General features: G+C 37.5%; 6 protein-coding genes across 10 annotated transcripts; 4 read left to right on the forward strand and 2 right to left on the reverse strand.

The window, feature by feature from the left end:
- The first annotated feature begins 175,882 nt into the window (after nt 1–175,882).
- CNKSR2 (connector enhancer of kinase suppressor of Ras 2) lies at nt 175,883–338,818 on the forward strand. 4 transcript variants are annotated; one of them, XM_063305167.1, is made up of 22 exons: nt 175,883–176,334; nt 204,376–204,539; nt 207,455–207,657; nt 211,922–212,009; nt 226,069–226,110; nt 231,381–231,500; nt 240,596–240,655; nt 248,358–248,426; nt 260,575–260,721; nt 271,477–271,610; nt 273,632–273,843; nt 278,167–278,256; nt 284,829–285,043; nt 289,278–289,326; nt 290,063–290,235; nt 301,313–301,386; nt 302,302–302,373; nt 304,154–304,221; nt 307,578–307,678; nt 310,003–310,534; nt 336,722–336,918; nt 338,268–338,818. In XM_063305167.1, exons 1-22 carry the CDS (start codon nt 176,271–176,273, stop codon nt 338,481–338,483), a joined length of 3,090 nt encoding a protein of 1,029 aa, XP_063161237.1. In that variant the 5' UTR covers nt 175,883–176,270; the 3' UTR covers nt 338,484–338,818. The 4 variants fall into 4 exon arrangements, with proteins under 4 accessions (XP_063161237.1, XP_063161238.1, XP_063161239.1 ...); XM_063305168.1 differs by lacking the exon at nt 278,167–278,256; XM_063305169.1 differs by lacking the exon at nt 260,575–260,721.
- A 4,831-nt stretch (nt 338,819–343,649) lies between these two features.
- Nucleotides 343,650–345,723, reverse strand: KLHL34 (kelch like family member 34). Its single transcript, XM_063304386.1, has one exon. It carries the CDS (start codon nt 345,481–345,483, stop codon nt 343,693–343,695), a length of 1,791 nt encoding a protein of 596 aa, XP_063160456.1. The 5' UTR covers nt 345,484–345,723; the 3' UTR covers nt 343,650–343,692.
- Nucleotides 345,724–369,942: 24,219 nt separating this feature from the next.
- Nucleotides 369,943–395,082, reverse strand: SMPX (small muscle protein X-linked). Of its 2 annotated transcripts, XM_063305171.1 has the most exons (4): nt 394,844–395,082; nt 391,594–391,653; nt 383,304–383,387; nt 369,944–370,637 (listed from the first exon to the last, which is right to left on the reverse strand). In XM_063305171.1, exons 2-4 carry the CDS (start codon nt 391,630–391,632, stop codon nt 370,503–370,505), a joined length of 258 nt encoding a protein of 85 aa, XP_063161241.1. In that variant the 5' UTR covers nt 391,633–391,653; nt 394,844–395,082; the 3' UTR covers nt 369,944–370,502. The 2 variants fall into 2 exon arrangements, with proteins under 2 accessions (XP_063161242.1, XP_063161241.1); XM_063305172.1 differs by lacking the exon at nt 394,844–395,082 and having other exon boundaries at nt 369,943–370,637; nt 391,594–391,650.
- An 8,677-nt stretch (nt 395,083–403,759) lies between these two features.
- Nucleotides 403,760–426,015, forward strand: MBTPS2 (membrane bound transcription factor peptidase, site 2). Its single transcript, XM_063305175.1, has 11 exons — nt 403,760–403,999; nt 406,038–406,186; nt 406,484–406,622; nt 409,204–409,307; nt 411,911–412,038; nt 414,384–414,502; nt 415,367–415,547; nt 416,948–417,042; nt 419,621–419,822; nt 423,330–423,405; nt 424,695–426,015. The coding sequence occupies exons 1-11, from the start codon at nt 403,925–403,927 to the stop codon at nt 424,915–424,917; spliced, it is 1,491 nt and encodes a 496-aa protein (XP_063161245.1). The 5' UTR covers nt 403,760–403,924; the 3' UTR covers nt 424,918–426,015.
- Nucleotides 426,016–439,873: 13,858 nt separating this feature from the next.
- SMS (spermine synthase) lies at nt 439,874–463,598 on the forward strand. The gene is made up of 11 exons (XM_063305174.1): nt 439,874–440,033; nt 444,767–444,887; nt 447,985–448,078; nt 449,871–449,935; nt 451,653–451,828; nt 452,585–452,739; nt 453,372–453,461; nt 454,414–454,528; nt 455,403–455,482; nt 461,180–461,295; nt 461,856–463,598. The coding sequence occupies exons 1-11, from the start codon at nt 439,985–439,987 to the stop codon at nt 461,893–461,895; spliced, it is 1,101 nt and encodes a 366-aa protein (XP_063161244.1). The 5' UTR covers nt 439,874–439,984; the 3' UTR covers nt 461,896–463,598.
- Nucleotides 463,599–473,082: 9,484 nt separating this feature from the next.
- On the forward strand, nt 473,083–569,608 carry PHEX (phosphate regulating endopeptidase X-linked). The gene is made up of 22 exons (XM_063305176.1): nt 473,083–473,597; nt 476,305–476,373; nt 479,607–479,768; nt 499,759–499,845; nt 502,212–502,438; nt 504,015–504,083; nt 505,117–505,233; nt 508,259–508,342; nt 508,613–508,758; nt 516,270–516,363; nt 518,563–518,691; nt 520,740–520,841; nt 542,423–542,500; nt 545,224–545,327; nt 550,373–550,431; nt 554,675–554,729; nt 560,225–560,292; nt 560,646–560,776; nt 562,111–562,176; nt 562,310–562,414; nt 562,940–563,016; nt 567,432–569,608. The coding sequence occupies exons 1-22, from the start codon at nt 473,474–473,476 to the stop codon at nt 567,532–567,534; spliced, it is 2,256 nt and encodes a 751-aa protein (XP_063161246.1). The 5' UTR covers nt 473,083–473,473; the 3' UTR covers nt 567,535–569,608.
- The last annotated feature ends 7,108 nt before the right edge of the window (nt 569,609–576,716 follow it).

The raw sequence follows: 576,716 nt of genomic DNA on the forward strand, positions 1-576,716 counted from the left end.
TTAACATATACTGAAAGAAAATTCTGATTGCAAGAAATCCATGGTCATCATCGTGTTCCCCTGATGACTCATTAAAGCAAAAAGGCAAAGGCAGCATTAGTCACTGGATTTCTGGATGGGAAAAAAGAACTGTTGTCATCCTTTACAGCCCACTGCATGCATCATTTAGAAGATAGTTGAATCAGGACTCCACGGTTACTGAGGACAAAGGAACATCCTGCAGCTAAATAAGCTTTTACTCAGCTTTGATCTTGGCATTCAGTTTAATAACGGAGTATTTGTAGATATCCGTTTCACTTTTTTCATCTTTAACAATGGTGCAGGTTTTTACAGAAATAAAACAATTCTGAGTAAGGAGCTAGCAAAGGGGTCTCATTGGATAACTGCAGATTTCTTGTTTTAAAGCTGGAAAGTAACAACTTTACATTTCACTGCAGTCTTTTGCAGTAAAAGCAGCCAAGAATCCTATTATACCTTGAAAATAAACAAATATATTAGGGCATATGTGTTTGTTCTCTAAGTGCATTCACTTTACCGAAGAGAACACTTCAAAGGACATGTAGAGTATATGAAACAGTACCACAGGACTGTCGTTGTTTTTAGTTTTGTTTCAGTAAAAACATTATTACTGCAGATAATTAAAACTATTTCAGGATCTTCAAAAATTCTGTTGCACATCTTGCTATAGTTTTTTTTTAAAAAATAAGGCTGTTTTTTTCTGCTGATTTCTAGCTCAGTAGGATCTAATTCAAGTGTGGGAAGCTATTCTGTGCTGATGTCACCCATGATCTTTATAACCCCACTGTCAAGTAGGCTTCCAATTAGTATCAATTTGCACAGATGGGTTCAGTGCTGAGGAAAAATCATTAATTAATTAATTAATTCATTCATTCATTTTCTGCAGAACCTGCCCTGCTAGTTCTCTGCAGATTTCCTTGTGAGAACATTTCACAGTATTTTGTTCTAATTAGAAAGGTATTTGGAGGATCACCTGAACTATGTGCATCCTGCAATCTTGCACAAGCATCATAATATAATTAAAATACCATCATGATATTTTATCCCAGACAGGGCTTCATTAGATATTAATAACCACAAAAGATAATGTAATAATAATATGAAATTACAGCCTCTCTCTTGACAAATGAGTAAACAGGGAGAACAAACAGCTTAGCTGAAGACTTCACCTGAAGACAGAGAGTAGGAAGTAGAACCAAAAAGGTGGAGAGATTGCTGAATAATTGCAAGTGCTGACTATAGCCTGAGTTCTGCTGACTGATGCTGATTGCCCAATGTGTGTGATTGGAGCTGTGCTCGTTAAGGAAGCTTCAGAGGACATAAATAGAAGCCAGAACCCCAACGAGTGAATGAACAAGAGGAAGAAACAGGAGTTTGGCAGAGGAGGCATTGTTGTTTATTCATTCAGAGAACATGAAGTTGGGAAAAACTTCTCTTATGACTTAAGGAGATCTGCTGTTTGTTTCCTCCTTGAAGAAAACAAGAACATGCTAATGTGCAAGCTGATTGCCCTCGTGGAAGACAAGGTAACAGGGCTAGATGTAAAACTGTCTATCCCAAACCTGTCAGAGAAGATAGGGAATTTCTGAATTGGGAATAGGGAATAATTGAGGACAACACACCAAGAAGCTTTCCAGAAAATAGCAGAAAGCCAAGCAAAGGAGGTGGAGAAATGGAGGAATATGACATAAAGTTTCAAGACTGTCACACTCTGGAGTTTCAGAATAGATTCCACGGCCTCACTGTTGATTATTCTTCTTGACCTCTGGATGAACAGCAGCTGCCACAAGCCTCAGGAACTGAGGAAGAGGACTCACCACATTCTGCAGAGGAAAGGTCCTGCCTATGTCTCAAAAAGGAGGAAGAGACAGGTAGTGGTGACTGGAGATCACCTGTCTCTGTTGACTGGGACTGAAGCAGCAAACCATCCACCAAGTGTACTGTTTTCCTGGGGCACACATTCCTTATTCTGATGGAATACTTTTTGAAATGATTCCAGTTGGTACCTTCTATGGAAGATAAAATACCTGAATACTCTTTAACCATTTATCTTATTGACCAGAAGGATATTAGGAGTGGAGATAACTATCAATGGGCTTCCTCTTTGTTACTCTCTTTGACTTTGATTGGAATGTCTAATACTCTTACACTCTCACCTTCGGACTGCTTTCTATAAGAAGAAAAGAGTACTTCCTTCTCCTTTCTCCAGTCTGAGAACAGAAAATTCAGCAACCAAGGCTTTGTAGCAGAATTAGGGGTGTCTGTGAGGAGAATTAATAAGATCAAAATGACACAACACTGCAATGGAAGTTCTGCCCTTTTTATGCATGTGCACCTCACCATGCCTGCCATTTTGATATCATTGACTGCCCTCTCACAGATGCTCCTGATCAGAGATTGTAAATTCCTTAATAATTTTTATTTATCTTTATTTATAAAAATGACAAAACTTTTTGATTTTACACCCACACCCACCTACATACATATAGGAAAAAGGCAATCATGTGTAACAATACTTCAAAAAACAATACTTCAAAATAATTCAAGGGGGACTGGAAACCCCACATTTGATTATTTTTAAATTTTATCTGTGGTGGTATTGAATGACTGCCTTTTATTTTATATTTTATATTATTTTATTTACTTCCAACCCAAAAATTACAACACCAGCTAGCAGACAATTGACCAAATTGGAAATGTTAATATTAGAAACTTCAGATAGTCTAACAGTCTGATTTTCTAAGTCTACAATATTTGACTGGATTCATGCTGACATGGGAAAATAAGGCACTGATGAAAGACACTGGAATAAAACAAAATGGAATAAAATAAAGGGATGGAAACCAGTGTTTTCTTTCTCAGAATTGAGGAAAAATTTTCAAAAGCCCTTTAGAGATTATATATGGCACCCTCCAAGTTAGCACATATAAAGAAGGGCAGCAACCCTCTCTGTTGGAATGGATTGAGGGCTGAGAGAAATGTATTTCCACTTATGGTGTTTTTTTTATATAAGTAGCATAACTGAATTTTTAATACAAATAAAATTATGACTGATGCTTGTTTATGCATTTTTGAAAAGGACAGAGGGTTTTGTTGATATTTTTTTGATATGTTACAGTCCTTTTTAACAGCAAATTAAAGGCTGAATACGATTTAAGAATTTTCTTTATGCTTTGCTATTGTTGCTTTTGTGATATGTTTCAAGTTCGGACTTACTGTGTAAAATTTTAAATATGAATTGAAAAATTAAAAAGCATCTTAAATACTTTAAGCATCTGTCTCTAGATACTTTTCATGGGCGTGGTTCTACTCATGGTTTATGCTTGCTAAATATGAACAGAAATAATCCAACCAGGGTTACTTAAAAATTTACTGGATATATCTGGAGTTGTTACTATATTCCAAAGTCACCACCTTAGTCACCACCTTTAGTTAAAAGTAGGTTATTTGAGACTGGACTAAGATTATCCAGTTCTCCCAAATCAAAAGAATGTTTCCTAAATATCTTCTAAAAGCTTTCTTTAAGCAGGAGGGAAAACATCTGTCCCATAAAGAGTTATTAACTACTTCCATTAATCATGCAGCTAGTCTCAGCTCACTGAATTTAATATATCTGGAAGTCAAGAGCTGAGCAAATAGTGATTCTGTGCACATAAGCTCAAGAACTATATGCTGAAAAGAATATTAAACAATTGGAGAAGGGAAATCCAATACAAATATGATCTATTCCAATATAAAAGCTCAAATTGAGATGGATCACACTGATTTTATTAATCAAGAATGATTCCAGAATACTTCAAACTATGCTTCATGACTCCTTAGGAAGTTGCAGGCGACTTAGATTGGGGATAGGAGTGGGAATTGCAATTTTTTTTTAAAAAAAAGCCTTTTTTGGTTTTCTGTCTGCTTCTTTTTCCTAAGAGAGGCACAAGGATTATGTATTCTTTAAATTATTACTTATAGAATATTATTTTGCTCAGTTTTGTTCAGAAATTTCCATGTATCTCTGGCATTTGCACCAGTATGGTGCATAGTAATATATCCATAGTCTTTGGACAGTAGAAGCGTATGGGCTAGAGAAGTTCAGTTTGTTTATTTACTTATCCAATTTATAGCTGGTGCAATCAAAGAAGACTTGGCAGTTTACCAAGATTCAGAGCATCTATGAAACAAAAACAGCAAAAGCAACAATTAAACAGCTATGGTCAGACTAAAAATAAAACCATAACATGTAAAGATAAACATCAATCAATTTAGAGCATCCTGTCATTTATTATAAGTCCTCTGAAACTAACACTGTAGGATTCAGCCAGATTTTATTTATTTTTTGGCTATTCATTCACTGCTAAATAGATCTAGAAGTGCATTCTACTCTGTGCTTGGTCTGAATTTTCTTCTATTAGTGTTCAAGCTGCTCTCCCTTCAGTTTTATTGCCCTTAGTTCTTTCTTTAACCAGAAGGCTGACTCAGTTCTACTGATGGACACCAAGGGACAATATTATCAGTAGCCTGAATCATGTCCAGGTCAGTTGGAATCACTGATAGACTAGATAGGAATTCCAATCACATCCAGTACATCATTTAGAACCACTTGGACATTCTAAGTGTTCTGATATCCCCACAAACTTAGTGACTGGCAATCAGTCTAAACCTAATTACACTGGTGGCACTCTACCAAACTTTCTTTTTTTCCTTGTGGAACCATTGTGACGGCTAATACTCTAATGATCAGACCAATAGGGAACAGCTTCTATATTCTTCTGCAGGTCTGCGGAAACTTGTAGCAAGGAAGAAGCTAAATTGTAACTTTAAGATTTTTTAAAAAAAAGTATAAAGGGAAGGGAAGGGAAGCTTTGCAATACTGTGTGCAGGAAGTAGGAAAGCATGGGAAGCATGCTTTACCCAGTTTGGGCAGAAATAGACAGGCTGCCCACTGGGAGATGTAAGGGTTGAATGGCACATGAGCTTCTAGGATTGAAGACAAGTTATTGTCTGAAAGGGCCTTCATTGGATCAATTGCAAGAACAGCAACTGCCAGTCAGTAGGGAATATAGCAGCCCAGGACTCCACTGATCACTGGAGGGAAGTGGGCATGCCAGACACTGCAGCCAATATGGTTTGTAGTGTCCACGTGTTGATGAAGTTTTTAAATGGTTGTTTCTATGTGGTAACAGCAGAGGGTGTTCTACCTTCCTCTGTTCTGAACTCTCTTTCAATGTTGAATTGCTTTAAACAGCATGGAATTAGTTTTATGGTCAACTTTTTTTTGGATTTGTTCTATTTACAACATAATTTTCCCATTTCTTTTTCTCTTCTTTTATTATGATTATTAACCTTGAGTTCAGCAAAAGATCATTACCTTGTCGTGGTGCTGGAGCTTGAGCACCTCAATGATGCCATGAGCTAAACTGTGAACGACCACCCAAGATGGGAAGGTCATGACAGAGAGGTCAGACTAACTGTGATCCCTGGGGAAGGAAATGAGAACCCACCCCAGTATTCTTGCCATGAAAACTAAATGGATCAGTACAACCAGAGATATGTCGGTATACCATTGGAAGATGAGACTCCCAGGTCGAAAGATGGTCAAAATGCTACGGGGGAGGAACAGAGGATGAGTTCAACTAGCCCCAGACGTGATGACGCAGCTAGCTCAAAGCCGAAAGGACGGCTAGCGGCTGACGGTGCTGGTGGTGAACGGCGAATCCGATGTTCTAAGGATCAACACACCATTGGAACCTGGAATATAAGATCTATGAGCCAGGGCAAATTGGATGTGGTTATTGGTGAGATGTCAAGATTAAAGATAGACATTTTGGGTGTCAGTGAACTGAAATGGACTGGAATGGGCCACTTCACATCAAATGACCACAAGATCTACTACTGTGGACAAGAGGACCACAGAAGAAATGGAGTAGCCTTCATAATTAATAGTCAAGTGGCTAAAGCAGTGCTTGGATACAATCCAAAAAATGATAGAATGATCTCAATTCGAATTCAGGGCAAGCCATCTAACATCACAGTGATCCAAATATACACCCCAACCACAGATGCTGAAGAAGCTGAAGTAGAGCAGTTCTATGAGGATCTGCAGCACCTACTGGACAACATGCCGAAAAGAGATGTTATTTTCATCACAGGAGACTGGAATGCTAAGGTGGGAAGTCAAATGACACCTGGAATTACAGGTAAGCATAGCCTGGGAGAACAAAACAAAGCAGGACATAGGCTGATAGAATTTTGCCAAGACAACTCACTCTGCATAACAAACACTCTCTTCCAACAACCTAAGAGACAGCTTTATACATGGACTTCACCAGATGGACAACACCGAACTCAGATTGACTACATGCTTTGCAGCCAAAGGTGGTGGACATCTATACAGTCGGTAAAAACAAGACCTGGAGCTGACTGTAGTTCAGATCACGAACTTCTTCTTGCACAATTTGGGATCAGACTAAAGAGATTAGGGAAGACCCACAGATCAGCTAGATATGAGCTCACTAATATTCCTAAGGAATATGCAGTGGAGGTGAAGAATAGATTTAAGGGACTGGACTTAGTAGATAGGGTCCCGGAAGAACTCTGGACAGAAGTTCGCAACATTGTTCAGGAGGCAGCAACAAAATACATCCCAAAGAAAGAGAAAACCAAGAAGGCAAAATGGCTGTCTGCTGAGATACTAGAAGTAGCCCAGGAAAGAAGGAAAGCAAAAGGCAACAGCGATAGGGGGAGATATGTCCAATTAAATGCAAAATTCCAGAGGTTAGCTAGAAGAGACAGGGAATTGTTTTTAAACAAGCAATGCGCAGAAGTGGAAGAAGACAATAGAATAGGAAGGACAAGAGACCTCTTCCAGAAAATTAGAAACATCAGAGGTAAATTCCAGGCAAAAATGGGTATGATCAGAAACAAAGATGGCAAGGACCTAACAGAAGAAGAAGAGATCAAGAAAAGGTGGCAAGAATATACAGAAGACCTGTATAGGAAGGATAACAATATCGGGGATAGCTTTGACGGTGTGGTCAGTGAGCTAGAGCCAGACATCCTGAAGAGTGAGGTTGAATGGGCCTTAAGAAGCATTGCTAACAACAAGGCAGCAGGAGACGATGGTATCACAGCTGAATTGTTCAAAATCTTGCAAGATGATGCTGTCAAGGTAATGCATGCTATATGCCAGCAAATTTGGAAAACACAAGAATGGCCATCAGACTGGAAAAAATCAACTTATATCCCCATACCAAAAAAGGGAAACACTAAAGAATGTTCAAACTATTGAACAGTGGCACTTATTTCACATGCCAGTAAGGTAATGCTCAAGATCCTACAAGGTAGACTTCAGCAATTCATGGAGCGAGAATTGCCAGATGTACAAGCTGGCTTTAGAAAAGGCAGAGGAACTAGGGACCAAATTGCCAATATCTGCTGGAAAATGGAAAAAGCCAGGGAGTTTCAGAAAAACATCTATTTCTGTTTTATTGACTATTCTAAAGCCTTTGACTGTGTGGACCGTAACAAACTGTGGCAAGTTCTTAGCACTTTGGGGATACCAAGTCATCTTGTATGCCTCCTGAGGAATATGTATAACGACCAAGTAGCAATGGTAAGAACAGACCACGGAACAACGGACTGGTTTAAGATTGGGAAAGGAGTATGGCAGGGTTGTATACTCTCACCCTACCTATTCAACTTGTATGCAGAACACATCATGTGACGTACTGGGCTTGAGGAATCCAAGGCTGGAGTTAAAATTGCTGGAAGAAACATTAACAATCTCAGATATGCAGATGATACCACTTTGATGGCTGAAAGCGAAGAGGAACTGAGGAGCCTTATGATGAAGGTGAAAGAAGAAAGTGCAAAAGCTGGCTTGCAGCTAAACCTCAAAAAAAACCAAGATTATGGCAACCAGCTTGATTGAGAACTGGCAAATAGAGGGAGAAAACGTAGAAGCAGTGAAAGACTTTGTATTTCTAGGTGCAAAGATTACTTCAGATGCTGACTGCAGTCAGGAAATCAGAAGACGTTTAATCCTTGGAAGAAGAGCAATGACAAATCTCAATAAAATAGTTAAGAGCAGAGACATCACGCTGACAACAAAGGTCCGCATAGTTAAAGCAATGGTATTCCCCATAGTAACATATGGCTGTGAGAGCTGGACCATAAGGAAGGCTGAGAGAAGGAAGATCGATGCTTTTGAACTGTGGTGTTGGAGGAAAATTCTGAGAGTGCCTTGGACTGCAAGAAGATCAAACCAGTCCATGTTGCTTGCTGGTGAGGAGGTGTTCTGGTCTTTTGGCTTTTCTATTGTCTCTATGTGTCTGTTGATGGCTGCTTTGTCTGAGTGCCAGGCTTTCAGGAATTCTCTGGCATTTTTGGATTTGGCTTGCTTTAGGATGCTCACAGTTTCCCAGTTGAAAGTATGGTTGAGTCTGTCCATGTGTTGTGAGATTAAGGAGTTTTTATCATGTCTTCTGACTGCTAGTCGGTGTTCATGGATGTGCTGTGCTAGTCTTCTGCCTGTAGGCCTACACAGTGGCTGTTACAGTCCTTACACTGTATATTGTAGATAACTCCTGTTGCCTAGTCTGGCAATAAAACGTCTGCAAGAAAACAACAAGGCTCAGAGAGCACCAAGGACTCCATGGTGATTATGTCTTAGTAATGACAGTCAGTGACTTGCAAGAAGATCTGTATGAAAATCAGGCTGGTGATAGAATCTTTTATTTTGACCTCAGATGGCACAGAGTCATTTAATGGGCCAATTATACCCTCTTTCTCCCTTTCCAACCGTAACTCTCTCTTTTATCTTCATTTCACATTCCACATAATTACCCAGTTTGAACAACATAAACTTATTAGTAGGGCGAGGATTTCTATGACATGTCATATTTTTTCTGGAACCTTTATTTGAATTAATAAGTAAGTTAAAACATGTTTTAGAGTAATCTGGTGAGAATTAGATTTTTTTATTTTGCCTGAAAAGTCATATTTTGACTTTATAAAGGTGTTACATCATATTTCTGCTTAATTTTGTAAAAAACATCATATTTTGGTCATATTTTGGTCATTGGCAACCCTCCTGTTAAGCCAGAAAGTTCAAGCCAGCAAAGAAACTGAGAATTTGCCTGTTTTTTTTCTTTTTCTTATTCTTATTCACTCCCCAACTCAGGGAGGGGTGTGTATGTGTCTGTGTGTGTGAGAGAGAGGTGGGAACAAAGGCTTCTCCCCTGACCAGGCCTGAAAAAAAAAGTGTGAATTTGCCCGTTTTGTTTTTCTCATTTGCTCCCCAACTCAGGTGTGTGTGTGTGAGGGAGGGAGGGAAAGGGAAAAGGCTTCTCCCCTGACCAGGCCTGCAAAAAAGGTGAGAATTTACCTGTTTTTTCTTTTTCTTATCTGCTCCCTGACTCAGGGCTGTGTGTGTGTGTGTGTGTGTGTAAGAGAGGGACAGCAACTTTTTTTAAAATGACTTCAGCAGGCAAAGGCTTCTCCCCTGACCAGGCCTGAAAAAAAGAGTGAGAATTTTATTGTAAATTGCCCAGAGTCCCCCCATGTGAGGGAGATGGGCAGTGATAAAGTTTGATAAAATAAATAAATTAATAATAAAAAAAATTGCCTATTTTTTTTTCTTTTTCTCATTTGCTCCCCAACTCAGGTATGTGTATGTTCAAGGTGGTGGAGTCATGTGAGAGCTGAAATCTGATTTCAACATGCCTAAAAGTAGATGTTCAGTGAGTGTGAAATTATGGTATCTTGTTCAAGAATTTGGGGAGCAGATTTTCAGTAGCGATGGTGATATTTTGTTTTGTAAATTGTGTGAAGTTAAGGTATCAGCCCAAAAGCATTTTTAATATTCAACAACTTTGTGACACTGTGAAACACAAGAGTTGTTTAGCAAGATTTACCTTCACTGAGAACAGGCAACGCCTCCTTTTTGAGAGAGCTTCTTCTTCAACTGCAGGTTCATCAAATACCCAGTCAGAATTTTGTAAGGATCTCTGTACAGTGATGGTTACTTCAAATATTCCGTTAAGGAAGTTAGGTAGTGGTAGCCTCAGGCATTTTTTGGAGGAGTACACTAGTCACCCAATTCTAAATGAATCAACTGTAAGGAAAAATTACATCTCTGCCTGCTATGAAGATGTGTTAGAAAAGATAAGATCTGCTGTTGACAACTATAAGATATGGGTTTCAATAGATGAAACAAGTAATGCAAACAGAAGATATGTAGCCAATGTTATCTTTGGCACTCTGAAATGTGACAAGCCTGGTAAAGTATTTCTTCTAACATGTGAAACTCTACAAAAAGTAAACAGTTCCACTATTGCTATGCTCTTTGATGATTTTATGAAACTACTCTGGCCGGATGGTGTAAAAAGGGGAAATATCCTTCTCTGTGTAACAGATGCCACTCCATACAGGACTAAAGCAGCCAAGGGACTTGAACTTCTTTATCCAAAAATGATCCATATCACATTGTACATGGTTTACACAGAGTGGCCGAAGAGATTCGAAGCAACTACTCTGATGTAGATAAGATAATTTTGAATGGGAAAAAATGTTCATTAAAGCTCCACTTTGAGTACAAAAGTTCAAAGAAATTGCTCCTACATTGGCTTTCCCTCCCCAACCTGTCATGACACATTGGGGGACTTGGCTGGATGCAGCTATGTATTATTTCACAAATTATGCTTCCTTGCAGTGGATAGTTAAAGAATTTGTTGTGAATCTTCCTCCATCAAGATTGTGCAAGATTCCTTTTCTGAAGGAAAAAAATTGGGTGCTAATTTCAGAAAAATTGTAAAGTCATATTTTTGCTTTAAATGTCATATTTTTGGTTTAATTGGTCATATTTAAATGGTTTCAAGGTCATAAATGCTTGCATATTTCTAACATTTTTAGGTCATAGAAAGCCTCGCCCTACTTATTAGGCATCAGTAATCCATCTTAATTTATTTGTCAGCTCCTTGGTGTTCAGAAGCTCATTGATCTTTCTTTGGAATGTTTGGATAAGATCTGAAGTTCTGGGTCTGTTTTTTTTAAAATTTAGTTTGCTACTTTTTGTTGTTTGACTTGAAAAAGAGGGAGATGGGGTAAATGCAGATGTACTGTATAAATAAAATGGGGAGCTTGAGCAAGACTTTTATTTTTAAATTTTATCAGGCTACTCTCAGCAGTCTAATCCATTGTGTAGGGCTTGTATTTCTTTTTATCCTTTTTTGCAACTATTTTCACAGGACTATTATGTTTCTCTGAAAAGGTCAGAGAAAAGGACAAAGCACTGGGTCTATGAAACATTTACTTTTGCTTGGTGCAGAACACTACAAGATCTGGGTTGCAAAGATCTGGACAGTCGCTAGATGGTAGGAAAGAGATACAGAAAATTTGTACCTCGGTGATGCTGTCTAAAAATTTTCAGCCCAGATCTGGTAGCTGTACTGGAAGATCACCTGGACAGAAGATGTACATAAATGCTAGTCTTGAAGGACTGAAGTTAGAAACTAAGAACAAAGGCTGGAGCAATTCATGGTTGGCTTCAGCTATCTAAACAAAGGTTATAATGTGGGGAAAGTGGGGAGGAGGAGAATTTTTCAAAAGTTATTTACTGTATGAGATTGGCCCATCAGCTGAGAAACTCACTGTTGATTATTAGCATATCAATTTGAGTATTTATGAGGCTAATCCGATATGGCTGGGTGTCTCCGTAGAGGTATGCTCGTCATGCCCAGTTATTCAACCAAGCTTCATGTTCATTCCTCATTTTCTAAAAAGCAGCACTTTAAATTTCATTCAGAAATAAGATTAATAAGATGAGTGTCTTTACTCAAAACAATCTCTTATCACCTAACATTCAGAATGACTTTTTCACTTTTGTCTGCCCATTTCCAGAGTCAGTATGGTGGACATGACTTTTTCAAAATCCTAGCCTCACACATATACAGTATGCAGGATTATAATCAGAAAGGTGTCTGTTACATCAATGTTAATGATAGATTAGAGTGGACTGGGAGCTGGAAAAATACAGAGTGACAGTCCTTTAAGCCTGTTTAGAAAACAGAACCGTCTGTTTTCATAACAAATTGTTTTAAATAAATCTGCGTGTTGAATACATCTACGTGTTGAATAAATCCGATGTGTAACAGACATCAAGCAGATTTATTCATAAGGAATAGGCTTATTCCTATCGGTAATGTACTGGAATGTACTCCCTGCTCTTTGTATGAGCAACTAATCATACTTTTTCCCCTCTACCTTTCAGACTACAGATAAAGTTAAATTTTGTATCTTCCATTTTTGCTTTAGAATCAGTAAGGTTTTATGTTATTCCTCTTGGTTCCCTTCCTAATCTTTTTCAGTGTTTTAAGAAGAATTATTATATGAGAATGCTGAGTCAGTAGTAGTACTGCTCTACAAAATATATTTTAAGCTTCAGGTTGACAAATTTTCCTAAGGTCGTAATAAAAATAGAATACTCAAGAGGACAAGTCATTGGAAATTCTATTTTAAATATTCAAATGTGGGAAAAGAGGGCATCACAACAACACATTTTAGAATCACACGGCCTTTTTTCATTCACCTGAGAGAACTTCTTTGTAAACTTAGAGTGAATATGAACTCTGTAGGAGAGCATTTCAGTGGACACATTATTGTATGACTGCAAAGGCTTCTAGTGCTTAAATGTAGGGAGAACTGTAAATCATGGGTGGCATGATTTGGCTAGCAATAGCGGAGACAGGAGGTGGGGCTCCACTGTCTTCCCCCTTTCTAATTATTGAAGCACCGAATGTTCCAGATCTGGCTGGGAAGTGTCTATCAGCAAAACTTATACCACTTATAGTGGTCAGACTGCTCCATGAGATCCTCATACTCATACAACCTCTACTACAGTTTGGGGTATCTGGATATGGCTATCTGCCCACGTGATAGAGTTCCATCTGAGCAGGTACATGTACTTTAACAAGCACCCCCCCCCTCATTTCTGAATGGTATAGAAATCCCACTTTCCAGGAATGCACTTTTAAATGTTTTTCCTTTTTACCTTTTGGTATACAAGGTGATAGATTACAAACATAGCACTACAGCAATCAAAGGAAAAGGATTTTTTTTAAATAAAGCAATAAAAGAAGGATTTGAGAGAATAGTTTAAATGCAACGAATTGAGATTGACATACCAAAACTAGCACTAAATAGTCTATAAACAAACTGACTGAACAAGTGATAGGCAGAGAATTGGAGCTAATATACAACTATCCCAAACTGAGCCAACAGTAATTAAAAGAAATAAAAGATCCTCCATGCAAATAATGAACATTTCCTGTCAGTTTTACCTTACTGGTTCTGATTCTTCCAGGGCTTTGGTTCTGAATTTAACCACAGTTGTCTAACATTATTTTTTCCCTCCAGATCATCACTTCCTACAGGACCCTTCTGCCAAGACTTGCCAAGAACTTTCTGAATTCCCTCTACCCCATATTCTATCACATTGCCTCTCACTGGACAGGACAATGGCTATGTTTTGAGACTGCAGCTAGTCAGCTGGCCACTCAAAAGTAAGAGTTCTTTTTTATCCTATAGTGGATCATTAGGGATATAAGTCATGAAATACTGGGATCCTGAAATGTTTTTGTAAAAGTTCCTTTCATTTTCAGGACTGATCTAAATTTTCTCCTGAGTGAGTGAGGTCTATGAGTTTTGGATCCTGTAGATTCAGAGCTTCTTAGCATCTACCTATGCCACAGTCTCTACCTACCCTCTTTTAATCTCCTCCCAAATCCAAATAGTTAATAATAACAACAACAACTTATTAAACTTGTATGCCGACCGACTCTCAATGACTCTAAAGAATCTGGGCATGTTTAGAAAAGATTGAAAGGAGATATGCTAGCAGTCTATAAATATCTAAAAGGCTGTCACACTGGAGAAGAAAAAAGAATGATAATGGGAAGAGTTGTTGGAGATAGTGAGTCAAAGCTCCATCTCAGTGACCTGGTCAAATCCTGGGTTTCCTTAGCAGGAGGAAGTGATTTTCAAGCAGGGACAGAATCCCACAGATTTCTCCTTCCTTCAAGTTGCATTGCTCAAAAATAATTGAGAATGAAGAACACACACACACACTCACACACACACTTGTGTTATGTGTACAAGGTATTAAAGTATAGGCACATCACTTTTATATTAATGACTGCACAGATACAGACATATATGTGGTATTCAACACTATCTACAAAACATAGACCTTTATTTATGATCAGAAATCAAACACAAATTTGTAAAACACTGTTCAATTCTAAATGAGAGCTTGTACCATCCAAGGCATTATGTTGAATGATCTGTTGTCATGTTTTCATAACAACTACATGGAAGTTAACTATCCTGAGAGTTAGGTGATACTTTACATCCGAAAGGAGTAGAATGGTATACAATTCTTCCTTTCTGCCCAGGTAATCTTGCATTATGGGACTAATGCATTTTAAACACTAGTCCTTGTAGGGTAGTATAATATAGCATGATCTATCATTCTGAGTCTTCACATGGGTATGTTGTCCAGGGGAATTTCAGAATACTTACCTTTTAAAAATGCAGATGGGAGAAAATTATATCTTGCCCTAAAGGAGTCTCTTCATAGCTTTGGAAAAGTAAGAATGTTTAAATAGGTTGATGGGATTTTTATCCAAACCTAGTTATTCTGTGATATACTGTATATTCAGTGTATTTTAATGTTTGATCTCTTTCATTCTTTGCAGAAAAATCTGATTAGCCTAGCCATGTCCTAGGGAGGTAATGAACTCTGCCAAAAGTCTGTATGACAGCAGCTTCTTATCAATTTCAGCCTTCCACCTTGATAAATGTTTATCTACCAAAAATAATGGGACTAAAGCTGAAGGAAAAGACTGAATCTTAAGCCAATAATTAATAGTCTTTTTCCAATTCTATTTTAGGCAGCCCACTATCTGCAATATACATGGCCCCTGCCTTAGCTTTTTTAAAATTTGGAAATAGGAGAGCAACAGATTCAGATTGAGAAAACAGGCTTAAAACCTACCAGCTAATTCAGTCACTCTGTGATGTGGCGGAGGTGCAACCAATCTTTAAAGGGAGGATAGAACCTAGTCAATCAGTCTACTCCACAAGTCTGATGAAACCACATGGCTTCCAGAGGGCACTGGAGGCATTCCAATGATGGACAGTTCTGTTAATCGCTTGCTGGAATAGACAGCTAAGAACAACAAATCAGAAGATGAAGACTGAATCAGAACACACATGGGTAAGAGCTCATATTCAAACTTTCACTGTGGCAATAAGAGTGATGATACTTTTTATTGCATTTGTAGAATGCCAGACAGCAACCAGTTTTAAAATGATTCAGACCTTATTAGAGAAGAATGGGTTGGAAGATCCTCTACTGGACTACTTTGAGAAATTCTTTAGGCTTCTGGTAGACAAAATTACTCAGAATGAAAAAAATAATCACTCAGATTTGATTGGACTTAGATGCTAATTGGGGAATTACTATTAAGGTGAATGAGGCCACATCTTACCTGGTTATTTGGGATGAGTTTAAACCAATAAGTCCCAAGGGTTCTCTGTGATATTGACTTTACCATCTGCTGTCTAGATCCCTGCTCTTCTGTACTGGGAAAACTTCAAGAACATGATGAGGGGCTGGGTTGAGACAGTGATAAATGCATCCCTGAGAGAAGGGCTGGCAGCATTTGCCTTGAAAGATGCAGTGGTATGCTGCCTCCTTAAGAAGCCATTCCTTAATCCAGGAATTATGGATAATTATTGATCAGATCCCATCCTTCCCTTCCTTGGGAAGATTGTTGAGATGGCGGTAGAGATGAAGTTACAGAGAGTCTGGAGAAAACAAATTATTTGGATACTTTTCAGTTTGGTTTCAGGCTTGGGTATTACACAAGAGGATATTGATCATGCTTGTGGATGACCTCTTGCAGGACCTGGATAGAGAAAGTGCAACCTGCCTGGTGCTGCTTGATATCTCAATGATCGTCAATACCTTTTAGAATGCCTCTGAGGATTGGGAGTTGGGACACTGTTTTATAGTAGTTCTCCTTCCTAAAAGTGCAGTACTAATTATGGAAGAGAAAGATTGAATTCAATGATTCTCAGCTGTGGGATGCCTCATGGCTCAATGATCTCCCTGTTCCTATTTAACATTTCAATAAAGCTGCTGAGTAAGGTTATTTATTGACAAGGGGCCAGGTATCACTGGTATGCTGATGATAACTCATCTTTATATCTCGTTTCTGGGCCAAACACATAATGTTATCATGGTGTTGTCCCAATCACTATAGGCTGTTAGGAAGGAATAGGAATAGGGAGGAGAGGCTTAGGGTCAATCCCAGTAAGATGGAGAGGCTGTGGGTTCAGAAGCCATTCAATTATAGGGAAGCATCATCTTTAGTTTTAGAAGGGTAGAGCTTCCCTGTATGGTACAGGCTTATAACTTGGGAGACCTTCTGGATTCACAGCTCTTGTTCAGTGAGCAGGTGGCTGCTGTGTCTAGGAGCATCTTTGCATGGTTCCATCTTATTCACCAGTTATGACTGCTTCTGGACTGGAAGGCTTTGTTCACAGTCTTAACCTGACTATTGAAATGTGTTCTATGTGGGGTTATCCTTGATAAATACCTTACACCAGAATAATGCAGTTTGAGTAGTTATGGGCACCTCTTGAATTGCCTATACAGTATAGTATCATTTGAGAGTTACACTGGTGGCCAGTTGACTTCTGTGTGCAATTTAAGGTGCTGGTGGTCACCTTTAAAGCCTTTCATGCTGAGGATCTGGGTGTTTGTTCAACTGTTTGCTCCCAGTACTATTTGCTCATCCAGTAAGATCTGGTGCAGTGAGCTCCCTTTGTGTTCCCTTGCTCAGAAATATTTACAGGTGCAACAGAAATGAGCCTTCTCCATTGCCATCCCCCCACCCCTGACTCTTGGGACAGCATTTCCCCAGGAATCCAATGGCTCCTACCTTTCTGGTTGCTAAAAGCTGGCTATATCAGCAGGGCTTGGGCGTTAGATTGTTGTAATGTTGTTGTCACTGATATTGGCTTTTGTCTTTTTGTATATTAAGTGATGGTCCTGGTATTTATTTATGCATGTTTACTTATGCTGAGATTTCTTGGTCTGATTTGATATGCTTACATTTTGAACCTGATTTATGAATGTTGGAATGTGCACTTCTTAGAGTCATTAATGATTGGAGTGGCATACAAGCTCAAGAAATAAATAAATAATTTATTAACAATATATGCACTCCACATTTTTAAAAGGTTATAGAAAGATAAGTATACACATGTAAATAATGCCTAACATAGTACTTTTAATAATAATTTTAATAATAGTTGATGTGCTTTTCCCCATATTCACTAGTCATCCTGCAGTGGTGATAAACACAAATAATGTATTAGAAGGAACTACATGATTCTACATGAATCTGAATAGTTTTCTAAACCTAGACCTTGAGTATAGTTGTGCTGGAACAGAAAATACACTATTTCAGGAATGGTTAAAGGAATTGGATATGTTTAGCTTGTAGATGAGAAAACTGAAAGGTGATAGAATAACAATTTTCAGATATTTAAAAGGATGCCATTTCCTGACAGTAAGAATGGTCAGTCAGTGGAGTAATTTACCTCATGAAGTGGTAAGTTTTTCTTCACTAGACGGCTTCAAAGAGCGTCTCCAAAATCCATTGGCAGATCCTGAATGAGCTGGGGGTTAGATGGGATCAGGTATCTTTCAAGTCCATGGTTCCATGTTCTGATGAATGCTCTCTTTTGCTGATCAATAGTAGGGTGCAAAAATCACATAATTATTCAGTAACCCACCCGAGTTAAGGCAACTTCTGGGATAACAAAAATACCCTCACATACTTTCAGAATGTGCTCTCCCTATTTTGCTGGCCTGCAAAGCAATCTGCAGTATGGTATGAGAGGAAAGGTCCTTGGCTGTCAAGAACATCATCTTTCCCATCTATAAATTGCCATTAGAAGTTGCATACACACACAACACTTTTGCAGTCAGGTACTTTTGCAAACTATAACCAGGGTTGTAATTTGCATGGTACAGCCTTTATGTGGGTGGGATGGGGTAGGTAAAGAGTAATGGCTCATGTGGACCTGAAGGCGAGGAAGGCAAGAATTCACTGCATACAGGGAAAATCAAATGAGGCCGTTCTTTACACATATTATGAAACTAACTAGAAAGATTAAAATCCTTCTGGTCAGTTTGTTGGCTTCAGCATCACAAAGCCATACAAATTCATGGTCAGTTTTTGGCTCCAGGCAAAGATGTTTTCATTCTCTCAGACCTTTTATATGTCGACCGTAAGTGTGTATGACACAGAGGGGCTTTTAACTACTCTGGCTACAGTTTATTTACTGGATGTTTAAATTATATGTTTCCTTGTAGTTTAATTCAACATATTTATTAGTGATATTAATATATTATAAGCTGTGCTGGAAAAAATAGTTTTGAAAAACAGCACTCAACGTTTAAAAATAGAGTGCATGAATAAATATGAGAAACGAATCTATGTAGATATAAACTCTACTTGCTGAAGTTGAAGTGATTTACATTCAGTCCTTCTTCTTCTTCTCCTCACCAGAGGGCACTCTCAACTAAAAGATAGCAACTACTTTTGTAAACCTACAAAAGCTTTGTAGAGATTAAAGGAAACCATGGTTTTTAAAAACCTTTGTATGTGATTATTTTAGGTAGGAGCCTTGAAAGCATTTCACTTTCTCCACCAGATGAGGAGATTTTTTCCTGTTGCCTGGGACTGAAATGTGACTAGAGGAGCCGTTCTAAGGAGAATTGGTACAAGACTGTTTTCTTCCCCAGAGCAACCAAGTAAGTTGGGTATTCATCAGGCCTTTCCAAACTGATCGCATAGTCTTGTCAAGGCTCCACTATTACGCTTTCCTGTTAACTCAGAACAAATGTTGGATTTCTGATTGTATCCTTCCCAAAAATGCAAGCATTTGAGTCCTGTTTCCTGAGCCAGTGGTATTTTCCCATGAATCATGGTTTCCTTTCCCAGGTTGTCTTTTGGGTACAACCGTAACAGTGGTGTGTTTCCAGCCAAAGAGTTTGATTTGGTGATTGTCTGCTGCTGCAGGTGCTTTAGCATTACTTATTTCAGTCCTCTTGCCTTAATGCTTCCACCTGCCACAGTCCTCTACCTTGCTTCATCTTGGGCTTGTACAGTATGAATTGCATCCATTTGTGATAGGTTTAGCTGTACTTTTTTTCAGTCTGTTATTTAAAAGTTTGAGTTTTTTTGCCCAGAATGGCTTGTGTGAAGATGCCAACATATAATGACAGGAATATCAAATGAGATTATGTCATCTTGTAAGAAAGTAGCCTGCACTTCTTGCAAATGAATTCACTCTGTGTTGATAAAATCCTGTCCAAAACAAAACAGAACAAAAAAATCCATACAGTTTAATAGAATTATAATGAAAAATCCTCCTGAAATGGCTCTATAGATGTTTCTGCTGCTGTAGGGACCCAGCATGTTACCAGCCCACTCATAAAATGAGGCATAATAACAGTGTGAAGATTGTACATCTGAGCAAGTACTAGGTAGTTGAATTGAAATAAAGCCTTAAATAGGCTCTGTCTTGCTAAAACAATAGAAATTCTCTCTCTCTCTCTCTGTAAGAGACAAAGAAAGGGAGGAGATTTTAAGTCTCAAAATCACGAACAATCTTTGCTTCTTTTAAAATTTCTAACAGAATTATCTCTTTAAAAGTGAAGGACACATTTGCCTACAGAAAATAGAAACTCATGCCCAGGCATAGACAGATTAATCTATTTTCAGCATGTCAGTTTGACACACATTCAGTCCTAAGTATTTCTTCCAATTTATGCTATAGGTTGTGATTCTTAAAAAACTGCAAAAAGCTTCACATTTTCAGACACAATTTTCCAAAACATTCATATTATATACACAGCGTTCTCTTATACAATCATTTTAGTATGCAACTTTGTAAGATACCTTTGGGTCAATTTTAAAGATAAGAATGATTTGCAAAATTTAGAGCACCATCTAAAAGCTAGCTGCATTCCATTTCTCATGTTATTCCAAGAAGTAAAAATTAGGTTTGTTTCAATTAAAAAAAAAATTGCCCCATTTCTATTGATATGTTTCAGCAATTTTACACAGCAACAAGTAATAAAAACTTATTGTCCTATCAATATTAAAGTGTCAGTTGATTAGAAAAGCTGACTGTAGTCCAGAAATAAGATAGTTGCATATATTTCAAAGAATGGGCTATCCTATATGAATATTTACTACTGGGCCCATCCCTTTATGGGCTATCCTATCAGAATATTTACTACTGGGAGGTAATAGGATACTAAGGGATTACCTTGTCAGAGGAAAAGAAAAGCTCTTAGATTTAATCTCATTGCTCTGTCTATTGATTTTTCCTCACTCAGTAGAATTTTAATGTCAGACCAGGTAACAGTACAATTTCCCTCAGGGGTAAACTAAATAAAATATACATTTTATGTTATCTTGCTCCAAATACTAATTGTATTTATTCAACTATCAACTCTGTAGGCTAAACTGGACTGAGTAAACAGATGCAAGTAACTTGAAATATGGAGTTTTCCAACACCATGAATGTTTTTAAAGACTATCCTCCATGTACAAGTATAGTTGTGTGTTTTAAGAATCCCAGTAGCACCAATGGAAAGTGATTTTAAAAAATGAACTGTAGGGACCAATCAGCCCTTCCTTTCTGTGGGTAATGGATCCAGTATGGATCAGGTTATAGTTTGCTACAATTAAGCCAAAATCAGAAACTGGAGTAAGTCAGCACCCTTTTCTCATACATGACTTGTTTATAGATCAGGACACCAGCCTGATGTGTGTAACAAAGCCTTGGCCAGGGAGCCCTAGAAGACAAGTTTCTTTGGGATTTGATTTCTTGAATATTTAGTTCAACAACATGATAGACTAGAGAAGAGATGTATTTTGCTGTATTAATAGGAATTTTGCCTTTCCATGTTTTCTGTCAACTGATTGCTAGTCTAAAAGGTTTAGATATGATGTATTATCTTGTGACAGCCACCAAAATCAAATATTTTCTTGGTATACCACCAAATCTACTGACTGCTGTCTCTCTCCATCTGACCTGAGAAAGATGGCCAGAATGGGGTTATGGGGGCCTTGGTGGCTCTGACATATAACCCAAGAGTCACTTTCTGGATTTGGTTTTCTAGCTGTACAAGAAAGCCTGTAATGGGGCATGACATATCTATCCATCTGTGTATTTATAGCTCACATTTATAGGACACCCAACTCAAGCAGCACTGAGCAGTGTGTATTTAAAAACACATCCATTAGAGTATAAAAACACTAGAAGGCAATAATATAAACTAAAATAGCACACACCTAAGTAAAGATTCCTAAAGGCACATGCTTCTAATCAAGTGTCTGAGGAAAGAGCCATGGATTTAAGGCCTGTTTGAAGGATGGCATGGTTTGGGCATCTCAAACCCCAGGGGGAGGGGGTGGATGCTGCATCAGAGAAGACACATTGTCTAGGTCCCATCAGATGGCATTGTTTTAAGGATGGACCTGGAGCATACCAACTCTGCCAAATTTTACTGAACAGGCAAAAGAGATGGGAGAAAGTTGGTTGCTCAGATAGCCAGGCTCTGTGCCATGACAGCTATCTGTTACTCTATCTAACTATGATAATTTTAAATCTGCGATTTGATTTGATTTTATGGGAGTTCTTCCTTCTGTAAGGATGGACAGGATTATCAGAATGATCTTCAATTAGAGGCAAATAGTTTTGAATGGATTTCAGAGTCCTCTTCAGATATGTAGAGCTAGTATCAGTAAGTAGAATGGGTACTCCTGTTAAATTCTTCGTTCTCTGGAATATGGAGATGGGTACTTGGCTTGAATTCTTCTGAGTATCTCCTCCTGAAATACAAAGTTTATTAATTAGCTTAGTATGCAACAGATCAGAGATAAATGAATCAAGCTGAAATATAATTGGAGTGAAGGTGAAGCAAACTTTATATTGAATGCATTTGATAATAAGTAAGACAGATACACAAACTTTGGCCCTAGGTCTGCATAAGATCCTCCAAATCCTTGTACAAGAGTTAAGCATTTGACTGTTTTTTTAAAAATTATTATTTTAATGTAACAGAAAGGGAAAATAATGAAACAGATAAGGATATTTACTATTAAAATTCTTGGACCAGAAGACATGGACATATCACTTGATAAAATTTGGGCAATCAGTGATTTATTTAATACTGAATCTTCATGGATGATCGTACGTAATATGGAGGGAATGACATCTACATAGGATTATATACATCCCAGTTTCATTACAGGAGGTGGTAATGAATGATCCCATGCCATCTGAAGCATCTTTCCCCCTTTGAAGTATTGGGCAGCTCTATTAGACTATGTCTAAGTATAGTAATGAAGTGGATAAGGATAAAAAATTGAAGCCTGTCTAGACAAGATGGAAATGTAGTTAATGGAAAGTTTGACTGTATGAATTCAACCTATTCTATGTCTTCCTAATGGAACAGTTTCATCTTTATTATAACTTTGTGATTTTTACCAATTTAGTTATAATACCAATAACAGTATGTGTTCAATTATCCATGTACTGATAACTACCAGTTTAGATTACTACAGTGCTTCATACATGGAATACCCTTGAAGATGCTCAGGAGATTTAGATTAATACAAAACATGGCAACTAGAATACTGATTGGAATTGATTATGTAAGGGTAGTGTTGCACAATCATTGGGTCCCAGTTTTTTTAAAAAACAAGATCATCTTTGTTTAGGGATGCTGATTCTAAAGGAAGAGCTCCTGTTCATTCCTATGTGAACCATGAGAAGGCATTCAGAGCTGACCTACAGCAGGTGGTTGCCTGAGTACAGCAACAGCCTCATAGTTATGGCGTAAGCCATCCAGAGCATTCTGCCTGCTGCTTACTCCCTTCTTCAAGCCTTAAGCAAAAGCATTTTCATACTGTCAGATCTTTAATTTCCTTGTCCTTTTGCTACTATGGGCCCTGTAAGTAGTGTTATCTCTGTGATATATTGCAGGCTTTGGGGCTTTGGGGATATTTGACAATGCTTTAATATGGCTTTATATTATTTGTATTTCTTTTTCATGCTTCAGGTTATTGGAAAATAAATAAATAAATAAATAAATAAATAAATAATAAGTGCTGGAGAGTATGAATTTTTCAACTGAAAACGTACAGATATAATGGTTAATTCTCAGATGGTAAATATTTGAGCTGTACTAGGTTGAGATTCACAATTTGAAATGGCTTTCTGTATAAAAATTCCCTTTAAAAAACTAGGTACTATATAAAAGGCATGTAGCCTAGCTTTCTCTCTCTCTGTCTTTCTCTCTCTCTCGGTGTACTAGTTTATATGTGAATCATGAGATCCTTTCGTTCTATTCTACCAGGGGTTCATTTTTGTGCATTTAATGTTAGGGTAGTATAATCAGGACTATTCTCTTTCCAGCCTAAGTGATTCATTGAAGGATGTTGGGACATTTTGTTTGTATGAAAATTTATATCATATTGAAATCTGAACAGCCAAAATAAGAGCTATTGTCTTGGTGAAAACTAGGTCATCTTTTTGCCATTTTTCTCATTTGCAGCTTATTCTTGCTTTCCTTCCCTTGGACTTTGAAGATGAGCAACAGCTTTAAAATGGTTATATTGCTATTTATAGAATCAGAGTGGAGAGTTTTTCTGTGTTCTGCTAGGTTTGGATTATCACCTCCTCAGATCATGTCTCCCTTCAGTATAAAATCAAGGACATTCTATTTTACCCCTGTGACATTCCCCAAAGTTATGCTACAAACTTATAGACTCAAGGTAGTATCCTGGGGTCAAGGATCGTTAAGATGGTAGACACAGGAGGAAGAAACTGAACTTTGATTCTACTGTTTTGCTAGCCTCTGTGGCCTGCTTTCCTAAAGAGGAGAGATGATTGACTGATTATATGCCATCAAGTTGTTGTCGACTCTTAGTAACCACATAGATAGATTTTCTCCATGACAATCTGTTCCTAACCTGGTCTTTCGGGTCTTCCAACATTGTACCCATTGTCACTGTAGCTGAAGCCATCTACCTTGCTGCTCATTGTCCTCTTCTTCTCTTTTCTTCCACCTTTCCCAGCATTACACCCTTCTTCAGAGAGCTAGGTCTTCACAGAATGTGTCGAAAGAAGGATAATTTAAACCTGGTCATTTGTGCCTCACGTGAGAACTCTGAGTTGATTTGTTTGATAATCCATTTGTTTGTTTTCTTGGCTGTCCACAGTTTTCTCAGGAGTCTTCTCCAACACCAGCATTCAGAAGCGTCAATACTCTTGCTGTTCTGCTTCTTCAAAGTCCAACTTTCACTTCCATAGAGTGTCACAGGGAATACCATGGCTTGCATGATTCCAATATTTGTAGATATAGACACATCACGGCATTTGAATATCTTTTCCAAGGCCTTCATGGCTGCTGTACTGAGTGCTAGTCTGCAGTGTATTTCTTGACTGCTTGATGGTTGATCCTAAAAGGCAGAAGCTATCCACCACTTCGATATCTTCATTGTCAGTTCTAAGGCTGGTTGTTCTACCTGTTGTCATTAGTTTGGTCTTCTTTATCTTCAATTTTAGTCCCATTTTTTTACTTTGCTTCTTGACTTTTATAACTAGAGCCTGCAGATCCTTCACATCTTCGGCTATCAGGGTAGTGTCATCAGCATAGCACAGGTTATTGATGGTTGTTCCTCAACTTTTAAAACCATGTTAATCTTCCAATCCAGCTTCGCTTAATGGGGAATGTGGTTGATGTAAATTCTGCATTTTCATTCCTCTGCCACCCCACCTCCTCAAAATGGGTCTAAATGTCATCCCTCCCACTGTAAAAAATGAGAGGATTTTTTCTTAACAAAAGAATAAACAAAACAAAAAAGGAGTAGTGAATGCTGGTAGTCCCTTGCCTATACTGCTGGAAGGCTCCAAGAAAATAACAGGATGGGTCTGGCAGTACTATTGTATTTTCTATTTCTTGGAGAAATTCTTTTTTTTAATAATAACTTTATTGCATTTTCAAAGTAAAGATAAAGCATGAAAAGATAGAAAGAGATTGAAAGAAAACTAAAGGAAAAAGGGACAAACTAAATAGTGCAGAAATAAATAGAAAAAGATATAAAAAGAATGACTTCCGACTCTTTACAACAAAGATATAATAAAGAATACATCAATCTCTTACTCCAATTTTAACTATAATAAATATTATTTCTATGATCCATTTCAACCTAATAATCAAAATTCCAAAATAAAACTTCATTTTTTTCAGTTATAAACAAAAAGTCCAAAAGCAATTCTCTACCAGAAACAATTTAAACTAAATATTATCTCTCATTCATATAGTCAGTTTCGCCGTCTCTGCCAAATCCATTAAATTTATCTTCCATTGTTCTGCTACAGGAATTTATAATACCTTCCACCACTGTACCTAAAAAAATCTTACTCTTATTATAAAAGAAACAAAGTCCAAAGTGTTATTTCAGACTGAATATTCATCAAACTTACAAGGGATAAATTCTATTATACATTCAGCTTTAAAACTTTTAAAATTACAATACATATCTTTTCCTAGTAATTTTAACATTCTTAAAAGACAAAAAATGCCTTCACTTTATATATCTTAAAAATATATCTTTAATACTACCCCAATAATACTTCCACTATCAATTATCAATTCTACTATTGTCTAGAATCAAAAGAATATCCTGGACATTCTTAATCACCAAAATCCATACCAACTATAATAATAAGAATTTATCCCACCTCAAAGAGAAAACCTCCCCAAACATCTCTTTGTCTCTTATTCAGTTAAAAATTCTCAACATTAAACTACACATCTAATCCCAGTATTTCTTAACATTCTTATAAATCCACTGTAGATGACAAAAAGTATCTTCATCTTATATATCAAATATAAAAATATTTTGTTACTAATACTTAAAGAAAGGATATTTCCATTATTAATATCAATATAACTTAAAGTGAGAATAACATCCTGGAGAAAGCACTCAGTGACCAAAAATGATCCAAGCAAACATAATTAGAATTTATCCCACCTCAAAATAAACAAAACATCTCTTAATCTCTTATTCATTGTTACATATCTTAAATGTATACAGAGAACTTTTTTCATGTCCTCCTCCATCTTTTCTTTTTTCCATCCTAGTAGCCCCAGTTTATATTATTTAATCCTTATCCTACTTCAAAATAAACCAGGGCATTTACATATCCCCACAATGTGGACAGAGCTTGTTTCTTAAAAAAAAATCGAACAGCCCAACTGCCCCCTCAAAAACTCCTACTTCTCTTCAGGAGACCTCCCATATATAATAATGCCTTCTTTTCCATGGCATTCCACCAGAAAATCAATTTCAGCTATAGCGTGGCTTGGAAAATGGTGACTTCCCAGCCTCCCAGCTAGCTCTTACAGTCGAACGCGAAACACTGTTTATGATCTTCTGGTTGCAACTTGCTCTCTCCCTTAAATTTCTTCAACTTGACTATATGATCTTCATCCAGCATTTCAATAGAAATCCCATCTCACTCTTAGAAGAGACATTTCTGTCACTGTTAAATTCCTCAGTTTCATCCACGACATCCCCAGACAGATGACACATTTTAGACCTCATATTTTCCACAATGTCCTGAATGTCTTGCATAAAAACTTGGTAGGAGTCAGAAAGAACATGTTTAAAATCTTGGTGGAAATCAGAGAGAGTCTGTTTAAAATCCTCCATATCTCATGCAATAGATTATGGCTCCCTCTAGGAGCTTAACCAGCAAAAGTCGAAGATATGAAAGAATTCCAAAATGTGTTTACTCAAGGAAAAGTGAGATATGCAGATAATCCCAAGAGAAAATAGAAAGAGAAAGCTGAAAATTCAAATCAGCTGATTCAACATGTAGGAAAATGCTAATATTTTCAAATTTAGTACAAAAATAGTAGCAGGGAGATAATTATTTACTCTGAATCCTCCTTAATATTTGGAGGGAAAACGAAGTCCAAAACTTAAAAAGATTTTTAAAAAATTAATCCCCAAAATAACGATGAGCACCAAGAAAATCTGCTTCTCCTTGCTGTAGAAAGCCTCCCTTAGGATACGTGTACTTAAAAGAAATATAAATTGGGTGATTTAGAAATGGGGTGGCCAGTCTTAGTGTCCCTTTAGGGCTACAGCATGGCTTGTAGCGATGTCCCAGCCTCCCAGCTAGCTTTTACCAGTCAAATGCAAAACGCTGTTTGCAATCTTCTGGCTGCAAGCAGCCATCTGGAGGTCAGATGGGGTGACTCCAGGTGTTTTCCTTTTTCTGTAAAAACATTCCTGGGCTTCAGGAAAAACCTGCCTGAGCCTGAAAAACTGCAGTGTTGTCAGTTCTGCCCGCTAAGCCCTCGGGCACAGCTGTTCAGTCTGCCATGTCCCCACCGGAAGTCTGCACTATATTGTTGTATCAGTAGAATTTGTAGGCAGAAAGAAAGTTGAGACAGGGATGGAATTGTTACCTGGAGGTAAAGAAAGAGGTCAACATCAAGAGAATAGTGAAAAATAACAATTCAAACAACCAGAAACAAAATATTGGTCACATAGTACTAGAATATATTTAAACACACATGTCTACACATTTCTGAATTTTCTGATGAACTATGTAAGTAAAAATATAGATATGAAAGAAAAGTCTGCATGCAAATGTCTAGGTCATGGAAAAATGCACAAAAATGTATAATAGGTAAAAACCAGTTACAAAAATGTGTATGCTAGGAATGAATATTTAAAATGTGTAAGTTATGGATAACATTATTGTAAACCGCCCAGAGTTCCTTTTGGGAGATGGGTGGTGATAAATTTGATTAATAAATAAAAAAATAATGTATAATGAATTTTAAAAGCCACTTTCCAAACTTTTGTGAGAATGGGACAGAACAAGCTTAATGCTGAGAGAAAAAAAAAAGATAGACCAAAATTAAAACCAAATCATGAATTAGCAAGGCCTCTTCAGCAACTTAAAAAAAAATTCTGGAACTTCTGAACCTTTTCCAAATGTCCTTATTTTACAGTAGCATTTGTCTCTCTGATTTTTATGTAACACTTGAAAATTGAGACGTGAGGTCTCAGATCCAGGTGCTGAACACCTAAATGTAATGATTCCCCGAGGAACATAAAGTCTGTTATGAAAATATGGGACTCATTTCTCTTGACATTTTGATATAATGCTGCAGCTGCTAATCTCATGGAGACATTATGCCTTGCTGTGCAATTGATCTAATTAGCATCTAAAATGTGGGTTTTAACTTGGGGTTTAAAACTGATAAGTTGAAATTCAGCATGAAGAAGAAAACCATTGTTTCTAAGCTAAATGTCTTTAACTGCAGGCAAGAAATTAAGGTGGAGTATCTATTGTAGAACAACTTGTTCACCTTTGTGAATATTTGGAGTAGATTGCATACTGGGCCACTTGTTTCTCTAATGTTCAACCCCACTTACTATGTATTTTAACTTTTGTGTATCATTATAGAAGACATTTGCCAGAATACAGTATTCTTAGAGTTCGGTAGTGGATCTAGTGGTTAAGGTAACAGGGTAAGAAACCCGGAGACCGTGAGTACGTGTCCCGCCTTAGGCATGAAAGCCACTGGGTGACCTTAGGCCAGTCACTCTCTCTCAGCCCAGCTCACCTCACAGGGTTGTTGTTTTGGGGAAAATAGGAGGAGGAAGGGGTATTTGGTATGTTCGCCACCTTGAGTTATTTATAAAAATAACAAAGGTGGGATAGAAAATAAATAAATAAATAAATAAAAATAATATTTTGTGGCTGTTCAAGAAAACTTAAAAATATAATTCCTTTCCTTTGAACACAGTGCATACATATTTGCATAATTATATTTAACTGTCAGAGCTTCACCCAGGGCCTACTATCTGCCTCTAGATGATTTCTGACATTGAATCAACATCAGCCAGTTTTTCATGGTGGCTTTGGCCTTCTTCATTCTTAGAGATTTATATGATTATTTGATGTTAAGGAGGGCCATCTAGTGTATCATTGCAGGCTGCTGTTTATAACCTAAGTGAACTTCCCTGAATGCCTTTTAGTCTGTACACATTCATAACCACATAGACAATTTATTGCCTGATCCACCTGTGTCTTTTCTCTGCCCCCAGATCAAAGTTCACTAGAGTCATTAACTGTTTAAACATTTCTGTACATCTTATGTGGGACTCGGTGGTGATTAAGCTAGTGTGGATTTCTATGGCAGGTAGCTCTTGCACACTTACCATCCCACCAGATACATACTCCATTATTACACTTCTGTAAATGAGGGGAGTGGGTTCAGTTCAGCTTGTTGAACTAACTCTTTATTGAATACCGTTTTAAGTATTACTGGGAAGTGGTTGCTTTCTAAGCATGGCTTTATTTCCAAACTGAGCAATGAATGTGCTGTATTGTGGGATGCCAGCCAACAGTTGCAGCTGTGCATGTGTAACTTCCAGTGGCAATGGCTGCAAAGTGAAGTGGTTAATAAGCAAGCTATGACTACTCCAGGGCTGGTCATATTTGACAAGGTTATCAGTGCCTCAGTTACATTCTGTAAGAATTCAGTTGACAGCTAGACTTGCTTGGGGCAGATATGCCAGTTAGGTCAATAACCAAGAGTCACCCAGCTTCATGGGTAAAATGCTCAAGACAAAAAGACTGTTGAACATGGGAAGGATTGGAAAATGAAGTGCCAGAATTAAATAACAATGGCTATTAGTACGATTACATCTTCACATTGACAAAGCATAATCAACAGAGGGTTAAAGTTACTTCTTTATACTATGAAACAAAAATTCCTATCTAGCCATGAAGTATCTTGTGTCTGTAGCTGAGTTTCACCCTAAGAACATTGTAAACCATTACCATATTGAATGTCATGTTCTTGTCAGTAAACCTGAAACTTGCCATTGTCAGTATTGCAACAGGCTGAATGGGACTACTCTTGAAATATGTATTGAAGCTACAATTTGCCTGCAGTGAAAGATCTACACTGGTTGTCAACTGTTTATCAAACACAGTTAAGGAGTTTGAATGTAAACACCTTGAATGTCTTAGGACCTTTCTACCTAAAACATTGTCTCCTCTCCCATTAGAAATTTTTTCATCATTAAGATCTATAGGAGAGATCTCCTGGAGACATAGGGAAGGACCTTCTCCTGCATTGTTCCTAGACTGTGAATGCATTCCCTAGGAAATTGTGTTTGGTTCCCATCTTCTCTTTAGAAAAACAGTCAAAATGCATCTTTTTCAGTGGGCTTTTAATTGTTCATGTTTAATGTTAAGTTTTAAAATTTTTGTATATTGTCTAGACCAGTGTTTTTCAACCTTGGCAACTTGAAGATGTGTAGACTTCAACTCCCAGATTTCCCCAGCATGCTGGCTGGGGAATTCTGGGAGTTGAAGTCCACACATCTTCAAGTTGCCAAAGTTGAGAAACACTGGTCTAGAAAGATGGGGTATAAATTAAATAAATAAATTACACGCATTCATCTAAACAGATGTATATGTTTTCTTTAAAAATGCAGTTCTACAAGTGTGGCCATTCCTGGACTGTATGACAGATAGGATTGTGTTTCCAAAGAAGATGAAAGCCAGAGAGTGGGAAAGGCAAAAGTACGTGCATGATGGCTGGAAAACAAGGATTGTATTTTACCATGGAGTAAATTGTAACCAAACACGCTGAATCCATCTGAGGCTAATCATTCTAAAACAGAATTTCATTAGTGGGCTCAGACCACTGAAAGCCATTTGTATGCAGGCAGCATTGCAGTCTAGGTATTTTTCAGATATAAAGTACACATTCTCCCAGAGCTGACCATTAAAAAATCCATGCATTTTGATTTTATGTTCTTGGCTTTCAACTATGCATGCTATTTATTTCTTCACTGTCCCTTATTTTCTTCCAATCCAATTCTACATCTCTTTTATGTTCAGGAAAAGACACATTCAAAAATAGCTTAAAAAATAAAATAAAACGCCTAGCCAGTTTTTTGATTCTACATTTCAAATTACTTTAGTAGAAATCTATTTAAACCACAGACACCATATTTTCTTATTTTTTGGTTCAAAAGTATAAAAACGGTGTATTTCTTTTTAATTATTGAAATGATATTGTTACAGTGTTCTTCAATTAGATTTTATATATTTGTCTCCAGGTATTTGTGTGCTTGCATTTGAAAATTTTTTGATGTGTTATATTCCAAATCTTATTCTAATTTCTTTGGATCTACACCTTGATCCATACTATGACTTAGCATCTTCAAGGTTAACATATTTATTACCGATAACTTTCATGGATCACAGTAAGTCTAATGCAAGAAATATTGTTATCTATAAATTATAATATACTGTTGTCTTGTTGGAGGCTGGGAAGAGAAGGAAAAGAAGGGGATGATGGGAAGAAGGGTGAAACACAGAATTTTCAGAAGTAATAGAGGGTGTTTTTGCATTGAAGCTAATTAACACATACAATGTAGCAAAAACAGCAGAGTTTAGTAGCACCTAAAATATAACATAGATTAAGTAATAGGAATATCTGTGTCTCACTGAATTGCTATTTTATTTTACATGGAATTACTTTATGTAATCTGAAGTCTCACATTTTTCCTCTTTGCTTTCTCTCTGTTCCCCCAAACTTGTGCCATAATATATAATACTTCAGTAAAATGAATGTTAGCCATGAAATCGTATGCAATGAAACATGTATTAATATTTAATGTGCCAGAGGTCTCTTAGGTGTTTTTGAATTTTAAATAAATCACTCTGAACTGAACTCTGTTGCAGTACTACAGATGCTTTCAAAAGGTTAATCATGATAAACTTTTTTTCTGCTCATGGACAGTATAGTATGGAATGCCCTTAAATGATTATACGATATATATTAAATATGTGGGAAATAATCAGTATCATGCCCTGTTGCAGACCCTAAACTTTGCAGTTCAGCTGAATTATTTGAAAAGAATTCATGAACAATCTTATGTTCATGTGAATATGTGGGAGCAGAGCAGGTGATATAAAGCCCTCCTACCATGCTCTCATGTATGCAAAATTATCAGCTGAGTAGTGGCGCTGCGGGTTAAACCGCTGAGCTGTCGATCGGAAGGTCGGCGGTTCGAAACCGCGCGGCGGGGTGAGCTCCCGTTGCTCGTCCCAGCTCCTGCTCACCTAGCAGTTCGAAAACATGCAAATGTGAGTAGATCAATAGGTACCGCTTCGGCGGGAAGGTAACGGCATTCCGAGTCATCATGCTGGCCACATGACCCGGAAGTGTCTATGACAACGCCGGCTCCAAGGCTTAGAAACGGAGATGAGCACCGCCCCCTAGAGTCGGATTCGACTGGACTTTACGTCAAGGGAAACCTTTACCTTTACCTTTAGGACTGAAAACCACAAGTGAAGAAATGGCTGCTAAAGAATATGGAAGGGCTTGTTTGTTGTTTATTCGTTTAGTCGCTTCCGACTCTTCGTGACTTCATGGACCAGCCCACGCCAGAGCTTCCTGTCGGTCGTCAACACCCCCAGCTCCCCCAGGGGCGTGTCCGTCACCTCTAGAACATCATCCATCCACCTTGCCCTTGGTTGGCCCCTCTTCCTTTTGCCTTCCACTCTCCCTAGCATCAGCACCTTCTCCAGGGTGTCCTGTCTTCTCATTATGTGGCCAAAGTATTTCAGTTTTGCCTTTAATATCGTTCCCTCAAGTGAGCAGTCTGGCTTTATTTCCTGGAGGATGGACTGGTTTGATCTTCTTGCAGTCCAAGGCACTCTCAGAATTTTCCTCCAACACCACAGTTCCAAAGCATCTATCTTCCTTCTCTCAGCCTTCCTTATGGTCCACTCTCACAGCCATATGTTACTACAGGGAACACCACTGCTTTAACTATGTGGACCTTTGTTGTCAGTGTGATGTCTCTGCTCTTAACTATTTTATTGAGATTTGTCATTGCTCTTCTCCCAAGGATTAAGCGTCTTCTGATTTCCTGACTGCAGTCAGCATCTGCAGTAATCTTTGCACCTAGAAATACAAAGTCTTTCACTGCTTCTACATTTTCTCCCTCTATTTGCCAGTTATCAATCAAGCTGGTTGCCATAATCTTGTTTTTTTTGAGGTTTAGCTGCAAGCCAGCTTTTGCACTTTCTTCTTTCACCTTCATCATAAGGCTCCTCAGTTCCTCTTCGCTTTCAGCCATCAAAGTGGTATCATCTGCATATCTGGGATTGTTAATGTTTCTTCCAGCAATTTTAACTCCAGCCTTGGATTCCTCAAGCCCAGCACATTGCATGATGTGTTCTGCGTACAAATTGAATAGGTAGGGTGAGAGTATACAGCCCTGCTGTACTCCTTTCCCAATCTTAAACCAGTCTGTTGTTCCATGGTCTGTTCTTACTGTTGCTACTTGGTCGTTATACAGATTCTTCAGGAGGCAGACAAGATGACTTGGTATCCCCATACCACTAAGAACTTGCCACAATTTGTTATGGTCCACACAGTCAAAGGCTTTAGAATAGTCAATAAAACAGAAATAGATGTTTTTCTGAAACTCCCTGGCTTTTTCCATGATCCAGCGGATATTGGCAATTTGGTCCCTAGTTCCTCCGCTTTTCTAAACCCAGCTTGTACATCTGGCAATTCTCGCTCCATAAATTGCTGAAGTCTACCTTGTAGGATCTTGAGCATTTCCTTACTGGCATGTGAAATGAGTGCCACTGTTCGATAGTTTGAACATTCTTTAGTGTTCCCCTTTTTTGGTATGGGGATATAAGTTGATTTTTTCCAATCTGATGGCCATTCCTGTGTTTTCCAAATTTGCTGGCATATAGCATGCATCACCTTGACAACATCATCTTGCAAGATTTTGAACAGTTCAGCTGGGATGCCATCATCTCCTGCTGCCTTGTTATTAGCAATGCTTCTTAAGGCCCATTCAACCTCACTCTTCAGGATGTCTGGCTCTAGCTCACTGACCACACCGTCAAAGCTATCCCCGATATTGTTATCCTTCCTATACAGGTCTTCTGTATATTCTTGCCACCTTTTCTTGATCTCTTCTTCTTCTTTTAGGTCCTTGCCATCTTTGTTTTTGATCATACCCATTTTTGCCTGGAATTTACCTCCGATGTTTCTAATTTTCTGGAAGAGGTCTCTTGTCCTTCCTATTCTATTGTCTTCTTCCACTTCTGCGCATTGCTTGTTTAAAAATAATTCCTTATCTCTTCTAGCTAACCTCTGGAATTTTGCATTTACTTGGGCATATCTCCACCTATCGCTGCTGCCTTTTGCTTTCCTTCTTTCTTGGGCTACTTCTAGTGTCTCAGCAGACAGCCATTTTGCCTTCTTGGTTTTCTCTTTCTTTGGGATGTATTTTGTTGCTGCCTCCTGAACAATGTTGCGAACTTCTGTCCAGAGTTCTTCCGGGACCCTATCTACTAAGTCCAGTCCCTTAAATCGATTCTTCACCTCCACTGCATATTCCTTAGGAATATTAGTGAGCTCATATCTAGCTGATCTGTGGGTCTTCCCTAATCTCTTTAGTCTGATCCTAAATTGTGCAAGAAGAAGTTCGTGATCTGAACTACAGTCAGCTCCAGGTCTTGTTTTTACCGACTGTATAGATGTCCACCACCTTTGGCTGCAAAGGATGTAGTCAATCTGATTTCGGTGTTGTCCATCTGGTGAAGTCCATGTATAAAGCCGTCTCTTAGGTTGTTAGAAGAGAGTGTTTGTTATGCAGAGTGAATTCTCTTGGCAAAATTCTATCAGCCTATGTCCTGCTTTGTTTTGTTTTCCTAGGCCATGCTTACCTGTAATTCCAGGTGTCATTTGACTGCCCACCTTAGCATTCCAGTCTCCTGTGATGAAAATAACATCTCTTTTAGGCGTGTTGTCCAGTAGGTGCTGCAGATCCTCACAGAACTGCTCTACTTCAGCTTTTTCAGCATCTGTGGTTGGGGCGTATATTTGGATCACTGTGATGTTAGATGGCTTGCCCTGAATTCGAATTGAGATCCTTCTATTGTTTTTTGGATTGTATCCAAGCACTGCTTTAGCCACTTAACTATTAATTATGAAGGCTACTCCATTTCTTCTGTGGTCCTCTTGTCCACAGTAGTAGATCTGGTGGTCATTTGATGTGAAGTGGCCTATTCCAGTCCATTTCAGTTCACTGACGAAAATGTCTATCTTTAATCTTGACATCTCACCAATAACCACATCCAATTTGCCCTGTCTCATAGATCTTACATTCCAGGTTCCAATGGTGTGTTTATCCCTAGAACATCGGATTCACCGTTCACCACCAGCACTGTCAGCTGCTAGCCTTCCGTTTGGCTTTGAGCTAGCTGCGTCATCACGTCTGGGGCTAGTTGAACTCATCCTTTGTTCCTCCCCAGTAGCATTTTGACCATCTTCCAACCTGGGGGTCTCATCTTCCAATGGTATACCGACATATCTCTGGTTGTACTGATCCATTTAGTTTTCACGGCAAGAATACTGGGGTGGGTTGCCATTACCTATGGAAGGGCTTAAGATGGCTATATAGATTGGATAGTGACTTGACCGCCTGGTGCAAAGATTAGACATGCTGTCCAAATAAGGTGTTGGATTATGCTGGGTAGGAGGCAGCAGCAATGATCCACACTGGCAGTGATGACATTGGGAAATGTAGTTGGACAATCCTGGAAGCCAAATTTAGATTATTAAACAGCATATGGAAGTTAAAGACTGTTAAGGTAGTGTCTCAGAAAAGCTACCTGTTCCATGTGCAGTGCCTAGGGATCTCAATGCATGGATGAGAAGGTTGTGCCAGGTGGAGAAGTTTAACTGGCACTGGACACCTTTTGGGACCAACTGAAACTCTACAAGATTGCCTTCATTTGAGCCCAATGGCTGATGTATGACATCAGATGACGTGCCTTCTTTGGTGCAGTCCCTGCCGTATGGAATGTCATTCCCCCATAATGATATTTATATCAGTTATTCAGATTGTTCTGACCTCCTGTTCTTCCACAAGGCTCTAAAGACCTGGCTCCTCTCCCAAGCATTGGGCCAGATCACAGAATGAGCCCAGAAAGAAAGACCCTTGAATGAGATATGTGTTGGATGGCCTTGACTGCTTCTGTTATTATTATTATTACTGTTATTCTGGTTTATTCATTTTAATTCTGTGAAGGTACATTTTATTTTATTTTCCTTCTTTTTAAGTTTCTTCAGAGTACAAGGTGCTCAGACTTCCTCTTGCAAATTGATATAAAATTAACAAATAAATAAGTAAATACTATAAAAAAAGGTGGCAGAGCCTGACAGATTTTACATACATTGACTGCCCTTGAACTGTGTTGAAATGTGGGAAAATACTTTAACGACAGTATAGCTCTGAATAGCTTCATGTCGGTTATCATAGGGACATAGCAGTAAAAAGATATTGACATGGTATTTTTCTCCTCTAGTTAGAGGCAACTCAGGACACATCCTAGGAGTCAATGAAAGGAAGAGAACAGGAATTCTTTTCTCGCTTGTTAGTAGCTACAGTCATTTTCGCTGGTTAGTAGCTACAGTCACTGGATTCTCATTCTTCAGCTACCATATTTAGGCTTTTATATAAGCATAAGCAGGAGCTAGATTCATGGTTTGTATTATTTCAATGTGTAGTAAACCAAAACTGGGATCCTGGATTTAAAAACAACAGCAACAAACTTAAAAAGGTTGAAAGATTTGGCTCTAAGTCTTACTGGTTTGAATGACACATTTGCAAAGTAACAAATGTTTGTAGAAACAGCCTTCTAGTTCTACCTATAATTTTTTATTTGCTTTTTTATGCTGTTTTAAAATTGTTTGTAGAGTGTAAAATTACAGGAAACTACATTTAGGTGAACTAAGTAGCTAAGTAGAAGTAGCAGAGAGTACCAGCTCTATTCAAATAGTGAGAATTTTGTCATTGACTTTAGTAGAATGTGGATTACACCAATTATTCTGGAGCTTCATTTACATCTAGCAATTATGCAAGGTTTTTAAAGTTGTCTTCCAAAATGAGAGCCAAAAAATAGAAGGTTTTGACAAAATATTACTGCTCCAGTTTATTTCCCATAATTGTTATTAATTTTAAATAACAGTTTAAAAATAAAGTTTTTGTGGATCTTTGTTATTTAGATACAAATTTTAAAGAATCAGTTATTCCTTGTGTCAGAGAGAAATAAAATCACTGAACAGCTATGGAAGAGATATTCCTTGGAAAGTTATAATTCACACTTTTATGCATTGAGAAGGAAGAGAGCAGTAATTTTGTCTGTTTTGCAGTTATATATCTTGCCAGGCAATATCTCAGTGCAGTATCTTGGTGTTACTAGTTCTGGGAAATATCTAGAATAGATGGGTAAAGTGCAAGTACCAACTCCTTTCAGCAGGGCTGATTTTATGATGGAAGAAGTAAATAAAACACTATTCTACCCTAAGCTCATGAAATGGGAAGGGAGAACTGTCAGTGCCCTGTTGCTGTGGATCATATGGGTTTGGGATTATTTCCTAATTGTCTAAATTAAGAAAAGCCATATTTAAACCATATATGCACCTTTCATATCTGATATCTCTTCCTAAGTTCAACATATGAACGAGAAGTTAATTTATGCCATTTCTGTCTATAAAGTACTATTACTTATATGTGGCTAGCTTTCTCTAACTTCTAGGTTTAAGGATGCTGGAAGGCACTGTGTTCGGTGGTTCTCCTCTTTTCCCCAAGGCTGATTCTAGTCAGTGTTGATGGGGTGAGGAGAGAGAGCAACCCAAACCTCTTGCTTTGCCGGGGTGGGGGGTGTTCCCAGGGCCTTATCCCCTCCCCTCTGTTTATCCCCAGGGTCAGCCCTGGAGAGGTCATTGGTGGAGACAGGACAAGGTATCATTAGCATGCTGATGATACCCAATTATACATCTTGTCCCAGACCAGCCAAGTGATGCTGTTGGGGTGCTTCTCCAATGTCTGGAAGCCTTGGGAGTATGGATGGTGAAGACTCCCATTGCTTCAGCTCAGCCTGGCAAGACCCAGCCCTGGCAAGCCCTGGCAAGACCAAATGGCTGGGGGTTTTGTGGCCATCCGGAAGAGTCACTTTCCATTGTTCCCAGCTCTGATTGGGGTGGCACTCCCTCAGGCAGAAGCAGTGCACAGTTTGGGGGTCTTCTTGGATTCATGGGTCCTACTTGAAAAGCAGGGGAAGCTGTGGTTAGGGGAGCCTTTGCATAGGGTTGTCTTGTGTGCCAATTGCACCCATTTCCAGATTAGGAGACTGTATCCATGGTAATTTATGCCTTAGTCAGCTCACAGTTGGATTATTGTAATGTACCGAACATAGGGCTACTCTTGTAGAGCATTTGGAAGCTGTAATCAGTCCAGCATCAGTACGATGCACCAGTACGGGCAGGGCATTTCACAATACACTCAAGTAATGCCACTGTTCCACTAACTGCACTGGCTTCCAGTAGGCTTCTAGGTGCACTTCAAGTGCTGATTATCAGCTATAAAGCCATATGTGACACAGGGCCAGGGCCAGGTTATTTGGGTGACCACCTGCCTCCAATCATCTCTGTGCACCTCACCAGAACTGGCAGGGCTGTTATGCTCCAGGTCCCCTCTGTTAGACAGTGTCATCTCTGGGACCTTTAACCTGGGAAGTTAAATGAGTCTTGTTTCCTGATTTGTTGAATTCTGGCTCTGGATTAGAAGTGGAACAATTTTTAGAATTTAGATGTCATATTTAGAATGTACATGTCATATTACTTTTAGAATGTACATGTCATATTACTTGGTTTTGGATGTGTTTGTGTTTGTGTACATTTTATTTATTTATTTATTATTTATTTGATTTCTTTATTTGATTTATTCGATTTCTATAGCCGCCCATCTCAGCAAGTGACTCTGGGCAGCTTACAACAATAAAACTATAAAACAATTATATAGTACAGTGTACGTATACTGTACAGTATATGTACAGTATATGTGTATGTATATACATATGTATAGTTTTGGTTGTAACCCTCTGTGCGCCACCTGAAATCACTGCTGTGAGATTGGTAACTATTTAAATTGTAGAAACACACACACACACACACACATACATGGCTTTGGACTTTTTCCTTCTGATTTCTTTCTTTGACTTTTTGCTTAGTCGTTCATCATATTTCATTCCACCTTCCCCTAGTTATACTCATGTCATCTTCCAAGTATTGAGTTTCCTTTTTTCCTTTTTCCCTTCCTCCCTCTTACTCACCTTCCAGTCTTGCCATTTTTTCCTACTTTACCAAGTTTGTGCTTTGCTTTTGGACCATCCACAAGGTGGGTCCCAGGCAAATCTTTCTAGGAAGTGCATTCTCCGTCCAGAGGGCTTCTACTAAATAAGCCCCAGCAGCATTTTTATTTTATTTTTCAAATAAACTGGCATTAAGCATCTAGGGTACTTTTTTCATAGTTTATACCAGGTTTTTGAACTGGACCCAAAAACTGTGACAATGCAAATCTTGGTTAATATCCTGTCCTCCAGTCCTTGGGTGGACAGGAATTTCTGTTCTTCTACATGAAAAATAGAAGAAGAAACAAAGGAAAAGCGGCAGGATGATAGGTCAGAAAGAGAGGAAATAATTTGATTTGCCATTTTTAGTGAGTAATCTTAGCTGCACCATGTTAAATTCTTCCCCTTCTTAATATAGCAAATAATTACTCCTTGAAGTTCAGGCTATTCATCCATGGTCTATTTAAAGTACCTAATAAGCTGCCTTGGACGGCTTTGTGACTGGGATTCTATAGATTTGAATGTAAAGGATATGGGATTTCCTGGACACCACTGGACATTTATTTCATATACAGAATAGTGCCATTTATCTTGGTGTTGAGGTAAGGTTTTGGGATTGGATTTATTTTAAAATTTAACTTGTACTAAAGAAGTTTTGTTAGACTATGGACCAAATATTGCACCTCTAGCTGCAGAAATTTGATGTTTCTTTTAAAGAATGGTGTGAATTTATTTACAAGGAATGATACTCAGAACAGGTTTTATTTATTCTTGCTTGATTACTTCTACTAATATCAGCAGCTAAAACATGTATGTGCAGGGTTGTTCTTGTAATTCTTAATAATATCATTTATGTGATTTTGAGTGAATTACTAGGAGAGGAGCACAATACCATCCACCGATGATGCCTGGATGTCAATGTAATGAAGCATGTTTAAGCCTATTTATGAGAAAGGCCTTTAAGTGCACATTACAAGATGTAGTGTGAACAGGAATCTTGAGCCAATCTAGATGTCTTGGACCCAAAATGGGCCCATTATTATTATAGGAATAAGAATAATGTTATTTTCATTTTGATTGTCACAATAAATAGCTTAAAGATTAGGCAGTAAATCAAACATGAAAGACCTGAATTCTCTGAAAAATCAATAAGAGAGCGTCTCTTTTTTGTTCTCCTTTTGTGACATTTGTAGAGATATTAGAGATTCACATATATACATTAGGTGATGACAATTTCATAAAAACCTGTCCAGCTACAGCCTGAAGGGAATCAGAACCTTTTAGAAGGCCTCTGATGTCAGGACAACTAAGACAAAATACCAGCCTGGTACTAAGCATGTTTAACCATAACAGTTCTTCTGTTTTGGGCTGTAGATTATTCCAAGTTCAAATGGCTTTATTAGCTACTTCTGTGGTTCAAAGGGTACTTTGGGGTTGTAGTTACTCAACAAGATTTAGAAAAGCAGTTCAGTACCTGGTGTCAATGGGGATAGTTCATCATTCTGTAAATTCCATTAGGTCAACTAAGTTTAAATTAGTGTTAAAAAACTCTTTGGATTTTACACTATGCCTGCATTTAGAGAGTTATGTCTTACATTAAAATGGAATATAAGCAAGTCCTTGAATGCACATGCAGTCCCTTTGCTCTTTTTGACATGCCTTGATAATCCATAATTTTCTGTTCCACCTGAATGAAGAAACTATAGCTACCAGCTTCGGAACAATTGGGAAGCTGAAGTTGTTTCTGGCCTCTAGCCACAGTTTCTCAGTTCAGATAGGAGGAAAATCCATACTTAATTGAGGGCTGCCTGGCCACAAAGAATGTCTGTACATGGGCAAATAATTTATGCTAAGTTACAATTATTTAGACTGGGTTTGTATCACACATTGGACAGCTCCCCATGGGATAGGCCAAAGGCTAAGCAACTGGTGGAACTCCAGAAGTACTGAATTGTAACTTCCAGCATCCCTAAAAGAATGGCTGATGGTGAGGATCCTGGGAGTTGCAAATTGTGTCTGTCTTGGAAGAGTGAGCGAGGATATCTATAATGAAAGGAACTCCCAGTTTTTACTTTGTTCTGCATATCATTTTGCATGATGCCATCTTTTTCACTTTGTAAATGTTTTTTCATATTTAGAAAATAGAATATGTTGCTAACCATCAGAAAATATATTTATAAATATATGAAAAATATATTTATAACAAACAAAACAAACAAAATAAAACAAAGTCCCATCACCCCAGAAATCAATCTTTACAGCACCTATTTTCATGTATGCTGGCAAAATTCTAAAATTAAGTTTTAACTGAAGAGATAACTTCTGGTTGGAGAAAAGGAAGAGTTTTCTTTTACAGACTGGAATAATTACCCTAAGCTATAATATGGTTTGTTTAACCATCATTTGCTACAGAACAATAAGCCATAATTTAAAACTATTGCTTGGTTTTGACCTACTACTCGCAACTGTATGATATGTGAACAGAAATACATGATTTATGTATTGTTTCCTGGATCATTCCTGGATTGTTTTGTATGCTGTTTACACCTCTAACCAATCAATTAAGGCAATGCAAGGACACTTAGAAAGGGAATAAAAATTTACCAGGAATAGGCCAGATGAACCGTAATTAACTTTGTTCATCTGCAAGATTGTTGTTTATTCGTTTAGTCGCTTCCGACTCTTCGTGACTTCATGGACCAGCCCACGCCAGAGCTTCCTGTCGGTCGTCAACACCCCCAGCTCCCTCAGGGACAAGTCTGTCACCTCTAGAATATCATCCATCCGTCCTGCCCTTGGTCGGCCCCTCTTCCTTTTGCCTTCCACTCTCCCTAGCATCAACATCTTCTCCAGGCTGTCCTGTCTTCTCAATCTGCAAGATTGCTTCTGTTTTATTTCTAGCCTGTCCAATAACTTATCCTGATTTTATTTATACATGCATACGTACATACATACATATACTGTGTGTGTATATGTATTACTGTGTGTATATTATCTCTATATATACATGCATACACACGCACTCCCACACCTGAAAAAGAACCAACTGCTAAGGGTAGGTCTACTGTTTGAATGATCCTATTGTGACAGCAGAATCTTCATATACTCCCACATCTGTAAATCTGTGCTACAGCAGGTTTGGAATAAACAGGGGTAGAGTAATAGAAGCACAAGAAAAGGATGTTTTTTTGCATGGGCAAAAGCCTAACCATCTGTTGTTGGATAAAGCTTATGAAATCTTTCTTGGACTCTATTTCTTGCCTCTATCCTTATCTGATTAACAGCCTGGATTTGTGACCCTGAAAACCTAGCCTTTAGAAGATCCTCACAGTCACATCACTGACTGTGAGGATCACACTGACCTGACCTGAACGGACAGACATCAGGCCATGGCCTAAAAGAGACTAAGCTACATAACCTTTTAAACAAATTATTGCTGTTAGAATGGTCCATTAAAATGTATGGGTTAACACATCCCTTTACTGACTCAGATCCTAATCTGTCTATCCTAATTGGCAGAGTTTCCAGGGAGGGGTCTTTCTTACTATACATTTAGCTGGTGATTGAATGGAGACCTTTACATCTGCTGAGCACATATTCTGACACAGACCTATACCAGCATGCATAATTTGATTAGGGAGTTTTCATATTATTCATTCAATACCTGTCCTACTGCAGTAGTGTCATATCAGCATAGCATAGCACAGCATGGGATAGCATGGCGTTCATTCAAAACCTATCCTACCAAGAGTGTTTCTTGGTGACTTACATGACTTAGAATCATTAAAGCATCCATGGTAAGTGAATACGTAAACAATTTAAAATACATAAACTATACAGTCCAAGTAAGACAAGTAAAACAAGTTAAAATTATAGTAAGAAACAATAAGGCAATAATAAAGATAAAAGATGGCTAAAACTTTCCAGCTACTTAGAATGCCCACCAGAACAGTTTTCAGCCTCCTCCTGAATGCCATCAAGGAAGATGCTAGTCTAATCTCTCCTGAAGGACTATTCCAAAGGGCTGGTGGTACCACTAAAAGTAGCCCTTCCTAGTTTCAGTTTCCTTCACTTCCCAGAAGTGGAAAACCATGAGCAGTTTCTCCCTGGATGATCTAACTGATGTGACCAGTTCACATGGAGTAAGCAGTCCTACAGGTACCCAGGTGCTAAGTCATAATATGCAATAGAATATGGTGGTTGCAGTAGAAGTAAATACAGATTTAAAGTAATAAGAGGTTCCACAGGTCGTCATTATTGTGGAAATCAGGGGAAATAGGTTCTCAGAGATGGGGAATAGTTTTTTTTAATTACAGTTAGAGAAATGGCAGATAGATTGGTGGTTAAGGACTCCAAGTCAGCTGGTACATGTGCAGACAGAAACATGGAGCAGGAAGAAATAATAAAAAAGACTATAACAGAAGGGCTATTTTCCACAAGGAGTAAAAATGTAAAAATAAGGTAAATTGAAACAAACTTGAGGAAAGAGATTATTAAAGGAGCATGTGTTGTATGATTGCAGGGGGTGGGGGGCAAAGATTTAACCATGAAGGGAAATGAGTCACAGCAAGAAAAAGAGAAGTAAAAGAATGGGAGCTTAGAAGAAGTACTTTAAAGGAAATAAAACAAGTAATTTAAATGAAAGCAGTAGCACTGAGGCAAACAGCTGGGAGCTTTTTCTCTCTCTGCACTGGGAGAGAAGGACAAGTGACTCAGGAGTAAACAAAGAGGTAGAAGGAAGAAAACAGGGAGCTCCTTCTTTGCAGCAAACTGTAACAAAAAATCCTTTTCTACTGAAGTTGTGAGGAGGGATAACTTGGAAGTGCAAGGAAGTAAGAAGTTTTTGTTTGCAACCTTTGACCAGCAAAAGAGGAGAACGGCTGGTACAGGGTAGGGTGGGGATTGTGGCCAGAGAAGCCAAGATGAGCAGCAGCAAATGGAGGAATGGACTGACTGAGATGGGCCAGGAAGGAGGAAGTGGGAGAAATGAATCCAAATTGCGCCAACCTAGAAAGAGGGATGAAGCAGCAACATCACGGAGAGTAAGAAAACTGCTATACCAGACTTTGCAGATCCAACTCTTATTTGGGGAGAGGGGCAAAAGCTCAAACTGTGTAGCATGTATTGTGCCTTTAAGAGTGTCCGACTTGTAGGAGAAAGTTCTGAATGCAAATCTGAAAGAGAAAATGTGGAGTGTGTGTGTTTGTGCATGTGTGAGAGTGTGTGAGCTGCTTATTCTACAACTTTACTCATGCCTTTAGAGACAAAAGGGGATTTTCCCCACTAAGAGTACCATAGTGCTATTTAAAGTTATTTTCATTCTGACTCGAAAGACAGAGATAGTATCAGGGGCCTACCATTCTGTAAGGCTGTTAAATTAATATTAGAAGTGAATCTGTTCATCTATTCACAACCCCCAAAAGGTAGCTCTTATTTTTATTGGATTACCCAGGGAGAGGACTGGAAATTGATCCTGTTGGGGGACAGGATCACATTTGGGACAACTATTTTAAGAAAAAAAAATTAGGAGAGACTCAGTGGGATTCTTGAGAATCTAGTTCCTAAAGGTAAGTCTAGACAGGGGGTATTTACATTAATGACATACTGTAGTAAACTTCCTGCATTTCACATGAAACAAGTTGCCCCAGCCTTCCTTTCTCATCTCTTTTAACCTTAAAGAAGTTATATGTGGCTAGTCATAGCTTCTTTCTGAAGCTTTTGGTGTTTTCATAAGGGAAGAGCTTCATCAGAAGACCTGAGGGAAACCTTCTGTACCATTCGAATTCTCCATGACTGATACATGATATACACCTATCTGCAATGCTATTCCACTTCTGAATAGTCAACAGGAAAGCCGGCGGGGTGACCTTGGGCCAGTCACACACTCTCAGCCCAGCCCACCTCACAGGGTGGTTGTTGTGGGGAAAATAGGAGGAAGGAGTATTAGGTATGTTCGCTACCTTCAGTTATTTATAAAAATAATAAAGGCGGGATAGAAAATAAACAAACATGAAAAATGGGAATAAGATACAGTACTGTGGTACAGTACTATCATGCACTGAAGGAAAGTCCTCTTTTATCTGTCTTCTGGGCAGAGTGCTCTACTAGGGGTCCCATGTTTATTCCCTTTAGCCATAATTTCTGGGATCAACTGACCACTTTTTTCAGTACTTTTCACTCCACATACCCAGGTCAAATATACCAGGCTACAGACCTTATATGGTCAGAGATGAACACTGTGGAAAGCAGTGGGGGAGTTTTGGAATAAAATCCCAACCCCCCAGGAACAGGAGAACTTTATTTCTGACTGAAGAGCATCCACTGAATATGCTGTCACTAAAGCTGGGATTTTGACTCCTTTAAGAGGCTTAGAGAAATGTACTGTAGTGAGAGTCTTATCTTCAGAAAACAGTCTAGCTAAAAATGTCCCCTTTTGAGTAACTGCTTTGAATTTCAGACGCATTCCCAATTTCAGCAGACTTGTCTCTGGATTTAGTGACCAACAGGAAAAACAAACACACCCCTCCAACTATCTGTGCTGTTGTTCAATAAATCAAGCGAATGCAAAGCAAGCAGTGACAGAGAAACCTAGGCAAAGCACTTGTGCTAAAGGTATTTGGAGCAGGTGTTCTCAGTCTTAAAAAATCTTTACTCAGCTGCTGTGGGTTCTAACTGGATGACCAATCTAGTGAAAAACCCAAGGATAGGATAGGATAGGATAGGATAGGATACTTTATTGGCCAAGTATGATTAGACATAGAAGATGGAAGAGCTCAAAAAATATTTACATAACATCAAAAATAAACAATAGTAAAGTAATAATGATATTTACTAAAACTATACAATCAAGAAAGAAAAAAAATTGAAGGAAAGTACTACAGCTATTAACTAACACACATTCATATTTAAAGGGAGAATTAAGGGACAATATACTGCATCTGTTGTCTAACATACGTTCACATGTAACAAAGATCACAGAAACAGATAAGGGGTGAGAGGAATAAAAACCCGGTTCACCAGTGGAGGTACTCTAAAGACCTAGGAGAAATTGACCAACCATCAGCCAGGGACAACGTAATGGAAGTGTACCTTAAACCGCTGACCAATCAGAAATGGGTAGGCAGGAGTTGCTAGAGCTTTGAAAATGAATAAAAAAATCCAACACAGTAACATTTCTTCCAGATAACATTTTTTTCAAAATGCTTCATAAATTTTCCTCAAACTAAAAACTAGTTATTCATTACATATCATTGTTCACTGGAGTGCAACTATCACTAATCTAGAGATTCCTACTTTCATATACACCAACAACAATCTAAGTGACTTTAATATGCTCTAGTTTTATTTTTAAATTATTTTAATTTTCCTGGGGTTCCAAAAAGCCCTTAAGACCTGGCTCTCTTCTCAGGCCTGAGGTTAATGTGTGTGTTAATGCATTTGTGGGAGCCCTGTTGTATTTGTACTGTTTATTCTGGTTATTTTAGTCCAGACTGCCAGCTTATGTGTGTTTTAACTGTTTGTTTATTTTTATTGGTATTTTGGAGTTTGTAAGCTACCCAGAGTTTAATGGAGTGGCTGGCCATAACAAATTTAATAAATGAGATTAAATTAATGTAATCAATTCTTTGTATGCTGTCTAGAGTCACTTCTGTGGGGTGGGCAGCTATATAAATTATTTAAATAAATTCATATTTTCTGACATAGTTTAGCCTGTTCATATTCATATTTATTCATTTGATTGGGTCCCTGTATGTATTCATCAATTCTAGTCCACAAGTTCAAACCACCTTTATTTAGATCTATTACATCCTTCCTCTTTCTCTTAGTCTCACAGATGTATTTATATTTCTTTCATTTTATTCATTCATTTGTAGTCTTTAGCATTTCTTCCTTCTACTTTCCAAGTTGCAGTCTTTCATATTTCTTAGTTATCACCAGATAGACTCATACCTCCTAACTTCTGTTGCTCATCTGGATTTGGTCTATGGAGACCTTCACCTGATGCTTTTTAGTAAGAGAAGATGCAGACTAGGTTACCAGCCTTTATCATAACTGTGGGAGATTGGGGTGGAGGTTGGGAAAGGAATGAATGGAAGTTGACAGCTAATCTCATGAACAAGTGCTTAGCCCAGATGGAACAAAATCTGGAATGAAGCTCATCAAGTCACTCGAAGAGACTATCTGTAAATGAGGATAGGAATTCCTTTTACAGTTTACAAGAATCAGACTAGCATTAAAGACACCTTGCTAAAATCTGTGTAGTTCTTTCTTCTTTGATCTTGCCCAGGTGGTTGGGGCTTAACAGTACTTGTGATTCTTACAGGTTTCCCTGTTTATGGGAAGATCAGTACTGGTCAGTTTTAACACATTTTGACTAATATACCAAAGGCACAAGGAAAGTCCAATTTTATCCCAAGTGTATTCTCGGCATGTTAGGAACTTTAATCTAGAGACTGCTTTGCAAGCCAACATACAGTACAGTTATCCATATCCCACTGATGTGGAGGTGCATGCAGTGTACTAACAAATGTTCATAATGAAATTTATTTTTCCATAAAGAAAAAGGCCTTTCAACCATGCTTGTGTTTTTGTTTGTTTCTATGAAAAGGTGCATATACTTGCAGAATACTTTCAATCAAGACAAAATTACCATAATTTACAAATGCAATTATTGATAACCTATTTATTGCTTTTTTTAAAATATTGAATTATAGTGGTGCATTAAACCCTTTTTTGCATTATAAATGATTAGTCATTAAATTGTGAAAGCAGTGGGATAGTTCTAAAGTTCGCATGTTAGATTTTTAAAAAGTTAAAATAGCTGCATTTCAAATTTTCAGCTTTGATTTTCACATTTAAGGCTGCAAAACCTTTTTCCTGGAAATAAAGTTTGAGTCATAAGACTCTAGAAATAGATAATACTTTATACTAGGCTGGCAGCATTGAGCTGATTATTTGGCAAAGTGTTGTTACAAGTGTGAATTATTTTTTGAAAACAATGCTATTCAGAACAGTGGTAAAATTCACACTTATTTTGAAAAATAAGGCCATGAAACTATATATCTGTTGGCAAACATATCAGGATTTTAAAAAGTATATATAAACTGCATCCTGAAGCCCTAACTTCAGCTAAAGGAAATTCCTTTTAGACTTTATTTCTGGGCCTCCATGCTTAAAATGTCTTTGTACAAATGTAAAATATACTGAGAATCATCACCTCCTAATTCCAGGGCATCTTTCCAAAGCTGATGGGAAAAAGGAAAGCTGTATCTTATTGCTTTGTTGAATCCTTACTCACAAGCACAGAGTGATTCCAGGTGGACTTAAGGGAAAACCATGGTTCCATCTTAAATTCAGTGCTTTATATACTCTAGGATTTAGCAATACAAACAGAAGCTACTGATACTCAAAACATATAATGTGACAGTTTGCAGAGTCTATTGTGCACACAGTAAAATAAATCTTCACCAAAGAAACCAAAAACAGAATCAGAAATCTACCCCTGTTGCAATGCCTGTTCAGCACAAACTGTCCTTGGGTCTTAAGCATCTTTTATTGGGGCCTAGCTCATATCTGCAACATTGTCCAGACCCACCATAAAATAAAACCTTTTACTCTGGAATTATCGTTGAAAGGATTATACTTCACAAGTCTTCTTTGGTAACCAGTACATAAACCCCTACCTTTTTTCAGATTCAGTGGGAAATTTACAGATTATCCAGCCTAAAAGAGTCCTACTATTTGGTAACTTTGGTCCTAAAAAGTGCTATTCTGTTGATTTTTTAAAAAAACAATCCAGCAGCATATTTTATATAAATAGATCAATTCCTTTTTGAGTTTTAGTTTGGTGGTGGTTCTCCTGGCGTTTTATGAATTCTTTCCTGAAGATCAAAATCTCTTGAAAGTTCACAAGAGCTATTTTTGCATCTTGGTGAAAGTCTTTGAGAACTTCTGCATTTCTTCAAATATCAAGACATAGGACAAAACTGTCTTGACTGTGATGGTAGTACTTCTGTTAGCCCTTCTGGGTAGACCAGACCATGATATCAACTCCACAGGATAGCTCAAACTACTTTTATTGAGAGTGGCTATAATACCAGAATCTTGCAAGTCTGATTGTGCTGTTCCTCCTCCTCCTCCTCCTTCTCCTCCTTATAGTTCAGTGAATTAGGGGACTGTCTGTCTGAGCTGCTTCCAAACATTATCTGGATGTTCTGGACTTAAAAAATGCTTTAACCCTTTTTGCCTAGGCAACCACACCTGTGTATGCCAATCAAGATAAGCTTCCTTACTGTCTACAACTTCTGAAACTATTTTTTAAAAATAAAAATTAGTTTAAAAATGCATTTCACTACTAGCTTAAGTTTCAACAAAAATTTGCCAGACACTTTCAATGGGTGGATTCAGGCATGGCTGTGATAGAGATGACCCATTTAATGGGGCATAAGTCAGTCTAATTCATCAATTTGCTTTCAGTATTTCCTTTTTAATTAATGCATTCCTAAAACAGACAGCTGAAAGGTTTTATCCTGTTCAAAAACTTGAAGGAATTAGTTGATAATTTGTCACCAATATGTGACTAACACATAGTTCTGTTCTTTTTTCTATCTGTAAAGAGAAAACATAATTGCTCCAGAATGTATTATAATTCTCCAGAGATATTAGACTACAATTTCCATCATCCCTCCCAACTGGAGTAATTACAATTGTAGTGCTGCAACTTTGTGTGGCTATAGATCTTCATTCTTGTTCTACAGGAATTCTATGTTTTAAGAAATAAGAACCCATTAGCAATATTACCTAAGAGAGCATATTGTTGTTGTTTATTCGTTTAGTCGCTTCCGACTCTTCGTGACTTCATGGACCAGCCCACGCCAGAGCTTCCTGTCGGTCGTCAACACCCCCAGCTCCCCCAGGGACGAGTCCGTCACCTCTAGAATATCTTCCATCCATCTTGCCCTTGGTCGGCCCCTCTTCCTTTTGCCTTTCACTCTCCCTAGCATCAGCATCTTCTCCAGGGTGTCCTGTCTTCTCATTATGTGGCCAAAGTATTTCAGTTTGGCCTTTAATATCATTCCCTCAAGTGAGCAGTCTGGCTTTATTTCCTGGAGGATGGACTGGTTTGATCTTCTTGCAGTCCAAGGCACTCTCAGAATTTTCCTCCAACACCACAGTTCAAAAGCATCGATCTTCTTCGCTCAGCCTTCCTTATGGTCCAGCTCTCGCAGCCATATGTTACTACAGGGAACACCATTGCTTTAACTATGTGGGCCTTTGTTGTCAGTGTGATGTCTCTGCTCTTAACTATTTTATCGAGATTTGTCATTGCTCTTCTCCCAAGGATTAAGCGTCTTCTGATTTCCTGACTGCAGTCAGCATCTGCAGTAATCTTTGCACCTAGGAATACAAAGTCTTTCACTGCTTCTACATTTTCTCCCTCTATTTGCCAGTTATCAATCAAGCTGGTTGCCATAATCTTGGTTTTTTTGAGGTTTAGCTGCAAACCAGCTTTTGCACTTTCTTCTTTCACCTTCATCATAAGGCTCCTCAGTTCCTCTTCGCTTTCAGCCATCAAAGTGGTATCATCTGCATATCTGAGATTGTTAATGTTTCTTCCAGAGATTTTAACTCCAGCCTTGGATTCCTCAAGGCCAGCTTGTCGCATGCATACAAGTTGAATAGGTAGGGTGAGAGTATACAGCCCTGCTGTACTCCTTTCCCAATCTTAAACCAGTCCGTTGTTCCGTGGTCTGTTCTTACTGTTGCTACTTGGTCGTTATACAGATTCTTCAGGAGGCATACAAGATGACTTGGTATCCCCATACTACTAAGAACTTGCCACAATTTGTTATGGTCCACACAGTCAAAGGCTTTAGAATAGTCAATAAAACAGAAATAGATGTTTTTCTGAAACTCCCTGGCTTTTTCCATTATCCAGCGGATATTGGCAATTTGGTCTCTAGTTCCTCTGCCTTTTCTAAAGCCAGCTTATACATCTGGCAATTCTCGCTCCATGAACTGCTGAAGTCTACCTTGCAGGATCTTGAGCATTACCTTACTGGCGTGTGAAATGAGTGCCACTGTTCGATAGTTTGAACATTCTTTAGTGTTCCCCTTTTTTGGTATGGGGATATAAGTTGATTTTTTCCAATCTGATGGCCATTCTTGTGTTTTCCAAATTTGCTGGCATATAGCATGCATTACCTTGACAGCATCATCTTGCAAGATTTTGAACAGTTCAGCTGGGATGCCGTCATCTCCTGCTGCCTTGTTATTAGCAATGCTTCTTAAGGCCCACTCAACCTCACTCTTCAGGATGTCTGGCTCTAGCTCACTGACCACACCGTCAAAGCTATCCCTGATATTGTTATCCTTCCTATACAGGTCTTCTGTATATTCTTGCCACCTTTTCTTGATCTCTTCTTCTTCTGTTAGGTCCTTGCCATCTTTGTTTTTGATCATGCCCATTTTTGCCTGGAATTTACCTCTGATGTTTCTAATTTTCTGGAAGAGGTCTCTTGTCCTTCCTATTCTATTGTCTTCTTCCACTTCCGCGCATTGCTTGTTTAAAAATAATTCCTTATCTCTTCTGGCTAACCTCTGGAATTTTGCATTTAATTGGGCATATCTCCCCCTATCGCTGCTGCCTTTTGCTTTCCTTCTTTCTTGGGCTACTTCTAGTGTCTCAGCAGACAGCCATTTTGCCTTCTTGGTTTTCTCTTTCTTTGGGATGTATTTTGTTGCCGCCTCCTGAACAATGTTGCAAACTTCTGTCCAGAGTTCTTCCGGGACCCTATCTACTAAGTCCAGTCCCTTAAATCTATTCTTCACCTCCACTGCATATTCCTTAGGAATATTAGTGAGCTCATATCTAGCTGATCTGTGGGTCTTCCCTAATCTCTTTAGTCTGATCCTAAATTGTGCAAGAAGAAGTTCGTGATCTGAACTACAGTCAGCTCCAGGCCTTGTTTTTACCGACTGTACAGATGTCCGCCACCTTTGGCTGCAAAGGATGTAATCAATCTGATTTCGGTGTTGTCCATCTGGTGAAGTCCATGTATAAAGCCGTCTCTTAGGTTGTTGGAAGAGAGTGTTTGTTATGCAGAATGAATTGTCTTGGCAAAATTCTATCAGCCTATGTCCTGCTTTGTTTTGTTCTCCCAGGCCATAAAAAAGGTAAAGGTTTCCCTTGACGTAAAGTCCAGTCGAGTCCGACTCTAGGGGGCGGTGCTCATCTCCGTTTCTAAGCCTTGGAGCCGCCGTTGTCATAGACACTTCCGGGTCATGTGGCCAGCATGACTCACGGAACGCCGTTACCTTCCCGCCGAAGCGGTACCTATTAATCTACTCACATTTGCATGTTTTCGAACTGCTAGGTGGGCAGGAGCTGGGATTAACAACGGGAGCTCACCCCGCTGCGCGGTTTCGAACCGCCGACCTTCCGATCAACAGCTCAGCGGTTTAACCCGCAGCGCCACCGCGTCCCTCTCCCAGGCCATACTTACCTGTAATTCGAGGTGTCATTTGACTGCCCACCTTAGCATTCAAGTCTCCTGTGATGAAAATAACATCTCTTTTAGGCGTGTTGTCCAGTAGGTGCTGCAGATCCTCATAGAACTGCTCTACTTCAGCTTCTTCAGCATTTGTGGTTGGGGCATATATTTGGATCACTGTGATGTTAGATGGCTTGCCCTGAATTCGAATTGAGATCATTCTGTCGTTTTTTGGATTGTATCCAAGCACTGCGTTAGAGAGCATATTAAAGTAACCAATATCATAAGGCACTTTATTTATTTATTTGTTTATTTATCTATCTATCAAACTTTATCACTGCCCATCTCCCCCACACGGGGGGACTCTGGGCGGTTACACTTTTCCTCACTTCCTGCTTGGCCCATCACCAGTACAGGCCACCTACCACTGTTTTGGTACAGGAATTGGTTGATATCCTTTCTACTCACCAACCCATTACAAATGCATTTCCTACCCCATTTTTTTAAAAAAACGAAATCTGCTTTAAAAGCGCTGGGTCCCATCCTAAATTGTCTAAAGACCTTCTGAGTGGATGGTCTGCTTCCCTCTGATCTATTTACAGTCCTAGCTCCAGTTGGCTACATACCCTGGCATGATCTGGATTCTGCCCTGTGCAGCCATTTCATCTTGCCTCTTATATTGTCCATTGGTCCCAAACTGCCATTTTTTAATTATCTTGTGGTCGATCCAGCAATGGCCCAGAAAGTCCATGAACATTCCTTGTCCTCTGTTTTCCCACACCTCCTCCATTTAAGCCTTGTATCTCTCAGTGGACTCTCTTTCAGTTTCTCCCCAGGCTGGATGTAGCATGCTCCCTTTGCTTTCCCATCTGCTGCCCATCGTATTGCAAAGCTTCCTCCCCCCTGCCTTTGTTTTTCTCCTAAATTTTTAAGTTACACTTTAGGAACTCTGGAATGAAGCTGCAAAGTTTCAGTGACTGCTACTTTGCTTCTCTGATGTTAAGCCGTCAATTTTTCCTTGTTACAAAGCTTTGATGGACCTACAGTAGAACAAAGAGGTTACGGAACAATCTATTCCCTTTGTCCTAACAGCCAGGAAACACGCTGAGACAAGGAACTGGTCTCTAATATTTATTGCTAGTACTTAACAGGAATCCTAACAAACTGAAGAAGCGTGGGAAAACCCAGACATATAAACCCCAAAGGTTAAGGCGGTCCCGATCTGTGTCTCTTTGAATGGCTGACCAATTCCTCAGTGCTACGCATGCGCTTGACAGTCTGGATGGGAGCCCCCTGCTCGCCATCCTTACTCATGACATCACCCTCCCCTCCAGATTCACATTCCATTTCAGCCCCCTCCGCTCCAGAGTCTTGATAAGATGTGCCGTCTGCTTCTAAAGTCCCATGGGAACTGGGCAACGATGGAAAGTCTTCAAAGGAAAACTCCTCCAAGGACGAAGCAGTGCTGCTCTCCAAGTCAGATAATGCCTCTGGGCCAGGTGGCTGCTGCTGGAAAACATCTAGAGAGTTAGAAAGGTCAGCCCCCCTCCCCCCTGGGAAATGCAAGCCCGAGGTGGAGGGCTGCGGTTCCCCCGCCTCCTCTGTAACTGGAGTGAAGGCTTCAGGTGGGGGGGGGGGAATACACACTCACGAACTCTTCTGCTTGGGCTTCTTCGGCCTGCTCAGCCAAAAGAGGAATCTCAGGTAGAGTGCGAGGCTTGGGTTTGTGAGGGAAAAGCTGATGAAAACGATGAACCAGTGCTGGTGCATGCACATCTCTGGCATTCTCCCATGTGTGCTCTTCCTCAGGTACCCTTTCCAGTGTATGAAATATTGGATGCCCTTTCCCCTCCTCCTAGAGTCCAGAATTTCCTCAACTTCGTATTCCTCCTCCCCCTCCACAATTACTGGAAGTGTGGGGGGGGGGGCAGTTGCGATCGCAAGGCACTTGGGGGAGGGTCTTTGGCTAGCAAGGCTCTGTGAAACTGGATGGACTTTCATGGATGGTGGGAGCTGTAAACGATAAGCCACTGAATTTATCTGCTGCGCCACAGTGAAAGGGCCGACAAACTTAGAGTCCAACTTCTTGGAGGGTCTGGTAGAGATCAAAAATTTGGTAGAGAGCCACACCTTGTCTCCTACCGCAGTAGCTGGCCCCTCCTGTCTGTGAGCATCTGCCGCCCTCTTGTAAGCACTCTTTGCCCTGTTCAGCTGCTCCTTTAACAACTCCTGTGCGGCTTGTTGCTCTTTAAGAAAATCAGCCGCGGCTGGGACAGTTCCCTGCTGGGAGGAGGTGGGCAACACCTGAGGGTTAACCCCGTAGAGTGCTTGGAACGGAGACATCTGGGTAGATGACTGCACAGAGTTGTTATAAGTAAATTCTGCCATGGGCAGCAGGGCTGGCCAATTGTCTTGCCGATAAGTGGTGTAACACCTGAGATACTGCTGTAACCACTGGTTAATTTTCTCAGCTTGCCCATTACTGGCAGGATGATGCGCTGATGACAGGTGGATCTGGACCCCTAATGACTGGAAAAGGGCCCTCCAGAACCTGGAAGTGAACTGTGGGCCTCTGTCACTCACCAAGTGATTCACCATGCCTCTATACCTAAAAACGTGGTCCATGAACAACTGCGCTGTGGCTGGTGCAGATGGGAGGCCCTTGCAAGGAATAAAATGTGCCATCTTTGTGAAAAGGTCCACCACCACCAGTATGGACGTCAGCCCCTGGACCGGGGGTAAATCAGTGATGAAATCCATGGAGATAGTATCCCAAGGCCTACTGGGGGTGGGTAGCGGTTGCAAGAGTCCTGTGGGCTTCCCTGGGAGAGGCTTGGCTCATCTGCAGGTGTGACAAGAAGCAACGTAACCCTTAATGTCTGCAACCATCTTAGGCCACCAGTAGTCTCTCAGAGCTCTATGGAGAGTTTTGAAAACGCCTCCGTTGTTGAGGTTTTCCTACTAATAGATTATTGTGCCTAGTCATTTTGGCTGAGTGAAAAAGGTTGCATTTGATTGTCTCCTCTCACGTGCTTCATGCAAAATAGCCTGGGGGGAGGACCTGCCCGGACTTGTTCTTCACTTCCTCTTTTTCTCTCTGCTGGAAATGTAGCTCAGCAAGGCTTGCTCCAAACGGAGCTAAGTACTTTAAATGTTTTGCTTTTGTTTTTGCTTTCTGTAAATAAATTATTTTTATAGAAATGCTTGGTGTGTGACTTTTTTTGACCTCTCCTGGGCTAAAGGCTTTCCCAGCATTCTGCAACAGGTTATGTGCCCAGTAAACAACGCAGTAAAACCCAGAGAGAAAAGAGAGGTCAGCTCCACACCTCGTGCACAATTTAAAGGCAGGTAGCAAAGACCTGTGAAGATTTTCTTTGGAGCCACCTGGAGATTTTCCAGCAACTGCCGGTCTGCAGGACTTAGAAGCTAGCTGAGGTGACTTGCAAAAGAAGGAAGAAGCCATGGCTACCTCCCAGCCCTCAGCGATGCCTCTGGAGCGCCTATCAGAGACCAACTATTTGAATTGGGCCCTGAAGATGGAAATGTATCTTCGCAGAGAGGATCTTTGGCTGCCAATTGGTGAGCAAACCCCCCAAAATCCCAGTGCTGAATGGCTGAGACAGGATGAGCGGGCTAGAGCCACCATTATCTTGGGAGTTGAGGACAATCAGCTAGTCCACGTGCGAGGCATGCAGTCTGCAAAGCAACTTTGGGACGCTTTGAGAGACTTATATGTAAAGGCAACAGCAGGGAGTAAAGTTACTCTGACGAAAAAGCTGTACAGAGCCTACCTTGCAGAAGGAGAAAGCCTTCCTGAGCACCTGCATTATATTCAGCAGCTGTTTGTTGAGTTGCAGGAGAGAGGAATGGAATTTACACCTCTCACAAAATCCTATATCCTCCTGTCCTCACTAAATGAAACGTGGGACACGCTGATTTGTACCCTGGAGGCTATGCCTGAAGCAGACCTCACCCCATCGTATGTTACACAGCGCTTACTCGCTGAATGGGAGAAGAGAGAGGAAAGATCCCCCCCCCATCTCTTCTGGAAAGCTGCAAGACCAGAAAATGAGGGAAAAGAAGGGAAAGGAACCTGAGGCCACAGCGCTAGCAAGCCAGCGATGCTTACTTGTGGTTCAGCTGGACATTTGCAAAGAGACTGTGCCATGAGACCCAAGAGTAGAAAGACAGAGCAGAAGAACACAAGGGCAACACAGAAGAAGGCTCTTCAGACAACCCAAATTGCACAGGTTGCTGAGAAGGGTAATTCTGATGTATGGGTGTTAGATTCTGGGGCCAGTTGTCATTTATGTAATTGTAAAAGCTCTTTTGTGTCACTGTCTAAAACTGAAAGACAAAGTGTATCTTTGGCTGATGGGTCTGTGACCAAAATTATGGGACAAGGTGACTTGTATTTATCCTGCTTAGGAGAAACTGTAAAAGGTGTGTTGTATGTGCCAAATTTACAATCAAACCTTTTATCTGTGGCACAATTGGCTGCAACAGGGTATATCATAACATTTAAGAAAAATGGTTGTGAGATACGAAAAAATGGGAAATTGTGTGCTACTGGTATGTTAAAAGACTCCTTGTACATTGTGCAAAATGCAAGGAAGCCAAGCTGCAAGGCTGCAGTTGGCAACACACCATATCATGACCAATGTGTACACCTGATGCACAGGAGACTTGGTCATGCTAATTACAAGTATATAGCACAAATGCCACAGCTGTGTGCTGACCTAAAGATAAAACCCTGTGATAAATACTTAGATTGTGTAGTTTGCAAAGAATGCAAAACACTGAAAGCTCCTGTGAGTAAGCACAGTGACAGAGTTACAACTAGACCTTTGGAAATTGTACACTCTGATATTATTGGTCCTTTTGCTCCAAGTCTTGGACAAGCAAGGTATGCAATGACCATCATTGATGATTTCTCAAGATACACATTTATCTACATCTTAAAACATAAAGATGAGGCATTTGAGAAATTTAAAAGTTTTGTGACATGGGCAAATGGAAAATTCCCTAGGCCTGTATCTGCACTCCAATGTGATAGAGGAGGAGAATACCTTTCTCACAAATTCAGAAGGTTCCTAGTGGAAAAAGGGATAGAACAAATTCTTTCTAACCCGTACACCCCACAGCAAAATGGTGTTGCTGAAAGAAAGGGCAGAACCTTGCAAAATGCGATGGAATGCATGTTAAAAGATTCACGATTATGTTTTAAGTTCTGGGGAGAAGCTATATCGACTGCTTGTTATGTTCAGAACAGGTTGTATAACTCTATGATTCAGGACACTCCATTCCATTTGTTTTATGGTGTGAAACCAAAAGTAAGCCATCTTAGAGTGTTTGGTAGCACTGCATGGGTTCACATTCCAAAACAGCAGAGAAGGAAAGGAGGCCCCACAACAAAGAAAGCCATCTTTGTTGGCTATGAACAAAGCCAGAGGAGCTACAGGTTCATAATGGGAGAGAAATTAATAATTAGCAAAAGCGCTTCTTTTGCTGAACAAAACTGGGGGAGATTAAATTCTAGCTCTCCAGTTGAACTGACCACCACAAGAGAACAGCAAGGACTTGCTGATGGTGATCTTTTGCCTGATGAGGACATTAAACCAGAAAAGCAAACTGAAGATCTGTCTGATGAGATAGATGCTTCTCAGGAAAGTGATAGGAGTCAAAATTTAAGCCCTGTATTACCTCGCAGATCTCAGAGGAGTAATAAAGGCGTTCCTCCATCACGTTTTCAGGCTGAAACAGTAAAGGCTTTTCACATATTCACAGAACCTGAGTCTTTAGAACAAGTGAATGCTTTACCACCTGAGATTGCACAAAATTGGCATTCTGCCATGCAACAGGAATTAGCATCCTTGAAAGAAAATAAAACATGGAAACTGGTAAATCTACCTCCCAATGAACGCTGTCTGGGTTGTAGGTGGGTTTTCAAACTGAAAAGGGATGCTGATGGCAAAATCCAAAAATATAAAGCAAGGTTGGTTGCAAAAGGGTTCACTCAAAGGAAAGATTTAGACTTTGACAAGACTTTTGCACCAGTTACTAAAGGTGAATCAATTAGATTACTGTTAAAAGTTGCTGCACTCAAGGGAATGTCAGTTAACCACTATGACATTCAAACTGCATTTCTCTATGGTGATTTAGACCACAGATTATACATGCAGCAACCCCCTGGCTATGAAAAAGGGGAGAATCTAGTCTGTGAACTGCAGAAGTCAATCTATGGGTTAAAACAAGCTGCTAGATCCTGGAACCAAAAAGTAGATGAAAAACTGCAGAATTTTGGTTTTGAAAAAGGACAAGCAGATCCATGTGTATATATGAAGAAGGACAAACAAGGCTGTATGTATCTGTGCATTTATGTTGATGATTTGCTGCTATTCACATCAACAGAAAAACAAAGGCTTGATTTTGAAGCCTGCATGAAAAGCCATTTCATATTAAAAAGCCTTGGAGTTGTGACCAATTACCTAGGTTTGGAAGTACACAGAGACAAGGATGGTAGCTTTCTGTTAAACCAACGTAGTAAAATTCAAAAGCTCCTAGAAGATTTTAATATGCAAGACTGTAAACCAGTCTCTACTCCGATGATAATAGATTTTCAGAAAGATACAGGAGAAACTCAATTAACTGAGGCAGAGAACTATAGATCTGCAATTGGAAGTTTACTGTACATTGCAAATCATTCTCGCCCAGATATCTCAAATTCTGTGGCCATTTTAAGTAGACAGGTAGAGAAGCCTACATCTACTGGAAAAGCAGCATTGAAGAGGTTAATGAGGTATTTGCAAGGAACAAAGAATTATTGCCTGATGCTAAATGCCTCTGGAACTGAGAAATTGCAGGCTTTTGCCGATTCTGATTGGGGAGCAGATGTCAGTGACAGAAAATCCACTTCTGGGATTTTAATTCAATTTGCTGGATCTAGCTTAGGCTGGCATTCTAGAAAACAAACACTTGTTGCTCTTTCCACTGCAGAAGCAGAGTTTTATTCTCTAACACAAACCTGTAATGAGGTTACATGGTTTAAACATTTGTTAAAAGACATAGGCATGGAAGTGAACCAGCCTATAACTGTTTATGAGGATAATCAAGCTTGCATTGCTATGGCAAAATCTGAAGCCTGCAGAAGTAGAACAAAACATATCGATATTAGATATCAATATATCAAAGATATGATAAGCAAAGGAGAAATAATGTTAAAATATTGTGAATCAAAAGACATGATTGCTGATATTTTAACCAAACCTCTTCCTGTACCAAGACACAAAGAGTTGTCAGAGAAGATTGGTTTGCAACTTAATCTATAGTGTAAAAAGGGGAGTGTTGAGGTTTTCCTACTAATAGATTATTGTGCCTAGTCATTTTGGCTGAGTGAAAAAGGTTGCATTTGATTGTCTCCTCTCACGTGCTTCATGCAAAATAGCCTGGGGGGAGGACCTGCCCGGACTTGTTCTTCACTTCCTCTTTTTCTCTCTGCTGGAAATGTAGCTCAGCAAGGCTTGCTCCAAACGGAGCTAAGTACTTTAAATGTTTTGCTTTTGTTTTTGCTTTCTGTAAATAAATTATTTTTATAGAAATGCTTGGTGTGTGACTTTTTTTGACCTCTCCTGGGCTAAAGGCTTTCCCAGCATTCTGCAACATCCGTGGCCTGCCGTTTGGTGGTCATGACACAGTCTCAGTACTTCTTCCCTCAATGAAGGGGGAATATACAATCGCCCACTATGCCAGAGGATTCCTGCCTCCACATTGAATGGGGAGGCAGTGTCTTGCGGGGCCCTCTGGAGGTCATCCATCCTGGCCCTGGCATATGGGTCCTGTTGCTGCTGAGCTCTGACTCTTGTAAATAGGTCATCTGCTTGTCTGCCTGCTGCTAAAGTCTCTGTCTGGCTCCCCCTCATAGACTGATCAAAGTTGTGAGGTTGTAATATAGCAGCCTGTACCTCCTGGTGAGTGGCGGGGTTTGCCTGAAAGGATCGAGACAGGGCGTCTGCCAAGCAGTTTTGCGCCCCGGGCACATAAGAAATAACAAAATTGAAACGGGAGAAAAACTGGCTCCATCTGATCTGGCGTGGGGTGAGGGATCTGGTGTTCTGTAGAAGCTGTAAATTCTTGTGATCGGTACAAACTTTCACAGGAAAGGGCGCCCCTTCTAGCCAGTGCCTCCACTCTTGGAATGCTGCTTTAATTGCCAGCAACTCCTTGTTAAAAACATCATAGTTTCTCTCTGCTGGTGAGAGCAGGCATGAAAAAAAGGCACAAGGAAGCAATGTACTCTTGGTTTTGTTTGTATATTGCAATAACACTGCCCCAATGGCAATATCTGAAGCATCTGAATGCATGAGGAATTGCTTCGTGGGATCAGGGTGTCTTAACAGCGGCTGGGATGCAAAGAGCTGCTTAAATTCTTGGAAGGCTGCTTGCTGTCTCTCCCCCCAAATGAATTTTGCTCCTTTCTTCAAAAGCTGTGTGAGGGGTCTAGCGAGATCACTATGGCCCTTTATGAAATGCCTATAAAAATTATAAAATCCTAACAATCTTTGGACCTCCTTAACATTTCGGGGAGGTGGCCAAGAGAGAATTGCCTGGACCTTAGAAGGATCCATGGATATGCCTTCTGTTGAGACTTTATAGCCCAGAAAATGTAATTCAGTTAAATCAAAGGCACACTTCTCTAGCTTGGCGAACAGCCTGTTCTCTCTCAGTCTTTGCAAGACATTACGTACATGGGTTACATGAGTTGTAGCATCCTCAAAGAAAATTAATATGTCATCTAGATAAATGACCAGATACTTATCTAGTAAATCAGCAAAAACTTGATTCATAAATCTGGAAAATATGGCTCCTGCATTAGACAAGCCAAAGGGCATAACAAGGTACTCAAATTTTCCAAACCTGGTGTCGAAAGCAGTCAGGTATTCGTGCCCCTCTTTCACCCGGATCAGATTGTACGCACTCCTGAGATCCAACCTTGTAAAAATGCGTGCCTTCTGTAAGTGATCTAGCAGATCCGAGATTAAGGGCAGAGGATAGGATTCCCTTTTTGTTTGTTTATTTAAAAAACTGAAGTCGTGGACTACTCTCATGGGTGTCTCCTGTGTTGCAGGTGCCAACGGGTCAGGCTTCTTTGGTACGAAGAAGGTAGGAGCAGACACTGGGGAAGTAGACGGTCGGATGAAACCCCTTTTGGAGATTGGAGTCCAAGTAATCCTTTAAGGTGGCTAGTTCCTTGGGGGACATGGGATATTGTTTCCTTGCTGGAATCTTGGCTCCTGGTATCAACTCAATGGTGCAGTCACAGTCCCTATGGGGGGGTAGTGCTGTGGCCTCTTGTTCGCTGAAAACATCTGCAAAATCTGAATACTTGGCTGGCAAGTGGACTCCCCCTGCTACTGTGACTGCGTTGGTTGCTGGAGAGCGTGGAGCGGCTTGAATCTTGTGGTGCTGGCATTCCTTAGCTGGGAAGGAGATTGCTCCTGTAGTCCAGTTCAGCAACGGGTTGTGGATCCTCAGCCAAGGCGTGCCTAGGATTACCGGCACATTTAGCGATGCAGTAACATAAAGCTGGATCCACTCAGTGTTGTCTCCCATTGTCAGTTGCACCGGTTCTATGAGCCTTCTAATCGGCCCTGCCTTGAGTGGCTGGCCGTCAATGGTCTCCACTTCTATGGGGGATGGCAATTCTCTGGTCGGGATGTTGAAGTCCTGTACGGTCTGCACATCAATAAAATTGGTTGAAGCTCCGGAATCCACGATGGCCTCTAGCTTGACCTGGTGCTCTGGGTTGACGTGTATGAGTACGGGTAAGTAGTAAAAGGCTTGCCTGGAATCTTCGGAATGAACCCTCCTTAATTGATTGATGGTCTCTCTGCTGAGCTCTGTGGAGGGAGACCGCTGGAGTTTCCCTGGTTGGAAACAGAGGCGGAGCTGGTTCCTGTTTCAGCTGCTTGCCTTGGGGCTCTTACTGGAGTTGCTTGGCCTCTCGCTGGGCAAGCTCTCACCATGTGCCCCTGGGCTCCGCAGTAGAAACACAGGTCTCTCTCTCTCCTTCTCTGCCTCTCAGTCTCGGAAATCAGTCTCCTGCTTGCCCCAATCTGCATTGGCTCCTCTTGTGCTGAGTGAGAGGATGCTACGGAGAGAGCTGGAAATCCTGAAAACGCTCTGAGGGTCCTGTTTCTCCCCGGTTGCATCTGCCTGAGCTCTTCTAGCCTGGCATCTATGACCACCGATAACTGATATAAGGCTTCTAGGGTAGCTGGTGTTCCCTGGCGCACTAATTCATTCTTAATTTCCTCATCCAGCCCTTGTTTGAATTGGTCTTTTAATGCACTCTCATTCCAGTCCAGATCTCCTGCTAACAACTTAAAATCAGCAATGTAGATTCCCACCCTCTTGTTACCTTGCTTGAGCTTCCGAATCTCTCGGCTGGCCGTGGCCTCTCTGATCGGGTTGTCAAAGTGTGCTCGGAACCCTGCCAAAAAATTCTGGTAGTTGTTGAGAATCGGGTCGTTGTTCTCCACCATGGGAATAGCCCATTTGGCTGCTGGTCCCTTTAGCAGACCTAGGATGAAGGTGACTCTGGTTCTGTCTGTGGGGAACTCTGCTGGTCTGCTGTCGAAGAACATAGTGCACTGTGTGAGAAAGGTTCTCAGCTGTCCTGCTTCTCCTCCAAATTTCTCTGGTAGACTGCCCTGGGATCTCAAGACTATTGGCGGAGCTGCTGCTGCTGCTGCTGCTGCTGGTGCCGGTTGTGGGTTAATCGGAACTGGTTGTTGTAACTGCTGTAGCATGGCAGCTTGTAATGTGTTGATTTGGAGATCTACTTGTTGTTGGTGTTGTTGCAGGGCTGCTGCCAATTGTTGGATGGCGAGCCGCATTTCTTGGTTTTCTGAAGACATTCCAAACGTATCTCCTTAATTTCTTGTTCCTCCCTCTTTCGATGGGAGTAGGAGTTTGTTAGGATTGATGTCCTAACAGCCAGGAAACACGCTGAGACAAGGAACTGGTCTCTAATATTTATTGCTAGTACTTAACAGGAATCCTAACAAACTGAAGAAGCGTGGGAAAACCCAGACATATAAACCCCAAAGGTTAAGGCGGTCCTGATCTGTGTCTCTTTGAATGGCTGACCAATTCCTCAGTGCTACGCATGCGCTTGACAGTCTGGATGGGAGCCCCCTACTCGCCATCCATACTCATGACACCCTTTGTTTTAATCATTACAGTATTAAAGCAGTGATTGTACAATAAAGTGGGGGGGGGGAGAGAAAAGCTTTTCAACAGTATTAAAGGAGATAGTCTGGGAAGGAAGGCAGCTATATAAGCAAACATCTGGAAAGCCAGGGAAAAGAATGGGACTAGTGAATAGAAAGGAAAAAAGAGGCAAGTCCTTTCCTGCATGGATGAGTAGGCAAGAAGCAGGGGAATTACCAAGTGGAACCTGCAGTGGCCAAATTAAGACTGAGCACTAAATCGGTCTTGTTGAATCACTGCAATCCAGACTGGGCTGGAATTTTTAAAAGTTTGCTTCAGGAACGTCTGTGAGTAGCCTGAGAAAGAAGCAGCATAGGTTGTACGTGAAGTTGTCCTCTGTCTCATCTCTATCCAAATGAAGAATATTTGTAGCTCAGGGCTGAACTGTGAAGTCCTTGGTGCTCTCTGAGCCTTGTTGTTTTCTTGAAGATGTTTCATTGCCAGACTAGGCAACATCTTCAGTGTGAAGAGGGAGTGGGCCTTGCTCTCTGTTTATATAGTATACCGTGGTTTGTCCAGCTTGTGTTGGTGAAGATGTTCTCTCCCTGGGAGTTCCTTGATTGGGCTGTTGTTTGCTGCTTGGTTGATTGACTGAGTTAATAGTTCCTTGATTAGGGTATATTGTGCTGTTTGATTGTTCATCTGGTGTTAATCCTAGTGTTCTTCTTTGCATATCTGGGTGTTGCTGGCTGGCAAGGAGGTGTTCTGGTCTTTTGGTTTTTCTATTGTCTCTTTTGAATGGTATGTAAATGTTGTTTACCTCTACGTGTCTGTTGATGGCTGCTTTGTCTGAGTGCCAGGCTTCCAGGAATTCTCTGGCATTTTTGGATTTGTCTTAGTTTAGGATGCTCACAGTTTCCCAGTTGAAAGCATGGTTAAGTCTGTCCATGTGTTGTGAGATTAAGGAGTTTTCATCGTGTCTTCTGACTGCTAGTTGGTGTTTGTGGATGCTCTCTGCTAGTCTTCTGCCTGTCTGTCCTACATAGTGGCTGCTACAATCCTTACACTGTATGTTGTAGATAACTCCTATTTTTAATTCTTGGGCTACTGGGTCTTTTGGGTTACTTAAGATGTTTTGAAGGTTTTTGGTTGGTTTGTGTGCTATGGTGATGCCATGTGGTTGTAACAGTCTGTTGATAGTTTCTGAGATGTTTCTGATGTATGGCAGTGTTATCCTTTTCATAGTTTCTGTTGGTTGGGTTGTAGTGGGTTGAGTGGTAAGGCACTTTTTGATAAAGTTGAGGGGGCATCCATTTTGTTGGAAGATGCTGTATAGATGATCTGTTTGAAGATTAATGTGGTGATGATAGAAATGCTAGGTGAGGTTGCATGTATAAGAAACATGGACTACAGACATGCCCCTCTGGGTCTGTATTTATTTATTTATTTATTTTCTATCCCATCTCTATTATTTTTATAAATAACCCAAGGCGGGGAACATTCCTAATACTCCTTCCTCCTCTATTTTCCCCACAACAACCACCCTGTGAGGTGAGTTGGGCTGAGTGAGAGTGACTGGCCCAAGGTCACCCAACCGGCTTTCATGCCTAAGGAGGGACTAGAACTCCCAGTCTCCTGGTTTCTAGCCCAATGCCTTAACCACTTGACCAAACTAATTAATTTTTTATTGCTTTTTAAAATAATAACAGAAAAAGAAAAAAAACAAAAAGAAACAATACACAAAGATACATACATTATCAAAAAAAGAAAAACAATGCATAACAGGTGCTTAGAAAGTGAGAAAAATATAACAGAAAAAGTAAAATAAAAATATGAAATATATCATTCCAACAGTAAACAGTTACAATTCTATATATATTCATCTAATGCAAATATTATGTAAATCTATATTTATTTCTAATACAATTATATAACCATCATGCTTCTCCCTAAATTACTGTATTTTGTATAAATGAGTCCCCTATTTCATTATACTTATCTCAATATACCCCTCTGGTTCCTCTCAGGCTTTAGATATTTTTATTCCACAATCAAAATGTGGAATCAGCATAGAAATCAACCTCATTTTATTCTGTGGCAGTGCCATTATATTGTTTGTATTCCCCCCAAAATTGCAAATGTGATGTATTATTTTGAGAGAAATATGTACTTAGTTGAATCACAAAAGCTGTCACAGAGATGTGAAACGGACTATTCCCTTTTTGTTTCGGCAGAAACCAGTCCACTTTTATTCAAATTTGCTCCCATTTGACAAAAGGTAGAGCTGTGTAACTGCAAATTACAACACTGAAACAGTGACACTGAAAACCAATTGAAGAGGAAAATTGTTTTTAAAAGCTGCTTGAAAACTAAATGCATTCTTTTACCCACATTCTGTGCATACCTAACTTTCTGTTCCTGAACCCTCTGTCTTCTTTTCATTTCCTTAATCCCATTTCTTCTATAGGCTTGTCTCTGTTCTAAGGCCCTGTGGCTTCTGCGCATCTTTGTTTTCTTACACCTTCCTGGATGCTCCAATCCCACTGATCTTTCTCTTTTTATCTATCTCCACTCCATCCCATAAAAAATGATGAAAACATGATCGTAACATTGGGTTGCAAATGAGTGCCAACTGTATCTTCTCTCCTCATCCTCCTTTCCCCTTCCCATTTGGTTCTGCCCTGTCAGTCTTTAATTCCTTTGAACTTTGCTTTTCCTTGAGGTTTTCCTCCTCCTCCTCCTCCTCCTTCTCCTCCTCCTGTCTTTTCTTTCTCATTTTCCTAAGGCCAATATCAGTACTTGAGGAAGGATCCACTGCTACATTGCCATCACCATGCTATTTTAGAAGAAGGCAACAGCAGAGATGTATAGAACAGAGCTATATAGGAAAAATTAAGGTTGTGATGGTATAAAAACCATTTGTCCTGGTATTTTCCTTTTCAATGACAGTTTTCCTGTCCTAACTTCCTGCCCACCCTATTGCCCCCTTATAACCTTGATTAGAGGCATCAGATCTTCTCCCCTTCCCTAAGGCTCTGGCCCTTCTCCATTCCTTTGTACTGTGCTTGCTTTTTTCTCTCTCCAAGCACTCTGATGATCATGTTTTGTTCTTACCATTATTTTGTCTTCTGCATTTCTGCAATTACCCTTTTGGACTAAACACTAATAATTTTATCCTTATATCCTAGCTGAACTTCACCTTCCTGTGATAAATTTTGACAGCTGCTAGGTCAAAGTACAAGTGAAGAGACTTGATAATCTGGAATTGCATATTCCAAAGGAGTAATACAAAATAATGCTAAGTAATTAACATTTCAGATTTGATCTTTCTGAAACTGAGGCTGGTTGTTTTTTCTCCTTAACTAACCTCTTTATCAATATTAAATGAAGCACTGTTTTAATTTGGAGCTCAGGAATTCAGTGACTTCCCCTAAATTATCTTTAATTATGTTGAATTTTTCTCTGACAGTGAGAATTTTTCTCTCAAATGCCAGCATTAAATAAATAAAATATGCTCCCAACTCTTGCCTTTAAAATGTGCTGATTTACAACAGGAAAGCAGCAAAGGGATAAGTCATATTGACATTAAACCTTGGGATAATCATGTTTTTTAAAATGACATAGCCTGTTTGTTTTATAGTAAAAACTGACCATGTCTTCAAACTGAAGAGCATGTCCAAAGCTTTTTAATTGCCATGGAAAGGACTTAATCAGATATATAAATGTTAACACATATTTATCAGTGCTCAGAGATGATCAACAAGATCATTACTAGGCTGGTAGACAAATAGACAGGATACCAGTATTTCTCAGTATTATAATTTAATTTTATCTGAAAATTAATTCTATGTATTTATAAATTTGAATTTTAAGTGCACTCTATTTCTGACATCTTTTAGTAATTTCTATGAAAAGATTTGATACCCCAGAATAAAGTATCACAATTAAGCTTACTCATAGTCCAGTTTGTAACTGTGTATATTGTACAGTGCCACTGATATCCCCAGAAAATGCCAGATCTCTAGTCAATTTCATAGTGAGGTTTATCTGAGAACCTGATCTAGTCTGTTCTGTAATCTCCTCTTGGTTTATTTCACAATGCAAATAGAATTTGGCAGGCTTGATTTCACTGCTTGTTAATCAGCTCTGAAACACCTCTCTCTGACTCAAAACACAAAGCACAAGCACTTAAAGTGATTTTCCAACACTTTACTTCATTAGATGGAAGATGCAAAAGTATTAAAGAAAAGAAAAAGAAAATGGCCTTGTAGAATCCCTAAATAATAGCTAATTACAATGATGGTGGCAATGGTTAAAAGAACTTATTCATTCCCATAGAGACAGAAAGTTCTGGGGCATCTCAGTAAGAGCTTGATGACATCCATGCATGGATGTGCTTTAGATGATACAAAATATGTGTGTGTGTGTGTTTGTGTGTGTATACATACATACATACACACATATACTGTACATATAGTAAATAAAATATTTAAAAGACTAAAAATCAAGAAGAGGCAAGCTGCATAAAAAAGGCAAGAGGCCTTGATGTGTCTAGGGTATAAAATAATATGCCCAGCAATACAAGATATAGAATTGAAGGCAACCCCAGCTGTTACCTTCCTCCTCCAAGAACAAGGTCCATCTACTGTGCCTCAAATTACATATTTTCTTATCTGCATTTACAAAAAGATAGCAGTCCTTTTGCCCTTTATTTTTTGCGGTAAGAAAAAGACAAGAAAAACAGCAAGAAGTCAACTGCCTCATAAAGACTTTGTCTGAATGCACCCTAAGGCTAAACTGCTATAATTCTGAGAGGAAAAACCTGTAATTCTAACTCTAGAAAATACACTTTAAGTTTTGTCCAAGCTTTATCTAAGATCAAAATCCCTAGCCTTAAATATAGATAATGTTTTAACATAACAATTCTCCATTCTCTCATATACTGAGCTTCAGTGATGGTGCCTGTTAGGTGGAAGCACAAAAATGATTCCTGTACACTCTGAGGATTCCACACATAAGCAATATTAGTGTGTAAACAAAACCCACCCCCACAGAGGTTTGATTCACATATATGCAATTGTGGTTTAGTCAGTAAACCAAGGTTAGATAGTATTGTGTAATATGAAGTGTGGGCTCAAAAACATCAGAACCGTCTGTGGTGCACAACTTTTACTGTGTTTGCTTGCTCTTGGAGTGGCTTCCCACGGCCATACTCTCCTTTCATTCTATTTGCAGTTAAATGTCATTAAATACAGTTGATAAGAATGGAAAAGGGTACTTTGTAAAGTAAGTTAGCATGAGTGAAGCATCGGCTTTCAGGGCACTAAACTAGTGAGTTCTCTACTTGCAAGTTCGCTTTGAAAGCTATCTCCGGTTGTCTGTGCATGTATGCATATGCAAGACAGTCATTCTGGGATCTCCAGCCAAGCAGTTGTGCCTGCAGACACACACCTTCACACACAGTACATAGCAAAGGAGCTGAGCAAGCCTTCTAATGGAACTGACTGTTTTAACATCTTGAGGATGTGTACTTTGCTCATACTAACATGTTTTGCACAGTTCTAATGATTAATCCCCAGTCCTGCATTGACTATCTTTTCCTTAAATTAAATTTTTTATATTCAACATTTCAGTCGGCATGTCTGTGTCACAGTGAAGGCTTTTCAGGATGCATAAGGCTCCAGGGCCTCAGACTGTGCTAAATTCAGGAGTTAAAGAAAACAGAGCAATTGAATTAGGTAAAGTTGGAACATACATTGAGTGGAGATAGGAAAAGGAGATAGGCACTTGTAAACCTTCTCATGCAATATAAAATATACCTGACACCGATGCAGGATGTTTTGACTGTTTGTATACTGTATCTATTCTCTGCTTTCCTTCCCTTGCAACTGGGTTGTTGTGTCCTTCCAACTGATGGCCTATTAGTTCAGGGAAGATGAGGTGATGATACTTTGGATACTTTGAACTGTGTCCAGAAATAGTTTGATTGTCAGAAATACTGTAGTACAATGTCATCCATAGACATGGATTTATTTTCTGGACTGGAGCTGCTTTTTGTTTTTGAAAAATAACAACACTGATGTATATTAGAAGGGAAAAAAGTGCCCTGTATTGCTTTATGGTTGGCTGTGGATCCAGTTCTATTCAACAGTATTTCTTCCTTGTAGCACTGACACACTGTGTGTGTGTGTGTGTGCATCTGTTTGTATGTACAAATGTATCCGCCAACTAAACCATCATGATGTCTTAGTAATCCATGGTGTAAGGCCTGTGAGTATAACTTCACAACTGATTAAAAGCTTCTTCATTAGGCTAACATTCCTGGATTGTCATTTCACACCTCCTCCATAAAATCCTATTAATAAACTAATCTGCATATAGAGCAGACAATAAGAACATTTATTTATCCATGCTAGCTTGTACAGTATGATATAATTCTTTCTATTTTTCTTACAGAAATCTTATCAGGCAAAACCAGAAAATCTATGGACTTAAATTCTATTCATTTGCTATACTCTTCAGTTGGAAAGGGAGAAAAGAAGGGTGATTTACTTGTCAAGTATGTGGTCTGTATCTAAATTGGTTACTCATTTTATTCAGTGGAACTTGTATCCTGATTAATGCAGCAGGTGCACACTATTAACCAAGAGAACATTTTCTGCATTCAGAGTAAGTATGTGCTTAAAGATTTCTTAAGAGAGTGCTATGTAAATGCCCAGCTCCTTGCAGGGTCATATCCGTATCCCAATATTTAAGCATGTTTGCTGCTTCCTTATTTAAATATTTACATTTTCTGCAAATACTTAACTTTCAAAAAGTAGTTAGGTAATTTATGGCAATTCCTGGTCTAGAATTTCATGGAGCAATCACTGGACCACATGGGATAGGTGAAAGTGATTTTTACTGATGATTACTTCTCCCCTTTCAGTCTCCTATGTCTCTAGAAGATTGGGTGGGGTGCTCTTGAAGTTTGAAGCCTAGGCTGGATTCAGATGGTTAGATAATAAGAAATCTTTATATTACAGAAGGGAACTGCTATTGTCATGAGTAAGGATGGCGAGCAGGGGGCTCCCACCCAGACTGTCAAGCGCATGCGTAGCACTGAGGAACTGTTCAGCCATTCAAAGAGACACAGATCGGAACCGCCTTAACCTTTGGGGTTTATATGGCTGGGTTTTCCCACGCTTCCTCAGTTTGTTAGGATTCTTGTTAAGTACTACTAATAAATATTAGAGACCAAGTCATTGTCTCAGTGTGTTTCCTGGTAATCTGGACAGCTATTTGGCTGACATCTCCTGTGTGGTTTTGGTTAAGTTTGAAGAAGGATGTACTATTTGGCTGTGGTGACAAGAATCAAAAGAGGGAATCCAACAGTCCTGCTATCTAATGCCTGGGATAGCTCACCCTGGTAATGGTTCCCAAGGTAACGTATTGTACCTGACAGGAGAAAGTTGTTTGTTGAAAGTTCTGTTTCTTCATTAGGATTAGGAAGCCCACCAGGTGGAGAGGTGGGCTATCCGTGGAGAGCAGATAGATAGCCACACTTGAAGTGGGAGTGCAGGTGTGGAGAGGGGCTTCTCTATCTGAAGCAACAGTGAGTGGGTGCTGTGAAATTAGGAAACTCCCTGGAGATTTTTAGGTGGGATTGGTTGCATAGATGCTGAGAGGAAATAGTGGGGTGGAGTGCCAGTGTGAACGGCATTGCCAGGATGTTGGCATCTCCAAATATGTACATGTGTGTTTATTTTTCTGGGAGTGCTAAGTGTAATTAATTGGCAGTCCACAGTTTGGTAGTAGGTAGCAGTAGTGGGAGAGGAACATGATCCTGATTGTGATGGGCTGAAGAAAATATGATATCAACAGGGGTGGGGGCAGGAGTCCTGGGCTGGCCATTCTAGGGGAAGAGAGATCAACACCTTTTGAGGTTTTCAACTGGCCCAGTTCCAATCCTGGTCCCAGTATCTAGATTGCTGTTGACCTTGGCTCAGGCTGGTGATAGTAATACCAGGTCTGTCTATAATAAGACAATGCTTATCCATGACCTAGTGCAGGATGAGTGATTGGACATGGGATGTATTACCAAAACCTAGTTGGGCAAGAGAATCAATGTTGCCTTATCTGTAACTTGCCCATCTGGGTTTCAGGTGCTTTATTAACCACCATCCCAGAACTGTGGGTGGGATGGATTGGCACTAGTCTACAGTCATTTTACCTGTAGCCAGGTTTTTGTTCCTGAAGTCAGAGGCTAGGAATGCCTGCTTGCTATGTTGCACCATTGGGACAAACTAGGAATCCTGCTGATATACTGATTCCCTGCTGTTCAGCGTGCTGCTGTCCTGAGTTCCTGGATCTCGTCCCTGCAGTGGTGTTGGAGTCTCCTCATCTTCTGATGCAAGGTGACTTCAATCTCCATTCATTGGGGGCTGGATCAAGGTAGGGTAAGGAGTACATGGTCTTCATGGTGACCATGAGCTTGTCCCAGGTAATCTTGCACCTGAGGCATTCAGGTAACTATAATTTAGTGATTTGGATGAGGGCATAACATCTAGCCCTTTGCCATGATCAGTGGGACTACTGCAATGTGCTCTACATGGAACTGCCTTTAAAGACCATTTGGAAACAGCAGTTGATACAAAATGCAGTGGCCCACATGATATATGGCATTAGATGCCATGAACATATTGCAGTTGTGCTGTAGGCTTTGCAACGGTTGCCAGTAGATCTGCAGGTGAAGTGCTGGTTTTACCTACAAAACCCTATATGACTTCTTCAGTCAGAATCAACCTGTATACTACAAACAACTTGGGAAAAATTGTTGGTAGTCTTCTTCTACTGAAAGTTTAGCAGCACCAAGGCAAGAAGGAGATGTTCTTATTTAATGGCCCCTGGTTTGTGGAGATTAGGCTTTCCTAACCCCTATTGACCTCTCCAAAGCAGATTAAAATGGAGATCTCCTGGAAGGCCTTTTTAACTATTAACATTGCACCTTAGGAATTGTTTATGTCCTCTGAGTTATGACAGTCTAAAATATTTTTATGAGTGCATTTATTATTATTACAGTATTGCATTATGGATGTTTTTACCTTGGTAAACTGCAGAGAATCACATGGTGTGGTGGCCACAAAAGCCAATACATAAAGAAACAGTGAAGACAAGATAAATTCTATACTAGATTATTAGAAAAGATATCCAAAGTAATACTCTCTGTATCTGAACCTTTTTAAAACAAATGTATGATACAGCCACATTTGGGATACTGAATATGGTATAGCAATAGCCATGTCACCTAAACGAAAAGGCAAATCTTGTCCTGGAAATGTGAGGGCTGAAGATAGGAAGCCCTCTGGGCCCAGACCAGACTGTTTTATAGAGGCATGTACAAGATCCAGTGCTTTGGTCAAAACGATGAAAGCAGGATTGTGTTGTTGTGATGCAAGCTCTGTTCCTTTCATGCATGGTTGCGATACCATGATGGATGTACCGAAAGGCTGCTTGCTTCATTTTGGCATGAAGCTGACCTTGACACTCCAGCCTTTCTTAAAATACCATGTAGATGTTTTCACTTCCAAGTTTGAGAAACAAGAGGCTAAAAGTCCATTACCATGTAAGGGTAAAGAGAAAAAATTGAGGGTTTGCATATGGCTAGATTCCTAAATTCTGCAGTAGCTGATCATTATAATCATAAGGGCTTCTTTCACATTTGCAGTAAAAAACAATTTACCTATCTGTCCTTGGAACTTCTGCTGCCAACTCATGATATATGTTTCTATTTGTAGAGAGATTGCTGTGCTGATGAAGCTCTGACAGTGGGAAACATAGAAAAGAGTATAACTGAAAGAAGCACAAGTTTGAAAAAGCTAAGTGTCGACACTATCAAATTAGAGGAACATGACAGAAATATTCAAAATTATGAACAGTGTGAATATGTGGATTTTTTACTAGGCCTTGGATAAATCCATTGAAACTGATTTGTAAGAGATATGAGAAAAAGCCAAATATTGAATGGCTTTTGAATGGAGTAAAAATGAAAACATTTTCACCTGGCCATTAACTTAGGTGGCATTGAAGAATGTAAGACAAATTCCTGCAAGATTGAAAGCTACTAACCTATTGAAAGCTACTAACCATTGGCCATATATAATTTCCAGAGCATGTGGCAATAATGTACTGACTGCGAAAGCAGTGACCCCTGGGAAAACTCTTAAGTCTGAAATTTGTATCAAATGACAGAAAGAACAGAAGAACAAAGAATTTAAACCTTTCCTCTTTTTCTGAATTTGACTTTCCTCTCTTTCCATTGATAGGGAACTAAAAAGCTGTGTGCTTTTGTGGGCTCAGGCTGTCCTTAAGTTCCTTAGGAAATGAATCAATTTGTTTCTCATTTGTTAAGTCCAGAAATCTGTTCATTTCTGAGGAACTCTGGAGAAAATATGACAGAGTTTACCTATCCTTGGGTTGGAATCTCATTTTTGGCCCAATGAAGACACTTCAGCAAGGAAGAGAACTTTCCCAGCCACACAACTATGCCTGCGTTTCCTGTGCCTGAAAGGCCAAGTGAGTCTGTAATGTTTAATCTTGAATTATAGCAATGGTAATTGATGTCATCATAAGACTTTCTTTCCCGAGGCAGCAAGGCAAGAGTTTAAATGATGCTGCAAGAAAGCACACACCTGAATATATACTACAGATGGCAGGAACTCAGTGCTGCATCAATTCCTTTTTATTTGTTTTGCCTTGTCATCTTCCAGCCAATATTGTCTCCTAAATGACTCACATCAGTGAAAAAGCACAAGACCAATGTTCTGCCCTCAGGCTTACAAGCTGAAAAACAGAAGCAAGAAATACTGCAATAAATGAGGATGGAAGAGAAAGGTCTCAGGAGAAGATGAATATAAGAGTATCAGAATGAAATGGACTCATGCAAACAAGATAGACTAAAAACTCTTTATGCGTAGCTGCTCTTCATACGATCAAAGTCAGAAACCAAACTATGCTTGTGTTACTTCTACAGTCCAGAACAATAAGAAATGTTAACGCTTTACGAGACTGGCCTTTCTTTAACATAGTGTTGCTCTTAGGAAAGAGGGATATGAATCCTAGTAACTATAGGCCCTCTGGCTTATGACAGTAACTAAGGCATGCTTCATCTACAATGCCTGCCAGATACCTAATATGACAGATCAGAACCACTGATGATGAATTCACATCATCAGTACCTTATTTATTTATGTACATTAAGTACATTAATTCTGTACATAAATTCCTTTAATACAGCTGAGTTTTCCTGAAAATTAAAGATTATAATGAAAAGCAACTTTGGTTTAACAATAGCTAGTATTTTACTGAGATACATTGGACATTATTAATTTTTTTGGATTTTGCTTTGTGACGCTTACGCACAATTTTCTTGAATTTATGCCAATGGCTTTGTTATACCTGGAGCAAGAAGTTGTCCTAAGCAGCATCATTTTCTCCTAAAATAGATCTGTTTATGTAGGACAATGGTCTTTCATGTCAAGTACAGTATATATCTCATAAACAGTCTGTATTCTTTGCAACTTGATAATGTTTTGGTTTTGTGATTTGTAGCAAATATATACTATATGCAATATTTTAATTAAAAATCTTGGCTTTTGTTTTTTAAAAAACCTTAGAATATTATTATTGCTGAAGCCCTGGTGGCTGGTAATTCTGCAAGACCTTTTTCACACTAGTTTTCTTCAGAATTGGTATCATGTCACTCATAATAAATTTTCCAAAGAAAAAGGGGATCAGTAAATGTCTGGGGGTCAATAGGTGGTCAATAGATGATGGAAGGTCGATTGGAGTTGGTCAGTTAATCTTTTGGGGTCTCCACGCCAATCTCTAGTCCTGAAGGTGAGGTAGCTAGCAGTGAGACAGTGTTACCCAGGAGAGGATGGTCAGCCGCCAGCAAGAGCAGTCCTGAGTTGTTGTTGTTGTTATTCATAGTACTATTAATTAAAGTAGTATTAAATATATAGTAAGTGATTGTGGGTTGATGAACAATCTAAAACTTAATGAAGGGGTTGATGAGCTGAAGAGTTTGGGGACCCGTGCTGTACAGTATTCCCCTTGGATTTCCCAATCTACTAAGGTTCAATAAAGGCTATGGGAGGGAGATGAGTAGGCCGGTGCCAAGTTGAATGCAATAAATAAAGTGTGCTTCTCATTCTTTATTAAGTAATTTACTTAATTTTAATCATTCTTTTAATTGCTTTTGTGCCCATTCTATTTCTTCTAATATCTCATCATTTTTATTTTTACAATGTTTCAGTTCATTTTATTCTATCCATTTAGAAATTATACTTAACTATATCACTGACCATAATGAATATAAGTGACTGACCATGAAGTATAATAACATGAATAGCAGAATCTTCCCTTTTGATGGAAATATTAATAAAAATTAAATAAATGGCAAGGATTGATGTTCTGCATAGTCCCTGAAAGATCTATTTCAGTAATGTTTGAGAAGTGGCCAGGAAAGAATTAGTTTAGGAAATGACTAACCATAGGTCTGATTTTGATACAGCCAAGAGAAGCTATATTTTCTTTAAATTACTTCCAGTATTTAGGAATAATAATAATAATAATAATAATAATTTGAAATATTTTCAAAAATCACATGAGTCATCGCTGACTGTATGATTATTAATTCTGAGAATATATGGTAAACATTAGATTAACAAACTTTTTAGAGACTTGAGAACAATACAATTTCATCCCCATCCTGTCTCATCCCCATTACATTGACCTGTCCCACCCAGTCAGGCAGAGAGGGCTTGTTACAGGCCCTGTCCATGAGAGATTGCCGATTGGTGGGACCCAGGAAGACAGCCTTCTCTGCCATGGCTGCCACCCTATGGAACACTCTTCCCCCAGAGGTGAGGCAGGCCCCCTGTCTCCTGGCCTTCTGGAAAAGGGTAAAGACCTGGCTCTGCCATCTTGCTTTGGGTGGAAGGGGGGTAATCAATCCTGGGGGTGGTTAGTGCTCTAAAGAGGCTCCTGTGTATTTATGAATTTAGGAACTTTTAATATTGCCATCCTGGATTTTATATTTCATATTTATATTTATACTTTTATGTAAGAGATACTGTTTTTATTGTATTTTAATCTGCATTCAGTTTTAGTCTTATTGTAAACTGCCTAGAGTCCCTCTTTTGAGGGAGATGGGTGGTGACAAAATGTGAAATATAAATAAAATAAATAAATACATTTCTAAGCAAACTGTACTGTTTAGAAATCTGTATTTCTAAGCCAACTGTTTACCTTTTGACTTTAATATTAGAAACCAGTAAATCTGTGGCATGTTTCAGTCACAGAGACCCATGTGTAAATTTGATTCTTCACAAAAAAGCTATTCTTTGACAATATAATTGGACCATCTGCCCTATGGGGCACTAGTCTGTCTTCCAAGACCTTTCTCTGAAGATCTGCTGTCATAGGCAGGAAACAGAATCTACTTGGATATAATGGTAAACTAAGGATACTTTGGCCACATAATGAGAAGACAGGACACCCTGGAGAAGATGCTGATGCTAGGGAGAATGGAGGGCAAAAGGAAGAGGGGCCGACCAAGGGCAAGGTGGATGGATGATGTTCTAGAGGTGACGGACTCGTCCCTGGGGGAGCTGGGGATGTTGACGACCTACAGGAAGCTCTGGCGTGGGCTGGTCCATGAAGTCACGAAGAGTCGGAAGTGACTAAACGAATAAACAACAACAAGGATAGGAAAATGTCATGCATCTTTACAAGATTAAAATTGTTCCTTTTGTCAACACAAAGAGTAGAGATTCATAAATTGATTTGCCACAATCATAAGAACACCTATGCATCAGGGATCCCAGAAAATATATGTTCCATAAGACACTTAAAACCTTTATATGAACATCAATGATCCTGAAGAGAAGATGTTCTGGATTTGTGCATTCCCACTTTCTCAGAATTGTTATGGCCAAACAGTAGTTTAATGCAGTTTATGGAAGTATAAACTTAGTGTGAGTAGGTAATGGCAGTTATGTTGCAAGAAAGGATGGTTACACCACCCCAGCTCGATCATCTGAAACTCAGGCAACATTTAGGTTGCTACTGCGATTAGCATCTTGTACATGGGTGTTGTCTGTCTAGTTTGGACCACTTCCTGAGAAACAATTGTTCATTTTTTGAGAGGAGGGGGATTCTTCCTGCACTTCTTTCTGAGGGCAGCAACCTGGATCTTGATAGTTAGTCTACATGACTACTCTTGTTTTATGCTTTGTTACTCCAGACAGCAAGACTAGTAGCAAAAGATGGACATTGCAGGCAAGAGCATTTTAGCTGTACTTTACTGTATGGTAACTATTTTAAGAGTTGGATGGGACCTTAGCTTAAGGAACCAAGATGTATTCACAGGTGGTGGATAGAGGAATGTCCTGCAGATATGCATGTTAGCTGCAATATAAGCGGAATATATTTCCATGAATAAGCAATCATAGACCATAAGGATGGAGTCAGTAGGATGTGGTGAACTGTGGGAAAAAACACCATTCTACAAACTGTCACAGAAATCCAAAGATGACAGTGTCCAATACTGCAGTTAATATTGGTATAAGCCCAAGATGCAACACATTGGCTAAGCTTATAACCAGGCATCCACAGATGAAGTTGTAGCAACACTATTGACTATGGAACTGTGTGGAAGGAAGCAATGGCAAGCTTCTCCTCCAGATACACCAAGAATACTTCTGGAGAGAAGCTCAATTAAAAAGAATGTTAAATTTCTGACAGATGCAGTGAGAGACAGGACAGCTTGGAGACCTTTTATTCATAGAGTCACCAGGAGCTGGCTATGATTAGATAGAACATAACAATAACAAAAGATGCCTGACAATGAAAGATGACAATTTCTTACAGTTTATGAACAAAAATAATATTAGGTTTATATTTTCTCCACTATCCTTTTATCTTCTGTTTTATAAATCTAACTACTTAAAATAATTCTACATATGCAAGACTACCTTATGTAGGTTTCCCTGCATTGATTAATCTGTTAAACTGCTTCCAACACTTCATGACCCAATGGGCATCAGTTTAGTAGGATTCTGACAATAAATGTTTCCTTGAGTTTTTACAGTCTCATGCTTGTGATATCAACAACAGCATCCAGTCACTCTGTATTCTACCAGTCTTTGTTTCTATTACTTTAGACTTTTCCAAGCATTAGGGTCTTCTTCAATTGCTTCTACATGACTGTTCCAGTAAGATTGCTGGTTTTATCTCTCAAATGGGTCATCATTATCCAAGGTGATGCTCTCTATGTGTCAGATATTAGCTTCCATAATCTACAGCCATGAAGGCTTAGACTTCTAATTAACAAGCATCTGGGAGTTGCTACATCAGGCCATTTTCCTTACTCTGGGATCAAAGGCTATGCTGGCTGGACAGTTCTAGGAGTCATAGTCCCAATGTATTCATTTTTATTTAGAAAACTTTTTTACTTAGAAAGTATATATGTCACCTACTCCTTTAACAACTCTGAGCTATTAAAAGACATCTAGTTGAGGTATCAGGATAAGAAAGATTGATTTGGGTGAAAAATTAACAAGAAAGAAAGCTCTATTGAATACAATGCAATTAACTTCTGAGTTGTGTATAAAATGCTGGCTGTTGGCATCCAAACCCAGCATATATTGATTTGTTACACTTTCTCCATTAAATATTTGCTTTTGTTAAAGACAGTACCAAATTCAATTGAATTAATCAACTATGCACTGAATACTATAAAAAAATGACCATTTTAAATCTGTGTTTCATCTGTTTGCATAGTTTTAATTTCTACTTTTCAAAGAGCATGACAACTCTCCTATAATTCTTGTCACATATACACATCTTCCGTTTTCCCTCCTCACAGAACACATAATCTCCATTTAATAAAGGCTTTGCTCATGCTGACCAGATAGTTCACAAAAATTCTCATTTAATTTCTAGCTAGCCTTTAACACTTCTTCAAGAAAAAAAGGATTATTGGTATGCAGTTCTAATTTTCAAGCATATTGGTTACTACATGGCATAACAAATAATGCATAGTAAGGTATTATATATGTGAAGTTAACAACAGTAAAGCTTTGAATAGAACACTGCTGGCAATTGAATTCAATAGTATCATTTTTTTTCTGCGTTGTTACAGTATTAAGAATAAATTTACTATATTATGCACAATGCAGGCATGTGTGGGACATTATGAAGAATCATCTTCCAGCCTTCCTTAGAACACAGGATGGAATAGATTTTAGTTTTTGATATAACAAAATTCAGAAGTCAAAGCTAGATGTAATTCTAGAAGCTTCTGAAACCTATTTGTTTCAGGACTCTGTTATTGAGGTTCCTGGGGAAAACAACAAACATAAGATCATTAAAATCAAATGGAGCAATTTTGATTTTAAATGTTGTATCCCAGTATCATTTTCTGCTAATAGTATAGTTTCTTAAACAAATTTCCAGTATCAACATGGTAACATGGCCCTGTATGATGTTTTAACAACATAGGCAAAATGTAATCTGTTGGGGAAGTTGCAGTGTTATGTGACAAGACTTTGGCTCTTTATAATAGATCTTCTGTCCTTCCCACTATAGTCTCCCATCTTTCTCTCTCTCCTTCTCTGTCTCTCTCTACTGCCCCCTCCACCCCGGCCCTAATCTGCTCCATAGACAGCCACCATGATTTATGGCTTTTATTATAATTTACGTATCATTCCCCCTTTGTTGCTAATTTCTATCAGCTTATGGTCAAACATTAATGGAAATGGCTCTTTGAGGAGGACCTGAACAATACTCTTTGTGTGTGTGTGTGTGTGTGTGTGTGAGAGAGAGAGAGAGAGAGTGCAAGCACACTTGGGGGTGATACAGTATTAGCTATAAAACATTTTTAAAATAATTCCTACCCTTTAAAACTTTTAATTTTGTTTTGTAATTTCTGTGGTCTTTTAAATTGGCATAGTTGTATTTCCATTATTTTTTTCTTAAAGATTTCCCTGATAATATGACTGCAGTTCACAACAATTACTAATAATAGTTACCTCAAGAAAATGTTGGGGCCAAGGCTTCAGCCATGTGCATACTTGAAACTAAGACCAATTGATTCTCTTGGGAACAATGTAATATACTTTGGAATTTCTGCAAATAAACATTAGAAAAATAAAACATCTAAAAAATAATATACTGGGATTTTGGAACTTTGACAATATATGCTGCCAAAGCATATATCGGGGCTTAACCCCTCTGGCCTGGCCTGGCCTGACCTGGCTAGCTGGTCTGAAATCAAACTGTTTGGTGAATAGGCAGGGACTCCCTGCCCCTGACAATACCACCAGTTGCTGGAAAAACTTTAGTGTCAGTGTGTTCCCCCTTTCCTGGGTTAGAAAATATAAAGCTATCCCTGCCAAGACAACAGAAGTAGATACTGAAAAATAAATGACAGACTCTTAGCTGGCTGAAGGGCAGTGCTTTCAGTGGTATTTCTCAATGCTGAGTTGCAAAACAAGCCTGTGAGGTCTCAGAGGCACACAATCATACCTCAGCCCGTCCCCTATTGCTTTGAAAATCTTTCCTAGAAGTTGTCCACTGCTGCGCTGCTCCTGGGGTTTGTTTCTACTCTGACAAGAATGCTACAGTGTTGAAATGACATAATTGCTCAACAAGCATGCAGCACCTCACTTGTAAGCACTCCTTGGCAATCTAATTGTGGTCCCAGGTAAAGGCTGGGCATATATGAGAGCTGAATACCACAGCAAAAGCATGCTATTCTTCCAGTTTAGAAAGATGCACCTACAGTCCTTTTGGCATCACTCCAAAGATCTCTGGCAGAAATGAAGTGAGCCCAGTCATTTCAAAAGCAGAACTGTGTGTGCAGTTGGATGCCCTGAGTGAGTCCAGACAGCAGTGGTTGTGAGCCAGGCAGAACAGTATGTGAAGGGGCATTTCTGAGAGGAGATCTATTGGAAGCTAGAAAACAGCAGTATGTGGACTGGATGTGCCCACCTGACTGTTCCTATTTTTGGGTATCAAATATGATTTACCTGTGGAAGAATCCTAGAATACATTTGGACTTTACAAACATTCTGCCAATACAATTGCCAGAAGTGGAGTTTTCTTTGATGATCCCTCCTGGTAGGGAGAGTCTAAAAATGCCTGAGCCAGGCAATTTGAAAAAAACACAAAGACACTGATATTTTTAATATTTTTACTGACAAGAGAGCTATACTTTGAATTACCTTCTATAAGTACCGACATATCCTGGGAAAATAGAAACATGTACATCAATGGAGTTTATTTGTTTGCTTGTTTGTTTATTTCATTATTTAGAGCCTGCCTCCCAAAGTAGCCTACAATCAATAATTAATTATCTTGATCACTTTTTTTGGTTTGTTCATTATAGCAACGTGGTCATTTCTGTAGAAAGGAAACAATCTAGAATTAAGTATTAGCATTCTTATCCAGAATGCCTATCTACTATGACATGAGGATATTGTCCTCAGGAAACAGAGGAATGATTACTATGATTATTGTTACTTCAAGACTCAGACAGAAACAATAAGCAGAGACTATAGAAAAATATGTTACAAAGCTGGAAAAATGTTCAGTAAAACTGCTTGCCTTTGTCAGCTAACACACAATAAAATAAAATAAAGAACTTGACATCTTATGTGACAGAACCTGAGTAGGCAGCACAGCATTTATCACCTCCTGTTCGCTAGATTTTTCTTTTTTAAAATTAGTGAGATTTATCTTATATAACGCCTACTCATGGGCTTTGGCATAAAGTAAAAGCAAAATTGAGGGCTGTGGAATAATCCATGGCTCCTGCATTACCCATGTAACATATCCTGTGGGAGGTTGTTTGTGAGAGTTTGAAGCCTGATGATTCTGACTTTCACAAAGGTAAATCTGGAAGCATAGTAGTGTTGACGGAAAAGTAGAAAACCTTGATGTCTTTCATCATGGTGCTCTCCTATTTAGCTAGAATGTGACAATGAAACCTGACAAGTCAACTCCTTGTGTATCAGTTGATTTGTTTACCTAGCACAGCTCTTTCCCATCATTCTTGGGTCTGAGTTGCTTGGCACTGAAACTGGGACTTCAAGCAGGCAAAGCTAGTGCTGTATCACAGCCCTAATGCTTTTCTACCCCTGTGTACAGATCGTAGGCTCACTGTGGTGAAAGAAGGCGGCCCTGGGAGCTGGATGAACTATGAGACAAACTGTAGTATAATGGTAGAGCTTCCCCTGCTTTACCTGCAGAATGCCTCTAGTTCAATCCAGGTAATGCTGAGAAAGGTCCATTCTGGATTCGATCTAAGCACTACTGAAACAAATATAAGGCAGCTTCCAACATTCCTTTGGGAACTACAAAATGTGCCCTGCTTTTAGATGCTTTTTTATTTATCCAATTACGTTATCTTTGTTGGTTGTTGCATTGATACCCTCTGGAAGCTCAAGTCATTGTATGCATGATAGGGCAGCTGCCCTCATTTACATCCCCAGCATCAGCCATGAGGAGTAGGTTGAACCAAGACAGAATGACTGACCAAGTCACCCAGTGAGTTCCATAATGAAGCAGAAGCTTGCCCCTGGATCTAAGCAACACCTTAACCACTACCCTAAACTCAGAAACAATCCCATTCTCTCTACTTGACCCTCAGTTTATATACAGGATTAGTTTTGTTGTCTGAGAGGTGTCAGCAATATCATTCACTAGCTTCAACTATTACATTTCAAGCTCAGAATCTTTCCTATTTAATATGGTAGAGACCTGGACAGTATCAAATGTAGAGGCCAATTAACTGTTGCAATCTTGACTTCAAACAATTTCCTTAATTTAAAATGTCCTTCTGATTAGCGTGGAATAGCCTATAACCGTGCAATAAACTGGGTTGTCCAATGCTTTGCCTTATAGGCTCTGCTTCTTGGCAAGTGGATTGCTTGACTCTTCCTATAGTTGTTTTTCCTTATGGGCATCTGAATGGAGCACACATTATTTCATGATGAAATAACAGGTTTGATTCCTGCAGGGCTCCTGCTTTGGTTGGTTTTGAAACAATCCATTTAAAGTCATTACAACCAAGGAGATGGAAGTTCTAGTTGTGGGTGGGTGGAAGGTTAGATATGAAATATAAAGTGAGATTCAGCACTAGACAAGACTATAAACCTGATTGTTAGGAGCTCAAGAAAGTCTGAATTTTTTCTGCCTAAGATAGCATGCAGTGGATTTAAAAATAACTACTGTAGTAAAACATAAGTTTTGGACTACACTCTTGATAACATGAATGATATAGAAAAAAGGATGTGTACTAGACAACACCTCTTTCATGGGACATGCATTCATATAGTTAAAGTACCTCCTTTAGGAACTAAAACTTTGATGAATACTAGCCATGAAATCTAATATTAGTATGAAATTTGTTTATTGTATCTTAAAGATCTGTTCATATTTATTAAGGAGTATATCCCTTTAAAGTTAATGAAACTTCTGAGTCAACATTGTTCAGATTATATTGCTTAAAATCTGAAGTGCATCAGCTAACTTCCATATCTGCACCTAATTTGCTGTTTCTAGAGAAGGCTCTAATGCTGAAAAAGGTGGAAGGAAAGAGAAGAGGATGACTAGCAGCAAAGTGGGTAGATTCAGTTACGGTGGCAACGGGTACACCATTGGAAGAGCTGAAGGACCAGGTTAGGGATGGACTGTCATGGAGAAAATCTATGTATGTGGTCACTAAGAGTTGCCAGTGACTTGATGTTATGCAATCAATCAATCAATCAATCAATTTGCTGACTTGTTCTGAATTATTCCTATATATATTTAAGGGTATCCTTTCCATGCTATATCTTTTATATTATTTATTTGTCAGATTTATATAACTGCCAATCTCACAAACAAGTGACTCTGGGCAGTGTACAACAAAGCTAAAAAACAGTTAAATTAATAAATATACATGGTGAGAGTACAGATGCTGAACTTTCCTCATGACTGTCCCTACAATAACTGTCTCAGTTTTTGCCATCCAAGATTAATTCTGACAAAATAATTAGCCTGGAGAGAAGAGTTGGCAGAGAAGATATTGTCCATAAGTCTGGGTAACTGGGTGAGGTGGCCACTTCTCATGAAATTGACACAGTCTTTCTACCCAGCTCATTTTTCTAAGTTTTCCGAGGATGTGCAGCAGCTTCCTCAACTTGATGCCTATCTGTCCAAGATAGGATGTCATGAGTGCCGTTGAGCTGAAGACATCAGCGCAATGGCACACATGACAATAACAAGGAAACAGGGGAAGGGGCTCAAGATAAGCAGCCATCAACTCACAAAGACGAAAGACCAAGATACAATGGCTAAACGGATCGCGAGGCACACCCAAGCTGTTAGCGCTAGCGCAACGGAGATCGCCCAGCTGACAGCAATCACCGGAGGAATAGGGAAACCGATGATGGGCGATCCCGGAGCGCCAGCGGGGCCTCGCAACTCCTCACCTACCGGCAAGACAGCATGTTGGACAAAGGGGGGGTGACGTAACCTCGAGTGAGGGGGCGCTGACCGGCGCGGGGTATTTAAACCCCGCACCGGCGCGCTCCTGTCACTCTCAGCTTTTTTCTACCACTGTATCTACACTACGAATAAACCAGAGCCTGCTTCAACGGAATCAGTGTCTGTGTGTTACTCGGAGGTAGGCAGCGCATGACATAGGAGCTGCAATCCTAAAGTATTGGGAAATATCAGGTTGACTGACAATGCTGAACTTAGGTCCCAGTTATGGAACCCTCTCCTGAGGGGTACTCAACTCATCTTTACAATGTCAGAAAACAATTGAAGCCATCATAATCATTGTCATCCCCATCATTACCATCTTCACAAATCAAAATGGATATTCACAATGGTTTTCAACCACTTTGTATTTATCATTTTACAGTGTTATGGGTTTTACTGTGATGGTTTTATTTATGACATTTTTTACTGTTGCCCTGTAAATCCTTCTGGGCAGCACTGTGAGTAACAGCAGTATAGAAATGAATAAATAATTTCCATTTAGAAATAATATCCAAAATTAATATCCATCCTAACTTCACATCAGGATGTAGACATGTACTATATATGATTGGAAAATGTGAGTAAGTGAATATAAGGATTATATAATTTAAGTATACAGGACAGTCTTATTTGTATAGCTCCTGTTTTAACTCAGGAAATGGCTCTGAGTTTGAGGAACTGGCTCCCCTAGACATTTCCCCAGAAGGACCCCTCCAGCTCCCACCCAAATCACTTTAAAGAAACTTGTTACTTAGTCTCCAAACACTGGGGGCGGGGGGGATGCCCTCCCTCCTGTGATATCTGATAAGAGAAAGATTCACCTTCAGTGATGAACAGGCAATAACAACCTTACTACTTTCATTAGAAAAACAACCATGTAGATCCACAGGCAGTATCACACAGGTGCCAGAATAACCATAAAACAGATACTGAACTCAGTGGGGTGCATCTCTTTGCATCCTGCAGAGAGGCTTGTACAGAACTAGGAGTTTGTGCAACAGATTAAGAAGCCTCCTTCAAGGCATGGCACATTGCTAAGGCACAATACATATATAAACATGTATGTATTGTGCCTTAGAGTATATAAACTCTCTCTCCTCCTTGCGAAAGGCCCACTGAAGCAGCTGTCTCTTGCAAAAGACTCAGGGAGAAGGCTTTCGCTCTCTTCTTCCTGACTGCTTAACTCCTCCCTCATTTGGCCCATCTGAATCCAGTATACCGCTTCCCCTCTCAGGCCTTCATGCCTTGCTCCTCCCTGCTTGACCTACTGGGCGATGTACTCACTGACTGCCAGCCTCTCCCTCCCTGCCGGCTGAGCTGCCAAAGCACAATCCTAAATCCTCTGCAACCAGTTGCCCCTCTCCCCTTTTTAGCTGCTGGAGTACAATTCCATCTGGTCCAAGAGCTGCAAGAAGAAAAGCCTTTTGTTTTCTCTCTTTAATTCTTACTTATTCACAAATAATTCCTTAATTTAAAGCTTTGTCTCTTACTTGCTTTATCCCCTTAGACTGCTTCTTTCTTTCTCTTATTCCTAGCTATGTCTCCAAGCTAAACTCTGTTTCTTTCCTATTTCCCCTGTGTGTGTTTGCACCAAGTTTATCTGTGCACCCACAGATCCACACTTTTCCCACTTTTCCCTAACTTGCCCAGTTTTATTCCTTGCCTCTCTGTTCTGTGGAACAAACCCCGTCCTTTCTAGAGGTTTCTAATTCTGATTTTTTTCTAAACTGATGCTAAGCCATCTACCAGCAGCCACTGTATCACTTCCCTTAATCCTTCCTCTGTTGACATTAGCAGCCCCCCATCTCCTACTACCTCTGCTTCTGACTTCTTCTAGTCACAGACCCTTAGCACTCAAAATAAGTTCCTACTTTTCCTAGTCAATTCTTGCCAGTTCCTATCAGATTTACTTATTTCTTAACTCTACTGACACTGGGTTATACACGTGTGATTATTAGCTGGTGGACCTGCCAATCAAAGCATGGCCATGCAGGACAACTCATCCCAAATTATATTTCACAATAAAAAGAGAGAACAGGAGGAAAAGGATTTGAAAGATGTAAGTATAAGGACAGGTCTGAAGGAAACTCAGAGTCCTGTCTTAGGAAACCCATCTTCAAGGGAAACAGGAATATGCAAGAGTAGGAAAATATTGACTAACTACAGATACATTGGGACGCGGTGGCGCTGCGGGTTAAACCGCTGAGCTGTCGATCGGAAGGTCGGCGGTTCGAAACCGCGCGGCGGGGTGAGCTCCCGTTGCTCGTCCCAGCTTCTGCACACCAAGCAGTTCGAAAACATGCAAATGTGAGTAGATTAATTGGTACCGCTTCGGCGGGAAGGTAACGGCGTTCCGTGAGTCATACTGGCCACATGACCCGGAAGTGTCCTATGGACAACGCCGGCTCCAAGGCTTTGAAACGGAGATGAGCACCGCCCCCTAGAGTCGGACACGACTGGACTTTACGTCAAGGGAAACCTTTACCTTTACCTTACAGATACATTGTAAAACCAACTGAACTTTTTTCTAAATTATTTACTAAATGTTAATTTGTTTCTTTGTTTAAAAGTTAGCCAAGTGGCTGTGCTGTCCTTTATCTAACCCATGTTCCACCTTATCTCCTCCTCCTCCTCCTCCTCATCATCATGTCCAAGAAAAAGAAAAAAGAAAAAGAAAATATCTAAACGAGAAGAGAGTATACAACAACTTACTTTTTAGATATCTGATAATTTTTTCATATCAGATTAATGATTTTGTAAGATTACTTTATCTTTAGGGAAAATAAATCATACATTCCTAAAATGTACTCAATTCAACAGAATCAGTTCCAAGGATGTATGCACCATGTTGCAACTTCATCTTATATCTAATGCAGTGTTTCTCAACCTTGGCCACTTGAAGATGTGTGGACTTCAACTCCCAGAATTCCCCAGCCAACTCAGCCTTTTTTATTTAAAAGTAAGTCCCATTGATTATAATTGTAAATTTTAATTATACAGTTCATCTGCTAAAAAGAGAAACCTGTATCAACTTCATCCATTCAGTTATGGAACAGACAATTCTTCCTCCAGGCACATTCACATCTGCAGTGGAAATTGGTAGATTCTAAGCAGATGGATACGGGTGCTAGGAAAGGGAAAATAAGACACAGCAAAGATTAAAGTCTGACATTTGTTACTGTATTCTAGAAAACAGGTGATGTTGGGAAGGTCCTAACCAGGCTTTGCTTTTGCTTGCATTAATGTCTATTTAAATATAGACAAATCCTATTCAATCAGCTTTATTACAGAAGACTATTTATTTATTTATTTATTTATTTATTTATTTATCAAATTTGTCACCGCCTATCTCTTCCGACTGGAGGGACTCTGGGCAGTTTACAATATAGAACAATAAATATATAATAAAATTCCAATAAAATACACTCTAAAACAATTTCTCAACTACCAAGTCCAGATGGCTGTGGTCTCATTCAGTCATTATGTAGGAGGGGCACTTCAAGGCACTAGCCAACCCCAAGTATGACTATTCTCCTCCCTGCCCCAAGCCTGGTGGCAGAGCCAGGTCTTCAACTGCCTCTGGAAGGCCAGGAGCGATGGGGCTAATCTCACCTCCGGGGGCAAGATGTTCCAGAGGGCGGGCACTACGGCAGAGAAGGCCTGCCTCCTGGACCCCGCCAGATGGAATTCTCTTATCAACGGGGTCCGTAGCATGCCCCCTCTGCATGATCGGGTGGGACGGGTTGATGATGGGGAGAAGAGGCGGTCCCTCAGGTAACCCAGTCCCATGCCATGTAGATTTATAGACTATAGTAGCACAACACCACAAAATTAATTTTGATAACAGACCAGGTTTAATTCTAAACTACAAGGAAATATTGAAATCTTTATCTACTAGTGTATTCAATTTCATGAAATCAGAATTCCTTCAATTTCCTACCCAATTCTCCCTTGCTGAGCTTTCTTCAGGATTTTGATCAGTGGATTTGCTAGAACATAAGAACTTCAATCTTTCCCTTCTTCTTGAGATTCCAGAATCCCCTGTATATTCCCTGTGAAAAAGGGTACACACTTTCCCCCTCTAACCATCTTATTATCTTCCCTTTTATTGCGCCTTGCCTTTTTGCAGGATATTTGCTGCTTCTCTGCCCCAACAGCAGTATTTGTTTCATTGTTTGCCAGTGCCTGATTATAATTTGTTTCCTGCATCATCTTATTTTCTCTTACTTCATCTGATTAATAAATGAAGAATCCTGTAATCTTGCCTGAGATGTTAACATGTCTCACAAAAATCTCTTTTGCTTTTATCCTATGCAAATCAATGAGACCTGGACATGTTTACCATTATATATAACAACCACTTTGTCAGTAAATTCCTAATGCAGTATAGGAAGGATACCTTATGTAGAAAACATACACCATATAGAAAGAAGGGCTTCTCTTCTTACGCTGAATATCAGAAGAGAGGAGAGATACTGGAATCTAGTCTTGATACCAAGTTATTTTGTTGCAGCATATCTATGTAGTGCCAAACATTTAGAACCATTAGAAAAAGGCTCTCAGAATTTTCTGGACCCATATTTTCAAATTACAGGGTCTGACAACTTAAAATCTCAACAATTTGCTGCCCTTCTTAGTGTGAACATCTTCATCCATATTAAAAAGTGCCTATTGAAATTATATTCACAAGTAAGCTGCTCCTTTGAATGTTAACAGTGAATTACTTCTTCAAAACATGGGTAGAAATAATTCAGTATAATTTAGAGACACTATTTCTATAGTGCTTCAAGTGAATAATCTATAATGTTTGAAAAAAAGTTGAATTCATTAATTGCCATGTCTAACACTGGCATGATCAGCAGTAGTATAGTGGTGTACATTTTCAACTCCTTTTAGTACAATATGTACTTCTTATTCAAATGCATTTAGCACATTCTAGTTCTCTGGGAAATATCCAAGATAGTTTTCACTAGATATAAAAAGCTTCTAGTTTATAGCTATAAAACAACTTTTATATTTTGCTTCAACAGAAAACTTTTCTGAAGTTTTTTAATGAGAATTTTATTAAGTTTAAAACAAAGATAAAAACTACAAAAAGAAGAAAACTAAAAAAGTGTGAAACACAAGAAAAAAGAATTTTGAAGATTACATAAAGAGGTGACTTCCAACTTTCAACAACAAGAATTCCTACCACTATTCTATATATTTCTGTCCACTATAATAGAAATCCAATTATAAAATCATTTAAATTGTTTCTTTTTATAATTAATAATACTATAACAATCTTAACCCTATTAAACCGAAAACCAAGCAATTATTATTATATCTTATAAATCTTAAAAATCAAACAAACCTTAAAAGCAATCCAATAAATCTTAATCCAAATCCTTAAAGAAAAATGAAATCATACAAGCCTTAATATCAATCCAAATAAGCATTCTTATTTTAGTAGAGAGAATTTGAGCTGTCATTCAAAGAGACACAGAACAGACCCGCCTTGACTTTTGGGGTTTATCTGTATGGGTTTTCTCACACTTCTTCAGTTTGATAGGATTTTCTGTCTACTGTAGCAGTAATAAAACACTAGAGACCTATTCCTCGGCTCGGCGTGGTTCCTGCTTGTCAGGACAGATTTCTTATTTACCAACAGGATCATAGAACTGTCATGCTTCTCCTTTCATTTTGAATTTCTGAAATACATTGAGAATAATCCAAGAATCATTTCTGCACTTTCTAATTCTGGCCATTTCAGAAGCTGGCAGATTTCCCAAGAAACTGGTTTAAAGTACAAGCTGCATGTAAAATATACACCTGGTTGTGGGGGGAGGGGCAAGGTCAGGTGAAGCAGCAACAACAAACACTTCCTGACATTTTCAGTCGTGCCATTAAACTATCTTTTTCTCCACTCCCCCAGGAATTTTTGTGACAGGGCCAAACCCCTACAGAGGCAGTTGCCTGCTATGAAGGAACACTGGCATAAAAGAACCTTTTAAGGATGACAGAACTGTGTGGGGTGTTTTAAAAAGACTCTGTGGGAGGGAAACACGATTTTGAACATATAAAGTACCTTGCAGGATAGTATTCAAGGAAGATTCAGTTGCCATAGAAGGCCACAGCAGGTATTTTGGGTTCCCAGTTGTTCAAAAGTTTGTCAAGATGTTGAATATGCTTACAGGCTTCCTGAAGATCTTAATAGTTAATGCATACAACTCTATTGTGAATGTGTGGGAGTGCTGGGGGGTACTTTCGTGTGTAACATTGACCCATACCATACTTTTAACCCTTGTGTATGCAGGCTGAGCACTGGAGAAGGCTAAAGTCCTGATGTAAGTGTAGTCTTTGGGACTGGGAATGAACCAAGAATATCCAAAACTGTTATTAATGGGCAGATGGATATTCCAAGGTCAATCATATCTGGGAAAAGGACAGTTAGTTCTTCTAACAGATCTCAAAGACCCTTCCCTAATGAATATATATATAAACGAGTGCTAGAGTTTTAGCTTATTCAGTTTCCAAGATTCTGTAGCTTATCTATCTGTGAATAAACCTAACTAATGTTACTGATTGTGAATCTTTCTTGGTGTGTTGTACTCTGCTGTTATGACCTCCTTCCACATGCCAATTCTGGCAACTCAATTTAGCAACTGAAATGAGGTTGGACTTGGATAAGTGCATGTGAGCTATTTGCTGCTATTGTAAGACTGTTGAACAGTCTTTTTGAACAGAAAAATTACATCGTGCCCCAGATTCCAGTAGCTACGTAGAGTCAGCAGAACAGTTGGGTCTAGAACTAATCTCAGTAAACTTGAATCTATTACTAAGAATCTCCTGAACCCATTAATTTTATCTCACAAGCTATTGGGGGGTGGGAACTTGTGTGAAAGCAAACTGGGAATGGACTTTTTAAGGAACTTTATTCTTCATCAAGGGTGCAGAATCTGAAAGAATCTGAAAGGGTTATCAATCTGAGGGCCTATGAAAAAACTTCCATGAAGCAAGTCTTCTGCACAGGATCATTTTAGGATTATTAAAGATCTGTTTTTAATCTTGTTTTGTGATCCGCGGGATGCTTTATACTTCTTGCTATTTTAGATACAAGTTGCTTCCTCCATGTTCCTTCTTAGAATAAGTATAACTCCTCCATGAAAAATAAATGAGAGTGAAAATTAAAAATCTGCTAAAAATCAAGTATAACACATTTCAGATGCTGAAAATGTTAAGAGGCATGCAAAATAGGAATAAATAGCACAATATTTTGTCTCCTTCTGTATTATTGTGGGATTGAAATGTCTGTCTTTAAGCCCATTATGGATTTCAGTATTGCTTTCCAGAATTTATGAAAGGGAGGTATAAACTGCTTATCACCAAACAATTATAGAATATTAGTAAGCAGTCATTTCTCACCACCCAGAAGATGTGGGAAATTGAGAAAAGTTGGCTAACACTGAGATAGCTGTTCAAAACGTATCATTTCTTGGAGATTGCATATGTTCCTTTCAGGAGCAACCTGTTCACTTAAAACAATGGCAAAAGGACTATTTCTCAAGAAGTCTGTAGGCTTCCCTTATTAGAGAACAACTGAAATATTTACACAAGTACAACTTTAAGTATGAAAATATAATGAGAAAAATGTCAGTTTCAGTATATTATATATTTAGTCATGAAGAAATGCAGCATGAATACATCTTCAAATATTCAGGACAATGGAGATATAAGTATGCATATGCTACAGACATAATTACTCTTCACAGTAAAGACCAAATGTGTACCTAGTGGCAGACTGTAAAGAGCAATACTCTATTTTTTAATATGTTTTGTATCTGGTAAAGAATAGAATGGTAGCTATAAATTGCTGAGATTTTATAGTATAATTTTATAGTATAGTATTTAATTTGTTTTGTTGCTCCTATTTGTAAAAATAAGGTCTTCCTTGTGGTAGCCCCACAGTTACAGGGTACTATTTAATATATACTCTTTTTAATGGCTGCATTTATTTAAGGAAAATGATAGCTATATGATCTACAACAGTGTTTTCATTCATTCATTTGCTGTCTATTTTCTGGTACATAGGACATTAGCAACATGAGTCTATCCAGATATAGTATTCTGCATCTCCCATTGCCCTTTACCATCAACTGATGGGAAATTCAATTCAACTCAATAGCATCTGAAAGACTGTATCCCAGATTTACATAATCTTTATAAATTCATCATCATTATAAACTTAGACATTCATAAATATCTGGAATAAATAATAATTAAGTATGTTTTGTAATATTTCATATCCACCATCATGACAACTTACATGATATCATATTCCTTACATATGTATAGGTGAATAATGTTCAACATTATCTGTACATGTATTTCTATTTCACTGATATATAGCATACTGGACTAAGTCCATTTAAAAACTACCAAATGATTAAAAAAATTTTTTTTTATCCCGCTTTATTATTTTTATAAGTAACTCAAGGCAGGGCACATACCTAATATTCCTTCCTCTTCCTATTTTCCCCACAACAAAAACCCTGTGAGGTGAGCTGGGCTGAGAGAGAGCGACTGGCCCAAAGTCACCCAGTTGGCTTTCAGGCCTAAGGTGTCAGAGATTGCTGAAAAGCGTTTGGCCCGAGAGATCAGAAAAATCACACACCAGGCATTTCTATAAAAATAAATGTATTTACAGAAAGCTTCTTACATAAACATATTTACAAGCTTATGCATTCACACGACCTCTGAGAGGACTGGGAGGAAGGCTGTGTAGAAAGGAAACTGAAACTCACAAGCATAGGCAAGGTGCCCTCCAGGCAATTTCCTTATATGGTCATTCTTTTCACACCCAAAACTAAGGATACTTAAGTTTGACCTGTTCACCCTGCCAGAGTGATTTGTTACCATAGTAACCTTAATGGCTTGGTCCTTGCAAAAACAAAGAAATACCAACATAAGGCAGGACTAGAATTCTCAATATCCTTAAGAGCCTTAACCACTAGACCAAACTGGCTCTTAATCTTTATTTATCTTCCTGATCTTTATTATCTGCTTTGACTAATGCCAAAGGCTGAAGTTTTGGTGCCTTAAGTTAGCCTTTCCCAAACCGGTATACTTTAGATATTAGATGTCAGCTTTCACCCAACATTGTGCCCAGTAGTAGTGGTATTACAACTCCCATAATCCCTAGGCAGCAGGCCTGAAAAGTTACAGGGAGCCAAAACTGAGTCACTTTAGACTGCTATCACATTTTACATTAAAGTCTCTCAAAACTCAAAGATTCCTGTCCAAAATAAGTTTTATATCAGTTAACATGTACTACATGGGACATGAACTGACCATTAACACTTTAGGAGTGGAATGGATTCATATGTTGGAAGAGACGTGTGCAAGTACATTAAACAAGGATGAGGTTGTGATTAATAAAGCTTCCCTAACATAATTATCTTCCCTTGGGTGTTACAGTCTTCCTATCACTTATTCTTTTGACCCAGGCCAATCCTGGCTTTTGTTAGACCTGGCTCCTATCTGCCACATCCTTAATGCTTAGCCAAGGACTGTGGCTTCCTTTCAGTTCAAAGATTACTAGTCCTTAGGAGTAGGCTTTCTCCGCGGCAGCTAGAGGCTTGTTTTTCTGTTTTTTCTTTCCTTTAAATTTTTATATAGTACCCTCTCCTCTTTTTCCCCACAAAAATGCACTGAGGTATGTTGGACTGAAAGATGTTGACTGACCTAAAGTCATCCAGTGAGTTTCTATGGCTAAGGATTGGACTTGAACGACCACCTCCCCGGTCTTAGTCCAACACTTTAACCACTACGTCACACTCTTTAAACTGCCCTTTTCAGTGCATTGCTTGGCATAATGTTTTTGTCTCCTGGAGTATACTGGACTTCTGCAGACTTCTGCATCTACCCTTTCTCATCCCTGATACTATGTATTGTTGGTTATGTGCAAGAGCAACATACAATGTAAAGCAGAAAAGAGGCCATCCAAACCTAGATCAGTTCAACTGCAGCTACAAGCCATATATTTTCAAGACAAGCTTACTACCTTCCTCCCAAGGATATTATTAAAAGAAGCCTCTTATCCAGCACATGTTTTAATGTACACATAGTAAATCAGTACAAATATCTTCCTTTTTTACAGTAGTTTTATTAAATATTATAATTACAACAGTAAAAACTAATACAAACTGAAAAAAGATAGAAGAATAAAAAGAAAGAGTAGAATTTACATAAAAGAAAGGAAAAAAGAGGAAAAATAGAGAAAAAGAAAAGAAAAGTAAGAATATAGTAAAAAAAAAGAAAAGAAATATATAAAGAAGTGACTTCCCACCTTCATCCCAACAAGTATAAGCAATTTTAGTAACTTACCATGTTCTCTTAAAATACAACAAATGATCTCTTCTTCCCATATCCCATCTCTTATCTATAAACAAATCCATAAAGCACTGTCATTTCAGTCCTGATGTCAGCAAAAGTCCATTAAGGGTTACCAGAGATAACAACATATCTATTTTAACCCTGATCAAATAAACCAACTTTATATTCCTTCCTTTTACTTCTAACGATCTTAATCTTTAGTCCATTAAAATAATGTCAAAGAACTTGATTTCTTTTCATTTTTTCTTTGTCCCTCCTCATGATGTTCTTCAAAACTTTAACATGAATCTCTTGTATATTCAGTATAGGAAAATTATCCAGGTCATTCTCTTGGTTTATTCTTTGTATATCCCTTTTAAATATGAAGACAATGGCCGGTTTCTTTTGTATGTCCAGTATAACATCTTTGTCTATGTCATTCTTGTAGCTTGTCATTTGTAAATCTACTTTTAACTCAGTCTTGATCTTGTCATGTATAATGTGTTCCTCTTCCATAACATCGTTTAGACATAGTCTCTCCATAGAGTCAGATGTCTCTGTTGACACTATTAAAATTAATGTCTGAGTCCATTGTTCCAAAATATTCTTCAGTATATCCAAAATTAGAATATTGTGCTTCATTCTGTAATTGTAAGTTGAGTTTCTGTGTTCTTCTCCTTTAATTGTAAACTTTAGTTCCTTCTAATTCCCTCTAGAGAACCAGTTTGGTGTAGTGGTTAAGGTATCAGGCTAGAAACTGACAATGACTTCTAGTCCCTCCTTAGGCACAAAGCCCGCTGGGTGACCTTGAGCAGTCACCCTCTCTCAACCCTAGGAAGAAGGCAACGGCAAACCACTTCTGAAAAATCTTGCCAAGAAAACTGCAGGGATTTGCCCAGGCAGTCTCCAAGAATCAGACACAGTTGAATGGATTAAAAAAAAAAATTCCCTCTGCTGTCCCATTTTTTAGAATCTTATTTTTTAAAAAAGAAATCAAAACAAAAGCATTTTCACAAGGGAAGGATTCTTTATAATTAATTCCAAAATTATTTCAATTTTATCTGGACTATTTGTAACTTTCTAAAATCAAAGTTTTAATCTTCCTTATGCTGTTTATTAAAAAAAAGTTTTTTTTAAAGTTCTTAAACTGGTAGTTAAAACTTTATTTTGCTAATGATTGAAGGAGACTCACCCAGTGCTGTCAAACTTGTCAATCCAAAAGTTCCTAATAGCTGAAAAGCAGTTAACAAGCGATTTCCTAAAGTGATTAGAAAAGGAAGTATGTGAACCCAGTGTCTTTTTAAAGGCACTGACTGCAGTTTGAGCAAGATGGCTATTCCCTTGTCTCCCAGAGCTCTAAATCTGCTAAATTCATCAACCACCCCAGATTTACACACTAGTCATCCATCCTGAGTGACTAGTGTGTAAATCTGGGGTGGTTGATGAATTTTTAAAAACTCAATCTTTCTCACGCAATCTTTCAGGTCTCTCAATGAATGAAATGTCCTTCTCCTGGTAACCAGCTGGATAACCATAAAGAAAGATAAACAGAATGATAGATAACAAGGTGGCAAAATGAAGTGGCAGAAAGAGAAAGAGTAGCAGTGGTCATGCTTTGGCTCTTTCAGCATCAATGGACGGTTTCTGACAGATTGCAGCAGAAAACAGTGTTCCTCAATGTGGCATGAAAAGAATGGAGGTCTCATCAAGCAACAGCTTCTTATAGACTAGGAGTTGACCTCCCCCAGAGAAGAAAGATCTCTGCCACTCCTGCTTAGGAGAGGCAACTGGAATGAATATCAACTGTCTCTGATTAAAGTGCACTCCTGATTGATGACCTAGCAGATGCTAAATTGCAAAACCCAGGGAACAGAATATCACTGGTAAATCATTTCTCCTTGAGGTTTCACTCTGAGGACAATAAATTAATAAATTAAGTGATTCATTTGTAGAAGCTGTTAGTGAGTTCTTGCTACATGAGATGGGTTTCACAGTTTCCTTGGAAGAAAAGGAAGTCCTTGAGCCCAAGAAATGACACTCCTTATTGAATAAAGACATTCATTAACAAAAAACATCCAGTTGTACTGTCTACCTCTGCATTTCCTCTGAAAAGAGTTTCTCAAATTCCTGAAAGTGTTGTGATTAAACCAATGTCTTCTACTGCCAATTCCAACACTGTCCCCGATGCTGCTGCCTGAATCTCACACGATAAACTGGCTCAGTTGATCCTGAAGTATCCCTGAGAGAATAATTGATTTCTTATTTGTTCTTTTTCTCCTTGCTTGCCTGCAGGAGCTGTTTAATAGACATCACACTCATACAATTTTAGGTCAAATCGCAACTGCTCTGCTGAGAACTTTTTTAGGGAGCCAAAGTTTTCACTTCTGTACTTTTCTGAAATTGTCTTTCTCTCGTGTTTTATTGCTTCTGAGTTTCTGTAGAAGAATATCAGTGTGTTTCTTCAGTAAAGCAATAGAGAAAGCCAGAGTACATATATGATTTTCTTTTTTAAAAATAGTACAAGCTTATAAAAGACACAGGCACACACACACTGTTTTCGCCTTATCTGATTAGCATTTTAACAGCAAATCTATAAGAGAAAACAAGAAATGGAAATGCTCTATGCTCTTTAACAGCTAAGTGAGAACAGTGTACTAAGCAGACTTATTTCATGAATATTTCATCATATGTGTAAGTATATGCCTGGTTCATTTCAAGTAGCCCTTTTGTTCTCATGTCTGAAATACTCAGATGTACTGACACCTGCAACAGAGTATTTCCAAGCTCTTAAAGCTTGTTACTTTTGACTGTATTGAAGTAATAGTAATGAGTATATAAGAATAATACATGTAACTGTGCGCAGAACAACCAGTTGCCTTCTAAGCATTTTTATCTGGATGTGAAGTCAGACAGTCTTGATTGGACCCAGAATCTTTTACAGCTTGGGTGTAAAGCAAACCCGTGGTGGAAATATAACACCCGGCCGAGTTCTCAGCATAGCCAATGGTGAGACTATTGGAAAGCACACAGGTCTCTTGTCCCAGTACATAGAATAGAGTTGGGTGGTTCAGGCTACAGTGAACCTGCATATTATATTTTATGAAACCTACTCAACCCTAAGGTAATTTCATTTGTAAGTAACTGTAGAGCAATTGTGAGTGTGAGATGTCTGTGGCTTATACAAAGCAATTACATCTTCTATGGCATGCACCCTTTTGAAACTGCTTAAGAAATAATACACTGCACATGCAGAAGCCTTTGCTGACTATGTTTATGAGGCCCCGAGCTGAACTTTGTCTAGGGGAATGTTACTTCTCCATATTGATGAGGAGAATCACATTTGTTGATTGATTGATTGACTGACTGATTGATCAAATTTATACTCTACCCATCTCACTACAAAAGTGACTCTGAGCAGATTACAAGTAAAAAAGAAGACCATAAAAATCCATCTGTTGCCTCCATGACAGAGACTACCTTGCTGAGATGAAGTAAAGTCACTTTGCAAAAAGAAATCAAAGTAACGGATACTTTTAATTTTTTTTTCATGAATAGGTAACAAGATTTTTTTCATGAATAGGCAACAGACCTATAAACTACAATTATGTACATATGTTTAATATGCCAAAATTGCAACATAGACAGTAGTGATATATCTTTCAAGAATATGTTAGGAATGGATGGAGCCTCCACTTACTATTTCCTTAAGGGAAAGATACTTTCTTGGGATACCTTAACCATAAGATTAACAGAAAAATACTGACTAGCATTGTCACATTATATATTTTGGCATTTAAGCTACCAGTTATGCAAGAACTAGGAGAAAAATGGGACAAGTAAACTAGTTGGTTAAAGTAGAAAAAAAAATTATTATTATTTATTAAATTTATATGTTGCCTGATCCCAGCAACTCTTCTTAATGTAGCTGGGGAAGGTTGTTAGGGAAAGACCAAATGACTGGCAAGAGAAGAGCAAGAAAAAGGGCTACACTCCTTCCTCTGCTCTCTCTACAAAGAATCTTTAAATACAACTTATTTAAAACTGCTCAAGTTGTCCTACTTCAGACACATTATGTGAAGACCCAGCTCTCTGGAGAAGGCCCGAATTCTGGGAAAGGTGGAAGCAAAGAGAAGAAGAGGATGACCAGCAGCAAAGTGGGTGGATATCCACTACCTCTAATAATTCCTCTTACGATTTTCCTTCCAGGCTTCTTATCATCTTGGCAGTCTCTGGACATCAGCTTGTCAGTATACTTCCTAAAATGGGGTGTCCAGAACCCGACACACTATTCTAAGTTGTTGTGGTCATAGGAACTATGATTTTCCTGATATAATTTATTTATTTATATTTCAGATTTAGTCACCATCCATCTCACTCACAGAGCAATTCTATACTTCTATACTCTATACTTCTCTTGATGCAAGTTAACATTGCATTTGCTATTTTTTTTTGCAGCTGCATCACACTGTTTGATTATGTTTATTTTGTGATACATCAGGATATTCAGATCCTTTTCTCATGTACTGCTGCCTAGTATGGTCTCTGCCATCATAAATGGATGATTTGGGGTTTTCCTAACCAAGTGTAGAGCTTTGCATTTTTGCCTGTTGAAATTCATTTTGATGGTTTTTGCCCCTAGTTTCAGCTTACCAAGGTCCTCCTGGATCTTGATACTGTCCTCTAAGCTGTTTCGATTTTCTTCTATCTTGTGTCATCTGCAAATCTAATAACCGTACTTTCCAAGCCATTTGTAAATACACTGAACAGCACAGGGCCTAAAATGGAGCCCTGCAGTATACTCATCACTACCCTCCAAGATGACCTATAGCCATCCTTGCTGGGTACAATTGTTCAATAGCTCTGTGCCTGTCTAATAGTAACATAGTCCAGCCCATATTTTTACATCTTCTCTACTAGAATCTCAGGAGAGACTTTGTTGAATCTTTTCTGAAGTCAAAGGTAGACTATGTCCGTTGTATTCCTGTGTCTGCTAAACTAGCAATATCATTAGAAAGGAAGATCTGTTTGATGTGACATGATGTATTCTTTATAATTCCTGCTGGTTCCTTGCCAGTTGTTCACAGTCTTAAATTTGAAACTACCGTACACATAATGGTGCAAGGTGACAGCACAGCCTCCACACATTTCATATTACATAAGCTATGGCATATTTGTAATATAATATATTCATTTGTGTATTCATATACAGGCATGCCAGAGTCAGTGATAATTTTATCTAAAAATGAAATGCAATTCTCTAGGGCAATGTACTTAAAGCTAAATAGCACGAGTAGGCAAGCTTCCCTTTAGGCACTTTTGGACTGATATGCACACAATGTCTTGTCCTTGGCCATGGCCATGCTTCTTAGAGATGAAATCTAAACTTAAGTAAGATACTAGGTATGTGGCTTTGGGCCCAGAAGAAGCAAAGGATTTTCTGTACTTTGTGCAGAGAAATGGGGAAAAGCATATTTTAATGGCTGTGGGTTTTTAAAAAAATAAAAACAGGTTCTATATAATTTTAAGTACATTATGAACTAAAATAAATTCTACTGTGGAAATGATGCAGTGTTGTGGCTAAGAGACTAATTTATGAAATAGTAACAAATAAAACATCCACATTTTTTCAGTGTGATCCTTGACTTTTATTACTAGAGCCTGCAAATCCTTTGCATTTTCAGCTATCAGTATTCTATCATCAGCATAGCACAGGTAATTGATGTTTCCTTCTCTAATTTTAAAACCACGTTCATCTTCTTCCAGCTTCCCTTAATATATATTCAGCATATAAATTGAATAAATAAGGGGGGGCGGTATACAACAGTGTTGCACTCCTTTGCCAATGTGGAGCCATTTTTTTCATCATGTTTTGTCTGTACTGTGGCTTCCTGACTTGTGACAATGAAATGATCTGGGATTCTCATTTTTCTGAGCATATTCTACAGCTTGACATGGTTGACACAGTCGAAGTCCTTTCTATAATCAATGAAGCACATACTGACTTCTTTTTGGTATTCTTTGGCCTTCTAAATTATCCAGCATGCATCAGCAATTGTGTCTCATGTTCCTTGGCCTTTTCTAAAGCCAGGATGAACATTTGATATCTCTTTTTCCATATGAGGCTTTAATCTGCTTGGATGATCCTAAGCATTATTTTGCTAACATGTGAAATTAAGGATATTGTATGATAGTTTGCACACTCTGTTATGTCTCCTTTTTTTGGTATTGGATTGACCTCTTCCAATCTGTTGGTCATTCTCCAGATATGCTGGCATAGCTTGGTTAGAACTTTTACTAATTCTTCTTCTGATGCTTGCCATATTTCAGAGGTATTCCATCATTTCCTGTAGCCTTCCAACTTAGTAATGACCAGAGTGATCTAACGTTATCTTCTAGTACTAGAGGTTCTTGTAAATAAGGAATATCTTCTAAGGTATCTTGGATATTGACATATTTATTGTAGAGTGTTTCAGTATACTCCTTACATTTTTGATTTCCTTTGAATCAGTTACCATCTGTCCATTGGCATCCTTTAACACAGCAATTTGAGGTTTATTTTTATTTATTTATTTATCAAATTTTCATCAGTGCCCATCTCCCCCCTGGAACCTCCTTCTGAGTTCAGAGATTTTTTGAGAGACTTTCCTTGTTTTTCCATGTCTGTTCCCATCTTCAGTGTCTTTACAGTTGTTGTTGTAATACTACTTCTTGTCTCTTCCAACAGCTTTCCAAAATTGTTCGTTAAGTTCCTTTCTGAGATTTTTGTCTTTCTTAGCTTTGGCTTCCCTACTCTTCTTGGCAATTTTCACTGTTGGTTCTGACATCCAGTTTGCTTTCTTCTCTTCCTTCATTTTTGGCAATCTCTTTTCACATCCATCCATAACAACTTTTTAAAGTTCATTCCATAGTACATGCCATAGTTCCTCTGCTTTTCTATCATTGAGATTCAGGACTCCAAAGCAATTCCTGATGTTCTCTTTGAAAATAGTGAGTATATGTTCAAGAATATATTTTGGGAACTGACTGGCTTTATTCTTCTTTAGCTTAACTTGGAACTTGCACATGAGCAGTCATGATCTGTTCCACAGTCAGCACCTGGCCATGTCTGATGTGTAATTGAGGTCCTCCACCTCCTTTTAGCAATACTATAGTCAATTTGATTTCTAGGTACTCCATCTGGTGATATCTATATATAGAGGCAATATTTTTGTTGTCTGAAGAATCAGTTAGCTATGAAAAAATAATTGGAGTGGCAGAAATTGATAAGTCAGTTTCCTGCTTCATTTCAGTTTCCCAAGCCATACAATCCAACTACATTTTTCTCTTTATTGTTTCCAGCTTTGGCATTTCAGCATCCAGTCACAAGCAGCACATCTTGCTTGCATGTTTTGTCAATTTCAGATTGAACTTGAACATAAAACTCATCAACCTCCTTTTGCATTGGTGGTTGGAACATAAACTTGAATGATGATCATATTAAAAGGATGTTGATGAAATCTAATCAATATTATTTGGACATTGATTGCATTGTAAGCCAGTACTGTTCTTGCTATAACTTCCTAACTATAAAAACAATGCCATTTTTCTTGTCCCGAGTAATAAACAGTGTGATCTTCTGACTGAAAGTGTCCAATCCAGTCCATCTCAATTTGCTGATACCTGTCAATTTGTAGTTACTTCATTTCATCTTTCACTGTGTTAAGCTTTCCCATGTTCATGCTTCTTACGTTCCACATTCCTACTTTAATTCTGTCTTTGCAGATTTAGATTTTCTTTTCCTTATGGTACCATCAGCAGCTAGATGTCCTGAAGGCTTTAATCTAGCCATGTCATAAACACCATTAGCACTCTGAAAGATCCTCAGCTGTTCCTCAGTAGCATGTTCAGTGCCATGCAATCTGAGGGATCCATCATCCAACACTATATCATCAATCATTTTATATTTTCTCTCCATGTGGTTTTCTTGAAAAAAACACAGGAGTGTTTTACCATTCCCTTCTTCCACATAGTATGATTTGATGCCTTTGCTATTGTCACTAATGTGATCATCTGCCTCCAGCATCTTTCTGTATCACTGCTGCCCAAATAAGGTGCCTGCTTGCTTAGCTGGGCAGCTGGGATGACCCTGCTGGGAGTATGTCCTCTTGGCATACACTCCCAACATTCTTCACTTCTCTCTCCCAGGAACACCCGGCCCTCACTATGAGGCAGCACAGCAAGACTTGGTGGGGGGAGGAAAAGTGGGGTTTAAATAAATGAACAGATGTGAATCTTGTTTCATGCCTTTTTGAAATGAAAATAACTTTTAAAAAGTAAAAAAGCAAGAGTCCTTTTAAACTTCTACTTATGTCTGTAAGTCAGTTTTGCATTTATATGAATGTCTGCCACAATGTTCTGGAGATCTTAAAAATGGTGACCAATGTAAAGTTAACATCACTCTGAATATTCTCTTCAAGATTAGCTGAGATAAATTTAAGCCTGCCAATTTCCATTTTGCACTTGCTTGTTTCAAATTAGCTCTAAAAACTGTCACATAATTTAATAGCCAAACCATCAACATGCAAAAGCCATCTGGATCTCTTTTAAAAGTTCTATGTTTTATTTGAAATGTGGCTAAAGGAACTTGTATGATTAAATGTAGAGTTTAAATGATATTGGAATAACTTGCCTCTTGCTTTTTAAAAAGATCCAAGTATGAATGAATATTTATTTATTTATTTGATTTCTATAGCCGCCCATCTCAGCGAGTGACTCTGGATGGCTTACAATAATAAAACCTTAAAACAATTACAATTAAAACAGTTAAAATATAAAATAAATACAAAATAAATATACATGGCTGCCAAGTGAGGAATGCACAATGCAATATGATTCACTTATGCAACCAAAGGATGCTCCTCTAAATACAAACTCAACCTTTTGTCTAGTAAGGCAGATTTTTTTTTCCTGAGATACAACTTCATATGCAGCACTGACATATTCAAAGATTATGGCAATTGATAACAAGATTACAGATATCAGCCTATTGGCAAAGGCTTCCCAGTGCACAGACAGTTTTGACAGAGGTCACCCAAAACTTAAGTGACAGTGCTGCATATATAGTACACTTATATAACTTGGTTAGTTTTCATTAGTATTCTGGCAAGGATTACAATCACATTCCAAAAAAAGGATAACAATTTGGTATTTGGCTTAACTTCTATGCCATCTCTTTGTGAGGTTTCAAAAGTGATGGCTCCTTCCCACTCTAAAATAGAAATCTTGGCTACATGATCTTGGTAACAGTTCAGCATTGCACTGCTATTTATTCCAGGATAGCAGATTTTCATTCTGCATTTTACCACCTCTTGTGAAGCAAAAGCATCTGTAGATAGCTTCTGAGTTAGAGATGCAATGACTAAATGCCTCACAAATAGCAACTTAGACAATATCCTCTACAGTATGTTCTATATGACTTTCCTGTCCACTTCTTTAATCCCTTTGCTATTATATTTTGATACTTCTCCACTGAAGATCTTGGCTCCTCCAGCTTCATCACTCTGATTATCCAAAGTTCTCCTATTCCTTTGAAAGAAAACACCCATACCTTCCCAATTCAGTCCCTGAACTCCTGGAATAATAACATTAAAAAAATAGATTAAATTCTTCCACAAAAAACTGTTTTTCCCCAAAGCTTTCAGCGTAACCTCTTAATTTCTATGTCTACACAGTGGGATACTCAACAAGATAATTTGGTTGCCTGCCAAACTCATTTCCCCTAAAGTTTAAAATTTAATAATGTGTGTACATGTGTGCACGTGCGTGCGTGTGTGTGAATGTGTTGCATGGTTGCTGTGCTGACTTCATTTGAATTCAGCATATTATCATTTTGAGCAGTTTTTCTTCTCTTGCAAGAGATAAATGTAGCACCAGCTGCTGCTGCTGCATGTGATCAACATATACTTCTTGCCAATTCTTCTAAAAATCATACTTCATCATTTCCTAATGGGGAAATGGTTGCTTCAAAATTTCTGCAAAATCTTAGAGGTAACCAAAGTGGGTTCTAAAATCTATTGCACATACCATTCAGGCTGATATAGATGTAACTCTGTTACCTGTTCATAGAAAGTGGCTATTGAGGCAGCAACTATTACTGAAATTTAAATTCATTTAATCATAATTAAGATGGGGTACATTTTATGCACAGTTTAGTATCTACAGTATATCATAGCCCTAAATGTTAAAAATGGTAGGCTTTATCATTCCATAGTGCATCATTTTCGTGGGATGGGCATGCTACCATAATATGGTCATGATGGATCAAAACACAGCAAAACTGAATATCAGTGAGTATCAGTGATATCAGTGCCAGCCCAGAATATTCCAATGTCTGATAGATTTGCTAACCTTTTAAAATATTTGCTGAAGACCGGTTTGTGTCTCACATTGTATCAATGTGTGCAGTTAGAGCAATGCTGCCTGATACATTAATGAACTATGATTCGATGACTGTCAGATGCAACAAAAACCAGGAAAACTAAAGGGTCACAAAAGAAGTGAAATACACAGGAAAACCAGTAGAGAACAGGTTTTGGATTAATGCAATAAGCCTTACTATGTAACTGAATTAAAACTTGATGCTAAATGTAACAGACCATGCTGGTTGAAACTGGAGTCTAACATATCAGCAAGGTATCAGATTGAGAACTGACAACAATTGGATATAGTGTATATAAACAAGGGTGGGCTTTCTTGGAAGACTGGTATTCCATATAGGCCATCTTATTTCAGGTCCAGTGATGGTCTGGATGGTTGCCAGCACAGTATAATCAATTTGTATTGTTGACACAGTGCAAGTCACAGCATAAATCACAGCAGGTAGTAGCACCTGGATGACCAGGGCTGATCTAAGAAAAACCAGCTAGATTGAGCTTTGTTAGTATGTAGAACAAAAACCACCAAGAAATCCCAGATCTATAGATTAGACTAGAGTAAGAAGTAAAAAAAGGCCCAGAAGACTCAATGGAAAACCACTTCTGTACTATTGCCAAGAAAATTGTATGGATGTGTCCCTGTAGTCAGTAGTTGAACTTGACTTGAAGCATAGTTTCCTTTCTTCTTTCTTCAATGTTTCAGCACCATGCCACTTCTGCACTGGGTAAAGGTAATGGCAGAAAGGAGAATGTTCTGCTTCATCCTGATTGCTGTGTTTTTAGTGCAGTGACTCACTGCATTAAGTTGTTAATTTATTTTCCCCAGCTATGAAGTTTTAATCTCTTCAATGGCTATATCACAGTTCTATACACCTGCTTCATCTCAACAAGCTACAGCACAATAAAAATAAGTTCATATAGGACTGTAGTTAAACACAGCCAGAAGAAAAGGTTTTTTTGTTTTGTTTTGTTGATTTTACACAAGTCTGTGCTTGGTTTTCATTAATACTGGGAATTTATTAATTGACCATAGACACTGTATACATATAAACAGAAGAAGGTTAATGGACATTGTATTGGGAATCCCCAAGAGTCAATGGTAAGAGACACCCATTAGTAGGCTTAAATAAACAATGTATGGAGAAGTGGATAAAAGGATGCCCCTGAGTACAGAACAGATGCAAAATAGCCCATCTTTCTCAAGTTCAGTTCATTTTAATTTGTTTTAACCCATAGCCTATTCCAAAACTCCTGATGCAATGCAGTCTGCTGTAGATCATGAAAAGTTGCTAAATGTACATGGAGAAAGCAATACTTGCTGGGAGAAAGCAATACTGAAGTTCCATTTCAATGCCAAAATCATAGATACAATTTATTATTAAGTACCATTCAGTAAAGTGGTTATATCATGCAATATCTTAAAGCAGCCCAAATCTGGGCTCCTTTGGAATATGCTGATACCAAAAGTGATGTTTTTGTCATGATCTGACAGCATCATTTTTAAAATTAGAAAATAATTAGAAAATAATTAGAAAACCACTCTACTGTATACTGAAATCATTTTTGCCATTTTCTTTTGGTAAGCAGCTAACTGCTTTCAACCATTTTGAAATTAAGAACATGTCAGTTATATTCTCATTGGTGGCATGCAGATATTTTGCTGATTCTTTACTTTGAGTGTGGTTACGGGTGTAAAGGTACCTTACTTTTCACTGTATAATAATTTCTCCAGAAATCTTCAGCTTCCCTGCTTCCCTTCAGTTGCATAGGGTTTCTTCACAGTGGGAAAGCCAGGGAGTTGTAGAGTTATGGAAAGATGTGCAATAATTTTCCAGAAGTCTCATCTGCAGACTTGCCAACACTCCCTCCCCCCAAATACACTCAAAATAAATTTTAAAGCATCCTGAACTCCCTTTCACACAGCCTCTGTTTTCATACCTCAAATGTTACAGGTCCTGTCTACCAAGGAATGTCATCTAACAGGACCGAAGAGGAGAGCTTTTTCTGCCACAGTACCCACCCTTTTGAAACATCATCCCTCCCCTCTGAGATTAGGCTGGCCCTGACCCTGATGGCCTTTCAGAGGGCTCTTAAGACATGGTTTTGTCATCAGGATCCAGTGGTGGTAAGGAGCATGTCAGTTGGTTATATTGTTAGCTATTGTATGGATTGTACTCTCCTGCAAATTAAGTTCTAAACTGTTTTAATTGGTTTTTCTAATGGTTTTCATTTTAGTTCTTTATTTCTGTTTATTGGGTTTCAAATTTGTTTTTAATTGTGTGAGCCACCCAGAGTCACTTACATGAGATGAATAGCTATATAAATTGAATAAACGAACAAATAATCAAGAACAGTTTCAAGTTGGCCCTGAATTTTTTCATCACCACCAGGCTTGAGAGCCTGAGAACTCCACATGAGCCAACCAATCAGTGCCACCAAAGTTCTCTTATCTGATGATTTGTAAAACACTGCAAGGCTACCATGCAAGGGAGAAAAGAATTCAGCTGAAGCTTCCCAGAAATGTGACACAACATATCTTGAACTCTGTTGTAACTCAAGAACAACCATCATTACAAAGAACTGACAGTCTCTGTTAAGGCTGATTCCTGAACATTTATTCCTGAACATTTATGTTCAAAACCTGTGTCCTCTTTTCGTATGTTTTCCTATGTATAATTATAAGCTGACCTTTCATTTTCCACATAGCTTGTAAGCGGCTGTTGCCTGTTTGCATTCTCTACATTCCCTTTCTCTTGGGAATCTCTTGCTCCTAATGAAGCCCTGACAAACTGGTTGCCATGAAGGGAAAAAGCTGTCACAGAATTTTGACTCTGCTCACAGTGTAAAAAAATAATGAATAGTGAAATAGTGAAATAGTAATCTCCAAGCTTCATGCAATTGTGGTTGATTCTCCATGGGAAAGGAGGAAATTCCAGGGCTAGAAGGTGAGAGATCCTGCAAATGGGAAACTGGGCGATTCCCAAACTTAGCAAAGCTCTAGCATTTCAAGAAAAAGAAAAGGCTCTCAGTGACTTGCAGCTTACTGTGGTTCAACTGGTAAATAGATTGGCTCAGTTGCTAGAGACAGCATTCCAACATTGTATGAGTTTTCTTTCACAGAAGAATGATACTTTCAGGAAACTCAAAGGCAAATTTTGACATAATCTTAGCTGTGAACAGTATATTTAATCATATGCAAACTACATAAAAAAGTCATTGATTCAATAGTATTCTGTTAGCCCTCTCTATGGAAACATAAAATCCTGTCTCCTGGTCATACCCATCCAGCCTTCAATGACTACATAATACTCATTACCGCTCCATCTGACCTCAGTGTACTTGGTGAAGGTCTGAAGCAAGGACCAACTCTATTCATTGGCTCATTGCTATTAAGAAGCTATTATTCTAGAGCAAACAATTCCAAATACCAATTTAAAAATGATTGCAAAAAATATTACTCAGGTCTGTGTGACACTGATTCTTCATAAAGAAATAAACAATTTCCTGATTTGTTTAATTTGATGTTGTAATAAAGAAGCAAATAATACCTCCCCTTTTACCTGTGCCCAGTGAATATACCTGGCTGAAAAATAAAGTTTTTATCTGAATTAGGAATTTGATAATTCCATTGCTAATGCTGGAGAATATGTTTATTCATATTTTGTTATCCCTAATTTTGTAAGAATATAGAATGAGGATCTTCAATCTTTTTGAAAACATTTTGTGGCATTTTCCCAACATGGCTGTTGGGACCTTGACTCTTCTCAAAATCAGTTACAAAGCACCAATTTACCAAAACATTACATGCCACAAATCTCTAGCCTGCCGTCCTGCAGAATGATTGCTATTATTGCTAGTATCTCTGCTTATTCGTCATTTTCCTGGGCTGACTGGCACACTTCTATAGGCATAGGGCCTATAGAAATACATCAATGTATTTTCTAAGAAAGTTTTTGGACCCATTTCTGTTCAGAGACATGTAAATAAAGATGATACTGGAGACTGGTATTTGGGTTTGCAGCTTCCCAGTTAACAATACTATTCTTTATGGTTAGCTAAAGCAAAGCATAGATAACTATGGGCATGTTATCCTCATCAGCTACAGTTGATTAAAAAGCACTAGTAGCTATCACTTGACCTTCTAATGACAATGGTGAATCAAACAGTGTCCTGAAATTGGGAATCTAATCCAGTAGGTAAGTGTCAACTCCTTCCAGAATAATTCGGTGCCATTCTCCACCATGGATGAACTCATCATGGATAAGGTCTGGTAATCCTGTCTTGACTGAATCCTACTGATTTCAATAGTTCTACTTTAAATATTGCTGAGTGTGGATCCTATCATGAATCTCAATTTGTTCACTCTCATCGAGCCCATCAATACAACCAAGCTGTTTTTAAGCTATGATTTACCCCCATTTCTTAGAAAAAGTCTTCTGGGTGTTGTCTGCATACCACATGCTTGTGATATCACAGCCCAAATACCTGATTAATGTCTCCCAACATTTACGAACAAGAAGACCCACATGGTTAAAAGTTCCCAATGTGGTACCACAGTGTAGCATCCCACCTATTTGAAAGCTTTATAAATAGGGCTAGAATGAGGGAATCTAATCATATTAATTTAATGTCAGGCTAGGAATCCAATGACCATTCCTCACTGTATGTATTTATATTATGTTTAATTCCTGACAAGTATATTTATGTTCAAATTAATTTGCCTGTCATCTTCATTTTGCTACCAAAGACATCATTGCAAGACTTCCAACCTATTATAGCTAAAAAAGCTTAAGCTTTTATTTGCTTTTATTAAATTCTTGGTTTGTCCTGTTCACAAGATTATTAAACATTTTAAAATATTCTTTTGAATGAATTCGTATTTTGAAAGAACATTAAGTAAAACAACCAGGGCCCAGAACAAAATCTTGCATGGAGTGCTTCTGTTCAGAGTTGCAGTTCTACAGTCTATTCCTCCTCCCCCTCCTCTTTGCCTTCCTCGCCCTCCTCCTCCTTAGTTTTTGATTTTCCACAATAGTCAAGGCCTATTCAGAAATTCTCCTGAATGTGTGAGGTTTGATTGGGCTGTACTGCTGGCTGGAACTCCAGCATGCCCAACCTTGCTGGGTTAAATAGCAAACTCTAAGTGAGAAAAGAATTCCTATTCAGAGCTTGCTATTCAGGGCACAAAAACTAGGGATTTAAGCAACAAGAAGTGCCGGAAAATATATAAGCCAGGGCCAGCATGTTAGCTATCATACCACTATACAATCTGAGCCCCTAGAATATATAAATAAATCTTTAGCCAGCATTTTGTGCCCACTGAATATTCAGTTCTCCTTGGCTGGCTGATTTGGCTATTTTTATTTTTCCATGATGAATTATTTTCTCAACACTGGAATATTTGGGGGAAGGGGATTGTATGCACATCTCTAATCCTAGCCAGAGTCAGGTTTTTGACTGCACTGTAGGTATATGTGGAACTAAAATAGCATCTTGGTATGAAAGATAAAGTATTAGGTGTCCTTTCTATGGAATTCATGCAATCTTATTTCTTCCTTTCTTTTCAGAAGTTTTGTTTCAATATCCATCCTACCTGGTTGTCAGGTTCTTCCTCATTATGTGTGCAATATAGGTTTGGCTATTTCTTGAATCAGAGGAAATGATCTAGGCTTTCTCTTAAGCTAAAACCACGCTGACTGTGAATTCTAGGGGATGTATTCCCAATGTTTCCAGACAACAAAAGGTTGCAGAAGGCTAGTATTTATTTATTTATTATTCACATTTCTATTATCGCCCATCTCCCCTGAAAAGGGGCACTCTAGTATAGCCAAAGGTTTGAAGTGTTTTCAGAAGATTGACTCGTAGCATTTGAAAGTTTAAAATAAGCATTGGCAGCTTATCATCACTGAAATATGTAGTATTACAGTAGATATCCCATATTCAACAGTTTATACACTTCACACTAATGTTTTAATTACACCAATAAGCCATGCTCAGTGCTTCCAATTTATTATGGTTTCTTTCAAATCAGACATTTTTCACTTTATCCTTATTTGCCTTTATTGCCTAAGATTTGTACTCTAGATTTCTTTCCAGTGCTCATTAGAATATAAATTGATTAAACAAACTAAATTAATAATTTAATTTTACTAATTAACTACTAAAGTCTATGTTACTAATTAACAACTTTTTCCATTTTTATGTTATCCACAAACGTCATGTTACTTGAAAGTTATTTAAATGATGGGGCCATCAATTTTAGAGTCAGAAGGGATCATAAAAACCATCTCATCCAATCTCCAGTTCAGTGCATGGTGTGCCTTGAAATCCCTGAAAGATAGTCTTCCAAACCCTGCTTAAATATGGATTAAAATGGCTAATTAATATGTACTTATTTTGTTTTTACTACCTGGTAAACCGATCAAGGAAAAGTTTCGTAAGTGTTAGGAAATAGTTTGGGGACAATTTTTTAATTGTCTGAAAATAATGTTTGAAAAGACATACAGCATACTACGGGGCAAGTATTTTTGAAACAAAAAAATCCTGAAAAGTGATAAAAGGAACAAATTATCCAATTTATGAATCTTATTTCAGAATAACTTCTCAGTACATTAGTAAGAGTTTTGTTATAAAATCTTTTTGCAGGTATTTTAAGTAAGTCTTTAGAAATTGCATTGTTCAGATATGTATTACAACACAGGAATAAAGCTGTGTATTAATTCAAGAAATGTAATAACTATAGTTGCTATTATGGTCTATGGTGAAGCCACATACCGTATAGTTTATATGTGTAGAATAAATATAATTTAGCAATGGAAAAAGCATATCCCCCTGTGTGATAACCCATCGCTCAATGGTTAGTGGAAGTACAGAGACAGATTAAAAATAGGTTTTGAAAGTCACAAATTGGGAAGAAAATTGATGGGCATATGGGGTGGTTTACAATAAAATATAAATAAGAAAAATATAAAACTGTAAAACACTATAATACATAATAAAATAAATATGATAAAACCCCCAATGGCTGGAAGTTCTTAGTTACAATACTAAGTTTCAACTACAATGAACTAAAAGTGAGCCCTTCCTATCTCGTTGCCAGCCATTTGAAGTGGACCCAGCTGGGAAACAGCACAAGAAATATAAGAATGTTACTTTATTGTTTTAGGGTATAGTAACAGATTTGTGAAAGCCTGTCAGACTTTCCTTCTACTTAGACTCAAGGTGCACTATTCTGAGTGTCTTTCTCATGCCTCCTCATTTCCCAGGACATAATTGTCTCCTTTTTCCTTTTTCTTTTTGCCTTAACTGATCCTGCATAGCTTCTTCAATCTTACCTATGCATTCCTCTACAAGCATTCACCAGAGGTGATCACCAAACAAACACATGATCTCGTATATTGTGGATGATGACACATAGGTAGTCAGTGCAGATTTTTAAGGATCTCATATCACCAAATGAGCCAACATTCTTCCAGCTGCATTTTGTTCAGGCTGTAATCAACAAACAGTTGTGAAGGGTTGTTCACCTAGACTCCGAGAGTATTTTGCAGCAGTTGGACTGGGTGATTATTAGAATATGATGACTTTGACAATTCTCTATGGCCTTCACTGATAAAGTAGAATCGAGGAATACTGTCAGATCATATACTATTACTTTATTTTAATACATAAACTAGATCAACAGACCTTCACGAATTACTGCCTACAGTACCCACCTGGTGTAGAAGCTGGCAGTTAATAGGTTTAAAAGAATATTGTTAATCAAACAAGACTTTATATGCACATTGTGAGGTCTTCGTCCAGGCCCTCTGCTAATTTATTGCTTACAGCTAGTCCTTTTTCTCCCTGTCAAGTAGATTTTTTTTTCCTTTTAAGTAGGCTTTTCCTTTCAAACAACATCAGATTGATAACACAACCTTCTGGAAATCAAATGGCTATTCTTAATGGCAACTCTGAATAGCTGATGAGGCTGCTCTCGCATTTGTTCTTGAGAGCTGATATATGTAAAGAGAGATTTGGAAATCACAGAAAGATTTAGGATAGGATTAGAGGGATTATCACAAGAACCAGATGAGGCGTGTCCCTCTAATAATAATGGATTATTCCAGGCTTCCTCCAGGCCTTCTTTTAGTGTGGGGTTTTCTCTGAGGTCCCAAGCCTCAGAAGATGTTAGCTGAATCAAAACTATGCCTGATATTTATTTTTATTTTATTTATTTATTTATTAATCAAATTTATTGCCGCCCATCTCCCAAAAGGGACTCTGGGCAGTTTACAATCAAACCTGAATAAAAATATAAATTTGTAAAAGACTATAATACATAATAAAATAAATATGATAAAAACCCCAATGGCTGGAAGTTCTCACTGAATTGCAAGCAGAGCAGGGTCCTTCTAAGAAACTAACCATCCCAGGAATGGCTACTCACTTTCCCGCCCCAGGCATAATTACAGAACCAGGTCTTTAGCTGTTTCCTAAAGTCCAGGAGGGAGGGAGCCAATCTCACTTCTGGGGGAAGGATATTCCAAAGGTCAGGGGCTGTTGCAGAGAAGGCCCGCCTCCTGGACCCTGCCAGATGGACTTCTCTTGCAGACGGGGTCCGTAGCATGACCTCTCTGCACGACCGGGTGAGACGGGTTGATGTGATGGGGAGGAGACGGTCCTTAGGTAACCTGGATCTGTGCCATGTAGGGCTTTAAAGGTGATAACCAACACCTTGAATTGGACCTGGAAGCATACTGGCAACCAATGCAACTCGCAGAGCAATGGGGTGACATGTGCTGATCTTGGGAAACCCAAGATCGCCTGCACGGCTGCATTTTGCACCAGCTGTAGCTTCCGGATACTCTTCAAGGGTAGCCCCTTGTAGAGTGCATTGCAGTAGTCTATATGGGAGATAACCAGGGCATGAGTGACCGTTTGCAGGGCCTCTTGCTCCAGGAAGGGGCGTAACTGGCGCACAACACGAAGTTGCACAAAGGCCCTCCTAGCCACGGCTGCCACCTGCTCTTCAAGCAGGAGCCGTGAGTCCAGGAGGACCCCCAAGTTACGCACTGGGTCTGTCTGGGGCAGTGCAAACCCATCCGGAACTAAAGATGATAATTTCCCAGAAATCGAGGAGCCATTAATCCACAGCCACTCCATCTTCCCCGGCTTCAGCCGCAACCTGTTGTCCCCCATCCAGTCCCCAGGCACTCGGAAAGGGTGGCCATGGCATCACTTACTTCACCCAGGATGGAGATGTATAATTGGGTATCATCTGCATATTGATGATACCTCACCCTGTAGTGATGGATGATCTCACCCAGTGGTTTCATGTAGATGTTAAAAAGGAGTGGAGAGAGTACCGAACCCTGAGGCACCTCACGAAGTAGGGGCCGTGGGCCATATCTCTCACTCCTTATCAACACCGACTGGGACCGACCCTGGAGGAAGGAGGTAAACCAGCGCAGAACCACACCGCCCACCCCCAACTCCCTAAGTCGGTCCAGAAGGAAACCATGGTTGATGGTATCGAAAGCCACTGAGAGGTCAAGAAGAGCAAGGATGGATGCACTGCCTCCATCCCGCTCCTGCCAGAGGTCATCCATAAGTGCGACCAATGCCGTTTCCATCCCATAACCAGGCCTGAAACCTGACTGAAAGGGGTCTAGATAACCATTTCATCCAGAATCCTCTGGAGCTGCAAAGCTACCACTTTCTCAACCACCTTCCCCAAAAAGGGGAGTTGGGAGACTGGGCGAAAATTGTCCAGTATAGTAGGGTCCAGTGATGGTTTCTTGAGGAGGGGGCGCACCAGCACTTCCTTAAAGGCTGCTGGGAACACCCCCTCTCTCAAGGATGTGTTTACCATCGCCTGGACCCAGCCACATGTAACCTCCCGAGCTGCTTTCACCAGCCAGGAGGGCCATGGATCTAACTGGCAAGTGGTAGCATTTACAGTCCAGAGGATCCTGTCCACTTCCATTTCCAAATATGTGACCTGCAGGTCCAGAGCTGCATAGGTTTACCTAAAAATCTTGCAGTCTTTTGCATAATGACTGTGTTTCAAGTAAATTACACAATTTGCATCATCTGCACAATACATTGTGATGTTGTGATGTTATCATGGCTTCTACTGGATGTCTGTGTATCATTTATATCTATATTTCATCTGTATTTCCCTTCAAAAGCAAATGCAGGGCAAATAATTTATCATATGTAAACAGGAATCTGTGTGTTCAAAGTAAGTCATCATTTGTCATAACTCATTCATTTCTGTGCATATTTGCTGGTTTATAAAGGCAAAGTACCCAGCAACTAAATTCTTTAAAACTAACATGACTTATTTCCAGTTAATCAACTCAGCTATTTTGAATATACCTGTTGTTAGAAAGTGTAATTTTATTATTCAACATCAAGATGTCTCTTGGTATGTACATCTAGCATTTCAAAGTCATAGCACAGTTACTACACTTAGATGTACATCTGCTTTTACTAAAGCCATACTTTAAAAATGGTGTCCAAGTATATGCTAGTACAAACTTAAAGAACTGAATCTTCAGTGAAAAAGATTAAGACGTGTCTAAATCCAGAATTATTTATTAGAATATGGTTCAAATAGAATCAATCCATTGGATTGGATAGCTAATACCATATAATTCAAAACATTCTCAATAGATTAGTGAACCAAGCAGATAATTATATAATGAAATTTAACAGATAAATACAAACTTACATAATTAGTAAATTAGGAGATTTGTAAAAAATCTCATCGGTATGCTAATGATACCTAACTGTATATTTCAATATCACCTGAGTCACAAGATGTTCAGTAGGCTCTGAACTGATGTTTAGATGCTAGGCAGTGCTTGTTAAGGATAAGCTAAGATAAAATCCTGAAACAATAAGAGAAATGTGGATAAAGTGGTTCTTTGGTATGAGATTCAAAGGATTTTCAGCTTCAAGTGAGGTAGGTGGTTCACTATCAACATACTGTAGGCTGAATAATCTCCATGGCAAGGCATAGGGCCTTTTTTCAGCTTTTGAAATATCAGAAACATTTCCCTTTGCAATAATACTCAATGAATTACATTTTATCAACTCCGCAAAGAGCAAGCTACCTATAGAGACTATCTATAGAGCATAGCAAGAAACTCAAATATAGTATGATACTGCTGTGCATGGAGTACACAAAATGAGACTATTTTCACAGTAAGATTTTTCTCTGTGCAGTCTATAGTCTCTACTCAAAAACATACTAAGCATAAAAGTGCCTTATAGCACTACGTTAATTGTGTGGCTGAGATGCACATAAAAATGCACTGATGTACAGATCAGAATACATCTGCTACACCGTAAACTCATGGATTTCTGCTAGCAGAAATGCAGCGTTGTGTGTGTGTGTGTTTGCACGCGCCCATGCATTCATCTGGAAAGGTCATGTATGCCTTCTCATTTGTACTGATAGCAGAATCACAAGCTAAGCCACATGTATAGTGCTTCAAATACAGTTAAATCAGTACTGCTTAGAAACAGTAATCCTTTCAAAAACCTATAAAATTGGCCTGGAAAATTCCAGGATGTTGAGACTGAGGTAGTATGTGCCAGCAAATTACAAATGGATCATGTGCTGCATGAGTGACCCAGATATGCAGCAAGGAGGAAAATGGAATGTTTAAACTCTTCTGCTGCTGCTCCCCTCATTTCTGAAAATATAAAATCAGTTTTCCCCCCAGGGATTTGTTTCCAACCATAGTTGAAACAGGGAAACTTTCTTCATAGATAGAAAAGGTAAAAAGAAAGAGCAAACCTGAAATGCTCTCTTTACAGCATTATATTGTTCAGTATTAACAAATGAAGACAGTATTCAAAACTATCTGGGTATTACACGAATATACAATTAAAATACATTGAAAACAAAGATGTGATTTTGGTTCCCTATCCACACAATCCAAAGTATACAGCCTGAGAAACATGATTTTTTTTTTAATGTGGATGACTGGAAGAATTCTTTCTTTCAAATGCTTTGCTACTGTTGAATTGCATTTGTCCAACCATCATTAGTAATCTTTGGCATTTTGTTTGGTATATTAAAACTCATCCATTGGGCCTGGATTAATATTGAATAGATGGCTTGTATAATGGATGAAAGGAGTTGTGCTTGTGAAAAGAGTGGGCCAGGTTTAAGTCTTCAAAGGCCATTAGGGGGGGAAAAACCAGCTGCATTGTTAGATGTGTTTTCTGTTTATCTTTACAGGGCTTGGACTGTAACTGCCAATTGTAAATAAGTCCAAATAACAACTAAGAGAGATAAATACTTTTTGGATTATGATAAGCAGCAGCCTTTATTTCAGAGGACCCCAACTTTCCATTAGTTGTCTGAGCTTATTAGTGGAGATTCCGTGATAGAATTGTATGCTTGGCAATGTCCAGTGTTTTTCCTCCCTCAACCATGGATTGCTGTTCCATCTGGAACCATTTCTGTTTCTAATATTTTCTGCTTGATAGTGCATTTATCAAGATCTACGGGCAGCGGTTTGATTTACTTACTTATTTTAAGACACAATATTTAGGTGAAACAATAATAATTTAAAAGAATAGGCAAAGCAAAACAACAACCCATAATATTGTTGTTGTTGTCGTCATCATCATCACCATCACCATCGTGTTATATATGAACAATATAAATTTACAAAATAAAAACATGTGTGACTTAACTTTTGTATTTTTTTTCCGCAAACATATCTTGGGTATAAACTTTTTTCACATATCTTTTAACTTACGACAGTTGATCAGTCACTTTGTCATTCAGCAATATGATTGTCCAGAAAGTAGATTTAGCCACAAAGTGATATTATGGTTAGACTCTGACATCAGAGATGCAATATAATATATGATTATTTAGATTTATAGGCCACCAAATCAAGATATTCATGGTGGTTACAAAATTAAAGCAGCATAAGAAATGCCATATAAAACTGCATCTGATGGGGAAAAATAGCAGTCAATATTCTTACCCATCTGGTCATTTACTTATTTATTATATAATGGTAAAACTGTCATTTATTTATTATATACAATGGTAAAACTATAGTTAAAAATAAACAAAAATAAAACGAGAAGAGAATCTAAACAGAAACTTTTTCCCCTCTCTTTTGCCATACTACTTTCATGAACTCTACATACATTCTAGAATACAGATCCTGCTAAAGAAGATATTAGATAAATAGCCTAGTTTGACTACTTGGAATTTTTGCAAGTGATTGTTGCCTTACTTTGCTTTTCCTAATTTTCCTTTTTCCTAAATTTCTACGTGTATGTAGAAATTTGGCAGTACATTGTTTTGACGGGAATATCTTTCTTGTATTTTCAGGATTTTCAGAAAGTTTGTATTTCTGAGCTTTTGGAAAAAAAATCCAAAGAATCTTCTCATTTTTTTCTAGATTTCAGTTAATAAGAGATGTCCTGAAGATCCCAATAGTTTAACCCTGACTGGTACAGTAGATAGTTAGTAGGTTAACCCTGACTGGGACAGTAGCAGCCTACTATAATTATTTTTATATTATGATCATTTTTACTGGAGAACTCTTCAAAAAAGGAATTCACTCATATGTCTTCTCGCAGCTGTAATAACAGAGAAAATAGTTAAATGTCTTGTCCTGTCTTTTTCAGAATTCAGTGTGGATTCCAACCTTTGTAGTTTTATTAAAAGTAGAAGTATTGTTTTTTACTACTAAAGGGGGGTCTTAGGTATAGGACCTACCATGTAAAAAAATCTATATTTTTTAAGGCGTGCTAATTTGAATTTAGATGATTATTAAGTATATCTTAATAAACTCTTAATAAGCTCTTTTGGAGATATGCCCGGCTGGTTTCGAGTCTGGCATCAGCCGTGACCTCAGGGCAGGGGAGGTGGGGTGGCTGTTGTCATCCAACAATTCCTAGTGGCTGTCAGGGGTCCTGCTCCACAAGTGGCTGGGTGTGAGACCCTGTTCTTCAAGCTGGGTTTCCGAGAACAGTTGGGAGTGTTGCTACTGTACCTGTCCTAACAGTCAGGAACCACGCTGAGATGAGGAATAGGTCTCTAGTGTTTTATTACTGCTAACAAAATCCTAACAAACTGAAGAAGCGTGGGAAAACCCAGACAGATAAACCCCAAAAGTCAAGGCGGGTCTGTTCTGTGTCTCTTTGAATGGCTGCTCAACTCCTCACTACTACGCATGCGTTTTCCCCCCTGGATAGGGGCCTCCTCCTGCTCACCATCAGTGCTCATGACAGTACCAGCCTCCTTGCTGTGTAGCAACCTCCCTGCCTGAGCTGCTGGAGGCTGTCTCAGGTTTGGCAGTGGAGTTCCCCAGGCTTATGGTGTTGGGGGACTTCAATCTGCCTTCCCTGGGGCGGGCCTCAGAAGCAGCCCAGGAGTTCATGGCTACCATGGCAGCCATGGGCCTGTTCCAGATTATTCAGGACCTGACTCAAGACGGTGGCCTCACCTCGGACCTAGTTTTCTTGTCGGAGCAGTGGCAAGATGATCTGAGGGGAAAATTACATCTTTCCGCTCTGTCATGGTCAGATCATGCCCTGGTGGCCTTGAGATTCTCTTGTGCCACCCCCCTCCACAGGGAGGCAGGACCCATTTCATTGGTCTGCCCCCGGAGACTGATGGACCCGGCTGGGTTTCAGAGGAGCTGGGGGTTATACCCGAGTCTTTCCTGCATGGTCCAGAGAAGGCCCTGGCTGCTGCCTGGAATAGCGAGGTGGCCGGAGCCTTGGACAGTATCGCACCTGTGCAGCCTCTCTTGCCCACCCAAACCCGGCACTCCCTGTGGTTTATGGAGGAGCTGAGGGTTTTGAAGAGGGTTAAGAGGTGCCTAGAGCACTGCTGGAGGAAGACAAAAACTGAATGTGACTGAACACAAGCTAGAGCCGCGATTAAGGCCTACCTTGTGGCGGTAAGAGCGGCGAAGCACCAGTACTTCTCCGCTCTTGTTGTGTCCGCAGAATGCTGCCCAGCGGCCCTGTTTAAGATTACCTCATCCCTTTTAGGGAAAGGGGAGTCAGAAATCCATCTACAGGGCCATGCAGAGGACCTTTCAGGGTACCTGCAGGATAAAATTGCTCGAATCCAGACTGAGTTGGACTCCAAGGATGAGACAAAGTCAGAGGAGATACCCAGGGAAAATACTTAACAGGTTATCTGGGACCAGTTCGATCCTGTTGAACCTGAGGAAGTAGACAGGATCCTCTGGACTGTAAATGATACCACTTGCCAATTAGACCCATGGCCCTCCTGGCTGGTGAAAGCAGCATGGGAGGTTACATGTGGCTGGGTCCAGGCGATGGTAAACACATCCTTGAGAGAGGGGGTGTTCCCAGCAGCCTTTAAGGAAGTGCTGGTGTGGCCCCTCCTCAAGAAACCATTGCTGGACACTACTATACTGGATGGGTTTGCACTGCCCCAGACAGACCCAGTGCGTAACTTGGGGATCCTCCTGGACTCACGGCTCCTGCTTGAAGAGCAGGTGGCAGCCGTGGCTAGGAGGGCCTTTGTGCAACTTTGTGTTGTGCGCCAGTTACGCCCCTTCCTGGAGCAAGAGGCCCTGCAAATGGTCACTCATGCCCTGGTTATCTCCCATATAGACTACTGCAATGTACTCTACAAGGGGCTACCCTTGAAGAGTATCCGGAAGCTACAGCTGGTGCAAAATGCAGCCGTGCAGGCGATCTTGGGTTTCCCAAGATCAGCACATGTCACCCCATTGCTCTGCGAGCTGCATTGGTTGCCAGTATGCTTCCAGGTCCAATTCAAGGTGTTGGTTATCACCTTTAAAGCCCTACATGGCACAGATCCAGGTTACCTAAGGACCGTCTCCTCCCCATCACATCAACCCGTCTCACCCGGTCGTGCAGAGAGGTCATGCTACTGACCCCGTCTGCAAGAGAAGTCCATCTGGCAGGGTCCAGGAGGCGGGCCTTCTCTGCAACAGCCCCTGACCTTTGGAATATCCTTCCCCCAGAAGTGAGATTGGCTCCCTCCCTCCTGGACTTTAGGAAACAGCTAAAGACCTGGTTCTGTAATTATGCCTGGGGCGGGAAAGTGAGTAGCCATTCCTGGGATGGTTAGTTTCTTAGAAGGACCCTGCTCTGCTTGCAATTCAGTGAGAACTTCCAGCCATTGGGGTTTTTATCATATTTATTTTATTATGTATTATAGTGTTTTACAGATTTATATTTTTATTCAGGTTTGATTGTAAACTGCCCAGAGTCCCTTTTGGGAGATGGGCGGCGATAAATTTGGTTAATAAATAAATAAATAAAATAAAAATAAATATCAGGCATAGTTTTGATTCAGCTAACATCTTCTCAGGAAAAGAGGCTTGGGACCTCAGAGAAAACCCCGCACTAAAAGAAGGCCTGGAGGAAGCCTGGAATAATCCATTATTATTAGAGGGACACGCCTCATCTGGTTCTTGTGATAATCCCTCTAATCCTATCCTAAATCTTTCTGTGATTTCCAAATCTCTCTTTACATATATCAGCTCTCAAGAACAAATGCGAGAGCAGCCTCATCAGCTATTCAGAGTTGCCATTAAGAATAGCCATTTGATTTCCAGAAGGTTGTGTTATCAATCTGATGTTGTTTGAAAGGAAAAGCCTACTTAAAAGAAAAAAAAAATCTACTTGACAGGGAGAAAAAGGACTAGCTGTAAGCAATAAATTAGCAGAGGGCCTGGACGAAGACCTCACAATGTGCATATAAAGTCTTGTTTGATTAACAATATTCTTTTAAACCTATTAACTGCCAGCTTCTACACCAGGTGGGTACTGTAGGCAGTAATTCGTGAAGGTCTGTTGATCTAGTTTATGTATTAAAATAAAGTAATAGTATATGATCTGACAGTATTCCTCGATTCTACTTTATCAGTGAAGGCCATAGAGAATTGTCAAAGTCATCATATTCTAATAATCACCCAGTTCAACTGCTGCAAAATACTCTCGGAGTCTAGGTGAACAACCCTTCACAACTGTTTGTTGATTACAGCCTGAACAAAATGCAGCTGGAAGAATGTTGGCTCATTTGGTGATATGAGATCCTTAAAAATCTGCACTGACTACCTATGTGTCATCATCCACAATATACGAGATCATGTGTTTGTTTGGTGATCACCTCTGGTGAATGCTTGTAGAGGAATGCATAGGTAAGATTGAAGAAGCTATGCAGGATCAGTTAAGGCAAAAAGAAAAAGGAAAAAGGAGACAATTATGTCCTGGGAAATGAGGAGGCATGAGAAAGACACTCAGAATAGTGCACCTTGAGTCTAAGTAGAAGGAAAGTCTGACAGGCTTTCACAAATCTGTCACTATACCCTAAAACAATAAAGTAACATTCTTATATTTCTTGTGCTGTTTCCCAGCTGGGTCCACTTCAAATGGCTGGCAACGAGATAGGAAGGGCTCACTTTTAGTTCATTGTAGCCGAAACATAGTATTGTAACAACTTCGTGACTTATTTATTTATTTATTTATTTTCTATAGCCGCCCATCTCAAGAAGTGACTCTGGGCAGCTTACAATCATAAAAACCATAAAACAGTTAAAACCATTAAAAACAATTAAAAGGACAAAATAAATATATATGGTAACCAAGTAAACAATGCATAGATGTTAGTATAGCCAAGAAATGGAGCCCTTAACACATTCAGGGCCCCAGGCCTGGGTACATAACCAATCTTCACAGCCTTATGGAAGTCCAACAAGGTGGGGAGCATCCTAATCTCTGAAGGGAGAATATTCCAGACTTATACATTTTTGCTGGTATTTATAAGGAATTAAGATAACACAAGACTGCTGTTTTTAAATTCTTTCAATGGGATTCCTAATTAAAAACAGGAAAAATTAAGCTTATTCAAAGGAAATTTAGAAGGCACACTGAAATACTGGAAAGGCATTTTTCTAAGAGTTACTGGTGCTATTTTCATTTGTATTTACCGTGTACAAAATTTTATACAAGATTAAAGTGAGATGTGAGAGACGCGGTGGCGCTGTGGGTTAAACCGCTGAGCTGTCGATTGGAAGGTCGGCAGTTCGAAACCGCGCGGCGGGGTGAGCTCCCGTTGTTAATCCCAGCTCCTGCTCACCTAGCAGTTCGAAAACATGCAAATGTGAGTAGATTAATTGGTACCGCTTCGGCGGGAAGGTAACGGCGTTCTGAGTCGTCATGCTGGCCACATGACCCGGAAGTGTCTATGACAACGCCGGCTCTAAGGCTTAGAAACGGAGATGAGCACCGCCCCCTAGAGTCGGATTCGACTGGACTTTACGTCAAGGGAAACCTTTACCTTTACCTTTAAAGTGAGATGTAGACAATTTTGCCAGGAGAAGTGGACAACTGATGTTCTTAAGATCCCATGTGTTGAAGTTGCTATAATAATGGCTTAACAATTAATTCTTCTGAAATAAATATTCATTGTTCAAAATAAATAACATACAGTAATGTGCAAGTGGAAAATAACTGGGCCCTCACCCTCAGTTTTGAAATGTTATTTTTATTTAACAATAACCCATAATTACCCTTCTTCCTATCTATCTGAATAACATAAAGTAAAGCATTAAGTCAAATCTAATGCTAACTTCTACAATTAAATTTAAAGACAATTCAATTCATTAAAAATGTAAGGCTGAATTGCATTGTATTGTAACCCAAGACTGCATTTATACTCAGATTTATTTTAATTTTTCAGTAATCTAGATTGTGGCAGTTAAAGTAGAAAGAGAATATAATTGTGCCATGCTAACACATGAATACTTTTATTTTGTACAGCAAGTCCTATTTGAATCTTCATATCAATTTTGTCACTATAGCAGTATCATAAATGTTATACACATCATTCTGATATTAATATTCCTTTAATCTGTGTTTAGTTTAACCTGTAGTTACTTTGTTGATTACTTTGAAATTGGCATATAAAGCTTGGGGGGTGGGGGGAAATAGCAGACCAGCTTCCATTATGTAAAAATTAAAGTAAAAATACTTTACTCTCATGATATTACTGTAATAACAACTTTTAGCCTTTCAACCAGCAACATTAAAGAATGGTAATATAAAATATGTTTTATGTCTTCAAGTTATGAAGAAGAATATTATATCTGGAAAAAAGATTATGAAGCTGCAATATGCAGCTTTAGGTACCTATCAGTCTGAACATGGTCAGGTTGGTTTACAAAATAATGTGCCAGTCAAAGCAGTCTTGAAATTAATACATCCTACAGTAGCCTGAGTAGACTGAAAATTTTAAATTCCATTGATGTACAGTGATGGCATTCAAAAGAGCACAAATGCTAACCTTATTCTTCCCTTTGAATTGAAACATTTTAGATTCTACAAATTAAGACTAAAAAGGATTTACAAAAGGAGCATGGTCTTGCACTTTTACGGATGTTTGTCTTTGTAGAGACCCTTGTAAAACCGAACTGTCCTTCTTGAAAGAACAGAGTGGATTCTTAAAGATCATTGTTAAAAATGTGACAAACAGTTATACAGTCAGAGTGACTCAGCTTTTCTGTCTGTTCTGAATGTCCCTGCTTCACCCACAAGCTGTTTAGCTTTGAATTATATAAGAACTTTAAGTGATTGTGCTAGAAAGTTAAAGGAGAATAACCACATAATTTCTACAGACTTTCCTTTATTAATTCCTGGCAGAATGAACATATATTTTCATAAGATAATTATTCCCTACTGAACAAGTAAGGAATTAAGTGCCTAATCACAGATTACTCTAGGCACAGAGATAGTTGGATGAACAGTTTCCATTGGTACCACAACACATGAAGAAAAGTATTACTGTTCCTCTGCTGTGAACTTGGTGAAAATTCTCCTCACCTCTGGAGTTAAAAATAGGAAAATATAACTCCTGGTGGCACCAACCAAACCTTTTCGTTTTGGTTTCCGGGATAAGAAAGATTAAAGCTTCTTAATATGAGTGAAAGCACATTTTTAATGTGGTTACTGATAAAACCAGAATATCATATTGGGGTTGATAGAAGCTTTGCATGCCTGGCTATATGTCTGTAGATTGGTTGCATGTGTAAATGGTACAGTCAGGCAGTAGTCAAGACTATGGCCATCCAAATCAATTCAGAGATTCTACAACAGTAGATTTAATGAGGTGTTGGGTAGTTAGCCTTCTGATCATATCTCCATCTCTACCTCCATCCATCCATTCATTTATCCATCCATCCATCCAAACACACACACACACAAACCCCATTTAAACATTATATTTACCTGGGGAAGTGGATGGAAATAGCAAGAACATTCAGAGAAAGTGATCATGTAAGGGTAGAGATCTTGATTTTAATGGAAACTAAACCTGAATTGCAATAATTCCAAAGAGGGATAGAAAAACAATATGTCTGCAGAGAAAGCTTAGAAGTAATCTGAAAATAACATTAACAGCAAATGACATAAATAGGTGGAAAATAGGTGGAAAAAAGACCTGACATCAAGAACACGAAGAATACAAATAAGTAGCCTAGAATTGTAGAGATGGTGTCAAGAAAAGCCCAAAGCCCAAAATCAATTTGATTTTGAACTGAACTGAACTGAAGTTGGTAAAAGTTTCTAACTAAAAGACTTCTTTAGTTATGTTCAAATTAAAAGTTTAAAAAGAAAACAGTTTACTAGCTGCTCAGTAAGGACAGCAAAAACAGTAACAAAGACAGAACCATTCAATGTTTATTTTGTTTCCATCTTCTCCAAAAAGGCTCTGTGTTCCACCAGGGCAGTTGTAAAGAGAAGGATGAAAGGCAGGATTGAGTAGAATGTTGCAAGTAATACAAAACTTCTCACATATTCCAGATTTAAGAAGTTGACAGCTGTCTGCTTTCATAAAGCTAAGCTTCATGCCATGGCCAGCTATCCTGATTCAAAATATTTTGGCCCATGTTATCAACATCAGTCTGTTCTAAGAATGTTTGGCTTTTGGCATTAAAAAAAAGTTTGTTCCAAGTCTGGTATATAGAAACAGATCACAAAAACATGAAATTGCTTAACCACAGTGCGGCACCGTAACAATGTAGATTTCGGAGATGGAAAAATGGAAGGGGCTTCTAGCATGCTAGGACCAGTATATAAGAATGGACTGACTACATCTTTAGAGTCTCCTGATACAAAAAGTTTAAAAAAGAGATTGATCTCTGACATTATCTTTATGTGCAAGAGAATATTCTTTACTTTTTTTCCCCAAAACAGTCTATTTCTTAACTCATTTTTATGAATTAGGCAGTAATGGTTGTGCTGAGGAGATGTGATGGAGACAGATATAATCATGACCTAATTTTTCAGTGTTTGGCCTTTTCATCAGTAGTATGGTAAGCTATACAGAGTAAGGAGATATGAGAAATGTTTAATTCTTTCGTTTATTGAATCCACACAAGAAAGGATATTAAAAAGTCTCCCCAAATGCTACTCAGCAATATTGTTTTAAAAAGTACAGATAGTATCCAAGCTGTTGCTTGTACCTATCAAATTCATTCTCTCTGTAAAGGGCTGACATTAGTTTTTATAAACAACAAAATCTGGGTGTTATGGGTAGTTGACTTCTACCTAAAAGAGAGTTAGCAACATAGGCATCTGGTACAGGTCATATGTATGCGTGTCATGACATCATCATGCAAGACACAAATAATGTAATTTGCATCAGTCAAGGCTGACATAAATTACATAATTTGGGTCATTTGTGTGATAATGTCAGGATTCGCTTGATGTCACTTGCCCCCCTATAGATATTCATGGTAAGTGAGCAATGTGAAAACTGCATATTCTCAGATTACAATAAATTGGTGTCCTCCATAATGGGAGCAATCCAAACAAACAATCTTGCTAAGCTACAGTCAGGAATAGAGGACACACTTACAGGAGAGAAAGTAGCGAGAGTACAGTAGTGATAAATCCAGTCCAACAGTCAAAACAGCAGACACAAGACAACAGATATAATTCAAGGCACAAAAGAACAAGTGTAGAGATGAACGTACATGTAGAGTGAAGTTCAGCAATCCAGCAAAATAAACTGAATCCAGGCACGGAAGACAGACATTATTCCCAGCAACTATCTACCCCAGAGTTTCTCAACCTTGGCAACTTTAAGATGTGTGGACTTCAAATCCCAGAATCCCCTAGCCTGCCATGCTGGCAGGGAATTCTGGGAGTTGAAGTCCACACATCTTAAAGTTGCCAAAGTTGAGACACACTACCCATTCAAGGCTTATGTGTAGGAACAGCGCTCTAGACAAATTCATAGAAAATGACATCCCATGGAACCCTGAGTAAATCTTTACTCCCAGAAACTTGGCCTTGAAGTTCTGTGCTTTGTCATTCTGTATATCATTCCACTATCCATTAGCTATGCTGCAAGCTTGGCAGGGGTAGGGTGGGGCGGGCAGGAAGCAAGAAGGATCTTCAATATTAGGTATCCAAGCTGCAGGCTTAGAAGGAGAAGGAACCAGTTCTGTTCCTAAATTCCCAACCAAGTCTGAGACTTCAGACAAATAGATCTGAGTCCAGGGCTCCTTGTCTCCTTTCCTCCTATGTTGATTTACTAATGGGAGTTATGACAGTTGGATGGAGCTGCAGAAAGCAGAAAAAGTGGGAAAGATATAGATCGAATGCAAATGTGTTTGGGTTATTAAGCCTATTCAAAAGTTACCAAAATTGGGAATGATTGTCATGAGTTTCTCCTGATAAGACCAGCTTCCTGTAGATACTCACATCTTTGGCACAAATGTTTTCTGGGTAGGAAGAAAGGGTAAGCAAGGTTGTCCTCTTCTAGGATCATTGCTTATATAGAAGCCAGTACACATACCTTTCTATACACTAAGGCATTTCTCCTTCAGATATCTGTGCTGAGTTCACTGATGTCTACAGGAAGCAGATGTCATTTGGCAGCAAAGATTATCAGTAATATTCTCATGTTGAATAAACTCAGTTTTTTAACATCTGAATAGGGATACAGGGAAGAAACTGTAATAAGCATGTTTAACTTTGAAAAATTCAAGGTGATGGATCAAGAGAAAAATAATACAAAACACAGGCATTTAATATAGAAGACAAAGCAGTTTATCCACAACAGAAATGCTACATTATTGTTTAATCATTTTTAATTGATTCATTAACCATGCCAATCACCAAAGCAACTCTAATTAAGAGAAACTGTAGCTAAATAAGTAAATGTGAATGAATAATGGGTAATTTTAATATCTCTTGGAGTATCATTTATGAGGTCTTCAAAGTAGCAAATCTTCACCGCATTAATTCAGATAAATGTGCTACTTGTCTTCAATCAGAGCTTTATACTTGTAGCATTCAGCCAACAGTCCTAAAGTAGTTGTCTCAAATTTTTATTTGTTGTTGTTAGTTGCTGGACGTCAGTTTTGGCAACACTGCATATGTGCCATTTGCCTCATTTGCATCTAAATCACTCCATACTTTACATTTGTTCCTAGGTTTGATTGCTTTTTTCTGCTAATGTGAGGAAAACAGAATGCAACAAGTGAAACAAGTGGTTGTCAATGTTGCAAAACATTAGTGATGTAGTAAATTTGTTGACATCTAACCATTATTCTCTCAATCCCAGAAGCTACTGCAGGCTGAAGTTGCTGCTTTTATGATTCTGTTAGAAGTAATATTTTATCATTGATTTTTACTTGATAAAACATGGTGTCATGGGATCAAAATACGCTGCTCCAACCTCATCATTTATAACAATTTGCTCTGATATAACAAGTTGACCAAATAATTTGCTATAAATTTATAACTGTCTGAAATTAAGATAGTTATTCAGAAGGGCTGTGCATGCTTCAGAAACCATTTGGAAAAACTTCAGCCTTTGCATGGGTACAGCACCTCTCTGCTGTTCATTAAAGCACCCCCTTTTTTTTCATGCTTCCACAAGAGTCTAAAAAGAGGTGCCTCTGCTTCAAGGAGCTGATCTATTATAGTTAATACAACTCTTAGAGCAGCCACTTTGTCAAAGGAAGCAACAAGATGCAAAATTTATCTAGTTTTTTACAAACCCATGGAGGCTTCTAGTAATCACCTACTTCCTTTCTAAGTGCTTGCAAATCCACTGCTTGATTATTTTTTTTCTAGGATATTTCCAGGTATGGATGTCAAGCTGATTGGTCTATAGTTTCCTGGGTCTACTTTCCCCCCCCCCCCTTTTAAAGATTGGAACATAAGCTCCTCTCTAAATCTTCTTCACCTGTACTCTAAGAAAAGATTAGAGCCAATAATTCTGAGATCACTTCCCCAGTTCCTTTAGTACTCTGGGATGCAATCCATCCAGATTTGGTGACCTGAATTCATTCAAAGCATCTCAGTGTTCTATCACCACTTCCTTGCTTATGTTCATCTGCATTTCTTTTATGCCCCCCTGGTACACCTTCTGACAGGTTGGGCCACTTTTTCCTTTTGTGAAAAGACAGATGCAAAATTGGGATTAAACAGTTGAACTTTCTCCCTGTTCTCTATCACCATCTTGCCATATTCTCCAGCCAGAGGACCAGCTGTTTCCTTAACTTTCCTATTGTTCTGCACATACCTAAAAAGCCTTCTTTGTATATGTGTGTGTTCATTGAAAGCCTCGGCTCATTCAGAGCTTTAAACTTCCTGAACCCATCCTTCCAGATTCATGCTATACCCTGATATTCTGCATTTGGTATAGGACCTTTTCCCATGTTTTAAACTTGTCCTTTTTGTTTCTCAATTTATTAGAGAGCTCTTTATGCAACCAGACCAATCTCATCAGCCATCTGCCTTTCTCTTTGGTATCATTTATGTTTTGGCCTTAATTATCTCTTTTTCAAAATTTCTCAACTATCCTGAACTGTTTTTCCCTTTCCTACTTTCCCCCTGTTTAAAAGAGCAGTGCCAGCCTCTCTAGTAATTAATTTTCTAAAAGAGCCTTTTCAATTCTAACTGGAAAATCAGACTATCAAAATTCTTTGTTCAGATTGTATTCTATCTCTGTCATATTGGACATATTGACAAATGGGGTCCTTCTGTATAGTCAAAAGATGTAGGGCTGTAATCTAATAACAGCACAACCAAATGTATAAACAGAAGTTTCCTAATTCAAATAGGTCAAGATAAACAGAATACTTTAAGAGGGAAATTGGAATTCTTTTGTCCATTGCTCTAATTGTTCCTGCTAGCAGGCATACCACTGCTAATCTCGGAGTGCCAACAGTTGATATAATTAAGGTTTCGAATGATGTGAACCCAAAGTCTTCAGAGCTTTCCAACGTCAGTACTTTTTAAAATATATATATATACTGACAATCAGATGACATCTCTAGATGATCTTTAAAAGCAGCCTTGCATTTTTAAATCTATACATACTAGACCAAAATAAATGAAGGTTAATCTTTTTATCCAAATAAGGTTGCATACCTTTTCTGCCGTACATTATTTAGTAAGGCAGGGCAAAGCAGGCTGTTTCTGTCTCCAAACCAGTCTTGAGACTAGTTAGGAATAGTTATAAGCAATCAACAGAAATAATATTGCCTGAAGGTGTTTTTTTTTCTTCCAAAGTTCAACTTTTAGATAATAGATTATAATTGTCCCAGACAATTGTCCTAGACAATCAAAATTTGGTTTCTTTAATGAAGTCTTCATGATCGCATCTTTCAAGGGAGTGGGAACTATGCTGTTCCTTAAAAAAAGTTAATCACTTTCAGGGGCGATATTGCAAACCCAGACTCAGCAAATTTAAAATAAGAATGTTCAGGGATCAAGGGAAAACAGTCAGTAATCCTCAAACTTAGTAATATTTGTCTGTATCTTCAATTTGTACAAGCAGACAAGTATCCATAATACTCTGATTAGACTGAAATTTAATTTAATCTGTACTGGATTTTATCAAAACAATATAAACCAATGTGGCAATTAAGCAGAAATCAGCAAATCATGCTAAGCTAATCACATCTCATTTTTAACAGGTAATTTTTTAAATAGACATAATACCTTAACCTCAGGAAATGATGTCATACTGACAACAGTGTTCCTGAAAAACACAGTTATGCCAAAAAATGACATGTGATATAATCACACATGATGCCATTACAAACTTCTGTCCCAATGTCTGATGGAAGTATATAACTCATGATGATGTCATCACACATATTTTGTGATTTGCCTTTCCTTGTTCCACTATGACTGCCCATACCTGCTGAATAGCAAGCTAATTAAGGTAAAGGCTGGATGGCAAGTAGATATCTAGCTGGGTTGCTCATCAATGGTTCCTCATCACATTGGAGAAAAACATTAAGGGCAGGGGGCACAATCATTGTTCCTGGATTCCTGTCAATGTTTTTGTTAATAGCTAATATTAGCTATTAACAAATAGCAAGTTTGGTCTAGTGGTTAAGGCAATGAGCTAGAAACCAGGAGACTGAGAGTTCTAGTCCTGCCTTAGGCATGAAAGCCAGCGGGGTGACCCTGGGCCACTCACTCTCTCTCAGCCCAACCCACCTCACAGGGTGGTTGTTGTTGGGAAAATAGGAGGAAAAAGGGATATTTGGTATGTTCGCCACCTTGAGTTATTTATAAAAATAATAAAGCCGGGATAGAAAATAAACAAATAAATAATACAATATAATATAATATTTTTTGAGTCAAGGTATTAAATTGAGTGCCATATGGGAGAAGCTTAAAACCTCATCTCTTTTGTTCACAGTTTAGGACTTGGATTTATAGGAAGGCTGGTTACAACTGAATGTTGGGGGGGAGGCGGGGAGACCAGTTTGACAGAAAAAACAATTTGTCATGAGTACGGATGGTGAGCAGGAGGAGGCCCCTATCCAGGGGGGGAAATGCATGAGTAGTTTAGACACTTTGAGCTGTCATTCAAAGAAACCCAGAACAGGCCCGCCTTGAGTTTTGGGGTTTATCTGTCTGGGTTTTCCCACGCTTCTTCAGTTTGGTAGGATTTTCTGTCTACTATAGCAATATAGTAATAAAGCACTAGAGACTTTCTCCTCGTCTCGGCGTGGTCTTTGCTTAGTCAGGATATCAATCCTACCAAACTCCTACTCCCATTGAAAGAGGGAGGAAATAATTTTTTTTTTTTGGCAAAATGTCAAAACCAGGAGCTACAACAAGCCATACAACAACTGGCAGCAGCTTTGCAGCAACACCAGCAGCAAGTAGATCTCTAGATCAACACATTACAAGCGGCTATGCTTCAACAGTTACAACAACCAGCTCCGATCATCCCACAACGGTGCCAGTAGTCGGAGCAGCAGATCCCAGGGCAGCTTACTGGAGAAGTTTGGGGGAGAAGCCTGACAGTTGAGAACCTTTCTTACCCAGTGCATGATGTTTTTTGACAGCAGACCAGCAGAGTTCCCAACAGACCGAACCAGAATCACCTTTATTTTAAGTCTGCTAAAAGGTTCAGCAGCTAAATGGGCTATTCCCATGGTAGAGAACAATGACCCCTCAATGACTATCAGAATTTTCTGGCAAGGTTCCAAGCACACCTTGATGACCTGATCAGAGAGGTCACTGCCAGCTGGGAAATTCAGAAGCTCAAGCAAGGCAACAAGAGAGTGGGAATTTACATTGCTGATTTCAAGCTGTTAGCAGGGGATCTGGACTGGAATGAGAGTGCCTTGAAAGACCAATTCAAACAGGGGCTGAATGAGGAGATAAAAAATGAATTGGTGTGCAAGGGAACACCAGCTACTTTAGAAGATTTATATCAGCTGTCTGTGGTCATAGACACCAGGCTAGAAGAGCTCAGGCAGCTCCAGCCTGGGAGAGGCAGGGGCTTCAGAACAATGCTTCCAGGATTTCCAGCTCTCTCTGCAGCTGCTCTCTACTCAGGACCAGGGGAGCTGATGCAGATTGGAGCAAGCAGGAGGCTTACTTCCAAGGCTGAGAGACAGAGGAGGAGAGAGAGAAGCCTCTGTTTTTACTGCGGAGCCCTGGGGCGTATGGTGAGAGCTTGCCCAGTGAGAAGCCAAGCAAATTCCGTAAGAGCCCCAGGGCAAGCAGCAGAACCAAGAGCCACCTCCACCTCTACTTCCAACCAGGAAAACTCTGCTGGTCTCCCTCCACAAAACTCAGCAGGGAGGCCATCAATCAATTAAGAAGAGCTCATTCCAAAGATTCCAAGCAATCCTTTTTCTACTTACCAGTCAGAGTGCACATAAACCCAGAGCACCAAGTCAGGTTAGAGGCTCTCATTGATTCTGGAGCTTCCACCAATTTTATTGATGTACAGACAGTACAAGACCTGAATATCCCAACCATGAAATTGCCATGTCCCACAGAAGTCGAGACTATCGACAGCCAGCCCCTCAAGGCCAGTCCGATTCGAAGATCCACAGAACCTATACAGCTAACAACAGGAGACCTCACTGAGTGGATTCAACTTTATGTTACTGCATCACTTAATGTACCTATAATCCTGGGCATGCCTTGGCTGAAGCTCCACAATCCATTGTTGGACTGGGCTATGGGAGCAGTCTCCTTCCCAGCTAAGGAATGCCGGCATCATAAGATTCAAGCCACCCTTCTCTCTCCAGCAACCAACAGTCATCGAAGCAGGGGGGATGGTGCAGTTGCCAGCCAAGTATGCAGATTTTGCAGACGTTTTCAGGGAAGAAGAGGCCACAGCACTACCCCCCATAGGGACTGTGATTGCACTATTGAGTTGATACCAGGAGCTAAGATTCCAGCAAAGAAACAATATCCCATGTTGCCCAAGGAACTAGCCACCTTGAAATATTACTTGGATACTAATCTCCAAAAGGGTTTCATCCGACCTTCTACTTCCCCAGCATCTACTCCTACATTCTTCGTACCAAAGAAGCCTGACCCGTTGGCACCAGCAGTTCAGGAGGCACCCTTGAGAGTTTCACATGATTTCAGTTCACTCAATAAAATCACAGTCAAAGAAAATTATCCGCTGCGTCTAATATCTGACCTGCTTGATCATTTACAGAAAGCACACATTTTTACTAGGTTGGACCTCAGGAATGCATACAATCTGATCTGGATGAAAGAGGGGCATGAATATCTGACTGCCTTCGATACCAGGTATGGGAAATTTGAATACCTCTTTCTTCTTTTTGGCTTAGCTAATGCTGGAGCCATATTTTCCAGATTTATGAATCAAATTTTCTCTGATTTACTAGATAAGTATCTGGTCATTTATCTAGATCACTTATTAATATTATCTGAGGATGTACGTAATGTAACCCATGTACGTAATGTCTTACAAAGACTGAGAGAGAACAAGCTGTTCGCCAAGCTAGAGAAGTGTGCCTTCGATTTAACTGAATTACATTTCCTGGGCTATAGAATATCAACAGAAGGCATATCCATGGATCCTTCAAAGGTCCAGGCCATTCTCTCTTGGCAACCTACCCGCAATGTGAAAGAGGTACAGAGATTTATAGGGTTCGCCAATATCTGTAGAAAATTTATATATAAATTTGCTGACAGGGCCAAGCCCTTCACACAGCTTTTGAAGAAAGGATCCAGATTCCTTTGGGGGGAGAGGGAGCAAGCAGCCTTCCAAGAAGTTAAGCAACTCTTTGCATCCCAATCGCTTTTAAAGCATCCTGATACCATGAAACAATTCATAATACATTCAGATGCTTCAGATTTTGCAATTGCTGCTGTCTTATTGCAATATACTGATAAAGTAGGGGAGAGGTTGCTTCCTTGTGCCTTTTTCTCTTGCACGCTCTCACTGGCAGAGAGAAACTATGATGTTTTTAACAAAGAGCTGCTGGCAATTAAAGCAGCATTCCAAGAGTGGAGGCATTGGCTAGAAGGTGCAACCTTTCCTGTGAAAGTTTGCACTGATCACAAGAATTTATAGCTTCTACAAAACACCAGATCACTCACCAGATGCCAAATCAGATGGAGCCAGTTTTTCTCCCATTTCAATTTTCTTATCTCTTATGTTCCTGGAGCTCAGAACTGTTTGGCAGATGCCTTGACTTGCGCCATTCAGGCAACCCCCGCTGCATACTAGGAGGTCCAGGCTACTATATTACAACCTCACAACTTTGATCAACTACTGGGAGGAACCAGACAGAGATTTTAGCAGCAGGCAGACAAGCGGAGGACCTCTTTGCAAGGGTCAAAGCTCAGCAGTGACAGGACCCTAATGCCAGAGTCAGGATGGATGATCTCCAGAGGAGCCCGCAAGACACTGCTTCCCCATTCACTGTGGAAGCAGAAATCCTCTGGCATAGTGGGTGGTTATACATTCCCCTCTCACTGGGGGAAGAAATACTGAAACTCTGCCATGACCATCAAATGGCCAGGCATGGAGGTGTTTTCAAAACTCTCCATAGAGCTCTGAGAGACTACTGGTGGCCTAAGATGACTGCAGATGTAAAAAGTTATGTTGCTTCTTGTCATACCTGTAGATGAGCCAAGCCTCTCCCAGGGAAGCCCACAGGACTCTTGCAGCCCTACCCATCCCCAGTGGGCCCTGGGATACAGTTTCCATGGACTTCATCACTGATTTAGCCCCGGTCCAGGGACTAACTTCCATACTAGTGGTGGTAGACCTCTTCACTAAAATGGTGCATTTTATTCCTTGCAAGGGCCTCCCATCTGCACATGGTCTATAAACATTTCCCACAGTGCAGTTGTTTATAGACCATGTTTTTAGATATAGAGGCATGATAAATCACTTGGTGAGTGACAGAGGCCCTCAGTTCACTTCCAGGTTCTGGAGGGCCCCTTTCCAGTCATTAGGGGTCCAGATCCACCTATCCTCATCGCATCATCCTGCTAGTAATGGAGAAGCAGGGAAAATTAACCAGTGGCTGCAACAGTATCTCAGGTGTTATACCACTTATCGGCAAGACAATTGGCCAGTCCTGCTCCCCATGGCAGAATTTACTTATAACAACTCTGCATTCCTCTACCAAGATGTCTCCCTTCCAAGCACTCTACGGGGTTAACCCTCGGGTCTTGCCCACCTCCTCCCAGCAGGGAACTGTTCCAGCAGCAGCTGATTTTCTTAAAGAGCAACAAGCCGCACATGAGTTGTTAAAGGAACAGCTGAACAGGGCAAAAAGTGCTTACAAGAGAGCTGCAGATGCTCACAGACAAGAAGGGCCAGCGACTGCTGTAGGAGACAGAGTTTGGCTGTCTACCAAGTTTTCAAATTCTAGCAGGCCTTCCAAACTCTAAGTTTGTGGGCCCTTTCACTGTGGTGCAGCAGACAAATCCAGTGGCTTATCGTTTACAGCTACCACCATCCATGAAAATTCATCCTGTGTTTCACAGATCCTTGCTAGCCAAAGACCACCCCCCAGTGCACTGCGATCACAGCTGCCCCCCCCTCCAGTAATTGTGGATGGGGAGGAGGAATACAAAGGAGGAAATTCTGGACTCTGGGAGGAGGGGAAGGGGCATCCAATATTTAATACACTGGAAGGGGTACCCTGAGGAAGAGCAAACATGGGAAAATGCCAGAGATGCGCACATACCAGCACTGGTTCAACGATTCCATCAGCTTTTCCCTCATAAACCCAAGCCTCGCACTCTCCCAGAGATTCCTCACTTGGCCAAGCAAGCAGAGGAATCCCAAGCAGAGGAGTTCATAAGCTGGCAACCTCCACCCCTGCCAGAGGCTCAGAGGCCAGAGCAAGAGGAGGAGGGGGAACTTGCATTTCCCAAGGGGGAGGGGGGAGGAATCTTCTAATCATCTAGCTATTTTCCAGAAGCAGCCACCTGGGCCGGAAGTGTTATCAGAACTGGAGAGCAGCAGTGATTCGTCCTTGGAAGAGTTTTCCTTGAAGAATTTCCATCATTGCCCAGTTCCCATGGGAGCTTGGAGGGGGAGATGGACTCTCATGAGACTTTGGAGGGAGGAGGGAATTCTGGAGAGGAGGGAGCTGAAATTGAATGTGAATCTGGAGGGGAGGGTGATGTCATGAGTACGGATGGTGAGCAGGAGGAGGCCCCTATCCAGGGGGGAAACACATGTGTAGTTTAGAGACTTTGAGCTGTCATTCAAAGAAACCCAGAACAGACCCGCCTTGAATTTTGGGGTTTATCTGTCCAGGTTTCCCATGCTTCTTCAGTTTGGTAGGATTTTCTGTCTACAGTAGCAGTTAATAAAACACTAGAGTCTTTCTCCTTGTCTCGGCGTGGTCTTTGCTTAGTCAGGACACAATTACCATGAGAGGTAGTGGGTTCCCCTTCATTATTCAAGCAGAAGTTAAACTAACATCTATTACAGGTGCTTCAATTAAGACTTGTGCACCCAGGACAGGGTTGGACTTGATGCCCTGAGTGACCTTTTCTTATTCTATAATTTTATTGAAACTGTACATGTAAATGTCTATTGAGGAAATGCAATAGTGGCAGAAAAGAACATTACTATGCAATTTTATCCCAGGTCAGATGGGGTGGGGGCATCAAACTCCCATGATGCCCATTGGTTGAGTACTTCATTTAGGCTGTTTAAAAGTATTACCCAGCCACAGACTTTTCAATATTCTTGCTTATTTTTCATGCTACATGTCATGATATTGTTCCACATATGGATAGAACGCCTACTCCCTTTCTCATTCTGGGGTAACTCTCCACACAAGGAAAAAAAAGGGAAAGCTTAGTATTATTTTATAAGTCTCTGCCATAAGATTACAGTCATTTCCAGAGAATAAACTTTTTTTTTCCATTCCCAAATTAATATGTCTTAAGTGTGAGGCTTTTGGAGGGTTTGGATGAACAAGTACTTGCCCACAGAGGTAATGTTTACAAGGTTTGCTAGTGCTCATTAACTTTCTTTGGAGCAGAGTGCTGAAGTTGCGTGGGTGGGTGTCACATGGTGCCAATATTAGAATAGTCAACACATGCTCAATAGCAAATGACTCATCCCTCCACCCCCCACCTTGAAACAACTTAGAATGAAGTTAGCTGCTGTAGTGGCAGAACATTAGCCATCCTATTTAGAGTGTCAGGCATCTCCCATAAAGAGAGAGAGAGAAAGAGAGAACAACACTAGCAACAAATTATCATATCCATCTGCTTCATCTTTTTTTCTATTGTGAAAAAGATTTTTTCCCCCAGTTGTTAATAAAGTCTTCGGATAATGTCTGCAGAGTGCTTTGAATATATGGAGTGTGTCCGACATGTTAAGTATTACTATTGTTATCTTTGACACACCTGACTCACACATGTAAAAGCTGAGGGCATTTTCATTTGGACTGGAATCTAGTTTGAAGGTGAAAAGGAGTAACAGTGAAACATAATGGTTTCTGTGATACTATAAACTCGGTATTTACTTTTTATAGTAAATAGCTGTTAGAACATTTTAAATGTTTCATACTACACTGCAGACTTGGGTCAAACTCTGTAGTTTGCCATTAATGGTCTTGGTTTCTCTTGTTCTTACAAAATTCCATGCTACTTGTCACAGACTTTGATGCACATGAGTATAGAGGTACCTATGGCCTTCCAGCTGCTTCTGAAGCAACTCCAAGTCCAGCATGACCATTAGTGTGGGATGCTGGGAGCTGTAGTCTTAAGACAGGGAATTATGTTCTTGCATTATACTAAGAGAAGCTATATAAATTGAATAAACAAACAAATGAATAACTGTCCTTTAAGTGTACAGGCTGTTCTAGTCCACTGGAATCTCATGTTGATTCATCTAGAAAAGATATCACACTGCAAATCTGGATGGGTTTATAGTTTCATTTGTCCTTTAATAGCTTCTCATAATAGAGTTTTATTTCCTGCTAGCCATCTTATCTATTACATCCTTTATTTTTATCAATTTGTCTGATCAACTCACTACATCTGAAACCCGCAAAGCCAGATCACAGACCAGAATCAAAAAATGCAATAAAAAACATTACATTCAGTATCTTCCAAGCAACTTCAAGTTTTGAATTTATTTATTTATTATCCCACCTTTATTATTTTTATAAATAACTCAAGGCAGGGAACATACCTAATACTCCTTCCTCCTCCTATTTTCCCCACAACAACAACCCTGTAAGGTTTGTTGGGCTGAGAGAGAGTGACTGGCCCAAGCTCACCCAGCCAGCTTTTGTGCCTAAGGCGGAATAGAACTCCCAGTCTCCTGGTTTCTAGACCAGCACCATAACCACTAGACCAAACCATATAGACCAAAAAACATAGTTTTAGCAGAAAAACAAATGTTGATTTGCACCTGTTTTTTTATTTGAATTGTATCCACTGTAGCACCTGAAGTTTAAAATTGTAATACATAAATATCAGTTACCAGAAAAAAACTTGTCATTGTCTTAGACTGTGCAAAATCACTAGGAGTAGATATACTGTAGTTTGTAAGACAGTGCTCCAGTTTTGTAAACCATATCATTGTGATTTCATTCTCCTCTGCCCTTCTTGATTGACTCATTATAGTATGTGCAGTTGGTGTTGACTCTTAGTGACCACATAGATAGATTTTCTCTATGACGATCTGTCCCTAACCTGGTCTTTCAGGTCTTCCAATGGTGCACCCATTGCCACTCATGGCTGGTTGTCCTCTTCTCTTTCCTTCCACCTTTCCCAGCATTAGAACCTTCTCTAGAGAGCTAAATCTTTGCATAATGTATCCAAAGTAGGATCATTTGAGCCTGGTCATTTGTGCCTTGAGGGAGAACTCTGGGTTGATTAGTTTCATGATCCACTCGTTTATTTTATTGGCTGTCCATGGTATTCTCAGGAGTCTTCTCCAACACTAAAGTTCAAAAGCATCGATACTCTTGCTATCCTGCTTCTTCAGAGTCCTTTTGCTTCCATAGAGTGTCACAGGGAATAGCATGGCTTGCACTGCCCTTCTTATCTTTACCCAATTGCTTCCCCTTTCTCAGTTAAATTCCAGGGATGGTAGAAGATTGAGCAAAGTAGAATACACAATGGCCGGGACTTCCAGTGGGGACATGGCTGACTGAACATCTGTGCCTGTGGGCTCTGTGGACAGAACTGACAATGTGGTGGTTTTTTTGGGCTCAGGCAGGCTTTTTCCTGAAGCCTGGAATGTTTTCACAGACAAATAAAATGCTCAGAATCATCCCATCTGCCCTCCAGAAAGGCAACTTGCAGCCAGAGAATTGCAAACAGCATCTGCGCCAATCTGGTAATAGCCCCAGGAGGCTGGGACATCACCATTTCCAAGCTGCGCTGTAGCCTTAAAAAGACACTAAGTCAAGCCAACCCATTTCTAAATCACCCAATTTATATATATTTTAAAAGTTATGTACCCTAAGAGAGGCTTTCTACAGCAAGGAGAAGTGTTTTCTCTTGTGCTTATCATTATTTCTGGGATTAATTTTTACAAAAAAAATCTTTTTAAAGTTTTGGTTTGTTTCCCTTTTAAATACTAAGGAGGATTGAGAATAAATAATCACCTCCCTGCTCTTATTTTTGTATTGGATTTGAAGAATTTAATATTTTCCTACATGTTGAATCTGCTGTTTTGAATCTTCAGCTTTCTGTTGCCAGTTTCTCTGGGAGCTGCCTGTTGGCATACTTTCTCTTGCGTCAACAACTTTCAAAAATTTTCCATTAACTCATTAACTCCTATTCTCACTAGTCAAGTATATAGGGGGCGCCATAATCTACTGCCTGAAACAAGGAGGATCTCAAGGAGACTTTCTCAGAGTTTTGCTGTGAGCTTAAACAGTCCTTTAAACAGAACTTTTCTGACTCTTGTCAAGCTATTTTGCAAAATATTTGGGATATTGTAGAAAATATCAGCTTTAAAATGTGTCATTGGGCTGGGGAAGTTGTGGAAGAAGTTGAGGTTCAACAACGAAAGAAATGTCTTTACTGATAGTGAGATTGAAGTTTCTGCTGATGACGACCAGATTATGGAACTGAAGGAATTAAATGGACATATCGAAGTGCAAATTATAAATGGAATTGTCTTTCTGATGGAAAGTGATCGGGAAAAAGAGGCTTTTTTCTATGGGAGGTTTTTTGCTGAGAAGTTGGATTTTTTTATGGCGGGTAGTTGGCCTCTTTGTTCTTTCTGTGAAAAATGCCTTGTGTTTATTGTGGAGATATGTGAATGCTTTGGTCTATTTTGAAGTGGGGTAAGGATTTCAAAATGTTTATCTGGATTGCTTTTAAGGCTTGTTTGACTTCATACTCTTTTTCAATGATTTGGATTAAGATGAATAAGGTATAAGTAATAAATACTGGTTTTAGGTTTAATAGAATTAAGATTGTTATAACTGCAGTGTTATTAACTTTACAAGTAGACAAGTTATATGTCTTTTAGTTTGATTTTTATTATAGTGGACAGAAATGTATAGAAATAGTGGTAGGAAGGAAATAATTAAATAAATGTTGTTTTTGTGGGGGAGAGTTTGATTAAAAGGTTTATATATTTCTTTTTCTTTTAATATAAAGGGAAGGAGCAATTGTATTTAGTGATTTTTATAATGTGCCAATCTTCAGCAAAGGATCGTTACCTTGTCGTGGTGCTGGAGCTTGAGCACCTCAATGATGCCATGAGCTAAACCGTGAAGGGCCACCCAAGACGGGAAGGTCATGACAGAGAGGTCAGACTAAATGCGATCCCTGGGGAAGGTAATGGCAACCCACCCCAGTATTCTTGCCGTGAAAACTAAATGGATCAGTACAACCAGAGATATGTCGGTATACCATCGGAAGGTGAGACCCCCAGGTCGGAAGATGGTCAAAATGCTACTGGGGAGGAACAGAGGATGAGCTCAACTAGCCCCAGACGTGATGACGCAGCTAGCTCAAAGCCGGAAGGACGGCCAGCGGCCGACGGTGCTGGTGGTGAACGGCGAATCCGATGTTCTAAGGATCAACACACCATCGGAACCTGGAATGTAAGATCTATGAGCCAGGGCAAATTGGATGTGGTTATTGGTGAGATGTCAAGATTAAAGATAGACATTCTGGGCATCAGTGAACTGAAATGGACTGGAATGGGCCACTTCACATCAAATGACCACCAGATCTACTACTGCGGACAAGAGGACCACAGAAGAAATGGAGTAGCCTTCATAATTAATAGTAAAGTGGCTAAAGCAGTGCTTGGATACAACCCAAAAAACGATAGAATGATCTCAATTCGAATTCAGGGCAAGCCATCTAACATCACAGTGATCCAAATATACGCCCCAACCACAAATGCTGAAGAAGCTGAAGTAGAGCAGTTCTATGAGGATCTGCAGCACCTACTGGACAACACGCCTAAAAGAGATGTTATTTTCATCACAGGAGACTGGAATGCTAAGGTGGGCAGTCAAATGACACCTCGAATTACAGGTAAGTATGGCCTGGGAGAAAAAAACGAAGCAGGACACAGGCTGATAGAATTTTGCCAAGACAATTCACTCTGCATAACAAACACTCTCTTCCAACAACCTAAGAGACGGCTTTATACATGGACTTCACCAGATGGACAACACCGAAATCAGATTGATTACATCCTTTGCAGCCAAAGGTGGCGGACATCTGTACAGTCGGTAAAAACAAGGCCTGGAGCTGACTGTAGTTCAGATCACGAACTTCTTCTTGCACAATTTAGGATCAGACTCAAGAGATTAGGGAAGACCCACAGATCAGCTAGATATGAGCTCACTAATATTCCTAAGGAATATGCAGTGGAGGTGAAGAATAGATTTAAGGGACTGGACTTAGTAGATAGGGTCCCGGAAGAACTCTGGACAGACGTTGGCAGCATTGTTCAGGAGGCGGCAACAAAATACATCCCAAAGAAAGAGAAAACCAAGAAGGCAAAATGGCTGTCTGCTGAGACACTAGAAGTAGCCCAAGAAAGAAGGAAAGCAAAAGGCAACAGTGATAGGGGGAGATATGCCCAATTAAATGCAAAATTCCAGAGGTTAGCCAGAAGAGATAAGGAATTATTTTTAAACAAGCAATGCGCGGAAGTGGAAGAAGACAATAGAATAGGAAGGACAAGAGACCTCTTCCAGAAAATTAGAAACATTGGAGGTAAATTCCAGGCAAAAATGGGTATGATCAAAAACAAAGATGGCAAGGACCTAACAGAAGAAGAAGAGATCAAGAAAAGGTGGCAAGAATATACAGAAAACCTGTATAGGAAGGATAACAATATCGGGGATAGCTTTGACGGTGTGGTCGGTGAGCTAGAGCCAGACATCCTGAAGAGTGAGGTTGAGTGGGCCTTAAGAAGCATTGCTAATAACAAGGCAACAGGAGACGACGGCATCCCAGCTGAACTGTTCAAAATCTTGCAAGATGATGCTGTCAAGGTAATGCATGCTATATGCCAGCAAATTTGGAAAACACAAGAATGGCCATCAGACTGGAAAAAATCAACTTATATCCCCATACCAAAAAAGGGAAACACTAAAGAATGTTCAAACTATCGAACAGTGGCACTCATTTCACATGCCAGTAAGGTAATGCTCAAGATCCTGCAAGGTAGACTTCAGCAGTTCATGGAGCGAGAATTGCCAGATGTACAAGCTGGGTTTAGAAAAGGCAGAGGAACTAGAGACCAAATTGCCAATATCCGCTGGATAATGGAAAAAGCCAGGGAGTTTCAGAAAAACATCTATTTCTGTTTTATTGACTATTCTAAAGCCTTTGACTGTGTGGACCATAACAAATTGTGGCAAGTTCTTAGTGGTATGGGGATACCAAGTCATCTTGTATGCCTCCTGAAGAATCTGTATAACGACCAAGTAGCAACAGTAAGAACAGACCACGGAACAACAGACTGGTTTAAGATTGGGAAAGGAGTACGGCAGGGCTGTATACTCTCACCCTACCTATTCAACTTGTATGCAGAACACATCATGCGACAAGCTGGCCTTGAGGAATCCAAGGCTGGAGTTAAAATCTCTGGAAGAAACATTAACAATCTCAGATATGCAGATGATACCACCTTGATGGCTGAAAGTGAAGAGGAACTGAGGAGCCTTATGATGAAGGTGAAAGAAGAAAGTGCAAAAGCTGGTTTGCAGCTAAACCTCAAAAAAACCAAGATTATGGCAACCAGCTTGATTGATAACTGGCAAATAGAGGGAGAAAATATAGAAGCAGTGAAAGACTTTGTATTCCTAGGTGCAAAGATTACTGCAGATGCTGACTGCAGTCAGGAAATCAGAAGACGCTTAATCCTTGGAAGAAGAGCAATGACAAATCTCGATAAAATAGTTAAGAGCAGAGACATCACACTGACAACAAAGGCCCGCATAGTTAAAGCAATGGTGTTCCCTGTAGTAACATATGGCTGCGAGAGCTGGACCATAAGGAAGGCTGAGCGAAGGAAGATCGATGCTTTTGAACTGTGGTGTTGGAGGAAAATTCTGAGAGTGCCTTGGACTGCAAGAAGATCCAACCAGTCCATCCTCCAGGAAATAAAGCCAGACTGCTCACTTGAGGGAATGATATTAAAGGCAAAACTGAAATACTTTGGCCACATAATGAGAAGACAGGACACCCTGGAGAAGATGCTGATGGTAGGGAGAGTGGAGGGCAAAAGGAAGAGGGGCCGACCAAGGGCAAGATGGATGGATGATATTCTAGAGGTGACGGACTCGTCCCTGGGGGAGCTGGGGGTGCTGACGACCGACAGGAAGCTCTGGCGTGGGCTGGTCCATGAAGTCACGAAGAGTCGGAAGCGACTAAACGAATAAACAACAACATAATGTGCCAATAGAATGATTTATAGAAATAATGTGATTTTGGTTTGATATAGAGTAAGGGATTGATTATGGAAAGTGCTGTATATTCTTGTTGTTAAAAGTTGGAAGTCACCTCTTTATGTAAACTTAAAATTCTTTTTTTCTTGTGTTTTCACACTTTTTAGTTTTTTGTCTTTTCTCTTTGTAGTTTTTTTTTTGCTTTTTTGTAGTTTTTATCTTTGCTTTAAATCTAATAAAATTCTTATTAAAAAAAGAACACACAATGGCCATAAAAATAGTTAGCTGACAAGGAATTGAGAGCTAGTGGACTGTAGTTGTTAAGGGGTTGGAGTAGAAGGGAGATCCAGGTTCTAGTTCACTCAGTCACAGAAGTTAAATAGGTGACTTTGGGCACCTACAATGTATTTCACAAGGATTCTGTGGGGAAAATAGAAGTTTGTAAATTTGGTAATAGTAAAAATGAAAAAAGCATCAAACACAGTTACAAACATTTTAAAAAGTCTTAAGCAAAAATTAAGCTATAGCTAAATAAAAGTCTTAATCTGGTTCTAAAATGGTGCCAGCACAAATAATGTCATGGAAGAACACTGTGAAGGCAAGGCATCCTTATAAAAATATTATAGCCATCTACTACATCTAACTATCTGTTCAGAAATCAGAGATTAATCATTTAGAAAATAGTACTAAGTCAGAAAGGACTTTGACAGTTTTATAGATATTCTGCTATTAAATCACTGGGAATTCTGCCACTGAATTCATCAAATGTAGGAGTTGATGCATTTAGTACGTGGCCAAAATGAAAGTTATGTTTCTTTTTAAATAATTCATATGATATATTTGCTGCATTACATTTTTAAACTGTACCCTGTATTTGGAATAAAAGACAATAATATATGTTACAGCAATCAAGAGGGTTCATCTTCTGAACATTTAAAGGAGTGCATTTAAATTGTATCTGATGTGGGGCACTGTCCACTGGAAAGTCTTTATTTCTAAGCTGTTTTCAAATGAATTCAAAACCCATGAATTAAACTATAAAAATATGTGGTGTAATATTTATGTGGCTGTTGTTTTCTTGTGTAGCACATGGGCCTCTAAATACATTACTAGCAAGAAACATTTACAGTTAAACTTTAAAACTATAATTACTGCAACTTAATTTTGGCTGCTATATATTATATATATATCTTAAATAATCAGGAGCCATTTTCACCTGCAGAGTTATTTTTAATCTGATTAGTATGCTAGAGCTATACAGAGTTGTCATATATTTCATTACACAAATTCTTTGGGTTGGTCTCCTGCATGTTGCATTTGAATGTTTTTAATAGCCAGTTACATCTGAAAATATATTTATAACTGATTTTTGCATGCCAATTTGTTCTGGCACTGGTGGTCAGCCAGCAGCCAATAGATTCTGGGATCTGAAGACAATAAGCTCTCTCCAGGTAAATGCCAAATAGTTTTTATTGACTATAGATTGAGAGAATTACCAAGGAATCGGCTGGCTGCTTTGTAGCACCTTCCCAGTCTTCAGTTCTATGCTGAGATTGAAAAAGTTTGGGATCTCTCATGATCTTTTAATATTTTTTCAGAGTGTAGAGGGTGTAAATAGCATCACACCTGGAACTGGAGATGGCACATATTTTCAGTGACTTGATTGCAACGCAGACAACTGATTGACTGCCGAAGAAAGTCTACTTAAGACATTGTTCTTAGCATACCATTACTTATTTTTTCTTCACCAGGTGTTGGATTAGAGAGTATGTATTGTTATATTTGTCTTAATGATTACAAGTGGTGCTACAGAGGTGAAGCTCAGAAAGTGAAGTGATGATACAGTAATAAAATATAGCTTATGAGGCTTCTTATGTGATGCTATCTAAGTATAGGTCTGTATGCAAAGAGAAAAACTGGACAATACCACCACACCTCCTTATCATTTCTTTTATAGAAACATTACAAAATTTTAAGCATTGACAAAGAATGAATCCCTAAGTGAACAGAAGTTCACATAAATGCTGCAGGGGGCAGTTAAACAAGGCATTCTGCAGATTTGAATGCATACTTAGTATTTGTGTGCAGGTTTTTGTTTTTTGTTTTTTACAAACTCAAAATAGGAAAACAGTGAATAGGGCTGGTGCAAAACATGCACCCTTTCAGTCAGTATGTTGTAACAAGTCCTTTAGCATACATAAGAGCTTCTATACATTTCCTTTTTATGATGCCCCAAGATGTGCTCTGATCTCCCCAATCATCTCTAAATTTGTGGGTCATACCGATAGATTTTACATTTCTTTTTAAGGGATGCTGACGCTACACTCACACACCAGGCGGCCAAATATTTTTCTCAAGTTATACAATTGTGCAAAACTTTTAATTAGATACATTGTTTCACTGTTTTATTGTTTTTCTTTTTCCTGACAGCAAATTGTTAGATTAAACTATTATCTTTTATTGCAAAGGCTGGTCAAAGACCGTAATAAAGATATTCAAGTTTCCTACAGCCATCTAAGAGACTTTCTATTCTTGCCCTTGACGCCCCTCTTGGACTATTCCTTGCAGAGCTTTTCTTAAGTTCCCTGTCTATACTTGCATATTTGAAGTCTCACAGAATTTCAGTAATATTCATGTGTGGGAACTGTGGAGGACATTTCCCAGGAAAGTACTTTTTTTTCCTGTATGTAATTCATGATTGATTTGGAGGTATGTTTTGAACTGTCATTCCCTTTGGTTGTGCACAACCATAGTTCTCAGTTGTGCAGAGGGCTATAGCTGTGTTCACATCACAGTATGATTAGATCCTTGGTTCAGCCCATCCCCATTAATGCTCTACTCCTTTTTGTTACAAGATTGAAAGCAGGACTAGATGTATGCTTGTTATTTGAGGACAACTGGAAATTCTAGACAGAATAGATTTATTCTTCTGAAGCCAAGATCTCTTAATGTTTCAGATGTGAAGCATTGCTGTTATAATGCAAAGGAAACTTCCATGGCAATAATAAGGTAAAATGCTTGAACACTGGTTATTGTTTTCATTCGCATTTACTTTTAAGAAAAATGTTTTAATATAGTGTGCTTTAACAAAATGTCAAAAATGAAAGCAGCATAATAAATAATAGTAATAGTAATAGATGTATGGACTTCTGGAAGGCTGTGAAGACTTGGCTTTTCCCCCAGGCACTGGTTAGAGGCATTAGATGAGCCCAATGATGCATATATTTGCATAGATACATATATGCACCTGTGGGAAAACACTTGGACGTGATGGTGGTAGTGATAATGATGATATAGATACAGGTATAGATATAGATATTTAGCTGATTTACAGAGGTATTATTATATTGTTTTTGTTGACTGTTATTAGCTGTTCACATGTAAGATATAAATTTTCTAAAATGAATAATACAAATAGAAAACTTACAGATTTTCAAAGTATAGAAAAAAAAAATTGTAAACTTAATGCAAAATATTAAACATTCTTCAATGAATACTTTTCCAACATTTATATAGACAGAAATCTTTATTAATATTAGATATTAATATTTTATATACATCAGCTGTTTTGATATCTGCCTTCTACAATAAGGATAGGAAATATGTTTGCTAATAACTTAGTTTTTAAACATAATAATATTAGTAAAAAGACCAACTTTCACAAAAACAACAACAGGAATCTATATACTAAAAAGCACAATGCATACTGATGGCATTGCACTGTTGGGTTGTTGCTGAAGCAGAATTCACATTATAGCCAATGGTATTCGTTAGGAGCCTTTTGATAGTGGTGTTCTATTTAAATAATCATCATGATTGTGTACACAAAGTGATAAAAAACACAACAAGGCTTCTTTTTGAAATCTGTTGAACTCATACTGTGCAATGATTATAATGCAGATCCCAAACTGTATGAATTTAAATATAACTGGACTGGACCAGTTTGGTCCAGCTGGGTGACCTTGGGTCATTCACTCTCTCTCAGCCCAACCCACCTCACAGGGTTGTTGTGGGGAAAATAGGAGGAGGAAGGAGTATTAGGTATGTTCCCCGCCTTGAGTTATTTATAAAAATAATAAAGGCGGGACAGAAAAATAAAAAATAAATAAATATTTTCTGATTCTTTATCTTACATTCTGCAATTATTTTATTTTATTTGTAAGGAGTATATCCTGCCTTAGCACTACATATTTGAGCTGTACAAAGCTTTGAAGGAGAGCTTCAATTCAATGGCTCTTTTGATCAAATTGCTTCACTGAATCAGAATTGTGAACTGAATGGGGGTATGGATGAAATTAGGTGGTTTTGAACTATTTTGTAACATTTTAAAGTTTTGGGCAAATACAGTGGCCTTTATTCTGCTTCTTGGTTGTTATAGGCTATGTAGAGTACTGCAATGTCATTTCATACCTGAAAAATAGTGAGAGGTATTTGAATGACATTGACATGGGTAGCCAGCCATGAGACAGAGAATGAGATTTGCAAAACTGAAAGGGAAACTGATGGCAGAAAACTTGGAGAGATCAACCAGACAGTGGAGGATTTGAATACTGTACCTGCATATCAACCATATTTGGGATACATGTTAGGCAATTACTATTTCAGTATTGATTTAGGCTAGTACAGAAGGATGAGAATTTCATTTCACCTGACTTTTTTTTTAAAAAATAAATTTTTCACTAAACTGACAAATTTCTTCAACATGGTTTAGACAGAACTTGAAATTTAATCAATTCTAGTGCCATAGAAACCAAAATTGATAGATTCCTTTATTCAGACAGAGAATTTATGGTTGAATATTCTGAGATCACAAATCCCTTCTGAGTTAACCATATTTGTAGTGCTGAACAATGATTGGCAGCTTTTTAAAAATATTTTGTGAAGCTGTTCTTTATCAGCTTTATGGGTGAAAGGTATAAACACTCCTCTCTATACTGAGAATAGATGGGAGTGTAGAGGGATAAGGATGTCACTCAAGTGTTTAAAGAAGAATAAATGGGGCAGGAAAAAAAAGTTCTAAACCATTTTATTTTATGGAAAAACAAAATGCATCAATCCTTACAGTTGTCAAGGAAGCATGGAAGTAAAACATGAGATTTTTTAATGCTGAAAAGTTTCCAAATGGTAGGCAATTGAATGAATATGCAAATACTGATCATCCTATCTGAAAACATTCTCTGAAGTTGTGGTTCTCAGGCCAAAGCATGTCATTATCTGCAATTTAGAAGGCTGATGCCATAAATGTTCCTTCTGGTACAAGGTATTGAAGGTATATTGAAGTATTTTGTTGTTCTGTAACTGGAAGAAATGTCCTTTTCAACCCCTAAAGAGCCATGGCTCATTGTAATGGGAAAAAAAAAGATGTCCACATGTTATCAAATCTTGTTGATGCTGATGCACCTGTACCTATCATGCTGTTGCCCAGTGCTCTGGGGTTGGTGGATTCTACCCAGAATTATTGTTGAAATGTGTATTTCTTCTAATATTTATTTCTAAATATGATTTTGATGCAAATATTTCTTCTCTTTTGCATTTGAGAATGGCTTCTTTCTGAAACAAATAAATCCAGCAAAACAATAAACTCCCAGATTCAAATTAAAGAATGCAACTTACTTTTTCATTTTTGAAGGAAGAAAAAATAAGAATAAAAAGCAACAGAAGCTGAACCACAACACTGATGTAGGTGAACTGTAGTATATTACATGATCAGCATGAATACAAAAGAATTGCAGGTAGAAGAGTGACTATCTGGAATACCCTCACGTTGGTTCTTGGATCCTCTCCCTGAGATGGTCTGTTTACTATAGTAAACATTGTCCATTTATTGTGTATCCAGTATTTATCTGATATCCTATTCGTTTGGGATTACAGTGCTGTGTCCAATTGCTTGTGACTGAGACCTACTGAAACTGGAGTTTGGAGCTGAGATGGAAATGACTTATTGGAACTCTTAAATGTCGAATGGAGATTACATCATTCAAATGCTAATCAAGATGAATATAAAGTACAGAGAAATGCATTGTTTTCATTTCCTTATTAGTCAATCTGTTTACCAGATATTATAAATATATCAGAGTGTTTTCAGAAGAACTCATGATTATAATTAAAGTGTTGTTTAATGCACATAAATATAATTAACTCTTTAGAATGCCACTTAAATTCAATCATAGCAAAATCATGCTAAGAGAAAAAGGTCGTCAAACAATAAGTGTCTCCTTTTTTTGGTACCAAACCCCCTGAGTATGGATTAATCTCCTAAGATGTGAAAGAGCCAGGTGTGGTCTTGGCTATTGATAGATTCACTGAATCAGATCCCAGTATGGCAAGCCAAAAAGAAATGTGCTTGTAGGTATGAATCTGTACCCTACATTCTGTGTTGAGTTATTTGCAGGCCAGCTGAGTAGAATGGAGGCTTGAGGCTACATACACGTACATCTATATTACTAACAACAAACAGCACAATGTGTTTCACTTAACATATTATTTTCCTGCATTGGGATCTTAGGAGGACAGTGTTGGGCTTCAGGGTTTAATGACCGTGGTCTACACAACAGAATTCCTGACATTTTGGTGGCAACTGTAGCTGGCGTCTTCAGAAGCAAGGTGGTCTGCTACACAGACAATAGACAACTGAGCAGGTACCGACTGGACCCCTGCCTTTATAGCCAGGTGCCCTGACTTCTGATTGGTCTTTAGCCGATCTGGTTTCTGATTGGTGCAGGTTGGTGAGGGCTGGTCTTTGATTGGTTCTTTGTTGGTGCCCAATCCTGATCGGTCATTTTGGTGGTGTCGGTTCCTGATTGGTCCTTTGTTCATGCCAAAACACCACCAATCAGCTAAAGACCAATCAGAAATCAGGACACCTGACTACAGGTAGTCCTTGACTTACAACCACAATTGGGACCAGAATTTCCATCGTAAGTTGTTGCGGTTGTTAGTTGAGTCACCAAGTGATCACACCTGATTTGACGACCATTTTTATGGCAGTCGTTAAGCAAATCCAGCTTCCCCAATGGGCATTTTTTGCTGGAAAACAGCAAACAATGTCACAACATGCGATCATGTGATTGCAGGACGTTGCAACCAGTTGTACATGTGAGCCAGTTGCCAAGTGCCTGAAATGCAATCATGTGACCGTGGGAATGTGTGCAATGTTTTGCAATGCTCAGAAGTGCTTTATAGGTTGTAAAGCACCCATTCCGAGACTGTAATAACTTTGGCCCACCATTAAACTAATGGTCGTAAGTTGAGGACTCTTTGTAGTCCAGTCAGTCCCTGCTCAGTTGCCTGTGGTCTGTAGAGCAAACCACCTTGCCCCTGAAGATGTCAGCCACAGTTGCTGGTGAAACATCAGGAAATCTGTTGGCTAGTCTGCAGTCACTTCAGTCACCCTGAATCCCAACACTGCCCAACAGATACCAGCTGTGAAAGCCTACACTACTATCTTAAGACGACTTGGGATATTTTCTGGGAAATACAGAAATGCAGAAGGTGTCAAAACAAAAAGTTTTTGAGAAATGAAAGAATAAGAAGATGGAGTGCTGAAAAAGGAAGCAGGGGGGGCCGGAATATACATTTGATGGGAAATGTGATTGGGAAATTTGTGGTGATGACATCTCTTGTCAACCCAATTCCCTCCTGATATGTGGGGAAAAGAACTTTCACAGTTCCTAGAAAGCATACCACGAACTACCTATGACAGAGAGGTGAGAAAGAAAGGAACAACCAGAGCTGCTGTTTATGTGTATTATGCTCATAAAAAGCATAAGTAACTTCCTTCCTCAGCTTCTGAAAACATTAAATTAAACAGATATCGTATTTAAGTAAGCATTCAAGCTTCCTTAATTTCATGTGAATAATATTCTAGCAGTTCAATGCATACTTAGCACATGAGGCATCAAAGCCACAGAATGGCCCATGGTACGAAACCTTAGTTAGCTTAGTACTTTCTAGGTGGACAAAGCTGCTGGGATCAGGAGCTTTATGGGATTGCTGTCTATACTCATTGGAATGCTCTATAGGCACGATGACAGGGTCACTGTCTCCTTTAAACCCTGCTCTTTCACCCTACCTAACCAGTCATGTTCCATCTGTTTATACTTTATTTATCTATGCAAAATGTTTGCAAGGATAAATCTGTAAAACATACTGCAGCACATCAATATGTTCCAATGGTATTTTTTCCTCAAAGTTAAGGGACATGTGACATAGACTACTGACATTTCATCTTTCTTTTTCATGCAGAAAAAACTATGCTTAAAGGCATTATATATGCCTGCTGTGTAATTATATTAATCAGAAAGAGCTTCTTCTTGGAGTTCTTTTACTGTTACTATGGCAGCACTCACAGAACAGAGCATGGCTGGGCCCGCTCTTAAACAGACTTACAAAGCAGTTACATTTCAAAGGAAGGCAAGTGGTACACAGATATACAGCTGAAAAAGAATAGGCCCCAGGCATTGCCATTTTTTTTGCTTGCCATAATACTTAGCTTTTTAAAAAAAATATACAGTATAATATGTTTGATCTTGCCCTCTACCCCTCCTCTTCCCATTACCCATCCCCTGGCTGCTCATATATGTAGCTGTTTAAGCACAGGGATTCATGAGACTGAAGGCCCAGCTACACATTAATGTCACTTTAATGTCTTAAAACTAAATAAGCCCAGGTAAAATTGTTATCAGGACTGTGGTACACAGGGGCACTTTTCATTAACTCTTTATCCCTAGACACAATATTCATGAAAATTGTCAGGACCATGCTGTATAGCAATTATCATAAGGGACAAAAGCAGCCATGCCCAGTTGATGTTAGCTGGAGCTACTATTACAGCATTAGGAAATGAGGAAATTTCATGGAGATCACTGTTTTCTCTGCAGGCTGCAATCTGGATGAGAATTGCACTCCATGTCCCAAGTAGGGCAGTAGGAAACTGAAACCAGAACAAAGTCACACACCTTATATTGGCTGTGTGGTCTTAAGTATTGCACCTCCAAGACATATAATCTTTCATTTTAAATGGTTTCTTGAGGCATTTCAGATATATGGATATATCATTCTCTCAAATTTTTCCCAACTACGTCAGATTGATTCAGCGGAGAAACACTAACTGTTGTAATGTCACTCAGCATCGATGGCTGAGGGTGGATTTGAACTTGGGTTTCTCTTATCCTAGCCTAGCACCTGAAATAAAATCAAGGCTTAAACCTAATTACACTTCTTAAGAAATAGTACCCACTGAATCTGGAGTGCTTCCTTCTCAGTAAACATAGTCTGGATCATGTTGTCAAGTCCAGTGAGGCAATATTTATGGCCTTGGAGTGACACTTGTTCCATTCTTTTTAGGATCCAATTCTCTCTGTAACAGTACCATCTTTTCAAAGTGGCCTTGATGGTAATGATGCCAAATTCAGACATGACCTTCAGCAATGGTAGCACTGTACTCTTAAATTCATTATCTAACAGCTTCCCATAGTTTTACATAATTTTAAAATATCTCACAACTTCTGCTAAACAGGAATAGAACAAGCTGAAGTGTGGGAGGACCTTGGCTGAACAACTCTCACCAAAAATAGCAAGACAAGGCAAACACAATGTTCCTTACTTGCAATATTTTGAAATAATAAACTCTTACATACTCTTCTGTTCATTCCTTCTAAACATTTTTCCTTGATACAGGTAAAAGCTCAATGGATTTACAGTATGATTTGATCTTTCAGGAATGTCTTGTGAATAGAACCGAAAGTTATATTGGCATAATGTGCTTGTTGAGCTAAAGGAACCTTGGGCAAATATCAGGTCAAGGAAATGAGTGAAGTTAAAGATTTGTCTGGAGAAATGGCCAAGATAACATTCACTTCAAGAAGTTCAGAGGGCTCCATCCCTTATTCTGATGCATCCAGGTATCACAACAGATAAAGACCTCCTATTAAACAATGGAAGGCTACAACTGAGCATAATGAATGGGAGTACTTCCATGCAACTTGAACCAGTCCAGTAGTAGCTCCATGGCTATGTGATCTAACTGTCATCTATATATGGCAGCTGAATTGGTTTATTTCTAGCTTAGCTGCAGTGTAGCTAGAATTTCACAAAAACTGATCTTTCCATTTGCAGTGTTGATGTTCTGCAGAACTTATAGATGGGTCCTTGATGGTCCTTTGCAGCAACAAAAAATTATATTGGTTCACTGTCGTGTTTTAATTTTTAATCTTATTACAGGTTTTTTAGGTCTGCCATGCTTAGAGTGACATATAAGCCTAGTAAAACAAATATTTAAAATACAGTAAAAATAAATTGATCTCACCCTGACTTCCTGGACTCAAGCCAATCTATGTTTTCTCCCTATGGAGGTTCAGCTGTTGTACCATCTTGCTAGGATGCTATCACTGCTACAGGTGCTATTAATGTAATGGAACAAATGAAAAACAACAACAACAACAGAATATTGCTGGCTTGCTCTCTCTCCTTCATTGCAAATGTCCTTTTTAAAAAATGCTAGGAAATGGACAATATGAACTAAAAATTGATGGAGCAGGGCATTGACTGAATGTAGTTCTTTGCACTCTGTTACTGGACAGCTGGAAAGAAAAACTGATTGAGTCACACAGTTCTCATCATTTTGAGTTGGCAGAAGTGAAAATTATTGCACGTGCTTTTAAAGAACTGAGGAGTAGAAACAGTGGTGCTGTGAAAGTCCACTTAGAGAAGTGCCAAAAGAGGCAGAATCCATTCTCACTTACTTACCAGGGTAACACTAAGGTCAATGGTGCTATCATCTGTAAAAGTGCTACTTATTATGCATCAATATTTTAAATTTTTCTTTTTACTTCTCCAATTCTTCAGTCAAAATACCTATGTGTGCGCATGCCCCCCCCCTTTACTCACTTATGTAAGTGAAAGAAAGGAAAAACATTTTCTCACCTATGCAGTCCTTTACAATGAGAACCATGTCATGTTGATCACCAGCTCTTCCTGAGGTCTAGGTTATCTTGCAGGATTGTAATTTCACTTTTCTACATAACTATAGCTAAGCTCATAAGAAGTCCTGGACCACAAACTAGTCACCCACATTTTAGTTTAGTTTGATCTATGAATTTAGGATGTACAAAATGTTCTGAGCTTTAATATTTGAAAGGTTGAAATAGCTGTTTTGAGTGTTCAGATCTTGACACAGAATATGCATTTTCCAATAGTTTTGTTTCAAGTTAGAGTAAAACACCTTGTAGGGAACAAAGCTTGGCCATTTTGTGCATGTACATGTGGAGTTTTTTTTTTTTTTAATTCAGCCAGTATAGCAACTGGTAATAGCCATGTCATTCATTCATTCATTCATATATAAAAGACAAGTAAATAACACTAATACAGAATAAAAGGAAATAAAGGAAAAAAGGAAGAAAAAAGATGAAAGTGCAGGAAGAAAAGATAAAAAGAAATAAAAAGAAGCTTCAAATTTCCTTTGCAGAAAATATAAGTAAATTACTGTTATATCTTACTCTATGATTACAAAAAAGCTCACTTTTTTCTATTATCCATTTTTTTTCTAATCATCAAAACCACAAGTCATAAGTGCATTTTTTCTATTTCATGCAAAAAGTCTATAAGAGGTTTCCAGTGAGTCATAAATGTAGATATTTTTTCTTTAATAAAAGAAGTCTATTTAGCCATCTCTGCAAGTTCCTTCATCTTCACCAACCATTGTGGGTAATGTTGAACTTTTCCACTTTTGAGCATATAATAATCTTGCTGCAGTTGTCATGTATAAAAACAAAGTTCCCTGGCTTTTTTCTAGCTGTCTGTCCATTAATCAGGAAATAGCTATGTCCTTGCTGCTACTGGCTTAGACTAGATCAAATTAGATATGGAGTGTGGGGTCAAAGCTTTAATTACTTCGGCACATGGGTAGTCTAAGGGGCCAGTGGACTTTGTCCTCTTGCTGTAGAATAAGGTTGAGGAAAGCTGTAACTAACCAATCAATTCCTAAAGTGAAGTTGCAAATTGTAAATGCCAAGATTATATTGAGATGGTTAGAGGTGATTTATTTAGGTTATGTGTGTGTGTATGCATGTACCTACACAGATATTTATTTGTTTGTTTGTTTCTGTATTTACATAAGGTCAAAATGCCAAAGGCAGCATTTGTAAATACTCTAGGCAGTATTCGGTATGTCTTCGTGTGCCTTATTGATATTCAGTTTCAGGGTGCATTTAAAACTGTGAAAATTCTGTGCTGGTTTAAATTGGTTTATTGAACTTTGGTGTGAATATGCATTTTATGCATGCTCATTTACTCTGTTGATGTTGAACTTTAGGGTACAATTTCAGGAGTGAAGCACTTTTCTCTCTTATACTTTCACCATTATTCATGGAAGCAGCACTTTTTTATTTGTTTATAGCCACAAAATGGAGGTGGGCAGACAAGTTCAGTACACCAATAGTTTTTTTGCTGGGCACCTGCACATGAAATAAATAGACTGATTGTCCCTCCCCCAACCTGCCTCTAAAGCCTATGGCATGCTTTGATTAGTAGGTGAGGTGACAGTCTATAGCAGCGTTTCTCAACCTTGGCAGCTTGAAGATGTGTGGATTTCAACTCCCAGAATTCGCCAGCCAGCATGCCTGGCTGGGGAATTCTGGGAGTTGAAGTCCATACATCTTCAAGCTGCCAAGGTTGAGAAACACTGGTATATAGTGATTGCTACCTGCCACTGAACCTACTGAGAAAGGGTTAATGTTTACAATGCAATTAATATTTGGGATAGCAGAAAGGAGCATTATTGTTAGGCTCCTTCAATATCTTTCTGTAAAAGTCATTGTGGGAAAAAAAACACCAGAAAATATATTTATAACTTATGGTATAAAGAGCAGATTCTTATTCACTTTTTGGCATCAGATTGCCTCCTAAATATCTGACATTCTTTCTTCACCCTCATCAAGTCTTAAACTCTGCAGGAGTCTTAGAAATGATACTTTAAAATTAAATGTGTGAGAGGAAGAAAAGGCCATGTGGGTGCCTATTTAAGCCTTCTGCTCAAGGGCTTACGTCTCATCTAGCCCATTACTATTTCTTTGAGCCATCACACAAAATGTTATGCGTTAGAATAGAATACATAAAAATGATAGCCATGTGGCATCTTCATATAGATACATATAAGATCATGTTAGTATCATCACTAAGCTGGTTGTTTTCCATTATCTTTAATAAGTGTGATATACCTGTGAAGGTTTTAAATGCAATATGGCAATATGCTTACATTTTATCCCATTCATTTACTATGGATCATAATTTTTTTTTAAATTTAAGATTCAAAGATTAAAAACATTCCCCTTTCTATTTTTCCATTTTGCCTGTTTGGATGTCCACTGATTGATATACAAAACAACATGTGTACGTGAGCAGACTATTGTTATATACATGTGCAGTACGTAGCAGATCTGGTTATTGTTAAGAGTATAACATGGTAACTTTGCTTTTTTGGAATAGAATCTAGCTCAGTGGCAATATGCAGAAGGTCCACAAGTCTTTTCTGGGGTATGATGTCTTCTTAACAGAATCCAGTTGTAGCGACAATCTTCTGTCTGAATCACTGTTGGATCAGAGTGACCATTCAACTCCCTTCATTATGCCAACAGTATTCTGGCAAGTGAAGCCTGCTTTACTTGCATGGTGGTGGCTGCCACAAATGTGCGTGCACAAACACAGACACTTACCTAAGTAGCCAGCAAGGAGGCACCATGGGGAGGCCCATCCTTACCTGTAGCTACCTGTTGCTGCAGCCTGCAATCTCCCCTCAACCAAACAGGAGAGTACAGCTGCTTCTCTCAGCATATACTTGCTCACCTAAACAAGAAAATAAGTACACGGGAAGGGTGTTGGTTGAAAACAAAATGTGTTTTTTTGTTTTTAGCTTCTTTTATTCCTTCTTTTTTGCACACACGTGTGTGTGAGAGGAAAGCAAATATAAATGGGAGATTACATTGCCCTTCTGGATCATTTTAGTGAGTTCCCAGTGGGACTGTTCCCCTGAACAGGGAAAGAGTAATAATTTTTTGTGGAGTGAATAAATATTTGCACATATATGCAATATTATTTTTCAGCCAAGTCTAGATGGTATTGTGATTAATAAAATGCAAATTCATTTAAAAATATTACTCATTACTCTGAATTCATTGCAGCTTTTGTCATTTTTATTTTAGTGAACAGGCATTAAAAGAGTGTCTACTGTCATGGGGTTGGGGAGGTCTGCAAAATTTGTTGATGTTAAAAAGAAACCCTGTATTTGACAAGTGTAGAAACCACTGATTTGGACTAGCTGGGAAATTATTATAATATTGCTATAACAAGCTGGTGCATGCGCTCTTGTGATATCATTTCTAGCACTTTGCATTCCTTGTGTTTATTGCAGCTGGACTGTTCTGTGTGTCACCATTCCAACAATACTGTTGGATAGTGTTTATAGTAAGTAAATTGGCACAGATGCTTTCAGCTCTGTGTTGAACAAAGTGTTTCATAAAAGTACATATACATATGTGTAATAGTACACAATTGTGCTATTGAAGCACTTATAGCAATTGATTTTTGACTTCATGTGTTTTGTTATTGGTTTTGTATGGCTTACATTAAAACTCTTATATGTGGCAATATATGAATATTTAAATTTTTATTTATTCTTTTGAGTCTCTGTTTTCTCAGTCATATATTTAATTTGAGCATTGGAATACAGGCTTACTAGTGTATGATTCTAATTCTAATGGAAAATGAGGCCAGTTTCACTAGGTATAAATCAGAGCAAGGGGAATATGCCATAAGAATCATCCTAGGATTAACATCAAGTACATTGCTGTGGGCAAAAGAGTCAAATAAACAAACAGATGAAATACGTGCATGTGATTTAGTTTTTAATGCAAAACTATTTTTCACTTATGCACGCTCTGGATTTTCCCCCTGAGTTAATTTCCCACTTAGTACTCTATCACGCCTTTTGTCAGCAACTTTATTGGGAGTGCAATGGGATCCAAATGCCTTTTTCCTATTAAATCCCATTATGTCAGTTCAAAAACATACTTGTACAACAGTGAGAAGGAAATGCTGCTAAAGGTGTCTATATGAGAGTTCCCTTCTTGGATTTTGAATGAGATGGGGAACTTGACAGATGTGGATTTCTAAGACTTCAGATTCCATTTGATGAATCTGGGATGAATTCATAAACTGAATTAGCTGTCTTGGATTTTCAGCTTCCATGCCCTTCAGTAACAGAATTATAGCTGAAGCAGAGTACACATCTTCAAGTTGCCAAGTTTGAAAAACACTGGTCTAGATAGGCAAACTATTTAGGGAAGATGCTTAGTTCAAAATACAGCAGAACATTCCAAGCTAGGTAAAGTGATATTCTGATTCAGGTGAATATAAATCATGGTGACATTAATACATTCTTTATTTTAATTATTTTGATTCCATATGTGACAGAATTTCTATGCCTGCAACCCCCATAGAGTTCCATAGACAAAGTTGGTACAAATTATAACTTGAATGTTATAGAAGGATAGAATTATTGATGACCTGTTGAAAATTTTATCCATTTCATGTAAGTTTAAGATCACAAACAACTTTCTTTTGCATCAAATGATTTTTGAAAAAAATATTACAAACTTAGTATTGCAAAATATGGGTGTAGCCAATTTGTTCAGCAAAGAGAGCAAGCAATGCAGTCTCACTTGGCCATTGGGTAAATGAACGTACAATGTTTATTTATTTGTTGGTAGATTTTTACATACTTTTTGTCCTTTGCCAGAAACTACAAGGGCAGGAGGTCAGATCAGAGGTCTTTATGGCAGCTATAAATCTCACTACAGTGCAGGAATGCAAGAGCTCAGGAGATTATCTGAGATGAAAAATGTTATATACTTACAGTTGTAAGTATGTAATATTTTCTTGCAATATCTATTCCCAAATATCTAAAGGAATTTAACCCGTGATTAAAATTCCGTTTTTTTAAATCAATAAATTTAACAGAAACATTAGCGTCTGTAGGAAGTATGTGGGACTTGTGCCAATGAAATGATTAACCTGAAAAATTATGAAGCTGCTGTACAGTTACCAATGAGACATACTATATCATCAGCATATTATAACAGTTTATATTCAGTTCTAGCCACTGTTACTCCTGAAATACCTTTGGTTCGTCTAATGACAGGCCGATGGTTCCAGTATTATATTACAAATAAGATAAGGGACGTTCTGGATGAGTTCCAGGAGACAGCTTACTAGGTAAGGAAATACATATTTCTGTTTTAATCTTATTACACCTATAAGGCTGCCCAACTCTATAGTGACTCTGGGTGGTGTACAATTCCATGTGTAATAATCCTAGTGAAAAGAGTAGACTACCATATATTGATTCAATTGATCAAAAAGGAAGGAAATCCATTCAAAACTTATTTCATACATCTCCACTGCATAATATAAAGATATTTTCCATCTCCAGCAAACTCAGAATGGCTATTTTTTCTTTATGTACTCTACATGCAAATATATACAATAAAATTCCAGTTTACAGTGTCGACATACTCATTTCAATCAATTTAGAGTATCAAACCTATTGATAACTCTAAAAAAAACTAAATAATTGTTGATACAGGATTTACCTTTGCAGAATAAGGTAAAGGTAAAGGTTTCCCTTGACGTAAAGTCCAGTCGAATCCGACTCTAGGGGGCGGTGCTCATCTCCGTTTCTAAGCCGTTAGAGCCGGCGTTGTCCATAGACCCTTCCGTGGTCATGTGGCCAGCATGACGACACGGAACGCCGTTACCTTCCTGCCGAAACGGTACCTATTGATCTACTCACATTTGCATGTTTTCGAACTGCTAGGTGAGCAGGAGCTGGGACTAGCAACGGGAGCTCACCCCGCCGCGCGGTTTCGAACCGCCGACCTTCCAATCGGCAAGCTCAGCAGCACAGCGGTTTAACCCGCAGCGCCACCTCTAACAAAGACTGTTTCTCTATATCTTCTATTTTATTTTAATTATAATTTCTACCAATTTTTCTAGGGCAGGCATTATCCTAATTGTCCTGAAATTCCCATAAGAACCTTTAAGGAAAATGGTGTCATTTTGGCTATCAATCAGTCTTCTGCCACTGAATGCGGTTTGAGTGACAAGTTACACATTTTGCAATTTTACATTTGAGCTCTTTAAGAACTCTTGGGTGGAGATCCATTAGCACCCTATTATTTGTTATGGTGTACTCTCCCAAGGTATCCTAGAATATCTTCTCTTGTGATTTCAATTTGTTTTAGTTGCTCTTGTACCCTCCCTGAGAAAATCAGTGCAGGCTCAGGTATCTGTTATACATCTTGTACAGCAAAGAGAGTTGCAAAGAATGAATTCCTTTTCATTGCTATCTCCATATCCCCCCTGAGCATCACTTTCACTCATCTGTTGTCTAATAGTCCAACTGTTACCATGGCTGGTTTTAATCTTGCTTTACCTCCTTAAATTGCAGTATCAGTCTGAGGAGCCTAGTTTTGTCAATTGTAATTATTCAAAAAGGTGTAGGTTATCCACATAAATGATTAAAAATATACTGTATATATAGGTAAAAATGATACAACATTCCTTATGTCAATTTTACTAAATGCTGGAGAGTTGAAGAGAAAGAGGCAGATTGGCAGATACCTGCAATCTTGAACAGGACGAGCAATGAAGAAACACATCCCTGTTCTGCTTATTTATACTAATCTTCTCTCACACTCTCTCTATTTATATGCATTTCTAAAGCTATGGTACTATTGGTTGAAATAATGACAGGTAAGAATCTACTGAATGTATTGCTGTAACTTTTGGAGGAACATGGAGAAGCCAGCCTACCCTCTAGTGAATGTACAAATATAAATGATCACAGGACATAAATGATCATTTGATCTACTGTCTAATGAATGTGCAAATATAAATGATCACAGGACATAAATGATCATTCGATCTTCAGGTTGTATATATTATCTTACCAACTTCACAATGCCTTGGATTTCTACTATGTGCAAAAATGTGGTTACATTTCTTTACTACCTGGTTTAACAATATATACAATAGACTTACTAACTTTAGATGAACAGTCCAGTAATTTACCCTTCTCAATGGCTATCTGTATTTACTCATTGTTACTGAAGGTACTACAATACCATTTTATGCTTCTGGCCTCATTAGGAAAAGCAATTAATGTAACCCTACAGGAATAATGTCACTTCCTTTTTTGCTCCAAACACAGAATTATCTGTGTGGTTTTCTTGTATAAACATGGGAAGTTCTGAGCTATCTTCTATGACATTTAAAGGTACATAATTAGGTCAGTACCATAAGCAATATAGCATTTCTGCTCAGCGTTTATTCTGCAAACCATATTAGATTCATTTTTCCTGAATTAATATGCAGAGGATCTTTGAGCGTATGCCTGATTTTTAAAGCTATCTCCTAGGAAACATTATCTACTGATATTTAGGCCAGATTCCAGGTTTTGCTGTTTCTTGTGCCATGAATTTGCTGTATTCCTACATTTCTATTTTGTAGAAAAGTAACTTTTAGTAAGCTTTGCATGTTTATTCATCTAAAAATATTCTACAAGAGAGTATACTTGCACAGTTAAATTGTTTAGAATAGGAGCACAGAATCACAGCAATAAAAAAATAGTATAAAACTTTTAATACACTGAAATTCTTGGTGCACCTTACACATATCTGTGTGTTTATGAGAGAGATTTTGATACCAGTTTCTATAACATTTCATGATATAATAGAAGTCAGAATTACATAAAATAAGAAATGGGTATCCTGTTACTGTTATTGTTGTTATTTTAATATACATCCCATATTTCTTTGTGCACTCAAGGTGGCATGATATGGAGATCTCCCTTCATTTGATCCCCACAACAAAAACCTATGTAGCAGGATGGTCTAACTCAAGGTTTCTCAACCCGGGTTCCCCATGAAGTCACTAAGGGTTCCCTGGGAGATCACGATTTATTTAAAAAAATATTTCAAATTCGGGCAACTTCACATTAAAGTGGTAAGTTTCATTCTTTATTTTTAGTTTGAGAATACTGTTAATGCATATATACAGGCCTACACATGAAACAAATATAATGAACTTCTGGCCTATATTTGAGCCTCAATGTGCAGGGGTTCTCTGAAGCCTGAAAAATATTTCAAGGGTTCTTCCAGGGTCAAAAGGTTGAGAAAGGTTGATCTAGCTTATAACTACCCAGTAAGTTCCATGCAAATCTGTAAGACTTCAGATAAGCTCACTGCTTCCAAGGGGGAAGCTTGTGCCCTGCTGGGAATAACATGCTATTTTTATGTAAATAAGAATGGTAGTATTGAGCAGAATGTTCTAATCATGAAAATGCCACATCAGAGAGCAAACAGCACCAGCTATTGGGACTGGACTTGGTTAACATCCAGAACTACCTAATTTCAAGACAAGGGAATACAATTCTTATAGGCAACTCTAATAGTTTTTCTTGTACTACTTGGTACGTATTTAGATATTCCAGCTGAACTTTGTGTGTGTGTAGGAAAAAAAAGCATGGGACTTCAAAGCAAGAGTTTGGGGTTTTTAAATGAGGGAAAAAGATACTGAAATACAAGGGCTTCTCTTAGTGAGCTGGTAGAGATGCATAGCACTCTGAAGTTCCAAAGGTGAGACTGAAGGAGAAAATGGCATTAGTGCTATGGAGGTTGCAGGAGAGGAAGGAGGGGATGCATTCCAGGGGGAGACACGATCTTACAGTTTGGAGGACCTTGGGCAGCTGGCCAAGAAGCTGAGACAGGACCTGCCTTAGTATTTCTCCCTAGCACCTTTTGGCTTTGCCTAGTTTGGCAAGATTCTGTGTATGGTAGAAACAGTAAAGAACTAGAACCTCATTCCTGGCTCAGCACTGTTTCTTTGCCTCAAATCCTGACAATTAGCTAGGCTAAACAAATTACCTTCCCCTCTCCAGTCACCTTTCCTGGGCCCCTCAGAGAAGCAATAAAATGCCAATATATCCAAAAAAGTGCTTAGGAGGCAAAGGAACATTAATAACAAGGAAAAGGGATACTTGGAGGAAAGCTACAAGAGATAATACTTAATAAAATCATTGTTTTGTAGTCCCCCTTCATTATCTCACTACCTCTGACCTGATGGATTACATGTATTCTTGGGTTTTCATAAACCTATATAAAAGGGTTCCCACCGCTTTCTAGGTTTGCTATTGTAGCCTCCGGTACCAAAATAAACATAATTTGTGCTTCACAAATGACTTTCTTCAACACAGTCATATGACACTATGAATTAATGCAAAGTTTTACAAGGTTGAAGGCAACAGAAAACTAACTTCAGCTTGCTAGGCCCAATTTATAGTCTTGTTTTTATCTTTTAAGTCATTTGTAAATTGCCCAGTGTCACTAGGTGTCAGTCAGCATATAAATTTAATCAATCAATCAATAAATAAATTAATATACATACCACAGCCCCAGTGGCATGTAAAATGGATAACTCCCCTTCTACAGATTCTAACTGCCTAAGAGAAGATTCCACCTGTCATGTCTTGATATAGAAAACATTGAGCAGAGAATTTATTAAGCTACAGTATACTAGTTATGGAAAAACTGATATAACCAATATTTTGCTTTATTTCATTTAGGTTGCTCAGCTCAGTTTAATGGGTACATCAAGACAACGTCTCATTAAATCTAATGGTTTAATACTGATCTAAAAGAAATTTGTGTGTCAGCAGCTTTGATAATACCCTTTACAGGAACTGCGTTTTCACAGCATGGCACATAGTACATGAGATCTAATATAATATAATTGCAATTAGTTTACCAGTTGTTTCCAAACAGCCGGTCTCAAAGTACCTTTGCAAATAGGGCAGATCCAATTTTTGGAGAGTCTGCAAAAGCTGGCAGAAAATATGGGATTCTGATGTCTTTATACTATACATAATTCTGTGCTATCTTGCATGACTGATAATGTGATCTTCCATACATAAAGTTGAAAGTCTGATAGAATTCAAATGAAATTCTTTACGAAAGTGATTGTCTCAGACTATGACTATTGTGGTTTAAGAACAACAGACTTGTGGAATCTACTTGATTGTTGTTGTTTTTATTGTTTTATAAGAATTATCAAAATAAATACAAATGAAGAATTTGAATTCCTAGACTTCATTTTGAGTACCTGAACAAAAGAAGCTGATAGTCTTCTATACAAAATCCACTCCTGTTTATTTTCTTATACTTCAGCTTATTCACTTTACCACTATATTGGTGTGAGTGGGGTCATTTGTTTTTGCCACTGTTAATACGGAAAGTCAGAATTTTTTATAAATGTATACTAGTGACTCAGATCTACTATGTGATCCTAGCCTACCTTCTGCCCATCCACTTATTTAAGGCATTTTAAATCTTGCAAGAGAATTCAAGCAGAAGAAAAAACTGGGCCAACTCATATGGCTAATCACAGAAAGGCAATTGTATAGTTCTATTACTGGTGGTAGTGATGCAGCCCTGATATGATGAAGGTCTCACTGTTGCAAATGAAAACTTATTAGCCCTAAGGAATTATTCCAAGAGAAACCAGTAAGATCGGTAATGTATTGAACATTAGCCAATCCCCTTTCCCCACTCTTTTTTGGGCTAAGTTAATATGAGACAGACAATGTTCTCAGCCTTACATTCAACTAACTATGGCATGAGCATGTTCCACTAATCGTTTTAAAGGACATGTCCATACAATTTCATCTCCTATGAGACTATGACAGAAACAGTTCAAATTTGTTCTTAGCTGTTTTCCATCTTTGTCCAATGTAGATCTTATTGTACAAATAATTTATGGTGCCTTGTTGATGATGCTTGTGATGACATAGAGTTAAGCTCTGCCCAGCTCCTTTTGGGCATTTGAGGTTGCTATGGATTCTGTGATTGCTGGGCAATGACCTCCATGCCATTTTGGGCTGCCAAACAAACCAGAACCTTGGCTCACACAGAGGCATTTGGTCATGTGATGACTGATAGGACATTATGATTGATTGATTGATATATATATATATATATATATATGACTTCAGAGCTCTTCTGAAATAACAGTAGACCTTTTAAAAGCACTGGGGCACTTTTGAAAGAGCCCTAGACCTGTGTTTAAAAAAAGAGCAGTAGACCTACAGTATGCGGCACAGAAGGTAGATTTAAACTGGGAAAGAGAACCTGGTTGTGCCAGGTAAGTTGATGGTTCTGTCCTAAATAAGTGCTTTACAGTTTGTCAGCTTCTTCTGCTGATTAAGAGTTTTGCTTGGCAGTTCTTATTACTGTTTTTATTACTGGGTGTGTATGTTTGTGTGCTAGTTTGCTTATCCTACACCATTTTGTGTGCTCCATAAGCTACATGTGGGTGCTGCTGGTCACAACTACTCACTGCTAGTACTGTCATTCCTTGTAGTACTGACTGATTTGGAATATATGGGAACTGGGGTGGAATTGACAAAAATCCTGTTTCCCTTTTTACCTGGAGTGACAGATCATGGGAGCAACAGAGGTTGCATGGGGTGAAGTACAGAAGTTCCAGATGCACTGAGAAGACTCCATCCTGCCTCACCCCACACACGTTATTCCATTGCCAGCTGAGCTATTTTTGGATGTGGGTTAGCATTTTTCAGAAAGATAGCAAGTGACGCTTTTCCTGCCAACAGATGACACTTCATGGGAAGGGAAATGCTCCCAGGGGAATCCATCAATTGCTGCCTTTAAATTGTCTTGCGTTAAAACTGCAAGCACAGTTACCAGTCTTTAGCTTCATCACTGAGGAAGAACAAGACTTGGCTATTGGGACAGCACAATTTATGTTGGCCTGTTTGTCTGCCAACTCAAGGACTGAAGTGTGTTAACATGACTATAAAGAAGGGGCCTAAGTTTAAAAGTTCAGTAACTGCATTCACATTGGAATAATAGGTTTGCAACTTTTCTGCCATTCCGGTAAGTTCTAATAAAAATGATTACCTATAGATTTTGGATTTTTTTCCCTAATGGCCCAATACTGTGTCATTTTTAAAATTACTATTTAAAATTACTATATTAAGTCCTGCTACATATGATGTAGATAGTTATATCATAAAGCACTTCTAAAGTATGTGATTGTGTACTTAATATGATTTTTTTCCTTTCATCAAGTACACTTTACTGAATACAAACAGAATAAAGTCTGTTTGAAAAGAAACATTATATTTAACAGAGTGGGAACCCAAACAAGCAAATGGAAAGACTTGTGATTGTGTAGATGAAGATCTCTTACTTTAAGTCCAAGGGGATACATGAAGACAAATTTATGGGGAAAGTACTCATTGACTATGTTCATACAACACTCTAAATCGGGTTAGTTAAAGAATTAGTGGCTGCATGTGCCCCACATTCCAAGCTTGGTTATTCTTAATCTTTCTTTTTAATATCCGTGTTTTATATGAATCCAGCCTATTTGGTTAGTTAGTCTATGTTCAATATAGTATGCAAATCCAGAAAACAGCTTAATTCAGGTTATGTATGCTGTGTGAACATAGACAATAAGCTGTGATGTGGACAATGACATACTTTAATTAGACATGTACAAATATAACTCTAACTTTTCTGCTATTGGTTCTCAGGTTGCTTCCAGACAACTAGCTCTTAGAGCTGTCAGTTTAAAGGTGCTGTGCAGTATTCCATTTTTTTTGTAGTGAGAAAAAAGAATGAAATGAAAGGCAACAGTGTCTGGACCACCTCCAAAATTCTGCATCTGAAGCAGGCCAGTTGTAAAATAAATGGAAAGACTCCTCTTTCAGGTGGTACAGTCCAAACATATTGCAACTTGGAACTGCAGGTCTCAGATAGAAAGTGAAACTTCTGGCAAAAAAGGACTCTTCTGATATCTGGTATCTAAATACAAAATAAAACACAAATGTATAAAATAAACACATCAAAATAAAACACATACATAATTAAATAAATAGCACCACTGGTTTAAATCTATTTCACCCAAGTTAAAAGAGACTTAGAAACCCAATGCCTCTTTGATTTGCTAGGACAACAAAGAGGTAGATAACTTTTGGAACAGCTAATAAGACTTTTTTCTATGCTTCTTCCAAATGTGCTTCAAATAGGAGAGGGAGAGAGGGAGGGAGGGACTGAGAATGCTTATAAGGGAGAAGGTAGTCTTTCAAACAGCCTATGTGTAAGGTTTCATAGGTAATATCTAGCATGTTGAATTGTGCCCAAAACAGACCATTAGCCAGTGAAGGCTTCCAGTAACAGATTAGCGATTTTATGGCATCATTTGGAGCCAGCTTGAAATTTCTGAATGCTTTTCAAAATCACTTCCATCATACAATATGTTAAGGAGTCCAAGCAAATTATACTAAGACATATATTACTGTACCCATATCTGACATTTTCAGGTATAGCATAGTTGGCTCATTACTAAAATCTGGCTGTCCAAGTGCAATATTGGGTATTAATAAACATGAACTAAGTTTCCAAGGGTCTGTAACTCACTGAAGTAAAGTTAAATCCCTATTCCCTGATCTGCCTTTTGATTGACTAGGAACAGCTCTGTCATTTCTGGGTTAAGGTACAATTTATTCACTTTTATCCAGTCAAACTTCTGACATTTATTTAGACATTTGTACAGATTTCCTAGACTCAGAAGGATTGAAGATTGAATTGACATTGATGCCATGGGTATTGATACCCAAAACACTACATAATCTCTTCCATGTATTTGTTAATGAGCATGGAGAACAAGATAGAATCTGAGGGACACTCTAGAACGAAATTCTTTCCTGGCCAGGTGATATAAAAGAAAAGCACGATTAGTGGTACCAAAAACTACTGAGAAGTTTTGCAAATCTGAAAGAAGCTTATTTCTGTTGCTCATGACATAGGTCATTTCTCTCTCTCTCTCTCTCTCTTTCAAAGAAAGAGATAACTTGGGTATTCTGTACTTTGACTTGAGAAACTAAGGGGTTTCATTTAGTGTTGAGCATCAGGCAACTCTGGGCCAACTCTGTGCAGATTCATATATTAAAGGCATTTGTCATTTTTACACTGTTTTTGCCTGTGCTTCCTAGGTGACTGAGCTGACTTGAACAGAAAAAATGGAAATTGGATCAGCACAGCCAAACATGGGAGGCAACATAGTTGTAGAAGCACTCAAGGTGGATCATAGTTCTGGTTCATGGAGGCAACCTGGATTATTGTGCCTGGGATGTATGTATGTATGTATGTATTTATTGCATTTGTATACTACTGGACTGAGAAAATGACTACTTACACACCTAAACTGAATGTGTGACGAATCACAATTTGACACTTCCTTTATAATTACTTGTGAAGTTTATGGATACTTTTTTTGGTACTACCCTATATGCTACTCATCAGGCTTGTATTTTCCTCAGCACTAGTGCCCTGCAGATGTGTTGGAGTACTATTCAGTACCATGGACACTGAATATGCTGGATGAGAAATCTAGTACGTTATGTCTAACTCAACTGGGGATTGCTCGGTTTCAAAGAGGCTGCTGTATTGTAACCCTGCTGGAAAACTAAAACTGCCGTTCCCACCCACACAAGATAAAAGTAAAACAGGAGGTACATTATTCATCCAAAATGGCAAAGCAACACCTGAATCTGTAGATGTTGCATTTGACATGGGCTGCCTGACCTGTATCAGTTAAATTGGAGGACAAGTTCATAGATGCATGGCTGAGCTTTCTTTTCCCTTGATGAATGTTGTTACGGTTATCAACAAATAAATCCAAAAATATTTACTTTGGTGCTCTTTCTCTTTATTCATGAACACCTGTTTTATTACTAGGGAAATCATGGAAAACAACAGTGCCTGAAAATTTACCAGTCTTATTCAGAACACAAAGCACACTTATAGCATTAGTAAATAGTGTTATATAGAGTCACCAGTGCTGAAACCCATTGATTTCAGTGGGCCTAGTTAGGCTTATCAAAGTCTGCACAGGGCTAGCTACAGTATATACCAACATTTGACTTTTGCTTTATTTTTCTAAATCTGAAAATAAAACAATTTGTATCACAAAATTGAATAATGTCCCAAATTAATAGCACTTAATTTTTAAAAAAAGAAAACATGATAGAATACGTATATCACTTTACTATTTTATTTTGACATGGGATATTCCTCTATTCTTTTTATATCAAAATGTTACAAAGCAAACATTATCAGGTACAACTCATTTTTTATTAATTCCATTTCTAAGCTTTAAAAAAGAAAGATTTCTAGCAGAAATGGTAACAGCCACTTACTTGTCATCAGCTATTTTTAAGTCCTATACAAGCATTCAAGTTTTTTGCACAATTAATTATTCTGTGCAGAATAATTATTTAATAAAACATGGTTCAGTTACTGACTGAAAAACACAAAATGCAGTCTGTTGGGTATAAAGGGTATATCTGAATTTTTTTTAAAAATTAAAAACTATAATTTATGTATTTACAAATAACCAGTTACATCTGATATTCTAATAAGTTTCTGCATTATTTATATGGGAACCTGTCTGTCATATAGTGGGCATGCAAACCTTTGGCCTTCTAGTATTGCAAAGTGGTACTATCCAACAAGATTATATAGCATACTTTTAAAAAATACTTCAATTAGTTCCAAACACTAAATTTGTTCTTAAATGGAAAGTTAGAAGTACATTCTGACACCTTGATTCTAGGAATAAACTCAGTGTGTGTTTCATTCATTCATTCATTCAATTTGTATGGCTGCCCATGTCAAGTTCATGACTTTGGGCAGTTAATGTTATTTAAAAATGATAAAACCACATAACAAAATTGTAAGTAACATATACAGCAACTGACAAAAACCAACCAACAATTAACCAGGATTTTTATGTGATGTACAACTGATTTAAAAGAGTTTTTTTCAGGCTATATTGTAGTGTCACAACCTCCACCTCTTTGGGGCATGTGCGTGATGCTGCAGTGCACATAAAAAAGGGTGGTGCTTGAACTGCAATGCCTCAACACTGCTTGCATCAGTCCAACCACTTTGCTCCTCCTCTGTGGATGCTACTGGGTTTAAATTTTATTTTAAATAAATGCAAATTACAAAAAAAGCAATAATATTTATTCATTTTTGTTTGAAACAGAAGTCTGTGTTCTAACAGTAGCAATTCTGTATCATTTATTTATTTAATTTCTCTGCCGCCCATCTCGTGTACGATGCCTCTGGGCGGCTTACAAATACTAAAAATAGCAAGTCGCTAATACAATTCAATATAAATACATAAAAAATACGAAGTCTAAAACATATAGAGTATAAAAAAATCATTGCAGAAATCTCTCTTTGGCCTGGAAATTTAATCTCTTTATAAATTTCACTCCAATCTGTATCTGATTACTTGACAGTTTTATTTCAGTGCTCTTCCTACTTTTCTAATAAGAACATGCATTAGCTCAAGATGCTCCTATATATTTTATCCTTACAGTAAGTCTGTAAGTAGGTGAGTCTGGGATATATTACTGACTCCTCTAAACTTTCCAATAGAATTTTACAGGCTGCATATGATTTTGATTCTAGGTCCTTGTCCAACGTTCGGATTGTTATACCACACTGGGTATAGTACATGGTACATATTAAAATGGTATCTAATCAGTTTGAGGTTTGATTCAGAAACAGCTCAATCCAGTCCAAATCATGATGGGTGATCTGATGCTGACATCTGGAATTAGATCTGGAGAAACGGAACTCCCATAGACTAGCAAGGAAAAACACAAATACAATTGCAAACATGGAGCATGAAATTTGAAAGGAAACTGTAGAGCATGCCAATCTAAGAGAAATTGGTATGTGGATTTTGAGCTAAAACAGCTCAAAATAAATGTTCCTGGGTTCAAGCAAATCTTTGACACGCAGCTCCGGGATATTTGTTATTATAAGGTAAATATAGATAGTAGAAAAACACAAACTCGCTAACATTCATATACAAACACATATAGACTATATTCAGATCAATTTAAAATGGTACAATTTTAAATCACATTACTTTCCATGGGATGTAAAGCTCAACCGTCTGCCCGTTTACTCAGAAGTAAGTTCTGCTATCTTCACTGTCTGAAAGATTGAGTTTTAATCACAAGACCCTTCAGCTGTTTTTTGCAATCACCATATTTAATATTCTGGCATTTGGAAAACCTGATTCTAAATGTTGATAATAAAATGTAATGATTAAGCCTAGGAGATATGTCTCTAGCTTGACAGAAGAACCCATTTTGAGGCTACTTGATAGATGAGTCCTAAAACTAGCTGAAAGTCATCTGTAGGGGAAGAATGAGCATGCATGATGAACTCAGATAAACTTGTTCTTCAATATAAATCTCAGTCAAAATAATCTTAAGGCCTCTAACCATTCTAATCCTATACGTTTTGTCCCCCGCCTTTTCATCATTTTTTGCTTTTTCCTCTGCTGTTAGGTATTTTTCTATCTCCTGCACTCATCCCTTTCTTCTCCATTGGACAAGACAATTCCTTGTAAGCCAATGTAGCATTTTTTCTTTATTCATCCAAAACTTTTTTTTTTTAATTTTGCATGTTTATGGCAGAAAATCAAGACTGCTTTCTTCGACATCTCATCCTTGTTCCACCTCTTTCATGCCACGTCTCCTCCCTCCACCTCTAATCCTGTGTCACCACTTTTGGAAGTCACCTTCTCCGATATTAATATCTGTGCTCGTGCACTTACAATCAGGAATTTAGCATGTAATGAAATCTGCAGACTTTTAAGAATTTGGTGACTCTATATAGCATCAGTTGGAACATTTACTGTTGAGTTTTAGAGGTAGGGTCTGCCCCGAAAGACACTAGCCTCCTGAAAGGGAGTTCCCACTTCCAATGGCGAAAGACATGGCTCCTCGCATCAGAGCCACTGAAAAACACCGCTTAAGTCTCAGCCGTGCTGAGCATGGAAAAACAATTGACTCTTTCAAGTTCCGTTTGTCCAGACCACCTCCGCTCGACCATCTAAACTGACACAGAATACGCACGCACGCACACGCTGTATTCTCAGAGACAAGTTTAAAAGGACCGCAGTTCCCAGCCCGCCGGCCCAGTTCCTTCTCTTTGGCAATGCAAAAGCACGCCGACCCCCTCCTCCTTTCTCCCCAGAAGAGCAGTAAAGTCAGGAAAAGCCGGGGATAAGTAGGCGCCTCGCTCCGTCAAACGTAACGAAGCAGGTGCTGTACCTACCGCCGCCGCTTCTTAACTGCTTTTGCTCAGAAGCTTTCGCTCTTTCGGATATCGTTCCCCTCCCCACCCCCATGACGGGAAAGGAGGGGGGAATTCTTTCTTTCTCTCCGCGGCGACGGGAGAAGGGCGCTTTGCTAGCGACGCCTCTCTTCCTTTGAAAGGCTGCTTGCAAATCACACATGCGACCCCCTCCCCAAGGAGCACAGGGGGCTGCTTGGCTTCAGATATTTTCGGCTCCAATCCTCGTCATTTCCGCCAGTGGGGGAAAGGTGGGGGCTGTAGAGGGGGAGGGCGCCGGAGAACGTGCGACAAGCGTGGAGCTCCGGACGGAAAGCTGGCGGGGGAACAGCCCGGGGGGCGCTCAGCGCAGGGAGCAGGGGGCGCGAAGTGAGCCGGGCGCGAGCGGGCTGCGCCGCGAGGTGGCTAAACCTCGCGAGCCATCGGCGCCCACAGCCGAGGTCGGAGCAGCGCCGGGACACATTTCGAGCATCCTGGAGCTGCAGGTCGCGAGTGGGGGGCGCGGCAGGCTGGAGGCGTCGGAGCGTGCAGCAGCCGCTTTCTCCGGCTCCCACTGAAACGCCGACAGGAACGGAAAGCTCCACAGGCACACGCTCATACACACGCGCCGCGCGCCCACGGAGGCAGGCGCAGAAGAGGAGCCTGGAGAAGAAGGCTGCTGTTTCGAGAAGCCTCTCACAAACGCTGCTTCGCCTTGTAAACGCCAGAGCTGAATTCAACGCCCACCGCCCCTTCGAGGCCACCCGGACTTTGCCTAGCTCCCCTTGTCCTTTACGCGATCACTGAGAAGGAGCACTTCTCGTAAAGTTTTCCCCCATGGCGCTCATTATGGAACCTGTCAGTAAATGGACGCCGAATCAAGTGGTGGACTGGATGAAAGGTAAAGAGAGAGCCTAGACGGTGGGGGCGGCTGTTTCGCCTGTTGCTGAGAGAGCGGCTGGTGGCTCTCGTTCCCCGTTACTATTCTTTCTCTTCTAATTATTAGTTTTCCTCCCCACGCCTGTTACGCGTTTCATATCATTCGGTCGTGAGAGGGTTGAACGCTGGACAAGAAGCGTCTAGAGCAACTCCTCGCGGGCTTTCTCAGCGTTAGACTATAGGCTGGAGGCAAGCACTCGGCTTTGGGTGAAGCGCGTTGCATTTTGCTTTGCTTAGTTAGGACCCTCCGTTCCTTTGGGCGCCACCGACAGATTGGCAGGTGCTCCTTCACTGTCGTCACGGGAAGAGGACGGGAGCCCTTCCGAGCTGCTCTCGCGCATTCAGGTCGCCCTGTTCAGAGGGCAGGGTGTGTGGACATCGAGTTTTTATTTCATCCAAGGCTTAGGGTTCCGCTTCTCACCTTTTCTTCTGTCTCTTATTTTATTCAGGAGCACCATATAGGTGCCCCCCCGCCCCCCGCTCCCCGCTCCCCCAAATCTCTGTCGTTGCCGCGCCTTGTTAGACAGTGATTTTCAGTGAAATTGGCTGGATTTTTTAAACTTTTCATGAAGGCATGGTCGAATTCTGTAAAACAGCGTTCGGAAACAGCGGGGTTGAAAGAGAGTGGAGCGCTTCGTTCGAAAGACAGAGAAGAAGTAAGCGTGGGAATATTTGTAACGGGTCTTGCAATAGATGGGGCAATGTAAGCCAAGGGAGAACGGCCAATCCGTAAGGCCGGTAGGCTGAACCAAATTGCAGAACGCTAAAACAACCCTTGGGTGGGGTGGAGGAGGAGGACTACAAGGGAGATAATAGAGAGCAGGTGCCAAGCAGTGCCCCTTGAGGAGAGGGGCTGGAATAGCAGCATGTCATCATGTCACCCTCTTTGGGGAACAGGGAATCTAGAGTCGGCATGACCTAGCAAGAAGCTGAAACCACAACCTTCATGGTTGTGAGAACCTGAAAAATATGTTCTGGAACGTTGTGGACGGTGACAGTATTGGGCTGGAAGCCTAGTGGCATCACAATCGTTGGAGGCAGGTGCACAGTGTCAACATAAAGGATTGCTGTGCGGTGTTAGTTTCTCTAGGTTTGTTCCCATGAATTGATGGAATATTCTGCAATAAGTGACGATCTGTATGGTTTCCATTACGGCCCTACATGGAATGACTTACATTGTTACTCTTGAATATGCTACTTGTTCTCCTTTGAAGCCAGTCATACTGCTGATGCACCTATAGTTTGAGAAGGTGCCAGGCTGTCATTCATTCTGAGTAGCTACTGCACTCACTCTCAGCAACTGTCCTGTCTTTCTCTTTTAACTCTTTTATCCCAACTGACATTCCTCCATCTTTTTTCTAGTGTCATGCTCTTTCTTTTAACCTCTGTATCAAGCAATTTTCTTTATCTTGAATTTCTAAAATTTGCCACATTAATTCCATTTTTTTCTGTTTATGTTTTATTACATCTACCAGAAACCAATCAGCCAATTACAGTCAGCATGACTTTTTAATAACTGAAGCATTGATCCCAGGCCACTGCAAGCCTTATTAATGAGGATAGTAACTGCATAAATAATCAGCCCCCTTTTTTTTTTGCTTTTTTGACATTCCTTATGAAATTAGGAAAGTGTGATTCCATCCCTTTCTAGCATTTAGTTACTACTTCAGTAAAAAAAACCCTGAAAAGTATATTTGTTCCTATTTAATGTATAAGCCCCACTACACAGCTAATATGTACATGATGGATTTGTAAACGTAGTAGCAAAATTGTTAATCTATATTAATATATGAGAGCCAGTTTGATGTAGTGGTTAAAGGCACCAGGCTAGAAACTTGGAAACCATTGAGTTCTAGTCCCACCTTAGGCATGAAGACAGCTGGATGACTGGAACAGTCACTTTCTGTCAGCCCTGGGAAGCAGGCAAAGGCAATCCACTTCCAAAAATTTTGCCAGGAAAACTCCTTGGACATAGCCTGATTGAAAGGTGTGTGCATGCACATACACACAGACGTGCACACACACACACACACACACACACACACACGTATAGGGAATGGGGAAATGACTACGTTAGCTATGGAGAATTATACATTTGCCTTTTTCTCCTCTTTCGATGCTTGCTTTTGTGAGCAGTGATTTCAGAACATTAGTAGGATTTAACTCCTTTCGAAGTAGTTAAGTTTGTTTCAGCTAGCAGCTTTTAATGATGAATGTTTGTTTTAGAAAGTAACCTGATTTGAAACATATTTTCTATGAAAATGATTCCGAATTTATTCCTGAGGAAGTGTGGCTCTGTGAAAATATGTTTAGCATACTGAGATCAAAATGCTTAATTTTTATTAAGATTTCTTTTTCTGGTAAGATTTTTTTATCTTGCATAATATTATAATTTATATAGCAGTTAGTTGCTTTGTTGGAATAGAAAATTAAATCATAACCTCTTTGTGAGAATAATCATTAAATTATGTTTATGTTACTCTATGTAGGAAAAACTACATTTTTAAAATTTTGTTTTGAAAAAGATTACACACAGACACAGACACACACACACACTTATCCAGTGCACGATGCAACCAAGGCAACTTAATTTATATTTCTGAAGTGGATGTTTTATAAAAAAGAAGTGCCAAAATTATGCCATTCATAATTTTCTAAAAATGTATCTGGTTAAATATAACAATGGTTTAACTTTCATTTTTTCATTTTAGTTTTTAAAATGTTTCAATTTTTCATTTTAAAAAATGCGTTCATTTTTCAAATGTTTTCTACAGACTTTAAGATTTAAGAATTATTATACTGCTTTGAGCCTCTGCACATGTGCATGCATGGGTATGCCGGTGTGTGGTTAGTCAAGACCAGTTTTTTTCCCATGTGAGTTTCATAACAAGGCACTTCTGTTTTGTAGTAACGGGAAGCATTGGGAACCAATGTTTGGTTATGGTATGGGTTACTAAGTATTAAATTATACCTGCCAAGTTCCTTAGTTGCGAGGTACTGTGATGCTTTACAAAATGCAAAAGCATTTCAGAATAAGATCTGGAATAAAAACAAAATAAATGTTAGGGAAAAGTTAATTGTTGGGGAAGGCCACTTAGTATTTGAAAGGTGCCTAAGATAGATCAGTTTTGGCCTCTGATGGATAAAAGCAACTTGCTTCCATGTCATCTTCAAGTAGCAATCTTTAAGTTGTGCTACAGAGAGAAGGACATCTCTCAAAGTCTGTATGTTTCTAGGAAGCTGATGTAGCTGAAGATTTGCTTCATATCTCATAATATGTGTTTGTAAACAGCACTTTCAAAATAAAAGGAATTATCTGGATTTCCGCTTGCATAATTTACATTGTTGACAGACATGAACAGAAAAGAAAAGCAATAGTTTCAGTATTGAATTCACTTCCACAAATGACCTTTCAATGGTAATAAGTTGCTTGGAAATATTGTATGTAGTTAATTTTATTGTCTTTGCTAGATTTTGTTTATGTAAATAAAAAGTATAGCTAAAGCTTCTTATTCAGATAAATAAGCATTATTCCTGCAAATAATGTCATTGATTATTAGATGTACGAAGGAAATGATTACAGGGTTTAATTAAATACTTAGTTAAGCTAATTTCGCTTGTATGAATCTGTAGAGAAAGAGTAAATGAAATTAATGCCATGTTTCCTATGTATTTTCTTATCGAATGCAACTCTTCTAATATTTTAAGTCTCTGCTGTAAGTTTTACATCATTTGACAGTAAAAACAATGTTTTCTTCCTAGGTAGCAACACCCCCCTCCCATAATCCTATGTAATATGATTATTTCTACTCAAAAGTAAAGGCCACTGAATGGGATTTATTCCAGATGAGTGGCATTGTAACTAATATCTCTTTTCTGTATTTCAGTTGAGAGTATTTCCCTGACAATAAATCTTATTGTGCAGAACTATACTAGCTTTTGTCTTAGTAAATTATGTGGCTGAATAGGCTATGCCTGCTATTTCAGTTAGAAGACAGAGTGAATGAGAGTGTTTCCATCCTGCAGACCTATTCATTAGAAATTTTATTGTTGGCTTCAAAAGATAGGTCTGGAAATATCATTGATATAAACAGTTATAAAGTCACATGCTATATAGCTTCGTAATTTCTTGACTGTACAGTTTTATAGCATTCACTAGGTTCAGATGGGTAATCTTATAAACTTTTTACATAAATAAATAAATTTGGTATTAGAACATCAAAAGCTTGCTTAACATAAAATGTAACAGTTTGGGTTCTTATAAGGACTCTGTAGAAAGAACATTTTTAAGACAGCTTAGTATTTAAAAATATATTACATAAACTCAAAAGCACACAGTATTGTATTGTGGCACATTCTGCTGGCATGTCTGATCCTCTAAGGCTTATTCTGACAATGGTTCAGAGCTTTCAAGAGCCTTGGAAACAATTAGGAATCCAAGTACAAAAAGATTAATTCTTAGATTTCTCAATAATTCCAAAGCAAAACTCATTCTGGATGCCCTTTCTTTTACTTTATTCAAATGGATCTTTTTGTTTTGTTTTTAGATAGAGTTCTGACTCTATTGATCAGAACCACATTCTGATCTTTAATTAAATCACATTCTGCCTCTGTACAGATAAATAGTACTAAAGATGGCCAACAGAATTTTTTAAAAGATGGTTTTGAGATTTTCTTATGGATGTGGATTGTAAATATTTAGGTAAATAAAAATTAATCTGTAAAAAGCCTCTCAAGCAAGCAAATTTGCATACCAAAAACCTATTTAATTTTTTTTTTAAAACGTCTGTTTGCAGAAACAGAAATAGAACTCTGATCTTCAGTTCAGGGGTGATACAAGCATTGAAATATCCGAGACTTGATGTGCAACCTGACAAGCATCAGTTGACTTGCAATCCCAGATATGATTTCTAAATAAACATGTTTGGCTTTTTGAATCTACAGGTAGTCCTTGACTTATGACCATTTGTTTAGCAACCATTCAAAGTTATGATGGCACTGAAAAAACTGACTTATGACCAGTCCTCACACTTACAGCCATTACAGTGTCTCTGCAGTTGCGAGATCAAAATTCAGGCACTTGTCAACCAGCATGTATTTATGACGGTTGCAGCATCCCGGGGTCACGTGATCGCCATTTGCAACCTTCCCAGCAGCTTCCAACAAGCAAAGTCAATGGGGGTAGCCAGATTCACTTAACAACCACATTATTCACTTAACAGCCACAGTGATTCACTTAACATCCACCACAAAAAGTTCATAAAAGCTGTCATGACTCACTTGACAACCACCTTGCTTAGCAACAGAGGTTCCAGTCCCATTTGTGGTCGTAAGTTGAGGACTACCTGTAGTTTAAACCTAACTCACACACTCCATTATTAATATCTGGCACTAGCTGACACTGAACAATTTCTATACGTTTAGGATCAAAGGACTTGGAAAAAGTGATATGAAATGGTAACATCACCATATTGATTGGACCAAATGACAGTGGTTTCATGTATACATTACACAGCATGAGAAAACAAAATTCTGAGACAAGATCTTAAATCACTTTTGATCACCTTTCCAAAAAGGACCAGAGCAATTGTAAAATTAGGCCTCCAGATTAAGTTCCATCTGAGTGGCACAAAGAATACTTTGGTTAATAGTACTGGAATTAATGGAGAGGCCCTATAGAATCAATCACACTGAACCCTGTCTAGTTCATGGTGTAGACCAAGAATAATCAAATCCATCATTCCACAAACTGATTTGAACATCGATTCAAATGATTCTCGATAATCTTTCATATCAAGAAAACCCTGGAACAGGCCTAAGTACAAATTAATGGTTTTGAGGATAGGTTTACCTATCTAATGTATCCAATGCCTCTTGTACTTTAAGGATTGGCAAATATTAGTACAGATGTATATCTAATCTCAGAGATCTAATACCCTAATCTAAAAGAAGTAGGAAAACATTTCAGTTGTTGTTATTGAACAACTGAGAATCCTTGTTGTTCTACTGCAAATCAGCTAGAGGTGTACTAGTAAACCCTTGACATATTTTACAGTCCTGGATTAGTTCCTGCTCCCTGAAACCTTCAGAAAAGTTTGTTTGCTTTGTATTGCAAGCTCCCACTAACTTTGATTAAAAATTGCATACAGGGAAGTATATAACTGTATTTCTTTGTGTGTGTATGAGTTTAACATCCAGCATTTTCATTGAACAAACAGACTAGCCCGCTATGTCCAACCTGGTTTTCACTAGCCACTATGATCCACTTTTGTACCAGAAAGAAGATAAATCTTTCTCTATCCAATTAATGTGACATGAAGGCTGCAGAAAGGAAGTATAATCACCCAAATTTGTATCCTGGACAGTCTAATTATGAAAATCTAAATTGTATTGAGCAGTATTCCATCAGTGGAATGAAACTAGTTAAATATATATCTTAATATCCTGCTCTTTTGTTCTTCAATATTGAATTCATGAAAAATATATATGCTATAACTGTCACATTAATATTTCACATGAAGCAGTTAAAATCTAGATTATTAGCTGAAGTTTTGTTTTGTGATAAAAAAATAAGACAGGTTTGAGGATTATATTAAGTATTTTGGTAAAACTGCAAATTGTTTTCTTATGTTACAAATACTTCTGAAATATATCAGGAAATGAAATAATGCTAAGACATGATCTCTAAAGCTGAAATGAATTTTGTCTAATATAAAAATTGATTTGCGAACCACCTTTTGTACTACCTGTGGTTTCCTTTATACTAATTGTGGTTTGCTAATATGTCTGGATTTGCAAAATTGAAGACTTTGGTGGAGCTCAAATTGCTAAAATACCACTGAGAGGAGAGTGAATTTACAACCATATGTAGCTTTTCACTAAACAGATGGAAAATGGAAGTGGAGAACCAATTCTAAATTGCAGTTTGTTTATGCAGGTTCTTAAGTAATGCTCTGTTGAAATCTGTTTTCTAGTTTCCTAAAAGTTTTCTTCCCAGGAAAATAAGGTTTAAAAAAAAAATTCTACCTCATTCTCTGAGTTTTTAAGAGATTTACTAGATTTTTATTTTGATAGTGTTTTCAAACTTACTTTGTTTCCAGGCAGTGGAGGGAACCAGTGGTTTTTTCTAGTTATGCATCTTTCTGTCATCTTATCTGTTTTAATTCTGGTTGAATCATTTCTGTTGGGATTCAAGAAATGTCCAGTTTGATTCTGTTAGTATTTAGTTGAAAGACAACTATATTTTGAAATAAAGTTCTTTTTTCTTACAATTAAATTCTGGAATTTCTCCCTATTGACTCCTTTGAATGCATAATGTAATCCATTTCATCCTTTTAAAAGTGATTATATTTATACACAAACTTTTAGTAAAGGAATGCATTTACTAAATGCTGATATGATTTAATAGGCATTATAAAAACCTGGTGGGATGACATGAATGGAATATAACAATTAGAAGACACAAATCATTCACAAATAACAGAAATTATAGAAAATATGTAGTTGTTGCACTATTATATGATAAAATCTGTAGGTTTCAAAAGTGTCACAAGGCAGCCCAGGTGGTATTCTCTTTCATTCTTGATGGAAGAGGACTGGAAAGAGAAACAAGAATATTACAAGCCAGTGACCATTTATGGAAAAGGGTCAATAGGAGAGATTTGGTTTCTAGTACCATACTATGAGTTATTTAGATAATGGATTGCTGACACAAGATGCTCAAGGCTATATAAAAATGCATTTGGCCAAAACTTGTTAAGGTTGATTCAAATAGATTTAAATGAATCTTGTGAAAAGTTTTGAAACAAAAGCTTTGAAAGAAAAATCTCAGAAAGGGTCTGCAGAAAATGCAAGTGCTGCTGAAATGGGTCTTCTTCAGCTGCTGAAAGAAAAGAACATTGTCTATACAATAATGCTCAGCTTATGGGAAATAAACAGTATGAACTTGAGTTCTTAACACAGAAGGCTAAGAACTTGAGTTCTTAACACATAAGACTTTACAAGTATAAAATAGATCTTGTGGAATGCTTCTCATGTATACAGTATAATAACTGAAAGATACAATTTGTTTGGAAAGATTATAAGGAATAGAAAAGGTAGAATAGTTGCACTGAATCTGAGAAATATTCACTCCTGCTTAGAAATCAGAAAGCATGAACTTGGCATTGCAGTAGAGAGTAGCTGGGTAAAAGTAAAGGGTGATGAATATGATGCCTTATAAAAGCAAATGGCAGGATTTTCTATAAAAAGTTGTACTGGTGCTGAACCATAATTATCCCAACATTTGTTGAAAGGCAAACTCTGCCAAGTGTGATCTTTCTAGGAAATTTTCTGACTTGTCTTGATGAAAACCTCCTCCTTCAGAGGGTGCAGGAAGGTACAGTACAATCAGCTGTCTTTGTCTTGATACTAATCAATAGGAAAATTTAATTGAGGAAATAGAACTAGAGAAATGGGGAAAAGTGGCCCCATAATCCAGAATTCTTAATTTTCAGGTACAGTAAACTAATACTGAGCATAATACCACGTGGCTTTGATTTTGAAAAAGCAGATTTTGAACAATTCAGTAAAATGTGGGATCTGATGACAGGAGAAGCAAATGGGAAAAGTAGGAGCTCTCATTTCAAACCATTACAATGAATAGAAAAATGGAAAAAATTGGCAAAAAAAGCCAATGTAGCTATATAAAGGGCTTAGACAAACATTTGGGGGGGGGAAAAAGGATACATAAATGAAATTAAAAGAGGGTTACAAAGGCAAAGTACAGAGAGGTAGCCTGGAGCTTTAGAGCTTGTAGCATGAAAGCAAAATAAATGAGGTTATTGTAGGATACTAAGAATTAAAAAAGGGCCTTTTTGGTATTGTTAAAACAAATGGAAATGAAGAAAACTCAGCATACCAGCTTCTCAGTGAAGAAGGCAAAATGCTAATAGGTAATAATGAAAGTGCAGAGTTATTCAAGTCCTGTTTTGGTTCAGTCTTCATAAAAGCTGTGTGTTCCCTATGAGGGAACTGAAGAGCAAATTGAAGGATCAGGATCGAAGTTTCAGACTGATAGAATTTTTTTAAAGCATAGAAACATATTTAAGGCTTGTTTTAAACTTGGAACAAAACATTGCATTCCATAAGTTCTTTCAATCCATTTAGGGTCGGCTGCAGTATGGACATAACAAATCCCAGAATGATTTGCCTGTTCTGGGTTCATCAAAAGAATGAAATTGAACAGAGACAAGGTCTTGGTTTTTAGTATTAAGTATCAAATGCATGGTATAGTATGTGTTGGATCAATTATTCACGTTCCTCCAAGACTCTGGTTGCTGATGGTTTATGGACTGCTTAGTTATTTAGCTTAATTTGGATTGTTTCTTGTTTATATTGAGAACGATGAGTAGAAGTTCTGTGGAGTTCATGTGAAGTGGGCAGCCTATAAATAATCAATAAAAAAGTCTGAACATTTTTTAAAGAAGAATTAAGACAAACTGGAACAAGGTCAGAAAAAGCCAGTAATTATTGTGATATTAGAAATGATCCTGTGAAGAGAAAATGAAGGAATTTAAATTGTTTAGCTTTCAGTGTAAAGAAGGAAGGGTATGTGATAGCATTTTTAAATATTTCAAAAAATGTTACATAGAGGAATATAAAGATCTATTCTTCACTATTCCACAGTGCAGGATATGGAATAATGGATTTAAATTTCAAGAAGGGAGATTCCAACTGAATATTATAAAAATATTTCTGGCAGATAAGAGAAGTTCTGATATTCAGTAGAATCAGCTTCGAAGAACATGGAACTGGATGTATTAAGGAAAAGCTAGACAGGGATGCCTGAATTAGGTTTTCTATCCTGAGCAGTATGTTGGACTTGATGGCTTAAATGTCCCCTTCCAATTTTATGAACATTAAAAAAATGGGATATTGGGTTTTTTCTTTTTTTTGAGGCCTACATTTTTTCCTGTATATATTTATATGTTGTTTATATTTATATATATTTATATATATTGTTTTTATTGTATTTTAACCTGTATTTATCTTAGTTTTATTGCAAACTACACTGAGACGCTCTATGAGTGAGATGGGCAGTGACAGAATTCAAAATATAAATAAATAAATGTTCTTAATATATTAATGCTGCACACTAATTAATTTGTTTCTGTGTAGTTATTAAATCACAAGTGCCATTTTTTAGTGAAAATAACATGTTTGAATATAACACAGCCTATGTTTATTTATATCTAGCTGGGTTGCCATAGCAAAAGAAATAGTGTATATTTCTTATTTGGAGAGAAATTAAAAAACATATTAAAGATAATGCGAGTTAATTATATGCACATTTGGAATAAAGTCATACTGAATGCAGAAAGATTTAAGTTCAATAAACAAATCATAAGATTGACAATTTGATGAGGTCTTCATTTTTGGATTGGAGAATTTTTACTTTATTAAATCAGTGCTTACATTTTTTGTTTAGGTAAATGTTAATATTTTTAAAAATATTGTTTGGAATTAATATGATACTGTGTCATGTTTTCACAATGGGATCAACAAGATTTCAGCATATTTTCTTATTTATTTAGCAAAGTATTTTAAACTAAAATAATGTATTAAAATATTTTAAAATCTATTATTCTAGGATATTGGAGAATAAACTCCCATGCACCAGAATACAATACCATGAAGCCTCATAAAACATCAGAGTAAAAAGGAAATAAAAAACATACAAAATAAAAAAACACAGCTAAATACATCTATATAACAATTATAAGTGCCAGAACAAAGAAGTACCTCAGAGATATTGTAGGTTCAGTTCCAGACCACTGCAATAAAGCGAATAATGCAATAAAGCAAGTCACATGAATTTCTTGGCGTCCCAGCGCATATAAAAGTTACGCTGACACTGTACTGTAGCCTATTAAGTGTGCAATAGCATTATGTCTAAAAAAATGTACATACCTTAATTAAAAATACTTTATTGCTAAAAATGCTAATCTGTTGGAAAAATGCTGCTAATAGACTTGTTCGACACAGGGTTGCCACAAACCTTCAATATGTAAAACAAAATGCAATATCTGCGAAGCACAACAAAGCAAAGCACAATAAAAACAAGGTATGCCTGTACTTTTTAACTGGGCACTAAAATGACAGTGTCTGTTATATTTCAGTAAGGAGGATTTGAGAACCAGTTTTGTGTGGTGGGGAAGGCACCAGGCTAGAAACTGGGGGAGTTCTAGTCCCATCTTAAGCACAAAGCCAGCTGGGTGACCTTGGGCCAGTTGTTCTCTCTCAGCAGGCAATGGCAAACCACTATACATACATGCATACATAAACACACACACACACAAACTCACACTAAAAAAAAAGATGTTACTACTTCAAGAATTGCATTAACATTAATGAGTGCACACTTTACAGCTGCAATTTTTTTTTCATGTTGTGTAGAAGCTTGAAAAAAGTTGTGTTGCTTTAATGAATAGGGAAGAGGTATTGGGCTTGCAGTCGTGAGGTCAAAAGCATATTTTAGAAATTATTCCAAAGCAAAACACGTACATCCATTATTTGGACTATTTTTATTTTGACTGTTAAAGGCTGTTTGATCAAATATCACAGTTGATAATCATATTCTATCTGAAATGTCTGTATAAGACCACTTGTATCATCACTGTTTAACTAAAAAGTATATTAAAACAGTCCGAAGAGAAAAAATTAAGCATTGATAGCCTGCAATAGTTATATGGAATTATTATTATTTATTTAAATTTATTGGCTGCTCAGTTCCAGTGGGCTCTAGGCAATGTACAAAACTAAAAACATAAAAACAGCTAAAACGTTAAATCAAACAGACCAAAATAATCAACAACAAAATCCACAAGACAAAACAGGGGACTTAAACAAATAAGACCAAAGCTAAGTTTCCAAAGCTTTCCAGAATCCTAGGAGAGAGGGTGTCATCCTTATCTTTGAGGGGCAGCTGTTCCAGAGCATGGGGGCCACAACAGTGTAGCCCCATCCAAAACTAAGGATGGTAATATCCCTGACTCTGGAGATCCAAACAGCCACTCTGTCTTGTTAGGATTGAGCTGAAGTCTGTTCTGCCCCATCCAGATTTGAACAGGCTCCAGACACTGGGTCAATACTTGGACAACTTCACCTGTGCCACTTGAGGTTGAGATGTAGAGCTAGGTATCACCAACATACTGATGATACTGCACCCCGAATTGGTAGATGACCTCACCCAGTGGTTTCATGTAGATATTGAACAGGATAGGGGAGAGCAGCAAGCTCTGAAGGACTCCACATGTGAGGGACCATGGTTGCAATCATGCTCCCCCTCCCATCAACACTGACTGAATCAGATTGCTGAGGAAGGAGATGAACCACAGGAGCACAGTGCCTCCCACGCCTAACCTGGTCCAGAAAGATACTGTAGTCAACAGTGTTGAAAGCTGCTGAAATACCTAGAATGCACAACTCCCATCCTGGCTCCACCAAGGTCATCAGCCAGCAAGAAAGCAAGACCAGTGCTTTCTCTGTACTGTACCCTGGTCTGAAGCCAGACTGAAATGGATCCAGATAGGTCAAGTTATGTATTTTCTGCGATTGACATCCTGTGTAAAGCAAGCAAGTGCAGTAAAATATCCTGATGTTACTTCTGTAGAACAATTAGTGACAATTTCTCTAGGCTTTGCAAACAAGATATAATAGAATGTCTTTAGAAACACGGGCTTTTGTAACCTGACCTCTCGAATGACTAAGATGAATGTCTTCTATTAGTTTGGTCCTCTAGCTAATTCCATCCACTGAAACCTGATATACTGCCATGTGATATGTAACCCACACTAATATAAATGGTCAAGTTGCCATATTGTGCCATCTTTCTTCTCATTTACAGTTGCATTGACTTAATGTTGGCAATATACCAGAGCAAAACAAGAACAAAACAGATTGGTAACCTTGATAATATTTGTTTGAAAATTAAATACATAAAATAAAAATTTAAAGTATTAAATATATTTTTAAAATATAAAATGAAATTATTTGTAGCATATACAGTATATAGAATTTCTCATAGGAATACGAGATAGTGATCAAAATGACTAGTGTAATACTGAAATGGTATTACATATGGCTGAAAAGAAAATACTCAAATATATTAAAAATATACTCATGTTTTAAAGATTAGTTCTTCACTTTAACATGCTAGTCTATAGAACAGTATCCTTTGGTATTGTTAGCAGTGGTCAAACATGTAGGTAGCTCTGTTGTAAAGCTACATTGACAGAATGTTGCAGGTATGAAAGTACAATTCTCCCCCCCCCCGCCCCCAGTCTACTTTACAGTCTGAGAAACTAGGAAGGATCTCTTCAGAGCCTCTTATCTGATGTTCTCTTGGCAGCGTCTCTTCGCCCAGTCTCCCAAGACTTTTTTCACATACCATTACAACAGGATATTAAGTAAGTCATATTAGCCTCCTGACTAGTAGAACCATACTTCCATACTATCACAAGAACCAGTGATAGATTTATGTTATATGAATTAGTGTCAATGATTATGATTTCATGTTGTGGCTGTTAATTCCATGAGTTAATTATGGATTTTGTGACAAGCTGTTTCTTTTCTCTATCCTGAATCTATTGCTGATATATTTTCTCGAATAATCTGAGTCTCAGTTGATCATAGTGGAAGTTAAGTAATCACAAAGATCAACTAATATTACTATATGCAAGAAATCCTGACTGGATTTACATAGTAATCCAACCCATAGTTTTTTTAAATCATAGTTGTTGTATAATGGGTTTTAGATGTTCATTCAACATCTGAACAATAAACCATAATTTACATGCCACAATAGTTAGGGTCGCCAATCACACTAAATAGAACCCAAATAAACCACATTACTATAAGCCATCTCTCTTATTTGATTTTGGCTAAATATGTTGTATGAACCCAGCCATTGTGATTTGTAGGTGATGATTTATGACTGATGGATAAAATCAGACTGGTCACTGGAGGTACTAATAATAAAGATAAAGCTTAGGCATTTTGGATGGATAACGTGAAGGCAAAAGTCATGAAGATCTTGATCTTAGAAAAAAATCAATCTTAGAAAAAAATCTTAGAATAAAAGGCAATTGAAAATAATCTAAAATAAGACTAAAGACTAAAAGATATTATATATTGATAATACAAGCATAAGCTTATAAGAGTGCAAGAAGCAATTACAGTAAAATAATGTCTATAGGATCATGAAGGCTTGGAAGTGATCAAAAGATTGAATAGTAACCACATCTTGGTAAAACCAGCCATAATTTCATTTATATATTGAATAAAGATGTTTCTTTTCATGAATACGTAAGGTAAATTGGTTACAGCCCAGTGGAAAATTTTCTGCATTTGGAAGATGATTGTGCCATGTTTGCTTATAGCATGGGTACTCTGAAAAGAAATCCTGATATTTCTAGTTTCATCCACTCTGCGTTATTTGTCACAAGGCTGCTTTAAGACGTTCTTTTGTATCCATTCTTGTCACATTCTTTGGTTGAGCCTAGGAAGTATTAATAGTCTCCCAGGGAACTACTTGTTACTGAAATAGTTCTTCAGCTGATGCTTATGTTATGCAGATTATTTGATTGTTGGTATATTGCTCCAGAAAGGTTCCATAACTGTTGAAAATGTATTCTGGATTTATTGAAAATCCAGAAATTGAATTGAAAATGTATTCTGGAGATAAAAGAAATGAAGTTAACATGATGTATATACATGAAGGACACTTCAGATATTATGATTATGAAGATAAATGTTGATTACAGGTGGAAATGATATTAATGCAGGGCTTTGAATGGACGGTCCTTTCTATAATGTTGTGAATTATGTGTCAAGTACTAGTGTTCTTGGGGGAAAAATGGATATTTCTTACTAATTTCTTTGAAATTATTATTAAAAATACACATTTCATTGTGAATTATTTAGATATATTTTTGTAGGGTAAATCCATATCAAAGAGAGCCAGTTTGGTGTAGTTGCCAAGGTGCCAGTTTAGAAACCGAGAGGGTGAGTTCTAGTCCTGCCTTAGGCACAAAGCCAGCTGGGTGACTTTGGGCCAGTCACTCTCAGCCCTAGGAAGAAGGCAGTGGCAAACCACTTCTGAAAATCTTAACAAATACAATGAAGGGACTACTGTAGTTCAGGCAGATGCCAGGAGTCAACATTGATTTGAAGGCACATGCATGCACAAAGTCTGTATCAAACATAATGCTCATTTCATATTAAGAAAATATTTTAATATATTATCAGTTATAATTGAAAGAAAATAATATTTGAATTGTTCTTTATAGTTTTGAAGTAAGAAATAACTAGACTAATACAGCTGATAAATTACTGTAGGTATGGGTAAATACATCTGTTCTTTCTGCAAAATAATTTGGGCTATATATTTTTCATTTTTTTTCTGTTTTTGTATATAACTTATTTGTTTTATATATTAATTTTGAATTGTAAACAATTACAATATTCTTTAGTAGGTTAACTAAATTAAAATAAGTAACTAAATGATGAAATCAGTTTAGTTGTGCTATCTTTTTTGAAGTCATAATATTTCATTCATTGTTGTAGGCAAGACTAAGATCTGATAGTGAAATCAACAATCTCCTATTTTTTCATATTCCTCCATAATTTTATATAATCTATATCGCTAAATCTTTCACCTTATGCTGACATTCTAGCATTTATGTAGTAATATACAAGTGTACCCCATTAAAAACCCAATACTTGGCATATGATAGGGATCTTCTGAAACAGATTTTTTAAGGTCTTAGAATTGAATGCCCTTTCAGTGGTATAAGAATGTTCTAAGAATATTTTTGAAGTCCTGGTGTACACAAAATACTCTATTATTCTCTTCCAGTGTATCCTCTATCTGCAAAAAGTGTAGAGGCTGATAGAATTGCAGTTAATTTTTTATTAAGAACAGTCTGCAGTTCATAGAATACAGAAGTGCAGCATTTCACATGTTCAGTAATTGTTTTCATTCAAGAGATTTTGCCACAATAATGGTCAATTTTTTCCTATTCCACATTTTTATACTCCTATGACTAAAAAGTAGGACCTAATAAATTTGTGTTAAAACCAATGTATTTGTAGAGCCAGTTTGGTCTAGTGGTTGAGGCAACAGTCTAGAAATCAGAAGACTGTGAGTTCTAGTCCCACCTTAGGCATGAAAGCTGGCTGGGTGACCTTGGGCCAGTCACACTCTCTCAGCCCAACTCACCTCACAGTGTTGTTGTGGGGAAAATAGGAGGAAGGAGTATTAGGAATGTTCGCTGCCTTGATGTCCTAACAGCCAGGAAACACGCTGAGACAAGGAACTGGTCTCTAATATTTTATTGCTAGTACTTAACAGGAATCCTAACAAACTGAAGAAGCGTGGGAAAACCCAGACATATAAACCCCAAAGGTTAAGGCGGTCCCGATCTGTGTCTCTTTGAATGGCTGACCAATTCCTCAGTGCTACGCATGCGCTTGACAGTCTGGATGGGAGCCCCCTGCTCGCCATCCTTACTCATGACACTTGAGTTATTTATAAAAATAATAAAGGCAGGATAAAAAAAAAATGTCCTGGAAAAGGGGCTTGGATTATCATGTGTTCAACCTAAAGTTACTAATTGTAAATCACATGAGTGATTGCAGCTTAGCTACCCTTAAAGCCAGACATACAATAAACATATAGTGTTTAGCATTTATAGTTAGCATTTAAATAGCACTCTGTATAATTATTATATAGTTATTATTTAAATTCTGTAGAGACAATATTAATTGAAACAAAATGTGTATTATATGAGAGGGAGAGCTGTGCTGGGAGAGGAATGTAGAGTTGAAGAGTTTTTCAGTGATCATTCAATACAAATTCATCGGTTCAAAAACCTGAAGTTTTCAGTCAAATAGAACTTGTCCCAGAAAATTAAGACTTCTCAAATATTTGTTCTCTTAGTGGGCCCAAAGCCCAGTAAAATGGCTGGATAAAAAGACACTTAACGGCTTAGTTCCAAGATTGTGCTGTCAGTTAACTGAACTGTTGTTATGAATGAAAATTGAATGTAAGGGGATAGCAGCTGAGGGAAGTAATAGACAAGCAGGGTATAAATAATAACAACAACAACAAATAGTACAATGATGAGGAATACTACTATGGATGCAGGAAGGAAAAAGAGTTGAAGAAATAGCTATTCGCAAACCATGGTGCTGCCCATAGACACTGGATCCCCCAATGTCTAGTGGGAAGCATTGTGGTTTGCAAATAGGCATTTCTTCCACAGTAACTGGGCCAGGTTCCCAGGAATACAAGACAAAAGAATCTCTAGTTTGGCAATCACGAAGCAGGGGCAAACGCTCTGTGGATTTCCCCCTGTTGAGGAAACAGGCCTTTAGTATCAGAAACCTCTAGGCACTTCCAGAAGACCAGTTTTTGTGGCCCAAGTCTTCAGAGGAGAATTCTGAAGCTATTTTGACTACTTCTGGAAGAATGCATGAATGCTGTGGAACTGAGCATGATTAGTCATTTGGAACATCTGTAGCTTTTAGGCAACTAACAATAAGCATTTGTTTTTCCTGACCAGTAGTTGGCACAGAGAATCATCAGGTAATTTTAATAGACAGTAGGTAAAGGTAAAGGTAAAGGTTTCCCTTGACGTAAAGTCCAGTCGTGTCCGACTCTAGGGGGCGGTGCTCATCTCCGTTTCAAAGCCTTGGAGCCGGCGTTGTCCATAGGACACTTCCGGGTCATGTGGCCAGCATGACTCACGGAACGCCGTTACCTTCCCGCCGAAGCGGTACCAATTAATCTACTCACATTTGCATGTTTTCGAACTGCTTGGTGTGCAGGAGCTGGGACGAGCAACGGGAACTCACCCCGCCGCGCGGTTTCGAACCGCCGACCTTCCGATCGACAGCTCAGCGGTTTAACCCGCAGCGCCACCGTGTCCCTTAATAGACAGTAATAAGTGCTTTATTCTACACGTTCATATTATTGAAACACAAAGCCCTTCACCTTTTAAAGAAAATTTTTAAAAAATGTGACTGGAGTTTCTGTGCTTGTCATTGTAGCAAGACTTACTTTCCGAACTGCTTATGCTTTTATGATGGCTGTACTATGTTGACTGACCATCTCAATCTAGTTACTCTGGGTGAGTGACAATATATAAAACATAAAATAACACAGTATAAAATAAAGCAACAATAGAATGAAACTGAGGCACCTCATAAATTTCCTCAGGTTATGAAACGAGAACTTTTTTTACTGGGACTTATGGATAGCCAATTAGAAAAGACTTATGGAAGACTGCTTTTGTACATGGTAACTGCAGCGAGACTATTATATGCAAAAAGATGAAAAATACTGAAATACCCACAAAGGAGGAATGGATTGTGAGCATGATGGAATTTGCAGAAATGGCAAAATTGACCCGTTTGATCAGGAATAAGACGAGTAGTTTCATTAGAGACTGGAAACCTCTTATGGACTATTTGCTGAAAATAGAAAAAAATGAACTGGCCATTTATGGATTTGCTGATTAAAAAGGGTTGAATATGGGAAGAAGGAAATTACGTAACTTTAAAGAGAGAGGAGAGATAATAAGTTTGTTTGTAACAGTTGTAAAGATCAGAAGTCACTTCTATATCTTTTTCTTTTACCTGCACTACTTTTCAGTTTTCTTATCTTTTTTCTTTTCCTTAACTTCATTTTATATTATTTCATGTTTATCTTTTATTTATGTGAACATCTTTAGTAAAAATTATAAAAATAAATAAAATTTCACAGTTTATCACAACGCATAATAGGCTTAACTAACATCCTAGCCCTAGCACCTGAAGGAATTAGTATGTTTGCACTATTGGTCTTCATTGGATTATTTGAGGCAATTCTTAATGGTTAATATTTCTGTGATGGGAAAGACTACATATGGTATTCATGGAAAGAACTTCATAAAGTCTTATGAAGCTAATTCTACCTCTTAGCTTATATGGTCTAGATTTCAATATATCACAACAATAATGATGCTGAAATTAAGCTGAAGTACTATGCTACAACGGGTTGCACAGAAGAAAGCAACTAAAATTCTGTCCACTAATGTTTTGGAGTCAGTTTTAGTAAGTGTTCCTAAGTGTTTTAAGTACAGCTTATTCCTTCCACACTTCATTCTACTTTGCCAATATTTTATAATATCTGCAATAGCAACTATTTCATTATTTTATCAATACAATCAGTAATAAAAATATTAAACAGATTCTCAGGGATTGGACTTGATTACTTCTGTTACTAAGGAATTGATTGGAAAAAATTATTATTAAGAAATAAGGTATTTGTTTTCTACAAATAATTAAATTAAAATCGTTTATAAATTTATTGCAGAAGTTTAATTTTATATATTTTAATTTAGATTTACTAAATCTCTAATTTAGGAAATATGTGACAATGGATTCAGATACAAGAAAAGTCAAGAGTTTCCTATAGCTTTGCTACTCCAGTTGAAGATGAACAACAACATTCTTTATAGTTCCTGAATCCATGTTGTCAGCAATACAAAGCATTGAATATTGCATTCATTGAGAAAGACTAAGAACATATAGAAGTGTTCATTTCACATAGTCTGTTTTTCAAGCTGGAATACCACCTATCATGTGTTTAAGGAAAAGAGAACTGGAGGGGACTTCGTTCTGCATCATATTCCTTGTTGGAACAGCTGATTGGCAGTATTCCAGTTTTACAATAAGACTTATGTGTCTGCTGTCTTAACTGTTACGTTTATGTGCACATTTTCCTGCCATACTAGAGTTACATATATGGAATGCTGCTGGATTGGTTTGCAAGTACTGGAATTTATTTTAGACAGTGCAATATTCCAGTAGGCTTTAAGGAACTACCATTCTGAAAAAAAATTGCAATACAAAAATATCTTTTTAGTAAGGAGATAAAAACAGTTCATTGATAAAAAATAGTTCATTTATAAATTTGTCAAGTGTGCTTTTGTAAATAATCTTGATTATGTTTTATTTTTGTCATATGTAATTGGTTTCAGCATTTATTGTATATCACATATCATATGTATACTTAAATATAAATAGTAACTTCATGGAATTGAAGATGTAAATAGTACTAGGTCATCCAAATTATTTATCAGAATATGCTTGACAGGATATTTATTTTGATACTTATTTTTTAATACATGGTAATGTGATGGAATGTGTTCCTGAAGGAGGAGGTGATGTGGATTTCAGTGCTGCCACTGATTCCCAGGAAGTATGAAGTGCATTCCAGGCAGATAAGAGGATTCACAGTCCGGAGGCTGTTGCTGGGAAAGTTAAGAGGTTCAAGGTAGCTCCGCCCTAGAGTCTCCCAGGTTATTTTCCCTTAGGTCAGTTAGAGTAGCTTTAGTCTGGCAAGATTCTGTCTGTCTGGTGAAAGCAATAAAGAACAGGAGTTTGGAATACACAGACTTGACATTGTTCTTGGGCTGGCCCTGACAGGTATATTTTGAAAGCAAGATATTTGACATAAATTATTGTTCTGATGAAATGCAGTGATGGATTCTGAGATTTCCATAATACAATATTGTATTTGGTAAATACATTAAATATTAATACAATATTTAAAAAGAAAATATGTGTAGGGGTGATCACCCAAAAGAAAACACCAGTGAAGATTGAATACAGTCAGTCCTCATTTAGTGACTTCAGTTAGTGATGGTTTGCAAGTATGATGGTAATACATGGTAGTAAATGGTAGTAAAAAAATAGTTTTATGACCAATTTGTGCACTTAACAGCCAAATTTCTGTGCCTGGCAACAATGTACCCTGGAGTGAGAGTAACATCAGTGTTGCACGAGAGAACTTTATCTAAATGAGATGGCAGCTACCAGTAATCTTTGCGGCTTCTCTCTCTCTCTCTCTGGTAGCTTGTATACTGACCATTTTGTTCAGTGACCATTTTGCTGGAACAAATTGTGGTTGCTAAATGAGGATAGACTATATGTTGATTATTTTCTTTGGTCTGTCAATGCAAAACATGAGAGAAGGAGAAACAATAGTGTTTTTGAAATTTATTCGTATGAGTTTAGTAGTTTTAGAATTACTGTTCCTATGTATTGCTTTCTTTACTTTTGTTAGAACTTCTGATCTAAATTTGTGGCATTTTATTATTAATTTTTAATCTTTTCTGAAAATTTCTTTAAACTTTGATTTAGAAAATATTAAATAAATAAATACATTGTGAAATGAAAGACTGCAGCATTTTGTTGCAGGTCTCATTTGTAATATCATTTTATTGCTTCAAAAAGAACACTATATTCATAAATTGGGCCACCCCAGTATCCCTTTAAAAATTGCTACTTAATTGTATGTTGATGTCACGGAGTGAAAAAATTGAAAAAGGTGAGACTCATATTGGCCATTTTTTTGTATATATAATATCTATATTTTACATTACACACACACACAAACACACACACACACACAGACATAATGAATGACATTAATGAATGAAATAAATATGAAATCAAATCAGATTCAGATTTTTTTCCCTGCCAAAAGATGTGCCTCTTCTTTAGTCCAGATAGGCTGATAGTTATGCTAATAAGTAAAGTGCATGAATATTCAATTCGGAGATTAATTTTTAAGGTAATTCTGTCAACCATTCGAGCTGTATTTCTGAACTTAATAATCAATCTGTTAATAACATTGAAGTGAAGCATTTGAATTTTCTTTTATTGGCCCCAGGTAAAGCCAACTGTCCAAATCTTTACTGAAAAGATAATGATGTATGAATGTGTAAAAACAGGCATTCAAACCAGAGTATTCAGAAAGGGATCTCAAAATTTGAGCAAAATTACATAAAGTTCAACATGATGTATACTGGGATCTTCTAGAGATTATTGTGAGCAGTATATGAAATGTATGTCTTTCTCTTTAGGACAGAACATCATATCTGAAGAACTGAAAAAGAAAGAATACTGATCTTGGAGATCCATGATCAGTTATAGCTGATCTTAGAAGGAAAAAAAAGCCAATATAAGAGTTGAAATTAGAATTCTCATGTGAACAAATTGAGGGGAGTGATTGTATTTTGTATGGTACTAGACTAGTTATAAACTCAAATATATTAGTTGAGATTATAATATTTACATTAAAATGCAGAAGATAATTTAGGTTTATTGAATAGCACAACAGGTAATGATATTTTCTTGCCCATGTTAACAGAAAGTTATAACTAGATCTGTAAACACTCCTTGCCTTTGCTGTTACATTGGGAATGTTGAGACTAAATGAGGGCCAGTGCTCTCTGCTAAATGAGACGTTGTTTATTCATTCAGTTGCTTCCGACTCTTCGTGACTTCATGGACCAGCCCACACCAGAGCTTCCTGTCGGTCGTCAACACCCCCAGCTCCCCCAGGGACGAGTCCGTCATCTCTAGAATGTCATTCATCCATCTTGCCCTTGGTCGGCCCCTCTTCCTTTTGCCTTCCACTCTCCCTAGCATCAGCATCTTCTCCAGGGTATCCTGTCTTCTCATGATGTGGCCAGACTATTTCAGTTTTGCCTTTAATATCATTCCCTCAAGTGAGCAGTCAGGCTTTATTTCCTGGAGGATGGACTGGTTTGATCTTCTTGCAGTCCAAGTCACTCTCAGAATGTTCCCCCAACACCACAGTTCCAAAGCATCTATCTTCCTTCTCTCAGCCTTCCTTATGTCCAGCTCTTGCAGCCATATGTTACTACGGGGAAAACCATTGCTTTAACGATGCGGACCTTTGTTGTCAGTGTGATGTCTCTGCTCTTAACTATTTTATCGAGATTTGTCATTGCTCTTCTCCCAAGGATTAAACGTCTTCTGATTTCCTGACTACAGTCAGCATCTGTAATCTTCGCACCTAGAAATACAAAGTCTTTCACTGCTTCTACATTTTCTCCCTCTATTTGCTAGTTATCAATCAGGCTGGTTGCCATAATCTTGGTTTTTTTGAGGTTTAGCTGCAAGCCAGCTTTTGCACTTTCTTCTTTCACTTTCATCATAAGGCTCCTCAGTTCTTCTTTGCTTTCAGCCATCAAAGTGGTATCATCTGCATATCTGAGATTGTTAATGTTTTTTCCAGTGATTTTAACTCTAGCCTTGGATTCCTCAAGCCCAGCATGTCGCATGATGTGTTCTGCATACAAGTTGAATAGGTAGGGTGAGAGTATACAACCCTGCCATACTCCTTTCCCAATCTTAAACCAGTCCGTTGTTCCGTGGTCTGTTCTTACTGTTGCTACTTGGTCATTATACAGATTCTTCAGGAGGCATACAAGATGACTTGGTATCCCCATACCACTAAGAACTTGCCACAATTTGTTATGGTCCACAGTCAAAGGCTTTAGAATAGTCAATAAAACAGAAATAGATGTTTTTCTGAAACTCTCTGGCTTTTTCCATTATCCAGCGGATATTGGCAATTTGGTCCCGAGTTCCTCTGCCTTTTCTAAACCCAGCTTGTAGATCTGGCAATTCTCGCTCCATGAACTGCTGAAGTCTACCTTGCAGGATCTTGAGCATTACCTTACTGGCATGTGAAATGAGTGCCACTGTTTGATAGTTTGACAATTCTTTAGTGTTTCCCTTTTTTGGTATGGGGATATAAGTTGATTTTTTCCAATCTGATGGCCGTTCTTGTGTTTTCCAAATTTGCTGGCATATAGCATGCATTACCTTGACAGCATCATCTTGCAAGATTTTGAACAGTTCAGCTGGGATGCCATCATCTCCTGCTGCCTTGTTATTAGCAATGCTTCTTAAGGCCTATTCAACCTCACTCTTCAGGATGTCTGGCTCTAGCTCCCTGACCACACCGCCAAAGCTATCCCCGATATTGTTATCCTTCCTATACAGATCTTCCGTATATTCTTGCCACCTTTTCCTGATCTCTTTTTCTTCTGTTAGGTCCTTGCCATCTCTGTTTTTGATCATACCCATTTTTGCTTGGAATTTACCTCCTATGTTTCTAATTTTCTGGAAGAGGTCTCTTGTCCTTCCTATTCTATTGTCTTCTTCCACTTCCGCACATTGCTTGTTTAAAAATAATTCCTTATCTCTTCTGGCTAACCTCTGGAATTTTGCATTTAATTGGGCATATCTCCCCCTATCACTGTTGCCTTTTGCTTTCCTTCTTTCTTGGGCTACTTCTAGTGTCTCAGCAGACAGCCATTTTGCCTTCTTGGTTTTCTCTTTCTTTCGGATGTATTTTGTTGCCACCTCCTGAACAATGTAGTGAACTTCTGTCCATAGTTCTTCCGGGACCCTATCTACTAAGTCCAGTCCCTTAAATCGATTCTTCACCTCCACTGCATATTCCTTAGGAATATTAGTGAGCTCATATCTAGCTGATCTGTGGGTCTTCCCTAAGCTCTTTAGTCTGATCCTAAATTGTGCAATAAGAAGTTCATGATCTGAACTACAGTCAGCTCCAGGCCTTGTTTTTATTGACTGTATAGATATCTGCCACCTTTGGCTGCAAAGGATGTAGTCAATCTGATTTCGGTGTTGTCCATCTGTTGGAAGTTCATTTATAAAGCTGTCTCTTAGGTTGTTGGATAAATGAGACATATTGATGACTTAGTCAGGAGCATCTTCAGGGGGCTCAACAACATCAAATTTGTGGGCATGACCAGACAGTTGAAGCCCTGCCCCTTTTTATATGTCTCTGATGCATGCAGCAGATCTTAAAAAGAAGTGGGACATCAACTGCAAGATCTCATGTGCCATTTTGATGCAATTGACCATCTCTTGTGGAAGGCTCTGGACTTAGTTGTGAAAACACTGAAGAATCTTAATTATTGCCATAATAGTATATATACATTCAGAATTTTTATGTATATATACTCTCTCTCTCTCTATACATACACACAGTATGTATGTATGTATGTATGTATGTGTATGTATGTATATATATATATATATATATATATATATATATATATATATATATATAAATAAACTAGTGATGTTAAAAATCCATTTTTCCTGAGGGCAAGCAGAAAGCAACACATCACAAACGTATAAATATATTTATATTAAAGTATAATATTTATATTAATTAATTAAATATTATCTTAATTAATATTATATTCATATTAAAGTATACAAAACAGTCACTAAGAGCTCAACCACAATTTTTCACTCCTTGCAAAGACAGCGAATTTAATATTTGGATTTGGCTGTATCAAATAAAACAATTTTATAGTTTAAAGGGTGGTTATATATAAATGATGAAAGTTTAGTACAACTACAGTAGATTATTTTGTATGCCCTAGCAGAATGTTTAAGAAAGGATGGAAAAACACTATTTTCTATTACTAGGATAGCAATAGGTCTTCTGCAAAAAGTGAAAATGACTGTATTTCCACCCGCTTCTTTATATATATGTGAGTGTTGGGTATGTGATCTAAAATTAAGCGTATTTAGTGGGACTGGATTATGTAAATGTATGGTTTGGTCATATAAAGAAAATGAAGGAAGATCAAATTTCAAAACAATTTGATGAGCAGGAATGAATGGATTGAGAGGAAGGGAAAGACAGAAAATCATGGTTGGATGGAATTGATGAGATCCTCTCTGAAGCCAATTCAGCAGCCTGCTAGAACCACTGAAATGGAACAGAGCTTAACACAGTTTAGAAGCTGGGACAGAAAAAGAAAAGTATCTTAAATAGCTTCAGTGAGCATGCCAGAGAAACACAGGTTATTGCTCTTACACATTCAGCCCTCCCAAGCATAAAGAATCACACGCTTAGACACATTAGGTTAAGAAGTAAAAAGAAGCTTACTGACTTTATTCGTTGTTGCTTCTGCTACATCCATCTTGGTGGAAAAAGATGAAGTTCCTTTGTTCTTCTTTTCTTTGTAATTATATAGTTTGCCCTAAACTCTCAGCCCTACAGCTGCCAAGAGGTGTGTGAAAGAAAGGGGCAGAATCCCTCATCAAGGCTCAAGCACATGGCCCTGATGGAGAGAGCAGCATCCGTGCTGCTTCCCCCTGGGTGGACAGGAGAAAGAGGAAGTGGGAGTGGCAAACAAACAGCTTCCTCAGAATTGCCTTGTGGGACAACTTAATTTACATGAGGCATGCTGGATTTGCCAAAACCTCCAACACTCTCAAAGAGAAGTGTGAAGTTAGAAGAACAGAAGGGAATGTATGAAACACCATATGGGCATGGTAGAAGGATGGTTTTCAAGGACAGAAAGGTATGGAGAGGTTTAGTGAATGCTGTTGGTATTCAGTAGATTTCTGTTCTTTAGCGCTCCTCAAAGAGCTGGATATTTGCTACCAGACATAATTTTGGGCTTTAGCTATGTTGTGTCTTCTTGAGAACAGTTTGTCCACAGACGAAGATGTTACAGAACGAGATATGCTGCAAAATTTACTTGAGGAAAATATGAATGAGACTCTGAATAAGAATTTGTCACCAAATATGAAAAAAGAAAACTGGATGAGGTTTTAAAAATCAAGAAGGAAATCAAAAAAATAATCCCAGAGAACAATTGGAATAATTTCCTTTTGTTGAACTTAACAAAAAAGACTGTTTAAAGTGCTAAAGAAATTTGTAATAAGGATCAACAGCCATCTGAATGCATTTCAGAGAAAGACTACCCTGTATAGAATTAAAAAGGACTACGAAGTCAGCTTATTCAACCAGGGATAAAATGGGATATGTTGTTATTTTGGTTGGTTCTCTCTGGATTTACTGATATTTGTGAAATGTGGATGTGCTTATAGTTTACAGTAGCGATAGGGAATGTGTATTTGAATGGGATAAGTTGCTATTTGGAATATTGTGTATTGGAGATTGTTATAGCTTTTAGGGTTTGGCTGATTTCATTTATATTTAACGATTTGTATTATGATTATTAAGGTACAATAATAATAATAATAAATGTCTGGTTTTGGGTTTAATATGATTAAGATTATTAAAATTGTTGTGTTATCAAGTACAATGGCAGACAATTAATATGTTTTTTAGTTCGATCTTTATTATAGTAGACAGGAATGTATAGAATAGTAGTAGGAAGGAAATAATTAAATTAATGTTATCTTTGGGGGGAAGTTTATTAGGATGTTTATATATATATATTTCTTTTAATATAAGGGCAGGGAGCAACAGTATTTAGTGATTTTTATAATGTGCCAATGGAATGATTTATAGAAATAATGTGATTTTGATTTAATATAGTGTAAGGGATTGATTATGGAAAATTGTTGTATATCCTTGCTATTAAAAGTTGGAAGTCACCTCTTTTTGTAATTCTGAAAATTTTTCTCTTGTGTTTTTACACTTTTTTAGTTTTTTTTCTTTGTAGTTTTTTGTTTTTTTCTGTAGCTTTTATCTTTGCTTGAAACTTAATAAAATTCTTATAAAAATGAGATTGTTATAGTTAAGAGTTGAGATGTGGAATGTTGAATTTTATATATGTTAATTAATCTTACAGTAAAATCTCAGAGCTTTGCTTGGAGCTTTTGCTGGTAACTGGATTGAAGGAGATGTTACATATTTGATTTGCCTATTGTTAAGAAATGGGTTATGGTATGAAGAGTTTTATATTTGTTAGCTAAGAGGAAGAGATCAGGGAATTGTTTATACTTGCCATGATATGGGTGGGAAGTTGCTTTCTTGGGGGGGAAGGGTTTTTTTTAATATATCTTTTTCCTTTTTTTTCTTGCATTTTTTTCTAGTTTGTATTATTATTTGTTGTTCTATTCAAAACTTCTAATAAAATCTAAAAGGGCTTTAGCAGCCAAAAAAGAAGTTTATAAAAAGGGTGATTCCAGCCATAAAAAAGTAGCCTGTACAACTCTTAAATATACATGAAATAAGTAACTATGCTGGGATGAAAGTAAATATGATTCAGATGAAAGAAATGTTACAGGTGAAGAGTCCAAGCACCTATTTTAGTCTGCAAATATTGTAGTCTTGTTTTTTTTGTCTTAGGCCTTGATGACTGCCTGCAACAGTATATCAAGAATTTTGAGAGGGAGAAGATTGGTGGAGACCAGCTACTACGTATTACCCATCAAGAGCTGGAAGATCTGGGAGTTACTCGAATTGGTCATCAAGAGCTTATCTTGGAAGCAGTGGACTTACTCTGTGCATTGGTAATTATTTTGAGAATGGAGAAAGAACGAAGGGTTCTGAAATAAAGTATGAAAATTGTATAATCGCTGGGGTTGTGCAAAATTATTTCAAGGATTTTGCATAGATTTAATAATCACATCATTTATTTTTAGTGATAAAACTAAAACTACAAAACATAGTTGAAAAGTTTGTCATTTTAAGATCAAAGTTAGTTCTCTTCAAAGAAAATGGTGTTTTTATTGAACTTAAAATGACTGCTTTGTTTGCAGAAATACTTAGCCTTCATAAAGGGAAGCTGTGATTTCTTTCTAAATCATACTTAGTCTTTTACAGCTGCAAGCAAGACGCCTTCTTATCAAAATATATAACAGGGTACATTGGCTGGATTCACACCTCAGTTTAAATTATAGTTGGTTGTAATCATGGTTTGGTGAATAAATCACAGTGGGTGAGTTACAAAATATCCTAAGACAAAACCAAACAAATCAATTATAGCTTAGCATCACATGCATTTCACTGCCAATCATTGGATGTGTCTTCTGTGCATGCAGATGTGTGAGCAGATGACCTGGAAAGTAACTGCATTGAGTTTTTGAAGAGTTGTAAACTCCTCAACACTTTAAAGAAGAGATTATCGCTTGTGGTATTACTGCAGCTGAAGCAAACCTCTGAATATTTTTAAGCCCTCTAAAATAAGTATATGCATTTCCAAAATCTGCAGCAGATTTTGCTGTTGCCTAAAGATAAGACTGATCTTATACAAGCATTACATGATTTAAAAAGATTTTATATCATTAGGTATGACTTTTAAAGATAATTCATTTTATTGCAAATATGTCTTAGAATGATTTAAGAAAAGAGTTTTCTAGAAAACTTAAAGTTTTATGAAAAGAAATAAATGAGTGAGTGAGTTTTGGGAATTTCTGGTCCAGAAAAGTAGATTAGTAGAGCCAGTCTGGTCTAGTGGTTAATGTGCTAGGCTAGAAACCAGGAGACTGTGAGTTCTAGTCCTGCCTTAGGCATGAAAGCCAGCTGGATGACTTTGGGCCAGTCACTCTCTCTCAGCCCAACTCACCTCACACGGTTGTTGTGGGGAAAATAGGAGGAGGAAGGAGTAATGGGTATGTTTGCCGCCTTGAGTTATTTATAAAAATAATAAAGGTGGGATAGAAAATAAATAAATAAAAATAAATTATATAAAAAAGTTCTATTATCTATTAAAGATTCAGAACAATGCTTAAACGTATATAGATGTCAGATATAATTCCTACAGTAAATTGTTAAGTGAATCTTTCTTACATTTTTTTCATATAAAATTTCAAACTGTTTTCATCTTTTATTTCCGTTTCTTTTAAATGGCACTTTTAACTAAAAAAACCTCTTTTACTATAGAAATATGTCATACTCATCACATATCAGGTTTATAGTTGTTCTTAATGGAGGGGGATGGAGGGAGTGCATCCATCCTGGCTCTCTTGGACCTCTCAGCGGCTTTCGATACCATCCACCATGGTATCCTTCTGGGGCGGCTCAGGGAGTTGGGGGTGGGTGGCGTGGTTTTGTGCTGGTTCACTTCCTTCCTCCAGGGCCAGTCCCAGTTGGTGGTGATAGGAGATGAGAGATCCGACCCTCAACCCCTGCTGTGTGGGGTGCCGCAGGGTTCGGTTCTCTCCCCTCCTATTTAACATCTACATGAAACTGCTGGGTGAGTTCATCTGTCACCATGGGATGAGGTACCATCAATATGCTGATGATATTCAGATATATATCTCCATCCTGGGTGAAGTAAGAGATGTGGTGGCTGCCCTTTCTCAGTGCCTGGAGGCTGTGGGGGTCTGGATGGGGAACAACAGGCTTCAGCTGAACCCTGGTAAGATGGAGTGGCTGTGGATTGACAGCTCCTCGATATATGGGAAGTTGTCATCTCTAGTTCTGGATGGGGTGGCACTGCCTCATTCAGAACTGGTGCATAATTTGGGGGTCCTCCTGGACTCACGACTCCTGCTTGAAGAGGGCCTTTGCACAACTTCATGTTGTGCGCCAGTTATGCCCCTTCCTGGATCGAGAGGCCCTCCGGACAGTCACTCATGCCCTGGTCATCTCCCCCATAGACTATTGCAATGCGCTGTACATGAGGCTAGCCTTGAAGAATATCTAGAAGCTTCAGCTGGTCCAGAAAGCGGCCGTGCGAGCAGTGATGAGTACCCCAAGATCAGCACATGTAACACTTTTGCTGCGCGAGCTGCACTGGGTTCCAGTTTGCTTCCGGATAATTCAAGGTGTTGGTTATGACCTTTAAAGCCCTACATGGCATGGGGCCAGGCTACCCGAGGGACCATCTCATCCCCATAACATTGACCCATCCCACCCGGTAATGCAGAGAGGGCATGCTGCGGATCCCATCAGCAAGGGAGTTTCACCTGGCGGGATCCAGGAGGTGAGCCTTCTCTGCAGTGGTGCCCGCCCTGTGGAACATTCTGCCTCCCAAAGTGAGGCAGGTCCCTTCACTCCCAACCTTCGGGAAGGGTTTGAAGACCTGGTTCTGCCACCTTGCCTGGGATGGGAAGAGCAATAGCTCTTCCTGGGTCTGGCTGGTAATGTAGAGTTCTCCCCACCAAATGGAAATTTTCCCACTTGGATTTTATATTTATATTACTATTTTAGTGTGGGAGATGCTGATTTGGTAATTTTAGGTGTTGAGGTTTTAATGGAATATTTTATTGTAAACCTCCCAGAGTCCCCCTCTTTGGGGGGAAATGGGCAGTAATAGAAATTTGAATAATAAATAAATAAATAAATAGTTGATAGATTTTTAATTTATATTTCTAATACAGAAATAAAACAAAATAATAATAGATGTATTCATGCGCTATTTATTAAATTGGCTTTCTTATCAATAAGGATAAACTTTTTGTGCTCTTTTTTTAAAATGCAGAATTATGGATTAGAAACTGAAAACCTAAAAACACTTTCTCACAAGCTAAATGCATCTGCCAAAAACCTTCAGAACTTTATCACAGGGAGAAGGAGGAGCGGTCATTATGATGGTAGGACCAGCAGAAAATTGCCAAATGATTTCCTTACCTCAGTGGTGGATTTGATTGGAGCAGCAAAAAGTCTCCTAGCTTGGCTGGACAGGTAAACCCATTTCAGCAGTTTCATTGACTACTTTACTGTGCTTATGAATAAATGCAATGTATTATAACTTGTATTAAAATTTGAAGTGCAAGTAATCTGTTTGCTTTATTTAAAACAACAAAATTTATAGAGATCACAAAATGATTGAAGTTTAGCTATAGATTAAACTTAGTCCTACACTGAGAGTTTAGCACCAAAGCTGGTCCAATCTGGCAACTGGTTTTGATGGCTGCCTGGAGGCAGATTGCCCACAGGTGGTGAAACCAAGTGCTGTTTTACTGGTGTGCCTCTATTCCTTTAAACTAAGGATTCCAGCATCCTTTCTTGGCTGATGAAACAGTTCTTCACTGCTTCACCTTCAGAGCAGTTAGGACAGACTGGACTGTGCAGAAGCAAACATCTTGAAGTATTGTGAAGTTTAATCATTGGGTTCATTTTGCATAATACTGATCTTTGTCGGAAGGATTCTATAGATGTGCACCTTTATGGCTTTCTTTTTGCCTGAGTAAAGGAGCAAAAATGTTTTGGGAAGTCAGTAATTTTTTACTTTCCTGTTAGTGTACTGTACTATGTATAAGCAACATTTCTGTTCAGATAGTAGTGTAGCCTTATCCAACCCCTTTGCAAATGAAAACGTTGTACAGCATGGGATAACACTCACACTGGTATTTTCAAATAAGAACATTGTTCTCCTACTTATTGAACATGGTTAAAGTTTCTTTTGCAGTGGTGGACTACTACTATATTAATTTATGCTCCAATTCCTTGCATTTTCTCAAGAGACAAAACAATTTTGAACTTATCAAGAATTTATAGTTAGTAGTGATTGTGTAAAAAATAATAGGTTATTATGATCATCATCTACCTTTACCTTATGTTACATGATACAAATATGAACAAAATAGTCAAGTGTCATCAAGGTGAATTTGACTTCTAATGCCATCTCAGCATGTTCCTAGTAATAGGCAATAGCTCCTCCAATCTCTTCCTCCTCCGTTACAGGTAGTCCTCACTTAATGATGGTAATTGAACCTGGAATTTCCATTGTCAAGTGATGTGGTCATAAAGCATGATGTCAGGTGACCATGCTGCTTAGCGATGGCACTTCTGACTGTCCCTGGTTACCATCATTAAGCAAAGACCACGTGGGTCATTAAGCGAGGACCTCAGATGATCACAACTTCCAACTTCCTGCAGGCTTCCCATTGATTTTTCTGGTAGGAAGCCAGCAGGAAATGTCACAAATCGCAATCATGTGACATGGGATGTTGTAATGGTCTGGAAACCTGGGCCAGTTGCTGAGTGCCCAGATTGCGATCACATGATTGCGATCTCATGATTAATCACATGATGGCTGAAAGTTTGAGGACCCATCATAAGTACCTCTCGTTTAGCACTGTCGCAAGTTTGAATGGTTGCTGAACAAGTGATCGTTAAATGAGGACCACCTATATTTTTGATTTGGTCCATCCACTGCTCTGTTGTCTTTCCTTTATATGTCCCTCAACCTAACCAAACATAATAATTGTTTCTAGTCCATCATCTGCTTATATCACACAACTAAATATGTGAGCTTCTGCTTTATGATTAAGGGAGCAGTCAGCTTTTATTTAGTCCGTGAGTGATTGATTGGATCTCGCAGCATATGTCCTGCCTTCAGTGCATCTCAGTGGGTCTGCCTGATTTCTCTCCAGCTTTTATAACCATTATTACTACTGGAAAGGCCATGGCTTTAACTATTTAATCAATATTTGGTCATGAATGTTTAACAAGACATACTAAAACGCACAACACCCACTCCCCTGTGATTTAGCATGAACAGATATTACAGAATATGTGTACTTGGTGTACATGGGGTCCTAGCATTTCAGACAGTTTATATTGAAGATAAGAAAGGAGGTGTCAAGAAAATAACTTTTAGCATTATTTTACACTTCTATCTATAAATAATGCAATGACTGAAAATATAGCCTTGTAGTCTTAAGATTTTCCATTTTAAATTTTAATTCTGCAATGATCTGTACAGGAGTGTTGTGTTGTCAAATAAATATTCTGAAGATGCTTCAGAGGAAAGTCTTGAGCAAACTAAATTTATAAAATTTTATACTAAAGAATTTTTGTAAAAAGCAATTTAAAATAATCTTATACAAATGGCATTCCACATGATCTATCTTTTGCTGTTTATTACAGTGCTGCTTTGGGTTTACAGAAAATCACAAGAGATGAAAAACAAAACAAACAGAAAGTGTGATATATATTTTTGGATCATTTTTTCTTTCCCTCTGCTTTAAAATAGCTCATTCTTAGAGAGCCAGTGTAGCATAGTAGTTAACATACAGAGAGATGTTCAAGTTCAAATGCACCTTTAGTGCATTTGAAAGCACAACATAGATCTGGGGATAGTCCATCTTTAACCTTGAATGGGGTTGCACTTCTCCATTACAGTGGTGTGGGGGTCTTTCTGGACTCACAGCTCCTGCTTAATGAACAGGTGGCAACTGTGGCCAGGAAGGCCTGTGCACAGCTTCATCTGTGTACCAGTTGCACCCCTTTCTAGATCGGGAGGCCCTTCAGTCAGTTACTCGTGTCCCACCCACCTCATGGCTCGACTATTACAATGTACTCTACTTAGGGCTGCCCTTAAAGACCACTTGGAAGATTCTACTGGTTTAGAATGCTGGAGCATGGGCAGTGGTGGGCCTGCCTTGTTATTGCATGTAACACCTCTACTTTGTGAGCTGCACTGTTTATTGATGTCCTTCTGGGTGTGATTCAGGGTGCTGGTTATCACCTATAAAACCCTACATGGCATAGGTCCTGGTTACTTTAGGGACCACCGATCTCCTGTATATCAGCCTGACTGGTTCAGTCTGATAGGGTTGGCATGCTCTAGGTCCCTTGAATTAAACAAAGATTCATGGAGAATCAGGAAGCTTGCCTTCTCTGTCATGGTCCCTGCCCCCTGAAATGAGGTTTCCCCTGCTGTCCATGAGACTTCCATCTTGATGGCATTCTAGAAAGCCCTAAAGACTGGGCTATTCTTCAACTAGGCTAGGGGCTAGTTGTTGGGGCTCCTGTCAGATTGTTTGAGGTTGTGGGTGTGGTTTACTGGACTTACCATTGGTTCTTGTTTTTTATTTATTTCTTATAGAATTATTGCATTGTATTTTCTATTTTATTGTACCAGAGTCCAGAGTCTGTTTGGAGTTGGGTAGTGCCTAAATTGGATAAATTATATTATATCAAATCAAATTAAATTAAATTAAACTAAATTTTGGACCAGCTACTATCTCTGTTAGCCCAACCTAACTCACAGGATTGTTGTTCTGGGGATAAAGTAGGAGGAGAGAATATGCTGCTGTGGTCTTTGACAAAAGGTGGGATATAAATTTAATAAGGAGACAACTTATATATTTAAAACAGATAATATGGAGATTAAACAGTGCTTTGAATGCTAGTGACTAATCTGAATCAGCCAGAATTTTGATTAGTATTATGTAGAAAATGTAGGATTAAAATATTTGAATAGATAACAGAAGTAGGGATGCGTGTTCTTAGTATTAACTAGGGTGAGCAAAATATTTTCAATTCAAGTCCTTTTGAATTAAAAAAAACTATTTAGAATTTGAAATGCCCCATTTTGAGCATGGAACATAATGCTGCAAGCATTATGAAGCGCTTTGAGCCCAAAAAAGCCCTGTCTCATGTTTCAAACACTGTTTTTAGCTGATCCTAAAATGCTTCTAAAATGATTTAAAAAATTGGATGTGGCAGCTAAGTCCCTGAGAGAAATAAAATTTTTAGATGATCTTGATAGCAGTGGCAGACAAAAGTTTGCTCTGTTTCAAGTTCAAAGTACTGCTTTTCAAGTTTGAACGATCCTTTTCTGAGTTTAAAACAGCTGTTCTGATTTACCAGAAATGTTAATCAGCTTAACCCAGTATTTAATGATAAAATACTTTCATTGAAGTATTGGGAAAAGTAATTCTAAAGGAAAGCATGAACAGAAAGTCCACATATCTGAACAACTCTGTAATCCTTCAAAAGCAGCAATCAAAATTTCACAAATAATTGTGAAGAATATTTAGGAATGCATTCAGCTAAGTCAATAAATTTAAATTGAATATTTTTAATGTAAATATATTTTATGTATCTGAGCATGTCTTTTCATATTCACTGTTATTAAAAATGTTGTATAATTAACATTAAAAGAAATTACTATTAACAAGATTATATTTACCACATTTTAACTTTACTTTTCCAGATCACCTTTTGCTGCTGTAACCGATTATTCTGTCACAAGGAACAACGTCATACAACTCTGCCTCGAATTAACAACAATTGTACAACAGGTGTGAAACTACATAATGTTGTATGTTACCATTTAATTAAAAACAAGTTTTCCGTGTAAAGATTTTGTACACAGAATTTCTTTAGAGTTAAAAATATTTCTACCAATTTACTAAGCTATGTTGCAAATTCCTTAAAATAATTTTAAATATGTATTTTATTACTGCATTTAGATATAAAATTAATATTAATATTTTCTCCTATTAATATAAAAGAATAAAAACATTCGGTAGACAATTCAATACTAAATGTGTACACTGGCTTAGATCTATAAAAATGGTTAATGTTAAAATAGAAATAAATTGGTTCTACTCACAAAAGTGATCAAAGCTAATTCTTAACATATAATATATTGCAGATCCCCTTTCTATCCACAAATTTTGGGAAAGACTGCTTTTGGATTTGTAAAATTGGAATTTCAAAATTGAGATTGATTTTTCTACAAGAAATAGAGACTGATTTGACATTTAAAATCCTAAATGCAATTACAGTGGTGTTTAAAAGTTTGTGAATTCTTTTGAATTTGCAATTTTTCTTTATAAATATTACCTAAAATGTGATCTGTTCTCCACACAAGTCCTAAAACTAGATAAAAAGAAGCCAGTTAAACAAATGAGTCCAAATTATGCTTGACTCTATAATAGTTTTTGTATTCATTCTGATGACATCTGTAAAAATGTATTGATCCATAAATCTTAGTCTAATAATGTGTTCATGATAAATGTATGGGTTGTGTAACGTTTTGTTGGTCACTCTATATTGGGAGAATTCTATATTAAGCTTTAATAATTAATTAGAAAACATTTATAATCTCCATTTCTAGTTTTATTTTGCAATTCATATATCTATATCATCTATATCTATATATCTCTCACACATACACACACAGTCACATACAAACACAGACACTTATTATATACACATACATAAACATAGGTATTTAATTTGCATTCTTAGTTTAAAATACAAATCTTATATCATTTAAAAAATGTTTACTGCATAACCCAATAATTATAAAAATGTTATTGAAGTTAAGAAGATGCAACAGAATTTTAAGGGAGATGTATTTCATGTCTCCTTCATATATTTTGAACTAATATTCTGAACTGTGTTAAAGGGTCATTGAATTTGAGCTATACAGGTAGTTCTTGCTTAATGAGAGTAATTTGGACCAGAATTTCTGTTGCTAAGTGATGCAGTCATAAAGCGCACATGACCACATCGCTTAGCGATGGCAATACCAGCAGTCCTTGTTGCCACTGTTAAGTGAGGATCATGGGTTGTTAAGTGAGGACCTCCTAACCCTAATGATAACCCTAACCCTAACCCTTCCAGCTTCCAACAAACAAAGTCAATTGGGAAGCCGGCAGGCCGGTGGGTGGGTAAATGGCTGTTGCTGCATGGTGTGAGTGCGGTGGTCCCGGGAGTGGCTGCTGCTGTGTGGGGAGGGTATGCAGGGGGCTACTGTGGGTGGAGAGGTTGCGGGGGGCACGTGTGCAGTACAGAGTACAAGATCCCTGGAATCTCATACCCCGTAGCCAGGCTATTCAGGAGAAAAAGCGGGAGTGTGAGTGACTTACAGGAGCATCTTACGGCCTACCATGCTGTTTTTCCCATTGACTTTACTTGTGAGAAGCTGGCAGGGAATGTTGCAAATGGCGATCATGTGACTGCAGGACGCTGCAACCATAGTAAGTGCGAGCTGGTTGCCAAGCGCCCAGATTGCGATCACATGGCTGTGGGAATGCTGGGATGGCTGGAACTTCAACGACTGGTCGTAAGTACCACTCATTCAGTGCCATCGTAACTTTGAGTGGTCTCTGAATAAGTAGTTGTTAACTGAGGAGCAGTTGTACAATGATATATTTTGAACTCAAAACAGAACCAGCTCAAAATACCTGGTTTTGAATTGAAGCAGCTCCTATAATCTTACCTGAAGTGTTTTGATGCTGTTCCAACCATACTGGAAGTTTTCCAAACTCCAAATGTGTCCAGCACAAAACAGAAGCTTGAAACATTTGGTATGGTTAAGACAACTGCTTTCATACTATCAGCCTTCCCAGGTAGACTGGACAGGAAACATGACCAGATAAGCTAATTCTACTTTATTGTAAGGTTACGTCAACAGAATTTTGCAAGTCTGAAAGTACAAATCTCTTGCCGTCTCTTTTTCCGGCCTGATAATTTAGGGAGATTCCTTTCTTTCTGTGCCCATTATGCAGCTGCGGGCTCCCCGCCTTTTATCTGATCTTTCCCTAGGCAGCTGTTCCTCCCCTCACATCTCCCAAGGTCATTCCCACATTACACATATTCAAAACAACTCTCTCAAGGGTGCGATAAGCATTTTGAGCTTAAAATGTTTTGAATTTGAAGTGTTTTGCATACTCTTCCTCTGTTCTTCAGTCTTTTTACTTGGCACAGAATTTGCAAAGCAAGGGGATTTTTAATTTAGGAGAAAAGTAGTTTACACTGTGCTATGTATCTTAAGATTTATGAAGGGAAATGGTTTTGTGTGAAAGTAGAAGAAAAGGAGTAGGAAGAAAAAAAAGAATAATTTCAAGTCTGGTCTTTTTTCTTCATGTCAGGCAGCTTCTATTTTCTTCTTTGAAACTAATTGCAAGGCCCATTTGTAGCTCCTAGTTTTGCTGGATGGTGTTGGGGGTGTTAAAAAGACAAAACACCTACTGTTTATGGTTGGTTTTAAAAAACCAAAAAACCTCTGTGTTATTGGGGAATAGAAGTGGGATAATTCCCCTTTTATTCTTCTATCACCAAGTCTCTTGATTCCATGCTTCAGGCAGAGAAAAAAGAGTCTGTGGTTAGATTCTGTATATATTTTTGAAAAGCAGTATGTCTCAGAATCTGATTGGCTTCCATATTGCTGTATCATTCATAATGCTATTTGTCCTAAGAGTATCTCCCTGGCAACATAAACCCTTTCATAACTTATATAATAAATAATGTGTAGAGTCAAGATCCTTTAAGGTTTTTTAGAAATCCATTTGTATCAGTTAGAGCTTCCACTGTTTTTTTATTTTTTTTTTGCAGTTATTTGCTTTGAATGCATATTGGTGTATTCTTGTACTTCAAGGGAAAAAAAAATAAGTTTCCTTAGGAATCTTCACCTTCTTGTTAGAATTTTCATCTAAAGGCATTGTGAGTCCATCTTAACATTTAATGTTGGCAGTGTGTCCAGTTTTTTTTCTTCACTTATTTCTAGAATGTTTCTTTGGTAAAAGAAATACGTTATTGCTCTCTGTTTATATAGTGACTTGCCCTGCTTGTGTTGGTGGGGATGTTGTTCTCTCCTTGGGAGTGCCTTCATCGGGCTGTTATTTCCTACTTGGTTGATTGATTGAGTTAATAGTTCTTTGGTTAGGGTATTGTGTACTGTGTGTTGTCTGGTGTTAATCTGGTGTTAATCTTTGCATATCTGGGTGTTGATTGCTGGTGAGGAGGTGTTCTGGTCTTTTAGCTTTAAAGAAATCATGAAATCCCTAGAAGTTTTTAAGACTTTTATGTCTCTTTTCTGCCAACTGTAAAGCAACAGGAAACCCAATTAGTTATTTGCACTTGAGATAATTCATGAAAGATAAGAAGCAGTAATCTTTTTCATAAACAGGCTACTTTGCTCTTGAGAGTGAAATAATGCCTTAGTCAGTTGGATCCTCAACATAGAATTGGTGTATAACTATGTTTTTCAGTTGCCATTACTGTGAATATATCATACTCTGAAGATCTGAAGGCAGATGGTGAATTTCTTTTCAATGGATGTATTCAAGAAGAGGATGGACAGCCACCTGTCAGTGTTGCTTTAATTTGAATTCATATACAAAGCTAGAGATTGGATTCAGTGGCCTCACTGACCGATTCTGACTCTGTGATCCTATGATACAAAATTAGAAAAATAATACAGCTGTAAAGGTGAAGGAAGAATTTTATTTGATGGTTGCATAAATATTAATGTGCTGCAGAAGGTAGAGTGGACTATCTCCTGCATTTATTCATATAATTTTAATAAGAGACTTAAAGTAGGACAGATTTTAATTATACTTTAAAAATGTGGAACATAAATATTTTCTTACGTTTTTGGAGAGTTTAATCCTGAAAGAAACTGAACTAACATGTTCATGTTTGCTGAATTTATAGATTTTAAATTTCTACAGATTGATAAGAATTGGATTTGATTATAACAAAAAAGCATGTTTTGTTTTGCATTTGGGAGTTTTCTGTGGTGTTTTGTCACACTTGTTAAAATGTATGCAAATTATCTATTTGATTATCTATTCATTTTAATATAAACTATCAATACTTGACATTCTTAAAACAGCCAGTTTCTGCAAAAGACTCTTGGTTAGTACATGTTTCCTTAACTATTACTATCATGAACTTAATGGACAACTTTTGAATAATAATGTAATCAAAGAAACTATGAGACTGTTTAGAATAAGGATAAAAATTGAATTTAACATGCTGTATAATTGCATTATTTATTTTAAAAGTAATAATTTCTAGAAATGCAAAGTTTAAATCTGTATATTTACCCTGATTTACAAGCATCATAGATTATTTTTGTGTTATCTCATAAAACATATTTTTACGTGTAGTCAATAGAAAGAAAAGAAGAAAAAGAGAAAAGACCAGAAGAAAAATATGAAACAATGTTTGACTCATTAAACTGCACATAGACAATTATTTTTATGTCCTTATGATGAAAACTCCAGAATAAAGGCATGAGGCTTTATTTGAAATGAGTACTAGTTCGTGAGGACATAATATAATATTTTTAAACATTAAAATATTTGTCTGGAAAGAGAATTAGGAAGACAGATTTTTTTTTTTCAAGATGGCATTGGAGAGGGTAATGTAGAGCTGGTTTGTGAGTAGAGGAATGAAGAGCTGGAAGAACAAATACACTGAATTTTGGATTGAGTTTCAGTATGTGTGAGGAAAAGACTTGGTCTTTAAGGATTAGAATGTTTGAGGGCTGCTGGTGACTGGAGAGTGACTGGAGAGTCACTGAGTCATTGGAAGAGGCTCTTATTTTGTGGATATGTAGGATAGTCATGGCAGATGGAAGGAGAGAGAGTAGGTGGCTGGCTGGGACAAATAGGCAGATTTGGCATGTGTTACCAAAACCTGGATAATCAAGGACAGTAACACTACTCTACCAAGAATCAGTCAGCTGGGTTTTGGATCCTGTATCCGGCTTAAAGTTGTGGTGTTAGTCTGTTATGAGACCTTATTTGTTGCTATCTCTGAAGCGGTAGGGCATGACTATCTTTTTTTTAGATTGGCCATAGGGACAACCTAGAGGTCCTGTTGGTGTACCAGCCATGCTGCTGCTGATCAGAATCCTTTGCTGGCCTTTTGGACCTTGTTGCTGCTAATAGTTGAGCGCCTCCCCACACACACACACTGGTGTTGGGTTTAGTAGAGTCCTGAAGTTCATGCATCCAGGACAATCATGAACATAGATGGCTACGTGTTTGACTTTATTTTCACTTTGGAATGGTTGTTATGTGATCTGGATATGGAAGGTATTGCTATCACTCTTTTGTCATAGTTAGATCACTTCCTATTCCAAATGTACTTGATGAGTGCCTATGACATCCATAGAGCCTAACCCACTTGATGGTCTGCCCCAGGTGCTTCATGGATTTGGGTGGTTTCCCTGAAAATCTAATGGGAAAATCTGGTTCACAGTTGAGGTGAGGGTGAATGAGGTTCAGAGGTGCTGCTTTTCTTCTGGAGGATGATTGGGATGTAACACCAGGATTTTGGTTTACTTCAGGTACGGTATATACTATTTTAGTCATTCTCTTATTTTTATTCTGAGAATGGATGTTTTAATTGTTATTGTATTACTGTACATGGCCAAGACTCCTATAGGATATAATTATAATAAATATATAATATCTAGAATTTTATAAAATATGAATACATGTATGTTATTCCAATTATTTCAAATTCAGAATTCAATATAAAAAGTATTTTATGGATTAAAAAGCAATTCATGAATTAAAATGCAAATACTTGCTATATTTAGGTCTGATCTTGAGATGTAGACAACTATTGCTTATATTATATTGAAACATGATCTGTTACTATGAAAGTACCTATGACATCTGCAGTATCTCACTCTGTGCAGTTCTGTTTTTGGGAATTTTGGGGTGAATAGGAAAACAACAATGAATACTACTTGGCTCTACTTGGTTTTGTAGAAATGTACTGTTTGACACTGCCATAAAACAATACATGGAGAAAGGAATCTCAGATGGTATTGTTATATATTACCATCAGTGTACATGGTGTTTTTCAGAATTACCTAAAAAAGAAACCCTGAATGGCTTTTCACCTGATTCAGTGCAGATTATTCATATGCCTGGTTGGTACTTAAAGATGATAGAGTATAGCAATAAATTGACAGTTAATTCAGACAATTCAGTGATTCTCCTGATTAAATTAAAAAAATAAAATCTCAGGAATCTGCTTCAGCGGACTTTATCTCCATATCCTTACACTATTACCACCAACCAGATAGTTGAGGAAGCCAACTATCTTGAAGAATCAGTGGGTTCCTTCTTTGCATTAACTAACTAAAAAGTATCAATTTTTACAAAGCTTCTCAAATGGCTCAATAGTTTCTTCAGGCTTCTATCTTGTTTGATGGAAGTAGGCACTTCCATCAAACAAGATAGAATGTGAGGACATTTTTGTCATTATATTCATGACAAAAATGTCCTCACAAGGGTGCTGTGGCTTTCCTCAGCAAAAATGAAATCTTTATAAACATTGCTGCTTTCTTTCCCCATAAAATAATGAATTTTCTTTCACTGTTTCTGGCTTGAGAAATCAACAGGCAGAAGCCAGAACCTTTTCTCTGCATACCAGTCATGATGTACACTACAAAGGCTACTGTTTGATATGGTTACAGGAAGTCCTCCAATTGTGACCATTCATTCAGTGACCAAAGTTACAGTGGCACTGAATGCATAGTACTTATGCCCGGTCCCCAAAGTTATGGCTGTTGCACCCCTGTAGTCATATGATCAAAATTTGGATGCTTGGCAGTCTGCCTGCACTTATGACCGCAGGGGCACTTCAACTTCCCCCATCTCTGCCCTGTTGGCCAGTAGCTGCCTCACATAGGGCCAGTTTGGACATGTCTTGTCAGCAACAGGAGAAAGATGGTGAAGATGTCCTGTTCAGACTAAGCACCAGACAGGTTCTCAAAGAATATTCTTTATTAAATAACTATTTACAATAATTAAGTCCTTAATAAACTGGGTTAAACAAGCCCAGTTGGCCACAGGAGGGGAGGAAACAGGACCTTTCACTGCAAAGGTAGACTGGATTAAACTGGAACACAAAGGCTGGAGGCAACAGTTCTCAAACTGGAACGGTACTGGCTGGTATTGGCGCTGAATCACTGGTTCATTGGACCTGGAAGCAGAACTATGAGTAGCATAAAGGAATGAGCTGATGACTTGGAGCAGGACTTGAACTCGGAGCAAGGCTAGACTTGACTGGGAGTACTGGGCTAGGCTGGGTACTCTGAACTGAAGGCTTGGAGACAAGGCTTGAAACTTGAGCAAGGTTGGACTTGGCTGCAAGCCTCTAACTAGGCTGGATTCTCGAGACTGAAGACTTGGAACATGGCTGGACTTGGCTGGAAGCCCTGGACTCGGCTGGATTCTCTGAACTAGAGATTTGGAGCAGGGCTGGAAACTGGGAACAAGACTGGACTTGGCTGGCAGCCTTGAATTAAGCTGGGTATTCTGGACTGGAGATTTGGAGCAAGACCGGAAACTGGCTGAGCTCGGTGAGCAAAGGGTCGTCGATGGCAGCAGAAGCAGGATGCAAGTCCTCTTCAGAGCGAAACAAAGGCATGGTTCCTCTTAGGCAACAGACGCCATCTCCGATGCCGGTAAGGATTCTTCTCCTGAAGCTGCAGGCTTAGAGGATTGGTTGTCTCCAGCAGCTCGCTGTCCATGCGGCTGCCATTTATCCCAATCTTTGGCCTGCTTGGAGTCTCCTGTAGCCAATTGGGCTGACTTCTCCTTCGTGTGCTTTTCAGCCCATCTCTGGCGCTGTCATGAGTGAGGATGGCGAGCAGGGGGCTCCCATCCAGGCTGTAAAGCGCATGCGTAGTACTGAAGAATTAGGTGGCCATTCAAAGAGACACAGATCGGGCCCGCCTTAGTCTTTGGGGTTTATATGTCTGGGTTTTTCCCACACTTCTTCAGTTTGTTAGGATTTTCTGTTATGTAGCAGTAATAAAACACTAGAGACCTATTCCTTGTCTCAGCGTGGTTCCTGGCTGTTAGGACAGGCGCGTACTGATTGGCATATTCAAATCTCTCTCCAGATTTCGCCCAATCAGCGCTGTGGATGCTTCCTGTCTGCTGAGTCATGCTGGAGTTTCGTTTCTCTGATTCCAGCTCAGTAAATTTCCAATTCCTCCTAGTTTCGGATAGTTTCACTTTCCGAGTCAGAGGCAAGCTTGGTTCTGACAGATGATCAGCTGGGGCCAGCAGGGCAGCAGGACCAGTGAGCGCAGGGTGGCAGGTGCGGCAGGGCTAGTGAGTGCAGGGTGGCCAGGCTGGCCAGACAGCAGGGCCAATGAGTGCGTGGTGGAAGGGCCAGCAGAGGCAGAGAAGTTCAAGGTGGCCAAATGGGCAGAGACGGGGGGGAGATGGGCAGGTGGGGGTTGTTGAAGAGGAGGCAGTCCTTTACCTAACTTAAGCTTGGGGCTAGGAAGCACCCAGCCATTAGTGGCTTGGGGTGGGTCCTCACCTAATGACTGGTGGGATTTGGCTAACAATGACAATGGGGAATGCTGGGATTGCCATCACTTCGTGATGACATCACGATTTATGACCACATTGCTTAGCGACAGAAATTCTGGTCCCAATTACTGTCGTAGCTCAAGGACTACTTGTATATGATTTAGGTTTATTGCACCATGGGAACGTTTTGTATTTTTAGCACTTATTTGTAAGTTTTTATATTGTTCATTTCTTTTATGATTTATATTGTTATTACCTACACTTTTATTATCATGACCATAATCAACTTTACTAAACTGGTTATGAAGGCTTTGAGGTTGGGAACTGTGACATTTTAATAATTTGTAGAATTACTAGCACATATTATCCAAGGCTACAAGATGCTTCTTCATGTTGATCTTTCCAGGTGTGTTATACTTCTGCTCTGGTAATATGGGGTTTGAAATCCAACTAGAATATAGAGTAGGTAGAATAGGTAATTGTTGCTAATTATATAGAAACAAATTCCAGTTTTTCATTATGCTAGTCACTCTGTGGCTTAAATATGCCTAATTTTGTTTGTGAAACATCATCTGGCTATTATTCCTGGTTCTTGTTCTACCTTTTGCAAGGATCTGTTTTCTTTGGTTCACATCCTTATAGCTATTTATTTCACTTGCACATCTATCTTGAGACTGGAGAACCCTGGTCTGTTCGTCAAGAAAGTGCTCCATACTGCAGGAGTGGTGTATCACAATGCATGCTCAAAGCACTACTTTAGGCCAGTATGCAGTGGAAATTTAATTTAATTAACACATTTTCAGTTAGAACTTTTAACTTTTGCTTTTCTGAGATTCTTGCTTGTACCATTATCTGCAGGAACAGACAAATGCATTTTACACAAATATTTAATTTTTAATGAACATAATATTAAATAAAAACAAAGTTATACACTTTTCTTATATATACTGTACATGGCATAGGATTTTTGTTTTGATTCAAGTGCAGCTTTTGAAACCATTCTTTTATTATTCTCTCTGATTACCCCCCTTCTATTTAGATTTCCAGGGCACTCTGATCATTTTTAATTACATTATCTGTTAACCAAGATAAATTTATTTCTCTAAAAGTAGCAAAATTCTGCTACATTATGTGTAAGCTACACCCACAAATGGTTGCCAACAGTAACTGATATTAGGGGATAATTTTATTTTGTTTGTTTTTTAGAATCTATTTTTATTGGTCGATGACTGAAATAAAGTTTCTGTTTATTTCATTTTTCCAGATGCATAGATTTTTGGGGAGGGGAGGCTACTAAACCTTAAAAATATGCCTGCATATGTCATTTGTAAACTATCTAATAGATTTTTTTTAATATAACAGTAAATTCAGTGAAATATTTTAGAAAGCAAAATTTTGGGAAAAGAATTCATGTAATCTCTTACGTCTGTAGATAAAAATGGAATATCTTCATTTAATATAGAGGGAAGATAGTTCTTTTCCACAAATACTGTCATTCTTCGATACAGATTCTTAAATAACTTCAAAGAAAGTGTTTTCTTCGGGGCATTTTGTGTTCTTTGCTACAGCTTATTTATAAATTATGAGCCAACTTAATTATACTACTTCCTCATTCTGGCACATTTGTGTTTTCATTTCTGATGTTGACCACAAGTGGTCTAAGATGCATACAATCTGTCTGTTCAGTTCAATTTTATTACCAGTACAAGATACAACTCTATAAAGATATACACATTAGCCTTAGCCTTAAAATATGAGCCATCTGATTTAAAAGAATTTTAAGTTTGAATTTACAGGTTCCAATTAAATGTTAAAATATGATTAGATCACCATGTAAATGAGTCCCTTAATCAAATTTAAAAACAATCTTATTAGTTTGCATTATCATGACTAATATTCTATCAAATATAAATGTCTATAAAAATGTGATATGATACAATCCGTCTAGTTTTGTTCATTTTTGAAAAAAGATTCATAGTAGTTTTAAACTGCCAAACAATTTCAGCCTTTTCATGGGTTTCCAAAATAACAGTACCATTCTTCATTTCTAATCTCTATTAAAATTAGGACAGTACTTGCTAATTATAAGTAAGAAACGAAACTGTATTCTAGGGAAAATGCAATTTTATTCCAACCTTTTATTTGTAGTCTAAAGCTGTTATTGCTTTCTGAAATAATTGATGAATGCAAGAAATGAAATTCTTGCATGGAAAAGTTGCTTACTGGATCATCTCTTCCAGAAGAATACAAAAGAAAAAGCCATGCTTTGTTTGTAGCAAAATGAACAAAGACCTTAGAGGAATTGTTCCTTCACCTCCTCTTCCATTAGTGTCATCACCATATTATCCTTGAATAATCATAGATTTACGATTTGTTTATTATCTGTTTTTATAATGGATCAATATGAAAATTTCTAGACCTTGGCAGTTTTTACTAGAGTTGTCTGGTTTCTTCACCAGCATGGACTAGAAGTTAATTCTCAGGCAGAAAACTATTTATTATGATAAATGGTTTGAGCAATGGTTGAATGTTGACAAAGAAGCTTGGGAGATAGAAAAAGGCATCAACAGTTATTGACTGAGACTAAAAAAAAAGCAGGGCTGCTGCAAGTAGATGTGCAAGTTGTGCGCTGCACAAAGGTGCCATGACACCGGGGCACCAGACAGGTGTTGTAGAAGCAGCATAGATGAAAAGGGGAAGAGGGATGGATTAATTCAACTTCTACTCCCTGAGTTGAAAGTTGCTGGAAAGTGCTAGAGAATGTTAGAGAGGGGTGGGGGCAAAAGAGTAACCTGGCCATCCCTGCCCCTTCCTGGCCTTTCCATGCATTTTCCAGTACCTGCACTGGTGCCAGCAGGAGGGCGTGAAACAGGTGGAGTGGTGGGCAGGGCATGCTGCATGAGCTGCGTGGCCCAGGCAGTGGAGGAGGTAAGGCTGCTGCGCGATGGCAAAAAACCTTTTGCACAAAGGAGCCTTACAGGTCAACGTCAAAAAAAGAACAACATTTTAAAGTAAAGATGGGACGGGAAGATTTTAAATTCACATGCTTAGGAATACAAAAACTGCTTTGGATTTTAGCAAAAGATAAAACATTTTTATCAGTATCACATAGTTGATAGAATCAAATTCATTTCACTCTTTCTAATGCTAGGTGCAAATAAGCCACAGAAAAGAAAAAGCTTTATATATTTTAATCTTATATTTTTGCAGAGTATTACTGCTTTAAAGCAGTTACAATGCTATTTAAATCAAATGCACTATTTCATTATTGTGCTCAGTTAAATTATCTGGTCAGTTAAAATTTATCTGGTAGAAGAATTTATATGGAATAATTATGAGTGGGTTAATTCAGTTCTAGCTAGGAAAAGAATCACATCATTGTTTCTCATTTATGATGATAAGCATGATGTGTGGGAGCAGTTCAGCTTGAATGTGGGTGACAGTTGGCTTACTTTTTTTCTTCTATAAATCCATTTTCCTTATTTATGGAAACTTTTAACAATGGATATGTGTGTGTGTGTGTGAGAGAGAGAGAAACAGAGACAGACAGAGGGAGAGACAGAAAGAAAGAGATTTTTTATGCGAAAGTGTTAAGAACATTCAGTGCTTTTGACTAAAATATTTCAAAATTGTAAGCTATAACTATAAAATATTTATAATGATCTATGCAATGATGAGTGTTAGATTAGTGAAGCATCTTGATGCTTTTAAAAGAAGAGTTAAGGAGCTATTTTTTGTCAGTTTGAATAAAATTTAATGTTAAGGAAAAAAAATACTAAGCTGCATTGAAAATAGGATGAATAGAGGTCAATAGGTTGCAGGGCCTTTAGTCCTATCCATGAGGTGAAAAGGCCTCTCCCATTGAAATGCTTCGTACTTTGCTCTTAGATCTGTGCTCATGCTACTTAGAAGTGAAGAAAATCATTATGAATAGGACTTTGGCAGCTGGCTTAATTCCATTATTTCTACCACAAGCATTAGGACAAGATGCTTCTTAAAAGTATAGGAATTTCCAGACTCCAAATTGTTTCAAATTCAGAACAGGCACTCTGTGGAAAATGGGAAATGTTTATTTTCCTCTCTCCCTTTTCTTGTGCTTTCTTGTGCTTTTGGGATTATTTTCTGTTCCAGTTATTTAGAAAATACGTATATGTACAGTACATGAATATTTTTTGTTCTTGCTTTAGAATAGGCTTTAATAATCAGATTTCAGTAGAAAATTAAGGGAACTTTGGTTATTTAAGTTTCAGCGAATCATATAGCAGTTGTAAATTAACACTGAATTTTGATTATTTTCAGATATTCGTATATAAAACAATTTATTCTACAATATCCCATGGTAAATGTTATATTAATGATATTTAAAAGACCTAAATGGAGAAATGTTACTGTTATATATATTATTTATTAAATAAGATATAAATATATTGTTTTAGCTTATAAAAATATTCATAATTTATTAAAAATATTCAGTGATTATATTATTAAAGCAAGCTGCTTGCCTTCCATTAATCTAAATTTAAATAGAAGTTTATTGGCATGACTATATACATCTCTACTTATTTTATCATTTGTGGTGCAGAATGAATAGAGTTGGGATGTCTGTACTCATTTTGTATGTAATAAGTTCATATATTAGTTTAATTCATGTATTATATTAACTTAGTTCATGTTTTAGTTTACATTATATTCCTTTAGTTCATGTATTACATTTAAGTCATATTTCATGAAGTGTATATATATTTAGTATTGTTACAATATACAAAGGTAAAAAGTTAAACTTCTGATATTTACTTTAATGTATACTATTGAAATTTAATATGGGAAGCATATTTTAGTGCAATATACAAATCATGTTTCTCTGTGTGAAACATAGATTCTCTAACAAATTAAGATAGATGGGCTGAAACAGACCAGCTCGGTTTAATAAACATCTGTAGAGGAAAAATGGTTGATGAAATGCAGAGTGGGAACAATAAGGACCTCTCTTTATTAAGTAAGCTGACCATATACAGCAAATAATTTCTTTAAAAATGTGGAGGGAGGTGGGGGGGATGTAAATAATGGACTATGGTTATGGGCAATATAAATTTATAGTTATGGCTGTCAAAGGAAGGGACTGATACTTCTTGTCTCCAAATGACTGACTACACGTTTCATTTTTTTTTTGCTTATATAATCATTACATTATTGAAGTATTAAAAAGTAACCATTTCCCCCTAAATGTTTAATTTAATTTAATTAATTTCAGTTCATCTTATATTTATAGGACTGCACAGTATATGAAACTGAGAACAAAATTCTGCACGTGGTAAGTAGCATTTATTGCATCATCATAGATATTAATAGTGTACTCAGTTATCTAAATGTTAATTCTTATGTAGTCAAAAGTTCATGGGTCATCCCTACAGCCTACTTAGGCCTATGCATCCTATACACAGGTGTTTCACCAAGGATAGGGCAAAACAAACTATGACCCAAGTATGATCTTTAGTGAATAAAATAAATGCTTGTGCAATTCTGCACTACATACTGAATTATTATATATTGTAAAAATATAAAATCATGTTGAGTTCTATGTACCATGCATCTAAGAGAACAGGGTACACACCACTAGCCAATTCCTCCTTACCAATCTTTCCAGTGTCACACCAACACTATATCAAAACTGGATGGTGTGACCTACCCAAGATGATGTGTTATTTTACTATTCCTAAGAAGAATGTGGCCCTAAACCTAGTCCCGATCCTTGTCATCTTAACTACATTTTGAAGCTGTTTTACTTTAAGGCTGGTATCAATTGTTATTCTTTTCTACAGCAAGAACTGTGGTTCATCTAATGATCTATGAGATCAGTTTTACATTCTAATGCTACATTCTAATGCTCCATCTACAGCATTTGGAAATTTGTTTAGATGTATGGCAGCTACTGTAGTATGTGTGTTTGCCTGCAAGCTATTTTCATTTCCCTATTCGCTCTTACTGGGGATGTGTGCTTTTACAAATGCTTCTCCTTTTACTTGATTAGGTCAGCTGTTAGAAGTTTTCTCTTGTTCCTTCACAAATTATCCTGGTGGTGGGTAACAATTGATACTACCAAGGGAGCTCCCTTTATTTTTAATTAATTAATTGATTTTCATGGGCTAATAGGCCAATTACAAATGACACATACATGCCACTTCTGTAAGTCAGGCTACACAGTACAGTAAAATTCGAAACATATCAAAATATAATAACATTGACAGCACCAGAAACTACCTAATTAATTCAGTCAAAACCATTAAGAAACCTTCCATTGCCAAGGGAACAAGCTTATAGTATTCCAGCTACCAAAACTGCTGGAATAACCACATTTTAATGGCCTTTCTATGAATTCTTGGAAGGTGTCATTCAGATGTCTGTGGGAATAATGTTCCACAGATCAGAACAGTGATTGAGAAGACTCATTTCTGTGGTTCCTTGAGATGGCATTTCCTGGGTGACACAAAATCCTACTCTTCCAGTTCTTACTGGATGGGCAGATACTATTGAGAGTTGATGGTCTTGCAGATATCCAGGCCCCGAGCCATGGAAGGTTTTAAAGATGGCAACCAGCATCTTGAATTGCAACTGGTAGCCAGTAGCAACCAGAAATGTGTATGAATAGCAGTTTTATAGGGACTCATTGGGTTGTGCCTGCTGCATTCTGGACCAAAGTAGCTACCAAAAGTTCTTCAAGGGCAACCCTATGTATGATTCATTGCAGTAGTCCAGTCAAGAGGTGACTAAAGCATGAATGATTGTGAGAAGATCTTCCTGTTCCAGGAATTGTAATTGGTACACAAGTTGTGCAAAAGTCCTTCCAACTATCTTTCCCACCTGTTCATTGAGCAGGAGGACCTTCAAGTTACATGTCAGTTCCGTATATGGAAGAGCAACCCTTACACAACTAATGATGGCATTTTTTTCTAGAATCGTATGGCTTCTGAATCCAAAGCCTCTCCTTCCACACAGATAATCTAACAGCTCCCATGCACTTGAATAGCACTTTGATGGCATGATTTGTTTGGCCTAGGTCAAGATTAAAATATTATCAATATACAGATACTTAATCCCATGTATAACTAATGACCTCACCGGGCAGTTTCCTGTAGATGCTGAGAAGGAATAGAAAGAATGTTGAGAGGTGCAGCACCCAACAATCAAGGCACCTAAGGTTTAAACTGGAATCACATCTTTAGGAATGAGAAGAATCATTGCAAAACAGGGCTTCCACTTCTTCCCCTCAGAGGCAGTCCCAAAGAATATTATGATCAATGACACTAAAGGCTGTTGAGAGATCAAGAAACATTAGGGGAATCATATCCCTACCCTGGTTTCACCAGTACTTATCCACTATCAATATTAACTCACTGCTGTGCCTGGGCCTGAAACCAAACTGAAATGGGTCCAGATAATTAATTTCTTCCACAACTCTCTGCAGTTGCAAGGAAGGAAAAGTTGGAGACTGGTTATCCAGGCTTAATATCCATGCTACAGGAATCAGGTATGTCCACATAGCTATCCAACGTTCCTGGGTCAAATAATAGCTTCTTGAGGATGGGGCATACCACTGCCTCCTTCAAGGCAGACAACAACGTGCACTCTTAAGGATGTGCTTATCACTATCCTGACACTTCCTCCATCTGTCTAGTAGATTTCACCAGCCAAGAGGGCAGAGATCTAGACTACAGGTGGCAGACCTGATGCCATAGAAAATCCTGTCTACTTTTTCAGAGGTCAACAGGTTTAAACCCATGTAGATAACCTTGCAGGACATGGTGTTTGTCACCTCATCAGGACTAGGCCATCAAGTATTCAGCTCTGAATGGATCTGATTAAATTTATCCTCCAGATGTTTAGAAACTTTTTCACAGTGGCCTGACATACGGTCTTCCAACCCATCCTTTATTAATATGGTATAAGTCACTTTAAAAAGGACTGCTAGGTGGCATTCTGTAGATGCAATAAGAGCAGAAGACATTGACTTTGCTGTTCTTATTGCCATGTAGATCTGAATATGAACTCTTACCTGTGTTTGTCTGATATGCTTTTTACCTTCCACAAACAGTTGTCTAGCACCTCTGAATCATTAGACAGGGTGAGGCCACTCAGGTGCAATCTTGTCGAAGGCCACAGGTTCTTTCTGTTTCTTTTTTTCTTTTTTCCTGCAGCAAGTGTCTATGTCAGTGTTTCTCAGCCTTGGCAACTTTAAGACATGTGGACTTAAACTCCTAGAATGCCCCAGCCAGTCCACACATCTTAAAGTGCCAAGGTTGAGAAACATTGGTCTACGTTGTGGACATCATACAGACAGCATCCTTCAGAATATAAGTGAAGGCCCATATCTTTCTTCAACTGTTAAGCCACATACAATCACAATATCTTTTCATTTACTTTCCCCTTCATGCACCCCCACCCCAAGATGATCCTGCTATTCTGTCCCTTCATGCAACTGGGAATCCCACCTCTGTTAGCTAGTTCTATGCATTATCACTGAAAGTATCATTATAATAGAGGCCTCTATTCATAGTAGAGGCCCTTACCACCAGCATCTCCATCAGGTGGAGAGTGAAACTTCAATTTCTTTGTATCCAAAGAGGAACTTGTTCTCCATCAACAATGTTGTGGCATATGAACAAACTGGAGCTACTAAAATTTTGGAAGGTGATTTAGCCTTCAAGGGCCTCCTTCAAGGCCAAATAATCCAGATAGCATCAGACAGTGCTACAGTATACTAATGCTGGTATACTAACAAGCAAAGAGACATCAATTCCAACCACTTTTGAACAGCATATTGTAGATATAGCATCCAGTATTCAATTTTTACTGTAGCCATCCATGTACCAGGAGACGTCATTTCTTGACTGACTACTTCATCCAAGCCTGAATGGAATTTCTGTACCAAAGCAATGGCTCTCTTCCAGTGCCACTGTGGCAATCTTTTTGATTAAAAAAAAATCACCATTTATTCCACTCACCATCAATATTACTACAATTGTTTTTCTTCATAGAATAAGAGGGCAGAAATGAGAGACAGAATGCTGATAATGTTCCATCTCAAATAATCAAATCTTTCAAACAGTGGCTTCATAATAATATAGAGAAACAGTATCTCCAAAGACAATGGAGAGAAGGAACAGATCTGTGCCATCATCTTGATCAAGGCTGTCCCTAACAATTCTTCTTAGTCTTGCTCTGAAAAACTAATTTTAAAGAATAAAAAACATTTCTGAGAAATCTAAGGAAACACATACTTCAATATTCGCTTCGAATGGAAACACATACTTCAAATACTTCGAAGAACAGAGAACCTCTACTAGGCCAGTCTTCACTAACCTGGTGGGCTTTGAATTCATTCTAAGTATTGGGTAGCTATTTATGTCAGGTGTAGTTGTTTACTTTAAGGAGATACTTAGTTCATAGAAGTATATGCTAAAAAAAATAGTAGAATTAGAGTTGATCAGTTTTATTCTTCGTAGGATAAACCAAATTCATGCAAATAGTGACAACATAAGTGACATTTTGGTTAATGTTTATAAAATTATTAAGAAAGATTAATTTAATTTTAGAGCAAGCAATTCAAAGGAGTAACTTATGAGTGCATGCTTGTCAGCTTGTATATTAAAACTAAAAATGAGATTATTAGGTAAGAAATTTAAACTGTTCAATTATCTGGCAAAGTGAAGGGATGTTGGGGAATATTTGTATCTTATTTTATTTAGCTGAATTTTCACTTAATAGCTTTCAGGAAACAGTTTTTTATGAATTTGCACAAATCAATAAGCAGACATGCAGATACTAGCATGCTGCATTTGAATTGTGAGAATATATTCACTTTTCCATGATTACAAATTAATTTTCAATGTGGTCCACTGTTGAATTACAATCTATCTTTAGCGTTACCAATCTGACAATGGGTTATTAAATAATATACAGCAGCCTTTCTCAATCTTTTGACCCTGGAGGAGCCCTTGAAATATTTTTCAGGCCTCAGGGAACCCCTGCATATTCAGACTCAAATATAGGCCAGAAGTTCATTATATTTGTTTCATGTGTAGGCCTGTATATATGCATTAACAGTATTCTCAAACTAAAAATAAAGAATGAAACTTACCTCTTTAACGTGAAGTTGCCTGAATTTGAAATAATTTTTTTAAATAAATCATGATCTCCTAGGGAACCCCTAGTGACCTTTCATAGAACCCTAGGGTTCCACAGAACCCTGGTTGAAAAGCCCTGTTATATAGTATTTATGTCATATAATATATAGTATCTATAGCAAAAATCTGGATTGCATTTGTTTGTTATTATGGTTGTAAAAAAAAAAGCGTATGTGTATTCATCAGCTGTATATCTTCTAATGTCCACAAGAAACACAGTGAGAGAGAAATCGTGAATCTTTAAGTTTCTTTCTCCTCTTGAATTTTTTTATCCAACCAATTGTTTTATCATAACTGAAATCTTATAAGGGAGTAAAATTGTATTTTTAAATGTTTTGCCCTTGGTTTGCTGTGTAAGGTTTAAAGTTCCTTGGTTAATGTACTTGTTTTTTATTTCTAGTGTAAGACTCTATCTAGTGTCTGTGATCATATAATCTCACTTTCATCTGATCCCCTCGTGTCTCAATCTGCTCATCTGGAAGTGATCCAGCTAGCAAACATCAAGCCAAGTGAGGGGCTGGTAAGGTGTACACAGTTAATCAAAACTTTATCCAGGAGGGAAGAAATACATTTTCTGAATAAAATGCTTGTTTGGTGTATCTAGGCCATTTATTGCAGATCTGTATGATGCAGTCAGTTACACCATAGTCAGTATTTCATGTTAGTAATTTTATAAAATCCTCAAGGAAATAGTACCAATTAAAACTATCCTTAAGGTACTGTAGTGGATTGTATTCTGCAGTTTTCTAGAATTGGTTTTCAAGTTTAAATTATGGAATACTGTAAGCTTTATTGTGTGTCTGACTGATAATATATTAATAATTTATGGAGAACATTTAATTAAAGTTTACAGAATATAGGAATTGATTGTTACCATGATCCTGATCATGTTAAGAAGTAAGCTTACAACTCTGCATCCCATTGTATGCTGCCATACAAGCATTGAAGCATGGAATGGAATAACAGTTTCACTGAAATTTATGAGATTTCTTCAAAGTTAATATGTTCAGTAATTAATATAATTTTATTGTATATTTCTTGCAGTTTTTATAACACTTGTGAGGTGTTCTAATACTTTAATTTAGAAGAAATAATCCTAATTAATTTATGAAAATGCCTTTTTATATAAATGATGCTATTACAAGTTTGCTTATCCTAGATATATTGATATTATTGATACTGTTTTCCCCAAATATTGTTGATTTTAACTTCCTTACAGTTATGCTGAGTCTGTAAATTTGTTATGAAACAAAGAATAACACTTTACTTCTAATTCTATTGGATATGTTTTGGTTTCACTTAAAAATATTTTAAGTTTTGAAACCATTGTTTTCTAAATTTGACAATACCTTTTGCACTCAGCCTCACCTCCAATCTGCCTTCTGCTGTGCAATTCTGCAGTACCTTGTTCTAAATCTTGTATTTGTGTCAGTGTCGTGATAGTATATTAAAGTCATTTTCTATTCCACCGTCTGTAATTTATTCCATGTCCCATGAACAAAAATGTTTGTACTTTCATAATTTCACTGGATATTTGTACAGCTTTCCTAATTCAGATCTTCTTTAAAAGTCTCTCTTTTCAGAAGTGCTTTTTAAGAGATGTCCAAATTTTCTTTTTAATTGTAAAGGTTCCCCTCCCCTCCCCTCCCCCCCAGTTTCTGTCACAGCTTTTCTGCTATTTATTTGTTTAGATTTTAAGGCTGTCCCTGTACAGAAATGTACACCCTGTACACTTACTAATGGTTTGATTGTACTGTATATAGTACAATAAAGCCAATTCTGTAAGTTAAAAAAAATCAGAATGGATTTTCAGTTGTTTTTTTTAATTAGCTCATATGTTCTTTTCCAAATGTATTCTGTAAATTATTTTGAGCAGTGGTCACTATTTTACCTACTTGCTGAAACATGTTATTTTGGAATCAAATAGTGAGTTGTAATATTAATCTTTTATTAGCTTAGTGATGAAAAATATTTTAAAAGTGGCATTTACACAATCTGCTTGATGTTAAAAATAATTAGAATGAAAGAATAATTATTCAAATTTTATTATAATTATTGAGACTTGATGGTTTTAAAGTGTCTTTTGGCATTTCTTACATAGGAAGTGCAAGCGAAGGAGCTGTGTAATGAAACTTCACATAGAGTTTTGTTTTATCTGAATGTTATGTATCATACTGTTGTCAGCTTGGAAATTCTGATAACAGTAGAGAAATAAATTACAAAGAAAACACAATGTAAAGAAGATACAGCAATGAATATGGATGAAACTTCTTAACATAAGGAAAGAATTACAGTGCAGAAATGAAGGCAAATGAAATTAATATTATAGCTGACGTTATACTTGGATCAAATAATAAATGGCAAAAGCAAGAAAGGAAGTGAACAAATTGCTCAAGCCATGTAAAAAAAGAATTAAATGCACTTTGGTTTCAATTTTTTAGTATATTATTCTATTGCTATAATACCTACAAATATTATTGTGGTATCAGCGTAAGGATTAAGGCCTGAACCAGTAGTTTTCAGGCCAGAGATGGCCATTGTATAAAGTCCAACAGCCATTCATTTCAAGGCTACCAAGAGCCATACCACATATCCATTAATGGGTAAGAAAGAAGCAGTGACTTTAAAACCAAACCTATCAAAGTCATTGCACCTTTTACCTGGCAAGCAACTGTTTTGTATGGCTTCATTCTTCTCTGCAATAAAGATTTTAATTTTGCTGAGCCATATCTTCTGCCAAGTCAAGTTGAGGAATCAGGTTCAGCTGTCAAGTACCAGGAGATATGAGATTTACTGCAAAGTCCAGGTTGGAAAACTTGACAATTAGGACTTACTAATTTAATGTACCCAGTTAATATATTAAAAATAAATTGTATATTTTTGCCCAAAAGAACTGGTATTGAATGTGCTATGTCTATTGCCAGTATATTAGCTATGAATGTTTGAAGAATTCATAAGCAGTGTATTAGATCTTGTAGAATTTTAAGAAATAGTCATAGAAGTATTGAGTGGAGAATCTTCAAGATTCCTTATACAGTATGTAATCAATTCACAGAAATTTTCCATCAGCTGAGCAGAGATACAAATATCTGTAGGAGAAGGTTTTGTGTCACTGGTTTAATTATAATGTGTTGTGCTTCTTCCAGTTTGCTTCTAAAAATAAGAATGTTATTTGTTTAGTTGATAAAGCAAGTGCTTACTGATTCAGTGAATTGCCTGTTCACTTTCATGTGTGTGAAATAATACGGTTTGCAAAGTTTCAAAAGCAAATTAGTTTTTACATACTTCAGCTGAGCCACTTTATAGGTCATGGATGGGCAATCTTTCCATCTCAGGAAGTTTGTGTGGACATACATGCCAGATTCATTTGCATGTGCACATGCCTCTAAACACACATATTCTTTGTTTTGACACTTAAACGCCTTAAATTTTGGTTTTGTACCTTTTAAAATGTTGTGTTAAGTGTCATATTCTAACTTATTTTAACAAGTCTCTTGTAGGACAAAATCATTTAACTGTTTTTCAAAATTATTGTAATATATTTTGATAATTAGGTATGGATAACTGTTTTATATCTTCTGAAGCACATCTCAAAAATGTTTAAAAGATTATTTTCGTTATTTCATTATACTAGTATTTAATTATTTCATTATACTAGTATTTCATTACTAGTAAAACCAGTTAGGTTGTACAGCATTGAACTTTCAGAAGGCTAAAGATATTGTTTTGATGAGTAACAGTTTGTAGGATCAGACAGAGAAATGGTGATATCAGTATCAGGAGCAATCATGGTCTAAATCTTCTTCCAGTGAAAGTTTCTGGTGAAGTGTGGGGTAGGGTGGGACTTTGAATCTCCTAGATATGAAGGGATTTCTACCTCATCTCTAAAAGGTTATCTAATTGCCCCGGTATCCTTTCCTGTGGTCCACACATGGTGCCTTGCAAGGTTAGAAGAGTCAGTCATAAAAGCTTTGTGTGTGTGTGTGTGTGTGTTTGTTGATGCGTGTGTGTGTTTGATATTTATAGTTACTCCTATTTTTTGTAAATTTTAGTTTAAGCTTTTTCACATTTCTCTAAACTCTACCATAAAGAATTTTACAAAAGCATGTACATATGGTTCTCCTGCAGTTGATTTGATGTGATATATTATATTTCTATAAAATTTTATGCTTGTCTTTTGAGATTTTCTTGCAATCTTAAAAATATATATTTTAATATTTTATTCTTTTCTATTTTTCGTTATGGTACCTTCATCTCAAGCAGAGTTTTTTGTAGGTTTTTCCCTCTTTCAGTTTGAATGTTATGGAAGTACTGTGTTTGTTTCACAACAATATGGGTGAAACATTTGTTCTCTGGAAGTATAAAAGTAATATGCTATAAAAATTATACATATACAAAATATATTTTGTTATGATATAAAAAGTGATCAAGTTTGTAGAACTTTACCTAGACTGAAATGATTGATGTAATCATTTAGAACAAGCGTATTTCATAAAGGAGATGTGTGCCTGTCTGCAGAACACACTGGGTCTGTTTGTTTGTTTGTTTGTTTTAAAGACTTATATGGCCACCCCTCTTAAAACACAACTTTGGGTGGATCACAACAACAATGAAAATTAAAAAAAAATCAATAGAAACAATAAAACCAAAATCTAGCACTTCAGCCATCCTTCTCCAATCATACAGCAGAACTATCTTTACTGCTATGGAAAAGGCTTGCTTCTACATAAATGATGGCACCATTTAAGGGAAAGAACCTGAAGCTGCACTGTCACCCTGTCTAACATGGTAGAACAGGCAGATACAATCAGGAAGGGGTGGTTCCACAGATGTAAGGCTTTAAAGATTATAACCAGCACCTTGAATTGCTCCTGGAAAGAGACTGGGAGCAGTGCAGCTCATGCAACAGTGGTGTAACATGGGTGAACCATATGGGTGTGTGCATGTGGGAGTATAATAGAAAAAAATGGGAGTGGGGAGGAAGGGAATAAAACTCAGAAAAAGTATACAGTGGAATCTTGGTTAACTGGCACCTGTGGGGATTGGTAGATGCTGGATAAATGTAGTTTCTGGTTGCTTGAAGGTTACTATTAAAAATAGGCATGCCATGTTTGGACTTGCCTTTCTGCTAGAGAGGGATTGGCCGATCCCTTTCTGGCAGAGGGGTGGGTTTGGGCTTGGTGTGCCGTGCCGGTCTGGTCCCTTTCTGGCGGGGGGTGGGTTTGGGCTTGGCACGCTGCGCTGTGCCAATCTGGTCTCTTTCTAGCAGAGGGGTGGGTTTGGGCTTACCTTTAAAAAGGTGGATTTGAGCTTGCCTTTCTGCTGGAGGGGATCGGATCAGCGTGGCGCGCCAGGTTTAAACATCTTTCTGCTAAAAATTGATTTTATTTAAAATTTTATTTAATGTATTATTTCTTCATTTTTGTGCCAGTTGCTTGAGAGTGCCGGTTGCTTGACTTCCAGTTAACTGAGATTCTACTGTATGTATTTTTGTATTGAAAAACTAGACTTACTTAAGAAAACCTGCCATTTATATAATTACTAATTTTAAGTCAGTTAACAACAGAAAGAACATTGAGAATTAAGCATATAAATTAGAAGATGCTTTCAGCATTTGTACTGTAAGTAGTCCACCAAAAAGGAACATCACAAATATAAAAAAATTAGGTGAATGTTTTAGATTACCATATAATTGCTGAAGAATGAGTAGATGTGCTATATCTAATTCCACTGTCTCAAGTTAATTTGTTAATTTGTCAAATAATTAATACAGTATGTCAAAAGAATGTAAACACCTACTGAAAAGATTTGTTCTTAGATAGTTTAGCTGACTGACTTAGAAAATTTATTAACTGATTTAATATGTGTTTAAAATGGCATCACACACACTTGTACTAGATTATCTTTGAAGTCTTCACAACGTCTTGTAGCATCTGATAAATCAAAATATTAGAAATTTATTTCAATTTAGATGTCATAAATGTAGCACCCAAAGGCATTTCTTTTTAGTGAAAAATACTCTGTTTAGTAGAAAAGGAAATTATTTTCTACAAGTTTGAAAAGTTATTTCAGTATTTCAATGAAGTATTATTTAATAAGAAAATTAAGGCCATTACAGTTACATGCAGTGTATCTGAAGGTTTGATCTATTTTGGGAATATATATAATTTATTTTGAAGATTTATCTTTTAATATGTATAACATACTGCTCTTAAGGTTGTCTGCTCTTAAGTAGCCTGGTTTGCTTGATTTTTCTCTCTCTTTCTCCCCTCCTCCCCCATTAATTTTCTTATTAACATTGGGTAGCAACATAAAACTGTGCCTATTTATTAAAAAAAAAAAGATGGATTTCTTATTTCTTTGAAAATCTGTGTTTGTGTGTTTGTATCTCATTTAACTAGGTTGGGTTTTCAGATTTTCCTATTCAGAGTTCTGAATATTTTGTTATTTAGATGTACTGTTTCTGAAAATAAGTACCTTAGTCTTCTAATTTTAATCAGTATGTTTATTTCAGTAATAATTGTTTTTGTAAGACTGATTTTTAAAATATTAACTTTGAAGCTCCTTATTGTCTCTGTGCATGTGCCTGCATGTGAGCACATACATACTGTATGTTATCACTTTTACATACATGATTTTATGCAAAACAAAAGCACACCCCCACCCCCCTGCTGCTATGAAACAGATTTTAAAGCTAAATATGAAAACATCTACAAGAGTACTGTGGCTTTGTCCACTCAGATCATTAAAAAACCAGCCAGCATGCAGTGATATGTGGGCAGAAAGGAACAACATAGAAAAGTTGAAAAAAGTGTTAAAAGTGACAAGAACTGGATTATTTTTTTCCAGGAGTTCAATATCTGGCAAAGAATGGCTCAAAAGTCATGACATTCTAGTTTCCTCCCAGCAAGATAAATAAATAATGGATCATTTAATGTCTAAGCTCTATTACCTAAGGTGGGCCATCTCCTGTTAAAAGTACTACTGACATGACAAAATAATAATTGTTTTCTAAAAATAGCGACAAAACATTTCTACAGAAGAGGAGGAAGAACCTCCACTGCAAATTTTAAAGATCTTGGAGTCATATTGCATTGCATTTACTTTATTTGGCTGCCATCCTGAGTTCATCATCAAAAGAGCTAGGGCTAGTAGCTTCATAACCAAACATTCACAGACACAGAACACACGCACACATGCACACACATCCACCCACTCCCCACACACACAGAAGGGTAGCTCCAAATCAAGAGCCTATTAAAAGGAGGGGAAACAAAGAAATTCTCTAACAAGTCTTGATGCAGGGCAATTATCAAGAAATAAGGCATCAAAAGAAGTTCTGTCAGCAAGAACTCTATAAAATCATGTTGCAGGGTTCACTAAATACACATTTTTTAAAAAAATATATAAGGAAAATGGCAGTTTTTATGTATAGAAAATAAGTTCCAAGGTTTATATTCAAGAGCAAACAAACCTTACCTTTGAGGCCATAGTATAAATAATATGGAGGACAAAAGATTTTGACTGAATGCACCATCTTACTTATTTTAAGCTAACAAGCCATATGCCCTTGGCAAACTTGAACTGTGCTTTCTTCTGTTTTCTTCCTGAAAACATGGAACAGAGGACACTTTCTTCTAATGGATACTCCTCAGTCTCAAGTTAAAAAAGAGTCAGATCACTGTGTTACGTTAAGACAGAACAGAAAAAAAGATAACAATTTTTTAAAAATCCCACAAAGAACAGCTAGTAAAAAAACACACCTTAGAATCAAAGTGGGACAAAGGTTATTTTATAGGAATACATTTAACAGAGATAATCTGAATAAAGAATATGTGAAGCGAACTTCCTCAGGAGGAGAATTTGACAGGGTTTCAGTAAAGAAAAGAATTAGTATTGTTTATGGGACATATTGAAGGGTTCTTAAAGCAGATTTTAAATAATGGTCCAAATTAAGAAAATCCAGTCAATCATTTTCATCAAACTAAAGGTGAGTCCATACTTTTCATTCTAGAGTCTTGCGTATCAAATGAAGGTTGACACTGATTATGCATATGTGTAGGTATGTGAGATGATGCATGGAATTTTTTTTTCCAAGTTATTTTTACCATACCTTCCTTTAGTGTTCCTCTCCCCATCAGCAGGAGAGTCAATACTCTCCGGCCTGTTTTTATTTACCAGCAATATAGCAAAAGAGATAACTGGATGTTTTAGTTATTCAACTAACCGTATTCATGGGTTGAACAGAGTAAAACTGGACAATCAGATTCTTCAGCTAGCACCCCAGAGCTATATAGCAATCATACATAAAAAAATTATTAAAATCGTAAGAGAGATACACTGGATCTGTCATCTAGGAAATGTATCAATGGGTACTGTAAAAATTAAGATGGAAAAGTATAATCTGCATTTATATCAATATGAGTTTGGAAGTATATGTTTGCTTTAGGCTTTATGTTCATTTGAACATTTGGGAACTTAGTAAATTACAAAGAACAATACAACTTTTTGTTAGTAAAGCACAAAATGAAGGTTATTTTATAGGAATACCTATAGCTGTTAATTTTGAAAGAAATGTATTTAATTTTATTATTAAATTAAATAATTTATTATTTTTATTAAAATTTTTATTAAGTTTCAGTGTTGAACTACATGTATCAACTGATTATACATCAATTTCACACAGTTCTTGAATCAAATTTATAACTTTGCAAAATAATAAATGCTTACATGTATTAGAAACCTTTTTACTGATCCTGTTAGTAAGTAGAAAGTTCACGAATTATGATTTGTTGTGTTTTATAATAATTCTCTGTAATCACCCAATTTTCGTTTCAGTCAGCATTCATTTCAATGAACATATTTATTCATTCATACTGTATTTTAAATCCTATGAAGTCAATACATGCTTCTTTCTTTATTGAGGAATGGTTGACCCATTTTTAATCATGAAATGATGGCTTGATTTTTTACAGTCTTTCCCCATCCTCTTTTAAGATGACTTCTTGAAACTCCGGATTTTTAAAAATGGTTTCCTTAAGATATCACTTCAAATCACTGTAGGAAACTCAATATAGCTTCTCCCTACCATGAAAGCATATGTTGTGCACTTTAATGTGATTGACACATCTGAGAAGTATGCATGATTGATTTAGTACACATCTGGATTTGCCTTTTATTTTGGATTGTGTTTATAGTTTGTACTGGTGTAACCATACATTGCCCTTCCAGAAGTGAGACTATACGTCCAGCTCCAGAGTAGTAGGCATGAACATGCTGCCATATGGAAGTTATTTTAAATAATTCCATGGCTCATTACAGTTGTTGCCTGAAGATTGCAAATCTGCTTCATGTCACACAAATCTCATCCAGATTACAAACAAATGAATAACATCCGAAGATGGCTGCCACAAAGTTTAAAATAATTTACACCTGATATGCATCAGTCTTGGGGTTTGTTTGGGAGGCGTGGGTGGAATCACTTTTTTATTATTCAGAGTAGTAGTCTGTGGTATCACTCAACTGTTAGATAAATTTTAGACAGATGAGAAGTGTATAGTGGATGGTAGTATGGAAAAACTTTTCAAATTCTTTCCCATGATGTCTTTTTCTTAGGGTATGTACATTAAATCTACATATGATGGTCTCCATGTAATTACTGGAACAACAGAAAATGTAAGTATTGATAATAAATTTTGCTGAGATCTGGAGAATTTTAAAATTTAACTTTAGATTAAGTTACCCCTGTGCTTGCATATGTTAATTGCAAAAGATCAAGAATATGTTTAGAAAAGGAAGGGCTGCTTTTGGGGGAAAGAGCTTGAAAGAACTTGTATTAAACTGATGAGAGGTTTCATCTGTTAAAGGAATGTAAAATCTTTTGTTTTCTTGTTATATAAAATATTCTTGAGATTTCCTGGTGGACTTCTGTGTGATTCAATAAAATTTTCTTTTCCATTTCCTCAGGATTATTATCCTTAAGATAAAATATTTAAAGCTGAGGTGTAAATTTTCTTAATAAATAGAAATGTTATTGGCACTCTTTTATGTTTATAATTTAGTTTTAGAATGAATGAATATATACACACACACACACACACACACACACATACACACATACATACATACACACACATACATACATACATACATATATATATTTCATCCATAGTTCACCTAGGGACACTACTGTATTAATCTATTTTATAGCCACCCTAAATATATAGTACAGTAGTTGGAATTTCAGAAATTCTCCAGCTCTTATCTAAAGTCACTCATGTAGTTCACATAATAATAAAAAAGAGGTTGGTTGGTTTGTATTAATTTATGCATAAAACATTGAAAAGTGCTCCTGCACTCCCATACCACACAGCTGGAAAATGACTATCTGTAATTTGTAAGGGTTTACTGTGTCATGCAAATAAAGTATGCTGGAAAATTCCAGTGGGAATAAATAAGAGAGGGTGTCTATAGCTCATGTTAAGTTTATGAAGATGTTCTTTGCCACAGTTCCTTTTGCCCTAAATTCACACAATACAGTATCCTAAACCTTATGGCTGGCTGACTCCAATCCACGAACTTGAGGGGAAGAGTGGTTCACTGAACATAGGGTTGTGCATTCATAAATCTGGCTTGTCATATCATGTGATATGAACATTGTCTTCTAAAATAGGAAGATCAGACTAATTTTGGAGATAATAAAGACCTAATATCTCCAAATATAAAGAATTCTAACACTCATCTTAGCAGCCATCATAGGGTTTCTTTTTCTATGGAAATTCCTTGTCTAAATATTAATTTACAGCTTATCAAAACTAGAGGGATCCCCTCCCTGTACAACTGTATACATGGATGTTTTCTACAAGTGCTTTACTGAATGTATATGGGTCAGACATGAAGCTTGCTGCTACAGTTCCCTCACCTCTTTATATTTGAATCTTCATGAGAGGTTGAGAAGGGCTAGTAATAGTCTATTTTTAGATCAGCATAATACACATGAATTCCCACCCCATTTCTATTTTCTGTTGTTTTATATTACTTGGTTAATGTTTCTCTTAGGATAGACGTGATATCAGACTTCTGATTTGGGTTGCCCCTTCATATACATTACATGACTGATCAGATAGATGTATAGGAACCTCAGCAAAACTGATTGAGCCCAAAACTAAATGAGACTGTAGGGAGTTGCAAGTGTGTGTGTGAATATGTGTTTGTACAAGAATCACATGGACTATTAGCTTGTTTGTTCTTATTCTGAAGCAGTTTTTTTTTACCAGAATGACAAATCCTTGGCTAAATATCTTTTACATACACTATGTGTATATTGCTTCTTTATACTGCTAGTTCCAATAGTAGCAACATGGTTACATGAACAGTTGTTAGAAAGATGTTACTGTCAGCATTTCTTGAAATACTGTATATATAACAAATGTAAGAAATCCTCTCATTCTTGATAAATACAAGCATTTTTAAAAAGGAACATACTACTTATATCCTTAATATACAGTATGAGTGGATTTATTCAGAAAGAAATAGATTTATATTTGAGCAGAAATAAGTTATGTTTTTGAAGTTTGATTTAATAAGTGGCACTCACCAGCATTCAAGAGGCTACTGGTACAGTCTAAGAGGATTAGGTATAATTATCTTTTTTATAGATAAGAAAAATCAATTTATTGCAATTTAGAAATAACTGTGCACAATCATAAGCACAGTAATTCAAAATCATTTTAGGTTAACTGGAATATTATATGAATTTGACATATTCCTTGGTGCTTTTTATTCTTCTCAAGCTGGCAGAATGTTGGAAAGAAATTGTATAAACTGAGTTGGGACTTTGTCCAGCAGCACAATAACCCTCTAAAAATTGAACAGAATGGGACCAAATTTGGTGTGGGGAGAGATGCTGGCCAAAAAAAAAAAGTTAAAATGGGGCCAGATCAGACTGGTTCCTGGAGGGAAAAAGAAGAAAATCCTCCAGTGCTTCTGTATGAGACACACACTGGGCAGTGGCTTGGAATATTGGCAACTGTTCCATTTTAAGCCTTCCTTCCTCCCAGTCACATGATCTAGAGCAGAGTATCTCCAATTTTCCATGTGCTTTCCAAGTCACACATATACACAAAGTTATAGCTATTGCTGATAAAGGTCTTGGTAATAATTCAAAAAGCCATTTTCTACATGCTTTATTCATTTTATTTTTATCATGTGTTAGAAGTCAGTAAGTGGTGCTATAAAATACTGTCTTGCTTTTGTGTTTTTAAAATATATTTTGTAATTTCAAAATAGGTAAAGTAATCCTGTGAAATATATAGAAACTGTATAATGAATAGCAAAACTGTAGAGCTCTGTCACATTAATAATAATCTTCTTACTATATTTTAAGATCAGTTGCAATCTAATTAACTTTTTAAACCACTTGAAGTTGATAGTTCTAATTTCAAATAGTTGAGAATTTCAGATCATATGGGACTGTAGTGTCCATCTTAATTTTAGTTTCTACTGTTTCTGAAGAATATATGTATACTTTTAGCTGATTTTTACATAACTGATTCATAATAATTTATTACGAATAATATGAGTATTTCTGACTTTTCTGACATACAGTATTAAAAGTTATAGGTGGAAGGTATAATTTTAGAAGAAGTTTTTCTTCTTTTTTCTCAGATGGGATGAAATCACTTACAACTATGTCCTAAAAATTGTGAAAAATTGTATTGTAATTTCAACAATGACAAAATTTATTATGGTCAGAGAAAAGTCAGATACAATAAGAGAACAGTAAATTGATCACTTGCAACTAAATAATTTATCATTGGCAGTTTATTTAAAAGAATCCAAACTTTAGAAGGCAATTTTAGCATCAGAATCTGAAAAAAATGATTTCAAATAATAGAAATTGAATAGAAGTTTTTGTATTATGAATTTCTATGGGGAGACATTATGGTGAAGCATATTTGTGTTTTCATGGACTAGGAATATATTCAATACATACATATTATGGCCTGTTTGAAAATGATATATCTTACTGTCTTCATATTAAGAAATGTTGTGCAGGCTATAGAAAATGCCTTTTGCTTTTAAATGTAGTATATCTTTTATATATATATATCCATGATATGCTCAGCACTTTCTTTACTCAGTGGAGGGAAAATAGTGATGTCAAGGAGTTGGCTTTTGAGCAGCTAATACAGAGGACTGAAAATCACCCTGCTTTGCTCACAAATCCATGAGTGTGTTGTTGTTTCTTTGTAGAAATGTAGTTATGAATGTAACTTACCTTCCAGTCTTCATACCAGACTATTAATCCACATCTCCAGATAAAGGGCAGCCCTTTATGCTAGACATCCATACACATCCCCTCAAGGGAGAGGTACCTTGGGTCATGTACAGAATGAGATACCCCAACCCTTCATTTTATGGGAGATAGGAAAGGCTGGTTATTTTAAATCAAATAGTAAAAATATGTGGATTGAGACTGGAAAAATATGGAGTTTACAATCTTCCTAGCAGCCCCTGATGAAAATTGAATTTCCAAGAATCTGGGGAAGTTCAGGTAATTGGTGCAGAGGAAATATGTGTTGTAGGAATTGTTCTATTTCTATAAAAATTGGCAAAAATATTTAGCCAGGAATTTGTACTAGATTGATTTAAGTTTGCTGCGTAGTGCTAAAGACTCAGAGTTCTTATTGTTTCATGTTCTTATTTCTATGTACTAGAAATTATATTTTTATTTGTAGAATTACCTTGTAATATGTAATTGATCTGTTTATGTAATCTATGTGATTAATTGTGTAATTAATTTATTTAATATATTAACATTACTCTCCATCCTATTAATTTTTTTTTCCTTTATAGAAACTTTGGGGTAGTTATACTCATTTATAGCAGATCAACACCACCAGGGCATTTGGTTTTCTTTTGTTTTTTTGTTTGTACTTAAATTGTCAACTGTAACATCAAGATCTGTAATTTATATTTTTAGGCATTGTGCACTTGCATTTCTATCATTTAAAGTTTTTATTTTGTTTTCCTCTTGTAAGATTGATTTGTCTCCCAGAAGGAAGGGCTTTATCCTCTAGGCATTACACCTCTACATTACATGGCCAGGAGGTTGTAGAAATTATTTCTACTTTTTGTTTTTTTGACATTTAATTACTAGAAAATCAGCACAGGGTGTGAAAGGCTATCCCTCATGCACATCAGATTTAGGCAGTACACATCAAGTGAGGTGCCCCCAGAACACAGCTGGTAGCAACAGAAATTAATAAGCCACTATCCTAAAGCTAGAAGAAAGGATAGGTTGTGAAGGGCTTCTAGGAAAGGAAGTTTGAGACCTTCAGCCTTGCATCTTATGGATTCACCTGGTTTGCTACAGCTTGTGAGAATTCCTTTCTCTAGTTGATACTACTACACAAGCAAAAAGGTTTCTAACCAGTCACAGGTAGATTTCTGAAAAGGAAATCACCCTCATGAAAGGGGCTTCTAGATGACTACAAATAGTGCTATATGCCCTATTTTTTTCTGGGAAATTATGGAGCTTGTAGTAAAACCCATTATTATGCAGGAACATCTTCTAATTGAATATTTTAATTTTTAAAATTTATTTGAAATACAGTATATCCTATGTTTCTATTCTAATAAATATTCAGTGTGGTTACAAATTACAACACTGTAAACATGTTCTTGCTAGGAAAGCATAACTGTAAAAGTTTATCCTAATTTTTGAATCCAGTTTCTTATTTATTAATGGTACTTCAATTTTTCTGGATTTATTTTCAGCTAGTTAACTATCAGGTAATGTTGAGATACTGATTCCTCCTTACAGTTAGGTAGTAAGGAACAGTAGAGCATTTCAAAACTGCAGTTGATCTCCCCAGCAGCTTCCTTTAAAGTTGAACATCATGGATGCAACACTTGGAGACCCCACAGGTCAAGGGCTTAGTTCCCAGTACCTTTTTCTGGAAATGGCCCAAAAGAAACAAGAATTTTTAAGGCCCATTCCTATCCAGGCAAAGTAGGATGTTCAATGGAACCAAAAGCTACCAAGAAATCCGAAGTTATCAATATCATATTCCCTTCATCTTGTTTCTGATTTTATCCACTGAAATAACCAAGGCAATTTCAGTATCATATTCCTACTAAAAGACCTGCTGAAACTATCATTCATATATTGGTCATCTTTCTCAGAAATTGAACATTTGAGCCTATATTAATCCCCTCTCATTTCATTGTGGCACATGTTGTATGTAGGACTGAGTTATTTATTAGGGATAATGATTAAGAGAGTGGAATTATATATATATATATATAATTTTTTTGTGAGCCAATCGCAACAGAATTTCATTTTAATGTGCACCTTGGTGTATAGTGGAATGACAATAAAAGTTCATTCTACTCTACTCTACTCAATTTGTAATTGATCAGATCTCCTAGGTCAAGGGAAGGTTTCTTCAATAGAAATGTTATTAATGCCTTATTTAGGCAGCAGGGAACATAGCTCTACTGTGAGAAAGCATTGATCACCTCTTTTAGCTTTAAGATTAGTTCATCCTGGCTGATTTAATCATGAAAGATAAGGGTTGATTAAACATGCAGTAGCTCTTATTTTTTCAGACAACCTGTTCACATCTTCAGGCTCTACAAGCTAAAATGGATCTAAAATAATAGGACAAGGAGCTGTTAAAGTTATATCCCTGCCCAACACTGAAGTCCAGATGGATCTGATCAGCTGTTTTCAATGAATAAAGCAGTTTGCCTATAGCATACCACTGATCTGTTCCAATTACTATTTCAACAGTGTGGAATAATGATAAGGATGTCAGACTAGGACAGGAAGGCCCAGGTTCAGGTTCACCTTAGAGTCACTCAGCCATGCAGACCCACTGAATGACTTGGACCAGTCACTTTTTCTCAGTCCATCCTATTTTGCAGAATAGTTAAATGAAGGGACATTCCCCCCAAGGCCTCTTTGAGCTCCTTGAGGAAAGGTGGAGTATAAAACTAACAAGCAAACAAAACATCTTGGTGAGGAAAATTTTGCAGTGTAGAAAAGGCATTATTTGGTATATATTCAATGAAGGTGGAGATGTAAGCCTTATTTGCCACTCTCATTGTCTCAGCATAGGGCTTTAAGTAGGTTTTCAAAAGGGCCATGTTAAGTCCTTTTCTTGCCTCTCAAATGAACGTTCCACCCACGTTATTGCTTTTAGTTCCTAATAAACCAAGAGACTGATTTCGTTCAGCAATGAGGAACGATAATTAAGGTGTAATAGTTTTATCTGCCTGGGTCTTCTTCATATTCCACATATCAGTCAGTCAGTGCATTAACAGTTAATATGGGAGAATCCCCCAAAGATATACAGGAAGCAGTCTGCGTTCATCAGGAGCATGAGTTAAAGCATTTTAACCAGTCCTTCACTCCAGCATAGATTTATAGCAGCTGTCAGTCCTATTCTCCAGGGAGTGAACTGTTTATGACTATAGATTTATCTAAAGCTCTTTCCATCAGCTTCACCTGTACAGAAAACCAAATCCGAATTTATACTAGGTAGGCCAGGTGCATGGTTATAGAGGACATAAATTCATAAATCATTCCTGACTGGATAACTTCAGTGCAGCCACTGAAATATTTCACACAAGGAGCCTAGAGTCATGTGTCAGATTATCCCAGCTAAATGAGGAAGAGGGACTCTTAGGCATCAGACTACCTTGGTGAATACCTTTAGAATCCAGTAACAAGCACTCAGAACTGGTGGAGTATTGAATGGAGTATCTGATCAGTAAGATGGAATTCCTCTGACCACCCAAATCTTAATTGCTGTACAGTACTAAAAAGTAGATGGCAGATGAACTAGGGGAGATGAATCTCCCTTCTATTTCAGCCCAGTTTGTGAATTACATATGTAGTTTCATTCAGGAGTAAATACAGCAACTCACCTGGGACTGAAGAGCAAAACTTTTTCAGTTGGAGTTGGAGACAGTATCATGATTGTAGCATACTGTTAGGCTGAAGTTTATTGTTCTGCCTTCCTCCTGTTGTTTGGATTTTTAAGCAGATGTTGTTGTTTATGGAAATTCTTACGTGTTTTAAATTGTGTCTTGGTAATTGCTGTGATTTTATTGATGAAGTTTTTGATTCATATTGTTAGTAGGAACAGGTTTGTTACTTATCTAACAAATAAAAATTTGAGATATGCCCAAGAACTCCTAGTTTGCATATTTTAAAAATTCAAAATAAATTTACATATTTACAAACTATTTATTTATTGGAAAATTTAAATACAATCTTCATAGATTAATGATTTTTTTTTGCAAAAGGAGAGATGATAATCAGTAAGAATTGTATTCTTTATCATCTCTTTTATTTTAAATTCAGTCACCTGCAGATCGATGTAAGAAAATCCATGCTGGCGATGAAGTGATTCAAGTTAATCACCAAACTGTGGTATGTATAACTGAATTCTGTTTCACTTGAAGATGAAGATGCACTAGTTTATCAGCAACTCGTGTTAACAATTTTGGTTTACTATGTTAGGGCAGCAACTAGGCTCTGTGTCACCCGGGACAAACATGGATTCTGCGCCCATTTTGGCGCCCCCCAGCACTCATTTGGCGCCCCCCCCAGCATGGCACCCAGGGCACATGCCCCCCCTAGTTGCGGCCCTGTACTATGTTGAGTAACATTTGCATGAGATATTAAAAAATTAACCATTCTTGTGATGTTTATATGTAGCCACTTCTCTCCCAACAGTTTAAAAAAAAACCCACAGCTGGCCAGTTTTTATAAAGGAAGTTGGTTGCTCCCTCTCAAACAAGCTTTGTTTTTAATGATAATTTGCTGTTACTTTACTGGGTATATTACGTTCCTGGAAATAGCAGCTGAATATGTCAGTCATATCATGAGAAAAGAGCCAGTGAATTGAAGTCTAGTTAATCCACTCCTACCAGATTACCTTATATAACTAAAAACGTATTTCTCCAAATACATACTTGGTAATATTGATAGGAGAGCTTTGATAAAGAAACCTTTTGAATGAGTTTGTACTTTGCTTAGTTTGGCAATGAAAATGCCTTAACTTGGGATGATGTTTCTAGATATGCTGCTAAATTTCTGTAATGATGGACAAAACCCCAAACCATAAGAAGACAGTTTGAAATAAGTTGTGTGACTATATATAAAAGGCAGATAAAATATGTTATGCTGTTTATACTTAAGTGAGTAATTCCCACTGAATACAGTGGAACCCGCTTTTGAATAAACTACTGTTAGAATTAATTAGAATTGCCTTTTTGAATATGCTTATAATTGTACTGTTAGAGACTAATAACCTTTATTGGTAAGTTTGGACAAGATATTTTTATAATGTGGGAACATGATTGTGGGATGCTATGTTTTATCGCTTTGATCCATTTTACTGGAATATTAAAGTGGAGCCAATAAATTTTTATTAAGTTGATTTCAACATGATTCTTTCTTTAAGATCAAACAGTAAGGTTTTGTACAGTTTGCTCCAATTTTTTCTAGTATTACTGTATTTCAGGAAGAATATATATGAATGTATTTATAATTTATATTTCAGGAAACATTTAAGTGATAAGATCATATTGGGAAACTTTAGGTTTTAAGAATTGTTAGAAAGTTACAACTCAGTTCTAACGATCTGTGACAACCGAATGTATTGTGGCATAGGTAGCAAACTTATTATCTCAGAGAGCTGCACATGTTGCCAAATTAACAGTCAAAGCCCACATCCATCAGAATGCTCATGGCCGCCTATGAACATACACACACGTTCTCCATTATCCTCTATTGTCCTCTTCTTCTCCTTGTTCTTGATTTCTTGTTGACTGTACTAGTCAGCTGAGTGATCAGCTCCCACACCTGAAGTTACAGTTATCAGTTAACAATAAGGCAAATAGTTACAAAAATCATAGATCAATGTTATGTCCAATAAATAGCTGGTTGTAGAACAAGAGGCAATCAGATAGACTGTAAACCAGATGTTGTAATTAACTGCTACATTCAAAGGAGCTGCAAATGGAATATGAGTATATGATGATATGAATTAGGATGATTGATTGCTGAAATCCAGCAAAAAATAGCTACTGCAGCCACTTTCTGTTTTTCTAGAAATCTTAAGCTAAAATCTTATTTCCAATTTTATTTGTCTCTACTGTCTTAGACTAAGTGGTCTGCTAAGTTCCTCCAAGTCTGATTCATGTGTTGGCTGCTTTGATAAGGAATTGTTTCTAGCTAGGTCCTTTGCATTTTGACTAATGCCAGAGATTCCTAGTATTTTAAAGTCAGCTTAACATTACTGAACAAGCTGTATCTAATTTATTTGATTACTTGTGACAAGGTCTGGCTGGCAGTAGCTTCCTATATTTGCCCTAAAGACATGCTATTTTGAACAAAATGCTTAATCATTTTTCATATTACCATATTTCTTATGTGCTAATTATGCTTGATATGTGGTTAGATGTGATGTAACACTGAAGAGTCATGGCGGACTACAGAGTTAGTTGGCATCCTGTATTTCATTGTGTTGTTGTAGCCAAAGTAAAAGAAATCAGAAGGCAAGATGCTATGTTCCTCTCAAATGTTCAAAAAGAGTACAGAATTTTTTACTTGTGCCCCCCTCCTCTTTTTGTTAAAAGGACAATGTGCAGCTGAAGGAGCCATAATAGAAGTCTGAGACTGGGATTTAGACTAAACTTACCTGTGCTGCCCACTTTCAGTTGAGTGATACAAATATAATATTTTGCTAGCATATTCCACTAACCAGATTCTTTGGCAATAGTATATATTCAGCATACTTTGGTGCAGAGATTTAAACTACTATGAAAGCTCCTGAGCTGATGCACTTGAAAATAATCTTACTGTTATAAACAAGAAATTCCCACTTTTACCTTAAGGATACTGATATATTAGCTTTTTATTCAAGTGCTAAGCATTGAAATAGCAACTTTTCCTGGCTGCTCTACAACTTTCCACAATTATACACACTATGCTTACATGAAAGAAATAGGATACTGAACTTAAGATCATCTCACAAAAAAGAAAAGACATGAAGTGCACTAGGTAGCCCTAGAGCAATTTGTCTCACTATCACTATCAGTGACATAGGGAAATAATCTCAATATATAGGATTTCCTAGTGCATACTACATTATGGCATCTTAGTTGCCCAGAAAGCATGGTTGTGTTTACAACTAAGGTTGAGGGATGCTGGACTGCAATTTTACAGTTAGTATTTTCTGATAATATAGATATATTTTTTAAATGTGAATTGATTTTTATTTAGAAAGAAAGAAAGTCCTGAATATAAGGCACTGTTATTTAATTTTAGGTATCACTGATAGAAAATATAAGTTTGTGTCTAGGAATTCTGCTTGAGCTTAAACTTCAGATTTTATCTTTAGTACTCACCATTGGCTCTGTGTTTGACAAAAGCATTGTAAATGTATATACTTTTGAGGGGCAGACAAAAATAAAATAATGACGTTCCTTGCTAAACTCCTTTCAGAATGTTGGCTTTTAGGCACTCCCTTTCACAATTCCACTTCCATGGGTATAGGGAACTGCAAACTTAAAATCGGTTGCTCTAGTTCAGTTCCTCAAGAATTTAGTGCATTATTGAATTAAGGTATAGAAAATAGTATAAAGGATAATACTAGCTCTAATTTGTCAATATTCATTTAAAGCATAATTATATGTTCAGTGGGTAAAGCAGAATCAGTCATATGTTAGTGACAAATACCAGTAACCTTACTTTGTTTACAGATATTACATTATCGTTGTGGCTACCAATTGTGGTCATCTTTAACAATAATTAAAGGTGATATCAGAGTCAATAGGAAGGTTTAAAATGGGTATTCTTTTCATTATAGAACTCAGAGAGCAAAATTCTGTTGAGATTTGGAATAGACTGTGTTTGTGTCCATAAGGACTGTGTCTTATCCATTTTAAAAATGAGTGATTCTTTACATATAAGTGGCCATGCTGGAAAGCAAAAACAGCAGCAGAGAAAGAATACAAAATGTATTTTTCATTATTAAAAATGACTTTATTCTTTTTCTGAATCAACAGTAAAAGGACAGTGAATACCCTGTATGAGATTTCACTCCAGCCTTTGTATCACATCCCCAGTGAGATTTGTCTTTGTGTAGTCCTACAAATTACTTTTGAAACTAGAAATACTTTTAAATAGTATATGATATGAAATTCTGCTTTTTCCACAGCAGTCCTCCTCTCCCCCTTGTCAAAATCCTTCTGAACATGCAAAAGTCACTGAAACTCTTGTAACATAGGGACAAATCTAAAATATTGCTGAACTCCTCCTGAAAGGATGTCTGTGTTTTTCACTGAGAAGTTGAATATACTTTCTAAAAATCAGTTTGTCTTATTTAAATATATATGGTACCTATAGAGAAATTTCTCAGCAAAGGATCGTTACCTTGTCGTGGTGCTGGAGCTTGAGCACCTCAATGATGCCATGAGCTAAACCGTGAAGGACCACCCAAGACGGGAAGGTCATGACAGAGAGGTCAGACTAAATGCGATCCCTGGGGAAGGTAATGGCAACCCACCTCAGTATTCTTGCCGTGAAAACTAAATGGATCAGTACAACCAGAGATATGTCGGTATACCATCGGAAGATGAGACCCCCAGGTCGGAAGATGGTCAAAATGCTACTGGGGAGGAACAGAGGATGAGCTCAACTAGCCCCAGACGTGATGACGCAGCTAGCTCAAAGCCGAAAGGACGGCTAGTGGCCGACGGTGCTGGTGGTGAACGGCGAATCCGATGTTCTAAGGATCAACACACCATTGGAACCTGGAATGTAAGATCTATGAGCCAGGGCAAATTGGATGTGGTTATTGGTGAGATGTCAAGATTAAAGATAGACATTCTGGGCGTCAGTGAACTGAAATGGACTGGAATGGGCCACTTCACATCAAATGACCACCAGATCTACTACTGCGGACAAGAGGACCACAGAAGAAATGGAGTAGCCTTCATAATTAATAGTAAAGTGGCTAAAGCAGTGCTTGGATACAACCCAAAAAACGACAGAATGATCTCAATTCGAATTCAGGGCAAGCCATCTAACATCACAGTGATCCAAATATACGCCCCAACCACAAATGCTGAAGAAGCTGAAGTAGAGCAGTTCTATGAGGATCTGCAGCACCTACTGGACAACACGCCTAAAAGAGATGTTATTTTCATCACAGGAGACTGGAATGCTAAGGTGGGCAGTCAAATGACACCTGGAATTACAGGTAAGTATGGCCTGGGAGAACAAAACGAAGCAGGACACAGGCTGATAGAATTTTGCCAAGACAATTCACTCTGCATAACAAACACTCTCTTCCAACAACCTAAGAGACGGCTTTATACATGGACTTCACCAGATGGACAACACCGAAATCAGATTGATTACATCCTTTGCAGCCAAAGGTGGCGGACATCTGTACAGTCGGTAAAAACAAGGCCTGGAGCTGACTGTAGTTCAGATCACGAACTTCTTCTTGCACAATTTAGGATCAGACTAAAGAGATTAGGGAAGACCCACAGATCAGCTAGATATGAGCTCACTAATATTCCTAAGGAATATGCAGTGGAGGTGAAGAATAGATTTAAGGTACTGGACTTAGTAGATAGGGTCCCGGAAGAACTCTGGACAGAAGTTGGCATCATTGTTCAGGAGGCGGCAACAAAATACATCCCAAAGAAAGAGAAAACCAAGAAGGCAAAATGGCTGTCTGCTGAGACACTAGAAGTAGCCCAAGAAAGAAGGAAAGCAAAAGGCAACAGTGATAGGGGGAGATATGCCCAATTAAATGCAAAATTCCAGAGGTTAGCCAGAAGAGATCAGGAATTATTTTTAAACAAGCAATGCGCGGAAGTGGAAGAAGACAATAGAGTAGGAAGGACAAGAGACCTCTTCCAGAAAATTAGAAACATTGGAGGTAAATTCCAGGCAAAAATGAGTATGATCAAAAACAAAGATGGCAAGGACCTAACAGAAGAAGAAGAGATCAAGAAAAGGTGGCAAGAATATACAGAAAACCTGTATAGGAAGGATAACAATATCGGGGATAGCTTTGACGGTGTGGTCGGTGAGCTAGAGCCAGACATCCTGAAGAGTGAGGTTGAGTGGGCCTTAAGAAGCATTGCTAATAACAAGGCAACAGGAGACGACGGCATCCCAGCTGAACTGTTCAAAATCTTGCAAGATGATGCTGTCAAGGTAATGCATGCTATATGCCAGCAAATTTGGAAAACACAAGAATGGCCATCAGACTGGAAAAAATCAACTTATATCCCCATACCAAAAAAGGGAAACACTAAAGAATGTTCAAACTATCGAACAGTGGCACTCATTTCACATGCCAGTAAGGTAATGCTCAAAATCCTGCAAGGTAGACTTCAGCACTTCATGGAGCGAGAATTGCCAGATGTACAAGCTGGGTTTAGAAAAGGCAGAGGAACTAGAGACCAAATTGCCAATATCCGCTGGATAATGGAAAAAGCCAGGGAGTTTCAGAAAAACATCTATTTCTGTTTTATTGACTATTCTAAAGCCTTTGACTGTGTGGACCATAACAAATTGTGGCAAGTTCTTAGTGGTATGGGGATACCAAGTCATCTTGTCTGCCTCCTGAAGAATCTGTATAACGACCAAGTAGCAACAGTAAGAACAGACCACGGAACAACAGACTGGTTTAAGATTGGGAAAGGAGTACGGCAGGGCTGTATACTCTCACCCTACCTATTCAACTTGTATGCAGAACACATCATGCGACAAGCTGGCCTTGAGGAATCCAAGGCTGGAGTTAAAATCGCTGGAAGAAACATTAACAATCTCAGATATGCAGATGATACCACTTTGATGGCTGAAAGTGAAGAGGAACTGAGGAGCCTTATGATGAAGGTGAAAGAAGAAAGTGCAAAAGCTGGTTTGCAGCTAAACCTCAAAAAAACCAAGATTATGGCAACCAGCTTGATTGATAACTGGCAAATAGAGGGAGAAAATGTAGAAGCAGTGAAAGACTTTGTATTCCTAGGTGCAAAGATTACTGCAGATGCTGACTGCAGTCAGGAAATCAGAAGACGCTTAATCCTTGGAAGAAGAGCAATGACAAATCTCGATAAAATAGTTAAGAGCAGAGACATCACACTGACAACAAAGGCCCGCATAGTTAAAGCAATGGTGTTCCCTATAGTAACATATGGCTGCGAGAGCTGGACCATAAGGAAGGCTGAGCAAAGGAAGATCGATGCTTTTGAACTGTGGTGTTGGAGGAAAATTCTGAGAGTGCCTTGGACTGCAAGAAGATCCAACCAGTCCATCCTCCAGGAAATAAAGCCAGACTGCTCACTTGAGGGAATGATATTAAAGGCAAAACTGAAATACTTTGGCCACATAATGAGAAGACAGGACACCCTGGAGAAGATGCTGATGCTAGGGAGAGTGGAAGGCAAAAGGAAGAGGGGCCGACCAAGGGCAAGATGGATGGATGATATTCTAGAGGTGACGGACTCGTCCCTGGGGGAGCTGGGGGTGTTGACGACCGACAGGAAGCTCTGGCGTGGGCTGGTCCATGAAGTCACAAAGAGTCGGAAGCGACTAAACGAATAAACAACAACAAATAGAGAAATTTGTACTTAAAAATTATAATTAAGGAAATAGTTAATAAAATTTTACAGTTAAGTTGTTTATTTGTTTAAAATATGATTCATATATTAGGCTTTTCCTATTCCAAGCATTTTTCACAATTAAGCCCAAGAGCAGGACTATAGCTCTCTTCACCCTAGACTTCTGTGCCTCTACCGTTCTGGGCTTTGCCTCTTATCTTTGCCTGTAATGTAAGTAATGCATCCTAAGTCAGGTAATACCCACATGCTATTTGGCAAAGTCAGACATTTTGGGTCAAAATTCTAGTAGAGCATCTTTTCTATTAGAATATATTCACAAAATTGCCTTTTAATGTTGCAAATTGAGTACTTTGTTAAAATCAGATGGTTTTGATGAAATCTTTAAAATGAGAACTTACTCGTCTAAAGACTTCAGATCATTAAGTTTGATAATCCCTTCCATCAGTTACTTCAGTTTATATCATTTTGTAGTGTTTTTGCAGGATCTCACTAAAATAAATATATTCTCATTTATTTGACTATTATTTTAATAGTGATTATTTATTTGATTTAAAAATAATTGAAGGAGAAACTGATCATTTCTGGAATTTACCTTCTTGCGTAGTTATTTCAAAATAAAAAGGCTAATATTTTTTGAAGTGAACTCAATTGTTTTTGACTCAGTGCACAAATAAAAAGGAGATTGAGAATATTTTGGTTTTAGCAGCAGTAGTAAGATGACATCAGGACCAACTGTTTGACCAACTCAAGTCTCAAACACCCAGTCATGATAAGACTGCTGTTTCTGTGTAGAGTCAGAGAACAGGGAGGCAGAGGATGATGAGCTATAGAAAAGGATCTGGCACAGGAAGGCCTATTTGGGAGTAGCTTGGAGCTAACATGCTCTGGCAGAGACCGAGACTGGCTTCTTGTACTTAAGGTGCCACCTGAGTAACTCTCCGTAATAGTCCATTATTGTATTTGTGCTTCAACTTAATTGTGCTGTAGCTGTTCTCACTGTATTTGCTTGTTACTGTGAAGTTTTGTCAGAAATTTCTACCTTTGGCAACAAACTCCTCTTAACTCTGGCTATTAGCAGAAATCTATTTCAATTTGGGTTGGATTTACATTGGAACTTTTGACCCTTAAAACTGCTAGTTAAACTGACTCCAGTTTTTGAGGAGAGTCAGGGAGAATAGATAAATGTTAAACCCAAAGTTGCATGTCCCAGATGCTAGATATCTAGCAACTTTACCTGAGATGAGTCAGTAAAAATGATAAGGAAAAATGTATGAGGCTTCAGTGAGTAGTCAATATTAAATAAATAATGTGACCTGATATAATCTAATCTATAAGCCAAGCTTTCTGGAATTCTAGAAGCTGTAATAGTCCAACATATATGAAGGACACCAGGTTAGGAATTTTTGTCTAGATATTCAACAGTGCTACTATTGTTTAGATCACTATCCCATTACTATATGCATTGACTCCCTTTATTTTGGTTCCTAGTCAAAAGATGTGGGTAAATTAATGGTTAGGGTTTTAAGAAAATCAAGTCATAATGCTTGTCGTCTATTAATAATGTCTAGCAATTCCATCATAGTGACTTAAATCCATATGCATGCATTTCTTTCTGTATTCTCTATTAATAGTGATACAGACTTATTCAAACATCAAAGGAGCTAAGAAACAAGTAGAACTATGGTTATTTTTACCAACTGTTTTAAATATGTTTATTTTGAAATCAATAGGACAATCCAAACAGTATTCTTGTAGAAGAAATCATACACTAACATAAAATATCTTTAAGTAATGGTGAGTGAAATCCGAAGTCATATATTGAACCAGACAAGGAATTAATGAGAAAAGACATAAGAAAAAAAGTGATGATTGTTTATAAATAAACAGTTTGACTGTACTTGGGCAGAATCTTCATATAAGATTTCAGGAGAAGCCAAAAAGGGTATAAGGATATGCAAGGCAAGGTATTTCAAAATATGAAAGCACAAAATGCTTGCTCTACAAAATTAATAAGGCAATCAATGCATTTGCCTCCATTGAATCATATTCCTTAGATATTATATTCAAAGTGTTAAATGTCCATTTTGATTTATTAAAAGAAGTCTAATTCTTAAGGCTTAAGTTTGAAAACATATTGGCAATGCCTAGTAATCAAATCAAATCTTTATTACAGTTGTAGACCAGCATGGTCTAGTAATATCATAGAAATTAGAAGAAACTTTGAAATCAGATTCCTGTTTCTTTTCTGACTCACAAAATAGCTAGAATAAGCAGAATAAATTTTTTAAAGATTTTTTTTTAAAATTCTGCCGTTAATAATTTTTATAAATAATTCAAGGCAGGGAACATCCCTATTACTCTGTCCTCCTCCTATTTTTCCTACAACAACAACCCTGTGAGGTGATTTGGGCTGAGAGAGCGTGACTGGCCCAAGGTCACCCAGCCGGCTTTCAGGCCTGAGGCAGGACTGGAAGTCACAGTCTCCTCATTTCTAGCTTTGAGCCTTAACCGACTCCCTAATTTTGCTAAAGAAATAAGTATTTACCATGTTTTTTTCATTCATTATTAATTAATTAATTAAATTTGTATGCTGCCTGACTCTCAATGACTCTAGGCAGCTCACAACAATAATTCTGCCACAATTTGGGTTATATTACTGAAAAAATTTGAATGTTTTATTTTACCACACAGTAAGTCTAATCTGTTTAAATTTCTTACAAGTAAGTTGCTTACATCACCTGCACAAGTATACTCCGTATAATAATTGTGGTTATTGAAGGAATAATTCAATTTTTATTATTAATAATAATATTGAATGAACAAACCTTGAATGGTGAAAAAGCATATATATATATATATATGTGTGTGTGTGTGTGTGTTTGTGTACACACACAAACACACACACACACACACACACACATATACCTGTACTAACCCTAAGAATGTTTGTTAATGTTTAGTATTAGTAGGAAACAGTGTTCAAGGTTTCCCTGTGCTGAAAGTACAGATTTATATTAGGATACAGTTCTCTATTCCACAGTTTTCAAGAATATACGTTCATTCACTATAGGGATCCTGTAGGAAACAGTATGAGTGATCCACAATAGCTATTTCTCTGATTTTACCATCACCTTTTGAAATTCCAGTTGAGTAAGTTTAAAAAGTTATTTTGTATTAACTTCAGCAAGCTGAAGTAGAAACTAAGGGCAAATGCATTGCCTTGTCTAGTCATCTCCTAAAGCGCTATTGGTATGGGTAAAAGTTAGAGAAGCTGTTCATGTATTTCTTATATAGTAAATTTTACATGTCAGGAGTGTACTGTTGGCAGCAACTTTGAAGATGGGGAAGCAAATTAATATATTTTGTATTATTTAAAAGAACATTCCCTATACATATAAATAATGAGGTGCTTTTTTTAGTGACAAATAAAACAAGTATTATATCAGTGGGTCTATTACTGTGACAGCCATTGTTGCTGTTACTTTTAAAGATGGGTTTTCAGTATGTAAAGGAAAATGAATTAAATAAGCTTTTCCAAATTCAGTGTGCTTATTCCTTGATACTTCAAGGCAGAATTTTTCATAGTTATCTTGGTTCATTTTTTAAACTGTCCACTTGTAAATGCATTAAAAGAGGAAAGATAGAATTATCTACCCTACATTTCTTATCTAGTGGTATTTTAGCACTAAATCAGTAATTCCTGCCACTTCAAAAAATCAAGTGCATTTTTATGTCTGGAGTCTCTGAAATCTCATAGCAAATTTAGCTCAGTACTTTTGTCCCAACAATTATCTTTGTTTACAGTGCAGGAAACAATTAGAAAACCAGCCCAGAATATGTGTGTCATATGTATGTCAAAGACCATCCAACACATATCACTCTTTTGTTATATCTTCATATGAATGGTTCCGGGAGTGTTAGCAGCTTCATATCAATGTATTTTTTCGGAAAACATTTGTTCTAACCTTATCTGCCTTAGATGCTGTTGTAAAGTTACCATGAATTCTAGCAAATCTGTACTTTCATATTGTATCTGTATATTTGGCATAATATTTGGCATAATCAAGATTTGGCATAATCAAGATTAAGTAATTGATATGTATGCATTTATTAATAAATTTTGAACAACTTGAAATTTAGATTTTCATTACAAAAACACAGGCTTTTCAAGGTCAGAATTATTTTTGTTTTTTCTTTGATTTTTGATCAGTCTGAAAGAACAATACTTTTATGATTTATTTTATAACATTAATGCCCACTGAAATGGTGGATTGATAACATGGTTAATTTAAGAGTATAATTAAATGTGAATGTGCAGCTAAAATAATGCTAGCTAAGTTGTAGGGTGATAGTTATTTATTTTTAGCCCTAACCTTTTTGGCAGTGTTCCATTGTTCAACTCTAACTAGTTTTGAGCTAATTATTGAAATAACAGAGAGCCAGTTTGGTGTAGTGGTTAAGGCATGGGGCTAGAAACCAGGAGATCCTGAGTTCTAGTCCCACCTTAGGCACAAAGCGAGCTGGGTGACCTTGGGCCAGTCACTTTCTCTCAGCCCTAGGAAAGAGGTAATGGCAAACCACTTCTGACAAACCTTGCCAAGAAAACTGCAGGGACTTGTCTAAGTAGTCTCTGAGAATCAGACATGATTGAGTAGATTAAAAAAAATTGAAATACCACATAAAAATAAGAATAAATCCCCCAGTTTGCAGCAGCGATATATTCATTCTCTAAATTTAAATATCAGATAATCCATTCTAATGCATTCCAATAATACTGATTTTAAACAAGCATGCTTTAGTGATGTCAACTGTGAAATTTTAAAATTAGTCTGCAAAAACTAATGATTTTACTAATCTTATTAAAAGGGGAAGATTACACTGTGAATAATTTATCTCAACTTTATTGTGATAATTTTGCTGGTTACCAGGTGGGGTGGCAGTTGAAAAATTTGGTGAATGCACTACGAGAGGATCCGAGTGGTGTTATCTTAACTTTGAAAAAGCGACCTCAGAGCATGCTTACCTCAGCACCAGCTTTACTGAAAAATATGAGATGGAAGCCCCTTGCTCTGCAGGTAATGATGCTTAATCATAAATCATACACCATCATTTTAGCTGTAGATTATCTCAGTGCTGCTTTATTGTGCTTCATTTCAGCAGCATATGTGGATTTAATCTTGTATGCTTTGAAAATGCTTTGTGAAATGATATCTGCAGATTTATTTGCTATCTTAAATTAACATTAAATCCATAGCTTGCAAAATTGAGGTAATATTTTATTCCTCAATTTCAAATGTATATATCTCCTGTTTCATTGAACTCTACATATCCTTTTTAAAATGCATAAAATTATATGCAGTATTAAACCATAAATAATTTGTGGCCCTGACTCAGTAAAAATAAAATACTAATCACATGCTTGGGTCCTGCTTTTTTGAACTGTGGATCTCCCACCTCTGTTTAGTGATCAAGTGATACTTTGCAGGACAGAAGGAAGTCAGGGGGTGCAAACCAAATTTGAAATTGTTTGAGTTCACGATGAGTTGTTCCAATTTTGCTGGAAGTGTTCTGATGCTGCTCTAAACATTCTGGGAGTGTTCTGTGCTTGAACTTGAAATGGATTATTTTGAGCTTGAAATGATTTTAAATACTTTGTATATCACTAGAAGGAAGCTTGGAGCTCCTAGGCATTTTAAATTTAAATTTAAATTGCATTTTAAAAAGTCCTAGTATTAGCTACAGTGTTTTCTGTAGGGATTATAGTAAGTTTCTTTTCTATACTTTAGTCCATGTTTTCAGTGTGTAAACTTTGCTACTTAATTTATAAATAAATAAATGGCAATTTCAATAATAACAGATTCTGTTACATAATATTTATGTCATAGTCCTCCCTCAGAATACTTTACCCTCAACCTTATTTAATGCATTTGAATGAATGAAGAAGAAAAGTGTTCCTGGCTTTGTATGGAAAATTGGAAAGACAGAGTTTTGTTGATTAATACAATTATTTGGTAATATTGCAGAACATCCTTAATTCTGAGATTAGGTAGATTTTATATTCAAATAGTGTACATTGAGACTGAGAGGCTAGAAGTTGAGAGAAGGAGGGTATGCACCAAACTGAGATTATGTCAGAATGATGGCATGCATGATGTCATAAAGCAACTCCTACTCTTAAGTCTTTGCATTCGAGGAGACAAGTTCTGTAGCAATATCACAATACTTGCTACTACATCACTTGCTCTCTCTTCCTCTCCATTGGACCCTGTGGGATGGGGCAGTGGAGATTTATTTTAGACCTTAACAAGTACTTTTATATGTAAGCAAAATAAATAAATATTTGTGATTCTCCTATATAATCCCTGAAAGCAGTTATGAGAAGATCAATATTTAGGCCATTATACTATTCATATAAACAAGACTAATTATGTACATTATGTTGTTCTTGCTGTTATACTGCTCTTCCTCCTAGAGGAGCCAGAAGAATGCACAAAAGGAAAAATAAGAACAATCAAGAATTGAAAGATGATCCTAAAATAAGACAATTATACATATGTAGACAGCCAGTTTGGTCTAGTGGTTAAGCATTAGGCTAGAAACCAGGAGACCATGAGTTCTAGTCCTGCCTCAGGCATGAAAGCTGGCTGTGTGACTTTGGACCAGTCACTCTCACTTAGCCCTAGGAAGGAGGCAATGGCAAACTTGAAAAACCTTGCCAAGAAAACTGCAGGGACTTGTTCAGGCATTCACCAAGAATCAGACACGATTGAATGGATTAAAAAAAACCTATATAAATAATGGCATTAAAACAGTTGTTTTTAAAAGACTATATAAAATATTTTAGTTGCTACTCTGGCTGGATAATCATAATCTTAGTTGTTTAACACAAGACAGCATGAGGAAGACATACTTCTTTTATAATATAACTATACTTTGTGTTTCTAAAACTCTACAAATATTTCCAGTTGTTTAGCTATGAATAGCAATTATAATTTTTTTTTAAAAAAAATGCTATTTCAAACTTCTTATAAATGTTAATATGGCCACTACAAACCTAAAGAAAAGTAATGCAGCCTCCATGTCTCATGGCCTTCTGAAAGCAAATTAAAACATGTTCTTCCATGTTCTTTAATACAGTTCTTTAACTGTACTAGCAATGCCACTTCTCACAAGTTAATAAATCTTAGCTGATATTCTTGTTATTACTTTAATCATTTGATTTCATTTTCATAACTTTTAATAAATTTGGTAAGGTACTTAGAGTCCAGCTAGTTTCAGGTAGTCAGATAAATTTCATAAACAACTAAATAAGGTTAGATTTCAGCTGCCAATTATTAGTAGTTACATTTTACTTCTGGAAATATCTGGAGCATTATGATGTCACATCCCTAATACTTAATGTTCTGTTGATATGAGTTCCTAGGATTTCCATCTTAAAATATTCACTATAGCCTTAATTTGTTAAAACTGAAATTGCAGAAGGAATGCAAGGTTTTTCTTAAAACAATTATTGTTACACTTGGTTTTCAGGGATATAATTGTCCTTTTTTTTTTGTTCAGGCAATCATTGCTTATTGTTTTCTCTTTGTCAAATAAACTGCAGTTGCAATCATTTTTCACAAATTTATAGCCTTAAAATTATTGTGTTTTAAACAGTTTTCCTTTCATATCAAGATGTAGATTTTTAACATACATTCACTTCCCAGTCTCAATATTTCTCTTTTGTGTAGAAGTGGTTTTCACCTGTGACAGGATCTGAGAATTCAAACAGACCTGCTGATAGAAATTAATGAAAAAGCTGTGGCTCAGGGGACAACTTGCCTTTTGAGAACTACTCTTACGTTAAAGAAAATAATTCATATGGTAATATGTGTAATATTATTTCAAGGGAGTATAATGTTTAAAGAGAAAAAAAAGAGTCCTGAATAAGAATTCTCTGTATAATGAAGCCTTAAATGGCCAAATAGAGGTTTTGATGTTAGCTGTTTATCCATAATCATACTTTTGCTTTTACCTATAGTTTATGTACAGAGCCTCAATCTGCTACTTCATTTCATATTTATACATATTTCATATGATCTGTACATAGTGTTTTGCTACACATTTGCAATTAAATAATGTGAATAATCTGAATATCTGAAATTATTTTTGATAAATTTGTGTTCTGTCCTGCTTTTAAATTTACGGCATTTCCTTAAGTTTTGAAAATGTAAACTTTTCTCACCTTCTATATTATTGTGGACAATTTTATTTCATATTCTCTACCAATATGTATTTATTGAAATTTTGTCATTTAACGAGCAGGCCTGTTCTGTGGGTGCACTATGATGGGCTATTGCCACATTAGGAGTAGTAGCATCAAGAGGAATGTGGTTGCAATTCCATGCTTAGTGAAGACATAACAGTAAAAAATATTTCTTTAGCAGGAGTTGGTGGACTTTGAAGTAGAAGATTAGTTTGGTTTAGATCATAGACAAAAAGAAAAAAGTATGCAAACCTGAAAAACAATTACAAGTGTATTATCTTCATCAAGCATTCACAGAACTAAACTTCTTCATCCATATTCCGTGCCTTCTCCAATTTAGCTAACAAAAGTTATGTGACTGAATTTTCAGAGGCTCATAAGATATGTTTGCTAAACATTTGAAACTAAAGTCATTTCTACCCACTGTAAGGTGATGGTAATGATTTTATAATTCAGGTTAGGAATGTAAAAAGACTGCGGTCTAGCCCTGTTTTATTGGTGCGTTTAAATTGCGTCAGACTGATAATGGATAATGTGGATAGAAAAATGAAGCCTATTATTTCCTGCACTATCCATATAGTTTTAGATTAATAAAATATATATTATATAACAACACAGTAATAATAAAAATGAAAATATTAAGGTCAGTACTTACAAATGTCAACAAACCAAATGGCTTAATTTGAGAGAATGACAATATAAACTTCATATAAACAAAAAAACAGACATTTATTTTATTAAAAAGACCCCCTTCTCTTGAAAAATACTCAAATGTTGACAAAGAACATACTAGCAATTCATTGTTATAAATAAATTATGGATTTATCTCTTCAGTTGCATAATAATTCTTTTGGATACTCTTCCTCCCAGATTTGAAATATCCAGGACTTTTGATGTTTTCCTAAGTTGTAAATGTGGGGTCAAGAGCTTTTAATATGGAGCAATTACTCCGTTGTGAATGACAAACTGTCAATCCACATTTGCACAAGGAGTCTCTTTGTAACATACGACACAGATATACTCCACCTCTCCCTGAATCTTTTAAAAATAGAAAGGCAGAAGTGGGGGAGGAAATTGAAGGAGAACTTGTGGATTGAGACGTAGAGGAGTTCAACATTGCTCTCTCAAAATTCAGATTTCCAGGTAAAAGGAGTAAGGGCTTTCTGCTTCAAGAAAAATATGTTGTTTCTGTAGAAAAAAATATACATTACAGCCAAGATTTCCATTAGAATGTTTCTTTTTTTATTTCCCCTGCATATTGCTAACTCAAGTTTAATGCTTAATGTACAAATTAGGAAAACTTACTGTATGTTCTCAGGCTTTCATTCCAGTCTTCAGTCTGAGCAACAAAATATTAATTTTATTTATAATCTTCTGATAGGCTTCTGAAAACTGTATTTTATTTATTTCCCATCCCGCAGGGAGAAAGAATCATTCATTCCAGATCAGCACTATTTTGTAGTCTATCTGGAACATTTATTTATATTTCATGTGGATTTTTGGTTTAGTTGTTGATCCTAATGAAAGCAACTATGTAATGTTGAATGTATGCATTTTAAAGTTTAACATTTTTAAAAGGTTTATATTTTATCTCTTTTTAAAAATAAAGTGTGATTTTGTTTATTTTTGGTGGAATTGCTCTATCTCTCAAGAAGGGGGGGGCTAGCTAAAATTTCCAGTCACATGCTAATATGCTATATAGTCAAGAGGTAGGATTATTGATGTTATTTCAACTTTTGCATTTTTAATTTTTTAATGACCGGAGATATAGCAGGATGATAGAGTCTTATTTCTCTCACACACAGTGAAAATCATTAACATATTAATCCAAAACAAGAGGTAGGGCCAGGATGTGAAAACATGATATTCTAGGAGAATTGAGATCCCTAGTCTGCCATCCTACAGACTCAGCTGTTCCATAACACAAGCCTATGAATTTCGGATCAAAATATGGAAGTAGTAGGACACACCCATACCACATGAGTTAGCATTCTATCATCTAAGTTCCATTCTAATCAGTATATATTAAACATAATCATTATTAAACATTGTTTGTCTTTTTTATAATGAAAGGTATGATAATCTTGTTCTAGGATTGTTTCTTTTAGAGAATACATAATCACGGCTGACTTGAAAATTATGATTGCAAGTCCATTGCTGATAATTCCCGTTTGGCCTCTAAGAACTGTAAGAACTTCTCCAGTCACCAATACACAATCTATTTACAAATAAGATTTTCCTGGGCTTGAATAATACTAATTGAGTAACCATCAATTATATCAACTGTATCTTAACGAATCAACTGTACCTTAACATCTACAGTACTTCACCGTTCATATATTGATTATCCAAAGAAATTCCCATCTGCAAAAGTAGAAATAGCAAAGTACATTCTAGTTCTTTTGGAACTGTCAGCAACAGTCATCTTATCCATTTCAAAAAGTTATTAAATAATGCTGAGTTAGATATTGTGTTTCTGTCTGAAGAACAAATTAGAGAAGGTTGTGCTGAAGGATTACATGGACTTTTTGATTTTTGATTCCAGGGGATTCTATTTTATTTCCTGTGACTTTTGATGAAAGTGCTAATATGAAAGAATGGAGTTATATCTTTAATAATAAATAAATAACGTAACCTGTCGATAGAAGGACATGCAAGTGCACCTTGCCACTGGGTACATATCTATATGTGCTTTTTGTGACCCATACATATACTTAATCTGTGTTCCCTGTATAAAAAGCATTGATATACTTTGTTCAGTAAAGATTGTTGACGTTTTACATACTTTTCTACTACAGCAAGTTAAGTTACCAATGTTTTCCATGCCTTTGTATGTTCAAAATGAGTTACTCAGCTTGTTTGGGAAAACTGTTTTCATATTTTGGCTGTTTGGGTGAAAGGGCTTTTATCTTCATAAAGCTACTGGGCTCAGATGTTAGTGTCAGGATGCTAACATGGAGGCTATGTGTGTTTATGTGATTAGTGGTTTTCTGGTTTTACTGAACCTCGATGGGGTTTTATTTGTTTGGGGTTTTTTGTTCATTTAATAGAATTCTTTGTTATTATCTTCTTTGCCACCCAGAGTTTCTTGGATAGATGGGCAGCCATATATGCTGAATACTAGCCAGACAGCCAGACAGCCTATAACTTCTATGGACATGAGAACTGAGTAATACACCTTAGGCTGCATATCTTTGTATATGAAATATATGTTCTTAGCTGGATCATACAATACTGGAAATGTGTCATGATTAGCTATAGAGTTGTCTGAAACCTTCTCTCATGGCAAGTTAGGGAGTGAAAAAGGGAGCAGATATACAGGGCTGGCTGATCACTTGAATGAAAATGTTTTAACAATGCTCTATTTCTTTAAATGTATAACATTATGTTATTCTTGTGGTAGGAATGACTCCTGTGAAAATGTAGTATCCTTCCTAAGTTCTGTTTTGCTCTGTACCTTTGCATGTAGGTGTAGTTTCATTCATTCTACAGGAGACTATCGGAGCTATCCCATTTCTTTCACTTGATCTTAGTCAAAAGTTGAGAAGCAATAGCAGTTTAGGATTGTAAGAACAAGTGTGCTAAAATGGAATAAGATTTTTTTTTAATCTATGAAATTGTGTAGTTAATTATGCAGAAACAGAGAATTTTCTATGTTTGTATTCTTACAAACATTAAACATCTTATCTCTCTGTTTCTTAATTGTATCCCAAAAAGAATAGACACAAAGTTAAACAGGATTTTATAAAGTTATATTTCAGTTTTATTTATTTATTTGCTTATTAAATGATTCAACTATCACTGCAATTGACTAGGACTCTAGGTAATGTGCAATATCCAAAAATTGATAATATTTTATGGGAATCAGGCAGCATATAACTGTTAATAATAATAATATACAATTTAATACAGATTAATAAACAAACAAACGAAAAACGTTCTGGGGCTGGTGGCTTCATGGTAATCAATCCCAAAATATCTTCTGGAAATACCTTTATAAAATAAGTTTAATAACTTATGTGTAATGCTTTTTCATCATTAAGAAGTAGAAATGTAATTTTCCGAAATATTTGTTTTCTTAAATGCGACTGCGTTATATACTTATGTAATATATTGCCTAGCATACAAATTACCTTATGTCCACAACAAATATTCCTGCGAACAGGGATACACATTATTGAGGTGATGCAAATGAAATGAAAAATAGTAGGGAATAAATCTGCCCTGCCACATAAATTATTATTTAAATAAAGGCACACGATTTATCGCTCTTACCAATATTATTACCACATTCATCAAATCAAGGCATATATCAAAGCTAAACTATGGGAAAGCATGCAGTTTTCCTAGCAACTGTCAGTCTGTTTCCAATATAAAATTGTAGTATTATTGAATGGGTTATATTGATATTGTGTATATCTTGTGTGAGTGTGTGTATGATATTTTCTTCTAGCTTCTTCTGGGTAAGCATTGTTTATTTTATCAATACAATGAAGTCCTAATGTTACATTAAATAATATTACATCATTAGGATATTTACTACTATTTAGCGTTTGTGTCTACAGTATTTGTCAGTATACTAGGATGCTATGGCAAAGTTGAGAAGCTGTAAAATCAGGTATTATTATTTGAAAAGTTGTACAGTTTGAGAGGCCTTGGCATTGTATAGTTATTCTGTTCTTTCTTCAGTAGCCATTTTCAGAAAGTAGTGCTGGGCAACTACTGCTCTGCTATATGGCAACCATCATGGGAATTCTCAGGTCTTATTTTAATCTCTCATGCTATTTAACACTGCTGAGAAAGATTATCTGGGGATGTGAGTTGCAGAGTCATCAATATGTAGATGACTACCAGTTTTACCTCCCCTTTCTGTCACCAGGTAAGGCAGTGAATGTTTCTAGAGGCAGGCCAAAAATGTAAGGTTAATTCAGACAAGATGGAAATAATGTTGAAGGGCAATTCCTCTGTCTCTGATGTGCCCAAAGGGATCAGTGCTCAGTTTGGGGGTTGTTCCTGGATACATCATTGTTATTAGAGGCTCAGATGGTATAAGACCACCTTTTCCCTGCCTAGTCTGATAATTGTAGTTTCAGCTCTTTCTGGTGGTGATAAACTGGTTTCAGCTTTGATATACTCCTATTTTGATTATTGCAGTGATCATACTATGGGCTAAGATTGAAAATGTTCAAATAATTAAATTAGCCTAATATAATGCTGCTCCTTTATTAACTGGGATTGGTATATGGTTCAAGTAAAATAAATGCTTTGTTAGTTGTAAATTCTAATTAGTTTATAAGCCCCATGTGAATAATTGACTTAGCTTTTAAACCTTTTTAATTGCTTGAGGCAGAATGTCTAAAACTGTGACTCTAATCTTAATCCTAATCACTGACTATATACAATTGCTAGTAGCCCAGTGAACAGGTCTGTGTGTGGGGGGGCACTTTGAGTCATCTGAGTTGCTACAGAAGAAGCTCAAAGGCTATGCGATTTTGCCTTACCACCCAGACTCTCTGCAACCGGGTAAAATTGACAATGAGATGATCAAGGTAAACACTATTGACATCAAGGTTGAGAGCCTTCATCTACCCCATCTCTTTCTGTCCCCCCTTTTTAAATCAAATTATGACTGTTGGAAAACGGGGGTCATGAAAAAGAAAGAAATCTGAGTGTTCATGGAACTGCTTTAGGACATAATTATCTCAGAAGTGGAATTAGGCAGAAGCCCAACCTCTAGTACCTCTTGTGTCCTAGTACAGAAGATACAATTAACCAGATTAGTTAGTTTAGACCCATCAATCCAAAACATTTTGGATTAGTCTCTGGGGTTAGTTATTTGGGTTGGTAATTTGCATGATACCTGCCTTCATGTCAGATCCATATCCTTTCTAAATTAATGAAACAGAGCATTTAGATGTGCATGCCTTAAACTATAAACTCTGGCTGTTGAAAAGAATCTTCTCCTAACCTGAAGTCTTTCTAAAAAGGTTGCTCAAATGCTTATGAAATTTTGTATGTTATAGAAATTAATGAAGATAAAAACAAATGAAATTCACAGCAAGTATATTAAAATTATTACAATAATTATCAAATAATTCACAAATTTAGGCTAATTTTTTACTCCATGTTTTGCTGATGTATCTTAAAGTGCTTTCAACCTTAACACAGAAGCACATCAATAAATTTCCCTCTTCTATTTAATGAAAATCATTTCTATGTAACAAATAATATTCTGTGTCTGCTGTTTACTCTCCAGTGAAGATGTTTAAGAGTGAAGAATTCAATACTTTTTGCTTGAGATTTTTCTCTCTTCCTATTCATCAGAACAAAATCTTTTACTGCTGATTTATATTTACTTGTCTGGAGTATAGAATAGCATATTTTAGGAAGTATTTGAAATATTTCTCTCTGTAATCAAATTAAGTATAGTATGGAAGCTGTATTTTCTTCTTTAGATTCCTGATGTACATTTTAATGTTCATATTGATGTATATCTATTCCATTTTTTGTGTCTGTCTCCATTACATTACATTTCACTATACTGTACTCAAGCCTATCCTGAAAGATAAGGCAGATTTTATACTTTAATCTTTGGATTAAACTTTAGTCTTTGGATTATACTTTAAGCCTTGGACAACCAGTATATCAGCTGCAAAAGTATAATAATAATATTTGGAGAATGAGACCTGATTTTTCTTTATGGGAAATCACAGTAGCCTGCCACAAATGATTTTTCTTAGTTCTTACAATATAAGCTTTACCAAGCTTTATGAGGCTAAATCACTGGGGAATTATGGGAGTTGTAGCCCAAAGTCAATACATTTTGAGAACCATAAGTTGATGAAGCCTAGTTTACGTTTACCTATGCTTTCTATTTCTGAAAGCTGGGTTCATGATTCTTCTACTGATAGTTCCCAAAATGAAATATTTGTGTTCTCTTGTGTTCCTTCTTGTATTTGTATAAAGTCGTTCAGAAAATCCCAAGAAATATTTCCTAAAAGTCTCCTCTGATTACATGAATATCTGGCAATCATGAAACTGATAAGTGCTTACATATAACAAAATAATTGCCCTAAAAATGATATTGTGTATTATAACAGCTGGGAATAATAACATTTTCCCCAAAACCAAGCACTTCAGTAGTTTAGCCAGCCGAGCAGATTATAGGAGTTAAATATGGTAATAATTAAAGAAGTGAAATTTGAGGAGAATTGCTGGGTAAATCTGCCAAAAATATAATTTGTATGACTTATATTAAGCTGAAAATCAAAATATGTCATGTTGGGAATGTGTACAGAGAAAATGTTCTGCTCACATTATATTAGACTCAATTTTAAAGGATGAAATGCATATGCTACAGTACAGGAAATCTGCAATATATAAATGGAGAATGACAGCAGTTCAAATGTGTACAATATTGTGAAGTCACCAATATATTCCACAGTTGAGCTGAATCTGATATTTCTCAACTTATTAACATCACCTTTTTCAGTTCATAGACTATATATGCTTAATCTATTGTAACATAAAAACAATAAAAAGACAACCAGATATGAATTTAAATCATTTTACTTTTTTTAACCAGCCACTTGTATCTAGAAGTCCTACAAGCAGTGTTGCGACACCATCCAGTACTGTCAGCACACCTACTAAAAGAGACAGCTCAGCCCTCCAGGACCTCTACATACCACCACCTCCAGCAGAGCCTTATATTCCCAGGTGAATTATCACAATTGATCATACTCTTAATTTTACTCAGTGGTATAAGAATGTGCAGTGATCCATGTCTAGGGGAAAAAAATGATGTGAAACTGTTACTACTGCATTGTAATCATGGCAGTATATAAATAAAAGAAGAAAGGTGTTAACAGTTCATTGATCATTCAGTGCCCAAAACCCACATATCCCCACACACAGAATCTCAAACTGTCTATGTATTCAGGAAAAGATACTAACACCAGGACAGTGATGGGCAGTCTGCATTTACCAGAACCACTGCCATTTTCCTCTGTGTTAAGGAGAGAAACAGATAAGAACTATAGTTTAAGCCTGAAAATAGGCAATTAAAAAAGCAAGCAACTGCTTTCCAAACTCCCCCCAAAACCCACCCTTAGCCACATGTACTTTACAGTATAGTGGCTCCACCCATTTTGTAGCTCTGTATATTCCAAATGTTAAGTGATTTCTTGTACTTTAAAGAAGGGGCCTCATATGTATGTTTGTGGTGCTGGTTTCTCCATTTTTATCGGCAAACATCAGCAAAAAAGGAAAAAAGATACCAAAACCACCAATGAAAACATATGAGTTTATCCTCATTATTGGATACAATCACTATTTTTGTTTGAAAAGACCCTGAATTCTTTTTTATATTTTGGCACTTGGTTTTGGACAAGTTATATCAGTAAATTGATACATTTGTGAACTCAGAATGCACATTGCCTTCTTTCAATTTGTTGCGACTGAATATGAATTGGCTTTCTACCTTGAAAACCCATATGAAAAAAAATGCTAAATCACCTGTTAAAAAAACTTTCAATACACTTATGTGGAACTGAAACTGAAAAAGCAGGAAAATTATTTTATTTTATTTATTTCTGCTATTAGCAGAAAAAATGTTCAAAGATTAACTCTTAGGACAAATTTATACACTAGTTAATAAAAAAACATTAGGGTCCTTATTTTAAAAAAATAATGCTACTGCTCTTCGTTGCAATTGGAAAATCTGCATTTAGTCATTGGATTCTGTGCTAAATACAAATGCCTGTTCAGTGTTGCAAGTTCTGTATTATAATCTTTGAACTGAAGTTACAAGTGTCATTTAAAAATGCTTAAGCATTTTTAATTAGTTTGAAGATAAAGCAAAACACAAACCATAATATGACCACCAAAAACAGCCTTGTAAAAAAGGGGGAGAGGGAATTGCAGTTGTCATAAAAATATTTTGTTTTACCTGGAGAAACATTTACAACAGCAGCTCTTAATTTCAGGATACACAATCTACAGACAAGAACATGATTCTGTTGTATAACCTGCCCTTCCACCACGGAAGTCAGAAGAAGTATGTGTGCTACAAATTCATTCATTCAAGATTGTGACCTGCTAGCTTTGTTACTTTCACAACTGAAAGTACTTCAAGCATCTTCTGGATATTACTACTACATCAGGATTTGATGTATACGGTTAGAAACACAAAATACAGAGTAATGAATGAAGGAATGAAAGAACAAATGGAAATACTAATCCTCTTAGATGTGAATCTGTAAGACACATGTTGCTAGAAGGGACATGAATCCAGGTGTACAAATCTAAGTTCATATAAGGGTCTGATATTATTGATAATAGTATGCTGCATATTCAGGTTCCAAAGACAATAGGTTCCTCATTGTATACATGCAACCGTTTCTGGATATTCCTTGTTAAATGAATCAAAAAGCCCTATTTGATTCTCACCACAACATAAATTGTATAATCCTTCCACATACTTGCTATAAGCCCTGTAAGAATAAGGCTAAGCAAAATTATTTGCTTTTCAGTGGATCTTAAAACTTTTAAGTTCATCTCCTAACTACATTGATTCTGCTTGCAGTAAACAACTTTAATACCAGGAGAAATAGGAATTACTGAAATATTTAATGGGAGTTAATGAGAATATGTGCAATAAGTTTGTAATAATATAGCATAGCATAAGTAATAACAATAATTTTCATTCCTTAGGCATCTAAAAATATGTTTCCTTACAGAGATGAGAAGGGAAACCTTCCATGTGATGACATTGGAAGACACCTAGTGGGAAAGCCAGTACATAAAGGATCTGAATCTCCAAATTCATTTCTTGACCAAGAATATCGAAAGCGTTTTAATGTTGTTGAAGAAGATGCCATTTTGTATTGTTATGAATATGAAAAAGGAAGAACAAGTAGTTCTGGAAGAAGAGAAAGCACACCAACATATGGTATTTATTTAAAAGCTACTCTTTTCTAGATTTGTCTCTATGTATATATTTCCAATCCCAAATACTGTATATAAAATTTGTTTATACCTATAAGAGTTAAATTACCATGACTTTTGTTATTATTATGCCTCACATGATTTATCTTTTGTACTTCGTTAAATCTAATCAGTTAAATCTACCTGCAGCAGACAGTTTTTGAAACCTTCTGAATTGACCTAGGATTGTTCATCCTTGGCAGCTTTGGGTTGGCAGGAAGATAAGGAGGAAAGTAAATGAAAGTTGATGGATATTTGAGCAATATTAATTTGCATAAGGTTCCACTTTCATTTGTGCAAAGTGCATTCTTTAATTCGATAAATTAAAACTGGAATATTATAATTAGCTGTAAGCAGTCACTTCAACTTCAGACTAACTCTGGACTTTCTTAATTTTTGAGTTAATTTGCAAACATTTGTTGCACAAACAGAGATGAAAACAGGTAGATTCATACTAAATGGGAAAAAACATAAAGGCCCATTGAATGATTCAAACCAACTGTTTTGCTTCTGAAATTTTAAATACCTTAATGCTATTTTGAATCCTCAGCTCCTCAATCCTATTATGCACATAAATATTCATGCCACTAAAAGATACAGAAAAACAATTCAAATACCACTGCCGCTGTCCATCTCCAAATTCTTATCTTCTAGTGGGGTCATCAGGACAGTTTCTGTACCAAAAGCAGATGTAAAAGCAAACTGAATCAGTCTAAAAAGGGAGTGGAAAATTTGCTAAATCCTCAAGCATACAGAGACTTCTTGCTTATATGTGGGTGCATTATTTGCATACTTTGCTAGCAGAAGGAATGATTCTGCTCCTATAAATGAGATTCTGTTTCTTGCAATTATCTTAATTACTTCAGAAATCCATATGGCAGAAAAAAAATACAACACAGTAAGGAAGCACAGTAAACAATAATAATATAATTTTAAAAACCTTAAAAACTTTAAAATTCAAAAATGAATGCTACAATCTCAACCACAGATAAGAGTAAACCACATTAATATCAGCTGCATGTAGTTCCTAGTTTATATGTATAGGATTTTGCTATAGAAAAGAGTAGCATAAATAGACAAGAACAGAGAACCAAAATGGTATCAATAATGTCATAATAAAAACATTATTATGGTGGGGAAAATATGCAAAGCTTAGCTTCTGAAATTTTTTTTCCAACCCTGCTAGCAGCAGTGGCCATAGGAGATGTTTGCATTTTCTTCTGTGTAAAGAAGTTACATGTTGTGTATTAATCAGGGTGGTAGCATATGTGTTCCTTGGTATGTCTGTGTCCAGTCAGGGTGAGTACATAAGTACTGAGTATCTCTGCTCATAAGTACTGAGTGTTTCTGTTCTTCTCTCATGCATGTCTGTGTGTTTGTGTTGGAAAGCACAGGGCAGTCTTCATAAACTCCACCCTGGGTTACATGACAGGAAGCAGAACTGTGGGAGACCTATAATAGACCAATTAATAGCATTTTGAATTGCTTCCCAACTTTATCTCCCATAGGGGATATATTTTTCTTCACAATCTCAAGTCAGATCCAGACAATTTTTTCACTTGGTCTTCCTTTTGCTGGCTCCTTGCACCACAACCAGATTTGGTCCCATTAGACAAGAGGATCTGATTACCATCCTATAAAACTCTCTCTATCAACATATCATTTTTTTAAAGTCATCCATGACAATAAACATCATCAATTCCTGAAGTAATTAATCCTATGGTGTTCACCAGCCAAATAAATAATAATACATTTTAGATTGGAACATCCTGGATAGTTTTATTATTTATTTATTTAGGTGTCTTCAAGTCAGTGTTGATTTCTGGCAACTGCCTGGACTAGTCCCTGCAGTTTTCTTGGCAAGATTTTTGGAAGTGGTTTGCCATTGCCTCCTTCCTAGGGCTGAGAGAGACTGGCCCAAAGTCACCAGCTGGCTTTGTGCCTAAGGTGAGACTGGAACTCACAGTCTCCAGATTCCTAGCCTGGTGCCTTAACCAAAGCACCAAACTAGCTTTCTCACACTATTTACTGTTTACAAATTTGGTAACTTAATTTCAGGATATTTAATTTGATATTTATAACTATGCCAGGATTTGTAATAATAGCATCAGGTTGGTGTGTCATACCAAACTATAATGTGTATAGAGAATTGGCTGTCTTGTAATATAAATTCTCTTGAATTTGCTTACAAAATGCTTGACTTCTGTAGTTAACTTTTAAGTCTCTATTTGTTATTAACAGTAAGTTATTTATTTATATACTATTTCAGTAAAAGTTTAGGCTCATTAATTTTGTCTTTATTTTTAAATATAAAAATGTGTGTCTATAGAAACAGAGTTCAGAACTGTTGGATTATCTGACCATTTGTCTGTTTTAACACTGAAAAATAAATCATTGTGATGGTTTTTATTTATGTTCTTCGCAAAGAAATCTTATAATTGTTGACTGCACTATATGATCCTTCAACTTTATTTTATAAACTGTAGTAACTAGTGGAAAACATATCATTTGCACCTATATTTAAGAACTAGTGGGAAAATAAGCAGAATTGAGGCAAATAAATAAATATACCCTTATGTTGAGCTTTGTGATTTGGAACTACAGCAGTGCCCACACTGATTAAGCCATAAATTAAACAGTTTGTGTATGGCTTACGAAAGCAGAATTAAAATACTGGCAATTTGTACTGGGGAAAATGGGGATTTCACAAGCAGTAGAAACTCCTATCTAAGTATGTAAAACCATTGGATACAACCAAGATACTGTACCTGACATAGTCCATCTAGGAGTAGACTCATTCAAATCAATGGGACTTAAGTTAATATCTAATTGAAATCCCATTTTTCAGTTGGTCTACCTTAAAGATGTGGGGGCGTGGGGGCTCAGCAGTTAAGATGTCAGGCTTGTTGACCAGAAGGTTGCAAGTTTGGTGGTTTGAGACCCAAGCACGACGTGACAGTGAACTCCTGCACTTGCCCCAGCTCTTGTCAACCTAGCAATTTGAAAACATGCAAATGCAAGTAGATAAATAGGTACTGCTTTGGCAGGAAGGTAACAGCGTTCCATGACTGTCATGCTGGCCACGTGACTGCAGAAGTGTCTTCGGACGCTGGCTCTTCGGCCATGAAATGGAGATGAGCACCACCCACTAATGTCAGACATGACTAAACAGGAGCCTTTACCTTTTTTACCTTAAAGATGGGTAAATTTGAATTTAATATAAAACATCTATAAAAGGTTGAAGCATCCAATTTCAGCTATGTTTTCTTAAGTTCTAAACTGTTGCCCGGTATTCCACTTCCATCTTTAATTATCAGCTCTAATATTACCCATTTCTTACTAATGATTTAATCCTTTTTGAAAAGGTTGAATCATTTACATTAAAGTATGATAAATGCACTTGGTATGATTACAACTTAAAAAACAGTAATTTATGGTGGGAAACACATGATTAGTACTTTAGGGTACTAATTAAAGTCATTCCTATTAAGCACTACATTTTATTATATTTGTTAAGGAGAAAAGGATTTATTCCATAGAGGTAGGAATTTCAAAAAGATGAAAAAAACCACTTAATTTTATAAAATTGGAAATCTTGTTCCTGTATCTCTTGCATATATACTATATGTTATATCAAAAGAATTTCGTGTGTTAACTTTCAGTACAGAGGTAATTAGTATAAAAAAATGAGCAGGCCACTGAAAAAGATGAGACATTTCCTAGAAAGGTATGATAAGAAAAATATTTCTTCTATGTGCTTGTTTTCTTTATTGGTTTGGTTTGATTAATTTTTGTATTAGTGGAGGGAAATGTTGAATGAAATAAGACTGGAACAATAGAGAAAACTGGACAAAGTATCAAAGTTATTTTTGCAATTTGTCCCCCTTAGAATTTGAATATATATTTAATGTTACACTAAGCAAAAGATTAAATGCAGGGTTCAAATTCTTTTCACTCTATACTGTTAGATTGGTTAGACAACATATTTTGCATCCATAGTATTGTACTAATTCATTCTGATATGTATATATGGCCATGTTCCATGGAAATGTGTTACATATGAAAGTTATGAAAAGCAACATTTATGATTTAGAACAATTAATATATCTATTATATTGAGGAGATTTTTTGTCCTTCTATGTAAAATATTTGTAAAAATACCCATCTGATGACATTAAATCACATCAAATTTTATGCATGTGCTTGAATAAAATTTAGTTAAATCCTAAGTCTGCACATTTTTCACAAGTATGTGGAAGTCAAAGCAATCTGATTTATATTGTTGCAGGGAAGCTAAGGCCTATATCTATGCCAGTAGAATATAACTGGGTAGGGGATTATGAAGAACCTAGCAAAACAAAAAGAGATAGCAGGAGAGGTAAGTAACCTCAGTCACAAATTATCCATAGCATTGTTTGGTTATTTATTAGGAACCATCTCACTCCAAAATAGAGTCTCTTTAAGTACATACTTTGGTTAACTATTCCACAGTCTTTATGAAACAACAAAGATTTGAAAAATGCCTTGTTGATATACTTGGTTGATACTCAAGCATACTGTATATGTTGTTTATATTTAATTAATATCCTAAATTACAAATTGCTAACTGCTTCCTAACTATCAATTTTGTAAGATCACATGTCATATTGAACCAGGAAGAATGTAACTGAAACAGTCCATTGATGTTCTCTCTCCCCATGTACATTAAATGTTCCTGTTTTGTTATCACCCCCTTCCCCACTTAAATGATTGGAATACACTGCACATCAGAATACTTTATTTATACAGTATATCACACTGCATGTGAGCCTTCAGATCAGGACATTATGGTGTAAATTAGTGCACATACCAACAAAATGTATGTATTCTACTTTGTGAAATAAACTATGGAAAGTCATAATCAGGTTTTGTCTAAGGTGAGAAGGTTAATACTTTGGAAAGGGTTAGCAAATGGAATAATGTACAAAGAGTTAAGGGACAAATTGATGACTACTATTATTATGCTGTATGTTGGTAGAAAAATAATTCAGTAAATTTGATTTATATTAAAATAAAGTTCCAACTAGAGAAAATAAGCGGGGCTTTATTATAAAAAAATACTCTATGTGTGTCTGTCTCTCTCTGTGTTAGTGTTGCACATGCTTTGACAACTATGGAGAAGTGCTTTGGATCTCATGGAAGTGCAGCATCTCTGTGCTATTCATTAAAACAGCCCAACTGCTTTCAGGTTTCAATACAAATCTGATTTTAAAAAAATGCTGCTGTGAAGCTCCTAAAAGGAAGGCAGGATGTACATCTAACAAAAATCAGAGAGCCAGTTTGGTCTAGTGGTTAAGGCACCAGGCTATAAACCAGGAGACTGAGAGTTCTAGTCCCATCTTAGGCATGAAAGCCGGCTGGCTGACCTTGGGCCAGTCACTCTCAGCCCAACTCACCTCACAGGGTTGTTGTTGTGGGGAAAACAGGAAAAGGAAGGAGTATTAGGTATGTTCTCCGCCTTGAGTTATTTATAAAAATAATAAAGGCGGGATGAAAAATCTAATAATAAATAAATAAACCAAACAAATAAATGAAGAAGTCATGAAGGAAATATAACTTTAGTGCAAGGTCCAAAACATTCTAAATCATGTTCAAAGTGTACACAGCCATATTGTTTTTATGGGTTCAGTGTATGTGTGTATGCATGCTTTCAGAACTACTGTAATTGTTCTTAGCAAGGGAAGCTACTAATAATAGGAAAGCTGTTATGACTGAAAAGAGAGAATTTAACTCCAAGGAGAAGGTTCTTGCTTCTCATACAAGTAGGTAAACGGCTTAGCCTCACTGACGTAGAGGAATGGCTGTCAGTCTTCAGAGATGTACCCTAATTTGATACAGTGAGCAACACAAGACACTGAGATTCAGCAACAATAAAACTTTATTAATTTCAAAGTTTGTAAAAAGAAAAATTCAAACACATTCACTCACTCATTTGAACCTACATACACTTGTTCTTTTATCCTTTGTCACAGCATACAGTACATCATGCATTCTGTTCATTTCACCTCAGCCTTTTGTTGACCTTCTAGGTTGCTAGGTCAAATGTGATTTGTCCATAGTTAACTTAATGTGCTTGTCTCTGGCTGCTGTCCTCCTGCCTCTGTCTAATCTTGATTAATTGCTTCCTGGTTCCATGCCCCAGTGAATGACCTTAGCTTGGACCCAACTGCAGACCCCATTCTTCCAGGTTGCTTTCTTTTCTCATTTCACTTGTCTATTAGTTTAACTATCACTGGTGTCAGGTTGCTTGCTGTATTCCAAATTTGAAGTTGCTTTGACCAAACTTATAACAAGGATCATTCAAAGGCATGAATCAGAGAAAACTGGATAGTTAGAACTTTCAAGATTTCTGATAAGATACAATATTTTATTTTGTTTTTAGATTTAATTGGGTTAAGACTGTTGTAGCATTATTAATTATAAAAGCAGATAACTTACATGTTTTTATAATTTGATTTTTATTATAGTGAACAGACATATATAGAATAGTGGTAGAAAGGAAATAGTTAAAGGGACGTTGTTTTAAGGGGGAGGAAGTTGATTTAGATACACACACACACACTTTCTTTTTTATATAAGGGGAAGGAGCAATTGTATTCATGATTTGTATATCTGTCAATGGAAGGATTTATAGAAATAATGTGATCTTGGTTTGATAAAGAGTAAGGGTTTGACTATGGATATTGCTATATATTCTTGCCGTTGAAAGTTGGAAGTCACATTTGTATATAATCTTTAAAATCCTTTTTCCGTGTGTTTCGCACTTTTTAGTTTCTTTTCCTTTTTGTAGTTTTTTTCTTTTCTGTAGTTTTTACCTTTTAAACTTAATAAAATTCTTATTAAAAAAATAAAAATATATATTTAAATTAAATATTTAAATGACACCATTTCTTTTCTTCAGATGATCCCAGATTACTTTTCCTGCAGCTTCTAGATTTAAAAAAAAAAAAGCCTTCACACCAGAATCCTGAGATAAAACAAAGAAACAAAAAGTGCTGGGAAAAGAAAAATTTAATCCTTCTTCATTTTGTTGCCAAACAAGCTTTGTTGAACAGTTCATGTATCTGGATCATTTGTGGAGGCACATCTAGAAAAATAATTATCTTCTTTGCATTCTGTTCCAAGGAACTCTCTTGACATGATAAAGGCATACTGTAGATCTTAAAAATCTCACTACAATAGGACTGGGTTTCAGTGCTGAATGGAAAAGGAAGTCCATTTAATATGCATTTTTAACTTTGAACTTGTATTCCAGGTACAGTGAACCAATCTCTCACACAAATTTCTCCATAAATAGTTCTATAGTCTAATCTTGTTCTGTAATATATGTTTAATAATAATAAGTTATTTTTATGAAGTAGACCCTGTAAATGGGTTACTACATGTTGAATATATTCACTTTCAAACTTCATTCTATAATTCTCAAGGTGAATTACTCTTTTTTCATATGAATTAATCACTATGCTTTTAATTATTCTAAAGAATCTAAAGAATCATGTTTTTGCTTTGTTTCCAAAAAGTTATCTTTCACTTCATTCATTGCAGCTTTTAATCTGCACAGATTCAGTCTTTCTAAAAGACTGCAAATCATAAGAAACAGATTTTAAAGAGATAAGCAATTCCGCATAGTTTTTTTTTTAATGTGTTACTTTCTTTTTTGTCTTCTCTTGTTGGTCAGCAATTAATTCAGTTTTTGGCTGTTCTTCAGCTTTGACAAACTATTCCCATTCAGGTGAGAAAGGAATTATTCCTGCTCTCGCTCTTTATCTCTTCACTTCAAATCAATAACTTACCACCACAGAACAGTAATTTAAGAAAGTTAATACAAGATGAGTTTTCTGCTTACTAATTAGGCAATAAAGCAATCAAAAGATGATGAGATACTTACTGTCTCTTTGTGGGCTGCAGCGCAGCTTGGAAAAGATGAAATCCGAGCCTCCTGGCGAAGTCTTACCCGTCGACCGTGCACACTGTCCACAACCTCCTGGCTACACCTTGCCATCTGGAGGACAAATGGGTCGATTCCCAGTGTTTCCTTGATCCAGAAAAAACGCTCTGGGCTACAGGAAAAATCAGCCTGTGCCCCAAAAATCTGCCACAATGCCAGCTCTGCTCACGGGCACAGCTGCTCAGTCCATCATATTCCCATCGGAAGTCCTAAATATATATTTATTTTTAGAGAAAGATGACTTGGGGGGAGTTCCTATACTGGTTTCCCAGTATATAACTTCTGAAAGTGCTTTTTTAGTTTCTCTTTCTCTTTTCTTTTTTAAGTCTTAATTATATTTAATTTTTATTTATTTATTTATTTACTATCCTGCCTTTATTTTTTTTATAAATAACTCAAGATGGCTAATATACCTAATACTCCTTCCTCCTCCTATTTTCCTCACAACAGCAATCCTGTGAGGTGGGTTGGGCTGAGAGTGACTAGCCCAAGGTCACCCAGCCAGCTTTCATGCCTAAGATGGGACTAGAACTAACAGCCTCCTGATTTCTAGCCTGTTGCCTTAACCACAAGACCAACCTTAATTTTCTACAGTGCTTTCCTGTTTTTCCTTTTTGTGTGTTTTTATTCTTTTTTTATTATATCACATCAGCTTAAAGAATACAGAGAGTGAAGAATAAAAATGCAAAAATCAGAATGAAAACTACTGTAGAACATAACTAAAAACATTGTGAAGGACAATTTGGTGACACAGTCTCCCCTTCCCTTCTATTTTTTCCCCAACCACTAACTAGAACTTAAATATTTATGCTATATTTTCTGTATTACATATTGAACATTGGAAAATTTTGCTTATATTTGTTTAGTGTTTCATCTCTTAGTTTTAAATAGTCTCTTGTCCCTTTTTCTATAAGCCATATTCAAAATGTCTAAGTTTGCCTTGCTGTGTAAATGTACTGTATCGAAGGTAACCATTCAGCTTAAATTTGGTTAAACTTCTGTTATGAATATGATGGCAGTTTTGCCACTGCTACATATTCACCAATTTTGGTCCCCCAATCTTCTATCCATCAGTAGAGTTTCACTTTTCCAGGGTTATACCAAGTTTGTTCTTGGTACAACACTGTCAGCATATATCTTAACAAAGTGATATTTTTCATTTATGATTTCTAGAATTATTCCCAATAAAATATTTATGGGTTAAGTTCATATTTTATTCTTAAAATTATGATGTATTTCCCCAAGACTTTTGAGCTTCTTACTTTTTTGAAATTTTGTATCCACTTTATCATGAATTTTTAAGTTCTTCCATCTCTGTGTTGCATTTCAATAACAATTTATAAATGTGCCCCAATAGATGATTTTGGTTCTCTATAAGCATTTCAAATTCTGTCATCTTTCCCAAGGTCCCTCATTCTTTCTTTAACTTTTATTTCTTTCAGTGATTTATAAATAAATGGTTGTATTCTTTCAGCAATTCTGATGTGTCCTTTTTTTATTTTTGACATATAGAAGTACTAGTTTTTCTATGTGCATTCTTTTCACATGTCATCTTTAGTTATTTGCCATTAGAAGTTGCTAAATTAAGAAAATTGAATTTGAATTTATTCTTTACCAGAAACTCATATCTTCCCACATGACCAATATCCATTATTTAGAAGATGAGTTCACCAAGTGTATATTAATGGAAATTCAAAATGTCTAGAGGTGTAATAACTTCAGTTAACAATCTTCAACATTTGTGGTTGAAGAAGAACTAAATTTCTTCTTTTAAAGAAATATTGGTGATAAATATATTACATTCATTAATTATTGTGTCATACTGAGGATTATCTGGGTGTTTTATCTGGGTATTTTGAATATCTTTTTAGTTTATGTATGTCTGGATAATTTTAGCTGGATATGGTAATTAATTTTTCCAGCTACTATTTCCCTAATTACTGTTATAATGATATTATCCACCCTGCCCGGTCTGATTTATATAACAGGGGCAATTGGCAATATTAAATTATTACTTGATATATTACATATTCATTCAGAAAAACTGGAATCAGTAGAGCTGGCTGTAGGGTGATAGATCTTTGACAATTCAGATTTTTGGAGCAAGTTTTGGCCAAATTTATTTTTATTTTTAGTTATTTATATTTCAAATTTCCATCACCGCCCATCTCCCCCGAAAAGGGGACTCTTTTATCTTGTTTTATTAAGTGAATTATAATGTATTATTCTAAGTCCTTGACCATGTTTATTACAAATAGAATTCCTTCTTCCCTTCTCAAGATGTCTCACAGAACATGTCAAGAATACACTTTATCTGCTCTTATTTAATTTGATATTGGAACTATTTGGTCTTCTTGCAAAACAATTGAGGGACATTATGGGCAAAAAGGTTACCCATATTTGTGTAGCATTATATTGTGTATAATTTTTTTTGATAGTATAATATAACAGTATGATACTTCTTATAGCCTTTAGTAGTTATAGAGTTGTGTAAGAAATGAACCATTACTTGCTGTTTGAATTTTTTTAAATATTGGAATAACTATCCCAAGAAAAAAATATTTATAGATGTAACTATTTTAAATTGTGTAACTTAGATTAATATTGATTGGATGGTTAAAAATCCCAGTGAGCTTCTGGAGAAAGAAAAATGTTAAAAATGAATATCGATTCCAGATTGATATGTGTACTTCAAGGGTATTCAAATGTTCAGGGTACTTATTGTATTCTAGAGTAATTTGGATTAAATTGTGAAATGAATAGATACACCATAATTGATTGGATTTTATGTAATTAAGACATAGGTTTTCAGGCAGCTCTCAGGTTTGTTTGTTTTTTGGTACTTTATTCCTAACATAATTGGTTAACAAGCATTATTATGCAACTCCTTTTAGCAAGCTTTATCTTAAATGGCTAGTATTTAAGAAGTAATTTTGCAATACAATTTTATAATTACTGTCTAGAAAATTCACTTCTTCGATATATGAGCAATGAGAAAATAGCTCAAGAAGATTACATGTTCCAAAGGAATAGCAAAAAGGACACGGGGAAAAAATCTAAAAAGAAAGGAGACAAAAGCAACAGTCCTAGCCATTATTCTCTGCTACCTAGTTTACAAATGGAATCATTAAGGCAAGACAGCATGAGCACACCAGGGCCTGAAACAACTTTGTATCATGTAAGTAAAATGATAAAATGCTTCATTCTGTGCTGATGCTGATACTGATAAGACCATATAAAGTGTAAACAAATGTGTGTAGTCATTTCAGTTATTCAACATTTACAGCTTGTATGTTCTTATCTTATAAAGATGGTTTTATTTCCTATTATTATTATTATTATTATATACAACAATGTGAAATCACAGCTACAAGTTCTTTAGCTGGTGTTGGCCTTCATTTACATCAAGTTCTTCCAAAGAACCCAGGATGTCATAATGTAACGGCATAGTATATGTGCGGATCCAAGCAGTGTGGCCTTTTGTAATTGACAGATGGAAATTTTGTCAATGCGCAGATTTTTTCTGTGCTGTCCAAGGTTTTTTAGAATGGCACCCAGTGTGCTGATAACCACTGGGCCACCACTGCTGGTTTATGCCATAATCTTTCAACTTTGATTTTCAGAGCTTCTTATCCAATTCTTTGGCTTTTATTCTACTATCTCCTGATATTGCCACAGCAATTATACACACTTCCTTCTTTTCAACTACAGTTCATTCTGGTGTGTTATGCGCTAAATTTGTATTTGGAAATTCCACAATTTTTTAACCTCATTTTCTACTACTTTTTCAACTATATGTTCCCACCAATTTTTCAATGCTGGTACATGGTAATTTTTACAGATGTTCCAGTGAATCATTTTGGTGACTGTGTTATGTTATTGTTTATAATCAGTTTATGCGATCTTCTCGCATGAGCTGAGTATATGATCTATTGTTTCCTCTGCTTCTTTGCACAATCTGCCCTTGATCATTAGATGATTTTTCAATTCTGGTCTTGATTGCACTAGTTCGAATAACTTGCCCTTGAGTAGCCAAAATCAAGCCTTTGGTTTCTTTTTTTAAATTTTCCACTTATAAGCCATTGCTAGGTTTTATCTTTATCTACTTTCTTCTCAGTCTTTTATAGAAATTGATCATATAATGCTTTTCCTTGCCAGCATTCTGTTGTCTTTTTATTACATTATTTCAATATTCATGTTTTGCTTCCTGTACATTCAGTAAGTTCCAATTTTTAACTTGCATCACTATTATTATTATTATTCCTTTGAGTCAGTGTTGATTCCTGGCAAGTGCATGGACAGGTTCCTGCAGTTTTCTTGGCAAGGTTTTTTGGCAGTAGTTTGCCATTGCCTCCTTCCTAGGACCAAGAGAGAATGACTGGCTCACGGTCACCCAGCTGGCTTTGTACCTAAGGCAGGACTAGAATTCACGGTCTCTTGGTTTCTAGCCTGATGCCTTAACCACTACACCAAACTGGCTCTCTTGATTTATTATTAGATATTATTATTATTATATTAAATAAAATAGGAAAGTCTGACACTTTGATGGTTTAATTTATAACTCAATATCCTTACTACTCTATTCTGAAAGTAGGAAGCTGTGGAGTAGCTATTACATGTGTATTCTTTTTTTAACAATTACATATAATGGAATTAAAATTATTAGTTTGCATGGAGAAAAATATCATTGATCATATTAGTGGTGTATAGTGGCTCCCAGAAAACCTGGTCAAACATATCCAGTTTAAATCTGGTAATTAAATTCATATAAATCTTTTTGATTTCAGAACTACTAACATTTCATATGAACTATCTTTAAATAAAATAAATTTTGCTTAGATACTAATTTTATGAGACTATAAACTGATATATCCCATAAATGCACTTTATATATAAACATTGTGAAGATATAACATACGAAAGATCTAAGTCTGCTTTCATGTCATGGCTTGAACCATCAAATAAACATAAATATTTTTTAAAATATAAAATTTCTTGGAAAGCTATTATTTAACAAACTGTAACAGAGATTAAAGTCAAATGGTTAAAGTTTAGAGGAACAGAAGCACAGAATTAATTCTCACGCCTTAATTTATTAGCTCTAAATCTAACTGATAAATTGTTCAGAAGAGGCAGGGGGAATTAAACAGCTGAGAAATCATAGGATCTGGTCGTATCATTTTGCTGCAGTGCAGAGAAGAATTAAGCAAAGGAAATTTCGTGGCCTGATTAATGCATAACATGAAACTACTGAGGAATCACATAATTCAGTTAAATTTGTACTTATTTCTAAGTAAGACTATATGGCATCTGACTCTCCTGAGAAATATATTAAATATATGCTTGGGTAACATCATATTTCTCAGGAAAATCAGATACCATACAGTCTTACTTAAAAATAAGTACAGATTTAACTGAACTATAGTTAAGACTCTGTATTAGTGATTAATAAAGTTGATTTTATTTACATTTCATTTATATTTGTTTCCAGTTTTGTAGTAATCAGCTGCTTGGCTAAAATACCTGAAGTGCCAGGCACAAATCTTCTAATTTCTTCTATTCACAGATTTTTTTCTCCTCCATTCAGAATGTTCTACTATGGTATAGCCAAACCACAATTTGTTTAAATTAGACTTGACACAAGTGGTTACTTCAGGTTCTTCCTTAAACATGATAAACATAGTACTGAAATGAAACAAAGTGAATTTTGTTGTAAAGCAAAATACATTTAATAAATGTATTAAATACATATTTAGTGTTATATAATAATTATGTCACCTTTTCAGCCACAGTTATATCACACTTATCCAGAATGTACATATAATAATTCTAGAAATTTTCTAATAGTTAATAAACCTTTTATTTCCTTTCTGTTTGCATACTTCAAAAGAAAATTGGGAAGTGAGTGCTGACCACAGTACTTGTCATATAGATGAAGGATTCCTTTTTAACTAGCATTCCTTGGTCTCACTGTTTCCTAAGCAAAGAATGAAGAGGAGAAAACACATAGAGAAAATTTGTTAATTTACACTTTATTTATAGCTAGAAGTAACAAAAAGTATTAATGAAACTTGGAAGTTGTAGCATCTGTATGTTTGTATATGAAATAATATACTTTTCTACAACTGGTTCAGAAAGGGCTCATTAACTTGTTGATTAATATTCATTAAATTATTGTTAAATATCAATGTTGTTTAATATTCAGTGTAATTATCATGCTAAATAAAACTCGAAACTCAGCAAAACAGATTTACAAAGGTGTTTAAGTTCTTAAAGTTCGTATTCCATTGCAACAATTTATTATTTAAATAACATGGTTAAATACCTCCTCTTCCTCGTTTTTAAATTTTAAAAAAAATTACCTGCAATAATTTGTATTTTCTTTTGCTTGTTATGGCTGTTTCTAAAAGGCACAAGTTGCTATAGAAATAAATTGAAATAGAAAATGGTGCAAAGTATCTATCACAATATCAATCAGGGTCCATTTCTGTGTGGCTTGTATTCTCTAAATATTCATTCAGTAGGTTTCTGGGATGCTGGGAATGGAATCTCTCAGATAGCTTACAGAGACAGAATGAAGATGAAAAACCATAGAGCCATATACACATCGGAAACAAAATACATTTGGAAAAACATAATCTTTGTCACTATTGCTGTCTTAAGATAATAAGTTAAAAGAAAGTAATCCTATTAATAGCGTGCTGTTTGGTAAACTTGTTTAGTATAACATTCTGAACATACGCTTTTATAGAACTAGTTGGAATAGCTCAAAGAGAGAAAAGAGGATGAGTACTTATACATTTTCTTGGCTTAAAGTATTTGGCTCTTTTGGAGCAAATAGGTAGAATATTTGGCAGTGATAATCCAGCACGTAAGCAGAATCATTAAAATAAAGGGGGGCACATTGGTTCCAGACCCCTATTAAGCTATGTCCCACTGTCCTGTTGCTCTGAGAAGGCAGGGATCTCGTCCGGCTTCTTGACAGTCCCAGTTCCAGGCACATGGCAGCTTCTCCAGCAGAACAGCTTTTCCCTGTTTGGGGAACAGCTGCTGCTGAGCTCTCTGGTGGGCTGAAAGTGACCATAGTTAAGGGTAGTTTTAATATTGGGTTTTGAGACTTGAAATGGAAACTTACAACAGCCAAAGACCAGCATAGAACAATACAATATACATTTTTTTTAAACCCTGACATGATGAAGAGGGAGAAACATAAAAAACCAGATGAGCTCCAAGGGCAACCTTGAATAGTCCATTAATACAATCGCTGATCATGTGTCTGTTTTTCTCCCATTTGCTAAAGTGTGGCTTATGTAGAAATATTTCCTCCATTCTAAAGGTTTGATAATTACAGTACATGACTATGATTAGATTGAGATATATTAACCAAACCACCATTTATGTTTCCCCCCCAGACATTTCAACAGTCCTCTCTTCAGCATAAGTCTAAAAAGAAGAACAAAGGTAAATATTATGTGAAATAGTTCTTGTTTATCCAGTGGCAAATAAAATAAGTAAGTAAGTTGTACAAACACGTTTTTAAGGTAAAAAAATTATACAGGAAGTCATGATTTTTTTTCAGGCAATCTAATTTTCATTACAAAATTAAAGTATAAATTTATAAAATTAAGTATAAAAGGCTATAAAACTGCCTTTTCCATAGTTTTCTTCTTGGTCAAGAAGTTTTCTTCCTGGTGTATAGGTTTTTAAAGCACATGTGATTTAAAAGATATGTGAGCTTTACATAATTATAACAAGCCAAGTCCTTAAATATTCTTGCCATTGGAGAAATGCATTATGCCTCAAACATAGCTGTTTAGTAGTAGAAGGGTTGCAGAATTTCACCTTAACAGTAATGCATGGCAGAAAAAAAAATCATGTTAGACTGGAAGCTTTATGCAGTTCAGAATATAAGAGCGTTGTGCTGAATTAAACTCAAACATTCAACATTCTGTGCCCTAAATAGTCAGTCAAACATCTGTGGCAAGATCATAGCAAAAATGACTGAATAATATTCCCACACAAGTATGTAGCCCTCATGGCTTTGCTTTTATCATAGTAGATCCACACTAGCTGAAGATTCCATTTGGCCATCCGTCATATCATCAATTGCTTGGTAGTTCAGACCCATCAGCATGTGTGCATTCACATTTTCCATTTTAAATATGGTTTATATAAATTTTGAAACTTTTTTTTTCAGGTCTAGCACCAAGTAAGAGTAAGCGACGGATTTCTTGTAAAGATCTAGGCCGTGGAGACTGTGAAGGCTGGCTGTGGAAAAAGAAAGATGCTAAAAGTTACTTCTCACAAAAATGGAAAAAATACTGGTTTGTTCTGAAGGAAACCTCCCTGTATTGGTATATCAATGAGGAGGTAGGAAAATAGACATGACTATTACTCTTTTACCAAGACTAACAAATTGCATAAAAACCAAAGATACAATGTATACTTACTAGAATTTCATTTATTTTGATTATTATTAGAGCTAAGAGGTACTCCAAAAATCAGCACTGATTTCTTCAGTGGTGAAAACTCTTACAGCATAAAAAAGTAAATGGAGCACAGATTGTGTGTACAGTTCCTCCCAAGCATGTATTAAAGTTAATACTTAATCATGTTGAATTAAAGCAAGTCCAACCTTTGTCTTTGCTTTAAAGAAAAGCAGCATGCATATATCCCAGGAGGGAACTGGAAAATGCTGTAGTCATTATTTGAGAGACACGCATTTTCAAGATTCTCTTAATGTTCTGTATACACATAACCCATTGCCTATAAGGTAAACATGAATCCTATACATTGGAACAAACTTCTGTAGCTGAACACATCTGGGATTTTAAGAGCAGGTTATAGGTGGTCTCATAAAATGACTGCCTATGGACAGGCTTGCACAAACTAAGGTAGTAAGGCCAATTACACAACATTGAATCAGGTTGTTCCATAAGTACAGGTTGCATTCAAGTATATATTTCACAGTCCAATTTTTGCTTCATATTTTCCCCCTATGCTTCTACTAGTCATATGCAAAGTTCAGGATCCTACATGTTAACTCAGTTTGGGGAGAAATGTAATTTTGGGAATAAATAGTTTTTCAAAGAACTTAACTTTTTTTTTTTAGTTTAGCTTCTTGGAAAACTGAATATTGTTGTATTGATTAGAATTAAGCTTAGGGAAAAGTGCATAGGAGGCTGCAATTAAGGAAAAATAATGAAGGAAAAATTGGATTCTAAAATATATACTTGAATTTAAGTTGAAAAGAAAAAGGGAAAAAAGGAAAGGAACAAAAAAAGTGATTGGTCAAAAGACAGAGCAACTAAAAGAGAAAGTTTTGCCAGTTTGGTCTAGAGGTTAAGGCAACAGACTAGAAACCAGGAGACTGAGAGTTCTAGTCCCGCCTTAGGTGTGAAAGCCGGCTGGGTGACCTTGGGCCAGTCACTCTCTCTCAGCCCAACTCACATCACAGGGTTGTTGTTGTGGGGAAAATAGGATGAAGGAGTATTACATATATTCCCTGCCTTGAGTTATTTATAAAAAAAAAAATAACAGGATAGAAAATAAATAAAATACAATAAAGTTGGGAATGTGTCAGGCTCTGCCTGCTACCCAGTAAAAGCACAGACGCTAGTGTAGGCTTAGGTTGTGGTTTTATTTGAGTATAGAATGCACTTCAGCAAAGGATCATTACCTTGTCGTGGTGCTGGAGCTTGAGCACCTCAATGATGCCATGAGCTAAACCGTGAAGGGCCACCCAAGACGGGAAGGTCATGACAGAGAGATCAGACTAAATGCGATCCCTGGGGAAGGTAATGGCAACCCACCCCAGTATTCTTGCCGTGAAAACTAAATGGATCAGTACAACCAGAGATATGTCGGTATACCATCGGAAGATGAGACCCCCAGGTCGGAAGATGGTCAAAATGCTACTGGGGAGGAACAGAGGATGAGTTCAACTAGCCCCAGACGTGATGACGCAGCTAGCTCAAAGCCAAAAGGATGGCTAGCGGCCAACGGTGCTGGTGGTGAACGGCGAATCCGATGTTCTAAGGATCAACACACCATTGGAACCTGGAATGTAAGATCTATGAGCCAGGGCAATTTGGATGTGGTTATTGGTGAGATGTCAAGATTAAAAATAGACATTCTGGGCGTCAGTGAACTGAAATGGACTGGAATGGGCCACTTCACATCAAATGACCACCAGATCTACTACTGTGGACAAGAGGACCACAGAAGAAATGGAGTAGCCTTCATAATTAATAGTAAAGTGGCTAAAGCAGTGCTTGGATACAATCCAAAAAATGACAGAATGATCTCAATTCGAATTCAGGGCAAGCCATCTAACATCACGTGATCCAAATATACGCCCCAACCACAAATGCTGAAGAAGCTGAAGTAGAGCAGTTCTATGAGGATCTGCAGCACCTACTGGACGACACGCCTAAAAGAGATGTTATCTTCATCACAGGAGACTGGAATGCTAAGGTGGGCAGTCAAATGACACCTGGAATTACAGGTAAGTATGGCCTGGGAAAACAAAATGAAGCAGGACATAGGCTGATAGAATTTTGCCAAGAAAATTCACTCTGCATAACAAACACTCTCTTCCAACAACCTAAGAGACGGCTTTATACATGGACTTCACCAGATGGACAACACCGAAATCAGATTGACTACATGCTTTGCAGCCAAAGGTGGCGGACATCTGTACAGTCGGTAAAAACAAGACCTGGAGCTGACTGTAGTTCCGATCATGAACTTCTTGCACAATTTAGAATCAGACTAAAGAGATTAGGGAAGATCCACAGATCAGCTAGATATGAGCTCACTAATATTCCTAAGGAATATGCAGTGGAGGTGAAGAATAGATTTAAGGGACTGGACTTAGTAGATAGGGTCCCGGAAGAACTCTGGACAGAAGTTCGCAGCATTGTTCAGGAGGCGGCAACAAAATACATCCCAAAGAAAGAGAAAACCAAGAAGACAAAATGGCTGTCTGCTGAGACATAGAAGTAGCCCAAGAAAGAAGGAAAGCAAAAGGCAACAGTGATAGGGGGAGATATGCCCAATTAAATGCAAAATTCCAGAGGTTAGCCAGAAGAGATCAGGAATTATTTTTAAACAAGCAATGCGCGGAAGTGGAAGAAGACAATAGAATAGGAAGGACGAGAGACCTCTTCCAGAAAATTAGAACCATCGGAGGTAAATTCCAGACCAAAATGGGTATGATCAAAAACAGAGATGGCAAGGACCTAACAGAAGAAGAAGAGATCAAGAAAAGGTGGCAAGAATATACAGAAGACCTGTATAGGAAGGATAACAATATTGGGGATAGCTTTGATGGTGTGGTCAGTGATCTAGAGCCAGACATCCTGAAGAGTGAGGTTGAATGGGCCTTAAGAAGCATTGCTAATAACAAGGCAGCAGGAGACGACGGCATCCCAGCTGAACTGTTCAAAATCTTGCAAGATGATGCTGTCAAGGTAATGCATGCTATATGCCAGCAAATTTGGAAAACACAAAAATGGCCATCAGATTGGAAAAAATCAACTTATATCCCCATACCAAAAAAGGGGAACACTAAAGAATGTTCAAACTATCGAACAGTGGCACTCATTTCACATGCCAGTAAGGTAATGCTCAAGATCCTGCAAGGTAGACTTCAGCAGTTCATGGAGCGAGAATTGCCAGATGTACAAGCTGGGTTTAGAAAAGGCAGAGGAACTAGAGACCAAATTGCCAATATCCGCTGGATAATGGAAAAAGCCAGGGAGTTTCAGAAAAACATCTATTTCTGTTTTATTGACTATTCTAAAGGCTTTGACTGTGCGGACCATAACAAATTATGGCAAGTTCTTAGCGGTATGGGGATACCAAGTCATCTTGTATGCCTCCTGAGGAATCTGTACAACGACCAGGTAGCGACAGTAAGAACAGACCATGGAACAACGGACTGGTTTAAGATTGAGAAAGGAGTACGGCAGGGCTGTATACTCTCACCCTACCTATTCAACTTGTATGCAGAACACATCATGCAACATACTGGGCTTGAGGAATCCAAGGCTGGAGTTAAAATCGCTGGAAGAAACATTAACAATCTCAGATATGCAGATGATACCACTTTGATGGCTGAAAGCGAAGAGGAACTGAGGAGCCTTATGATGAAGGTGAAAGAAAGTGCAAAAGCTGGCTTGCAGCTAAACCTCAAAAAAACCAAGATTATGGCAACCAGCTTGATTGATAACTGGCAAATAGAGGGAGAAAATGTAGAAGCAGTGAAAGACTTTGTATTCCTAGGTGCAAAGATTACTGCAGATGCTGACTGCAGTCAGGAAATCAGAAGATGCTTAATCCTTGGGAGAACGGGATTTAAATAGACCGCGCCGGTCAGCGCTCCACCCCTTCTTACTCCGGGTGCGCCCCGAGCCCCGTTGGTTCCGTTGCCGGTAGGTGAGGGGTCGTGGAGCCCCTCCTGTGCCTCGGGCGTTTCCTTGACTGTTTTCCCGGCCCGTGATGGTTCATTGCCGGGTGATCAGGTTCGTAAGCTTTTGACAGCTTGGGCGCGCCTCGTCGTCTGTTCTTGTCAATTACCTTCTTTGCAACATTGTATCTCTCTCTTCCGCACCTCCGGCTAGAGTCAATACTTTGTTGCCAGCACCTGTTGCTCTCTTTTGTTAGCTAGTTGCCTTTTCCCTTAATCCGCCTGGTACCCATTTCACTGTATTGTTATGTGAGCCGTTGCGATGTCACAAGCATCGCAACGGTGATCATGACATACTGCCCCCCTTCGGGAAGGTTAAGCCGCGGGTTTGGAGGGATAGGTGGTGTGGAAGGTGCGGATCAGGTCGGGAGCCTGGACGTCACTTGCAGCGACCCACTCAGGGTGTGGAAAGTGTTTCCACTTTACGAGGTATTGGAGGGAGCCCCGCCGCTTGTGGGAGTCAAGCACCTCCTTTACTTCGAAGTGTTGCTGCCCGTCTGTCATCACTGGTGGGGGGGGACGTGCGTGGGTGCCACTGGGAGGGATCACTTGCTGGCTTGAGTAAGCTGCAGTGAAATACCGGGTGCAGTCTCTTTAGATTATGGGGCAGGTCCAAGCACACCGTGACTGGGTTCACTATTTGTGTCACCTGGAATGGTCCAATAAACTTGGGGGCCAGCTTCTTCGACGGTTGCGGCGATTTTATGAATCTGGTGGATAGATAGACCATGTCCCTCACCTGAAATGTTGGTTGCTGGCGCCGGTGTTTGTCCGCTTGTGATTTGTACACTGTTTGTGCCTCTTTAAGCGCATCCTTGATGACCGGCCAGGAATCTGCGATTTTCTCACCCCAATCACAGGCGGCCACTGTTGGGGACGGAGGCTGAGGTAGTTCAGGGATGGGGACAAACTCCCGACCCGACACCACCCCAAAGGGGTTTTTTCTGGTGCTTTGGTGTATCGCGTTGTTGTATGCGACCTCTGCAAACGGGAGGAGGTCTACCCAGTTGTCTTGGTGATAGTTTATGTAGGAGCGGAGGAATTGCTCCAGTGTGGCATGAAGGATCTCTGTGGATCCGTCCGTCTGGGGATGCCAGGAGGTTGACAGGGCTTGCTGGGTACCTATCAGTTTCAAAAAAGCCCACCAAAACCTCGAGGTAAATTGTGTGCCCCTATCGGTCACCAAGTGGGAGGGGCAGCCGTGTAGGCGGTACACGTGGACTAGGAACAGTTTCACCAGCTGTTGGGCTGACGGGATCGAGGCGCAGGGGATGAAATGCGCTTGTTTTGAAAAGTAGTCTTTTACCACCCAAATGACCGTTTTCTTTTGGCTGGGCAGTAAGTCGTCTATGAAGTCCATTGAGATTTCATCCCAAGGGTGGGAGGGTTCAGCTACTGGTTGCAGCAGCCCCTGGGGTTTGCCAGCCGGTCGCTTGGCCATAGCGCACACTGGGCAGGACGCCACATACGTCTTGACGTCCTTCCTCAGCGAGGGCCACCAAAACTGTCTCCGAGTCAGGTGTAGGGTTTTTAGGAACTCGAAGTGACCAGCCTGTTTGCTGTCATGCGATCTGTTGAGGATTGCCTGCCGTTGTGAGTCAGGTACATATAGCCTTCCCTCCGCCCATGTGAGGTCCTGGTCCATGGTGACCTTGTTGGGGTTGGCGAGGAGCCAGGGGTCAGATTTCAATGCCGTTATGAAATCTGCCCGTAGCCTCCCTGGTATTAGAGGTTGCCTGCATCTAGGGGTGGGTTGCGTCGTAGTTGTTTGTGAGGGGGGGGGCAGGCTGTCCCCGAGCGCGACCCCGGGTGACCGCTGCCATACCCAGCTGGGAATCGGAAAGCACCATCCTACAATGTCGGAGATAGGCTCCGCATCCTGGGGCAGTCGGGAGAGTGCGTCTGCCAGGAAGTTCTTTTTGCCTGGTATGAACTTCAGCTGGAAGTTGAACCGGCTGAAGAACTGAGCCCATCGTATTTGCTTGGGACTGAGGCGCCGGGGCGTACGGAGCGCCTCGAGGTTGCGGTGGTCTGTCTAGACCTCAAACGGGCAAGTCGTCCCCTCCAAAAGGTGACGCCAAGCCTTCAGCGCTGCTTTAACCGCAAACGCTCCCTTTTCCCATACGTGCCAGCGCCTCTCTGTCTCCGAGAATTTCCTCGAGAGGTAGGCGCATGGCTTCAGGATTCCTGTGGAATCCTTTTGCAGCAGGAGGGCGCCTATTGAGAAGTCAGAGGCGTCCACCTGCACCACAAAAGGTCGTTCGGGGTCTGGGTGAGCTAGGATTGGCTCCGCTGTGAACAGCGCTTTTAGCCTGTCAAACGCGGTTTGTCAGGCAGGAGTCCAATTAAGTACAGCCCCCGAGTTTTTTACCTTATGCGTCTCCCCGACGCCCTTGGTCTTGAGCAAATCGGTTAAGGGTAGGGCGATTTCCGCGAACCCCCTCGCGAAGGACCTATAGATATTCGTGAACCCGAGGAAGCTTTGAAGCTGGCGCCTGGTGCGTGGGCATTCCCAGCTCAAAACTGCCTGGACCTTCGCGGGGTCCATTTCTATGCCTTTGTCAGAGATTCTGTACCTTAGGTAGTCCAAGCGCGATTTGTGGAATTCGCACTTGGACAGCTTAGCGTAGAGTTTGGCTTTCCGTAGCTTAGTGAGGACTTGCCTCACCAACCTCTCGTGTTCACTCTGCGTCTTCGTGTAGATGAGGACATCATCCAGGTAAACCAGTACGCCCTTGAATAAGTGTTCATGCAGTACCTCGTTGATGAGTTGCATGAAGACCCCCGGGGCCCCCGCAAGACCAAATGACAGTACCTTGTATTGGAAGGAGCCCAAGGGGCAGTTGAATGCCGTTTTCCACTCATCCCTCTCCCTGATGCGGATTCTGTAATACGCCTCGTGGAGATCGAGTTTGGAAAACACCCTTCCCTTTGACAGGTGTGCTAGCATGTCCTTTACGAGGGGTAGGGGGTATTTGTTGGATAGGGAAGCGGAATTTAATCCGTGGTAATCGGTGCATAGTCGCAGGGTGCCGTCCTTTTCCCGAAATAGGACGGGTGCTCCAACCGGCGAGTTTGCTGGTTCTATGAAGCCCCTGGAGAGGTTTTTATCCAAGAATTCCCGCAGCGCCGCTAATTCTCTCTGGGTCATGGGGTAGATCTTGGGCTTGGGTAATGGGACGTCTGGGAGCAGTTCAATTGTGCAGTCTGTCTTGCGGTGGGGGGAATAATTGGTCTGCCTCCTCTTCTCCGAAGACATCTGCAAAGTCTGCATATTGCTTTGGCAGTCCTCCAGGGGGGGTGTCGTGGGTGTGGTCGACGACTTCTGCCCTCCCCACCATCGGAGCAGATGGTTTGTCCGGTGTCAGTGCCTGGTAGACCCCGTCTTTGAACTTGTTGGAGCGTGTCCTCCAGTCTATGTGTGGGTTGTTGCGTGCTAGCCAGGGGATCCCCAGCACTATTATGGGTTTCCCTATCTGGGTCACCACAAAGTTTATTGATTCCTTGTGGGTGCCCATTGTCAGGGTGACCATTCCGGTCCTCTGGGTGGCTGGTCTCCCCCCCGCTGTAGAACCGTCTAGTTGGAACGCCAGCGGTTTAGGGAGGGGGAAACAAGGCAGTTTTAGTGTAGCGACAATGTCCGGGTGGATCAGATTTCTGGAGCACCCAGAATCCACCATAGCTTCGGCTGCAATGGCTCTAGGGCCGTAAGAGAGTTCAATTGTCCCTGCCAGGATGGAGCAATCGTCACTCACCCTGGGGTTGTTGCATCCCTTCTTCACCACCTGCCCAGCAGCGCTGCTTAGAGCAGGTGGGGAGCGTTTTCCGCCGGCTGTTCTTGGGCGTCGATCGCGTCCCCTGCGAGGTAGGCGTCCGCGTCCTCGTCTGGGGTTGCTAACGCTCCTGTCAGCCATCTGGGGGGGTTGGATGGCTTGTGCGGAGTCTTCGGTGTGGGTCTGGGCGGGCGATCCATTCTGTTTGTGAAACAGTCCGCTGCTCGGTGGCCCGTTTTCCCACACCTAGTACACTGCCCGCGGGCAAGCCTCCGTTGTTGGTCTGCGTGCCAGATTGGGCCCAACTGTGGGACTGGTCCTCTTGTGCTGGGCGGGATTTTGTCATCTGCAGTTGTGAGCAGGAATGTGCGCTGAGCGTGCTCCGCTTTTCCAGCTAGGCAAATCCACCCGTGAAGGGAGGCTGGGTCGTCCCTGTAGAGTGCCCATTGAAACACCTCCCGGTTGAGGCCACGCTTGAACATGTCGATCAGGGTGGCCTTAGACCATTCCGTGATTTTGCCTGCGAGGACCTTGAACTCGGCGTAGTCGGCCACCAGCTTTCTTCCCTGGCGTAGCGCTTGAAGTGTGCACTTGGCCCTTTCTTTCGCCAGGGGGTCCTCAAAGTAATGCTTCAACTTGGCAAGGAAGTCATGGAAATCGGCCAAGGCTGGGGCTCCGGACTCGGACATCTGTACGTACCAGTCCGCAGCCCTGTCTTGGAGCTTGGTGGCCACCGCCGAGATTTTAGCGGCTTCTATGTTGAAGCAATGGCCGTATTGGGCCATGTAGTCCCTCACATTTGTTAGAAAAAAGGACAGTTCCGTAGGGTTCCCATCAAATTGTACGGGGAAGTCTTTGGCGAACCTCCCAATTTGCGGGTCCCCTACCTGTGGGTGGTGAGGGATGGCTCCCACTGGCCTGGGGCCGCGAATCCCTGCGACAGAGTCTCGTGCTTGGCCCCTTCCGCTCAGGGTTGTTGGCGGGGTGGGTATGTTGCCCCGATCCCCTCTTACCCCCTGTGCCGCCTCAGTCTTGGAGCGCTCGCTGACGATTGTTACTAGGGACTGGAGCATATGTTCCACGTCTCGTACCTTGGCTTTCAGGGTCATGTCCTCATCTGCCGATGTCAGGGACAGGAGCAGGTGCTCAAGGTATCATACCCTGGCTTCCAGGGCCGTGACCCTGTCTGGCGTGCCCTGGTCGTCCGACGTCGGTGCTGCCAGATGCTGTCTGGTACGTAGTCTTACGCCTTCCTGCTCGGGCGTTTGGGGGTAGCGGAGCCTCCAGGTGGAGTAGGGTGTTCCCACCCAGGGTCTTGCTCCGCCAGCCCAAGCGAGGAGTTGCTGGTCCCCGACTTCGTCTTCCGTCAGGGTTCTCCCGTCTGGGTTGGAGCTCCAGGTCTGGAACTGGGGTGCGGTGTGGGCAGGGTGGGTGTCCGTGTCCCCTTTCGGGTACGCTGCCTCCAGCCGCTGTCGGGTCACCTCTGCCTCTTGCGGGCCGTCCTTCACGCCTCTGGTGCAAAGTGCTGGCTCCATCGCTGTCCCCGGTTCCGGTTTTCGCCAGTTGGTCTCTCCTGCGGAAAAATTTTCATCCGGTGGAGCTTGGCAATTTTGGTTTGGTGACTCTCAGCTTTATGTCAGGCTCTGCCTGCTACCCAGTAAAAACACAAACGCTAGTGTAGGCTTAGGTTCTGGTTTTATTTGAGTATAGAATGCATGCCCTTAAAAAAGCTGAGAGTGAGTGGAGCGCGCCGGAACGGGATTTAAATAGCCCGTGCTGGTCAGCGCTCCACCCCTTCTTACTCTGGGTGCGCCCCGAGCCCCGTTGGTTCCGTTGCCGGTAGGTGAGGGGTCGTGGAGCCCCTCCTGTGCCTCGGGCGTTTCCTTGACTGTTTTCCCGGCCGGTGATGGTTCATTGCCGGGCGATCAGGTTCGTAATCTTTTGACAGCTCAGGTGCGCCTCGTGGTCTGTTCTTGTCAATTACCTTCTTTGCAACATTGTATCTCTCTCTTCTGCGCCTCCGGCTAGAGTCGATACTTTGTTGCCAGCACCTGTTGCTCTCTTTTGTTAGCTAGTTGCCTTTTCCCTTAATCCGCCCTGGTACCCATTTCCCTGTATTGTTATGTGAGCCGTTGCCATGTCACAAGCATCGCAACGGTGATCATGACAGAATGGCCTATAAAGTAAGGTCATAAAAGTTCAATATGTTGTGAATATACAGTTGAGAGAAAGGAAATTCAGAATAAACATGCACATAGCCTTTACAGTTCAGAGGAGCTGTGCAATCTTGTCAAAAATGTTATGAACGGGCAAGGGAAAAGAAGTATAGAATTGCTAGATCTAGAAACTGGACCTCAGAAAGAGAAGTCTGATTGTAGTTTCTATTTGAAATATAATATTGACCTTTAATTAATTCTCAATTAATTCTAAGTAGCAATAGTAGAATTGATATGAATTTCAGATGTTTTCTTCATACATCATGCTAAGCTATGGTGTGAGTTTTCTGGATTTTACATCATATGTTCCATTAATCCACCCATTCAGTTAGTAAGCCATATATAATTATTTAAGATATTGTACAAGTCCAGCCAGTTATGATTAAACCATCATGGATTCATTTGTTTCCTGACGTCAGTTATTGTTTTGAAATAACCAGGCAATATTTTGACAACAGGCTTTTAATAGCTTTAGGCCTAGATCTGTATTATAGTTCTGACAATATTTGTCATAATATTCTGCCCACAGAATTGCTTTTTAAGAGTGGTTCCTTATATTTGTAGGGTCTAAGTTATATGAACTACACAAAAATTGACTTAGCCGATTTTTGAATTTCAACTTAAATTCAAATTTGAATTCAACTTAAATTCAAATGGTTTTTTGTAAGCCATTGTGGCCTATTTTACATACTATGCCATTATTAATAATTCAGTCATCTGAATTCTCAAACCTACTAAGCCAAAACCAAAAATGTTATTTCCTATTGCTTGTTCTTACTTGTGAGTCAAGCTTACACATTTTTCTTGATAATAAACCTTAATTATCACTATGATCCACTTTTTAGCAAAATGTTTAAAGTTATTGTAGTTGAAGTCTTGATTAAATTAAATTCTCTCCTCTAGGAACAAATAGGTTATTAATTATACTTGCATATGCTTGTTTATTGTTTGGCTGCTCTTGTTTTTTAATGTATTCATTTTCATAGGATGAAAAAGCAGAGGGATTCATCAGTCTACCAGAATTTAAAATTGATAGAGCTAATGAATGTCGCAAGAAGTAGTAAGTACTATAAGTTAATAATTAGGAACAGTAGAACAAAAATGATGTCTTTCCCTACTTTAGCCTTTATTTTGTGGAATTCCAGCATCATCATCATCACCACCATCATCATTATCATCTAATTTGTATTATATAATGCTAGATAAACCTACAAAGGTTTATCATTGGTGCTACTTACTGTGCTTGAAAAAGATGATGGTATAAAATTTTCATATTTCACAAATGATTTGTTTGTATTAATAGAAGCTTATTTCTTTGTAATACCTTAGAACTAGGCTTGGTGCTTTAATTCAGGATGAACTTTTCAAATATTTTCAGGCTAAGGAACCTGCTAAAAAGTAATCCTGGGAAGCCCTGATCCAGAGGCAAAGCTCAAGTTAGAAAATTGGCTGCATTTGAATGAACTTCTTTTCCCTCATGGAACAGTCTCTCATGGAACCCTGTCAAGTTCTTGTGAAAGCCTAGGTTCCATGGGACACACTTTGAGAAATCCTGCTCCAATTTTGAAGAAGTTATTTTTATACTTTATTGAAAAGAAACAGATCCATGCAATTTGCCATTACTGTGAATAATTTCATTATTGTAATAGATTGTCAAAAACATTTTTTCTCCTCTTCAACTACGAAGAAGTATGCTCCAATGACACATCTAGAGATGCATCTGTAGAATTGCAGCATCAGTCCTATTGAATTCACCATACTCTTGAGTAGACTTGTATCAAATTATACTTTAAGGGCATTATGTGATTCTTACACATGCGTATTTCAATTAAAAACAGAAATAGGCATAAAAATACTCTTGACATCAATTTATGAAAGCAGATTCTTTTTACAAAAGAAGAGCATGAATACTGAAATGAATGCAGTATTATATTTAATATTTTCTTATGATTTTTTTGGTATTTTTTCTGTGTAGTGCATTCAAGGCCTGCCATCCTAAAATCAAAAGCTTTTACTTTGCTGCTGAACATCAAGATGATTTGAACAGGTAATTCATTTTCAAAGAATTGTAGGATTTGTTCTTTGATATCATGACACACATTTCATCCCTTGTTACACTGGCCACCAACAACCCCCTGCCCCCCCGCCGGAGACACCTAAGGAAAGTTCCTGTGTTCATGAATTTGTTGTTTGTTGTCTTTCCACTTGAGGAAAGATAATGTTTTGACAGTTTCTACTTATTTCGAAGAGAGAATAATCTGTTGTACAAAACAAACACTATTTTCAATAAAAATTCACAAATGAAAATAGCATACCAAAAACTGTGAATTAGTGGAATAATTTGGTATTACTGTGCCAAAATAATTATGATCACTGTACTATGGTTTTCCAGCTGGAGGAAATCTAAAAGGGCTGAGATTTTATAGATCGATTTCTAATGTTTTGTAGTTAACATAACCTTAGTTTTAAAAAAGGACCTTTAAATCAGTGCTAATTATTACCCATACTTCATCTTTCAGTATGCTTACAATTTTCATTATTTATGCATATTTTCCAAATATTTGACCACATAAATGCTGAAATATATTCAATACTCATAATGTGATGTAATTTTGTTAATTCTGGTAATAGAGCTCATATAGGATTGTTTGCAGGGAACCATTCTTGATTATTTCAAAGAAAGTCCAATAACACAGACCAGCATGATTGGCACATACATTCTAGTTCTGAAACTTGATTGAACACCCCGTACAGTCACTACCCTGTTTTCTTCCGTACTGATAATGTTGCATAGCAGGTAGCATACTTCCTGATATTAAACAAGAACAATATGTGCATATCCAAATTTTACTATGTACTGCTGAAATGAGTAGGGTAGTACAGTATATTCCGATGTAGTCAGAGCATTCTGCTCTTCCAACAGGTATATTTTCCCTGTCTAAGCCAGATTAAGTCTTTCAAAAGGAAGATATTTGTGAAATGAAATTAGGTTTTATGATGAAATGTATATATTTTTTAAACTCAGTATAGTTAAAAATATAATGACAAATTACTATTACTAGATAATATTGTCCTCAGTGGTTCTCTGTACTACTACTTTTTATGAAACAGTAATAAAAATAATTATTGAAACAGTAATAAAAAATAATGTATATCACATTATGCTAGAAATCTCACATTGGGTTATGGAAAAGAAGTTACACTGGCTTTGCAAGTTTAGTTTATATACCTGTTCTACTCATTTTGGAATGTAACCACTGGCAAAACTCCTAGCAAGGTTGGTTTTTTAAAAATAATTGCATACAGTGTAAGCTTTAGTAAGGATATGAAGCCCACCAGATTTAAAGAAATAGGTGCGTAAGGCTGAGATCTAAAATTCAGATTTTGCCTTTTGTTTGTTTTGCTTTGTTCCATTTTGTTTTGCCTATGAATAGACCAACTATATTAGCATGACAGCTCTTCAAGGTGGATTAAGTCAGGAAACAAACTCCACAAGTTTCACTGGAATTATATTCTACTGCTATCAGTTACAGTAACAGAATCTTGAAAGCCTGATTGCTTTCAGAAAGACATGTCACTTTATATTTAAACTTCTTGTTGGTATGATGAACAATAGTATAAATAGTTTGGCATCTGTGAGAAAAAAAATTTCTGGGAGCTTTCAATATCTCAAAACATTACATTTTTACAGTTTACATACTGAAGACCTAATGATAAAACTAGCAAGGAGCTTTGCTGCCTTGATCTTATCCAAAAGTTTTATAATTTTAATAAATGACCTATAATGTATCAGTCATGTCAGTAATTCATTGAAAATGTTATTTCAGGTGGTTGAACAGAATTAATATGCTTGCTGCTGGGTATGCAGAAAGGGAAAGGATCAAACAAGAACAAGGTAAAAAGTTAATTACTTTTGCTACTTCAGTTTACCTCCTAGTGAAAGTAAATTGTTGCTTTTTTCTGTGCATTCCAGAAAAATGAACTATTCTTTGTGTAAGAATTTTCCTTCAGATGCAGAAACTGTTAGCATTATGCAGTAATTTATTAGAAATCAAATACATTTTCAGTGCATGCTTGGTTTATGCTGATGAATCAAACATTCTGAAGCAAATTGATTTTATTTATTTATTTATTTATTTATTTAATTAATTTAACTTTTGCGACTAATTAAAGACTTTATGCATTTTATACCTTTCCACTAGTATTATGGCACTACTTATGAAATAATTTTCCACTTATTATCTTGTATATTCCCAACTCTGGAGGTTGGATGATTCTCCATGACAGCCCAAGAATAAATACATGAGCTATGAGAGGAACAGAAGCTCCCTTTGTGCAAGCAGAAGTTTAATTCACAAATGGGATTTAGCCTTTGATTCTTCTATCAAGAAAAAGTACATAGAGCAATAGAGTTTTGCTTAGAATATTGAACTATGCAAGATTGCTGGTTTTTTTAATCAGTTCAATATGTGACTTTTTAATGGTTAAATTAGAAAGTCCTGTAGTGGGTTTAATAAAAGCTATATTAAATGATCAGTGTTGAAAATTTTTCTGTCTTGCCAGGTAGTAAAGAACTTTAAAATATATAGCTACCATTTTAATAACCTTTTATTACAGAGTAATACACCTGCAGAATACATGCTATGATTATAAATGTCTATAAGAATGTATTATGTCTGTTTATGTGTCTATATTATAGGTAGATATACAGTTATATTGAAATGCACTCACACAAACATCTACAGGGGATCTTCATTTAGCACTTCTTTCTAAACTTATTTATTTATTTATTTATTTACTTGTTTATTTATATTATTTATATAGCTACCATCTCATATAAATGACCTGGGTGGCTTACAAAAATTAAAACCAGAAAATCCGCCACACATAACTGTCTGGCATCCAAGGTTGAACAATATCCCACTCACAAAACAAAAACAAAAACACCTGACATCAATAATACCCACCTAATCCAAATGTCTGGGGAAACAGCTCTTCAGTGCCTTGCGAAAAGCTAACAGGACCATTCAGATCTACTGAGGGATGATGTTCCATAGGGCAGGTGCTGCCATTGAGAAGGGGTAACAATAGAAGTATCTTCTACTGTTTGATAGAAAGGACCCAGAGTAAGCCCTGACTACTAGATCTGGTGGGGCAAGCAGAAAGAAGGTGGTCTTGCAAGTTGCCTGGCACAGTGCCAAAGAGGGCTTCATAGGTGATGACCAGCACTTTGAATTGTACCCAGAAGCCTACTGGGAGTCTTTGTAACTCATGGAATAGCTGTGTTACATGGGTGTAATGAGGAATGCCAAAAACTGCTGGTGCTGCTGCATTTTATTGATACATTCAACTTGTATGACCGTCCATTTCAGCAAGTGATCCTGGGTGGTGAACAAAATTTTAAAAATAAAAACAATTGAAATACAAAAAGTAAAATACACAGCACCTGAAAATAAATCACCCACCATAATGACTAAATATATTTGGACCAGCTGCAGCTTCCAAGTGCTCTTCAGGGGCAACCCTGTTTCAGTAATTCAGATGGGAGATCACTAAGGCATAAATCACCATGAGCAAGGCCTCCTAGTCCAGGAATGGGCTCAATTGGTGTCTAAGAAAAACAGCAACCCCCCACCCCAGGCCATGGCTGCCATCTACTCTTTGAGCAGCTGACCATCCTCATGAAGTTTCCCCCCATCACTGTTAAATATCACTTCTGACTTTCTAGCAGATTTTTCTCCTTTACATGACTGTCTAATAATGGATTGGACCATTGACACTACTGCAGAGATCAATCCTGTGGTCTTTTGCCTGTAGCTTCCAGTTACAATGAATAAAAAATCTAGTTTTCTATAATTTTGCCTTAAATGCCTCTCTTCCTGCTTTGGCCTTAAATACCTCTCTTCCTGCCTGAGCACATTTGCAAATTCTATCTCAGAGGAGAAGAAGGAAGAATTTCAGGTGGAAGTATTTTGGACTTTTGGTGCAGGAGGGGCAGCCTGTTACGTTTGTTTCATTGGAAAGTCACTGACTTATCATACACACACGTTCTGACATTTCCACAAGCCCAATGCACCTGCCTGGCCACACAAAAGAGCTACATCATATGCCAGCCATTTGAACACTGCATGGAAAGATGACTTGTTTATGGAGGAGATATTTGTACGACCAACAAGGGAGACAGAGATTGTTCCCACCCACCTCCAAATGACAGAGTTTTAGAATGGGAGAGTTCCAAATTAAGAGGAGATAGATAGATAGACAAACAGACAGACAGACTCACTCTCACTCACTCTTCCTGTTCTTGATGTCAGGAGGAGGGAGGAATGAGAAGCTTGAAAGGGAGAAGATCTCACTCATTCCCTCTGAAGAAGAAAAGGAAGGAAGAATGCATTGCCCTCCAGCCACCCATGACTAGAAATAGTCAGAGGAGAAGTGCTTGACACCTCCAGTCCTGGAAGGGACAGAGAAAATATGGAAGGCAGTAGTATAGGAAATGAGCCTGGCAAGGCAGAAACAACTAGTTATCATGCTAGAAAAAACCATTAGGGCCAGATGCCTTCCAAGGCTATTAGAAGAATGGCCCAGTAGCTGTTGACCTGGAAAGGCAGGAGAAAAGAAGGCTGGAATTGAAATCCTGGGGCACAGACAAATGATAAAGACTTCAATGTCTGTGTCCTGAAGTGGACAAATCTCTTTATATGGCTTCATTCTTGTCTTTAATAAAGACATGAAACAATTCAAATAGTGTCCAAAACCATTCTGGGTAGTAAGCCAATTTCTGGATTAAGTGTCTGGAAAGATTTGCGACCATCCCTTCGCCTAATGTGAAGCCTGATATTAATTTTGGTATTTGGTATTTATTGTGAACCTCTCTAGATAACAAGTTACTTTTTATTTATTTCTCTTTGTATTTTAAAAATCTGGTGAAATTTTGGAAACACATCACTTGTTAGGTCTGATATATTCCTACCTATTTTAAGCAGGAACTGGTAATACCTAAGGATCTAACATAGAGACATATCTGCAATGTTAAGTTTCAGTAGAATCACTGAAATAGTTTGTCTAGATGATTTCTTAAGTGGATCCCATTAGGCTTTCTAATGGGAAAGTCATGCTAGATTTATATTACAAATCTGTATCCGTTATTAATTACTCTCTTTAGGCTATTTTTATAGGTTGATGCTACTTAAACACTTGTCAACATTTGTTCCACGGTAAATCAAGTTTCTGGCTTTCTAATTTGTTTAGATTATTGGAGTGAAAGTGATAAAGAAGAAGTAGACACACCTTCAACACCTAAACAAGACAGTCCACCTCCACCATATGACACATACCCACGACCTCCTTCAGTAAGTGATTAAGTGTAATAATTAGTTATCATTGCTCATAGCTGTCTGCATAAATCTTGTTTACAAATGTTTTAAAATGGAAGCACATATATTTTACAGACTTTGCATTGGAGCATTGATGGTGGATGATATCCAAAGTACTACTTTTGTAGACGCTTGATACTAGGAAATCCTGTTTTACATTTTTACCATAAAAATATAGGTAAGCAGCCTAAATCAGTGCATAAACAAGAAGAGATGTAAACTGTCAGCTAAAGCTGCTATAGCTTCCAGTTCCCATTTAAATAGTAGAGCAGCACTTGTTAAAGTCTTAGCATATCCAAAAAAGAACTAGTTTTAATTGCATATTGCCAAACTTAACTAAAATACAAACAAGATTTCTTTGTTAGCCAGTATATAGTATTTTCCAGGAAAGTGTGTAATCCTTCAGATGAAAATACATTTATTCTTTATTTATTCTTTAAATTTATATCACCGCCCATCTCCCCCCAACGGGGGACTCCACGTGGTTTACAATAAAAGTAATAATAAAAACATATAAACCTAAATTACAATCTAAAAATATAAATAAGATAATAAATGTAAAATCCAAGAGGAGATGGAATCACAAACAATAGGGGTGCTATGGCGCCAACCATCCTCAGGTGGAGCTGTTACCCTCGCCATCCGAAGCACGGCAGCAGAACCAGGTCTTCAAATTCTTCCAGAAGCGAGGAAACCCATCTCAACTCTGGGAGCAGGATATTCCAAAGGGCGGGCGCCCCTGCTGAGAAACCTGCCTCCTGGACCCCGCTAGATGAAAATCCTTCGCTGATGGGGTCCATAGCATGCCCTCTCTGCCTGACCAGGTGGGGCTGGTCGATGTTATGGGGATGAGACGGTCCCTCAGGTCTCTTTATCCTTTTACTTGAAAAACAATTAACTTGGAAGATGGATATTCTCAAATTTACAAGGTAGCCAAATGTTATATTCTATATTTTAAACAACAACAACTTTAAAAGCCTGTCACTTACAGTAGCACACAAGTCTTTGAAGATATGAGATTCTTACACATACTTCCTGGAGCCATTATATAGTATGTGATCACATTCTAGGAAGTGCTGTTAAAGAACCCTTTACCCTATGAAAACCCTGGCACTACAATAAATACACAATATGTTAAATACACAAAAAGTTGTTATTTTAAAAAAGTTAAAGGAGGTTAATAAATTTAGAAGTTACTATTAACTTAGTGGTTCTAAAGAAGTGGTGACTCTTTAGAAGTAATTACTATTAATATTTACAGAAATGTTGATCTGGCCCTGATTTAAAAGTGGTATATAATTTGTTGGATAATTAAGCAAGGTAATTAAACAGAGATGTCCCACATCTGCTCCATTCTTGCCTTCAGTGTTTCAATGTTTGCTGTTGGGTTTCTTTTTTTAATTTCATTCATGCCACTGCCATAGGAGCAACAGAGATTTTTAGTGATGTTGTTCTGAGTAGCCAAATGGAAGTAGTCTTCAATAATCCCCACATAAATAAAAGAGATTAAAAGGTAAAACTAAAGGTCTTAGAAAATGTGAAGAAATCAGATGAAAATGGCTTTTCAACTACTGCAAATGTGGGCTTATGCAAGAGAATTCCAAAGGTACTGATGAATACTGTAAGTCATTTTCCAGGGATCTGCCTGTTGACCTGTAGCAACTAAGGACCTAATGGCCTCTGATGGGGATTTCAAATCTCCTGTCATGTATGCTTATAGGCTATCCTTACTGTATATATTACTGTTTGTCATTAACATGTCATCTATATTAACATGTAAGTTGGAGCAAAAGCTAACTTGTTTTTTTTTTACAAAAAATAACTCCTTTTAATCAAGAAGTTGGATTACATGCAATTAAGGCATTATCTTGTTCTTTAAAATTTGAAGAGTATTATTTGGAAGATAGAATCAAATAGAAATATACAAAACAAGGAATAATAGAGATGCAGATACATAGAGGTCGAAAAGCAATTTAAAATACTTAATACCTGACTTCTAGTCCTTCCCAATGTGTATTTTATATACTGTATGTGACAAAATATCTTCTCAAGAAATAGCCATAATGTTTTTGCTTTAAATTCTCCTGCTGTCTACAAATAACAGATTAGTCTGAAGCACTTTTTCTGAATCTTTTTGAAAGCAGTTATTTTTTGAACACACTGCCCTAATGTGCATGCTTTTTTTAAAAAAAAATGAATATGTAACTAAGAGAGCTATAGTATATAATCAGTTACCTAATTGTATACCGTATGCTTATTTTATCATTGTCTTCAAGCCAGAATGTGTATTCCTGTTGCAGATGAGTTGTGCAAGTCCTTTTGTGGAACCAAAGCATAGTCGACTGTCATCTACTGAAACTTCTCAGTCCCAGTCTTCACATGAAGAGTTCCGTCAGGAGCCAGTAGGGAGTACTACTGAATCTCCCGTCCGCAAAACAGCAAGCCAGCGACGGTCTTGGCAGGATTTAATAGAAACACCACTGACAAGCTCAGGGCTACACTACCTTCAGACTCTACCACTTGAGGATTCAGTGTTTTCTGACTCTGCTGTTATCTCTCCAGAACACAGGCGGCAATCAACTCTTCCTACTCAGAAATGCCATCTGCAGGATCACTACGGCCCTTTTCCTTTAGAGGGTGAACGAATGCAGGTTGTAAACGGGAATGGGGAAAAGCCCCGCAGTTACACTCTGCCACGAGACGGCGGGTTCAATCACTGCTGCCATATGCTTTCTGTCAGTGCTTCAAGCCATCACGAAGAAGTGCCACAAAGAGAGCAAGAAGAAGAGGAACAAGGAGGAAAAATTGCACAAGAAAATCAATCAAATGAAAGTAAGCACAGATCATGTCGTCATCATTAAAACAATTTTCATAGAAATAATTGCATATTGAAAAAAGAAATGTATGGGATTAAATAGATGGTTTTGAATTAACTTGTTCTGCACATGGTGGAAATAGTTTTTTTAGCATTTAGATATTGTTGAATACAATATCTCAACAGAGTGTATTTGAAAACTTTATTTACAGTGCAGTAATTATGGAGGTATTATCATACATTATGTGGGACTTTTAAACACCCCTCTTGCTGATGTATGTATGATTTGGGTATGGTAGTTTCTTTTTTTATGAGTGTGAACTTTGGAAAGCAGATGTTTCATGAAATAGGAGTCTCTTCCATTGTGTAAGGCTTCATTTCATAAATCAGTGAAGAGATGCTTAGAGTGGTCTGAGCTGTCGCCTTTCTGAAAAGTATGCCCATAGACTACTACAGCATGGTAGTTAACAAGCAGCTCTGAGTTTGCGTGTTGTTTTCTTGGAATCCTTTATAAGTATGGTCGCATCTGTAGAAGCTATTTGTGCAGTCAGACTAAGGAGTTAGTTCTAATTGGATGTTAATTTAAAAAGTAAATGTCCAGCAAAATACTTTTTCACCAACATTGCAATATTTCATGTTCTATGTGCTGTGTCCAGTAAAAGAAACATATACCAAGTATAAACATATTAAATGCTGAGTATAGAAGCTGAATCCTCAAGTCATTGTTACTATGGTTACGAACATTATATTTACTTTACTGACTCTTACTTTCTTTGTATCTGTATGTGTATACACAGAATATACACATATGCATACATGTACATCAGTTGGGCTGCTACATTTTTATTGCTTGGCTTGAGTGTCCTTAATAGTAACCTTACATTCAAAAACAAATGGAAATTTTAGAGAAGCACAATTAGTTATAATTTCCTAGCTTATGACTATTGCATTTTCACCAATACATATGGAAGGATTTGAAATCTTTTCAACTTCATACATTTTCTGTGGGTAACAGCACTATACCCTCTATACATCAAAAGTAGGAAAAGGCTGTTATAAAATGACTTATAAAAATTACTAAGAAAAACAACATACTTGCTGTGATTGAGGATACTAACATGTTACCTTAAAAGACATTTTTACTGGAAGAAAGATGAACAAGTCTTGCTATAGCCCTAAAAGTAGAAAAAATACTTTTTTAAAGATTTCACACCATATAGAAAGGGAGGTACAAAATAATAGCATCTCCCTACTTTATGTATACTTAGAACAGTAATACTTTTTTCCAGCTCCCTTATTATTTTAGAAGTATATCTGAATATTGTGCATCGTTGGCTAACACATAGATATGTAAATCTACCCCATTGATTTGTTCTCAAGAGATTTTGGCTAGAATAGACTTGGATGGTAATAAATCACTTTAATATAATAAACGTGCATATATGACACAACATTTTGGATGTCCCAAGCTATAAAATCATATCAAGTAATATGTATTGTTATAGAAATGTGCCTGATTAGTTGAGAATGTTTGGGTGATGAATGAATATCAACTGAATATAATATGACCAATATGAAATCAATATGTTGAGATACTTTGGTTGTATGGAGAAAATGAATGAGATACAAAACAAATTACATAACAAATAAATGTAGGAAAAGTGAATGGATTGAGAGGAAAGGGAAAGATATGGATGAGTGGAGTTGATCATATCCTTACAGAAGAGAAATGACAAATGTTAAGGAACAAAAGGCAATGTATAAAGAAGTATATGGACATGATAGAAATAAGAATGTTTGCATAATTAAATAGATATGGAGGTATATAGTGAAAGGTGTTGGTGTAAGCTAGATTGTGTTAGATTTTATTTTCTCTTATGTCTTTAATTTCTTTGACTTACTCCTTATTTTCTGTGCTTTGCATCTTGTTGCTTACCGTGAATGGAGCAGGGTGATGGATATATACATAAACACAAATATATCCAATAAGTTATGATGAATGGTTAAAAGTACACAACATATGGTACCAAAATCACTGAACCACAGTAGTATGATTTAGAATTAATTTATACATGTAAGAACTGAAAAGCACATTTTCTTTGTACGTATTTTTAGTAGTGTCTGTATATAACAGTATGAAATGAGTTAGAATTGTGGGTATTTTACACTTGATTACTATAAGTTTAAAGCCTTCTGTAGAAGTTGTCTTAAACATCATAGGCTTTGCCACCTATCTCAGTGGAAGTGTCTTCTGGGCATACATGCATATGCTTAGAAGACACTGGGAGTCCTATGAAACAGCCTTACAGGATCTTGATTTGCTCTGGTTGCTTCTCAGCTTCAGAAAGTTCCAGGAACTGTTACACTCAAGAGAGAAACATATCATTGAACAATATGCACCCACTTGGTACGAAGTACCAAAATACAGACCTCCATTTCATTTTTTTTTAATCTTCTTGAATATACTGTAGCATGTTTCTGGATTTACTGTAATTTACCTAAGTAGCTTGGGCTTTAATTTTATAGTATGTCTATATTGCATTTTACCAAAACAAAACAAACAAAACAAAAAGTCTCTTGGAGCAGCATGTAAATATGAACCTCTGTCTTCAGGCTTATGGATACAGAAAAGTTACACATACAGGAAAGATTTGGCAGGGGGGGCATGAAGAAGCAGCACACTGAGGCACTAATTCTTAAAGTTACAATTCATATTATATGATTTCATAGCATGGCTATCAACTATGTTACAGCTGGAAAAACCAAAAGCAGTTGGTCCTGCAGCAGATGTGATGGAATAACCACACTTTTCTTCCTGAGCTGTACAACTGGAAAATCCATTGCAAATTTTGATATCCATTTGTAAATAATACAATTTGTTTTGGAATTAGTTTATAAATAAAAACTTTCAGTATCCTTAATATTGGCCTGTCTTTATAATTATGTAACAATTTTTTAATATAAAAAGAGCCATTTTTAGTCTCAGCATGTTCATAATTAAACAACTTGATTATGCTTTTTTATTTTGTTAGACTTTGTCCCCTCACTTTCCCACAGGTGTGACTTAGTCCCTTTCACTATCACCTGCTGATAGTGAGAGAGAAGATCACCCAAGTACTGGGCTTGCTCAGTTTGATCGAAATACATTTTCCTATAAGATGCTAAATTTGCTGATTATGCAGTTTATCAGGACAGACTTAGAATACAGGCACACACTGTGAAATGTTTCAGTTCACTTTAGGCTTTTATGTGACAGACCAGTTTTGTCTAGTCTCAGTAAATATGAAAGCAATATAGAGCAAAGTGTAATTAAAAAATACTGCCTGAGGCCTTGTGAATAGTAAGATACTATGCCACTGTCAGTCCTTTTGAAAAGATTCAGACTTCTGTTCAAGACAAAAGACATACTTTACATATTTATATGAAATATGTTGGCTATTACAGGCAGGATTATCCCAATCAGGTATATCCTGGTGAGGATAGAATCATTTTTGCCAAACGTATAGTACAAGGGCAGATTGTCCATAATAAAGGTGTAGCTGCCTCTGCCAACTAGTTTGAACAAGGATTCCATCATTCCTTAACCATGAGACCATTCTGAAGCCTAATGAAGATATAAAGGGTGCACGGTAACCTGTATTCAATGAGACTTCCACTGACACCAATGGAAACTCCTCCTAGGAGGGAAAAAAGTAAAGCAGTTTTCACCAAGACAAGTGTGAAGGAAAGTGTTAAACTAATCTCCTATATCCCACAGTCTGTTCATGATTGGGGTTCCTATGGTTGCTATTTAAATATTAAAACAATGGAGTCATGTATTAACATATGTAGTTGACACTATAATTCAAAGGCCATTCAAAAAGCCATTAATCTGCCTTTCACATTCTCACACACACCAATTATCATTTCTAATAGGTACTTCTCCTGGACTTAGGAACTCTGGGCCAGTCTAGGTATTCATACACAGACTTTCAGTTTTAATTTCTAAATTACTCCCCAAACTGTAATATGTGGTTCACAAAAATATAGAATATATAACTTCTCAAGTAGCAGTGGGCATGGTGTTTTTTATTAAATATACCTGAAGTAGTGTTTGGAGCTTTTCTAGGCTGAAATATGCTTTGTAGCTGTTCTCTGTACCCTTATAATTTCACGGATAAGCTATTACATTATCTTGGTACAACAAGAATATGGTGTGAGAAGTTCTCACACAGTCATGAAAAATAATGTAATAGTAACTTGGACAGTTACAAAAACAGAGGGCAGAGAGTCAAGCCAGCTGCCCCAAAAGAGTGGGGGCAAATAATTCCTTAGAACAGGAGTGAAGGATTGAACATTGTTTCTATATACCGGGGGTCATTCTCGATGTACTGGAGTTGTTCATATTCTTGCATTATGGTTTCTTACTTTCTTCAGTAAATCTCATCTGTTCTTGGATTTATGAGAAGTGTCCTAAGTGGTTCATTCCTGCTCTGTGTGATTAAGCCTGACAGTCAATTTCAGCAACCTTATTCTAGCTATAATGGAGGAAACCTTGCTTTGAGTTTCTAGATCCACATGATAGCAGCTGACCCTCTTGCTGCACTGTTCATTGCTGAACAAGTGGCAGTATGGCTTATATGCTAAGCTTGAGAAATGTGCTTGTAATTTGCCTGTTTTGGATTACTTGGGATATTTAGGAATTTTTTTGAAGACTTCCAAATGGATTATGTTAAAGTGGTTTATATCTTGTCCTGCCCTATTCGTTGCCACTTCATACATTATTTTGTAGCTTGTGGAAGAATTACAATCAGTTGACTAAAAAAGTGTCCCATTTAAGTGGAATTCTGATCTGTGACAGGCCTTTTCATCACTAAAATAGTTTTGTTTTGTTTTTTTGCCTCCCAGCTCTTCTGCATTCTGATTTTGCTTTGGTAACAATGAAACCCAGTTTTCCACCATTCCTTGTAGTCCTCCTTGGACACCGTCTGTGTTCCTTATATTCCTCTGTTCCATGTCTCAGTTGGAAAGAATAAGGAATTTGAAGTAGAATATACCTTGGATTCCCAATGTAGAAAAGCCAGATTGGATTATCTGATTCATTGGAAGGGATATTTGGAGACACATCCTGCAATGCAGCAGAATGCCTTCTTCACTAATTCAGTTTGCCATTCCACACAAGTGGAAATGTTAGGATGGCTGCCTACATGGATCCTGACTCATCCCAGTCTGTGTGCATTGGATAAGCTCTTGGGCAACGGGAGGAAGTGAAGTACTGAATCTGTAACTGAATTTTACATTTCTTCTCTGCCTGCCTCTGATTCTCAGCTTCATTTCTACTAGACCTTGGGGTGGATTAATTCAGATCTGGAGAACTTGTGTGATCAGGAAGTCTGCATGTTTAAAAACCTTATGCCTCATTTTGCTCTCTGGAGGAGATACAAATCTGGCCTGCACCGCCCCTCCCCCCCAACTCTTTGGGAAGTGAAGATGGAGTAGACATTCCAGTTCCCTTGGAAGAGGTGAGGGAAAGGAGAATTTTGCAACCTCTACAGATATACAGAGAACAGCTACTGGAGTATCACAGTTCTTTCCTGAGCCAGGGGAAGGAGGAAAGTTTCAAGGTCCTCTAGGCACGAGGAAGAGGAGTAGTATGAGAGTTAGTTCTTATGCAATTAGGGAAAAAAGCATGATTAGTAAATCAGAATCAGTTACAAAAGTAAAGGGCAAAAGAAAACTAGCCAGCTTGTCCCAAAGAGTGGGACAAGAACTCCATTACATAGGCAGGACAGAAATCAAAATGTTTGATGCTTGCTTCTATAAATAGGGCTTATTTCTGAATTATTGGAGTTGCTGATTTACTTCGGTTATGGTTTCCAACCTTATTCAATAAATATTACTTATCTGCAGCTCTTTGATTTCTTCTAAGGTGGCCTAAATAGTTCATTCTTGCCTGTGGGGTAAAGCCTAATGATAGGATCATAACTGAGTATATGACCTTAAAGAAATGACCCCCATCTGAAGATTTTAACTGTCAAAATCATAGCTTAATTTTAGGTAAGCCTTCCTTTGAATTTTTTTTTCAGAAACTGTTGCTAGAACAGAATTCATAGATTTGACTGTTAATGAGAAGGAACTAATCTTTTAGGATACTGTAGTTACAGTATAAAAGTGGCTATCATATGCCAATTGCACTGCACTGTATAGGGGACAGAGTAGATGTCTTGCTTTGAATCAATTTGATTTTTTTAAAAATTCTAAACAATGTCCCCCATACTCTTGGTTTGACAGGTACTGTATGTGCGTTGTGAAACAGGCATGATTTTTTATTTTGAAGTTTTGGATAGTGCTGTATCATTCCCTGATAATAGTTTATTTTTTAATTAATGACTTTTTTCAGCCAGTTTATTCTTTGAGCTTTTCTCTTCATATTTTGTTAATATAGAAGATTCCTTGCATATACAACTCTCCATGAGAGATAACTAAAACAACTTCCTAAACTGGAACAAATTAATCCTTGTTCAGATAGACATTAAGGATCAGTGGAGCATGTTCTTTTTTTTTTACTTTTGGTATACAGTTCTCAGAAAACACTTTATTGCTTGTTTAAAGTTCTTCCAAGTAGACTTTATATTTACTTACTTACTTATTTATTTTAGTTTGAGAAGCTGATTATTTTTAATTCATCTAATTATAACACAGAATTGTTATATATGTATTCACCTCATCCTAGAGGTTATATAGCTTATATTTAATGTTTATAGTTGCTCACTCTGAGTCATTGTTCTAGGTGTAGATGTGCTTTGATTGTATTTTTATTCTATTAGGATTGAAATCTATGGTTTCATTTTTTAGATTTGATCATATTTCCCTCTCATATATACACATACTGTATACAATAACATACTTCGTGAACCACCCAGAGTCTCTGGGATTCAGGTAGTGTACAAATTTAATAAATAATAATAATAGTAAAAACATTACAGGACTGCCAAGTATAATATATGTGTAACTCTTTCCCAGATTTCTAGTATCTGTATCAAGCAGCTTCACAAGGATAATTAAAAAGCACTGGGAACAAGGTAGAAATCCATACTAGATTGCTATATTCTTTCAGTGCTGGATAGTGTTTTTGTGAACATTGCTAAAATATGGTGGAGTTAAAATATGGTAGAGTTAAAATATGAAGTGTTGCATGCAGACTTCTTCCAGATTAAATCTCCAACATTTCCAAGTAGTGGTAGAAGAATTCAAGACTAACTGTGGGAAGCCATTGCCAGTAAGTGGTGTTGATATAGAGCTAACTGTACCAATGGTGTGACTAAGTTCCTTTGCTCTTAGGTTGTGCTCCAAAATTTGCCATGTAGTAATTTAAGCAGTTATTTTTTCACACTTGTCCTCTGGGGCAAAATATTTTTTTAACTGATTAAGATATATGGAAGCAAATCAGAAAAGGTGGGCATTTTGTTGCCAATACTTAAGCTTGGGTATATTCTCACCTAATTTATTGTAAAAAGTATGCTGTATTACCTATCTCTGTTGCTATGACAACATTTATTAGATAACAGCAGCTGATGACACTTAGGCTTTATCATTTGCTTAGTTACAGGAAAGTCGGAAACTGTTTGCCCTGCCAGTTTTTGCAGTGAACTATGAAACCTTCTTCTTTCTGTCCTTCCCACTCACTTTCTCATCTCCAAGGCAACAAATGTCTGCCCCCATAATTGAGATCTGAGAACAACTGCTTCAGGTGGATTGTTCAGACACTAACCAATGTGTTCTAACTTCTAAGATATTTGCCATGGCAGCATTGCATAGCTAAAAAGGTTTTATTTTTCAGAAACAGAGCTTGATTTCTTTGTGGGCTTATTGATCAGGGCTATGGAAAGATACTGATATGAAGAGCAGAATGTGATTGAAATGTGCATGAGCACACATAGCACTTGATGGAACACCTTAAAGCAGATGTGGTTTTTGCTGGGTTTATGCAGCTGCCCTTTGTAGCTGACATGCAGTGCCAGGGGGGAAAATGTTTGGGTTATGATATTCTCAGGCACAAGCTATGAATTACATTTCTAATTGGATCTGTGCAGAACCCTAATTCTTACTTTTCTCTGTATTCCTAGGCATAAACAAAAACCTAGAAATGGGAGGAATAATTAGGAAAGCTGAATACCAGTATAATAGATATTTTTATGAAGCACTATAAATGTTATACTAGTTTATTCGTTTTTGTTTAGTCATGTATTTACATAGCTCCCATTTTAGGAGGCAGGATAGTAGATGCCATATAAAAGGCAACCATGTTTAAACAAGAGTGATTTGGCATTGTAATCCAACTGGTGATAATTTGGAATTTGTGAGACCTAGGTTTAGGTTTAGGTTCATTCCCCAGCCTTGGATATAATAAGCCATTTCAGGCATGTCTCAGCTGCTGTTTGTTTAATACAAGAAATCTATGACCTTCCCAAGAGTGGTGTACTACAGCTTGCAGTAACCCAGTTAACATGACTAAATGTGCATGGAGAATTAGAGACAGGATTGCAACTGGGGGGGTGGCAAGAGGGGCATGTGCCCCGGGTGCCGCGCTGGGGGGTGCCAAAATGAACGCTGAGGGGTGACAAAATGGGCGCGGAACCAATGTTTGCCCCGGGTGACACAGACCCTAGTTGTGGCCCTGATTAGATATTAGTAGTAACTTGAAGGTCAAGGGTTTCCCATCCTGGGTTTAATGAGAATTTAAAGATGTTATTTTGCAATCTATTGTGAGAAGCAAAAAATTACATAAACTTTTGGATGTGACACACAATATAAACTATACAGTGTTTTGGGTGATGATGATGATGGTATCACACCTTTTTTTTAGGAGCTCAAGGAAGCTCATGCTAGGGCTCATACTTGATTTTAACTCCATAACAGCCACCCCATGTGGGTTTAGCTAAGAGAGAATGACTCTCTAAAAGTCATTGAGAGAATTTCCATGCCTGAGAATAGTTTAGAACTTGGACCTTCTCAATCCTAGTCCAACACTTTAACCACCATACCCTGTTGGCATACTTTACAAATATTGATTTATTTTTTTAAAAATCGTAATATTTGAGGCCTGATAACATATGGTAACAAGATATTGGTTAATTAATAAAAAATATTGAGCAGTCAAGTTAGAGAAGCTTTAAATGTCCTTTAAGCAGGAGCAGGACCATGATATCAGAATATTTATGTATGATGAGCAATGACCTTTGTACCTTTTGAAAAAAGTGATCACCATTCAAAATAAAATGGCTAATATCAAGCTTTTTTAACAATAATGAAATGTTACCAACTCAATATTTCACATTAGTTGTATTTTCACCAATACACACATACCAGCCCATTCAGTAAAAAAGGTTGAAACGAATGATAATGTATAATACGGAAAGAAATATTATAAAATTATAAGTTACATTGCAACATGATACAGCAATTAGTGATGTATTGATACTGAATATTATACTCCCTTTTGTATTTATACAATTTCTAGAATACCATATCTAAAAAAAAAGCAAATACTTTTCTATATATAGCTCATTATATATTTTATTCTTTAATATGAATACCAAAATAGTGCAAGTGTTCCATCTGAAAAAAATGCTTAGGGTATATCAGGTGCTATGAATTCTGAAGTGCAAGCCATTATTTAAGCCCAGCTGTACTTAGCCATTAAAACAAACTTTTAAACATCCATTCACCATCAATATTTCATCTTTGCTATAAAGTTCTTTATTCCTAGAACTGAATGTGCTGTTCTTTAGCAGAATAGGTGCTCAGTTGCTGAGAGGAAAGGAACCAAGGGAGAAAAAAAAATATAGGAGTGCTTGGATGGAATAGGAAAAGTGGAGACAAAGGGAAGGAAGAAGAGAAGGCAGTAATGGACTGCAGATGGTGCAACAGCACTGTTGTTATTGAGTGCCTACAAAACCAGATAAACAGTATGCACGCATACCCCCGCACACAGACATACAGACACATGAACCCTAACCCCTCCCCAAAGCTTTGTGAGATTTGGCAGGAAAAGGATGGAATCAGGCAGAAAAATGGGGTGGGGGGGAATGCTTTTTTTAAGCTGAAGAGTGATACTACTTTAGTCCTGAGTAGAATTATATGCAATGAAATAGAATGTCCAAAAATGTCCCTGATTTCAGAATTAGAATAGTATACTGCCTAACTTGCTTCTTCTGTTTTTCCTTAATGTTTCTTTGTTTATATATTGGGTTGATTATATAACAAGAATGGTTTTGTAAACAGAAAGAAACAAAGCTGCAAAGGCAGAAACAAATCTCAACACTGTTGGTTGTTTCTATCTTTAAATAAGGCTGTAATACACTGGGGATCTCGTGGCATTTTCATCACCCTAGTTCTGATTTTCTCTAATTACAGTGGTAAGTGTAGCATATTATATGTTTAGTATCCAGATGCTTTCTTAATAACTTGAATTAGAGGCTTTCTAGTTTACACAGTAATAAAGGTCTAAAATAAGGCTCTTGAAGAATGTTTGATACGAATTTTTATATAAGTGCCTAAATGTAATTCACATAAAAGTCTGAAAGCAGCTGTCACCTAATAATTCTTTACCAACTTTTTATTTCAGTTGGTATAAGTACTTTTAGTTTCAGATTTATTGTCAGAATGAACAAATACTAACTAAATTTTATGTGGCATGTGCTGCTTTCTGTCCCTACTAGGATAAATGGAATTGTCGAACCAGAAAAACAGATAATTGAAAACAGCTTTCCAAATATAAATTTCAAAAGCACAGCCAGTCTGTAGTGATACAAACAAACTCATTTGCAGTCCAAGTTTTTGTGAATCAGAACTCACATGACCAGGCATTTGCTGGTCTTTGAGCATTACAACGTACATGATTATAATACCTCTAGTTTGAGCAAAGGACTCTTCAGGGCCAGGCACAATGTTCTTCCATCCACACGATTATTTGGCAGGTGCCAAATTCATGCCAATATTCCCCTGTCTCAGCTGATTGCCCATGTGACCCCAGGGAGGTCAAGACAATTCAACATTTCCTTTTTTATTGTAATGTTTAGAAGGATCATTGAAAGGACATCATAACCCTCTTTTATTATGTGCACCTGGGAGAATGGACGATTTCCTCTCCCACTTCTTTCAGACTCAAACCACAAAACCACCTACACAGTAGCTAAATTTATTGTTGCAGCAATAAAGATGAGGCAACAATTAACATCAAACATAACTAGAGAATCTTTCCTCTTTCTTTTTCTTGTAATTTTATTTGGTCATTTCTTTTGCTTATCTCTGATTGTAACTAAAGAATTTGAATATAATGTAAGAGGTAAGAGTAGGTGGCGAGGCCTGGCAGGAGTATGTCACTACAAGAAGAATGACAAAGAAAGCTGTTGCAGAGGCCAAAGCCAATCACTTCTGGGACTTAGATGAACTGGACACAAAGGAAGGGAAGAAAAACATCTATTGAAAATGCACATCAAGGCAGCAAAAGACATTGAACACTACATATGTGTTAAGGACAAAAATGGATGGCAACTGCAGGATAAGCTCAAAATCCTGAAATGCTGGCAGCAGCACTTTGACAAAATCTCTACTGTCAAATTTCCACACCCACCAATTCCTGATGGCTCAGCTAACACTGGCCCAGTCCTGCACATTACACCTGAAGAGGTTATCAAAGCTATCAGCAGCTTGAAGAATTCAAAAGTACCTGGTCCGGACAATCTACCAGCAGACATCTGGAAGTTGAAAGAACTTTGTGGCACAGCAGCTGACTGGCTGACAGACTTCTTCAGTGTCACTGTGGACTCTGGCCATGTGCCTGTTGACTGGGTCACAAGTATCTCAGTTCCCCTCTTCAAGAATAAAGGTGACTGGTTGCAGTGCAGTCAGTAGTGGCAGACTGCTGCAACTACTGACCAATCCACCTCCTGTCACACACAATGAAAATTTTAGAGCGGATCCTCAACCAGCATCTCTGTGACATTATTGAAATCAGTATCAACCAGTGTGGTTTTGTCTAAGGCTTTGAGTACCACCACCACCATTTTGCAGCTCACATGCTCATGGAGAAGCAAAGCGTCATGAGTACTGATGGGGGCCTCTATCCAGGGTGGAAAACGCATGTGTAGTACTGAGGAATTAAACAGCCATTCAAAGAGACACAGATCAGACCCGCCTTAACTTTTGGGGTTTATCTGTCTGGGTTTTTCCCACGCTTCTTCAGTTTGTTAGGATCCTGTTTTATGTAGCAGTAATAAACACTGGAGACCTACTCCTCGTCTCAGCGTGATTTCTGACTGTTAGGACACAAAGAAGTCATTACAGCTGTCTTTCCTCAACCTAGAAAAAAGCTTTTGACCGTGTTCCACACCAGCTGATATGGTACATGCTATGTAACTATCGTGTGCTCAAGCTACTCATAAAATGAGTCCAGATGCTTTATGTTAATAGCAGCAGCTGAGTATTATGTGCTGCTGGCCTTTCCGACAGCTTTCCTGTGAAAGTTGGTGTGCACCAAGGCTCAGCATTATTGCCATTGCTGTTTATTCTTGCCATGGACACTATCATGCAAGACCTGCATCACAGTGCCCCCTGGGCCTTGCTCTATGCCATTGATGTCCTGCTTACAGCTACCACCAGGAAAGAACTATAGTGCTGTGTCCAGACATGGAATAACTGTATTAGCCGATTTGGTTTGTGCCTCAATATCAAGAAGACTGAGTATCTAGAGACTACCCCAAGCACCTCTACCATCCAGGTCAGTGGTGAAGATCTAGTGAAGATAAACTCCTTCCATTACTTAGGATCCTATATGCAAAATGATGACAGCATTAATGAGGTAGTGCACGTGAAGGTGAATGCAATATTGCTGTGGTGGAAGGAGATCACTGGAGTGCTCTGCGATAGGCGTATTCCAATTCACCTAAAATTGAAGTGTATAAAATGATGGTCTGCCCAGTAGCACTGTACGGCACAGAGTGCTGGCCACCACCAAAAGTGCTGAGTGCCCTTTACATGCCATGGAGATGCACATGCACCATTGGTCATTAGGCGTTTCCCTTCGTGACCACATCAGCAATGATGCAGTCCAGCAGCAGATGGGCATTGCACCAATAACAGAGAAAACACTGCCTACAGTGTTATGGCCACATTCTACAAGCAGCACCCCACGCTGTCACCTGCGCCACCTTCCACTTTAACACTGATGGAAATGCCTGCATGGAAGACGAAAGCAAACGTGACAGGACACAGTTAACATGGACATGAAAATCATCCAGTTGGACCCAGTTGCTGCAGTTGATTGTGTGAAATAGCATTTGTTGATCCAAAATGCGGACCCTGCACCTGTGGGAAAATGGGGGGAAGGGAGAGGAGGAAAGATAAGGGTATATATGTTTCTTACAGAATGAGGAGAACACATAAAACAATCTAAGAACGATAGCAGGAGGTACGCCACTGCATCTTGGGACAATCACTTTCTTTAGTAAACTGGGACTTTTTGTGATCTGTTAAGTCCAAATTTGAAATATTAAATTTTAATTTCAGCAGCTTATGTTTCTTTTTAAGGTTTTTCTACTGAATTTTTCTGATAAAATGTCCCAGAAAATGAAAATGTCTCCACTGATTTGGTAGGCACATTGGTTTCCTTACATAACAGATGCACTTAATATTCCTATTCCTGTAAAGATGGGGATAGCATTGTACTTTATTACAGGAGTTAGTTTCTGATTTTTATTTTTTTGTCAGGTGCTCCTTATTTCAGATTGGTGGAATTGTTTGTTCATTCAAACCATATGAGGGAATCATCTTTCAGGATGGACTGTAGACGTGCTTTTAGCTAAGTGGTGTAGGTGACAATAATTTGTTGTAGCAACTTACTTCAATTTCTTGTTCACTCTTTTAGGTAGAAAAGGAAAAAAAAGGTTTATCTATGGGATAGCTTTCAACGTAACTCCCCTTCCTTTATTTTTCTCCCTCATCATAGATGTGTTATGGTCTTTTTTTTTTTCCTTCATAAATGACTAGAACTCTGAGGTTTCTGCTTCCATAATGTTTACTTTGCTATTTTCCATTTTGAGCTACATGTAATCCTATTCTTGAAAAATATACATCTGGTTTTATATACAGTAACTGCATATTTGTTACATAATTACAGTCACTCTAAGTGGCTCCACCTTTTGCAAAGTCATAGTAGTATTGCAGTTATATGTAATACTGATGAAACTTAAGATTTCATTTGTGACTAAAATTGCCAGGACTTAATACAAAAATCGCTACATATAAAATAGCTCTTTAAAATCACATTTTATTCTTCAGATTCTCTTATTTTTTATCTTTATTGTATTTTTATCTGTAACTGTATTCTGTTTTTATTCTGTATTTAGTTGCTTACTATTAAGGAGTAGGCTGTGCTAAGTCCAACTGTTGATTGGAAGCATAACGTGTAGCAGCATGGGAATTACCTTTATATTTATATTATTTATATTTAAAGGCTTAGATCCAGCATTTTCTCCTGCCAATAAGAATATTTTCTTCATGGAATTCTTGGATTTGTCCAGCCATTGGACAGTAGGAAGTAGGCTTTATCTGTTTCTGCTCTGCAGTTGCCTTTCTAAGGCTGTGTTAAATTCAGGCAAATTTCAAGGCAAATAATTGAAAGGTAAAGTAGCTGTGTATAAACAAGCTTCATTCAGGATCTGGTTCTAAACAGAACTGCTTTCCCAGTCTCTTATCCTATTTTCTGAGCTGATTTAGTTAGCTGACCTGCCCTAATAGCAACTAATATGTTCTATGGAACAAAGCAGTGAGTCTGTCCCTTAGGTTCTATGACAGCTCGTGATCAATCACCTGCATCGTATTCAGGAAGAGGCATTATTTCTTAAAACCTTTTGCATATACACATCCCTTCAGTGTATCTGAATTTATTTATTTATTTATTTAAATTGAGAAAAAATACAAAATGTGGACAAAACACCAAATTCAATAGAAAAGCACAAGTAAATGAAACCATCCTTAAACTTAAAAAAAAAAAAGATAGAAACCAGAAAAAAATTATGAAAAGAAAAAAATCAACATTATATATTAAACTTATCAGTAGTCATTGATTTATTAATAAATAACACATATAATTATATTGATTATAGTATAATCACATAAAAATATATTTTTTTAATTTCTTAAAATCTCTGCCAAAGTAGTACATATTACTTCATCCTTTGATGTAAAGAAGATTGCTTTTTTCAGATAAATTACACATTTCCAAAAGCCATTCCTTAACATCTGGAATATGTTCTATGCTGATAATATTTTGGCAATTTTGGATCAGTACTTGACCTCCCTGTCTAATTTTATAAATGTAGTACAGGATTATAACCAGCATTTCTGGTTATAAGATTAATTGGGATAATTTTTTCTTACTTCCTTTGGGTACTAATATATTGACACAGTTATGTAAAGAGTTGGGTTTTGTGATCCCCACTGATTGTATTAAATATTTGGGACTTTACATACCCAAAATATTTCCCCAAAATATTTTGGGCATATGGAAATATGCTGAAACTTTTATAAAGGATTTAATTGAATGTAAACAGATGGGTTAGAATTCCCTTAAGCATGTGGGCTAAAATTAATATTACTAAAATGGATATTGTTCCTCGCTTAACTCATGAGGTATCCCTATGTTAAGTTGAGGGAGGTGGTTTTAATTTATCTGATTTTCCTTTCTTTTATAGATTGTTTTTGTTTCAAGATTATCAAAAACCAAGTGTTTCAATGTTTTTTCAGGCCATTGCAAAAACTCTTACTGTATGAAACTGCTTTTGTATGGAGTCTGAGTGTGGTGTAGAAGTGGATATGGTTCCCAAGTGAGTTAAAAGAAATTCTTACGCTATGCTCAGAGCATACTTCACAAAGTTAGAGGTTCCTAGATTCTTGCCTGAATTCATTAAGTTCCTGGTCAATTTAAAGATGAAAGAGTGAAAGAAACTGACAATTTATCTTCAAAATGCTGCAGACACTGCAATATCAAGGTAGCTTGGAAAACTTAAAATTTTATTTTTAAAAACTTTATTGTTCAGAGTTTGTGATTGTCAGTCAGTAGTGAATGGCTCAATTGCACTTTTGCTCTGCTTTGCAAAGATTCCTTTGTAGTTTTTATATCAAGGAAAGAAATCTCCCGGTTTTATAATTTGTAATTCCATGATGGCTACCTGACAAATTGAACCTTTTTCCTGTTTACTATTATGCTAACATGTTTACAACTGGCAGTGAGTTGTGGTACCTGTGCTGAATTGATATAATCTTAATATACGATAATAATTATACTTGCTATACAACTATAGAATTACATTGCAACTAGAAAGGATGATTAGATATACATTGTTTTCTCTACTTCTTTCTCATAATTTTGATGTTCAGCGCAGAAATTACAGTAAAAATGCACATAAGTATTAGGTTCTTCTCTGCTACTTGGCAGGATTCTGGTGTTTTTTTTACAGCTACATAGTTTTTTCTATCCCATCCTCATGATACAACTATTGATCATTTATTTTTAAAGCAACTCACTTTTTAAACTATTTTTACATGGAAATCAAACCCTTTGTTCTGACTTTGCAGTCACTCAAAATGAAGACTGTTTTTAATGCCCATTTACCAAGTGTGTTTTAGTTATAGTGGTCATACATTGAGTTTGTGTTAGATCCCTTGCTGAGATATGAATTAGGCTTCCTTTTCCATGTTCCCAGTTAGGTGGTCTTGAAAGTATAACCAAGGTCAGACCTGATTAGAACATGGATGGAAGACCAGCAGGAAATACCAGAAACATAGGCTAGATTAGGAAGTTGGAGAAATATCCTAGAAGAAGCAATAGCAAACCATTTCCATATTTCTGCTAAAAAATAATATGGATATGTCATGAGGTCATCAGAAATCATGACTGACTCAAAGAAAGCTTTATCCTTAACCTTTTTTAATGTTAATTTTTATTATGTTGATCAGGAGATAAGGTATAATGTGTTGACTATTGTGGACAAATTCGGGTGATTTAGTCCAGCCCAGTTTCTCCCATATTGTCATAAACATTTTGTAATGCATATGAAATAGAAAACTCCTAATCATTAGTTGAATTAAAACTAAATATATAAATATATTTATGTATAAATATAAATAAATATATTTGTCACTTAATTTACTTTGGTGTTATAATTGTTGCTTATACAGTAAATTGAAAATATACAGTAGATCTGCATCCAGCTAATCTTTTTTCCAGAATCTTCTAACATCTGTTAAAAAAATGTGCCATGTATTTATTACTTAAGGATGTTTGCATGCAAATAAAAAAGAACTCTGTGGAGCTAAAGCCATGTGGAGCAGTCTTATCATATATCCTTTCTCTTTTTTTATCAGGATTGCATGATTATAATGCAGTACTAATATAAGAATGGGCCATCACAGTTCTTTCACCATATTGTATCACTGCTTTATTGTATTAGGCTAAAGCACTGCGAGAGTTGATAGAACCTCTCCATTCCAACTTGGATCCACTTCTCTTGGCACTGAATCGATTGGACACAGAGATTGATAAAGTATGGTTAGAGAATTGGCACGACGGAGACTCATCTTCAGCCTCTTGCAAGCAACCTCTAATGTCCTGCATTCAAAAAGCCAATCAATTCTTCTTGAATAACTTTGATGTTTATACGCAAGAACTGACTTTAAAATATAGACAACCAAATGCCTGGGTAAGGGGCCTCCAGGAAAGGGCCAAACCTGTTAACAGTTCTATTGATTTTATTTTGAACAATAAACATCCTTTCTACAGAGGAACTAGGCACAATATCAGATCAAGCTACATGGAATAGTTGCACAAAATTCAGTCATCAGTGTGGGGAAAATAGAGGAAAGAGGGTCATAAGAGGAAAAGGGCTCTGGTGTTACTCAGGTGTGTTCTGCATTCTTCAAGTAAAGGGAGGAGGGATCAAATGTTATTTTAAGCTCCTCTTTTGAAAATGGACTTCCATCTAAAGTGGAAAATATTAATATTCTTTTCCACATTAGTGAAGGAAAATAATTGCTGTATGATAACAAATTAAATGCATCCTGTCAAAATCAGCTGTAAGTGGACCGTGTTTCTACTGTATTTACTTGGAATCAAATGCTTTTATTTTCATCAAGGTTTGGGCTAAAGCTATATGTGCAACTGACCCAAGATGAGCTCCAAAGATAAGTTTCTAAAGGGGGGAGGGAGAGAGAGAGAGAGAAAGAAGCATAGTTGTTTTGCTAAGAGGTTCCTTCATGTACTCTGTCTCCACATACATTTTCTTCTAAGATGAAATTAAGAACCAGAAATGAACTTGAAGAAAGAAGTTTGCAGATATTAGTGATACCTAGTATATATATATACATGTGCACATTTCAATTTAAAAACTTTATTATTACCCAAGATTGGAGTAGATCCAATTATAAATAAACAGGCCTATCACTGTTACTTCTCGCTTAACTCTTGCTTTCAAATAAGTTTGGTTAGGATTGTAACAGAATCTGAATCAGTTTACAGATGATGCATAAATACTCATTTATGAAGGTTTACCATAAAATGTTTCAAACTCTGCAGATAATTTTTATATCACCTTACATTGTAGGATTTTAATGCGAATGGTGCTACTTTGCATCAGAGATATGAAATATTCTCTTTAATTTAGCCAAGAACTAGTAGGAGACAGTTTTGGAGGCAAGCTTTTATCTGAATGCCTCTTTAAGAGATTAAGATGATGTTTATTAAAAGGTTCCCTATCTAATGTCCTCCAAGTGTATTGGCTTTCCAACTCTATTATCCCTAGCCAGTTTGTCCAAGTACCATACTGGCTAAAAACTATGTTAGTTGAAGTTCAACATATCTGAAAGGTACCAGGCTGGAGAAGAATGGTCTAGCATTATGTGCTCAGTATCCTATGAATCATTGTTTGCCTGTAACTCTGTGACTGGATGTTGATTTTTTTTCTCTTTTTGGCTGAAGGTATTCTGTAATGTCAGTGCTAATTCTTGATATTTCATACAATACTATGGACAGAAAATTCTAAAATGTATTTTGAAATGTTATATTTCTGTCAGGTCCATGTACGGTACTACATTATGCTGATACCAATAAAATATATAGTTATTTATATAATATTTCACTTTCTGTAGAGCAGCGAATTGTAATTTCTTTTCATAAGTGAATCCATATGCAACCTCTGCTTAACAGTTGTAAGAAAATCCTAGTAGTTTTAATATGCATTTTAAAAGCTTGTATGCTGTAGACAAACCAGTGGGAACTTTATTACAATGCCTGTAGTTTACATGCAAAGATACTAGACTGGTTTAGGTCTGTTTTTAAAAAATCAATATAACATCAGCTTCTATTACTTTTTATGAGCACAATTTAATGTACATTTTAATCGAAATACATGATTAATTGTATGGTATTTAGAACAAAAAAACTTGATTGCATTTAGATATGATCCATTCAAGGTTAAGTATTGTGAGTCCCATTTTTGTAAAAATAGACTTCCCAGGAAACCAAATCCTTCCCACTTCCAACTTAGTTGGAATGTGAAGTTCATAAATCTGGCTGTTATTAAGTCATTTGTTCATAGAGTGCTGTCTATTGAATGAAGTTACACACTGACAATGGTTCTGTTTAATTAATCATATGCTCTAAGGAACCACTTTCTACTCTAATTTATTGCTGCTTTATTGCTGAGTAAAAGCAGATGTTAGCTGTTTATATAAAATTCCCACTGAAATACCCTATTTTAGTGCATAAAGATTTTGTAGTTTGAACAATTTATCACTAAAATGGCCTGAAATTTTATGATCTATCACTGAATTTTGTAATTAGAAATGAAAAAAAGATCAGGGAGGTAAAATCTAAAATTAGAACTTAAAATATATTGATTACCATTTTGCTTTTGAATGATGGCTCACTTGCTACACTGTCAAAAGCAGAAATGGGTCAATATTGTGATATCAAAATGCATTCACATTTTAGAATAGGCACTTTTTCCCTCCAAAAATAGTGCACTTGAGCAAGCTGTTACATTAAATGCACCTAGCTTTGTCAAATTTCTCTGTATTGCTAATAACAAAATTTGTAATATTACAGTATTTGGGAGGTAGAACAGTTTTTACAAAGGGAAAAAAACGATATTTTAAACTGCTTCATAACTATATCTTGGAAACAAATTAATAAGTATTTTTGTATTGTCTCTGCCTGATGAGTCAGGGTATCATACAGTGATTCAGAACTTTCTTGATGTACTTCTTATACCAGCTCTAAAAAGAAACTGGTTTTTAAAATATAACCTATATATTTTATGAAGGTATTTTTTCACAATTCCTGTATAACTTTGATGAAGGGCTTTGAGTTGTTACTTGCCATGGAAAATCTTAGGAAAATGTTTATGCATAGAACCTCCAATGTGTTGCTCCATTCATTCCTATGGAAGCAATAAGCTATTGGACTCATTGATCCAAAGCAAAGGAAGTATAGTTTTGTTCTGAAGAAATATTGTCTGCTGATCATTATCACTTGTTCTTGTTAATTGTGCTCCCTACATATGAATCCAGGCATATTATTTAAGCTACTTGCAAGAATATGCATGCTGTTAGGTTGCTTACGTATGTATTCCTGGAACATCTGCCTAACATACTGTAGAAACCTAACTACATGCTAGTAGTACATAAGCAATATATGACCTGTGTTGGTACACAACAAAAAAAGTGATGCTCAGTCATTCAGTACTTTCATGGAATATAACATATTACAGTATTAGGTTATTAAGTATGTTCAGTAAAAGTATCCAGACTGAATGTGCAGATTTTTTAACTTTATTGAAACAAGAAATATTCTTGTTTAAATCAATATATTGTAGTTGCCATCGTGATAAAGAAAATGTCTCAGATTCATTTTGTGAGTGGAAATAAGTTTCCTTTTACAGAAGCTGAGCTCAGCTGTGCTCAAGGAAGCTGTTATATTAATGCAACTTTTCTTCCATGAACGGAGCAAAAAGGAAATGTCCAAATCAATATGTATATTACATTACAGCATATGGAATAGTATTTCTGACCTGAGAAAAGAGCATGTATGTTCTTTGTCCAGAAGTGAATACTTGTCTTAGGCAATGGTGGTTCAAGTTTGAATTGTGACTATGTAGCAAAGTCCATCCATCCCAAAAAAACTGTCATATATTATTTATTATAGTTACATATTGCACCTTTGTCTACTGGGCATCTAGAATGATGTACTATAAAAAGGTCAATAAAAATTTTATCTGGTCTCAGAATTGAAAAAACAAAAACAAAACCCTACCAATTGATCTGAAATCTGCCATCAAAATACAGCTGGATTCATTAAAAAAAAATAAACATTTGAGTCCTTTTGTACATAAGGTGACTATTTTTTATGCAACCTCCCCACCCAACCTCCCATGACATTAAACTGGTTTATGTTATTGAAAAAGCTTTGACAAATGTGTTAGGTCTAGGGCACATTCTTTAGAAACATATTAGTCTTGTGCTAATTTGATATAAATTTTAATTGTATTATTATTCTCTGCATTTTTTGTCAATGGCTGCCTCTTGACATTCAGGTAAGAACACTGGCTGTTTCTCTGTATTGATGTGATCAAGATCTTATGCTGTATAAATTGGAATGTAACTCAGGCAAGAATGCCACTGTTCAAATCTGGTCTTAAGTAACTGAAACTTCAGTTAAGTAATTTTTGAAGATTGTATATGAAAGTAACAGGTGTTATATAGCTACTGATTTACAATTTAATATCAAATCAATATATTTATATCATAAAATTTGAGAGCATGGAATATTTCTTACTCATTTCAAATTTGTTCATGACCAAAAGAAATCCAACTTCAACTTTAGTTGAAAGTTTTATCTTTAAAACAGCTTAGATTTTGGATCCACAAAGTCTATCAGTCTATGAGTGGTTTAAAAATCTTTGTAAATAGGAAAGGAACAGCAGTATTTGTATTATTACTTTGCAGTTTTACAATGGAAAGTTGTAGATGATTTTTTCCTAATTTTGCTAGGAGATGGAATTGGAGTGACTAAACCCAGCTGTTTCCTGTATCCATTGCCTGCCCAACCTCACCCCCAACCCTGGAAACTAAAAAGCGTAACTGTCTGACCCACTATAGTTGGCAGCTTTGGTATAAATAGATCAAGTAGTAGCTACAGTATGTGTAGTAGCTACACTATTTTTATTTTACAGATTCAAAAGACTAGAGTTGGTGTCCTTATGATGGTTGCCATTACAGTAGACAATCACCGAAAAAGTGGGAGGTTGATATGGAATGTCTGCTCATACTTCTCTCAATCCTGTGTGCTGTTGTCCTGCACTTCTCCCTTTCTAATGCAGCTTTAGCCTTTGTTTTCACATGTTCACTTATTGATGGGGGTTGCTTGTTTATATTCTCTGTATTCTTGCTCTGATAATCTCCTGCTGCTAACGGTATCCTGACAACATAGTGATTAAGCCTACTATCCCATCCTGCAATCTCAAAGAGAGTTCTAACACATCTGGAACAAGTAATTTGCACCTGATAAATTTATCCCTGATGACAATTCCCACTCAGATATAATCTATTCCTGGTATTAACTTGCATAGAAATGTGAATAATTAATAAATAAATAAATAAATAAATAAATAAAGCAAATCTGAAGAACATCATAAATAGCTCATCACTGAACAGGAATGCAGATATGACTAATTTTTATATCGTTTTTTTCACATAACATGAAATGTACACTATACTAGTACAGTGAGTTTATTACATTAATTTAAGCAGGTGGATTTCCTGCTGTTTTGTACTTTGGAGAAATCTTGATTTGCTTAAAGCATTTTTGTGCAAATAGCTGACTATACTAAGTCTGGACTGAAGTGATAGATAAAACAGATAAAGAAATAAAAATAAAAAAAAATAAGGGAATTAGAGCTGTATTGGGGAAAGTTTGGAGACTAATAGCAAATAATTTAAAGAAGACTATACCTACCACTATGCTTTACTTTAGGGTAAAGTATTACTGTTAAGTACCTAAATCAGCATCTACATAGTTGTCCAAAAAGGCAGGGAGGAAATAATTGCAGTGGATATGTAGCAAGTGAGACTTCTGTGATTCTATTTAGCATAGAGTTATTTCTGAGTAAGGTGCAAACACTTGTAAAAAAAAGTGACATATTTGCTGTTGAAACAATAGCAAACATTTAGAAGAATATTCATGATCTTGAAATTATGCATTCATGTGTGATTTTGTTAAATAAATACATCCGCTGAAAGTAAGAAAAGTCCTTAAAATCTTTGTACACAGGCATTAGCTGTTATTTAAAGATGATTCTTTAATACTTTAAAACTCAACAAATGTAATTAGTTAAAAATACCCTTATGCCTAAGGTTTCTGCAGAAATATAAGAATGCTTGAAAATGTTGTCTTTATGAGTCTTCATATAGTAAACTTGCATAGATAAGTCTTGTGGATTAATGCTAATTTGAATACTCACATATTTCCTTGTGACCTCCTGGTGAAATTTTTGGCACATTTATGAATATTTTTAATGAAAGGTTAATAGGACAAAAAGCAATGTATTGCAACATTTTACTGTATTATCAGAGTAAAAAATTGAATGAAATACTATATTGGCAGAAAAGCTGAATTTGAGTGGAGGGCTTCTACTCTACATGATTGTTATCCTTTCCAAGAATGAAAATGGTAACGAAGAATGGCTTTTCCCGCCGATTCTGAATTCCCTACATTATACTAATAATGTACAAAGAAGCACCTAAACAGTGATTTCCCAGGCATCCTCCATCCATCATGTAAAATGGGGCCTAAGAGCCATCTAAGGCTTACCTTAGAAAACCTTAGTGGTGGGAAGCCACAGAATCCCCCTATCTCCCAGGAATTCTGGGGAAGGGAACTTGCACCACCCTCTTAAAATCAACTATGCATGCAGCCTATATGTAACTGCAGTTTCATCATTTTCTTTTCTGGGAGACACATTGTTGTTGAACATACTGAAAGGTAAAAAATAATGGACCGGAGAGGAAGGGACAAAACTGAAAGAAAGATAGGACTGGGATAGAGAAAGAAAAAAAACTGTATAAGAGACAGAAAGCTGTGTGGTAGAACAAATAGCCAGTTTGGTGTAGTGGTTAAGGCAGCAACTAGAAACCAGGAGACTATGAGTTTTAGTCCTGCCTTAGGCACGAAGCCAGCTGGGTGACCTTGGGCCAGTCCCTCTTTCTCAGCGCTAGGAAGGAGGCAATGGCAAACCAATTCCAAAAAACCTTGGCAAGAAAATTTCAGGGACTTGTCCAGGCAGTCACTAGGGGTCAACATTGATTTGAAAGGACAAAAATAATAAAAACAACAAATAGGAAGGTATGGTGGTAAATAGAAAGGATATGAAGCCCACGTGGGATGTAGAAAAATGTATAGGATGGTTAAATAGAAGCAATTAAAATTGGAGGGAGACAACATATGAAATGATGGACGGAGAGAAGTATGTTTTGAGAGGAAACCAAAAAGTTATCAAGATTAATAGAAAATGGTCGGAGGTTATATTTAATGAAGTAGAGGAAGACAGAAGAAAGTTTACTTGGTGAGGAAAATATTTATCCATGGATTAAAAGCAAGACAGTGAAATTAAATTCTAGCATAAGAGCTTTTCAGTCTTAGGTTAATTAAAAATAATGTTAATGCCATTGCAGAGTTTTGACTATTTAAAATAATAGTCAAAATTAATAAATAAATGACAGAATTACTTTATTTCATTTTTTGTTTGTTTGTTCTTTTCATTCCCCACTGCTCCCCCAGGAATAGAATTTAGGGTTGGGAAAATAATCTATTAATATAAGAATGCCTCTGCCATTTTCATTTCCATTTGAAGTTCATGTTGGTCAAGTTGTTTCTATTTCTTCTCAAGTTAATTCTGTTTTGAAGTGTGTTACTTGGTCATATACATTTTGTGTGTGTTTAATATAGAATATTGAAGGTTTACATTCAAAACTAAATTGAACTGGACTCCCAAGTTTTATTGTTTATTGCATTCATTTATGAATAATAACCTGGGATGATGTGAGTGGAATAGCCTCAGTTTTTTGAAGATTAAATAGGACTATAGGAATAAGCTATCCTGACACTGTGCTTTCCAGATGTTTTACACTCCAATTCTTGTTCTTAGAAAGCATGCAATAGTGAATTTTGATGACAGCATTGTAGCCAATATTCTGGGCACCAGGTTGGAAAAAGCTGGCTTCAGTATTGGATGTAAATTTTTAAGGAAGGTGATATATATCTAGAGCATCAGCATTTTGGACTGATCCATAGTTTCAGGGAAATATACAATTCCATGAGATTAATAAAACATAAATGTTCAGTTGCCCATTCTTTTATATTGGGTTTTTTTGTTTTTTGCTCTTGGTACCTTGAAGAGTACAGGATTAGACATAAAGTCTTGACAGACTATATTTTCTGAAGTATTTACAGACTTTATATACATTTCACCTAGTATGGTGAAAAGATCCCTTAGATTCCATTTAGGTGGCTTCTATTTACCTGTGGTTGGAATTTTGGTATAATTATAAAACAAATGTTTAGAGTTCAAAAAGCAACACTTGTGTTTCAGCATATAGAAGAACAGTGCATGTGCCCTCACTAGTGTTGAACACTTGATTAAGTTGATGTTGAACTCTTTTCAAAAAAACCTATAGCACTGTATGGATCACAATTTAACATTGTTTCCTATAATATTAAGAATTGATAGTTTTTTTTTCCTTTTTGATACCTTAAAAATGGAGTCAGTAATTCAACCTCTACCCAGGAAAACCATTGTAATTGGTTTTAATGGAACAAATTAGTTTGCAACAGCATCAATTTGACAAAATCATGTGAGTATCTTTTTGCTGGATACAAGTTCATATTACATTCTTCTATAAGAAACAAATCTCTGCATTTCATTATGACAACCCTATGATGAAATCTAAGCATAATTTATTCTTCCCATAACGAAATGGTTTCAATGTAGTAATGTTTTGTACACTTGAGTTGCTAAGATAACATTTCACCTACAAATGCCTGGCATAATTAAAAGCTGTAATATAGATGGATATCTGAAAGCTATTGAGTTTATTTTCTTCATGTCTTACAGCTGAAATCTTAGAAGAAAAACCTGCAGATTCATTGCAAGATTTGTACCGATCCTTGGAACTAGCTAGTTTGTCCCCTCTAGGAGATCGGCAAATTTCTACCAAAATGGAATACAAGAAATCTTTTATTAGAAGATGCTGTGACCCAGTGATCAATGAAAAATTGCACCAGCTGCGAATTCTGAAAAGCACTTTAAAGGTAAGTTGAAGAGAAAGTAGTAAATCTCACTGAATAATAATAATAAGTTTTATTATTATTACTATTATTATTAGTTCTGAACACAGAAATCTGGTAATTTGCTGCACATTTTAGAGAGATAGGGAGATTCCGAAAAACGCCATTCACAAATATGATTTGAAGAAGCAGTCTTGACTTATGAAACTTACTTCTGGACTATGTAAATAGGTCCACTATGAAGCTACTGTGATAGAGATAGTCATATTTCTTTACATAGTGGGGTGCGATGGCTCAGTGGTTAAGACACCAGACTTGTTGATCGGAAGGTCGCAAGTTTGGCGGTTTGAGACCCTAGCCCCACATGACAGAGTGAGCTCCCACATTTGCCCGAGCTCTTGCCAACCTAGCAATTCGAAAGCATGCAAATGCAAGTAGATAAATAGGTACCACTTCGGTGGATGGTAACAGTGTTCTGTGCTTGTCATGCTGGCCACCTGACCGTGGAAGCATCTTCGGGCAGCGTTGGCTCTTCGGCCATGAAATGGAGATGAGCACCACCTCCTATAGCCGGACACGATTGTGCAGGGGAAACCTTTACCTTTCTTTCTTTACGTACTTCAAAGCAGAATAATGATTTTCATTGGCTTTCGAGCTTTGTAAAAGATAGACAGCATTCCATGTGTAATGAAGTACGCTGAGAATTTCCTGTAACAGTGCATGGCCAACAAGGGTTCTCCAATTATTCCTGATACTCACTTCTGAAGCTACCAAATGTCTTTGTGTTCTTTTTATTGACATTTTTTGTGTTTCTTTGATATGGTGAAAGGTGAAAGGTCCCCTGTGCAAGCACCGAGTCATGTCTGACCCTTTGGGGGGATGCTGTTTTCATGATGTTTTCTTGGCAGACTATAGTGGGGTGGTTTGCCATTGCCTTCCCCAGTCGTCACCTTCCCCAGCAAGCTGGGTGCTCATTTTACCGACCTCGGAAGGATGGAAGGCTGAGTCGACCTGAGCCGGCTACCCGAGAATCCAGCTTCCACTGGGATCGAACTCGGGTCATGGGGAGAGTTTCGGTTGCAATACTGCCGCCTACCACTCTGTGCCACACGAGGCTCTTCTTTAATATACACACTTATTAAAGTTAGAACAACAAAAATAGAAGAAATGTATTGGTTAAAACAACAGTATTTATTTTGAAAGACATAGAACTAGAATATTCTTACATATAAAGTAATGATTAAAACAAAAACTGACCAGTCAATTATCTATCAGTTATTATGACCATAGGGTTAAACTGCAAAGGAACAAGATGTCCTAATTATTCAGATGTGTGTTTTCTTCCTCATTTTTATCTTTTTTGTTTCTTCAAGGCCAGAGAAGAAGAGGTAGCTATGATAGATAAAGTTCTAGATAATCCAGATTTGACATCTAAAGACTTCCAAGACTGGAAACAAATGTACCTTGATCTCTTCCTCGATAATTCTCAGAACAATGCAGAAGAGGATCCGGTAAATGACTCTGATGACGTTGATGTGCTTCTAGACTCTTTAGCACATACCCATTCCTATATTGAAACACATGTATAATAATAATTTTAAACATCTTAATATTTTGTTTTCAGCCCTTTTGGCACTCCAGACTTTTACTCGAAAGAGTAGCTTTTATATCACGTTGCAGGATATCTATTTTAATGTTTCTGATATGAGTAAAGTACAATTTTCATGGTCATTGTGTGAATAAAAACTTATATCCTTTTTATGCTGCTGATGCTCAGTTTATGTTTATGTTTACAAATGTTGGCTATGATCCAAAGGAGTGTGCATTTATGGATTAGAATTATAAGCATTTTGTTTGATGTTGGTGCTGACACAGTCTTCACTGCTAAAAAGTCAGTTTACTTTTTAAACTGAAGAGAATCTCTCAAGTTGCTTCTTTGGATCAAATCCATTGTCTTTACCATTTTTTTAAAAATAATGCATATATATTTTGGAGGATTACATTGATTTCTCAAGAAAAAGTTGGCATAAGAGCAGTGTTTAACTACTGAAGATTAATTCTATTTCCTGTTTTAATAATATGTAATTGTTGTAATGAGTTACATTTTCAAAGTGCAGCCTTTGTTTTAGCCAGTGTGACAATTAAACTTTTATATTTAGTGGAATATTTTAGATATTTTCATAAATTACAGAAGTATAATGCTGTGATTATGATTGCATTTAAGGAAAAGGGTCAGGGAATAAGAAAAATGTACTTTCATAAGCTTGAATATAAAAATACTTTCAATTTTCCAGGTTTTGGGGGGTTGATTAGCAGACAATCTATAGCATAGATTAATAATAAGGATAAAGGGCTCACTTTGCTTTGATTTTAACTCAGTTCTCCAGAACAGTATGATTGACCTCTATTATTGCCCCTTGGGTGATTTTTATAACTATTATACCGAAAAAAATGTTGCTTTACCAACCAAAGTATCCCATTCATTAATTTGTTTTAAAAAACCTCAGTATTATGATAGCTGAAGCCGTGTTTTGAACTTTGAAAATACTTTGAAAACTCTGACTATTAACAAGGCCTTTATTTGCTAATCTACTAGACATTCCATGTTTATGGGGAAAGTTGTACTTAATTCAGCATAACAGTTTCAAAAGACATACATATTTACAATAAAATCAGTGTTCTAGATTTTTAAAGTAATCCCCAGGAACCATTTTAAATACCTTAAATTGTTCGTTTTTTTAGATCAATCTGGATCAATCTGTAGCAAATTACATGCCATATAAGATTGAGGAATTTCTGAACATTAATAGAGAAATATTATCTAGTTGTTCCTCAGCTCTAGCCCTTTTATCTATTACTCATTTCCACTCCTAAGTGTCTGAATGATAATTATATCAACCCTTAATGTGGGCCTAAAATCACTGAGGCATAATTTATTACTAATTTAATTGCCAATGATTTTATATGTTTTCTCCTGTGGTTCCCAACTGTGTGCCATGGTGCCACATGTGAACTCACCATAGCAAAACTCACAGGAGCATCATGGGATATTTTTCATTTGGATCTAACTACTTAATAAATGGAACTGTTAGGTATTTCTTTGGGTCTGGAGGCACCATGAAAAAATTACCGAGACACTAGAGCGAACTGAGAAAGATTAGGGACCTCTGGTTTATTCCATAAATGGTTGAATCTGACTAAGTTCAATATTTATTTTAATTTTTTGTATACCCATTTATTCCTGATGTCATGAATTTGTTTTTATAAATACTAATTTACAGCTCTCCTTTGAGTTTCCAGCATAGGTGTAGCAAATACCTTTCGAGTGTGAACTAACACATCTTGGTCGTAGTGTTCAATCCCTCCTTTTCCCCTTTCTTATCCATTTATCTGCCATTATTGCTGCTGCCTTTGCTCTAGAATTGAGACTAGCACATTCAGCTACTTTCAAGATGGAAAGTGAAGGGAACGTTTTGCCTTGGAACTGTAATTAGTGTTCAGAAGTGAAAGGGGAGAGCATTGTCAATTCCAGTGTGATTTATACCCTTCTGTTTGTGTGTATGCACACACCACCCTTTCTTTAAGCACTGATCTTCTACTAAAAGGGAAGAAGAAGGGGAGAAAAATGGCAAGACCTTTCTCTATTATTTTCTGTTTCAAGGCAAAGCTGAGGGGACCTAGTATGCCTCCTTAAGTCCATTTAGAGAGCAATAACAAATGCAACAGAAGGGGAAGGGGGAGAGGAAGAAGATAAGCAGTGAAGTTTGCGCAGCGTACTAGTAATAGACTAGCTCAGGGTTCCTCAACCTTGGCAACTCTAAGCTGTGAGGACTTCAACTCCCAGAATTCCCCAGCCAGCTTTGTCAAGGTTGAGGAACCCTGGACTAGCTGATCTGAATTGAGGGGTGACATTTCTTTACCATATCCTAATTGACTGCTTGAAGCACCTACTGCACAATTCTATTTCAGTCAAGCCAGTGTTCGTTCAACTTTTCGAAAAATCATATGGTTGTGATGCCTGCATTCTTACAGAACATGCACATCACAAAGTTATTATTGCTATAATATAGTCAAATTCCCAGTACAGTAATGTAAAGTACCACAAACGTCAAAATGCTTTTGAGGAGATCAATCTGTGCTTAGCTAGTGATGTAAGAGGCAACTTGTATATTTTTGCCTTTATCAGCACCTTGAACTTTGTCCTGGCAAAAATGTCCATGTGGCTTCTTGACACTTTTCTGCACATGTGAGGAACTGAGATACAAGCTGGTAAATACCCAGATGTAGGTTAGTCTTTCCTTTTTTTTTTTTTTTGAAAATGTACTCTTTCTCTACTTGCTTCCAGCTTTTGCCTGTTCAGCTCAGTGAATGTATTTTTAAAAATTTAAGAGCACTATTATGCTCTGGTCTTGGGACCAAAATAAAGAGCAGTGTTGTTTGTTTATTTTCAGAGGCATTTTGGATTGCAAATGTTTTGCAAACTTTGCACAATTGTTCAGGAGAGTGGCCTTTTACAGCTCATTTAAGTGCATCTATATTCAGTTGAGCTCGGAATGATAAACCATGCATTGAGATCTGTATGAAATTCCAGATCCATTGACCTGTTTATATCATGTAGAAGAATCTGTTTGTATAAACAGTTATTGACTGCATGACTTGTTATAATTTGTGATATTTTGTATATTTCTCACATAAAAATGCTTGATCTGAAATGAATTTTGTTTCAAATGTTATTATAGACTCTTGCTGGGATTTTCTCATAATGCCACAAGATTTTAATTTTTATAAGTGTTGCTACGTAACTTCCACATAGATGAGGATTCAAGTTAGAAAACAAATGGAGGTTTTTAGCATTCATTTTATGTAGCACATTGAAGGTTTCTGCAGAAACATATACTATAAATATTGATATATTGCATATAGAGCAACTTGCAGTTAAGGATGACTTAGTATAATAGGAAAAGGAGTTGGCATAATTGTATATCTCATTTTTATGTTTCTTTGATACATAAAATATTTTTGTTTGGGAAGTATCTTGAACGCTGTATGTGGATACTTACTTATTCCAATTACTCTTATTGTAAGAGCCTGTATTAAGATCAGTAGAAATCTTTTGAGAAGCTGAGAATGTTCAAGGCTTCTCATGGGAAAGTGTGGTTAGCCACATCTTCAGACACCTATGGACATAGGCTAACATTTCAAATACACTTCAGGTAGGAAAACGAGAGCATAATGCAGTGCATAGGAAGGCTTTCAACTTGTGCAACGTGGGGCTGCACGGGTAACTGACCATCTTGAGAAATCTCCAGCTTGCTGGCTGATGCAAAGTGAGTGCATGCCAGCAGATTCTCAGGATGGGGCTGTCAGGCAGTTTATATGACAGCCTGTTGCTATGCAACAGTTATTCTGCCTACATGTTACCTTGGCAAAGACAGCTTTATGACTTGCAAGGACAAAATTCAACTACATCTTATATGATTTGTCTAACTTGAAATGTGGCTGTTATACTGTCTTTTAACAAAAACTACATTGCTGCACATTTTATTATGTGAACTCTCAGATTAAAATGGATTTCCTTTAATGCGAGCTTCTAAATATACCAAGTTTTGAACTGAATATAAGTATACATTTCATTTACTCTCAGATTTCACACTGGCATACAGAGAAAATATTTGATTTCCATCAGGGTGGCTTAAAACTACAAAATATACAATATACTCTAGCAATAATACAGGAATTATCTATTTATGCCCTATGCAGTCAAAAGCATAAATCATGGATAATATACTGTATATATAGGCAGCTTTTATTAGTGTGTATGTAACCAACATTTTCCCAGTAGCATGATCCAATAGAATACAGAATATAGAATGGTAAGAGCTATAACTCAAGACACTATTATACAGTATATATCATTTAGTGTGTTGCCTTGTTAACAAGCAAAGCTGCTACAATTACTTGTGGTTGTGGCTTTTTCCTGCTCCATAAATTTTACCAAATGGAAACCAACGGAGGACCAAATTAAAAGTTTGTGAATGAAAAGTTTCACTTGCCTTTTCACATGCTGTTTACAATTACATTTTCCAACCTGGCATTTCAACAATACTTGAAAAAAGCAGCTTTTTTCTGAGACGATCAGTCTATATATGTATGTAAGTAATGAATTATATAGGCAATGAGAACGTGTTGATGTTATGCAGCCACTTGGATTAGACTAGATGGTAGTAACAGCAGAAGGCAAATCAGAAAAAGAATAGTTGTACCTTTAAATAGAATAAGAAGACAGTTAAGAATCCCTGATAACACAACAGCTCCTACAGCTATATTTAATTATTTGATCACTTCATGAAACTAAAGAAGGATGAGGGAAGTGCTGCTTGATTTTCCTGTGAATTAACCAACATTATTTAACAAATGTGGACCGCACAAAAATGCAAAATTAGAAGTACACATCTTGGAACCCACAGTTTCTCATAAAACATTAATCCTGCCCGTTTCAGCCTAGTCCTTTCATAGCATAATGAAAATCTTGACACTGCATTTCTTGGAGATTAAGTAATATAAGCAGAAATATTTTCCCTTTGAATTTAATTCCTGTAGCAAATACATGTTATGTTTTTATATTCATTAACTATTAGTATCAAAAACACAATTTCATACATGCTAACTTGCTGTTTTAATCGGCAACACATCTATGTTTAACCATATAGGTTGCATAATTTAATAATAATAATAATAATAGTTTGAGTCTTTAAAAATGCATTTTGTGTCCTTCCAGATTATCCTTGTTATCAAAGCTCAGTGAGGCATAACCTCAACAGTTGGCCTCTTTTGCTGCTGAATGTCTTTACCTTCTACTGATTCGGAAAGTTCTAGCACAGCACACTGCAATCCATACCAAGGCAATAAAGCTTTGCAGATTTCTTCCCAACAGTCATTATCTATATCATAACCTACAACATCCTGAGTTGGAATCTCCTGGGAGTCTTGCCATTTCTTTCCTCCAATAAGAACAGCAGTTTCCTCCACTACTGCTAAACCGTAACTATATCGATCATACACCAATGGCTTTAAACGAGTCCACTGATTCTGGTAAGGGTCATATTTTTCAATCTCAGAGAATGGTTCATAAAAACCTAAAAATGTAAAAACTGAATCTCTGATTGTGGCCATCTGATGCCCAAAACGAGCAATGCTCATTGGGGCTTGTTTTCTCCATTTTCCTTCAAGTTTACTCAAAGCATACAAATCCTTACTTGTGTTACTTTGACCCATGTATTTGCCACCTGATATATAAATAGTGTTCTTACAAACAGTACCAGCATGACCATGTACTTTGCAGGGCAAATCATGAAGCTTTGTCCACCTGTCTTTACTAATGTCATAGACTTCAACGGATGAATGCGATGTTTTATCTTCACTTTGTCCACCAATTGCAATGATTGCATTTTCTAAGATACAGCAGGAAAACTGACACCTTTTTTCCAGCATCCCAGTAATTTGTATCCACTTATTAAATCTTGGGTCAAAGCGATGGACTTTATTTGTAACTGTCAAGATGGGACTTTTAGGATCACTTTGCAAATCTTCAATTTCTCCACCAAGCACATACAGAAAGTTTCCAATAGTACATACACAATGATTTTGTATCCTGTCTGGTAATTGTGTTAAAATTTGCCATTTGTGATTGTAAACATCAAAAGCCACCACTTCAGTAACAAGCCCTTCATGTGCAGTCATACCTCCAAGTAGGATAATGCGTGTCTTCTGGTTTCTCAAGGTGCTGTATTTATCCTGCAAGACAGGCTGCCTATAAATAAGTGAATGATAGTTTATTGCTTTTATAATTAAGCATTTTATAGGGGTCGTTAGAGGCACTTCTGACTGAGTGTAGATATTTCTCAGGTCTTCCACAGGAATGAGACTGTATCTTACATGTTCCAAAATACTAGTAGTGTGTGTGAGCCTCAATTTATCATATGCCAACCACTTCAATAATAGATCTGACAAATTAGATTCTTTCACCATAAGTATATCAGGAGATTCAACTACTGCCTTCAAAGACTGGAAATTCAGTTCTAGCAGGCCTGCGAAATCCAGGTCCAGCAGCTTCCAGAGATTAATAATAAGATATTTTTCTGCTGCAGACAAAGCATCTGGAAGATAAAATTTTGTGGCAACATTGGCTGAAAAACAGCAGTTCTCCAGATTGAGATTGGTAGCCAAGTATTGGCTGCATAGGCAGATTGCCCCAGGTACTTGTAAGTATGTGGCAGCTTCTAAGGTATCTTCCAAAGTGCTAAAAGACAAAGGCAACCAGGATGTATAAATGAAATCCAGAACATGTTGCAACCCAGTGGCTGAGATAACTTGCAGGTGAATGACAGCAGCCTTGGATTCTTTGGTATAACTCTTGAACATGGCCTTGAAGTAATTGCTGGAACAGGCTAACAAAGACTTGTGAGCAGGAAACTCATTTTCTTTTACTTTTAACAGAACGTCACAGAGCAAGCCTTCCTTTCGGAGGATCTGGAACTGAGACAATACAGCACTGCAGTGTCCTTTGCAATAAGACAAAAAATAAGTCATTGTGCAGAACAAAAGGCTTGCAAAGCCCTTTTTGCCAGTGAGGAGAGAAGGGGGAAAATGTGCAAAGTTCGGGTTTGAAAAACAATCCTCTTCCCCTGATGAAAGAAAGTCTACATACTAATTTTACATTCCTCTCCAATTAGCACCTGCTATTGTATTGTTCCATGCAGTCATTCACAAAGCTGATCTAGTGTTATCCTTCAACATTTATTTCTCTCACCTCCATTTCCTGTTAAAAGAGGGTTGGTCCACAAGAGATGAGAGCTCTAATTTGGCCAGCCTCAGATGACAGATTAGAGCGTTAGATGGCATTAAGTGACTCTTCTCATCAGCTCAGATATCTCGCGCGGCTTTTCTTTCTCTTTTAGATGGTTAAATAGAACTTCTAGGCTTGCCGGTGCATCAGGAAGCCTCTGAAAGTAGGGAGAGTTATATTTTGCGGTGGCTTTTGCCTGAGCTCTGTATTCCACTCTCTGACAACTTTAGCTCTTATTCCCCCAGGGCAACAAGCCAAGTATGGTGATCTTGCTTGTAGGAAGTCTCCACTGGAAATCAACTCAGCACCTACTGATTAGAGCAGGAGGACTTTGTGAACATCTAAACCTTTAACCTGGGAGTAGAAAGATAACAGAATACTAGGATTACTCAGAGGTTTAATTTGACATGCATTTTAGAGCCCTTTGGTTTATATGATATCACCATAACTCACAGTGACCAGAATAGACTGCAAATACTGCCTGTTATCATAGCTGTCCAAGTGCTGAACTGAGAACATTTGGGTGGGAGGGAGAGCGTGAGCAAGTGAGGGAGGACAAAGCAGTCGTTTTGCAAGGAGTGCAGTCCAAACCATCTGACAGTGAGGGACGTGGATGGAAATCACAAGAGCAACACAGAGCAACTCTCCAGAGGACTGACAAAAATATACCTAAAACTGTATCCTCCCAGCTAATGTGTTTATTGTGGGATCTCGGCATAACTGAGTTTCAAGAGATTACTAATGGATTGAATTTGAACTTCTTTAGACAGTCCCTCACAGTAGGAATATGAATGGAAAAATAAAAGTAGCCAGATTACATATCAGTAACTAGAGATTAGTGGCTTTTTTAAACATCGGGACTTAGAAAATTCAACCCTTCCCAAAGAGTAAAAGCAGCACCTGCACATCCACATTCAGATGATTTGCCTGATTCTGAGAATCCTTGGATCAGCTGACTTGATCTGCCTTCACAGTTTCTATTCTGAGTAAAAAAAAAAAAATGCTAGTCTACAAACAAGAATGCTCACACAGTTCTGAGGCATAATGCTTTGCAGGCACAAAGATCTGGAAAGGGAATTCTACTCTGTCTTCCTGGTAAGTTTCACCTTTTGATAACGCAGTGGGAAAATTTCACGATGGTTGACTATATTGTATGTGTCAGCTATTTAGATTATGAAGTAGCACAGCTGATTGTACAAGGAATTCAAGTTTCCTGAGCGAGTCAGATTTCCAATCATAAGCGTGAGTAAAAAATTTTAACAGGTTTGTCACATATCAACATATCCAATACCCCTTTTTTTCCTTACTGTTCTTTAATTTTAAACTTTACTGCATTGATACTGGCCATATGATGGCAAATAAATCTGATAAACGTCTCTAAGTTTTGTCTCCGAACAAAATCAGTTGCAATACTTGTTGAATTGCATAATTTTTAGTTGTAGGAAGTGAACTATATGTTTAGTAACTCTCCCATTTCAAAAATATTTTCCTGTAAATGCAAAATTAACAAGAGGGGGAAAATTAATATAGGCTACCTTTCTCTCTTGTATACTGGTTTTATAAATACAAGAATTTGAAATGGTATAGCCCTGAAAAAAACTGCACTAGACTTTGATGACATGTTCCTGCTCAGATTATGTTATTTTTATAAAGAGTTTTGTCTCACCCTTCTAATGTAAATGCATCATTAGTGCATCTTAAAGCATTAAAAACAGTACAAAATTTAAAATGTTAAAGACCCCCACCAAGTAGGCAGAGCAGGAAACTACATCTTCTAAAATGTACATTGTGAAAATAGTGCAGTTCTTTAAAAGAGTCCGTTGATTATTTTGTGTCTATAGCATCCATAAGCAACTTACATGTATAAATGATAGTCTGAATATAGGAACTGGAATTTCCTTATTATCCTTCCACGCTGCTTTTTAACAGAATTAAGTCACTCAGAACAGAAAGTCTTGGGGTATTGAGTTATTCCATGAAAATATATTAAATGATGTATGTGAAAAGTAAACTTGGTCAGCATGGTCAAGGACAAGGAAGGTGATTCAGAATGGTTTCATGCTGCTCATGATTATATCCCCACCATTTCCAGGAAAAAGGACCAAAGTAGCCAATGTCAAGCTCTTGAGAGCCAATCCCATTTAAAGTGGGTAATACTAAGCCAGATGGACAAGTGTTTAGAATTGCTAGACGGCACCTATCTACAATGCCCGATAATATGTTTCGGTCTAGTGTTCATTTAGATCATTAAGTATAACTTTATAGATGTCTTCCCAAAAGTAGCTATTATTGTTTGCTGATGAAAATCCAACAGATCCAAAATGACAACAATAATAAATGATGGGTGGGTACTTCAGCCTTCTAGAAACCTCAGGCACTAATTTTAGTAGTCATTCTTGAACAAAGTCACCACAGGTTTCCTCACAAAATAGCTGAACAATCATTCATCAAGTGGTTCAATTCCACCTTCATTGGCTTGAACTGGGAAAAATGCTTTCATCAGACTGTTATATCATGGCTTACTTTTATAAGAATGTCTGTGTCACAGCCTACATATGCTTTGGAAATGGGCTGTGTTAGTAAGGTAATTTTCATGGTTGGTTATGTGCACATCCCTCTGGGATTATTTACAATCTCTTTTCCCAGTAATCCAATCATGACCAGAAAGTCAGTCATTATATATCTTCCAAACTCAGGGTAATCCTTTATATAGCTGATGGAAGCACCAAACCCTATGTCATATTAATTACATTATTTTTAGGTGCCACAAGGTTCTTTTGTTTTTATTTTAGCAGTGTACATAAAACCAGAATCAGTGTGTAAACACTGTAATGGAAAAATGCAACATTTTAAAATGTCCAGTTTTTACTCTGGCAAGATTTAGGAACCTGACCTGCAAGTATTGCAATTGCTGAAGATGGCCTCTGGAGCCTTGAATTGTAATTGGCTGCAAAGCTGGTTCAATGTCTTTTCCATATGTGGATCAGGTAAGGAAAATGCACACCTGATTGTTACTGCATCCTAATAACAAAAAAGTAGAAATTATTTGGAGTCCCAATCACAAAGAAGTTTTGTTATGTTTTGTTTTGCTTTTTTACTGGCAATTATGCACTCTCAGGAGTTTTATGTTTGTTGTAAGATAGTGATATTCAAGGAATAGCCAGAAATCTGATAAGACTCCATCAAGTTCATGTTAAAGCCTTGCATCATCATGTGGAATTCTCATTAAAACAAAAGCAAAAATGTGAGACATTGATATTTTTAAAAAATAAGTTTTAGATCACTTTGGAAGTCCTGAAAAGTTCAAGTGGGAATCCTCCATTAAACCATAGAGGTATCTTGGTGCTTATATTCCACCTACATCTCTCTTCTTAACATCAGCATAAAAGTATTGAGATTCTTGAGTTAGAAAAATGTCAAAGATTGCCATCGGTTATTTTCCATTGCTAAAATCTCTTTTAAAGCTGCAAGTTTAAGCATACCATTAGAATCAATCACATTCATGCCTCATGTATGTATGATCAGAAGTACATCAGGATGATGCATTCACTTTGTATCGCTGCAATCCATGTTACTCTGAAACTGAGCTTAATTGACTGACCTCCCAGAGCCGCTGAAGCATTTCATACACTCATCAAATATGAAGTCTATGGCTGGTGGGTTTACTCCAGGTGAGTGCCAACCATGATTTGTCCTGGCTGATAATAATTGATAGTGTCTAGAGGTAATGGCATGCCAGACCACCAAAGATCTAAATGAATGGCTTTGAGAATGCATTGGCACTGCATGAAAAGACAATTTGTGGACAATTTAGTCTACTAGCAGGTGATAACTATTGAAGCAATGATTTCCTCGGAGAAAATTCTGCAGAAGGCACAAACGGAAATGAAATCAGTATATTGTCTTTTGGGCCAACATGTTCTGTCAGCTTCATCTTAAATGAATATCTTTAAGAGAATCTCTTATCATTTTACAATACATTGCACTGCAATCCAATATAGTTCTTTATCTTCCCCTCTTTGTCCATTGATTTCTTTCAGCTTCATCATCCAGCCACCATCCTGGTCAGTGGGGATGATGATGATGATGATGATGACGATAACGATGATAGACTTAAGTGGAATAAAATTTTCTCATTAAAAATGCTTAAGTTGGTCATATAAAAAGACATTCCCCAGAATGACTCTTATCACAACAGGACACCCTTCTCATCCCTGGCAATTGCACATCCTCATCACTGGAGGTTGGCAGCTACAAACTATCCCTGAGCAATTGCCATTGCCACAACTTTAGAAAAGCTGTTTTAGCATAATAAATGCAGCTTCAGAAACAGCACCTTATTACTGCCTTGTGCTTCAAAGGGAAGGGGTGGGGTGGGGGGTCTTGCTTCAACCTGGGCTTCTGTCTAACATTATGCTGGCATGCTTAGGAAAAGTACCTTGAATGCAGGATAACTGGTGGAGGTTTGCTGCCAGGAAATGTGGGAAGGATTCAATTCAACCCATTACGTACAAGAGGATTACAAAGGGTGGTTTTTTAAAAAATTACCATCCAACATCACTGATTCATTTCCTAAATATGCTAAAATGGTGTACTTATTTCTTCCAACCACTAAAAGTTGGAGTTCAGGTTTATAGGCATTGATGATGGATTTCTCACCCCAAAGGAATATGTATTACAGGAGAAGGATATTCCTCAGAGTGTGGTATGAGAGGAACAAGCTAATTTTTTTAAAAATTTACAATGTGTTATGGGCACCTTCCTATCAATTATTAGATGCCTTCTACCCCACCCCCCCAGGCAATCTTCATTTTTAAAAAACTTGGTGTTAAATGCTCAAAGACATTCCTTGGGTGTAAATAAATGTGTTGGGCTACACCTCCTCTCTCCCAACGATTGTGCCCTGAAGATAATCTCAGTGTCATTGCTGTACAGTTAATAACTGCCATTGCAAAGTCATCCATAAAATGTTGACCATTTTCCCTCTATGATCAGAGGCTTGTTTATTTTAATATAAAGTTATTAGCACCAAAATCACGACTGCGTATTCTTTTCTGGACCAAGGCCTTCCCATAGCCTTAGAGTGGCATTTCATGGCTAGGCTTCATTGGTATAGACCAGAACAAACTCAATTTGATTAAACAAAACTCAGCAAAGGCTTTGACCCCCTTTTTGAAGCACAGTCATGGCACTATTCCAGTATTATTGGAAACTGACTTTCCTCTCCAGAAAAAGGCAGCAATCAACTGAGCTGATAGCATCCTTGCTGGCTAGAAGGAGTGATGGAGACCAACCCTGTCAATTTTCCTTCTGGTGGGGCATGGGTTGTGAGTCTAGGCCCACTATACCAGCCATTTTATGAGAATGCCCATAACCACTACAACCCCAATTCTGAATGCTTCATATTAAAGGATGCCAATGGAAATAAACTGATTCAAAGAAGATCAATTATTCCAAAGAAGGAAGGAGTATATTGAAATTCTGTACATAGAGATTTCAACATCCAAGATAGCTTAGAAGATATTCCCTATTTACAAGAACGTCCAGTATTAGAAGGTGAAGTTAGATCAGCCTTACAGTCACTACCAAGCTAGAAGTCTCTAGGTCAGTCTACATACCAATAGCAAAGAAATGAAATTTAACAAAGCGTGCAAACCATCAACATCCTTAATTTCACATACTAGCAAAATAATGCTTAGAATCATTCAGTGCAGATGAAGGCCTTATATGGAAAGAGAAATGGTTTTAGAAAAGGCTGGTAGGAGTGGGCAACAAGTAATTCTTTAGATATTATTAGTCTCCAGTTTCAATTATCTCTAGATCCAAAGGCTGCCTGCTTGTCATGCCCTCTATAGTAGATTTTTCATTAGAGGATGAAGATGAAGCCAGGTCAGGATCACATTGGTTCCCTGGAGGTCAAAGATTCAAACCATATAGAGAGGTGAAGCCTGTCTGTCAGACCCTTGGGAAGGTAGGCTTTGTAAGTTGAAATTTCTCTTGAAGCGATTGATAGCTGGCAGCTGGAGCATAATTAGAGTCCCACTTGTGCTAACCTTATAAGATCTCCTTTCTGAACTATCAGTGTAATAAAAATGTTCTGTTAACAGCTCTTGACCTTGTGGTACTCTTGATTCTATCATGTCTCTGATCCCCAGTTTTGATTCTTGGACTGCCTATGGATTCTTTTACAAAACTTGATTCTGCCTTTTTTCTGATCCAGTCAGATTACTGACCTTGGCTTTGATGCCCAGACTGCTCTTGGACTTTGTTTTTGGAATCACATTTTTCCTGCTGATCAACAGCCTACTTGAAATTCTGTGAATGAAACTTAAACTGTTCAGTCATTTTGTTGTGTTGACTTTTGCTCCTGGTTATTGGATCAGCTGTTAACCACATCTTAAATAGGAGACCATCTCTGCTTTTATAACATATGTTCTTTTCAAACTTCTAGTATGCAAACACACTTGAGATTCTTGGCTGTACAAGGTGGTGAATATTGTTCCCATTTTGGGGAAAGCTCTGTTAGTGCTGCTGCTCTATGTTAGAACACTTTATACTTTCAGAGAAGAATGGGAATACTATGATAGCAGTATAATTTAGAGAGTGAGTCATTGAGGTATAATTTGGGTATGGGGAAAGCTTACTGCAGCTTCCAAGTCACATGTGTGTCTATGGCTGTGTGACATTTAAAAGACCTAAGTGACCTCTGGAGAAATTATTTGCTAGGCTAAACCAAGCTGAGGGCGGGGGAAGAGAAAAGGAACACATGCTTCGATTCTCTTAAACAATCTAGAGCATTAAAAATGAAGATGGGTAAATGAATGGGTATGTAGTAGAAGGGTGACCAATGTGAAGACAGTAGTCAGAACTGCAGAATTGATCACACTCAGGAAAGTATATTTTTGCTTTGGTAGTCCTCTATCCCTGGAATGCTAGGGGGAAAAAAATCAAATTATACACCAATTAAGTCATGTCAGAATAACCCGGAAACTTTCCACCACATACAACCCAATGAGCAGCTCTCGACTTGTTTTATTGAAGTTAATAGAAAAGACTCAGAGAAAGCCCTAATCTTCTCTCTCAAGCATTTTCCATTCTGTGGTAAGTTAGACCTTGCAGAGGGTAACTTGTGATGGCAAAGTGAATCTATTTTGTCTCAAGGGAGAAGGAAACCTCAACTCTCCACCCTCCAGTTGACTGCTATAGGCTCCCACCCCAATGCCCAGGCAAGCTAATGGACCTGCTTCAGATTTGTTATGATGCTTAAAAAAGAGGAATATTTCTCCTGTACTGAGAACTCAAAGAGTTTCTTATTTTTACCAGCTGAAACTGGAATTAATTCAATGGAGAGGAAAACACACAAAAATCTCTGAAATGGTTTCCTGATAATGGATCAAGATACTTTTGCTGATATGTCTAGCAGTTGTTGACTAACTGATTGTTTCAATGATACTGTGACTTTTCTGATAAAACCTTGAACACTGAGATTACCAACATGAAGTTCAGAGGTATTCTGCTCATTTATGAAATAATGTATTCACTACACAGTGAAGATGAGAAGCAGAAAAGGTCCTGAATACATTCTCTGGTTGGGAAGCCCTTGAATTATTAGGAACTTGACTCAGTAAATATGCATATGACATCTTAAATGCAACATTCTGCTTCTTTAAGCAAGGATGGGCAACGAGCATAAGAAGACCTCTGTGTGGCTGCCACAGATCCTTCCATCCTGTTCCAGGCAGTTTCCCAATCAGCTGATTACTGGGCTAAACATGACTGCCTGCACTGATGGCAAGTATTCATATTAAAATCTCTGCCTGTAGATGATGAAGACCTTCCTTTCCTTGATTTCTTTTCTTTTATCGAATCCATGCACATAATTGCACTCACCTCCTTCAGTTGTTAATGGCCACTGAAAGTACATTATGTTCAGCTGAACCAAAGGTAAGGACATAACAAAACGGAAGGCATCTAATTTCCCCATGAGCAGGAATATGACCATTCTATATGATTGCTAATCCTTTTATATTCCAAGCAGTGCCTGTGGTATTCGTTAGGGTGCTCTTTCAATCATGCTTATAAAAGGAAAATAAATGTTCTGGATTTTAAAAGAAAAATTAAGTTAACTTTAAAATTTTACATTTATCTTTATATAATCTTTATATAATCAAAATTAGCACCTGGAGAGGTTCACATATACATTGTGTTACCTCCTTCTCCTTCTCATAATTGCCATATAAATATATAAAATATTTGCCTTACTATTTTCATTACAATCCACATCGGCAAAATAAAACCCAAGCAACAACAAGGATGAATTCTATAAATGCCCATTCCACAATGAATTTGTTGGCACAATTCAACTCCTGGTGGCAAAGGTATTTCATTAGTGATGGATATTGTGCCCATGGACTTCAGCTGAGAGGAGGCTATTTGCTGGCTTTCTTCAGCAACAAAATGGAGCAGCATCTGCAAGGGGAGCTGCAAGTTAGCAAGATGGAAGAAATTGTGACATGATACAAGCCCTGCCCTCTTATTTACACAAGCATTGACATCACACAAACATTTGAAAGGACCAGGACTTGCATCATGACATAATGTCTGTCATACTGATGATCTGGCCCTTCCTTAGGGATGCTGCTGATGCAATATCTTGGTCAGGTTCTGGTCTTGTCCATGCCTAATAGTAACATGGAACCAACAAATCTAGTAAATAATTAAATCTGCTCAAAGTTTTGCTAAATGTTTGTAAGGATGTTGTGAAGACTAAACTGACAGGAAGCAGGAATGTGCCTAGTTCATGTTTAAAACAATTTTTTGCTGGGCGGGGGTGGAGTTACACATCAGGTGAGTAAGGAAGTTCAACCTCCCTTTCCTAAATATTCTTCATGATCTTTTGCTTCAAACATTTTCTCCAATCCAGCTCACTTCTGATCAGAGGTGTTTGGTACAAGCCATGATATGCAAAAAAAACATGAATTATGTGCAAATTACATTATTTGCTTCATTAGCATAATGATATTGTGATGCATCTAGGAAAGGGGGTGATTACCAGTCAAATCTTATCCATTTCAAAGTCTTATCATTCATTCAAAGGAAAGAGATCCTCGTCTTGCCCATGATGAAGCCAACACTATTCTTTTATATGTCTCTCTTGCCTTTGAATACACTTGGAGACCATCCTTTGCTTAGTACCAAGAGCTGGAGGGGAAAAAAATATTGGCTCTATTCCTGTCTTGCACAAACTGTGACCCACAAAACCAAATGCACCCTATCAGACATGTATGCCAGCCCACAAAGGTTTCCTTACATTCCTCTTGCTGTTTGCTGAAGACTTCAAAGGTTGTGGAAATACTGGAATGTGTGACTGGTGCCTCTGTGTAGTATCTATCTGTCTGCCTGTCTGCCTCTTTTCTCCTTAGCTTCCCAAATTTAGTTAAAGGGCCATAATTCTCAATTAGCATATTGCTAAGTGATTTGTTTTTTTCACTGATCTGGTTGAAGAAACAGCAAAAAATGTTCTATCAATGAAACTCCTCACTTTCTCCTTAGACCAGCTCTTCTGCCACGTTGGGACATTTCTAACACATACCAATTAGGATGTAAGAAGGCTTCATAGATCAGACATGCACAGACACAGTTCCTTTTTCATTGTGCCAAGGCATGTTTTATTTAAACACTGTTTCTTGAATATACTACAATTGTCTGGATTCATATACAATGCTAAGGCAAAAGTAAACAAATCTCATTATGGCTTATCATGGTGTGTGAACCATATCATTGTCTGTAGACTATAATTATCTGCTTGCTTGCTTGTTTGCTTCTTTATTTAGTTTCCAGTTATCGTGACCGTTTTTAAAGACTTCATCACACTAGTGAATATAGTTGATACACATGATTAATCAGGTGAAGTTCAAGAGGTGAATTTCCAGGCTGGAAAGGCTAACCCAACCTAACCCAACCTCCAGATTTGTTAGGCTATATTTTCCAGTGTTCCCCAGCCAGCATGACTAATGACATCCTAACTAAAGCGTGATGGGAGTTGTAGTCCATTGTATATGAAGGATTGTGAGCCACTCAGAGACGCTTAGATGAGATGGGCAACCATACAACTTGAAATAATAATAATAATACAAGATAAGAGAACACAGAGTAGGATTTTATTTACTTGAAAAGTTTCACTGTTACTAACGATAGCTTTAAAAATCGAAATACACAGAAATGTATTTACATTCTAATCTGAGTAATTATACTTTGCCTACACAAATTCTCCCTGCAGTTTCATTTGGAAATGTTCTTAATTTTTTTTTCTTCTGCTGCTAAGCACTGAGCATTTCTAAATACTGAGCTTTGCAGTTGTGGGTGGATGAAATGACACCAATGCCAGCAAGAGGAACATTGTCCTCACTTTTAAGGGCACAATGTCTATTGGTTCAGAACTGTACTCTTTCCATGAACTACAGGAAGCTATTTTGATAATAATTAAAGTAAAAATTGCCATTTAAAATGTGTGTATACAAAAAACACAAGTAAATCTATGAGTAAATATTCCAGTAGAGTCAGTTTAGGTCAAATATGCTTAGGTCAAAATTTTAATAGTTTATTCTATTAACCAGGAACTTTAAAATTCATGATATAAATTATATATACATGTTCATATATACATGCATATACTGTACATATACATAAATTCATGGTATTAACCAGGAGTTGAGCTCCAATTGAAGGGGACTTCAGTTTTTATCTATAGTAGGATGGTGAAATGTATATACAATCTGTACTGTTTTTTTAACTGCTTCTCTTTTAATTGTATAACTGTTTCTCCTTTTAAAAAATATTTTTAGTAACTTTCCAGTCTACCCTATGTGGCTGGCAAACTCAGGAAACAAGAACCACCTGGATTTCTGGAAAGAATTGTATTACTAGTAGGGCAATAATGAAAATCTCCATTTCAATTTATACCTAAATTAATTAAGGTGGAGTTGCTCCAAATCTCTTTCTCACACTTTCCCCTTCCTCTGGCCTTAGGTGACTCTTTTGCAAAAGTCCTATTTCCCCCTTCACTTTCCCAGGCTCTGTTAACATTCCATCACAGTGCTGGGTATATTAGAAGTTTTAATAAATAAAAAACATTTACCATAAACATTTAGTAGCATGATGAAATTCTGTCTCCTGCACTCTCTGGGGATTTTGGCCCTTGGCTATGATCTAAACCTCTTGAGCAACTCCAGTCCATTGCTTTGACTGCAGAACAACAAAGTTTGTTGGTGAATTGTGCCTTTTTTCATAACCACCTATTGGGGTTTCAATTACTTTTTCATAACCACCTATTGGGGATGACAATGGAATATTTTTTTAAAAAAATATTGCACTGGTCACACTCCCACCTCAAGTACTGTGATCTGTTTTGAGCATTAATACTTTCAGAATAGGTTAAAAGAAGAGAATGAAGGTGATCAAGGAACTATAAATAATGTCTTCTGAAGAGAGATTGGAAGAACTGAGAAAGGTAAGTTCTCAGAAGAGAAAACTCAAGGGGAATCTGATGGCATAACAGCAGAAACTTCATGCTGGCATACTAAACATTGGGAAACTCATACAGCTAATATACAGAAGCTGTATCCCGTTTTCACTTGTTTTATCTTTTGATGTGGTCTCCAATGTATCATTCAAAGACTATGCAGTCCTCAGCCCAACAGAAATTCTGCATTCCTGATACCACAGGTGGGTCTGCTGGCCCCAGGAAATTATGTACTTCAACTAGTGTCTATAGTATAAACCAATTCCGCTAATTTGCTTGTAGCATTAGCTGCTATCAGGAATGTGATTATTAGAATTAGAAAATTATTCATGACCCTCCTACTGTGGGGAAAATGTTGAGATTTTCCAACAGAATTACTGTTGAGATAAACTTCAATGAAATCCTCTCATTCTGTACTTAGCAAAGCATACATCTGTAAGTGAAACCAAGCCTATTAGGAGTACCTGTCTCAATAAGGATAAATCAAGGGTAAGTAAAATTTATTAAAGAAAGTTACATCTTTCTGCTTCTCTGGACTTCTTGCCCCCATAGTGTGTGGATGGAAGAGAAGAAGAAAATGGTCTAGTTTTCCTTGAGGAAATAAGCTAGAAGGTAAAAACATCCATCTCCCTGTAAGGAGAAAGCTGAGCAGAAACTATGAGGGCAGCAAAGAAGGAATTCTCAATTCCTTATGTTCCTAGCAGTCAGAAATATAAAAGGTGGAAGGTTGATGTTTCTGGGAGTTCATCTTCCAACTCCCACTGCTTCCAATTTTCACAGTATTGAAACAGAGTTGGGTTGCAGGGAAAGGCCATTCATTCTTTTCTTTAATTTTTTTGAATGATACAATCCTAAAATAGGTCAATCAGCATGCATCTTTCCTTTAAGAAGCTATTGGGGTTGTGTTACTCTAAGGTGAAGATCTTGCATTAAATCTTTGTTACTTATTCATGTAAATAATATTTCCATCTGCTATATGTTCCCTTTGTTTTCTTCAGTTCTCTCACTCTGTGTTCTTAAACAAAGAACTGTCTAAAAATTTAAGCTCCTGCTAATATCAATGAAAAACTGGGAACAGAAGAAATAGAAAGCAGGCAGTGATATCAGTAATGTGGTGTGTTAGCTTTTCATGTTAAATCAAAAGCATTTGAATAACTTTCTTCTAACAACTTCTTAACCAACTGCTATCATGTTCTGTTTGAAAAAAGCCAGGGAAAGAAGCCAAAAACAAACAGTGCTTCAAAAAGCATGATAAATCACAGATAGACCCTCCCCGGTTTGTTTGCCATACTCTCTTAGCAAATTGTTTATATGATGATGCTTCTGGGGTTCAATATTTTTATGCCACTCAGATTATTGCTTTGATACAAGTTTAAGAACCAATGAGAACAAAATATTGTAAATACTTCAGAGGGTACTTTAACGCTCTCACCATTTGATTTCTCAACCATCAGAAGTGGTTGGAAAATGATCTGTAATCATCCACACTTCTGCCGACTCAGAACTACCGAGCATAAGGAGGTAAAGTCTTGTCCCAAGCTGCTGTGGTAAAGAGGAACCACAGCATCTCAGAAACAAGCAGCCTAATTTCATTGGGGTTTCAGCTCTACTACAGCTGAGCTGGAAGTAAATCAGCTCAGTATTCCAATATTGCTGATGCTGTGAGATCACAATATTCTGGAGATGTTTTCAACTGGTGCAGACCCTTGCATGGAAATGTGCTGAAACAAATGAGTGCAGGATTGTACAGGCCAAAGATTATATCTTCTGGGTGCCATCTATCTTCATTATTCCCAGCCTCCTTTGGTTCATAGTAGTATCCTTGTAATGCCACCCCTGAAATCTGCCAATGCATACTCTTTTTTTTTTAAAGAAAACATGGCCCCTTCCACAAGTTCAAGAAGAATAATTCACTACTGACAATTGCAAAAAGAAACTCTAAAATTAAAAAAAAAAAATAATCATGTCTGTAAAAGTATTCTACAGTGATTCTTCCTTTTTCTTTCCATAAAGTCCTGTTACATATCAGATTCCATGTATTAGCATCCATGGAAATTAAGGAATATAATTAGGTAAGGTTACATTAGGCTAGATTGCTGGCTAACACACAGCAGGATTGCGTTCAGGTTGCATTGCTGATTTTTATTATATCACCTTTATTTGTCCTTGCATCCTTATATTTGCATACAATTGGAATTAGGTTGGAGGACAGGTTCCTTAAATATTCCAACAGGAGCAACTGAGTGACATTTGCATGAAGATGACTGAAATGTTTCTCACTCAACAAGAATATAAGCCAGACATCATGTGATATTTATCTCTCAGGCAGGAGAGCCCATTTATAGCACATTACTAACTCATGTCCCCATTAATATCCATGTCCATTAAAATGTTTTGTTGTCCTTCTTAGAACTGGGAGAAAGTTAAAATGATGACCAGCTTTTGAAATGTTGTTGAAGTCTTTCTATATTTTATCTTCCGGATAACAGAAGATCCAGTGCATCTGTAATACACAATTTACAGTATCAACTTGCAAATAAATGGGACCATGTCAATGCGTAAGTTTCACAGGAGTGTATCAGTGATTCAGAAAACAAGAAGAGCTTCCTTGCTCAAATATCAGCAAACTATACTGAACGTCATAGACTTGTAGCCCAGGTAACAGCATATCAGACAAAGCACACTTTTTGAGAAGACAAAGAACAATTATATACATATATAGTCCAAAGTAAGTCACACTGAGTTCAAAGGGACTTATTCCTAAGGGAAGATATATATAACTGCAGCCTAAATTCATAGAAATAAGACACCCATCCAGTTTTGTAGGCCACTGGTAGAACTGATGTAAAACCCTTTTATTATGAATTTCCAGAGGAAAAGTTCATGTTAGTATATACCTGAAAGGGAACACATATTTGTTCCATTTTTAGAAGTCCATTTCAATGGGAACTAAAGCAAGGCATGGCAGTTTTCTTCTTTAGCAGCTTAAAAAAAATGTCTTTTGTGGGAAAGTAAGAGTAGGGGGCCATTGCTTTAACTAGATGATTTACATTACTGAACAGTTGCTTTTTTGCAACTATCAACATCCTGTATAAATTAATGATACTGGAGACAACAATCCAAAAAAACCAACAAAAGGTATTGCTTTAAATCAAAGTTCTGCAGCAATACACACGTTCTTCCCTATGTCTGTGTGTATGCTCATGCAAAATGGCTTATAAATTAATATTTGTTATTTCAAATAATATTTGAAATGAAAATTTAATAAACTTAGTAGAGTAAGGCAAATCCTTCCAAAAAGGGGCTCTGGGACAATTAAGGGCACATCTGCAGCACCTCTTTTCCAATACTTGATACAACCACTTTTTTTCCCTCTGGATTCAGGCAGTTACTTTAACAGTTACTCCTTGCTGTCTCTGTGTGAATGCTTTAACACTGAAAAAAGAGGTGCTTCTGAATGCTTTTGTATTATTCTGAAGCCCCTCGTTTACTGTAAAAGATTTGCACAGCTCTAAAAATCAGCAGTCGTACTTACCAATACTCACTACTCTTTTAACATAAACATTTTAATTCTTTATGTAACTGTGAACTGAATGCATTTCTGATCAGTCAGTATAGCACACAAATAGTTTCAGGTTGTTCTGTTTCCAAAATCTACAGAAAACGCTTGCAATTATGAATCTTCTGCCTTTCTTTTTGGTCCCTGCTGTTCCTAAGCAACAGAGGTATGTAACCCAAATGCCAAAAAGGAAACATATCCCTCTCCTGTTGCTGCAGCAGAACTGTCCTATATTTTTAAGGACAAAAATGTATAAATCAATAATAGAAAAAGTCCCAAAGGAAGGGCTACAATCTGAACGGCAAAATACAAAAACGTTCAGGCAGGCGGGCTGTCTCACAGAGCTAGAGCTGGCTAGAATGTTAGTAGGCCATGTGAGTTAAAAGCCTGGCAAGTGCTAAATTTGACCTACTGTGCTTTGCCTTTCTTTGCTCCCTGACCGATGCCAGCTATATTTTGCCTTAGCGGAGAGCCATTTATAACCCTGCCCTGATCAGGACATTACCAAATTTTGCAATTTCTGATAACCATTGCCAGCAGATGAGAATTACTGTACTTTGCTCTTTTCAACTTAACTGTGCTAGCCTTTTCTCTTAGTAAGATAGATCCACAGAACTGAAAAGCTCTTGAAGATCCTTTAGGCTATGTATGAGAAGAAGGCATATCAAAATCTTTACAAGATCTGTAAAAAAGAAATGGCAATGAGTTTACATTCTTACTTACATTCTTATCCAGATTCTGACTTTGATTTCCACTTGGGTGTATTGCCTTAATTGTCTCCTACTTGCTTCCTACTCTAGGCAGCCATGTCAGAATTTAATATCTATATCTATATCTATATCTAAATATCTATATCTATCTATATACATACATACATACACACACACATACACATACACAAACACACATACACACACATATACACATACATACAGTATGTGTGTGTATACGTATGTGCATATACACACACACACACACACAATATAAATACCGTATACTGTATGCATATACAGTATATAAATACTCTAAATCACTAGTTTGCAACCTTTCACATCTTAAGTCCCACCAATTACTCTGTCAAGAAGCCTATGATAAAACATTATGGTAGAAAGGTCATTTATGCAGGGCCTTGATGATTATTGACAGAAATTGACTAAGTCATTATGCTAGATTTCCAGATCATATTATAAATAATGGTAGTTATAGCTGGGATGTACTGAAAATGTCCTACAAGATACTGATTTCTATAGTGACCGTGAAAGCCTAACCCTTACTTTATTCAAATAAAAGTTATAAGGAGATTGATGTATGTTCAATGAGATAATGAATCTGTTTATTTAAGCAATGTTTACATATTCAACAATTTTCTCTGATTTTTAAAATACTAGATTCCAGTCTACATAGAAACAGAATTCCAGGAACTATTTGCATGTCATTTATTCTAGAAACCTACATGCACTTTCCTGGGAGTAGGTTTTCTCCAATATAAATGTACATCTGATTCCACACATGCAGCAGTACATTATGAGCTAACAGTGAGTGATTGACAATTCACCGACCTTTTCTTCAGAAGCACATATTTATTGAATTGATTTACTTTCTAATGCTGATTATGTTGTGTACAGTACCATACAAACCTCGCTGTGTCAACTACTGGATTGCAGACATTCCATTATTTTGGGAAACTTAGTTCTACGATGGACTGACCTCATGGTGCATTAGGTCCTGATGTCTGACAGGACATCAGAAGGAACTGTGTTACTCCAAATAATGAGCCCCTGTTCACAAGTGAAGATCAGAGATTTAAATACAGAAACTGGAAATTAGGCCTTGAAAGAATTGGGAAAATTTTTCTGGCAATAACTTTGTTCTCTCCTCCTGCAGCAGTTCGGGTGCAACTTGCTGCTTATGCAGTATCAGCTAAAATGACAATAATACACCGCTAACAAAACTGTACACAGAGTGTACTTTAAATAGCATTCAAATAGTACTGTTCGGGTTTGCTTGTGCAGGGAAATAAGGAAGAACGTAGTCATTCTCCATGTGGTATCTTTTCTTGATGTTAGACCACAATTCCATCACCCTTCAATGTGCAGGGGATTATAGAAGGTGTAGCTGACACATCAGTCAGATTGGGGAAGGATGGTTTAGAGCTGTTTTCTCCAGTCTGGACCTCTCCAGAAGTGTGAACTTTAATTCTTGTACTTTTCCCACCAATGTGGTAATTGCTAAGAATTCTGGGAGTTGCAGTCCAAACAACTAGAGGAGGCTCAGTATATGAAAGCGAGAAGTGGAACTGATGGGAGCATGAATTTCTATCAGCTGAGATTTGGGATTGGGTCTTCAGAATTCCAATTCCAATTCCAATTCCATTTATCTATCTATCTATCTATCTATCTATCTATCTATCTATCTATCTATCTATCTATCTATCTATCACATTTCTATTACTGCCCATCTTCCACCAAAAAGGGGACTCTGGGCAGTTTACAATAAAATTCACCTTAAAAGCTCAACATCATAAAATCACCAAAACAACACCTACAATACTAAAATAATAAATTAATATAAATATGGAATCCAAGTGGGAAATTTCCATTCAGTAGGGAGAACTCTACATCATCAGCCACCCCCAGGAAGAGCTGTTGCCTGGTCTTTAGGTTATAGTGAACATGTTTCCATTCTTTTCCAGATAGGCATTTATGTTTAACCCCAGGAACGTTAAACATAACGTTCACTGAAACCATGCTTAAAGACTTGGAACACCTACGCAGTACTGTTAAGAACGGAGAGGCTGTGAAAGTATTTTTCTCTCTATCCATTCTCAAGCAATAGCCAAGAAGAGCAGCATGTTATCCTCTTGTTGTTGGATAAGAGACAAGAACATATTGTGAATTTACATTATTAGTAAAAGGGGGAAAAGAAGATAAAAAGTAGGAAGGAAATGTATCTCCTGTTGTCAGGGAAACCCAGAAGGCCAAGCTATAAAGAAAGGTGACTTATTTGTTCTGCTTAAAATGAGAAAATGAATAGATTAATTTCTGCAACTGAATTCCCTGCAATGAACCAGACATTAGCATCAGTCATGGCTAAAAAGAACTAGAAAATCAGCAATGTTAAATTATAAGACATTTAAAAAAATCTAAACAGAAATAACATGGAAAGGTCTCCTTTTAACAAATGACTGGAAGATTGCTTATTCTATTTGAGTTTCAGTGCCTCCTTGAGACACCAGTGATACTTACCAATCATAGTTACTTTGACTTCAAATGTGTGTGTGTGTGTGTGTGTGTGTAGAGACAGAGAGAGTGAGAGAGATTTCGCTGCACCAAAGAAAGAGGAAAATGATACTAGTTTTATCCAGTTAAAATTGGTTATGAAGAAACAATAGCCTGCTGTAGGCTGACCTCTAGCGTTAAGTTTCTCCGTTCCCTGCAGAACTGGATGAGCTGCTGACACACAGCTGTGTTTTGAATTAAACATAAGAAGTCTAAATATTACTAGTTATGGAGTTACAAAAGGATATCTTTTCAACATATGAAATCAGAACTACCTGATTTATGATTTCAGACTACTCACTACCTTATAGTCTATCCTATCTCAAAGGGTTATTGTTGTGGGGAGAGATACTCAACTCATGTTCCCTGGAGGAAAGACAGAATATAAACTATCAAGCATATAGATTATTAGTTTGATAATTTACCAGTGAAAGAGAGAAGGAATACAAGATAAATAATTGTATTCATCTAGCATTTCTTTAGAGTTTTGCAGAGAATTCAGCAGAATTTATTTTTAGAAAACATTCTAAACAGCCAAGGTGAAACAAAACTGGACAATGTACTAAGAAATACAATGTATGCTTTTGGACTAATTTACGCATAAATGCTCTTTGGAAAAGTGATTGAATGTTCATTGACTAAAGTTGTAATCTCAGATTTATGAACCTCATCTCACCTTAGTGCATCAGAGTAAATGTACATAAACTAAAAAGCTAAATTCTCTTGTTTGGGGCCTAAAATGATGTGAACTGAAGACTCATTCAAAATCTTGTTGTACAGTTTGGTATAATATATGCATAGTGTTTGGACATAAGTGTCAATGCATAGGAAACAAATGACTAAAAGGACAGCCTAGGTTGTTCTATCATTATAGATCACTTTATCTGTTTTTGTATCACCTTTTGCATATTTATTAAAATACTTCAATTCAATTTTTTATTCGGTATTAAAATATTTTTGAGTATTTTATAATTATGTAGAATATCCTGAATTTACATATATTTATTGACTCCAATCTTCAGAACTATGAGTAGAAACCTTCCTGCAAAAGTAGACTCTGTCTCATTCATTTCTGGTGCCATCTCATGCTTCTCCAAAGAGACTTCTTTCAGACTTCTGGGCAATTCCCTCTTTCCAATAACCTTCTGCACCACATCCCACATTTCAAGGGGGTCCCTGATCTCCTATAAAAAAAGCTGTTTATAGTGGTGACAAAGGAGAGGAACAAGAAGTTCCTCTCCTACAACCGTTTTCCCTCCTGTGCTTCTTGGCAGCTAAGCTACTTTAATAAAATGTCCTACCACTATTCACATTTTAATCCAGTAGACTGAAGTATGGCATGTTAAACAAATGTTGCAGTTGCCCTGAGGTTTAAAACAATGTCAGCTGCTATATGTTCATTTTTGAGACTGAACTGGAACTCTGTTGCAGCTGGAGATGCAGGTTCTGTCCTTTTATATTTGTACAGTAAAAGCTTTTTTCTCATTTACTGTACCTCTTTTGAGGCCAATATTATGGGTATTAAAAAGCACAGATGTAAACAGGTCACTCTTTTCTGGGTTTGTTTGTCTGAAAGCAGGGAAGAGTTTTTCCCCTCAAGTGCACTTACTGCAGTTGCTATTGTTGGGGTTACATAAATAGTTCTGTATGGTCAAGTTCAGCATGACAGCAATTTGGAACTAAGTTTTCTCTTAGGGAATAAATGTGAACAGAGGCTGAACACAATTAAAAGCTGCTGACCTGCTTTTTTACTTCTTGATAGGTAAATAACAGACTCTTTCAATGGAAAGGAAAATTGACGTCCTACATCTGTCACCCACCCCCAAAGAAGCAAAACTGTATATGGAACTGTATTTTTCTTTTCAAATATTACATTCCATCTGGGCTTCTACATGTCAAAATGTTCTGAGGAAACAAATGTTTCCACAGAGATAGTGACTTTCACAATAGCAATGAAGTTACAGAATTTAAAGCACCTGCTGAAAATTGTGCTGCTTCCCCTGTAAGGAACCAAGAGCCTGTTGGATACTGTAATCATCATCAATACTTTCCTGAATGGAACTGTTACTCACAGTACTGTAAAGCTATCAATGGCTGACAGTGGCAATGGGCATAACTGCAATGATGTACTGCACTTAGATTTTAATAAGAATTTTTAACTTGCTTACAGGAAAATATAATAATCCAGATTTTTGTAGGTTGTGTGGAGACAGACATTATGCCATAATGATATTTCAGCCATTACATGACATTGGTGCATATCACTTCTCCATAAGATGAAGAGGCTAAACAAGCTGTCACAAAATGCTAACATCAGATAATATGGATTAAGTTTTCTGATTTAAAAAGAAGAAACTCTAAATCTGAATGTGAAATTACCATAATTGCCTCCCTTTTTGATGGATCAGCAGGTTTGCTTCAAAATCAGATTCTTTTTAGCTAGGGAAAAAAGCCCTGAACTGGCCTTGTCTTATATTTGACAAATACAATGACCAATGACGATGGTATAGAGCAAAATTAAAACTGTAGAATGTGTGTATGTGTGTATGTGTAAAATGAAGATGACGACAATGGTAATTAACTGTGCTTTTATAAGGACCATCAACAGAGTGCTACCAGATGGTAGATAGTATCTGGTACGAAGCTTAACACAGATGAAGAAATTCAAATATGCACACATTTATGATAATATATAGAATAATTCAGTAGAACATGAACAGAAATTAAATATTAAACTAGGTAGAACAATTAGTTTCATTGTGCAAAATAAAACAGTAATGCAGTCTATCCCTGGGGGAGGTAAAGGACAACTTCCTACTTTCATGAACAATTTGATTACTTTGTAATTCGACTACTACAGGCAAATTATAGAATGGATTAAAAATTATGCCAACTAAAAGGAGAAGTTTAAAAACTATTAATGATTTTTAAATTGATATATCATCCTGCTTGATTAAAAACTTAATTTGGTGGTTCATCCTTAATACTATCCTCCAATTTTCTTTCCCTGATCAGTGTTTTTATTCAGTAGTGCTGTTTGAACTTACCTTTTATGGTTATTGGGTTTTTTTCTGTAAGGTTGTTGAGGGCATTGATGTTATTTTTGCTACATTTCTCTCTCATTCTACAAATTCCATATCTGTCCATGTTCTAAAACATACTCTAAAACAAACCAGCTAACCAAAACCAGCAGCTGAATTTACTTGCAGCATATGCCTTTAGGATTTAATTGAGCCATGAAGACTCCTGTGCACTGGAGGATATATGAATGGATAAAGAAAGGTCTTGGAATAACGAGACAAAATAAGCCAATTTTACCTTCCAACCATGAAATATTATTCTCCTTTGGAAAAAAAAAGATAAATGAATGCACAAGAGGGCTGGGGAAAGCCTTCAGGAAAATTGTTTTGCAGTTCATGGGAACACATCGAAGCATCTCTTTTCAGATTATAAAAACAGCCATGTCTTTTTTCAGGCACCTTGGCTGTTTCATAATCTTCCATGCACAGCTGCTGCAAAACAGCTTCCAATTTTTTCCATAGACATGGGCGCACACAGACACTTCATTTGGCTTTCTTCTCAAGCCAAATGAAGTGGCTGTGAGTGCCCATGTCTATGGAAACAACTGAAAGCTGTTTCGTAAGCCTTGAAAAGTATGTGTCTGCTTTAATGGTTTTTTTAAAAAAAATCAGGGGGAGATTGTAAGTGCTTCTTCAATTTCGAAGTACCTCTTTAAAACACTTCACATTTCTATCAGTGTGAAAGTAAATTATCAAAAATATTCTGAATACATTTTTATCATAACAGTTTTTGTCATGACATAACATTGCTAGGTATTAGTTTGAAATTATAAGAGAGTGGCAGTTATTAAAAATATTCACTCTACTTATAATAGAAAATGGTCATTTTTATTTAATTTTATTTTTCCCCTTCAAGGATGATTTTACATATTCTGTGAGAAAAGATATGCATTTTTATTCCAGAAATGAATGTTATGGAAGCAAATAGTTTTAAAAAGCATTATACAAACTACTATCAGTATCATTACTTTGTGTTTAACTATTTCAAATGGTCACTTTTCCTGTGCAATCTGATGGATTTTTCTAAGTTCTTAGAGGACCTGCATCTCTGTAGCTGTACATCTGCTGATGCTCTGTTTTCACTATTGTTAGGTGAATTAATTTTTGCTTTTTAAATAAAAATATGACTACAAACTTAGGCACGTTTACTTGGGAATATGCTCAATGAATTCCACAATTCTAAATAAAAAATAGGAAAGCTGGATATGAAGTAACACGAAGAAAACGTTACAAGAGACACTGATAAGGTATGTAGTATATTAAAAATAAATTAGTCGAATTAATGAATTGAAACAATATGTGAGATCACTTTTGTCAGTTTAATAAGTGACAGTTTAGGCTGCTAAATCACATCTAACTCAAATATTAATAGGGGAAGAATTGTCCTTCTGGACCTTGGGAACAATTAAATTTTAGTGCAGGTATTTTCCCTGTGCTGACAAGCATGTGCACTCTCTAAGATTAATTATTGGCATTATTTATTATTATGTTTTCTTGATAGTGCCTGTTGCCATAATACCGTGGGCACAATTTTGTGGCTCAGTTGGATCCCACAATGCCCATCTGCAGATAATTAGTAGTATTGAATAATATTCTCAGTCAGACCTCTCTAGCAATTATGTTCTCCTTGAACTTTCCTACACATTGTACTTTTCCCCCTTCAAGTTCTTATAAAGAAATGAAAAAATCTGATCCATTAATTGAAGCAATAGGGGCCTTTACATTATTGGCCTCTGATGTGGTGAATTGGCAGGAGTCAGTACAAAAGGTCTGCTTTGCCATCTCTAAGGCATTTGAAATCAACTTTCCACAGCAGTAGCTCCTGTGGTGAACAGCTCAGCTACGCTGCTCTGCAAAGAAGGGTGCAAGCCAGAATGAGAAAAGGGAAGGCACATATTGTGAGGCAAATTCAAGTCAGTTCAGCGAACTGAGGAAAAAATACCCTCTTCATGCTTAATTTAATTCACTAAGATAAAAGACTTAAAAAAATGGCTAGGAGTGCCTCAATTCATAAGGTAAGTTCTTTAATGTTCTGCTGTGGCATTAAATAAAACCACCATAACTTGTAAAAATAGTGAGGAACGATGTGGACATACACATCAAGAAATTACAACTGGCTGCAATGACATTCAAGGATGGACATTCCATACACATAAAGTATCTAGCTTTTATGAACATTTAAGGAAGTGTGAGCTGAAAGATGTGTAGACACCACTTGGAAACAAAACAGCTACAAGTAGCATAGCACAGAGGAATAAGGGAATAAAGTCGCCCATTCCACCTCAGAGAATCAGATGCTGACTGGCCATATTGGGCTCTGATAGGAAATTGGATTTTGTTTTACTCTGCCTGATATTTTCAGCCAGTATTTCCAATGAAAATAAAAATTTTGAGGCACAGTGATTGAGCAAAAAGACACTTAGTAATAAGCCACCACGTTAGGGTCAGAAATATTTTAAGTTAAAATGCAATGTCAACAGCTTACTTACAAAAAAATTATTAACACAGATGCTGTACTTGTTGACTTACAGATATCCAATTAGTCCTTTAAGAAGTTCACAGTGGTATGTTTCTTATTTCTGCCATTTTTTCTTTACATAAACCTTAAGATACAGTTACTGTCCCAAGATCACCCAATAAGGTTTGTGAATGTAAGCTTGCATCTCATAGCCCTAGACCAATGTTCTCAACCTTGGCAACTTCAAGCTGTGTGGACTTCAACTCCCAGAATTCCCCAGCCATCATAGGATAGCTGGCTGGGGAATTCTGGGAGTTGCGGTCCACACAGCTTGAAGTTGCCAAGGTTGAGAAACACTGCCCTAGACAATCACATGCTGGTCCTAGCCAAAAACACACTGTTCTTGCTTTTAAAGTGTGATCATATTATTATTATCATTATTTGACTCAACAATTGCTAACTGGGAGTGGGAGAGAGAGAGAGCAGACTATTCTCATTTCAGAGCTACATTACGAGCAGGATCGTATCAGCAATCACACCACATTCAAGTTGTCAGAACTGAACTATCAATCTAGAAAAAAGACTCACCTCTCATACTGTTTCTTTACAACTCATATTGCTTATGCCAAAGTTCGTTTTGAAAATGAAAATACTTGATTTTAATGAACCATATAACCTCCTGAGATAACTTTAGTTAATTCACACAGTTATATTATTTATATTGTACAGGAATAAACTATTTCTAATGTGGTTTAAGTTTCTCATTCATCTTCTGAAGCAGTCCTATGCATGTAAGTAATTTTCCTTTGGTTCAGCACACAGGTAGTGGTATGATCATATCTTCTACATACAATTTCATTTCTTTTATTATTCAAATCGCGGAACAAATTTCAGTTCACTCTTTACGTTCTGGATTTCTGAGAGATTAACTGCTGGGCCTGGTAACTTCTTGGCTCCTGGGAGAGTCTTTTTCTTTTCTTCTTCAGGTGGACTTGGAAGATTCTACATAAAAATAATGAAATTTATTCTTGAATTGGTTGTGACAAGTAACTAGGAAAGAGAGAATATTAGACATTTAGGGTTAGAATATAAGATTATATTTAACAACATAATATTAGCATAATGTAAATTGTCCATATTATCTAAATTAAAATTCTCTTCTGTACAGAACAGTAAACAGTTTTGATCTTGTCCTGATGCTTTGAGCTACAATTCTCACAGTTGCTTTCAGTGGCTATGTTGCTGATGCGCAGGGGTGATGGTGCTGAAATGCAAAACACAGTTGTCACATGCCTATTTCTGTTTGGCAATAACCAGGTAATTGGACAACAAATAATCCATTATCATATCTGTCACTCACACATGGACTTCCATGGGGAATGGCAAAGGGAGCAAAGGACAATGCATTCATAATGACATAATCACTCAAATGTCATGACCTAGTTATGGCAGATGTTCTGACCCAAGTACATAATTGTGGCATTGATGTAGTTAGGTTGCACACTTGTCATCATTTTGGTATTACCACAATTTGCTGTGGACCTCAGTGTGTCCTGTTCTCACATTTAGTCATTTAAAGTTTAGGGGAACCCCAACTGTGAAAATGTATGCCTAGTCGTGCTGCATGGCTATAGCTTCTGATGGGTGAGGTTCATCCATATGGGAGTAATCCCTCATTCCTGCATTCTGTGATACTATCAACAAGTTCAAACCTTGTTCAAGACTCTTTTCTAGGACTGCATATATTTCAAACTGATTTGAAGAAACTCTTTGGCCCTCAGATAAGCACAGAGCCTGTCTGCTATTTATTAAAGTGGCCTGCCTTTTTTCAGGATTACATGGGAATCTGAAAAATGTTAAAGCTGCTTTAAAGAGTCAACTCGTTAAAAATAATGGGGCTCTTAAAACATCTGTGTCTTTTTTTTCAGATTTACAGTATGTGGAAGCCTGAAGAAAGTCAGTCTGCTTTACTGAATAGTAGATAAATGTTGTACTTATATGAAGTCTAGAGTACTTCTGAATTATTTTCAAAGTATTTAGCCCAATTCCTTTCTACTTCCAGAAAGCCCACTGATTCCAATATTTCTCCACTGGGCAAGGTATTACAGGTGCGCATTTTGATGCTGTACATGTTTCTCAAAATTGAATACAAGCTTATCCAACAAATACAAAAGATATTCCAGAATTAGTGTAAATGTGTTCTTCAAGTTGGTTCTGGACTTGATGATTCAGGATCCTTAAACCTCTTGTAGCAAGGAGATATCCTTAGATGTCATATAAGAGTTTGGGGAGGGTACCACACATTATTGGAGCATCTTTAAAACTCAAAGCATTTTGCAAGAATGATTGTATTAATTGTAGAATACTTTGTCTAAAACAAGTTTAAAGCTATGTGTTTGTTTGTTTTATTATTTTTTATCCTGCTTTTATTATTTTTATAAATAACTCAAGGCGGCGAACATACCTAATAGTCCTTTCTCCTCCTATTTTCCCCACAACAGCAACCCTGTGAGGTGAGTTGGACTGAGAGAGAGTGACTGGCTAAGGTCACCCAGCTGGCTTTCATGACTAGGGAGGGACTAGAACTCACAGTCTCCTGGTTTCTAGCCCAGCACCTTAACCACTAGACCAAACTGGCTCTCTAATACATGTTACTTTTTAACATGTAAAAAGACTTTTTGAAGTGATTATTTCCACAGTGGATTGTACAACCAATTCCCCCAAATTGATGGTATTTTCTCCTATAGATCTTGGAACAAAGAGAACCAGCTGAGAATACATGAACAAATCAGTGCTCTTACTCCAAGTGACCTATAGGAGACTGCAAAAAAATATTCAGTCACTGCCCAAAATCCAACTACTACAAACCCAGCTACTGCAAAAATATTTCATCTGAATCCAATCCATGTGAAAGTAACAGGGTTCCTTCCCCATTCATATTGCTAAAATATATAGCAAGTATTTGCCTTGTCTGATGCACTTAAAACCCTATAGATAGGTGTGATTGTGAAAAGGTAGCAGTCTGGCCATTTATCAGTGAGGCATTTTCCCCACTTTGGGTGCAGGAGCTGATAATAAAGTGAGGAAGAGATATTCTAAAAAGTATGGCTTCATGTAAGCACAGGAACAGAATACTAAAAGTAATTGAGGGTAGATTTTAAAAAATCCCAAATGCCACTCCACTGAAGGCAAAAGGGAAAGAAATTACTAGTTCCAACCCCCTCACCCACAAGGCCATCATTCAAAAGCAAACAAATTCAACATAAGCAAATTGTTTCATATGCCAGCTTGTCCCTGCTAAAGATATGGGAGAACTCTTGACAGTATTATTCCTGGCCCCTTCACCTAGTCAACTGTATCCTTCACATGGTCTACTGCAGGAACAATTGCAAAGATCTGCAAACTCTCAAAACAGATCAATTCTGGCTGCATTTTCAACTGAAATTTATCACGATGATATGTATTTTCTGGGTTGAAAGGACTGAAAGCAAAATAAGGTAAGAGTACTATCCAATGTCAAAAAGAGATAATGGTGTGAAAATACAAGTCTAGAGATGATTCTGGGTTGTTCAAAGATTCCTTAAAATACTGTAAAATATAAACCCATATTAGAGCATTCAGTACATAAAGCAGATTAAATACATGAAAGCATATATTTATTTCTTCAGCAGAGGATTGTTACCTTGTCATGGTGCTGGAGCTTGAGCACCGCATGAGCTAAACCGTGAAGGGCCACCCAAGACAGAAAGGTCGTGACAGAGAGGTCAGACTAAATGCGATCCCTGGGGAAGGTAATGGCAACCCACCCCAGTATTCTTGCCATGAAAACTAAATGGATCAGTACAACCAGAGATATGTCGGTATACCATCGGAAGATGAGACCCCCAGGTCGGAAGATGGTCAAAATGCTACTGGGGAGGAACAGAGGATGAGCTCAACTAGCCCCAGATGTGATGATGCAGCTAGCTCAAAGCCGAAAGGACGGCTAGCGGCCGACGGTGCTGGTGGTGAATGGCAAATCCGATGTTCTAAGGATCAACACACCATTGGAACCTGGAATGTAAGATCTATGAGCCAGGGCAAATTGGATGTGGTTATTGGTGAGATGTCAAGATTAAAGATAGACATTTTGGGCATCAGTGAACTGAAATGGACAGGAATGGGCCACATCAAATGACCACCAGATCTACTACTGTGGACAAGAGGACCACAGAAGAAATGGAGTAGCCTTCATAATTAATAGTAAAGTGGCTAAAGCAGTGCTTGGATACAACCCAAAAAACGACAGAATGATCTCAATTTGAATTCAGGGCAAGCCATCTAACATCACAGTGATCCAAATATATGCCCCAACCACAGATGCTGAAGAAGCTGAAGTAGAGCAGTTCTATGAGGATCTGCAGCACCTACTGGACAACATGCCTAAAAGAGATGTTATTTTCATCACGGGAGACTGGAATGCTAAGGTGGGCAGTCAAATGACACCTGGAATTACAGGTAAGCATGGCCTGGGAGAACAAAACGAAGCAGGATATAGGCTGATAGAATTTTGCCAAGACAACTCACTCTGCATAACAAACACTCTCTTCCAACAACCTAAGAGATGGCTTTATACATGGACTTCCCCAGATGGACAACACCGAAATCAGATTGATTACATCCTTTGCAGCCAAAGGTGGCGGACATCTCTACAGTCAGTAAAAACAAGACCTGGAGCTGACTGTAGTTCAGATCATGAACTTCTTCTTGCACAATTTAGGATCAGACTAAAGAGATTAGGGAAGACCCACAGATCAGCTAGATATGAGCTCACTAATATTCCTAAGGAATATGCAGTGGAGGTGAAGAATCGATTTAAGGGACTGGACTTAGTAGATAGGGTCCCGGAAGAACTATGGACAGAAGTTCGCAACATTGTTCAGGAGGCGGCAACAAAATACATCCCAAAGAAAGAGAAAACCAAGAAGGCAAAATGGCTGTCTGCTGAGACACTAGAAGTAGCCCAAGAAAGAAGGAAAGCAAAAGGCAACAGTGATAGGGGGAGATATGCCCAATTAAATGCAAAATTCTAGAGGTTAGCCAGAAGAGATAAGGAATTATTTTTAAACAAGCAATGCGCGGAAGTGGAAGAAGACAATAGAATAGGAATGACAAGAGACCTCTTCCAGAAAATTAGAAACATCGGAGGTAAATTCCAGGCCAAAATGGGTATGATCAAAAACAAAGATGGCAAGGACCTAACAGAAGCAGAAGAGATCAAGAAAAGGTGGCAAGAATATACAGAAGACCTGTATAGGAAGGATAACAATATCGGGGATAGCTTTGATGGTGTGGTCAGTGATCTAGAGCCAGACATCCTGAAGAGTGAGGTTGAATGGGCCTTAAGAAGCATTGCTAATAACAAGGCAGCAGGAGACGACGGCATCCCAGCTGAACTGTTCAAAATCTTGCAAGATGATGCTGTCAAGGTAATGCATGCTATATGCCAGCAAATTTGGAAAACACAAGAATGGCCATCAGACTGGAAAAAATCAACTTATATCCCCATACCAAAAAAGGGAAACACTAAAGAATGTTCAAACTATTGAACAGTGGCACTTATTTCACATGCCAGTAAGGTAATGCTCAAGATCCTGCAAGGTAGACTTCAGCAATTCATGGAGCGAGAATTGCCAGATGTACAAGCTGGGTTTAGAAAAGGCAGAGGAACTAGGGACCAAATTGCCAATATCTGCTGGAAAATGGAAAAAGCCAGGGAGTTTCAGAAAAACATCTATTTCTGTTTTATTGACTATTCTAAAGCCTTTGACTGTGTGGACCATAACAAATTGTGGCAAGTTCTTAGTGGTATGGAGATACCAAGTCATCTTGTCTGCCTCCTGAAGAATCTGTATAACGACCAAGTAGCAACAGTAAGAACAGACCACGGAACAACGGACTGGTTTAAGATTGGGAAAGGAGTACGGCAGGGCTGTATACTCTCACCCTACCTATTCAACTTGTACGTAGAACACATCATGCGACATGCTGGGCTTGAGGAATCCAAGGCTGGAGTTAAAATCACTGGAAGAAACATTAACAATCTCAGATATGCAGATGATACCACTTTGATGGCTGAAAACGAAGAGGAACTGAGGAGCCTTATGATGAAGGTGAAAGAAGAAAGTGCAAAAGCTGGCTTGCAGCTAAACCTCCAAAAAACCTAGATTATGGCAGCCAGCTTGATTGATAACTGCCAAATAGAGGGAGGAAATGTAGAAGCAGTTAAAGACTTGGTATTTTTAGGTGCGAAGATTACTGCAGATGCTGACTGCAGTCAGGAAATCAGAAGATGCTTAATCCTTGGGAGAAGAGCAATGACAAATCTCGATAAAATAGTTAAGAGCAGAGACATCACACTGACAACAAAGGTCCGCATAGTTAAGGCAATGGTGTTCCCTCTAGTAACATATGGCTGCGAGAGCTGGACCATAAGGAAGGGTGAGCGAAGGAAGATAAGATGCTTTAGAACTGTGGTGTTGGAGGAAAATTCTGAGAGTGCCTTGGACTGCAAGAAGATCAAAGCTGTCCATACTCCAGGAAATAAAGCCTGACTGCTCACTTGAGGGAATGATATTAAAGGCAAAACTGAAATCCTTTGGCCACATAATGAGAAGACAGGACACCCTGGAGAAGGTGCTGATGCTAGGGAGAGTGGAGGGCAAAAGGAAGAGGGGCTGACCATGGGCAAGGTGGATGGATGATATTCTAGAGGTGACGGACTCATCCCTGGGGTACCTGGGGGTGTTGACGACCGACAGGAAGCTCTGGCGTGGGCTGGTCCATGAAGTCACGAAGAGTTGGAAGCGACTAAATGAATAAACAACAAAATATATTTATTTACAAAGAAAGAAAGGCCTTGTCCTTCCATCTGTTTATATTTCAGCTAAATCATTTTCCTCTTGCAATTTAACAGTATTATTATTATTATTATTATTATTATTATTATTATTATTATTTTGCCCAGTGGATCAAGGAGTAATGAGGGCATGGATGACATTATTCTGTGTTACTCCTTATGTGGCCTAGTTAAATTCTTTACTAAAATCTGGTTCCATTTTGAAATTGGAAAGTAGAAGTATGGTTTTTGTTATGACTGTGCTATTACCTGGAAACATTTAACTCCAGAAATTTCATTTAAAGTCACTATTTTCTTTCAACCAATCATGTGTTTTGGAAGTCCAAATTCAATGACATTGACTCTTCTGAACATCATGATCTGCTGGCCACAAGGGGGTAGTAGGATGTAGATAAAGAGTTGAGGACTTATTCACTGTGTCCCCTCTGTCTGTTGCACTGCCTGCTCTTCGTCTAAGGGATTGCTAATCTGAGGGCACTGTCTTTCTATCTTTTTCCCAAGAACACTTGAAAGGAGCACATGCTCTTTGCCTATTCTCCTGCTAGAATGTAATTAGAGGAGTGCTAGTCTTTGCCTGGGACGCGGTGGCACTGCGGGTTAAACCACTGAGCTGCTGAGCTTGCTGATCGGAAGGTTGGCGGTTCAAATCCGCATGACGGGGTGAGCTCCCATTGCTAGTCCCAGCTCCTGCCAACCTAGCAGTTCGAAAACATGCAAATGTGAGTAGATTAATAGGTACCGCTTCGGCGGGCAGGTAACGGCATTCCGTGTAGTCATGCTGGCCACATGACCACGGAAATGTCTATGGACAAACGCCGGCTCTTCGGCTTTGAAACGGAGATGAGCACCGCCCCCTAGAGTCGGACATGACTGGACTTAATGTCAAGGGAAACCTTTACCTTTACCTAGGCTTTGCCTAGCCATGTAATGTATTTTCTGAAAATAAATCTCTTTTCACTGATCCTTGCTCACATTAGATTCCCACTCTCAGGAATGCTGCCATACACAAACAGAATGCTTCAATCTCCAAGAGTGTGCATCTGAAATAAGAATTTGGCTTGAAGTGTATAGAGTCAATTATATGTATCATGGTGGTAAATTACTTCTTTTAACAGATCTCTAGCTGAACAGACTGTGCTCTCATCTGAAATATTCACACCTCCTACATTTTCCTTGCTTTGTGCCCTTTCACTCAGTTTTCATCTATACCCAAAGATCTACCCAAATTTCAGCCAATCAAAATCTTCATTGATAATCCAAAAACTTCAATTTACATATGATGTTTTGGGAATTTCACCCTAACCCTAAAATGTAGGCCCTTCCCCAATTTTAATTTTAAAACCACAAGTACTGATCTTTGGTCTAGACCTTGCATGGCTTTAAAATCAGCTTCACACCTGTGCAATCCCACATCATCATCTGTTTTTATTTCTGACTCAGCTGTGGTACATCCAAAGTCATACACACAAGAATTATTTCTATTTGCAATGCCAAAGCTCTGTAGGATCTGTGGGAGGGATGCTTTTTCCATCAGTGGGAATTTACCTCATCCTGTTTACCAGTTTCTGGGTTCAAGCCAGCCTCCCTTCCCACCACAGTACATTTGCTGTACTGCCTTGGCATAAATAGTATCCACTTCTTTTGTTTTCAGAAATCATGAGGCAAATGACACAATGTGAACCAAAAATATGCATGGGATGCATGGCATTAACTAAGTCATTATTTGTCATTATTTGTCCTTTTGGATAACTCAAAGGAAGAACTGATAGGGTTATGCTTTCTCAGCATTTCAAGGTCAATAGCATTTCATTAGATCATCCTTGATTATAACATTATGAGAAAGAAAACTGTATTAACTATCTCCAAACAAAGCACCACTTTAGATCCCTCTGTTAAGCCAGCAATTCTGGTGAAAACTCCAATTTTTATCTACAGCAAGTATGTGGAGAATGTTTCAGCACACTGCATAGCATCTGAGTTATGGAATATGGGCAACCGTTTGTTGGCTTGTAAGGTAGTCTCCAGACTGGAAGCCCTCCTTGCATAAATGAGGAAAGCATGCTCAGGAAAAAACTGGGCTGTGGTTGTGCTTGTAGCATCTTGGTAAAAATATACAAAAACCGACTGGTAGTGTCCTTACCATTATCAGGAATGCTGCAAGTGGCATAGGTATGACTGAAACTGGTAATCTCACCTACTCTTTCTTTAAGTGTTATGTGAAAGCCTTGGTTGACCACCACCAGGATAAGTGGTGAAGGTCAATTTCATGATGACCACAGTATATGTAATTGCAATTTGGAATCTTTTTCATTGTTTTTATTGAACTATGGTTAACAAACAATATCAGGTAACTACATTAACATAAATCCAAGATGCACAAAGGAAAAAAAGTATAGAAAATACAAAAAAATGTAAATGTACAGTGTAAATAAAGAGACAGGTACTGTACATTCACAAATTCACCATATGTGTAGATTATACCATGTTATAGTCTATTGCTATTGAGGTAGACCATAAAATCCATCCAAATTTGATAAAATTGTGGTTCCTGCCTTTAATGTCTTATTATTTTAACTTCATCTGTGATTTTTTCTAATGTAGCAATTGAAGAGGACTTGTTAATTCACATCTCAATTGTTATGTTATCTAGATTTTTCCAGTGTTGAGCAATTATTATTTTAGCTGCTAAAATTAAATAGATAATATTGCAATTTGGAATATAAGAGTTATCTATGTTAAACAGCATGTATTCACAAATGAACAATGTGTGCCTGTGAATTATTTTTTTAAAGGAAAAAGAATGTAATATTTCAGAATGAAAGCAGTTTGATCTTGTGGATTGAAATTGATAAATACATGCAGGGAAGTGAAAGTGTAGATTTTAAGTGTGAATAAAAGGGGGTAAACTTATGTCAGAAAGTATGAAATGTTGCATCTAGGTTGTTGTGGGTATGTATGAAAGTAGGACTGTTTAAGTTGGGGATAGCTGCATATTACACTCCAGTGAATGGAGATAATGGAAGAATCAGAAGTGAGTTTTAAGAGAAATTATGCAATATGCTGAATTAATGCAGTTCATGAATATGAATGAATGGGTGGGAATATGAAATGGGCCAACTGGAGATACAAGAATGAGTAAGAATGCTGACTGTTAAGTATCTGCTTAGAAAAAAGTATGTTTGTTTCTAATACATGGTTTAAGTGTAAATCTATTCCTATGTACACATATAGCTAAAGAATGGTTAAAGAGGACAGTGATATGTCAGCGTGAAATTGAAACTGAATCCAGTATTGTAAATGTTGGTGTCTAAAAAAAATAAAATAAAAGTCATACATGCAGTGAGATGTTGAAATATACCAAGACTGCAGTTGTAAATGTTTTAATTGAGAACTTTGTGAATCTGAGAAAGCAGCTTTATTTATGTTTGTTGATTTAGTGAAAACATTTGATAAAGTGAATAGGCTTGAATTATGGATATTTTACATAACAATGAAGTTTTAGATTGGTTGCTGAATATGGCAAGAGCAATATTTGATAGAAGTGTGCATGAGAATAAATGGGATGCTTAGCAAATGATTGATCATGGAGTAAAAGAACTGTCTGATGTCCCCCTGGGTTGTTTAATATATTTATACTGTAGGTAAACGTATAAGGAATGCTTGTGGTGATTTATAAATGAAATAGTTGGAGGCATAAGCATACTTTTTTTTTGAGGCTGTGTTGTGGGCTGAGAACATGAATTATTTGCAGCTAAAGTTCAGTGGACTGTGCAATGCGGTGAGGAATATGGATCTAAAAATAGTGTGTCAAAGAACAAAGTAATTGTGTTTGGGAAAATTGAGTGAGCAATTGGAAGCTATATGTAAATCATGAAAAAATAGAGTAAGTATATGAATTTGTACAAACATTTTTAGAATGTTTAAAAGATGGGGAAATGGATAGAATTTTTTAAAGATATGCAAATGCTGATAGAAAGGTAGTAAGTAGTATGAAGTCTGTTATGAGGACTGAATGTTTGTGGAAAGAAGCAAAAATAGCTGTGTGTGAGAATGTGCTCCTGCCTAATTTGTTACATGAAAGCAAAAGTTAGGTATAGCAGGAGAAATGTAAGTTGAATGCAGTGGGAAAGGGTTCCCTAAGAAGTCTGTGTAGTAAAACAAGAAGAGACAGGATAAAGAATCAATGGGTGATGAATTTTTATGGACTGAATACAGGTGTGACCAATACAAAAGAAGTATGTTGAGGTGGTTTGGTCATATGGAGAATGAATGAGGATCAAATGTATGTATGTATGCATGCATGCATGCATGCATGCATGCTGGCTTGGAGAGTCAGGGAGTTGAAGTCCATCCATCTTAAATTTGCTGAGGTTGAGAAACACTGATCTAAGATTTCATAAATCTGTTGCTGTTTTCATTTTTTCCTACTGCCTTTATACTGTCTCTGTTGTGTATATCAGCCTACCACAACTTGGTATTCTCCTGATGTGCTGGGACTGCAACTGCCAGAATTCCTAGCTTTTGACCATGGGGACTTAGAATTCTGGAATCATAGTCTCAACATGTCTGGAGATCACCAGGTTGGGGAAAGCTTGTTTAGTCAAGGCTGGTCATTTTCGCTATCTAGAAAACCCAATCTTCGCAGGGTAGTGACCCAGATGGCGAGAGGTTTGTTGCTACACAACCCAGCATTTTTAAGACGTGAGCAGTTGTTGTTTATTCGTTGTGGCTTCCAACTCTTCGTGACTTCATGGACCAGCCCACTCCAGAGCTTCCTGTCGGTCGTCAACACCCCCAGCTCCCCCAGGGACGAGTCCATCACCTCTAGAATATCATCCATCCACCTTGCCCTTGGTCGGCCCTTCTTCCTTTTGCCCTCCACTCTCCCTAGCATCAGCACCTTCTCCAGGGTGTCCTGTCTTCTCATTATGTGGCCAAAGTATTTCGGTTTTGCCTTTAATATCATTCCCTCAAGTGAGCAGTCTGGCTTTATTTCCTGGAGTATGGACTGCTTTGATCTTCTTGCAGTCCAAGTCGCTCTCAGAATTTTCCTCCAACACCACAGTTCAAAAGCATCTATCTTCCTTCTCTCAGCCTTCCTTATGGTCCAGCTCTCGCAGCCGTATGTTACTACCGGGAACACCATTGCTTTAACTATGTGGACCTTTGTTGTCAGTGTGATGTCTCTGCTCTTAACTATTTTATCGAGATTTGTCATTGTTCTTCTCCCAAGGATTAAGCGTCTTCTGATTTCCTGACTGCAGTCAGCATCTGCAGTAATCTTCACACCTAGGAATACCAAGTCTTTAACTGCTTCTACATTTTCTCCCTCTATTTGGCAGTTATCAATCAAGCTGGTTGCCATAATCTTGGGTTTTTTGAGGTTTAGCTGCAAGCCAGCTTTTGCGCTTTCTTCTTTCACCTTCATCATAAGGCTCCTCAGTTCCTCTTCGCTTTTAGCCATCAAAGTGGTATCATCTGCAGATCTGAGATTGTTAATGTTTCTTCCAGCGATTTTAACTCAACACTTAACCCAGTTAAGCAAGGACCTCATACACTCTTGCAAATAAATCCACAAAAATCCTCAGGGAAAAGAATGCTATCTTATTGGGGGCTGTCAGAAGAGACATCAGTTAATTGCTTTTCTACAGTGGGCAAGGGCTGGGTGGAGCCTCTTTTCTCTGGTGGCCAGGCTGTTTTTTCCTGTTGGGTTCAGAAGATCAAGTGAGGACTCCACTCATCATCTGGCAGCCCTTTATTCACCCCTATGGCAGTCCTGAATGGCCTATGGCTATTGGACAAGAGCTTAAATATAAAAGCACCACAGAAATGTAACTTGACTGTCTCTGATGCACACATTCATCCTGCTTTTAGCATGATACAATTAATTTTAGCACTTCTACATGATAGAATTGCTTTGGGTACCAGATGCGGTCCTTCATTTCTCTGATAAATAAAGTGAAATTAACGCAGCCTCCTTCCAGATACTATTAACTACAGATTTGAATGCATACAGGAAGGTCCTGCTTAGGGGTGAGGCACAGAAGAGAGGGGAGGTGGAAGAAATAATTATTAGATGTATCCCTCAAGGCAATATTACAATATCCAAACTGGGACTCTCTGTAGTTGCTTTTAGAATACAGTGATAATATCACAAAATCCAATTCTTGAATGTTTCACTTGGCCCTAAGGGAAGGATAGTGATAGCTCAGGATCTTTATGTAGCTTTGGAAAATGCAATATCCTTCATACTCTTTAGTAGAATAGAATAGACAAGATATGCAGAAAAACACTTCAGAAACAAGGTTTGCAACAAACCGCGCGGCGGGGTGAGCTCCCATTGCTCGTCCCAGCTCCTGCTCACCTAGCAGTTCGAAAACATGCAAATGTGAGTAGATCAATAGGTACCGCTTCGGCGGGAAGGTAACGGCGTTCCGTGAGTCATGCTGGCCACATGACCTGGAAGTGTCCTATGGACAACGCCGGCTCTAAAGGCTTAGAAACGGAGATGAGCACCGCCCCCTAGAGTCGGACACGACTGGACTTTACGTCAAGGGAAACCTTTACCTTTACCTTTAATGTAAATATTAGATAATTACATTAGAATGGAAAGAATTATGTTTGTACTGACTGTTTACTTATGTTTTCCAGAGATATGAACTTTCCTGAGATATGTTTTCCTGAGATTTTACAGAATGAAATTTCACTGGCCAACAGAAGACTTATTAAATGTATGGTGTTCTATTCAGATAAACACATACTGTTCTTACCTCTTCAGGTTCAGTAGATTCTTTTCTTTTAGGAGGCTGACCTGCGCCAGGCAAAAGTGCTCCCATTGGGATGTTAATATTTGCCTGGAAATTAGAGATATCAGTGCATGAATTATGGAAAATATACATATACCAATTATATTGCAGTAGATCTACAGAAATTATAGAGATGGATGGAGTTTTCTTGATTGTCCAGATAAATTGTATTTTGTTTCTCATCTCTTTTATTAAATAAGTGTCTTCTATTATTATTTTAAAGGCAGTAATCTGAGATTAATTCAGACAGCAGAATCCCAGGTCAAGCTTCCATATTCGTGGCAGTGTCCTGAGTCTTGCTTATGTAGAACTGCAGTTTAGTGCTTAATACGATCTGGCATTAAATTCATGTTTAAGGGGAACAGAGATATGTACCTGACTCTTACCCTCTTCACATTTCCTGTCACTTCAAGAGTGTGTCTATACTAGGCAGCCTTTTCCATCTGAGGTTGATGTCATTGCAAAATCAGTCTCCGCAGTGACATGGAGACTTCCTGGGCAGAGAAACTTCACTTTTTACTTGTGGAGGACAATACAAGGTGAATGGAGTTAATGTGGCTTCCTGATGCCTGGAAAGGGTTCCAGTGGCAGTCAAAACTGAATAAATTAGACTTCTGGTGGGAATTTGGCAGGCTGAAAAGCTGGGCCTGTGAGCTCCGTGGGCAGAACTGGCATTGTGGCAGTTTTTTCAGGCACAGGCTGGTTTCTCTTGTAGCCCAGAGTGCCTTTCTAGATTAAGGAAAACACTTGGAATCTACCCATTCTTCCTCCAGACGGCGAGTTGCAGCCAGGAGATCATGGACAATGTGCGCAATCGACGGGTAAGACTTTGCTGGGAGGCTGGGATTTCACCATATCTGAGCTGCGCTGCAGCCCTTAAAGGGACATTAAGTCCAGCCACCCCATTTCTAAATTACCCAATTTACTTTTTTCTTAAAGTTTTTGTACCCTAAGAGAGGCTTTCTACAGTAAGAAGAAGCGGACTCTCTTGGTGCTTATCGTTATTTCTGGATTAAATTTAAAAATCTTTTAAATTTTTGGCTGGTTTTCCTATTCAAAGACTAAGGAGAACTGAGAATAAATAATTGCCTCCTGTTATTATTTTTGTACTGAATTTGAAGGATTTAATATTTTCCTACACGTTGAATTTGCTGTTTTGACTCTCTAGCCCTCTGTTCACTTTCCCTGAGAGCTGCTTGCTAGTGCACTTTCTCCTGTTTCAATTTCACTGGGAAGTTTTTTTATTAACTCATTAGCTCCTATCTGCATGAGTCAAGTATATAGGGGGCGCCATAATCTACTGCCTGAAACATGGAAGATTTCAAGGAGGCTTTTTCAGAGTTCCATTGTGAGCTTAAGCAGATCTTCAAAGAGATTTTTTTCAGACTGCTGTCAGGCTATTCTGATGAATATTCAGGACATTGGGGAAGATATTATTTCTAAAGCGTGTCATCTGGCTGAAGATGTTATGGAAGAAGCTGCAATTTTGACAAGGATGGAGATCTTTCCACTGACACTGAGACTGAAGTAATGCCAGATGAAGACTACATTTTGGTGCTGAAGGGGTTAAAGCGACATTCTGAGCTGCAGATTATAAGGAGAGTTGTTTTTCTGCTTTGTGGGAGTTTTTTTGCTGAGAAGTTTGAGTTTTTAAGGGGGGCAGTTGGGCTGTCTGATTTTTGCAAGAAAAATGCCTTGGGTATAATAGGGAGATATGTAAATGTCATAGTATATTTTGAAGTGGGGTAAAAATTTAAGAATGTGTAATTGGATTGATAATGAGGCTGTTATGATTTCATTTCTCTTTAATGATTTGGATTAAGATTTACTAGACTTCTTTTTAAAGTCTGTTTGATTTGTAAAATTTATAAGATATCTATAAGGTATAATAATAATTACTTGTTTTTTAGGTGTAATAGGGTTAAGATTGCTGTAGTGTTATTCATAATAAAAGTAGACAATTTATATGTTTTTATAATTTTATTTTTATTATAGTGGAGAGAAATATACAGAATAGTGGTAGGAAGGAAATAAATAAATGTATTATGGGGAAGGGAAGTTGATATATATATATATGTATGTATGTATGTATGTATGTATATCCTTTTTTATGTAAGGGGAAGGAGCAATTTCATTAGTGATTTGTATATGTGCTAATGGAAGAATTTATAGAAATAATGTGATCTTGGTTTGATATAGAATAAGGGATTGACTATGGAAATTGCTGTTGAAAGTCAGAAGTCACTTCTTTATGTAATCTTCAAAATTCTTTTTCTTTGTTTCACACTTTTTTGGTTTTTCTTTTTTTCTTTTTGTAATTTTTTGCTTTTTTATAGTTTTTATCTTTGTTTCAAACTTAATAACATTCTTAAAAAAGCTGAATAAATTAAAGGACTACCATATTGAGGCTGCTGAAATCCAGACAACCACTAGTAGTCATCCAGACTTTTGCATCCCAGAAATGGTAGGTGTAATAAATTGTAGATATGGTAGCTGTAATAAATTGAAATAACTTCCCTATTCATACAAAACCTGTAAATAAGGCTCAGGAGCCAACTAACAGTCCTCACTGTCCTAGAATACTCCTACAGGAGCACATACAACTTATTGACTAGCCTTGAAGCTTTCAGTGTTGCATTTATACTACAATGAATTTATATTTCACACCAATCCAAGTACTTCTAAAACTACTTAGTGTTGTTCAGAAGACGTAATCATGGGGTTGATTTAGAAATAGAGGGCTCTTCCTTTTGCTCATTTAAAGTGGTAATCACCCATACTTAAGCTAACAGAGAACTATGCTGGTGTAAAATTTATTGCCCAGCTGCTGGTCACTATCCATTATCACTGTGCCAGCACAGCCACAATACTGTAAAATGGAAGTATCCTTAGGTAGTGTGTCCAAGGCATGTTAAGGAAAGGAATTGGTAGATTTTCCCCAGCTTTGTTTCCCTTCCCTCCCACCAAAGATCAAAGCACAGTAGGAGAATAACCACCAAGCATTCTCCTTAATGTGGGCTGGAACAGACAGATGGCAGGTGACTGGCATTATGGAATAGGCTACAGTGAAGCAGGAGGGAAATTTTCTGTTGCACCATGCATCCCTTCTTCCAACTGTTATCTTTATTTGAGCTATTTCTAAACACAGTTTTAGTACCCTTCTGTCCAATATACCACAGAGCTCTTCAGTTGAAATCAGGCTATTTTTAAACATGGGTTTAATGCTCTTCTAAAAGTAAGATAAACCCAAGTTTAAAATACCTTAACAGGTAGTAGGTATAGGGAAGGATTATGTAGGGTGGTAGAGTCTCCCCCCCCACTGCCTTGACCCATTAGTTGGTCAGATCCCTCTTTCAGAGCTAGTGAACTGCACACAGGCCCAGTAGGTGCAGAGGAGAGGCCAGTTTGAAAGATCTGGGTTCTACTTCTGCCCCAGCCAGAATGGTTCTGGAGGACAATGCCCATGGATCACAGTGGACTGCATACTCATACTTACCTAAAGTGTCCAATAGGGCCTACCCATTAGGGTCCACCTCACCATGCCACTGGCAGAATGACTGCTGAAGTATATCAGCTTATATCCATGGCAAAAAAAAAAAGTGTTGGGATAAAAAGAAAAAAAAAATTCCTTTGACACTGGAACAGCTAAGGATGATTTAAGGTTGCCTCAGGTGTGGTCTGGGGATCAGATAAAGGCAATGACATGAGAATACCACAGAAAAAAAAGGTGACTGGGCCATGTTTGTGTGAGAAACAAGTGAGGATAGGCCAAAGTCCACTCATTTAGAAATATACTCCCATGAATGTCTGTGAGAGCTCCATCTGTCTTAAGCTATCCTCTCTGTTTTTTAAAGCAGAAATCATGATGCAAACAGAATTGCACTTTAACTTCCAGAGTTTTCAGGTGGAGAGATTGGAACCCATGCCTAACTTTCCCATGGTTGGATCATGCTTAAAGTAATCTAATTTAAAGTAATTTTTCTGGATCGAGATGCCCTCCAGACAGTCACTCATGCCCTGGTCATCTCCCATATGACTACTGCGCTCTACATGGGGCTACCCTTGAAGAGTATCCAGAAGCTTCAGTTGGTCCAAAATGCGGCTGCGCGAACAGTGATGAGTGCTCCAAGTTCAGCACACGTAACACCTTTACTGTGTGAGCTGCATTGGGTTCCAGTTTGCTTCCGGGTCCAATTCAAGGTGTTGGTTATCACCTTTAAAGCCCTACATGGCATGGGGCCAGGTTACCTGAGGGACCGTCTCATCCCCATAACGACCCGCCCCACCCAATCATGCAGAAAGGGCATGTTGCGGACCCCGTCTGTAAGAGAATTTCATCTGGCAGGAGGCAGGCCTTCTCTGCAGTGGTGCCCGCCCTGTGGAACATTATACCCCCCAAGGTGAGGCAGGCCCCTTCGCTCCCGACCTTCTGGAAGGGTTTGAAGACCTGGTTCTTCCGCCTCGCTTGGAATGGGAAAGGCAATAGCTCTTCCTGGGGGTGGCTGGTGATGTAGAGTTCTCCCTACCAAATGGAAATTTCCCACTTGGATTCCATATTTATATTTATTTATTATTTTAGCATTGTAGGTGTTGACTTGGTGATTTTATGATGTTGAGGTTTTAAGGTGAATTTTATTGTAAACCGTCCAGAGTCCCCCTTTTGGGGGGAGATGGGCGGTGATAGAAATGTGATAGATAAATAAATAAATAAATTTAATCAGAGATTTGGGGGTTGGGTAGTTCACTGGAGAACTGGTTAGGTCATTGGAAAGTTCATGGAGGGACAAGATGACAGATCTGCAACTAGGGCCTATGTCACCCAGGGCAAACCTGAATTCCACACCCATTTTGGTGCCCCCCCAGCACTCATTTTGGCGCTCCCCGAGGGCAGCATCTGGGGCACATGCCCTGCTTGCTCCCCCCAGTTGCGGCCCTGCATGATGATGTGGTTGGTTTTAAGCTGGGCAGGACACACATAAACCAATCATACTGATGCAGGCCAGATTGTGTTTCTCCACTATCTTAATCAGGCATACTGGACAGGATGAGTAGTTTTTGTCTTATTCTTTCCACCTCCAGCAACCCTGATGAAGAGTGTTCTTTCCTTGCTTCCAAGCGATATACTAGTTAACCAGACAAAGTAGAGGTCCACAGGCTGTGCACAGAGTGATGGAGAGCTATCCATGGGAAGCACAAGTGATTTAGAGATACTCAGCATGACAACATTCCAGAAGAGAGTTATAGAATCACAGAGATGGAAGGGGACAGTTAAATCATTGGGTCTCACCCTGTTTGGTGTAGAAATCCAAATTACAGCCTTCCTGATGGATCACTGTTAAGCTTCCCCTTAAAGAAATTCACTGAAGGGGAGCTCACTATCCATCCTGATAATTGGTTTCACTGCCAAACTGCTTTTACTCTTTGGAAGGCTTTCTCCCTATCTTTGATCTGTAATGTAAAACCATTATTTTGTGTCTTGCACCTGGGAAGATAGAGAACAACCCATGACATCTTTTGTGTGGCATAGAGATGTGTGAAAAGTGCTCTATGTTTCTGTCCTCCCCTCCCAGTCTTCACTTCTGCATGTTAAACATTTCCAGTCCCTTCAGTCTCTCTTTGAAGAATGTTGCTTCTGATCTCCTGATTGTTCTAGCTGCTGTTCTCTGAATTTGTTTCTATGAATCCTTCTTAAATGTATTGCTTAAAACTGTACAAAATATTGTGGTGGGATCTGAACAACACAAAATAAAGTGGAAAGATTATTTCCTGTGATTTAGAAACTATACTTCCCTTGAACTATCCTAAATAATCAGCAATTACACCAATTTTTTTCATAAGCGCTATTGCAAAGCCAAGAATCTCCCATTCTATAATTGTGATTTTTTGCTTCCTAAGCATAACTTTGCATTTGTCTCTTTTCAATTTCATTCTCTTATTTTTAGCTTATTTCTCTAACCTTTCAAGATCATTCTGAATTTTATTTTTATCTTCTAGGATATTAGCTCTCCCAGCCAATTTTGTGTCATCTTCAAAATTGAGAAGCATTTTCTGCACCTTTTCATCTGAGTCATGAGTATTGAACAGCACAGAACCCAGGAAAGGGGCAATACTTTTATTATGAGAAACCACTGAGGAGCACTTTTTGAGTACAATTTTCAAGCCACTTATCCACTTAACTGTCATGCCATACAGCTCACTCTTATCTAACTTGTTAATCAAGTATCATTTGACTCTGTGAAATGCTTTGCTGAAATCAGAATATACAACAATTTTCCAGTGTTCTTGGCAGTATAACTATATACAGAGTTTGTGAATAGATAGTAGGAAAATGTTATCTCTTCAATTCTGCAATGAGGAAACTCTGTAGTTAGAATGGGGTATGCATCAGTATAATTGTGGTTTTAAGGGTTCTTCCCCCAAATAGGTTTTATTCAGACTATTCAAATGTCATAACTAAATCCCTGAATTACTAATTAGAAAGCCTTGATGGATGATTCCATATATAAATAATAAAAAAATTACAAACTAAATTAATCCTGAGTTCAACAAATTAAATATAGTTAACATAATAGTTTAATAAGGTTTATTTATGACTAGATATTAATGCAATGGAATTTACTTTTGTCAAATTTAGAATGGAATCAAACAAAATGTAAAGTGTAAATATATATATAGTATTGCTGCACAGTTTTTATTTTACTCTTTGTAGGAACATCAACAAAAAATGCCCATGGCTTTACTGATTTGTTAACTGCAAATTTCAATTAAAAAATAAATGTTTCTCTTCTTCCTTAAAAAAAATGATTGCTAATTTAAATTGGGATTTTGTATGCTTTAATTTGATCTTTTGCCTAAATGCAATAAATAACTCTTAGTGATGGAAAATTAATAATGTATGAATCCTACTGGGTTTACTACTCTTTACTACTAGGAAGCAAAATATTTCTGTCTTCAAAAATTTCATCTCTAGCAAGTTCAGGCCTCTTACAATGACACTAGAGCCCTGGCTATCCCATTCCCAGAATAACAGGGGCATCATTTATAATTCAGTAGTTATGAACAGATTGCAAGTATAGATATGATTGTATTTTTATTCCACTATTTTACATTCAAACATACAAGCTTTGGACAATCTAGGTCCATAGTTAAAACTGCAGACCAGCAGAAAACAGGTATATTACGCAAATGTCCATGGATTATGCATGTGGGTCAACAGAATTTAGCATTAGTCCTAATCTAACTTTTCATTTTTATTGGGTTTCTCGCCTTCTCCACTTTAATTCTTTCCAGTGCTGTACTTAGGGTGGGAGTGCTATGTCCCTGGTACAGGCAATAAGGGGGTGCTGCCAAAGATGATGAAGGTCTACCCAGAGGGTCAGTGGCTGGTGCGGAGTTGGATTGCTACTGAAGCATGCCAATCAGCTGTTTGGCGTTTGGCAGCCTTGCGCCACTAGGGAAGTGGTATGATTCAGCAAGTGGAGATAGCTGCTCTGGATGTCAAATAAACTAGGTATGCCATAGGTTTCTTCATATATGATTGATTATTAACATCCAGAATTTACATTCTGGGAAGTGTGGCCTAACTCACCTGGATAATTTGTTAATAAATTAGAGTTACCCAACATGATCTACTTGGAAATAAGAATGTCTAATTTCAATGATGTTTATTCCTTTGATCACAGAGATACCCATCCATCAGCCTTACTTAGCATGATCAACAAACAAGCCACTTGGTTTTCTAGCTCAACAATATCTGGGGGCGGGGGGCAAACTGCCATCTTAGTCAATTAGCAGAATGGAATATCCTGTATGGTGGAATAGCCAGCTTTCCCCCCCACCCCCAAGTAACAACAATAACCAGTATTTAAAACAGAGATTTATTTCCAGTTGCCAGCTAATAGAATGCTAATAATGACAAGTTAATTCTCTTGGAGAATAAGTAAAAACAAACAACAAAAATAATGTGTGCATATATGCAATGACAGCACTACTTAAAACTTTAGATAACACACTGAATTGTTATTTCACATTCAACACAGCACATTGAGAAAAAAAAGCACACTGATTCATTCTTTTTATGCTAATAAAGGAATATGTAAAACATGCAGCAAATTGTTGCAGCAAAATAATTTAGCTGCATGTCTAGCAAACTGAAAATAATTTCTAAATAGCATAAGAGCTCCAACCAAAGCATCATTCCATATCCTTTCCATTCAAAGCAGTTATTTATTGGCAGTAACACCAAATACCTTACCTGAATGCTTCTGACATTTGAAGCTCGTTGATTTGACATTTTTAAGCAACAGATTTTTCACTGCAAGCAAAAAACCAAAATCAAAGAAAGAAACAAACAAAAAAAGAAAGCAAAAACTTTATGGGTTACAATGGCATTCTATAAGCAAAGTTTTATTAACTACAATTTAACCCATGGTACTTCCTGGAAACTATTTATTCATCAGCCCAGATTATCTTTCAGACTCAAGTTTCAGAGTTACTAAGATACACACAGAGAATACTGCAAGGAACTTAGAACATCTGAAATTCCTTATTGAATTTTTTATAGATCCAATGAGTAATATCACTTTCACAACACAATAGGAAATGAGCATATGTTTCATCAAACAGGCACATGTTAGTAACTATTTGCATTATTTATTTATTATTTACTTCAATTTACAAAACAGAATCACAAAAATACTGTAGATGGGTGGCTATAAAAATCAAATCAATCAATAACATCCTTATATGTAAAACCAGAGTTTTCTGGATGAACGTGTTTCAGAAGATTGTAGCCTCAAGAGGATAAGCAAACTACTTAGAGGCCTGATAAGAGATTCTTATTGAGAGAGAGATTATTAGAAATTGCAAGAGCAGTGGCATTCTGCATGCTCACCATAGCGTCTCATTTTATTGTGCCTATCTAAGCATGACATAGCTTGCATAGATACTGTTTCCCAGAAGCCAATTTCTTAGTTTATATGCAATCTTAAATTGAGACTAAAAATAAATTATAAGAATAAAATGTAATCAAAATGGAAATTCCTCAAGAGAAGTGCATGATACAGCCGTATAGGATTACTTTAAGTGGAGGCGATCTTTCTTCCATGCCAGTTTTAACTGACCTCATTGCTGCTTGAGAAATCAGGACGACAGAATGTTGAGGAGTAAAAATAGACTATCTTCTTGGACTGCATTCCCCACCCTCTCTTTTACTTTAGCTCATCCACTGCTTAATTATATTTGGCAATAAAGATATTAAGGGCATTATATCTTTATGTTTGACTGCATGAACAGGAAGGAGGCTCAGTTAATAGAAGCAGATGGTACTTTCATCTTTCCATGGAGATTTTTCCTCTTTCACCAAAAAAACCCTTGGAATCTCACCACATACATTAATATTGCACAAGCATATCTGCTGGGAGTTGGAGAAGAAAATGAACTATGTCTAATGTGCCAGATCTTTTGCACTATGAAGAATCTCTGCTCCTCTTGATGTTGATAAACTACAGCTATCAGCAGCCTGGTCAACACAGACCATTATATAAGGAGTGGACTAGACTGGAACTTTTGAGATACTGTTTATACTGTTTATCCCTCAAAACAGATCCCCAATTAGAAGCTCATGAGTTGCTGTGGGCTTTAACTGCCAGCTGCCCTCCCAGCATGGCCAGCGATAAAGGGCTGCTGGAAATTTACACACACTTTTTTGAAGCCATTGAATTAGTGTAGTTCAGAGTCCCACCTTGTTGCCTTAAAGATGTTTTGGACTTCTTTCTGTAGCACCAGCCATAATGCCTTGGGAATGTCAGCCAAAAGATCTGTCCTGGGACAAATTTTTATTTCTTTCCTAACACCACTACTTCCATTTATCCTGAATTCAGTGGGGCTTTCTCTCCCGTGGAAGGATTGTAGCCTCCCTAAAACAGTGTGATTCTAGATGCTATACTCATTCTCTCTCACACTTGCAAATCAGGGATGAAAGGCTATTTAATACAATTTTTTCAGTTGCTGATAGCTGCAGACTATTTGTGATGAGATGTTTTGTCCCCTTTTCACCTCATAGTGGAGTGTAGATGATTGGGTTATTTAAGTTTTGTATAGGTATGTTAAGCCTCTTTGAGAAATATTATATCTATTTTCCATCCCTTTCCACTGAAATCAGAGGGAAATTGCCAAGTTGTTATTAGCATTTGCCACCTGATTTTGATGACTTTTTGGGAGCTCTGGGGTCTGCCAAAAAAGACCGTTTGGAGTTACAGGGTTGCCCCCATCGGTTGAAGATCCTCGGGGCACAACTGACAATTAGGAGGACAATTATCCATTTTCTTCTCACAGCTTCTCAGACTTCCTTGTAACAGAAAAGGAGGTTGAGAAAATCCATAAATTATAGGCCATAGTGATTTTCTAAGCAGTGTGATAATCAGTAACTGAATAATTTCAAATGTAAACAATTTTAACTAACCATTTAAATTGTAAACAGTATTTAACTAAGTGACTGAAAAACCCAGTCCTATCAGGCATACACACATTGGTCTCATGACTTATCCTCTATGACCCAAAGAAAGCTGTGCACTGGAGTAATTTAGCAAGTATTAGACTTTATATGCAAAGGTCCCTAGGATTTGCGAGCTGGCATGAAGGACAGGAAGAAATAAACACAGGGGGAAAAAAGCTCTTATCCTCTCTGCCTTGTCTAAAAATAAGTCCTGAGGGGAGAGCTGAAGGACATGCAGCAATTCAGCACCAAGTGACACCAATTTGCTTGAAAGAGGTGGAGGCCTGCGTGAGGTGCTTCTCTAATACCCATCTTTCCTATTAACCTAGATGCAATTGAAAAGACGCTGGAAATGACATTGTCCTCATGCCCCCCCTCCCATCTGCAATATGTATAACCGGCATGAGTATTATGAAGCGGTGCTGTATCACCCTTTTTAAAGACCTAGATAAAAATTATGCGGAGTAGCAAGCTTATTCTGAAAGGAGGGGGATACAACTCTGTGTTGAAACTATTGCTTACAGTGCAATTTATTTCGTGAAAGGTCACTGTGACTCCAGAGTTAATGATTAGCAATTTAGCAATTATAGAAAAAAAGAGTACTTCTGGGCAGAAACAGTGGCTATTGTAATTTTGCTTACTTGTACACAAATATCCGCAAATCAAATTATTTCAAGAAAGCCACAAGGAGAAAAATAAACATGCATTTGGTTAGTTGTCACCAACTGTGCCCTGTAGGCTTCTATGGAAATCATACTATTACACTAAGAGCGCATACATTTATGATACTGCAAAGTCTCAGAACAACATTCTTTAACTAATTTAAAAACTCTTGCCTGTGTATACAGTAGCTGCAGTAAGAGAAAGCATTAGTGATCTGATATAGAGAATCACATTCACAGCAGTACAGTTCATTTCCTTGTTCCCTAGCCATCTATAAAAGTGTTTCCCAAGTCAACCTTTCACTATTTTAAGATGTCCCCCTCCCACCTCAGCTCCCATTAGGTACCTGATTATTTATATCAGAAAAGTTGCAGCCCGTCAGAACAGTGAATGCTACACCTCCTTTTGCTGCTGAGACACCTTAGGTCAGCTGAGATGTTTCATGTGAAATAGATGAAGTTCTTTGTGCCGTGGATACTGTCAAGGGAAAGGACTTCTGGGGCTGGAGTGGAGCGATGTTCAGAAGCCAAGTGTAAAAGAGAATTCCTGTCATAGCTTGCAGTTGTTCTTCCTAAATATAGACTGAGATTCATCCTGTAACTTCATTCTGTCTTAGTTGAAACTGAGGCTCTCAAGTGTCAAGCAAAAACATATGAGTGTGCTCATTTTCAGGTAATATGTTGCTATCATTTTCTCAATGTGGAAATGTCAGTTTTCTTTTTTGATAGTTTTGGTTCAAAAGTATTCCTCCCCCTCCCTTTTTATATATAACTCTTTGCAGTGAACATATCTCATACACGTCCTCAGGCCACTTGTGAAGAAAAAAATCATGGGAACATGACTCCCAGAATTATCAGTCAAAAGGAAAACATCAGCGCATGTCATTTTAGAAACATTTTATTGCTGTAATAATTGGTATTCTATCTTAAGCTCTTTAACAGATACTCTCTACAAAAATGATGGAGGGAAATCAGGAGGGAGAAGGAGATGTCTCACTCTTTTTTGATGAGTTTGCCAAAGTCCATGTATCAATATCTGCACACAGTGTCTTGAGGTGGGATAGGACAGAAAACCCCACTTCCAGAATGTAGCCTAAGGGCTGCTGGACGACCCTGAGCTACAGGTGGGGGCATGTAGACATGAGCTCTGGAAATGGCTAGTGCCAGGGCAAGGCTGTGTGGATTTGCTCCTAATGTTTAATTCTGACCGTCTCGGTATTAATCAATCTTTCTTATGGCCTACAATCAGTCATATCCCCAAAAGCAAAAGCAGAAGATCTATCTAAAAACACACCAGATTTTTCAGTACAAGCATCACATGTTCAAATGCAACGGAGTATTCTAAGAAAAAGAAAGAAGAAACTATACTCGTGAATAATGCACATAATAATATGACAACCAAACATAACAATTTCATTTATCTTTTTTCCCATTGTTAATTGCCTAAATTATGCTTATCCTTAGGAACTATTTGTTTTCGTATGCTGCAAGTCACTAGCAAAAGAAGACTATATGAAACGTTTGCATCTTGACTGAGAACGGCAGGAAGGCTTAAAGCTTAGTGGACCTGCCTAGATAATTCCTTACAGTAGCTAAAACTAAGTGCTGTTTTCTATCTGAGCCACCAAGAATGGTTTTTTATGGTAGTGACATAGAAATATGTTTAATAAATAAAAGACTAAATCCTGATGAATATCATGATTAAAGAGGCAAGAAAGAAGTATGAGATTAATTTATCTCCTGATTCTTACTAGGGCACATTAATCTGGTGAAATACTTTTATAGTAATCCTCCAAAACAGCTTAGAAAAGTAGCTTGAAGCAAGGCCTTTTAAAGGCTCTATGCTGCTTTGCTATCACTATATTAGATAAATAACTAGCTGGTTTAAATCCAATCACTCTTAGGCCTGAATATTTATAAACCAAAATCCACTCCTGCTGCTAATCTATATCCTGGTGACATTCTTTGATCAGAAATTTAGCCTTTTTTTATTCTATAAATGCCAACAGATGACTAGTTTTTTGTTAAGAATTTTATTCCATTTAGGGTCTACAGTATCCCAAAATGCTAGAGGAGTTAATCCTGATGAAAAATAAACAAACGTTAAACAACAATTAAGGTGATACAATCCAACTCAGGTTTCACACAAGTTCTGCTTCTAATCTTTAAGAAGCACAGCATTTAGAACTGCTAAATTTCAAAAATGTTGTCTGTATAGTCTCCAGACAACAATAATTTAAGAGAACCAAACTTGAGAACCATGCCTTTGCTTCAAATGGCCTAATTACTGCTGGGACATTTATTTTGAGCCTTCTGGAAGTTGAATTCAATTGCAGAGGCATAAAAAACATCATGGTACTCATAATATTGTACTTGTTCAATTTTAATTCTCTAGTCTCTGAGAGTATCTGGCCTCTTGGAAAAGGCAACTATTTTTGTTTCCAAATAATTTATTATCAGACATGAAACCAATGTGAAAGAAACTAATTGGCAGGGCCAGAGGGGTATCTCAAGTCACTTAGGATATGTGTCATGTCAACAATGAACTATCCTTGAAAATGATCAATAATACATCTAACAGCCTTTGCATATTCAAAATCAAGTAATTTCTAGCCAAATTGTGTTAATTTTTCAATGGAAGCCCTTGCCTTTGTTCTTGGCCCAAGTGTTGTGGCCAGTGACATCATGTCATGGTAGGCATGGCCAAAATGTTCAGCCTAGTTTTTAAATGTTTGGGGGCAGAATGGGGAAAGTGGCTACAGCATTTCCTCTACCTTTGAAAACTCTCTACCATGGAAAGTATCAGTTTCACAGGCAGAGGTTGAATTAAAATGGGTATCTTAAACTTCTGCAAGGCTTTTATCACCCATTAAACCCCTCATTTCCTCCCCCCCATGAAAAAAAAGTGGATAAAAGTTTTGGTCCCTTCCATTCTGGAGAACCTTTGGGGACATCCATAATCCAGCCCAAAGTTGTCAACACTGTCAACTGCTCTAGGATTTCAGAAAGGAGTTTTCCATTTCCAGTGTAAGTGTCACTAAAAAACACGTTTATTTTTTAACTGAGAACTCCAAATTTGTGTGGTATTCCTCTGATGCAATCCTTAATCAATGCTTAAACTGTGATTAAGTCTTCTCTATGTGCTATTTTCTCTACTTAAAAAGAAAATCCAGATTGTGGGATCCTTCACAGTTTTTGTTATTATCATCTAAAGCAATATAACGAATCGTTGGAACAGATCTGAGACTGTTAGAAAGTTTATTGACTGACTGCTTCTAAATGACAGCAAGCTAGAAATTGATTGGAATCCATCAGTATTAAAGGGCTAAGTACAAAGGGGCCTAGATTTACCTTTAACCAAAAATGAAATATGATAGCCCAAGTCCTTACCTGTGCCTTCAAGCCTTAAAGTTGTCCAACTTCAAGTCTTAAAATAGCACTTGTATGCACTTGAGGGGTTAGAATATATGGAAAGACACCTAAGCAGTAATTGCCCAGAGGAGGGAGGCAGATTCTGTCGCTAGTTATGTGCCATAAAACAGGAGAACTGAAACTGTCTTGCTGCTGGCCAAGCCCTGTCCTACTTCAGGATGAGGAAGAAAAAAACTGAAAGTGACAAATACAGGGAAACCCACAAATAAGCACAAACACACCTGCTTTTCGTCCCAGGTGAAAATAAAACAAACAAACAAGGTGATAAGAGGTAATGTTTTTCTCATCTTCCAACATAGTGAAACTTGAAGAAAAGTTAAAAAACAGGCTGGCAAGAGGAACTGAGAAATAAAGTACTAATGGAGTGGGCAAATGCCTGGAGACAAACAATGCACACCTACAATTACACTTCCAACCATTCATCTAGCTCCACCCTCCAGGGTAATGGGTAATGAAAAGTTACAGATTTTACATACCCTAAGACTGTCCTTGGACAGTGTTAGAGTTAGGGGAAAATAGTTTTATACTGGGACAGCTAATGATGATTTAAGTCTTCTCACTCACTCATGGCAACATCATGGGAGCCAAACAGAAAACTGGGTTGACAAGGGATGATTGTGCCAATGGGAATAGGATTTTAGAATGATAGCAGCTGACTGAGAAGGTCAGCAGATGTTACATCAAGGACTGCTGTCGTATCTATGCTACCTCTGACAAACAAACAGAACACAGAAAGTTGGTTGGCTTTAAGCAACGCTGAAATAACTTTATCTTTCAGAGTTTGGAAAAGCTTCTATGTCATAAGTAATTGCATTATAATATTAATACATTAAAACATGCTTCCAAATACTTCAACAAAAAGAAATTATGTACACATAATAATCATGGTTTTATATCTGTATGAATATTTATCTCCTTCAGTATTTTAACTTTTTTTATAAAGCTTTATTAATTTTCAAGATCTAATTAAAACACAAAATACAGAATATAGAACAGATAGAATACAAGTCTAAAAATGAAACAAGAGAAACTAAAACAGCGCAAGAATAGACAGAAAAACATAAAAGACAGGTGACTTTCAACCTTCTTCAACACAGATATAAAAGCACTCAAAAGTTAATCTCTTGCTATTAATTAAACATTTAGTAACATTATTTCTGTAAAATCAAACCATTTAATCATCAAAACCCAAAATCAGAACCTTATTTTTTTCCGTTACAAGCAAATAGTCCAAAAGCGGTATTGTCTGAACAAAAACAACATTCTAGGCAAAACGTTCATCTTAATCACAGTTGTAATTTTTCCTGCCTTAACAAGTCTCTCTTAACATCACTCCACAATTTAACAGTTATTCTGAAACAACATACGATTAGTGTTTGATAATGTCAACCCCAAATATCTGACCTTTTTTTTCAATTATAAAATCAGTCTTACCCATCAACATTTCTTGATTGTCTATAGTCACATTCTTGATCAACATCTTTGTTTTTTGTTTATTTACTTTAAGTCCAGCTAATGACCCAAATTCCTTTAATTTCTTCATCAAATATTCAACAACATTCAAAGAGTCTTATAGTATTAACACTATATAATCAGCAAAGGCTCTCAGTTTGAAGACTTCCTTCTTTATCTTCAAACCCCTTGTCTTGTCTAATGTTTCTATTCAAGACTTCCAAAACTAGGATAAAGAGTGCAGGTGACAAAGGACATCCTTGCCTTGTTCTTTTATGTATATGACAAGGCTCAGTTAAATCGCCATTTATGTGCTTTTTGAGGCACATAAATTGATTTAATTCCTTGAATAAAATTATCTCCAAAGGCTGTATTTTCCAAAACTTTGAACACAAAAGTCCAGTTCAAATCATCAAAGACCTTCTCTGCATCTAAAAAGATGAGAGCTGCTTGCTGTTTATTGTGTTGTTGTAGATATTCCATAATATCCAAAACTATTCTCACATTGTCTCTTAATTGCCTTTTGGGTAGAAATACACATTGGTTTCAGTGAATAAAGTCCTGTAAATTTTTTTTCATTCTTTCAGCCAATATTGAAGCAAGTATTTTATCATCATTGTTCAACAATAAAATTGGTCTATAATTCTTAGTTAGAGTGGCCTTCTTTTTGTAAAAGTGCAATATTGGCTTCTTTCCAAGAGACATGCATTGCAGAGCCCTGCAGAATAGAATCCATCAATCTCTGAAAGGGCTGAAGAAGCTGATCCTCGAAGCACCTATAATACAACGCTGGCAAGCCATCTGGACCAGGTGCTTTCCCCAGTTTGGTTCTTTTTTAGTTCTTTCCACTATTTCAAAAGTAGTTATAGGATTGTTCATTAATTAATTTCTGGGATTGTGAGAGTTTTGGTAATTTTTGTTTCTCCAAAAGTCATAAATCTTTTCCAGAGAAACTCCTTGCCTTTTATACAAATTGGAAAAAAAGTTGTGAAACGATTTAATGCCTTCATTATCCATTACATCAGTATTTCCTTCTTGAATTTTTAATATCATTTTCTTTTCTCTTTCCTTCCTTAATTTATAGGCCAACCATCTTCCAGGTTTATTGGCAAACTCAAAATGTCTGTTTAACATATTCAATTTTGCCTCAATTTTCCTCACAGTCAACATAGATAATTGTTGGAGTAATAATTCAAGTTGGTGCAAATTACCAGTATCCACTGGGTTTTTCAATTTATTTTACTTTAATTTGATCCAAGATAGTTTGCATTTTTTGTTGACACTTCTATTTTATATTACAGTTATGGTAAACAAAATGACTTCTCATAACTGCCTTACTGGTGTCCCAAACGGTGCCTTCACAAGCTCTTTTTCCAATGTCATATATGCCATCATCTGCCAGTGATGCCCCTCTGGCTTCTACATAGGACAAACAAGGCAAACTTTGTGTAAAAGAATTAATAGACACAAATTTGACCTAAGGACTCAAGACAAGGAAAAAGTAGTATCAGAGCCCTTCAGCCTCCCAGAACATTCTATAGCAGACAACAAAGGGACAGTTTTAGAAAAGCAGGACTTTTATCAGCACCATTCAGCAAGAGGTTGTAGAACTCATATACGTCAAAAAGTTTCAGGCAATCTCAGGTCTCAATAAAAACAAAGGGTTTTTAGCATATTACAATTGTAAATTGATAAAAGTACTTGTCCTCCCTCTCACATGTAACCTGCACCTGCATAATTCAACCTATCCTCCCCTCACTCTTCCGGCCTTCCCCCAACTCACCCCAATTTAAGTCCTACAGGTAGTCCTCAAGTTACGACCATTTGTTCAGTGACCGAAGTTACGATGGTGCTGAATGAAGGAACTCATGACCAATCCTCGAAGTTCTGGCTATTGCGGCACCCCTGTGGACACATGAACAGAATTTGGCAATTCTGGCAACCAGCTTGCAGTTATGATCAGTTGCAGCATCCCATGGTCATGTGATTGCCATCCATGGCCTTCCTGCAATTGCACACACGAAGGTGTGCACTCTGTGTCCTCTTTCCTAAGCCTCCCTGTGATCATACATACACACATGCATGTACCCCACTCGCTTTTTCCATGGTCTCCCTGCAATCATACCCTCCCCATGCCCTCTTTCCTTGGCCTCCCTGTGATCACACACATCCCGCACCATCTTTCCACAGCTCCCTTGAGATCGCACACACGCATCCACCCAGCGCCCTCATTCCCAGCTGTTCTGAGCTTGCGCCGCACCAACTACCCCTTCCCCTGACTCACACATGGCCTGTGCCAGAACTCCTTGAGGCACACCTGCACACTCCTTACCTGGGACTCCCTCTGCTTCCCGCTTAACGACCCATGCATCTTCGGTTATGACAACAACTGGGCCTGTCTGGATTGCCGTCACTAAGCAATGCAGTTGTAAAACGTGATGTCACATAACCACATCGCTTAGCAATGGCAATCCCTGTCCCAACTGCAGTCGTAACTCGAGGACTATGTGTACATCAGTCTAGCCACTCTATGCATCTGATGAAATGAGCTGCAGCTCACAAAAACGTATGCCTTTTAATGAAATTTGTTAGGCAGAAAAAGTGCTAGCAGACTCCTGATTTTTTACTCACCCAGTCAGTCAGTGATGTATGGAGGTGGGGAAAAAAATCTACTTTAATTGACACTGTAAAGAAAAGAAATGCTTTAAAATCAGGCTTTGTTTCTGTTAGGGCTACAGTAAATCAAACTAAGAGCCTTTGCCCCGTCCCTGGCTTAGGATGGCTCTACAGTCGCAGTAAATTCAGGCGTAAGTTGAACTGGCCTGGATTTCACTTGTAGGTATGCCACCCCACCAGAAGTGTAGCTGTTTTTTCTGGTGTTATTCTAGGGGCAAAGCATAAATGGAATAAAGGCTGTACTACGGGTGCCCTTTTGCAGTTCACAGATCCTTCCCTTAAAGAAACAGAAAACCAAACACGATTAAGCTTGAAATCCCATACCTCCCTTGGCTTAAATTCACAATAAGCATATATTCCACAGGTACAGATGATAAATGTTTACTATATATGTAGCGGACCTGTACATTTATTTTAAAGCAAAGTATGGTGGGTGAGCAGAATCAGGAAAAAAAGCGTGGACTCCAATGTGTAACATAAAAGGCTCTGTCAACATCTGACATAAGCTTTATAGCTATTCTTCCACTTCAGAATTTGACGAATAACACCATGGAAAATATGGTGCTAAATTCTAACACTTAAAAAATAATAAGACTATGAGAGGCTTATCCTTGGTTGTGTGTGTGTGTGCTGTGTGCATTCATTCATTTATGCATGACTTTGAGTCAGTGTTGACTCCTGGTGACTGCCTGGACAAGTCCCTGCAGTTTTCTTGGCAATGTTTTTGGAAGTGGTTGGCCATTGTCTCCTTCCTAGGGCTGAGAGTGACTGGCCCAAGGTCTCCAAGCTGGCTTTGTGCCTAAGGTGGGACTACAATTTACAGTCTCCGGGTTTCTGGCCTGATGCCTTAACCACACCACCACACTGGCTCTATTTATATATTAGCAGAATATTTACATATATTTATATATAAGCAGAACAAAATCTGTATCCACAATGCTACTTGTTTTTCTCCATATTCCCCTTCCCTATATCATTATATGATAAAAATCTAATAATAATTAGCATTTCCTTTGAACGATCACTTTAGGAACAGGTATAACCAAGCAACAAAATGCATCTTGCTTAGGACCCCTGATTATACTTCCCCTGGACTTCCATGATTCCTGCTCCACAGCGGATCGTTCTAAGAATCTCGCTGAGAATCGGAATGGTTCGAAGGAACTTTGAAGAATGGGCTTTCCTACTGTTTGAACACAGAGGAGCGCACGCAAACATTCCATTGGGGATTTCGAGTTTCCGCTGGAACTCTTACGCTCTAATAAATTTACTTTCAGTGTGCCACAAAGATCTTTGTTTCTGATACAGTAACCTAACACAGCCATTCCTCCTGGATCCTAACTCCACGTTTTCGCGGGGTCGGGGTGGGGCTTCAAACCGTCCAGCCCACCTTACATTTCTATGTCGTTAAAAACAGATAGAAATTAAGCAGGTGAGATTTTTCTTCCCAACCCAGCCGTTTCTCACTTACTGAAACGTTAGAGAGAATTAAAAAGCATCCTCAGGAAAAATGAAAACCCAGGCGTGTGAATAAGTGGAGAAGATGTGTTTTCGGACTTTTTAAATAGACAATTGTTATGTGAACAAAATGTAAACAACAGACTTTCCTTATTATTCCCGCAATATGTTAACTCTCCAGTGTTTCCATTTTGAGGAAGCAATCTATCAACTGCAAAGCGGAACCTGAAGTCAATGCCAAGAATCAAACGCTGAGCACGCTTTTTCCTGGTGCTCTTGCCGGAAGTCTCCTTCTCAACAGACGCGGTTGCCTCCTCCTAGTTCCGAGGGACGTTTTGTTCCGGACGCTAAACTGTAAATGTCTGACTTGGTCTCTGTGGCCGCTGTTGCTTCTCTTTGCCGCCGCTGCTATGATTCCTATGCCTATGGTGGTCTGCGTGCTGGGGGGCTGGTGCGCCGTATACATAGCTGACACGGTACTGAAGGTAAGACGGGAGACTTTCCCTTCTTAGGCCCATGAATGGGAAATCATTCTTCGCGGGCGATGCCTTGCTTAAGTCTGCAGAGGAGGGAGAGGAGCACCTCTTAGCGGCCACGTGCGTTCTCCCGGCGGCTTTGCAAAACGCTCGCTCGGGCTCTGCCTACGTGCCTTGTCTGCAGGGGGCGCCTAACGCGGAACCTGTCTGCTACTTTCAAGGAGGAATGACTCGGTTCGTTTTTCCAACAGTTGCTGACGCCCCGCCCCACCAACCTCCTAAATTTACTCCGTATTTTAAGAGTTGCAGAGCAAAACAGAAACCCGATAGGGGCCCATGTTGGCCACTTGTCTGTCTTACGTGCTTATAAGGCGCGGGGATGAGCCAGAAATAAGGCTGATAACCTGCCTCAGCCGCTCAACGGAAAAAGGATACCCACTGTACAGAGCTGCATTTACAATGCCGCCTTTGGAGTGCGGAAGTCTCTTTTGTACATCGTTAACCTAAGTTGCCCTAGAGCAGTGCTTCTCAACCTTGGCAGCTTGAAGCTGTGCGGACTTCAACACCCAGAATTCCTCAGCCAGCATAGGATAGCTGGCTGGAGAATTCTGGGAGTTGAAGTCCGCACATTTGCAGGCTGCCAAGAACACTGCCCTAGAGGATTGTTTTTTTTGTTTTTTTTAATGCATAACATAATGTTAGGCCTGGAGAAGGCAGCCAACAGTGCCCTCTGTCTCTTTGCTGGCATCAAGTGGTCGCCCACATTTTTGCAGGCTCTTAGTTCTGGTAGTCTGAATTATGCTTGGTGATAAAGAGCCTGCAGGCATGCTCAGCAGCTTACTTGCTGCTTGGCTTACTTTCTAGTGCTGGAAATCTTGCCAACAGTCCTTGGAAGAAGAGGGGATAGTTTGTTGGGTTTATTGGTCATGTCAGAAACAAGTCAATTTCCTGATTGTTTTCAAATATGTCTATGGCCTTTTTAAATCGTATTTTATTTAATTGAGAAGCTTTTGTTTTTATGTACTGTGTATTATGATTTTGAACCATCCATAGATTGATGTTCAGAGTGAATTAGGCCCATGCTTTCAGTTTGGAAGAGCATACATTGCAGTAACAATGACATCCCCCAAGCCCTGCAAATCTTCTCAAATTCTACTGTTGGAATTCTGATTCTTCTTACCTCTTTTATTTTGTTTTTAAATGAAGTTAAGTATGTGCAGTTTCACTTAAGATACTCATTCATCTCAGTAAACACATTGGTTCATTGTTTTCCCTTTCGTTGCTATTACAGGAATCAGCTACTGCAGTTTCTTCCAAAATAGCAAATCTTTTCCAGCTGTTTGATGTGGTTTCTAGGAAAAGAATGTTGATAAACAATACATTGTCGATGTTTTACATCTACTCCAAAGAACAGCTGAAAATAGTCAAAAATACAGCAGAGGTTGAACAAGAACAAGACATAGTTGGTCCAAAATCTGGCTCTCCAGTGTGGAATCATGATTACCAGTATGTTCACAGACCTTCTGTTGATGCTTGGCAAGCTCTTGCCCCTCCTGACATTTTACATTTAAATACAAGATGGAAAGCTGGCATATTGCAAACCAGACACTAGCTTTCAGCATCATCTTCATTTCCTAGAATGTCTGTGTATTCCATATGGGCCCATACATTTTTTAGGGAAATAAAAATGATAGGTGGCTTGGCTTAGTTCTTAGTTGAGAACAGTGCCTACCTCTCAGGAACACGATAAACATAAGCAGGAGCAGAAGAACAAGTGAAAGGGGCAGAAAATATTCTGGTATATTGGTGTTTTGTATATAGGTAAGACAGCCATTTTGTGAATGAACAATTTACTCTTAATAGCCATTTTACCAGAATGTCCTTCAATGTGTTTTCAACATACTAGATGTTGGCTTGCTAGCCCCCATTAGTTAGGGACCCATTTCCAGAAATAAAAGAAAACACAAGAAGTTTGTGCAATTGTACTTCTAATCTGCAAACTTGTTGAGTTCCTTTTTTGTTTTACTGCCTTCATCTTCTCTTACAGTCATCTTCTTCTCTGAGAGAGTCTTATGAGGAATGGCTTGCGTCCTACGGACTGACAGTCTCTCCATTCCATATGCGATGGCAGACGGCTTTTTTCAACCGCCCCTTCTACAACTGGGGAAGATGGAAGCCCAGATTGCTTTATCTCTGGTATTGTTTCAAAAATACCATTCAGGCGTGTATGAGACAATTAGTGGAAATTCTTTTATACCCTGCCAATCAGAGTGGCTACTCTTTTGAAGCTGATTGCTTACATGATATTGTATAGCTAAATAGAATAGGCTTTTGTTTTAGAATTGAATAGCTTTTTTCTGTACAATGAATGCATGTTTCTGGTATAGGGAACTGGGAACCATTAGTTATCTTCATAGATGGTGAATTTGCTATATGTGCTTGCCAAGTTGGAGATGATGTTAACTTATAACAATATTTACATTCTTGTTTCAGGTTTAACATAGGGATGATTTTTGGCATAGCAGCTATGTTTGGTTCTGTGGTTCTGCTTGGGAAGACACTGATGCAGACTCTGTCACAGATGCTAACTGAAAATCCTGCAAGTCAAAATGATCAAATGCTGCAGGTTGTGGTGAGTTTTATTTCTATATTATAATCTAAGCAGTGAAATAAAACATAAAATCAATATCTTACAAGAAGTCATTCAGAGTTTTGCTATGGCCACGTCTCTTGGTATTTATTTTTATATTGTACTAGAAAGATTTTTGGGGCTACTTTCCCAGAACCCAAGGTACCTAAAGTATTACATGATGTATGTAGAAAGAAAAAAAATGTCCAGGAAAAGGGAAAGAAAACACAACTCCTGTATGCTGTACATTTGCTTTCAGCTATACTTCAGATTGCTGGTTTTGACCTGTAAAGCCCTATAAGATTTGACACCTAGGTACTTATAGGATCGACCCGTTTATTTATTTTATTTATTTACTAATCACATTTATATGGCTGCCCATCTCACAAGAAGCAATTCTGGGCGGCGTACAACGATGAATAAAACAACAAATATATAAAAACACATTATATAAAAAGTCATTATTAAAAATGAAGAAACACTATAAAAATTTAAAATATGCAAACCACACAGAGAGAGTAAAAAGCTCAACCAAAATGGAGCCATCTAAGAATATCTCTGGTTCATTTAAGATCCTTTGCCTGGGAAAAGCTATCACTTGTTCCCCACATGTTAGCCAAAACCAAGAAGCATATTTCTGTTGTGGCATTGATCACAACAGATTTGCCTCCTCCCGGAAACCAAATTGCCCTTTCCTTATTGGTGTTCCAGAGAATGTTAAAAATGGAGTTTTTCCAAAGGGCTTTTAATGTGCAAATTGTCACATTTTTAACTATTATTTTTTTTTACTGTGTTTTTAATGCTTTGATGTCAAATATAATTAGATTTTATTAGAACATTTTTATTTTTTTCTGTTTAAATGTATTGCCATTTTCATCTTATAAAGACAAGTAAACAGAATGAAAGCCAGTATGATGTAATGGATACAATGATAGATATGAATTAAGGAGGTCTGAATTATATCACTGCATGATCCTTGGTTCCTCAATCTGAATAAAATTAGATAATCTTCATTTAAATTTCCCTGAGCTCTTGGAAAGAAGGGAATTATATAAAACAAAGCAGAAAGTCTCAAGGTATCCATCAAAATGCCACCTTGGTTGTAGAAAGTATTCTAGTAACTTACGCAAAAGCACTTCAATCAGTTCTACAGATAAATCTTTAGGTGTTTCAAGCTTAGAAATTTCTGTTGGCCAGTGCTGTAGAAATTTCTTAGGCATTGGTGATATATGAATGGCTTAAAAGAAAAAAGAAAAACAGCCAACTTCTTTCAAAATTAGTAACTTTCTTTTAGTAGTCACTCGGAAGTTTCTGCTAGTGTTCTTGTGAATGGCTGATTACAAGCTTGAGTACAAACACATGCTCTAAAGGAAGATAGAACAATGTCAGTCTTACCAGATTGCATGGTCCAGAGAAAAATTATGAGGTGTTTTGGAATGACATTCCCAGTGTCATCAATGGTATTTCATCAAGAATTAGTGTCTTATGGTGTTTGACTTTTGAATTGTTAGTTACCAAAAACATTTGTAACTCAAGTAGCAACTTTCAGAACTGCACTATTCTGAGAAATACACAAAAAAGGCCATTTTCAGTTCCTGTAACTCCATCATTAGATTCAGCAAAGGGAGTTATAAGTTGAGTTTTATTGTTTTCGGGCCAAAGTTTCAGTTTTTCTGCTGAGATCAAAATGGCTCTCTTTTGGGCTTGACACAATACAATTGTAGTCCAAGCTTGGCTATGAATATAATATTAAATACAATTATGTTTGCATTTATAAATGAGAACTGAACTGCATGTTTAATTAAGTATGCCATGTAAACACATAATCAGAGGTGAGTTAATTCTTCCCCTCCTTGTGTTGTATTTTTATTAACATGTTTTTAATGTTTTATTTGCAATAAACAATCAAATAATATCAAGATAATTGTATCAATAGTAGCAGATTAAAATTGAAATATATTCCTCTTAAATACTTTCCATTCATTTGATCTACATACAATCTCATTTCATATGTAGATAGCTGTCCAAAACAGCTATATTGAGTGTAGTGGACTCTGAATAGCACTTACTTTGATTGATTTTGTACCATCAAGTCAATGTCAACTGTTAGTGACCACATAGATTTTCTCCAGGATGAAGCACTTCTTTAGGATATCTTAAATAGACTTTCCCAATCTGGTGCCCTCTGTGTGTTCTGGCTGGCTATACATGAGGATTGGAAATGCTGGCATTGGTTGAACTATAGCTGAAAACTTGTGGAGGGCACAAAAGTTGGAAGAGTCTGATTTAGGCTATTTTGCTTTCTGTTTTAAGGAGCTACTTTGAAATAAAATGAGGTATGTTACTGCCTCTCTCTCTGCTGGTACGTGATTTGGAAGTAGGGGTTCTTCAACCAGGGTAGTATCTAAACATGATAGGATTATAATTTTCTTACTTTGTATCTTAATTTTTCATGAAAATGACTTCCTCATAAGAGCATTGGCAAATCTATAGTGGTTTTTAGGGCAGCTGTGTTAACAGAATGCAGAAAGACCAATCACTGCATCTCTTGCTGCCCTGCATCTTGTTGTGTCTTTGGAAACAGGTGCCTGGTGTAAACCTTCCCATCAGCCAGCTGTCCTATTTCTTCACAGCAATCCTCATAAGTGGTGTTATACATGAAGTTGGCCATGGAGTGGCAGCTATTAGGTAATGCAGTCCATGTTTTTGACTTTGTAACAAGAAAAAAATCATATGCTAAAAGCCTTAATTTCTATGGTTTCTTAGTTTCTCTCATGTTTACCTATATGAAAGTATATGGGCTTCCAGAGAGCAAGCAAGAAAATGAATTCTCAAAAATAAAGCAAAACAGGAAGGAAATGAAATGAAATGATAGAGAATCTTGGGATGGCTTTTTACTCCAAAGGAACTGGAGCACACTTCATGAATATGTAGTACACCTGGCCTCAAGATCATCAACTACTATTAAGTGCTTCTTTTTCACTAAAGATGGACAATTAATTCCCGTTGCATTAAAACTTTTTGAGGCCAGATCTTTGGCCCAAATTCTATATAGCATGTGGATGGGCATTTATGCCAAGAAAGAAGCACTGGAGCTGATGCAAATGAAATTGTTGAATTATACCTGCTGCCCCTAACAGGAAAGCAAATGCCAAGGTTACATTGGAAATAGGAATGCCCTAAATCCAGATGTGAGCTTGGAGGTTGATGGCTAAATATTGGCTGAAAACTTAAGTTTTTTTCCAGTAGGTTTGTCATCTTTAGTTTTTGCTGATGACTTCACCTCAAACTGGAAATTGGTGGTAGAGAAGAAGCTGGCATCATATAGGCTTTTGGCACATTTTTAATTTAGTTAGGATACAATCAGCCTAAGCAAATGCTTATGCAAAGAATGAATGATATGGAACATTGCGTTGAGGTACATACGTTGTATCAGAATAGTAGAATTTGGGTTGCTAAGGGTATATGGGAACCAGCAAACTGTTTACTTACCTTTCCTAAGCCAAGAAAAGCATTCTTTAAACTTGAATCTAAAATCCTGCCTTCTGCATTGCTGCAAGGCAGGTATGCTAAAATTCCACTATTTGAGCATACCTGCCCACGTGGTGCTAATGGGGTAGAAACAATCAGCCATGTATTAATACAGTGTAAATTTTTCAAGAACGTTTGAACCAATTTTATTTTACCCCTGTCAGAAGATTACATAAGCACCATGTGAAGTTCCTTTTAGAAGATTTGAAACCCTCCATCACTCAATCAGTGGCTAAGTTTTGTGTTGCCACAGTGGAAATATGACAAAAGATGGTAAAGGGATAATTTTATTTACTTTATTTTCTTCAGTTTCATTGTACTATGGTTTAACTAGATTAAACCTATGTTGTTAAAATACTATCTTTTTAGGTTTTAGGAAATATTTTTATTGATTTTACTTGTGTTCTGGTCTTATAGATTATAGGTTAATGCTAAAAATATTACTCTCTTGAGAATTACTTTGGTCTTAGAGTTGCACTCTTAGTGCCATAATATACTCTTACACTACTTCCATTTCCTGCTTGAGATGTTTTGGGGCTGGGTGGCAACTTCATACTTTTTCTTTCTTTGTCTTTTTGTTTACTTTTTCCTGGTCACTGATCAAATAAAAATTACTTGAAGGAAAAAAAGAGAAACTGCATTCTGTTTTATATAGTTATGCTCACATTACATGTTGCTGCATCATTTATTGTCAATCAGTACTTTGGTGTGCTAGTACTGACTGACAAAACAGTATAGCTAGGTCACTTTCTGAATTTGGCATACTGTACTGCTTCTGTTGTTTGTACACTGTTTATGAAAAAAGATGGCTGTTCTAATGCCCTTAGTGTAAACACCAGTTTTGATCAAATGTAGGAGGTTGCCCAATTATCTTTCATAATATTCATATAGTGTCTGTGAAAAGCTGTAGCAGCAATTCAATTAGTAGTGTTCTGGTAAGCCTTTAAATTTTACCAAGCACTCCATTGTTTTGAGACAAATTGGAGAGAAGACCGGTTCTTTTGTGGGCAAGCAAGCACGATTGCTTTAGGGAACAGATGGGGTGAAGAATTGCCTTCTGGGCCCACCAGTACAAGCCAGCTTCAGTTGATTCCCGTAAGACAGGGTGTCCAATAAAGAAGGATTTGACCTGAAATTATTTTCTAATAGCTACTTCACTATAAACGGAACCCTCATTGTCTTCCTTCAATCATCTCTTAATTCAGAGATTTTAATCTCTTAATAACACAGAGTCCCTCCAGTGGGAGGAGATGGGTGGTGACAAATTTGATAAATAAAATAAATAATTCCCTGATTTCTGTCTGCTTTTATAGCTTTAGACTGCTTCTTTTTCCTTCATTGCACAGATCTGTAGTGAGGTGGCCAGAGACTGAGTAAGAAATCAGGAAGGCCTTTACTCAAATCCCTGAATCTTGAGCAAACCATAGTCTCTAGCTGATTTTATACCATGCCCCTTCTGGAGGGTAGTGATTCTGCCTGCAGATTGTGGTAAAGATTATAGTCTGATAATTGATGTGAAGCACACTGAATATTTGAAATGAAATATTAAGTGCTACACAAAATGTGCTTGTTATGATTATTATTCTTTTGTTTATTCTGAAATACATTCCTCTTAGGTTAATGGCAATTCATCTGTATAACAATATAGTAGTAGGCAGTATAGAAAGTAAAATTCCATGCAGATACAATGGAGCATGCTGATTTGTTCAGTTATAAATAATTGATTCAGTCTTGAAAAATATTTTCTGTTGTTTTTTTAGAGAGCAAGTTCGGTTTAATGGCTTTGGAATTTTTATATTTATTGTCTATCCTGGAGCATTTGTTGACCTATTCACTACCCACTTACAACTAATTTCTCCCATTCAGCAACTAAGAATATTTTGTGCAGGTGAGTAAATTGTGATTACTATTGCAATATAATTTACATTGTACCTGAAAGCATAGGGATTGGTAGACATACTGAGCATATCCTGTGAATTCTGTAGGGCTCACCAGGTTTTTAAATCCTACTTAACATTTCTTAGAACTTGAGACAGTTGATTTTTGCAAAAAAGGATACTCCAATTCTTCATTCCCTATTTCTTGTATATTATTCAATTTTTTTTGGAACTATTAAAATTTGTTGATAATATTAAATAGTTAGTTTAGCCTCTATAAAAGCCTTCTACAATATGCTGAAAGCTACTGGAGTATTTTGAGGCTGCTAAGGCCAAACAGAAACATAATAAATGCTTGGGCTGTGTATCTTATTGCCATTCAGATTTTTTGGTAAATTAGATTCTCTTCATAACTTTTTAGTTTTAAAGGTATATTAGTTACTCACTGAGATTAATTAGCCCTTTTTAACTAAGAATTGTTCCAAAGTGTCAATTTCTCATGAGAATTAAAACGGAATTTTAATTTATTTCTGATTAAACCCCAAATATAGCCCCTGCCTTTGATGACCTTGACAGCTGTTGTATGCTCTTTATGTCCAGCCTGGGACTGATTCCTATTACAGGCTGTAGGATTTATATATAGGAAATTTCGCTGCTGTACATATGAAACTCCATGTACTGTTTAAAAATTAGAAAATGGAAGGAGTCCAGGTGTTCCTAACTTCCTTCCAATGATCTATTGAGGATATTAAGAAAGAGATCCTTCAGTTTCTTGGATACATAAATCTCTGTGTCTTCTTTCCTGTACTTCTGTTGAGTTGATTTTTACTCATTAATACTTTCAGATAATATTAAAAATCATATATTATGGGCAATAACTGAGTGTATTGTTCGTTGTATAAACAGTGCTTAGGTCATTGTTCCTCTGCATTTAGTCATGTCTTGGAAGTAGCAGAGAAACAATAGCAGCAATTGGTGAGAAAAAAAAAGGAGGAACCATTGTAGATCACAATCTCTCCTGCTAATTGAGGCTGACTGTTTAACAACATTGTTGGGATGCCTTGAAATGGAAAATAAAATACTTCAGTCATTCATTTAATTTAGCCCTTATAAATACTTTGCCTCTGAATGGGGAGGATTAGTATTCTGGCTGAATTTATGCATGAATTCAGTTTAAGACATATGTGATTTTAAGTGCTCCAAGTGTAAAATTTTTATTTTAAAGTAAGCTAGTAATGAAAGGTAAACATATTCTTATCTGCATAGTTATAAACAGGCTAGCTTGTTCTATATTCTTCATAGCAATCCAGAGATTTCGGGAAGTTTCAAGAAGTGAGAATCATGATCAAAGTGCAAAATAGTAAAACCACACACTTCACAGCAAAGAGATTTGAAGAAGAGATAGCCAAACAAAACTATCCATCAGCAAGGGTTAAGCCGGGTCAGTCCTAACTGGCATTTGGATGGGAGACTAGTGGGCAATCCCAGGGCTGTAAATTAAACTGGAAAGTCAAACACTTTTCCTGGAAGAAGGCAATGGTCAAATACTTCTACACTGTTGCCCACATAGATGCGTACATGAAGTCACCAGGAGTCGTGCTAGCTTGGCAGGAGCTTTCTGTTTTTAACCAAAATGATAACCATGTACCACACTAACTATAGTTCCTACTATGTTGCTCTTTAAGAGCAATAGTGGGGTTAGCTTTATTTTATTTTATTTTCAAATTCCATTTCTGTACTAATATACTGTAAAAGGAGCAGCTCCAGCTGTGAACTGAATTTTCCAGCTCACATTCTTGGCTATAATAGTAAACAACTTCAGTGCGATTTAATTCCAAGTATCAGATTATATTGAATGGATTGTCGTTGAAGGTATATTTATAATATCCAAAATGATGAAGTATAACTTTATTGTTATTCCTCAATATTCATCTTTTAAAAAGTATGTTCTGAATTCCTTTTCCTGGGTCACTGAGATTGTTCTATTTTGTATTCATTCAGAAATACCTCTAAGGTAGTTCATCATCTTTATTGTTGTCATAGCTGTGTTCATGCTTTATGTTGAAGGCTGGAGTAGTTCCCAGTCATGTTTTTATGACTATCATATGTATTTTTTAAATCAAGAGCTCTGTTACCGTTATCTTGAAGTATTCATAGCATAATTTTAGTTACATTTAAATGCTTCATTTTCAAGATCTTAATATTAGCTTCGGTCCTGCAGCAGAATTTATGAGATTTATATTAAGTAAATTGTTATTGTAATGAAATTAAAAAAAATCGTTCTACATGTTAAGTTTCTATTTAGCTTATTCTTGTATGGGTAGACATTAAGTGTTTCATTTTTCTGGTTTTGCAGGTGTCTGGCATAACTTTGTGCTTGGTGTTGCAAGTCTTGTAGTTCTCTTCTTTCTGCCTGCTATTCTTTACCCATTTTATTACACTGGTGCAGGGGCACTTGTCACTGAAGTCACCCAGGTAACAGCATTACAAATTCAGCTCTTTGGAAGAACAGTTCGCCATCTGTACAGTCAAGCATAGTGGTGCTTTTTTTCTTTTCCAAAAGTGCTGATGACATATACCGGGAGGTCCCTTCTTCAGAAATTATGGCCATAGAACCTCTGATGCTCAGTCAAATTCTGTTTCCATGTTATGAGGTTAATTGTGTTGGTTTTCCCCATTAGTTATTTAATTTGAAATAATCTTTGCCTAAAATTGGGGAGACATTCTGCTGTAACTTTGGAAACTCATATATATTGTATAATTTATTCGCTTTTCTGCTTTAATTAAAGTTTTATTTTTTTCTACATTGAATACTCTTTGAAGTGGAAAGACAGGATATAAAATAAAGTAACTGAAGCTCTCTTTCACAATAATTCAGTTTATTATTACCATCACATCCCTGAGCTAAGACTATGTACAGTATTAATAGTGATGTGTATGAAATAAATCTCAATTGTATATGATATAAGGAAATATAATTAGGTCTCCATATGAATACAAGCTATTAATCAGGTTTAAATGTAAACACATTCTATTAAAATGAGAAAAAACTGGTACTGAGATAATGACATTCACATCAGGAATGTGTTACTTGTATTGAAGTGGCTATTGATATTGTTTTAGTTAGCGCTAATCACTGTTCATTGATCTGGATGGCCAGAATAATCAGAAGAGAAAGCACTGAATTTTTTACACTGATTGGTTGAATAGGAAGTTTGCTTGGCTCATTCCTCTTCAGATCATGATTAAACTCCTGTATGTGAAAATGTTGCCAACAAAACAAAACTAGGCTGTCTTCAGTCCAGAATCTATGAACATTTTTTTTCCTCTCTTTTTTAGGATTCTCCTGCTAATGGGCCTAGAGGCCTTTTTGTTGGTGACCTTGTCACTAGTCTGCAAGATTGCTCAGTTCATAGTTTGGAAGACTGGAATGCTTGTCTGGGAAAGATCTACCAGAAGCCACAAACAGGCTATTGTATAAAAACATCAATACTACATCAACTAAGCTTCCCAACTAGAGGTGCACTTGTTTCTACATTACATCTAATTATACCTTTATGGTATATTAAGGGTTATTTTTACGTAACTGAAGAATCACCTGCTTGATCTGATTGCCAGATTTTAAAAATTAATTATTGTTAATACACTGTCTTAAAGAGTACTCTCACTTGGGAACAGAATGCCTCTTCCAAAGCAAGGCCTAGTGTAATCATGTATCAGTTGTTTTGGAAACTACACATGTTTTGATTTAAAATGTTAAATCAATTACTAGGCTGTCTACCTGTTAATCGAATGACTATTTCAGTTCAGAATGATTATTGGTTGCCTATATAGTTGATTATAATTTTAACATATTTGCTTAGTCTGGGATTAGGTGTCTACTCATACTTACCGGCTGAATTGTCAAACTTTGTGGATTTAGTTTACCTGCTGCAGCACAATCTGTTGGCTTCACTATGGCAGTTGAAAAAACAATGTCTCCTTGGCAAGCGGAGCAGATGAATCTCCCTCTGTCGTCTTAACACCTAGAGCCTGCCAATGCAAAATAATATTGTGAGCTTGCAGGGCTGTTCCTATGTTCTGGCCTCCCAGGTAGCCCCTTTCCCAGCAAGTTAATCTGTGCTTTTGGCTTCTTCATCCAAATACACAGAAGCTGCCAAGTGAGCATTCCTAAAGACTGCTTGCTTGAGCCGGCTGGTGTTTCTTCCAGCCAGCAGTGGGAGATTGTAAATCAGCCAACACTCCCCCTTCCGTGCTTTACCTCCCAGTATTCATATTTGTGGAGAGGGAGAAAGAAAAACAAGCTGGCCAGTGCTTTGGTAGGAAACACTATGTGGGGGAAAGAATAAGCCAAGGCACCAACTGGTCATCAGTCTATGGAGGAAGAAGAGGAATCCCAAAGGGAGAGTGGGATGAAGTAGTTCTTACTGGGGGCAGCCACTCTACCTGTTACTCCAGAGGAAGCACTATGATAACAGTTTTGCAGTGTTTCTTCTGGGGCTGATTAATTTGGAAGGTTTGGCTTGGCTTTCCTCACAGCATTGTCAGGACATACAAGGACAGCATAAATTGGAACAGATCCACTACTTGTCAGACTTGAAAGAAGCTCAAGAGTGTCAATGCAGCCCAAACTAGTCTGTTTTAAATGAGTCTCATGCAACTTCCCCAGTAGTTCGCCCACAGAACAGATTTTAGTATAGTCCTAGATATTATTTTGTGTCAAAATACCTTTATAAAGATGAATGGGAGATAATGTCACCCTATAGATACTGATGGCTACTTTTAGCTATTTCTGACTGTCACTGGGACATACATATATCCTGCAGGGAGTGGAAAAGGTTGAATTTCTTATTACATCTGGAATTGCAGATCAGTTGATCTATGATATCTGAAAATATAATAAGTTGCATTTCTCTTCAGGCTTTAAAAGACTTGATGGCACTGTTGAATGTTGTAGCAACAATAGCCTCACAGATGTCTGCTTTTCTTACAGTAATAATCCGAACAGCCACTTGGTAAGTTTTTTATATAAATAAATGAGAAAAGTACTGATCTGTATGTCTGGAATACTGTATATCATAAGTTGTGCTTGAGAATTCAGTGGTGTACAAACTGCTCTTTGACAGAATTATTGCATCTCAGAATTTGAAATAATGAAGTTAAATGAATTGTCATATCGAAAATGGATGTGTATATTTTTTGTTCAAAAACACTCACACTTGAACGTTCTAGCTGACTTTTCTCAAATCTTAGGCTTGACAGGCATAACAGGGATGTTCCAATAAATGAGATTTGATAGTAGATATAGAAACCGCTTCATTAGGTTTTTTAAATAAGTGTTGAAAACATTATTGCACTGAAATGTAATGTTAATTTAAAAAAAACACACCCTTTTTACTTCCAGTAGTAGAGAACATACATTGCTCAGGATTGAACTGTTAGGTTCTTGGTGTTTGCTGAGCTTGGTTGTTTTCTTATAGATATTTCATTGCCAGGCTAGGTAATGTCATCTATTATGTAGGTTTGCTCTGCCAGTTTTGGTAGGGTGGACTTTGTTTTAGGGTATTATTTTTTCTTGATTGTTCATCTGGTGCTGTTCCCTGCTTATCCGGGTGTTGGCTGCTAGAACAATGGTGGATAAAAAGCTGTGGACCTTTTCTCCCATGCTTTTATGGACTCCCTAAATTACACAGAGACCCCCCCATACTACTCTGCCCAATTATATAACTACCAGGGACCCCAATACACAATTTAGCCAAAAAAAACTCACTAAATAATTGGACACCTCATAGATGGGAATGAATATCAATTCACCATTTCAGTGCCTCCAGGACCTAACTATTAAAAAAGAGGAAATTATGGTTTTGTTTGATGTTACAGCACTCTTCACATCCTAGATCCAGAACTAACAAAGGAATCTGTTGCAGCACTACTACAAAACACACCAAACTCTACAGAGAACAGAGTAATGGAACTTACTGACCTTTGCCTCATCAATTCCAGTTCAACAATATACAGACAAATCAGAGGTAACACCCATGGGATCCCCCATCTCAGGATTCATAGCTGAGATTCTGATGCAGCACCTAGAAGCAATAGCACTCCTGCATGTACAACCCAAATATGGATCCATTCTGTAGATGACACTTCTATCATAATAAAAAAGAAACAGAGAAGGCACATGAGATGATCAACAACTTCTTTAAAGGAATAAATTTTACAGCAAATTTAACAACAACAACAAACTACCCTTCCTGGATCTCCACCTCAACAGAGGAAGCAACAAACCCAGGTTTATTGAAAAGCAACCCACAGCGTCCACTACTAAAGCAACATTGCCCATAAGGGGATCAGCATAAAATGAGCAAATGCATGCTGCAGAATCTGGAACCTCAAAAAGAGGAAACAGATTATGTGTACATCATCTTTTAACACAACGGATACCCACAAAACTTTATTAAAAAGTGCTTGGCTACACAACCTGTTACAACAAAACCTAACAACCTATGAAAAGAATCACTTCAAAAACATATCTGGGACAACTAAAAAGCTACTACTACCGCTCAACATCACTGTAAGACATAAACCAACAAAACCCCTCCAAAACATTGTAAGCAAACCCAAAGACCCAGATACTAAAGAAGAAAAAACAGGGGCCATCTACAACATAAAATGTAAGGTCTGTGCTTCACAGATATGTAGAAGACTCACAGAATGCATCCATGAACATCACCTGGCAATCAGAAGACATGATGAAAAATTCATTAATCCCTTAACACACAGGCAAATTCAGCCACAATTTCTACTGGGAAACTGTTGATATTGTACATCAAACTAAATCCAAAAATGCTAGGGAATTCCTGGATGCTTGGCATTCAGACATATCAGCCATCAACGACACATAAACTCCATTTGTACCATGTAAAAGATATAACCAAAAGTCAAGGAAGAAGCAAACAGCTCAGAGCACATCCTCCCTAGCAGTCAACATCCTAATAAGCAGGGTACAGCACCACACAAACAGTCCAGGAAGAAGCAATACCATAATAAAGAAATCATCAAGAAAGAAAGAAAGACTTAACAGCCAGCAAAGTCCACTCTCCCATTCACTTGATGATGTTACCTGGTAAGGAAATGTCTGCAAGAAAACAACAAAGCTCAGAAAACCCCAAGAACCCAACACTTTTTATCTCTCCAGTGATCTATCAAAAGAGTCACCTGTCTACTGGGCCAAAAGTTGTCTATTTCCCCACTCTCTTTCAATTGGACTTTTCTCTTATCCTTCCCTAATGTTTCCTCACTTAATCAGGTAAGTTATTTAATCATTCTGCCACTTGGAATATAACCCTATGAGTCTATAGCATATTGTTGCATTCTCAACCATAATACTTTTGAGATACTGTGTGGAAATTGTGGAATTTCAATCTTGTATAGATTGTAGTAGAAGTCTCATTCTGAGCAAGTGGTAATGAATATGTAAATCATTTTAAAATAACTAGAATGTATTTTCCTGTATTCCATCTAGCTTGTTAAGGCCCATGTATAGTGAATGTTTCTCAGTGGCCTACATTTAATACTTACTTAAATTTTCAGATCCAGTATGCTTGTTTGCCAGCACGGAAAACTATTGAGGCCAGTCAGCTCTGCCAAACTAATAAAGATTGCCCAAAGGATTTTATCTCGAGTATGTGTGTAACACCTTCCTTGGAAAATCAAACCAGGCTCATAAGGGTGAAGCATCCTCCTCAAATTGATATGCTGTTCGTTGGTCATCCACTGCATCTCCAATATACAGGTATGTATGATTTGGGGAAGATGCTAACAAAATTTGAGCCTATAAATGCATAATATACAATTAGCTGATTTAGCTCCTCTTGCATTCACTTATTTCTTTCACTGCTAAGGTTTATGAGACATTTTGTAGTCTTTTACTGAGTGTGAATACTAGTCTGCTTCCACAGTAATCAAATTCATATATTTTCACTTAGATTACAAATTTATATATTTTTACTTACAATTTTACTTAGATTTATATATTTCTCCTTAGATGTACATATATGTATTTGGCCATGTATGCAAAATAAATACATGTACTTCAGTTACAAAAAAAGCTTAAATGCTTACTATGGAGCTTATTCTGTAGGCACGTGCTTCATGTTGTTTATTCATTCAGTCGCTTCCGACTCTTCGTAACTTCATGGACCAGCCCACGCCAGAGCTTCCTGTCGGTCGTCAACACCCCCAGCTCCCCCAGGGACGAGTCCATCACCTCTAGAATATCATCTATCCATCTTGCCCTTGGTCGGCCCCTCTTCCTTTTGCCTTCCACTCTCCCTAGCATCAGCACCTTCTCCAGGGTGTCCTGTCTTCTCATTAGGTGGCCAAAGTATTTCAGTTTTGCCTTTAATATCGTTCCCTCAAGTGAGCAGTCTGGCTTTATTTCCTGGAGTATGGACTGCTTTGATCTTCTTGCAGTCCAAGGCACTCTCAGAATTTTCCTCCAACACCACAGTTCAAAAGCATCTATCTTCCTTCTCTCAGCCTTCCTTATGGTCCAGCTCTCGCAGCCGCATGTTACTACCGGGAACACCATTGCTTTCACTATGCGGACCTTTGTTGTCAGTGTGATGTCTCTGCTCTTAACTATTTTATCGAGATTTGTCATTGCTCTCCTCCCAAGAATTAAATGTTTTCTGATTTCCTGACTGCAGTCAGCATCTGCAGTAATCTTTGTGCCTAGAAATACGAAGTCTGTCACTGTCTCTACATTTTCTCCCTCTATTTGGCAGTTATCAGTCAAGCTGGTTGCCATAATCTTGGTTTTTTGAGGTTTAACACAAGCCAGCTTTTGCACTTTCTTCTTTCACCTTCGTCACGAGGCTCCTCAGTTCCTCCTCGCTTTAAGCCATCAAAGTGGTATCATCTGCATATCTGAGATTGTTAATGTTTCTTCAAGCGATTTTAACTCCAACCTTGGATTCCTCAACTCCAGCATGTCGCATGATGTGTTCTGCGTACAATTTGAATAGGTAGGGTGAGAATATACAACCCTGCTGCACTCTTTTCCCAATTTTAAACCAGTCTGTTGTTCTGTGGTCTGTTCAGACTGTTGCCACTTGGTCGTTATACAGATTCCTCAGGAGGCATACAAGATGACTTGGTATCCCCATACCACTAAGAACTTGCCACAATTTGTTATGGTCCACACAGTCAAAGGCTTTAGAATAGTCAGTAAAACAGGAATAGATGTTTTTCTGAAACTCCCTGGCTTTTTCCATTATCCAGTGGATATTGGCAATTTGGTCCCTAGTTCCTCTGCCTTTTCTAAAACAGCTTGTACATCTGGCAATTCTCGCTCCATGAATTGCTGGAGTCTACCTTGCAGGATCTTGAGCATTATCTTACTGGCATGTGAAATGAGTGCCACTGTTCAATAGTTTGACCATTCTTTAGTGTTTCCCTTTTTTGGTATGGGGATATAAGTTGATTTTTTCCAGTCTGATGGCCATTCTTGTGTTTTCCAAATTTGCTGGCATATAGCATGCATTACCTTGACAGCATCATCTTGCAAGATTTTGAACAGTTCAGCTGGGATACCGTCATCTCCTGCTGCCTTGTTATTAGCAATGCTTCTTAAGGCCCAATCAACCTCACTTTTCAGGATGTCTGGCTCTAGCTCACTGACCACACTGTCAAAGCTATCCCCGATATTATCATCATCCTTCCTATACAAATCTTCCATATATTCTTGCCACCTTTTCTTGATTTCTTTTTTTTCTGTTAGGTCCTTGCCATCTTTGTTTTTGATCATACCCATTTTTGCCTAGAATTTACCTCCAATGTTTCTAATTTTCTGGAAGAGGTCTCTTGTCCTTCCTATTCTATTGTCTTCTTCCACTTCAGCGCATTGCTTGTTTAAAAATAATTCCTTATCTCTTCTGGCTAACCTCTAGAATTTTGCATTTAATTGGACATATCTCCCCCTATCACTGTTGCCTTTTGCTTTCCTTCTTTCTTGGGCTACTTCTAGTGTCTCAGTAGACAGCCATTTTGCGTTCTTGGTTTTCTTTTTCTCTGGGATGTATTTTGTTGCCACCTCATGAACAATGTTGCGAACTTCTGTCTATAGTTCTTCCGGGACCCAATGTACTAAATCTAGTCCCTTAAATCTATTCTTCATGTGCTTCATAAACACTGCATAAAATAATCTATTTTATATGTATGTATGTACACTGATCATTGGTTCTTAACAGAAGCAGAAAAATTTTGGGTACCTGGGAAGCTGGTATTCAGGAATATGAAAATAATGCTATAAGATGTTCTAATAAATGTTTTTCATATTACACTTCTGTTTAGCTTTTATAGGCTATCCATGCTTCAATTATTTGTGTCATCTACTGTTTTTTCAGTTTTTTGATAAAAGTTTGTCTTAAGAAACTGAGCTCTAATTGTTAGGAAACACACACACACATAATTTATTTTCTATCCCGCCTTTATTATTTTTATAAATAACTCAAGGTGGTTAACATACCTAATACTCATTCCTCCTCCTGTTTTCCCCACAACAGCAACCCTGTGAGGTGAGTTGGGCTGAGAGAGAATTACTGAAGGTCACCCAGCTGGCTTTCATGCCTAAGGTGGGACTGGAACTCTCAGTCTCCTGGTTTATAGCCCGTTGCCTTAACCACTAGACCAAACTGGCTCTCTCTCCATTCTATTTGTGCAATATAAACTTGTATATGTCTACTCTAAAGGAAGTTTCTCTGCATGTATAGAGACTTTCTTGAACTCCATAAAGGTTACATTTTCAGCTTTAAACCACTGACATTATGTCTTTGTGCTTAAAAACAAATCTCAACAGAGATAATACTTTTTCAATATTTAACCATAAAGATAATGGTTTCCTTTTATTTGTTCACCATTTTATGTAGCACAATATATTTAGGGACACGAATGCTATAGGCAGTTGATATGAAATATATTTCCGGTTTGCTGCTGTCTTTGCCTTTCTTCTACTGAAATACATTTGGAATGCTCAGATGTAAACATTAGCTGCCCATCTATTATCTGACTATAGATACTTGATTATAAAACAACAGTAAGTGTATCATATGTTAGACCTAATGTTTTCACAAAATATAGACCATTGTGAATGTTGCATAGTTATTGAAGCAATGTTGCCATACATTATGGGAAAATGAAAACAAAGTTGTATTTGTTGTGAACAGAGATTTAGACATGACTTGTGTTGAAATGCTCTTTGCTTTTATAACGAACTTAGAAAATCCTTTCTTTGTTTCAGTGAGCCTCAGCAGTTTCATACCTCGATACAGCTTTCTAACTTTGGACTTGCCTGTGATAATGGAAACATTCTGCAAGTATCCTTTCGTATTTGTGTGGACTTTTAGAGATAAGACACTGGGACTATCTGTCATGCATATAACAATGTCCAAGGACCACAGCCATTTGATTTTTATTTTTTTGAACAGCCTCTTCTAACTTATTTTATGTATGTTTTCTATTTAAGTGCTCGAAGCTATCAGCTATGCTGAAAGACTTTGATTTATACAACCCAGCTACAGCAAATGGTGAAAGTAAAGAGTAGCTAACGTTTTCTGCATGTTACATATATATATTAAACATTATACACTGTCCATTTCCTTAATGGCTTACAAACTTACAGTAAAATGTCCGTACAAGCATAAACAGATAAAGTCACAAATTAAAATGTTAGCATTAAATCTTTAAGAAGCCTGGATAAATGAATCTGTTTATTTATTTATAAGGCTGCCTCACTCTGTAACAACTCTGGACGGCCTTATATATGGGTGGTGGGTGGAGCAGCCTATTTATTTTCTGTTGGAAAAAGCAATTTGCTGTCTAGAATGCTAGCTACCAATAACTTACTTTTATGACAAGAAACAGATTAAGCACGTGGCTTGTCCGATGACTTAAATTTAAAAATATTCTGGGTAAAGGTTATGGAAGTGAGCTGTACCTGTCAAGCTTGAGTGTTGAAATCTTGCAACACTTTGGGGTTTCCTATAGCATGTCCAAGACCACTTGAGTCAGCTGAATCAGGGATTTTGTTGGTAGTGGGACAGTCAGTATAGCAATGGAAGCATGATCTTCACTCAGTCATTTAAAACAACATACATACCTTCCAGTGAAGATCTGAAAAGCTAGATAGAGAACATATGGATTATAGTAATACCACCCTGGTAACTAGGCCTATACCACTCCTGCACAGAGTACCAGGACAACATGTGAGGGACTCATAAAGGACTCTTTGCCCCATTCTGCCAGGCCTCTGTAATATTAGCTATTACAATATTTTATTAGCTGTAATATTGATTAGTGGAGACCAACCTAGCATTCAATAAGAATAGAATCAATACCTGTGGTTGCTTGTCATTACTCTTCAGTTACTTTGGTAAGCATTTATAGTTATGAAGTGAAAAGGAGTCCCATTAGAGAAAAACTATATCTGTGGTTGATATATCAGTATAATGAAGTGAAGACGGGAAGAACTAGAAAAGAATGATAGAAAATTGATACAATTAATATTAGTTCAGTAAAATTGTTATGTTTCCAATGTGCTAAAACTATAAAATCTATATTTTTAAAAAAGATGACTTTGATCATGCACCTTAACAATCTTAAACAGATACCTGATTTCACTCTCTGGAGCACTGGCTGTTATTAATGCAATTCCCTGCTTTGCTTTGGATGGCCAATGGATACTGAATTCTTTCTTAGAAGCTACTGCTACCACATTTATTGTTGAAAAGCAAAACAGGGAGCTTCTTGGCTTCTTAATTTTACTTGCTGGCAGTGCACTTTTGGCTGCTAATGTGGCTCTAGGACTCTGGGTTGTGACAGCACGATAACGTAACAGCATATTTTGATAGCATTTATTATGCTGATCTAGAAAACACTGAAATATATCACCTTCTAAAAATGACAGTTGGGTGGGTCAATGGAAAGAAAAATAGCGTTAATCTTTTTAAAGATTGTGTCCATAGATACCTCCCAAACATATTGTTATTTTTGGAGCCCTCTGCCCCGCCAGTTGAGGCATATTCAGCATTTCTTTGGACCCCATATGGCTCCAGAGGCATTTTCAGGGAACGAATATGGTGCCCAGAGCTCAGTGATTACTCTGAAGTGCATCTGATTGCATGTTAAAGCCAAAAGGAAGAAAACTGGGCTCTGTTGCTGCTTGGTCAGCTTGGACATATTGGAACAATGTGGAAAGGTGAAATAGTAATGGAAATGTGTGACATACCCCTAGTCTTGGTATGGCATCATAGCGTCCCCTAAAGCATCTAAAAATTGATCCCACACTGAGAAATAAATAGATGAAATCCAGGCATTTTTCCCCCCGAAAGGGCCTCTCCCATGAAATCACATTTGCAAAGACAGAAATAGTGAAAGCCAGACTGTATCTTTATAATTCCAGGAGTAATTAGGAAAGCGGGTTTAGTCTTTAAAAAATTCTGATTTGTCAGCTAGATTCAGTGAATTATAGATGGAGCATTGTTCTTGATTGGGCAAAGCAACAGTATGCCTTTTCTCCTACCTTACTGTGCTATGGCAACTTTTCCTGTTTTACAGAATATTAAGGATAAATAGAAGACTGCCACTTCCCAATAAGCCTCTTCTATAACTATAGGTTTGGTTTTAGAAGAAATTTCCCATTGAACCTTCCTTACATGTCTGACTACATGATTATACTGCTATCCTTTTTGTAATTGGATAGACAGTTCTGCAATACTGGGCTTTGGGCCAGAGACTCAAAGCACCTTACTTTTGTTTTCCTGGATCTGGGCTAAAGAGAGAAGGCCTGCATAGAAGGGCTGAGAACTCAAGTGGACAGTCAAGTGTCAGGAGGTTCAGCCTAGTTGGTGGCTGCCTGTCGTAACTAACATTTGCTGCTGAATTTCCCAGAGGTTTTAAGTGATTTTTCCATGCAATTTGTAAGAAGAAATTACAAATTGGGGATGGAGATCAGTGGTGAGATTACTGAAACTGTTTAGTAGAAGGGTCTTGGGAAAAACAGTAAGTCAGTGTTGGATATATATGATTGCCAAATGGTGTGTGTTTAGACAGCTGATTTGGGGGTGACTTTCCTATTAATACAGAATCAAAATACAGTTTTGGGGCTCAGGCCACTGTCTTTGACTTGTATGTTGGATCTTGTGTGGACTGCTTTCTGTGTATGTAAACAGCCTATTTATGAATGGATTTCCATTTTATGATACTTGCATACTTCCAAATGAGCCCAAACTGAAAGGCCAACTATTATCTTGTAATTATAAGTTCAAGACTTAATGATTGTAAATAAAAGACTTTTTTCCTTGTAGTATTTGTTCAAAATGAATATGCACTTACTTTAGATTCCCAGATAGCATATTCGCAAGTAGATGGATTTATTACATGCCTTTAAATAAGGTGAATTATATATCTGTAGATATATCTTTCCACTATGTAACCTTTTGTGTCCAGAGGTCATAGCTCAATATGGATTTGGAATGATCTAACATGATTTTTCTGAAAAGTATGTCTGCACTTCTTGTTGATGAAAAAAAAACCCGTAATATTTTGCTGAAGGTTCAGAGCTGAGAATTAAGTTTCATCATAGGATTCCTTTTTGCAAATGCTACTGATGATTTTGTTTTCTTTTGTCAAGTATGTTCCACTTGTGTATTTCCTCATTTTTCATATTTAGTATATTTGCACAACCCCACCTATTCAGTTTTATTATAGAGTTCTTACAGATGGAGAATGACTGTGTCACCATGATAGTGTTTGAATGCTCTTGGGTCTACCTAGCGATCTGTTCACAAGAAAATTAGTTTCCTACAGTTGAAATATTAGAAAAGGCCTCATAGGCATTGCTACAAATTGCTGTTCTGAGCGTGAGACATGAGAAAAATGGTGGATTTTCATTTTGTAAAATATATACAGCAAAGATACATACTAGAGAAGGGAAATAGTGTGGATGTGGAGGGATATTTTCCATGGCTTATATGGGAAAAACTTCCTGATAGAATAGGCATATATAAATATAAACCTAAAATAAGTGTAATTGATAGTTTTTAAAATGAACGAACTATAAATTATCAGATGGGAAACTAGGGTTTTTTATTCAGACAGATTGTACATGCTTTAACTTAGGCAGATTTCCTCAACATACTTAAGGACTAAATCCCACTGAGTTCAGTAGACATTTATTCTGATCAAACAGTCTTGGGGTTATAGTGCACAATTATAGTAGTGACTTTTTGTGATCAATCTCTGGGTTCATGTAGAGGTTACATATTTATTTCTACTGAAGAATCTAATTATCACTATTGTAACTGTATAATAATGTCTCCTGTACTAGATCACAAAATAAAGTTTTTATTTCAAGCTACGTTTCTCCAAAGCTTATATGCTGGTTTGCAGAACTGTTCCTTTAGCTATTGAACTTAATATTGATCATTTCATGGCTAGACAAATAGCATAGTTTGCAAGTCCTATTGTTATGAATGGAAATTAGGCTGGGGGTCAGTTACATTGTCTTATTAGTAAAACAAAAACATTTTAATAGCTATTAATGATCAAAGGAAATACTGTATATGGTTAGTCTTAATATTATTGTAACTTCTGGCCTACTGAAAGTTATTAGCTTTTTCCTCCACACTGTACAGACAGACATATGAATGATTCTGAATTCAGACTTGATTCTTAACATCTGGGGCTGCACTAGACCATGTGAATTCAGCTTAGTTCTGAATAGACATGTATAAGAGCCAGTTTGGTCTAATGGTCAAGGCAACAGTCTAGAAACCAGGAGACTGAGTTCTAGTCCTGCCTTAGGCATGAAAGCCGGCTGGGTGACCTTGGGCCAGTCACTGTCTCTCAGCCCAACTCACCTCATAGGTCTGTTGTGGGGAAAATAGGAGGAAGGAGTATTACATATGTTAGCCGCCTTGAGTTATTTATAAAAAAAAATAAAGGTGGGATAGAAAATAAATTAAATAAAAATAAATAAATAAGATTGTACTAAAAATAATATTTGGATATTAAAAGGCCACATGGAGAGCCTTAGAACAATTGTTGCAATTTTTTAATAGTAATTAACAAAAGAAACCCACACAAAAAGCCACCCAGAGTCTGTTTGGAGTTGGGCAGTGCCAAAGTCAAATAACATACTTCAATAACTTCTAATTAATAATATTTATTTCAACAAAGTTATTTTTATGAACCTTTGAGGACTCTGGTGTGTGGAAGATTTTCAAGGTGTTTTTCAACAATACCTGAAATAGTTTTCAACTGCTTTGGCGTAAATGTTTGAATAATATTTAACTTGCATGCCAGTAAATACCGCTATTCCAATTTGATGCTGGTGTTTCTGCCCAGCAGTGTAATTAAATGGTGAAAAAGATAAAAGGCTCCTTTTTAGTGAGGAAACTTCAGTATTTTGAGAGAAAAATAAAAAGAACAGATCTCCATTTAGTTCTGCAGTGTTAATTTTGATTCATAAGAGAGTTTTGCAGATAGAGGTTACTTTAAAATAGTGCCTGACATCTCCAGTAATCTTCAGTATTTGACCTTGTAAAGAAACTGCTGTTGATAGCAGGATTGTCCTCCTGGCCCCAAGTAGAAGCCAGTTGTTTCAAAAAGTTTCAATAATTAACTAGTTTTACTGAGGAGCTGTCATACTTAGAAAAATGCAGATTTAAAACTACTTTTTGAGCTTCGGTATTTTCTGCTTCCATTTGTATTATGGAGGAGAAAAGTTAAAGAGAAATGAACTTAAAAGGAAATGCTATAAACTAAATCCTATATTACTACATCTTTGAATGAATTTATAGGAAGATCTTACAACTTTTTAAAAAATACCCAATTCAGTGGGCAAACTTTCTATTTTTAGTATTCATTTCTCTGTAGAAGGTAAGTCAATTACATAATTGAGAGTTTATCATGCCAATAAGGTTTGATATTATGTTGAGGTAAAAACATACAATATACATCCTAATATATTAACATCAATAAATAAGTTTTTCAAGATTGGCTCAGTCTAAAGAGTCAATACAAAAACTAGTTTTTAAGGATTTGCTGGACTAAAAAATGAATTCAGAGCTTACCATGCTCAAGTGGTCAGGATCTGTATTTTATGTACAAAAATGAATTTGTCCACAGATGAAGACAAAGAAGTTACTTGTCTTGATACTGCTGCTTCAGTATCACACTGGGTCCCCACTTCCAGCAATAATTTCCTAACTAGAAGTTAAAGACTAGCTGTTTTAGCACTTTTTCAAAAATATTTACTAGTTGAGTATTTGCCTCTCTTTTATTATAAAATCTTGCTGAGAAACATTTTTCTCCTGGAAAGAATAATCTGGTAAATTTTAAGTTTCCCTCTTTTTTAAAGAGTGCTATTTTTTTCAGAAAGTTGGCCCTCTTAAAAATTAATTTGAAAAGAAACCAAACACTATTACTTATTAGTCAAAAGATTACAGAATTACAAAGACAGAAGAGAAACATATACTTGATCCAAAATGTGTATACAAGCTAATATCCTGCTATAATTTTCTACCCCTACCCCTCACTCAGGTAGCCCTGCCTTTTATATATGGAGGATATAGAAAATAAAGCAAACTCATCACAGAGCTAATCCAATGACAGACTCCATCGTAGACGAGTGATTGGAAGATTTATTCGGCTGAAAGAACAAACAATCTACGTTAAGTGTATTGAATATATTATCATTTTTTGTGTCTATAATCCACTGTCTTAGTTGCATGTTTTTCTTAAATACCTAAAATGTTTCCTTCTAAAGTAAAAAACTGAATAATTCTAGAAAGGAAAATCACAAATAAAATCTAAAAGTAAAAAAGAATTAAGAATACTTGAACTAGGAGAAAAGGATTGCTCTCCCATCAAGTAGTATGTTGTTCATTTTGAAATGATGTTGAGGTTAATTATGGTGAAGAAATTTAGTTGTTTTCTGGACTGAATTATCAGCAGGGATAAGGAACCTGTGATTCTCCAGATCTTGCTGAACTATAACTTCCATAAAACTCTACATTGGCCATGCTGTGTGGCACAATGGAAATTGTAATTTAGCATTTGGTGGGAAAGAGATGCCTAATCCCTGACATACAAGGTCAAAACAATGTTTTGTGATAAGGCTGAGAGATGATGGAAACAACAGAAAAGACCCTAGAACAGTGATGGTGAACCTTTTGGGCTCAGCATGTCAAAAATTCGGAAAATGCCTAACTTGACTACTGAAGTGGCACCCCTCCTCCTGAACAAAAGAGAAACAATTCTTTGCATATTCATATATTAAAAAAAATACAATTCAATTTTGGGCAACCAAAACAGAAGGGGAGGGAGGGGAAGACTGGTGGGTGGGGGAGTTGCAGTGCCTTTTGTTTGTTGGTAACTCAAACAGGGAGAATAGTTGTTGGGTGTTGGTGAATGCTGGCATGTCACCCAAAACATTGTGGCATGTCACCTTTGACACACGTGTCATAGGTTTACCATCACTGCCCTAGAATCTGCAGCTGGACTATCCCCATCCACCACAAAGCTGGCTGATACTGATACGAATCTTCTAATGTAATACTTGTAATGTATCATAAATATAAATACAAACATAATATTGAAGATAAATATAGTATAAAATCCAGATGACAATACTACTACTAATAATAATAATTAGGCAATTTTCTTATTCTTCCAAGATGCTTGGTGTTTCTTTAAGTTGGAGATCATATTTTCAGTTGAACAGCCAGCACAATCTCTGGAAAGACTGTATATGTGTAGCTCTGTTGGATAGAGTTGTCTGGGTTATATACATGCTATTATTTAATCATGTTTTACCGTGCTTACGATTATCAGTACATGAGCATCTTATATCTCTCTTTCTCCCATAAGAGGATGGGCTAGGATGTCAATATTTTCAGAGTATCTTGTGTACTGCTTGTGATACTTTGTTAAAAAAAACACCTAAAACTTAACCAAATTAGTAGTAAATAACAGAGGTGTATATGTAAACCAAATAATGTAATACAAGAAACAACATAAAAATAATTAGTTACGTTCTATTAAATCTATCTGCTGTTCTTCCAAGGTCATTCTAGCAATATCTCCGACTCCATCCATCTGCCTTATCCATTCCTCCCCCTCTCGCTGGAGAATCCTGGGAGTTAAAGTCCACACATCGTAAAGTTGCCAAGGTTGAGAAACACTGCTCTATCCTAGTTGACTGACTGATTAATATGTTATGGGAGCCAAAGGCCAGCTTTATTTTAGCCTTCCATATGTAGTGAAGTATAATAGTCTTGCTTTTCTCTAGAAGAATTTTTTTCCCCCCTGCAGCATTCTGATACTTAGAAAGGTTTTCTGGTGAAATATCACATCCCCAAAGTATTATATTAAACCAGGAGCATCAATTAAACAAGCAATTGTTTAATTGACGTTAGTGCTTACAGAAGAAAATCTGTAAGCACTAAAGTATCTACATAGTAGTAACATCCAAGTTTAAGGTATCTTCAAATTATCTCAATTTATTTTCAGTAGCATTTAGATTGTAGGAAAGTTGTGTTGTTTTGAAGAATTTTGTACCTTTTTATTTGACTCAATCATTTTGGATAACAAATGATGAAATGAAGTTTAGAACATTTAACTAAAACAACTACCTTCACCATATGGGCTTATTAAAAAAAATAACTTTATTATTAACAAATTAATGCTTCAATATGTATAAGCTATTGCCTTTCTTATATAAAAAGTGCATCACCAAAGCTATAACAAATAAACGAAGACATTACATAGGAAAGACACTTCTGCTATAATTGGGAGCAGATGCCTTTTTGGGGAATAATAATATTTGATTTTAAAATCATAATCTTACCAGGTGGTATTTTTGTTTACAGTATCTTACTATGGCTAAATTTGCATTTATGAATAGAACTTAAATAAAATGTTCAGCATTCTAATCAGACAAATGATCTATAAAGACTAATGTACATTGCTTAGAGTTGAAGGACTGAAGCAGCAGAAAAGCAATAGAAATAAATAAAATATGATTAGTCCTATTAAAAAAAATAATGTCAAAGACAATCAACACTGATAGTAAGCTAAACTTTACTATGCTTATTATGAATTACGCACAATTTAAATTTCAGCCTGTCATTAAGTAATGCACTTTTATCAATTACTAAGCTAGGTAAATTCTTTTGACATCAAAAATATGTGGCAACTCAGTTCTAAAATTGTTTCTGAAGTCAAGAATCAATTCCATCTGAAGCATGGATAAGCCCCTTCCCTGAACTATTAGTATAGCAGTCCACTAGAGGTAATTTATGATTGTCTCCCTTGATTGGCTCCCTCACCATCTAAGAAACTTCGAAAGTCATTGCTCAACTGAAAAATGTAAAGCCACTGAGAATAATTTGCAGAAATCTTAAAATAAATTCTCAATGGTGGGCTCTGGTACTGATATCCTTATTCATTCATTCATACAGTACTGAATATTCCTTATAGATACCCCAAAAGTGGGGTAAATTGTAAAAAATTCTAACCTTTTAAAATGGAGATAACTTCAGTCCAGCTAATTTCTGGTCAATTAGCTTATTAAGTATTTTAGGTAAATTGTATGCCAGACACCTTTATGATAAATTCATCAATTGGGCGACCCACGCAAACATATGATCTGAGGAGCAAACTGGCTTTAGATCTGGTTTGATCAATCAATCATCTGGTCAAAATATATTTCAGTCATCTATGAAAAACCCTGTGACATCTTCACTGATCTGAAAATAGCTGTGACTCAGTCCCTAGGGAAGGAATGACAGTTGCATCTATATTTTTACCTTTATTTATATTATTATTGTATTTTATTCTGTGTATTTTATGGTTATGGTTTTTAATCGATTGTTGTAAACCGCCCAGAGTGTCATGCGCACTGATGGTGAGCAGGAGGGGGCCGCTATCCAGGGGGGAAAACGCATGCGTAGTAGCGAGGAATTGAGCAATCATTCAAAGAGACACAGAACAGACCCGCCTTGACTTTTGGGGTTTATCTGTATGGGTTTTCTCACGCTTCTTCAGTTTGTTAGGATTTTCTATCTAATGTAACAGTAATAAAACACTAGAGACTTATTCCTCATCTCAGTGTGGTTCCTGCTTGTTAGGACACAGAGTCCCCCGACGGGAGGAGATGGACGGGGACAAGATAGATAGATAGATAGATAGATAGATAGATAGATAGATAATGTTCTATAACAACATCCATATGCAGGTTAAATATTCTGACAACAGAGGTCTTTGTGCAGCAATCCTTATTCTCAAGCCAGTCAAACAAGAATGCATTTTTTCCTTATTTTATTTTTTACATTAATTCCATCACTAGAACAAACCTATTTATATTCATCTTCATCCTGTCTATGCCATCATTCTTTACCTGACTGAGGATGGCCTTTGACAGAGCCTTTAGTATGAAGCAACAGGCTATCATTACAGGAAAACAAGAAATTATCCTAAAATGAAGATGTCCTTATTCACTAAGATACATATGAACTATATACAATATACACATTTGACAAATAAATAAATATGAACTACCACAATAACTGGAAGTTCAACAGCATTTAAATTGAGCAGATTAAAGTTTCAAATATTTTGAATCTATCAGTAATCATCCATCACTTGGATGATTAATTTGGAATGATTTCTTAATTTGGAAACAATTAAGAAATACAGTATCTGCCCAAAAGGCTTCCAATGCTACAGATTCATTAGCACCAAAATGCTAATCTTTCTGGTATTACTGAATCCATGGCCCAGTTCATTCTTGTTGTTAAATGTATTTTCTCTTTTCTAGCCTGATTTGTCCTACTGAGACCTCTTAACCTGATCCCTAGATATGTACATAGAAGGTTGCTTACAATTTAAGTACGTTATCCTTAAGGATGTTAGAAGGAAGTGTGATGACTGGAACACTCGTGCATTCATTCAATTACGCCTCATAAGCTTCTGCTTATAAATCTATTTTAATGAAGCATAGCATTCAGTACAGAGAGAAGGTTGCGAATGGAATTTCCTGCACATTTCTACATTTTAAAATCACAGTAACTTCAATTCTCCCGCCCCTTTAGGTATGTGCCCCCTCCTCATGCCAACAGATGGCTGTAATGGTTCTTCGCAGAAGACCTTGGTGTGAAGAGCAGCTAGCCCAAACAAGATGATTCACACTCCAACCATGCTCCCCCTCCCTGCTGGTTGACTCACAAGTTGACACAGGTTGCTGCAAGTTGGATGCGAGTCTGATAAGATGTTCTGGGAACATTTGATCAGGGAGCAAGACAGGAAGGTTCAGTAACATCTCATATTCAAAGTACCTTTGTCCATGCTCAGATGAAGCTATCAACACAGTCTCACACATCTTGCTATGCTGGCCTTTCTATCGCACTTCATGCTCTAATATTCCCCTTTTACTAAATGTATGAGTTAGCCTGAAATAGGAGTTGCAAGATCTTTCCTAGCTGGTTTATCCAGTAAGATTTTATTAAAAATCTGTCGGAAGGAACTGGGTCTGGATTACACCTAGCCTTGGATGGTTAATTACCTATGTTGGGCCTAGAAGGTCAACATAGGTAACCTCATCTCCCTAATACATTAATTCCTTACTTGGTTTGTTGTTTTATATTGCATCTGTGTTTTCTTTTGGCCTTTGACGATAAATTCATTCAATCAATCAATCAATCAATCAGGAATAAGCCGTAGAATGAAGCATTTTACAAAGGCTTTTTTTTTTCTGACTGCATAATTACCAAGAACAATTTTATCTTGAATTCTTGTTTGTTCACATGGAGGCTATTAGGAGGACTATCTATCTATCTATCTATCTATCTATCTATCTATCTATCTATCTATCTATCTATTTTCTATCCCACCTTTATTATTTTTATAAATAACTCAAGGCAGGGAACTTCCTGAATATTCCTTCCTCCTCCTATTTTCCCCACAACAACCACCCTGTGAGGTGCGTTGGGCTGAGAGAGACTGGGGCAAGGTCACCCAGCCTATATGAAGCATCCAGTATTCAAACTGCCTAGAACTTAGCTATGACAACTACAAACTAAGGTAAGCAAAGATAAGTAAAGTTTCTCCTATTTAACACCTTCATTTTGTACTTCCAGTGAAGGGACTAATATACAGTACACATTATATATCTAGTTAACAATACTGCATTGCACATCTTTCAGTAATACTGCTTCTGGTGCTCTAGGCATTAGTTTAAATAAGCAGAAGCAGCAAGAGAAGTTTCTTAATAAACTTTGCTGTTCCATGAATAATTAATAGTAGTTAACTATTGAGAGCCAGTTTGGCATAGTGGTTAAGGCCTCAGGCTAGAAGCTGGGAGTTGTGAGTTCTAGTTTCACCTTAGGCACAAAGCCAGCTGAGTGACCTTAGGCTGGTCACTCTCAGTACTAGGAAGGAGGCAATGGCAAACCATTTCTGAAAAAACCTTGCCAAGAAAACTGCAGGGACTTCTCCAGGCAGTCTCCGAGAATATGACACAATTGAATGGATTAAAAAAAACCTTACAGTTAATTGTACTGTCTATACTAAGGCAACAGCTTTTTGAGCCATTTTCCTCCCCATTCCGTGTTGGGCTTATAATAGCATGTCATGTTAATACACCATTTCTTAACTGTTTCTTTTGGTTAACGTCTTTAAACTTCTCTCCTCTGCATTGTGGATCAATAGTTACTTATTTGCCAATATTCAAATTGCTATTCAGCAAGTGCCACCTTTCTATTAATAATCATACCTTTGTGAGTTTGCTCATTAATCTAGGAAAAAACTACATTTGCAAACTATACTTGTTGATTCAGAAATCCTATTTTCAAATAGATAGAAATTCTATGGCATTGGATAGCTGTACCTAGTAATCATTTTTTATTTCTTGCAATGCTCCAGAACTATGTTAAAGTGAAGATGCTGTGGGAAATGGAAAAGTTGTTAAACTGAAGCTCATGATACTACAGGTAGTCCTCCCTTAACAACTACAATTGGGACCAAAATTTTGGTTGCTAAGTGAAGCAGTTATTAAGCAAATCTGACCTGATTTTACGACCTTTTTTGCAGTGACCGTTAAGCGAATCACTGTGGGTGTTAAGTGGACCATGTGGTCGTTAAGTGAATCACATGGTGCCCCATTGATTTTGCTTGCCAGAAGCCAGCTGGGAAGGTTGAAAATGGTGATCACGTGACCACGGGACACTGCGACAGTCATAAATGCAAACTGGTTGCCAAGCATCCAAATCATGATCATGTGATTGCAGGGACACTGCAACAGTCATACGTGTGAGAATTGGTTGTCTTTTTTTTAACACGGTTGTAAGTACAAACCATCAGTAAATAAATGATTGTTAAATGAGGACTACCTGTACTCAGAGTTCTGAGCTAGAAATAATATTTAAGGGAGCCCAAGGTGGGACATGAGAGTGTGTTGCCAAAGCGCTGGGGATCTATCAATTGCTCAAGGATTCCAGATGCTGACACTGGCAATGAATATATGTATGTGTTAATTTCACGAATTTAGTTGCCCAATATGTATTACTCACTAGTAATGCCTGTAAGTGAATTATATTAGGAATCTTGAACAAAGCCTTGTTACACACCTTTTATAAACAGTTGTGTCATGAGTAATGATGGCGAGCAGGAAGGGGCTCCCATCCAGGGTGGAAAACGCATGCATAGTACTGAGGAATTAAGCAGCCATTCAAAGAGACACAGATCAGGCCCGCCTTAGCTTTTGGGGTTTATATGTCTGGGTTTTTCCCACGCTTATTCAGTTTGTTAGGATTCTGTTTATGTAGCAGTAATAAACACTAGAGAACTACTCCTCGTCTCAGCGTGATTCTCACTGTTAGGACAAGTTGTCTCATTTTAGAAACTTGCTGGTTGTAAAAATAATTATTAGCAGTTTTAATATCCCTAAGGCTATAAAATTAAGTTGCCTTGAAGCCTAGTTCTGAACCATTAAGTTAGTACATGTCTGCTCATGTATTTCTACTGTAATAGAAACACTGTAGTGCTGATTACTGAAAACTCTTCACCATAGTCAGTGAAACAAAACAAGGTTTTCTACACATAGTGCTTCTACCATGTAAAACATCATGCATATGACTATTCAGTATAGCCAGTACAGTACTGTATCCTCATCAAAACCACATATAGCTTCCTCACACATATGACAAAATAAACTATATTCAATGCACCTGATAATTTAAAGCTATTTTTCTTTGGGAATTGGCCCTGAGCTATGTATATCTACCCTAGTTTACATATTATACGATTATAAAGTAGGCCATGATGAAGGTACAATGTAATCCCACATTTTAATGTGGGCCTCAAGCTAACTCTCTTCATTTCAGTGTAGGGATCATTGCCTACATACAGTACTGTAAAATAGAGGCATCTGCAGGATCAAAGAATTTTGTCAAAATGACAATAACCAGGCTGAATCTTATGCTCTACCCTGTTTGTATGTGCATGAAACATCATAATGAACACCTGAAAGCATTAGAGCACGCATCATGATAGTACACCACTGCTTTCATTTGTCCTCTCTTAGTTCTTCAGTGGACACGTCTGCTGTAAAATGCATTTCAGTTTTGTGCATACTTATTTAGGAACACATTCCCAGATGAGACTCTTCCTATTTAATTTAAGTCTCTCAATTGAAGTATTACACACGTAAACAACAAAACATGACAGCTTGGTGAATCATTCAGCACACACCAAGAATTAACTATTAGTATGGCCCAGCGCTCCTGTCATTTCTCAGAGCAACCAAGACCTGAATCCAAAATAGGTTTTGGATTTTAAGAGCAATGCATGGGCTTAGTTCTAAACCATTATGTAACATTGAGTTTTTATTATTAAGTCTCGAATGCTATTATAATAATCAGCTTTTATGGTAATACTATCTGTTTTACTGTCTCAGTCTTTAGAATGGAATATAAATATTAGTAAATGAATAAGTAATAAATTATGTGACTATATATATAGTATGCTGGCTTCTCCCTTCACTTAAGTCACAGCATTGCACAGTCACAGAGACAGATACCAGAGTGAATGCAAAACCTTTCCATATACAAAAACACTACAATTTGTTTTACTATGGATGCAGAAGTGATACAGCTGAGATGGGGAATGCTACATTTTTCAGACCAATTGCCTGATTTATTTTTAGCAAAAATGTACAGAATTAGGATGTTCAAAAAGGAAAGCTTCTAAAAGCAAAGAAAAACAAAAACAAATTTGAACTGCTTTGAGGAAAATTTTTAGCAAAAATGTACAGAATTAGGATGTTCAAAAAGGAAAGCTTCTAAAAGCAAAGAAAAACAAAAACAAATTTGAACTGCTTTGAGGAAAATACCTTAAGTCTCATACAAAGCATGGCTATCTGCAGGTGATACATTGGAAGGGGAGAAATAGTTGTGGTACCAAGTCAACAATTGAGCCTTTGTCCCCAAAGTTAGCTACTGCTCTCAATTACAATGGAAATTCAGTGAAGATTTATTGAATGTCTGGTTGGCTCAAAACAGAGAGGAAGTATTTTTAAAAAATCTTGGGCAACAAAATGTCTTGGGCTACACATTCTTATATATGCTTACAGGGATCACACATTTGCAAGGCCAGTTACAAATCACACCTCCCCCCCCCCCAGCTGGACAAACAGTTATTTGAAAGAAAATTCCTTAAACTGAAAAACAAAATAATTTAACTTGTTAGCTTAGTTGTAGCATTATCCCATTTCTGGAAGATGTTTATCAGCTAGTTTGGCTTTGGAAAAATGCAAATACTTCCATGATTATTTGCTCTTTCATTTGTATTTTCAGTCTTCCAGTGATATAATTGCAGTTTGCATTTTTAAACCACAACCTAGTTGTTAGAATATATTTAAAACAATTAAAGAGATAATTACTTCAGTAACCTTAAATATATGCAATGTGATTTCTCAGAGAAAAAAACGGAAAAATTGGCACCTGCTGCCAATTTCAGGTAAATGAGAACTGGTTAAGGTAATTAATTAGAGACTTCAGGGCATCTAAAAGCATGGAAGAAATTCCACCTTTGACAGATGTTGGTTGGTTCACCCTTTCTGTGCTGTGCCTTCATCGGCGACTAAATAAGGCTCACTCATTCTCTGTATAAATAATACAGACTGCACTCCTGTGCTTTGCAGCATTTTATATGTCTAAAGGAACACTTTTCTTATGCACTATGTTTCAGGATGAGCTCTGGAACTGAAAAATAAAATTGGGCTTTAGGGTCTAGGCCTTGTCTGCGTTAACCCCTGCATCAATTATGTTTAAGGCTATAGCATCAATTTGGTGAAGCAGCTTTACCCATCATAGGAGAATAAACGAAGTGTAACGTGTTGGCTATACAGGAAAAGAAATCCAAAGTATCTTGAATAGGAACATTCAAGACATCACAAAATAATGTGTTATTTGAAGTGCGTTGGGTTTCTTTATTTTGCAGGAAGGCCTCGAAGCCAAAGCAGCAGCTACTACTTGAGTAGCGAATGCGTCTCCGATTACAAACAAAAGCGATCAGCGCACCACCTCAGGCTCCCTAAAGCAGCAAAGGAAGAGAGTGGCACCCGCCTCTCCCACGAATTCTCACTGCCCGTAGCGGCCTCCAGCTCCCTCACCTCGCCGTCGACTTATATCTCCCAGGCATTTGCCCCTCCCCTTCGGTTCTCCCCACTCGGCGGCGGCAACTCCGGCCTCAACCTCGCGTGCTAATACACAGACACACACACACACACACACACACACACACAGGCACGCATACGCATACCACGCAGTCAGGCAGTGGCACTCACAGCGCAGCCACGGCCGTTCCACCAGGCATGGCACAGGGCTCTACCTCACTATGGCAGCAGCGCGACACCGCACCCTCGACTTCATGCTCAGCGCCACAGGTGAGACACCTCATTCCGGCGACTCCCCTCTTTCTCTTTTCCGCTGGCTGGCCTACAGACCCACCCACCGACTGGCCCTCTGTTGTTCTTCCTTCTCCTCAGCAGCAAGGGAGGGAAGGGGTCTGAGCGGGTAGCCAGCGTTGCTGGGTCGCTCCTGCATGCAGAGCAGCGGCTTGCTGCAGGCCTCTGCCGCAGCCGAGGCGCGCAAGTGAATTGTCTAGGTTAGCCTGGGAAACGTGGGACAGACCACTGGCTTTGCCCTGGCGTGTTTTCTTCCTGCCCACTCCCTGCCCCCGTCCCGAAATACAGCGTATCCCCTTCTTCCCTCCCCCGGTCTCTTTAACCGCCAACTCTTGAACCTTCTGCTCTTCTGAATCTTCGGTTCCTCCGTCATATTTGCTCTTTCTTCCTCCCCCTCCACCTTCCCACCCCATTTATAATTATTTTCTAACATTGAGTTATTTTCTGACATTCGTTTTTTCAGCTCCTCCCCTTCGTAAATACAGATTGCCGAAAGCTCAACCCCCTCTCGTTCCGTTTCCAACCATGCGCATTTTCCTGCCGCATGTGCTTTATGGCCTCCCGTCGGCGAAATCTTGCCATGTGTTTGTCTCATTCATTTCCCTGAATGGACCCCTCTGCCCTAATATGATTTACTCTCAGCATCTGAAAATAGACCGGCAAAGGCCTTTCCTCTTCTCCCAGGCATACTCCCATTATATATTTAAAAATGCGAGCCCGTACCTTGGGGATTTGACTTTCCCACTGCGGCCTATTTCTGTCCAGGAGAAATAGGCGTCTATTCATTTTGCACGCCTTGCCGCCGAAGGACTGGCCTTAATCTGCCCCTCAGGTGGTGGGTTCTTTTTCCAGAGATGCTAAGGAGGAGGTGATCCAGTTTACTCCCCCACCCTTCCAAAACATCTTCATGATTGTGCAAAGACTGTCTGGAAATTGGACTAGGAGGAAAATGTTAGATGGGAGAGGGGAAATGGTGTCCTCGTTTAATACAGTAATAATAGAAACAAGATCTACAGAACATGGAAGGCCAGGAAGTATTCTTACAAGGATAAAATGTGTCTAATTTCAAATGATTATTGTAGTTGAAAATTCAGAGGAGAAATGGGAATATTTGATACTTCATCTCTTTTCTTTCTTGGTTAGAGAAGGAAATAGTTGCGGCCATTATTCTAAGTTCTTCACCTGACAGTTGGATTTTGTTTGTACATAAAGATGATTGATTAATTTGCAAATCTTGAGTGGTGTTAAATTAGAATAGGGCTATGACCCAATGTTTTACAAAAGGTCTGCATTCAACCATATCTGTTTAGAGCACTTCAGCTTCAGTGGCATTTGGAAAACGTGTTCAAATATAATAAAATGCTTTTTACAACCAAGAGGATGGCATGAGATTTACTCACAGAGCAGGGACACATGACAAATCAGTGTTAGTGGTGCTAGAGGGCAAGTCAGAGACTTGTGGTAGCCAGGTTTTTCTCCATTACAGTTTCTCTGAATACAGTAATTTATTTTTCTTCATTGCAGTGATTTAGTGTGGTGGATGAAAGTGAAAAATATTCTTCACTTTAGAAAAGAACATTTTTACTGCTTGCCTATGTATTAGAATTCTTCGCAGTGATGTTTCTTTTTCCAGTCAGCTGATAGTTGGATATGAAAGATAGATGTGGAAAGAATGGCACCTGAGTAGGTCTTGTACAGTTTGCTATATCACGATGCAAATAAGACTGTTGTGGCTTGTCAGCTACAGTTGCAATAACTTAAAAAATTTCACCCATAACATCAGATTTGTTTACCTCATTGTCTAATTTGATGTATGCCATTATTTTCCAGTAATGATCTTCTGCATTCTTCATAAGAGAAATAGGCAAACAATCAGGTCTTATCAGAAAATGCAATATTTAAAAACTACAAGATGGGGAGATGCATTTAATGGTCATTCTTAAACAATGGAACTCAAATACCACAACATGCATTTGTTTTATTACAGCATCAAGAGATAGTTCTGTCAGGTGTGGCTTATATAGGGGTGAATCTTTTGTTTTTTGTTTCTCATTTTAATCTATGTATTAACTTCCTCACCAGTATCTGGAAGTTTGTTGCCATTAAGCCTTCTTTGTGTGTGTTTGTGTATGACACTATTAGCTTATTTATCAGATTTGATGATAGTTTATATAACTGGTAAAGTAAACTGTCTACTACAATACAAAATATTGAAACTGCTAAAATATCTCCTGCAACACACACACAGCTATTCCCCACAAAAAAGCAATAACTCAAATTGCTGTAAATGTGAGTTCCTTTCTAATCAATTCGACAATTGCATTTTCTAATGCCTGTGTTGTGCGACAGATGTAAGTAAGTATTGCTGTTGTGCTTCATTTAGCTATAGGGTATATTGGCTACAGGAAATCTGAAGAAAAGTAGAAGTCTACTTCTGTTTTTCTTATACTGGTTTTTCTTCACAAAACTCAATAGTCTTGGTTGAATAGGTTGTTAAATTAACAAATACTGTAAGAATGGTTGCAAAGTAGGACAGTAGATGGGTCTTGTCTCTACAAACTTTCTTATTACCTGAAACTATAATGAATATGTTGTGTTTGTATGCATTTTTTCCATTCTGTTGTAATTCCTCTTGTTCCTTACATTTTAGGGCGTTGAACTATTTTTATTGGACTTACCCAAAAGTTAGTCTTTTATTTCTAAACCCCAAGCTAACTCTAAAAAATTATTTCCAAAGCATACTAGTACTGTATTGCCCTGAATATAAAGAGATCTACTAACTGCTGGAAAAGCTGATTCCTTTGCTGTTTGTTCCCTTCTAAATAAAAAAAGCTATTATAACATTGCACAATTGTTCTGAAGTTCATTTAGAAAGTAATGTTGATGTGTCCTTGGAATGGTAAACTGATTTCTAGCCATGGAGTTGCAAGCAGCGTAATGGCATAAATTGTGAACTTAAACTGACATTGCAGAGAGAATAGATTTTACAAAAGTTGGCAGCTTCTGTTAGAGGTCGCCTTCTACAAGTGGCTGGCAACAAGGAGCCCTTTGTCCTTTTACATGTATATATATATGCTTTTAGAATGGCTGCATTGGATTTCTGTTATTCCTGTTCTGTAACCAGATAATATGTTTGGTTCCTGTGTTTTATTCAGGTTTGCCAAGATCTTGGTTTGCCAAGATCTTGGTTTGCCAAGATCTTGCCCCCAGATTTGGTTACTTCAAAGAATTTCTAGGTTATGCCAGAATTTTGGCAGATTAGAGTGAAGTATAATAGGTCCAAAACTCATGTGAGGATGGGACAACTGTCAAAAAGTACCTCCATGAGGTAATTAATCCCTGCTCAAATAATTAAACTCTGGCAGGAATAAATGTTTCCTGAGAGAAATGATTCCTGCTGATGTTCTGAGTTCCTGATAACTTCCTTTGCTTTCACATCTCAGGGAACAATCCCATACTTTCCCTGGCTGGTGCCCTCTAGATGGGTTTGACTGCAGTTCCCACCCATGATGTCCTAATTATAGACAGTAGATCTGCAGTGTGTAGTACAAATTATGCTGTGGCCAAATAAAAACTACCTTCAAATTTGACTGTTGCTATTCATGGCTTTTTGTTTTGTTTTAAAGTTTTAGTCTTGACCAGAGAGCTCACTTTGGGAAAATCATTCTCTCTTAGCCCAGTCTACCTCAAAGAGTTGTTTTGAAGATAAAATGAAGAAAAATATGTTGCCTTGAACTCTCTGAGGAAAAGGAAGATATAAATGCAAACTACACAATGATATCAGTATAGAGGTAGAAGCTCTAAGGCTTTGCTAACAATAATAGTAATCTGAGTAAGAATTAATGTTTACCTGTAATCTTGTCTTTTTATTCTTTAGCTCTTCAGATAGCAAGCCTGTGACTTGTGTTGCAAAGCTATGATTAAATACAAAGGAGAAATCAAAGCATTAAATGCAAGAAAGATTTTAAACTTTATATTACAAATGAACTTGAGGGGTTTTTTTATGTTTACTTTTAAAAAAATATTGTGTTCCTCACATTTATTCATTGTCATCTGTTAAAGCAATTGGCCTTAGCATCAGGTTTTTCATATAAACTTGAAGTATTTTCTAAAAATGCATTAAAAAGAAAGGTGGGCAACAGGACAGATTTGTTTACCTTCAAACTGCTAGCTTTATTTAGACAGCAGGATGTTAATTTGACAATTTTTCCACTTTGAAAACTTAAAAAAATTATTTGATTTATTCAGAATTTATTTATTTACTCTACTTCTAAAGCACCCAATATCTGCAGATCCAGCATGTATACATTTTAATATACTGTAAAAAGATGGGAAACAACATAAGCAAAGTCTGTATTGCAAATCACAGTAATGAATGTCACAATATGACTGAAGTTATAAGAACATTAAAATGGTTATTAAAATAACTGGGAAACAAGTCTCTACTAAAAGAGCCATCAACTTGATAGCTCTGCCACCTCCACAAAAAACAAAATTTGTTTTTCAAAATTTATCAAGATTTATTGAAAGAGGATAGGATAAGGTTACAGAAATCTTAACAACTGGCTTGTCAAATACTTGATAAAATGTTTAGAAATTGTAGAAGTCATTTTATGCTCATAAAAGGGACATGGGTATCATGAGAAAATGCACACAATCTTATTTCTATATATTTATTAACCCATTGGTTTCTTCTTTCTTTAATTGTCTAGCTGATTGTAATGCCATTTTTGAAGGTCTACAGTCTGTCTTCCAAAAGCAGGGAATGACAGAGACTATACATAACTGGGAAAATCATGGTTACCTAGCAACATATGTCAACAAAAATGGCTGGTAAGCTAAATTTAAATACATGATTTTTGAAGGATGTTATAATTACCAATTATTTAAGTTTGTCAATATTATCTTTAAGAAGCTAAGTGAATAGTATACTTAATTTTTATACTTTTCCAAGGTTTTAAGAGTTAATTTCTAATTACTGTTAAAGAAAAAAATAGAAAAAATGGAATTTGTATTAATAAAATTAATGCATGCTGCTGAAGCTTCATGTTAGGCAAGCACTAACTCCTTCTTGATGTTAGGTGTCTAACTGGATGGAAAGAATGATCTTTTGTGGGGCAGAGGGGCAGAATGTTACAGTTACCTGTTCTGCCAAACACTGAGGGATATTGGCCCAGAGACTGTTTTGATGAATAGCTAACTTAATTGCTAGATGTTTTAAAAATAATGGTTTCATACATAACTTTTATTGTAAGACAGCCTGTCAGTACTTCGATTGTTTGGTTCTGTCAGGTTCTCAGAATAGATGCCTTGCACGTTTAATATACATTGGGACTAATTTTGTAAAGTTTTAAATCTGGGAAATCTTTTTTCAATTTCTTTTTTCTACAAATTATTCTGAGGTATTGTTAGTTGATATTAATAAATCTAGGAGGAGACAACGAAATCAAAGGAGCCCCCACATTCATTACAATCAACTGTTTCTTCTACTCTGTCACAAATTAACAACCTCACAGGTGACTAGCATATAATGGAAGATATCACCAAATTAATTCAACAAAAGCAACAAGTTTTGAAATTTGGGGAAATAATGTTTTTATTTATGCTCAAATGACACCACGAAGTTCTACAAAAGATTTTTTCAATCACCATTGAAATTGTAGAGGGAGATATTCTGATTTTTGGAGACATGACTTTCCCCCCCCTAAAGGTAAAGGTAAAGGTTTCCCTTGACGTAAAGTCCAGTCGAATCCGACTCTAGGGGGCGGTGCTCATCTCTGTTTCTAAACCTTGGAGCCGGCGTTGTCATAGACACTTCTGGGTCATGTGGCCAGCATGACGACTTGGAACGCCTTTACCTTCCCGCCGAAGCGGTACCTATTGATCTACTCACATTTGCATGTTTTCGAACTGCTAGGTGAGCAGGAGCTGGGATTAACAACGGGAGCTCACCCCGCCGCGCGGTTTCGAACCGCTGACCTTCCGATTGACAGCTCAGCGGTTTAACCCGCAGCGCCACCGCGTCCCCCCCCAAACGTAGACAAATCTGCTATATCTAAAAGGAACTCTGCAAAATCCTCCAAAATGTCTTATATGAAATATCACTTATGTCTTTTTAATGCATAGAGATACAAATAACCTGGTGGGGAAAAAAATATACGTACTGTTCTTCAGTTCATGAAACTTACTTGAGAATAGATACGTACCGGTTTTCTTACTCATTGTTAACTAATATCATAGATGTGATGAAGTTTCAGCTCCCACATTTGTTAGTCTTATAATTAAATGGATACAGAATTTAGATACAGATAACCTTTTTACCATATTTGGAAGCGACGTTGTAAAGCTCAACAATTTCAGAAAATGATTTAGAACAATGTGAAGCAAATTTTAAATGTCTCCAAGAATCAAATATTACTGAACCTTACATTCCCACAAAGTACAGGTGGTCCTTGTTTAGCAACCACAATTGGTCATTAAGTGAAGCAGTTGTTAAGTGAAACTGACTGCTTGTGATCTTACTTCAGCTTTCCTTTGCTTTACAGACCTGCAAAGGTCTTAAATGCGAGGACTGGTTACAAAGTTACTTTTTCGTAACTGCAAACAGTTGTTATACAAGGCAGTCGCTAAGTGAGGACCAGCTGTATACCAGACTAGCTTTTTATGTGGTAACTGCTGCAAGGAGATTGTATGTTTCCTATTGGAGAGTATGCAGTTTCTTCTGCAGTAGAATGGCTAATTAAGTCAATGTCCAAAATAATTTTGCCTTTCTGAAGTAAATCTGACAGAATTTAACTCAACTTGGAAACCATTTTTGGATTATAACATTATACATATAAACTGGTTTTAGCCATCCGACAGAAGAACAGATAATAAGCCTCCCTCTTGGGAGTTCTGGAACAATCCTCCTGTTCCCAGTTAAGTATGTTTCTGGAGACACAGAGTATGTAAGAGATCCTTTGTTCTTCTCAGCTATGGAAACTTGTGTAGGGGTGATCCTAAGCTGTGAATGATTTTAAGAACACTGTGGGACCAGAAACAAATTGTTATATTTTAGTAAAGAAGTTGTATGCTTCTGGAGCCATGGCTATTCTGGCCCAGATGTTTTCAAAGACCAATATATGTCCTGTGCTAGTTTGAAAGTTTATTTGTTAATTTGTTGGATTTATAGGGCCACCCAACTCAAACAATGTGACTCTGGGTGATGTACAACAAAAACAATAACAACACACATTAAATTGCGTTTCATCACCACCAATATATAAAATGGTGGTGACTGGACACAGTAATTAAACAATCAAAAGGGAACTCTTTTCAAGTAGCATCAAACACCTGAGGAAAAGTGACATTTTAGTTTCAGAGAGACCTATTGTTCCTTGCAGCTTGACATAGGGAGAAAGGGGAGCACCGGTAACAATTTGATCCCAGTATGTGATATATACTTCCTTCAGATATTTATTAAACTTGTGTTCTGCTCTATTTTGAAAGTTCAAAAATACTAAGATTTAGAGACCAGGAAACAAAAATTCAATAAATGGCCATCTTTCAGCAGAAGCTCAAAATAAAGTTGATCTAGAAGGACAAGTAACAGTTTTGATGGTAGCAACTTCTCAATTGTTGCTGAAGGAACAATAGTTTAAGATAAAGGGGAACTTTCATCAATCTGATGTCCTCCAGCTGACATCTTTGGCCAAGAGGAGAATGTTTGAGAATTTGAGGAGTTGGCTCTGTCTTTTAAAAAAAAAGAGGGAAGATATTTTTTTAGTTAGAACACTATCTTTCTAATAATTTGCAGATAAGGAATGTATTCCTTGGCATACATCAAGTTTTATGAGCTAAAATGAATTCTTATTAAATTAAGATTTTGTTTAGTAAATTAAATTCTGACTTCACTCTGATTATTAGAACTTTTTTCCTTTTTATTATCTAGCTTTGCGAATCTGAGAATTTATCCTCATGGTTTGGTTTTGGTTGATGTACAGAGCTATAATGATTTGAATGAAAGAGGAGAAGAAACAGACCAGGTGGGTAAACTATTAATTTTTATTAAAATAGAATATTAAAAATATGATTTATTTTTATACATTTTTAACTGAGCTGACTTTTTCCTTCATTTGTCATACGTAATGGTAGATTTTGTAAATCTGAGAACTCATGTGAGGCCTTGTAGGAGAGCCAGTTTGGTGTAGTGGTTAAGGCATCGGGCTAGAAACCAAGAGACCATGACTTCTAGTTCCATCTTAGGCAGAAAGCCATCTGGGTAACCTTGGGCCAGTCACTTTCTCTCAGCTCTAGGAAGCAGGCAATGGCAAACCACTTTTCAAAAAATCTTGCTAAGAGAATTGCAGGGACTTGTCCAGGCAGTCACCAGGAGTCAGCACTGACTTACAGACAGACAGACAGACACACACACACACACAAAGTGAGGCTTAGATGTTAATTTGGATGCCAAAAAATTAAACTCAAATCCTCATAGCCACAAGCTATATCTGACTTGGTTTTCAGGCAAAGGTCAGTCATGCAAAAATTAAAAGGGATCTGTTTATCAGATATTGGTACGAATTAGTTTTGGCTGTATTTCCTTTTATGACTTTAATACATTTGGATTACTATTTGTTCTGTTCTGTGTTCTGTATAACATTGTTTATAACAAAAGGGAAAAACAACATGATGGGTGAGTACGTAGGTAGGTACCTAGGAGGAATATAGGTACATAGCATGTCACAGTGGCTATATTTTCCTTTTAGAATCAGATGGTGCATCTGTTGCTAAAGGACATCAGCAGGAAAGAGTTGTTAAGCTTGGGATTTCTGTGGTCATTTGGGCGGCTATTGTGTGAAAAGAATGCTAAACAAAATAGTCTTTTGCTCTGGTGCAGCATGGTTTTTTAACCCTTTAATTTAGGAAATTTAATTCTTTTAAATATACATTTTATTGAAATTTTTTATAGAACAATAATGAAGCAAAAAGGAGAAAAGAGATAAAAAGTATGATACAAATGAATAAATGGAATTTACAAATGTCATAGAAATTAAAGTTTTTCAGTATTTCACTGATTAATTGTAAGTAACTAAGTATATCATTTAAACAAACTAAAAATAAGTATTCATCTCTAAACAAGGTAAATATCGGAAACAGTAATCAGCAAATGTAAATCCAAAGATTTAAGATATCCTATAAAACTGAAATGTTAAGACTTGTAAAGAGAAACCCATATTTTGGATGTGGTACAAATCCATATATAAAATTATAATCTAGATCTAGTTTCCAAATTGAGTTAAATTCTTTGTTAGCTTTAGTCTTACAGTTTCTGAATGAAATAATAAAAGCAAAAAGAAGGAAATATATATAAATGTAGCATTAGAGTGCTAGAGTGATGATGGTAGTAAGCGTACAAGACTAGGACTTTGGAGACTCATTCAACTAAGGATTTTACTGGCTAACTGGCCAGTCATTATTTACCTCAAAAAATGAGAGAAAAAATGGAATATAAGTCAAATGAATAATGTGAACTGTTACTAACATTTAAAAAATTTGTTTACTGAAAACTTTGTTTGCTTCAACGAATCACATAAATAGAAGTGGTAAATTTAGTCTTTGCTTCAGGATGGCATAAAAATCTATATTTGAAATAATGTTGACTTAATGTTTAAGTTGACTTTTACTGTTAGTTATTGTGGGACTTGAACATGAGGTCTTCAGAGTTGATTGAATAATAAAAATAATGTGTATGGTTGTAATAATTAAGAGCAGTATCAAATTCTTAAGTCTAGTATGTTTTTACTGTGTTTTAAACACCTATATATTTTCTTACAGCTTCTAAATAAGGTAGAAGAAAAAATGAAAGAACTGTTCCATAGACGTATCAAAAGGATAAAACGGTGAGGAAGTTTGCACTCTTGGACATCTCTTAAATATGACTAACATTGAAGGACATGCTTGAATAAATTACTCTGAAATCAAAGCAATAGTTAAACTGTCCCGTATAGTTATGTACAGTATAGAGCTTTATAGAGCTTTTATTCAGTGGTAACATGATTTAGTTAACTAATATTGAAGGGCAGATTTCGAAGAGTATTGTTATTTTCCATATATTATAAATTAAGAGAAAGCAACCAAGAATCTAAGAAGCTAGAAAACTCATTTTTTCTCCCAACTATTTTGAGATAACATGTAGAAAAGAATGTTATATGTAGTATCTGGGTTTTCCTGGAGAAGGCTGATGGAGATTCAAGAATAAGCAAGATTGTCTCCTAAAGCCCAATCCTTGAGAACTATCAGCTATAAAAACTAAGGAAGTATATATAATGTAATATATACCATCTCTGAATCTTTTATCGCAAAGACACTTACTGGTTAAGTGGTCATCAAGGGAAGCACTGTATGTTTTCCTAAGTGGTCTCTGTGCCAACACTCAATACAGTTAGTGCTTATATGTTAACACTAGGAAGTTACTATCAAAACAAAATGTACCCATGCTACTGTATGATTCTGTAGTTTATGGGTTTGGGCTTCTTTTTAAAAAAAATTTGCCCTACACTTTTATTTAAGGCAGAATTATTTTACTTAATTTCCAAACTATAGGAAGATATCATAAATTTTTAGTGAATTGATTTATGCTGTTGTATCCTGACTTGTAGCGTGTAGAATGAAAATCACCTGACTGGTTGGTTTGGAATGGGTAAGGTTGTACGAGTGTTTTGTCCTATAACAATTAGCAATCTGATTAATTAAACCTCTGGAGATTGACACAGAACAAGCACTTCTCTTCTTTGCTAAATGTGTAGCACTTGCACATATAAACCAATATACATGGGGATGAAGCATATGTTGGGTTACTGGGGATGAAAGTTCTTCTTTATCTATTTAAAATTCCAATATTTAGTTGGAAATATTTATTTAGTTGGAAATCATAATTGTTTTTCATAATCAAATAATTTGAGTCGTTGCAAGTTTTGATTCTGCCAGGAGCTTCTTTTCAATGCCTTAATATTTCACTGAATAATAAAGTTTGAGTTAGAATTAGTGAAAATAACAATTGTTTTTCCTTATCCATGATCAAGAAAATCAGATTCATTTAATTTTTAACCTATCTTTCTTTTAGTAATGCATTTATATTGTAGTATTAACAGCACTCAAACACAGATAAAATTCCCTGGAAATCTATTCGATGCTTTATATCCCAGCTTAAGAAATAGCAGTTTATATGTACGCATACCAGTCTGTGAAGTCATATTGTGCAGTGGCTTCTGATGAGTAGTTAATACATATTCAGATATTTTAGAATTAAGATATGAAAGATTAGAAATATGCTGGAAATTAGAAAATAGTAAAGAAAATGTATATTTTTCAAAAGGAAGCTCTGCTTTTTTCTTATGGTATGAAAGGTTCAATAACATCCATTCCTTTGTGCTGAAAATCTAATAGTGGTAATTCATTTACCAATATTACTTATAAAATAGGTATTTTGCTTGGAACATTTGCTTGTCTATCTATTCATGCATAAGTCCCTCTAGGAAGCTGATATTTAAAGTTGTCTGACAATAATAAAATATGTATTTTCTTTTTCATGCTTTTGTCCTTTTTTCGCCCCTTCAGATTGCCAGTCATTATGAGAGGGGATGCCATTGATAGATACTGGCCTACAGCGGATGGGCGATTGGTGGAATATGACATAGATGAAATTGTTTATGATGAGGAATCAGCTTATCAGAATATTAAAATTTTACACTCAAAACAATTTGGAAATATTCTTATCCTCAGTGGGGATGTTAGTGAGTATTATCATTTGAAAATAAAAGACATACATTTGCTATTGAATCAGGCTGCACAAAGTTTCTAAGTGCCAGACTAAATACAAACAATTACTTGTGGCTTATTAAGGACTTGGAATCACTTATTTCTAGGATTGTTTTTCTTAAATTGCTAAACATTTATTGTGTGTAAGAATGGATTGGTATTCTATTCATATGCCATGAAAAAAAGGATTATTAGATGTTTGTCATTTTCTATTTCTTGGATGATATGAAATAAAATATAAGTATAATTGTAATTATATGCAGCTTAACATTCTTACCTGAGATTTGGTTGCTAACTGAATTGTGTGAACAAACCTCTCTTGTGACAGAAAAGGTTTCCAACCAGAATAATATTAGATTGCGGTAAATAAATAGCCTTAAATCTGCTTGGACCCAAAGTTCCTGTTGTTCAGGTACCTACAGGCTGACATAAATATAAGTACTTTTCTGCCTACTAGGCAGCACTCTGTCTGGTAGGCAAACCATCAGGTCTTGGGAGTTGGACAAGATCTACCTCTTCCTCCAAATTTCTGCTGTTAGTAATCCTCCAATTTGCTAATTTCTAAAGCATGAAATTAAGACTTATCTAACTGTATATATAATATGAACTATATAGTAACAACTGTCAGTTAACTAACTGGATATACGTAAGTATCAAAATGGTTATTGTTATGAAAGGTTGTGTATATCTGTTTGTGTGTATTCATAAGTTCATTTTTTGTGCTTTTTAAGATCTGGCAGAAAGTGACCTAGCATATACCCAAGCTATAATGGGAGGTGGTAAGGAAGATTACACTGACAAAGAAGTGCTCATTCTTGGAGGTGGTGATGGGGGAATATTGTGTGAAATCGTAAAAATGAAACCAAAGATGGTCACCATGGTAGAGATATCCTTTTGATATGAGTCTGATGGTCATTAATACAAAAATAAAGGTCTTCATCCCATCCTATTTAGAACATAGATTATTGGTTTATTAATTACCCTGATTCCTTAGAATATTATATTAAAGTCTGGATGTTACCTATCTTAAATCTGGCCCACATGTACATTCAGTTAAAGATTTCTTGCTACTTTTTAGAAATTGTGCTTAAGGATTTCTGATGATCATACAAGAACTTTTGTGTAAGATATATCTTTAAACTGGTATAAATATTATGTAATAAATCTAATACTGTACTGGAGTTTTGTTCAGGCTACCGAGGGTCACTTTACTCTCTCTCTGGGGAGGGGACTATGATGTGTCAATGGTATCAGTTCTAAGAAAATTGGATAAGAAAACTGTTAATGTCGGTTTTAGAGGAGTCCCTTCAGGTCATGTGTCAAATAATTAAAAATATATGTGCATTCGTGAGAAATTTTTCGATTAATGTATTTGGCTCCAGGAAAACTACCACCTTATTAACGTTTTAGTTGTCTGTTCATTATACAATTTAGACTTTGCAAGGCAGAAGCAAAGCTGAAGAGTGTTAGAATAATCACAACGAAATGAGTTATTTCATTCTTATTAGTATCAAAAACATTGACCAAATGGTGATTGACGGGTGTCGAAAATACATGCGTAAAACATGCGGAGATGTATTGGACAATCTAAAAGGAGAATGCTATCAGGTATATATTTTATTTAAAGCATTGTATGGTTTTCTCATGAAGTATTTGTTTCTGGAAAGTATCATAGAAATAAATTCAATTGATTTCTGTTATCTGTGTTCGCTTTTAGTACCTGAAGCCAATGTTGTCAGTATGTAATATCTAATATCAGTACTATTAGATATTACACACTGGCAAAATTGGCTTCAGATACTAAAAGAGAAAGAGAAAAAACTCTGCTTTCATCTACTTATTGCTGGCTTCATGGATCATTAGTACGGCTAAAGGAGCTTGTGATCCCAATGATACCTTTGAGACTATATAAACTCAGAAGAGTTACCTACTTACCAGGCTAAATATGATCCATGGCAGAAAGAATTGGCAAACCAATCAGTATTACAATACTGTAATCCAAGACACTGTTCAGATGCAAAATGTTCAACAGTTGACACAACACAGGAAACAGGTTATGCTAATTATAGGAGATTGGAATGCTATTTAAGAAAGGATTATGCTCCTTCCCCATTTGAGCAGATTGGCACTGTGGCTGCCCCCTCTGTTCCATACTCTTGTCTTTTGGCCTGCCCTTTCTGAAAGTCATGAAAATAGAAGAGTCATAAAAAAAACTAACTTGGTATTTACATCATGAGTTCTCAATTCAATCTCCAGGAGTAGAGCCATAGATCAATATTAGAGCACATGCTTTGCATGCAAAAAATACCATATTTAATTTCTGACTTCTTCAGATCCAGCTCTCTTGGTTATTGAGAGCAAATGGCAGTCTCTGGACAATATAGATCTATAAGAGGGCTTATATGGATACCAATTCATGATTTCTTGGGTGATAGTACAGTTGAATTGATGAAGAAGTTATGTTACCTTATTAATCATGGCTACTACAAAAAGCACTTGTTAGTCACCTTATTAGGAAATCATTATTATGGTAAGTAGACAAAATGTTACTACTTTTTAGGTACTAATAGAAGATTGTATCCCAGTCCTGAAGAGGTATGCCAAAGAAGAAAGAATGTTTGATTATGTAATTAATGACTTGACAGCTGTTCCAATCTCCACATCTCCAGAAGAAGGTGATTTTTTAACATTTGTTACATTTCTGCTTTGTTTTCCTATTAAAAATAATAATAATCGAATGCACGGAGAGCCCAAAACAGGGAAAGAATGGGTCTATCCATGCAGATCTACTTTCTACAGACTACTCCAGCCTCCATGTGTTCCAGTGGAAAATCTGAAGGGGAGGAATATGGTTATTCATTTATTTAAACAATGTATATGGCCAGCCATTTCACAAAAGTAGGCAGTTTGCAAGGATTAAAAACAACAATTTAACAAACCAAGTATAACTCCCTAAGTCAGAAATAAAAGCCAGCTCAAACAAGACAGCATTAACCAGCAGAGCTTGTCTAACCATCTGGCCCAACTGCCTGGAGGAACAGCCAGGTCCTTAATGCCTTACAAAAGGCTAACAGGCTTGGGGCCATCCAGATCTTTGGTGGGATGCTATTCCATTTTTTTGCAAGATGCTGTTACGCATTTTCTTGCAAGTTTTATTATCAATAATTTCTTTTGAAAATCGCCTTTTGTGGTTGAGTAATTTACATCTGAGGAATAGAGAGATAGAAGGGATAAGTGTGTACATGAAATTAACAATAGTTTTATAGGGCATAGGTATTGGGTGTGGAGGAAAATGGAAACTAAGCATTATTGGCCATCACACCCTACAGACCATTGATAATTTTTTTCTGGAATGCTGGAAATAATCTTGCCGTGCATTTATAAAAAATGTTTAAAGGAAGTTCCATGCCCTTCCTTTTTATTTGCAGAGTATCCTATAAACCTGAACCATGAATCCATTAATGTTGCAAATGATAGTTGTTGTCATCACTTTATAACTTTTATGAATTATTTAATTTCTAATTAAACAATTAGTATTTTTAAATTTAGATTCCACATGGGAGTTTCTACGGATAATTCTGGACCTTTCAATGAGAGTCTTGAAACCTGACGGAAAATATTTCACCCAGGTATGGCACGTGATATTGTTCCGTAGGTAATACAAATATAGGGAATTTTGAAAAAGAAGCCTGTTTAGATAATGGCTTTGTAGACAGGTGTGTTAGGGTGTGTTTGGAATGAGGGGAAATGTGAAAACAAGTGTTAAGTTTGTATGCTGTCCTTCAGGCAGAAGTGAACCAGAAAAATTGTGTAATTTTTTTTTTGGAAGACCGGTACCATCAGAACCTGAAATTGTTTAGTAGGTTCCCTCTCTTGAAATGGGAAAATCCAGGAGCCTTACTTGACTTTTAACACAATTTTGTTTGGAATATTTGCCAGTCTTACCTGATTACATTTCTCCAACAGGGATCATAAGTTTTCTCTTTGGTTCAAGTAAAGTTAGACAGAGGTCTCATAAATGTTGGGGTGTGCATGACATGTTCTGCCTTGAGGGTTGTTTTTTTTTTTTTGGGTGCCTTTGAGTCAGTGTTGACTCCTGATGACTGCCTGGACAAGTCCCTGCAGTTTTCTTGGCAAGGTTTCAGAAGTGGCTTGCTGTTGCCTTCTTCCCAGGGCTGGCTGAGAGAGAGTGACTGGCCCAAGGTCATCCAGTTGGCTTCGTGCCTAAGGTGGGACTACAACTCACGGTCTCCCCATTTCTAGCCTGATGCCTTAACCACTACACCAAATTGCCTTGAATAGAAGAAAACCATTGCATTCTGGAAATTTTGCTAAACTGTTTTGAGCCAGCTACAGTTTGGCAGAACCAAATCCTGAAATTGCTTGAGTGTTCCAAGTTTGGACATAACAAATTTTGGACAGGATTAGCATGGCAAGGCTGTTTGTGTCATCTACCATTCTTTCTTCAGCTGCTGCCATCAAAGTCCCAGCTTGGCATATCAACTGGCCCACTCAATCTTCCCCCAATCTTTCCAGAGCTTTTGGTTAATTAGGTTTTCAGGTTATATTTTCTTGTGCCTCTGAAATATGGAGACAGATTGGTTTTCATTTAGGTCTACTGTAATTTTAAGTTACTCAGTAAAGTTAACCCTAGTTAAGAGGAAAAGTTTTATTATATATGCAGTTATTTATATATTTGATTTATATTTTGCCTTTAATTCAGCAGCTTAAGATGGCATAGGTAGCATTCTTTTGTCCTATTTTTCTCCCACAAAATAACCCACGGTGGCAGGTTGGGCTGAGAGAGACTGACTGACTGAATATCACTCATTGAGTTTTCATGGCTGAAGGTGAATTAGAACCTGGTCTCCTACTGCCTAGTACACCTCTTTAACTGATGCATCATGCTGACAGTATTGATTGATTAGATTTTTTCATACTATTGTGTGCAGAACTACTCTTTACGTTGGTCTCCAATAATGTGAAAAGTTCTCCATTTTAATTAATCATTGAGAGCAAAGAGGCCTTTAGTTTAAATCCCACAGCACTAGAAGACATAAAAGTTCATAATTGTTGCTAAAAATTGTACATCTCTGTTCCTGACGAATTAAATGATGTTGCGGACGTCTTATACTGGTGTCTGGAAGCTGTGAGGATCTGGATGGGAAACAACAGATTTCAACAACTCTGGCAAGAATGAGTGGCTTTGGGTTTTGGGGGCACTCCAGTTCTAGGACTATGCCATCTTTGGTGCTGGATGGGCTTGCACTGCCCCAAACAGACCCCGTGTGCAATCTGGGGATCATCCTAGACTCATGGCTCCTGCTCAGTGAGCAGGTGGCAGTCATGCTAGGAGGACCTTTGCACAACTTCACATTGTGCACCAGTTGCGCCTGTTCCTAGATTGACGGACCCTATTCAGTGTCACTCATGTCCTAGTCACCTCCCAGTTGGACTATTGTAATGCGCTCTACATGGGGCTGCCCTTGAAGAGTATCTGGAAACTCCAGCTGGTGGAAAATGCAGTGGTGTAGGCATTTTTGTCTTTCTAGTAGAACACATGTTACACCTCTGCTCTGCAAGCTGCACCAGTACCAGTCTTTTTCTGGGTCCAATTCAGGGTGCTGGTTTTGACCTTTAAAGCCTTACATGACATGGGACTGTGTTATCTGAAGGTCTGCCTCTCCCCAATTACATCTGCCCCTCCCACCAGATCCAGCAGAGGGGGCATGCTATGGGTTCTGTTGTCTATGGAGCTACATTTGGCGGGACCTAAGCGGCTGGCCTTTGCTGTGGTGTCCAGCACAGTTGTTGTGCAATATCCCCCCCCCCCCTCACTTTTGACTTTCTGAAGGTCCCTCAAAGTCTGGTTGTGCCATCAGGCCTGGGAACCCCAGGGAACTGGTGAACTAGTGAGGTGGATCCATTTTTATTAACGTCCCTTCACCTATTATTTCTTCTTTTTAGCTTTGTTTTTCATAGTGTTTAATGTTAATAATAATAATAATGGCAGCTATTTATTAACTATTGTTTTTTTAGCTTTGTTGTATGCCTCCCAGAGTCACTTGTTTTGTGAGATGGGCGACTATATAAATTTGATAAATAGAAATGCAGTCAGCTCATTTTTTATTCATTATATGCTGATTAAATTATGGTTGTGCTTAGATTAGATAAAAATTTTAAATTGATCATTATATTGTCATAATATGTTGGGGTGTGTACTGTAATGTTATTTTATTGTTTTGCTTTATTGTGCTTAAGTATAAATACATATCACAACTCTGGCGAAGTGTATAAAGTTGGATAGTTATTTGCCAGTACCAATCAAAGCAAAAACAACAAAGCTCAGAGAGCACGAAGGACTCTACAGTTATTTACCAGTGCCTGAATACCATTTCATGCCATTATGGAATCTGACCACTAGATGGAGTTTGACTACTAAAAATGTCAGCTAACAAAATTCAAAGACTGGTGACTATATTTGTACAGACTCATTTAAATTAAGTTGTGAGTGATGTAACCTGATAAGACTGTGTGTGTCATTATTAGCTATTTCACAGAATGATAAATAGGCTTTAAAATCTTGAATATTTATTAGATTACAAATATGTTTGATGTAATAAAAATACAATCTTCTCAGGCTGTTATTTTTGTCAGAATTATTAGTTTTAAATATACTTTGTGGTTCTCAAAGTTTTTAATTTTCAGTGTTGCCAAAATTTCTAAATTAAAAAAAATTAAAAAAATGATTTTTCTGAAGATGCAAAGGACTGCAGTTAGATAAATATGTTTTACTGTTATATTATGGTCCATAATAATTATTAATATACTATTATCCCACCTTTTTTATATTTGCTCAAGCCAAGGGGGTGAACATACCTAATACTCTTGCCTCCTGTTTTCCTACAGTAGCAACATCCCTGTGAGGTGGGCTGGGTTGAGAAAGACTAGCTGGCCCAAAGTCACCCAGCCAGCTTTCATGCATAAATCTCAGTCTCCTAGTTTCTAGGCCAGCACCTTAACTACTACACCAAACTGGCTTACTTCAATTTTATATTTTTTGTATAAGCTGCATTGATTGTATTTCATACATCAAAGCAGGGTGGGTAAATAAATAAATGAATAAAACAGGCCAGGTTTCAGAGCAATTGCTAGTCAAGATACAGAAGATTTTGGGACATTTTCTTTCCCTAGAGAAAAACTATTGGAGAGAACCTGCCTCTGTGACGAGATGACATAACTGTTTTGTTCATCAAGCCCTGACTTTAGCACTCTAGTCCTATAATGGTTGTTGAGATTCATGTTCCAAAGTATGAGATGACAATCTATTCCTTTGTGTATGGAGGAATTCGGGTAGAAAATTAAATGCTCTGGAAGTTACTGTTCAGAGGTGTGCTTCATGGGGTGTACTCAAGATCTTAATGTCATTCTATTTAGATAGCTGAAGCCAGCCTTCCTTACTTGGCATTTTCTGGAGATATTGAGAATAAAAGCTTCATCATCACTATCTAGCATGGCAAGATAAGGATTGGAATCAGGGTATATGGGTCTTACTGCAGATATTTTCCATCCTAGTACCCTTTTCCATCAAACTCTAAAGCAGGGGCATCAATGTTTGAGGAGTCATGGGCTGCAATTGAGCTTCTTCATCTTCAAAAAGCCACATGAGGCCAACTGGTAATGCAGTGTTGTCACAGAAGAGGGTATGGCCAATTTTTGGGGCTCCTTGTAAAATCTGGGATGATTTAAAGGTGGAAAAGGGATTGGAAAGGCTTTCATTTCCACCGTTAAAATTACCTGAATTCCTTCTGAAAAGCAGGCTAAATTATGCTGCTGAAAGGCAATCATTTTCTTTTTAAATTGCAGCTGCAACCAGTTCCAGGTGTTAGCTGTCCATATATGGGCCATGTTGCCCAACCTGCCTTTAAAGTCTTATATTCATGCTGTCTTGCAACACTGATAGTGTTAAATTGCGGTGTGGATCTGAATTTGCAAGCCACGTCCATCATATCCATATATTTGGTTGTATTAGAGATCTCTGTATCGTTAGTGGAAAGATTTGAAATGACATGGTAGATTTGTTTAGATAGTATTCACCAGTGTAGAGAAATTTGTAAGTGAGTTAACTGAAGCATTACAAATCTCTTTCAGGCTTTGCACAGAGATAGCCTGCTGTGTGTAGATTTTGTGGACAGAGCTTACACGCACCCTGCTTCAGCTGCCAATGAAGAACTATAAGAAACTTTTCAGGGTTGAATCCTTCCCTCTCACCTCCCTTTTCCCTCAGATATAAAATTCTAGAGATGCTTTGATGGATACATAAGAGCACAAGATTGGTTAAAAACAAATCATCCTAAAGCATGACTTTATACAGATCAAATTAGTGAAATATGACCTGTTCCTGATATAAATATTGTTAGGGAAAAGAAACTGATGAACTTTGCTAAATGCAGTGTTTTATATTGAGCATCTTAATTACTTTCATTGTTCATTCTTCTAAATTTTTTGCCACGTTCTGTCTTGTGATTTACTTCTTTTTTTTGAAGATGGCATTAGAATTGAATAACAAGGATGATGCTCTATAAAACAAGACTGTAGATTACTTCCATTCTGTAGATTTGGTCATGCCATTAAACTACCTCAATCCATTATCCCATAAATTACCTAGTGCTTTTTTCTATTTGTGATTTCTAAATTACACATCCAGGTTGTTTATATACTATTCCATTCAATTTGATGCTGGCAAAATTATATGCTTTGTAAAAGACAGCAGAACCAAATAGCCACTGCTGAATTGTGGATAATAATAGATTACTATCCAAGCATTATATATGTAATATTTCTATCTGTTTAGTAATATTTTGCTATTATTCAATAATGCTTTTTAAATATTAGCAAAATATGAAATACTTTTATTTAAAAAGCTAGGTAATAATAAGCAATAAAATAATTATTAAAATATTTCCCCTTAGTTAATTGCCCTTGCAACAGTCATATTTCATTATTCTAATTACTATATTCTATATAAGATTATCCTCTGGCAGTATTTATATAATAGCTTGTGTTGCATTTGATACATTTTATTGCCCTTGATTTCAGGTAGTCACTATTTTTGTAAAAATGATCTCTTTTGTTTTCCCTTTTTATACTTCACCTTTGTTTGCAATAGTTGTTATAATACGTATTTATAGTTGTAACACACTCACATTAAATCTCTTAATAATAAAGAACTAATTCATGAAATGTTTTTTTTTTATCTTGTTGTCTCCTCTGCCCTCCCACTAGATAGTTTGACATTCTGCTTTTTCCCTCATTCTCTCTTGCAGGGAAATTGTGTCAATCTCACTGAAGCCTTGTCTCTCTATGAAGAACAGCTTGGCAGATTATATTGTCCTGTGGAATTCTCAAAAGAAGTTGTATGTGTCCCCTCATACATGGAGCTGTATCCTTGAATAAGAAATCATGTTTGTTAACAATCCTATTTCATTTGTTGCTAAGTCATAGCTAGTTTAACTATTATTTGTTGAAGTAGTTCACAATTAGCTGGTTTCACATACTGTGCTAATGGTTTGCAACTACAATGACATTCTAAGCCTAAAAGTATATTTTAGCTTAGCACAGTGTATGAAAACAGCCGTTGCATAGATCAGTCAAATAAGCATCCGAAATTCTTGGGCAAGAATTCATAATCCTGCGAATATCCTAATATTTGTACACCCTAAGATTCTGTTAGAACTTTTTAATGTAATCCCAGTTTTCCTAAGTCTTCAGCAATCATAATATCAGTGTCTTAATAAATCATCAAAGAATTTCTGTTTAGTAGTATAGCCATTTTTTAAAGATAATAATGAGATGTAAAGGATGAAGCATGATAAAATGTGTTCCATGTTTTATTCTAAGAAGTAATGAAGTTTTATTTTGAAATTATATTTTCTTATTCCTGTTGGGAAACTAAGCTTATGAGAAAGCACAACATATTGGATTCCTTGACTATTTTTTTAGATGGGTATTTTATACTATTTGGAAGAAGTCTGGTATTTGAAGCTAAAAGACTGCGCTACACATGCTGCATGAAGTGTGTAGGCTTGCCACGTGCTTTGTCTTGGCATCTTGACTCTTTAAATTATATGCTGTAGATGATCTTGAAACTTAGTCACACTATCAATTGATAATTCTTTAAATGTTATTTTAATTTAAAAGCAAATGCAAAATGTATATTTTGATGAACTAGTGTGTTATTTTTGAAAGTCAACTTTCAAACTGAATTAGTAACTGAATTAGCAGCAAAATATAGCTGCTGAATGCACTGAACCTTTAGAATGTGATCATTTTTACTATGTTTATTTTAGAACTTTGAACACCAATGTTAAAAGTCAACATTAGGATTTAGTGTGATTCTGCAGAATTTTTTTTCTTCAACATTCATCAGTTTAATAGTCATGGTGTGACTTGTGCATTTGTTGTCAAATGATCACTGTGCTTCCATTAAAGAAATTAAGAGTAGATGTTATTTTTTTAATAATACTTTCTAGCTCATTGGGATATTTTACAAGAATGAAGTTCACCATGGGGTAAAAAAATGGCACGAAAGGATCATTGTAACTATCATCCTGGTAGTGTTAAAACTACCATGAGATAATGTTTTCAATTTCTTATGATGAATCTTGATTCCAGCCTTCATGTGTTGAGATCTAGAACTTAATTTATGGCAAAGTTGCAAAATATCCATTCTGAGTTAAGGATTTGTTCAGAAGAAGAGTTCTTAACAACCAAAAGAATGAGAGGAAGGTCACCTTGTATTGCCTAAGAATTAGCATGAATTAGCATGCATAAGAATTAGCATGCATAAGAATTAGCATGAAAGAATCCCTGACCTTAATTATAAAAGGATTGAGCTATCTTGTTTCTTTGTTCCTCACCTACTTTTCAACATAGAATGATATAAATTGTTACCTTTCCACCTGCAAAGAGATTTACAAGATTTACTATAATGGTATAGTGTCACTGAATTAACTAGTCTAATGGTTAGTGAAATGTAAATCAAAATCAGTCTGTATTTATTATTAGTGGAGTAGAATAGTAGATTAAATAACTGTTGAACTATGGAGTGGACTATTTTTCCAAAGTCAATATGAAAAGCTGAAATATATGTAAGAGTTCTTAGTGGTTACAAGAGTTCTCATGTCCTTTTAGCTTTGATACTAATATTCCTAGAGTGAGAAATATACATTGAAAAAAATAGACAATATGCTAGACACTTATCCTTTACCAGTTTATCTATGATAAATGGGAGATTAGTTTGTATAGCACAGGGCACGTCTCATTCCTTTCAGTGTGATCTGTACCTAAGACATTTCTGGTGGACCATGTCTGTCTGAGACATTTATGCATCCTGTATTTATATTTTGTGTCAGTTGTGCCCAGCCATATGGATGGGATAAATCTTACTGACCTTAAACCATCAATTGTCCCATACGCTATTTGAATATGCATGTGGAAATTTATTAGATTATTGGATCAGTGTCTCCTTGTATGCTTCTGCACATGGTGTGAAATTATATTTTTGTAAAATCTTTGTTTATACTGATTTTTTGTTTGCTCATTACTTTGCTATACGCAGATCCTGGAAATAGTTGAGAAACAGTTTCTTATTGTAATGTGTATGCAGTAAGAGAACAAGAGTGAATTAAAATGTACCATCCTTTTCAGTCTTAAGATCATTCAATAAAATTATTTTCTTGTTAATTATAGAAGACCATTTATAGACTGGCTCCCAAAATACAGTGAGAAGACACTTTTCCCTCCATTTCTAGTGAAAAACCTAACCATATGAAGAAATTCAGAGATTTCTTTATGTAATTAAGAGAATATAATCTGTTATAATCCATGATAGCACTGATAGACACAGAATTTTATTAACACTGGAGTTTGCCATCTTGAAGTTCTCATATACTAACAAACCAGGCCTATAAAGCAAGTTGTGTTATAATTCCTGAATTATGTGTTGATTGAAGCTACCTAATAAACTATGATAAAGAGCAAACTTTCAATTAATCTTTTTGATGACTGAAAAGCTATCATTTTATTATGTAAATCTGCCTAGTGATTTGTAAGATGCATAATGGAAAACATGAATAGAAAGTATGAGTCAACATTTATTAGTGGTGTTAAAACATGGGTTTACACAGAATCATTTCTCTGAAGATCAGTTGGCTTTCTTTATTTCTTTCTCTTAAATTGGTGATAAAACTTAACAGCGGGGAGAACTGGAGTAAGCAAGCAGAATATTTTATATATGTATGTTTTCATTGAACTGTAAGATACATACATTTAAATATATGTAGTTACGGTGTTTTTTGAAATACTCTCATGTCTTGATTTGACATTATGCAAAGCTTATAACAGGAACCAAAAGCTACCTTTTTTAAATACCTAGAAGTAATTTCTTCCACTTTCCTAAAAAGAGAAAGCAATTTTGATTCATTGATACCTAGGTGATGGAATGTCTTTAACAGTTTCACTCATGCATAAGATGTTTCAGGATTTTATTTTGAAATTTAAATCAACATGGGTTCACATTTTGAAGTGTTCCCTATTGACCCCAATTTTTATTTTTGTTATATTGGAATAGAATATATTGGTGTGTTGGGAGAAATAATATATTGATACTTCAAAGAATGTTTTGTATAAGTCTTCCCCAATCTGCAGGCCTCTCATAATTCCTACCTATTTATCAAACAATCTTTTCTATTATTGGTTGAAAAGATTTAAGATAAATTTAAATAAGTGTTGCCACCTTTGTTTTTATAAAACTATTTCTGTAGTTGTAGTGCATTTTTTTTCCCTTTCGAGAGCATAAGATTTTGAGAAGTTACCTCTGACAGATTAATGCTTTTCAAAATTTTACTTACAGTATACTCTTGAATGGCACATCACTGAGAAGGCCTCCTTATACAAGCACATAATCAAACATGGCTGCCATGAACTCTCAGTTCTTTGTAATAATGCTGCTTCCATCTTGTACTGTAGTAAAATTTAATTTTTTTAAGGGAAATAAAGTTTGATAACTAATTTAACTTTCCTGAAAGAATCTGTTGGCATTTGATCAACTACACTACACTAGTTCAAATAAAGATATTCCGCTATTACTCTGCTGCCTCGAATTGTTAAAATCACTTTGGCCTCTAGAATTCGATAGCTAAAATAAACATTTCACTTTCAAAAATATACTTTTCTACTCCTATGTATGTCAGTTTTATTGAAACTTTGCAGTAAGAAGGTTAAAGTTTTTATTGTGTGTTTTAATTAAGAAAAATGCATTTTTTCCATTTTTGATTGTCTAGCAATATTTTATTCTTATGACCTCAAAGAATGTAAGTTGGTAACCATTCTACAGTATTAGAATATCTTTACATCTGTATATGGAATCCTGTATTTGCAATCCTCAATAGGAATTTTATAGTTTACGTGCTCTAGAACACAATAATCATGTAACACTATGTATATCTCCCTGGAAGTCAGTCTGTTTGGGTTCAATGTATATGTGCCTAGGTAATAATTGAGTTTAGAATTGCGTGTAATGCTGTTTAGAGATGGGCAGAACAAGAATAAAATTTCCCATTCTTCTGAAGTATTTTCATTCTGCACAGTAAGACTTGAGTTTGGAACTAGCTCCTGGTCTCTAAATTTCATTGCTTTGTTACTCTGCATTTTGGGTGATGTTGAAAAGAGGAAATAGTACCATTTCCACTTTCTTCCTGAAAACATATAGTGGATTTGATTTTTTGCTTAAGGTAAAGGGGAAAAAAAAATCTAAGAATCTCAGTTCAAACCTGGCATTTAATTCCACATACAAATGTTGTGCTATATTAGCTCTTACATAGCCATATTTTGCCCTTATGTTATTTTACATCATAAATACATCCTGAGATAAATCATGAATCCAGTCTCTGTAGTCTAGCTTCTGCTTCTCTAGTAGATGCCTTTCTGCCAATTATGCTCATATCAATATTGTGTATTTCTTGATTGTTTTCTATTGGGATAATATTCAATTTATGGAGCTATTTTATTTTGATAATAGTCTTGTTTCATCACTAAACTATTAAGAGATGTTTGCTGTATACTCTCATTCCAATGCAAACAAATTCCATAGACACTGAAAAAGAGTACATTGTATTACATACGTGGGATGCATACCATTAATAATAGCACTCCCACATTATTTAACTCTGTATAAATTACTCCTTAGGTTTCTTTTCTGCAATATGTATAAAGCCACAATGACAAATTTGAAAAGAAATTGCCAGTGTAAAAATGGGTTGCTATGTGATACAAAAATATAGACTACTTTATAAAAGCTGAATGTTAAAATTGGATTATCCAGTTTATATTAATGGTAAAATTTCTCAAAATTCTAATGGAAAGACAGTCTTGGAACAGTATCAGCAAACATGACCACCCTAAATTTGGAAGAACAAGTGAGTTTGTGTACCGTCTTAAACTTCATTTGGGTTTATCATGGTACAGCTGCTGGGTTCAGATATCTGTATATCAGACTTAAGAAATTTTCAGCAATGGCCATGCTGGCTGGGAAATTCTATAAATTGAAGTCCACACATCTGGAAGTTTCCAAGGTTGGAAAACACTGCAGTAAATCATACCATGGTTTACAAACCACAATGGTTGGGTAAATAATCCAAACCCAAAGCAATTAACATAGTTTAGCACCATGTATGAACCCAGCCATAGTCATTAGGAAATTTCCAGGATATATCACTGGAAATGTCAAACTTTTCAGTGTGTTCTTCTGGTATTTGATACTTTTAGAAGAAACTTCACTTCATTTGTCAAACTGAAATGAACATTCTTGAAGTATATTGCAACAAATATTTTTCTGTGAATCGTTCCACATTGCATCTATGTGCTTGTTTTTCCTCTTGCATATATGCACCTTCTAAGTTTTGAAAAATCACATATTTATATTTTAATGTGCAGTACAGTTCTTGCACCTTTTTTCCACTTTTTTCTTTTGCATAGTATCTGTTGTGATTAAACAGATCTTTGTGCTATAATATATAGCTAGGTTTGTGGGTTGAGGCGGGTGGTGGTTCCTGATACAACATTCTTTAAAAAACAGGCCTGCACTGGTTACTGATTCTGTTCTTAACCCAATTTAAACTTCTAGTGCTAATTTGTAAAGCTCTTCATGGCTTGGCAACGGGGTACCACCAGGACCAACTCTTCCAACCAAATTTGGCCCAGCCTGTAGATCGTTTGGGAGAGCTCCATAGATGTTAAACAGAAGAGGGGGGGAGAGCATTGATGGCTGTGGCATCCCACAAGTGAAGGGCTGTAGGTGAGAACTCTCCACCTGTCAACATTGACTGAAACTTGCCACAGAGAAAGGAGGAGAACCACTGCAAAACAGTGCCTCCCAACTCCCAAAGCTAGTCAAAAGGGTACTGTGGTGAACCATATCAAAAGCTGCTCAGAAATCAAGGAGCATAAGGATGGATGCAGCATCCTCCCTCTGGCTCTGCCCAAGATCATCAACAAGCATGATAAATGCTGTCTCTGTACTAAACCCTGGCCTGAAACCTGACTGAAATGGGTCCAAATGATTCACTTCCTCCAGGGACCTCTGGAGCTGAAGCCTGACCTCCCTCAGACTAAGATCAGACAGGCTGCTTTCTGACAGCTTTTTGAGAATTACTAAAAATTAAACTTTTTTGAAGATGTTTTTCAGTAACATACTATGCACCTGTTGGTCTTATTTTTCTCTCCCACTTTGGTTTTGGTTGTGTGATTTGGACTGTATGTTGCTTTTAATTTTGGTGACATTGCAACTGCTGAGAGTCAAGGAATTGCGGCAGGATAAAAGCTGAATGAATAATGACAGCAGACCTAAATTACAAGTAAAATTGCTCATGGAATTAGGAACATAAACTGCTTTAAACTTTATATCGAATGAGACCTCTTTGGTCCATTAGATTGGAATAGCCCAAAGGGTCTTTTGCACAGAATCCTCGATAGTTGTAAACTACTATGAGTCTCCTGTTAGTCTTAACTTATGCAAGCTAAACAACCTCAGCTCTTCTGAGTATTCTTCACTGGCCTTGGATTCTCTGCCCCTTATCCTAGCAGCATTTCTCTGACTTGGTCCAGCTTAGCAACACAGTACACATTAAAAAAATTTCCTATGAATATATATCTGGTTTCAGGTTGGACAACAGACTATGTATAGCAGTCACTGTCTTTTCAATGACAAATGCTACAGAAGATCCTCCGTTCAGATCCTACCTTAGATGGCTGTATTTTACAGATTGGCTCAAAGACCATTTTTCCCCGTTGAAAAGTGTTGTGAAAAAAAAAAGATGCCAAGCTCCATTTAGTAGGAGACTCTTTTTCTTTTTTAGTGCATAAACAAGTAAATGACATCAGGGCTCAAGGTAAACTGGACTCAAGATGAGTTAGGCATTATTTATTGTCACATTTATTTGTCACATTTTTATCACTGCCCATCTCCCCCACAAGGAGGGACCCTGGGTGGTTCACAATAAAAAACAGTTTAAAATTCAATAAAAATAATAATACTATTAATAAATATATAAAAATATAATCAAATCCAAGTAATGGCAGATCTAGTTCAGCTAATAAGGCCGGTCAAAGGCTGGACAAGGGAACCAGCCAACCCCAAGAATGGCTTTTTCTCCCCCCACTCCAAGCCTGGTAGCAAAACCCGGTTTTCAGTTTTTTCCTGAAGTCCAGGAGAGAGGGGGCTAACTTCACTTCTGGGGGAAGAATGTTCCAAAGGGTGGGAGCTGCTGCAGAGAAGGCCCGCCTCCTGGACCCTGCCAGATGGAATTCTCTTACCGATGGGGTCCTTAGCATGCGGTCTCTGCATGACCAGGTGGGACTGGATTATACCCTGTTCTGGATTGTCCAGAAGTGAAACTAATAATCCCTTTATCATAGAGCTAGTGGTATCTAAGTAAGGCATATGTAAGGATTTTTCACAGTCTCTGGGTCATTACAGATTTATTCATACTATGAGAATAAATTCCTAAGGAAGAAAATAGTTCATTATGAGATGACATAATGCAGAAATTTATACTGGATTTACTGTATATTGCAGAATTAAGAGTAAGGGAACAATTGTTTATATCTGTGCAATAGTATATGTTGAATTTAATAAGACTTTATCTAACACCATTTAATTGGTAAAGTATGTTCTGAAAGATGAATTTCTGTGGGGGGGGAGCTCTCTTTATCATCAAAGGGATCTTGCACCAGATCACAGTTAAAGATTTTCCTGTTGGTCATTCAGTTGACTGAAACACTTCAGTGAATTCAGGTTTTTCTGTTTACAGACAAACATAGATTACTATGTTCTGCTGGTTGACAACCTGGAGGTTACACTATCAAGCTGTGTGTCAAATGAGTTTTTCACCAAGCAGAAATAAACATGCTATATGTTGTATTTTATGCAATAAATGCATTATGTAACAGAGAAATATTTTTTTAAAGAGCAATCATTTTGAGAGCTAATTGGTTTACTGCTTCATTTCATAAGCCATTTATTCTAGACCAGCCTGGATATGAATAAGTGAATTATAGACTGAAATAAATATTTTGACTAATTATCCTGCATATTCACCCTTCAGCCAAAATAGAGAACTTATTCCTTATGCTCATGTGGATAGCTAACAACTGACAGAATGGTAGTGACTGTCTTTGGTACATGAGGAACAAATAGTTTTCTTGTATTTTGCATTGTAACTAAACTTTTCATACAAATACCTGTAAGAATACTTTGAATATTCCAGTTACACTTACATTCCCAGTAATATATTTTATTTGTAAATTACACAAATAAGTTAGTTTGTGAAAAATCGTGCTGTCTAAAACTGACAATATATGAATATTCATATTAGCAGAAAATATCTGGTTGTAACCTTCCTTTTTAGCCCACCTTTATTTTTTTTATAAATAACTTAAGGCGGTGAACTTACAAAATACTCCTTCCTCCTCCTATACATTTAAGTCCTTCCTTGGCATTCCATTAAGAAACTGATTCTCACATAATCTAAGAACACCATTAAGAAGCTGTTAGGAATTGCTAATTGCAATAGAAGGTTCAGCACATTCATTTTGTGTTAAAAACTTGTCTTTCATCTGGAGAGAGGGCTATTGACATAATGGGCCAAAACAGCAAAACTGATAGACTGTTAGGCTTGTCTGTGATAATACCAGAAATACATATCTGAATGTAGCATCTCTCAATCTCAGTCATTAAGCCAGTAAGTCTCAGTTATTAAGTTGACTGGCCTAAACAAACCTCTAGAAAGTATTTAATATTTCTGAAGCGCTGTTGCTTGGGACTTAAAAATATCCATGTTTAGGACTATCCTACAGCAGGACTACCCTACAATTAGGAACAATGAATATCCCCTTCAGATAGTGCCTGGAATGAGGGGTGAATTAATATCAGCCCCTATTCCCTACCTTCCCCTCCTCTCCCAACATGGTACCACAGCATGAGATTCTCAAGAGAAGCTTGCTGCCCTGGCCAGCACTCTTTATGTGATACTTTGAGGAGTTCAGTGGGATGCCCTGTGAGATTGTGTTCTGACCTCAGATCCGCTTGTTGTTGCCAGTCAGCTTGTCCACATAGAGAATAGATTCACTGCTGCTAATAGGGAGGGGGTTCAGAAAACAGAGAACCCAGAAGGGAGTAATGATGGAAACAGGGATCTTGTTCCTATTTCAGGTGACAGGATCACTTCAGTTGACCCTGATTTACTGGGTAGCTAATGGAATCAAAGAATAGTATTTATAGGTACAGTGACATGTACAAGGATAACTCTAAAAGCCAGCATTAGAACAATATTTAATTGATTTAATTTATTCAATTTAGGTGCTGCTCAACTTTGAATGACTCTGGGTGGCTCACAATGTAATAATCACAAAAACACAACACAATTAAAAAAAAACAAAACCCACAAAACAGATAAGGTAATAAAATAAAGAACAAGATTGAAGGTCTGGCCAACAACAGAACTCATAAGGGACTCCAGCCACCCTAGCTGAAAGACTGAGAGAACAACCAGGTGGTCATGGCCTCCAGAATGCTATCAGGATGGGAGCCACCTGGATTTCAGGGAGAACCTCATTCCAGAGGACAGGTGCTGTGGCAGAGAATGTGACACTTTTTAACTGAAGAGACCTTAAGCGCCTGAGCCCTGTTGGCTCATATTAGTCACACAGACACCACAAGAGATATAACTGGGCCACTATGCCATATAGGACTTTACAGGTCATAACCTTGTATGCACCTAGAAGCAAACTGGCAGCCAATGCAGCTTGCAGAGTAGAGGTGCCATATAAGCATGCCCATCACTGCCCACATTGCTACATTCTGGACCAGTTGAAGCTCTCAGTGGTCCTGTATAGACAGTTGCCATAGACAAGCCATAAGGTAATATGTGTACCTTATGAAACCCAATGGATATATGTATGCCTTATGAAACGCAGTAGGTACCATAATGTGTAGTGGCAGTAGAAAGATGACAAACAAATTCAACAGCAGACAATGGCTGTGCCTTGCCCTCAGAGAAGGATCATCTTTCACTTTTATATTTTTTAGATCCAACACTTGAATTTTCAGAATATGTGAAAGCAAAGCAATTTTACTGAGAGCTACTGGCAGATTTACAATAAAATGTAAAAAGTAAATTTGCAGTAAATACAAGAAAGGAAGAGAACAGAAAAGCAAAGTGATAGTAGTTTCTGCAATGGGATTAGACCTGGTATGAAATCCAAGGTCAAAACTTCAGCAGATGAGACATGGCAAAGCAATTTGCTTGGCAACAATGAATGTTTTAAAAAGAACCTCCCTTCCCTCCCCCACACAATTTCTTGTTAAAAGCTCCAGGACTGAAGGATGATAGCACTGGATTTTGGCATAAATAGGTTTTCACTTTGAATTCATGTTGAATTCTGCAACCTTCTCTCAATGCCAAGCTTCAGTCTTGGAACAGATACGATCTGTGTACTTGTTTTTTTTTTAAAAAATAAATCCATATATTTCCTTTGAAGCACTCAAGGCCGTTAAGAACAAACATACTTTGCCCTACGATAACTCTAGCAGCAGCCAAAAATACAAGGAATCAACAAGAAGAAAATGTATAATATAATATTATATGGAAAATAACTCCAAGCATCCTCAGATTGCAATTATCTTACTATATAGTTGCTATAAATTTCTCTTCACAGATGAGTAATTAGTGGACAAATCAAATTAGGTGACATTTAGAATCCAACCTAGCACCACTCAGCTAAACTGAGGAGTTTTGCCAGCACATTTCATGAGGAAGACTTGCCTAGTCTCTCTTTCTTCAGAAATCATACAACAGGAGGGAGCTTATTGCTACCAATTACAGGTCTGTTCTCATAGCAAGTAACAGCATCTGAGTGTGCATCAGTGAGGATTTGCTGGGACCAGCATGTGGGGAGGAAAGGATTAAACCCTCATCCCATGTATTGATTTCTGCTCTGCAGCCACAGTGAAAACCAAATAGATATTTTAAGTGTGACCATCAATAGAAGAAAGTGACTTTCTTGTCCTCAGGCTGTCATTTTTAAGTTTTAATTATTTCTTTGAACCTATTCTAAATAAATTGCTCCCAGCTTTAACTTTTGGAAGTGCAAACTCTACATTTGTAGCATATCAGCCTTCAACCTGGTTCAGTGTAATGACTTAATACATTTCATCTCTGCTGTTTTCATAAAAGCAGCTTATTGCAGCTTTATTCTTCAGAATAAAGCACGATGTTTGGATAAAACCTTCAGAAGCTCCACAGACACTGAAAAATAACTTGTTCCATTTTTTTTCTTTAAAAAAAATCCCATCTGTAGGTTATTTTAATAACAACTTTGCCTTCAACATAAGCATGACTGTGATCTTTGGCACTTGATGTCATAAACAAACCTCCTAAAATAAAAACAGTGTAAGACATCCCAAGAACGCCTTGGAGCTTTAAAAAGGACTTGTAGCTGGAGAAGATTTATTTTGTAAAGGGAACTGGTGTGGCAGCTAGTCTGATAATGAATGAGATTCAGCAAATAATTAAGTTGCTTAACAAGGAGAAGAAAATACTCTTGTCAATGTAATGTCTGCAAAACTTTATCAGAAATCTAGTTTTTGATTGGAAAGCATTTCCCCCCCTTTTAACTGTTTGTAACAAGTTTGGTGAAACCATACATTGGGACAACTTTGTGAATTTTTTCTGTCCTGAACTGCTGATAAAAAGTGGCCTGCTTGCGAAGAGCAAGAGCTATAAATTAAATTGTCACTGGGTGCTTTTCCAAGTCCTGATCAGGGAAGAAACTTAATACTGCACTTTATGTCATTTCTCCCCCCACCCACTGCCCCTTTTGGGAAGAGTTAAAGATTTGGAAATGGGTCTTGACAGCAGCTTTAGCTGCTAAATAACTCAATGATAAATAACAGAGACTTGAAGAAGGCATTCATGGATGGGACTTCTCCATAAGTGAACAGTAACAAACAGCAGCAGAACGAAAAACAGTTTTCTTTCAGAGAGTTGTGCAAATCCATCCTGATGGAAGGAGAGGCAACAGGGAGCTCGATGCCAGCCAACAAGAGAGCAACCAGCAAACTTCTCCAGCTGTCCCTCGGTGTGTTTGTGAGCAGCACAGTCGTGCTTGGCATTGCCCTTTTTCTGGGTGAGTTTCAATCTGTTGTGCTAGCATAAATGCAATTTTGCAAAAGTCCATCTGCAGTGGTATTGCCCTTTGTATTTTTAGTTAACTCTTCTAATCACATTATAAGGGTCCCTCACTGGAAGGATTACTGTAGTTTTACCGGTGCAGAATCCTGGCTCCAGGTTAAAGACTGCATGAGAGATTTGAAAGGTCCTAAGATTTATTTTTCTTCTCTAGGACTCTACGGTGTTGTAACATACTGTAAGATTTGGTTAACTGCTTTTAATCTTATTATTTATTTGAACAAATACTGGGATTATTCTCATATATGTGTATGTATGTATGTATGTATGTATGTACAGTATGTATGTGTGTGTGTGTGTATATATATATATTTGCCACTTACCTTTTAACTAGGAAGTATTTAAGGTATACAAATACCAATGCATTTTATAAAGTTACAGTTTAAAAACTTGAATAAATTCTTAATCAATAACAAAGCAGTAGCAATATTAATCACAGCATCTTTATCCACTGCTACAAATTGATAACAATATTAAATTAAAAAGGAGGAAACTTCTTTATTCAAAAAGAGTAAGGGTTACTTTGGAATTAAAAAATAAGTCATTGTTTCTCCAAATTAACATGTAGCTTCTGCATAAAAATAAATATATGGTCTTTCAAAGCTTGAATTGCATGCATAATCTCCATGGATCTATTGAGGATCCTTAGTCCATCTGATTTTGGTTAAATAATAAAGCATTCCTATGCACCTGTATGCGTGGTAAACCCACTGTGTACATCAAAGAAGTAAACTTAGGCATGCACCAAAATATTCTATAAATTTGGACAGTGCATTCAAATCCATACTTTGAACAGTTAAAACTAAAGATCACCAAATGAATCATGAAATCTGTACTAAAAAGGGAATAGAGTTTCTCTCTTCATTAGATCCACTGAACTAAAGCAGCTGAAAGATGATTCCCTCCCAAACATCTGGATATGATTGGGCATAACCTGTGCTGAAATATATAAATGGGATTCATTGTCAGTGTCCATTTACTAAATGAGCTCTGCAGAGAAGTTCCAAGGCATCTTTCCCCAATCTGGTGCCCTCCAGATGTCTTGTGGTTTAAGCTAGTCACAACTGTTAAATCAGTACAAACTCTGATAAAATTTATAGCATAAAAATTCCACATGATGGCACTTATGAAAACAAGGTGCTTGTTGCAAAATAATAATACAGCTATTTTACTTAGGAAATGATATTTTTCCTACATATTCATGGAATAGTAGGACTGAAAGAGATTTGAACAGGGGATCTAGCCACTTAATAGGGCAGGGTTCTGAAACCAGGGTTCTATGGAACCCAAGGGTTCCACAAGAGGTGACTAGGGGTTCCCTGGAAGATCACAATTTATTTAAAAAAATATTTCAAATTCAGGCAACTTCACATTAAAGAGGTAAGTTTCATTCTTTATTTTTAGTTTATGAACACTGTTCATGCATATATACAGGCCTACACATGAAATAAATATAGTAACTTTGTAACTTTTGGCTTATATTTGAGTCTGATTGTGCAGGGGTTCCCTGAGCCCTGAAAAATATTTCAAGGGTTCCTCTAGGGTCAAAAAGTTGAGAAAGGCTGTAACAGGGCAAAATTTCTTCCCCATCAAGTAACTTTTATTGGCATAAGTTCAAATCAGCTTGCCCAAACTATTACTTCAGATATATTGGACTTGTTGGCTGAGGATATGTGGTCCAAGCACATTGTCATGACACAGGCAAAAGGGGTAGAAGCTTGCATCGTGACAATATGTCACTTCTTTTGTCATTCCTTCTGGATGAAGAATGCTGGCAGATAAACAGAGTAAGGACTAGATAAAATCTTGAGTTTTACAGTTAGCCACTGGAGCAAGAAAGGGCAATCTTTTTCTCTATGTATCATGAAACTACTACTTGTGATTCCTGACCATGGGTCATGCTGAACATTTGGAGGGACTCAGGCTGAAGATTTTAAAAAGGGAAGGATTTAAAAAATCAGAAGCATTGACTGCCCTTGCAAAATATGAAAGAGGTTCTTAAGGTCTTCCCAACAGGTTTGTTGATCTGCAAAGGTTAATCTATTGTCTCCTTTCTTCTTCTCCTCCCTCATCCTGTTTATTCTTCCCTATGACATGTTTGTCAACACAGAAGGCACTTTCAGCATTTCCAGAGTTTAGGCAAGTATAGTTATCCCCAAATATTGAGTTTGAGGCATTTGGAATTTTGGAAATCTCACAAAGTGACTGCTCTAGTGGATATGATAGTCATGAAGCACCATTTCCCAATAGCAAACTGGTGGGACTAAGACTAACATACCCAATACTCCACTCCTAATTTTACCTACAATCAACAAGTGTTCAATATAACTGCTTCTGTTACTTCCTGGTGTCTTAATCATTCTCTTCTCTTTTTGTGGAAGGAGGATACAAATCACAAGTAAACATATTGGTGCTGTGTTGATTAGCAAATTAATCCTGGACTGATTCCAGTATCATACAGTGGTTAGAATCAGGTGTGAGGAGTGAACAAGTAGTTGCTAACATACTAAAATATATTCTGAGGAAGGCATTATATCAACAGATGGACATTCTTTGCCATAATCACACAACTCGATGTTTGTAGATCGAAAAAATATATTTGTTGAGCCAAAGTTGGTTACAATGTTGTTCTTTTCCTTTTGCAGTTAGTCAAGGACATATAAAATTTCATGCAAAGCAACAATATTGCTTGACATCTGAATGCATTGAAGCTGGTAAGTGAAGTATTGTAACGATTGCCCTACTCAAATAAAATGCTCAGACTCCAAATCTAAGTTTAAGGTCTGGCTTTATTTAGAATAAATAAATAAAATATCTTTCTTTTAATATGGATAAAGAATATTGGTACAAAGAGATGTAAACTCTGTTTTTTTATGGATCTCAGAAACCTATAATAAACTGAAAAACATTTTAGCCATTGATAACTTAGCTGTAGTTGCTTTTCTAAAAATATTAGTATACTTCTATTGGATTAGGACCAAGGTCTTTTTAAGCCTGGCTAGACACTTTTGAGTCTTTAGATATGTTTGGACTCTCATCTTCTTAGTCAGCATAATAGAGAAAGAGATGATGGGAGTTAGAGATTTTTGATCTACTACAATGTATTGTTTCTCCAAGTAGCCTGTCCAAATGTTCTAGGTATTCCCCTGGGCAATGCCTTTTTCTATGAAATTATTTCCTTTGAACTATAGCTGAACAGAATAGCAGTTGTATCTTTAAGAGACACCTAGAGCACCTGGAGGAAGACCCGCTTGGAGTTTGACCAGATGCTGGTATTAGCTCATGTTTGAGCCTAGACAGTGGCAGTCCAAATGGTAAAAAGGATATATTTTGCTATCCTTTTACATCTGCTGAATGCCACCCAGTAGTCCTTTTTAAGGTGGCCATTTCCTTCTTTGGAAGGATGTTCACCCAAACCATCTGAAAGGCTACCATGAAGAATTCTTACAGCATTTGGTGTACAAAACTGTCCAGATCAGGAGGAGATGGATTCAACTTGACAGTGCCAATGGACATAACTGGGGCCTCATCTTGTGAAATGATTTGGGATCATTTTGAGTTTGTGAGTCCAAAGCAAGCAGAGTTCTCTGCAGTGTCAGTTCTGCCATTTCTCAATTGGATCTCTGTATTTCATGGTTGGTTAAGACCTACTATAAGGCAATCAGAAGTTGAATTCAAGTGGTAATCAATACTTCTTTGACCAAGGGGATATTTCCATGACCAATGAAGAAGACTGGGAGCAGGGTGTTCAAGAAACTTTCACTTGATCCAACTGTTTTGGACATTTTGGATCCAGATCTGCTTGGAGGGGTCTATTTTGTGGAGTGCCTCAGGAATCTCTCCTTTCTCCACTCCTTGTTAACTTTTACAGAAAATACTGAAGGATGTTATCTGTTGGCATGGGGTTTAGTATAATTAATATGCTGAGGATACCCATTTATACATCTCATCCCCGAGCTGAATAGGCAATATGGTGGAAGTGCTGGTGACTAGGTTTTGGGTGGGGAAGAAAAGAATTCCTGCAAGATAGAGTGACTTTGGGTTTGTGGACCTACTGCTTTCAGGAAAATTCAATCCCACTTTCAATGGAGTTGAATTCCCTTCTCAGTGGTGGTCCACAATTTGAGGGGTCTCCTAGACTCACAGCTCTGCTTGAAGTGCAGCTGATAGCTGTGGCTAGGAGTGCTTTTGCATAGCTACATCTTGGTTGCCAATTGTGATCATTCCTGGACTGCATAGTCCTGCTCACATTTAGTCATGTCCTAATCACTTCCCATTTAGATTACTGTAATGTGCTCTACATGGAGCTGCCCTTGAAGTGCTACAACTGATATAGAATACAGCAGCTTGGGCAGTGATATGTTTGCTGCAATGTATTTGAGAGATTCCACTGATTCAGGAGCTGCACTGATTGCCAGTTGGCTTCCAGTATGATTCAAGGTGCTAATTATCATATTTAAATCTTGACATGGCTCCAGACCTGGTTATCTGAGGAACCACCTATATTTTCCTATAGTAATCTACTCATCCACTAGATTAAGTAGGGTCAACTCCCTCCAGGACCAGGCCCTATAGGATTGCCACCTGATGGGATCTTGGAAGCAGGCATTTTCTATAGCTACCCCCTCTCTTTGGAACTCCCTCCCAGCAGGGTTTAGGCCAGCTTCATCCTTCTTGGGATTTAGGAAAATGATGAAGACCTACTTGTTCTATCTTTCATAGGAGGTGGGTGTATGATAACTAATGGTGGAGTTCATGGGCATGTCATGTTTGTATGTGATGGCTTTTAATCTTTTTTTAATCTTGTCATTTTTATATGTTTGGTATTTGCGGGTGGTTATTTTATGTTGACATTGTTTAGCTGCCCACAGCTTTTGGAATGGGTGGCATTCAAGTAAAATGCATGAATACTCCCTTGAAGGAAAAGGGTGCAATGATCTCCACTATATTCCAGCTAAGCTAGTCAAGATGTGGGGAATCTCTGATCCTCCACTGCCTTTTTCTTTGATGAAGCTGAAGACAGCCAGTTTTAATCTGGGCATAGTGCTAGTGCTAGGGTTAGGGTTAGGGTTAAGAGAAAGCCCCTTTTTGCTGCAGAAAGGTAGCAGTTAAACTAGTTATACCAGCTTCTGGATGAAATGTAGTTGTGCAGACAACCTAAGTGATTTTTAAGACCAAGCTAGACAAAATTTCAAACTCAAGATTTCAAAATTTGAAACTATTGATTCTCAAAAGATTTGAATTAAAAATGTAGAAGCAAATGAATGCAAATAAGTTTTATTGAGAAACATTAAATATTTCTCAAGTAATCAAGTAAATGATTAAACTTTTATCAAGTAAATGATTAAACTTTGACATTTGTCAGGCTGTTCATGTGATGACGTCTTCTCTCCTGAAAAGCTCTGTTCCTGAGAACCTAAGGAGTACAAGTACATGCAATCCTAATAGTTTTTGTCTTGGCTCCACGTCTTACTTATCTTGGTTCTAGGAACCTACTCAGACCAGATGTGATTATCAGTCTGAAAAAAAGCTAATATAATAAGAGAATCAAAGAAAAGAAAGTATCCAATAGCATTAGTAATAGTAGGAAACTAAAGGAAGATGAGAAGAGGCATCATCTGGAGGTGGCAACCAAAAGATCCCCTGAGATTTTAGCAATGTCATTTGCAGTGGACGGATTGAGAAAGTCCAAATGCACCCAGAAGAATGAAAGACAAAATGTTAGTGAATAGCCCAATACCTGCAATTTGAACATCAAGGGAAGAAATGAGATTGGCCAATAGAGATTGAATGGCGATAGATTAAATGGTGAGGTTAATTATGTGGAAGGGATGGGAATAAATAAAGCTGGAAAATAGTAATCAGAAATCTGCAGGGGATTTGCATGCCTTGTACAGTAATTAATAATACCAACTGATGATCCATGCAATTATATACCTTTTTCCAGCTGCCTCCATCAAAAGCAAGCTAAATATGTCTGTGGACCCCTGTGATAACTTTTTCCGGTTTGCCTGTGAAGGATGGTTACAAGATAATCCAATACCAGAAGATTATTCAAATTATGGAATCTATCCTTGGCTGAGACATAATGTGGATCTAAAGTTGAAGGGTAAGTGAATCTTTGCTAAAGGACACAGAAGTTTATAGCAGTATAGCAAACTGACTTGCTTCATGCAGAATTGTTGTTGTCTGTTTTTGCTTTACTAAGAACAAGACAATAGTGTATTGGATAGTTACTCGTGAATTAAATAGAGAAAATACAAAACACCCAGTGTGCTAGTTATATAAAACAGCAAACAATCCAAAATGAATTTGTAATTCTAATCTAAATGGCGTAAGTGCCAGAATGAATTATTATGGCCTACTACCCAGTGTTGTATTTTCCAAGCCTTGAAAACATTCCTACTGGTTTACTGACATTTATTAATACATAATAACATAACATAACTTTTTATTTAAATCTCTATTCATGGCATGCTTAGAAATTAAAAATACTCTATTTTTTATTTTAGGTGATTGTGTGGATATTGATGCAATAGAGGCATCAGTGTTTTCTTGGGGGTATCCTTAAATAGTGTATAGAAATTGCAAATGGTGCAAAATACAGCAGTTAGGCTGCCAAATGGTACAAGGTATAGGGATTACATGAAATACTGTATCTGCCCTGGTTGCCAATTTCTTACTGGACATAAAATAATAATAATAATAATAATAATAATAATAATAATAATAATAATAATAATAATAATAATAATTTAAACTTGTATGCCACCCAGATATAAATGACTCATACTTAAGGTGATAGTGTTAATTTTTAAGTTCTATTTGTTTTTGATTGATTATGGTGTCAACTCTTAGCAACCACACAGATTTTCTCCATCCCTAACCTGGTCCTTCAGATCTTCCAATGGTGTACCCATTACCACTGTAACTAAGTCTATATAGGTTGCTGCTGGTCATCCCCTTCTCCTTCCTTCTACCTTTTCCAGCATTAAGGCCTTTTCCAGAGAACTAGGTCTTCTTTTAACTAGGTCTTCTTTAACTAGGTCTTCCAAAGTAGGATAATCTATGCCTGGTCATTTCTACCTAGAGTGAGAACTCTGGGTTGATTTGTTTGATGATCTGTTTGTTTTCTTGGCTATCCATGGCATTCTAAGGAGTCTTCTCCAACACCAAAGTTCAAAAGCATCAATACTCTTCCTATCCTGCTTCTTCAAAGTTCAACTTTTGCTTCAATAGGGAATATAATTGCTTGCACTATTCTGATCATTATGGCATCTGAATATCTTTTCCAAGTCTTTCATGGCTGTTCTGCTGGCTGTTCTACCAAGTGCTAGTCTTGAAGAGCTGATGATGATGATGTTGTTGTTATAATGCAGGAGTGGTTTACCATTGCCTTCTCCTACCCAGTATGAATGTTGCCTTTGCCATTGTCACTAAAGTGATAATCTGCCTCCAACCTCTATTGCTGCTGCCTGCTTGGTTTAGCTGGGCAGCCAGGATGGCCTTCATACCATGGGTAACTCTCCTGGAAATATATAGTCTTGGCATATACTCCATGTGTTCTTTGCTAAACCCTCCCAGAAACACCCCTCTGCCATGATGAGGCAGCGGGGAGTGGTTATATGTCTTAGGGTCTGTCTTTCTAAGGTTAGTTTGTCCCATTAGAAGCCTATCAAGCTAATCAGATCTACAGGAGAGAATCTTTTCAAGATCATCCGACTGTCAGAAACTCATTTATCTGGCATGTAGGACAAGGCCTTCTTTTACATCATTGGCAAGAAGCAGAACGAATACCACTGGGACTTGTGTTTTAGCCCTATTCTCTTTGCCTTACAAGGCAGCTCACTCATGTATCTTTTAAAGGTAAAGGTAAAGGTAAAGGTTTCCCTTGACATTAAGTCCAGTCATGTCCGACTCTAGGGGCGATGCTCATCTCCGTTTCAAAGCCGAAGGCCAGCGTTTGTCCGTAGACACCTCCGTGGTCATGTGGCCAGCATGACTAAATGGAATGCTGTTACCTGCCCACTGAAGCAGTACCTATTAATCTACTCACATTTGCATGTTTTCAGACTGCTAGGTTGGCAGGAGCTGGGACTAGCAACGGGAGCTCACCCAGTCATGCAGATTCGATCTGCCAACCTTCCAATTGGCAAGCTCAGCAGCTTATGTTAATTCCAAGTTAAGTTTAATGTATACTTTAATTAATCTTTTTAAACTTTTCATTTTGTACTTTGTACTTTAGTTATTGTCAGTTATCTTGAGTAGTCCTGCAAACAGAAAGACAGGATATAAACCAAATCCAGCAGTCACTAAATCAAAATGGCATGACCTCCCATACAATGGGAAGGATCACAGAAGTAGCAGAGCCCTTTGTGAAAGTATGTAAAATCTATAGTGTGAACACTTAAGTCATCTGGTGAAAGCTGAATATACACACTCTAAGGCTGTGAAACTCACTATTTGAAAAAAAAATGGAATCCAGATGAAGGGCACAGTGAAATAAAATATTGGGGAGATGGAATAGTGATTGATATTTAATTTGAGTTGTTTAAATTTGCGGATTCCAATTAGTCAGAGACTGTGGCAAGGAAGCTTCATACTTCTCAGTAGATTTAGTTGGATCTGGAAGTTAAACAGGCATGGAAGACTTATGTGAGATGAATGGCCATAGCTCCTGGGACGATATTGGATGGAAAACATATTCTGTATTCTAGGAGTCTAGATGTAGATTTAGTTGAAAAGTTATTCCAGCACCTCCAGGACTTTCTGACTGTATCTATTAGACTTCTCCAATCTGGTATCCCCTAGAGATGCTAGAGTATGACTCTTATAATTATAAGAGAGCCAGTTTCATCTAGTGGTTAAGGCAACGGGCCAGAAACCAGGAGACTGAGAGTCCTAGTCCTGTCTTAGGCATGAAAGCCGGCTGGGTGACCTTGGGCCAGTCCCTCTCTCTCAGCCCAACCCATCTCACAGGGTTGTTATTGTGGGGAGAATAGGAGGAGGGAGGAGTATTAGTTATGTTGGCCGCCTTGAGGTATTGATAAAAATAATAAAGGTGGAATAGAAAATAAATAAATAAAATAAAAATAAAAAAATAAATAATTCCCAGTCAGCCCAGCCAAGACTTGGCAAGGTAGACCTTATGGAAGGCACCACATTTGGGAAGACTCCTGTATGCATTTTGTGGAAGATGATGAATCAGTGAAAGCAAAAGGGAAGGAAGAGGAAAGCTTAGGTCTATGTGCCACAGGTATATTTGAATTAGAGGAATGCATACATTTATGTCAAATGAAAGAATCTAACTCTTCTGATGCCAAATGTTACCCATCCTAAAAAGAGGATTCATATTCTGAAAGAATCATTAATTTTAACTAAGACAGTGGTATAGTTTCATTCTTGTTACGCCTGGCATTTTAGGATTTAGACCAGGATTTAGATTTTAAAGTGACATAATTTTAATTATATCTCTGAGAAATAGCAATTTTTACATATTTTAATTTTTGTGAATTCTGTAAACTTTATTTTGCTTTTTTTACTGGAATTCTGTTTTATCCAGTTAGAGAATATTGGGCAGATTGAAAATATAATAAATACATAAATATCAGAAAATTACTTTAAGGATTACACTCTGCGTACACAAGTCCCCTTAAATTTGAGTTTGAGAGGCATATGAAGCCTGACATTTGGTTCAGATGCCTATGGTTCCTCTAAAATTATCCACCACTAAAGGATAAGTCTTAGGAAATGTTATTCATGTCGAGAAGAAAAATATAGTTTGGGGTGGAAATGTGTAGGAAGTGAGATACTTTAATCTGAAAGTTTTCTCTTTATGTTGGATTTTATTAAAAAAAAATCAGTGGGATGTTATATACACAGAAAAATACAAGTCTTATTTTTTAAACAGCATCAATTATCTTATTCTAATTACAGAACAAAATACTCTATTCTAATACTCTTGTGCATATCTGCCAATATCAATAGCTTAATAAAAACTATTTAGATTTTTCTGGTGGTTATATGGAAGATCATTCTGTTGACATCAGCAGGATTTATTTCTGTGTATCCCATAGTAATTGGAATGTTCAAAGTGTGTTTGTGTCCCCAAACCTTTTAAAGATGCAAGCAAGAAATTTGTATTTTGACTGTTAAACCAGATGAGTTTGACCCAATGATTCCAGCATCTGTATATGATTCTGGTCTAGAATTGAAGATCTGTGGGAAATACATATTTTTTCATTGGGTTTTAATTTCAGATTCAGGTCATACATCATCAAGAAGCAGGGAGAAAATAATTGTCTGATGTGGGTGTTCCATTCCTGAGTTTCAGAGATCAACTGGAGCTCACAAATCTCACTTCAGGGGTAGTATTTTAAATACTATAATATTTATCTTATATTATAAATTGAAAAACAAAAAGCTCAAGTAATTCTGAACCTGGCTGTCAGGCAGGGACATCCACTGTGGTGTTCAAAAATGTGAAGAGGATGGCTGCAATTTCAAAATTGAAGCCAGTCTCTTTTTATGTGCACATAAGAGGGGAGCATGGTTTGATAGCGTGGTCACAGCTGCCAACAGGGTGCCTTGCGGTCAGGAATGCTACACATATACAATAATTGGATTCGGAAATTCCACAACTGCTTTTTGTGGAAGCCTACACTGGAAAGTTCTTCCTCCATAGCATCTTCCAGATGTGTTCGATTTCTACTCTCCAACTCTCAGCTTTCAGACTTGCTGGAAGATACCAGATTGAAAGCAACTGCTGTACAATAAACCAGAATCCAGCAAATGTTTAAAGAGAGGCCTTTACTTTCATGAAGTGCTTTAATGTCAAATCCCTCTTGCATTAAAAATAAGCACCCCCACTGTGATGACATAATTTGCCATTAAGCTGTTCTATTTCACTGTTTACAATGTACTTTGTTACAATTTAAAAGAATTTGAAGGCATGTAAACCAAGTGATCTTCAGCAACACAAAATAGAGAGAAATGCCAAGATTTTGACATATAAGGTTCTTGCGCAGCTTTGCTCGGAGACTAATAAAATTTGGTTGACTGGCTTAGCCCTACTTCTGCTTGAGACTGCAGTCCACTGCAAACCTATCTGAAAAAGAGCCCACTTATTAATTTTTTTCTGCATAAGTATGCATAGGATTACACTGTGAACAACTGTTCGAGCAGTGTTTATATCTGACCTGTAATACATTTTGATTTGTGTCTCTTACATAGAATGATCTTGCATAAACATTGAATAACCTCTTCACCAAAATCAAAACTAAATGCTGAGGTTTAGATCCTACCTTAGGTGAACAAGATTACATCTAGATAATATTCAACCCTGGATTTAAGGTCATAATCTAAGTTGGGAAAGTGGGTGTCTTTTCTACAATTTTGTGATAAAATGAATAATAAATACAATTGTCATAAACAGAGTAATATATTTTAAAGTAAAAGTAATAACATGAACTACATACATGCCTATCTAACTAGATTTAAATAAGAGAACAATCTTAGGATACTCAGCAGTGGAGGGAAATAATTGAAATATGCTCATTTTAATATAGATATTGATGCTAGGTCTGAATTGATACAATGGACAAAACCAAAGTAAACGGATTACAAATCTTGGAAAAGTTGCCATTTCACAATGAATGTCCCTTCTAACTAAATTCTCAAGTCTTAAAGCTGGGAAACAAAGGAAATAATTCTAACGTAAACAAATTGAGTTTGTGTCCTGTTCAGACTGTGAGACGGCCAGGCAGAATTACAAAAGGATGTTTGTAATTTATTAACAACCAACTATTTACAACAGAAAAGAGTCCTTGTTATTAGGCAATATAATTCAATGTCCACCCAGGCAGTGGAGAAACACAGGGCAAGACTGCCAGGTCAAGAGTAGAAGGAGATTGTGGCAACACAGCAAGACAGAACTCGGCTAACTCTCTCAGCGAAGCAGCAAGACCGGGTATAGCTAGAGCGCATGGCAAGGTGGTAGCTTGATGTTTGATTGCAGAACGTGGCATGGAGGTGAGGCTAGGCTTGATGACAGAGGCTAGGCAAGACTCTGCTGGAGCAACCAGACCAGGCTCTGGTCTGGAGATGAGGCTGAACTTGGCTGGAGTGGCAAGACAAGGCTTGGAACTAGAGGCAAGGCTGGACGTGGCTGGAATGATGAGATGAGGCTTGGAACTAGACACAGGGCTGTACTCGGCTGGATCAGGTTTCGAAGGAGATAGGTCTGTATCGGTAGAGGGAGCTGGCACTGATTCTGTGTTGGCTACAGGCGAGGCTCTGTTTCCTGGCAAGGATTCTCCTGTCAAAGCTGTTAGCACAGTAGAACGGTTGTCTCTGGCAGTTTGCTCCTGGCACTGGTGCCTTTTTATATGATCCTTTTTGTGCCATTTCTCCTCTGTAGCCAATCGGGCTGCCTTTTGCTTCGCGCACTTCTCCGCTCTTCTCTCTCACACACTAATTGGAGGATTCAAACCTCCCTCAGGATTCTGCCCAGTCAGTGTCTCTGAATTCTCCCACTCTGCTGAGTCACTACTAGTTTCTATTTCCCCAGATCTTCCCCAATAAGTTTTGTTTTCCCCTTCTGGCTCAAGGTAAGTTTTGTTTTCAGAGTCAAGGTCAGACTCAAACCTCACAGCTTGACCCATGGTCACTTCATGGACACATCCAGCAGCAGCCACAGGAAGAAGTCAATCAGCAAGATGGCATGCACAGATACCACAATCTAAGCTCTTTTGTTACCCCATGGACACCCATGGACTATAGCTTTAGTAGCAATAACACAGATGTGGTTTGTCATTGTCTTTTTCTAGACAAGGATGGGATCTAAAGGATGGGAGACCACGAGGACCTAAGATTTATTTATTTATTATCTTACTTGCTTAGTTATACCAGCTTTAACAGATCCACAACCAAGAACATAAATGACTGGCTAGATAATGCAGCCTAAATGGGCATCAATTAAGATAGGAAAAAAATTGAGAATAACTGGTATCCCAATGCTACTAAAAGCAAATTCAAAAGGAGACTTTTTTTTGAAGGATTAGTTAAGGAATTTATTCAGTCTGTTTAAATGAAATGTATTTCTGGCATTGGTGGAAAGAACGTCAGGGAATTAATATGTTATTTTCACCTCTTGTGTATCAAAAAGGCAAAGAGAAGGACAATATTTTAACTCTATTTCTTTGAAATATCTAATGCAGAAAAGCTCTTTTCCATAAATTAAGTTTTAGAACTTAAATGTATGTCTTGAGAATAATTGTCAGTGTTTTTGAAAATATTAGTGGCATTGTATAGTGAGTTTTGTTAGCATAATGGAAACAATGGAATGGAATCACAAGGAGAAACTTTGCTGCCAAATAATTGGTCAGTAATCTGGTATGGCACACTTAAGTTAATAATTGCCAAGTTAGGTTTGGGGTAAGAGATGATAATCTAATTATTGGCCTTGATATTGGGGTACCTGACAGTAATTCCTGACAGTTTGGAGATAGTGTGAGAATGTCTTTAAAAGTTCTACTAGTATATATAACTGTATACTGTATTTGGTATACTGTATACTGTATTCTGCTAGTATATATATACCTGTACACTCAGGATTGTTTCTAATAGGATTCTACTCAAGCTCATCACTAGTTTTCCTTGCTTTGTTTATATTTTAGTTAGTCTGGATATCCAAATTCAAGTCTGTATTTCAGCTTTGCATGATGGTAGATGTCTTGCTCCTGTTCTTCAGCATTTTCTATAGCTGTGGATCCCATTCACTTCCTTGGCTTTTTTTCAGAATAAACCATTAAGCTTTGCTTTCTGTGAGCAGTGATCTAGTATGGATTGCCTGTTTATTTTAGAATAACCTCTAAGTACACTATGTATTTAGCATAATATATAGATGGACTTTTAAGGTGATGTCATTTTGAAAACAAATGCACTTTCCATTATAACCCTCTTCTTGACAAACTCATCAGTATGACACAGGGTGAAACTGTTAGCCCTTCTTCCTAAATTCTGTTTTCCTGACCTCCTTTACATTTATCTCTCATGGCTGAAATTGTTGCCGGGTGGTGGAGTTCTTAATAACATGGGGAATGTGAAACTGAAGAAGTTCAGTGCTGAATATTAGTATCTGCTGTCTTTTGAAAGGGAAAGAGATATTGAAAGTGATAGTTTTCTTCTTATCATTACATGTCTTGCTTATTTTTCTAATTTAGTTTTCAACCTTTCAGTGGCATTGGGAAACATAATAAATAACAAATTGTTTTTGACTGATGTAATAATCTTGAATAACTATTGGAACTATTGAATCTGGCTGGACTTTGATCAGAGAGGAAATTCTTACTTCTCTGTCCTTGTAAGTCTGTGAGATGTTCCATATCAAAAGCATTGACATCTGCAACCCTTCCTCAGAAGCCATCTTGGAATGGCTGTCGTTATCTGCAGGCACAGTTTCAGAAGCCAGGAGACTCATAGCATCATCCAGTTATTGTTTGCGAGACAAAGCCTATCCTCATTACTGCTATAGCAGCACAATGGTTGGATGATGCTACAAGACACTATCATTCATAGTGAGCAAATTACCAAAGCTGGCTGCAAATCAGCATTATGGGTTCATTGTTGCCTCGTCCACAGTTGCTTTTTAGTTGATTTTTAAAAGGCATGATTTGCTGCTGTGCAGGGGGTGTGGCAAAGCTGTTCCTATGCCTCTTAGAGGCCTCAGGAAAATGGTGACTTGGTGCTATGGAAGCTTTGCAGCAGTGCAGAGGAAGACAAATCTAGGAACCAGCAGAGAAACAGAAATCACCCTGAGAACCTCAGTGAAGTGACTTCTACCACTACATATCACTGAAGTAAACAATATTGCCTGTGCAGTACCAAGCACTTCCTAAAAATAACCACCTTGCACCTTTCTCTCCAGTGATAATGAGATTACCTTTTATCTGGATCCCGTCGTGGTCCCCATATATTATACAAGGCAATATAACTATTTTATTCTGAATTGTTGATTAAAATCTTTTAAGCTTGCCAGTTTTAAGTAGCATGCCAAATGGAAAAAAAGTCTAAATAATAGCACGGTAACATGTTTGCTTGGGCTAAAGAGAACATCGTGCATGTATTTAAGTCCTATTGGAATCGACTGAAAAATTTATGAATATGGCTGGGTTGTAGTTGACAAATTAAGTGATGATTTAATATGTGATAAATGTACTTAGGGGCCACATTGGCTCTCCTGTAAGCTGAATAACTAGTACATTTTATATAAGAGAGTTAATAGCATTTGTCTTTTTTTAATGTTCAGCCAGTGAATTTTCTTAATAATTAATTGTGTATTAATTCATTTTTAAACAAATGTATTGAATTAAATGGTAGAAAAGTCAGAAACTGTGTAGGTTAGATAGATGAGCTGTCTTCATAAAGGCTATGTGGGAAACCAGAAACAAGTAAAAGAGATCATTTGTTCCCTTAGTGAGGTTTTCTTGGCTATTCATGACATGAGCCACAAGATTTCCTCAGACTTCTTTCGGTCAGGAAAGAGATACCACCTCTGAGTTTTGGGAGTTTCTGCTCTTGGATCAGGTGAACAGTTTTATTTAGCTTTGGGACTGCATGTGTTGTGAAATATTTAACTGACCTTGTGCTTGACCCTCATTTTCCATCAGAATGATTCATCTTTGTCCCTGACTTCCAAAATCTACAAAGTTTGTACCAAAGTATATAAATTGCAATCAGGGGTTATCTCTGTATTCCATAAATTTTTCAGATATCCTCATTACTATTGGAAAGAATAAAATGTAATATAACAGGAAGCAAAGCTTACACAGAGTGATCCTGTGTAGGTTAACTCTGATGCCTCACTGTATGCACTGGGGTCAGTCTTGGATTGTAATTATTATACTGCATTGGTTCATGCCCCTAATACGAACAGAAAGAAAAGGTTTGCCTTAGTGTAATTCCTGCCAAAAATCATCCTCATCTAAGGAGCTATTTGGCATAGCAGTTGTAATAAATGTACTGATTATACTGTAATATCACATTATTACTTGTGCAGCATATTAGAATCTGGACAAATTTCTACAGGACTGTGTAGCTGGCACTGGGGCACAGCCTTTATTTCCCCTGAAAACTGATGAGTTTCAGATTCAGAAGGACTACAAAACATTTCTTAGATTGCTCTATTGTCTCAGTATAGACCATAGTGGTAACAGCATGGCAAAAGAGATCTTTTCTTATAGGAATGAATAATGGGAAATACTCTAATGGCAGCAAAAAAATGAAATAATCTGTATTACAGGTCAGAGGACCTTTGAGTACTACTGAGTTTTTTCCTTTGCAGAAAACTGAGGGGTTCAAAAACAAATACACACCTGGGAAAACCTGCACAATTCCCCCAACTGCTTATTTTGGCTTTAATCATCAAACCATAAAATAGGTTTGCAGAAAGAGGATAGGACTCCAGATCTGAAGAGAGTAGTAGATTCCAGACAGTTTTTAATTCCTTAGAAAAATATACTTTGGAAAGAGACATTTCACTGTAATGGAACTTGTCTGTCTAATCTTGTAGTAAATCAATGCTAAGATAACTGCTTAGGGACCTTTTCGTGTGCCCCAAATTTGAGTCTTCAAATTACAAGATGCTCTAGGAGCAGGGTCAAGGCAATACCGATCATCCATCCTTCTAGTCAAGAGCAGAGCTATGCATCTTAGTCTTCCCTCCCTTTCTACTCTCCAAGTGGAGATTACAATACCCATTAAGTCCACATATCAAAGGAAAGGAGTATGATTTCTGCTTCTGTTTTTTTCCTCCATGTATTCACCTGAATTTTAACTCAGTAATGCCTGTGCTTTTAAACATTATGTAGAATGGGCACAAGGAAAGAGTAGGCTCAGTGGAAGTGATCCAGTTGTGCTTGTACACACACACATACACCCTGGCACGCAGTGCATGCACAGTCCTAGTTAGTGACTAATAGAGCTATTAACACATTTGCTTTGGGGACTAGGCATAATATGACCTAATAAATTGAGCCATGTTCTAGAAATGTAGCCCTACTTATCTACAGCTTATTTTCTTGAAAACGTTCCATACTGTTTTAAAAGCTGGCACATCAACATTGATCCTTATCAAGAGAGAAAATTTAGTGGTATTATTTTTCTTGATTGGATTTAATTCTTATGAAGCTGATTATGGTTTCCCAGGTTATCAGACCATTTTCATTTGATGTATGGCTCTATGTTCACAAACTCTCCCTGGAAATACATATTAATTAAATCCTCATTAATTGCTTATTACTGCATACTGATTGATTGCCACAAAAGCTAGACATATTAATTATAATGAACCAACTGTCAAAAAATTATGTAAGATAAAAAGTATAATGTCTCAAGAAATGAATTAATTAAGCCAATGAAGTGCAGTGTTTCTGCATTTGTCCAAGTGATAAATTTGAGCTGATAGGGGATAGGAGGGAATAATTCATTGAGACTAAATTTTGCTGCAATTTGAGGGATCTGTGACCTTAGTGATAGTCTTATATTTTTGTTTTAAAACATATTTTAGCTTAAAAATACTTAAAAATGTTAAATATTTTAATTAAAATACAGAGTTCAATTTTAGCTGAAATGGACATTCTTATCAGTTTAATTTTTACATATATATATATATATATATAGAGAGAGAGAGAGAGAGAGAGAGAGAGAGGGAAAGTGTTATTGCTTTATGCCATTACAGTTTCTTATGCTTCAAAAGTTGCTTTGAATATTTAGTTGTAAAAGTCTGAGATTATAAACAACACACATAATGTATTGGTGTAGTGTTAAGGAATCAGTTTGGTCTAGTGGTTAAGGCATCAGGCTAGAAACTGGGAGACTGTGAGTTCTAGTCTCACCTTGGGCACAAAGCCAGCTGGGTGACCTTGGACCAGTCACTCCCTCTCAGCTCTAGGAAGGAGGCAATGGCAAACCACTTCTGAAAAACCTTGCCAAGAAAACTGCAGGCAGTCACCAAACATCAAAAATTCACTCGAAGGCACCTAATAATAATAATAAGTTAGGTTAAAAAAGTAGGTTAAATATCATTTGGAATGCCAATTTCGCGATGTTTTCTTGGCAGCCTATAGTGGGGTGGTTTGCTATTGTCTTCCCCAATCGTCACCTTCCCCAGCAAGCTGGCTACTCATTTCACTGACCTCGGAAGGATGGAAGGATGAGTTGACCTGACCTGGCTAACTGAGAATCCAGCTTCCGCTGGGACTGAACTCAGGTTGTGGGGAGAGTTTTGGTTGCAATTCTGCTGCCTACCACTCTGTGCCACACGAGGCTGTTTATTTATACATATTTATACATATCTTCTGACATTTCACAAATGAAAATAGAAAATGCTTGTAAGATTCTAATTCTCATGGAAAGAGATCTGAATTGTAAAGAAAATCACTGTTAGCAATGTACAGTAATATAAACTTAAATAAATGGTTACTAAGAGCATGATACTGGGAAACTGAATGATCAGAAACAAAATTCAGAAAATATCTTCTTTCCCTGTTAAAGAATATTTAAAACTTTTTGGAGTGCATTCTTAAATTCAGTGGCTACTTTTAAAGTAGTGTGTAATATGGCAGGCTATGTGGATACTCTTGGCCCCAGAGAATAGATTCGACCCCTACTCTAGCTTTTCCCAGCCTTATGTTCTCAGATGGGTTGGAGTACAGTCCCCATCTTCACATGGGAGTATTGCTGGCTGATGACAGGGAGTCCAGTGCATTTGGAGATTAAGAGTTTGAGGAAGGCTGGCCTAGGCTGTTCCTTTGTCACATCCATGCAGTCCCTGGATCCTTATTGCAGCTGTAGCTTGGCAATCTCTTTAGAAGTCCCCAGATCTTGAAGTAAATCTGTTTTTATGTCTATTCAGTACCTGAACTTTGTATCTTTATATTTTGAGTAGCCACTTTCTCATATCCCTTCTTTCTTTCTTCCTTCCTTCTTTCCTTCCTTTTCATCCACAGAACTGTGGAGAAGGGACCAAAACAAGAATAAAAATGTTGAGCCTAATTTTAGAGACTTGTGGTTCCATTTTTATTTTCAGCAAGCACAGTATATACTTAGCATTTTCTGTGTTCCTAAATACTCCAGATGTCTGTCTTCAGCATCCTATCCTTGTTTTTGGAGCTTGAACTATAATCCTTTCTGGAATGCACTAGTGTACTGTTGCAATGTTATAATTAAGGTCTGTGTGTTTGTCAAGTCATGATTTCCTGGGGAAAAAAAAGCCACAACCATGAGTTTGAGGGTTTCTAAAAAATGTAGGTCCTACTTTAGCAACTCATCACTGAACAAAACAAGGGTCATGGGAACCTGCCTGAAAGGAACACAGATCATTGGTTCATTTATCTCAGTATCATCTACATTGACTGGCAGCAGTTCTTTGGGGGTTCAAAAAGGCAACTTTCCCAGCCTGACTCTTAAGATCCTGGCATCAAACTATAGACCCTTCTGATTGCAATAGTGTTCTACCATTGAGCTACAGTCCAAACCCAGAAAATTCTTTCCAACATTGTCTTTGGATTATCTTTTATGAGATTTGATGCCAGGCCTTATTACAGGCAAATTAAAAATCATTCTGCCCTAGATAAGGTGCATTCACAATGTGTTTTGCATTTGATCTCTGTGGATTAGATACATAAAATGCAAAGCTGGTTAGTATTAAAAAGATCACAATTTTGAGTTGAGCATGACTTGCAGTGACTTTGTAGATTTGTCTTTCTTCACAGTGGTATGGAAGGTTTGCTGTTGACTTTTCTAAGATGGCTCTTCAACTTTGCAGCGTACCATCCTGATAATCCCTGACAGTTTTTCAGCTGGTATTAACCAGGCTTGACCCTCCTTAACTTCTGAGCCACAACAAGATCAACCATGTGCTGCCAAAGATGTTCTAAATGTTTTATATCAGAACAAAGTAGGACCATTTCAAGCAGCGTTATTTTTTAGTCTTCTCCTGAAGACAAAAAAAGTTTGTTTTGTGGCTTCCAAGTATCGTTCTTGTTTTTTTTTCATTCTTTCAAATTTATCTACAAAAGACATATTCTAGGACAAAGCAGCACAATAAGCAGCCTGTGTCTCAGTAAGAAGTTGTTCTGGATCTCAATTCTGCTTTTGTAGAAAGAGGTCCAGGTAGAAGCCTGGTGGCACAGTCCAAGTACTAGATGTGCCTTCACAAGTTTGTGAAGGATTTACTGTATAATGCAATTCAGGTTGTAGTAAATGCAGATTACTACAATTACAATTACTACACAATGTGACAAGGTTAGTCTGATGGTTGATGTTGAACTGTCAAGGTACATTTAAAAATGCACTGATTCCATATTGCTTTGGACTGTTCTGTTGAGCTTTAGTTGGTGTGTGTGCATTTTGTGTATGCTGATGTACCCTGTCCTTGTAATCATAATGTTATTAATGCAGTTAATCAGTACCAGCAGACTCTCCCTTTTTTGCAGCCAGCAACCACATCAGCAAAGAGAAACACAGTTACTTCTACTGAGCTTGTGACTGGTAGGCAGCTATAAACAAACACATTTTTACAACATGATACATTTCTAAATCTATTGCTTGAACTTGCTAAGTAGAGATGGTAGAACCTATAGAAAAAAAGGCTAAAGGAGTGTTTAAAAATAATTGAAAACATTTCTAAAAACCTTGTAGGAATAGGAAGAAGGACAACTTGTGCTTGCCTATATGGTTCATATATTGTTAGGCCAGAGAGGTGCTAATTGAAAAGAATGTTGAGTTTAGCTCTTTGTTCTGATAATCAGATTTTATTTAAAGAAAGAAAAATTGGGGAAAGTAACAGATTTTAACTAACTGATTTTTCAGCTGCTTTTACCTTCCCTTAAGCAATTACAGCAGAGATATAGAGATGTTATATTTCAACTGCTCACATGGGGATTGTTGCTTTCAAAAAATGTTGTAATAATAATCCATTTGACTAATTTTTCTGCAAATTGTGTAATCAATAACAGCTATTCTAGTGGCCTTGGGGTGAAAAAAAAAGGGAACAAGGGGGCATTGTTTGGAGTGTGCATTAATTCCTAGGTCTAGATACTATAAATGTTTTGATTGATTTTCTAGTCAAACCTGGAGAATTTTAACAGTTTTGCCCCATCAAGATGTTGGGGTTAAGGTTTTACCTCCCAAAGAGGAAGAAAGTGGGCTCTGTTACTTAGAGTCCGGCAATAAACCCTGAAGATGGGGTCTGACCTGAATTGGCCCTCTTGTGAATAAATTATAAACTGTAACAAATATGTCCTAATTTAGTGTTTTCTTCAAAAGTTGTACATTTAGCTTCTAATGTACAAGAATGCACATCATGCACTCAAGATGCAAATCTTACTAAACAATCCTTTTCATCCCCTTTGGTTTCCTTGGTTTCTGTATCAGTTTCTACCTTCTTTTTTGCCCTTTTTTTCTGTGGCCATTTTCCTCCTGTGAATATGGCAACCCACGGTTTCTTGAAAATGTATGGACTCATAGATGCAATCGATGCTTGTCAATAACTTTCCATGGTGTCATAACCATATGGAACAACAGTGAATGCCAAAAATAACTTTTCCTCTCAAATAAAAATGGCATCAAGAAGGCAATTCTGAAGCAGTGCAAATATCTTCAAAGTTCACATCCAGAATTACTGAAAGAAAGAGAGGTGATGTTGATTCAGGGGACTCAGTTTGAGAGGAAGTTTTGGCTTAATCCCAGTAAATACTGTAGCATTGCCCCCGCCCCCCATTCTTGATATGATAAGATCACAGACAAAGTATTTTAGCTCTGAATTTCATAGGTAGGATTTGTTTTCTCCTTCATAAATTAAATGAAGGAAGTTTAATTTGTGAAAGAAGCTGAAGGGTATGAAAACCTAGAGTGAAACTATAACCGCCTGTAGGCTAGAAAAGTGGCAGGAGCTAGAAATAGCAAGTAAGATTAGAGGTAACACTTTACCACAAATATATAGTTAGTCAGTTTCAAAATAGTTCTTTTTCTAAAAGAAAAGAATCCTGTAGGAGTATTTAGCTTTTAGTGTAGGATATACTTCAATTTAACAGGATATGATCGTTGTTTACTCTTAGGATGACAGTGTATCTATTTAGGCTTAGATCCTAAACTGATGATGTCTTTCCTAAATGCACTGAAGATCTAACTGTACCTTTGCCAGGTGATCTGGAGTGTAGGACAGGTTCTTCCCTTCCCCCATTATTTTCCTGCTCCTTCCAATTGATCCTTAACTAAATCCAAATTCAAAGAAAAATGCAATTTCAAGTAGAGAAATAGTAACTGAGGAAAAGACACTAATCTATTCTTATAGTGAATAGGATTGCTTTTGAGAAGTAGTGGAAAAGTAGAAACTGGCTAGATTATGAGGGGAGAGACACTGGAGAGATAAGCAGAGAGAATGGAAAACTACAGGAAGATGAATTATCGGACTCCGGATGCCTGTGTTTACAGTGTAACTGTCAAGAGGAAGATGAAGGAGGACAGGGAGTTGAATTATGGGACCCTAAATGCCTGTGCTAGAGTAGTGTACGTGACAGACCAAGCAGCCCTAACCAAGGGGCTATGACCCTAGCTAATTAACATCTTAAAAAACACACCCCTAGAATAGCATTTATGGGGAACATGAAACATACTAAGGAATATTATGGGATAGCATGTAGCATGTAAAGCTACTGCACAGATGCTAGAAGAAGTAACCAATTAGGAGCTTTATAGACTAGGTTGTGATAACCACTGTAAAACTGTATAAAAGTGATAACCACTGTGGTAACTGTAAAACTGTATAAAAGTGCTGTTTGCTGTATGTTCAGTACTTCTCTGCCCTCAAGAGAGAGGAGTCCTCCTTTTCTTCCAGACGTTTTGAATAAAATGAGCTTGATTCTCCTGCTTTGCGTGGTGATTGGCTTATTGCGCCAGGTGAACAGACAAACTGCAATTTGTGGGCAACAATTATTATTGATTACACATATCTCATGGCCAGGGAACATGGGTTTTTCCATGATATCCTTATAACACACCTGTGAAGTAAACAGGAGTGAGAGAAAGTAGACCAGAATCAGCCAGTGAACTTTCTGCTGGAAAAGGAGTTTATATCTGGATCTTCCCACTCCCACTTCATCATTCTACATGATCTACTATATTTCACTGTTTCTTATACTGTAATTCTTGCCTGCAGTCACATGTTCTTCATATAGATTAGTTTCAAATTTGGTTGAATAGCTACTTGGTCTGATGGTCTTGTGCCAGTCAGGTTTTGCTGTTTGCTTTCTGTCAAACTATATATATATATGTAAGGGACGCGGTGGCGCTGCGGGTTAAACTGCTGAGCTGTCGATCGGAAGGTCGGTGGTTCGAAACCGCGCGGCGGGGTGAGCTCCCGTTGTTAATCCCAGCTCCTGCTCACCTAGCAGTTCGAAAACATGCAAATGTGAGTAGATCAATAGGTACCGCTTCGGCGGGAAGGTAACGGCGTTCCGAGTCGTCATGCTGGCCACATGACCCGGAAGTGTCTATGACAACGCCGGCTCCAAGGCTTAGAAACGGAGATGAGCACCGCCCCCTAGAGTCGGACTCGACTGGACTTTACATCAAGGGAAACCTTTACCTTTACCTTATATATATATATAAAATCCCTTCCTCAACCTTGGGTCCTCTACCAGAGGCCGGGGGTTTGAGGGTTCTGCACAGTATCTTAGCTGTTCCTAGCATTGCACTCTTCTGGACAGTCAGCTCTGATGTTGTTTCTGGGATCTGTTGGAGCCACTCTCCCAGCTTAGGAGTCACAGCCCCAAGTGATCCTACCACCACTGGGACCACTTTGGCCTTCACTTTCCACATCCTCTCTAGTTCTTCCTTCAGGACCTGGTACTTCTCCAGCTTCTCATACTCCTTCTTCCTGATGTTGCTGTCACTTGACACTGCTACATCTATCACCACTGCTGTCTTCTGGTCCTTGTCTACTACCATGATGTCTAGTTGATTGGCCAGTACCTGCCTGTCCATCTGGATCTGGAAGTCCCACAGAACCTTAGCCCTGTTATTCTCCACGACCTTCTGTGGAATCTCCCATCTGGACTTGGGTCTAGCCCATATGCTGTACAGATGTCCCTGTACACAATGATAGTTACTTGGTTGTGCCATTTAGTGTATGCTATTCCTGCCTGCTTCTTACATCCTGCCACTATGTGTTGGACTGTCTCTGAGGCCTCTCTGTACAGTCTGCCCTTTGGGTCCTGTTTAATGTGGGGAACTTCTGCTTCTGTGGTTCTCGTGCTTAATGCCTGTTCTTGTGCTGCTATGATCAGTGCCTCAGGATTTCCCAATGTCAGCCACCTCAGCTGTCTGTCAGTGCTGCATCCCATGCAGGGTATTGTCTTGCCGTGGCACTTCCTCTGCTTGATCTTCCTTCCATTTATGCCACTGCCTAGTAGCATTCCATCAATTCCAGGTTCTCCTGTCTCATCCATGTATGGTTTGTTCCAGTAGCCCACTTATCATCAGGTTGTCCGGGTTCCCCAATATCTGGCACAGACCTTGTTAATCTGGGCAATGTCTGAGCTGGCATGACTCTCTTAGTTCATGTCACTCTCATATTTGAGCTAGGCAGGTGAAGCTTTAGGGAGTCTTTGCCCAAGCACCCCTACTGGTAAGTTAGGTACCAGCCAGAATTTGAACCCCAGTCTCCCACATCAAACGGTGGTGTAGATGTGGAGTCAGCTACACATGTCTCTTTGCTTTTAACATTTATGGCAGGATTAGGTGAGTTAGGTGAATTAAAAGCCCTTTAAAGAATTTGGACAGCTTAAGAGAGAGGGCATGAACATCTTGAACCTGCACTGGAGTACACAGATGTCTAATGAGACAAATTATGGCATTTCAGTACTTTGGATTTCACTTCACCACCGACTTTGGCACCTGCTGTTTCCATTTCCTGTTTCCAGCTATGCGTAAATCCTGGCTTGAGTCAACCTGGCTGGAGTGTGTTGTAGCTAATAGGGTCAAAATAACCCCCCACCCCACCCCTGGAACTTTTAGAATGGTTTCAGGGAAATGAAGCTGGGAGCTAAAGAAAGTGAGCAAGATGATTGACTTTTATGTTTCTTTCAAAATATGTAATATCCCTGTGTGTAGTCATTTTATTTGACTTAAAAGAATGGGGGAGAAAAACTCAGTGTTCCTGAGGCACAGTTTTAGCTTTGCCAGATCAAGCCCTGCATTTCTAGAGTGGCCATACATTAGGGTTAATTACAGGTAACCTGATATACTTCCTTTGGTATTTCAATCATTTAGGAAAGGGAAAAAAAACACTTTGATGTTATTTCCCTATTTATGTTTCAAAACAACAATAACAACCAACAATAACAACCAATTTCTTCCTTCCTTTATTTTCTCACTATTGTGTACATGTTCATTCTGTTTTCAAATGTGTGGATTAAATATCATCTGAGATTTCTCCTTTAAGGAAATGTTATGTAATTAGAATTCTTGATTCTGGCTTAATCATTTGTGCAATAAATGCAATCTATGATACAGTATAAGAAACTGAGCAATATCCTATTATTATCTAGATAGAATAATCATGGAAGAAATGATAAGCAAATGAAGCTCTTCCCAAAAGTTCTCAATTCAATTAACAACATCATTGCTTTCTCACCAATAAAATAAAACATGAAAATGTATCTGATGTGATATAATTGTTGCTGGCTCTACTAGGATTCTGAATAGGAGTATTGTGCAATGAAGATTGTATCAGAGTTTCCATTTTTGTTCAAGAGTAAGAGAGAGCTATTCAGCCTGTGTCTTCAGTGTTTCATATCCCTTCTAATGTGAAGGGAAGACATTCTAGAACAGAGTATAACATTCACTGAAACTCCAACATCTCTCACCATGTGCAGTTTAACTTTTTCTGAGTCCCTCAGTCAAAAATGTCCATGGCAGCCAATCTAACTTACACATTTGTTCCCAAGAATTCAGGCATCTTACCTACACTGTGACATTCTGATTTGTTTTCTAATAACAATAAACATCTTGGAAAAAAATGTTCTATTCTTTCACAGCTCTCCTTGAAAAACCTCTCAGCAAAAGGAGAGACAGTGATGCTGTACAGAAGGCCAAGATACTTTATTCTTCATGTATGAATGACAGTGAGTAACTATTTCTGTACTTTTGGCAACTGTATGGTACACAAATTGTTAGTCTCTATTGGGAGAAGAAAGATATAGTAAAATTAATTCAAACCAATCTAGAAGATCCTAATATGTATGGGCAGTGAATTCCATACTTTAGATATGTGCAATGGTGCATTTTTTCTGATTGCACCTCAATCTATTCAATATTACTATCATTTAAATAACTATATATTGCCACAGGCTGTTACAGATATTTGTGTATGAAACATGTACATCTAAGGGATATGTAATCTTTAATGTAGGCCTTTATAGTTTATTGCCCACTTGTTACACCGGATGGTGTCAATGACAAATGTATCTTAACACACCAGGTGTCATGAGTACTGATGGCGAGCAGGAGGGGGCCTCGATCCAGGGTGGAAAATGCATGCGTGGTACTGAGGAATTAAGCAGCCATTCAAAGAGACACAGATCAGACCCACCTTAACTTTGGGGTTATCTGTCTGGGTTTTTCCCACGCTTCTTCAGTTCGTTAGGATTCTGTTTAATGTAGCAGTAATAAACACTAGAGACCTACTCCTCGTCTCAGCGTGATTTCTGACTGTTAGGACACCAGGAAATACAAGATTGATTGGTGACTGACAATAGTATTTTCAGAAGGGGAATTGAGTAGTAAGACTGAGATAGGGTTTTTGAATAAGTGGTTTATTATAAAAGCATACTAGGTTCATCGCCACATTAAGATAGAATTAGCAATTATTTAATTAACTCTTTAGAGGGTTCAAAAAGAAAGAATGAAGGATTATGATTCTGGGGAAGAAGAACTAATATCAAATAATGAGGTATTAGAATAATGAAGGATGTTAAATCAAATTTTAAAATTTTAACAACTTCACTGAATCCTCCATTTCATGTAATATACTCCATTCACTCAGCCTGGCAACCCTCTGTTAGGGCTGAGACTATTGATAGCCAGCTCGTACATTCAATACCACATTTGTCAAGAAAAAAGATGTCTTCCTACATGTAGTCCATGATTATCAGTTCCCAAACTGTGTAAACATTAGAAGTTGCTATCATCTTTCCCTCATACAGAACTGTTAGAAAAGTACTACAGAATGCACAGATTTTTACGAAATTGGTTCTCAGTGGAACTTTTAACTTTGAAAGGAATATTTAATTGCCTTTGATTTTAATTATGAGAAACTTGAATATGCAGCAACATCCTACATAGTGGTGGGCAGCCTGTATTTCAAAGGTTTATGAAACATAAATGCAGAGAGAGTCATCACCTCTAGCTGACAAAGGAATGGAAATGCCTTTCATTCACCTACTGACCAGAAAAAGGGAGGAGTAGAAGCACTTGTTGCCTTCAGACTCAGAGAGAGAGAGGGGAGGGAGACAGTGTCAGAAAAAGCTAGTGAAGCAAGAATGAATGGTTCCCAGACTAGAGAAAATCTTTGTGTCAACATAGATCAGGTGCCACAAGGCCCTCCAAGTATATTTTGACTCAAAGGTGAGAAGATAAACCCTAGAATTTAAAGTCAAGAAAATAGACCTACACATAGGCTTTGTAGGCAGTTGTGTTTGTATATGGTTTCATTCTTGTTAGCAAAAGAAGACAAATATAGCTGAGTTGTGTCTGAGTCTTCTGACCAATCAGTAAATCAATTCCAAAATAAGGGCTGAAGTCTGACACCCATGATTTGGGGATTATGCTACTGTTGATGCCACCTAAAATTTCATTTCACTTTTTTGTATTCACATCACCTTACTAATTCCTATTCATATTCAAAGGTCTTTTTGACAAATATTATTACCGAAGAGGTATTCCCTCATCCAGAACTGTGCATCTAATTGAATATGGGAACCACTCTAGGAAACCTAGAAATTGCAAACAAGACAGTCCTTAGTAAAGGAGCAGTACAAGCCATTTTGCAGCTTAAAATAGAGATAGATTACCTCCCCCTCTGCAGTGGTCAGAATTAATAAAGGTTCTAGTAGTGCCATACAGAAGTGCCATGATCTGGTATCTGCTGACCAGGCAGTGGACCACCTGGCCATACATCATATTGAGTCAAAAACCTGGATGATTTGTATTTGTTCTCAAGGATCCCACTGACTTAACAGCAGTCAGGGCCTAAATAGACAGATAGCAAGAGAGATTTTCTGCTATCTGTGCCAAGACAAGCTATTCAAAGTGGCTCATTTTTAGCCTAGACCTATGATTCCAGCTGACATTTCACTTGTTGTAGAGAAATACACAGAATGATAGGGAAGCATGCTTTTGTTGCCAACGATATATAGACAGACCATAGGTACTTTTGAAGTGGATTGTTTGCAAGTTGCCTTATGTTGACTGAATTTTTTCATTCTCCCAGATAAGATAGAGAAAGCTGATGCAAAACCACTTCTAAACATGCTGAAACATTCGCCATTCCGCTGGCCTGTGCTGGAATCAAACATTGGGCCTGAAGGTCTGTGGTCAGAAAGGAAGTTCAGCATGCTCCAGACCCTTGCTACTCTTCGTGGTCAATACAGCAATTCTGTTTTCATCCGATTATATGTGGCTTCAGATGATAAGTCTTCTAATGAGCACATCATAAAGGTATGGTCAAGGAAGCCATGCAGGTTGTATTTAAGTTTTCAATTAATTTCATTCTATTATTTAGTATTCTATCCTTAACCTGGAGCAGGAGATCCTGGCAATTGGACTACAACAATGTGCTCTAAATGGGGCTGCCTTTAAAGACCACCTGGAAGCTATAGATGGTGCAAAATGCAGTGGCCTGCTTGCTGGCAAACAAGAACCACAATAGCCATGTAACAGCCATGCTTCATTGGTTGAAATGCAATTCAAAGTGCTAGTTTTAACCAAGCCTGTATTGATTGGCTGCTAGGTACTTTCAGGTTCACCTTTTCCATATGAAATTGAATGATCTGACGTATGCTCCCTGACAAAATCTGTTAATGGCCCCAATTACAAAGTGGTCGGGGACAGGGTCCTTGTGTATCACAGCCAATACCTTTTCATTGTGGCCCTTGATTTATGTAACAGTCTCCCCTTGAGGTCAAATCAGTGCCCACCCTAATGCTCTTCTTCACACTAGTAAAAACAGCATTTCCAGAAAGCATTTGGGATGATGACTGTATGCCATCGCTAGGCCTGTAACATATTATTATTATATTGTTGTCTTAATTATAATACTGTATAGGAGTCCATGAAGATTACAGTGGTATATAAATGATAGAAACAAACAGACAAACTTATAGATAATAAGCACATCAAAGATGTATTATCTAGTTAGTTAGTTATTCAGTTTATATATAAATTTATATAAAGGTACAATAAAGGAAGCCATGCAGGTAGGATGTAAGCTTTTGGTTAGCCATCTAGCATTCCATATATAACAAGGAAAATGGAAAGCAATTTTGTGATACATATGGGCATGAGCTAGAGGGCCTGAAGCTGTGTCTTAATTTTTGAGTTCATTTATTTTAAAATCAAATGAAATTATTTATTTGTACCCCAAGGAATTCCTTCCTTAACTACATACTGTAGGCAAGAAAGCATAGCATATTTTAAGTCTGTATTTAACTCATATTTATCCACCCTTCAGCTAATTTTGTTAACAGGAATTATAAACTTTTACATCTGTGTTCAACAACATCATGACATCTGGTTATTAGTATGTATATATGTAAATGACTAAAAGTTAGACAATATATGTAATAGTATTCCCAAAGGCATTCTACAGTCATTTCTAATTTGATTTTCAGCAGTCTGCTTTACAGAAAGTACACTGCTATATTCTGCTTAATTTTTGAAGTTGGTCCTTAGATTAGATTGCCGTGAGACATCTTTGGGATAAAGCAAAAAATTATTGTAAAATTAGAACTCCTCAGTGTCTACATATTGATTTTGTCAAATATGCAGAATATCCAGTGTTAATATAATCCTCCTTTGATTTTTTTTTAAAAGACTTTTGTGAATCCTTTTTATGTATTTTCCCCCCCTTAACTTATAATACTGCATTCCACGTTGGCATTGCAACCCTAATGCAAATCTACTCACTAAGATCTTTGGGTTTATTTCTGAAGTGTGGCTTAGAACTGCACTCCAAATTGTCTTTTCGTAAATCTAATGTATAGTAATTCTTATTTTATTTATATCTTTTAAATAGTTAGACCAAGCGTCTCTGACTCTGTCAGCCCGGGAAGACTACCTGGACAATACCACAGAAGCTAAATCTGTGAGTATTATTTCCTCTGTCACCTCATAGCTCATAGTACATTCAGGACTTTTTCCCAGCCTTTCCCAGCCTATGTGGAATTACAACTCCCAAAAGCTAGCTGAATTCTGGGAGTTAAAACCAAGCACACCTGCAAGACATCAAGTTGGGAAGCTAAGTGTTAATTCTTCTATAGTCTGTATACTGTATAGAGTATATACAGAGGATAAAGATTATATCTCTGCTAAAATTTTGCATAAACCGTATGAAAGGAAAGCTGAAAGAAAATCTTAATTACATGAGAATATATATACCTTGTCACTTACTATCTATAATTACAGATCATTCCCAACATAGCAGGTAAATATGGGGGAAGGTAAAAAGAGGAATATAGAGAGTGAATATTTGAGCATACAGTATTCAAACATATTCTCACTCTGCACAATAAACATGACCAATATTAACCCATGTCAGTTACTTATTATCAGTAGAACCCTGCCCTGTTCCATGACCCTATTCCTTTTCAGTCTTGACCATTATTTGCAACACAATCTTCTTTGTTAATTTATGAGTTGGAACCAAGGATGTCTTGTGGGGTAAAATTTTGTAATCATTCATATATTACACAAGAGTTGATAGTTCTGTTCTTGTGTTTAGTTTTCTGAATATGAGGACAAATATTTCTTGATAACATGGAAAAAGAAAGGAAGTGCAGATGAATACCATGTCCCTGGTTCCTCAATATGCTTTGAAAACCAAACTTTTGAAGAAGGCTAGTGATCGACTTTCTCAGTGTATACTGATTAATGCACCTGGGAACGCTAATTAATGTTTCTGATGATGTTAATGCTAATTCTGGTAGCAAGATTTACACAAACCCATTAAATAATATCAAACACAATACTGTTATTGAAATTAAAAATGAAAATAAGTAAATAATGTGCTATTTTAAACTGTTCAGTATAAAATAAGGTAAGAAGTGTTATCTGGTTTAATTGCTTTGAGCTATTCTCCATTTGGCTCTAATGATGTCTGAATTCTTATCCCACTGTAGTACAGAGATGCCTTGTTCCAGTTCATGGTTGATACTGCAGTCCTTTTGGGTGCCAACGCTTCACATGCAGAGTTGGACATGAAGTCAGTGCTTAAATTAGAAATCAAAATTGCTGAGGTTAGTGCCCTTCTAAATATACAGTAGATTTCAGCTGCACTTGTGGTAGTATTCAGAAGAGCCCTGGATTTATATCTCCATTCAACATTGTTGTTCCCCAGAGTTCTAATTCAGTGACAAGACAGTGTGTATTCTTAACACTGGTTGCTAGTTGCCTCTTCTGCATCTGTTATTCTCTTCCATCTGTCTTTAGAAGAACATTTGAAGATTGTGCTTCTTTTGAATCACAGTTCTTTGGAGCCAAATAATGTGAACTACATTTAATAACCTTTGGACACTTTGGGAGAAAAACACTCTAGTTTTTTTATTTTTCAGGCTTTATTGTAATTTTAGGTTGGCATGCACAGGTGGACTTTCAGTGTTATTTAATCATATGCTCTAGTCCATTTTTAATGCCCTGGGTTTTTAATTCTATTGATACCAGTATGATTCAGTAAGTTCTTAAGACGAACAGAAACATTAAATTCAAATTTAGTATCCCTAGCCTATATTAGGGAGGAAGGATCTCTGATGATAATCAATTGTGATATTTAATGCATATTGAGTGTGTAATGGTATATTGCATGCACCCCCTAATATGTGGAACACAATAATATTTTGGCTTGCAAGATAGTTTCTAAATAAGAGCCCTTAGATCTTAGCTTGCACAGACATGGGTGTTCACAGAAAGGAGGCAAATGGGGGAAGTATGGAAATGTACATCATGTGATTGCAATGCAATTTTTGTGTATTTTATACTTGTGTTGCAAAGTCACACATAATCACTCAGAGTTGGAGCTAGTATCATGATGCAAGATGACTTTGACAGAGATATGCAGGAACCATTAGCTAGGCAGAAGTATTTTTTAAGTCCAGAACAAGATAACATTCAAAAATGTCTCAGACAGATGCCTCCCTCATTCACTGAACTGTAAGAAGGAGGAGGTACAGCACAGTCACACTTGCAAGGTTCTGTTATTATAGCTAATCTTAATAAAATAATTTTAGCCTTCCTGTGGAATTGATTTCCTGGTGTGGTCTACCTGGTGAGGGTGACAGGAACAGCGTGACAGGGCCCTTTCCCGGTAAGGTTTAGAAAGTCACTAAAAGAAATAAATATGGTGTATAAATAGTTTATTCTAAATTGGGACACAATGTATTTCGAGGGCAAATCTCTTACTCAGGGGACTGAAGTTATAAAAATAACACCTTTACAATATATATTGTATATAGTGGATTTAATTTGTCCACCAAAGTATAATATTCATAAAGTATAAGTGCATAATGTATAAATGCACGTGACACACATGAGCAACCAGTATGAAATAGGGAGGGCTCCACAGAAAAAAACTGTATACCCAAGGTACAAAGCAGGGGAAAACAGGATGGAATCTTAGAAACTGATGCAAAACTTAAATAAAACAAAGAAAAAACTGATTAACCAAGTAGAACAAACTTAGAAGTATAAAAATATATCAGGAAGCAAGGCCCAAATGAATTAAATACAGTTTAACAAAATGAAAAGTAACCATTCATGTTCTGACCAAACTTTTTGCAATAACTTCTTGCAGGGATATGGGATGTTTAAGCTATTTATGGATAAATGTATAAGGATTTTCAGTATAGAACTGGCAATTACTGTGTCAGAGTTCAGGATAATTGTGTTTTATAGAGAAGGAGTGAATTGTTGCAAGTTATACATAAAAAGCAAAAAACTAGAGCAAGCATAAATTATATTCATTATGCCATAGGGAGGAAAAATAGTAGTAAAGTAACTGTGAGAATGTTAAAAATGGAAAGATTCTAGGTAAAATATGGTTATAATTTACTTAAGGAGCGGCTTTGTGATTTCTTTTTAATGTGTATGAGAATTCTGCATCTATGTCTGATAAGTGGAAAAATGGCTCATTGTTCTCCTCTTCAAAGAGAAAACTAGCAAGATTAGATGCAAAATTTAAAGGGAATTTATTTGTTAAGTGTGCCTGGGAAAGTCTGGCAGATTTCTGATTAAAAGACTATGAGGGGTGACAATAAGTAAAATTTAAGAACTTTAATAAATCTGTACAGTCCAGATTTTTGCTGTTTAGCAGGACATTGAGAAATATATTTGTTGATTTAAAGAAAGTGTGTGATGAAGTGCATGTAATTAATTATGGAATGTTTTGTGTGAATATGATGTGAAAATCGGTTACTAAGGGTGATAAAATTAGTGGTATATAATGAAGTGGGGCACTCTTGGACTGCAAGAAGATCAAACCAGTCCATACTCTAGGAAATAAAGCCAGACTGCTCACTTGAGGGAATGATATTAAAGGCAAAACTGAAATACTTTGGCCACATAATGAGAAGACAGGACACCCTGGAGAAGATGCTGATGCTAGGGAGAATGGAAGGCAAAAGGAAGAGGGGCCGACCAAGGGCAAGGTGGATGGATGATATTCTAGAGGTGACGGACTCGTCCCTGGGGGAGCTGGGGGTGCTGACGACCGACAGGAAGCTCTGGCGTGGCTGGTCCATGAAGTCACGAAGAGTCGGAAGCGACTGAACGAATAAACAACAACATATAATGAAGTAAAGTCACTGAAAAAAATTAAATGTTTATTGAATGGTTCAGCTCTGAACAGGGAGTTAGACAAGGATATGTGATGTGCCTTTTTTTGTTTAAGCTATTTATAGATAAATGTATATGGATTTTCAATATGGAACTGACCATTACTATGTCAGAGTTCAGGTAATTGTGTTTTACAGGGAATTAATGAATGGTTGCAAGTTATTTGCAATAGCAAAAATACTAGAAGAGGCATAAATTTTATTCATTATAATATATAGAGGAAAAGTCTTAGAATCTTAACACAGAAAAGTGGGTTTTTTTTGTTTCTGTAGTTTTTTGCTGAAGTTATAAAATAATTCTTTCTCTTGACATCAGCAGGTTTGTTATGTATCATTTGTTATCTCAGTGAAGGAAATTTGAAAAGATCTGTTGGTGTTAACAGAGTCAGAGTGGATTTCTCAGCGAAATAATATTTATTTACATTTATCTTTGCAGATAATGATTCCACATGAGAATCGAACCAGTGAATCTATGTACAACAAAATGAACATATCAGAACTCAGCACCATGATCCCACAGGTTGGAAAACAACTTTGATAATGCATGATTGGACTGGATATTTACCTTTCCAAACTGAAAGCTGCTTTAGATGTGCATAAGGTGCAATTTAAATTAAAATAGTTAAAGATATATTCACAATTACCTTAAATACAACTATGTTTTTATCAAAGGTTCAAAATATTTGCAATGTGCAGTGAACTTCAGCTTTGCACTCAGGTGAAAAATTGTAAATTATTCAGCTTTTTGTTTTAGTAAGAGCCAAAAACTAAACATTTATGTATCTTTCAGTTTGACTGGCTGGCATATATCAAGAAGGTGATTGACACTAAACTCTATCCTGACCTGAAAGACACTGATGCTTCAGAGAATGTGGTCATCCGAGTGCCCCAGTATTTTAAAGATTTATTCAGGATACTAGAAAGAGAAAGGAAAAAGTAAGGATTTCTCATTGTCTTTTTTTTTTCTGCTGGACTTTCAGAACAATGTGTTGGTTCCTGGTGCACTTTGAAGTTTCATACCAAGAAATAATATACAACTGCAGAAATCTTTCAGTTTGTATTGGGCCTGGATTGTGCAATGCCAACAAAATTATGTGAATGACACAGACAAAAATGTTGGTAGAGTTGAAAGGAAGCTTGTAATGTTTTTCATTTTCAAGACCAAAAGAGAAATTTTAAAAGCTATCATATGAGGATTGGTCCACTAGCTTTGCAGAAACAAATGCATTATATATACTAAAAACACATGACTATAATTTAGATAATATTACTGTCAGAACAGCTTTCCCTAACTTGAGAGCCTCCAAATGTGATAGAGTGCAGGTCCCATAAAAGCTAGCCAATATAATTCAATGTAATGGACTCTATTATTCATTTGGGAAAGAAATAAGGAGAAAAAGAAGGATTAAAAAAACTATTCCAAGAGAACATGAAGAAGCAGTAGCTTCTGGCTAATTACAAATTCTTCTTTTCAAATCCGTACATGATACTACTTTTTAATTGTTTAAAAATGAATTTAAACCAGTACAAATGGTAATAAAGTTGATACAAATATCAACAGTTGCAAAGAAAAGAGCAGCATTTCATTTTATTTAAACTAATGCCACAAAAAACACATTGCAAAAATTAGATTAACAAGACAGCAAAAACTTAAAAAAAGGAGAAAAAAGTGGAAAAAAGAAAGGAAAAAAACCCTACTTTGTTATGGTTTCCAAATAATAATGTTATAATATTCAGATTTTAAACAAACTCTTCATGGAATAATATTATCCAATCTTGCCTTTGTTAATATAAAGCCATCTCAAAGGCTGAGAACTGACACTGAACCCAGCATTTAACTCTGGAACACAAATGTCTATTACAAAATGTAATAGTGATATTTTTCACTATCTTCCAGGTAAGATATAAACATACATACATACATACATACATACATACATACATACATCTTCTTAAATCTTAAAGCCATTGTTTTGCAATATAGGATATTCCATGTCTGAACCATGAAGTTCAAATTTGAGGGAATATAATTTAACATCACATTTATATATTTAAACCTTAACTTCCTTCCACAAATCTGGTCCACCACAGTATTCATCTCTAATCGATAAGGGACTACCAGTGGACATGACCAAAGCATACACACTAAAGTTCCTTGAAATTTATTATTCCTCCAGCATAAAGCAAGATAACAGCCAACCTTTTTGAAACATCTGTTGAGGATCCAATATGCCCAATGTAATGATTGCCCTAGCCCAAATACTCAGACTCACAAGAGGCTGCTGTGAAAAATCTGATTTATTAGGGAACTAAAGACAAATACAGAGAAAGCTGAGAATGAGCAAAAGCGCGCCAAATACAAACTTAAAACTCCTCCAGTGCACACGTATCCCGCCCCGTTACATCAGCCCCGCCCGGTCCAGGTGCTAGCCAACGTCAGACGTGCTAGCCTGGGAAAGGAACCTTGAACATAACAGATAATAGAAAAACATTCCAAAGCAAAGCCAAAAGATAAGCAGTACCATCCTCCCATGAGAGATGAAACACGCAACCCATTAATGACATGAGAAACGTTACGATGGCTCAAAGGCATTGAAACGGCGAGCATGACACCCAATATATTCAGTTTGCAAAAACTGAAAAACTATGGGTTCTCAAAAAAGATTATTTTGTTGATAGGCTATGATCAAGCACTTACTACATTTAAGTGATATGCTACAAACTTAGAAAGCTAATCAGACTAATCCACCCTTCCAAAGAATGTGTTTCTGAATACTCAATCCCCTTTTTTCAAGATGGCAGGTATTTAAATCAAGTAACATTTCCTAAATTCTAAACAACATTAGCAGATTTTAATGCCTTTCCAACAACAGTTCTTCATGGGAAATATTAAAATGTTCCTTATGAGTTAAGATTGCATCCTTATGGAGTGGTACCCATTAATTTGTAGCCCATGGATTCTTATATTTCACCTTCTACAAGGACTCAAGAGCCTGTTTCATAACTCCCTATTCGCTGAAGTCTGTAGGCAATTCTGATTTATTTTAAAATTTCCATTTCCACATTTCCATTTCCTTGTATGTGGCAAAATTTTGTTATACTGTTTGTAAAACTACACACATTCTGATCATCTTAATGATCTAATTACAGTTTTATGCTTGTTTTTTTATTTTACTTGAAACAGAAACTGTTAACTTGTTGAATTCTGTGGAACTGAGTTTTAAATAATAAGAAACATATTTAAAGCTTCTTAAATCTTAAAGCCATTGTTTTGCAATATAAGATATTCCATGTCTGAAGTTCAAATTGTTATATCTTATCCAAACTCATTTTAATACCATTTCTTAGATTTGATCATAATGAATTGCTAGTGTAGCCTCTTTGAAAGTCTTCTCCAGTGTAGATAAAACTTCTGGAATTTCAGAGACTGCTAAAATGTTGGGCTGAAAAAGAACATAACAGATGTTTTAATATTTGGCCACAACTGTTTTATATTCTGTATCGAGGGTACCAAAGGATTCTTCAGGATGGTTGTATTCCCCAGGCAACAGACAGGAACAACATTTGAAAAGGAAACCACTATAGTAGTATTATGTTGTTGTTTACTCGTTTAGTCGCTTCCGACTCTTCGTGACTTCATGGACCAGCCCACGCCAGAACTTCCTGTCGGTCGTCAACACCCCCAGCTCCCCCAGGGACGAGTCCGTCACCTCTAGAATATCATCCATCCATCTTGCCCTTGGTCGGCCCCTCTTCCTTTTGCCTTCCACTCTCCCTAGAATCAGCATCTTCTCCAGGGTGTCCGGTCTTCTCATTATGTGGCCAAAGTATTTCAGTTTTGCCTTTAATATCATTCCCTCAAGTGAGCAGTCTGGCTTTATTTCCTGGAGGATGGACTGGTTGGATCTTCTTGCAGTCCAAGGCACTCTCAGAATTTTCCTCCAACACCACAGTTCAAAAGCATCGATCTTCCTTCGCTCAGCCTTCCTTATGGTCCAGCTCTCGCAGCCATATGTTACTACAGGGAACACCATTGCTTTAACTATGCGGGCCTTTGTTGTCAGTGTGATGTCTCTGCTCTTAACTATTTTATCAAGATTTGTCATTGCTCTTCTCCCAAGGATTAAGCGTCTTCTGATTTCCTGACTGCAGTCAGCATCTGCAGTAATCTTTGCACCTAGGAATACGAAGTCTTTCACTGCTTCTACATTTTCTCCCTCTATTTGCCAGTTCTCAATCAAGCTGGTTGCCATAATCTAGGTTTTTTTGAGGTTTAGCTGCAAACCAGCTTTTGCACTTTCTTCTTTCACCTTCATCATAAGGCTCCTCAGTTCCTCTTCACTTTCAGCCATCAAAGTGGTATCATCTGCATATCTGAGATTGTTAATGTTTCTTCCAGAAATTTTAACTCCAGCCTTGGATTCCTCAAGCCCAGCTTGTCGCATGATGTGTTCTGCATACAAGTTGAATAGGTAGGGTGAGAGTATACAGCCCTGCCGTACTCCTTTCCCAATCTTAAACCAGTCCGTTGTTCCGTGGTCTGTTCTTACTGTTGCTACTTGGTCGTTACACAGATTCTTCAGGAGGCATACAAGATGACTTGGTATCCCCATACCGCTAAGAACTTGCCACAATTTGTTATGGTCCACACAGTCAAAGGCTTTAGAATAGTCAATAAAACAGAAATAGATGTTTATCTGAAACTCCCTGGCTTTTTCCATTATCCAGCGGATATTGGCAATTTGGTCCCGAGTTCCTCTGCCTTTTCTAAACCCAGCTTGTACATCTGGCAATTCTCGCTCCATGAACTGCTGAAGTCTACCTTGCAGGATCTTGAGCATTACCTTACTGGCATGTGAAATGAGTGCCACTGTTCGATAGTTTGAACATTCTTTAGTGTTCCCCTTTTTTGGTATGGGGATATAAGTTGATTTTTTCCAATCTGATGGCCATTCTTGTGTTTTCCAAATTTGCTGGCATATAGCATGCATTACCTTGACAGCATCATCAATGCAAGATTTTGAACAGTTCAGCTGGGATGCCATCGTCTCCTGCTGCCTTGTTATTAGCAATGCTTCTTAAGGCCCACTCAATCTCACTCTTCAGGATGTCTGGCTCTAGCTCACTGACCACACCGTCAAAGCTATCCCCGATATTGTTATCCTTCCTATACAGGTCTTCTGTATATTCTTGCCACCTTTTCTTGATCTCTTCTGCTTCTGTTAGGTCCTTGCCATCTTTGTTTTTGATCATACCCATTTTGGCCTGGAATTTACCTCCAATGTTTCTAATTTTCTGGAAGAGGTCTCTTGTCCTTCCTATTCTATTGTCTTCTTCCACTTCCGCGCATTGCTTGTTTAAAAATAATTCCTTATCTCTTCTGGCTAACCTCTGGAATTTTGCATTTAATTGGGCATATCTCCCCCTATCACTTTTGCCTTTTGCTTTCCTTCTTTCTTGGGCTACTTCTAGTGTCTCAGCAGACAGCCATTTTGCCTTCTTGGTTTTCTCTTTCTTTGGGATGTATTTTGTTGCCGCCTCCTGAACAATGCTGCCAACTTCTGTCCAGAGTTCTTCCGGGACCCTATCTACTAAGTCCAGTCCCTTAAATCTATTCTTCACCTCCACTGCATATTCCTTAGGAATATTAGTGAGCTCATATCTAGCTGATCTGTGGGTCTTCCCTAATCTCTTTAGTCTGATCCTAAATTGTGCAAGAAGAAGTTCGTGATCTGAACTACAGTCAGCTCCAGGCCTTGTTTTTACTGACTGTACAGATGTCCGCCACCTTTGGCTGCAAAGGATGTAATCAATCTGATTTCGGTGTTGTCCATCTGGTGAAGTCCATGTATAAAGCCGTCTCTTAGGTTGTTGGAATAGTAGTATTATAGTAGTATTTATAGTTACTTCACTTAGCAGTCATTGTGAATTATTATAAGTAATGTGCATTTCTGTATATGTTTGTAAAGTGCCTTCATAGCTAGAGCCTTCTTAATGTGATTTTTAAGTGGTTCCTTCCTCCCTTGATTGCTCCTAACTGACTTTGGTTTGTCTCTTTTGTCCTGTGAAGTTTAATTTCCCCTGCTACTTTGTCCCGTCTTACCTGATATGGAAAAGACTTCTGGAACTACAACTTGATTTTTTTCAGATAGCTTCCTTTTGCTTTCACCCCATCTTTTCTCTTCCTGCCCTCCTTTCCCTTTTTTGTAGTTTTTCAAAACTGTAAAACTATCATTACATATTAACTGATTAAGGTTAATTATTTCCTTTTTAGTTCATAAAAAAATAAACAAAACAAAAACACTTTTCTTGCTATTTTTAAATAAAAGCATCAATTTTTAATGAACTCTACAATCGAATCTTAATTTCCTTCTCAATAGACCCAACTATGTTAGATTGACTTTATAGTGGCAGTATCATTAGATTCCTACCATAGTTGGAACCAGAATTTGCCAGGACTCCAAAGGTATTGAATAATAATAATTCTCAAATTAAGCTCACAATAGTACATATTGAATATAATTTTCATCCCAGTTGAACCTTGGTATAATCCTTATTTTTATAATTGTTTCCATGAGACATTTGAGGTGGAAAATGCTGGGTCATAATCCTGAGTTTTGCCCTTCCCTAAAATAAGTTGGTTTGCAATTATAGCTTGAGCCATCTGATGCTCTTTGTTCTTCAGGAATCTTACAGCAATAAATCAATTCTTGTTTGTAACATCTTGAAACCAAGCTGATGGATTAATAAGATTACCTTGCTCCTGGACATTGGGTCAGTATGACCTTTTGCTTTCATCTGGCTCTATCAAAGCAATAGTATTCTGTATTAAAACTGATGAAGCCAGAATGTACTGTTCCATATCAGGCAAGATAAAGGTGAGCGGATTCTTGCCAAATTTTGCACATTACCCCCCCCTTTTTTTCTAATATATAGAAAGTGAATGCAGCTGTTTCTCCATATAGGTGCCAAATAGAAATTGAGAGCCAGAAAAGACCACATGTCCATTAAAGCTAAATATTAATGGAGACTATATTGTAGCTCTCTTTGGACTGAACTTCAGAAATCTACTGAAAGTGGTCAGCTATTTTAAAAACTCTCTCCTCCCTTAAACAAGCACACTGAGAGAAAAGATCATGTTTAAGCTTTCCCAATGAGATGCTATAGTATTTTCTAGGCTCAGTAGAATTTTGAGTTAGAGGATGGAATATTCAAATACACAACAAACCACAAATTTTATTGAAAGATGGTGATGGTGTGCCATTTGGTAGAGGTGGGGTAGTGTTTTGATTGTTTCTGGGTCTACCAATAAGCTGTCTGAAAGGCCATAGGTCAGAGTTTCCCAAACGTTCTCAGTTCACGGCTCCTTTAGTGTTGCAAAGATATGATGTTGCAAAACCTGGCTTTGTAAATGGACATCCCGTGGTGCCTCTGTGAGTTCACTGTGGTGCCCCCCGGTGTCTCAGCACACAATATGGGAAGTGCAGTTCATATACAGAATTTCACTCATTTAAATAATCCTCAAAATAATTTAATAAAGAAGCAAAGCCAATCATCAAAATATACCTAAAAGTATTGATTCTGTTCTCTCAGACTACATTTTTAAAAATGCTTGCCTATTTGTGATGTTTAACTACTTAACATCCTTTATATACTGTATGTCATTTAGCCTTAAAATGATCTTGTAACATACGTCGTTATTCATAGTGTTATACTTAAGATGTTGCAGCATTATGTTGCAGCATTAGACGAACAGTAGAGGCATTAAATTTCTGTTTTATCAGACTTAATTTTTTTAGGGTTTATACTGATCTTGTGATGGCATTGATTCAGTTATTAACTGTCCAGAATAATGCAGGTTACACTGGAAGAACAGAGCAATATCTTTTCTAATAAACAATATTCTTACTATAATTTCTTCACACCTTGGAATTATATATTTGGTTCCAGTATGTAACATGCCATTAAGAAACTAATTTCTGAGCCTTTCTGAAGCTCATACAGCTAAAACAATCAAGGCAGTGCTTATTTAATCAGGATTTTTGTTTTTAGTGTCCACAAAAATTTTATCAATATGATTAATCAATTAAAACTACAGTAATGAATATAAAAGTTATTAAAAGGAAGGCTGGGTGACTTTGGGCCAGTCACTCTCTCTCAGTTCAACCCACCCCAAGGGTTGTTAGACCATTAGTCTAAGGTAAATCCCAATTCAGAATACTCAAAAGGAAAATGTCATAATTCATTCACATGATGGCAATTATGATGCAATCTCTTTAGTCTAATGATTTTTGTCATTTCATACTTTGTTTGTTAATTTCTAAGGTGAAGCTATCATTGTAGTGAAAAAAAGTAAAAAAATATTTATGTACCAATTTACAGTATTGGCTGTACATTAGGACACATAGATGTAACCGTTCTACATTTGTATGTATCTACTTTGACAGGACTATTGCCAACTATCTGGTATGGAGAATGGTTTATTCAAGAATATTCAACCTCAGCCGACGTTTTCAGTATAGGTGGCTGGAATTTTCAAGGGTAAGTGTGAAAAGTCGGCATCCGTGTTATCCATGCCTATAAAACCAGTGACAGCATTTGATAGCCATATTTCATGAATGACTGTAATTCCAGCCAGCCAGCCTGAACCAAAAGCTTTTGTAGAGATCAGTGAGTACTGAAGTCCTAACCTTTCCCAGATCAATGGGATTTGGATCCTGACAGCAATTGGATTTTTAAGAAAGGAATCTTTAGAGTTTGTTTGTTTATTTATTTATTTGAAAATTTTATATGGCCACCCATATTATATAAAATCACTCTAGGTGGCTAATAACCAGATATGTAAATAACAGAACACACAAAGTCAAAAATTCTTACACACCATCAGGTGCCACAATGCTCCCATCTCAAGAATACAAATGCTGGGCTTACCTCCTATCCTGGTCCAATGCTTGAGGGAAAAGCCAGGTCTTAGTGGCCTTCCAGAAAACAAGGAGGATAGGGGTGCTCTGTATTTCAGGGGGAGGCCATTTCATAGGGTAAGCACAGCTACAGAAAAGGCTGCACAGGAAATTAATATATCATCCTTTTAATAACATATTATTGCTCTGAGGCTAGGTTTTGCTTCTCCAAAAGTTGCTAGATGGAACAGAGAAGAACAACCTTAATTGTGGAGTCTCAATAATGAACCATATAAAGCTGGAAAGTTTCTAATTGTGGGAAAATTACCGATATTTTATTTTATTTATTTATTTATTTAATTATTATTCCAATTTCTATCACCGCCCATCTCCCCCTGAAAAGGGGCGTCTATTTCTAAGTTATACTTACTTATGTTCCATTTTGAACTAGATAGCATATGGTCTGGTTTTCCTGAAACACGTTGCAGTGATTAGCAATTATAGATGATGCAGGAGTTTTGTGGTCTATTGCAATTTAAAAAATCAAAAATAACTATATCAACAGCTATAGCAACTGGAGCAACAGTGCTGGATGAATAATAGATTGAACCTGACCCTATGCCAGTTTTGCAGTGTAAAATAACTGTGTGGAAAGCTAATATATAAGTATTATACAGACAAACACATGCATTAAGAATATTCAACCTCAGCTGACGTTTTCAGTATAGGTGGCTGGAATTTTCAAGGGTAAGTGTGAAAAGTCGGTATCCATGTTATCCATGCCTATAAAACCAGTTAGGGAGGACTTTGATAAGAGAGAATCAAAATCTGGACTCTCAGAAATGTGTCTCTGGTTTGATTTTTTGCACAGCATTGTGGGTCTTTATCTGAATCAGTAAGGCATTTTTTGGTTCTTAAAAAAATTGCTATTCAGTCTTGAGCCTGGTCATGATTTGTAAGATGAAGGCATGATAGTGGCTCATGGGGATTGTAACAATAATTGTTTCAAGTGACCAATGTAAAAGAAAAACCACCTCTAATCTATAGAGGATATGACTTTTCTGGCATAGTGAGGCTGTTCTAATTGTACTGTGAAGCCAGTTACTTTCTGGGCCATACATGGATCATAGAGCCTTACATGGTTCCACTAGAGAGATGAAGCTGATGTATTACCTTCACACCATTCATTAGTCTTCACATAGATTTAGTTAGTCCTTCACAGGGATTTTAAAGTTTAACGATTTTACTATCACTTTTTATTATCATGGCTTACATTTATACCAAATAAATGGAAAGTTAGGCTCACTAATTAAAATATTTATTTATTTATTTTCTATCCTGCCTTTATTATTTTTATAAATAACTCAAGGCGGTGAACATTCCTAATACTCCTTCCTCCTCCTGTTTTCCCCACAACATCCACCCTGTGAGGTGAGATGGGCTGAGAGAGAGTGACTGGCCCAAGGTCACCCAACCGGCTTTCGTGCCTAAGGCGGGACTAGAACTCTCAGTCTCCTGGTTTCTGGCCCGTTGCCTTAACCACTAGACCAAACGGGCTCCCTAGACCAAAATATCTCTCTAGAATATCTAGAATATCAAAATCTCTCTCTAGATCAATATATCAAAATGGCGAAGCTCACATGCTGGAGAATAATTGGGGTTAGAAGTAGAGTAGGATATCTCAGAAGTTGTTGGTATTAATATATTGTTGTTGTTGTTGTTGTTGTTGTTATTATTTAATTGTAGATAGTGGTCTGATTTTTATAGACTCTGCTACAAAATCAGACCATTAAAATCAAGAGTTTTCTAACTTACCCATTATCAATCTTAACCCAAACAGGTAATCCAAGGAACAGCATCCTTATTGCCTCAATGGGATAAATGTGTAAACTTTGTAGAAAGTGCTCTCCCATATGTTGTTGGCAGAATATTTGTAGACCTACATTTCCAAGAAGACAAGAGAGAAATGGTAGGTTTTATTTTGTTTCGTTTTGTTTATATTTGTTTGGTTGTTTCAAAACAGTAAACAATAGTAGAAGAGTTCACAGCAATTATACTCAAGTAAATACAAAATATATGTCCAAAATGTCCTGTAAGGGAAAAAAAAACCCTGGAGAAGAATACTGTAAATCAAACCTTGAATGAACTGACCAGTGTGAACTGACCATCCTAGGCATGCTTATCCTATAAAGCATAGAGTCCTTGGTGCTGTCTGAGCCTTGTTTTCTTGCAGACGTTTCATTGCCAGGCTAGGCAACATCTCCAGTGCGAACCTCTTCACCTCACATTGAAGATGTTGCCTAGCCTGGCCATGAAACGTCTGCAGCAAAACAAGGCTCAGACAGCACCAAGGACTCCACAGTTCAACCCTGGGCTACAAATGTTTGCGTTGATTGGTATCCTGTAAAGCTTAAGTGCAATCTTGTACATGCCTCTACAACTGTAGAGTAAATCTTACTGAAATGTTGGATTTTAATACAAATATGGATAATATGTAAATAAATACGCTGGTTTATTTCATTTTTAAAGTTTTTTTTCCTTACCTTGTCTATCATGTTTCAGCTGCTTGGACATTATGAAATGATGAAATATCCACAGCCCCTCAGTTGTAGATGCCTGTTGCAAAACAAATAATTTATTACGGCATTCTCAAATGTAGTCATTGATGAACTCCTACCCTGGGTGTCATCTTGTCTTTCTTTTTTGTTCAAAGAGATATTATTTGTGATCTAAATATAGCAATATTGTTGACCTACAGTCTAGGCAGCCCGAATGGCTACGCCTGAACAATTTTGATAACAGCTCTGAGGGTATGAGTACATTCTTCCTCTTACCACTATTGCTACAGCTGTGCATAAAAATCAGAATATACCCCAGAGTCCAACCATAGAACCTAGAATATGAACCAGCAACCTCCAAGTTCAAGGAGTTCAGCTCATTAGTGCACTAAGTTAATTGAAACATTGCCTTGCCATCAATATTCTCTGAGTTAACTTATTCCCCAGGATGCAGTTTACTCTTGATTGTTGAATGCTCAGCCATATTCTGTGTTAAATCTGTACTGACTTCCATATTGAGCCAAAATAATGTGATATAAAAAAGACAGTAATGAATCATAAAAATGAGATGCTACAAGTCCCTTAGGTCATTTAGAGAAGGGCATTCTTTTTCTACATAGATCAATATAAAAACTCTATTTCAGCCAGCATTTTTTTAGGGTAGTAGCTGAACTTAAACAAAAACAGCAAACAGTGTTGTAGCACAAACATTATTTGTTATGATATTAATTTTCTGTAATGAAAATTTAACACAATAATGTTAATCTAAACCTAATTCTTAGGTTTAGGAGAAAGTAGAAGTTTCATCTACCTCCATTCTTTCATATCTGAGTATAATTTCCCAATATTTATTTTCACATTTCAGATTGATATTTAGGGCAAAATCTGCCTGTGATGCTTTTACATAATTTCCTTTCAACCCAAATGCATCAATAATCCTGCACTTTTTGTCAGTCTTAGACAGCTGGTTATATAGACACAGCTTGGTTATATAGAGAGAATGAAGGAGTTGGTATATGGAAGTGAGAGTTGTGTTTTTGTTTTTGTTTTTGTTTTTGTTACTGTGATGTTCTGATTACTTTGAACTGAAATCAGAGATTGAGAATAAACCCAGGGTAAAAACGTATGGGAGTTGAACTACAAAATACCTTTAGGACACTAAAAATGGGGCATAGGACAAAGAATAGAGGAAAAGTAAAGTGCATTATGGACTCTGAAGAGCATATAGACATATTATTCTAAGCCAGGTCTTATTCTAGAATTGAATAGGCAATGTTGTTGGGTGGGAACTTGTTGAGCAAAATGATGCAGATATGAATGTATAACCAAATGCACAACTGCATCCATACTGGCAATTTGCACAGAAGCATGCTTGTCCATGTAGATTTTTTTTTCCTGTGGCATTGGATTGAAAACAGCACATTTGTCAAGTTCTTATTGGAGATAATGTTTCTTGCAGATGGAAGAGCTGACTGAAGGAATTCGATGGGCCTTTATAGACATGTTGGAAAATGAAAATGACTGGATGGATTCAGATACAAAAAGAAAAGCTATTGAAAAGGTAAGGATACTGAAATATATATGAATGTATAGCAAGAAAAAGAACTGAAAATAGGATTGGATGTTTATTTCAAACTTCTGTGATTCCTATCTTGTATCTGGTTAAATCTTCTTTATACTTGTCATGGTAGCTCTTTGATTCTTCATTTTGCATTTAAACAAAACAAGTTAATAAATACATTTAAATAAACAGTTTATCTTGGGAGATATGCTATTACTAAATGGATTAAAACTTGTCTTCTTATGTTTTTTAATTCCTGAAAATGGATTGGAATTACTGGATTGCCCCTTATGGTACTTCTGTGATTATAACATAGTTTTCACTTATTTATTTGAGTCTAACACTTCTGATATCTTACTTATACTGTCAATACAAGTTAAATACAGTTTCTGCTGAATAGAATTTATTACAGTGCAATATGTTTAACTATATAAAAGAATAATGCTTATCACTGTATAGCTTATCTTATGTAGAAGAATCAAATTTAAAATTTCAATTTAAGATGGTGTGGGAAATCTTAAGACTGGGTTGACATTTAATATTTTGGGGGATGGCTGGGGGCCAGTGTGTGTATGGAGATAATTGTCATGTTCCCCGTTGCAAGGCATAAGTGCATCACAATGGGAAACATGCCCATCAGGAAAGAGGAAGGGATAACCATTATCCTTTAAACACACACATCATCCCTTAAGCACCCAAACTCCTAAAACAATCACCAGGACAATAGAAGCGCACCTCGGACAGGACGTGGAAACCATTAAAAGATCAGGGGAACTCCCACACATTACCCCGGGGGACGCACCTGCACCGGACGAAGGCAAAGGGACAAAGGAAACCATCAGAGATCACCCGAATCGCCCATCACCAGACCCATACCAATTCGAATCACCCATCCGGACCCGGCTTGGGGAACAATAGGGGGTGGGGGAGGACAAGGTCCGCCACCAGGGTATAAACGGGGTACCCTGCTACCACGCCTGCATTCCCGTCTTTTTTCTCCGTATGCATTCTGCTGCAATAAACCCGGAAATCCTTAGACCCTCTAAGTGAGTCCGTGTCTTATTCGAAGTAAGGCTACCCTGACAATAATACAAAGTAGGAAGGTGTGTGCGTTTCTGTGGACTGGTTATTAAGTCTATGTTAAAGCACACATTACAGTTTTTAATATTTTCCATTCAGATTGGCATAAAACTATGCCACCACTTTTCAGCAACTGTGATTAAAGGTTCAGCGGACTGTGTGCATCCCTGAAGCCTCATGTTATCTGTAATTTAGAAGTACCAACCTAATTGTCTCAAGTATTTTCAATCAGAAACTATGGTGCACATGATGATTAGCTCATGAAATTAAATATATACCAAACTCATTACTTTGTTTAACATTTTCTGGTGCTTGAGTAGTTCCTAAAAATTCTCCCTTATTCTGTCAAGCTTTTTACTGATAATACAAGTTGTTATATATATTTTTTAAAAAATGGACGTTGTTGTGGTTGTTGTTCAATTGCTTCCAACTCTTTGTGACCTGATGGAAATAATTTCCAGGGTTGTCTGTTGGTAACTGCTTGTTTGAGTTCTTGTAAGCTCGTGTTTATGCAATTAGTTATACTATAGCTATCTAGCCATTCTTTCTTTGTTTCAATCTTAATAGTTTTGCCATAACAATTATGCATTCTATTCAATGATATTATTAGTTACCATTCTTTTCACTAAAAAACAGATGAGGATGAAGTTGATGATGATTTCTTCATCTCTGTTATCTAAAATCTAGAACTTGATGGCTCTTATCTGCAATAAGAACAACCCCACTCTAAGATCTGCATTATCTTCCTTCATCTATTTCTGAATGTAGAAGAAATCTACATTCTTCTTTTGGAAGAAAACTCCAAAAATAAACTCGCTGTGCCTTTATTTGGCTCCTTGTTGTCAACTGATAGACTGGCCTGTTGGTGTGGGGAAAACGTACTCTTGACTGCCATGTTATCTTTCCACTCGGGGCTTCTTTTATGTGAAGCAGCCTTCCAACACTTGATCTTCCAGGAAGCACATATGTTGCCTAACAGCTTGAAATCAGCTTTTGATACATAATGTTTTCAGTATTTTGTGTGACATAAGGAAAATATGCATCTATGAATGTATATTCACAGATTTCAGGGGGATTCTTGGAGCCTTTATTTTATAATCCTTCATTTTAAGCTTTCAGGGGAAATTCATCCAAATGCTAAGCATAAGGCAATATGACACTTTAAAACACACTTGAACAGTCTGAAGCAGAGGGGAAGAAACTGTCTCTTCTCCTTATTTGATTGGATTGGTAGAAGTGGCTTCCAAATACTTTTCATGAGGGCACTGATATAGAGGCTGCATCTGAATCATTCCCAGGTTATGATGAGATAAAAACAGACAGGATTTGATTTTCTACTCTTCTGTTAAAAAAAGAAAAGGAAAGAAAACTTCACAGTTCTTAGATGAGAAATGTATACCTCAGCTCTTTTAGATGATACAAATGTGAAAATGTATTGAATTCTCCAGGATTCATTTAAGATATTTAAATTAGTCTTTAAAAGAACTTATTCAAAGAAGTTGAATAAGCAGGAGCAACTGGTTCATTCTGAAGGCCAGAAAACAACAAAAAACTTCTGAATAAATGCTGAATCAAATTTAGTAACATTGTCAGGAGGCTGTGATTTATGATAATAGCCATATTTATGTTTCCTATAAATTCACTGAAAAAATCAGTGGCAAAGATAGTGTAAAGATAGGTTTACACATTACGCACAATTATTATAAATGTTGTTTGATTTACGGCTTAACATGTACACATGTCCAATTGATTGTGGTTAATACAACAAGCCATGAAATAAAACATGGGTTAGTGCAATCAGTAAATAGCCAAATTCCAAGTGAAAAATGCCAACAGTAAGGGTTGCCTAACAGAATGTTCTTTAAGAAGCCACTGGGAAAAAATATTCCTCAGATAAGCCCTGTGGCTGCTCCACTGCCTCACTGTAATTTTAATGGAGAATGGGGTTGAGATCTTTAATACTTTATGGAATTGTCATATGATAACTACCTAGAAACATTAAAATAGGTAATCACCACAAAACTATCCTTTGTTTTTGTTTTCCTACAATTCCCATTGCAAATATAACATAGCCCAGTCATAATGTTTAACTTTAGACAGAGAAATGCACAGAAAATTTAGTAATCATCTTAATTTTGGTATTCTAATTTTAAGACCTTTATGGCCTGGCTTTGAGATGACTTGTTCAGTGCAGCTACATTGCCTGAGATAACACCTCATATCAACTGTTTTACAGTGGAGGAGCTGTTAGCTGCTGCTTCTGCTCAAGCTGGTGTACTGGCTCAGCAAAGGCAGCTCCAAGCTTTTGACTAGATGGCCACTTATGGACTTTTTTGGACAGCTTCTTAATGGGCAGCAGAGGGCAGCAGTAGCACATTAATTAGCTCTGGGCAGCTCAGGTAAAATGTTGAACTGCACATTGTGAGAGAGTCCCTAGGCAAACATTTGCTCAGAACCATACTATGTCAGTAATATTGTGGAAAATATAAATGGTAGTTTTCTAAGTGAGCTACAGAGGGTTGGGGGTGGGCAAATCCAAGGTCAAATTTCAGCTTTGCTGTAACCCTTGGGCTCTGGCATCTGGCTAATGATGCTACATGCTGATAGTTCTGACATCCAGTAAATACTTATACTAGAAACACTGACATTACCAGCTCTTAAATTGGAACAATTACCAGCTAATTGGAGACTCTGCAATGTGTGCCTTCAAATTGTTTTTTCCTTTGTTCCAGAAGAATGTTTGAGGAATTTATTTGTTAGATTTATGTCCTGTCTTTTGTTCAGAGGCTCAAGGCACCATATATATTGCTCCCTCCTCCCATTTCCTCCCACCATAGGAACTCTCTGAGGTGTGAGGTAAGTTGGGCTGAGAGTGACTGATCCAAAGTCACCCAGTGAGCTTCTGTGGCTGCAGGTGAACTTGGACATGGGTTTTCCTGGTGCCAGTCTAACACCTTAACTATAGGGCTCTCTCATCTTTATTTACTGATCTAATCCATACTTCCTGATCTATTGTACACATTGGAACTTATCCATTTACTTTTGCATGTCCTGAATGTGTTGACCCAGATGCAGATTAAACCAAAATCAATGTGCATTTATTTTAGAATGTTATTTGGAAAAAAAAATAGGGAATTTCTCCCTAATTTTTAGAAATGTACATTTTGAAAGAAAATGCAGTATTATGAATATTGAAGAATGGATTGATGGGGCAGGCTTATGAGTGAACAGATGCAAAAGTGTCATGGATTAAATCAATATAGATATTTTTGTTCAAGCTGAAGAGTTTTGGATTTCAAGTTTCTTAGCATCATAAGCAGAGGAAAGACAATCAGTTCTCATTAGACCTACCCAACAATGATTAATGGCAAGGGATTATGGAGCCTGAAGGACAAGGTTGAGAAATGTTGGTGTAGATCTAATCTGATCCTATCTGAACGAGAACCTCACAGCAGACTTTATGCAGTTGATTTTCCTTATGAAAAATCAGATGAACCTCCACTTCATCTTTTTTCTGCTTAACAGATTTGGCAAATATATAAGAAGAGATTCAAAATACAAAGTTAACAGTGCATATGGATTTTATGCACAAATAAGAAGGGTATAAGTTTGAGATACTTTTTTCTAACTAATGTGTAATCACCCCATAATTATCAGGATGGAGCTCCAGGTGCTTCCATTGATTGTGGAAAACTCAAGAACAGATGATCACTACTGTGTTTTTATATACTTTTTTCTTAAATTTTTCCCTCCTTACTTCCTAATTCAATCAGCTTAAGTAAACCATTTTTATCTTTCAGGTGTTTTTACATATAAGGCTTAAATAGTTGTTGGCTTACGCCAGATTTTGGTGCAGATATAAAAGTTATATTAGCCCCCATATGAAAGGTATGTCAGAAGGAAAGCTTTTCTATTGTGCCTCCTTTCAGAAGAGCTTGCCCTTGGGGCAAGGATGCCTCAGTCTCTGCTGCCATTCTGAAAAGACTTTATTTTTCTGCAGAGCCTTTGAGGACCAAGAACGGGGTAGATTTTGTGGAGGAAGTTTTCCTCCTGGGGAGAAGCTACTGCTGTGTTGAATGTTGTTTTTGTGATACTGAGCTTAGTTACCATGTTTTAAATTAATTTTATACTTTATTATGCTTTACGGATGATGTGAACTGCTTGAGAGTCATGTGACTGAGACAGCATGTAAGTCCTAGTAATCAAGTAATACAAAAATTGCTTTCCAGCTGCTTGTGAGGTTGCTACAGACAATACATAATGCCGTAATTTCATTTCCATATACAGAGGGGAATATGGGTGGTGGTGGTTGACCAGTGGGATGGGCTGTGTAACATGAATAGTTAGCCAATTAATGTTCAACTGTGTCTATTGGAGCTCTTTTGGATGACAAGATTATCACTGCTTTGGGCTTCATTCAAGTGCATCTCATTTCTTTAATGTGGTGAGCCATAAGCTTTAACTTTGCTGGATCTTGAGGTAATGAAATGTTATGTTTCTGGCCTGCCAGTCTTGGAAGTTGAAGTCTGCTCTCTAAATAGGGATCAAGGCTAACCAATCTGGTACCCGCTCTTGGGTCAAGCCAATATGCATTCTTGAATCGTATCTTACTTTTACATTCTGCTTGATAGGAGCAGGTTTAAGTATCTCAATGAATGAATGGATACCAAGCTAACATTTATAGGTGTTGGTCTAAATGTCTACTGCTTTTAAATATAAGGGATGGCAAGGCTATGAATGCCATTTCTCTGGGCTAGTTTCTATTCTATGTGGCATTAGTGTGCCAGCACTTGCCACATCTGTCAACAAGCCAGTCCTGAGGAAGTCCTTACAAACAGGCATTGCCAACCCTTCTGGCACACCATAAAACCCAGTGTTTTATGGTCAGCAAAACCATACCACTTCACCAGAGCAAATTAATGGTCTTTATTCCCAGTCCTGGCCAGAGGAAGTAACCTTTGCCAATGTGCTCTACCTAGCTTGGCAACCCATCAAATCCAGGCTTTACAAGTCCTTTCTTCAGTTGATGTCAGAAACCTAGAAAAGCAGGTAGAAAAGTAAGAGTTTTTTTATATTTTTATTTTAATCTTACAATAGATTAGGGCACTTTCTCCCTTTGACTAAAAATACTTTGGCTCAGTGCTGGACACTGCTGTGCTATCCTTTCATCAACTCTACTACATCTACCTTAAAGGACACAAGTTTATTGTGGTGAAACTCTTGAAGTTATCCAGCTGGAATTTGGCACAGAGTTAATGTCCTATAAAGGGTCGACCATCCCTGCTATTTTCATCCTACTCTGCTAAAGAATGAAGGAGTTATAGGCATTTTGATGCTTGCCAATTATGATCTATGAACTATATTTTTTAATCAAATCAGTTTGCCCTCAAATATCAAATCACAAACAAATTGTAAAATGTTCCTTTTGAATCTCCAACTTCAATAGAATTACTTCTGATTGACACAAACTTGATACATACGTGTAAATATTATTCCTAGTGTATGAATAAGATCTTGTTTTAACTATGAATTAGAATTTATTATTATTATTATTGATAATAAATCAAAAGTACATGTGATGATGATATGCTATCCATTCAATTGTGTCTGATTCTTGGCAATTCTATGGACCAGCTCTCTCCATATTTCAGATCTTGTATAGCTTCTTTTAGTTGTTTAATGCTCTGGCTGGTGTTGACCTTGATGGTGTCTAGCCATCGTGTTTTTAGCAGCCTCATTTCCTTTCACTGCTAATCAATCAATCAATCAATCAATAGTACATGTAGCAACCTTTTTTTTTTAATGGCAGAAATATTTTTTATGTATTAGAATCATTTGAATCAGATGAGGTATCCCCAGCTGCATTTGCAGTATGAAGATAGTGTACTGGATAAATAGATGGAAAGGAGGGAAAGACAACGAACATCACTGTGAATATCAGTGGATGTGCAGCAGAAAGATCAGCAGGTCTCTGTTGAGAAATCACTAGTAGATTGCTGGGAAGGTGGAGGATACCTATTTTAGACATGTGCAAAATGGCAGATGGATTTAATAGACATTTGAGCAGGCATGTGTATAGATTTCTAAACTATCATAAATAGTGTGTGATGCCAGAAAGTTTGGGAAGTCTGCCCTGAGACTGATGAAAATTTCCTAAATTCTTGTTCATAATTTCTGTACTTACAAACCTATATTGTGCTGGAAGTTATTAAACACTCACTTTTGGAGGCCCAAGCTTTGTGTGGGAATAATGGAGTACATCGTGAAGTGTACACCCCAGATCTTGAGCCACTGGCTTTCTATATTGATCTGAAAAAAGTTTGGGAAAAATGCCACTGTTTAAATATTGTCTTCCCTGCATATAAAATAAATCCATAAAAGTGCAGTCTTTTACATTGCCTTCCTTATATAATACCTTTCTCAAACTAGTGCCCTTTGGAAATGTTGGAGACAATGAACATCATCCCTAGCCTGATGATGGATATTGATGTTGTGACTTGTAATCCAACACTATTCATATCTTGCCTGAATTAATGGGGTTTGAATAGGAGGGGACAGAGATAAAAAACATCAGGAAAACACAATATGACTGTGGTTTACCATTTAGATCTTTCACTCTCTTGAGGTACTTTCACCCTCAAAAAAGCAATTTTAATTTATATGCCTCTAATTCACAAAAACATGGATTCACTAACCAGATGTGATGTTTTTCATCTACTTTGGCTTGATCTGAAGCCATTTGCCACGACATGTTTAATACTCTCTTATCCTTTGGTGTTAGATTATTTGCTGCCGTCAGCTTCTCCCTTGTTACCTGGCTGCTGCCAGTGCTCAGTCAGTTGTAGGGAGATGTCAGATCCATTAATAACCTGAGCACAGCACAGACAGATTGTGGAAAACTGGAGAAGGGGAAGGAAATTATATTTAACCCTGAGTTTCCAGCTGTCATTCTATTTCCAGAGCACAGTGTAGCCCAAAAGATTAACAGAACTGTGTGAGACCAAAACACTTGTGGCTACTCTCATTATCTGCCTTACAACAGAAGAAAGGATCAGTGAGGATGATACTTACATACACACAACAAGGAAGACTTTGGAGTCAACAGTTTTGCAACAAACAAGAACAGTATAGTAATAATTCTTATAGAAGGATCTACACATGGTCTACATAGCACCATTAGGCAGTGATTGGAATTTGGATACCTCTTAGGTACCTGATAATGCCTTCATCCTCTACCCCATCTCTTCTTCCAGCTGTAGTCTAGTGAAGTAGCTGCAGTTGTTTCTAGAAATAAGTGTTCTGATACTCCAGTATTATATTGGGCAAACTAACAGTTAAAAATCTTCCCATTAGTAAAAAGTGTCAGTGCTAACTACAAGCCAAATCTGGCCATTATGCAGCCATGCAGTACTTGAGAATTTGTTTAACCTTTAAAAAGCTTACAAATACAATCAACACCATCATACCAGTAAGCGCTGGAGAATGAAAAAAGTTCTGCAGAGTGCACTGTAGATAAAAGTGTGTCATCCTTTTTAAGGACTGAACACAGCTGAAATAAATTCCTTGTCCTTTTATTAAACATAGGTGCAATTCCTGTTCACCTGTGTCATTAGAAGGAAATGCAGGATTGGAAGGCTGTCCTGATAATGAGTGTGGTCCAATGAAATAGTTTTTGGACAGCCTGCACATTTCTGCCATTCACTGTCTGTTGCATTCCATAATTATTTGATAACGTTGCAACCTGATGTGTGATATGTCTTGTTAATGTGCATGCATGCCTTTATAATCACAACAAACAGTGAGACATGGAAAGATAAGCTGAGATTTAAAAAATCCAACTCAATCAATAGAAAATGTAAGGTCAGCATTTTGTAATGTGGATTCTTTTTCCTTTTTTGCAGCTGAAGTCCTAATAATAAAAGATAGTTTTAGTTCAAGATTTTTTTTTTCTTTTTGTGACTTGCTCAGTTTTGAAATTGCAGACTTACAAGGCTCCTAGCAGTTGCTTTTGCATAGTTACAAGTTCCAGCAATGAAATAAATTTATACTGTTAAGTGGTCGTCGTGGGAATCTTAGTGTTTCAGGTAAAGAGACACTTCTATCATTTCTACCTTTTTCCCCTGTCAGGTAAAACTATATGGAAAACATTCCAAACAGATACAGTAAATAGCTGCACATGTCCAGAAAATAAGAGCCAACAATATTGGTATGACTTTCTCTCATTCACTGAGTATATGAAGTAAACAACCCAACTATGTGAAATAAGGAGAACAATTTTTCTTTTGCATACTTCATGTAGTGATGTTTTACTGCTCAACCCATTGTCTTAAGGCTATGGATGTCACATATTTACAGCTACAGTGTTTTAGAAGAGCGTGCTGCCACGTGATACTCTTCATTATATACTGAATTACAGCTTCCACCATGCAGTCTGAGGATGATGGGAGTGATTGACAAAGGAATCGCAAAGTTATCAGTTGGCTACTTTAAACTTCAGTGACTATGGGTACCATTAGCTTGGTAGAATTCTGTACCAAATACAGTAAACAATCACTTCCACTCTCCTCCTACTTCCTCATTTGTTGGGAACTAATAGGGTACCAGTAATATGTGCACAGCATTTGAGCAGATGGCATTCAGAGAGCCTGAAAATACAGACAAAAATAAATCCATTGTTGTATAAATGGATGCTCCTCATTGCTATGAAATATTCTTGCTTCCAATCCAGATGTTATGCTACATTTGCCAGTAGCTTTCATGTTTTTTTAAATGAGATATTTTAAAAATGCTTAAAATTATTCAAAGCATTACAGGAATTTATTAGATTTCATTTTTATTTATTGTCAAAGGGTTGTGTATACAACCTAAAGTGATATAGAAGACTCACCCCTTAATTATGCATAATAAATTAAATATAGTTTAGTTTAAATAAAGGCCTTTTTACTCTACTTTGAACGTATCTCTTATTATAATGATGCATATATCCTTTTTATATAAAATATACTTACAAGAAATTCCTTGATAAATAGACAGTTATTAAACTTGATAGCCAAAGTAGATATGTGGAATCCCTGATCAGGAGATCCAGTTAGGATTCTTCCCATGATTGCACACTGACACAGAGAGAGAATGGTTAAAAATCTTCCAGATCTTCCGAGTAGTTCATGGGCTTGTTTGATAAATAAATTCCACATATACTTTAGCCTGACAGCTGTAACAAAACTGAAAAGAGTTCTTTCAAAATAATTTTTGGGTTTGCCACTTAGTGTAAAATACTGCCTTCAGACCAGAACATGAAACAACTGAAAAAATGGTTATAGAGCAAATCATTTTTAGGGGTTTCTCTGAATTCTTACTGTAGATTAATAAGAGATTTTAAAATAAAAGTTAAATACTAACTTCATATAATCATAAAAGACTGTACAAACAAATGAGACATGGAGGAAAAATTAATGCCTTTCTGAAAGTCTGATATCAGTAATCAGAATTAAATGCAACCTTATGTTATCCAATTTTCCTTGCATCTGCATAGTGCCAGCATGAAGTGCCAGGCTGAAGTGTATGAGGGACACCTTGGCAAAAATAAAAGCAAAAACTACCAGAGGCTGATATCCCAGCAGGGTCATCTCTAGCATTAAGGACAGTGAGGGGAATTGGCAGGAATTCTCAAAATCTGTGGTGGTTTTTTCACATTCCTTTCTCATTTGCTTGGAGGCTTCTTACCTACCTATTGCTTCCTGTTAGTCAATTTGAGCCAAGGAACAGTCCATCTTTTAATTTGCAGTCAGGTTACGCTTCTGTATTTCACATGAATGATTGATTGACCCAACGGGTCAAGTAGAATTTACATATGAAAAAGTTCCCACAACCACAGGGACATAATATTTGCCTTATCTACTATTTTCTTCAGTCATTCTATAATGATTGTTGCTGCTCTTCAGGGATTAAGAGAGGACTCAGTTTTCAGACCCACCCAGGAAGCATAGGAATGAATAAACATGGATGTATATTCTTGAAAGAAAATGATACAGTAATGTTTCCTTTTGAGGATCAATTAATCATATTTAACCACACCATCCCCCAGCTTCAGATGATGTTATACAGCCTTGTTCTGATTTGAAATATCTTTAGTGTTGGCATTTGATCAATATTTACAGTGATTGGTGCACTTGTAAATCAGCCACCAGGTTGGGCCAGTTTATCCACATTCATTATTTTCAAAACTACTGAATATTAATCATGCTGCAAAATGAGTAGGTGTTTTCTTTAAAGGTCACATTTTATCAGCTCTTATAAATTATTATCTTGCTTCTGTTTTCTTAATCTGTTAAAAGGCGTGGATACAACACAAAGTTGCTTAGTTGATTAAAATGATTACTTTAGAAGACATGCAAGATCTCTATGACTTATCTAGGTCATTTAAGAAATCAGATAAGCAAAACTTTCAACATTTTCCCCACTTGCCTTTTTGAATATAAGAAGAGAGCACATTCAGGTATCTTAACCTAGTAGTAATTGCACAGTGTCAGTCAGACAGATACCAAACAACAATAAGATGTTGTTTTTCTTGAAAATAATAAAAACTCATGAGACTGGCATGCTCTTTTAGAAAGCTAAGAACAAATATTCTCTTTTGTTATTTACTTCATTTCCTATCTTGTTCTGCATAACATTTGTCTTCTATTGTTTTTCTGTCACTGAGGACATTTGCATGACAATGGGATCTGTCTTGCTTAAGGATTCATCTGCTTCTGCTACTCCTCCTGCTGTTAATTTCCCACCTGTTTTCTGCAGGATGTCACGTATTAATTATCTCAATTAATTGTAATGTCAAGATATTTCCACAGGTGACAAATAAATACCTGGGGTTAGCAAGATTGGCCTAATTTATTGCCAGAGGGAGTAGCTAAGGGTAGCCATCAAGTCAAGGTGTATTGCTATAGAATCCAAGAGGTCATATTATTCTGTGTGTAAGACAACATACCAGGATCAAGTCAAGGTGTATTGCTATAGAATCCAAGAGGTCATATTATTCTGTGTGTAAGACAACATACCAGGATTTTTCTTTTTCCAGGTGGAATCTTCCATTCAAGATTATTTGCTAGGAGTTACTGCTTTAGTCTACATAATAGAAAGGTTGGCCCTTGGCCTAGGAAGCTGAGGAACATTCAGGAACTGAATGGCAACATTTCTTTTATAACTTGATCTTTATGAGTACTGCCTTTTAGCCAATACATGAGAAATGGAAAAGCACCAAAAAGAAGTAAAAGAACAATGATTTTTTTCTGGAATACCACGCTTGTTGTTGTTTATTCGTTTAGTCACTTCCAACTCTTCGTGACTTCATGGACCAGCCCACGCCAGAGCTTCCTGTCGGTCGTCAACACCCCCAGCTCCCCCAGGGATGAGTCCGTCACCTCTAGAATATCATCCATCCACCTTGCCCTTGGTTGGCCCCAATTCCTTTTGCCCTCCAGTCTCCCTAGCATCAGCATCTTCTCCAGGGTGTCTGGTCTTCTCATTATGTGGCCAAAGTATTTCAGTTTTGCCTTGAATATCATTCCCTCAAGTGAGCAGTCTGGCTTATTTTCCTGGAGTATGGACTGCTTTGATCTTCTTGCAGTCCAAGGCACTCTCAGAATTTTCCTCCAACACCACAGTTCAAAAGCATCTATCTTCCTTCTCTCAGCCTTCCTTATGGTCCAGCTCTCACAGCCATATGTTACTACGGGGAACACCATTGCTTTAACTATGCGGACCTTTGTTGTCAGTGTGATGTCTCTGCTCTTAACTATTTTACTGAGATTTGTCATTGCTCTTCTCCCAAGGATTAAGCGTCTTCTGATTTCCTGACTGCAGTCAGCATCTGCAGTAATCTTTGCACCTAGGAATACAAAGTCTTTCACTGCTTCTACATTTTCTCCCTCTATTTGCCAGTTATCAATCAAGCTGGTTGCCATAATCTTGGTTTTTTTGAGGTTTAGCTGCAAGCCAGCTTTTGCACTTTCTTCTTTCACCTTCATCATAAGGCTCCTCAGTTCCTCTTCGCTTTCAGCCATCAAAGTGGTATCATCTGCATATCTGAGATTGTTAATGTTTCTTCCAGCGATTTTAACTCCAGCCTTGGATTCCTCAAGCCCAGCATGTTGCATGATGTGTTCTGCATACAAGTTGAATAGGTAGGGTGAGAGTATACAGCCCTGCCGTACTCCTTTCCCAATCTTAAACCAGTCCGTTGTTCCGTGGTCTGTTCTTACTGTTGCTACTTGTTCATTATACAGTTTCTTCAGAAGGCAGACAAGATGACTTGGTATGCCCATACCGCTAAGAACTTGCCACAATTTGTTATGGTCCACACAGTCAAAGGCTTTAGAATAGTCAATAAAACAGAAACAGATGTTTTTCTGAAACTCCCTGGCTTTTTCGATTATCCAGCGGATATTGGCAATGTGGTCCCTAGTTCCTCTGCCTTTTCTAAACCCTCCTAGAACTGCTCTACTTCAGGTTCTTCAGCATTTGTGGTTGGGGCGTATATTTGGATCACTGTGATGTTAGATGGCTTGCCCTGAATTCAAATTGAGATCATTCTGTCATTTTTTGGGTTGTATCCAAGCACTGCTTTAGCCACTTTACTATTAATTATGAAGGCTACTCCATTTCTTCTGTGGTCCTCTTGTCCACAGTAGTAGATCTGGTGGTCATTTGATGTGAAGTGGCCCATTCCAGTCCATTTCAATTCACTGACGCCCAGAATGTCTATCTTTAATCTTGACATCTCACCAATAACCACATCCAATTTGCCCTGGCTCATAGATCTTACATTCCAGGTTCCAATGGTGTGTTGATCCTTAGAACATCAGATTCGCCGTTCACCACCAGCACCATCGGCCACTAGCTGTCCTTTTGGCTTTGAGCTAGCTGCATCATCACATCTGGGGCTAGTTGAACTCCTCCTCTCTTCCTCCCCAGTAGCATTTTGACCATCTTCCGACCTGGGGGTCTCATCTTTCGATGGTATACCGACATATCTCTGGTTGTACTGATCCATTTAGTTTTCACGGCAAGAATACTGGGGTGGGTTGCCATTACCTTCCCCAGGGATCGCATTTAGTCTGACCTCTCTGTCATGACCTTGCTGTCTTGGGTGGCCCTTCACGGTTTAGCTCATGGCATCATTGAGGTGCTCAAGCTCCAGCACCACGATAAGGTAACGATCCTTTGCTGACGTTGCTGGCATATAGCATGCATTACCTTGACAGCATCATCTCGCAAGATTTTGAACAGTTCAGCTGGGATGCCGTCATCTCCTGCTGCCTTGTTATTAGCAATGCTTCTTAAGGCCCATTCAACCTCACTCTTCAGGATGTCTGGCTCTAGCTCACTGACCACACCGTCAAAGCTATCCCTGATATTGTTATCCTTCCTATACAGGTCCTCTGTATATTCTTGCCACCTTTTCTTGATCTCTTCTTCTTCTGTTAGGTCCTTGCCATCTTTGTTTTTGATCATACCCATTTTTGCCTGGAATTTACCTCCGATGTTTCTAATTTTCTGGAAGAGGTCTCTTGTCCTTCCTATTCTTTTGTCTTCTTCCACTTCCGCGCATTGCTTGTTTAAAAATAATTCCTTATCTCTTCTGGCTAACCTCTGGAATTTTGCATTTAATTGGGCATATCTCCCCCTATCACTGTTGCCTTTTGCTTTCCTTCTTTCTTGGGCTACTTCTAGTGTCTCAGCAGACAGCCATTTTGCCTTCTTGGTTTTCTCTTTCTTTGGGATGTATTTTGTTGCCGCCTCCTGAACAATGTTGCGAACTTTTGTCCAGAATTCTTCCGGGACCCTATCTACTAAGTCCAGTCCTTTAAATCTATTCTTCACCTCCACTGCATATTGCTTAGGAATATTAGTGAGCTCATATCTAGCTGATCTGTGGGTCTTCCCTAATCTCTTTAGTCTGATCCTAAATTGTGCAAGAAGAAGTTCGTGATCTGAACTACAGTCAGCTCCAGGTCTTGTTTTTACGGACTGTAGAGATGTCCGCCACCTTTGGCTGCAAAGGATGTAGTCAATCTGATTTCGGTGTTGTCCATCTGGTGAAGTCCATGTATAAAGCCGTCTCTGAGGTTGTTGGAAGAGAGTGTTTGTTATGCAGAGTGAGTTGTCTTGGCAAAATTCTATCAGCCTATGTCCTGCTTCATTTTGTTCTCCCAGGCCATGCTTACCTGTAATTCCAGATGTCATCTGACTGCCCACCTTAGCATTCCAGTCTCCTGTGATGAAAATAACATCTCTTTTAGGTGTGTTGTCCAGTAGGTGCTGCAGATCCTCCTAGAACTGCTCTACTTCAGCTTCTTCAGCATCTGTGGTTGGGGCATATATTTGGATCACTGTGATGTTAGATGGCTTGCCCTGAATTCGAATTGAGATCATTCTATCGTTTTTTGGATTGTATCCAAGCACTGCTTTAGCTACTTTACTATTAATTATGAAGGCTACTCCATTTCTTCTGTGGTCCTCTTGTCTACAGTAGTAGATCTGGTGGTCATTTGATGTGAAGTGGCCCATTCCAGTCCATTTCAGTTCACTGACACCCAAAATGTCTATCTTTAGTCTTGACATCTCACCAATAACCACATCCAATTTGCCCTGGCTCATAGATCTTACATTCCAGGTTCCAATGGTGTGTTGATCCTTAGAACATCAGATTCGCCGTTCACCACCAGCACCATCGGCCACTAGCTGTCCTTTTGGCTTTGAGCTAGCTGCATCATCACATCTGGGGCTAGTTGAACTCCTCCTCTCTTCCTCCCCAGTAGCATTTTGACCATCTTCCGACCTGGGGGTCTCATCTTCCGATGGTATACCAACATATCTCTGGTTGTACTTATCCATTTTGTTTTCATGGCAAGAATACTGGGGTGGGTTGCCATTACCTTCCCCAGGGATCACATGTAGTCTGACCTCTCTGTCATGACCTTCCCGTCTTGGGTGGCCCTTCACGATTTAGCTCATGACATCATTGAGGTGCTCAAGTTCCAGCACCATGACAAGGTAATGATCCTTTGCTGAAGAATGTATCATACTTGTACCCTATTGTCATGATCACCGGTGCGATGTCGGCGACATCGCAACGGCTCACATGACAAAGCACGGAGGCGTACTAATGACTGGAGAGGGATGGGTGATAAAACAGGACAAAGACAGTAATGGGTCTAGGAGATCTACAAGCCCTCATCGCCTGGTAATCAGCAATTAACAAAGAGAAGATCGGGGCGAAGATCGGAAGGGTGCGTCCGGATGCTTTCGAGGAATTCCGAAGCCTAATCGCCCGGTAATGAGCCATTACGCCGCAGAAAGAAAGACGGAGCAATGCCCGAGGTGATTGGGGGTGGACGACCTCTCACCTAGCAAAGCATGGATGGCCGGTCACCCCATGGACCTCGTGGGGCACACCCGGGTAATGTGGGGGTGGAGCGCTAATTGGCGCGAAGCTATTTAACTCTACTCTTGGCACGCTTCTCTCACTCTCAGCTTTCTACTGGTGTGCACTCTATTCTGAATAAAAGCCAGAACTTAACGCATTCCACCTGTCCTAAACAGCGCTACTGGACAGGTGGCAGAGAATGGGCGCGATACCACCAGGGTGAGTGAGGACTGTCCCATCCTAACCATGACAATTGAACTGAGCTACTGCTCCAGGATCATCGAAGTCGAGGCTTGGGTGGACTCCGGGTGTTCCAGATGCCTCATCCATCCCAACCTAGTCGAGGTGCTAAAGTTACCCTGTTTCCCGCTCCCGAAACCGCTGCTTTTCCAGCAGCTTGATGGTTCCACAGCGGGGGGGGGGGGGGCTACCCAGGGTACAGAGAACGTTACTCTAAAAATGGGCACACACAGGGAAACCATTGAATTCATGGTTAGCCCGGTGGGCAAGCCTATAGTGGTTCTGGGAATCCCCTGGCTAACTCGTCACAATCCCTACATTAACTGGAGGACCTGTACGATAACGTTCGAGGATGGGTTCTACCAAGCACCGGCCAAGGGGAAATCCCCCAATTTGACGGTAGGGAGGGCGGAGATTGTTGACCCTCAAGCTCAAGCTTCCCCCCTGAAGGGGCTGCCAGAACAATACGCGGACTTCGCGGACGACTTCAGGGAGGAGGAGGCGGACCAGTTACCCCCCACCGCAAGACGGACTGTGCCATCGAACTGCTCCCGCATGTGCCATTGCCAAAGCCAAAGATTTACCCGATGACCCAAAAGGAGTTGGCAGCACTGCGGGACTTCATCGACAAAAACCTTGCACGGGGCTTCATCGAACCAGCAAGCTCACCGGTTGGAGTGCCTGTTCTATTCCGCAAAAAGAAGGACGGTACCCTAAGACTGTGTACAGAATATCGCGGGTTAAATTCAGCTTCCTTGTCAAACAGGTACCCCCTACCCCTCGTGAAAGACATGCTGGCACACTTGTCAAGTGGAAAGGTGTTTTCCAAATTTGACCTCCGCGAGGCGTATTACCGCATCCGCATCAGGGAGGGGGACGAATGGAAAACAGCTTTTAACTGTCCCTTGGGCTCCTTTCAGTATAAAGTACTGCCGTTTGGTCTTGCAGGGGCCCCGGGGGTGTTCAGGCAACTAATTAACAAGGTCCTACATGACCATCTGTTTAAAGGAGTACTGGTTTATCTGGATGACGTCCTGGTATATTCCAAAACTGAGAAAGAACACAAAAGATTGGTCAGACAGGTTCTCACCAAGCTCCGGCATGCTAAACTTTATGCTAAGCTTTCCAAGTGCGAATTTCACAAGTCGCGCCTGGACTACTTGGGTTACAGGATTTCAGATAAGGGCATCAAAATGGACCCTGCTAAGGTCCAAGCTATCTTGAGCTGGGAGCGCCCACGCACCCAGCACCAACTCTAAAGTTTCCTGGGATTCGCAAATTTCTACAGATCCTTCGCAAAAGGGTTCGCAGAAATTGCCCTGCCCTTGACTGATTTGTTGCGGACCAAAGGAGTCGGCAAAACGTGCAAGGTAAAAAACCCAGGAGCCGTGCTCAATTGGACTCCCGCTTGTCAGGCTGCTTTCAATCGGCTGAAAGCGCTCTTTACAGCGGAGCCAATTCTAGCCCACCCCGACCCCGGACGGCCTTTTGTAGTGCAAGCTGATGCCTCTGATTTTTCAATTGGGGCTATCCTATTGCAAAAGGACCCTGCCGGACTCTTGAAACCCTGTGCCTATCTCTCCCGGAAATTTTCCAAGACGGAGAGATGCTGGCATGTCTGGGAAAAAGAGGGATTTGCAGTAAAAGCAGCACTGGAAGCAGCACCTGTTAGAGGGAGTGACTACCCTTTTGAGGTCTGGACAGACTACTGCAACCTCAAGGCGCTCCGCACGCCCAGGCGCCTCAGTCCTAAGCAGATTCGCTGGGCTCAATTTTTCAGCCGTTTCAACTTTCAGCTGAAGTTTATCCCAGGGAGAAAGAACTTCTTGGCAGATGCACTCTCCCAACTGCCCCAAGACATGGAGCCTGTCTCCGACATCGTGGGGACTGTGCTCTCGGAGTCTCAATTAGGTTTGGCCGCTGTCACCTGGAGCCGCGCTCGGGAACAGCCTCCCCCCACCTTGCAAACAACTCCAATGCAGCCCGCTCCGGGCCGCTGGCAACCACAGATGCCGGGTGGGTTGCGGGCAGAGTTTACACATGCATTAAAATCTGATCCCTGGCTCCTTGCCAACCCAGACAAGGTCTCCATGGAACAAGACCTCGCCTGGGTGGAGGGTCGTTTATACGTCCCTGACTTGCAATGGTTAACTATCCTCAGCCGGTCCCACGACAACAAGCAGGCTGGTCATTTTGGGTTCCTCAAATCCCTCCACCTGACCCGACACCAATTCTGGTGGCCCTCCCTGAGGAAGGATGTCAAAACGTATGTGGCATCCTGCCCTGTTTGCGCTATGTCTAAGCGACCGTCCGGTAAACCCCAGGGGCTGCTGCAACCCGTGGCTAACCCTTCACACCCTTGGGATGAAATCTCTATGGATTTCATCGTGGATTTACCGCCTAGTCAGAAGAAAACAGTCACTTGGGTAGTCAAAGACTACTTTTCCAAACAAGCTCATTTTGTCCCCTGTGCCTCTATCCCGTCGGCGCAACAGCTGGCGAAGCTCTTTTTGGTGCACGTGTACCACCTTCATGGCTGCCCCCTCGCTTGGTGACCGATAGGGGCACACAATTTACCTCACGGTTTTGGCGGGCTTTTTTAAAATTAATTGGCACTGAGCAAGCACTGTCAACCTCCTGGCATCCCCAGATGGACGGATCTACTGAGATCCTCAATGCCACCCTGGAACAATTCCTCCGCTCATACATAAACTACCACCAGGACAACTGGGTGGACTTACTCCCCTTCGCGGAGGTGGCATATAACAACGCAGTGCATCAAAGCACGGGACGAATCCCCTTCGGGGTGGTGTCGGGTTGGGATTTCGTCCCCATTCCTGAGCTTCCACAACCCCCATCCCCAGTAGTGGCGGCCTGTGATTGGGGTCCTAAACTCGCAGACTCCTGGCCCGTCATTAAGGACGCTCTCAAGGAGGCACAAACCGCATACAAACTTCAAGCTGACAGGCACAGATGCCAACAGACGCCTTTTCGAGTAGGGGACATGGTTTACCTCTCCACGAAATGTATTAAGTCACCCCAACCCTCCAAGAAACTGGCCCCCAAATTTATTGGCCCCTTTCAGGTTACACAAATTGTGAACCCGATCACAGTACGTTTGGATCTGCCTCATAATTTAAAACAGCTGCACCCGGTGTTCCACTGCAGCCTACTCAAGCCGGCCGGTAACCCCTCCCAGTGGCATCCATGGACTCCACCCCCCCCACCCATCATGATTGACGGACAGCAGCACTTCGAAGTCAAGAAGGTTCTCGACTTCCGCAAGCTTTGTAGCTCCCTCCAATACTTAGTGCGCTGGAAACACTTTCCCCATCCTGAATGGGTCGCTGCCCGTGACATTCAGGCACCCGAACTAATCCGCAACTTCCATGTGGCATATCCCTTCAAGCCCTCGGCTTGATTTTCTCCAGGGGGGCCGTATGTCATGATCGCCGGTGCGATGTTGGCGACATCGCAATGGCTCGCATGACAAAGCACGGAGGCATACTAATGACTGGAGAGGGATGGGTGATAAAACAGGACAAAGACAGTAATGGGTCTAGGAGATCTACAAGCCCTCATCGCCCGGTAATCAGCAATTAACAAAGAGAAGATCGGGGCGAAGATCGGAAGGGCGCGTCCGGATGCTTTCGAGGAATTCCGAAGCCTAATCGCCCGGTAATGAGCCATTACGCCGCAGAAAGAAAGACGGAGCAATGCCCGAGGCGACTGGGGGTGGACGACCTCTCACCTAGCAAAGCATGGATGGCCGGTCACCCCATGGACCTCGTGGGGCACACCGGGTAATGTGGGGATGGAGCGCTAATTGGCGCGAAGCTATTTAACTCTACTCTTGGCGTGCTTCTCTCACTCTCAGCTTTCTACTGGTGTGCACTCTATTCTGAATAAAAGCCAGAACTTAACTCTGCTTATAGTCTGGGTCTTTTATTTAGCTTAGGCATTCCTCACACCTATACAATATGAACAAAATATTCTGTAACCTAGGAGATGTATAGACAAATAATTTCATGTACTGAACTCTTATATAGATAATATTCATTCCAACACATTATATTTTGAAGGGTTTTCAGATGGCTTTACTTGTTTTATATGTTCCAGTTGTACATGAAAGAGAATTCTTATCATTTGGTTTGAACATGTCATAAGAATGTTTTCCCCTAGAGTAGGAAGTCTAGATTTGAACAATCTCTATATATCTTTAAACACTTGCCTTCCACAGAAAGCTTCATCATGGTGTATATATTGCTATCTTTTTGGGAAGAAAAAGTAATTGCTGAACAGAGGCACTACAGGGCCAAATCTGGAGTCCTAAGGCTGAGAAGAAAGAGTGCACCATAAAATATTTTGCACAGCTGCATAAGCAAAGAAAAGGTTTTGGATCAGATTAAAGCAAGATAGCAGCATGGTAGGATGGACAGTGAGGAGGCATGCCCCCTCCCCTGTCCCCAAAATATCTTTTCCAAGACTCTTTCAGACCTGGAACATTGGTCATCATAAACATTTGCCATAAGTGACAACTAAATATTTTTGATGGAAAGATCCAAATACCAACCATCTCCAGCCTGGATCTCTCCAGTTGTCTTGGACTAAATTACAATGTTGTCTGGAAAAATAACAAAAGTTTTGTATACTTCATTGTAGATAAACAGTATACTGAAGGTTATGGTGTTATTTGTTCTTTGCAGAAAAGTAAAATACAGACTTGCTGATTCAAAGCTAACAACAATCATGAGAAGAACTAAGGGTACTATATGTTTTAAAATTTACTTCAAATGGCCATCCTTGTCATTGTCATGTTTATCCTTTTTTTCTGAAGGCAAAAGCAGTTTTGGCAAAAGTGGGTTACCCTGGATTTATAATGAATGATACATATATTGCAGAAGGCATCAAAACAGTAAGTTTTGTTTTTATTATTTTCCGTTATTACTAGCTGCAATTATTGCTATGTTATAAATTGCAAGCAGAATACATCAATGTTCATATGCTCATCCACCATATAGAATATTCGAGACTTAACTAGAATAGATAGTATAGAGAGAAAACTTTTTATAAGTATAAATGGCAAAAACCTAGTGCTACACGCAATCATCCTCCCATTACAGAACCTTCTTTCCCCTGTGCACACTTATCTCATGCTTGTCTCTGTCCTGCTTCATACTTTACCGATAAGCTTTTTAGCAATAAAGTAATTTCCTTAATTTTGGCAATCTGACACCAAATTTTCACTGCCATAAGTGCCATGAAATAATCTAGGCATGTACACTTATGCAAAGCGAACACACAGAAACACCCATTCTTAGTTTATGAGTTACTTATGTCATTCAGAACAACCAGCAGTTTGCAAGATAAGAGATAGATCAATAATTTTTAGGGATTCCATAACTTAGTAGATAGCCAGAAAAGTTAGCCAGTATGTGAAATAATGTGTTAAAAATAAACGAACAAAAATAGGGTACAGTGAAATGATGTTCTCAAAGCAGTAATGATTTCAGGATGTATTAAATCCATGCATACATCTAATTCCCACTGGAAGTAAAGGGGCATTAACTTCTAAGAGCTTCATTTGTGTATGTCTTTAGTTATAAAAGTTTGCCTTGCACATTTTTTGAGTTCCACTTAATTGCCCACATTATTTACATGACATCTTTTGTTAAGCATCATCACCTCTCAGGAGAACAAAGTGTTTTTAATTGAAACAAATGATGATAAGTAAGTATCCCAAGCTTACTTACTTAATCTCTGAAGAGAAGTGTAAACTACATGTTTAGCTGTTTGTTTTGCAATATATGCAGTAGCTATCTTCAACACAAAACAGTGATTATTGTCAACTATGTTGCTGGAGCAAATTAATTACAGCTGCAATCCACTTTCTGAATCATAATTCTACTACTAAATTGCTAAATATTCAGTAAAGTAAAAAGTAAAATGGAGCTCCAAGTATACCATACTGTTAGATTTCATACCAATAAATTTTGTTATTCCAGATATTGGTTATAGCAAAAGCCTCACAGACAGCACAACTAGATAAGGTGCTTTTTTGCTAAAAGATAGATATTATATATACCCCAAAATTTGCCTACTGCAGAACAGAGAATTCAAGCGCCATCTCTCTCTCTCTCTCTCTCTCTCTCTCTCCACCAGGTATTAAATTCTTTTGACTCTTATGTCTTCAAGTCAATGGACTTTTCACCATTCTTTTCCTAGTCTTGAGAGTCAGAGATGCAAGCTCAGTGTTTAAATAATGGTTCATTCTGGCCTGAGTATCAGTGGTTCTTACCCTTTCATCTTAAGCCCTTCTCTGTCTTTTTTTTCTTCCCCTCTATCTCTGAAGGGGAGATTCTCAGATATAATCTACATATATCTGATGTTAACATTCACAGGGGAAAATTCTGTTTAAAAAACTGTACTGTACACTATTAAACGGGTACCTAGTTATGCAACCAATAGCACAAGTTAGTTGTTATAAATATCTAGGGGTGTTTTTTTTAACCTTCTAGTCATCAAAGGGCCCATAATGACTATGCCACCACAGCAGTTCAGAGAAGTATGGCAGCCATTCTAAAATCTTTTAGGAACCAGGGTTATATTATACCTGTAGCCATCATACTATTTGTTGCAAAATTGGTAGCATAGCTTCTTTATGGTGTGTGCAACTGCACTCCAGCATAACATTCTAATCATATGAAAGAATACAATCATACTTTCTGAGAGCTAGCACACCTAGAAGTGTGCCCAATGCTGTACTTAGACTAGAGGCTGGTTGATTAGCATTGAAACAAGAGTTGGGAACTAATCTTAACTTACTGGGACAGCATCTATCTATCTATCTTTCGTGGGGCTTCTGCCCCTCCTAGTATATGATAACCATACAACTAGAAGATATACAGCAATAACTACAAACTACTTCAACTTGGCACATTTTCTGACTTCCTTTTAAATATGGAACTTTTTGAAGAAATACTATATTGAACTTCAGTATAATTTAGCAGCAGCCCTCAGGTTATGTTACCTCAATGAATCAAGGGAACCACAACTGCACATTATTTAAGTTATCCTATATCCATTACCAATGGGCCTTTTTCAAAGCACATTTTAATGCCTTCCTTCTGCAGTTATGTATGGCAGATATAAAATCTCTGAAGCACTTAGGCAATGCCCTTGTGGCTATGGCAAATTCAAAACCCTAGAAAGTGGTTTTCTAAAATGCAAATTCTATGCAGAACTGCACTCTTAATTAATTTATTCTCTAATGGAAAGACTACCCAGCCACCCCAATCAATGTTACCTTGAGGTTTCTTTTTAAATGACAGGTGTCTTGAAATCACCTTTTTAATTGTTCCATATATTGGTTCCATTTAATTATGTCACATCCATATTTGTTAATAGAAGTATAATTGGTATTAAACTGTTATAATGCTATTGTATTTTTGGATTGTACCTGGGTTGTTTTAACTTATGTTGTACTGGCTTTGGACCATAATACAGTAGAGGAGGAGGAGTGGGGGAGGGGGAGGCATACATTGCTCTTCAGAACATTTAAATTGTTTAGCATTAATCTTTATTCTTTCTGTTTTAATCTGTTCATTATACTAGCATAACCCTTATATTTATTTCCAGATGAAGTTTTCAGAGACAGACTATTTTGGTAATGTACTTCAGACTCGCAGACATGTGGCCCAATCTGATTTCTACTGGCTGAGAAAAGAAGTCCCCAAAACAGAGTGAGTTGGGAAGGGACATACTGGGGAAGTGTTCAGATGAAATGTCATCTTACAATTAATATACAAGAAATGTAACTCAAGAAAAAAGTTAGACTTTTCAGCCCCAATCTATTGCACTGAAGCTGATAAAATTTAAAAATGCTTAGCTTTGGCTGATTTAGAACTTAATGGATTTTTAAAAAAGAAAATGATAACTACGCTATAGATGAGTAGTACAATTTCTGCTGGCAATTACAGCTGTTTGGAACGGTGCTGCTGGAATTTCTGTCTAATGGAATTTTCACAAATGATGGCTATCCACTGAAATGAGCAGAGTTACTATTGTGAACTTAGAGTCAATACAGTAATGGGATTGAATCTCCATTTTAAAATGGATGAAAGTAAACTTCTCCCTGCTCTGGGGATATTTGTCAGATCAAAAAATAAGACAAACAATCAAGAGGAAATAGCACCCTCTCCTCTTTCCCCCTCTTCTTTGACAAAGGGAAGAGGGATCCACAACCACATAGACCCTTGAGTCTTTCTAGAACCTACATCTTCTTCTCTTTTAAGTTTAACTTTCTTTCTGCTTTTGGGTGTACAGGGGAGACTGCAAAGAAGATAATGGAACAGCTGATTCTGCTATCTATCTGTTGTGTACCTCTCTGGGCATAAAAGAGGGGGAACTAGGTCCACAACATTGCTGAGATCTTTCGTTGTAATACAATACTAAAGCAACAGCAACACCTTTCCTAGCCCTTTAGTTATTGTTTTGCATGCCTACAATAAACTGTAAGAGAAAAACCTGAATGGGGTTATTCTGAGATTCTTCTCTAGACCATTTGCTACCATTTCTGTAACAAATTATATTTAGTTTGTCATGAGTGTCCAGAGCCAAGTGGAAAAAACGCATTTTCTCCTTTATGAAAAAGGAGATAAACACCCTTGATCTTTCATTCTTACGGATGCAGCTATTAGCTGCACTAATATATCCTGAGGAGATTCTTAGTCTTGAAAATGTCACTGAAGATGAAATTAATTGGAAGATATTTCCTGAAATATAAAATTGTAGGGCAGTCCTATATCTATCATCTTCCATCACTATTCTACTTTGGAATGAAGGGAACTGTTCGACAACTCAGCATGAATTACAATGCAGTTAAGCTTATCTTTATTCTTTTCCTTCCCCCAAGGACTGTTAATGTTACCTTTTCCCACTTGATCTTCATATTTATCTGGCTTAATTTTCATTCTACTTGTTTGAGGGAATGTGTTCTGAAATAACACAGACTGAACATAGTAATATACACTTTTTGTGCTATGATCATAAGGTATTTCTTATGGGTTTTCCTTGGAATATTATTTATTAGACTTTATTAGACTTACATTCTATCTTTTCATCACAGAACAAGTCAATATGCATAGTTTCCCCTCATTTTTTTTATTTCCACAATACTGTGATATAAACTAGGCTGTGAATCTGTGCTGTCTGGAGTTGTTGAGCATCAGGCTTAGAGGAGAACTGAATCTGGATCAGGTGTCTCTAGGATGGTGTTTCCCAACCTTGGAAACTTCCCAACTTGGCAACTTAACATCTTAATGTGTGGACTTCAACTCCCAGAAATCCCCAGCCAGCTTGAAGTCCACACATCTCAAATTTGCCAAGGTTGAGAAACTCTGCTGTAGGAACTTGTTGCTTTCATCAGTAGGACAAAAGCAGTGTCATAGTGTTATGCTGAAAGCTCTAACTGTTTGGGGGGTGTGATAGATGTAGAAAATGGGCAGGGCTTGTGTTGCAACACTGCAGTGCCCCTTTAATCAGTCCTACTCTCCCACCACCCAGAAATACCACTGATCTGGATTTTCATGGCCTACTATGGGAACCATTACTTCACAGTGACTTTCCCTTAAAAAGACAGAGAATACTACGGAAAGTTCATAAAACAATCATTAAGACAATTAATAAAATACCATGAAATAAGTCTACGACTTCTGATGCTAAAGACTTGAAACATTGGAATAGTGAAAGCTCACCATAACTTTAAAATTACTATGATTTGTTAATATGAAACATACAGGCAAATCATGATAATAATCATCTTTGTATCCAATCTAATTTTAATCTGAAATAACACATTGAATTACAGGGGACGAATTAATAATGACTAAGTCACTTCAATTTCAATGCATCTATTTTATACACATGCATATCATTTTACCAAGGTCAGAAATCAAGCAAGGTTTCCAGAGTCTGCTGAAATTCAGATCATCCAATTCTGGGATACAGTAATTCATTTTATTTCTTCCAAACATGAAAACATAGCCCTCATTATCAAAAAGTTCAGATTCGATTCTGAGGATGATTCTCCTGTAGCCATTGTAGTAACCAGCCATATAGACATCTGGGGTCAAAGCTTGGAGGTAAAACATCACTTCACTCATTATCACATCACTCCTTATAAACCTACATTAGGCCTCAGCCAATATAGATAAGCATTGGAATAACAGCTTTTTCCCCCCAGTGTTCTAACTCAAACTGTAAACTTCTTACAGTGAAATCTCCAGGATATGCCTATAGCCAGATTTGTTAAAGTGTCTTCCATTCTGTATGAGTGCCCACCATTTAACTGGCTATGAAAGCCTCCAGTAGGCCAGGGCAAATCCTATCAATGCCCATTAGTAGTTTTGGATTACAACTATGAACCTTCACAGCCAGGGAAGAAGTCAAAAATATATAGACATATAGGATTTTCTTTTTATTGTTTTCTGTTTTTTAATGTAAGATGTCCAGAGTTGTTCTGGAGACAGGTGGCCTCTAAATCTTGTAAATAACTTAATAAATAAAATGAGAAAGATTGAATGACTGTCAACCATCTTAGAGACTATATTGCAGGAAGAATTTTAGAACTTTTTGTTTGGTAGTGGTAAGTTGGAAAAATGTTTCGTTCAATATTTGCACATTTTAAATTTACTCTAGCTGAATTTTCTGATATACAGTATTTTACAAGCTCAACTTAGAACTCCGCAATAAAAGCTTGAAAAGATATAAGTTTCAGTAAGGCTGCATAGATTCGTCTTTTTATATAAACAGTTTGTTCTGTAATAAGCCAAAAATCTATATTTAAAAAGCAGTCCCTGCAATATTATTCTGCAATTTTCTAATTATTTAGATAAGCATGAAAAATCTGAATCTGGGTCCATTTGTTAAATTCTTAACATTTGCATTAAAGCAAAGATAGGGCCCTGTAATGTCAGGTAGCCTTGTAGTATATTCACAAATAGAAAACAAGACTTTGCATGATCATCTGTGTGAAGAGACTCCAAGTGACTAGGAAGCCTAAAAGCTCAGGGTTCCACATGAAGTAGGGGTGCCAGATCTGGGGTTTAAAAATTTGGATGACCACTAGATGGCTGGAAGGAATAAAGACAACTCTAACCTTTTGATGGCATCAAGTGGTCATATGGAATATTTGCAGACTGTATTTTGAACCTAATGTAAATATCTGAACATACATGCAACCATACAGGAAATCTTTCCTGGAAGCAGTTGTGCTGTATATATAAATATAACAAAGATTTGGGACTCTGGAGTATTTAGTGGAATTATTTAGGGCAGCTTCATTCCATCCTTATGTTTATATCTGTATTTGGAAGGACAAGAGAAGTCACCTCTTGTCACCAGTATCATGTACCAATATAATGCTCATTTTTTTGTATTTGCACATGGGAACTTTATTGGCATTGTTTATGTTATTTTTGTTATTCGTTATTGGCATATTCCTGCAAAGGTGTGATCTCTGAAATGAATGGTCATGTGGACATTTTTTTGTATGGGGAATATATATGTGTAGATAATTAAAGCATTTTAATGTCAAGCAATAGACATTTATAAAAGTTGATAATTTAAAAAAAACTGTACTAAATATTTATCCATCTTAAGCGATTGTAAAACTTCTGGGGATGGCTTTGATGTCTTTGTGTTAAGGCTGGTAGAGCTCTCTAGGTGAGAACTTACACTAAAAGAAAGCTCTGAGACAGTTGAAGAGATAAGATAAAGAGATGATGCTAAAGGTTGAGATCATAGTAGAGACTTGGAATGTGCAATGACATTTTAGATTTCCAATAAAAGTGACCTAGTGTCCCTCTAGGTCATTGCAAAAGGTCATTCAGTGTTATCCTATGTAAGGCCACTTCTTTTTAAGCATCTGTGCTGCTGCATTCCAGACTAGAGTATTTGGCTGTTGCTGTAAATGACTCTGAAATTAGAATGCAGTCAACCTTGCTAAATGTTTTCTCCTGACTCCTCAGCAGAGATGTCACTCATCTTCTGTTCTCTTACAAAAATATATCTTCCATCTTATCATTTTATTGGAAAATATTTTCTAGAAGAGTGCAGGATGGGGGGACAAAGCATGTCTGCTAAATAAATTGTATGGGATTAATAAGTGTTAACGAAATAGATATCTACTCAGGGCATACATACGGTACTTATATTTAAAATATAGAATGGATGATAAAATAATTGCTATGTTGTATTACAGTGTAATATTAAATAATATTATACTAATGTATCTGATGATAGTTTATTTAAAACGCCGATAAAAAGAAAATGGTGGAGACAAAGGGAATATAGTGAAGGGTCTTCTCTCATAAATCTTACAATTTTGATATTTTGATCTCCATGCTTAATGCATTTTCTAAAATTTCATTTGAAAAAGGGAAGCTTATGGTTCCTTGGCTATAATATCAGATGTAGGATACCTGCTTGATATTCCATTTTATAGTAGATGTTTGAACCGCTTTTCCAGGCTATCAATCTTCATTTTGCTACATTGTTAGATCCTGATTTTCTTAGTACACAGAATAATAATGTACCTACTGGGCTCTGAATGGCAGGCTTTGCTCTGCAGTTGTGGTTTAAATCTTGAGGGAGATCAAATTTAGCCAAAAAAGCAATGAGTCCTCCTATAAGACCTTCACATTTGGGGAAGGGGCAGGGACAGACTGTGACAGATGTTCTCTGGTTCATAGAATAAGAAATCTAATTTGTTTTTCTTTTTCAATAGGTGGTTTACTAGTCCAACTACAGTCAATGCCTTTTATAGTTCGTCTACAAATCAGATCAGTGAGTACTTGACTAAATCATGATTTACTTACTTACCTGGGAAAAAAGAATATCCTTCAGCTTCCGTAAGCAGTATTCTCTCAGAATTTTAAAATCATATATGCTCATACTCTACAAAATGCATGCTAGGTTTATAAACCCTGTTCTCATAAGAAAAATATTAATAACAAGTGGACTGTATGTCTAAGAAAGAGAGAGAGAGAAAGAGAAGAAAGAAAAGGCAGATTGCATAAAAATATCCCTTCCCCTAAGAAAAGTGTCATTCCTTTGTGAAGTAACAAGGCACCTGCACATCTCATATGATTCTAACAGACATGTCACTAGTATAGAGATATAGTATATCTACTGAATTTGGTTTTTTAAAAAAGTGTACAGGTTCAGTGATTCCCATGTGCAGTGCACAATATTATGGAATTCTGGAAAACATTTCATTTTCATTCATTGCTTAATATAACTGATTTATTTATTTATCATATTTATATGATTTAGGCTGTAATTCTTCGCAATGGGAATAAGCATTTTTGAATTTCTGAACAAGTATAGAGACATGTTGTGAGTTCCTTCTAGCATTATAGATGTTCCTACCCTTTGAGTGACATCACTAATATTCTCCATGCTCGTAATGGACCTTGAAGACTGAAAATAGTAACAATAACTAATGGTAGGCAGCTCCTGGTTGAATGTGAAAATGTGGAGACTCTAGTCTAAATGCTCAGAAAACTCATAGGGCTTATCCATGCTGCTAGATTGCCCTGTTGTCAGAATGACCTGGTTGTCCTTTCTGAAGGGCAAAAAGTGACATCACTTTCTATTAATTTCCCACTCACCTTCAAAGTAACCTCAGGGCATATTTTTCTGCTCCACTTCCAAAGTACATGTTTCCCTGTTATGTTGCTCTGAGTGTTTCTGTCTGTTCGGAATAAAGTATTTCAGTTTGTTTCAGGCTGATTTATCAGCTCATTAGCTACTTTTCATCACTCTTTCAACTGAGCCAATGCTTTCGTGTACTCTAATAGGTTCTATATATCCTGTAACAACAGAGCTGAAACAGTGTAGTGGCTATGATATTCACATAGCATAGGGATGGTTGCTGGGATAGTTGCTGGTTCAAAACCTATTTGCAGGTTGGATAGCAAAAAGGGAATATGCAGCGGAATATGCCAGAATGGTTAAAATGAATAAAAATGTATTAATGTAGTCCAGATATTTATAACATTGCAGAGATCCTCCCCCAATCTGCCGTGGTGAGCACAAGTAGCAGTAAGGAAGTTCTGCCATGGCATACCGCTCACAAAGGGGCTGCCTTTATGGGGTAAATCTTATCATACCTCCACACTTTTTCCCATTAGGAATGTTCAACCCAATTTGGGGAAGATTAACTAGACAGAAATTATATTGTTTATTTGATTAGATTCCATGAGCAGAGAAGAGGAAAAGAGCATTTAGTTAGACAATGGAGAATCCACAAAGGAAGCTACAGGTTAGTGCAAGTTGTTTGCCTTGTTAAGCCTCTAGCAGTGAGGTGAGAGCTGCACTGGAGGTGAAAGTGGTTAGTAATTACCTTAGTAAGGTGAGAGCAGGGAGCTTGTTAATTCATGGCTCATATTTAGCAAGCAAGTAATGCAGGCCACTATAGAAAGCAAATACAAAGAGCTATCTTGTCTAAGCAGCCTTTCTTCCTAGTGTTAATTAAAAATGCGGGTCAATCTCAGGACACATCAGGAATCGGGTGGCATACAAGTTCAATTCAATAAATTCAATAAAGAAGTAAAGCACACAGTCACTCATGGTCAACATGTAGCAAGTTGAGTAAATGGTACATATATGGCAATAATTTAGAAACAATCCTATGCAGTAATCTGCCACAACCACACAGTATCATCATCCTTGAGAAAAATCATTCTAAATCATCATGTTGTTTGTGTATTTGTTGCTGAGCTATTAGTATTGAATTTTTAGAGGATCATATTTATTTTAGTTTCCCTTGATTTCATACTGATATACACACACACACACACACAAAACTTTGGTTTTGCCTTTGGCATGGAAAGGTGCAATATGAAGAGACTATCTTTCCTCTTCTTTTCCAATTTCTTTTTCTTTTTTTGTCCCATCTATTAGTATGCCTATAGGCTGAGATTCTGTAATATTTTAATCTCTAAAAATGCTTTTCTAGAAGTGTTGAAATTGCTGAACTTATCAAGATAACTTCCAGTTGATCACCTGGGTTCTTCATTCTGTTTACAGATTTTTATCCCAATGCAGGTGTTAATTAGCTTATCCTATAACAGGTTTTAAATAGCTTTTAGGGTTGAAACTAAAAGGCAGCTTGTAATTTGTTTAAAGAAGTAAAATAAATTACTGTCAATGTTAATATGTGACTATTACAGACATTTACAATGTAATGTAATTGCCAGCCCACCATTTTTGTATTTTATTTTTATTTGATGTTCCTGCTTACAATTCTGCATTCCACTGATGTTTGCCAATTCAGGATAAGACTTCAAGGACTTGATAAGCTTTTATGAAATAGAGCTCAGTTAATGCTACAATACATTTGCTAATCCGTAAGGTGTCATAAGATTCTTGTTCAGGCGTTTTCTGAAAGACGGAGCTAAGACAGATTCAAAAATGTTTCTCTTGGGACTGCTTGCATCAAACTGAAGAGGATGGAGGGCTTCACTTCTGATCTACTTCATATTCTACTTCAGTTATTGTATATGTCTAATTGGAGTTCATTTCCATAAGGCTGCCTTATCCTCAAATTTATCAGATTAAGCCTTGATTTTGATGATGTCATGGCACTGTCTAGATACTCTAAAAAGGAGGAATTCTAAAATTATATGCATACATAGATATAGTTCCCACTATTAGCATTAGTCAACAGGTAGAGAATTAACCATCCCAACACTAAGGAGTATTCAGATGGGATAGGTTAGTACCATGGAGCTAACAACGTGCACTGCAAAAATGAAAGCTCTAATTTTCAGATTATGTTGATTTTTAAAAACTGCAGATCAAGAAAATCTTGTTTCTATCCATACTGATATAAGCAATTTGTTTTGACATCATAAAGCTTATTTGACAATTTTCAAACAACAGGTGACTATGAGGATTGAAGTCCATATATATATATATATATATACACACATACACACACACACACATATACATATACATATACATATACACACACACATACATACATACACACAAACACAAACACACACACACACACACTTTTTATTAAATAAATTTTTAACAAAGTAAAACCGATACAAATTTTACAGAAAAAATAAAGAAAAATAGTGAATAGATAAGAAAGAAAATAAGAAAAAGAAAGAAAAGAAAAATAGAAAGAAAAAGAAAAAGAAAGAAAAGAAAAAATTATAAAGAAGCAGCTTCCGATCTTCTTAACAGTGTTATAAATGCATTTTTATTTTACCTTCTCTCTCTAACATTACATCATAATTTCCTTCTTTCCATAATTTACCCTTTCTAATCATAAAGCCCATAAATCACAAGTTCATTTTTTAAAATTTCTTCAGCAAAAAGTCCATAAGGGGTTCCTAGTCATTATTGTCCTTTTCCTAATCAGACAAGTAAATTTTGCCATCCCTGTTAATTCTATGATCTTCACCAACTTCCACTGTGGATATTTCAGAGTCTTTCCATTTGTGTGTGTATAATAGTCTTGCAGCAGTTACCATATACAAAAACAATGTTCCATAGCTCTTTTCTAACTGTCTATCCTTTGGTCCCAGCAAAAAAAGTTCTGGTTTCAGCTGAATGTTAATGTTTAAAATTCTTTGTTTCGCTGTGGGTATGTGAACACAAAATTTCCTGGCTTTTTTACAAGTCCACCAGGCATGATAAATAAAATAAAATAAATATTGGCTGATGGCTTTGCTATCAGCCTTATTTATAAAGACATGTTATGCTCCTGATTGAGATTCATTGTTTAAACCATTAGATTAACTCCGTTACCCTTTTGTGCAGAAAGTAACAGACCCTCTACCTCAGTGTTTCTGAACCTTGACAACTTCAAGATGTGTGGAATTCAACTCTCCGGAACTCCTATGCTGGCTGGGGAATTCTGGGAGTTTGAAGTCCACACATCCTAAAGTTGCCAAGGTTGAGAAACACTGCTCTACCTTGTCTAAATGTCTTAGAGAACTCAGATTTCTTTATTCAGTGAGACTGAATTATTTCTTTTCTTCTTTCTCTTCTAAAATCACCACAGGGTTTCCAGCGGGAGAACTGCAGAAGCCTTTCTTCTGGGGAACAGAATATCCCAGGTAAAATGTCTTTATGAAATGCTTATAAAGTTAAGTACTCATAAATGAAATAATTTTACAAGTCTACAGAGACACATGTTGAAGCAAGAAACTGGAAAACTTAAAGATATGTGCAATTAATGATGTTTTATTAGCTTTAACTTTTTTTTTTTTGCACTGAAAATATACTGTAGATTGGTATGAAAAACAGCTATCTTTATTTATATGATATGACCAAGCGTTCTGCCCTGGTCCTCCATCTTCTGCTCATATTTCCTTTACTGTGGTTTTCTTTCCAATAGGACTTTCCACCATGCTCCATTCCTCTCCTGTGTATTTAAATACCCCATTATAAAATGAAAACAGGCTGCAGGCAGAAATGAATTAGATATTCACAAAGCCTCCTCATGTATTGCAGTTCAAACTGCAATGAATATTTTTAGAAAACCAACTACTGTTAGCAATGGATCAATCTAGAAGCTGCTAGCTTTCACACATACAAAAAAAAGCCTTGTTAATGCTAATTATCATGTCTCTGGAATTTAAAACATATAATTCCTATTTATAAGATTAGAGACAGTTTGTAGGGTCCACTTTTTTGTTTTAATACTGTTCTCCATAATTGTTACAGTGGAAATAATCTTTCCACACAAGATCTTTCCCATAAATTCTTTATGTCAGCTGAATTTGCCTTCTTATAGTCTCAGTGGAATTGAATTATAGAGTAGGACTGTGGAGTACTTCTGAGAATCTAGTTCTCAAATCATGAAATGTGATAGCATCCAGATTCCAGAAAGTAGAGATTAATTTTAGTTATTCACCTGGGGCAAAGTTTGATAGTATCTGGTCTATGAAATCTTTGTGGAATCTGTGTGTGTGGTAGTGTTGTGAAATCAACTTTTATTGGGTATGTCTACACAGAAATCAAAGTGCTAACTGCTACTTACAAATTAGTGTGCTTATTAATTGAGAAATTTTGTGGAAGATTTTGTTCTTTTCAAGATAGATACTCTGTATTAATGTTTTTATTTCCCAATGATGAACAGCTTTGGAAGACACAGCATATCAAACCATATTTGAGTTTGTTCCTCTGTTGCAGGCTTATTCCACTTCGACTATTCCATTAGTCAAGACCAGACAAAACAACAGTAACAAACTATTGATAATGGGAAAACATCCTGATTGTTTGCACCCATAACAAGTGGAGGAACCAAAACCTGTGTGCAGGCTCTTACTATATTGGCTCAGAACTACTGAACTAGTCCTGTGCATAAAATTCAACCACTATCTACTACTAAGTCCTTTATTAGATCAGTTCCTATGTTATTTCTCCTTTTCATTAACTTTTCTTCTTCCTCTATTCTTCCCCTAGATTTCTATGTCTCATTCTGCTGCCAAAACTTATATTCTTTTTCATCTGTTCTGCATTTTTTAAAAATTAGCTTGCTTCTCTGCTGTCTGTTAGACAGCATTTCCTGTCTTAATGTCTCCTGCAAAGCTATTCCTGAGCTTACAGCCTGTTGTATGGTTTTATTTCCAAGCAGACTGACCTTTTTTTTTTTTTTTACCAAGAAAGTGGGTTGTGGGCATTCTGCTGCTTTTTAAATCTGAGAATTTGAAGTGTTTGTGAATATCTTACGATCCTGTATTTATGCATACATCATTAGAAGTTTCATTGACAAAGTTTACATAAATAAATTATACTGGAAATGTTGTGTTATTGTTCCAGTATTGCTCAGTTCCTTGAAAAAAAAGGATAGAGATTTCCCTCTGTTTTGTATTCCAGGCACACTCCTTGATATTATCAAAAAGTTGAACAGCCTTACTCTTAAGATTGTATTCTATATCTGATGCCATACCTGTCTTTAGTACAATATAAAATAATAAACTTGTCCTAGAATGGGATGCTTCCATTGTTGAAATGTATAATTTTAACCTCAGGTTTGTAATAGAGTTTAGCAGTGATAAAAATAAAATCTGTAGAAGCATTTTATGACATACAAATTAGCTTTTGTGGAAGATAAAATAAAATAAAAGGCCAAGGTAAAAATTAAAACATGCAGTACTGTAGGTTTTAGATATGACTCAGAGAGCAATTACCATGTTATGAATTGTTAAATCAAATGAAAGATTCTTTGAAAATCTGCAGTGACATTGATAGGGTTGTTGTTCTTGTTGTAAATTCAACCTAAGCACAGGGGATTCTGATTTGGATTGGACTACAGAGTCAGTCGAGAAAAGGTATAGCCTTTCCTCCTCATTTCAGTCCTGTGGGCAGTGGGGTGAGGTGGGAAAGATAATTGCAATTGAAAGATATCTTCCTCTGGCATTAACCAGATCTTCTTCCCCATCAGTGAATTCTTCTGCACAACAAACCATTGTGGATGCAGGCTACCCCAACAGCAGGTGAACCAAGCCTGCTGATCAGGTGTACAACTCTCACTTGAAACAAACTGCAGTCTAAGGGCTGAGAGGCACTGCTGTGGTGGGAAAGCAGTTTCCCCTGCTGAAAAACACACAACACAAGACAAGCACAGAAGTGAATGTGCATTCCCAATATTTCTGAGCAGAGGAATATTTCGATGCTTGTGTTGTATTGCCCCAGATTGCAATGGGCAACTCGAGCATTAATTCCGGGCTTTTCTGATTAGATCCTTGCTTTGCTTTTCAGATTAGCTTTTTTTCCCAGGACAGTGATCTTCATCCCTCATCCCAGGATTGGCCAGCTTTTGGGTCCATCCCAGGCAACTAAGGGATTTTCTTAAAGATGTGATCTCTTTTGATTTTTTAAATGACGTTATATTTAGAAATATAGATGTAGAAGATGGAGTAATATGTTTCTTTACAATCTAGATGTCACTTTAGCCAGTTTGGATGCACTGCCCTCAGCAGTCCTTTTTGGACGTTTTAAGTTTACTGCTGTCTTTCTGCTTAGGTCCTTGTGGTGATGGCTCAGTAGAAACTCTAAGCCATATGCTGCTATACTGCTCCCTGTATAAGGACTCTAGACAGACATTCAGTTATCTGACCTTGAAGAAATTTCCAGCTAGGGAACGTGATTTCTACTTACTGCCACTTCTTTTGGACAAGGACTCAAAAACATCCTCTCAAGTCACCCAGTTTTGTGCTACTATCTGTACAATACATCACACCATTGATTAAATTTGGATACTTATCTATTCATCACTTTTTATAATACTATTTCAAAATTTTATTATTTATGTTCTTATTTATTTTTAGATCCTATTATACTCATTGTTTTTCTGTTATACATACAGAAGTATGCAATAGTTTTACTACTGGATATTTTACTGTTTCTGTCCTTATGACTGTAATAAACTGATTTGATTTGATTATAACCTAGATTTAATAATATTTTTTAAAACCAAGTTATTTGTATGTTAATATTATATGGATATTTGTCTTCTTTTTTGAAGTTTTAGTTTTATATATATGAATATGTACACACACATATACATACGAACACACACACATATAATGTACAGTATATGTATAATTACTGCTATATTGGTTTTATTTTTGTTTGTTTAGTTCATTAATCATTCTTTTTAAAAGGAGGGAGAGATTTTCTGAGAGCTTGGGAAATGCCGCACACTTGTTTCCTAGATTATGTTTACTTTGCAGCTTCTGTACACCTTCACCCTGTTGTGATTTCCCCATTTTTCATCCACTAACAGAGGGGTCAAACTACATTTTATGGCAGACTTTAGCTTTGCAGTTTTAAAGAAACATTGTTTCAGCTGCAAAATGCCCTCATGAAATAAAATATGAACAACAGAAAATGAAATACCACAGCAATCCAATGCAAATTCCAAAAATTCAATTCCATTTCCAAAACTTTCCCAACATCAATTTCACCATCTATCTTTAAAAAAATAATTAATCTGAATTTCCCTGATTATATATACAACTTGTACTTACATTTCATATTATTCAACTCCTAGCCTCTGGCCTCAGGGAGTCATCTTTCCCTTCTTTTCCTGCCATGGGTATATAATGACTCATACCGCAACCTACAGCCATTATTAAAGTTACTGTGAAAACTGTCTGGTTGTAAAAATGCCATCATGCTATCTTTTGGGCATTATAGCCAACAGAAGCTTTTTAATACAAACAGAGAAAAATGGCTTGTTTCCCAATAATAACTTTTCCTGCCTGCCTGCCTTCCTCAGCCATATAAATACATACAACATGTATCAAAAGCATAGATAGCAATATAATTGAATGTAATTATATGTACACATATCAGCGGAGCAAGGGAATTTTGTTACTCCAGATCTGGCAGCTCAGGAGCAGAATACTGTTTGATTCCCACTTTGTAAACTCTGCTATTGGTTGGATTCAGGAATAATTGATTGGAATATGATGGTCCTTGTCTGTCTTCACCATTTTGAATTCAGCTCATGTGAAAACCATGAAACATTAGCTTTAGAGTGATTTCTGAGAGTAAAGTGGAATGAAAACTGTGCCCTCTGGAAGTGGCCAGTGTCAAATTTCACTTTCTTCACTGAAGACTTGACCCTTCAAAAACTAAAAATTATGCCTTCATTCTGGGACTATTTCCATATCCTTTATTCCTACCTGCTATTTCAGTTCTTAAAAACATGAGAACCATGTGGTTCCTTTCACTGGTAAATTTTAGAAGCTCATTTCTTCAGTCTGGTATTTAACCAGTCTTGCATATCTTCCCTTTCCCTTCACTCTTCTCCTATTTTATGGTTTTAAACCATGAGATTGAGAAAAGGCTTTTATATTCTTTAAGGTTATATCTTCTGAAAAATTAATGTCTAACAATAAGTGAATAAATCATAAGCATCAGCAATTTGTTATTACTGTATGCACATCCATTCTAATAAATTTGACTATTTATATTTTAGATCTCTGTCCATCAGATTTGATTTAAGACTGCTTACAGGCCATATTTGGCTTGTATGAAAATAAAGATTCAATATTCTTTTGACAATTTAATTAGCTGGAACTTTTTTTTCAGGTTTGAAAGTTACAGTTGTTAAGGGAAGCTTTTCACTCTGCTGTGACAAATATGACGTTTATCTTCCTTGGTACTGCAGAGCTAGTAATTGATTCCAAAAGGTTAATTGTGAGCAGCCATGAAAACTGTTGATAGAAATGTAACACTGAACTGTGATTTGTCCATTAATATAAAAACATCCAATGTAACTGTTAATTAAAACCACATACATCATATGCCATTAATACAATTTTCATAGAGAATTATATTTGAGGTGGCGCTGTGTTTAATGTATTCAGAGAAGTTCTATGTACTTCTGTATGTATATTAGCCTAACTTCCATTTGCTTTTTACAAACTAAGATATTTTTTAAAATTTCTTAGCAGCCAAATGTTTCTCAAATAACAATGGTTTTCTTCAAATGATTTCTTTAAATAAATCCATTTTTTTCTGGTTTACATAAAACTGAATGTAAAATCTATTGCTCTGTCTTCTCTATCTCTGTCAAGGTTCTTTTCTTTTTCAGGTCATTAAGCTATGGTGCTATTGGAGTAATCGTTGGGCATGAATTTACTCATGGATTTGATAACAATGGTGAGTTATTCAGATGCTTAAACTTTGGTAAGAAAAGTTTAAAAATAATAAGTAAGACTAATCTTGGAGCCCCATCCTAAACTTCCACAGGAATAAAAATCATGAAATCTAAATGCGGGCATCACATACTTTCCAAAGCAAGATGGAGATGTAGTGTTTGTGCTGTCTTTTAAATGAAAATAGTTAATCATGCATTAAATTCTCCTTATATTCCCTCAATCAGGAAATTTTATGATTTAGATGAACAGTGAATTTTTTTTAAAGGAAATGTTTCTGGGTTCAGTTTTAAGAAGTATGTATGTTTATTTTATTAGTACCATACTTTTTCCCCCCCCTCAAAAATGGAAATGCAGGTCGTAAATATGACAAGAATGGAAATTTGAATCCCTGGTGGTCCTTGCAGTCAGAAGAAAAATTCAAAGAGAAAACAAAATGTATGGTCAATCAGTACAACAACTATTACTGGAAAAAAGCAGGATTGAATGTAAGTTCAGGATTTTGGGCCAAAACTGATTTGGATCAATCAAAACTAGATTTGGAGCAATCAGTAGTAATATATCATCATGGCATCTTATTTGTGCTGCATGTAGTATACTTCCTTGCCTTCTTTGACATGGTTTATTCCTCTATATTCTTTTAGCTAACTATATTTATTGCAGCTTTTTTGGTTATTGCGGTACTGCCCTATTGAGTAATGCATGCATTCATTTAGTGACATCTAGCTACAGTGTCTGGTGGGAAAGGTTTTAAAGCTCTACCTATTTATTTAGTTGTTTATTGCTCACACTTATATGGCTGCCCATCTCACACAAGGCAATTCTGGGCAGCATACAAAAATGAGGTAAAAACAATGAATAAATAAAAACAATCATCATAAAAGATAAAATGATTATTAAAAATATTATCACAAAATTATAAAATCACAATAAAATATACCAACCTTCAGAGAGAGCAAAAATGTCAGTCATAGTGGAGCCATCTAAGAATGTCTCCCGTTCCCAAAGATCCCCAGGCCTGACAACACAACCAGTTCTTGAGGGACTTCCTAAACAATAACAGGGAAGGAGCAAGCCTAATTTCAAGGGGGAGAATGTTCCACAAGGAGGGAGCCACAGCAGAGAAGGCCTGCCTCCTGGGACCAATAAATGCAAGCCCTTGGTGGACGGAACCTGTAATATGTCTTCCCCGCTTGATCTAATGGGACTGGCTGATGTAACTGGGGAGATGGTCCCTCAGATATCCTGGCCCCATGCCATGAAGGGCTTCCAATGCTTTCCCTCAATTTTTCCTTTAACTTCAAGGCAGGGAGGCAAGGAAGAGATGAAGTGATGGGAAACCACCCATGCTTGCTTGGTTAGATGATTATTCACTATGCACCTACACAATTATATAATTATGATCACCATTTGCATGTTTCACAGCCAGCTTCCAACAACCAGAATCAATGAAGAAACAGGCAGTAAAATTGCAAGTCGCAGTCATGTGATATCTTGCTTAACAACAGCGTTGGTTAGCAACAGAGTTGCTGGTCCCAATTGTGGTTGTTAAGTGAGGACAACCTGTACCTTGCTTGCAGTTATGCATTGGTATATGACACTAGATTACATTACATGCACAGCAGATTATGTATTATGTTGATTAATGTCCCTCCTATCATTCAGTGGTAAGTACTGTATATCCAAGTATAATACTGTGGCCCAGTAATACACCCGAAATGAAAATATTTATCCTATCCTTGTACTTTTTTCCCAGTTATACAGAAACATTTGATGTAGATTCAGAAACAATCATGTTGATTAACAATATTCTTGCTCCTAGATAAAAGGAAAAAGGACTTTGGCAGAAAACATTGCAGATAACGGAGGGTTGCGAGAGGCTTTCAGGGTAGGCAGATCTTTTGTTTCTAAGTGCAGACCAATAAATACCCCCCCACCCCACCCACCAAATATAATATTACAAGAAGAAGGGCTGGTGAAATCTGCACTGCCTTCAACGACTTCATTATTTCTCTCATCAGGCCTATAGGAAATGGGTCAAGGAAAAGAGACAAGGAGAGGAAGAGGCTCTGTTACCAGGCATTGACTTCACTCATAACCAGCTCTTCTTTCTGAGTTATGCTCATGTGAGTAGTACAAAACGTCATTTCAGAATGGATACACATACTTAACTGTTCATTGTGTGGTGAGTAGACAAGTCTGCTTGATTACAGAAAGAATGTCATTTTCTTAAATTGTAGATTTTGACCAGTGCCTCCTCCCACCCTCCCTCTCTGCCTTCTTCCCTTCCTTCCTTTTTATATGAGCAAGAAAAATCAAACTAGTAGATAAAGAACAAATTACAAGGACTTTAGATTTTTTTCACAACAATATACCTTACAAAAAAAAGTGTAAAGTATATTTCAGTGCTACTTCCTAACTGGTGTTTCATTCCTTTCTGGCTTCCTTCTCTTCCTGTTGAAGAGACAAATTTCACAGGCAGTTCAAATTCCCTTTTTATGGCACAATCTGGGCATGGATGGCTTTGTGCATAATTTCTCTCTGATCAAATAGGCTACAGAAGACTACTTCTGGCATTAAACTGGACCATTAAAGAGTTTCAGCATTATATAACTCATTCTTTTATCTAATTACCTAACTATTTATCTTAGGTGAGATGTAATTCATTTAAACCAGAAGCTGCAAGAGAACAAATCTACACTGGAGTTCACAGTCCCCCTCACTTCAGGTACTTTAATCTGCTTCCTTTTTTTTTAGTTGCAGTAATACAGCAAATCATACAGGTCTAATATAAACAGCTATTCTGATCAGTTAAGAGATGTGACAATTTCTTTTAATCAGCCTATTGTTCTGAAAGAACTCATACATTACGTACTTCTCTCCTTTCATTTTATTTTCCATACTGCTATTCTATTATATATATACTACTAAAACTGTCATTGTATTTGTCTGTTTGTCTCTTTGTACCTTCAAGTTAGCCCAAACAGTGCATTATATTGCAACAATTTTTGAATCAAGGTACCTAAAATCCACTAACTTACAGAGTGTGTAAAATATTGGGTCCTTTATTCCTGTGGAATTGAAATTACCAAGATGTTCAGATCAGTTTTATTTGCAAAGCTGTAGCCATTGCAGTGTCCCCATGGTCATGTGATTGTGATTTGTCATGCTCCCTGCCAGCTTCCCATAAGCAAAGTCAATGGGGAAGCTGGCAGGAAGACGGAAGTCACTCCCGTTTTTTGCTCACCCGTGGTCATTCTGTTTGTCTGTTAGATAAGTAAATATTGACTTATTCTTGAAGTTCATTTGCCACTACAATTATTTTTCTATTTATTTATTACAATTTATATTGTAATTTATATTTTTTATGGGTTTAATTGCTGATTTTATTGTAAACTGCCCAGAGTCCCCCTTTTGGGGGAGATGGGTGGTGATATAAATTTGAAAAATAAATAAAAAAATAAACAATTTTATATTCCTCTTTGATGATCACAGGACTGGCCAGCATTTGGGGTAAAAAAAATATGATCAGCCTAAAATTTAATGTTCATTCTGGTCACATCAGACTGTACTACCTTTCTCTCAAAGGAGGATCCAACTGGTGATGGGATTGTCCAGTAGTACATAACTTCTGGAATTTGTTTTTCCATCCCCAATAAGCTGATTGGCAGAAGGGAGATAAAATGGGGGGATGAATTTCTTCTTTCCACGCAGTAGTTTCTCTTCTCTGATGATCTAGCATTTAGCTGTTTGGAATTTAATTTATTAATGTTTATTCTAGTATTCTGAATCCAATCTAGCATTATAATATTGGGTATGGACCAACTATGACCCCACATGTCAATAAATATAGACCACATCTGGAAATGTGGGTAAGAAAGATTGTTTTCTTTTTTTGGCAAACACACACACCCAAGCATATACACAACTGAAGGTAAGTCTTGCCTACTTCTCTCCTGGCATCCAGCAAAAGCTGGTGTGTCTTGGCGTGCTCTGCAATAGGAGTGTTCTGACCCAACAGTACAGTTTTATTCCCCAAACTGTTCCATTATTTCTGTGGGGTGAAATGTTTTTATACTGCTTTTTATTTGTCCTACTGAATTTTATTTTTTAATTTCTTGTGTACCACTTGGAGATTGTAGGTAGCTTATATAATTATTATAATAAAATGTATTATTGTATATAATTATAATTAATAAAATAGTATTTTAAATTACTATTTTTTGAAATCATCAGTCCCTCCTAGAATATACATCAGTGTGTGTTCAAGCAAATTGGCAGTGCAATTTCCTGCCAATTTTTAAAGGAGGAACTAAAGAAAATACATTTATTAAACATCCAACATGTTTATATCACACTTAAACCCCAAATCACACACTCCCCTCCTTCATCCCTAATTGTGGTGCTGTTTCAAGATATCCTTAGAAATGTAATTGCATCCATAGAAAAGTGCTAGGAATCCTCTTTTAGCTTTATCTGTATTTAAAAGATGGTTGCCCAAATGTCCATCTTCTGAAAGAGAAGGATTAAAAAAACACCCTGCATGGATAACCATTTGGAATGAGAAAATACATTTTCCAGTAATATAGTTTCTCCCATAGGAAGAGTTAGGCAGTGAAGGATAATAATTCAATTATGACACAAGTTTGTTTTTCAAATTGGGGAACTCGGATAATGTTGAAAAGCTTGAATGGTGCTGGATCAAATGGACATGTTTAATGAAAGAATAGTTTCAAAAATTAAAAGTACAGTGAAGCCTAATGTAAAATACATGAATATATGGTAATATGAGAACAAAGACGGCAAGAAAAAGGTCAGGATAAAATTACAGGCACTACTGTTGAAATTCCTGTTTAATGTGCTGCTTCAGGCAATGAACAAGCAGAGACTGGATTGCCTAAAAAGCTGGAATGACATTATACAATTAATGGTGTATCCTCATCAATCCTCTCCAAAACATTGCTGATTTGAACACAGTTTAGATGAATGGTAATAAGTAAGTATACTGTATGCATAAAAAGTAGTGGGATAAGGTCCTTAGGATAATTAGGCTTGCTTACTTTCGGAAGCAGTCTAATAAAGGAACATCTCCCCCACCCCACCCCTCTGTATGTATTATATAATGTAATATATACAGTATGTGTTAAATATAAATGTTACTGGGAAGGCACCTGAGCTGCTCCAGCATTTCTCCTTGGGATAACATAACTGATGTTCCTTCCATGTTGTTGTTATTCCATTTTTTTTGCAAAGACAACTCTGCAAATTTATAAATGAATAGAGCATGGGCAAATGGGCAAATGGGCAAGAACAGTTAAAGCTGAATACAGACTGAGGTGCATCCAGACCTTACCGAAAAGTAATCAGGAACAAACCACTTCTGGCCACAGATTGGGCTATCATTGAAGAGTGCAGGACTTTTGCATTTCCTATCTTTATTGCCTATGTTCCAGAATATGCAGCAAGACTCTGCTTCTGTCATGAGACCCATCCTGTAGATTAAAACAACTGCACTACTGTACTTGTTATCCTCTCCATTTTGCCTTCCATCCTTCTCTCTCCAATATGGTGCAATAATGCAGAATCCAATAACCAGAAATCAGCCAGATTTGCAACTCACAGATAAGTAAAGTGGTGTTCCTTGGGTTAAGATTGTGCCACAAACAAGGGAATGGGGATCTCTATTTGAATTTGAGGGAACAGGTTTCTCCAGAGTGATTATAAATTATTTGGGGCCCTTGTTTAAATAATATTAGATAAGATTATTTTTTCAGACAGATATTACACATATTTACTCAGAATTCATTTCCAATGAATTAAGTGAAAACTTGCTAGTAAGGCTCATCTGTTGGTAAGATTAAGCATGTGTAATTGGAGTCCATCCTTCCCTCTGTCCCTCCATCTTATAGGCTGCCTTAATCACAACAGCAGCTCTAGAAGGCTTACAAAATATGAATAAAAAAATGGATGAAGTTAAAACACCAATGAAAAGAAAGCTAGAACATAAGTATAACAATATCATTACAATGCGCTTACAGGGAATAGGTGTGGGAGCATTGTGCTGTGGTGGTTCTCCTCCTTTCTCTGCTGGCACTTCCAGTCACTGTGGCAGGGAGAGAGTCATCATGCCAGAAGGCACTCATTGTAGTATACATCAGGACTCAATGCTTTTGCCCATTTTGTTTAACATCCACATGAGGCTGCTGAGTGAGGCCATCCATTTGGTTTGAGGTCTGGTATCATCAGTCTGCTGAACATACCCAGTTGAATATGTTGAACCTGTACCACCTTAGTGATGCTGCTGATGTCTTGTCTCAATGCCTGGAGTCTGTGAGGGTCTGGATAGGGAATATTAGCAAGGCCAAAATCCAGAAAATATTCTTTAGTCCTAGATTGGGTAGCACGTCTCCATTTCAGGACTCATATGTAATTGTAAAGGGAAGAGGGAAAGGCTTTGAAAGACAGGAGGAAGGGCCACTACCAAGGTAAAGTCAGATAAGAGGGGCCTGAGCCTGGACCAAGAAAGTAACTGGAGAAATGTCTCAGACAAGCCCTTCCTACAAAGATAAAGTGAGAGAGAGGGAAGCACATCCAGGCTTGCAAGATTGATGTCAGCCCTGAAAGGCAGATCAGAATAAGAAATCCAATGTCATGTAGGTTAGTACTACCATTATTGCAACAGCTATAGGAACAGAATCTTGAAGAACACTCAGAAGCTACAGCTGGTCCATGATGCAGTGACACAGGCAGTAATGGGCATATGGCATCATTGCTCCATGAACTGCACTTGTTGCCAGTTGCTTCCAGGTGCAGTCCAAGGAGCTGTTTGCCACTTACAAAGCCTTTCATGGCATAAGGACTGGCTGTCTGCTGAACTGTCTGTCTCTGATAATTTCTGTCTGTTCTGTAAGATTGGACAAAAGTAAGCATGCTCTGGATCTCAGCAATCAAATAATGTCACCTGATGAACCCAGGAAGTAGATGCTGAGCCTTTTAAAGGATTCCATATGTTAGCCTGAACAGTATGATGCTGTAGCAGTGCTAGTGTTTTGTAGCCTGAAATCACCAGAAGTATGGGCACTGAGAATATGTGATACAGTATTAAACTAACTTGCATATTTACCTTTTCTTTCCCCACTTCAGAGTTATTGGTGCTATGAGTAATTTTGAGGAATTCCGGAAAGCTTTCAACTGTCCAGAAAATACTACAATGAATCGAGGTGAAGATTCCTGTCGGCTTTGGTAGCACTTCCTCAAGAATCCTGTAGAGAAATCACGCCTTCATTTCACTGACTTGCTATTGCTTCAGAACTGCATTGATCAGCTGTGGACCAATATTGTGTTCTGTAGCATTCCCATCCTGGTGCTTGACCCAAACAGATCTGCCATTATTTAATTGCTTGTTCATAGGCACAGAATAATTCAAAATATATCATATAGAAAAGAACAGGTCATTTTTTAAAAAACATGTTCTTTATTAAGTTCATAACCAATACAAATCTGTAATATAGTATTCTGATTGCTATGAAACAATGCAACATTTGCAAGATTACAATGCTATATTTCCACTTTTTTGTGGTGGTCAGGCTGATATTTGAAATTAGTCAATTGGCATATCCAAAACCAACAAACCGACATATTCAGTAAAATACTGATTCTCAGCAGTCACATGCCTCTTTCCCCTACCTTCTTCAGGTGTTGATCAGAAGGATCTTTGAGAGCAGAACTCTAAGAAACAAGGTTGCTTAACCTATTCTCTTTCCACTGCCTATCTCAGTTGTGTGGTGGAAGAGATACAAATGAAGCACACTGTGTCCACTGTAGCTTCAGACACGCATGCTGCCTTCCACCTATGAATGCATATCAATTGCTGTATGATGCACACACACAACACACACACACACAATCTATTTTTCAATTTATGTAATACTAATTTGATGGAAAAACCTTTAAGGCACTTTTTCTTTCTTGATATTGCTTTCCCCATACTGCTTTAGCTTGCCAATTAATCAGGCTTCCATTCTAACTAGTATGTACCTCATACACAAAGCAAAAACAATAAAACCCCCTCCTCAGCTGTAGTGAATATCGCAACATGGCAATAACATTTCTCAATGTGCAGACTCATCCATCCTATGTGCATCACAGGTCCTTTACCTGAATTCTAGGCATCATTTATCTTCATAATATAATGAAATAAAAGAACTGTGAAATGGATAATCCTGAAACGGAAACATCACAATAATTTAAATGTCAGACACCTGATCCTGTAATGCCAGTTTAAGCACTTTCTCCACATATCTTTAGCAACGTGGATGTTGTAGCTTTTTTGTTCCACACTGGTTAGGTATGCAAAAACTTAGGTATATCATTAAATCCTTGCTCAGTTAATTGCACATTGGCCTCATGACAAATGCTTTTGATAATATGCAAAGAGTAGATTTTCTAAAAGAGTGGGTTTTTAATCTACATAATATACTGTTCTGGGCCTGAACAGCATATAGGGAAAGCAGAGGGATGTTTTGCAGCATTACAGAATGTCCACTTGCTCTGAGAACTGAAGACACCACCACTTGCTTGCAAAGTAGGAAGACTTAAAAGGGCAGCTTCTGGCATGGCATTGCTTTGTCTTTCTGAGAGTTCTCATTGGGTGTAGTGCCAGAATTGGTCCAATAATTCCTATGGACTGCAGAGCTATTGGAAGGGACAGTGCCGATTCACAGCCGCAGATGGACTCAAGGGGGGCAATTATAGTTCAGCTCAAAAGATTTGACCATTTCTAGTATCTTGGGCTTAGAAGTCTCCATTGCAGGAGAGATCAGGAGCTTGCAGTGACAACATTGATTCCATGGAGTCTGTGATTGTAGACGGTCACCTTAGAGCTCTACAATCTCAAAATAAAAAATTCCCATAGATAGACACAAAGTTTTACTACCCTGTAGTAACAGTAGGATTCTTGCTGGTAAAGTTTTGAGTAAAGAGTGAGAAAAACTTATATCTTTTTCCAGTTTTTTTAACTGCTTAAATTGCCTACCTTTTTCAGGAAAAAAGTATTTCCATATAAAAATAGGTTTAGAAATATTGCTGTATACATTTCTGCACATTTATATTTAAGGAGATGGAATTGAAAACTAAGTGGTTGAAATAGTAGGATAATTTTGTTAACGATCATATAAGCATTCCCAAATCACAGATGAAGATTAAAATGACAGCATTTTTATCCATTGTATGACATTTTTCTGCTGTAATCTGCTTTTGAGTTCACTTGTGAAAAAAGATGTGATAAGTTTTTAATAAATAAATCTTGCAAGCTATTCCAATATTTTTTGTTGTCTTTATGTCAGATTGAACAGGAAGAAAGGAACCCAAGTACCAAGCACTATTCAGTTGCCTAAAGTGGAACGTCTGTGCTAATATTATACGGGTGATATCAGGGCAATTCTAAATTGAGTCTTAGCCCCAGTTAAATATTGTGCTGGCAGTAAGTGCAGCATAAACAGCAGGAAAGGATAGAGTTATTTACAAAAGATACTTAATATGTTTTGGATTTAGGAAAATATTGGTCACAACTTTGTTATAGCTCTAGGATAGAATAGAATAGAATAGAATAGAATAGAATAGAATAGAATAGAATAGAATAGAATAGAATAGAATAGAATAGAATAGAATAGAATAGAATAGAATAGAATACTTTATTGGCCAAGTATGATTAGACATACAAGGAATTTGACTTCGGTGGAAGAGCTCTCAATATATTTACGTAACATCAGAAATAAACAATAGTAAAGTAATAATGTTATTTACTAAAACTATACAATCAAGAAAAAAAATGAAGGAAATAATACTACAGCTATTAACTAACACACACTCATATTTAAAAGGAGAATTAAGGGACAGTATACTGCATCTGTTGTCTAACATATGTTCACATTTAACAGAGCATTACCGATCACATCTTAGCAGTCATGTCTTACCATACAAGACATTTAGTGTAACATAAAATCTGAATGATCCAAATTCTATACTTGGCCACCTGATTTCTGGGCACTTATTTCCAACTAAAGTCTCTTCTGAATAACCTTGGGGATGAGAGCTTTCTTGCCAACTGGGTTTGGGTCTTGGGCCATTCTTCCTTAGCCTCTTATGGGTACTTTCATAAAAGGGTCAGGTCAGTTTTTCACCACCCTCTAAATAAAAATTAAAAATATAGAGCAGAAAAATAGAACAATAAATAAGAACTACAAAAACTCCATAGCAAAAGAGTATTTGTAGCCTATAAACAACTTTAATGTATGAAGCCAATCAAATTGCTAAGGAGAGGAAATACTATGAACAGCATCTGCTACTATTATAAATCATGTCTGAGTCATTGCCATATTTCCAGAGTTACAAGAGGTAAACAAAGCCTCACCAGAATAAGAACATAAGAACATAAACAGTGCCCTGCTGGATTATACTCCTGGCCCTTCTAGTCCAGCAGTCTGTTCTAATAGTGGCCAACCAGCTGCATAACAAGTCCACTAGTCTTCCAGCAGATGGCCTTCAGAGGCAGTCATACTGCATCCCCCTGACTTCCATGAATTGGTCCCATCTTTTTTGAAGACAGCCAAGCTGGTAGCCAGCTCCACATCTCATGGTAAAATACATTGGCCAAGTACATTGACAGATAAGGAACATCTCAGAAAAATTTCTGTACCATTGTCAAGGAAAAAAAGAAGCAGCAGCACAACAAAAGACTGGTTCTGACTGTTGGCAGATTGCTAGGAAAGCCTTTGGCCCAGGAGAGATCAGAAAAGTCACACACCATGGCATTTCTATAAAAATAATTTTATTTACAGAAAGTAAACATATTTAAAGGCTGTTTGCTGAGAGGAAAGATTTCTCTCAGCTGCATATTCTCTGCAAGCCTACACAGAAGGGAAACTGAACCTAAAACAAGTTCAGGCAAGTTCCTCCCTTAGGCAATGCAACCATTAACACATGAAAAGGGGACAATTAAATTCAACCTCTTCACCCGGCCAAAATCATTAGTTACCATAGTAACCTTAATCTGTAGTAGAAAACATATTAACACTGACTATGTAGGAAAAGGAGCTGAGTTCAACTCACAGATATCTCTATTTTTTTGTGAATCAAATCATGATGATTATGGAAAGATTTTTTTTTAATGAAATCAGGTTGCAATACAAGAATACAGTCAAGTTTTGTGCAGTAAGTTTTCTCTTAATCTTTTAATGATCTACTTATTTACATTTATACAGTCATAATATAATTGCTACTGATTAGCCAAAAGCATACTGCAAATGTTTACTATCCAACCCAGTTTACCATCCAATTATTCTTTCCTCATCGTTTTGAGTAGGTTATCTACATAGATATAGATAATTACCTACAGATCCTGGCCACATGTTTTATTAAAGGGATCTTAAAATTTAAGTAGGCTTAAGACTGAAAAATAATTGTTTTAATTAGCCCACAATAACTATCCATACAAGAATAATACAAGAAGGGGCTCCAAGCAGTGGAATAAATTTATTATCCTTTATTATTATTATTCTGATATATCTTCCATAGCAATGGAGACCTACCTTTTCATTCATGCAGACCACTATATTGTCATCAAAAGTTTTGGAAAACAGCACATGAACCAGGGATCTACATAATGGTGCCTGGGAACACTACGGCACATATGTCACCCCCCTTCCTCATGGCATCCATTTAATTTTTTAAAAAATAGTCAAAAACTTATAAGATCATTAACTATTGCCTATATCCTTGTGAGATTTGAGGCAGGAATGGCAATATGTCATGTTCACTGTTTCAATGTGCCTGGTACATCGTAACACTTCACATGTCATTTGCTAATTGCATGTTTGATTTGCAGGGAAGGGAGGCTTCCATAGCCCGGGCTGTTATCTCTGGGTTGAAGGAATGGAATGTGTTTGGGTTTTCTCAACTGCTCAAGGTTGCTTTCCCAGGGACGGTGGAGACAGTTACTGGCACCTGGGGTGGGTGGGTGGTTAGAACGGCTGGGTGGGGGGAGGTCTTACGTTTGGAGCCAAGGGTTCTTAATTTGTATTTGGTGCGCTTTTGCTCATTCTCAGCTTTCTCTGTAGTTGCACACTAATCCTTCAATAAATCAGATTTCATAAAGTTCACTTGTGAGTCTGGTTCACTTAGGTTAGGCAACCTAAGTGGGATCCCTAATGGGATTTCAAGCAAAGACACCAACCTTGCCAAAATTTATCTATCTGATAAGATTGTGGTAATTTAATTCTTTAACATTTTTTTTTAGACTGGTCCCTCCTTACATATCCTCCTGTGCCCACTAGTGATCCCCAATCATTTTAAGAGAAGAAAAATGGCTAAGCCTGTTAGCCTTTCACAAGGCATTGGAGACTAAGCTGTTTCCTAAGGACTTTGGGTCAGGTGGGTAGATGACCTCTTTTGTTATCAATTTGCTCTTTCTGTAAGTGGGGTTATTGCTTATCCATGAATACCAGGAGTTATATGTTGTGGGTTTTTCTGTCTTGCCTCAAGTTATCTCTGGACCAACTCAGATTAAATCTTTATTATAGTCATAGACCAGCATAGATCCAACTCAAGTAAGTGATCAAACATTGTATCTCATTTTTTTGTCTCCAAGAAATTGGAGATAGAAGAAATTTCTATTATCTGTTGTTGTTGTTTATTCGTTTAGTCACTTCCGACTCTTCGTGACTTCATGGACCAGCCCACGCCAGAGCTTCCTGTCGGTCGTCAACACACCCAGCTCCCCCAGGGACAAGTCCGTCACCTCTAGAATATCATCTATCCACCTTGCCCTTGGTCGGCCCCTCTTCCTTTTGCCTTCCACTCTCCCTAGCATCAACATTTTCTCCAGGCTGTCCTGTCTTCTCATTATGTGGCCAAAGTATTTCAGTTTTGCCTTTAATATCATTCCCTCAAGTGAGCAGTCTGGCTTAATTTCCTGGAGGATGGACTGGTTTGATCTTCTTGCAGTCCAAGGCACTCTCAGAATTTTCCTCCAACACCACAGTTCAAAAGCATCTATCTTCCTTCTCTCAGCCTTCCTTATGGTCCAGCTCTCGCAGCCATATGTTACTACGGGGAACACTATTGCTTTAACTATGCAGGCCTTTGTTGTCAGTGTGATGTCTCTGCTCTTAACTATTTTATGGAGATTTGTCATTGCTCTTCTCCCAAGGATTAAGCGTCTTCTGATTTCCTGACTGCAGTCAGCATCTGCAATAATCTTTGCACCTAGGAATACAAAGTTTTTCACTGCTTCTACATTTTCTCCCTCTATTTGCCAGTTATCAATCAAGCTGGTTGCCATAATCTTGGTTTTTTTGAGGTTTAGCTGCAAGCCAGCTTTTGCACTTTCTTCTTTCACCTTCATCATAAGGCTCCTCAGTTCCTCTTCGCTTTCAGCCATCAAAGTGGTATCATCTGCATATCTGAGATTGTTAATGTTTCTTCCAGTGATTTTAACTCCAGCCTTGGATTCCTCAAGCCCAGCATGTCGCATGATGTGTTCTGCATACAAGTTGAATAGGTAGGGTGAGAGTATACAGCCCTGCCGTACTCCTTTCCCAATCTTAAACCAGTCCGTTGTTCCGTGGTCTGTTCTTACTGTCGCTACCTGGTCGTTATACAGATTCTTCAGGAGGCATACAAGATGACTTGGTATCCCCATACCACTAAGAACTTGCCACAATTTGTTATGGTCCACACAGTCAAAGGCTTTAGAATAGTCAATAAAACAGAAATAGATGTTTTTCTGAAACTCCCTGGCTTTTTCCATTATCCAGCGGATATTGGCAATTTGGTCTCTAGTTCCTCTGCCTTTTCTAAACCCAGCTTGTACATCTGGCAATTCTCACTCCATGAACTGCTGAAGTCTACCTTGCAGGATCTTGAGCATTACCTTACTGGCATGTGAAATGAGTGCCACTGTTCGATAGTTTGAACATTCTTTAGTGTTTCCCTTTTTTGGTATGGGGATATAAGTTGATTTTTTCCAATCTGATGGCCATTCTTGTGTTTTCCAAATTTGCTGGCATATAGCATGCATTACCTTGACAGCATCATCATGCAAGATTTTGAACAGTTCAGCTGGGATGCCGTCGTCTCCTGCTGCCTTGTTATTAGCAATGCTTCTTAAGGCCCATTCAACCTCACTCTTCAGGATGTCTGGCTCTAGCTCACTGACCACACCGTCAAAGCTATCCCCGATATTGTTATCCTTCCTATACAGGTTTTCTGTATATTCTTGCCACCTTTTCTTGATCTCTTCTTCTTCTGTTAGGTCCTTGCCATCTTTGTTTTTGATCATACCCATTTTTGCCTGGAATTTACCTCCGATGTTTCTAATTTTCTGGAAGAGGTCTCTTGTCCTTCCTATTCTATTGTCTTCTTCCACTTCCGCGCATTGCTTGTTTAAAAATAATTCCTTATCTCTTCTGGCTAACCTCTGGAATTTTGCATTTAATTCGGCATATCTCCCCCTATCACTGTTGCCTTTTGCTTTCTTTCTTTCTTGGGCTACTTCTAGTGTCTCAGCAGACAGCCATTTTGCCTTCTTGGTTTTCTCTTTCTTTGGGATGTATTTTGTTGCCGCCTCCTGAACAATGCTGCCAACTTCTGTCCAGAGTTCTTCTGGGACCCTATCTACTAAGTCCAGTCCCTTAAATCTATTCTTCACCTCCACTGCATATTCCTTAGGAATATTAGTGAGCTCATATCTAGCTGATCTGTGGGTCTTCCCTAATCTCTTCAGTCTGATCCTAAATTGTGCAAGAAGAGTTCATGATCAGAACTACAGTCAGCTCCAGGCCTTGTTTTTACCGACTGTACAGATGTCCGCCACCTTTGGCTGCAAAGGATGTAGTCACTCTGAGTTCGGTGTTGTCCATCTGGTGAAGTCCATGTATAAAGCCGTCTCTTAGGTTGTTGGAAGAGAGTGTTTGTTATGCAGAGTGAATTGTCTTGGCAAAATTCTATCAGCCTATGTCCTGCTTCGTTTTGTTCTCCCAGGCCATACTTACCTGTAATTCCAGGTGTCATTTGACTGCCCACCTTAGCATTCCAGTCTCCTGTGATGAAAATAACATCTCTTTTAGGCGTGTTGTCCAGTAGGTGCTGCAGATCCTCATAGAACTGCTCTACTTCAGCTTTTTCAGCATCTGTGGTTGGGGCGTATATTTGGATCACTGTGATGTTAGATGGCTTGCCCTGAATTTGAATTGAGATCATTCTGTAGTTTTTTGGATTGTATCCAAGCACTGCTTTCGCCACTTGACTATTAATTATGAAGGCTACTCCATTTCTTCTGTGGTCCTCTTGTCCACAGTAGTAGATCTGGTGGTCATTTGATGTGAAGTGGCCCATTCCAGTCCATTTCAGTTCACTGACGCCCAGAATGTCTATCTTTAATCTTGACATCTCACCAATAACCACATCCAATTTGCCCTGGCTCATAGATCTTACATCCCAGGTTCCAATGGTGTGTTGATCCTTAGAACATCGGATTCGCCGTTCACCACCAGCACCGTCGGCTGCTAGCCGTCCTTTCGGCTTTGAGCTAGCTGCGTCATCACGTCTGGGGCTAGTTGAGCTCATCCTCTGTTCCTCCCCAGTAGCATTTTGACCATCTTCTGACCTGGGAGTCTCATCTTCCGATGGTATACCGACATATCTCTGGTTGTACTGGTCCATTTAGTGTTCACGGCAAGAATACTGGGGTGGGTTGCCATTACCTTCCCCAGGGATCGCATTTAGTCTGACCTCTCTGTCATGACCTTCCCGTCTTGGGTGGCCCTTCACGGTTTAGCTCATGACATCATTGAGGTGCTCAAGCTCCAGCACCATGACAAGGTAACGATCCTTTGCTGAAGATTATCTGTTAAAGTGATCAAATCAAACTCTGGGCCAGTTGCAACTGATAGCTTCCCATGACCTCCATAGGGCAGTAGAACCACTTTGGATTGTCTGTCCCAGTCAACGAATGGACTTGATGGTTTTCAAAGTGGGCTCAGGGAGTTTCCCAGCTTTCTGGTGGGCAATTCTGGTGCCTGGTGAACAGCTGGCAACAGTAGGTGAGTTGGGTGCTGGACTTTATTGCCCCTGAATAGCTTCTCTCTGGTAGCCCATTTTTAGTCACAAGATCTTGGTTTACTAACAACGTCTGGAAATGAAGTATTAGAAATGATGCCTGAAGTTCAGTGGGAAAAGATGAAAAGCAAATCTGACTGAGCATGGGTACAGGTCAATGTTCAGCCTACAAAATGGCAATAAAGGAGACAAAGCACTCTTACTTCTACTCCCTTATTGCATTGGAGGGCTGCCATCCACTGCTAGAGCCAAGACAACCCTGTGATCTGCCATCTGACTGCTAAGGCCAGATTACAGAGCATTTTGCTGACA

Source organism: Candoia aspera, chromosome 5 (assembly GCF_035149785.1).
Source record: "Candoia aspera isolate rCanAsp1 chromosome 5, rCanAsp1.hap2, whole genome shotgun sequence".
Taxonomy (NCBI): Eukaryota; Metazoa; Chordata; class Lepidosauria; order Squamata; family Boidae; genus Candoia; species Candoia aspera.

Excerpts from the sequence above, each read along its gene's own strand:
- CNKSR2 (XM_063305167.1), top strand. The coding sequence starts at position 176,271 with ATGGCGCTCATTATGGAACCTGTCAGTAAATGGACGCCGAATCAAGTG. Across the intron at positions 271,611-273,631 it reads GCAGAGCCTTATATTCCCAG|AGATGAGAAGGGAAACCTTC; the intron begins GTGAATTATCAC and ends GTTTCCTTACAG. Across the intron at positions 307,679-310,002 it reads CATACCCACGACCTCCTTCA|ATGAGTTGTGCAAGTCCTTT; the intron begins GTAAGTGATTAA and ends TTCCTGTTGCAG.
- KLHL34 (XM_063304386.1), bottom strand. The coding sequence starts at position 345,483 with ATGACTTATTTTTTGTCTTATTGCAAAGGACACTGCAGTGCTGTATTG.
- SMPX (XM_063305172.1), bottom strand. The coding sequence starts at position 391,632 with ATGTCAAATCAACGAGCTTCAAATGTCAGAAGCATTCAG. Across the intron at positions 383,388-391,593 it reads CAAATGTCAGAAGCATTCAG|GCAAATATTAACATCCCAAT; the intron begins GTAAGGTATTTG and ends TCTAATTTCCAG. Across the intron at positions 370,638-383,303 it reads AATCTACTGAACCTGAAGAG|AATCTTCCAAGTCCACCTGA; the intron begins GTAAGAACAGTA and ends ATTTTTATGTAG.
- MBTPS2 (XM_063305175.1), top strand. The coding sequence starts at position 403,925 with ATGATTCCTATGCCTATGGTGGTCTGCGTGCTGGGGGGCTGGTGCGCC. Across the intron at positions 404,000-406,037 it reads TAGCTGACACGGTACTGAAG|TCATCTTCTTCTCTGAGAGA; the intron begins GTAAGACGGGAG and ends CTTCTCTTACAG. Across the intron at positions 419,823-423,329 it reads ACTGCATCTCCAATATACAG|TGAGCCTCAGCAGTTTCATA; the intron begins GTATGTATGATT and ends TCTTTGTTTCAG.
- SMS (XM_063305174.1), top strand. The coding sequence starts at position 439,985 with ATGGCAGCAGCGCGACACCGCACCCTCGACTTCATGCTCAGCGCCACA. Across the intron at positions 448,079-449,870 it reads GAGGAGAAGAAACAGACCAG|CTTCTAAATAAGGTAGAAGA; the intron begins GTGGGTAAACTA and ends ATTTTCTTACAG. Across the intron at positions 454,529-455,402 it reads CTCCACATCTCCAGAAGAAG|ATTCCACATGGGAGTTTCTA; the intron begins GTGATTTTTTAA and ends TTTTAAATTTAG.
- PHEX (XM_063305176.1), top strand. The coding sequence starts at position 473,474 with ATGGAAGGAGAGGCAACAGGGAGCTCGATGCCAGCCAACAAGAGAGCA. Across the intron at positions 516,364-518,562 it reads GGTGGCTGGAATTTTCAAGG|GTAATCCAAGGAACAGCATC; the intron begins GTAAGTGTGAAA and ends TAACCCAAACAG. Across the intron at positions 562,415-562,939 it reads TCTTTCTGAGTTATGCTCAT|GTGAGATGTAATTCATTTAA; the intron begins GTGAGTAGTACA and ends TATTTATCTTAG.